This window comes from Cygnus olor, chromosome 6, assembly GCF_009769625.2.
Source record: "Cygnus olor isolate bCygOlo1 chromosome 6, bCygOlo1.pri.v2, whole genome shotgun sequence".
Lineage (NCBI taxonomy): Eukaryota > Metazoa > Chordata > Aves > Anseriformes > Anatidae > Cygnus > Cygnus olor.
In genome coordinates this window covers 21,413,023-21,841,904 of record NC_049174.1, presented here as the reverse complement: position 1 = coordinate 21,841,904, position 428,882 = coordinate 21,413,023, and the positions used below count along the sequence as shown (strand labels likewise).

Genomic DNA, 428,882 nt, shown 5'->3' with positions numbered 1-428,882 from the left:
TGACTGAAGTGATTAGAATTGAGTCATAAGACAATGAATAACTCCACGCTGCCTTCCTTTCCCTCTTTTGCACCTCATAGGGAATCTAATGAACTCTCCAGCTAACTGGCTGAGGACAAGGAGTTACTGCTTATATACACACTGCACATATATTAGCACACTATCTGATCAGATGTAGTAGCTCTGTTATTTGGTTCAAATTAAAACATATTTTATCTTATTTTTAAGGCTGTTATGCTGGAAGAATTCCAGCTACGATGTCTAAATGCATCATGCTAGGAAAAACCGGAGGAAAGTTAGTTCTATCACAATGTTAACAGCTTTTAAATATTATTAAGCTCTTCCTGGACCACTTAGAAAACTATATAGAGAAGATACTTTTAAGAGTCTTTAAAATGAAAAATAAATCCTGCATTTCAAAGGTACTGTAAAAAGATAGAAGGATAAATATCTTTCAACATAAAGAAAATACTGGGACTACTCTGGTAAATAAATTGCCAACTTGACACCATAAAGCAAAATGCTGCTCTTTGTGGAGCCCCTGAGACAGCCCTGATGCACATCTTGCTCCTCAACAGGCTCAAGGTTGCTTCATATGGGTATCTGAAGACAAACTTTGCCCCAACTTTGGGATAATAGGATCAATTTACTTCCAAAACCAGTTGGGTGTGGGAGGAACAGCAAGCACTCTGTCTGCCACTTTCCACAGACCAGATGATGGTACAGACCAGATCTGTGCAGACCACAGAAACGCAGCTACTGCACCAGTATGCTGCTTTCAGCAGGGCCACCACAGTACAGCCACAGCTTCATCACATTTTCTTTAATTTTGTGAGAGCCAGGAAGAAAGCAACAAATCTCTTTAAATGTATATTTATTTGTTAAGATCTTATGTGTAGTAAAACATTAAATTTACATTTATGTTTCATGTACCTTCCCTGAAAAATCTTTGGTGTTCTGCTACTCACTGCAGTGTTTTTAAACATTTTCTAGCCATTTCAAATTTCTACAAACTTTATGTAAAAGTCTTTTGCAAACATTCTATCTGAGATATATAAGTGATGTGATCAATTCTTAATTAATTTCTTCTATTCCGTCTTCCTATATTCAGATTATTCTGATGGCTTATAGTTCTTGCTGATAACAATTTTGTCTTTTCCCCTAATGTCAATGTTTGGATTTAGCTGAAGATCACTGAGGCCTGTGACAGCTTTCAATTGATCAAAGGCATCAGATGTACTCAATATTTTCCTTCTCAAATGAAGATGAAACCTGTGTTCTCTAAACAGATCAAACTTTAAACTAAAGAGATCAAACTTTGTGCTCCTCAGAGAACAATTTTTCTCCACTATACAAGCAATTTCTGTAGATCTTCTCAATCAGCATTTTTCAAAAAGAGGAACAAATGCAATTGCATTATTCAAATGGTAGCCTCACCAAGGTGCTGTGAAATGGTTGTTACACCCTTGTCCAACTTGAGTTGAAACATTCAAGGGTTTGCACTCATCTTTCTGTTGCAATGGAAATCAGAATGGGACCACATACTGCGATGTTCACCTTCTATCACTTTTTCAGTGGTTTGTGGGTTTTTTTTTGTTAGTTGTTTGTTTCTGCTTTTGCTTTTCAAAGCATAGTCCTCCATTCTCAGACATTAAGTAGGCAAAATATTACTAGATGTGCAGTTTACCTGCATTCAGAATATTCTCTAAGAGTTCTGTTTATCCACTAATGATAAGGGCTTCAGCCCTTTAATATGTTACCACTTTCCCAGCTTTTGTATTTGTCACAGCTTTTAATTCATATTTGATTTTAGATTCCTGATTAAAAAAAAAAAAAAAAAAAGAGAAAAAGAAGAAAAAAAAGTTAAGTAGATTTGGATAAAATCTGGCAAAATCTACTAAAGAAAAAAAAAAAGCTCTCCATTTGAGTGAAAATAGGTGATGTTCCAATTGTCAGCTGACAGTACAGAGGGCCATTTGAATCAGAATACCGTGGATATCAACTCAAGTAATGCTGAATACTTAAGTACAACAGTGCAGCTGCATGGAAAACTACATTTCTAATCACAACAAGTAATGTAATCAGGTTTATTTGATAGATACTACTTTTTTAACACATGTTGACTGATAATGATTGTAAATGTTCTTCCTCCTTTTTCTAAGAAGAATCCTGTATTCTAACATTTCTTTCACTTGGACTGATCTTCAGCCTACTTTTATGGCACTCTTGTGGCTTCATTATCCCATTGACCAAAAATTGCAACGGCAGCTGGTTTGGAGGAGGAATATGAGAATACCCTCATCTTTTCCCCACAAACCTTAAACTGTCAGACACACTAACACTTGGAACTTACTCTCATTTGAGATAGGCACAATAATATTTCCCTCCCCCTCCACAGGTCAAGACTAGTCAGTTTACCAAGTATTTTGCAGATAAATGAAACGTGTTTTACACCTGGAAATACTACTGTAGAGATTAGTCATACAAAAAAAAATATCTAAATCATTATTGTTACATACAGCCTGGTCAGTGTCATAATGAGGGAAACAGAGAATATAAAACAAAAATCTTTAAGAGCTAGCTTTTCTTGAAGAAGTGTTCTCTATTGTCTTCAATTAAATTGCTAAGTTTGAGAAGTTATTTATTTTTCATGGAACATCAGCTCACCAGGCAGGCTTCCTCCAAGTTTTCTCAATTTTAATTACTTAATTACTTTCATGAGAGAAGAATCCGTATCAAATTTTATTTCATATACGAAAGAAAGAAAAAATCATCTATGGTTCAGTCTCAACAATTTATATTTGTAGTTTGAAGAAGAGCAGCCAAGGTCAAATAGATGGCTCTACATCCACTGTATTAAAAAATGCCCCTGGACCTATAGGTAGCAATTTCTTAATAATTATAACAACCCAAGGATAGCTAGTCTTGGAACATATAACACACAAGACTCAAGCTAGAGCTCTCTCAAGTCAACAAACCAAGCTGCTTCATTTACTCAGCTTGCTAAGAAATCTTCCTGTTCCCCAGGGACAAGTAGCCATCCATCCAGTCTTTCTTCGGCCAGGTCATGATTAGAGGAGAGAGATATTTTTAAACAAAACCTATTTAAGCTACAATTCTGAGCCATTAGTACTAATCATGGCTTTTGGATATCCTCAAAAAAATGCTTTTAAAGTCTTGATATTTAAGCTACAATAGCAGTGAAGTATAAATAATACCTGATGATTTGGTAAAAGAACAGTTTTCCACATACTTGAAATAGTATATACTTTATAGGTAACCAAATTAATATTTTTTATTTTTGACAGAACCAAAAAGTTAGGTATCTTACAGGCCATATTTAATTCAGATCTGTGGCTTTATAAAACTAATAGCTAACCTGTTCTATTCAGACCAATATGTGCATGTCTGTGTGTATATATAAAATATATGAAGTAACCTTTTAGAAAATGAAGTTACTCAAAAACAATTAAATAGTACCAAATCAGGATTAACATAGAGATATATACTTAATTCTACCAGTTAAGTATTAATATGTCTATTTTTGTGACTCTTCTTTTGATATGTTGTTAAACATCTATACAAAGTGTTAAGATGCTAGTTAAGATGCTTGACATTTCTGAGACTTATTGTTAATAGTATTTTCTACCTAAAGATTTAAAATACTTCATAATCTTTAACTTCTAATTTCACATTACTGGGTTTAACAAGTAACAGCATATGCAGCAACCAGCAACTCTCCATACAGGGTGGTTTGAGGTTCATGACAGAATTGGTAGACTGCCAACATGCAAGAAGCCCTCACACATAATATCATTCACACTCATGTGGCATGAAGAAAGCTTGTGGAATTTAATCCCTCATCATGGTTTTGAAATGAACCCAACCCAGCAAGAACTTTAATCTAATCTAAAACAATACCTCATTTCATCCAAGGAAGTATCCTGAATTAGTTCAAACCTGATTTGATGGTAAGGTCAAACCCTGCTTTTTTTCAAATACAAGAGTGGTATCATAACTCAGTGTTACACACTGGCTCAGACTATCACTACTGTGTTAACAAAAGGCATCAACTTCTTGGAACTGTGTCAAACTATGTCTTCTGCCTTTCAGACCCTGTTACACCTCCCCAGCCTTGGACACCTTTATAGATACTGGAAGGGTTCTTTGGAATGTGCATTTCAGTGTCCAGTAAGGCTGGTCATCTGCATGCTCATTACCTTAACCTAAATCACTTCCATGCTGCTGTGGTGCATCACCCACCTCTCGGTGCTCAGGATTTACATTTGAGACAATGTGACAAGGAAACAAAGAAAATCAGCACAGCTTTCTTATACTTAGAAAGTATTTAAAGGATCATTGAAAGCAAAAAGCTTAAAAATCACAGTCTGGTTAATTTTACATTATGCTTCCAACTCATCATTTGCCCTGGCAGGCTTCTAGACAAAAAGACTAGTGGTCCCTGGGAACTGAGACTGGTACATAGCTGATACCTCGCACTGCAGTTTTGATAGCTCGTAGTATTGACCTCTGAATGAAATGTCAAATCTTTTCCCCAACCCTGCTGCACAGACTACAGATTACAGTTTGCTTTTAAGGAAGTCCAGGCTTTGTAGCTACCCCACAAATATGCAAGAAAAACTCATTATTTGACTTGTGTTAACCTCCTACCTGGGCAGGATCTCAACTTCTCTAAATCTCAACAGTGTGTTATATTCAGAAGCCAACAGAGCTGCTGCTGTGATGTTGGATTTTGTTTGTTTGTTTTTGTTTTATACGTCTGAAGGTAGGATGCCACCTTCTAAGGTTACCACAACCATCAATCTGGGTTATTCTTCACAAAGTCTCATGAAAATAATGACCAAACCTAACACAGCTTTCGCTGTAAGAAAATCATAGCCTTGAGTTCAGTGTCTAATCCTAGAATGAAGTGTCAGCATTCCCAGAAATATTGCAAATTGTCATTACCCAAGGTAAATCTACTCAAACAATCATTGTCTATGTGGGAATTCAGAAGCTGAAGCTTTGTGGCTTGCATAGTAAGGCTGTGACTGCTAAAAATGAACTGTTACTAATTAATAGGGGCTTCAAAATGAAGATATATGGTATTTGAGGTCCTGTTTTGATCTTTTTTGCTTTCACACATGCCCTTCTGTATCCTGTGGATCTTCTATGTGGCTCGGTGGGTACATGCTCCACATGGTATTCTGCCTTTCTGATGTTAAAACACAGCACATAGGCTCCTACACATGGTGTAGGAACTGTTCTTTGATGGACATGTAATCAAGCAGGAATTTGAAATATGGCCAAGACTTGGCTTTTATTTCTTGGCTATCGGACATAAGCGTGAATTTAGCCTGTAAAATTTATTCTTCTTTTATTGTATTAGATAAATTGAAATAAGTGGGAAAATCCTTCTTCTTAATTCTTTCTTTTACAGCCAGTTCCACAAAGTGGGAGTTTAAGCTATCAGCACTTAAACATATATGATGTGATAACATTGTCAATACAAGAGATGATTAGGAAGTATTTTTTTGTCATGAGAGAACTGATATGCATTTCTTTACTTTCTCCTGTAGTCTTAACAGTCAATGCCATTATACCTACTGTTTTTCTCCTGCATGAGCACACTTTCTTCAACTCTTGTGTGTCACTCGTTTCAGGATGCATGTTAAAATATTTGTCTTGCTATAAAATTTCTCAATAGCCCTCTGCTATCAATATTCTGCTATCATTTGTTTGCAGAAGAACTGCTCACAAACACATCTAAGTACCTATTTTTAGCATTTTATTTACAGACCATATATCATTATTCATATATTAACATTCTATCTATGCTACTATATAAATAAATATATACTACATTAAAATATATATAAAGCATATTTTAATCAAGCATAGTTAGAAGTTTCCTTTTTGTTTACTGTTTTCTATTTAATTGAAATAATCTTCTTTACTTGACACAGATCATCTTCTTCAATAATTAAAGCTCTTTAGAATTCATCTGCAATAATATTGCTGAGTGTAAACTTCAACAAAAATAGCATGTTACTGTAGCATTAGTGCATTTTTGCTTACCATGATGCAAACTATCATTCAGTTATTCTACTCAGCAATTCTGCAAGTTACAAAAGGGTATTTCCATCTCACTGAAAAGTTCAAGCCTGAAGAACTTGTTTTTCTTATAAAATGTGATGGAAAGATTATATACATATATAATATATATATGAAAAGATTAATTGTTTTGCAGTATTGAAATGTTATTCTAAATAATAATATAGCAAAGAGAATAAGACAAATGGCCAATTCCAAACAAAACCTCTATTGAAACAAACTATTCAGTTTAGATTTCTTCCCCCCACCCCCCTCATCAATAGTCAATTCACTTGTCCCAGATCTACATGAGGTCATTCAAATGGCCTTGGCTCCTTTTGCAATTTCTTAGCACCCAAAAGAATTTAAGCAGAACTCGTGTTCTGGCTCTAAATGTACAAGGTCATAAGGTTCTTCAGAGGGAGAAATTTTACAGAGTTTCAGTAACACTGCAGTTCATGTTATGCTGCCAGTTATCACCAAACAAGTAATACACCAAGTTTGCTATTCAAAAATGAAAAATTCCTTAAGCACATCTATAAGAAATGTAACAAAACAAAAAAAAATCAAGGCCTGAAATCATTTGCATAAAATGTCTGCTTTTTAAAAATCTGATACTCTGACATTAAATAGCAATGTATGCTTTGCTAATGATGTGAATTTCATACCACTATTGTCTCTGCAACGAGATTTTGCAGCAGTTGAGGATATTCAGGAAACAATCCACAAAACTCCCATATATCAGAGCATCCTGCCATCACAGAGCATGCCCAGCATCCAACTGTCGTCCTTTTGTACTCCAGAACTGCTGGAGTTTTATGGCTGGGTTTGTTTTGATGGCCTTTGTCTAACTTACACTATGATCTGCAGTCCTTGCTCTTTTAAACCTTCTTTAAGCTATGTAGTCCATGCATTCAAAGCCCCTACCTGATACACTGACTGCAGAATTACAGCCCATCCAGCACTATTTCAGAAAGAGACTGGGTAATTTATCACTACCTTGAAGTCAGATCCCCTCTTACGAATACCCATCGAGGACAATTCACCAGCTACTAGTTTCTTTACTGCATACATAATTATTTTCCTAACTTTAACAAAAGAAGATCACTGTAAAAATATTTCATTTTCAATTCAAAATATGATACAATTTACTAGTCTTTTTATTCAAACACTAGAAATAACATCAAAATATAATACTTTGGAATAACAAAATTCTATATTTTACTCTCAAAAAATTCTCTTGCATTTTTATTTTTACTTACGGAGGACTATATGTTAACATGAAAAGTTAATAATCATATCCAATCAAGCCTGATCTCCAGATAAATAAAAATTAAACAAAGTGAGTTAAAGTGAAAATACCAAAGATGGCCTTGGCAATTTGCTGATAACTAAAATTAGAGTCAATAGTCCTTTAGGTCAGTAACTGTAAAATTTATATAGTAATTCAAGAGATAAATGGTAGTTTTACTCTTGTTTTCTAGAAGCCTAACACAGTGTACTAACTACAGTACAACATATCTTTAACTTTCATTCTTAATAGAAAAGGTTTAATTCTCATTCTATGTTTACACAGGAATGGAGTTGGGCTGTAAAAAAGAAACAGAAGTAGAGATATAGAGTAGAAACTAAATAAATTTTAAATAATTTTCCTAAATAACATGAAGGGATATTGAAATGCTCAAGTTTTCTTAGTTCCTTAGTTCCTTTCTTTGTGAATAACTGATTAAATTCATGAGTAGCAGTACGAGAGCTGCTAAGTCATCACATGTTGTACTACTCAGAGGAGGACCTCAGGAGAGGCCTTCTTGTTAAAGTTGTAAAGTATCATTAATCCACAATAGCCAATAGTAGAGTATCACATGTGGAAGAACCCATATTTCATAATTCCTCCCATTCTCCTACATCATTAAGATCTTCTCAATCTACTGTTTCAGCCATAAATGTACATGAAATTGAATGTGCCATTCAAAATATTGTTGGATACACTAAAAAGCAAGCAAGCAAAAAAAAAAAATTACTAGGTCACATGAAACAAACAAACAAACAAACAAGAAAAACAAAACAAAACAAAACAAAAAAGGATATCTAGTGGGTGTTAAATGCTTTTCCCTCATCATCAAACAAGGAAGAAGTCTCCCCGAGTGTGGTGGCAAGAAGACAAGAGAAACCGCCTTCAATGGTGCCAATATCCCTACTGTCACCTGCTGTTCAGGAAACCAACATGTTTTTTGCTCCATCTCAATGGCATTTTGGAAAGCTTGTATCATGTAGTCTTCTTAATCTTACTCAAAGAGCACTCACTAAAACACTTCCAAGCAAATTGTCATTTAGTAGATTAATTTTGTTTTTGGAGTTATGAGAACAGCCCTAATATGTGATTCTATATAGTCATGGACATATTAGCCCAAAGATGGTTGGGGGATGAGAACGTATTTGAATTGTGAGTGTCTCTTTACAGTCTTTACCCTGAAATAACACACTTACTTTTTTTGTATCTACAGCAAAAGCCACTTTTGTGTGGGTGAATAAGGTCCATTGCTGAAAACAATCATTTCAGGAGCTTATTTTTATCTTACTGATGGCTAGGGTTACACTGCAGATTGAACTGTAAAATATTCCTTCACTGCTCCTTCGTTTCAGTGAGATGGAAAGTTTAATCCATATCAAAGATATTCCACATGAAGAATATTCATGGACAATGCTAGATACACAAAGAAATCTGCATACATTTCTAGTTTTGAGAGAAACAATAGATCACCATGTAGTCACATCTAATAAATTCTTAGCCCAGCAGTCTGTCTGTCTAAAGAAACAAACATGTACCAGAAATACTTGCCAGGCTCTCTGTACTGTGACTTCAAAAAGCATTTGCAACAACATGAAGGATTTTTGCTACTTCTTTTGTAAAGTTAGTGGAGATCATAACTGTCACATTAAAAATAATAAATAAATAAAGAATAAAAACTGCTATAGAAATCTTATTAAAAAATAAGAACAACAACAGTTTTTATGTTGTGCCCTATCCAGCTGACACTGTCCTTTTGGAAAGAAAGCCAATGACTTGTTAGTACCCCTAGCAGGAGTGTGAACAGATGCGTCCCTGACAGGCGATGGATGGTCAGGGTCCATCTGGCCAGTGCAGCCTGGACAGAAATGATGTATACAGCTTCATCAGCGAATGACTGTCATCAATCCTGTGCCATGGATAGCGCAAATGACAGCTACGCTGCAGCTGAGGCCCAGGTGTGAGAATGAAGAAGGGGCTGATTTAAGAAAGCTGGGTAATCAGGAATGTATAGACTCCTGGACTTTAATTTGTATCTTTAACCTCCTATAAATATCCCAGTATACTGGAGCAGGTATGTGTTTTTAAAGAGTCTGATCATGAAATTAGCTTCAGGATGACAGACGTTCTATGCTCTCCTTTAGCTGCTGATTACCCCAGTTCCCAGTATACATTAACAAATGCATGCTGAGCTTTGGCCACTGTACTGTGGGCTCCAAAATTTAATTATTACCTCATTGATTTTTCATGTATTTCAATTTTCTTTTCTTCAAGTCATAGTGACTGTCCTATTGGGGGCAATGTTTGTTTTCTCTTCGCAAGATTTCCTTGTGGAATTTATTTTGAATTCAAGGATTATTTTTTTAACCCATCAGGAACTCATATTTGCTTAGCCTGTCAGTTAATAGACAGGTGGATGCACAGTCTCCAAAAATGAAACTCACCATTAGGGTTGACTCCAGGTATAAACAGAAAACAATAATGCAGTGACCACTGCCAGTCCCTTACTAAAGGTACTTCAGTTTTTTAAATGGCCCCTTTTTATCATGCAGCAAAGAGCATGCATAATTTACATCTATTAGCATTTTATTATTTCATAGCACTGGGGATGTGAAAATGGACACAATTATTACATCCTCACAGGATATTTCTTTGCTTAGGTTACTATTTCACAATAAATCATTTTCCTTTATCAGCGGATCATATGGACTAACTGTTTCTAATTGTTTTAAAAGCACAGGAAGTTATGCATGCTTTATATAAATATATGAGTCAATCGTTTCACTACACAGAAATGTTTTCATTACCATAAACAGGCATCATCTGTAATCATGTTCTTTTAAGAAGCAGTTAAGTGCCAGGAACTATATTTTGAGCAGGTAAAGGTATGTTGCATGGCTGGAACGTGAGTTGTATGTAGACATCATACTATAGATAATATAATTCATGAAAAAAAAAAAAAGAAAATAAAAGAAAAGAAACATTTCCAATGTATGGTCCATGCTTCTTGCAGGCATAAAACTTACTGTATATTTCTTTTAGAATGAAACTTGAAAAAAAGCCACAAGTCCCTGTAGCTGTACCCAGAGAAGCTTTAGGAAAGTGGATGGTATTATCATAAGGGGGGGGGGGGGGCAGGGTACAGGACAGCACTCCTAACATCCCCATTCCAGACAGAGAACTCAGTTAATATGCAGTGTATGCAGCAGAGAGGCCTTAACATGAACTTTGCAGAGGTGGCTACAACGGGCCACATTAATTGCAGGTTACAAGGAATGTGATCAATTTTCATCTCCAAGTGCTGACTTTTGCTGGCTCTTCTTCAAGTTCTTGGAACAGAAGTGGAGCACAATGGCAGCAGAGGAAAGGGGAGATCCCTCAAGAACTGGGCATCCTGGTCCAGCTTCTTCTTCATCCAAACAACTAGATGAACTAGACTTGGCTTTCAGGTATATATATACTGATGTTTGAGTGTGTGTGTCTGTACCTTAGTGTGTAAGCGCATATGACTACACATGTGTGTGTGGGTCTATGAGTAGTCATATTTTGAAAATGGTTTTGTTCAAGCTCAATAAAAGTACTAGGGAAAAAAAAGGGGGGGGGGGAAGGGGGGTCTATTCTGGAGAAAGGAATTTGAAAATTTCTCGAAAACAAATTCTTCCTTTGGACAACTTGTAACTTTTTAGCCTCAAGGCAGAAAATGTAATTGATAAAACATCATCCAAGTAAGCAGATGAAGAGCTGTCATTTGGATTTCCCTGAAGAAAACCTGTTTGCTCCAACAGTTCCTTGCAGAAAAAAAAACGGTTTTGTAGAAAGGAAATTTTTCATCAGAATACTAATGGAACAAAAATCCCTGATAAGTCTATACAAACCACATTACATATTACAAAGACCATATTACAGGTTTCTATGAAACTGAGATGAATTCTACCTACACGGTCTACTGGCAGCAAGTAGTTTAGGGAGAGATTTTCAAAAAACACACGTGGAATTTAGAGTTGATGATCTCTAGAAAGTCATTGCAATTTGTCCTCTGAAATTCCTGAGCACTTGAAAAAAAATCTCTCCTTTAATATTTTATAGGGCTATGTTTTTTACCTTTAGAATCTGAATAGAGTCCCTATCTGTTTAAGCTTACTTGTTACCACCAGTAGTGCAGGTCAGTACCGATCAGATCAATACACCCCCAGGAGAAGAAGGAAGTGGAAGAGGGCTGTGGAGCACTGAGCATTTACCCCAATGAATCACAATTACAAGAACACCTGTGCTAACAAACTATGCCCTGATCCACTGGGAAAATGTGCACAGTGCTCAGTAGCCTTCAGAATTTCTCATTTGTTATTGCTGGTGGGTTGGCCTGCAGTTGCATATTGTGCTACAGTGTAAAATTCAGAAAGACTATGGTTCAAGACCTGTTAGGATGACTAGGTTTTCATAGGGCTTTTTGCTCCTTCTCCTGTATATTTATTTTAACATTATCTTCAAGGTGCTGTTGGAGGCTTTTAATTCATACTTATCAAACTGTCACCACAAATATTAAGGAACACATTTTCAGAAAAGTTATATGGAAAAGCATGTACATCAGGAGCGGTGTACATTTATTAATACCATCTGTTAATAAGCTGTGGCTTTATATCATGTGATAGAAAAAAAGAGAAAATAGAATGCCCTATGGTAATGAGAGTGCAAAAATTAGGAAAAATAAGCATACAATACTTGAAAATAGCTCCTTTACACACTGTAACAATAGTATCTGTTATTATAGATATGGAACAGCTTTATTATTTCTGTGTCATTACAGTAAATTATCCACCCATACTGTAAGGCAAGCTAGCAGTATAATGAGGAACTTCCACTGTGTGAGAGGTTGGACTGTCAGGAAATAGGAGTTAGGATAGTTGCTGCCTTTAAAAACCTGTCTCTAAACGCAAGGATATATTAGTGAATCTCAAGTTTCTTCACTTCTGTGTTATCATAATATTGTTGTACAACATCTGTGATTCATTTTGCCATAAATGTCAGGAAACTAATAAATTCATCACTGAATGATGGACCCTTATGATTACACACAAGCCAGAATGCTTCCAAACTCTCACTGTGAAATTTTGCAGATAATATTGGTGGTACACAGCAGGCAGAGCCACATCATATATTTTACATATATTTCACAGTGAAAAGCATCAAAGTAGGAGGCCATGCTTATGCATCTGAGAGGAAGGTGTCTGTCCGGTAAGCTGAGTTCTTCTGGCTTCAGAAGTCATTAGGCTTTTAACATCATGCTGAGAAATGGCTATTTGGAGAGTAGGACAGATGAAGACCTGGATAGATTCTCCTTTTATGTCTGGAAATCTTGTCTAGGCAAAATCTGAGACTTTGAACATATATTCAGGATGTCTGTCTGTATGCCCTTCAGCCTTGTTAAAATAGCAGCTGCTTTACCTCAGACTAGGCTATGGTACATCTGAAAGTCCCAGATAAGTCTGCTGTGCACACATAAGCCATTTTGGTGAAGCACATACCCAGTGAGCTGACACACTGAAGAAACATCATAGCATCCAGCTTATGCTGTGCTGATGACATGAAAAACAATTCCCATGTGTTCAGGACATACCGAATTTACTCCATTTGCATTCATAGACCAGGCATATTCAGGAAAACTACAACATCCAACAAGTAAGGTAATCTGGGGGATATTTGGGGATATTTCAGCCTTCCCACTCTGGCACTACTTGGCACACTTCTGTATATTTATGACTATGCACAAGGAATAGTGATTATCACAAAAATTCCATATCTTACAGTCAGGAGAGGTAGGGAAGGAAGATGGGAAAGAAGATGGTGGGAAGGAAAGAAGAGTGAAACAGCTGGAGAAACTCCCCCTCTTCAGTAAAGAGCATACATATCAAAGTGCTTTGGTGGAAAGAATCAGCTGAGCACTAAGCCATTTAATTCATCACACTTCAGAGCAAGATGAAAATAACATAACTCCCACTTACATCATTCTCACTTACTACTACATTCATGTTTATCTGGATTCAAATTTGCATTTGATTTTAACCAAAAAGATAGTCAACTAAGTTACCCTTTCCCTGTTATTTTTCTGGGAAAAAGCAAGTGAGGAATACTGGGTTCATGAAACGAGCAGATATTTCTTATGTCCATAAAAAACAACAGCAATAATAAAAAGATTTCTCTAATTCTGACCACATTCTGCTTCTCTGACTCCTCATACAGCTACTCTTTTCCCAGCATTGTGTATCTTCAATTAGACTACCACTCTCCAATCTCCTCAAACCAGACCACATCTAACACATTTCCTTATACAAACCTTATAAGATCTTCCAAGGCAAAGTACCACACGGTACTGAACAAACAAATTAAGAGGAGGGCAAGTCCACAAACACAGAGTACACTTGTCATTGACAATGCCTTTTCAGTCATCACACCAGCCTGTGAACCATAGCAGGATAAAATGAAGAAGGATAAACAAAAGTGACAGTCTGTATTTCTTACTAGGATCAATTTACATTACTGTAGACAAATTAGGAAGGGAATACTTAATGTGAGATATTAGTCAATTTTAAACAAATTTTTCCTTTGGCAATACTTGTTCAGTCAATATTTCATATATCCCTTTTGTGCCTTAAAACTCCTTTGAAGCATTTTTGCTATTCTGGTTTAGGGACTTGCTTGATTGGAAACCACTAAGCATGCTTAACTGTGCCACATATTTTCCTTCTGATTAAAATGCAGGCTGGCACAAGCAGAGACTGATGGCCTCTGAGTTTATAGATTGACCAGGGCACCTGCCGTGCAAGCATCTTTGTGCTGCCCCATCACTGAATTTCATTCTGACCTTGAAGCATCACACTTGATAAAGCTGAAAGTTAGTTCCATTTCTATTTCCAGACTGGTTTTTTAGTATCCCTTAACAGACTGTCAATTGTACTCTGACACAATGGTGCCTGCTTCTTGGAGGTTGTAGCTCTCAAGCGATAGCAAAGTTGATGCTTTTACCAACAGACTTTTGCAGCTCTTCTGCATGATTCTGATTTTATGTTCTTTAAATAAATCATAGCAATATAGAACAGGAATACATCTTGAATCTCAAGAAACTTTGCTGGAGACCTGAGACTATTTGGACATATTGTTACCTGCCAAGGCTTTTTAGATAAAGGTCTGTTCAACTTAGCTCGTAAGCAGTAGTTGGAAGTGAAGTTTCCTCAAGAAACTAGAGCACTCTCTGAAATGTCTCTTAGAGAACTACAAGTATAGATACAGTTCACAATGAATGCCAACTTTTTTCAGGACAAAGCTTCTAAGTTCTGCTCCAGTGTAGAGCAAAATGAATACAGGAATTGGAAAAATATTGTTTCTGTGTTTGTGACATTTCAAATCATTGATCTTTTCTGTCTGCAATCAAGAACAACGTAAGTAGCCTGGAAACTAAGGTATCTTTAGCTGTGCTAAAGATAATCACATTTTACAACAGTGGGGATTGGAGAGAAGTACGTTCCTTGTAACGGACTATGCTGAAACCACTATAAAATTGAGAACATAAACACACACAGAGATTTGGCTCAGATAACAATGAAGAACATCTTGCCAAAGCACATATGAAAACCTTACCAGAGCACAAGTAAAATAAAGTTAATATCACTTCTAGAATTAGAGCTTTGGATTATTATTTTTATTATTATTATTATTTTTTTTTACCTCTGAATCATATGCAAAATCACCGACTACTTCTCTGTCTGAGTAATGCTCATGACGTTGCATCAGTGCGATGATAGCTTTCTGGAATGGCTTATACATAAAATATAGCAATAGCTGCAGGTACAAAACACACCAAACATCTGAAGACAAGCCATCAAAAGCAAGGAAATTCTGATTTCTAGTTGAGGCCTGTGACATTTACAGGCTATACAGGAATACATGGGATGTTATACAGCATTGCGCATCATTATTGTGGAAGTCATTGTTTCCCTCATTAGTGCTCTAGATCTGTACATTACTTCCATTGCAGGTCATGACCTTCATGCTGACAGTCCATCCTTAACTCACCCTTTTGTGCCTAGGTATTGTAGCAAATTTGCTACAGTACGTGACATCTCACACTTGAATTTTCTGCAATATCTGAAGACATGTATCCCATTCAAATGTACTACTTACCAACTCAGAAGTCTTCAGGAAACCATTAAGAAGATATGGGACACATATCTAAAGTCAAATTAGATATAATTTAATTTGTAAGTGTTGTATTTTATTATAATATTTAAGCTGTAGGTCTTTGTAGAGCTTTTAATTTTACATGATAGAATAATGTGTAAATGCAATACCTTGCAGCAAAGTTAAAATATCCCTAATTTTTTTTTTTTTTTGAAGTATACTCATCTTTTGCAAACAAAGATATTTTGCATGTTCCATTGGGAACATACAAAATGGCAAATGCTTCCATGCTCAATGTCCTAATTTCTGTTTGTATTACTTACAAGCATAATTTAATATGCTGCAAAAATGTTATCCTTTCAGTTTTAATGCAATTGAAGATAAATGGCTAAAATTTAGCAGTGATTCTAGACTCCTGAAAAACTGTGCTTGACATGGTACCATAGTGTAATGAAACAGTTCGTATGCAGATGTCGACATGGCAGAGCCATTATGATAGACCATATCAATTCATAATTTGGCTTCATAAATAAGTAGTCTTACTGACACAATATCTAACAATCACAATTCCTGCCCTACAGTGCCAATGTACTGGTCTTTGTGCTGAGGACTTTGAAGTGTAACCTGAAAGGATGTGGTGCGTGGAGAAAAGATAACACATTATAATTAGTCACCTTCTGTTTTAGTATCAGAAAAACAGTGTGAAAACCAGACAAATAAGTCAGTTAGGGACTCCATGTCTGGGAGTGTCTTTATTATTTACTTAGGTTTACTGTCCATGTTCCTTGTTTCCTGTTCAGAAAATTGCTCAGAATTTGGCAAACTATGAAAAATTGTTTGGTTAAGCCAGTGAAAAAAAAAAAAAAAAAAAAAAAAAAACAGCCTGGATTTGGTTTTATGGTCATATACAGAAAGAAGCTGGTTGCAGTATTTTGCAGCATTTTCCCTTGTTGTTTCAAAAAAATCCTGTGGGGACTTGTTTTATAAAATTAAATTTTGAAGTTTTGTTTGAAATGTGCAAAAATCCTTCTCTAATCATTTAATGCGACTGATGTTAGAACCCTTGGAAACGAAGGCAAAGCCAGAGAACCATACAAACATGGCCATGAAAGTTACCTCTGCCACAGCTTCAAGAGCATCCCACCTCTACTGCCAATGTGTTAACTGGCAAGGATTTGATCCAAAACACAGATTTCTGACAGTTTCAAAATTTGCAGACCTGTATAAAAAATGATTCAGTTTTGTGTCCCAGCTCTCTTAGATGTTACCATGATGTTCACATTAAGTATCCAATATTATTCCCATAACTTTAGTAGTTTCATGCCTTCGCTTTAGTTTCTACTCTTCTTGCTCTTACCATCAGGTTAATAGCTGGAGGAGAGGATGCTCAGTGGATATAAATGAGTCACTTGGCTGATCTCAAAATACAGTGAGCTGATGCACCCCAACAGAGGGTCTGCACATTTAAATTTCACTTTCATGATTAACTTTTTAAAAATTGTGACAGAAAGTACCCTTTAAAAGTAATCTTAATTACTGTTATGTATACAGGATAAACAGAGACTATACTGATATACATGCTTTCTAAAATAAAATATATTGTGTGGGCTGAGAACTTTACATTGACTTCTGGTGCTAAGAGAATTTTTATGATGGTGTTATAAAACCCTCAAAAAAGGAGTTTGTAAAGGAAACTGGAATATACCTTTATCTATAATGGCACTGCTGGGGGCTACTATAACAATCCTTTAGCTTTCATGCGGCCACCTGGAGGCCTATTAAAACTAGTATCTAAAACAGACTCCCAAGTGTGTTGAGTTTGCCAGTTCCCACTAAGTCACTAAAATAAGGGAGTTTGCCCTGCTATAGGGTGAAGTGTCCTCTACAGAGAGAAGACAGCTTGAACTCTAACCTTTTACACTGTGAATATGTTGTGTACAGGCTGATTTTGATACATACACTCTAATTGTGCAAAAAACCTAGCCCTAGGTCTGTTGTGTACCTCTGGGGTAGTATGACAAGATGGAAGAGGCTAGGCAAAGTGAGAATGGAAACGTGAATTTAATGAAGTATTGGATTTCAACTGAGAAGTACGCTATTCTGATTTGTACAGAGAGCAGCAATAAAATATTGACAATTTTGCTAGAAACTACTTTCCTTGCTCAAATACAAACATAGATGTTATATACGCATTTATTTAGTACTACAAGTTTTTATCCAAAATGTAATGGAAAAAAAATATTTGAATATATAAATTATTTCACGGCATAGTTTGAGCTCTCTGGTTTTTATTCAATTAAGATTAGGTTAGTATGAATGCACTCAATAAAACATTTTAAGTCAGTGGAGACTGCATATCATTTGTCCAAAATAAAGTCTTTTCCATGCAGTCATTACTGATTTTGTTCAGTAATGCAGCTGCATCCTATTATACCTGATACATCAAAAATAAAAAATAAAAATAATAAAAAAAATGTTGCTCCCTAAATCTGCACGAGAGCTCAGATCTAGGACCAAAAAGGATGCATTAATTGCTTTACTGCTTCACTGCAAAGCTGCTCTTAAAACATAATTCCTTAATGAAGTCCGTTAATTTGTTCATGGCAGTACACAAGCTGTTCAAAATGACACAGAATTGCACTATGTTTTCTAACCCCTGCAGTTTCTTCTGTTAGTCACTCTGTCTTGTGTTGTTATCCCATGGATAGTAATTATTTTATAGTGGCTGTAATTAGGAGAGAATTAGGCTTGGTAAACAAAACCTGCCTTCTCCTGTTAATAGCTAAGGATAATAAATTTGGCTCTGACATTTCACTATATTTGGACAAGGCTTGGCCTTCTTCCAGTTTTCCCAATAAGAACTTTATTATATAATTATGCCTTTGAGGGGCTCATATTACAAGGTAATTTTTTTCTTTTTTGTCTTTTTTTTTTTTTTTGTTAAGACACATATTGCATGGCTTCCAGCCAGTAAATGATATACTGTAATATATGCCTCCAATAAATGTTTTAAAATCTCTCTTAGCAATATCCTGCTGGAGCTACACATTGCAATTCAGTGGATATATTTACAGGATTTCTTCATAATGTAAATTATTTTCTTTTGCTCACATTGTCCAACATTATAACAAGTGTTTAAAAAGAAGCCTAGGATTATTTTTATCAGCAAATGACATGGTTAGATTCTTAACTTATCATACCACAGTAGTTTTAAAGAGAGTTTTCATACTTTTTATTCTGTGAGTAAAGTCACAGTTTTGTTGACATGCACAGAAGTGTAGCAAGTATCTTATTTTCTATTTTCAGCATGAATTAAAAAATAACCCTTTGTTCCATCTTTCAGCCCACACACTAATGCATCACCTCCCACCCTTCCCTTTATTTTATCCTGTACCTTTTACGTAAAATACAATTTAAGTTAACACACAATAGCACAAAATGCTTTTCAAAGGGAGTCAATCATAAGCTAAATAGAAAAGGAAGGGCTTAAGGGGAAATTTATAAAGTGAGTGGCTTGAAAGAGAGAAAGACAGAGTTTCAGTCACAAGGAGGTGCAGAGATAGGATCAAGACTGGGAAAAGGGAGTAAGCAATTAAATTCTGAAAAAATACAGTAAAAAACAACCAAATAAGATAAATACAGAGTTTTAGCTGTTTCTCCCGGTGCTGAGTTACAACTGCTAGTAAAATATAGGTAAATTACTTGTCATAATTGCATTCACCAAGTTTCATAAGATCTATGTAGGTAAGCATAATTTGGTATACATACTTAAAGACATAAACCAAGTCCAGAGAGATTAAAAATTAGTGGAACAAGAACACAATCCAAAAGTCATGCTTCCAGGTCATCTTCTCTGGTCACTAAACAGCACCCAGCACCTTTTCAGTTCTATTTTCCTGAACACTATTTTATGGTACAGGTTAAAATATGTGAAATTTCTCAATTTTAAAACCCACCAGGTTTAGATGGGAGAGACTGGACGCCAAATGTATTTGGTGTAAAAATAGCATATTTTGTATATTTTTACTTTACTCTTATAAAGGCACTCTCTCTTTTCGGAAGACACTCAGACGAGTATTGATACCTCAGTATGCATTCCTTAGGGTGAGACAAGTCAAAAAGATTGGGAGAAGAGAACTGGGATACATGCCAAGACAATGATATCTACAAAAGTATGCCAAAGTCCTCCTGGATAGGCAATGACCTATATATTAGACTTAAGAATACTATGCACACATAAATTACAGAAAATAAGTGTTATTTTGGTGCAAAAATTTCAAATACCAAAAAAAAAAAAATTATGCCACCTCAGACATATACTTTAGAATTTTAGGCATAACTTAGCACTAACAAACTAAACATCTTAACCTAAATTAATGTGCACTAGAGGCTTACAGTGGATTAATTTGGCCCCAGTAAGATATCTGAAAAACAAAAGGGCAGGGACTGAGTACATCAACAGTCATTAGAAATAGAACAAAACCGTTAGGTCAGCTAGTCCACTCCTCTTTCAATTTCTTAATGTAGTACTGGCCATGACAATGAAATCTTCCATGTTCTCTCTCAAAAAAAATAATATATTACTCAAGATAAAAAACTGACACCACCTGCCTTGGCAAAAAAATGGCTAAATATTCCTAATTTTTTTTATTCATACCTCAGAGGACATACATTCCACATTCCTCTAGAAACCATTCTGTTATTTAACTGCTGCCTGTTAGCTCTTTAAAACTTTTGAGTTATCTCTGTTCATCTCATCTCACTTCCCAGAACTGCCTTAGAAGAGAGCCCCCTGATTTGCCACAGTCCATGAGGGAGCAGGGTATAAAGGAGCATCACTTCTACCGACATGCACAGAAATGACAGAGGAGGCTGAGGAACTGAAGGAAAGTTTTATTTTTTTTTAATCAGCAGAAGGGTGCAGACAAGCAGTGATTTCACGGTGTGAACCTGTAGAAAGGTGCTGTTGCCAAAGAAGACTGGTATCAAGATCTCTCCAAAAGACAGAGCTTTCCTCTTCCTTCCTTTTCCTTCCTAACCTTATTTTCTACACCCCCCCTTTTTTTTTTTTTTTTTTTTTTTTTTTTCCCTCTTATAAGGATTGCAGAGGAAGGAAAGGAAAATAAAGCTAGAATAGTATGAAAGGTTCTCAAGCCATGTCCTCCCTGTTTCTGAGATGCAGGAGACACGAGACCATGAGTGACTGGTGTGTATACAGTAGCATTGACTGAAAATTTCTTTTGCCATCACATCTTAAGCTACCATGATCTCAGTTTCTGGGAGATATTATATGGTTCATAATTTACAAATATCACTTCAGAAGGAGGAGAAGGTGGGAAGGAGACATAATTCTGTCCTATAGTCAAAGCCCAGCTACCTGACAAATACTAAGGACCAATAAATGTGCATGTTGCCCTATGATGCACAAGGTGACCAGACTCAGCCTTTGATATATGACCAGTGGTAGCACACTCTTGCACCAAAGAACCTGTACCTGATGTCTCTAGGAAGCGTCACGATTACCCTCCAAATATTTCATGTAAATTTGGACAAAGATGAGGTGACAAAATAGCCAGTCTCTTCAGAAGAAAAATTAATCATGTCTAAATAAAACCCACAAAGTAAAATAAATAAAATAAAATAAAATAAAATAAAATAAAATAAAATAAAATAAAATAAAATAAAATAAAATAAAATAAAATAAAATGAACTGTAAGGGTAAAAACACAGATTGTAAGGATGAACCAGCCTACGTCCTTCCTCTCTCCCTCCTACATTGTTACCTTGTCTCTATACCACTAGAGCAGTGCTAAAAGGCAGTAAATGGTTTAAATCATCCTGTGGTAACTTCCAGTAAAGGGAACTTACTCAAATCCTAACTTAGGATATGTACAGCTGGCCAAGAAGTGATCTGGGAGGATATCAACAGAGCAGGTGCTTAAAAACCTGCTTTCAGGACTTCATAGCTGTACTTTACACTGAAGAGCTCTGTGTTTAGTCCAAATTATGTGTGGGGCTAAATTTTACCCTGGCTACCTACAGCCGTAGTATAAATGGAATATGGACACTTTTGCACATCTACAGTATCCATTAATGCACATGTTTCTGGCAGATCCAAGGATTAAGCATGCTTTGTTTCAAACAGGGTTTTGGAGTTTGTTTTTTTAAAAGGCTGGGGAAAGCGAATTCAGAGAAGGGCATAGTGAACAGCAGGGGACCGAAGCTCCTTTTATCGTTATTCTAAAATGAGATAAAGTGAAGAGATGGTCATGAAGAATACCAGACATTAAATAGCATCCCTGTGTGCAAATCAGAAGTGTAAACTTTGTTTTAGATAATGGCTTACAGAGGGAAATGATTTGTTAGAAAGAAAAAACAACACTGAAAAAGGTGATAGAAACATGACGGTATCATTATCGGAAATATTAGAGAATAAAGATAAAAGGTTTCAGTTGAGAAGTATATATATAATATCTGCCCTGGTTCTTTCTGTGCCGTTAGTATGTCCTCCTATGAGCAGAAGAACAATATGTGAAGACCATTGGGTATATTTGCTTTTGGGGTTTTCCAAGCAAGAGTATGTGAGCTTTCTAGAAACAGTGAAAGCTCCATGCACTGGCAAAGAAAGGTCTAAATAATATCAACTCTAATTCTTTATTTATGATTTACCACAAAAGGCTTTCAGGCAACTGGCTTGGTAATACATCCTTGGCGGGATGTCTGATGAAGATGGTCATTTATAAATGTGCAAAATCTCTCCAGCTCCGCAGTGGTCAGGTCACATTTAAAATAATTGCTTCTACTCCTGATCCATCTATCTGTAAACACATCAGACTGACAGCTTGCTTTACTCACAATGCCCAATAGGCAAGGGGACAGCACCGAGCTCTAACAAAGGCCTAACTTACTGACTAGCTTTTGGCAAATCTATGTGATACCAGACAAGAACATTGGTCTTGATGCTGATCATGCATAGCTTGCAGGTGTAAGAGATGTGTGAGAATGTGATTCTTTTCACACATAGTGAGATTAGTGTGCTAAAACTGCAAATGGAGTAAACAATTTCTGACTTGTTTAAGGTTGGTCAGTGTCGTTACCAATATCATCAAATCTGTGATTTACTACTACTGCTATCTTACAGAGGTTCTCCTTTAGATCAAGTGGTGAATGACTGGGGTGTTGGAAACAAAGGACAAAGGAGAAGCTGAGCTATTTAACAATTGTAGCTCTAACAGTCGCAACTGTTAGACTCAAGATATTTTGGTAAAACCACGATAGCTTTGTGGTAGTAATAACATACTGGTCCCTTTTACCTTGAAAAACGTTTCTTCACATTTTACTGCAGCAACAATTCATGGTTCTCTAGGACAATAAATTACTTGGAGAGGTAACAATACAGTTGCAACTCTGGCAGAAGCATGAATAACGTCAGCGCTTTCTTTTCAAGCTTCATAGTGATGTCATTGCCCACACCAAAGTGATATGATAGCTGGAAACTTTTAGAGGAAGAAAAGCATCTTGAGATTGTATTTTACATCTTTATATAGAACAGTGGTGGTTAGAACCACAGCCCTTTGTCTGAAACAAAATCTTAGATGGCAAGCCTGTATTCAAATTTCATGACTTTGGAAAAATCACAAAAATAAATAAATAAACAAATAAATAAACAGAGATTACACACAAAAAAGGTGATGGTCCTAAGGAGTGAAAGGTTAATATAGGGAAAAAAAAAAAAAAGCAGTATAATGTGAATGCCAGTTTCCGTCCACCTCCCAGACTGGTACTGCTGGTACTGAGGGGGATGTTTTCGCTTAGCTGTTTCTGTCCCTCTGCAAAGGTGAGCAAGATACTGTTAATAACTAAGACAGTCCCTGATGGTGGCAAGTCTAATTACAGGGAAGGAAAAAAAAAAAAAAAAAGAAAAAAAAAACACAACAAGATGGGAGAATGAAAGAAAAGGTTTATGTTTTTTCCCCTGGATGTCAGTTCATTACCAGCCTGACACTATAACTTCAAGGGTCATTTCTTTGCACTCACTAAAATACCAAAACAAGAGGAAAGCTGCACACAAGCAGAGGCAAAAGCAAAGCCCTAGATTGTTACATTCTTAAAATAATTTTTACATAAAAGAGGCCTTGTAAAAGAGGCCCCCACTAAACCATACACTGTTAACTCTATTCTGCTGTTAATGAAAGAGAGAAGACATTAAATAAGGGAAAGACCCATTGAAAAGACACTGAAACATAAGTTAAAATATTTGATTTTTAAAAGTTTTACTGTTTTTTTCTAGGGGAAAAACAAAGCAGTAGGATTGTGGTGGAGACAGTTTCCTACCCTATTTCAACACTTGCAAGTGTAGCTTTAGCAAAGTTGACTACCTATATATATGACACACTCTACACATGGTTCCAGGGCTATTTGTGGTACTCAAATGTAGAATTTCTTTTACGTTTCACATATCAGCATGGTTCAGCATTATTTAGATAGATATTTGGGGTTCCCAAATGCTAGCTGTGCAGCTCAACAGACATTCAAATCATGCATAGATGTTGGTATTCTCACATCAATAGAATATGTTCCAGTTTTTGTGCAAAATATTCTCACAAATATCAAATAAGCAACTTTATTTTGTAATTTAGCCATATTTGAAGTCACGCCATTACTCTTGTAATATTCCAGAGATAACACAAGTAAATTTCAGACCAAAAAATGAATGCTTGTATAAGCTAATTTTTAAGTTGTCTGAAAACAGTGCATATAATGGAAATTGCCAGGTAACGTAGCAGAAGACATTTTGATTACCTAGATGTAAAAGTACTTTAAATTAATTCCAAATAGAAGGTGGAAGTATGAGACTAGTTTGAAAAATACATTTATGAACCACCCCTACAACACAGCTCATCACAACATGAGAGATATGTGAGGTTTATCTGCTCTGATGCATTACCTCTTCATGAATGGCTACAGAAAAACGAGGTAAACCCAAAGTCCATCCTTGGTATACAGCTCCTGTAAACAAGTCCATCTTTGGTATACAGCTCCTGTAAACTCAGATTGAAAAGAAAAACCCCATAGATATATGTAACTGAATTCTGGAAGGCCATATGTGCTGGACTGACTCATTCCACAACCCAAGTGGAGCTGTGCTCCAGGCCAGCAACCTGCCCAGACCCTTTTCTCCTGACCTAGAGCAGCAGCTCTTACAGAAAATCTCTTTGAACAGATAGAGACAATTTCATTTTATGTTTTGGGAAGACGTATTCAGAAGCAAGACTTCCTGGTTACTTTAATCCTTGCAAGAGAACAAAGAGCAAGATAAAATGGAACTCAGGGCTTGAGCCAAAATCCTTTGAAATCAATTAGATTCTTTTCATTGATTTCAATGAGTTGTGGATCAGACCACCAGTTCCTCAAGGCAGCAACAAGACACTTCCTAGAGAAGGCAGGGGTCCTCAGTTTCACCATTCATTCAGTTTGATCTTTCACTGTTTAATGAATCTCTTCATCCTGCTCTTATTCTCAGCTCTCAGCCAGGCAGGCATTAGGCAGTGCATTCAAGAGGCAGTAGAGGATCACCAGCATCCATCTTTCAAAAGAGACATACAACTGAGGCCACTCAGGGCCATTAAAGATCCCATGGTACTTTTGCAAGAGCAAAAATAACAATGCCAGCATCTTGGCCAAATTCCAGCCTCTTTAATTACATTCTGTCCATCTATATTCCCTCCTTAGTTTCAGCTGGAAAAATTGGCCACCATTTTCCACTATCTTATTAATCTTTTAATGTAGAATTAATTATAACAGAAGGACTACAAGCATAAAATATTGGCACTAGTGAGACAGTATCACTGTTGCCTACAAAGAACAGAAAATGAACCCCTCTCCTCATGGTAGAAGCATTTATGACCGGCATAGCAAAAGTAACCGTGTAACTGTTTTCCATTTTTAAAAGAGAAAAGACAAAATGCCTAAATGTGTGTGTGCATGGGGGCGGAATCAAACCAAAATAAATAAATAAATAACAAAACAAAACAATACCATCATGACTGACTTCTTTAAAATATTAACTGTAACCTTTGCCAAATATCTTCCCAACCTCTCACAGTTTGGACAAGCTCTCCATAACTATTAAGCATCAGGAACTTCCTAGAAGTCCTGCCTGCTGGCACTGTGTCTGTGCCTTTTGGACTTGGAGACAGGACTATACGGTGTCCAGCTATCTTGAGGGCTCTATTCAGAGTCCTAGCAGATGATTAGACTAAAAGGATGACAGTTATTTTTCAGTTTCCCCTACCAAAATCATGTATCACGCAGCAAAAACTTTCGAAAGGAAAGGAAAGGAAAGGAAAAGGAAAGGAAAGAGGAAAGGAAAGGAAAAGGAAAGGAAAGGAAAGGAAAGGAAAGAAAAGGAAAGGAAAGGAAAGGAAAGGAAAGGAAAAGGAGAGGAAAGGAAAGGAAAGGAAAGGAAAGGAATGGAGCGGAAAGGAGCGGAAAGGAAAAGAGAGGAAAGGAAAGGAAAGGAAAAGGAGAGGAAAGGAAAGGGAAAGGAAAGGAAAGGAAAGGAAGAAAGGAAAGGAAAGGAAAGGAAGGAAGGAAAGGAAAGGAAGGAAAGGAAAGGAAAGGAAAGGAAAGGAAAGGAAAGGAAAGGAAAGGAAAGGAAAGGAAAGAAAAACCAGAGATTTCCATTTAAAATATTTTGAGATATTTTAGTAAACATTTTTGAAAGTCTGCTACTTTCTAAGCTATATTCATAGAGCCCTAGGGGAGGACATCACACAGCTTTAATATAGGATCATTCTGCAATCCTGCTAAACTGTCTTAGGTACTCAAGGTACTGTCAATTAACATAAAACAGATCCTAAAATATATCTTAATCCAGGTAATTGATAATAGCTAGAAAATATGATCCTTCTGCTCCTTGAAGGCTCTAAAAATCCAGACATCTTCACTTTTTTGTCTTAATAAAACAGAGACCTTAAACACCTGTCTTACCATGGCATGGAGTGTAACGTATTACAGAGGACACAATAGCCTGAGAAGATGGACAGTCTTATCGAGGTGGTCCTCAGCTCTGAGTAACAATTTGGGATAAAGATGCAGGACTGCTATGTCCCTGTGGAATACAGTGAAAGGCAGTTCAAGAATGAAAACTCACAACTCACTCTTCTAGCAGATGTGATTGTGATTATAAAAAGGTCATTGTTGGCAACAAGTAAAATGAAGAGCACTCTAGGGTGCCCAGAGAGCAAGTCCATTAACTTCATCAGCACTGGACTGAGTTCCCATCTCAGTACAGTCTTAGGAAAACAGTGAAATTACATCTACCCGTCCTAATTGTGGGACTCACTGAAAATGTAGGATGTTGGGTAGAGAATTCATAGCTACAGATAAGGTCACGTTGGTATCTTTCTGTAGAAATAATTTGGTCATTTGCAGATCATAATAGGTCAAGTCACTCATGGTACTATAATCAAAGCCATGGACTGGAGAGCTTCTAAGTGATGCTAAATGAGAAGATTTTTTCAAGAGTCAAGAGATCTGAAGTGAGAGAGAAAAACTAGAGAAGATCTTGCAACAAGTTCAACTGACCAAAGAACCACTATTGTTTAGTTGAGCTCAGGGCAATCTTTATATTACCTGAGCTCTGTCTCGTCTCTTCAGCAGAAGTAGGAAGTACCTCATTTGCTAAGACTTTTAACAGTGAAAACCTGACACCTAGAAAGAAACAATTCAGCAATGATAGAGAATAGTCTAGATGACTTCAGAAGCTTTGTCATTCAGTCTTCATGATAATTCAGGGTGAAAAGCACTTTACAAAGTAGGATATAGCTATCTATTATTAGCATTCTTTTCACTCTGAGGTAGCAATACTGCTTCGATACCAAAGCTCTGCTGCTCAGATCACCTGCAAAATTCAACCATCCTGGAAGGCATCGTATCTGCACTGTTTCTTATCCAGCATTGAGAGGAAGGGTAGACTGAAGAGCAAAGCTTCTGTCTTATTCCTGAATTCTAACATATTACCCCTGATGCTGTATTACTATATGAGCTGTACTCATTACACACTGCACATATGTTTCTTAACGAGCTGCCCGCTCTGACATGCACGTTTCTCTTGCAACTCTGACATGCCTTGACTGCTTCCTCTAAGTTCAGTGTTGGAATAAACATGCACAAATGATAGTTGAAGATTTCACTAGCAACCAAAAATATATGAATATTCTCTTTCTTTCCTCCTAAGATTTTTTTTTTCAATGCAGCCAGTGATTTCCACGCCGATTAGCAAGAGAAATTGAAAAGCTTCTGTTCAATTCAAAACTTTTTTCAGTGAACAGGAGTGCTGAAATGAAAGTAACTTTCACCAGGCAGCTCTCAATGATGTATATGTTGCATATGGAAAATGATTTTAAACAATATAGAGGGAAATTCTCTTAACTAATATAGCATTTTTTTAATGCCCAGAACATCTTTTTAATTATTGTGTTTTCTTTTAGATACTATGGCTGCCCAAGTTCCGAGGCTTTGCAAATATAGCTAACATCATCATCATTCTCATGACAAGAATATTCTTTCTATGTCTGTGAGAAAATCAATTAATCTTTCCACAGCACATTTAATTGCTTTTACCTGTTGTTTGTGCAAGCTGTACAGACAGGGAAAGCTCAAAGTCTGTTCAGAGACTCCAGCAAAACTCTTTATCACACAAGTCACTATTGAATGTGTGATTTAAACAAATAGATAAATACACTTCTTAGTCTAATCTTTAACAGTTATCTCAATCCTTTAACAAGAAAAGATCAAATAATGTTCAGGCAGATGAGTGACCTTTCACTACAGGTGCTACTAAGCACTGGGAAATACCTGGTGCCCTCTTGCTCCCTGGTACTGTTTTTTTTACCAACCAATTATCCTTGATAATTTGCATCGGGTCGGAAGAGCTGTTTGAATTCTTAAAAAAATGTTCTTTGCAAGTGATGTCTCAAAATTCAGGATATCTTGCCTTGTAGATTTAAATTAAAGAGCTTATAACAGTTACCCCTTCATGGCTTACCCAAACAAATAGAAATCTCTACCTATCAAATCTAGGTAGCAGGTTATATACAGAGAAAATAAATCTAGCAGCTTAATCTAATTTATGAATCTACATAATTATGAATAATTGAAGAAAGCTAAAAGGAGAAAATTCCACATGAATGATACAGTGCAGATCAATTCCCAAGTAAAGTAGTACACACCCAATGGCTTACCACAAATTAAATCTGACTGAAAAAAAACTCTGAAAAAATTACTCTTCTGGCAAGATATAGAGGTGATGATCTAGCATCTCCTATGAGCCTATGATTAATTGCTAAAAAAACCCTTTACATATTAATAACTTTCTTTTTTTGATCCTCTTGAAATGTGCTTGGCTATTGAAACCAGAGATGTTTTCAATGCCGTAATAATAATAATAATAATAAAAAAGTGGTCATCACCAAGGAAAGTATATTTCATAATTAAAAAGCCAGCTTTAGCCTCATTTCTAGTTTAGGGGTCAGGCTGGATGACACAAGTGGCCATTTCTGGCTGGACTATCTACAAATACGTAATTGGAGTGTAAATTATTTTTGCTATATAAATAGCTCCTGATGATATCACAATTTGTAAATAGTGCAGTTTATTTTCCCAGAAGCAGCTTTGTGCTAGCTGGCAGCTCTGAAAAGTTTTTGCATTTGATTATGCTATTTTCCTCTTTATAGCTCAATAGGAAATCACATGCCATGTGCCCAGTATGAATTGGGTCTGCTTTTCCAAATGCTCTGTTACATCCATGACACGTAAGTGCCTTTAACATCCTCGGGTGAGAAAACAAGCTGCCTGCACACACACTTATTATTTTTAAGTCTTTATTTTTATGTAGCTGCAATAGTGTATTTCACAGCTGGCTGATGAAGCACACTAGAATTATTTGGAATTCCTTAGTGCTCCTTAAAAGGCAATTAAAATGAGAATAGAAATGACCGCATGTGGTCAGGTGCGTTTCTGCTGCTGTATTACTCACACTGTTGCCAGCAGAATATTTAAAGACAGATTGTACCAACATACGCTGGTGCAGCTGTGCTAATGGTTTTCCAAACTTCACTACTCAAACTTGCCCTAGAGAAGCCTTAACAATACATCTGTTTACTAAGATTTTTCCATCAACCTTTCCAATATCATGCCATCTTTCTAACTTGTTTAGTAATTATATATTAGCAGTATGTCGTACAGTCTATATCCAAAGACCATTAAATGCACACACAAAGTATTCTAGAGACCTTCTATCCTTCTTGAGTAGTAAAATAGTATCAACAAATGGCTTGGAAGGAGAACATGCTCCTTTTCTATGTACAGAATACATTGAACTTAAATGCCTCACGGAACAGGGAGAAAATCCTGTGCTGAGATACTCCAGAAGTTGGCACAACATACAGTGAAATGAGATAGCATGAGTCTCTGGGGTAACATGGTCCCTCAGAGAGAAATCATCTTCTGTTACCTTGTAAAAACTGCCTTTTCTTGAAAAGACTCAGAATGTTATATCCACCTCCCTTATCCTCAAGAAGAGGAAAAACTGTTACTATCTCGGTATCTGTTCCTGAGGCAGAAATACACAAGAGCAAGAGCTTGCCAAGGACCCAACCAGAAGGGAAGGCATTTTACAGAAGGAAGCATAAAAGAATATACAGCCATACACAGTACGACTTCCAGTATGAGCATTTCCTTCCTTGTATCTATAGAGAAGGCAAAGGAGAAAAGGAGAAAAGGCAGAATATATTTACAAATGTGAATATTTTAAAATTGAAGCTCAGTTATAGAAAAGTCTTCTAGAAATAATGTTCTCTCACTATTGTAGGTAGTATTTTTGGAGAAACACCTGTAGATTGAGGTGGGTTCGACCCACCTGTAAGACTTGACATAGCAGAGAAATGGAAGCACCTAGGGTGACCTAACCACGCAAACAAGTGGGACAAGATTTAGGGGAGCATTGGTCATAGCTGGAAACCTTCCTCCTCTCCCATAGCAGGAGCAATAGGCCCATGTTGAAGGAAAAAGCAGCAATGTGAGGTTCGAACTCTAGTTCAGGAACCCCACAGAGTATTTTCCTCCCTCCCTCAGGCAGCACAGCCGCCCCTGCAACGTCCATGGAGGGAGGAAAATGCAATGAGCCTTGGGTACACGAGTGAGCACTATGGCTTGGCGATGTGAAACATAGCTGAAAAGAGGAATAAAACTATGATGTATCAGTTTGAAGTTTTCATTCTAAGTTTCTACATGGAAACTTCCATTGTTGAGAAGTCGTATTATATTTGCTTATCTACACATGAAAGTCTTGTTAAGGTTAATGAGAATTCCTGTTAGATAGGAGATAACAGACTTTTTCATTATTAGTGCAGAACCAAAATGTTTTCCTATGTTTCAAGATTAGAAGGTAGTAGGTGTCCTGAATTCTAGTTCATCTGAAAAGACCCATGAGAAGTTTATATATTTAGATCAGCAGCAATGTGGAAGCCTTCAGTTAATCATACTTTGGTCCTAACTGCAACCCAGACTAATTGGAAATACAATAAAAATAGCCTGTTTGAGGATAGGGCAAGGCACTATGACAGATAAACCTGTCATATCTTTCTTTCATTTTCTTATTGTATGTCCCTTATTATTTAGATCCAGATTCTTTCTAGATTTTTTTAAGCTGCAATATCAAATAACATTTATCCAGGCAATTTAAAATCATGCCAAGATAAAAGCTAATCTTCTTGTAATCAGTATGCAGAGAAGAAGAGAAGCAGTAGTAAAGCAGTTGCTGCATGTTTGCTGACAAAATATTTAATCCAAACATTTAATTTCAATCTGCCACTGTTCTCAGTTGGTATAATTACTTTAAGCAAATATCATGTAGGAAGGAACAGAAAATAGTCTCAGCTACTGAAATGTAAATAATAAAACATAATCATATTGAAATTTTAAAGCCATATAATTGCATTTTAGGATGATTTTTGTGGACTATTTTAAAAGTTAAATGATTTTAAATTATTTCTGACATAATAGCCTATGATACTGCCTATATTGGTGAGTAGTGGAAAAGGTTTAATTTTCTCGACTGTTCATACACATCATACTTCAAAGGTACTACACTGAAATTGGACTGCAGTCCACGGAAAATCATACGCTCTTCCTCTTCATGGAAATGGAGATTAGAACCAACATAAATTTGAGGCAGTCATGATCACAAATTTTGTGGTGTTTAACAAATTAATATAAATTAACATAAACAGATTTTACGTCTTTTAACTTGCAACTTGAGCAAAAAAACACCTCAGTTTCTTCAGTCTAAAATTATGCAGTACATTTTCTATTTTCCTGAAAATCAAGGACATAAAATTTACTGCTCCATGCCAACAGTCAATTTGACTTTCTACAATAATTAATCAATCCATCTAACACTGTATGGCCCTATGAAGTGATAAGAGTGTGAATAAGGATAATTTCATTGATGACTAATTTCTTTCTTTTGGTTTTCCACGTTCTTGACTCAATGACAATTCTTGTCTACAGCACTGATAGGATTTTACACTGTTCTGGAAGTTTTGTAGGTTTGTAATGCTTAAATACAATATACAGATGTAAGCCAGATGTATGAGTCGGAAGGAAGGAAGGAAGGAAGGAAGGAAGGAAGGAAGGAAGGATTCGTTTCTCAAAGTGCAATTCTTCAGCATTATTCTCTACTAGTAAAATTTACTCTTGGACAAAGGATCATCACAACAAGTCATCAAGAGGACTCAAAACCATTTAACCCCACAGTTTGCAGATTTACCCACAAATTTTAAAATTTGACTGCAACATATGCAGGGCTACCTTTTTTTTTTTTTTTGTGGAAAAAACAAACAAACAAACAAACAAACAAAACCACTTTAATTGCATATGTCCTAAACAGATGAGAAAAATGATTACTGAGGTCAGAAGGGGCCAGGGTAAAGAATAGAATTCTTTTTGCTGCATCTAATTGACTGTAACTATATTTTAACAGATATCTGTACCAATATTTAAATTCTAAAGTTTTATCCCCACAGTAGCATGCTTTCTCATCACTTCTCCTCCTTAAAGGACCCCTCTAGAATAAATACAGCTAAGAGTCTCAGCGTGGGCTACAGGAGACCACTGAAAAGCAGTCCCCTCCTTTCCTTCAGCAGCCCAAGCCCATCTACAGCACTTGAGCATCCTCACAGACTGGGTGCAAGAGAACCAAGCTCACTCCTCATGCTGCCAATTCCCAGCCACATTACCAGTCTCTCGGTTCACCTAGACACATAGCACTGTTTGCATGTATAGGAGGTGAGAGAGAAAACATGTTTAGTAGTGGTGTTGAGAGGGAGGCTTTTTTGCTTGTTTCTTTATATAGTAAAAACACAAGTTCGTTTCAGAGCAAAATGATGGATGTCCTTAATTTGTTACTCATGAACTGTATGAACAGATGAGATAATCCAAACCAGAGAGATTATGCAGGCTAACCACCTATTGCATGGAAATCAGAAACAATCCAAAAAAGGGGGAAAAAATGCTGCAAAGTGAATGAAGCAGGATACAGAAGCACTCTCAGAGCCATGTAATCTCTAAGATAATTACAACTATATTTCTTTGAAGGGAAGTTACAATTTTGTTTACTTCTTAAGCAGACTTGCTTGTATTACAGGTCAAGCACATGTGTCAAAAACTGCTGGCTTTTCAGCAGTGATTTCTGTTACTTATCAGATTTGTTTACATGGCTAAACAGGTAGTGCTCCCCTCTCCTTCCTGCACCCAGCACCAGCAGCAGTGCAGCAGGCAGGAGGAAGCATAGGCTGACACGGGCAGCAGAGCTCTTATTTATTGCTCCCAGCAGGTGTCAGATGCTGCAGTTTCTTTACAACCATCAACACCCTGGGGCTTTTTAGTTCCACATATAAGACAAGGAAGATGGGGGATGGCAACTAACCTCAAGGGATTAGGTACCTGAATCCTATACCAACTACCAGCAGACTCCAGCTGTGTTTAAATGTTTTTTGAAGAATTTTTGATGTTCAGTGGTTGCTGATTACTTCCAGATTTTAGTTCTACGCCAGTGGAGATCTGCTACAAAGAGTTTAGCAGTTGTTGTTAAAAATTGCAATTGCACCAAGGAAATGTCTTCTTTAAAACCAGTTTCAAAAACAAACAAAAAAAATTACAGCTGTGTTTAAAAAAAGGGAGAGAGAAACCTACTGACCCTTCACAGGGAGAGGAGAACCCAGCAACATGGGGGGATGGAAGGGAGGAGAGAGGGCAGGGAAGACTGGGATCATACTAGCTTCAAGGTCGTCTCAGATTTTCCTTGTAAATGTTACGGTGATATTTTAATCCTCAGAAGGATGGTTTAGGTAGATGTTCTATTGACAATATTTCCTTTCTGTTGAATTTATCTGATTTAAATTTCATTTTGGGGGCATGCCTGGGTCCTTTCTTCTTTATTATTATACATCCATATAAAAGATGTGTGTATTTAGATATATCTTATGTTTAAGTTATCTAATATAGAATTTGGATGTTATAAAATGAAATAAGAAGCCTTTATAACACAGAAAAAAAAATCTATTTCTGTTTTTATCTGCATTCTCTTGCAAATCAGAGGACATTCAGTGAGCTGCTCTGTCTAGAAAACGACCAGTAATGTGTCACTTGAGTTCCCTTCAGCTTCTTCAGGAATAAAAAAAATAATCACCATATTTATATCTAAAGACTTCATTGTTTCGTCAACAAAGAAGGCTGGTTAGGGAGAGAAAAACCTTCAAAGAAATAATCTAATGTATATAAGTACCTTTTGCATATTTCTCCACTGAATCCAAGACAAGTTTTGAACACAATTCAGTAAAAGAGAAGGAAAGATTGCTTTCTTTGTGAGTTTTTTGTTTTGTTTTGTTTTCAGGCATGTACGTAATTTTAAATAGCAGTCAAGACTGAAACAGACATTTTGTAATAATGGAAGAATTTTGAAGAAATATTCCTTCTGCCTACTATTTTTTTAAACATAAGCATGGCATTTTTAAGTCTTCACACAAAGCTCCATCCCATAAAGAGGAAAAGGAGAAGAGAAAAGGGAAAAGGTGAAAGAAAAAAAAAAGAGAGAGAGAGAGACTGATGGGAAATTTCCCAATACCATGCTACACCCGTAAGTAACTGTGGAGATCCTTAAAATCTTGGTAATAAGACAAAAGCACGTAAACTAAAAATCATTTTATCTTCAGAAATACTTGCCATGTTTGAACGTACACTACTCACATAGCAAAGTTCAATTCTGACATGAACTTCTTTTAGTTTTGCAAATACCCAGATGCAAGGTAATACAGGAACTTACATCTTCATAGCAAGCTCTGGGACAATACAACAATAAATTATTTGAGCAGGTTATAGCTCAAGCAGCAAAAGCCAGATAATAATGTATATTCATGTCTTACAAACCAGACAGCATGCCCACTTCATGGCACTGAGGTTCTTTGGCAGCCTTTTGGCAGTATAAAATGAACATGGGAATAGATTTCTAATCTTTTCAGATCCAAAATGCAATGAAGATGAATTTACAGACTCCTGATGCAACAGCAGCATTATTAACTATTATCTTATTACAACATATACATTCATTAGAGAGGGGCTGTTCTGATTCTCTGTGAAATAGTTTTCTGATGGCGAGCTGTATTTGTAACCCTAGCTCTTGGCAGCACGTAACATACCACAGCCAGCATTGTCCAAGGAAGGATTATTTCATTCCACTACATCATATCACAACCGACTGTACCTCGTAGTACAAATGCAACCTTGTCATTGCAATTTGTCACACTTTTTTTGTGTGCATTATAGTTCACTGAAGTCTCATCTCCTGCACTGAATTGCCCACTGCCATATAATACATGACACTGTAATGAAAAAGGCAAGATCACAACATGGGAGATATTGGTCACAGTTTCTGTCACAGAGCTGACTGTCCTAGACTGGACACATTCTGGAACCGAATCCAGAGCTGGAGCAGGGGATGCTTTTGCTGCAACCACCACTCATCTCTTGCCCTACTTGCAAATGTGTCTCCCTTTACTAAATTATTGCACTAGCCAGCAGTAGGCAACGCAAAGTGCAAGGCACCCGCTTCTTCTGAGGGGCTGTTCTCAAGCTAGGGTGAAAACCTAGCCGCCACTGTGCCTTGGGTCAAAGTATAACCGTGCTGCAGGATGGCTGTTTAACCAGAACTCAGTTCTTGTATAACTTGTGCTCCAGATGGATACTAAAACAGTGTAAAAACAACCTAAAGCAAGAAAAAGGGGGAGGGGAGGCTCCATGGGATTTTCCCAGAGCCACCAGTCCCCCTCCACATCCCCATCCTACAACTCTCCTGCCATAGTGCCTGACGATAAGCAGCTACATTGCCTTGACCACTGTTCTTCATAATGGCGAGCACTGTTTCATTGTTCCCATATATTATCCCTGTTTTATCCATCCTTTGTGTACAAGTGTAAACTGTAGACTTACACAGTAGGTTTTCCAGTGCAGTGACTGTCTTTGTTATATGTTTGTAAAGTGCTTAACTCAAAGAGTCCATGGCCTATGCGTGCTAATGCTATAAAATTATTATAATAAGAGGCAGGGTACTTAGAGGGAAGTGCATGAATTTTTTAAACACATATGTGAAAATCAAGAAAAAAACTCAACAGTGAAAAATTCTCAATAGTTAGCAGAGTAAGTGAAATACATGAGTGAAAATTGCATATTATTTTATGTTATTGTGAGAAATCTTCTAACAAGCTTCCCCACTCAAGAATTATTTCCATCTCATTAGCATGCAAGCTAACTTGAAAGTTTCAATTTTGTGAAGGATACAAAAAATTCAGCCATCACAGCTAAACAATGCACAGCAGGAAAACATTTTAGATAAAACTGAAGTGTAATTCCTGCTATTTCTAACATATCCGATGAATGCATTTTAATACAGCAGCACAGTAGAGACTGAAATTTCTTGAATCATAGACAGGTGGAAGATGTTTGTATATAAAAAATCTTATTCATGTCTCACTGCCTCTGATTTTCTTGCAAAACAAAAATTTTACAATACACAGCACTAAACAGCAAAATATTCCATTTTACAATATTGAAGTGTTTCTGTTGTTCTTAACAAACCCAGGAGGTGCTTTCTATTGGTGAGAACTATCCTTCTGATCCTCCAAATGAAGGCATGGTATTTCAGGTTCAGAACATATTACTTGGTACATTTCAGAACACCCCTTTTGTTCAGAATGCTTTCCAAAAGCCAAATTTCATCTCATTCTCAAAAGATGGATGTGGTACTCACAAAAGAGCTTCATAAATGCTCTGAATGATACAGCTAGTTTCACCCCAGATGCCAAGTTTTGCAAGACACCCCCCCAATATAATGCTTCTCATTCGTTGGCAAACCCACAGACTTGAGCTAATCACTTTACAATTACCTCTGAATCTATCACACGATCAGGCTGCAAAGGACTTGTCAGGGCACTGTGTTCTCCTTCTCCATTCTGCTTCCTTTTAACTCAGTAGCAGCACTTTACGACAGATGAACATCAATTAATGCTAAATTACAATGGGATTCATGTGGGATCACATCTTACAGCCTCCTTGATGCCAAAACCTTTCACAATGATAAATGTTTTGCAATGAATACCAAACACACTTACAATGATTTTGCCATTTCCTGAAAAGTATTGCCAATCTACCTTTGATTCCAAAGAAACCGCACATCTTTATCTGTTTGAAAATACGAACTTTTGCTCATGAGATCTACACAAAGGCTCTTTTATGTAGGTCAAAGTATGTTTCCCTCATGCCCATTTAATATGTTTTCTGTGAAGTTCCGTGTGCTGCCCTTAGGGCCATGCACATGCTGGCGATATGCATGCAAGTTGCACAGCAAGTTCTTCCCCAGCCCAGCAGAATCATAATATCTACACTTCCATCTGCCCTGTAATGAAATCATATACCTCCATTTATTTTTCAAGTATTTTTAAGTGTCACACATACACTAAGTCTCTGAACAGGCCCCTAAGACAAGGACACAGTTTACAAGGAACTTAGCATTTAAACCATTTTTATCTTGACAATGACTGACATGTCTCTCAGAGAATATTATATATTTAGAGTACTTTTGAAGGCACTGTACTTAAGAAACATATCTCATCATACTGGATGAACTACTGAACTAAGTCTTAAATGTTTAAAGAAGGGTCAAAAAGACATCCTGTGACAAAAGTGTGCAACCTACAACTGACTAATATCAAAGCAGAAATCCATGCAATGAATTTTTTTCTGCAAGTTTTCTTTCCTTGTAGAAAATCTTATGCTTTATCTCTGAATATTTATCAGAGAGATTAGACCTAGAACTGAAATCTTAACAAAGCAAAAAACAAACTCCAAGAATAAATTAAAAAAAAAAAAAAGAAAAAAAAGTATGTTACATTCTTCATAAACTTTGTGCGAATTTCCTCAACACATGCTTCTCCATTTATACAACAGATCAAGAAAGGCTAGAATCCAATTTCAAATCAAATAACCTCCATATCGATGTGTGGTGTAGTTGACAGTGCACTCTCATCAACTCTGTGCTTTCTGGTGGGTAATGTGCACAATAACTTAGAGTAGCCATTTGGCAGAAAACTGCTGTAGTCAAATTGAAATAGCCTTCAGTACCTTGGTTAAAATGGAGAGCCCTAATGTATGCTTGTCATTTGATGAAAAATTGTGCGTTTAAATTAAAAAAATAATTTCCCGTGAAGATACAATGCAGCACAATGACACGGATGTCAGGATCTTATTTAAAACTGTTAAGGCACAGTGCAGCACAGAGGCACAATTTGTTAGGAAATACAAGATCATGTTCCAGTGACCAGAGATTTGCCGCTGGATTCTTGTCATAGGTAGCAATAAAATATGAGTTACCTACAGATAATTGCTTGCTCCTCAAGGGAAGTGACGCCTTTAGACTGATATCACAATGCAGAACAAACATACATTGCATCAAAAGGTGTAAAGGCCATATTTGATCACATGATACATCTAGGGTAGCCTGATGGAATATTATACATTTAAGAAAAGTACCTTTTTTAAAAAAATAATGAGATATATCTGTCAGCCTGCACAAATAGATGGTCAATTATCATAAACAAAAACTCATAGTAAAAATAGATTAAAGGTGAGTTTTAAATCCACAGAAGCTCATAGTAAAAATTTCCACTTGCATCAATAGATGCTTTCAAATATCCAGCTATTTCACTCAAATAAATCACTTGGCTAAACTGGGGCTCTGAAACACTGTCAAAAAGGAACCTGAGCAGTTCTGGGGAGCTGAAGTTATGCCTTTGCTTCTCCTAGGCAAGCAGCACCCTGGGCTGCTACCATCAGGAGCTCAACCACTGGGTCAAGACAGTGATTGCCCCTCAGAACTCATCAGGGCACACCTGAACAGTGCACCCAGCTTCAGCCCTCCAGTGCCAAAAGATGTCAGCCAACCTGGGGGAGTCCAGCGGAGGCCACCGAGACAGGTCAGGATGTAGGGCACTTGGTCTGTAATGAGAGGCTGAAGGTCCGGGGCTTATTCAGCCTGGGGAGGAGGTGGCTTTGGGGGCACCTCACAGCAGAGGCCCTGTGCCAGCGGCCTGTACCGCGCATACAGAGCCAGCTCCTCACTGAGGGCGATGCGGGAGAATGAGAATCAAGGGTGACCTAGAACAGGGTTCCCAGAGAAGGCATGGAATCTCTGTTCCTGGAAGAAGCCCCACAGCCATTGTTGCTTCCCCTTTGAGCAGGAGGTTGGACAAGAGGACCTCCTGAGGTCTCCCCCAGCCTGAGTTTTTCTATGATTTTCTGATATAAATACAAAGCACAGCAACAGAGATGATTTCCTTCTATTCGGTGACAGCAGACACATTAGGGAAACTACAGCGATGGAACCAACAATAGCTGATTGTTTTGTTTAAGAATCAGCATTCATTGCTGAAATTTTAAATCCTTTAAGGAGTTTATATGTTAAACATTTGCACTTTCCACTTTGCTAACAGTGCTGATATCAGAACATATGAAATTTGAAAATCCGTGTTAATTCAGTGAAAATCTGTGTTAATTCAATGCCATATGGCTATAGGCATTCATCCAAGAAAGTGGCATCTCAACAAATGGTAAGAAGAGTTTCCAGATTTGAAGGTTTAGTGGAGAATCTAGTTGACTGGCTGTTTAAAGACTCAATCCCAGAGAGTGTCTGTAATAAAAGAGCTTCTCATGGGCCCTGCCTCCCTGTCTTTCCTTCAGGAAAGATTCTTTCTCACTTCTGATGGCAACATCAACTCCATGGGGTTTGCAGAGGTATTCTTGCCTCTGTGTTTCCCTAACACACTCTGAAAAAGGATTGTGTTCTGCCTCTACTTCACTCAAAACAAACTTTGACAGGAAAGAACATAGGAGGAGGCAAAAGCATACTTGCCAGTGCTATATGATTTCCTGAAAGCTCCCCAGCTGGGATGTCAGAAGGGACAAAACTACAAACACTACTAGGAGAAATTACCTCTGCCAGAAAGCTCTTGGAAACTGAACAATCAGAAGAGGAAGAGTTTGAAGGAGGACTGAATATTTTAGATTCTGAAACACTAAAATAGCATTTTACGTGTCCTAAAGGCTAGGCAAAGTTTTGTCCATTATTAGTGCTGACCATAAAGGAGCCCACCAGCACCACACTGTAACTGGTCAAGATTTACATGAAGACTGAGAGCACTATGGCATTATCTCACTTCTGCTTCTCCTTAGTCAAGTTTAAAGCAGCTGTTTAAAAACATGTGGACAAAGGCCTAAGCTGGTGTGTACATATATACAGAGAGATAAGGGAGATGGCAAATAACAGTATTTATTACTTTTTGTGTAATAACTCTGGCACTGTTTGGTGAATCTGACTAGAAAATCTAACAAAGACAAAAAGATACTGACTAAATCAAAGCAGTACAAGCACTATTTGTGAGAAAGTATCAGGCTAACCAGAAAATGTAAAAACTTCCAGATTCTTTGGGAACACCAAGAACATGCACATGAGTAGTTTGACCAGATCCAATGGGATTAGTAAGCATGTGAAAAATTGCTCCTCTGTGCATCTGAAGGATTAGAATTCTAATTAGCCATTTTGCAAGAAAACAATTCCCTTTACATAAGTGGTTTTGGCAAAGATGTGATATTACATTATTTTAATTATTATATTATTTTGATTCTTGACTCCCTGCTGGAAATGCATGAATGTTTTAAAGATTTGTCAGACTTTTCAAAATTCATGTTCTTGTTTAAGCCCATAAAATATTAAGGATAGAGATATTTATCTGAATCAATTTGTTCATTACTAACTGCTAAGAGATGTTAGAGACAAAATATGCCTGTGATCTAATTTTATCTAACGTGCCTTAGATAAAAGTATTTTTGTCATTCATAGTTAACTCACTCACTAGAAGAGTTGCATCAGACCAAGTCAGTACATGATGGGAAAGCTCCAAAGAAAAACCTCAGAGAAATGTGGAGTTGGTAAGAAAGTATGAAGCATTTTTGTCTTCAGAGTCCATGGTGCATTCGCATCTGACAGAACGGTGTTGCACAAAGGTGTTGTCACAACACCAAAGACCAAGGTTCTAACCCTTATCATAACAAAATATCTCATAGATATTTTCTTAGTAATAGTATCCATGATCTCTTGACCAGATCTCTATATATAACTTTTTAATTGAATAAATATATACTGTAATATGTTATTTTATATCTTTAATGTATAGAAGTTATTTATGGGACAAATTCTGGTTCTTGAACTGAAGATAATTTTCACTGGAAAAATTGAAGTTGTTCTTACTAATTTGTGTGATATTATGACCAGGTTTTCTGAGAAAACTTAGCACATAATCTGGTTACTAGGTTTCCTCATTACAAGAATAATAAAAAGAGAAATACTAAAAAAAGTAGGGATTTAATTTCACCTATGCTATAGAAGTAATTGTGATCTTATCTGCTTCCTGTTTTCCCCTCATTTACAACCAAAATTTAGGAAGTTGGTTTTTTTTTTTAATGCAAATGAATATTCAAAGTATGAAAATATAAATATTGACAGCAAACAATAACTAATTTCACAATGTACATACCACAAAAGCTTCAGAAATTTGCATTAAAAAAAGGGGGAAGGGAAGGGAAGGGAAGGGAAGGGAAGGAGAAGGGAAGGGGGGAAGGGAAGGGAAGGGAAGGGAAGGGAAGGGAAGGGAAGGGAAGGGAAGGGAAGGGAAGGGAAGGGAAGGGAAGGGAAGGGAAGGGAAGGAAGGGAAGGGAGGGAAGGGAAGGGAAGGGAAGGAAGAAGGGAAGGGAAGGGAAGGGAAGGGAAGGGAAGGAAGGAAGGGAAGGGAAGGAAGGGAAGGGAAGGGAAGGAAGGGAAGGGGAAGGAAGGAAGGGAAGAAGGGAAGGGAAGGGAAGGGAAGGGAAGGTCACCACATTTTCACTGTATTTCCTTAAGATGTCTTAGCATAATTCACTGGGTGGATTCAAACAGATTTTATTGGCAATTCAGAAAAAAAATGACACTCGTGGTCCTGTACTTAGTGGTGGGCAAAGCTTAGGGGAGCATCTAGCACTGCATGTGAAGCAATCACATATTATCTACAGGATTCTCGTCTTTCAGACTGTGTGAGGTATATGTGAAATTCCATTACAGAGTTTGCATCTCCATCATTTATTATCTACAGAGACAGATTGGTTTTTCTTGCAATCAGAGAGGAAAATACTGTGTGGATAACAATTCAATTATATCTTAAAATTAAGTTTGAGAGAAAAGTTTGTGCACCGTCTAGCTTATCCATTTTTTTTTTCAGAGATTCCAAGCTCTGAGAAAGCAAATTGAGAAAGGGTATTGTGGAACAGGACATAAAATAATATGAGAAATACTAAATGAATCTGAAAAATACATTATCTATTTTAAAGTATATTTAGTATTTAAACATCTTCCTTAGTAGAGCAACAACTTCATTAAAGAGACTTCCCTCAATAAGACATTGGGAGAATAGAAATTTGATAGAGGTTGTTTCAGAGGAGAATGTCTTGTGCATCTGAGTTATGCAGTTCTCAAGCAGCACATTCTCCTTTCTATAAATACTCATTCCAGAATAGCAGTCACAGAAATTTTTTAATTATATGGGAAAAAAAAAATCATTGCAATTTCACTTAACTATACAAAAAAATTAATTTGGTTCTTTTTAAATTCTAATATTTAAAGAGACAATGCTAGATTTAGTTTTAAAGAATGAAAGAAAATATCATATTTCCTTTTTTTTGTAAAAACAGCCCCAAAACAGTAACTAGCACACTTCATGAAAACGCTCATCATTGTTATGTAGAACAATGCCCAGCAGTCACTACTCAGCCAATGAAAAGAATACCAACTATTGAATAATGTCTCTGTGCAGAAAAACGTACATATTTTAAATGTTGCCAGTTATCACAAATCTATTATGGTTTCTGTAATAAAATCTGATACATCCAGCTAGCTGAGCTGAGACTGCATATTTACACCCCACCCCATACAAGAAATAACATCCTTGATTTAAATGTTTTCCGTCCTCACAAATTTGACTTGAATGTAGTCAGATAATTCAAAAGCAATAAAAAAAATCCTCAAATATATTAATTTACAAATTTTTTTGGTAAAAGGATTTTTGAACACATGCAATTGGTATAATTCAACAGCAAACATTAATTTAGCAAGCAATATTGGCAATTTCCTCATTATCAGAAGTGTTGCATTAGCAGTAGGTTATGTAATTATTAGAGAGCATCTTCAGTGGAAGAACTTTACTCTGGGAAGGTTTTTATTGTTGTCAAGCTATATAAAGTATTCCTATTCCAGATCCAAGAAAAATTTTTCAAGTTAGTCAATCCATTTAACGTGGGATTAAATAGTAATAATCCTCTAATCCTATATCCATGATATAAATTCGAATTTAGAAAAAAGTGTTTAAATTATTTTTTTTTCTAAATTGGAGACTACCTAGAAATGAAAAATTCCAGAGAGTTTTGAAAGCTTCTAAAGCAGCCCCAATAAGAATTTGGCATTTGAGGAATTCAATCACAAATCTTTTATCAAGAAATCCCTGAGCCTCTACAGATCTAGACAAAGGGTTTCCTGCAATCCAACTTCGGTTATGCAGTTCACCCCCATCCTATAAGTAGAACATAATGAATCCATAAATTCTAAATTGATAAATACATGCTAATTTATATAGTAATTGTATCACTACCTCATTATTACTGTAATAGTATTCATCTATACTGAACTAAGAATCTATACAAGAAGCTAAAAGAAATACTTTTTTTGACTTGTTTCCCAAAATTCTAAGCAGAAAATTTCTCAGAATCCCAATAAATTGCATATTACCTTGAGTTCTAAACAAGAGGTAGTATTTTTTAAAAGGAGCTAGATTATCTACTAGATTGGAAACTGCAGCATTTCTTTGTGTTATGTTACTGAATTAGAAAGTATCATCATTATTAAATTTTTATTTTTATTTTTTTTAATTCAAAGCACTTAAAAATTTAAATACTTCCCCAGACACATTGAGTAAATGTCACTTATTCCATTTAGAGATTAAAAGATCAAGGCAGAGAAGCCTGAGACTTGAGACTTGACAGTGTACGAACATCAAACAGTGCATGGTTTTCAAATGCACCATTGCCCTAAATTTAGCTCTGCTGACTCTACGTTATTTGTCCTAAATCCATGCAGCCAGAAGGTCCGGAGAGAATCTCTTTTTTTGATACCAACATACAACCACAGGCTCACAGTCTTATGTCAAAGGACGGAACACAAGCAGAATTCAATTGCATCTGGAGTTTTAGAGGTGCCTTGTGGTGATAACTAACACAGGGCATTAACGATTCAGTGAAAAACAGTCGAGTAGACATGGAAAGAGCCTAACACTTTGGTGGGCTAGAATCACTTTTCCATCATCCGTGATAAAATAAATAAATAAATAAATAAAAATCTAAGAATGTAGTATTCTGCCAAATTGGTTTGTACCCTGCTGCCAGTGGAGTCAGATCTCAGATCAGGCTGTACCCAGGGGATCCATCGCAGGGGGACCCCAAGTGCACTGAGCAACCGCAGCAGTTCCAATGCCACAGCTGACACTACAGGCAAAAGTTGAACCACCTTATTCTGACTTTATGAAAATGTGAATGATCATGAAACTGGTCCATCCTCTGCTGTGTACAAGAGCAGAGCAGTATCCATACATTTCTGCTGCGAGTGTCCCTCAGTTCCATTTAGGCACTGTTACTCATTTTGTTTGTTTATTCCCGGAAATCACTAATGAGAGAATAAGTGATAAATGAAATTACTCTTTTTATACATGTCAAAAAAGGGGCCATACGTGTTCACCTGGCATTAGGCAGTGGTGGTCTGGCAGCAGCAATGTACCTTCAAGAATCTCAAGGCAGCCTGCACTGTTCCTTTAGACTCTCTAAAATTTGTGACTGGGAAGGCAGGCAGGCTTACTCCCCCAAATAGCAGCTGTGAGCCCTGGTTCATCACTGGGCCAGGACTGGCTGTTTCACCAACAGCAGACCTGGACTCCTCTGATGCTTGAGCACATGGGAGGCAAGGGTAGGACTGCAGCAGAACAAAAGGAGTGAAAACACCCTTGTTTCCCCTTCACCGAATGCTCTCACAAAGATAAGCGGATGTGAGCTCAGAATTTGTAAAGCAATTGAGCAGAAGTAGGTGATTTTCAGTAGAAAGAGAGAAAATGTATTTTGCATGCTGTGCTAGACTCCTCTAATTCTTGGCTACTGTGTAGCCAAAGTTTGTTTATTAACACGTCGCCTTGGTTGATCCCACATTACAGTTACTTGTCATTAGTGAGAGGCTAACTAAGATTAAAGACTAGAGATTTCAGCAGCTGTGATTTGGTTTGTTTTTGGGATTTTTTTCAGCTTCATGTTTTGTTTGGGGGCTTTTGTTTGTTTTCAGCTGTGGAAAGATTTGAGAAGCTAAATGAAGTGTGACACGCTTGCTAGAGAAACTTTGATTTAGCCAGCAAGGAAGTGTGGTGAGGACAGTATTTGCTATATCATCGTGTGCCTTCTGTCTGGCTTCAGCAATAAGAAACCCCCAAAATAAAACGTATTTACAATAACTGGAAGAAAAACTATGAATAGAGAAATTACCATACCAGTGGAAATGATCTTTTCCCACATTGTGAGACCAGCTGTTGTAGCCATCATCATTTGTACATTTGCTGTATGAAGGGTGAATATACCCCATTATTGGAGCCGTGCACAACCTAGCCTGACCTAAATGCCAAGAAATAAGCAAGTGAGAGTGAAGCATCAGTGGCAAATTGGAATCTAAGGCCTTTTGTGCTTGTTAAATGGCGGAATGATTATAATTGGAAAAAGTGATGTGCATTAGTTCTGAGTGAATGTACAAGAAATGACAAGCGTGTAACTTAATGATTACTTCACAACACCCAGGACTGCCTTCTAGTCTTGCACTGAGAGGCTCAGCCCTACAGCAGAGAAAACGGCATGTCTTCTCCCACTATTCATGGGCATCCTCCACAGGTCACATGGAAATAACCCTGAAGTGATAAGTCTTGGTTTAGGAAGTCTGCTGCTTAAGCTTGTATAAGTCATTGTGACAGAGCATTTTTTTTCTCTCCACAAACCTTTGTCTGTTTTAGTAGTAACTGGGCAGAGTCCAGCTTTAAATGAAAACATACACTCATTGTTCTTACAGGTAGTAAGTATATTAGAAAAGCTTCAGCCAACCAACATCAATAAGACTTATTTGATTAAACCATTTCTGATGATTATTTTTCACATTTCCGTTCTATAGATCACCGTGATAGTACCAAAAACAGAGGGAAAGAAAAAAAAAATACCTAAACACAGTAATGAATTATTTTGAATGAATAAAAAAATTATTACTTAAAAATTACAGATTAATTAAATCTCTTTTTACAGCTGACAGAAATTATTTCCCAGGATATTAGAAATTCAGCACAATTAATTCATCTTCACATTTAAATGACTACCGTCTAGGAAAAGTGTTGCCAAGCATTTCCTGGATGATAGGCATGTGGTTTATGGCAGGCTCATATAAAGATTCAGGGTTAAATGCTCAATGAAAATGTATAGTACATAAATCTACACACAAAAGTGGCAGGCAAAATGTCAAGAAGCAATCATCTCCAAAGTCAGTTTACCCTCACAACAGGGACCTTGTCACGGTCAGAGTTAAACAGGCTCTGGATAGGACTGAATCCTGTCTCTGTTAAACAGCCAGAACTGAAGAGTTTACAAGGAAATTTGAACTTCACAATTAAGCAGTGTAATCAAACACTCTCTGGTTACTTTTCTTAGGGAAGCACCTCAAGCACTTGAACAAAGAAAAAAAAAAAAAAGGAAAACCACCAAAAACTATGCCATAATTTTTTTTTCTGCTGTGTATATGCAAATTTAAATATGCTGTCAGAAGTCCTATCTTCCCAAGCAACTAGTTGTTTTTAAGTAGAAAGTTGCAATCCCTTTCTGCATCGCTAGGTGGGGTCCATCGGAAGCAGATGCCCAAGTTTAGCCTAGGCAGCATTTATTTGGCACGCTATGATGCTACAGACCTCAGTATTAAATGCAAAATGCAAAGGTGATCTTCAAAAATTTAAACTACTAACATAAATTCCTTACTCTCATTAATACAAATATTGAAGCTCTTATTAGCCAAGAGGTCAAAAAATATGGCTGATGTTTTACAGGTGTCCAAAACAAAGCCAGAGGCTGAATGATTTGTGTAAGTGAGTAATGCATGCAACAAGAGTCCCCAGAAGCCTCAAATCCCAAACACAGACTTCTGCCAAACCTTAATATTTTTCCAGCCCTCACAACAGAAGAAAATGTAGTCCTATATCTATAAAAAACCTTACTTGCTTTTATGCTGGAAGATCTAAGGACCCTCTGCAAGCTCAAAGGCCAAGAGTAACTATGACCTTCACACTTCTCACTTCAGCTATGTCCACCCTACAGGACAGCCTGGAGTTTCCTGGTTTTGCCCTGTGCCTTCCCATGCAATGTTTGGAAGGATGGCGCGTCAGGGAAAGAACTGTTCTCCCTCCTCTTTAATTAGTAATGTTCATTTGAATATGATTTACTATGGAAAAGGATGTTAATAAGAACTGCTTTTATACATTTATTAGTGGAGAGATGGCCTGACAGTTGAGAAGGAGAATGTATTATAAAGACTATAGTGCAGGTAATATCCTGTATATTGAGTCTAATCACCCATTTAAAGTTAAAACAGGAGTTGTTAAGAATATAGTGAATCACACTCTAATGATTAGTGATGAGAATCACCTAGATAATGAAATCGGTATTGAGAAACAGATTTTTCGGCAGGATGATTATCCTGCAAGATTGATTAAAATGATAATTGTAGAACAATGTAACCTTTTCTGTAATTATAGTGCTGAACTTGTTTAAAGCCATTTGTCATAACAGTGTGGCTCTGCCATACCACAAAGAGACTGACCACTGATTAACATGATATTTATTACCTTCCAGGAAAGTGAGGTATTTTCACACCTGTACAAGGTGGTTTTAATATCTCTGCACCAAAAGTTAAAGCTATAGTAAAATCACTGCAAGTAGTCAGAGATATAAAATTCCATGTGGTTGCACGTTTCCTGATTGCTGAATTTCAAGGATGAGTTTTCCATCCCTTTTACTGTGAGATCCCATGAGACTAACACTATAGCACTCTTTCATTCGTACTGGCATGTTTACGAGACCAGACTGCTTTTCAACAGTTGGCACAGCAAAAGAAAACATCAGACAGCTTTAAAATTGTACTCAACTTCCAAAAGCAAAATATCTGCAACTGGAAATGATAAAAGTTCCAGTGTTTGAGCCATAACTATGGAATAAACTGAACAACTTTTTTGAGTTTTTGACTCCTTTTTATCGCTCAGTGAGAACTTTTAATGTGCTTCAGCGAGAAACACTCCCATGATTTTAAACAACTTTCTAGCATTATTCACAACAGTTAAATCTTTCAACAATTTAACTCCATATTCAAATAGCAAAGTGTTAGCATGGAGAGATCTTCTTGTTTGTAAGAATGACAAAGCCAGGTAGCAAGCTTCCTAAAGGAAACAAGTATGATAATGCTGACACTGATGTGAACTACAACATTCAAGAGAAAGAAATGAAATATCTGGTATCCACAGGGCAAAAATTGTGACTTTGTATACTTCCTCCATAGATTAGATTTTTCAGACAATGCTGTATGCTTGCAGATCAGCTTCCCCCTTAGCTTTGTTATGACAAAAGTTCTTAGGTTTGTTTGTCTGTGTGAGGACGCTTGAGCATATGAGGCAGAAACCACAGCTTTACGCAAGGCTACTCTCACAGGATAGTAGGAGAAATATCTCAAACAGTTTAAATAGCTGTAACTTAAAAAACAGCCAGAGTCACAGGGATGGATCTCTGGCAGTCATTTAGTCCAACTTCCTGGCCCAAGCAGACATACCAGCAACCCCGGAATAAGCCAAGTTTCAAAAACCTCTGTGATTGGAAAGTGCCATCCTCTGTAGATAACCAGGACTATCACCGTGATACCATCGTAGTGGCAAAAATTTCAACCAAATGTCCACACTTTAACCATCTGCCATCACTAAGAAGAGTTTGGCTCTCCCCTCTTGTCTCTCCCTAGTTGTAGGATGCCTCTGCCTTCCCCTCTTTTGCTGGCCTGGTCAAGTCCAGCCACCTCAGCCTCTCCTCTTAGTTCAAGCACAACAGCCCTTTGCTTCCTGGGAGTCCTGCACTGGATCATCTCTAATTTCTCAGTATTCTTCTTGCACAAGGGCAACCTGAAACTGGACCCAGTATTTCAGGTAATACCCAACCTGTGCCAGGTAGAGGGGGATAATACTCTAAATCCATCTACTAGCCACACAACATTATAGTCATGGGTACAGTTTGTATTATTTACAATTAGTGCGTACAGTTGGCTTTCACCATATTCCCAGGGATGTTATGCATCCAGTAGGTTTCCAGCTCATGCTGACACAACCTTGCTTCACCCCAGAACCTTGCATTTGCCCTTGTTGAAGGTTTTGAGGTTTCTTTTAGTCCAGTCTCTCAGGCCCTCAGTTTAGCTGAACTAAGGCTCTACTGCCTGGGCTATGCCCACTGCTCACAGTGTCCTCCACAGATTTGCTGTGGCTGAGTTTTCAAGGTCAGTAGTGAAGACACAAAACTCTGTCAGGTCCAGCATCATATGACCACAGTGTCATAAACACGTTTCATCTTAAAGCTAGAGACTTTGTTACTTTTTCTTAAATTTGTAATTTGAGATAAGCTTAACACTGTCTGTTAAAAGTACCTTTTAAAATTGAAAAAGTGTCAAGGATCTATGGATTGACCAGGTGTGGAGTGATAGCTGAAGGGAAAAGTTGTTTGTTGACTCCATATTATGGTGAGGCAGCCCTAACTATCAGTGATCTATTGTATTTCATTTAGGAGTGATTTTGTCCTCTCTAAGATACTCAGGTAGAATAAATAAATGTTTGGCAAGAAGACTAATAATACATGATTATTACTGGGATAGCATATTTCAAGTTTTTAGGTACCACTGTGCTAATGTATTTCAATTAACATGTGAGTAGATTTGAGGGCAAAGATATCAAGACTCAGGCTGCGGATTTCCTTGTGTTCCTCATGTTCTTGTAGCCTGTAGAATAATAACTATGGGAATCCACCATCTGGTGAACATATGTATGATTTGACTCAGCCCAGGGATAGGACAATAAGTAGGCTACTTCAGGTGAGTAACTGTAGCCCCTCTTCTCTGCCTGAGGTAATGACGGATTCCTTCCCTCCTTAGGTGGCAGGCAATAGTCCATTCGCAGGCCAGCAAGAGGTTTTATTTATTTTAACTCACCTAGGACCCTTGCATTCATTTGCAGAAGCCAGCGGCAGAGGTTCCAGACACTAATGAGTAATGACATGGCAGGAGGAAATATGTGGCACGCAGTCAGTGTGTGGCTATGCACCATTTGATTATGTGCTGAGCTAAGGAGTAGGGAACAGCCTGATGGCAGGGGCTCCTGTGAGACCTCCCACTGGAGCCCTGCGATGGATGCTGCTGGAGCAGAGGCAGCCCCTGATGCCACTGCAGGCCAGGGCCACTGGGGAAAGCTACCAGATATGCTTGGGTTACAGAGGGAAAAGATGACATAGGTCAGCAGGAAAAACAGAAGAAAAATAAAAATAACATGATGACTTACACTTAATTATGGCCTAACCACATCACTAATAGCTTAAATACAGATCATGAATTTTCTGCTTCACATTTGAACACAGAACACAAATGAATTAAAAAGGCAAAAAAAGATTTTTCCAATCAGCTTTTCCAACACAATTCATTCAAGCCTGTGCCTTTGCTGACTGAATGTTAGGGTTGTCTGGCACCGCATGGCAGGAGGCAAAGGCACAACCTACTCCACCACTCACAAAGAAAAGATTTCTTGAAGGGCTGCAGCTGAAAGAGAGGACTCTGACACTAGGTAGAGAAGGCTGAGTTAAATCCTGGAGCAAGGTAGTCTTTTTGCTTATATTAGTTCGTGTGATTCATATTTATAATGATTCCCTCCTGCTGAAAAGGCCTGGCTGCCTGTTGTTTCTGCTCAGTCATCCCCATCAGTTTTACAGATGGATTTTACTGGAGTGGGAGAATTAGAGCAAGAGTGTGATTGTTATTGTTTCACAGCTGATGAAGAACGACAGTAAAAAAGAAGTTAAATCTTATTTTGTTGTCATCTTTGCTATGTGAAATTTTACACACCTACCTCAGAAAGTGGCAAATTTTTGCCTTCAGTTTTTCATTATGTTTCTCAAGGGACGAGGGAAATTACTAAATTTTCGCTCATTCAGGACATCTGCTTCAAGGTCAAAATGCAGTGGAGTTTCCCCAAATTTTCTGTATAAATGCAGATAGTTCTACAAAGACTACAGCACAAAGATAGACTTCCAAAAAAAAAAGAATTTTTTTAAGCCATGCGTGTGCCCCGATAGATGTTCCTTTGTCCTGAAGCAAATGTGTGAAAAATGCTGCATGCCTTTTGTAGAACAAAAGTGAGAGTTAATTTCAAAGCTCTGACAGATCTAAAAAAAAAAAAAAATATTACCATTTGATGAGGAAAATCATCCAACAACAGATTCAGACAATGTAAAAAAAAATATACAGCACATATTTGGGTTGAAGATCTTATGCTGCTTTACAACTATGGCTCTGTTGTCACTTATAATAAAATCAGGGGGAAAGACCTTGAGAGATAAGCCGCTTATTTATTTGTTCCTGAAGCTTTGATAGCATGTAGGTTGCTGTGTGATCTTTATAAACTCAGAGGTGCTAAGCACAGCTTGTTTTTGAAAGTCAATGCCAGCAAGAGACAGACTTTTTGTAATAACACCCGGTGAGCTGTGGCACTTGTATACTCATATATTTGTCTATGCCAAATCCTTACCTAGCCTACATTAACAGAGCTCTTTTGACTTCATGCTGGGGATCTGGCCCAGTATCCATTTCTTGAATATGTATATCAAGCTAGGATAGACGTACTTCAGAGGATATTTCTAAGCCTCACACTAACCAAGGAACTCCAAATACCTTAAATATAGAAGTAAAAATAATCTTTTCCCTTTTCTCCAACTCTTACAGGATAGAGGCTGATTAGAAAACAGATGATTTCTTTGTCTGTTTTAGGGATTTTTTGTTGTTGTTGTTGTTTTGTTTTGAGAATCTAAAGGAAAAGAGACAAAATCAGTGATAAAAAGTAAAACAAATGAATGTGTCAACTGCCCTAATTCCATGTGCAAGCTGAACTCAAGTAACCGTCACTCTTAGAAAGGAAACACTACTTTAAAATAAATCCTGCAAAAATCCTCATAGGCAACATACACAAAATCAGACTTGTTGGAAAAAGGGGACTTGGAGTAAACTTCTTCTTGTACTATCCTACATTGCTGTCAATTTGTACTGTGTAGTGTTTGCAGACATTCAGTCTGAAAGCAGTCTGACACCTGAGCCAGTTTTCCCTCTTCCAGGACAGGTCCCATGACTCCTAGACTTTGTCTTACTAGAGAGCTACAACACAATTGCAGAAGAATTTCATTCTCCATGAAGGTTGTTTTCTTACAGGAACAAGTGAAGCCAACTGCTGCGGTTGGTCTGGAGAGAGCTGGAAATATCAGGTTAAGGTATTGGTGTTTGTATGCAGAACTTTCATGATTCACTGGTATAACAAACTGTGATGATAAGGACGGTTAGGAATACCACAGCCTAACATATGCCTTTTCATTTTCTTTTCTTTTTAAAATTGCCCCATTTTTCCACTTTTTCCCCCACTTTTTCCTTTCTTCCACTCCATGCATCACATTCTGAACCACATCACAGTCCAAATATATGATATTCGTGCTTGAAAGCCCCACCAAGCAATGGATAAACTAGAGGGTAACACGTTTCTATACCAAAGGCAGTTTGACACTGCACACCATGCAGGCTGTTAATCTTTCTTTTCTGTCCTATGAACAAAACAGTGATTTAGTTGTATAGCAGGGATGCAGTTATCCAGAAGGAAAGCACTTATACTGATGACATCAAGCACAGGCATAAATGCACATCAACCACTGTTTCTGCTTTAAAATGATCTTTTTTGACTCTGTTGGCAGGGTAATATTTTCTCGTTTTCTTCTCTTTGCGAGTCTATGACAGATTTCACAACAAAGCAATCCTCCAGCACTTTTATAGCCAATGAATTGAGGAAAATGAGGGGTCCTGTCCATTAGTTCATTTTAAGTCCAGAGTACTGGCAGAATGGCAAGTATGGGAAAAAAAAAAGTATAAAAAACTACACTCCATAATATAGAAAACTTTCTGAACCACTACATAATAAAGAAATCTAGCTGTCCACATATGTGCACCAGTATTTCCTACTGAAGAACACTTTCAGTACATATTCATCCACCACGACACCTCCTATATAGGTTGAGGGAGAAGCGTAAAATGCATAAACTTGACTTCTAGGGAAAATTCCTCCAAAAATCAACCTATAAATTTGTGTTTTAAGTCCTAAAGTCTTTGTTCCCACTGTCTTCCCTTCCATTATAAACTGTTATACACGTAAATAAATATTCCTTTCTTAATAGTGGCAATGAGATTCACTGTTATATTTTATTTTTTACAGATAGTTTTTCTTTTTTAAAATATTCTATCACTGATTTTAACTGAATATTCCCTTCCTATTAAGAAAGGACATGCTTGTAAATAAGTATGCAACAGAAAAGATGACCTAAAAGAGACATGTACTTAGAGTGCATACTTTTTCCACATCTTTTCCTATTCTCTTTTGTACTCAGTCAACAGCTAAAGTTTTTCTCTCTTTCCCTATAAGGGAATGTTTCAACTAAGCTTTAAATTGTACACCTCTTCTGTTCTTTTCATTATTGATGTCAAAAGCCAAAGAACTACGTCTGAACATGGAGATCCAAACGAGACAGTATAATTTTATGCATGAATTTCTGATTTCTTTCGTATTTCTCCCTTTTCTTTTCCACATAAGACAGTTTGCTTTTGACTGCAACTGCACACTGGCCAGTCCCCTCTGATTATTCTCTAACTCCTGCATTGATAACATTAATGAGAATGTGTATGAATAGTTCTTTTATCTGCCCTCATTGAAGAGTATTTATTTCATTTATAAACAATATAGTACATTGATGTCTATTCTGATTTTTCTTTTTCTCTGTAGTGAAATTGTCCACAGTCACAATTCTGGAGCCAACTGACCATCAGAATTCTGTATCATGTAACAAAATTTGACTTTATTATTTACTATATGCCTTTATTTTACTAATTCCATTAGGTTATTTTTCCAGCTCATTAATAAATAATATTAGATTTCATAGAGAAACTTAAGGCACCTCTTACTCACTTTCCTAGGATGAAATCCTTCTAGCCAATTGTTGATTCATAGCAATACTTTGTCTTTCTGTAAATAGTTTTTTTTCTTCAACAAACTAACTTTGATGAACAATTCTTGCAAGTTCACTTTCATTTCTGTAAGGCCAAATTTCATGTCGGTGAAATCCCCTAGCTTGAGATTTGAATTTTCAAAATGCTAGATAATTGAATGGTGCTTGCATTTTATTTAGGCCTACATCAGCACCTGGCAGTGATTTTGAGAAAAGCGGCTGCAGACTCCCTGTCGGCGTATCACTATTTGCCTCAACATGTTGGGAGCACTCAGCAGTGTCTATTCCCTCACGACAAACTGTCATGCAATTAAAAGTAAATACAAAAATCACCAAAAGGAAAATGTTAATATTTCAAAATCTAATGTCATAGAAAGTATGGTTAGCCAGTCTGTGCATGCTTTTTACAAACTGTTATTTAGAAATAATTATATTAAAGAGATTGTTCGAGTCTTTTCTTTTAACATTAAACTCAGCATGACCATGTGTGAAATGATCCATCAGATTTCATCAAAGTTAAGAAACCCATATGGCTTGTATTACCACAGTTTAAAACTTTCTGTGATTCAAAGTTTGTCTATACTGCTCTTTAAAGAAATATTGAGCTAGATTACAACTTGTTTGTTTGGTGTAGGTAGCACAAAACCTACCTGTGAAGGTGGATGAAGGCTTAGGCTCCGCCTCACATGGGAAGCTCTGTGTTGTGAGACCTAACAGCAGGTACCAGACTGGTTCATTTGAAACTGAGCCCAAGCTGGATGGACATACCTGAGCTGCTGCTTTGATGGCAGCTTCAGTCTGTTTTGTGACCCCTAAGTGTAAGTAACTGTTAATGTACTGAAATAGCCCATGAATTCAAGTTATTCATTGTGTACATATACACATCACAAACAATAAAAATGCTATTTCTAAGTACTCAGTACATTTCTTTTTTTTTGTACCCGTATTGAGTTCTTTCTTTCAGTTCTGTTTAATGACAATTCTTTTCAAATGAAACTTGCTCTTAAAACTTCTAATGAGTCTCAGCATTTTCAGCTTAGTATCTAGATCTTTAAACCTATCGGAAGACCTTTATATGAACTGCACTTGAAACCTGATATTTTTATTTTTAATTCATCTTCCACGTCACAACTTCCAGGATGTATGTGAGAAAATGCCCCCTTTCAGGAGATGCTCAAGTATGCTTTATTTCCTACCTAGTTTTGTCAAATAGTATAATATCCTACATTATGAGTATATAATCTATACATTACGAGTATGCCTCTCAGCCATTTGAAAACCCAGTCTTTCAAAGGTAGCAGAGACCCAGAAAAAAGGACATGAAAAACTCAAGTAAATAATCCAAACATACAATTTAAAATGTTGTAAGACTTGCGTTTAGTAAGAACTTTCAGATAAACTCACTTTTACAATTCTCCTTTTTAAAGTCTTAAGAATATTTTCCCAATAACACAAAAGTAACAACAGCATTTCTAACAAACATATTACTTACATTTTGTAAGTAACTGAGAATCAAATGGGTAATAACTGAAATGACTGAATATTGCATCCACTCAAATGACTGTACTTAATGTAAGTTCTCTCAGACTGACAACACGTGTCTGTACAAGGAACACTTATCCTAAAAATACATTAGAAAAAAAAAAAAAACAACTTCACTTCCTGAAGTGCTGTCCAAAGTACAAAATAACATAAACAAGAATTCAAGTATTTTCTTGGGACTGGTGTTTGCAGATTGCAAAATAGCATCCCTTGTGTTTCAGAAAATGGAAACTACAACTGGCATGGGATGTTAAAAAAGAACACGAGAAAGAGCTGACATACCTGTTCTGATCTGAATTGTGCATTTTTCAGCAAGCTTCAGTGAAATGTGATATGTACTAGTTATTCTAAGATGAAAAGGCCTTGAAATAAATAATGCATGCAAATTCCATGTTTTACAGTAATGGAAATTGAAAAAGTATTTGCATTTTTTTATAACACAGAAATGTTAATAAATATTGTTTCAGCACAAAAAAAATAAATATTTTCTTTCTTCTTTTCTACCACTTGGTATTTACTTTCTCATTAAAATTTTGAAAATAAGATCGGTTATTAAATGGCTATTTTGCAGACAGTACAATGAATATGACACAAATTAATTAATAATTCATTGGATTATAGTATGATTAAAGGTGAACTAATAACAAAAGTCTTTAAGACTGCCTGTCATAAATCAACTGATTTCCAGGAAAAAGAAAAAAAAAAAAAAAAAGGAAAAAAAAAAAACACAACAAAAATATACAATAACTACAAGAAGTATTTTTTTTCACTATTTGTAAAATAGACAAACAGGGTGCCAAAGAAAACACAAATGTAAGATGACAAGACTGACATTAACTTCAGATTACATGGTATTTAAAAGACCTTTCAAATGCCATTCATTTACAATAATTTATCTCATGCTACTACACAAAATTAGGAGACCTGGGTCCTATTTTCTACAGACCAGCTGAGAAGCACAGGAAAATAGCCTAACATCTTGTGCCTCCATTTCTCATTTCTGATCGGAAAATGAGGATGATACCTAAGTGCTACCTTTACAAAGGTGTTAGGAGGGTTATTTAAGTACCATCTATAAAGCCCTTTGAGATCCCGAGAAGAAAAGCTCTGCAAAACTCAAGAAAAGCTCTACATAAGTGCAATATTATTACTGTAGTTCTTATTATGTTTATTGTTACTCTCCTCTACAGAACATAATAATTCTGAAGAGATTTACATTTGAACTTTGTAAGAATTCTGTTATCTGTTTAGAATTGCTCTTAAGGGTTCTGTAGAGGAAAGGCGATGCTCACAAAAGCACACTCAAATCTTTCCAAGGATCCCATCCTGCAAGGTATTCAGCATCTCTTGAGCAGCACAGAGCACTCTCAGCTGACTGTACTCACCATGTAGCAAAACTGGCCCTAGGATTTCAGGTGCCAGCATCACTATGAACAAGAATCCCAGCACAGAAATAAACATAATTCTACATTTCTTTTTTAGTTGCTTGTTAGACTACAATGGATAGGGCAAGCAGATATAGCTATTGAGTCCACCGCCTTGCTGCTTAGCAGAATACTGATGTGCTCAGCAAAGTGCCAAGTTCTCTTTACTGTCACTGATGTTGTAAACCGTCATGGAGAAAAAAAATGCCCAGGTGTCACTTCAGGTATTTTTTTCATTGCTGAACATTGAGTACAGACTGAACATTCAACTGGCTTATCATAATGTCCCATTTTACTTTTGATTTCTGAAAACAAACAAACAAACAAAAACCCAACAACTTTAAGGAATTTAAATAGTTGGGGTTTTTGGTTGGTTGGTTGGTTTTTCTGTTTTTCTGTGGCCTTTAAATACTACTCTTGTTCTAAAAAAAATGAGAGAATGGAAAATGGGACATGGATAAGAAGGAAGCATAGAAAACTAGGAAAGGAAGCTGGCATCACCTTACACATAAGTTTAAGAGTCAAAACTTTTCTACAATAACATGTTATTTTAAAGCCTCATCTCATAGCCTTTGACCAGATATTTCCTGATGCACTGATGGGAGCAAAAGGACTTCCAAAAAAACTGCTGGAGCACTTACAGAGAAAGAAGAGAAATATATTTTTAGTCTTGGAAGGGAATCTCCAAAAACTTTGCACGCTGTGAAAATCATTGTTCTGAATTTCACTTGAAGAGAAAATCACTCGCTTCTATGGTTCAGTAACCAAAACCTTATTGAGAAGCTTTATATTCTCCTCCATCTCCATGGAGAATTAGGTTGTTTGGAAAAAAAAATAAAAATATAAAAGACTTATAACTGTGTCCCCCCCCCCCCCCCCCCAAAAGTTTTAGGCCTTGAGGGTATTCATCAATAAGGTAAATTCTTATTTTCCAGAGGATTCTTGGCTCAACAATGCTCTATTTTGAGCCCTCTACATTAATATGCTCTGTTTAAGGTCCGATGGATCAAAAACGTTTGGGGAGATGGAGTAAATGAAGCTTGCAACAGGCAATGAAATAAAAAATGGTCATAATTCAAGATTATTACCACTAGAAAACTGCTATTTTTAAATATAATCTGTGTTTTTATTACATTTAGTAATTGCTAAACTCTCTACTGTCCTCCTTAGCTTCTTTTGGACCTCTCTCTGGGAAGCAACTGCTTCCAAAAATCTACTATTTTGCTGCAAGTTTCTTTAACACATCCTCATTGGTCATTTGTCTATATATATTTTCATTTCACTAGTAAGAAAGGATAATAAGAGAAATGAAACAAAAGAAAGATAAAATTAAAACCTTTGACTGATTTTCTTGGTTTAGGATATAGGTGATAGTGGGTAAGAAATATGGAAAGTGAAGTCATTCCTGACAGTCAAAAAGCACTGTTTGGCCAGTAAATCAGGAAGACACTCAGTCAGGTAAATGAGATCTCACGTGTACCAACACGAAACTTCTGCAGCAAAAATTAGCAATATTGATAGGTGGGTCTTTAAAATTAGAAGTATCTGTATTTATGGGCTTTATATGTAGTTAAAATGTCTGATTTAAGAAAAATATATAGTTGACAATAACAGAGTAATTACAGTCACAGCTTCAATCTGGCTGTATAAATCATTGTGATTCAACCTAAGTAGTAATAAAAATAAATGATATTTTTTTGGTTCATTACTGCTGATCTAATAAAATATGATGAACTAAAAAATTTCCTTAGTGAAATAGTCTCATAAAAATAACAATTTACTAATGGCTTCTTAACAACTTACGTGAATGCAATACAAAAATAATTATATTTTTAATAAAATAACCTTTTGGTAAGGAATTATTTTAACTGTATTCTAGTCCTCATAATATCTTTGTCCAAGAGGTTGCCTCTTCATAATTCAGATTTCACAGATTTACTAATGAGACAAGAAATTATTGACATAAAAATTTAATGGCCAATATTCACCGAGAAAAAGTTGTAGGATCAGGTACAAGAATACTAAGGCCAGGAAGTACAGAGAACAATAAAACATTCAAATAAAATATCCCAGAGCAAGTTTCTTCCCTGACTGTCCCTGTCCAAGCAGGCTTTGAACAGCAGGCTGCCTGTCCACTACTATTATTTTTTCAGATCCCATCAGTAGAAAATCATCTTTATTTTCACCACCAAATCCAAGTGGCAACAGCAAGAAAGCAATGCATAGCTCTTCTGAACAGTCTTCCTCATTAACTAGATACATTAAATCATTGCTGTGAAAGAAAATTTACAGGCATTTCCAGGTGCTATAACACCAGCTTTAGGTGAGATTACTCCCTTCAATTTTTTATTTATCTATTTATTAATCCTATGCCAGACCAAGCTGTCTGTCTGATGACTAGCAAGGTGGCCTTATCAACCTAAGAGGAGCAAGGCCTATGCCCAGACAAAGCCAAGCACAGCTTTGCACTAACTTCAGCAAAGCTGAGATGTTTTGCTAGGAATTGAGCCCTCGTCCCCTGGTGCCAGCAGGAGTAGGCCACATTATCAAGCCCTGGAAAATAACATTGGAGTTAAACCTTAGAGGTTTTCCCACTCAGTATATACTCAGGAGCTGGTAACAGAATGCTCAAATGCTTTGGTTGCACTGGCAAGCAACACGCAAATTGCCTTTCTGATGTTTCTTTATAAATCACATAACTGTTACAAGAAATAGCTTTTATTTTATCTACATGTCAAGACCTCACTTCAGTATTCCAGAAACACATAATCACACTTTGAATGAAGCTGGACGTTTGCTACAGTAAAGTCTGCAGAATCAGGCTCCAAAATGCAAGCTTTCATTCCCAGAATTCAATTGCAAAGCCAGAAATCACAGGTGATAACCCAACCCCTAAGTGCATATTATGAATTACTCTGACACTTAGTAAACATTACTGACTAAAATTCCAATCAGTTGAAAAAATTTTGGTTAAAGAGAAGAGTTGTCAAATGAGATAATGCTCTGGAGAGATGCCAAAATCCTCCTGTGTCAGTAGAAGACAAAACCACTAAAGCATGTAGAATTAGTTCGGGAGATGACTTTTTTTTTTTTTTTTTTTTTTGTCAAGCAAATGAAGTGCTCGTTTCCTGCACAGAAAGATTTAGAGGCCCTCTAGATTAAGTTAAAGTAAAGGATCAGCTTGAGCTCTGTAACCACAGATTTCTATATGTCTGGAACAAGGTATTTCCCAGTCCCTCACTGACACCTAGTAAAGGATGAGGGAAAGATCAACAAACAACAGAAAGGGGAATCAAAGCAAGTGTTTAGGAGCCCAGCAAGAAAGCTACATCAGTGTAACAGGCCAACCCATGCAGCATTCATCAAAATCTTTGTCGCTGCCAGGTGATGTATCCTGTGCACACAGGACTGGGCAGCAAGTTCCTGATAGCTATTAGTATTAGAAGCAGTTTAATCAAATCTTCTGTAGTAAAGGGTATTTATTTCTGAGAGGACAAATGACATATAAACTCTCTCTGAATATTCTTTATGAGGGGGATCCAAATATTCCAAAATTGACTGGAAGATTAAAAGCTAAAATGACAGATACGACATTCAGATGTCCATTGCAATAACTGTGGTACATCACATATGTCATGTATGAAAAATCAGGGAACTGCAACCATCAAATAACACAAGAAAGGGCAGACAAACTCCTGGAGAGAACTGGTTTTTACTAATGGTGGAGCAGTTGCTGCCCACAAAGCCTCAAAATACCGTGCTAGTCCTGAGCGAGGTATGGACAAGAGGAAGGACTTTACAGGGCATGAGTAACTTGTTCAGAAGCAAACATCTCATCTCCATTGTTTCTTAAGAAAGGAAGAGTAAGATACTAAAATTTATTGATGGAGTGCACTGGTAAATTGTCCAGACTCATCTGAAATGCATCACAAGGTTCTTACACAAACACAGACAGGACATATGGCAGGAGAATACTCTTTAAGAATCCGCATTTGCTCACATTCAGAAACACTTATGTATCTTAGCAATAAACTACAAATTCTACAAAACCACAGCGTATTCTGCTCATATGAACACTTAACTTTGTTGTTTAATAGAGATAATAGAAGTGTTGGAAGAAACAGGATCAAGGGAATTAGAGGAAATGCTCATTAAAACAAATTTAAAAGGTCTAATGATTAAAATATTGATTAATTAGCCAAACATTGATTAACAGTCACACTTTATCAACTACAAAGTTTCTAATTACTGCACCATTATTCCATAGATTGACCTGTTCTCTCTTGTCACTTACGATGAAGAACAATTTTTATTAAGTGGGTTTTGGATTTTTGACCTGTAAAATTTTAATAGGGAGTGCAAAGAGGGTGTCGTGTGTGGTTTGGCATTTTAGTCACTGAGGGACTCAGTTACTGTCTCTACTTAACCAAAGGCACAGAAGTACAAGTGGGATGTGAATACTCAGAGATAAAAGCCCTCCATCACGAAAAACAGATACATTTGAAATTGCTCTAAGTCTACTACAGTGAAAGAAGAAACTGTGTTGTTAAACTGCTCTGATTAATAATGACAAAATGTTTAAACGGCGCACCAGGATGTTGACCAGTCAAGTCATGTTTGCTAAGATACACAATAATTTAATGAGGAGGAATGAAACTAGAATCTCTTCTTAATCTTTTGTACCTACTCCAAAGCACCCCAGCCTCCCCTGGAGATGTGGCTATTTCACCATTCAAAAAAAAAAAAAAAAGGGGGTGGGGGGAAAGGAAAAGAAGCAACAGCAGTCAAGAACAAATAGTAATTCAGCTACCAAAATATTTCCCGCTATAGCAACCTAGGTCTCAGAAAACTGCCTCACACTTGAAACATATTCTCCAGAAAATTTATGGATGTCTCACATAAGACTATCTTGCTGATTTCAATAACTGTCCATTTAAATCTGTTGATGTAGCGTTTAAACCTTGCTTCACAAAAGAAAGAGCCTAATACACACACGGGGTTACACTCTCAATATAACTGTCTGAAAGTGATGGTCTGGATTTACTCCTGATGAGATCAGCTCTAAGGCCAGGAAGCAGATTTATAGTGTGAACATAAATGAGCATAGAGGAGGGGGACCTTTTTGATCATACATATGCTTGTCAGGCAAAATGTGCTCAAGACCTCATTGCCAAATAAGCAAGAGCAAGTAAGCCCCTTGCTGCCAGTGGAAAATGGCATCAGGAGGACAACTCTGAGCAGATGTACTGGGCTGACAGGTTCAATAGCCAAAACCTGGAAAAGGGCCATGAAAAAATTGGCTCTCAGGTTGTAACAGTGGGGCTGGGCTGTATTTCCTTCTGGCTAAAGTTATGGGTCTCACAGAGGGGCAATGTTTTAGAGACCTGTATCATTCTTCAGCAGCGTAAAGGAAAAAGTGGAGCAAGCGCCATGCCAAGGTCTGAAATATCCGACTACACCAGCTTCTGCACATTGAGAAAATAACTGCTTCACACAGATAGTGGTACTCAACAGCAACTGAAGGAATTAACACCATAGTAAACAGGTAGATGTCCTTGGCCTTTCCACTCTATCCTTCTGTTATACTGTCTATTTTAACCAAAACAATTCCTTTACTTCTATCCTCCACATCAGCAAAATACAACCTATTTCATTTCCATTATACACCATATGGCCTCCTGATCTGCCTTCTTGGTTTTTTACACCAGAAAAGCTGTTACATTTATAATGCAATTATAACTTAAATCCACAAAGACCATTTACAGCATAATCAGACAAGTCTGCTTGTGTGTTATCCTGCTAAGCCAAGGTTTATGGGTTTTCTCAGGTTACTCAATGAGAGAAAAAAAAAAAAAAAAGCACACTTCAGAACCCTCCTCCCTCCCTGCGTTTATACATACCCAAGTTTGCACTGATACAGTAAAAAATACCCATGTAGAACCAGCTAAAGGGTGTTTTAGGGTAAAAGTCAGAAATCAAGTATTTCTCTTTTAATTAAGCTAAATTCCAAGGTTCTTTGGTCCTCCCAGAAGTCACACCAAGGGGTACAGCAATTCAGTACACAGTACTTGCAAGTCACGGACCCTTTTTCTTTGTTGCACGTGGGGACCACACTCATGGCGTGGTAAGCAATAATGCTTAAAACGGGAGAACAGTGCTGAGGCATCATGAGAAGGTTCACCTCAGCAGAGGACCCCAGTCCCCCAGTCCAGCCCTGGGTGGGTCTGCTGGGGAATCTGCCCAGGGCTCTCCCCCAGCCCACACGGGTCTTCTTCACCCCCCCGCCCCATACCATGGTGCTTGGGACTGTGGTAACCTGTGAGGCAAAGCAGCAGCTTTGCAAGGTTCACAGCGCCACATGACCACTCCTAACTTGCGTTTTCCCCTTCAGTGTTGTGCTTCCCAAGGTTAATATTACTTCATGTGACTTGTAAAGCATAGCTTTGTGTGTGTGTGTGTGTGTGTGTGTATGATTGCTAAGAACGCAAGAATGTGATCCTAACTGGTAAGAGACAATAAAACAAGGGTTTAACAAAGCATCCCTTTGCCATCACATTAGGATTTGCAGTCCATAAGGTTGATTTTATTGTTAACAGCAATGTGTAATCGTTGTTTCAGTGTCACGACAAATATCTAGAGTCATGTGTGTGCAATACTGAAAACTTAAATCCCACATTTAATGGAATATTACCTACTACCTATAGGTAGCACCAATATAACATTTTTTTTGCAAGCCATAATAATACACTGTGAGTATACCAAATCTGAGATATTACTAATGTGCCAGTAAAGTACAAAGAAACTGTAGTGAGCAAGTGAGAAGTCAGCAAGGAATCTATCTGCCTAAGGATGCTTCCAAAATAGAAATATTAGTTGATGTTTCTGAGGGGAACAGAGGGCTCTTAAAAAAAAGCCTTCATAGTAAGGAATCTTTTGATCATCACTGATAACTAGAAAACCTTTGTAAGATATAATTTCATTTATTTTAAAATTTCTTGACTTCTCCACTCTACTTGGCTGCTTACTGCTAAAATTTACTTCTTTTCTCCTCCTTTGCAGCCCCTTCACCACATTCCTGACTTCGTACGCTTTACCTCATGTCTTTTTAAGATCACCTATTCTCCCACTCTTCTACTTAGCAAATGCCTTCTTAATTAAATAAGCTCTTCACCTCCCCCCCTGCCCCAAAAGTATAATAATGAAATTATTAGTGATGGAATGCTAGCGAGTAATGTGAACAGTGAGTACTTTAAGGCAGAAGTTATTTTATGTTCTAGTGGTTAGCCTAAGATCATATTCTTATGTGATCCTTAGGTACTGTCACTAAACATAGCACTACTGGTGGTGATGCCTCTACAAATGTGTATTAACTCTCTCTGTTAAGATGCATCTCCCTGTCCAAATCCGTTCAACTGTGAATCCCATTATGAACATCTTCAGTTTCATTTTAAGAAAAAAATGCAAGAGATACTGATTTACAGAATCTAAAAGATAATAAAATATGTATTCCTGTCCATATTTCAGAATCAATCACACTAAGCTGAGACAAATTATGCTTAAAAATGTAAAGTGGGGTAGCTTTACCAGTTTCATGCAGAGCAATTATTTTACAATTAATAATGGATTAACAGATAACAAAATCTATGAATTGTTCCCTGGTCATAGTTACTGTTTTGTAAACTCACACTTGCATTTCAATCAGTACCGTTTCCATCTCCCCTACCAAAAGGGATAGTGAAAGAAAACCTGTAGACCGAAGATGACGTAGGATCACGCTGAGTACCGTGTGACTGATATGGGGCTGCAGGCTTCCCAGTCAGCTGGGACTGGCAATTCCATTTCCTGCATCTGGGGTAGGACAGGTGCTGTCTGGCCCTAGCAAAAGACCTATATATTCCATCCAACCCAAAAATTATGGCTATCAACTCCTTTCCCACCTCCCCAAAATTACTCTGGGAGGGATCATTACTGCTTGGGATCATGACAGCCTCACGTGTAGCTGAAAATAGAATATTTCCAGCTGTCTTTCAGATGTCGTTTACTTAACTGCACTTCTTCCACTAATTGCGATATCAGACATGGAAAACCTCACCTGGGCAGGTTTGGGATTGCTTGAATACAAAAAAAAGGCAATTCTTTTCGCTGTGAAGAGATGTCCTATTTTAGATGTAAAATAGTAATTTAGAAAAGCAAATTTTATTTTTTAATTCTAATTATTTGTCTGCAGCTTTGTTTCTGTGGTATTTAGTCCAAGTATGCTGCGTTATTCTTGATATTAATTTTCTTGAACACTCTAGACAATTTCTGTGTTCTAAAACACAGTTTGTACCTCATGCATGATTAGGGAGATTTAGTTACTGGAAGGAAATAGTTCAAGCCCTTCTTTTTAAAAATAGACACATCCAAAAGCAGCACTTACAGAAGTCTCTTCAAGTAGACCCTGGTAAAATGTAATCACAGAGAATGAAGTTGATTCCTGTGTGCAGTGAGAACATAAAGCTTATGCACCACTTAAGTCTTTAAAATAGGGTTTAAGTAGGAGTTAAGCATGTTTTTTTCAGGCACTCTTCATGGGGTAAAATTTACCCACAGAAGGCCTGAATAACTGGAGCAAAGGGCAGTGAGGACCACACAAAAGGAAGGGGTAGGGAATCACGCATCAACATGGTAACGGTTGGTAAAGGTCAGCTTCCTACTGATAAGAAAGTGTACACGCTGTATGTATCTGGCAGATCTCCCTGACAGTGGCTGGTAATCTATGGAGAGATTTTTTAGAAGGGCTTGAGCAGCAGCCTCACTGCACAATTACTATTATTCCCTAAATAGTTGCTGTATTCAGTGCTCATTTGCCACAAACAATATATATATAGTAAAGGAGGAACACTAGGTGCCCCTAAAATGATATACAGTTAAAACAGAAGATCCAAAATAAGTTCTTAGCAAAATATAAATTTTCATGTCATCTTATTTCCTCCAGTGTCGGTGCAGAATTTTCCCCTGAGACAAAAGCTTATCTCCACTTGGAAGAGGCGTTGCAATCATCTGCACAAAAACATCTGCAGGAACCAACAGAAAACAAACAACACCATGAGCAAAGAAAACAAACAACTGAACAGACCATATTCAGGTTTGGATTCAAATCAGCAATAGCTAGACTATTTGCCACCAAAAGCTAAATGGTATGCCTCCTTTGACTTATGCCACGGGTCTTACGCTTTTTTGCTCACGGTTGACTTAAGCCATCTTTGACTTTGAACCCTCTAGCTTTTATCAGTTTGCATCATAACCACAGTGTTATTCAGGCTTATATTTTTTAGCGTGTGCATGCACCCACGCACCCACACAGAGAGGAAAATAAGGAAATTTTTATCATTATAGTATTTTGGCAGCATAATGGGAATAGACAGCAACTACTTTGTGTTACAAATTTGAATGTGAAATTTCAGAAAACCTCCTTGCATTAAAAATGAATTAACTGTGTGATTATTAATTGTGCATATTCCAATCCCTTTGTGCTGTACTGCATGTTTCTTGAATCTCATTTGAATCCTTTGGCTAAGTAATGTGTCAAGGGGGGTACTAGCCTGAATGCCTGAGTTATTTAAAAAGCAGGACAGCACTTCCAGATTAGAATACCAATGAGTGGGGTTAAAAAGGCTCTACTGTAGTTGGAGGGCAGCTCTCAGTCTGAGTAGTACCTGAAAAGGACCTCTATGGACTAATTTTCAGAATCACATTGTAATGTGGGCTCATGTCAATCATCAGAACAGACAGCTTCATCCCATGATATAAACTAGTTATACATTCAAGAGCTGCCAGAGGATCTTCATTAAAAAGGGACTTAGCATTAAAAGAAGAAGGTTGTTTTATTATAATACTTCAAACACAGTTTTTTGTTTTATATGTTCTCAGAAATCTTTTTTGTTCTTCTTCACAATATCAAAAAAGTGCCACAGAAGCAGCAAAAACATTAAATATTCCAATTTTTAATGGGAATCAAGGTAGCTTTCTGGTTTAAGGCATTAAAAATCATATACATTTTTCTAAATATATTCATGCCTTTGAATAACAAAAAGAAGTCTCTAGATGTAATAGGAGGATGTTTTTAATCTTTTGTGAGAAGGGATTTGCAGAGCTGACTACTCAAGGTACAATATCTACTGGCAAAGTATATCAGTGAGAGCTTTATACATATAAATTTGTATAAAACCTTTGGGCTATCCACAAGCTTCCAGATACCAGTTAGATATTACAATCCATGTCATTAAAATTTAATATGATTGTGTTAAGAAGAAAACATTAACAATATCCATGTAAGTAAATCATTGACACAGTAATCTAGTATTTCAAGAAACCTTAACAGGGGTTTATTAAAAAATAAATAGATAAATGTATCTATTTACCTATATGGGTGTCATTTCAAAGAACATGATTTAAATATAATTTCACAAGTCATGCAACTTCCTCAAAGTAACTGGAACATTTTGATCTAAAATTGCTGCTGCATACCTACTTCCTACCAGGATAAAGAGTTTATAGGAAATTATTTGAAATAAGAAGGTGTTCCTTTATAAGAATACAGTGTAGAGTCTAACTGGTTTTGTGCTTACCTTTTTAAGCTATAATACTTATATTCTGCATTATTTCCTGTCCTGAGAGATGTTTATTTTTATTTTTTAAGAAGCTTAGTCATCGTAAAAAAAATAAGACACATTCTTAGTAATAGTAATACCTAGCATTTCATTGTACAGTGTTTTCTATGTTCTATTATTGCCCTCACAATTATTAGACAATTAATAACAAGTTAGTGAGTTCTCCTGTTGCCCTCATTACCATAACATCTAGCACCTCTCCAACACTAAAAAATTTCACTTCTGAATGTCCTGTGAAGCAGGAAATATTATCCTCCCTGTTTTACAGATGGGAGACTGAGGTGCAGAGGTTCTTATTCCCATATTCACATTTTATAATTATGGTAGCATTAAAGGTAATGGGATTGCTTTTAAAACAAAGTTATTCACATCATCAGTGAGAAGATGAAAAAAATGGCACAAAGAGATTTAAGTAAATTTAACAAGGTTGCAGAGGAACCAAAGTCTTAATTAAAACCGAGATGTTCTTGTCTCCTATTTCTCTGGACAGACTACTAGACTTTCTATATTTATTTTTAATGTAAATCAGTTATGACGGGTTATAACAGTAACCGTGCATGATATGATATGATAATACAATATATTGCATTTTTCAGTGACTCTCTTCAGACAATTCTCTGGAAGCAGTATCATTAAAAATGAGTTTCAAGAGCTTAGAAAACCCTCCCAGTGAGTGAGTTCTTCCAAACTCACATGAACCCAGGGATATCTTAATTAAAGTCTTTCTGATGTTTAAAGATAAAACAGACATAACAATCCTTGCTCTTTGGGGTTCTTAAAAGAACTCTTTTGAGGAAACCTTCTCTCTCCGCCATGCTCAAGCCTTGAATTACACATAAACGCACACAAAATATCCACCTCAAAAAACACACTACAGAATGAGAGCATGACAATTACTTTGAAGTGCTAGCACCTTTGCTAGCCCTTGTCCTTGGAGCAGTTAGCAGTTCAATCTTTGATTCAGCCTTTATCGCTGCCTAACAGGTAAATGGTGTTCCAATCTTCAGCCTGAAGCACACACATCTGGAGGACTTGTTCAGCATAGTTCAAACCTCTGGCACAGAGCTCTTGTCAGCATTATCAAAGTCAAGAAATTAAGGGATGAATGAAAGCTTGCTTTTCTGCAACTGATTATATATAAAGAAATATAGTGCAGCAATAAATAGGTCAAAAAAGGATCCACAACACAAAAGCGTTCAGTGAGACTGCAATTGCTGCCAACCATCTGTTGGCCATTCATGGTTCCCTCTAAGCCTGTGCAATCTCCAAAGATACACTGCACCTCATACGATCAAGTCTTGTATTCACAGCCTCTCGTACTGAGCATGTTTTTAAGAGTGCCTTCTGAAATGGTATGACAGAGGACAGCATTGACCTTGCTTCCATCATTTGGATCTGCAAAGGGTATTGCAAGAAGCCTTATGTCTTAGAGCATGCAGACTTATAAAAGAAAGTCTTCTGCAAGGCTAGCCCAACTTTCTGCCTTCAGATTTTGGAAAGCTATTGTGCATTGTGCAGTTTTACATTGCTTGCGGGGATTTCCAGAGTTTATTCTAGAAGATACTGCTTATTTACTGCAAAAAGAATTTTTACTTTTGTTAAACAATGCAGATGCCTGTGCAATGAGTTCCCATCAAATTATACAGCTGATTACCCTTGGCACCTCATTTGAAAGATTGTGAGAGTATCTTTAGCAGTAAATCCGCAGTCCTGTAATTTCAAATCAAACTCCAGAAAGAAATAAGAGAAAGTCATTTTGTCATAATTCTGCTGGCTACAGTAATTGCTTAACACTTCTGAATTCAGTGCAATATATTCTGTGCATTGTCTTCCTTTAACACCTCCTGTACGCTTATGTTCACCTTGTCCATGTGTCCCCCCCTGCTTTTCTATATGCTGATTACACCGATTTGGAAGCTCAACACCTTTTTAAAATATAAAAATAATTTTGCAGGTGACTTCCAAAGGGGAAGAAATACCTGTAGTTCAATCCTGTACTTTCAATCCCTCTACTTAAGGAAAGAGGTGAGATGCAGGTACGCAAGGTAAGTATCCTTGACCAAGTGAACACATCTGGAGACAAAGGAATTAGGACCTTCTATGACATCAGATTATCAGAAACTGCCTCCTAACTTCAGTTGTCAAGTCTCACAATTTCAGAGCTATAGTTAGTGGTTTATATTGGCACCTGCAGTCAAAAGCATGTGGAAGAAATAGATTCCCTATAATAAAAATTCCAAGTTATGCAATTCATGCAACTTTGCAAGTCTCAGGCTCCATGGAGAGTGAGCACTTAGTGGGACTTGAACAAAAGGAGATTATCAGAGCGCTTTGAGGAGTGTCGATATTCGCCTTCCCAGAACACAGCACTGGAAAAGGCCTATGTGTTACTCAAACTGCAAAATCCTCAACTGCTCCTCTGTGCAACACTAATTCAGCTAAGATTTGACTAAGTCGATGGGTTTCACAAACAGACTCTATTAGACAGCCACAAACTGCAGGTTCCCTGGAGCGTGCAGATGCCTGGTAATGAATACTCTGCTACAGAGACTGAAAGCTTCATTGAGAGAAATAAAGGTAAAAAGTGATTCCAAAACAACCAAATGAATTACAAGAAACAGCCTGAGGTAAAAAATCAGCTTGTCCCAGGCTTCTTAGGTCCTGGGAAGTCTTAGCTAGCACTTTGTTCTGCCCCAAAATTATTGATTAGAGGATAAAGACACTGTAACATCCATGATACGGTAGCAGACATTAATTGATTCTGCAAGAGCACCTGTGGCAGCATTAGCAAACTCATCCACTTTCACTGCTTATTGCAAAGAAAAGCAGCGTTTTGTCAAATAGCCTCAAGGTGGCAAGTTGACCCATTCCAGAAATGAAAGTGACAGTTTTCAGACACCTGAAAACTCTGAATGGCCTTCAGCAGCAGTTGAAGAGATTAGAATTATCATCATACAGCACAAAATTAACATAAAGAAATCAATATGACTAAAACAATTGTATCCATCTTTAAAAAAGCTACTAAATAAAATATATTGATGCAAAATTAGTCTTAATTAAGTCCAAATTAAGTTAGTTTTCTCATTAATGAAATCCAAATCACTCAACTTTTCAGCAAACCTGCAAAAGCTTCCAAAGATACCTTTTCTAAACAATGATGTACACTTCAGTAGCTTGAAATATCTTTGGTTTTAAGTATGAAGCATACTTTGTCTACAAATGGCTTAAAGGGTTTTTTAGAAAACATTAAGAAATTAATCATCTGAATGAAGCCACTTTAATTACAAAGGAGGGGAAAAAATAATATTTGACCTTATTTTTGACATTGTTATTTTACTTCATACTATAAAAGGGGTATTGAGTGTCCCCCCTTGTCAAAGGCCTGTAGCCATCACTACACCAGAGAACCTCACATAGGTTTTTATTTTTTTCTGAAAACGCTTTAACTCCAGGATTTGATGTCTGGTCTCTTCTTCACAGGCATATCTCTTTAAAGGCGACTTTCTCTTTGTCATTAATGTGTAAGCCAGTCAGTCAGACCTTTTTAATAAGCAGTTGAAGAGCCACTGTCTTTAGCACACAAAACTAACAAAAGGCTCATTAGTCAAATGAACAAAGAACAGTTTGAATATCAATGTATTATTTTACAGGAAAGCTTCCTCCAAGAGAATCTCAATGCAATCCTTTTTACTGGGTTTTCTTGTGTCCAAATTTTAATGTTCTGGACCCTACCTATGAAAAATTGATGAGCAAAGAAAGCTGTTAAAAGAAGACATCCATTGGATGTCGTTCTTGCAATGGACCACTGTATTCAACAATAATTCAGAAAGTAGAGAACAAGCTTTCTTCTTTTTCCCCCCCCCCATTTTTTTCTTTTTTTGCCTTTTTTGAGTTAAACTTGTCTACGTCTGAAAATTTTTTTTCTGCTGTGTCAGTGATCTGTTGCATAAATAACCTTGCATCAATTAGCAAGGTCATTTAAATGACCTCTGAACAGCAGAAGAGGCCAACAAAACTATACAAAATTCAATAAAAATCTCCTGTTCATGTCGCAAGTATAGAGTGAAATCTCTGTTTGGATTGTCCATAAGCAATTTGGAAGTTATAAAAGTTGCATATAAAGACTTCATGAAACTAAATTCAGAGAACAACAAGTCAAATCCTTAATTATTTATTAAAAGAAAGGAGAAAAATCTGAGCAATTATTTTGTAGAGATAGTGCACGATGTGTTTTCTTTATACACTCGAAGGTATCATTTATCCACTTTAGTCAAGAAATGTTCACAAAACACACTGGAAGTACCATAAAGTGTAAACATACAGAAGGTTTCCGCACAAACAAGCAACGTGGTACCACAACATTTTTCATTTCGTGCTTCCTAGACTCACCATGCAAACACAGATACTCAATGTTAATATATTATTTTGTTATTGTAATGGCATAATTAAAAAATAAAGATGGATCCATCTGTATCCAGTTTCTGTATCTGTATCATTACAACAGTTGGGTTTTAGATAACTGCCATCATCTTACCCCTGCCATCACAATGGTTCCAAACAATGTTTACCAATATGGTGATAAGTGTTATATAATAAATGGCAAATCTAATGCCCAAAATTTGCTCTCTTGGCAAATCATAGACACATGGTAGCTAGCATACTTGTCCATTAAAAACCTGTAGAGCATAATCAGCATGTTTCTCTCAAAATGTAGCACTGTTCTCCAGACACTATTCTGTTTCAAAACAACATTGTGAAAAACTTCATACTGAAAGAGAAGAAAAAAAGCTGCAAATGGACATAAAATGTACAGTTGGATAATAATTATAATTAAAAAGTTAAGACACTCAGGGGAATGAATGTGTAATAAAGATCCATCTAGATGTGTTGTTAGGCACTAAAATTACGACAAGTGCTTTCAACCACTAAAGTGTGCCTTTAAGGCATATTAGTATAGGTTGAAGGGTTTTGTCTTAATGCTGTGACATGGAACAGCAAAGATTAGCAGGAAACCTTGGAGGTGCAGGACCAAACTAGATGAAATTTGTAATCATGTCTGATTATTATGGCAAGTCCACACCAAGATGCAGAAACAGAGAAAAGAGCAAAGAAAAACATCCAAACTGATTCCAGAAATGAATACTAAAAATGGAAAATCATAGAGTTCTTTCTTTTGTTAAAGAAACAAAAGTGTTAACTAGAGAACTTTTGGGCAAAACACATTGGAATTAAGGAATGCTTCTAATACAGAATTGCAGAAAAGCCTGCCCTATAAAGGTCAGAAAATAGAACACTAAAAGTGGCTAGAGAACTGGCTTGTATATCTGATACAAAGGTTACCTGTGGGTATGCAGGGAGTTTATAAGTAAGATGATGCTGTGAGCATTAGAATTTGCACTGGGCTTTTTTTGTGTCTTTTCTTTTTTTTTATTTTTCCCCCTCTTTCTATATTGATGACCTGGCAGAAGAAATGTGAAGAAAGGTGAGACAGTTTTTGCTGACACAAAAATGGGATGAGGGAATCAGTCAATACAAAAGTAAAGAGCAATATAGATCAGAAAGTCTTAGGACAAACTAGGATTGTGAATGGAGAGAAGCAAGTTCCAGAAGTTACCAAAAATAATAAAATAATCAAGCAAGAAATGAGAATCATTAGATCAAAACTAATCTCCTTTGCAAAGAATAGGAATGTGATAAAATATGATGTATTTTGGAGTATAAACACATTATTCGCCATAACGTAGTGATTTACAGTGGTGAAAAGGCAAAACAAATTCTGAATTGGATAAGCAGCAAAGTCAATTGAGGGAAGCTCACCATAATAAGCAAGCAGTCCAGCCAGCGTGGCATAACACCAATAAGTTATTACCTCAGTAAAGAAAGCATAGTCTAGCATCGCTGAGTGTACAACAAAGCAGAGTAACTTTATATGGTAAAACTGGGATGTGGAAACCTTGATTATTTATAAAGCTGAGGGAAATTTTGTGGTTGTTGGAAAGTGGAGGCGATTAAGAGGAACCTCTATTAAGGTACACACAATCCTGGAGGGAACAGAAAGGAGAGATGCTGCAGGCTATCTGAGCTGGTGTTAAATAAAAGTACAAGGGGTTATGAACTTCAGCTTGGGGGAGAATTGGACACTAAAAGAATTTAGGTAGAGTTTTCTTGCACTTCTGCCCTTAGTGGAAAAACCTACCAAGGCCAGACATTGTAATAAGCAGTATACAAAAGGAAATGTTGGACAAGTAGGAAATAAAGTGTATTGTGGTGTGACTGTCCATTTAAAGTTCTACGGCAGCTATTGTAAGGGTCTTTTGCCCTCCATCTGTCAGAAACTTTCCCAGCTTTCCAAAAGTTAAGTCGCTTAATTCACTTTGGGAAAATAATAATAATAATAAAAATTAAACTAGCTCAAATACTTGAATTCCTAGGATATAATTCAAAAATACAAAAGTCTAATAACAATAATGCCATGCACCATGTACTATAAGACCTAGCATAACTTAGATTTTATATTAATTTAATTGCTAATGGGAGGTGTCAGGTGAGATTAAGAAAACAAAAAACTTACACTCATATTCCTTGAAGAGAACCTATAGCTTTGAGGCTTAGAGTACAACTTCAGTTTTTGTACCAAACTTTTCTAGGTATCCCTCCCCAAAATATCAGGATAGCGTAAAGGTCATGCCAATGGTATTGAATTTTGGACAGAGAATCTAATCACAAAGTACCAACAAAAAAAAGTCAGACAGAGGACAGCACCACTGGATTACTACCAATTTATAATGAATATAACCCTAAGAGATATTAATATGTGTTCTAAAGCCAAGTGTTAGAAGTTTCCATATTGAAGTTTCCTCCCCGCCAAAGATGAATCTTTGAAATGTATTCGTTTTAACCAAGCTACTTCTGAAATCCTTTATATTTTGGGGGTTTTCATGATCCTCTTCTCCAAAGACTCCTAAGGCCCTTCCCCGTCCTCCTTTCTAGTCTTTTTTTTTTTTTTTTTTCCCTAAGGTAAAATATTGCATTTGACCTGAAATTAACTGGCAGGCCTACTGAAAACAAAATATCAATCCTAAGCAAATTTGATTGTTTTTACAAACTTCTGCTGATGATTATTATTTCCTCTTGTATATAGCCACTCCATGTGACAGCACTGTTAACCTGCTTTTCTGTTTGGTCACCTCGGTTCCCCAAGGCATTTTGTTCACTTCCCCTGAGACGCACACAGTTAGAGACTCCTCCTACAGCAACTGCAGGGCCAGTACTGGAGCCCGTGGAAGACCCTGGGGTACATCCAGCTTTAGGCTAGCCAGCACCACTGTACCCATGGTCTCAATGCACACCAGAGAATACTTTGGACATTATTACACTATTTCCAAAATCAAACAATTATTATCCAAACACATTGTTAATGTTGCACTTTGTCAGCTTCTGACAGTATTATGCAGGGTCTAATTTTAATGTGGGATGGATTTGAAAATCCGAGCGCTTGATGTGTTCACACAGCATTTTGCAACAGGACCGACAATTATGAAATGTATTTTCATTTCAGAGCAAAAGCCAAGTTAATAAGAACTCAGCCGTCCTTTATGGCCTCACTTTAAAAGAGGCTACTTTATCCCAGAAGACTGCTGCTTGAAAACCATCTATAATACATACTTTTCATAATCCTTTTAAAAGAAACAGAAAAATGACCATAAATGACCTTTGTGCCTATATTAAGATACATAGACATTCAGATACAAATTAGAGCTTTGTTTCTGACTTCAGTAAAGCCGTTGTTCGTTACAGGTGAAATTTACTGCTGCTAAATAGCACGTCTCAGGACCACCCACAAAATAAAGTGTTTAGAGATCATTAAGCCTGGGCTTTATAATTCATATGCTCCAACTTAATATTGGAAGTTTAAGTTTTTACAATTGGACTCATTTAGTTATTATTATAGTAAGTGATTAAACGTTTGCTCCTAATGAATGACAAACTTGCAGGTCTCACACAGAGCAATATTGAAGCACGTGAGTGACCGCATTTATTTTAACTACCAACTAAAAAGAAAAAAGAAAAAAAAAAAAAAAAAAAAAAAAAAAAAAAAAAAAAAAAAAAAAAAAAAAAAAAAAAAAAAAAAAAAAAGAAAAAAATATTTGAAGAGGAAAATGCACTCCCTAAACATTTCAAAGCACAGAAAATTGTCTTTGTCTGTTATCTCATTGATTTTTTGAGAAGCAAAGGCTGTTATGAGGCCACTGAAGAGCCTTCTTCAATCTTCTAGCATTTTGCCCACATGATCGCAAAATGTTTTCACTTCCTAAGCCAATTTGGTTAAAAATTCACTTCGTTAACACGTCATTCATAGAGAGATTTTTTTAAAAGTGTTTACATATATTCTGTCCTGACAGCATACATGAAGTAATAATTAAGCGCACACCACAGGATTAAAGTTATAACACTTCTGTTTTGTTGTTTGTTTTAAAATAATTAAAAAAAAATATTTGGAACAGTTTTAAGGGATCTTTCATAGAGATGTTTGATTTCAAATGGAACTAGCATTCAGGACTAGTTTTTCAAATACCTTTGAGCTCTTACAATCCTACCCTTGGAAAGATAGCTCCTGCTCAATGATTCTTTGCACACTCAACTTCATATTACCAACAAGGAGCCTGCTCAAGTAAGGAGGTCTTTAAAAAAAAAAAAGAGATATTCATTGGAAGCTGGACTAAGATCTCAGATTCATTTTACACAGACCACAGCATGGATCTACTTAATGGTTACTTTAGTTCTCTACAGAAAGATTCAAAAGGTTTTCATACCTCATTATCATTTATCTAAGCACTCCATTACCATTGAATTTATCTTCACCATACCAAGTAGGGCTCAGAATTAAGAAGGTTTAGTTACAAAAATGCCAAGAGCAGAAAGCTAACACATGTTATGCATATTATAATGAATGACCTACTTTAAAACATGCCTACATGTTAGTTCCTACACCCTTTTGCCAGTTATTTTCTGCAGAAATTTTTGAGTCCTTAATTAAGCAAGGAGGAAGCCAAGGGCATGGGTTCGTTTGCAAAGAAGTTGCAGTTAGATGGCTGGCGCGTTTCTGTAGAACGGAGGGAGCAAAGGAGAGCAGTGTGCAATGGATTGAGACAAATGGAAGAAAGCTCATCTCAGGACAGTGGCCCATATTGCTGAATTGTGCTAAAGTTCTCTAACACTTGTATATGCATAAGTGACACCGTCTATTAATATGTATAAAAAAATCCACTTGTGCTTGAATTTCAGATCTGAAACAAAATTACTTGTCTTAGCAGTTTACAAAACTATTGGGTGGGTTTTGCTGTCCACTTGAGGATACCTTCCAATAAACTGTGTGTTGGGTTCCTTTCTGAGATTGTATTAATATCAGATTTTTAAACTAGTATCTTCTAATGACTAAATTTTAAAACAACGTAGCAAAGAAAGTGGACTACAGCTTTTGTGAGATGCTTTTCAGACTGATGGGATGATTGGCATTATGCAATTGTGCAGCTGGGTTGCTACTGCCAGGAGGAACTTCTGAAAGCAGTGGCAGTTTCAAACTTTACTTTCAAATTTATTTCAGAGTTTAGCTTTGGCAGGAAGTGTTTTTCTCCATATGAACTCTCAGACGGCTGTGCTGAGCAAACTGGGTGCTTTTTCCTTTCAAGTTAAACACTTTAGATTACTTTAACACTGTTCTTTGTGGTTTAATTTATCATATGTTCTGGCACCATTTATCACTAAATGCAGAATGATGAAGAAATGGCTCTATTAAAATGGAATAACTACTGAATTAAAAAGTTGTTAAATGAGTTGGAGTGCGGACTCCTGTTAACAATATGTGGGAAGGGTGTTTGGCTGAAATAAATTACTTTCACAGTAATAATTTGAGAAGTGCACCTTTGGAGAAACATGTTCAAAAATTCACATCTTTATTTCCTGACTAAAATCACATTTACCACTAATAATATTTTTAAATTAGCTTCACAGCCAAGGTGAGGAAAAATTTAGTCATGAATACTTTAGTTCAAAACCAAAATATTCTTTACTTAAAATTTTGAATTGCAGTTTAAAAATATACATGCAAAATACAATAGCAGATTCCAATTAAGATATATTTCACATGCTCACCCTTAACTTTCTGAAAATGCTTTTACAATCTTTCAATGCAGGCTGCCATATCAACTTGTAAATAATATATAGCCTTTAATTCAGAGTAGTTCAGAGTAGTCTGCATAGTAACTCTCTGAAAATAGTACATAGCCAACTACCTAATGAGTCCAGATATACTTTCATTTTATTGATTGCAGCAGAAAATGTAGGTAAGAGAAAGTAGAAGGTCCATATTAAGTGACATAAATGGTTTCAGATGTAAAAGTCCTTTTTTTTATTTTAAAAGAAATCCAGTTGAACATGACAACCTATAGCATTTGTTAATAATAATGTATTTGTAGCAGCCTGATTCCAAACAATTATTCAGCATAGCAATTCACTTTATTCTTGCACTTAATCCTTTAATATAATCAACACATTTCTTGCGGTTAACAACAGCATTCATTCAACCCTTATTAGGAAATTATTTATCTCAATAAAAGGAAGTGTCTATTCATCACTAAGGACCCTTCTGCACTGATTGATTTCACTGGAAGCAAAAATAATTTCTCAGAACTCACGTGTATCATTTTGCCCCTTTGAAATGACCTCCTAAGGGATATCTTAGAGTCACATAGTGGCATCTTTATGGCTTTAATAGAAGATTTTATTTTATTTTTACGACATGTTACACAAAAGATGAAAAAGCTGCGTTCTGGCTCAGTTTGTTTTCAGGCTGTTCTGTGCTACCAAGTACAGAAATGGTTATCCCACAGATCTCTGTCCACACGCTGTATTGACAAAGATCACACGCATGGTGACAAAGCAGAGGCACATACTAAATATGCACTCACAGGCATTTTTAAAGAAATTTAACCATCCTGCAAAAATTGGTATCAAACAAAAAACCATAATGACCAAAATGTCCACATTATTTAGTACAAGATTGTATACTTACACTAAAATGATAGACTATGATACCTGGATGTTAGTCTTATACAACAGACAATAGTTTAGCGACTGCAAGAGCCACTTGATCCTCCTACAGAAAATCCAAGGAGAGGGCCTTTTCACTGCTCCTCCAAAAAAGGAAAATGATGATTAAGTGTACCTCAAACCATTGTGTACTTTATACATCTGAATAACATGGGCCACATATAACATAAAGACTCCTATTTGGTTTTAGGTCTGGTCAGAAAAAAAAAAAAAAAAAAAAAACTATTTTTACCTCTATAGGCTGTGTGACTGCCAAAGCTGTTTTGAAATCCAGGGCAGAACTATACACATGGGCCTTCACACTCCCCTTCCACACTCATCTGCATATATACCATCCTGCTGCTTTCAGCATGTACAAGAACACAAGGAGTAAGAATAGTAGCACAGTGACCCACTTTCTTGCATCCTTCTTTAGCTTTGATATAATACATTGACAGTTTTTTCTACACTAGCTGAAGACCCCTCCATATGTGTACACGCTCACATCACACTCTCCTTCATGCACTCTCCTTCGTGCTGTTGCACCATGCTCACGTGACCACAGCAGCGGTGCCTGCCACCACCATGCCCGTCCTTTACTAGCTAACTCTCCATCAGCTCTACCTTCTTACGCTGGAATTAATACAGAAGAAAAGATCATAACTCCAACAGTACTTTGAAGAGAAACTGAGATTTTTTTCAGCAAATAGTAATGCTGATGAGTTAAGAAGTGAATGTTGCCTTCAGCTGGAAATTATACTTAAGAATGGAGGATGCATACCATATAGCATTTTCCAGTATGTAACTATGGATAAATTGGAGTATGAATTTAATCTCAAGTATTGTTTTTTTTCAGCCAACAACTTGTAGATAACTTAATTTCCTTTGTATCTAGAAAGCAGTTGTTGCATAATATAAAATCTATCTGTTAAAAGGACTTCTCAGGTGGTTTACCACATTTTTAACTCAGCATGTAAGCAATTTTTTACTTTCCCGGGCTCTTGCCAAATATTGCCTGAATGTTTTGTGCTTGTTTTCTCCCTTCATACCCGTCTCTCTCTAAACTTTGACAGGTACATTCCAGTGTAAAAAGAAATAACGTGAATCTCAGTCTTTCATAGTCAAAGTAATGTGAATTTGAACAAATATATCTTTACTGTTGTTCACTGTATAGTGTAAAGCATGACCACTCGCCAAAATGCATTGGAAATGAAAAGGGTATATGTCTTGAAATGGTATTTTAAACAAACACTAGTGAGTAGCGAGTCTGTCTATCCCACCAGTAACTTCAGAAATTGTTGTCTGATTATTACCAAATTTAATTTAAAGATAGAGATTTCAGAGGAATTTAGTGTCCTATTGGTATGATGGAAACAGGTGGCCATGTAGAGAGGAAACATCCCCTCAGAGCACAGATACCAAAGCTGCCAAGCTGCTTGCAAGCTCCAAGGCTCCCAGAGAGCATTGCCACCCACTGCAATGCAGCTGCAGCTCACGGCCAGCCCTGAAATACAAACTAGGTCCCACAAGTTCCTGTGGCCATGCAACTACACAGTAACTTCTGATACCTTCCATTTAAAAAACAACAACAAAAACTACAATAAAATACAGTGTTCTACCTGTTCTCTTCTGTTTGACTCTGGAGATTCCTGCAGATTCAAACTGGATTTAGGGAATAATTATAAAAATTCAAACAGCTGTCATTCAGCAGCACTGAAACCAGGACAAATTCTAAGCCCCTTTTAGCACAACTCCTTGGGATGTTTTTTTGTTGTTGTTTTACAGTCTCTCTACCAGGCCTGTAACCTTCTGAAGCAGGAGTAGCCTACTGAAGTGTGTTAGCAGTGAGGGGGGGGGGAACGTCCAGCTTCACAGCTGGTCATTGTTACAGGTAAAATTCTTGGAAGAGTACACTTACAATTTAAAACAAAGTATTTTAACAACTTTTTATTTCTTTAAACTTTCTCTCATTAATGTCTTATTTCCTTTAAAATATGTATAAAACAAATTTTACCTTTAGATAGTCATTTTGATTTCTTTTTCTTTTTTTCAGTGTTTTGTTGTTGTTGTTTGGTTGTTTTTTAAATTTAGGCTTTGATTTTAATATTTAGGGAAAAAAATCTAAAGAAAAAATGCTTTATTGACAAAGATTCCAAAAGACTAACAGTTTTTCATGAATATGGCTTTCTAATAGTTAATATCCATCCATTTAATATCTCTAATTATTTTTCCTTTGCAGCTTTGATGGGTAGTTATAGCCTGGAATAAAAACACCGTGGTAAGGACAACTGCACAGCAAGGTTAAGTGCCTTCTTGTCTTCAGTACCAATAATTACCTTTAAACAAAAAAAAAAAAAAAAAGCTGTTTTCAGGTTTGACAGTTCATTTACTAATGAGTATGTGGACCCAATTTATAATAAAGTAATATTGACCAGAAACAATCCTGCATTGGTACTCATCTGAATTATTTTATTGTTCAAGTCTCCTATTAAATAAATTGGAAAGGATTAATTTTGCAAGATGGGATTGTCAGAGGCTGCTGCATAAACTAGATGCATGTCAGCACTAAATTTAATTATTGATCACAATACAATAGTGCTGAGTATTCCAATCCCCAAACAGCTTCCAGTAACTATCAGCAGATTCCAAATATAGAAACTGAAGGAAAAAAAATCTGATTGCAGATGACTACATTTTAAAATAAATAAATAATTCATTAGCTTCCAATAAAAATTTTTTAAAGTACAATTCAGATCACTCACTAGAACATATAACAAGTAATCAGAAAATAAATGTGCCCCCTTCAAGTGACAAACTCTAATGAAGTAGTATAACATTATTTTGATTGGGGAATCCTATGATTCCTGAGTTCTGGAAGAGAAATTATATCTGGAAATGGAGGTAATATGAGCACAGCACTCTCATTACAACCCTTCTTGTTGGAAAACAAATGGAAATATTGCAGAACATACAACAGAACACTGTACTTACAGAAACATATCAAAGGAAAGAAACAAGGATGCATCTTTGAAGTGAAACCCATTTTCCAACTCTAATTATTTTCTCTAACTGAAGAAAGCAGCTTAACAGGACAATCACAATGTTTTCTAGAAGTAGTCAATAGTGGATAGTTTTCCTTTTCATTTGAGAAATTTCAGAAGAAGCACAGCAGAAATGCCTAGCTATAAGAGGTTTTGCTTCTAGTCCTTAAAATCTCTCAGCGCAAGAAAAAGAGGTGCAGACTAAGGAAACACTATTGGGTTATTTTGAGAAGAGTTCCAATGCCAGAGTAATAAGCATAAAAGCTGCGATCTTAGCTAGCTGTCTTAGATATAGGAATAAAGAAGTCTAATAGCTGGAGAGAAGGCAACAGTTTACACTTTTTTTTCTGAAACTCAATGTCAAATAATATAATATTGGAATGGTTGTTGAAAGCCATTTTACCCGTTTTATTCTACAGAGTTACCGTCTAAATTTGTAGACTTTATTCATTTCATATAAACAATGTTAATGAAGCGATTGTTTTTGTACTGAATTTTTAACGTCCATCCTGACAACATTTCAGCTTTCTCTGACCTTTAAATTCTTTCAAGTTTACAGTTAAATTAATTTTCCAAATCAGCATCAAATACAACTTTGTACAGACAGTGCGAGGCCACTTGAACGTTATCATCATAAATATAAAAGAAAAAAATCCCAGCTAATTTTAAGTCCATTCCAAAAATAAAAAGTCCTTCTAAAATGATAAGCTTTCATTTAAAACAGATATAAAGTTTTAACTTTGACTCACTGAAACACAGATCAATGTTAACTCATAAATCTGGGCTTCATCCAACACCTATTGAAGTCAATAAAATTGCCCCCTTGACTTAACCATGTGCTGGATCACGTCCTTTGTGACAAATACAACACACTTGCCAAATGTTACATCCCCAGCCCAGGAATGTTTTAAATTGAGCATTAAAAGTTTTCATTAAACTTCTCCTATAATGCAAAAACCCAAACACTGCCTGTTACTAAGCCCCACTCCTGGAGCATCTCCCAGGAGCACTGAGCTCTTCTGATGGGTCTGCAAGAGTGCTTGGCAAACTCGCAGCTTTTAGCAAGGTCTGTGCCTGACTTTGGCAGCCATTAAGCACCTTTCAGCATAGCCTGCTCTAACATATCCATGCTAGCTTAGGTGTATTCTGCTAACTTGAAGAAATCAATTCCTTCTAAAACAATCTCAAGTTATTATTAACTTCCCTAATATATGCCCTACAGCCAATTTGAAGCTTAAAAGCAACATGGTATAGGTCTTTACAAACAAAGCCACTTTAATCTGGGGAAAAACATGGGTTCTCAGCCATTCCTCATGACACTAAAGCCTGGACACAAGGCAGATAAAATCTTTTCAGTTTGGGGATACTCATAGCAGAAGAGATTCCAGTCCATTCAGTTCCCTTCTCCAGCTGCCACAAGTCATAGACATGCTGGCATTTGTCAGCATTTAAACAAAACCCCAACACATCAAAATAGAGTTACAGAGGATGAAGGCTAGACAGTTAAGAGAATCTTTTATGTAAGCCTATGCATTCAGGAAAAATATTTTAACATTTTAGCATTTTCAAAACACTGCAAAACAACTTTCAGAGAGGCATTTTTCACCTCAACTCAGTTCACTTAGTGCACACGTAGAGGAAATCCCTTTATATCCCAAAAGATTTGCAACGCACAAAATAATTATTCACTGACAAGACTAAGTTAAACCTCACAGGTGAAGAGGGGGGTACCAAAGGCAGATGTTTTCAGCAGGAACTGTATGGCAAAAACAGCCCACAATCAATATTATTCTTTCATATTACTATTTCAATAATGCCTAGAGGCTGACAAATGTTAGGGAATTACCATGACAGGTCGGTGTTTATAATTCCCTGAGTCTATCTGATGATACTCTGGCCTGGAAAATCTCCAGAGCAGTTGGGCTACCCACCTCCTTATTCCTCTACCTGTCTTCCTCTGAATGAGCAGAGGCCTCTAACACAGTAAAAATCTCTGTGGCACTCCGCAGGAGTCACATCATGGGTGAAAATCATCTTTTTATTTCTCACCATCCTGGTAGCTCCTGTGAGATTCGAGCCAGTAGAGGAAGGAACTTTGATTCACAACACCTATACTACAGCATCAGGAAGGCTGTTGAACTTCTGACAGTGAGACAAATGTTTTTGTTGTTGTAGATAAAAATTGGACTACTTTTGCCCTTCACAAGCCTGGTTGCCAAATCTAGGAAATGATGGTGGTGTGGGCTGAGGAGTTACAGTGATGACTTTAATCCTTTGCATTAGTGTTGCAGGAAAAAAGGTCAGAATTACAACTCAAGTAATGCTTAGCAATTATTTGACAGTAACCTGCTAATGAAGGCCTGCCATCTCAGATTTAACATTTACTGAGGTTTTGAGCAGAGCCACTGACTAGAAGGCACATGGAGAGGACTGGATCACTAAACACAGATGCAGCCAGAGCATAAGACAGCAAAGAGGGAGCCCTGCAGTGCGTCCTGCAGCCCAGGATGGAGTCCCCACCCTGCCTAAGGCAGTGCCGTTGAGAAAGACATACTTGCTGCCTATCATGAATTGCTAATATGGAAGGTTATCAACCCCTTCTTCTCCCAGTAAACACAGATTTGAATCCACAGCTAATAAATATCATAAATCAGATTACACATGAAGGTATAATCATGAGGGCTATTCAACAACTTGTAGCAGAATATAGTTAATTCTGATGACTAAAAAGGAGAAAAAAAAGTATATTGAGAAGGTTCCTTACACAAATGTCAAAATGATGGGCAATAATATTTATATTGCTTTAATTTGTAAATGCCAAACCTAAATTTGCAAATTGGCTAATTTGTAAAAACCGTAAAATAGCAGCAGTTGTACAGATCGGATAAAAACAAGAGGGCAGTTAATGTAATAAAATACATATCTGTTCAAAATTATGATTTAACTTTATAAGAATTTACTTTTAACTTATTTCAGTTGTTACTTTCACCTCTGAAACAGGCAGATTTAAACTGCTTCTTCCGTACAAGCTGTCCAGAAATGCGTACTGCTAATGTGTTGGGAAAATAATAGTCATTGCTCGTAAATATCCTGTAAATATTTTACTCTGCCCATTCCCGAAAAGAGAGAACTTTGAATATTTTCACATTAAATTAAATGCTCAAAATTTCAGACCTGAAAGCCACTGTTGACTTTTATCATCACACTCCCTCAAAACAAAGCACCTTTAAGGAAAAAAAAAGAATTAAGATGGTAATTTCCACTTTTACCATAATCAAGGACACCAAAAAAAATGGCTTTGCAGGGGCTCCAAGACTGGTAAAATTGGCCTTACCAAGTTTTTTTATTCCCTATGCCTCTTTATTTTTCTCTTCAAATATGAAGAAACTAGAAAATCCTACATGGAGGAAAATGATGAAATCCAGCCAGAGAGAGTCATGGAGAGCAGCTTAGAGTTAAATAATGGAACAGCTTTGTGGTTACCATTCACACAGCTCTCCGAGTCGGGGCTATCAGGCAATGAAGTAGAATAATGAAGCTACTCCTTCAGATAAGAGATCGGCTTTATAAATATGATCTTTTGTACAGCAGCTGTAGGAGAACTGTACACTTGAAAATAAGCTTGTCATATCTCTGAGAGTAGGTGAAGTGGTTCGGGTTTGTGTATGCTTATGAGTTTCTAGGAACATTAGTAATTTTATAGAAATAAAAGCAGAACAAAGAAATTCTTTAGGAGAAAAAGTTTTTCAGTGTATACAAGCCGGTGGCTGAATACATACATACGTGGTCAGCAGCTAGTTATATGCATATGACTTACAGACAAGGACTCACAACCTTCATTTCCAAAAGCACAGGGCATCCTTTTGCTTACATAGTAGAAACATTCCTTCTATAACAGCAGCATAGGGGTATAGCCTCTTTCCAAGCTAGGCTAACAGGGCAGTACCTAATGAAATACATAAATAGATCTGACATCCTGTCCACCTGGGACCACTGGGCAATAGCAAACACACAAAATATTACATTATATGCTCAAACACTTGGTGTATATGCAGCATGCAGACATTCACCAACTGGTAATACCAGAATGATATTTGCACCCATAGTGAGCAATGTGTTTTAATTTCCAATTGTGCCACATAAATAAATTCCTAAGAAAGAGTGAGAACCAGTTTTTGACATTTTTAATGTGGATTAATACCTAACTCTTTAAAGTCTTACCACACAAAAGCTACTGCACAACTGTTTGTTCTTTCCTTTTTTCAGGGGCAAGGAATATTTCTTTTCTCTTCTAGGTGGCTATCTTTTCTAGTTCAAAAAATGATTCTCCATTCCTGTGGTTTCAGGTAGATGTTTTTTGCTTTTCTCATCAGACTACTCTGGTTTTTTAATTCCTATTAACCACATAAACATAAATTATTGAAACAAAATATTTATTTTCTTCTATCATTTCTATTCACTGCCAGTGGACTAAGCTTATCACAGTGATTCTAAGTTCACAGATTTAATATTCAATTTCAGGATAAGAGATTGCTTCACCTGCCACCAACTCTGAAATTGGTACTGGTGTTGCAGGTGGCAAAAGCCATGTGAATAGCAAAGCCACAAACAGAGGTGGTACTGCTGCCTTTTTTGTTATTTCTGTGCTTCACCACACTCTCCAATATTTTCATCATGTACTTCATAACATTTTAAATAAATTGATACAAAGCTACAAAACATCAGAACTACAGTCACTGAATAATTATGAGATCAATACACCATTCAGCAATTCTGAGAAAACATTCAAATGACCTTGCAGAACGGAACTCCACAAGCAGACAGCAAGTGTGCCAGGGAAAAAGAAAAATTTCACATGCCAAATCTGCATGTATCCCCTGTGTATGCTTCCTCCCTCCGGCTCTGAGTACCAGGGGAAGCAGAAGGGAGGAACAAAATTACATACCCTATAGCCCCTATCTTTTTCTACCTTACTTTCTCCTGGAAGGTTTCGTTGTATTGGATTCATCCAGACTGCCACCCTTCTTTTCTCCTCCTCACCGTCTCTTTTCACAGCAATAGGTGGGAAAAAGGCAAGGAAAAAATGTGCTCATATAAGGACAGCTCCAAGGAGTGAAACTGCTCTGTACAGGCTAGAGGGAAACAGGAGAAGGTAGAGCTGGCAAGTGAAGAACGTTAGGCTAAGCCAAAGGGATTTAGAGAAAAGATGAACAAAAGAAAGCTAAAAGCAAAAGGGATGTCTCAAAGCATCCTCTTACTCACATTCATGTCAGAGGACAATGAACAGGAATTGAAAGAAAAGGAGACCAAACCGGGAAAACTTTGAAAAAAAATATAAAGAAGAAGAAGAAAAGAAAATCTACTCTCATTCCAGGGAAAATATGGTAATAATAATAATCAATAAATAAATAAAACCACAAAGAAACACCACCTGAACAACCAGGAAGATGACAGACAGAACAGTAATAAAAAAAAGAGTATACAAAATAATCTGGGAGTGAGAAAAATAAATAAAAAAAAATAAATAAGGACATCATTAAGTAACTGAGCAACCAGGAATATAAAGCTGAGTAAAAATAAATAAACAGATAGATAGATAAAAACAAAAACTGTTAAGAGGTGCAAATACCATTTTCCTAACTTTATCTCCTCAATATTTTTTTCCATCTTGAAAGCCAGAGAAGTAGAAAGGAATGAGTGGAGGGACTAAGGCAGCTGGGAAGAGATGAGCAGCCTTCTCTCACGTCCCAGAAGACCACCCGCACTCGTTGCAAAGATTTTTCCTGTTAATGGCCCATCAGGTCACTACACGGACAAGGGCTGAGGGGCACAGACGGATTGGACTGTGAATGTGGCAATAAAGACTTTTTAATTTTGAAAAGTAGCTGCATCATGAATGTTTGTGGTTTAGTTGCTCCTTAGGCATCACTGTCGCATGCATCAAATTATCACATTTTTGTTGACAGAAATACCTTTCAGAAACAACTGGAAAACAAAATTTGCTTTTGCATTAAGCAGCTTTTTCTAGCTCTGAAATTTGACACATGAATTTGTTTTAAAGGTTAACCATATTTTAATTAATACTTGGTATTAAACCCGAAAGGAAAGGGAAAGCAACAGTCTGTCTCTGCATTTATTGGTGGAAATGGTGGCGTAAAATCAGAAAGCAACCTGCACCCAAAATAGAACATGTTATAATAGGAAGAAGTTGGTAGAAAGCTGTTTCCTTACCCTGAGAGAACTTTCAAGTTTTTTTTCTTTTCTTTTTTTTTTTTTTTCTCAGATCAGACTGTTTCTGGTTCTCAAATCAGAATAATAAATATATAAATATATTAAAAAAAAACACTTAAAAAAAATCAGGTTTACTTATTTGAAAAGTTCCTTGTTTTAATAATTTGAAATATCTAGTATGTGTTTTTGCCTTTTTACTATAACTAGTCGGTCTTTTTAAATGACGTCTATTTTTTTTTTTTTACTAAAACTGTTTTGTTTTTTTCTTGACAAAATATTTTCTCTCCCCCCAAAATGAGAATGTGAAAGTAAAACTTTTTCACAAAACTGATTTCATCGAAATGCAGTTTCCTGACAAATTTTATACATGATGATTTGACCCAGAATATTCTTTCTTGATTGCTACTTTGCCTCATGTGAAAACATCCACGAGCCCATGCTTATTTATTACTGAGTAGATGGGGTGCTCTGAGGAGTGTCACGCACTTCAGCACACAAGAGCTCATCCTGCTAACAAGTCCGTTTGCCCGTCTGCTAAGGGAGCGTGTTTGCAGATCATCCACTGCACTTAGGAGTCTGCAAAACACCCATATTCCTTATATCCCATTAAAATATGCTTCTGCTCCCAAAGGCTGCAATGATGCAATCCTGACATTAACTTAAACTATGTCTACCTTACACACAGAAGCAGTTCAGTATATTTCAACTCTGCATGACACAGTTTTAACAAATTCATAATCCATCATTCATTTTGTGCTGTAGAGACTCTGTACTCTCTAGCCTGTCTTTTATATTCTATTCCCCCATCCTTATTGCATTCCATTCGTTCAAGTTTATCTTTTTATATTTACTATACGTGAGAAATATTCAAACAAGGGAAAAATAAAGACACTTTAAGCAATGATTTCTATTCTTTACATAATGTTCTGAAAGGTTCCACATGACAATGCTGGCAGATGTTGATGCATGCAACGCTTTAGCTAAACCAGTGATTGACAGGTACACCATTATTTCTGCAATCTGGACTGACTGCTACACAGAGTAAATGCTAATCCTTATCCATTCAGTTGTTTCTTCATATTATTCAGTTTTTTCCCCTCCAGTGTAGGAACGACTTGTTTGTTGCACTCCTAATCCTATGCCTTTGTGCCAATGGACACCAGACTGCAATGAACACACCTGGACAACTATTCTCTGATGAGACTGCAGAAATGATAGCCATTGTAGCAAATGCCCTCTAGTAAAAGCCATGATATGTGACTCGTGGGGAGCCAAAGAATAATTCTCCTAACTTCAATTAATTGAGCTATACCTAGAGATTTTGTGTGCTTATGTAGGTATCTCATTTTATCAAGGCTGCTTTGCATGCAGAAAAGATGCCTCACAATATAAACCTATACTCCAGCCTGTTTTAAATTAGGCCCTCCACGATGTGTGCGCTCAGGAGATGGAAGACTTTTTCTGCGTTTAATTGGATGTTAGCTTCCACGCGTTCCAAGGAGTGAATTGTGGGGGGCTTTGATGCCATGGCACATAATGTTAGATTAGCAGTAAGAAGACAGCAGATTCTGAGTAAGCTATCTAAGAAATGCATTTGCAGTGGGAAAATTACCTTGGGACAACCAAAAGCAAATCTGGAAGGGGTTTTGATTTGAGAATATTTTTCATCTTAAGTTCTGCCCTGGACAAGGTGGTTTCATGTTGCACACAGAGAGAAAGCTAAGCTTAACAACTTGTATAAGACTAACCAATTTATAGCAGAAAAACATGGTAAAAGCTGTGACAAGAAAATCTTATACTAAATGTTTCCAGGACTTTTGTACAGAAGTCAGAAATACACATATAACCATGATCTGCTATCAAACAAACAGACAAAGGAAGTGGTGTGTAGGTTATGATCCCACTCCATCCTTTGTATCTAAATTTTGACACTCCTCTGGAAAGGGTGAGCTGAGCCAACAACAGTTCATGGACCTGGGCAGTTTGCACCTCCCACTGTTTTGCTTTGGAGTTTGGGTTTCTTGTGTCTTGTTTTACAGATAGGGAAGATAACTTCAGCAGACTAGAAACAGAACTATGAAGACAGCATCACAAAAACATACAATTTCTTGTAATATTATGGTCCAACAATCATAGCTGCACCTTTAAGGAAAACCTGTCCTTTTGAGTCTACTATGTAGGCTTAAATAAGTATCTTATGTTTTCACTATACTTTACAACAATTACATGTCCTACATATTTATGGTAAAAAGGTTGGTGAGGTATTCTCTGACACTTCCTTGCAAATTCTGATGTTGATCCTTGATGCAAGAACATACTATTTGCACTCCGATAAAGCAATGTTTGATGCTTAGGGTAGTATACCAGTTAATCCGTTACCAAAAGAAATAAACTGTAGCACTTCTTTTGATTTGTTTTGAAGGAACTCTTCAAAACAAATTATTTATCTAGAATATTTGGCTATATCTGGAAATATTTAATGTAAGCTGAACAACTTTGCAGGGGGTATACTTAGCACATATGATTACATTTTCTCCCAGAAAATGGATTTGGTAAGTTGTAAATTCAGCACGTAGATAAAATTTTGAGATTAAGTCAGCTAAAAAGTTTGCAGCACAGTGTACAACCATCATGTAAACCCACATAAACAGATTGTCTTCCAAAGGAGCTGATCTAGGCAGCAATCCAGAACATAACTGTAGTGCTGTGAACCTGATGAAGTGGCCCTAAAGAGAGAGACTCTCTGACCAGTAGTTAAATTGGTAACAATCCTTTGAGAAACTTTGATTCAGTGGGGGTAAGGAGAGCAGTCGCCTGGCAGATGGCAAGCTGAGAAGATTGCAAAACAGCTTCTAATAATGCTGAATGACAGCAGACTTTTTTTTTTTTAATTTAAAAGATAATGGATCTTTATAATCAAAACCTGCATTGTACATACCTGCCAGGTATCATGGGGCTTGCTAGTTGGCATTATTAGAGTAGGTATTATCAACGTGACAGCTGGATCAGAAGCAGAGACAACACACACAGCAGCCCAAACTGTGTTGGTTTGCCCCTGAAGCCCCTGCAATTGTTACAGTTCCTGTTTCTTCTGTCTTTAAAAATAATTGTGACAATAAGGAAACCAGCAGTGTGTTTTCTTTTCCCTCCTTCCGCTCTAAAAGAGCCCTGAAGTGATTGCCAAACACGGGTATCATTCAGTAGATATGTTCTCTAGAACAAATTTTGTAACAAAAGTCTCTGAAACAGACATTAAAGCAACCCTGCATAATCAGTGACCATCTGCAGTTGCCAGGGAATAAAGCAATCCATGATTGCTATGAAAAACCATCACAGTTATGCTCAACTTGGTGGCACCATGGCCCAAGCAAAGGGGTGCCTGTATATTTCTGAAATCCATCACTGAGATCTAACCATCCATATCTCTATAGCTCTGACATAAATGAAGGTTCATTTGAAAGCTTTCAGACTTCTGTTTTTTTTTGTTTTGTTGTAATGGAGAGATTCATCTGCTCTGGAATGATGTCTCCTGGGCTTGAGTCAGAACATGCTAAATATTTCAGAGACCACATCTCTGCTGGAGGAGGAACAGAGACAAGTACCTCTTTACCATGTTTCTGAATTTCTCAGGTTCAATGCCATGAAATGGACTCCCCTGGAAACCAGAGATAACTGTAAACCATGTCACCTTCTTTCACAAGGGAAAGGCCCATTTCTTCACCTCTGTTTTTAACTTAAAAATATTGCAACGTAAAGCTGTTGATTAGCTGTATTTGACACTGCTGATCTTAGTAGCTTCCTAACTATTTGCTGTGATTTAGCTAACTATAAGCTGCAGGAGAGTTGTGTCTCAATTCTTACTGTTCTTGCTGTCTTTATTGGACAGAGATCCGTATTTTACTTTTTTGCACTGCCAGTAAAACAAGGAAGAAGAAGTAATATGTTTAAACCTTTTCAGTAGCATTAGATATGCTGCCCAATTGTCAGGCAAATGAGAGTGGCTGAGGTCTGCCATAGACTTTCACCATAAGGCGGTGATGCATGCCAGGGGTTTTGCAGAACATGCGAAGCTTCAGAGCTTCCCTTCTATGGGGAACATTATCTCAATGCCCAGAGCCCTTGCAGTTGAAAAGGAGGACATTCACTGCTGAAGGTGGTAATGGTATCACCAGTTAAACCAGTTAAACTATCGACACCAGTTTAACACTTCAGCCTCTCAGCACTGCTGCAGTGACTGTCAACCAGTCACTAACACAACCCCATTGCACATTCCATGATACCCATCCCTGGATTTTGAGTCCAGGGAAGGAAATCAGTTTTAAAATGAAGTTTAAATTATGATGTGGAAAAAATAGAGTCTCCAGCACCAGCCTTATGGTGCATACCAGCAGACCTTTGAATTCCTCACAGCTCTTAACCTCTTGGTACCCTGCTCTGAACTTCTGCAAAACTGGGATGCTGACCTGCTTCGTGGGTGGGTGATTATAACGCTGAATTAATATTTGTAAATTACTGTGATACATTTGAATGAAAAATGTAGAACTGTAAAGAATGATGATTATGATGAACCTTCAATTCTTTTTTAAGTTGGTCCATCTGTCATTTTAAACCATCTTGAAGTAGGCTATTATTCAAAAAACTTAAAATTTGTTGTGCAGTACTAGTTATCAAGACAGACCACTGCTTTATCTTAGCAAGCAGCTAAAGAAAAAAAAAGTTCACTTATACTTTACAATCCTTTTCTATTTATACGGCTTTTATACCATAGTAAATGGTGCAGCTGTTCTGTAAGATACCCCTGTATTGTTATATAGAAGAACTTCAGATTTAACCTGACCTACTCAGAATGGATATCCACACTACAGTATGTTATGAGACCTTTGTGATACTTCTTTGATAATTTTTTGCAGACCTCCATTAGAAACATGGAAAAGCTACTTCAAGAGTGCACACTTACAGCTTACTGTTTACCTATACACTCATAAGATCAAAACCCCTGGTCTTACTGTTTTTGTTAACAAGGAGCACTAAAAGTCTTCCCACATACTGAGTTTTGGTTTCCATTTTACAATCTGAGATGACAGACGGCACAAAAATGATGAGAAAACTGTGGGGAGGCTTCCAGAAGATTGATTCTCTCATCAGCTGATTCTTTTCTAGTTAGTCTTTTATTGACTACAAAGGTATAGCCAATGCAGAAAAGGAAAACCGGACTGCCCTGTTTAATCCTGAGGGCATTGGCAAAAGGTGATCACTTTTTGAGAAAACAGAGGCCTACAAGGAAATCAGCACACTGTATGAGCCGTTAAGCTGATTTAAACACACAGGGGATGCCTGGGGTTGAGCTCAAGATCTCTGAGGTGTGAGATGAGAATGAAACCATTGCACAGACTAATATTACTGAGCTTTAGTAGCAGGTGGTATAGTTGATCAGTCAGGAACCTGTCATTTGGAGAATAGGCCAATATATCTGAGAGACATGAAAAATCCTTCGGTTTCTCCCCCCCCCTTCCTCACCAAGCATAAAAATATTGCGATTGTGAACTTTAGCAATTATCAGCCAAAACTTTGCACGGTTTATGCTGTTATAAGTCATAGGGCAGAAACAAAATATAGTTACAGAGCACACATCAGCAGACTGTAAAAAAATATTGTAAATGATATCATAAGCATTTGTACCTGTGATTGCAATAACACTGTCTGCAGTTCTCACACATCAGATTCCAACAGGAACCATGATCAGATGGCAGAAAAGAAAAAAAATCACATAGGATTATACGATTTCCCCAAGTACAGTGATTCACTTTATATTAAAATCTGCACTTTATAATGTGGAACCTGTACCCCAGCTCCTATATTGTGTTCATGCTTGGAGACTTCTCACAGCAACTTTAGGAGACTAACCATGGTTTTGGGTCTGCGATTCTCCAGCAAACAAGAGCCACTATTGCATGGATGAAAGTTAACCCTTACATGTTTCTGGCTCTACAGACTTTGCCTATAATGGAAATTCTAACCAGATTTTCTGCATATATTCCTCTATTCTAAACTCAAATTTCCTGCCCCTTTTTCCTCATTTTAGTGCAACTCTCCTCCAAATTTCCAAACACCTACTACTGCTAATTGGTAAGCCAGATAAAAGTTTCAACCTTAAGCAAGGCAGACAGCAATATCTTTCATGTTCTGTAGGCCCAAATTTTGTGCATGTTCTCATTCAAACACATCTGTAGATGTACTTCTGGTAAATGAGCAACTGTGGATTACTTAGCTATAAAAGTTCAGAGTACAAATGAATTTTGTGTGCAAGTATAGGATATTTAACAACATGCACATAACACTAAGTTCATTTGGACACCAGTGGTGACAGCTTACAGTACCATCGTTAGTATATCTTAATGATGACTGGCTGATGTCAATGAGCAAATGCAACTTTTTTTGAAGGTCATAATGGAGAGTCCAGAGTCTATAGATATTAGGATAACTTGTGCATAATCTGTGACTAATTAATCTTAACATTCAAAAGTGTAACATCATAAATCAAACAGGTAAAATAGCATAAAATCCAGGGTTAAATATTTCAAATGCCTTTTTTTTTTTTCCCCCCCCTGGGAACACATAATTCAAACTCTCTCAGATAAAACAAATTTGGACACTCTACGGATATCTGGTACACCAGGTACAAATGTATAATAATTTCAGGCTCATTTTTAACTCAGCGAGTTGTGGTTGAGAAACTGCATGCAAGGCAGATTACCCTGTAAGAGAAAGCTGCCCTCTAGACTGCATTTAACAGAGTACATCAATGACTGTATATTCCAAAACTGTCACAAATTTTGAAGAAGGTAATGTAGCTTTCCTGAATGATACTGCAGAATGTTATAATAATAATAATTCTACATAATAGAGGTCACCATACAGCAGCTACCTGCAGTCCTAAGTGTCTTTCCGGTTACTGTCACAAACCAACTGAATTGGCTGTATGACAACTTCTCAGATAAGCTTCTTCTCCAGGAAATTTCATATACGGTCAGATTTCTGTCACTACACTTGAATGTCTTTTGCCTAATTTCACAATCAGACATGAAGGCAGAGTCACTTGCCATAACTTCACTTAGCTTATTAGATTCACTCCTGCCCCATCAACTAAAATGCACAATCTATTTTGAACCAAATTTCTACTTCAGGCATGATGCATATTAGCTTAAGGTCTTCATACAGAAAGAACCACATCTTCAGTCTCTCATAAGTGTTATGCATTCCACCAGCTGAGACAAATAAGTATATCTTAAATTACTATTAGCAGAAAATAAACAGCATTAACCATAATTCTAGAACACCTTTGACTTGATAGGAAATACCTTTACTCTTATGAAAGTAGAATAAAGATCACAAACCAAATGAGCAAGAAGAACCGGAGAGAACACTCATGTGCTCCAAAGCTACTGCTTTTACATGTCTTGGAGTTGAGTCTTTTCAGATGGTGCTTTTGGTAGCTCTGATTTCTAAGATGATGTTAGGAAGTAGCCCTAACTAAAAAAATTTGCACGTGTTGTATTAGTGCATAATATTACTAATAAGCACTGCATATAAACCAAAAGACAGAACCCGTCACTCAAATTGTCATTACCAAATTGCTGTAACTGGGATTTATATGAAACTACATGTCTTCAATATACTGTTTCCCAAAAGAATAAGTTGTGTGTATATTTTTCAGACAACAACTGAAGATTTCTCTTTTCATATATTTAAATCAACCAGGAAACCTACTCCAGAAATTTGAATTGACAAAGGGAAGGAGCAGCTGATCCTTGTTTTGTTTTTTTCCATCTTTTTGCTTCAAAATTCGCCTGAGTGCCTATGTTTGCACTTGGTGCTAATATAGCTTTTTATACATGGATAGGGAACATTTTCTCAGAACAATACTAGAAACACAGACTATTCAAAATATAAGGCATATAAAACTTTATTGCTTTCTAACTATCACCTTCCTTTGAAGATGCATTTGTTTTTACACCATCTAGGTGAAACCATACATGAAACCTTCCAAAAGAGGAAAGGTCTTATGAGATCCACAAAGATGGCGGATAAACTGCAGAAGTGTAACCAAGCAAGAAAAAAAAAACAGGCAAGTATAAGTACGTACATCTACCCAAAGCACACTGGTGATCCTAGATCTTTGTGATATCTTCATACCAGCATGAAATAGTTTGGTTTTGCATGGAAAACTGTGAGTGGACAAGCAATGCGTGTATTGGATAGATGACTAAAAGTCACATTTCACAAGAAGGAAGTTGTCTGTCCTTCAGTATCAGACCAGGAGAAATCTACCCTTTTCCTTTAAGGTTTTCCTTAACCTCCAAAGATTTTCTTCTTACTTCTACCCCAGAATGATTAATGTACAGCAATGCTGTGTTTGCAATTTCTGCCATTAGAAATAATACATAGCATGTGCATATAAATATCTGATGGCAAACCTGTAACTGTACAAACTCAGGTTATTAAAAGTGAAGTTGTAGGGTTGCTTCCGTTTCCATTGCAGCATTTTGGACTTCCCACTCAACCCATCCCCTGACGCATAATGCCCTTTCTTAAAAGATTAAGAAAAACCCTTCCTGATCATTGCTCAGGCCTCAGAACAGAGGTGTAAGAAAAAAATTCTCCACCCCCTACCTTGATCTCAGTGTATGTTTTATCCTACCCCTTCATGACAATGACACCAACATTAAAAGAGAACAAAAAAGGAGCAGTAGCAGCAAGCACGTTGAAGAGCTTAACAATGATATAAAGATTGTTAAAAGACACAAAACAGACCACCTTTTTTTCCCCAGGAAATATGACTATTATTTCAGCAGGCTCAAGATGTTAACTTCATTTTACAACATTAAAGGTGGTGACAAAATACACACCTTCAGCAATAACAACAATACACGTACACGCAGGTATATAAGGCACTTATATTTTTGTAAGGCAAGATTTACTGCTATAGCAGCAAATTCTGTTAGCTTTGTTCCTTCAACCAACAAACTCTTGTGAAAACAGGTGAATGCCACATTCTTTTCTTGTCTTTGTAAAAGAACAATATGCCAATTTGAAGGCCTAGAATGATCTGTATTTTATAATTATTATTAATCCTTCAAGATATCCCATGCACTGCCTGGTCACTGGTGACCCTTCCTTGCCACAGCGTGAGTTGCTGTGGCTGTGAAGCGCGCAGGAGCAACCCGCCAATGACATTATGGAACAATAAGAAGGTCAGAGCCACATTGCATATTGCTGTCCTTCCTCAAGCCCTGCACACAGCATCAAGAGGGGGAAAATTAACCCTTTACTCATGCTCCCTAATGATATTTCTTATTACTCAAGTAAAATAGAGCAGGATGTCCCGCTAAGCCAGAGCAAGCAGAGTAGGATAAAATTCTCAGGAAAAGGAGGTTATAATTAAGGGTATTGCTTGCCCCCTCATTCCGCCTTTTGTGTCAAAAAAAAAAAAAAAGTTGCTAGCGAGGAGGACATGGAAGTGTCTTTTGTTATCCAAAGAAACGAACTATAGTTTTCATCCCACTAGGGGTTTCCACAGTAAATGGAGCTTTTCTTTCTTTCAGCCTTATTTTAACAGTTCTCAGACTGACAAGCTGTTATAAGCATCAAGTTATCTTCTATTGGAACCACACCAAGGAAAAGAGTCCTATCTTTATCTCAAGACAAAAAGAATTAATTTTAACGTAAAAAGAAAAAAGACGCAAGTAAGGAAAACATCAAATACTGATTTTTAATACAGACATAGCAAGAGCTTATAAAAATGCAGTGCTTAATATATTTTTATACTCACACATATGCATATAGATATACATAAATTGTATATCATATGCGCCTGTGTTCGTGTATATTTCAGAGGTTCAAATAAAATGTTTGCTGTGTTTTTCTATTTAAAATCCAGGCATCTAATATTAGTTTCTTGAGTTAATGAGTCTGCACCTTATCTTACTGCCCATATTGTATGTGTTTTGCAAGCTGCCAGCTGTGCATCAGAACTGCCTCATGATGTTCATGTTTGCTTATAGGTGAAAAATAAAATAAAGTATTTCTTAAGAATCGTGACATTTACAAAATAATGAAAAAAACGTCCCTTATATTCCAGTATATTTTCTACTTATTCTATTTTCATTTTGCCTTTTTTTTTTTTTAAACAGGAAAATGACCAGAATTATCTATGCTCTCTCACTGCAAAAAATAAAAATAAAATAATCTTAGACTCACAGATTCACAAGCCTGTTGCAAAGATTTCTGCCCCCATGATATAAACAAGACTGACTGAGGCTGGGCAGCTGCTGGCCAAGGAGGTGATGCCATCCAAGAGCACTACCCGGCTGAATGGAAAAGCCAACCTGGGACAGTGGGAGCCAGAGAAGGAGGAAAGAGACATAAAACACCCCCCAGACAAATGTCTTTTGTCACTTCTCCTTAAGCTGGGCTCTTTCACACTTTCTCCATCTGCCATGATCAACACACAAAAAAATAATAATATATATATATACACATACACACACACATATATTCAGTTACAACAGTATCAGGAAGAAAGCACAAAAGCAGTTATTTGCATAGCTTTAAAATGATACCACCCGTGCTACTTTTAACAGGATTTATACATTCAGGGGCTTCCCCACCCAGCTAAATGGAAACTTTTGGTTCATTTCACATTTGAGCCAACAGGAACTCTCCTTTTCCATCCAGATTTCTATTGGAAAGGGAGATCTCAATAATCACTTCCACTTCTCAAAATTTGACTTGCCTGGGGAGTAACACATTTCATTTTTGATAGGAAAATAAAATATCACAAGTGTTCCATTATTATAAATTGTCATGGCACAGGATGAGAAAGTGTTTTTTATGTACAGCCTATACTTTTTAGTAAGAGTTTTATATGTGAATTGTTTATTCAACTTTGGGTAGGTTAAATAGATATTTGAAAGAAATCACCAAAGCAGTTGCAGAGGATATTTATTACTACTGTGATCAAATGCTTTGGGATAAAAGAGCAATAAATTTATGAGCCATCTTTCAATAAACTGAGCTAGTTAGTATTTACAATAAATAAACAAAATCACTCCCATATGGCAGTTACTCATCTGGAAGAAAGCTACTTCTGCTTCAGCTGCAGAAAAGACTATGTTAGGTGTTCTGCTTTAGTTGCATTGGGAAAAAAGACTCATTAGAGACAAAGGCAAGAGGATAATTAGGTAAAGAAAAAAATGTACTTCCCCTTCGTGCCCTAACTTTTTTTCTTACTCACACATCCACCATTGATTTCCAGTAAAGAGAAAATGGAGAAAACTGGCTTTTTTTTTTTCATTGCTTTGACCATACTAACTAGGGATCAGAAGACTCACCACTGACTAGTGTTTGGATTAGGCCATAAGTGCAGCATTTAGATTCTCATAGCTTTAGCTGTCATATGCAGAATGAGAAAGAGATAATGGGATACACTTGCTTTTGCATTGTCCCCCTTGGTGCCTGCAATTTCATGAGTAAGCTGATTGTCCTGTAGGTATTACAATTCTTAAAGAAAAGCAGAAAATATATATTAATTGTGCTGGAGTCTATTTGATAAGCTTTTCTGAATAAGCATCCACACTCTCTGCTGAGGGATGCAATCTAGACAGATTAGAAAGAGGCAGTAATCAGCATCAGTTGGCTCCTTTCCAGAGCTAGGTGACATGGCCAAAACACAAAACAAAACTAGCAAGTTAACCTCACCACAATTTTAGCAACATTAGAGAGTCCTCAGCAGGGGTGCACTGACACTAAGTGGAGGTTATTGAATTTTAATTTCTTTCTTTAATCAAATGTATCTAAATTCATCATCCCTGAATAGCAAAACATATCAATAGCCAACTAGAAGATCATGCACAAAAGACAAAAGATCACACTCCTCAGAGCCTGAGAGGCTTTATGCATACTCGTGCCACATTCTTCAATCTTCAAAGGAGGTCATTCATATAAATTCAGTAAAGACAGTAATGTGTGAATCTGATGCTACCCTGACCCCTCTTCCACCTTCGAAAGCAACTCTAAAAGCTTAAACAGTAAAATTCAAGCAAAAAGGCACCTCCACTGCTGCCAAACAGATAGATAGCCTATGCTTGAACTCAATTTACAAAACAGAGACATCACTGTATGTTAGCCACTTTAATAGATTCAAGTTTATTTTCAGAATATACATCTACCTTCAGCAAACTGCAAAGCAAAAACAGACTAAAAATGCTGACAGAGACAGCGACCAATAAGTAAAACAGGCTACTGAAAGAACAAAATTAAGAAATCAGAAAAATTATTTGGACAGCAAACTAATTACATTTTCTTCAAAATTTGCCACGGTAGGAACAACTGTAATGCTTGTAAATCTACTAATCCGGAAGTTGAAAAATATATTGGACCTGTTCATGCAGAATATGTTGCAGAAACCTGTCAGGAGCTCTGATATAGTCACCCTCAGGTCTAATCCCATTATATTGGATGAAACACTATAGGCATTCATACAGGACTAACCCTACCCAAGAAACATAAAGCAAAACCAATAGTACTGTTGGTGTCTGACCTTAAGCATTGCTAGAACAGTAACAAGCTGCAAGCAATCTATGAATCTAGAAGTGGCAGTAAATAGGATTGCTTTCGGTTTATGAGCTGGTAAGCCTGTTTCATAGCACAGTTCCCAGTGACTGACAGTTAAAACATTGCGTCATCCAGCAGTGCTTGTGCTACATGCCAAGAGGCATGGGGCCACGAAGACCGACAAAACTAAAACACAAGAAAAACTTATGACAAACATCCATCTGATGTAGGCACTTTTAGAGAAGGTGAGCAAAAGTTGGAGAAATCGTTCTTAGCCATAATCATCTAGAGAAGGGAATACACAGTTAAAGTGGTTTTGACTGGCTACTGAAGCTGTGCAAACAGTAGAAACAATCACTTGTTGGTATTAAACAACATACTCTCCCCTTTAAAACACTGTAAAAGTCTCTCAGGTTGCAGCTTTGTTGGAACTGAATTTTCTTTTTTTTTTTCATGGTCTTAGTTGTAAGTTATATTCAAGGTAGAGAATCTTTTCAGAGAACACCTTTCTGGGGCTTGTTTTTACCATAGAAGAATTTGTTCTGCATATCCTAATGGGCTTAATTCTGAAGATAGTCACTTAATATTCTCAACGATCATTTCAGGAGAAGAACAATGCAATGACATCTTTAAGAATAAAGAGGGAATTTATAAACATCGTTTCTATGCTCCCTACCGACTGAAACAAGAGAGGTGTAAAGGGATAGAATGGTGAGTCATGTTTCCTTCCATTCCCTCCATAAATCAAATGCAGAGATGAAAACACACAAAAGATATTAAGACTAAACTTGAAAGAGTTATTGATGAAAATATCTCCAGAAAATAGAGAGAAAGTGCTCTGCATTATTGTAAATGAACACTAGCAGCAAAGATGGTGAGGAGTATTTTTGTATGTGAAATCAGTGCTATGTATATAAACTGCACTAAAACTAGAGAGAATTTTAAAATGGAACACTAAAAGGAATGGAAAAGATCTACATAAGTATTGTTTTAATTCTTACTATACCCAGTATATGAAAAAAAATTAAAAAAAATAAAAGAACGACACTGAAATGACTTTATATTTTCTTACGTAAGTCTCATTACCAGTTTGGTATGTGATTATTGAAGATTTCTTAATACACATGTATATTCTGAAGGACAACTTTCTGCAGTGGCCTACATATACTTTAAGGGGGAGGACATTAACCCCTACACAAAGGTCTGGTAACAGCTTTTCCTCCTATTTTGGTCTACCAAGTCAGGCATAAATACAGAACAGACTTCATGCTGACTTGCTGCACAGATATAAATTTCCCCTATAGAATCTATGCCTATCTAGCATTTAGCTGAACATCATCTCTTTTTCATTTTTTTTACTCCTACAAATTAGAAGAAATTGCTTTAGAAAAAGCTAGGAAGCAGCCACAAAAATAAGTAAATAAAGATACCAGTAAGAGAAAATTCCAGCCTGAATGTGCTGAAACCTAAGAAATCAAGTTCAACTAAATTAGAATGAGCTCTAAGGCATGAGAGGTGAAACAGTTTATTCCACTAAATCCAGGATGACAGGAAAAGAATCATGAGGATAGACAAGTTGAGTAGAATCATTTTTCTGTTGGAGTACAGCACAGATGAAATGATTTCTTTAAAGGCCTTTTTTTCTTTTCTTTTTTTTTTTTTTAAACACTGTGCATTTCTTCTTAAATGTGATGGTTTTGCTTGGAAATGTGTCCTTTCCTTCAGATTAATCAAGCTCCTCTAAAATAAACTTTCAATGCACTAATGTATTTGGGAAAAAAGGCTTTTGATGTTCTCTATCAGCAATATTATGAGATGAGCCACAAGATCTCATCTGTGCTAAGTCCTCTCACAATCGTTTTGAATTGCCAAGCTGTTTTCCTTACTTACAAGACAAACATACAAATCCTTGGAGCGTGATGCCTCAGGAATCCAGAACATAGACGTTTTGGCATTTGATTGTGAATGTGTCCTCCGGAAACAAGAATAAAGCTGTCACCACTACACCACATTCACCCATGCTCTTCCTGGCAAGAGGCAAAAGAATAAATCCTTTCTTGCTACACAATATCATGGAAATTTAGAAAGTGGAAGGGAATGGTCTCTTTTGTCCCAATCTGCATAAATCTGGACATTTAAGGAAAAAAAAAATGAAGAATTGTTTGCTCCCCAAAATTAAATTTAATTTATTAGAAACACCACGCCTGAAGATCCTATAAGGCCTTATGGAAAAGTTGGACCATTAACAGAAAGCTTTCTTGTAGCATAAACCAACCGGAAAGCCGGGCACATGCAGTTTAGAAGCAGTACAGCGCTGGGCTTCTACAGCAGTGGAAAATTCACTTCCTCAAAAAAAAAAAAAATTTCATAACCTTTCCCTATTCCTCATAATACAGGTAATATAGTGCTATAAGAGATTAGCAATAACAGAGATACCAAATCCAGACTTTTACAGAAACTTGATTTTTTAAGTAGAGCCTTACTAAACCCCCTAACAAAAGGGATCATCTTGTGAAATTCAACAATTCCACTTTTTTAGTTAGCATGACTGAACTAAGTCCAAATACCTGCAGGTAGGCACATGTACGCCTGTATACAAACATGCCCAGGCACCCCAGGTGCAGGAATTCTTAAGGCCTAGGACTACATCTTTCAAAATATATACTAATATTTTTTGTGGTATGTGTTCTGCAGTACTGAAATTCAGGAGAAATATAATTTTAAACAATAACTTCAAAGACTATTTCACTGCTAATTTGGAAATTAAATTATTGCTTATAAAAGGAGTTGCTCAATTCTTGCTAAAATCCCTTTCTGGGAGGAGGAAGGGGGAAGACAAAAAAGGTGGAAGACGTATGTTTTTCACGTAAATTCCTCATTTTTCTTGGATCCTCATATTTCTAGTATTGGGTCACATCAGCAGTCTAGTACTATTTCTACAGTAAGAGCGAGCAAGCATCATTTTCTGCTCTTGACAAGCTCCCCCCTTACACGTGCCTCTTAGATGTGATGCCCTGTGTCACTGCATAGCTCTGTGCAGCCTCTGTTTCCATGGCTTCTTTTAAAGGTTTTAAAGCCTCCTTTTCACCTGGAAATGTAAATTGGGAAACTCTATCAGGAGGATTGCCTAGTAAGTATTTTTAATCAAAAACTAAATTTTAGGGGATACATTTATAGTAAGTTTCCTTTAATACAATCCACAAAAGTTGCAAGCACATCGGTTTTGCACAAATAAAAACTGCATTTATGTGAATAAACAGAGCAATTTGCAAATACTTGACCAGTCATCTGGTTCACGTGTAGAAATGCATATTTGCTGGGTATATGATGTCTGAGCTAGCAAATTTCCACCCAAAATTATAGAAACACCAGCATATTTCTGTAGCTGGATTGATGAGTAAAAATGAATACATTTCTAAAGTTGTCTGTGACTTTACAGAACAAAGAATCCCACAAAAATGACTCAAGATTCAATAGGACTTAGTTCAACAATGTCCCATTATGAACCCATATCTTCCAGAACTCTCAGAAATCAGGATTTAAAGCAAGACTTGAAACAAACCCACTCAAAACTAGAAAAAGTCACAAATAAATAATGCTGGACAAGACTGTCCATCCTGTTGGCTGAACAACATTATTGAACTCTGACATTTTTAGCAGACAATTGGTTTGTAGTGCAGGCTGCAACATAAATTTGCAGAGTGTGGTGTGAAACCAGCCCTGAGACAGTCACACCTAGGGAACACCAAAGCTAACCAAAACCTGAGTTTGCTTCACCCTTGAGCTGAAACAAAGAGGACTTATGATGCAGAAGTGGCATTTTGTGACTGGTTTGCCAGACAGGGCTGGCACAGACCTGAGCAGTGACGTGTGGCTTGCGACACTGTTGTATCCTGAGTGTCCCAGGCTCAAGCAGCCACAGAGACTGCAGCTGTGCAAACACTGTGCTGAGAGGCAGCTTATCACTCTGGCTTCTGCAGTGCTTTCAAGCAGCCACCCTCTGGCCTGAGCTCCTTCCAACACCTAAACCCACCGCCTGGGTGTGAGCTCTCCCGCAGCACTAGTCCCTGCCTAGCAACATGTGCATCGCACATACAGCCAGCACCCACACGCTGATGCCTGAATAGGCACCCAGCAAAAAAACATTGCACGTAAGAGTGAGGCACAGCCACTTCAGGTTTCTGTAAGCCTCCAGAGTCGCTGAACCCTGGACCTGCACCAAAATGTGTCTTCTAACGTTAATTGTCACAGAGACTATCAAAGAAGCTGTGTGGCCGATGGCAGCAGTTTGGGTTTGTCCCAGGTCAATACGGCATCCACCAGAGGAACTGATTCCTGAGGAGAGTTACTGCTTAAAAAGCTGCTGGAGCTTTATGTGCACTCACCGAGCATCAGCTGTTCAAACGTCCTCAAAGGATACAATCCTGAGCCTGGTGGCACCTGGCCAAAAGCAGCAGGGTTCTCAATCAGCAGCAATTGGAGAGAGTAATCTTTCCTCCAACATGGGCACTGATGTCAGCCAGTCCTCTAGGATACGACAGATAATTTCAGTGGCATATGTCTTTGGCTAATTCTGATCTTTCTGGCACTGGCTAAAGTTATGGGGCAGTATCTGTGGAAATCTAACCTCTCAAGGACACGTGCATAGGGAACCAGATGGCTTGCAACAGACTGCTTAATCCCAAATCAAATAACAGAATCAGCACTTCAGATCGACTGCTTATATAGACACTTCTGTGAAAGAGTGTGGCCTACAGACAGGATCCTATGCAGCAAGGCCCTCGGAAAAGCTTATATATAAACAAAATCTAGAAGTTAAACCTTTTTAAAAAGCAATATGCCAAAAGTATGCTATAGTTGTAAGCAAATCATTTGTTCTTTTCAGAGACAAATTACTACATTTAATATTAACTTTTGTTAGTATAAACAAAATTTTAAAATATGTAAAGAATAAGCATTTTTCTTATCCTTGCTCTTCCTTAAAGAGCCGTTAAGCCTCAAGCTTCCCATTTTTATTGCCTGCTGAAACCAGTAAAAATCAACTGATGGCAAGTGAGCAAAGAACAAACCCAAACAAAAAAATGTGTTTTCTTAATATTTAAAAGAATTTTATGTCACAACACTGCACACTAGGAAGCCCAGAAAGTAGAGAGAAGAAGAACATCTCCAGAAGTGATAAACTATATACTGTTGAGAAAAACAGCAGCTTCACTAATGTATGAAACTCAGCATCTCTAAGGCTACTCAATATAATCTTAAAAATATACCAGGCCGATTAGCTGCTTGGTCACATGAATATGGACAAGAAAAAAGTGTTATTTTTATACCCTAGTATCTGATATTCACATTGAAGTACCTTAAACTATCTTCTTATTTATTCTACCTGACTGCTGATGTACCAGTGGAAGCCTCGGATGCCCCATGTCCCTTGCTGGGGTAGAGCTGCCCCCAGCAAGGCCAGCTCACCCTGGGAGGTGCAGGCACATAAATACATAATCGAAATATCTTTAAAGCAATTTAATGCACAAGGAATCCTGTGATTGGCAGCCGCCAAGTAAATCAAATGACACGTCCTTCCAAGTAAGCACTCAACCAATTTGTCCAACTGCTACAGTCATGGAATCACTGCAAACTACTGCTGATGTAAAATATGAAACTGACACCCAACCCTCATTTTTTTAGATCTATCATCACTGGCAAGAAGAAAGTTTAATTCCTGAATCCTGGAAACATTTTATTGATCTAAAACTCCCCTATTAATGGTTAGATTTTCTTTTTCCAGTTCCTTCCTGAAAACTATTGCATGGTGTTACTGAGTCATCTCAAAAGCAGGAACATTTCAGCAGTGAACAAGTCATATATAAATAATGTAGATCGATAATTTTCAACATGTGGTCTGCAGACTCTTTGGGTTCACACAGCCGTACTATGAAAAGGAAGCCTACTATAGTAAGTTAACCTTTGCTGCACAGAGATGCATGCCTCCACTGAAAAGTACTTAGGGATCCACAAATCAAAAAGGTTATAAGCCACTGACATAAGTAATCTTCAAGCAGTTTTAATGCTTTGTAGATTATAAGAGCCATTTCCACTTATTATTTAAACAAAATGTAGAGATTTAGTGCCTAGTATTAAAGAGCAATAATAATTATTTATACAATGGAAATCTAAAATTCAGAGCGAGTACAACTGTAACAAAGTGGAAAGTCAGGACAAACTAAGTGATTTAGTGAAATATTATTTCAAAAAGTAAAATACTAGTTTTGCACCTGTTCTAGTTTTGCACAGCCCTTCATAGCTTAGCCCCCTTAAAATATCAGTTTTTCATTCTTGTTATTGACAAACAAAAACAGTAAAGAAAAAAAATCTGAACAGCTAGAAAAAGAGATCACCTTTGAAGGAATCAGGAGACTTAAACGCTGACAAAAAGCATACTGAATCAGTGAGCTTGTTAAATACAAACATCACTGACAAATAAACAGTCTATATTTGCTTGAAGAGCTTATAGGGTTTTTTCTCCCAGCACTATTGAAGCAATGTCTGTATCTCAAGTACTTTTCACATATCAGAGAAGTGGTAAATTTCACAAAGCCTGCACTAATGTTTTGCATTTCCATTCCAAGTGAAATGCACTTCAGTAAGTAAACATGGGTATTCAATAAAACTGTTGCTAGAGACAAAGGAAAAAAAAACTGTTTCAAAATGCATTGATAAGTAAATCATTCTAAAAGCATTGGATGATACTGTGAAACACTGAAGGGCCGAGTCACTCAAAGCTGAGAATAGGGTTAGCATGAGTTTTAGTAATCAGGTCTGTATTTTTTTTTCTAATCTTCATTGTGCTTGACAAACATAAAACAAGATGCATGTATTATAATATTTCATAATTCTCTATGCATTAAGTGCATCCATTGAGAATAATCACATCCCTCTTAAGGGCTGAGAGCACACTAACCAGCATGCACATATTCCTTTTCAAATATTTCACACAGTTGGGGTGCGTGGGGTGGCGATGGGGAGGGTTGACTTGCTTAAGAAATGTTTTGCATGACTTTGCACGCCCTGAAACCCATAGTGCGTTGGGTCTGATCACCTCAGGATTTCTATTCTCAGAACTTATTAGAAATTCATAGACAAAGTTACTTCTCCTGTTACTGGAGCAAAGCACAGGGGGTCACCGTCAAGTACCACGGTCTCTGTATTCCAGTCACTAATTTAAAAATATGTCACGACTTCGCAAATGGTGTGTGCACATGCTTAACTTTACATGTTACAGTCTCAATAGATTCAGCAAGGCCATGTACAGAAAGCAAGTTTTTAATGTTCAGTGCTGTAAAGAACCATCTCTCTAAGATGATGTAAATGAAGAAATAAACAAAGTGAAGAGTGCTAATTTGTTCATTAAATCTTAATTTATCCCCTAACCTATTTCCACCCTTTCTTCACCAACACTGATATGCCAAATCTGCCTAAAATCTTATATAATTAACATTTTTTAATGAAATTAATTGAAAAGCTTTGCATAATTTTTCCATACCAGCGTCCTTTTGAGATAGCAATTGTTTTACATAAGTTTACAAAAATTGAAAGGGCATCTGTGACAGTGGAGGAAGATCTTTTGATGGCAGGGTGTCTGACTAGAGACAGAGAAGAACAGGGGCTGATTTGGTGTCAGCCTATTGCTTTCCAGAGCAAGTGTTTAGATCCTGGATTTCCTTTCTAATCCGTCCCTCTGAACGGGACTCATTCCTGATCTTTTCACTGTAGAATTCCTGATAAATTATATGTGGTTGGTAAGCAGGAAAGAAGAGCCCTTAGGGTAAGATTAATTTTAAACATATGAAAAAAATAAAAGAACACAGATGACAAATGCAGCTCACTGAACACAAACTTGTGCTGCTCTCTCAAATCAGGTTCTGCGTCACACCTCTGTGTGCTGCACCAGTTACTGCTTTTGGGACACTATCCTGTTCAGCCCTCAGCAAAATGATGCATTGCAGTGGTCTATATTTGTATCTCAGTAGCAAGGTTCTCAACTATAAAAATCCTAGTTAATCAAAGATAATAAAAACAGGATGTAATGTGTGTCCTGGGGGTAGAGAGAAGCCGAACAGGACACTGATGTTTCACACTATCTTAAAAACCAGTGGTCATACGCCCTCAATCAAGGCAGAGGTCAGTCTTCCAAGCAAGTTTGACTTTTTTCATCTTGTCTCTCAAATTTTTCATTCCTTCTGTCTCCCCGAATTTAAGATTGAGCCAGTTGTGTTTCATCTTTTTACCTATTTCTTCCAGACAATCTAGATTTTCACACTAATTTACTGAGTGCAATCAGTTATATGTTTATCAAACAAAGCCTTCTCAATACAAGAGCTAGGAATCAAGACTGTGGCCTGCCAGTCAGATTCAGCCTCAAAAATCACTTTAATCAGATTTTTCTTTTTCTCTTCAGTGCCCCCATCAAATTATGTTTGAATGGACTCTGCAGGTCATACAGATTAAGTTGAGCTGTGAGAAGCAAGAAAAAGATGGGTAATTTGTCTAATGTTGCTCTAATGTACCCCCTAAAGAAGACGTAAATTTGAAGATGGACCACCAATTTGTAACAGCTTAAAATGTTCCTACTCTATAAAATGAGTTTGCCAATAACTTAAAAAATGTTTGCAAATAACACCAAAATGTGAATTACTACTCTTATTTTACCTACATCAGTGAGACTCTCACCACCTAGGCAGATTATAAATGCATCCAAAATTTAGCTTGTCCCCTTGTTTCTTAGGGTTGAGCCCATAACCAGGGGAAATGACTTAGGCAATACCTAATACAAAAACCTATAGACTAAAATACTTTATCCAAGATTTTTCATGTTACAAAAACTTCTGTAAAGTAAGATGGAAGCCTACTTTCTGCAGTAAGTTCCTTTCAAATCTTTTCTTACATACAACAAAACTTTGGTTCTATTAAAGGGTGGTTGGCAAAATTCTCTATGGCCATATCCTTCACGCCTGTGGCATAATTTTGATCATCAGCCTATTCTAGATTGTTTCAATAAGTTTTCTTTCTGCACTGACAAGCTCAGGCTTGACTGAAAATGCTTCATTCTTGTTTTCCTTACCTAGATGCCAATCATATGGATCTTTACCTGCTCCTTCCTTTTCCTTTAAAAAAAAAAAAAAAAAGGACAGAGAGGAAGAAAGAAATTGAACAAAGCCTGCAAATTAAATAAAAAAAACGTGTCCCTACTCTGAAAGCACACAAAGATTTAGACTCCCGAAACTGCCTACTGTGTACTCTACACAGGTGCCTGTAACTGTAGGTGCCATACTGATCCGCAAGATGTTCAGCTTCCTCAGAAATTACACTGGCATTCTTCAGCCCTTGTCAATAGTAACATTTATGCATGCTTTTTACTGTAAACAGGTGACTTTTCTATTTTTTTTTCTCCTTTTTCTTTTCTTTTTTTAAATTGCCAAAAAATAATAAAAAAATATCAGAGAGCTCTAGTTACTGGTATGTCTTAAAATAGAAGAATAAAAAATATTTTTTGGCTCTCTTTATCCCTTTAAATAGGGATATATTTTGCTGAGCAGAAATAAAATAGGAATAACACAGGAATACTTAACATTCAGGTTGCTTGTTTTTCTAAAATCGTTTACTTAATGCTTCTCCTCCCTCCACCTTCCCTTGGGTATCGTTCTTACCAAGGCACATAGATTTATATTCACTTTTTTTCCAGTGCAACTTTTGGAAAGCTAACACATACAGCATGCACTAAGAGCAACTTCTAAGCTGCAGGCAGAATAAAACGAAACCAAAAAGTAAATGTACCTTTGCAGAAAATTGTTGAGTGGATTTAAGTTACAACAATAAACAATAAATAATAAAGTCTTTCTGAAAGCTAGAGAAGCACATGTGTCCTCTTCATTGATTTTATCACTTCATCACACACAACAAATCTGTGTCAACATGAGTGGCAAGTCTCTGAGGTAAAAAACGTACAAGTCAAGGCCATAAAAGCAGACCACATGCTTAGGAATTTGTCTATTGTAACCATAATGAGGTGGCCTGCTGTCTCTAAGGAGACAATTCATGATACAGCATATGCCCAGGGAGAAGTGAAAGACTATTTTATGAATCCAATACAGTCATCTGTAAGTCAATGAAGATTCAATTTCTTAAAGAGACAGAGAGGAAGAAAGCATTCATGTGAATAGCAGAGTCATGAATAACCTGTAAGTAAATATTGCCCTGCAACAATACTCTGACCTACTGGAATCAGCACAGCTACTCGCGCGAGATAGGATTAATCATGGAGTCCTCCAAGAGGAGGCCTTTGATGCATAACATGATCTTCCATATTTACATAAATAGCATTTTCAGCACTCTATTAATCTCGACAGTACTTCAGAGGGGCTGCCAGTATTAAAACCCCTTTTCTGGAACACACTGAGGAATAAAAAGTCAAAGCAGTTTCTTCATGTTTATACTGTGCCTTATTACCTTCCTACAAGACAAAGCTCGCTCACTTCAGATGAGGGGGCTATGCTATGACCACTAAATAAAGCCCATACCTGTAAAACGCAAAAGAAATTTACAGCTTCAAAACTACTGGGGTACTAACTTGGAGTATCCGTGGCTGCTGCCAAAAGTGTTACATACAGAAGTCTGTTCAGAGAGGGGTAAGTTGTCCCATTTCACCACAACGACTGCTAATAAAGAATAAAATTTCTTTATGGAGAATTGCCAATCATCTGAAATGACATTTCATGTGTTTAATGGGCAGGAGGGGGCAGAGAGCTGAATGCAATGTTTTATCAAATATTTTACTTTGCAGACAGGAGAAAGGGAGGGGGTAGAAGGGCTGAATTAAGGAAGTATGAACTGCAGGGTGACAAATAGAAAAGCGTAGGGTGTTTGAAGGGAAGGGAATGTAAAGGGAACACATAGCAGAAAAAGTTTATGACCTTCAACAGAAAAAAAAAAAAGACTATTTTAAAAGTCAGCCAAAGCTGAAGAGGCTTTTTAATTGTTTTTCTTACAGAAAGCTATACAGTAATGAAACAAGTTTTATATGCACGTTTGGAGCTTTAGTTTCAAATTCTGTGAATGAAGTTCAAGTCTATGGAGAGCTCTCCTAGAAGTTTACGTAAGTATCTAGTATCTGTAGTGAATCCTCCATTTTCTTTTCACCCGTTATTACAGTGTTATGTGAAATAACATTTCTGATTCTTCAGTGGTCATTCATGTAAGATCATTTCCAAACACTTTGACTTATGTATTCAGTTGAGGGAAGCAATACCAAAATCAACTGAGTAGTTGATTATGGATTTATCACCTATAAATGCAAGGGCATATGGTGAGACTCGAAGATGGATATCAAATGTTCACACAGTTTCACACCGATCACGAAATGAAGTGTAAAATAGGACACAAGTGACTTGGGTATCGTCATTTAGCATCTGCTCCAGTTGTGTTAATTCATGTTGGACATTAGACAGTAGTAGTGGCATAACATGATACAGACACGGCCAAGCAACTGCACACACAAGACAGCTTGATTATGTCCTGCTCAGAAATGAACTGCCATGTGGGACACCTGGGTTACCAGAAATGCATTCCCCCTCACCGTTATGCTAGTATTAAGAGAACAAAAACAATCTTTTCATCCTATCACTCCTGAATATAATCCTTAGTTCTTACTTCCTTAGAAGTGGAAGAAAACTGTTTTCTAGGCACCATGCCTAGCATAATACATGCCTCAACAGTAACTCAACATACTTGCTGTTGAGAGATACAGTTGATCATGAAATGCAAATTAAAGTTAAGCCAAGAGGAGATACCTTAAACCCCTGAAGTTTTCTACACTTTGTCTAGACACCAAAAGTGTCTTTGACAAGTACGATTTCTTTTTTGGAAAAGGACACATTAACAGCATATCTAAGTATAAAGAGCTAGAGTCTTCATGTCAGAAGTAGTCATCACTCAACATATATAGGGAAGGTGATGGAGAGACTGCTTTCTGATCCAGTTTTACCTCAAGGCTTGTTACAAACTAGTAGCAAAAGGAAGAACTGATTACATGAAGCAAAGGGAGCAGCATCAGAACTGTTTTTGGCAGAGCGTGGACAGTAATCATTAACAGCATTTACATGAACTGTCTGGGGGTAGGTCAGAATTTCTTTAGCTTAGAAAACTGGATGGCATACAATAATGCTAAACAGAAGTGCTCATTCTTGAGGGGTTGTGGAGGAGCATTTATTATGCTGCATGTTTGTTCAGTTTAGTCTCTGTAGTCCAAGCAGATGGATGTCAGTCTGTCTCTCTCACACCCCCACATCAGTAAGGCAGAAAAAAGAGTATTTTGATTTAGTGCTGCAAGTTTACTCTTGCCACCTGTTTTTACCCTTACCAACTAAAGTTGTTTTTACATCACAGGTTAATAATTTGGATATTTTGGAACTAGTCTCTCAAACCACCTAAACCTGGGGACTGAGGTATTCATCAAGTTAAAACAAATGTCAATAAAATGCAGAGCAAGAATTCAGTGGAATCCATAACGCAGGAGCAGTGCTGCCAGGCTGGATGGAAACATTCCTCTTTGCCTTGCAATAGTCATCTTTTTGCTTTTCTTATCCAGAATCTTTTCATCTCCCATTCTTTTGTTTCAGTGGTCTCTAGTTTTCTCCTTTTTTTTTTTTTATTTCTTCATTTGTGAATAGTTGTGTGTTCTCACTCCTGTTTCTTCATCCAGCACAAGTTAAATAGTTCAATTTTTTAGCAATAAATGAGCTGATACTCAGTTAAGAATGTTGTCATAATTTAAGGGATTAGTAAAGCAAATGAGAGAAATTTGGTCATGAGTGTTGCTGCCACCAGAGTCCCATGAATATAAGGTAGCCCCTTGTGAACACCATCATCAGCTCTAAAACCCAGAGATCCATTATTAACTTGAACAAGGCACTTTTTTCAGCAGTGAAAATATGTTCATCTTCTTCACCTATTTTTCCCCTATTTACTTCCCATATTCTCCTGACTAATATTGGCCAGGCTACAGCTACACATTTCTGCAGAATCCAAATATAAGGTAACTGATTCATAATCCCTTAGCTATGACCTAATACACAGAACTCAATTCTCACGTGTCTTCAGCCTTTGACAGAGGCTTTCAAAAAGACATCAGAACAAAATAACTGAAGTTTAGGTCTGAGGGACCAATCCAAACAGGGTTTTCATTGAATATTAATGAAAACAGTGAATACTTTTCCAAGAAGAATCGGAAATATCAGTGGATTTTCTAGCATCTTAAAGGTTTTTCTTGAATATTTGAGTAGCTGAAGAATAGTAATGAAAAACTTTGAACTACTGAAGTTTCATGACTGTTAGCATGAACAAAAAATCACTTTACAAAAAAAATCAGACTGAAATTTGTTCACATAAGTTAACATAAGTACTTTTTTTCCTATTCTTTATGCCACCTGTGAATTTAATTTATTGTATATTTTTGGAATATTTCTATCATGCTTCTACAAACAATCACCTTGATTAATAGATGATATCCCTCCATAATGAAATTGTATTAAAAGACAAGCGAAGTTGGATTGTAGTGGATTTTGTATTACAAAATGATGAGGAAGCTGGAAGCTTCAATGTTGTTTCCTTAGAAGTGCATCTTCATTATCTGGTATCGTTAAAAGCAAGTTCTGCTCTAATTAAACTTCATCCTTGGCTGTTCAGTTGCTTTTGCTCATGGATACATACCAATTTGTGTATTATAAAGAATCTTCTATTGATTCTATAAAGTTGACAATTTGCCTAATGGAGGGCAAGAATAATTTGTGGCTGTGACTTCCCTTCCTTTCCAAAGTGTGCCTCTACAGAATTTGCAGATAACATATGATCAGTGCACATTAGGTTCAGAAGGAAAACATTTGTCAGCCAGATATCTAATGGCCCATTTTGCAGTGAATAGATGATGTTCAAAATCTGCCAATTTTCAGGGGTCTTTTAATTACAGCTTTGATGCGTATGGTTTACTTTACCTCATATATTTACCTAACAGGTACAATAGACCTGAAATCTTTTTTTTACTCTCACGTTCACCTTGCAAAGCTTAAATTTGTGGAAGCTAATCAAACATATTTCCTTTCCAGTGTATTCTGAGAACTAGAGGTCAGAGGCAGAACTTCAATACCTAAAACTTGAAATACTAGATTGAATTAAGTACATAAGACTTAAAGGACTGAATTGAATACAGAGAAAAGATGGTTTAGCAATTTTTCTTGCGCCTGTTTAGAAAGGCAGATTCACTTATCAGTCATGCAATGTAAGTATAAGCCTGTACACATTCTGTTTTCAAGCACTACTGACTACTGTATTAAAAATATGTATATATGTATTCTGTTGATTTTATTTCCAACATATTGTCAAACATGAGGAAGATTTAAAATGGATTCAACACTACAATAGAATCTCCTGGTTATTTCTTAATATTTGAAAATAGCAAGCTGAAGAAAATTCTTTTTAGAGAGTTAAGAAGGCAATTCACTACCCTTCTCCCATCCTTTTATTGAGCACAATTAAGCTGCTATGTTGCTTAAGCAATTTCAAAATCTCAGCATTTAAATTGTTTAATTATCTATGAAGTAACCTCACAAAGATTCAAACATTTGTATTTCTCTGCCTTACAGAAAATGTTTCAAAAATGGAAAAGCAGAAAGAGATTCCATGTTGTTAGTTGCTGTCAAAAAGGTCTCTCTTTCTCTCCCTTTCTGTTGTTTCCAGCCATCCCTCTCTCCATTCTCCTTTGTTTGCTAAAGTAGCTTACTGACTGTAATAAAGGGAGCCCAAGTGTCAGCTTGAGACTGCCATGAAAACTAACATTCACATAAACCATTTTTTCCACTTTTGTTAAGCTTCTTATCAAAAGAACTCTCTCTCTCTCTCTCTCTCTGTCTCTTTCTCTTTTACTCTCTCTCGTCTTCTGTCCTTTTTAGGATATCTTTCTAATTTTATTGAGACTCCTCTGTTAAGGTACAGCACTATAGTTCAGTAACTATAGGAAAGTGAACCCAAAAGAGCCAGCTTGAGACTACCACAAACCATTTCACTTCTTATGTTAACATTTCATCTCAAAGGACTCTTTTCTCCCTCTGTCAGTTGCAAGGCATCTCTTTGTCTCTATTGTGCTTACTGCGCTAAGGTGCCTCATTGACTGGAGTGAAGTGAACTCAAGCATGCCAACTTGAGGCTGGCACACATTTTTTAATTTGGTTGAAGTTGACACCCTAAGGGACTCATAGTGTCTGAGCAGCAACACTCCTCTCCCCCTGCCCCCGCCCCATGCCTACTCCACTGAGATGACTAAGATATATTTGCTATAATAATGGTTTATATATTTAATTTGACAGAGTTTAATAGATTGTAACCCCACAGGTCATTCAAGGATATTTCTTTTATTCCTCACCACCTTCTGGAGCACCTAGGATACTGCGATAAGGTGAATACCAAACTACCAAACACACACCTGCCTTCATACCTGTTGAATACTTTAGGAAAACTTAATAGTAAGGCCTGGTTTTAAAAGAATTCTTAACGAAGTACTTTTGAATGTAAAAGACATTTTTCATCTTTCTTGGGGGAGGGGGTTAGGAAGAAAAAAAACTCACTTCAGCCTGTAAGATTTCACATCAACTAAAATAATCACCCTACATTTCTAAGGTATGTCCTAATCACTTAGGTTTGGCCTTTTTATAGTAGCCCTCATTCCCTTGAGGATTTACCTTTGGTGAAAATTTAATGATTAAATAGAAAATAACTAAATTAAATAAATTATGGCAACCAAACTCTTAGCCCTAAGTGGACAGATACAAGCCTAAAAATGACAAACAAATCGGACTAGACGACAAATTCCTGGTACTTTTTCAGTTGGCTGATATCAATAGTTTAACCAGCAATCTTTTGATACTCAAATGCTTGAGTAACTACACAAAAACAAGGAGTCCAGTGTGCAATATTTGAAATCTTTTTGGTTTGTTTTCAGTGATATCCTTAACCTACTTTCTATGTCTTTCACAGCTTATGACAATGTTCAATTAGCTTAACATTTTTTCTCACTCTTCTGCCTTGATAAAATAAGTCATTCAGTTTTGAATAGAAAAACAGGAAGGGAAGTATTTGACAACACTGGGTGCATCCCTCAGTTTGTTTTAGCCAAAACCCTACACGTTCCTGGCAAGAAAGAAGTACGTGTCTTAATTCCAAAATGCAGCAAAAAGACACTTGTTTATTTTTGCACAAATACAAGCCTGATGTTAGTGATGAATTTACTGTATGAGAAAACTGAGCTGCAAAAATCTGCACTACCTATTTTCCTTCTTTTTCTCCACAACCCCCCGCCTCTCCCCAGCCTTTTTTCTGGGGATCACAGAAGAGTTTCAGGAACATAGATAATGTTGACAACAGCCAGGGCACAAAACAAATGGACCATAAAAACATGCTACTTAAGTGTGAACACAGCAGAGATTTTGCGTAGATGTTTTTACAAATTTTCATAGCCAGCTTGTCTCCAATTTTAAAAGAGAAAAAAACTTTCCACTTAAATAAATAAAACCTTAACTTTTAGAGAAAATATTGTGATTTCAGGGCATACAAATGCTAATACCACTTCTTGTCCACTATACCCAAAAGCAGCATTGAGTACAGAAGTTGTTTCATTTTCAAGTCATTACCAGTAAAACCCTTAATCTTTGTTGCTACACTAGGGGCTTTTTCTTATATCCTGCTCCTGAGCATACCACCATGCAACGGTGCTAGATTCACTCAATATCACCGCAAGAGAGCAGCATTAAAAAGGTAGCCCTTCCATATCAAAAGGGCTTTGTTTTTTTCCGTAGCACATATGGGATTCATTCTATTTGTCTTCTGGTTTATGAAGCTTTAGAGTTCAGTCAGTTTTTAGGTTTCACTTTCCTACCATTAAAAAAAATAAAAATAGAAAGCTGATGGTTCACATATAATCAAATTCCTCTACCAGTTGAGGCTTTTAGAAAGAACAAAAATCCACCCCATCCCCCCAAAATTAAACAAATATTGTGTGAGATCTGTGAAACACATGATCAGAAGAAAGGTTAGAAGCCAGCAATATCTTCTATGAACAGAAGTATAGCAGCCTGTTTCCACAGCTAAGAGATGAAAGCCTGTAAGTTACCCTAATGTAAAAGAATCAGGAGAAAGGTGTAAATTTAGATCACTGAATCTGAAAAGGAATATAGGAGAAATGAGTAAACATCTCTTGTAAACTTTCAGAAAGCTTTGATTTTCTCACCATGGTCTAACTGAGAATGGCTCTTGGCTACATCGAAGCTTATTAACAAAACTGAGAACTACAATTTCCAGAATAGTCAAGGCCAGGGACACAAAGAAAAAAAAAAAATGCAAACCACCCACACCCAGCAATGACCAAGAACTGAATAACAACAGGGCTGGTGACAATTTTCTAGAAAACCTAACATGATCCAGGTACATAAAAACAGAGCAGACAGTTTCAAGAACCTAGATAATGTTGCCAATAACCAGTTGCAAATAGTAAATGAACTGTAAAAAAGCCACATGACTTGATTGTAAACAGAATAGTAATTTTATATAGCTGCTTCATGAATTTTAATAATCAGCTTAAGTCTTTAATTTTCATATGACAAACAAAGTACTCAAAGTCACTAGTCTTCAGGAAATTAAGGAGGAAAAATAAGTAAAAAACATAATTCCTGTCAAGTCCATGGGCATTCTGCCATTGTTCTTAATAGAATTACCTTTCTATTAAATTTTTGAAACAACCTTGGAAACAGATAGACAGGGTTTTTCTGCTTTTCACTACAGGAATCTTAACCTTGTTTTGTGCCAGCAGAAAAGCCAAGTTTCACAAGCTATCACCAGTTGAATTGAACATGATTATTCCTTGTGATAAAACAAATTATCTCCCGGATAAAATGTTTGTGGTGCTCTTTCAACATTATCATGCATAGACTCACAGGACACAAGAACCTTTCTGAGAAGTTTTTGAGGGTCCTCTTACTCCTTCCCCCCCAAAAAATTATTGAATAATCATTTACTATTTACCTGCAAGAAACTCAATAAAATGTGAAAATGCACTAAACCTCCAAACCTGTCTCTGGTAAGCAGCAAAAGAAGTACAACTGGCCAATTTCAATCAGATTTATCTGGCAATTTTTCAAGAGAGGAAGAAGCATGACATGAGTCCTCTTTCAGGCCTCGTGCATCTCTGTGAATATTCTGTAAATAAAAGCACTTCAGAGCATCCCCAGTCGAAGTCAGACCAGCTGTTGTTCTTACTGCACTTATTCTCTGCAGTGAAAGGGAAGACAAAAATCATACCACCTGGACATAGAGAGGAAAAAGGGGGGAGTGGGTGAACAACACACACACACACACACACCAGGGAAAAGGGTTACTAATGCTTATTTTGAGAAAGAAAAATTTGCCTTTCAGCAGACATTTTGATACCCTCATAAAGTACCACCATGATGATGCCATTAAAAATAAAGCTGTATCAAGCTAGGACTTTTATTTCCTTTTGATTCATACAGTTCTACCAGATTTGTGTAAAGCCCACAGTGCTTCAAGAAACAACAGAAAGACACATTAACTCTGCAGTAGTTCACAGAAACTTTCTATGAGATAGGAAATGTATTCATGTTGAAAATATTGAGTCACTAAGCCCTCAGACTGCATTCCAAAAGTCTACCAGAAACATTTCAATCAAGAGTGCGAGTATGTGACAGCCAGGCCATTTGGGCTAAAAAGCATTGTGCAGAATTATGTTGGCGAATCCAGCGCCCTCAAAATGACCTCATATTATGGCCATGGTATTAAGTCATGGAGAAACCTGTAAGCAAAATGATTTTTTTTTTCCGGAAAAAGAAATAAACAAATAAAGGGAAAACAAGTTCCCAGTAAGAATGCTAAACTACCCCCCTCTCCCAATGGAATGCTTCACTTTCATTTCCAAGTAGCAGTAAGCCTATTGACCCCCATGGTGTTATCCTTTTCACTGCTCTTGCAGTACTTTCTTTAATCTCTCGGATCAAAGATTGGTCAATAAAAATCATCTCTGCTTTTGTGGGGAGCAAACAAACCGCACCAAGTCCTATGATAATCGTAAATCTTCACTAAAATCCCTAAGAGGGAAAAAAAAAAAATGTTGACATTAACTTTGTGCTGAAAATGATTATTTTTTTTTTCAGAAATGAGATGTTTGGAATTATTTTCTTTTGAATCAGTTCTTATTGGTTTATATTCCTTTATACTCATTGTATTCTTTAATTAAGGAATCTTGAGCCTTACAAAAATGAAGCTAAATTATATTTACACTTTGTTATACAATATTTCTAATCAATTGGTTTAAGCCTTAATTATAGAAAAACCCCTGGGTCCTCCACAAATGTTAAAAGATTGGAGAGTATTTTAACGACAGGAATATTTGTTAAGACAGTTTTCAACAGCCTCAAGACTACATGGCATCCAAGGGCTTCGTGTTACACCTAAGGTATCAAATCTAATGACAATATGTTCAGGAAAAAGAAGAAAAAATAAAAGTGAGGACTCCGATATAATTTTTTTGCCAGAAGAAATCATCCAGAGGTATTATTTCCCTGTTACTTTAACTTATAAACCTAACTCATTTTTAATTTCTATTTCAACTTTAACCTGCATCTCCAACCTGCAAGATCCATACCCAGTCTCATATTATTCCACATTAGTTCTAATATGCATGAACTTCCTTGACATCTAAACAAGGAAGAAAAGATTGAAGAAAAGAAAATGATTCCTGTTTAGCAGAAATTCCTTGAAGTCATTCATAATCACTGGTCACCTCATCTTCATCTCCTCTGGGCTCCCTGATGAACACTAAACATTTCCCTCTTTCCGAGTCTCATGAAAAGCCCAGACTATTGTCCAGGTGATCCTGCTGTATGGCGACAGAAGTACAACTTTGAATGTTTCCATCAGGTTCCTCACCCCAAGATACAGTGCCTGAAAGTGTTGACATTATCTACGTTATGCACTGTAGATGCTCTCTTGCTACCACACTTTTGTTGTCATCCCCAAAAAGCCTACTTACTTCACCCGCGACCTGATGAAGTCTTACTACCACCTTACTACCAACGAGGCTGCCGCTAGTGCCTGTTCCACACACTGTTATTCGCTCAGCCCTCAGGTCGCAAAGTTTCTAGCAGATTGTCACCCAAGCGCTCTTCACTAGTAATTCACATGAAAAACAATTCATGTACACAACCAGAACATTTTAGTAATAATAATAGAGGAAATTCAGCATGCAGAGATAGGTCTTTTCTGAGCAGAGATCCCAGACTTGGAGCTTGACTTCAGGGAGACTTAAACCAGGTCTTAAACATGCTATAAATCATATCCCTGTTCAGCAGCAATTTCCTACTTTATTGTTAGAGCTCAACACCATTTTTTGGCTCACACTGCAAATAGATCTGGAGAGTCAACATTTTCTTTATTTGTTCTATTTGGTGCCTTTTATATACTCTGGAGTAGAATAATATGAGGCTATAGTCTAGTATTTATGAGCAGTATTTAATTACTTTCTCATGCATTTATTGAAAGGTCAAAAGTTATTCTACTAGTGCACTAATTTGAAAAGCAAGACTTAGCTTCCTAATCCAGATCCCTAAATTCCAGAAGCCAAAGCTGAGGGAACAGCTTGTGCCCACACATTGTGCCTCTGCACTGAGGATCACAGAGATGCACTCGGCAAATCAGGTTTGTCTGTTCAATTGTCAGGGAAATCTAAAGGCCTTCTGAGGACAGGCAAAGCTTAGATGAACCCAGATTAGCCTAAAACATAAAGAACAATCTTGCATTTGCTGCGTGAACAAATTCCCCATGATTTTATTTATCACTTGGAGCATGCAAGCAATATACATTTTTTGCCCACGTATTGCAAGGAATATACGTTTTTTGCCCACATCCTAAAAGAGTTTTCCTCGTATCAAGGTAAAAACATTTTGTTGGAAAAACAGATGAAAAAAAGTTGTTTATAAGCACCTAAGAATTAAGAGTTGCTATTCAAGAAACAATCTTTTGTTCTAAGACATAGAAAGAGAGCCTGCTGGAGGTGTCCACAGTAGTGTCGGTGATATTAGTGCACAGAGAAGCTAACAAAAGGCAGACATGCTGTCTGCTGCAGCACTAGAAATGGAGCAAAATACTGTAAGCTGAAGGAAAAAAGAGAAGGAGGTAATTTCAAGATCAATTTCAAAAAAACTGATTTAAAAATATGAAAATAAGATTTGATACTTTTGTGAAGGGCAAAGCTGACATTGACTTACTAACATTGTATAGTAACCCCAGAAAAACATCTCTTTGCTTAGAGGGACTTCATCATGATTCAAAAATAGTACATAATTTATATTTTTTCCAAATCTCAATGCATCTGACACACATACCACACAGCACAGAGCATAGACAAACACATATCTATCTATAATCTTGCACCATTTAGATTTCCCATACCTGATAATAGCAACTCCTTTAAAATATCATGCTTTGGTTTTGTTTTTTAAATAAAGCACTCAGATACTAAAAATGGAATACTTCATATAGAAAATAGGTTGGTATTCTCTAAAATTGCCTCTAATGTTATCTGAATATTAATAAAATCCATAAACCATTAGTACATTATAGCTGCTTTGTTCTGAATTACATAGACCTTTTATGTTTATTCCTCAGTGAAAATGCATAAAAAAATGAAATCCTCTCTAATTGTGCTCTCTGAAGATAGCTGGTAAAATCATTTCTAGCAGCAATAAATCAATTGTAGTATTAAAATGACCTGCCAGGTGCATCTTCTGGGTATCAGACTAATTAAGGGAATGTATTAATTGCAACTATTCATCAACACCACCAATGTTGTTAGGTAACCCTTACAATGAATCTTTTTACCATATTATCCAGCAATGAAACTGCAGTTTGACCAAATATAAGGGACTGAACAACAACAACAAAATTTAAAGAGCTAGCTTTCTTCATTATATCACTAGCAAAGAACTGGGATCAAAGTAAATCAATGAAACACAATAGAATGTAATTATATATGCATTCATAATTATATGTACACATATCTCTATCTCAGTAGAGTTTTACCAGGTTTCAGAGACTGATGCTCTTATTTTATTGTTGTTCTCCCCCCCCCCCCCCACAACACCTATTTTTGATATAAATAGTCATGCGTTTTCTATAGCTACAAGCCAAATGTGACTGAATTTTGATCATATTGGCCTTCATTGCAAAAAGCCATTTACTTCTGAAAGTATGGTTTACTGGCATCTTCATTATTTTTCCACCATAACTCCTTTATTACTTTAATCTATACATTCCTATAAATGCAGATAACATGATTCCAGTATTCTGTTTTCTATGGGTCACTGGTTCCTCCAGTCTCATTTTCCCGGATAATTATGAAGCTGTTCATCAACGCCTCTGATAAATTTTGGTACTCTTCTACAAATAGAAAATCTGGGTTGCACAGTCACTTCACGTATTTTAGACAAAACATTGAAAGTTGCAGGATGCGATAAAACCACTACACAAATTACTTTACCATGTTTGTGGTTCAGATGTTTAAAAGAGGGATATGATTATAGGCTGATAGAAGGGGAAAAAAGTATACGTGTGTGAGCTCAATTAGTAAAGTACACAGAGAACAGTAAATAGAGTCAACATCCAGAAGACCTGAAGACAAAATTTGGCCCTCTTTATCAAACTTTGTATTCCTCTCCCCAGTGTGTTCCAAACACTCATATCTAGGAGACCGGTCTGTATTTACTAGCTGTATATACCTCTTAGCTATTTTTAAATCACCTTAACATTTCAGTTCTGAAAACAGTTATATACGTTAAATAACTGGGGCTCTTTTATTGCCAACCTCATGGCAATGATCATACTCTGCCCTGGGTGAACCAGAGGTTCAGTAATATTCATGGATATCTAGCAGGTCATTCATGTGGCAAGGCAAAAATTTACCCTTTCTTTGGGCTGTACATTCGAAGATGGGCAGTGAGATGGTGAAATTAGTCAGACCTGGCACATTTAGTTATTTGGCTATAAACCAGTGCATGTGCACTTACACTAAAATAATAATGTCTTATTTTTATCCAGAGAAGGAGGGGCTGAGGGAGACTTTGCAGCCCTGGGGATCCTGACAGTCCTTTTGCAAAACTGCTCAAGCCCTATTTCTGCAGAAAACCCAGAGAACAGTGCTGCATGCCCTAAATGTCACAGTACTAGGTACTGGTGATCAAAGCTGGGAGGCAAGCTCCAGGAACGTCAGCATTGCAGCGCAGATGCCCCGGTAGCAGCTCACAAGCATGCCAGGCACCCAACGTGCTGCTTATTGTGGGTTTGAATGGTTCCAGAATTCTCAAACTGAATGAATTTGGAAGAAAATAGATGAGCAGTGTAAAACACTTGATTCATTTTTATTTCTGATTCAAAATAAGAATGTATTTCCTTCTTCTAAAATCTGTCAAATACAGTAATTCTAATATGATGTAGATTATTTGCAACCGGTGACAAATTTTAAAGCCAGCCACCTGTCTCCAGTTTGTGTCAATATGTCTGAAGAAATGCTCTCAATTGCCTTTGGTATTCAAAGAGTTAGAAATAGAAGTTCACAAGTAAGATATTGTTCCTGTCTTTCCCTTCACTACCCAGACTGCTTTCTGATCTTCCTTTTGTCCTCAATCCGTTCCTTATCCCTTTCACCTCTCTTTCTCACTCTCACTCCGTCCCCTTGATCCATCAGACACAGCCAAGCTATCTGACACCTATGCCTTAAAGTAATTTTGGACAGAAGCAAAATGCCCTAGAATCCTTAGTAATCCTCCTCAGATCCATGTACTGAGCCCTGGTTTGGCTCTTTTGTAGCCACAAACAGTCTTTCAGCTAGCTAGCCTGGAAACCAAAAGCCGTCTCAGTAACACAGGAAGGACAACAAGGACTGAAAGAAAATGAGCCTGCTCGGGAGGAAAATAATCTTTTTCAGTGTTAATATTAATATACGCTAAAAAGAATGAATCGATCAATAAATAAAAGTTAAGGAACTCACTAGCTGTAGGAGGTAAATGGCTAGACAGTGGGTTCACGGATCAGGATCTGTCCTTTCCTCATAGCTGTGCACACTGCGCGTACTGGCACAAGACAATGGTTTCTAAACACCAGTGGTTTTGTGAATTATTGAAACAACAACAGCGTTCTGTAAGCCCGCAGAAAAATGTCTTTCACCCCTTGTCATTCCCTATTGAGTCAAAGTGTAGTTTTTGACATACCAGAGTGGGATTTTTCTTTGTCCTTTTCCAGTACAACTAAATCGAAAGCCATATGGAATTCAGAGAGGTAAATAAAAAATAAAACACACACAAAAAAAATCAATAGATGACTGCCAAAACCCTGTGGATAGTACTAAAGTCAGAGTTAAATTACCTTTCATGACTAAGCAAGAATCTAGAAAAACTGAAGGGTCTGCTTGTACCACACTTAGACACAGAGGGACTCTGCCCCAGGCTCGGGGTGTTGCAGCACTCATGTCTTGAGCACAAAAAGCAGGTTCCAGTGACAGGCTGAGGGTCCTACAACTATTTCATCTCTAGGAAGAAATATTCAACAAACGTACTTCTGTTTGTGGGAACTTAGCAGATCCTTCATTTTGCAGTCCAATAAGACTATTTTTATTATTATATTTTTTTTTAAACTCTCCATTTCCTCGTTTCTTCATAAACAAACCCTTTGTGACAAAACAAAGTCTTTTGATACATACAGGGAACATAATATTTGATGAACAGAAGTGAAGATTTATCCATCAAGCTATGATTATTTGTACTCACAATATGGCGATAGAAAATCCCCATGGAAGAACGCGTGGATTTTTTTGGAGGGAGGTAGGAAGGAGAAAAAAGAAGGAAGAAAAGGAAATTGAGGAACCAGAAGCTGCCGTTTCCTACTTAAGCCCATCAGACTTCAGCAAGCAACAGGAGAGTAATTAAAATCACATTTCCCAAAACGTACAGTACTTTCAGTGGGGCTATGGGCCTGGCAGAAAAGAAAAGCACTTTCTCCAGCTTACTATTTCACCACTTCTCTGGAAATACTGGGTTGTTAAGGTACCTGAAAACGTCCAGAAGGGGGCAACAAAGCTGGTAAAAATGCTGGAGGGCACATCCTGTGAGGAGAGGCTGAGGACACTTCGGTCTTTCATTGTGGAGAAGAGGAGGCTGAGAGGCAGCCTCACTGGTCTGCAGCTCCCTGAGGAGGGAAGCGTAGAGGGAGGCGCTGGTCTCTGCTCCCTGGTCGCTGATGGCAGGACGTGTGCGGACAGTACAGAGCTGCACCAGGGGAGGCTCAGACCAGACATGAGCAAAAATTTCTTCACTGTGAGGATGGTGAAATACTGAAACAGGCTTCCTGGAGAGGTGGTTGATGCCCCATTCCTGTCAGTGTTCGAGAGGCATTTGGATAATGTCCTCAAGAACATGCTTTAACTTTTAGCTCTGAAGTGGTCAGGCACTTGGACTTCCTAGAACAGCTCAGGTTGGAAGGGCCCTTGAAGAACATTCAGTTCCAACTCCCCTGTGATGGGCAGGGATGCCACCCACTAGATCAAGTTGCCCAGGGCCTCATCCAACCTGGCCTTGAGCACTTCCAAGGATGAGGCATCCACAGATTCTTTGGGCAACCTGTTCCAGGGCCTCACCACCCTCTGAGTGAAGAACTTCCTCCTAAATTGGTGATCTTTGAAGGTCTCTTCCAACTGAATTATTCTATTCTAATTTCATTGGACACCCTGCATTTCCAAAATTCAGTTCGGCAGCTGTGTACCTGCACCCCTCACAGGCTGTCTCAAGGTATGGGGTAATTCTTCCTCCTCACTGCCTTGGCATCCCCCTAAGCCCCAGGGGGAATGGGTGTCTGAAGAGTTGCATCAGACCTGTTCTGGTGTGATGGGGAGGAGAAACTGATCTCAGGTCATAGCAAATGTAGTCAGGTGAACTAATTCCTGACACATCTATCTGCTGACAACGTTGGATTACATTTTTGCCAGATAAAAACAAAAACTCACCCATTTGTTATAATTTAAGAGATCATCCATTTCTAAACCTACTAATTTGTTTTTCTCTGTAACAAAAAAAGATTTTTCTCATTTTTTTCCCCCTTCACTGTAGGAAGTGGAACATCCCTGTTACTAAGGTCTACAATAGAGACATGGGCAGCCCCTCTCCTTTCCCCAAAGAAGCAATTTACAACAGTGAGAGGACCTAAGTCAGGGGATCAAACACACGAGAAGTTTAAAAGCAGGTTTTGGCTGTAGCAGTGATGCAACCTAATGGGGCCAAGAACAACTTAATGCCACACAAATCCATTTTTCTGGTAGGGCCATAAGGCTCTGAGACAGCCTGACAGCTGATTCCACCTCCCTGGGATGTCAGTAGGCAATGCTCTTTAGAAAAGCACAGCCCAGACTTAAGAAGCTTTACTCACTCTTACTTCCTTGTGATGAGTTGCAGTATGTGCCACATCAAGAGGCAAGGACTTTCAGCATTGCCATGTCCCGTGCTCCTAAGCATTAAGCTTTAGCAATAGACTGCTTTTGAAGAAAGTCCTGCTTCTAAACTGAGCAGCTCCATTTTTACTTAGGAAAAAAGGGAAAAGGAAAAAGACCAGGTAATATGGGCTTGAGCAATTAAAGAAAAACAGACTACCAGAAAATGATTATTACAAAAGTCATGAGATTAGACAAGCTCATGATTTTGGAGAGAACTGAATTTTGACTGCTTCAGTCTGGCAATAACAGTTATTTAAGAACCTATTGTTAGGTAAGGCAGTGGGAAGCATAATTAGCATTAGATCTTTTTCTGTCCTTATCTGTATCTTCCTGCAAAATTCAGGCAAAAAGTTTAGGAAGAAAAGTGTATATAAAGTTCTCTTTTGCTTTATTTTGTAACAGCCATTTTCAGGCATGAGCTTGACCTTGTTTTTTTGGATAGCTGACTTCAAAACACATTTGCTTAGTCTGCTTTACTTGTTTAGCCTGCTAAGTCATTAGCTTATTTCTCCAGTACTATAGTAACAAGGTAAAATTTTTAGTCACAACCACTCTAGACAGTTGCCAATATAGATGGCATGTAAGTGCCTCATTTCCAAGGGTCAGTGCTGTGCAGCAGGCCAAAAATCATGTATCCCTGTTTTAGCTCTTTCCTACTATCCAGTCACTCAAGACACATGGACAAAGACATGAAAATATCAATAGTCTTGTGTGCGTACTAATACGCTCTGTTCTCTTAAAAAGGCATTTTGCCCTAAACACTTTGTCCATAACAGCAGCAAATCCACTACAAAGCAACAACAAAATCTATATCTGTAATCTGCATTTCATCTGATTGTATTGGTACACCAGCATCCAACTATTAGCAAAAACTGAGTTTGTTAGTTTCTCTTCCTTTATCTTAATTTAAAAAAATAAAAAAGCAGTCTTTTTTTTCCTCTATTCTGTATCTACTGACTGTAAAAGCATCTCCTTCTTATTGTATTTGTTCCAATAAATGTTGTTCTCTCTATTCCCCTCTTTTTCTTCTGTACTGTTGAACTCTAAGAGGGGTGGTTGCTTTCTTCTGAATTTTATACAGATCTGTCTTTTACTTATGACAGTGCATTATCCTTAATATAGTTAAAGAATATACTAAATTTTCTATTTTCACATTTTCATTTTGTAGCTACACTTTCTTTTGAAAATTGTCATCCTTCAGATCATTTTCTTCAAAAGTGCATGAAATTTAACAAGCTTTTAATTCATTAACAACTGCAATTTGACAGATACACCACATACAATATAGATATAGACAACTGTTAATCCACATAACAATCTGTTATTAATATTGAACCATTATTTAATGCTATTAAGTATATGAAGTACTCTAAATAAGCATTTTATTTTAAGTGTATTTAAGATGGCTGGACTTCATTTAGTAAAACAACCATCTGTCTTCCATGGCATGAGTAGCTATGAAAAACAATTGTTCAGGACTTCAGTGGCCTTGCCCAGTGCACAAGTCAGGCTGATTTTTGCTGAATCAGGGTCTTAGTTCTAAATGATACCAATTTTTCTTTTCACATTTCAGATTTCCTCTCTTTAAAAAAGGAAAAAAAAAAGCAAGCTCAGTTTGTTTACCTGTTCAGAAACTCTGAACTAGTAATGGAATTTCAGCCACTGAATAAACCAGGGATTAAATCAATTTTTATCAAAAATTTTTAGTAGAGTTACTTTAAGAATCATTATTAGTTCACTGTCTTAAAAATAAAATGGAAATGTATAATTTTCATGACAAAGAACAATATAACACCTATTTCTTAGGTAGTACCATATTTATATTTACTTCCATATGCTAGAAAATATTTACAGTATCGTCCGTATTGCTCGTTTTCCCTGATATGATAACAGAAAATTATCGGAGAAAGGTAAGATAAAAATTCATTTATATCACTTTTCATACTGCAGAAAAGTATATCAGAATAATCACGTCAGACAGCTAAGAGCTTCTATAATGAAAAACGTCATTTTGAAATATTCTGGGCCAAAGAAACTGAGAAGGTATGGCAATTTTAAGTGGCCTTTATAAATCCTAAAATAGTGTTGGTATTTGTATTTCCCAGTTTATATAATTAAACCTTTTTATCATGCAAAAATATTTTGCAAAAGGAAGTGCTTACAAAAATAATGACTATATTTTAGAAACAGTTAACTTTACTCAGTATGTTTTATTACTTAAGCAATATATCGCCACTGAAGTAAAATATTACACTCTTGGTCCTTTTTAGTTGACACTACTCTGACATTAGAAATCTAGCTTACATGCTAACCTCACTGGAGATACAGGTATCTCCTCATGTGAGCTGAATGTACACTTGCATGTATACACTGCATTCCAACTACAACTAAATATAAATACATACGTATTCTCGCCTTTTGTCCTTTCCATCCTCATTTTCCTTGGTAGTCCAAACAATCAAGAATTGCGCATTTCATCTGTTGCCTGTGCCTCAGTAATTATGATGGAGCTGTAAAGGAAATGATACACTCTGCGGATGATTAAATCAGCCTAAACATTCTCCTCTCATGATTCATTGTGGCATGAATGAAGACACCATATTCTTAGCCTTATATCTGTCCTGCTAATTTTCCTTAGCTTCATTATATTTTTTTTGCCTGGTATCTTTGACCCTTCTTTTGCTTCCCCCCATCATCTGTCTCTCTCTTTTTTCTTCTAATTAGGCCACTTCTTTTTTTTCTGTCCTTCTTACTCCAGGTATACTTCTGTCCCTGCTCTCACCTCTTTTCCACATTATCTCTTTCTAAGCACAATACCAATGCCACATTTTTTTTTTCCTTTCTGATTTGTGAAAGTCTTTCTTTCCTCTGTCCCTGCCCAGGCTTCCTACCCCCTGCCTAAGCTTTTCCTTTCTCCTCTATTATGAGGTATGGTCTTTCTTATATTTCTAGCTCTAAAGTTCACTGAGCTTTTGGGAAGAGAAAACTACAGCTGTGGTGAAACAACATCGGTTTGTCTAAAATTACTGCTGGCAATTCGATTCAGTTATCATCTTTGTTCTAAAGTAATAGTATAATCACCCTAATTACGGGAAGTGTAAAGCAAAATTAAATAGAAGAAAATAATAAAAAAAAAGCAAGACAAATCTGTTGGGGGAAATACAGAAATCCTTTTGCCGGGAGTTTCACAGACTGCCTAGGCTGCAAGGTTGGTGTTTAGAGGATTATAACAGTAAAACTCAACAGGAATTGCCAGACTTAAGTGGCAAGACTGAAGCATCTCTACTGGCAACAAAACTGCACTAACAAAATCCAGGTGAAGAACTACTTCTTGAGGTATATATTTGTATGGTTATAACCCTCGTGTGTAATATACAGAGGACTCTCTACACCCATTTAGTTCAGCATTTGGGCTGCCTAATGTTTCAAATCACGGAGAGTTTTGTTATATTATTTTGTTTGCAGTACTACCTAAAGGATAGAAAGACTGAGGAAGGCAATGATCAGTTGACAGTCATTTGCAGAGAAGAACTTAGATAAAAGCATACCTAGGAAGAGTGCCATAATAGTATATTCAGTCTCATGCTTGTCTCTCTTGTAATATGCTGCATTAAGGCTGTTATAACATTATCAATACTTAAATTCTTTTGTAAACCAAAACTACTCACCTGCACAACCTTCCTTACAAAACACTCTCTTTTTCAAGACAACTCCTGAAAATAGATGTAGGCACTTCTATAAATCTTTCCTGATTCAGATCCTACATTTTAATTTTCATGTAGCTTTCTCATTTATATTTTATAAAGACATTCCTATTTCTTCTCCCACATTTAGAATATTCGCTCCAATCTACACTGTTCAGCAGGAACACAGATTGCTACAGTACTATGTACTGCCTTATATCTTGCAACAAAACAAAAGGATGGGGAGATTCTTCTGGAAAGTTAAAAAAACAGATTAATGTTGGATTAATCATTTTAAACACTGCCTTTAGCTTACTTTTTGTCTCAGAAAATAAGTTCAAAATAATCTGTAAAGAAAGCGTTTTGATAGATTAATAACCTCACAATTTCATACCTTTTTCTTCTTGACTAAAACCATATGACTAGGCAATATTTCCCAAGTTATGTATTCATATATCTAAACAGAAGTGTCTGGTTCTCAGAACTACTAAACACCTAAGGAAATCTTAATGACCACATGGAACACTCTGAAAAGAGGCCATTAGTCAGTAAGGTACAAAACGGTTGTTTGGGCATCTAATTTTAGGCATCTAGTATAAGAAATGTGGAGGTGCAGAACTTTAGGGAAAGTTTATAGGGAACAAATATCTGTGCATAAATGTATTAACGACAGTCCAGAAATGATTACCGCCAATGTAAGGTCTGCCATTGCTCACATTCAGTAGAAACATATTTGAAAGCAATTCAAAAGAGCTAATCTGAGAGATGTGAAGTATGAAGAATTTAGACTTTATTAAAAACAACAACAAAAACAAAAGAACAACAAAAAAAAACCACCAGCATAAACCATCACAGGGCTAATGGAAGAACAAGATCTAACAGAAATTCTGGAAAGACTTTCTAAAGACTAAGAAGCAAATATATGGTATCTTGTATTGCTTCTGAATGCTATTCACTGGATAAAATTTTGTATTCACCCATTAATTAGAAGGAAAATTTGAAATCTTACATTGCAGTAGTCTAGTTGAGGCAATTATGCCATCACTTCAGGAAAACTGTTATCATAAACTCTTAAATATATATATAAAATTAATAAGTGTTCCATCCTCTGCCCCTCTATATTTTACAGTCACTTGAAGATGGTGCTATGATAAGATGGAGGAAAAAAAAAAAAAAGAGCATTAGCACTAGCCTTTCAGCAAAACTACTTTATCCTGAAAAGTTCTGCAGAAATTACACTATGCTGGTGATATTTAATTGTAACATAAAAATTAAACACCATTTACTTGATATAAAATTGTGATAGTATGTAAATTAAGTAAGTTTCAATTCATGTCTTCTTACTCACATCTGTTGGCAGTTTAAATAGTTTTAGTGTCATTAATTGTTATAAAAGTGCAAGATTTGCTGTATGCTTGCCACTTAGGACCAAAGGCACAAAAGTCTAATTGAACTAAGTAATTAGTAATTTGTCATTTCCTATTGTCAGCAATTACTTTCCATTAGAAATCCTCACTGAAAATTCTAATTTGAAGTGAGGTTTGCATTTTATTGCTGTCCATCCAAATTAGTTTAAAATTGACGGCTACATTTTCATTTAAAAATTTAAAGATATTAAATATGCTTGAAGACAGAGACATATTCTACCCCTTGTGTAGTTGTGATAATGTATCTGCACTCAAAAAAATGACAAGTAAAACCCAAAATATTTCTTTTTCTCAATTACAAAATATGTACTAACATTACATAGTAGGCCACATCACACTCCTGCTCACGCATGTAGCCCGCCTAATTGGCGATTTAAATGGGTGATACAAACTATGACACACAAAATTACATAAGGATTCACTGGATTTCTTGTTCACTTTTATTCAGGGAATCAGCAACATGTATTGAAAGTATAGGTGTAATGGAACAGGAACTGTATATTTTCATAACCTGTCATAGAGGTTTTACTTTTGGTTTTGCAGCAAGAGTAATTTTTCTTTTGTTATTTTTCAGACTTGTTAAAGCAATCAGCACTGACCAGTTGCAAATGCTCGGCATGCAGCGGAAGGCAGCACTTGGGAGGGCAGGAGTGCTGCAGGTTCGTCAGATACGCACAGGGACGATTAGCCGTAAGGAGGTAGTGATTTACAATTAAGATGTGTTGAACTGATACATATCATTGTTTTGGGGCTCACAACATGGAACAGCCAAGCAAGTAGCAACTTGGAGCATGGTGAGATGCTTCTGCTCCCCAGTCTCATCTGGTCCTGAAACTCAGGAAGAACTAGATGTCCCAAAGGGCTAAGTGGTCCAAATTTACTCAGATGTCAGAAGAGAAAGAATAATAAAGGTATAAATCTACCTCTGACCATCAGCTCTTTTGAAAGCAAGTTACAAGTGCTACTTGAAAACCCTAAAATAAGATCATGCTTACTGCTGTTTGACAAACTTTTTAACAGAAGTTCATATTAAATATGTTCAAGGGACCGGCTGGATGTCAGTTGCTATCCACTTGTAAACAAGCCTCTTATAAAAACACGAGATAAAAGGTGTGTGATATAGTTTTCATCAAAATAAAATTAGGAGAGAGAATCTGATGTATAAAGAGTCGGCCAAGTGTATTGTGATATTTTAATGTATTAACCTACAGAATTAGAAATCTATTAAGACCAGAAGACAACAGAATAGCACAATTATACGTGTAATAATGGAACAGTTAGAGGTAGTATCAAGCATACTTACACTTCAACTGCAGTTCTATGGTATATTGGCATCTTTCTTTTTTTCTTAATTTATGTGATATGATAATTAACCTTTAAATCTAGCAATGGTGATGAATTTCTCTTAGTTATTCTACATTCATATTTCCTGAAAGCATACACCTTTCACTGAAACTCTCAGATACTTTTAACATACAAATCACAGAGATCACTAGCACCCTACATTAAGGGGACATTAATTAATGTTAATTTAGAACTTAATTTGTACCAAAAAAAAAAAGCATACTGTATCCCCATGCTTACAAAAAGCTCATCACAACTTAACACTATGAAAAAGAAAAAAACACTACTGATTCACCACTAATAAATAACAGATACTGTCCACAATACTTTCATACCTGGAGTACTGCGGAATCTCTCAAGTAGAGAATATCATAAGCCTCTTTCCTTAAACTGATTTAAGCACCACATTCACTTGGAATAAATTTATACCCTCTTCGGGAAAAGAAGAAGAAAAAAAAGAGGGTACAAAAGAAAACAGAAGGGGAAAAGGTCAACTGGACTTTCAACATACGTCTACTGGACTGGCAGCAAGCTCACCCCCACCCCCCTGCCCTACCACCTTCTAATGCAGTCAGTTTTACTTTGCAGTGTATTAGTAGGAGCTGATTATAATTAGATGTTTGATATGTAGTAAAGGAAAATATGATATCCAGATGTGTAGACTGCTTCCTAATTATGCATTTCTTAATTCCATGGGGTGTTCATAGCTAAGGTTTGGATGTATCTTTCAGAATAATAAAGACAGTAGGTGTATTACAAACCATTATTCTGCCATTTCTGCAGCTATGTTTAATTGCCAATAAGGCACTGAACAAAACAGAGAATTAAATTAAAAGTTCAATAAGCACTGATCAATATTCTTGTAAATACCAAGTCTATAAAATGATCTTCTCTTTAAATGTAGTTATACTACAGGTACTGTGTAGATGATCCACATTTGAATTTCATGCGTTGCTTGAAAGCCTAGTTAAGTTTGTTCCCGGTAAAAACGTTTTGAATCTAGGAATGCTTTCAGAAAAGATTATAAACCTGTCTTTATTCTTAAACTGTTGCTGTCTTCTGATTTCGCATTAGCTCACGATCAGCTGAATAAAGAAGTCATCTTCTGTCTAACATGTAAATAAATCATCAGCTTCAGTTACTTTACCGCTAGCTGTTTGTCATTCAGGAAAATAATGGTTAATCAATGACTAATCAATGAAGATGTGTAACGTATTAGTTTGCAGTCCTTCATCATCCTATTTTCCTCAATTGCCTGGGGGTTTGTGTTCAGTACTTACAGAATCGATTACAATTGTGAGTGATCATTCAGCTCATGTTGAGAGCTGTCAGCTGTGCTTTCTGCTAGGAGTTTTTACCCTCCTGTTTAATACGAGATGCTAATATTTAGCTGCATCTGACAAGCTAGATACCGTAGCAGAAAATTTTATAAGAAGTGTTTAAGTAACTAATTGCAACACTACATGTCACTTGATGAAACTAAACTTTTCCTGACTTCACAATAATCATAAGCATTACTGGCTTGCTGTGGAAAATTAAAGGAAAATAGCTGTCTGCTTGAGTCTGATCATGCCTGCAGGGAAGGTCTAAGAAAGGCAACTGACAATGATGCCTTTGTGCATAACTGCAGGGGGAAAACAGATAATTCTTCAATTTTCATATAAACAGACATTCTTCACCATATGACATTCATGTGTGAGCTCAATTTCTTACCAGAGCCACTAGAAAAGTTGGACCCACAGACTTTTGATGCAAAACAATGTAAATGAGTAACAAAGGTTTTTATAACAAAAGTAATGTTTCACTGCTTGACAAGACTGTTTTCTTTGAAGCAGATTTAAGCTTGTCACCAACATAAGGAGAAAAGATTGGCTGTTGTTCCCACACACACGCCAAATATATTACCACCAATGTATAGGTTTATTCACTCTAATTATTGTTTTCATACTTCTCTTAGAAAATGCATGTCAGTGGTAGTCATAGGGTGTGATGGTGGAAACTAATAATTGTTAATGTATTTCATTAAATATTTAGAACTGAGCAGTATTGATTAAAACAGCGATGTGTAAGCGCACATTTCTTGTAGTTTTAGCTCCAACAGCTCCCTCTTGTGATTGAAGTGGCAAAGTTCCCTTGCCTGAATCGAGCTACAGTCGTGTCATGCTAAACTTACTGGTACTCTCCGCAGCCAATATTAAGAGGGAAAGAGAGAGAAAAGTTGCCTTTCCAGAAAACCACGCTAATATATCTTTGTAACATAGAACATTCTCATGTAGTTCAATAATCTATGTTAATACAGAAAATTGTTCTAGAAAAGTATTTTTTTAGAGATTCATTTTAATATTCACTTCTTACAAAGAGCCATTTCTCCATCAATTTAGAGAATTTAACTCAGTTAAGAATTATTTGATTATTTTAGGGTTCTCATTGGTTGCCTTATTTGGAGTGGATGTGATAGACAGGAAAGGTAGCAATAGATTTCAGGAAACAAACATTTTCCTACCAAAGAGACTAAGAGCTGCACTAATACCCACAGTACTGAAAATAATCAGCATCTGCTTTACTGATGCATTTTTACAAAAACAGTTGAAATAAATCCCTTAATTCAAAACACTAAGCATCCCACGTAAAACAGCTACCAAGTAATATTATTACCTTTCTACAGAGAAGAATATTTCCAGTATTACATTGTATTTCTTTTTTTTTTAAATCCATCATCTGTATTGGAAATCAAATGACCTTTTGCAACAGATAGATACTCAGAAGTTTTTGTTTACAGAGATTGATATAAACTTCTTATTTGCAAAAGGATAAGAGAAACTACCTGTGTATTTGGTATTACTGCATACAGCAAAACCAAAACTGATTAGTAATTAGTTACCAGCCAAGTAATAGACAAAAACACACGGCCTAAAACTGGCAATTATCTCCCTACAATCAAATAAGAAAAAAATATTGCAAAGGAGCAAAACTTCACGTAGCTATGTAATCATATTACCCACCACAGTTGTAAAAGCATCAAGACCATCATCATTATACTTAGCCTCCATTTTGGAAAAGTCCAGTGTTTTAATCTGTTTAGGATTGTTTGGCTAAACTGTCCCCAAGGATATGAATGAAATTCCTACCAGAATAGCTTGGTTATTTTCTCCTTCCCTTTCCCCTCCCCCTGACCTTCCTATAATACACAGAAATATTTAGACAATGGTCAATTCATCTTCAAAACATCATGAACACCAACCCCAGCTCCCAGCCCTTCAAAATGACAACACAAGTGATTCCTCTGAAATCACAAAGTAAACAAAACTTTAAATCACATATGAGATTTTTTAGTAGAAACTCTATTGTTTCTCATTTCTTAACTTCGTGCCAAGTACTCAAAGCACACAAATAGGCAAAACAGATCCATTCCCTCTTAGTTGTCATTAAGGATCCACAGAATATCCATATTTTGTTGGACCAGTCAAGACAGAAACAAAAAAAGGTGTCTGCTTATATCAAGTTCAAATTTTGAATTACCTTGCTTTGTCAGATGACTTTTTTTTTCCTTTTGGTCTTAAAGCTTCCAGCAATAGTAACACAATTAAGTATAACAGCCAGAGTACGATGACGATGTATGACAAAAATCTTCTCATTTGTATTTTGGCTTGTAAAAGTATATTCTGACATGTCATGAAGGTGCATTTTCTAACATACTTTCCTTGGGTGAAATTGCTAATCTTTGTATTTAAAACAAAACATTTACACCCAAACATCTAAGCAATCATATTGTGTAAGAATGACAAAATCCCTAATTTTATCAAGGCAACTGATAAGTCTTAGAAAACATGATATGATTCCTGATGCAAAGAACATTCCCGCCTGTCGCCCCCACCCCCTTTTTTTTTTTTTTTTAAGATATAATCATCAAAACAATGACAAATGAAAGACTCAGAAAAGGTTATGACTTGACAAAGTAACATTTTTAAAACTTGGACACCAATCAAATTGATATAACTATCAGTGATGCAACACTTTCTGACACTAAAGTCTTTACCACTGTCTAAAATATATAGAATAGCCTATTGTGATTGCTTAATGTCAACTTTTGTTCATAAGCTCTTTCATAAAAGTGAAACAGGGAAAAATGATTTAAAGCAGTTCAATTTGTCTATTTACCTTAATCTTTAACTATTCCCATATGTCTTAGCTACATGATGTATGACTCGCCATAAACCAATTTTTCAAAGATATACAAGACAGAAAAAAAAGTTAGGCTCCTAACCTTTTATGCACTGAACTTCCATAGACAGCTGGCAAAACAAAACACTTCTAGGCTTCAGAAAAAGCTGAAAGGTTATTTTGTTCTCTTTCTTTTAGGAAACATTTGCATCTGCTAAATAGGATACAGTTGAAATCTCATGGAAAAAGACTTGAAGGAGAAAGGTCTTTGTTAACATTTGAATCAAACCAATAAATTGATGGTTGCTATTTTAATAAAAACAATTGGACTTCCACTTAGCAAAAATCTACTGTTAGTTTTCCCTCTTTTCTGAGAACTGTCCTGCAATACTATACAAATCCTGCCATAAAAATTGCTTGTGTTGTAATCTCACTTTATGGTCATATGTATAACTCTAGGCACTTAGCTGAATGACTGTTTTGCTAAGTATTTAGTAGTAACACCCTCTTTAATATGCATCAATCTGAAGCACAGGGTAATGCAACATACTGTTTTGCTTTACTTCAACAAGAAATTCACTGGCAATTTAGAAAATAAGAACCACACTATAAAAGAAACATGTCTGACTTACCTAGAACATTTGGTAGACTGGAGGAAGTCAGAGACTCATTAGTCAGCAGAAAATTTTTGTTTTCTCGAACAACTCACACGCAGCCTTGGATCCATTTGGGCACTGGGAGCAAGCAGGATACCAGGCAGCATTATTCAGAACCTTATTGCTGCCTACTTTAAGAAACAAACACAGAATAAAAATATGCATAGATAGAAATGGTTTTAGTTTTCTGTTACCAGCTAGAAAACATTTTTAATTCTGTGTACTCCAGTAAACAAATGAAAAAGTATAATGTAGTTTTCAATTTATTTTTTTAAATTGCATTCAGACACGTATTTAAATATTTTGAATTCAAGCAAACTTCTGTATTACTAATGGACAGAATTGTGAACTTCATAGTTTAAGACACCTCCTCATATCAAAATAAGTTAAAAGCTTTTCAGTAAATCTAGCAACAGACATATTGCTGGTAATTTGGCATCACTGTGCATTTCAAAAACATTTGGTATTGGAGACAGACCTGGTAGAGATATCTCACAGTGGGAGAATAAATGTTCTAAAAGTGTATTTTCAGAAACCTGTCATAAGACCTGCTTGTAGTAAAATAAAACAATACGATGCATGCACAGAAAGAAAGGTAAAAAAAAAAACCTCAAACTTACCATTTTAGAAAAAGGGAGAGTTTTAATCCAGGATATATGTTTATATATATTTTGAACGATAGAATTAAAATGGCTGGTTTTTAAACTTCAAATAAGCTTGAGAAACTGACTGCAGATCATGTATACAATGTAGGGTCAATGCTGTATTGAATTTCTAGACCATTTTCAGACTACCTTCTGGCAATGGAAGCATTTTGACCACTGACACTCCCTATGGGTATATCTGACTATCCTGGTACAATGCACCATTCCCCATTATTGAATCTACAACAAACTGCTGTAGGTTATTCATTGATTGAGTGTTTAAGTGTATTCTTTGGGAGCAAATGGAGAACAAAATCTGTAAACAATCACACACAAAATCAGCAGAATTCTTCGCTCTGAGATGGTTTTCAGTTTCAGCACTTAATTATCTGTATTCTTTGATAATAACTCTGTCACTTTAAGTAAAGATGCACAGGAATTTTTCTTTTTCTTTTAAAAGATGCACCAAGCTACAGCATGGAGCTGCACATTTTATCTCAGGGAAAATTAAGACATCATTGGCCAATATGACTACATAGGGACATAAGGTTTAAGCACATCTGCCATACTTTATGCTAACATCTTTATCTAGATCAATTACAATATGCACTATCACTGTTAAATAACCAATATAGATGCAGACTGCAGCTCTATAATATTCCTAATGGAGGTTAGAACAGATATTAAGAGCTACATTTTCATAAGCTTAAGCAGTAATTGTGTGTGCTTGTACGCCTGTGCATATCTTCAATCAAGCTGTATTTTGATATCAAAGGAAAACGTTCCCTTTTTCACTTTAACCAGTGCAAAAACCTCATATATATAGCTTTCAGTTCATTTGTACTGCTTGTCTGCCACTATGTATTTATAGCTATTACCTGAATGAGTGCTTCATGCAGTACTAGGGAACTAAAACAAAGACAGTTGAAGTTTACTTGACCATAATTTCCACCTTCGATTTAACAAAAAAATTAAAGAGGCCATCCTGAAAATATATATAAATGACATGATTTTAGCTGATATGATTTCAGCTTGAGAAAACTGTATTTGTATATGTCACTGTAGTGACAAAGTATAATAGAAAGCTTACATTTCTTATCGTTAAGTGCTTAAGATTATGATTACCGTAAATCCACAATGCAGTTCCTCGCATGCTCACTGCAAATGATACTACAACATTACTTTTTCTATTAAAATAGCACCCAAATGCCAGGGAGGCAGAAGCCCTCATCATGTGCAGTCCTTTCTAGACACGTAGCAGAGAATTGACTGTGCTCAAAAGAGCTCAAAAGTGAACAGTCTGGAGCAAAATACACAACGATGGTACGATGTTGAAAATAATTTTTTGCTCTATGAACTGAACTTCAGTCTACGTTATAATTCTGTTACACTAAGGTATTGAAGAAGGAAAACCTGCATGGTCTGCATAGAAGGACTTTTCAACATAAGCTGGACATAACTAGGTTAGAAAACAAAGTGACTGATCTGTTTACAAGCCACCTAGGTAAGCATATTCACAGATGAGAAAATATTAGAATTTAGCAGGACCCCACAGGTATCATAATCCAGGCATTTTAGCTGCCCATGCGTTGCAGGTCAACAGTCCCCTGGGTCTTCTGATGCCCAGACACACATGGCTGCGATCGGACTGCAGGTTGGATCAAGGTTTTCAGCAAGGTTGCCTTGGAAATGTCCCCTCAGAGGAAAACTTGCGTTCACAGTCAATCCAGAAGGACCTCAGTTTAGACGATCGGGGAGCAAGACTGCAAGTTGCACCACAGAGACATCTGCAGTGCAACACAGACACTCACAGTAGGCACTTCTGAGTGGATGCTCAAGTGCATTATTAAACTGTGGTAGGGTATCAGTTTCCTCTTTTCCTCTGCTGTCTGAGGAGGTTCAAATCCATACCTCCAACTTCCCCAGGGAGCAATTCAGCCATCTGCCAGTAATCCTGGCCTACCACTTTCCCTTCCACTAATGTGGAACCACTCACAGAGGAAAAAAAAAAAACATATATATATATATATATATGTATATCTCAAGGGGACTGGGGAGATTTATGTTCAGAAATCCAAAAATACCAGCCTCTAGATGCTTGCCTAATTCCATAGATGTCCAAAGATGTGCCCAGGAATGGAATTCAGTTGCATTAGGTACTTCTGCAGGATTCCTGAGCATTTTGTCTTGTTTCCAGCTGCAACTTCTATGGTGAAGTCTTCCCGTAGTACTACTTCTGGCTACACACAGATCTCTCAAACACCATAGGCTGTTTGAAACAGCACAAAAGTATCTATATTTTGACACAGCCTACACTTAAACCAGTAAGTCCATAAGGTTCCCAAGGCATCTCAAATACCAGCAGCAGTCTAACTGCATTAGCTTTCTTGTGATGCAGTGATTAGCACAGGCACGACATAATGACAATATTGTTTCATTTTTTTTTAGCCTGTAGTTCAGGTACCTCGTCACAACAGTCTCTCAGCCATGAAGACTTACTTGTCCTGCTTCTAACAATGTCCAGAAACATCTTATTTATGAACACTTAACGGCTCTAATCATGCAGCCCATCGTGAAGCTGTTTTTATGAACTAAATTCCATGTATTCGGTATGAAACAGTTAATGGGTGAAATACCTAAATAGTCACTAGATCAGAAAGCAGAGTACAGATTTCCCATTCCTAGAAGAGTGCTCCTGGCAGGAGTCCTGCTTGCTCCCTCCAGGCCAAGACATCTTTCCTGTAAAGGAGGAGAGCAACCCAGATATACTATGGGATAGTGAGGTCTCTCACTGGGGAAGGAGACACACATTTGAACTTGATACAGGTTTGGGTCTCTATCAGTCTGATTGATGCTCCTCCTGCTGAACCCTCCATACCAGTGGACAAAAATTCCTTTCAGAAAAGCGATAACCTCTCTTTTGTAAAGAAACAGTTCAAGGATCAAACACCAAGAAATAACTTAGGGTTATAAATGCCACATAGAGGTTCAAGCATTGAAAACTTAACGCAGTGTTTCAGATACTGCTTATATTCATGGTTTCCTATTGACTAATTTAGATGGTTGCCTAATAGGTGTCTTTGCATAAAACAGACAGGTAGATCTCAAGCTTAACGTTATCAGTAAATATCAGTCAGAGAAGCCTAAGCAGAGGTTTCATGTTGCAAATGAGGCATCTAAACATCAGGTTTTGCTACACCCAATTTCATAACAGCTGTACTGTGACTCCTAAGAACATGTATACCTCCAAGCCCAAACACAACTGTGTAGACTATACAGAGGATTTGGAAGCACCTTAAACCTCACCTCGAATCTCCTGTGGATGACTAACTTCATGTTAATTCTGTTATGTCAAAGGGCTTCCTTTAGGAAGCTTTGGAAATGAGAGGTTATGTCATGGGAATTTTCAAAATACTTCAAAGCAAGCCAATAACAAAAACAGACACAGCAACAAGAAAAGCAGTTGGTTTTGTTTGTTTGTTACAATCAATAAAGTTCTATGGCACTTGTACTATGCTTTCCTTGTAAGCTCATCTAGTAAGGTTGGGTAAAGCTAATATAAGCAGTATTTAAAGAAAAACAACAAAACCCACAACCACCACATTCTAGAGTTTTCTTGTATTCTAGCTGGTAGGCAAAAAAAGAGAAACAAATTTCTTCCTCTGCATACTAAATAAGTGCAATACAAAGACATAGTTTCCTTTAAAGAGCTTTTCCTTTGGGACAGTTTTCTCTGCACATACCCATCTTTAAATTATATTAACATTGAAAAAACTAGGGCATTGAGCACCTTTCTACACAAAAATCTATTATGCTGTGTTTCTCATCCTAAGACATCATGACCGCATGTAATCACCTTGTCACTGTTCCAATTTAAGCACAACCAGAAGTTGTGTTGTAAACTATGAAAAGTGGGGCTTAGTCATTTGGCAGCAGAGATTTCACTCCCCAAGTCAAATTTGTTGATAGAAATTGGCTCTGCAGCAGCATTCATTTTAAAGTTGGTTTGTTATAAACATAGGGATCGTGTTATGTACAAAAACATCAAAAAGGACACATAAGAGAATTCTGAGCCTGTTTGAGTGATCAGTTTGAAATCCAACAGGGATGCAGTGCTTGCCACTGAGGCTGCTGGGAAGAACTCACAGGTCAGGAAACGACAAGGCTTAAGGTTGCACACACTACATTAGCTCTGTTTCCTGATGCATGTGTTACAACACAGTCTTGAAACATTCAACAGCTTTTTTAAGTCATAATACATACTTTCTATAGGTAAACAGGTGACATCCTATGCTATGCATTCCACACAGAGACAGACTTTTGGAGCATCCACAACATACACATACAATAGGGAATACTAATCTAAAGTACAACAACAAAAGTGCAAACAATTGTTTTTATGTTGTCATTCTGCTAAATGCCCTGCCCTTACATTTTTTGTTCCACATAAGGGAGCTTTCCCTGACGGATGAAAAGAAATTTGTACCACAGTTGCTACTTAAATCCATAAGCTTGCCATAAGGGAGAAAGGCTCTCCTATCTTTAGGGTGCACCACTGCCACTGCTGAAGTTACATTGCTAAGATTATCGTGGACTTTACCAAGCACGTGCTAGTGGGCAACGTGTTTAGGAACTGTGGTGTAAAGGAAAAACAGATTAAGATTGCTTTTTACAAATAGTCAGTCGAAAGGGAGAACAATTATTCTTCTGTTTTTCTTTTTCTGAGACAAGAAGAATGTGTCACACAGAAAACTGTCTAAAGCTTGCTTAGGCAGGAGACTGGCTTGGTTCCCTAGCAATGGGAAGTTATCATCCTTCCACCACCACAGACTGTCTTTCTCATTAAGGAAAGCTTCCTCAGTTCTGAGTATGATGTCTCTGAATCTTAGTAGTTCAGTAAACTTTCTTCTGTAGCAAGAAAGGCCACAGGAACAAGCTTTTGAATAACGTTGCATTATTGCTTCTATTGTGAGATTATGATGAGAGAGATTATAAACAGATATTATTCTCTGCTTGCAAAACCGGTAAATCCTTGTGTCTGGGAGACAAGACCTGAGAATTAAGTAAAGTAAGAATAACTCACAGTCCTACACAATAAATCTAAAAGCAAAAAAAAAAAAACCTCAGAAACAGCCTTTCGAAAGGATTTAACTTTTTCAAAATCTGAGGTGATGCCACCCCACTCCCAGTAAGAACACTTTCCTTCCCCAGGAGCCATTTGAAGAGAAAGAAGTTATGTTTTTTAATTTTATTACTTGCAATTAGTAGATTTACTGGGTACAAGATATTTTCTTAATAACATCTCTTAAGACTCTTTTCTATGTTAAAGGTTTGTTGGTCTTGCAGCTTGAGAGATTCGAATGGCCCAAAATAGAAATGTTACAAGCATATATCTTATATCTATAAGTGTTATATGATACTAAAGGAGAAAAGTAATTTTTGAAGCCAGAGCGTGAAAACCAAATGCAATAACATGACTTCTATACAAGCTACATTTTCTTTTCATAGAGTATAAGTGAGGTGAGAGCATTTTTTTACATTACAGATCAGAAAATAACTGTTGATCTAGAACACCTGGAAAAAATTAGTTATTGACACATCAGTTTAGAAAAGGCTTAATATAGAAGGACAAGGAAAGGGTTGCATGTTTAACATTAGCATAACGGAGTGACACTTACTGCAAATTTAATTACCTAATATGCATATTTGAAAGTTGTCTGAAAACATCCACTGATGACTTATTGTGGTTACTGAAAAATTAGCAGCTCCAACTGCTAAGGATGCTAGAGGCTGGCAGAGGCAATGCCTGCTGCTCCTAGAACAGAGAAACTGGAGGGAACACAGGCACATTTTGGGTAACTGAAGTATGAGTATTACTATGGTGTCTGGTGCAGATTGTGGGTAAATAGTCAGTTCTGACAGGGGACAAAGCTTGGGAATAGGATTTTGTAGACCCTGAAGAACTTTTTCTTCCTTCTCCTAATAATTCTACAACTTCCAAGTGTGTGTGTGGGGGGGGGGGGGGGGGGGGGGGGGGCAAGTACATTTAACATTGTGGGAAATCCAGTCAAGAAATATAAGGCCACCTCCTAACTGTAGCTATCCAAACTGTCCCTGCATTATCCTAAGAGAAACTGGACAAAATAAACAGACTGCCTGTAGCCACCTGAACATGAGGTGAGCAGGGATGCCCAAGACTGATAAAATGTACAACACCTGGAAGCCCTGGAGCAGAGAGACTAATCCATGGATGCAAACCTGAGAAAAGGGCAAGGAAAAGCCTCCCAGACCAAACTGCAACCTTCTCCCATGAATGAGAACTGTATAAATTTTACCCCCTTACTTGTGATGAGAAATGGCTCTCCTGTTGATGACAGCACATCTACTTTGTTGTCACAGAGATGCCTGCCATAGGGGCATCACCAGCCAAAGTAATTTGGGAAAGCCAAAGAGCAACATAAAACTCAGCAAGAGCTGTTTTAGTCTCCCCTCAAAATACATTGTACTTCTGCACTGATATCAGCTTAATATATATATATATATATATATATATATATATTTGACTGTTTGGCTCAAATACTGCTTCCAGACATCATGCAACATAATTCAGAAATTAGGAAGTCTGCATTGTGAAGCTATTACTCCATTTAAGTAATTGCAAAGATTTCACTAAGACTGTTTAAATGAAAGAGTAATTGCCTTTAGAATAATTCATTCTCTCCTTGTGTTTTCCACTACCTAAATCTCTGAATGCCAAGGCATAAGAAGATGCCAACAGTCATACAACAGGGGTGTCTCACCCTCTGGTCTGTTGACTATGATACAGATTATCCACATTAGGATTACAGAAACAAACAAGGATTGCATGGTAGTCTTGCCTTAGTTTTTTCCAACTCTAGCACAGATGAATAAGGTAACCTTCTCTGTAACACAGAGCAGAAATGGAGAAATCTCATTTAAGCATTTCCCTTAAGTTCAGGAAGTTAAACTGGGGTCCTTCCTACCCCACCACTGTCCTGCAAAAGGGAACCCAGAAGAGAATTGCAAAATTTACAAAGTAGACTAAAAGCGTGTTTGATTTCTTATGGGTCTGAGCTAGACACTATCACTTAGAAGGAAAAAAAAAAAACATGTATGAGTGATCTGCTGCACAGCAAGACTTTGGTTGTGGTTACTTACAACCTGCTCCCTGACAGCTACTCATCCATTCTCTGCTCAGCGAGTCTCAGAGCAGAAGGAAACACTGTCCTGTGCTTGCTGTTAAAATTATACTCCCTTTCACAAAAGACTGGACATCAAGCATCCAGGCCTCTTAAAATGTACACGAGTCACTTGGCTTCTTCAAATGCTCTTTACAGTACGCTGAGTTTCTGATCAACAGAAGATTGTTTTTCTTCATACAGGCACAACTGCAAAGGGAGCATTTGTTTGAAATTGATCTCCCCAGTGCAAGTTTTAATGTGTTGTTAAACTCAGCCATTTAAACCAGAACCAGCAAAATAAAACTCTGATGACTCTTAAAGAATTTAAGATTAATGCAGGAGGAAATTACCTTGCCTAGTCATGCCTACTTTTATTAGTACCCTGCAGTTGTGTTTCATTTTGGATGTGGCAAAAGTATGATTTGAAAGTCAAGAAGGCAACCTCTTGCATTTTGTATTTAATTATTGTACACAGTACAATGCTAAAGCTGCATTTCCAGAGATTGTGGTTGCGTGTTTTGCGAGTTTTACTTTAACAAAACTGCGGTCATGGAGTGAGAAGTTATATCTTCCCATGACCATGCTGAAAAGTAGCAGGTGTCTTTTTAAATAGGTATGTCCAATAATCATAATACCAACACTGCACAATTCAACAGGTTTGGTGTGGTTTGTTGTTTTTCTGGTTTCAGGTGGGCTCATTTTTTATTTTTTATGTTTAATGGTGAAATAGATGCAGTCTTCAAACATTTCACTAGGTTCCACTGTTTCCATGGATGGGGTACAAACTTTGAGATTATTCCTAGTGTATTACTTTCAAATTTTATTGTACTGTGTGGTTTAAGGAGAGCGCTAGTTTCAGCTTATGGTGAGGTTGGTTTTATTTATAAGGCTGCAGCGTACAGGGAATTCATTAGCAAAGCGGGAAAACAAACTAGACCAACCGGGTTAGAGAAGTTCTGAAACATTTATCAAGTTCTTCAGATGAACTGTACTCCCCTTGGCATGTCCCAGAACTCCACGCGGACTCTCCCCAAATCTCTGCTCCGGAGAGCTACACAGCTACACTCTTGTGCAAATATTTCAGGGCCTAATCACCAGCCTCACAGCTCAAAAATATTTAATATAGGAATTTTAAATTAAGATTAAGCTTCCTGTTGTTTAGGTAGGCCCGTCTATAAATGCAAAACTGAAGCGAATGAAGCAACATTATCACTTCCTTTACACTTCATCCTTTCCTCACTCACAACCAAGCCTCCAGTAAATGCCTAATCAAAATATATACATACACTCAATCATAACGGGGTGGTGGAAGGAAATTCAGTGGTGAGAAACACTGAAGAACAACAATTGCTATTTCAGTGAATTCAACAGCCAAGCGAGAATGACATTTTATGCTTTATGATTATATTCAATGGTTGTTCACGTGACCAAGAACTGGAAGAAACATACCAAGTAGCAATATTGTAAGCTAAAGAAATATTTCAAAATAGTCTTTTATTCCCTTTCCAACCACCAAAATGAGAAGGAAGAGAAAGAAAAGAAACATGAGCCAAATAGCAAAAAATGCTCTGAGGTGTGAAGTGCTTTCATCATGAAAGAAGCTATTACAAACTGATATTTAAACTTCAGGTATAAATTACCCAGAACTCCTTGAAGCTATTTGTATACATGCAAGTGTTCAGCACAAGGGGGTGCACAGGTCACCAGAGAGCCAAGGAAATTACAACTGGCAAGGCTGCACTGACACCTGCCTGGACCCAAGCACACGGAAGGGCTTCATAACACTCAGCAGCACCAGGCAGTATTTTTGGAAAGAAAACAAAGAGCAGCTTCTCCATCTGAAAACAGCAAATAGATTTATGTATTTATTTTTTAGGAAGGCAGGAGGTAATTACTGAAGTTGGAATTTGGCCAGGTCCTTGGTGTTAATATTCCTCCTCTTGCAAAAAGAGGTAACCAGGACCTTGAATTTGCAACTTGTCTGAAAGACCTGAAGTGTGTTAGACAAACACCTACCAGAAGTGTAATTCTAGTTAAATTTAATGTCAAGAATGACTTAAACCTAACATGATCTGATCCCTGAACACCTGAACTCAATGAGAAGTTCATTAGGATACCGAAAGGAATAAACTTCTGATATTTGTTTCTGTTTTACTTAGATGTCCCAGAAATTTTGTGTGCCTTCACTGCAGATTGGACCTTTGAATAAAGGAAGCAAGAATATTACAAATTTATTAAATCTGGAATCTCGGAGAGGGATGGAGGCCAGGAAGAGAATAACAGAGGGAGGTAGAGGAAAGAAGTGAGAAGAACACACAATAGCTTAAGCATATACTATGAGGGCAGAAGAGGAAGACAGTTTAAATTACAATCAGTACTATCTTTTTACATTCAGAGCCATTCAACTGGGGGGGCAGAAGGAGGGAGAAGCTATGGGATTTTAAGTGCTTTATTTAACAAATCACAAGAATGTGTAAGTGAGCCTGACACATCATTGCACTGAGCCCGAAAAGGCCGCTACCGTTGTTTAGACCAGCAACTAACATTCAGACTTCAGCAGGGTGTATGTCACACCAGAACTGCCTGAAAGCATTGCAGGTGTGAAGCAGTTTGCCACCACAAGCAACTCCCCTCTTTTTTATGCTGAAGATGACAACAGTCATCAGTTCTAGGTCACTCTATGACCACCATTGCCTCTTGTTCACACCAAGATAGGAGAGTTAAGAGACAGCTGTCACACAATAAAGCATTTGCTGTCCCAAACTCTGGCAACAGTAATGACAAGAAAGCTTTCTGCTCCACAAATTCCTTTGGAATCAGCCCTTCCCCTCCCTGTAAATAAGAGTTAGCACTGTCCATCTTCTTAGTTGCACAGAAAGAAACCAGAGCTCTTGCTTCTGAAGATGAGATAGAAATGGAGGTAAGCAGGTGCCCTGTGAAAAAGTAATTAATACACTTTCTGAGGAAATGATGAGGAATAGATTCAGATGTCCTGGATGAAGGTGAAGAACAAAGAAACCTACATCCCCAACAATGGTTTTCACCTCAGGACCTCAAGACCAGCCATTCTCTCCAAGCATTACTCAATCTTGTCCTACCATAGCCAAAATTTATTTGTGGTATAAGCAGAATTCAAGTACCCTCATGTCAGCTGAGCATCTAGTAGGATTAATGCTCAGCAAGACCTTTAAGTTCGAACAATTAAATGCACGTGCAACTTCAGCTTTGTTGTGGAATTTGAATGTAATGTGACTGAGTCCATCCACCATCCATTCATGCAAAATTTCTGATTTCCCTTTGTTGTGTTCTCCACTGACATGTTTATGCTTTTTTTCCCCACAGAAACAGAAATTGGAGCAAGGCAGACAGGTGCTTTCTCCTTCTACACCAGGCCAGAACAGGAATAAACAGAAAAGCAAAAGAAAACAGCTAGATACATAGGGAAGAAAAAATAATCATTATATGTCACCAAAATTCACAGGCCGGGGGACTGTCCGCAGATGATAGCAACAAGGTGAATAATTCGGTTGGCAGACTCCATCCTAGGGTGCAGGAGAAGGGTGGCGCAGAGGACAGCCCAGGTGGACAGTACCTGCATTGCACTGTGAGGGAAAGGCTGCGCACTTGCACAAGCCCTTCCTGCATCTCACCAATTTTAAATACCAAGAGTAACTTTAAACAAGACTTAAGCCCAACAGGTTGATCCTCTGCAACCTCCATCTCTCCTCTTCCCCTCCAGAGGCCAGCCTGTGTACAGAATCAGATATTAGCAGTGGAACAGATCTAGCTGATTTAGCAACCTGCCAACACAGGATGCTGCAGGACCCTCAGGAGTGCTTTCAGCACCTTGGTCTTAGTTGTTTCTGCTGTGGACTCCACAGCAGAACAGTTATCACTGCATGCTTTCCGAAGCATTTACTTAAATTCTTCTTTTGCTAACATCAGACTCCTCTTCCTTCTTGTTGCTTGCTTGTAAGCTTTTGCCATGTCTAATATTTCATTCACATAGCCAAACTATACACAGTTACAACTGATTTTTTAACTCGCCCTCAAAAGTGGGTTGCGCCCACATGCACAACCAGATTTTTTCTTTATCCAAACTCTTGGTTTGTTACTGTGTCTAGGATTGGATGGCAAGAACGGTTAGATTTATTGCTACTGTGACCTGCTCACTTAGATAATTCTTAGCTTCTTGAAGATAACTTTGTATTTTTCTTTCTGCACAACTCTGGTCATATTTTTTCTTTGCAGCTATCAGGTTTTATTACATGGAACATAATCCCATCTCTTGGGACACAGTCAAAGTCAAACAGCAGAGGAAAGTTTATTTCTTCATAGTGGAAGACTTTCTTGTCACCTAGACAAAAAGTCTGTCCCTGTTTAGTTGATAGAAGAACCAGAGATGCAACAGTGCAGTGTTTCTTTCTCCTGCATTTCCTCTCCACTGCATTTAGCTGCAATTAAGCTGAATATGCACTGCTTACCTATGTCATGAGAAAAACCCTCTGCAACACGTTTCTTATGCTGTCCCAGGCACCTGATTTGCTTGGCCAAAAGCTACATCTCATTTCAGACATCAATCAACAAGCATTTAATCATTCCCTCCCACAGCTTGTCAGAAGGGAGCTTGCACAACCAATAACTCTGGGGAGATACTGTGACTGTACTGCCAAGGGATGGACAACACATATCGATGTGTAACTGTAATAAACTTGGTTGTGTTTCTGCCTATCCACATGATAGCTAAAGTATTTCTAGGTTTCCTGCCATTGCGACATGTAAGCTCACACTCAAAAGCTTCTTTCTGTACTCTGAAAAATTATGTTCACCCTACGATGAGCAGGAAACAGCCAAAAGCACTGAAAGCACAGCAGGACAGGAGAGGGGACATCAAAAGAGCACCAGTCACAAGCCAGGCTAGCAGAGCCAGCAGGGAAACTGCACAAAGGATAGACGACATTAGATGTAATGAATTTTAAATTTTGAAAAGTACTATACGAGTTCAAAATCAGACAAATAGTTCAGTAGTCCAGTTTTACTCAAACTGTAAAAGCTAAATACACCAAAAAGGAGAAAATATCTCAGAAAGGAAAAAATGAGAAGAGTTAAACAATGAAGCTTGAGGCAAACAAAGACAAACTGAGAACGCCATACAGTATTTCTTCCAGGCACGTTAAGGGTATCACAGTGTCACCAGCTAGCCTAGATGTCCAGAAGCAAAATTCCCTGAGCTCACGCACAACACTAAGCACTCAGGAGAAGATCTGAGTCTCCAAATGCACTCGTGCATCTCCATTCCCTAACACTGATGCTGTTGCGCTTGTGATGCTCTACAATTGCAAGCAGAAGAGATGACCCTTCCTTGAAAACCTCACTTTAATCAAAATACATGAAATTAGGTATTTGACAACGGTGAGAAGTCAGACAAGTTCCAAGAACATAAGCCCTTCTTCAGGTATTTTAATTGTTCCTAACTGAGAACAATTGCTCTAACTTCTGTTTGATCAATTTCAAAGAGGGGATGATTTAACCCCTCTAGCAGACTATTACTGTAAGAGTTTCTCTCCAAAAACTGTTCCTCCAGCAACAGTGTCAAAAGCAGTCTCCTCAAGCTGCAAAACATGAGCAACCTGTAGACCAGCTCCACAAAAGCCCCAGGCCTCCAAATACATCAAAAATTGCCAGAGGCCGACCCTGAAACACTACCTCAACTCACTCTCAGAGCACCTTTAGCAACCCAAGGGCAACTTGCAGATCCTCCTTTAATGCAGTCTCCTTGGAGTTTTCCAGCTCCTCTAGGAAAAGTATGGCTCTTTCAGAAGCGTGCCAAATGTGTGTGCATTCTTAAGATAAAGAATGTTATCTACCAGCCTTCCTTGAAATCTCACCAAGCCATTACAATTTATACTGGCAGAAGACCACACCTCAAAAGAAATTTATTCACAATTGCAGATTCTGCTGATAGCCTTTGAACCCCTTAAGTCTAAAGCAAAACCCATCACTGGAAGCAAGCACCCCACAATTTATAATGAAATGGAAGTCCCTATCAAAAAGCTGAAAACCATATTATTATTGCCTTTACTTAAGCCTTCACATCTGTGGAAACTTTATCAGAAGAGTCAGCTTGCGTGTGTAACCTGACATTCTGGAAAAAGAAATTGGAGAGCACCATAATGACAAAAAATTGTCATTAATTTTTTTTGGTTAATAAAAACAAGAGCTAAGAACAAGATCATAGAATGGTTTGGGTTGTAAGGGACCTTAAAGGTCATCTAATTCCAACCCCCAATACATACCAATGCAATAAGAACAGCCCTAAGTCTGATTCACAAAAGTCCCATGTTAAGACAATTTCCTCCTTCAATGTCTAAATCAGACTTATCATGGCTTTAGGCTGAGCAAAACAGAGAATTTTCCAGATGTCAGTGGTACAATACTATGGTTTCAAGAAAAAAAATAAAAAAATCCTTATTCCACCTTATTTCCAACAAGGCTTTGGCTCCTAAGGTATCTTTGCTCCCTTGAAAAGACAGCTAAACTTTCCTCTACTGTCATCAAATCCTGCTTTAAGCCAAGCCATCAGAGAGACAAGCCTTCCCTTCTGAAGGCAGGGAACTGATGCCAGCCAATGTTAAGAGCCCTTAAGCTGTGCATGGTTCCAGCACTAGGCCATCGGGCACCTTGGGACAGGGTAATTCATTGATGGGGGTCCAAGGAGTCAAGCTGGAATTCGCATGTGCTGATACACACTGATCTGCTGAAAGATCTGTGCTCTGTAGCCCCAGTGGCTCCTTGGTAATAAAAAAAGTAACGACAGTAAGTATCCTTTTGAAATTAATCATTGTATGAGCTTATAATTCTAGAGTTTTATTTTTTCTTTTAAACCCATACCAATGTTTCAGGGCTTTTCCCCATATGGAGTGACAAGTTGTACAGTTATTGTACTTTACATTGTGTACTTAAATAGTACACATTTTTAAAGTAACTCCAACACTATCAACAATCCACTCCAAATCACTTATTTGGCTTTCAATTTTAAACGCCCTGGAAAGAAAAAACAGCTCTCTTGCACCCAAAGCAAGACTGATCTGTTTCTTCTTTAGCCCTCAATACTTCAGGATTGTTTTATTTCTGCTGGAAGCAACAATCAATGTGTGCTTGCCAACTTGCTTGTCACTGAAAGAAGCATCCTCATGTAAGCACCCCAACCTTTCTCAGAGCTGTAGCCTCCCACTTTCCAGCTCTCAGCATGCTTATAATTGAAGCTGCCAACCGTACTCAGTTTGGTGGTGGTATTCAATGGCAGTTATACCAGCAGCAAGAGAAGCCACCAAACTCTGTTCAGCACCTGCGATATCAATAAGATCTGAACTCAGGTCTCCTGAGGTGAAAGGAGAGCATAGCAAGCTCACCATGCCACCATACTCTCACCAGCGTATTAAGATATTAGTCACTTTCCTTATTATTCAGTCAAAATATGCTGGATTGAAACAAATTAGATTCTTAGCACATATTTCACACATTGGATCAAGTCTTGCAAGGGTTTTCTTTTATTATTTATAAGATCATGTGCTGTCTTCCTGCTGAAAATGAGATGGTCTGCATGAGGAAAAAGGTAAAAGAAAAGCAGAGAAATGAAAATCAGATATTCCCTAATGATATTTAAAAATAGAAATTTTGCTACTGTTACATACAGCATGTTCCATCTTTTGAGATTTAATGGCTCTCTTGTGGTTTAATGGAGAATTACTTTCAGTAATTGATTATTAAAATTTAAAATTGCTAACCATCTTCATTATTAGATGAGCGAACATGTTATCCTTGTAATTAAAAAAGCTTGAGATTCACTTTCATCCTGTTGACAGAATAGGCAGATAGGCTCAGCACTCCAATGTGATGGTTTCAGGGTTCTTGTTTGACAAAAATAGCCGGCAAGTTATTTGATGATGAAAATACAGAACATCCACAGAGACTGAGCAAAAAATAATGAACAAAGATAAAATAATAATAAAAAGCCCTACAAACTAATTAAAGTTTTCAGTTCAAACTATCACAGGCAGAATGTATAAAGTATTTTTCAATGAATTTCACTTGGGCTTAGGAAAAGGAAAATATATTATTTGCGTTACAAATCCATACTATGCAGCACACTGAATTTTTGTTGTTGTTTTCCTAGATGCAGAGTTATTTCAGATTTTGGAATCCAGTGCTGGACTTCCTACCTGCAGTAATATGGCGACATGTCTGGCATGAAACTGAAAACTATCATCTTCACCCTTACGAATGCCTTACAGCTGACTGAAGAGAAGCAGACAGGCCTGATACCTTCAGTTATCCTGGAGGGTAAGGGAGGAGTATCAGCTTTAAAATAATATCTCAGTTATAATGCAAAGGGCTGAGGGTTTGCACAAGAAAAGTAATTCTTTGGCCTTCCTGTTGAAGCTACCAACAACACTTTAGGTCCTAATTTTAATGTCACAAGCAGAACATGAAAGTTGGACAAAGTCTTTAATACAAACTTTTTCATTTAAAAAGTACACCATCTTTCTGGAGCCTCCTGCGTTATGCTGTCAGTTCTTACACTTTGCAAAATGACACAAAACCATCAAAAGTTCAAGACTGTTACACAGCATCAAAGCTTGAAAGTCTTCTTTCATTCTATATATTTAATTGCAGTTTCTTTGCCAGTGACCTCACCTGCATGAATCTGTTATATTTTTCTCCAGTTTCTACATCAAGATGAGAAAATTACCACCTACATTGCTTATCCTGAAAAGCACAGAGAGGTTTCCACAAAATATTGGGAACAATGTTGAAGAGCAGTTTTCCCATTGTAATTAGAGTAGGAAATATGCTCTAAGTAGCATTATATTGTATGGGCTTTTTAACCAAACAGTAATACCAGCATCAAGTCTTCGTAAACTATGTCTGGAACACAGTTCACAAGACTTACAGCATTTACAATATGTTTTTGTGGCTACTCAGCTTCTTTTTTCTTCAACTCAGTTCTTGCTCAGTATGGTTTTCACCTCCTTCCAAAGCCTAGAAATGCTACTTAATGTATGTACAGGTAGCACCATCTCAGCACAGTGCAATTGTAGACTGAGAATAATTAACAGCAGGCATAAAGGCATTGATATGCCATTCACCAGTAACACCCTGGGATGTAATGTCAATAACACTTTCAACATATGTCACACAGAGAATTCCCAGATCCTTAGCAGAGTATGCTCCAATATATAATGAATATCAGTTTTGTTCCATATAACTAATATGGTAAGTATATTAACTGTAAAATACATACTGTATTACTTTCCAGTATTAAACATGTATTCACCTTCATTACTGTATCCTGGAGCATCTTACCTAGAAGCAGTCTTTAAAAGCACTACTACTGACTTTACATTAGTACTTTAAGGTGCACTACTCTGCATCCCTAGCCTAACACTACAGGAATTACTCAAAGGGGGGCAATAAAGTATGGTTTGAATCACAGAGGACCAAATAAACAGATGTGACTTGGTGAGAGAGCCTCAGGACCCAAATATCCATGATACAGTCACACAAAGTAGTGCAAATAGCAATACTGTCACACAACGATAGATACCACATGTAAAGCAAAAACCTACGGATGCCTTCGCTTTCCTTTTCCTAAGTAACTCATCAGATTCTCCTGTAGGAAAACACTAAAACCCTTGAAATTCAGAGGAAGTATTTCCATAAAATACTTCTTAAAAATACAGATTACTCTAATTCATTATGTCATTAACTAATGTTACGGCTGGATTACAAACCTATTGTCACCCCTACATGTGATACACTGGATATCAGTTGGATGTTTGGCTCTGTGCCTGGTTACAGCATTGGAGACCCAAACCTTCAAAGCTGGCCTTGTGTCCTTCTTCCCTCCTGAGAGTGTTTCTCCTTGTCCTTACAAGGCACTTCTGTGCTCTTATTATAGCAACAGAATACCTAAAACCTAGTGCAAAGACAAATCTCTGCCAGCAAGGACCAAGTAGAAACAAACTAGTTAGGCAACATATCTTTTGAAAAAGTTCATTAATGTTAAACTCATCTTCCTGCACTTAAATCATGCAATCTAAATGTATTGCTTATGCATGCAGGAAACCTTTTTGCTTCTCCTTGCTTTGGTAACTGTTTGCTCAGTCTTGGGTCCAACACACATCACCCTGCCCGAGCTGCTTTCCATTCCACTAATATTCTAAAAGACTACCTTATAGTAAGCAACTTTTTGGATTTTATAGTTTCACATACAGTGAAAGAGTAAAGAGAACTAATTGTTTTCCTTTTAAGTGAGTCAGCTGAAATTACATGCGATTTAACATGGACGTTTCTTTAACCAAGATGCAGGGAAAAAAAAAGAAAACATTCTTAAATTTGTTTAGAAGCTGTATCAGGAGCCTATTTGTACTGACTACAAGTAGCTGTTTATATATTTTAAAGCCACCTTTTCTTGGAACAACACACAAGCATTTACAATGGAAAATTCTACATTAAGCTTCATAGAAAATGTATAAAAGGAGGGAATTTACTTTCAATTCTAATTAGAGTCTCAGAGATCTGAGAGAATACAGAAGTAGTATACAGCTTCATTCTTGTTTCTTTTGGATACAGATGAAATCTGAGGCTAGTGAAGCTTTACTACTACCATCTACTATTAAAGATTACCATTACGATTTTTCATTTGTATCTACATTAACTCAGGTAATGAAAGAATCTATCCGATAGTGATTAACAATTCACTTCATTTACAAGAGGATGCACAAGTCCTTGGGTTCTACATTTGAAAGGGGTGAAATTCAGAGACTAGCATGTTTTTTCCAGTAGCTCATCTATCTATAAATATAGACCAGATTTGCAACATTTTTCTCCAAATCCAGCTATAGCTTATAGATGCTTTAGCTTAGAAGCCTATGCCACAACCTGTGCAGGTGCAGCAGAGCAGAGTATCACCAACCGAAAATAAGACTTCATTAAGAGAGGTTTGCTTTAGTTTTATAATAAACTATTAAGTGATTGAAATTTTACACTTATCTTCACCCGGAAGGTTTCTGATAGGCTTTTCATTCTGTTCTTGCAGCCGTTATAATTGCTAACTATAATATAGATATCTGTTTAAAAATATCTTCGTTAAAATAAACTGTCAACTTCAGTCAGTTTTGATCTTGCTGCAGGGAGTACAACCTTCAAAGACTGATAACTATCTCAGCTAACCATATTTTCATGCCGTCACAAACCAAACAATTGGTTTACTGATGCATTCAGCAAACAGGATTTGTGAAATTCCCTGAGTCGGGTTTTTCCATTGCTTTAAATCTATACCTGCTCAACTTGCAGAATCTTCTTTAGCTCACTAAACTCCTGCAAATCCAATTCTATTACAGTGCCAGAGGGATTTATATGTGGTTTTGCTTTTATAAACCACAAGCTGAAGACAAGCAATGTTTGACACCTCTGAGAAAGCGACCCAGTCTGGCACGCTGACGGCTGTGAATCAGAAGCGGGCAGATTTACTGACAGACGTGGGGAGACTTCCTGGTGCACACGGAGCTGTTGTCAGCCACCTGCCCCCACCACCTCCAGGGAACTCAAAGCTCCACACCAGTCCTGCAGCACTCATGTGCCATGGGGCAGGGGACAAGTCAAGCCTCTGAAAACAAAAAAACTGCTCTGAAAGCTCCTGACAATCCATCATCTCCCTGACTTCTTGCTATCACTGCACATGGAGCTGTTCTGGACTCAGCAAGGACAACTCTCAGGACATCAGACCCCTCTCCAAATCAATACTGAGCTGCAAAAAGGAGTTTCTGGTGTCTTGGATCAAAGACCATACACATCTTCTGCCCTAGACGGTCCCCTTCCTCTGTTTTTGTTCTCCTTTCCCCATGGTGGAGAATACTTAGTGGTCCTCAGCAGGGGTTTGACAGTCAGCTCCCATTTAATGAAGTTGTTCATGAGCCAGAAAACTAAGCTACACCTGGATTTTGCAAAACCCCCAAGCATCACTGCAGTGCATCTTCAGATGGCCAATTTCAGTTTTGCAGTTTGTTCTTATAGCAGAGATGGGGAGGGAGGGGGGGATAATTAACCCCTTTTTCAGAATCAAGGTGATGGACGTACAGAACCTGACCAGCACGGTGTAGGTATCAGGTAGCATTTAATGGTGTGCACAGTGAAAGCAACGGTTTTTATTTGCTTTCTCTTCCAAAAATATTTTCCCTTTCTGTAATGTTTTATGAGCCTTGTCACAATTTTTTGCACACAGGATCAATGAATGAGGGTGGTTGTGTTGTTTTCTTAGAGGAGTCACACACACACTGGCTTACAGCCTCGGTAGCCACAAAATATTCTCAGGCCAACAGAAGTGCTTGGCAGCCCTCATTCAGAGCCACAGGAAACAGTATTTAAACTAGTTATATTTTCATTTTCTGCTTTTTATAAAGTTTATATTTCTTCCATTCCTTACATTCACACAAGTACTGTGACTGCAGTGTCTAAATGGTTGTATATGGCTTAGCACTCAAAGCTTGTAGCTTAAGGAGCGCAACAAATCTCAAATGACATGCAGAATACTGAAACTCATATTAACTATTACTACAAAAAGGCTATAGAAGTACACTCACCTCTAATGTGTGGATATTGTTTACCCAACAAACGTTTTGCCAATACTTTGTACCATATGAAATAGCTCAGGTTAAAAACGTTTGGTTTCTCAGTACCACCTTTTGCAAGAGTGCTGAAAGCCTGTAGCCAGTCTCAGACTGCAGACCAGCAGCAGAGTATGTTACAGTTCCCTGCTGTGTTCAACACACTGATGTGAGAAGTGTAAGAGAACAAGCACAAAGCTTTGCCTCTCCAGCTTCAACAGTTCTGGAGTGCCCTGGGTAACAGCCAAGACAGCAAGGCTTTTATTTAGCTAGACCAATCTAGAACCTGGAGTACCAACTGGCCAAAAGAAGGACATCATCTCACCTTAAACTAAGAAAATAAATTGAATTATCACATTTTGTTTGGAGACAAATCAGTGCAAGATAGTTATTTGGTGGCTGCCAGAAAGAAATGAGTGCACTTCCAAAACTGATTAGTTAAAAAAACGCAATTTCAGCAGTTGTCTTTTGAGGTAGGGGGGGACTGAGACACATTTGAGCAATATAAATGTCTTATTACTACACATACTTGCCTAAAGGCTGCATCTCAAACAGGATTTTTCCCCTTTATGAGAGATCTTTAAAAAGACACTATTTTGATTAAAACCCGGGGAAAAGTTGATGTCTTAAGAGCAGAAGGAACAACTCCCACTTGGAACAGTAAAAAACAAAGATCCTGTTGTTCATAACTGCTCTGATCCCAGGTCATGTTAGCTTTTTGTGGTATTAGGCAACAGCTGCTTAAAAACTGTCTTTCTGCAGTCCAGGGGATAAAAACACAGTAGTGTAGATCATTACTTTTCTGATACCGTTAAAAAACCTAGGGTACAGTTGAGCTGCTAATAAAGCCTGTAAAAGCCATTTTCTCACACCCCACTTACTCTTCTGGTGTCTTCAAGGCACAGTTATTCCTTTTTAATCATACATTACCTGTTAGCAGCTCCTTGTGGAAAGATCCCCAGCCTCTCTGCCTTTGCTGTGTAGGAGGAAGCTATCACCCACCCTTTTAGCTTCCTCCCTCAATTCCTGCAGAAAAATCTCACCCTCCAATCCTCGAGTCACAAGCATCCCTCTCTGCTCAGGGACTGCCACCAACTATCTTCTCTTGTCTGGTTGCCCAGCACATTTGTTTCTCTCTCTCGAGGTAGAGCTGAGCAGTTTTTACACTTGCCTGCCTGCTCAGGGCTTGCAGCCACTGCTCAGCTGCTCTGGGCCTCTTCTGCTCAGTGGAAAGAGGGTTGCTCCATCACACCTACTTAAGTATTTCTAAAGCTCATGATCCTTTTGAATCTTTGCATCACTTTAACAGATTTTCATCAGTAAATCAAGTACGGATCTGTGACCTTCCTCCAGTCTCTTCTGCACTGGAATTTCAAGAGCAATAATTGCCACATTTTGTTTCAATAGGATTTTTACTGCTATTACATTTAAACCAAGTATGAGTTGCAAATTGCTTCTAGCCTAGGGCAGACACAACTTACTCCAGGGCTTAATACTTTATTTGACCCTAGTTTGACTTCATATCAGGATCTACAAGACTAATCAGACGGGTGGCTTCTAAGAGGCTTCAGGCATTAGCTTTTTAGGCCTTTTCCTCGGAAATTGTTCCTCTTACAACAAATCACATAGCAAACAGTAGTCAGTGTAAGAACAACAGGGCAACTCTTTCCACAGGCTTTTCCTTTTTATTTCCCCAAATAGGAACGCAAGATGCAAGAACCTGCAAGTCCTTTAAACACAACAGTGACCTTCTCTGAGAAGTGTTGCACATAATGCAGTACCACAGGTGCTACCAGATGTAACACCAACGTGGACAAGCAACTAAGTTATGTGCAGTACTCATCATTCCTCCTCTTTGGGAATTCTGACCACTTACAGAGTCAAGAACAAAGACTACATCTATAGCAAACGCACCTACGTGCAGCAAGTCATATTTTGCATTTACAGTAACTCTCTAACAGATAAAGATACACAGCACTTACAAGGTCTGAAAGCTTGAGCTCCTCTTGTTCAGTTCATTGCTTAGCATTTGGAGGGGTTATGGGAAGCCTTCCCCCTGCTGCATTTCTGACCCTTTTGCCAAAATTCATACACTTAGTATCTTACAGATGGTGATAGATGAAGCTGCTTTTTCACCTCTGTTTGCATGCCATCCCTAAAACTCATGACATTATTAACCTCTGTTTTTCAGCTTCTAAGAGATGCCACCAGAAAAACAGTTTTAATAAATGCATCCTGGAACATTTGGTTTGGAGCTAAGGTACCATATGTAAGAAGGAAAAATAATGATAAGTGATAAATGGGATAAAGATTTTAGGGAAATTTTATTGTATTTAATTAATCTACCATTTTTACTAAGTTGCTTTCAAGTGAAATGGCTTTTTACCAACTCCTTTTGAAAAGGTTAGAAGGGTATTCCCTGAGCTACAGTCATTAGCATATAGATGTCTCTAAGTGTTAATTTCTGTTTTCACTGAATGAATGTAATTTAAAATGAGGCCCTTTCAAATCAGTTAAATTTGGCCATTTGAGAAAGATAAGAAGAACGGACTCAAGCATAAACCCCAGCAAAACCTGCTTTTTGAGGATAAATGTCATTGCTTAAGAGTCTCCATTGCCACATGCTGCAAATGATAGATTTCGGGAAAATTATGGGAAATGGAGGGTGCTGGGATTAAAGTCCTACCAGTAGGTAACAGAATCCATTAATTGGGTTAAAAGTGACAAAATAAAAAAGAGGATTATTTTTATAGTTTAGTTTTTAAGAGTTGAAAATAAGCCCAGAAATTAGGAGTTGTGGCAACTAGTTTTATACTTAAAGCAAAACTCCTTGAATTTCTTCTTTTTCAGTTTTATGCAAAGGAAGAATAATATAGAAACTGATCCAGCTCCCAGTGAAATGAATGGTATGCCAACTACCATCTTCAGCTTGATCAGGCTCAGAAGTTTTTTTTAAGTTTTCATTTTAAAATAAACTATTACAGACTCGGTACAATGAAGCCTTGACACAGCTGGCCATACAGGCATGGCATGTTCCCTATAAGAGGGTTTCCAGCATGCATATGCTCCCTAACATAATTAATACAGACAACAAATATTTGTAAACATCTCTCTCTCTCCATCATAAAGCCATATTCTCACCAGATCATAACTTTGCTGAAATTACATTTTTCCAGAGTGATCATTTCTTGCTTGATTATCTTGTAACACAAGGGACCAGGGGAGACAGGAAACACACTTTCATCTTAGACATTTCTCCTGTAAAAAGTCCTTAATGATGTAATCGGAGTGCTTTCATCCTTCTATACTTTGGAAATAGAATATGAAAAGGGAGAAAATGAGTCACTCTAACCTACATGGAAACCACACCTGCCCTGACAAAACTACATGGCATTTGCTTATACTCAGTTTGCACATACTTAAGCGACCATTGCCATATTTTGTCAGTCAAAATCCTCAAAATATATTTGGTCTGGATATACCAGGAGCTGGAGCATCCAGACCTGAGACAAACCATTTTCTTGGTAGCAAGGAATTCCTAATGCTTGGCAGCACTAAAAAGGAAACCGGAAAGCGGAAAGACTGCTGTTTGGTTTGTACCCATCCAAGATATTGTGAAATTCGAGAAGGGAACAGTACAATGATCAGAAAGTCAAGAGCAAAGAGTAAGAGAAGATACTAACACCCTGTCAGCCCTCTTGCCACAAGGAGAGGGCAAGACTAGCTAGAAGACCAAGTCTGGCAGGTGAGGGATGAAGGGAAAGAAAGTCAGACCATGAATACAAATAGTCCTCATCACACTCACATCAAAAAAAAATCCCTGAAACTCAGGTTTTATGTTCTTGTTCACCAGCAGAGATTAACAGCATTCTCTCTCTCCTTTTGTAACTTCTACAATTGGTTTCATTAAGTCATAGGGAGTAAAGACTCATTCTGCAGGATATACTAGGTTGATTTGCCAAGACAGAAGTCAACAATGTTCCTTAAATAAAAAATTTCTCCCTTTCTCTATTTTATAATCAAAGCCAACTAATTGTACTGAAATAGCATTTTGGTCACAGAGTCACTGCAGGCAACAGTTCAACAGGCAGGAAAACACAACATTAAACAAGCATTGACAACTAGACATGTGCCCAACATACTGTTTTGATTTCAAGTTAAGTTGTCTTTCTGGAGAAGTGAATGCAAGTGCAAGTTTTCCCCTCTAAATACTCCAGTCAGCCCATCTCAGTCATGCTCGAGATCAGTTCTCTTGCCTCCCCCCCCCCCCAGCAGCCAAAAGGCCAGCTGATGTCAGCTGAAGCACAGATACAAGTCAATTTGGACTTGGACTAAGACCAGCAACATGGTATATGAAATAAATTGAACAGATGGTTACAACATTCGGCTTTGATACTCTTTTTTACCCCAGTCACTTTTCTGCATCAGACTTGCTTGAAATATGCTGATTATGCAAACCCTGAATATTAGCTCCATACTCTTTAAATAAAAATACATCCATTGCCCAATTTAATACTAGCAGCATGTAAACAGACCAGCACCTAGCTGGCTTTGCTGTGACTCATTGCTAATAAGTCCAGATCATGCAAGTCGGTCATGCAGGGACACTGCAAGCACCCCCAGTCTCCGCACTTGGGTACAAAGTGATCTCAGAGGGAGAAAAGGAGGGACAAGAGAGCAAGAGAAACATTTTCCATCTAAAGAAGACTTCATAAGGCTTCCCAAGTTTACGCTATGTATGAACATTATCTGTGCTGTATGTTGGCTTTTGGCTTCAGCAGTGCTCTTAGAAACATTTACCTGTAAAAGATTGAGTGGAAGTTATAAAATAGTCTTCCACAGTTATAAGCAAGTTTATGTCATCCTTTCTCCAGCACTTTTAAACAAATTCTGATTTAGACTTTTATTTTGGTTTCCTTGGTAAAAGATATTCAGGAAAAGTATACTTTTCCTTGTATTAAAATCCCTGAAAGTCTATTTGTTGTGCAGTTTTTCCCCCTACACACAGTTTCATACAGTTTAAATTAATATATATATATATTTCTTCAGATTATCTCTTCTACACCCAAAATGTAAGCATGTTTTAGCAGAGTTGTAAATAGAAAAATATATATTAAGTTTTTGCAAGGCCCTTCATGTAAGCAGAACCCATGTCCTCTGTTCTTAGTGTGTATGAAATGTGCACAGGCTTTAGAAATGCAGATAATCAAAAAAAGAGCCACTAGGGACACAAAGTAATAACATTAGCTAATGCCACACAGTAATGTTTATTTAACAAATCTGTGTTGCATGCCTGACATTTCCCCTGGCATCAATTTATTTTGTTTTGCTTTTCTCTGATAGCAGCACAAATGCATTTGAAATGTAAACTTATTTTACACCTACCAAAGTGTATACACAATATAATAAAAACATATACATCTTTTTTAATATCTTATGGGAATACATACTGGAGATGTGCAGAAAACCCGACAGCCTAAATAAACGATCTAGATTATGGAAAATGTTCATTTTTAGCTTTCCCAATAGCTACTAAAACTGTAATTGTCAATGCACTGTACGTCACTGCATTATGTTATTTATAAAGTGCCACAATGTGACAAAATGATGCTATCCATCAGGATCCAATCTTAACTGAAAGTGGCAGAGGAAGTGGAGTGGATGGAAAAATATCTTTGCAGCCCATTCAAACCGGCAGTTTGCAATAGTTAGAAATGGCAATTTTTAGAAGTTTCATTTACAGATCATTTGGAAAAGTGTACACAAATGATTTGATGAACTAAATTAAGACAAAAAGTTTCTACTTTCAAGCTGGTCGGTACCCAAGCCATCTCATGCTCCGCCTTCCTTCCAGCCACTTAAGCACACAGTTTCATTCATGCCAGTCTTGCTTTCTTCATTGATGTCCTAGATTTGTCAGCCATTCTTTTCAGGATCAGTACCTTTCTTCATTTAGAAAGCCAGCCCAGCCAGCTGTCTCCAAGAAATCCTCTTTAATTTCCCTTCTCTTTGTTGTCCAGCAGTGTTTTATCTTTACTACTTCAGACTTTTTCAGAACAATGAAATCCCAAATTTTGTTTTCTCTTCTAAAACACATTCTTCTAGTTTCGTTTGACAACATTGAGAACAACATCCGATAATGCACCAGGCAGGACCACATCAACTTTCTCATATTGCTTCCAGAGTAGGTAAAAAAAATAGATAGAAAAGTGTCGTTAAATTCAACATGATGGGAAAAAATAACCTGAAACACACACATGCAGTGATGGGCCACCAGTAAGATATTACTACTCTAGAAGAGTCAGCTCAATGTTCAGCAGAGGTCAGAAAAGCAAACAGAGCATTAAGAACTGCAAAGAAGGAAAGGGAGAACAAAAGACAAAACATTATGTGACTTTGTAAATCCAAACATACACAGATTTTCCACTCTAAGCACAGCTCTGATAACATCATTAAAGGAAAGCAGAGAGTTGGGAAAAGCACAAGTATAATCAGGTATACAGAAATAATATATAAATAATATATAATCAGGTATATAGAAAACTTCCAGAACAAAGAGTCCAACTCGCCAAGTTTCTCTTTCCCAGCAGGAGAGTTACACCCACATCTGTAACGAAACAAACAGTGAGGTAAAGGTGACCATGAATCACCTGCTCGCTGCTTGTCACTTACAAACATCTACAGACAGCAACTGTTAAACATATCAGGCAGCATGGTTAAAAACAAAAATCCTTCCACATAACAAGAATCTAAACTTTTCCTGAGATGTAATGGAAGTGTATAAATGGCACCAAATTGGGCTGGAAACAGTTGATGGTTGAGTAACAACTAATTAAGGACTGACCAGACGCAGCCCATGATGATGAAGCGCTCTGACAGACCAAAAAGAAATATTGGCCTTCAAATAATGTAAATGGCCCTCCCATGCCTCCTGTTACAGGCCAAAGTATTCAGGAATGGAAGAAGGAAAGTACCCCGACAGGAGGAGAAGGTTTAACAAGGAACCATACACACATAGGTAGTTTTGACTACACTGTGAAATTAATACTGTGAGCTTTTCTGTGTGATTTTTTTAAATCATCATCAAGAAAAATACCTAGATATAGAAGCTAATTTATAACATGGGAGTCTTACTGTTATTGCTGCCACATCATAATGTGGAAGAATATACTAGGATATGCTGCCATATGGTCATATTTGCTCAGTTGCCCAGCTCTATCTATTTTCTTCTTCAGTGCAAATGCAGCTTGTGTTGCACAAAAACAACATTAAATGAAAAGGTATTCTTCTAGGTATAATGCATAATTTAAAAATCTGCTAGCCCAGATATGAATGTCGCTGTTTACTTATTTGACTGATATCTCCTTTACCTGGCATAAAAACAGAATGTGGATGCTTACCCATAGGCATAAGATGTTTTGGCATTACAAAAAAATAATAATAATCTGTACATAGGAATAGCCACAACTGACTGCCATTAGAGGTACTAGCAGCACATTGATATATTTGGTGCACTGCTAATCACTGTTAGGATGCACACAGTACATAGGTTATACTTCAGAACATCCCCTGCGGGGCACCAGTAGTATTTTGGATACACCATCTTGACACTAGATGATGTTCAATAAAAAGCAAACAACCCAAAACACACCTCCTTCCTTGAACCCTATGTATCACACAAGCACAAATCTTTTCCTTCTGTTTCAAGGGATCAACAGCAAGTAAATTGGCAGATCTCAGTTAAGAAGTGGAAGACACCTTCAGTAACGGATACCTAGTTTTTTTGGGTTCCCCCACCCCAAACACACGGTTCTATGTGCCCTTACCTCTTGCTCTTCATTACCTCTCTCTGCAGAAAACTGTAATGCTGTTCAGTTAGCAGAGGAAAACTGAAATTCTTACACGAGAGATTTTTCATCACTGTATTTACTCCACATTCAGCAGCATCATATAACAAGCCTTTATTCTTCCTTCTCCTAAAGATGTTTTTCAATGCACACACTGGACAATATATAAGTGTTCATGCCAGAGCAAGGCAGTTGCTCTTACAACACAGACTGTAGTCTGTTGTTTTCTCTCTTCCTCGATGCCAGTGTTTTTTAGTCCTCATATAGCATCACTCTAGTCCTTTCCCTTCCACAACTGTTTTTCCGAAACTGCTGGTCACCCTTAATGGGTCTGTTACTGGCTCTATTCCAAGTTCAGAAACCTTGAAAAGTTACAGGCAAGATTCGCTGTTGGAAGTCCATGGTGTAGGTTATTATACGATCTTGGAAGCTGCAGCTGTAGAGAACGTGCCAAAGCCACTACTACTGAAGTCTCACAATTTTCTTGGGTTTCTACTATATAAAGCATCTCCTAGGCATATGTATCCAAACCAAAGGATTCATATAAGTTGTTTTTAATATTATTTGTCACCTAAAAAAGAAATTTTATTTTTATGTACTTCTATTGGGAGTTGTTTCCCTGCCCCTGCTTACGGCAAAGATACCAGAGCAGAATGTGTTACAAAATGTAAAACTGAAGCGGGAGACTAATTCAATACACAGGAAGCATGAATGCCTTGGGACTGACAGAGAACTGCTGCTGACTAACACACTTGATTTAGATAAGAAATTTATTCTTACTCCTCTTCCCTACTACCCTCAAATAACATACACATATTATCAGAGATAAAAATCTGTTTGAGACCACTAATTAGAAATAAAGTAGGACTTTGCAAAAACAGATTCTCCTTTAGCAGATGGTTCCACTAATATTCACTAATAAAAAGCCTGTTTAAGGAGCTTATGTTCACTTAGATTGAAAGAGGCCAGAAACAGCACAATTATGTCAGCAATTAATCTCATTAGAAAGATTCTTTGTCAGTTTTGTCCAGGAACTCCGTAGCTTTTACAACTTTACTCCGTGCAGATTTCAATTCAGCAGTGCAACGTGCCTGACAAGCCTTCAGCAGCAGAGCTGTACTTCTGGCTGTTAAGACAAGGTCTTAAATGCAATCTTATCAATATTTGAACACGCACGTATTAACGCAACTCCTTGAGGATTTACCTTATAGTTCTACCTCGGTCTTCCATTTATAATCATAGTAAACAGTGCCTACCTATCAGAAGTTTTGAACTATTACACTAGTAGAGTTCAGTGAACATATCAAAATCTTTATCATAACTTCTGCTTTTATTGGCAAGTTACTGATTCATCTCAAACAAAGCTCCCTCCATTAACAATTCTTTTTCTCTCCCATTCTTTATTACATCACCACTCAGTAAGGAAATCAGAGGAACACATTTTCTATGAAAAATATTTTAATTCAAGGTTATTTTCATAATTGTTCTCTTAGTAGGGAAGACAACATGGTATTAGCCGTTCATCAGAACAGCTACAGCAACAAACATTTAAGCATAAAATACAATCTCTTCTCAAGCAAATGTAAAGTAGGACTGTGGAAAACCTAGGAGCTCCCTGCTAAATATAACAAGGCAGAAGTCATCAGATTGTGTATGCACAATCTGGGTATGAATGGTAAACAAAAAACAATATCTTACCTACTCAAAGAAAACAAATAAAGCAAAATCATATTTCTTGTTTTATACTGCCAGAGAACTATTCCAACCCCAGGTTTTGCCCTTGCTCAGTTCCTCTCAGTCACCTGAAGACTTTTTGCTATCTTCCCATATTGTTTGTGGTGGGGTTTCTCATTACTGATCTTCATTTAAAATTCTCCTAGCTTCTGAATATCATCTTCTCTCCACCTACACAGAGTGGACCAAGCGAATCTTTCCTCCTCCTTCCTCCCACGCCAATGAAAAAAGAAACCTGAGGTCACAACTTCTCGTATCTCATTCCTCATCGGAGTCTGTCTCCACAAGCAGAGTACAGTCTTTCTGTACCAGCTACACTTCTCCAAACTTGGCTAGTGTCAGTCCCTACTTTACTGAAGCAAACTTAAATATGCACATACCTTGAATATACTGACAGAAACGCACTGAAAGAAGAGACTGTCTGAGATCTTGTGCTCACAGTGAAGATTTTGTGTGTTCAGGCAGCATTAATAGAACAAGAGAACCTCTTCCCCAAGACTAATGCTGCAGTCAAGATATTTAAACTAACATCACTACTCCTGGGAAACAGAGGTTCCTTGCAAGAATACAGTACGGTCTAAAGACAGGTCATTTTATTTCTTTAGAAAATGAAAGAATGATGGTATTGAGCTAATTTGATACCTCAAATCATTGTGTAATGCATGTATTTTTAAAAATAATTATCTGCATTATGAAGTTTGTGACATCATGAAAAATTCTTTAAAGTATTCTTTTAAACTGTCCCTGTTATATATGTGAAGACAAACTATAAAAATCAGAATGAAAGAACAATTCTTAAATTAGTACAAGGGCAGAGCAACAGCTTTTTTCAAAAATGCCTTTTATGCTGAACATGTTTGCAGTTTTCAAATTTATGGGTGTAGCTGTCAACATGTATATTCATTTTTAGAATATCATCCTGGCTTAATGAGGTCTCCTGGAATGATTTCTTTTTATTAAAAGTTAACATGCTTATGGATCTGGTTTCCACCTTTCTACTTTTTGTTGTATCTTTCTTAAACTGCACTACTTTTTAGCAGAGAGATCACAGCAAAGTTTTAAACTAAACTTTACAGTGCATTAACTTACTTCAACACTTCAAGAAACTTCCGATGAAACTTTCAAGTATCTATTGTAACAGTCATTTCTTATCTTCAAGATAATAAACAACCTAGAAAAAAACTACAAGACAACAACATTTTAGTTACAACTACACACAATCACCAAATGGTGCTACATTGCAAAAAGAAATAAGATGTCCTGCTAGTCACTCCTCATAGTTCTGGCTCATACCATGCCTCTGTCCACTTCTTTCTGTCTCACCATCTCTGCAACTGTCTCCAGCTTATGCTGATGCTCGTTAGGCAAGGCACAAGAAGATTAGAGTCAAACACATGCACTTCTTAGAATGAAACTTTCCCTGCAACATCAGACTGCTGAGTGATGCATTCAGAGTTATTCAGTAAAAACACAGGCACTTCACGAGCTCAGAACTGTTCCACGAGACTCTGTAGGTGACTGATCATGACAATTTCCAAATTCATACACATCCCTGCAAGAATGCCTCACAATCATGGGTCAGCCTGATTAAGACTTTCCTCATAAACAGCTGGAGTAGTTGTTGTTCTCTCACCTCTTCACTTCCACTTTATCTTCTCATTTATTCTTTCAGTTCTTAGGGGTTTTCAAGGTTGAAGCTGCCATGGTCAACTTGGCTAAACTGCCATAGTTCTCTATGCTCTCTCTTGGGGCTTGCTTCCTCACACCTCTTCATCATCATACCTCTCTTCAGGAGCTCTTACTCCCTATTTATTTTTCTTCTGTTGATCTATCCACAAGGTCTGATATGCTCTAAAGGCAACTCACTCCTCTGTAAAGGCACTCAGTTACCTCAAGCCCAATTTCTTTGTCTGTACAACCCTGTATAGAAGAATTTCTCCACCATCACTTTTCTTTGAGGAGTCTGCATAACATCACATATGTTTTTCTCTGAGTGTGCCAACTGTGGAAGCGTCCTGAACAGTACATGTTCATTAATCCATTCAGTACCATGTTTTCCAGCACTTGATTCATTAACTACAGTTACAGAATCCATACTGCTTCCAGATTACATTAAAAACTTGCTAAAAGAACTGCAAACCAACAATGCCTTTTTTTTTTTTTTACAACAACACATTTTCCTCTTTTCTTTAGAGTAAGTTATAGGAAGACGAAATATTTAATTGGTCAATTATTTAAAGAGATGAAACTGTAAAAAAAAAAGTCTATGAAAATGTTACATACACAGGGAAAAGATTGAAAGTCTAGAAGAACGTTAATTGCTTAAGTTCCTGAAGCTCCTTTGACCAACTTGATGACAAAAGCATGTTCATTCCTCCCTGTGGTTCTAAACTCATGCTAAGAGGTATTGCTTTATTTCAAAATGGAAGGAGAAGCAGAACACACATTTCCATAGACAAAAGAGAATTTCACTTCATCATACAACAAAATCTAGAATCCATTTATTGCAGCCACATTATCCTAAGCAAATGGGTAATGCAAGTCAATTGTACATCTTTGCCATGGGGAGGCTCTTTTAAGGGCCACCTGTATGGCAGATACTGTTTGAACTAACAAAATCAGAAACAATTAGCTCACTCACATAATGCTTTTTAGTGCCTAACTCTACAGTGCTAAGGAATGAGGAAATTTTTCTTCAAATGTATCATGCATTTTACATTTTCACAAGGCCGAGGGCATTTCAAATATAGATTCCTGCTGCAAGTCTTTTCTTGTAAAGAAGGCTTTAGATAGTTTTGTTTTGGGTGGTTTGTGTGTGCATGTCCCCCCCCCCCCCCCTTTAAATACAGAATACAGGATAAAAAATGCAAATAACAGTATCAGTGTACAAGTACTAAGCAGGAAAAACACCCCTAATTTTTAGTTCAACTTCATACACTTCTCTTCATTTACCTCAAAAATAGAGATGGGTATTGTTCAGTCACAGTGAACCCCGTGACCACAGTCCATCGTTAAATATATTAGCTACAGTTTCCACTTCAGCACCAAGTGAAGTATCACCTTATTACACTTTGTGAATTTCCACAAGCCCTTAAAGTTATTTTTGACATCTTTGACTCTGATCCTGCCAACGCTCACACATTATCTTGAGCAAACTGAAACGTATAGCATTATGCATGTGTTTGTTTGTGTGCTGTGCATCATATAAGGAGTGAGGACTTCATTAATTGTTTGGTACAGAAGTGAACCCCTTTGGATGTTAGGCATATGGGCAAGAAATTCTCTCTAATGGCTTATCATCTATTGTTGTTCCAAATGTTAATATCTCTTTTAAATTTCTTTCCTTACCCTTCCACCCTCCTACACACATCACCTCCTTTACATTCTCCTTAAATGCCTAAAAATAACTAACTACGCATATGGTCTGAGCACCACAGCCCTATACCATGTAACTGAGTAGAGAGTATTTTAGTTTGAATAGCTGACCTCACATCCATCATCAGATTTTTTTTTTTCCATGAGTTATCTCCCAGAGCTCAAACATTCAACATACACCGTGGATTTGGCAACTGCAGAGTTCTCTAAAATTTAACAAAATAAGCTTTTTGGGTAAATAAATAAAGTCTGTGAAAGCTGTGCGTGTATTTTCTCCCAACTGCTTCCTTTGGTGTGGTAAAATCATTTGAAATTAAAAGTTTAATTTTCTTTCAAGTACTCTTTTTCACATTAGAAATTTTCTGCTGGCATTAAAAAACAAAATTAAAAAAAAAATCCAAACTTCTGATACCCCTTGGGAACACATCAGCCTACCCCATATTCAGGAACACAAGAATATAGACTCATTCACTTAGTCAGCTTCAGTCATAAGGAAAAGAACTGGAAGCACCTCATTTAACTTCCCCTATTTTTTACACCATCATGCTTGTTGTAAGTAATGCTCTGCTGTGCCCCTTCTCTTACCCCAAGTAGTCAGCTGGTATAATGGAAGGGGAAGCTGAAATACGTTTGTGAAAAGTGGTGTTTCAACTTAGCTCAGAGCAAGGAGAAAAGCAAGAAGAGAAAAACTGTACATCTGGGTTGATACATCTCCTACAGGACTAGAGAAATGCCTCCAGGATTACTGTCTGTTAAGGAAACTCCTAGGTCACAGTCTAGTTTCACACCATCACAGGCATGGTATTTTGGATAAAGAACAATCATTTTTACTTAGACACGTCCTCCACTGTGAAATTCTAACTGTGCAAATTCAGTGGCAACAGCAATACAAATACCTTCTGTGGGTCTCATTCTACAAAATGCTCTGCTCTAATTCTGCTGCCTACTATAACCAGGTCTAGAAACATAGACTGCAGTTACCATAATTCAAGTTTAAAGCACAGTAAGCAGAGCTTAGTACTTGAAAATAAAGGGACTCCAATTTATAAACACAATAGAAAAAAAGGCAACATGAGGTGTATACCAACCTCACCTCATAATTTCCACAAACACAACCTAAGGTAAAAATAAACAATTTAATTTACCATTTGTGCTGCATTCACTCTGATGCATATGCCTCCTCCAAACGCACACCCAGGGCACACAGCTGTGTCATAGGCATGTTCACTAGCTCTTATGACCTCCAGTACCTCAGATCCTGGGGCTCATCAGTAGCAGCTGATGGGTCACTCCACACTTTTCAGGAGGCAAAGGGTACAGGGGCTGCTCAAAGCCCCCCTTGGACAGGGCCAATGAAAGAGGGGCCCCCAGGAGATACTGGGGTAGGCTCTCACCTTTGTTCAAGCTTCATCCACAGCAGGCTCTGTCAGCGATGCTCTTTGGTAGGGCTGCACTGGGCAGCACATAAATGGAGCTGGGAGGAAAGAAGGAGAGAAGCGTGAACCACATGTGGCTTCTGCTCTCTCTCCCCTCAGATAAGGGTCACACTCCATCTCCTGGGGATGGGACTGAGCCCTCAGGGCTGCTCCCACCTCTCCCTACTGTTGGGAGGGACTGCAGCTCACCCTTCAGCTTCTCTCATGTCCCTGACCTGTAACCAGCTCTTGTCACCTCCTGCTTCCTCTCATAGGGTCATTACAGCCTAATACATTGCACATGTCCACACCTGAGAATGTTCTGGAAAGTCTCACAAGGCCTCCAGTGTTGGCTTTAGCCAGCCCCAGGGCTCCCTCAGGGCCTGCAGCTGGACACCAGTTGCCTTCCTTCCCCACAGCTTCTCTGTGCCACTGTTAGGGCTCACTTCCCCCAGGAAAGCAAAAAGCCAGAGCCATATTTCTGCTCCAGCTACTCCCTTAAAGGGAAATAAAGTCATTTCTTTTCTTTTGGTGTGGGAGGGGAGCTCAGACCCGCCTCCTCCACAGCTGGCCTGTTGGCCATTTATCCCTCAGCTGGACTCTGGGAGGTCCCACCTGCCTCCTATCCTAGGTCTGCCTGATTGCTGCCCTGGGCACAGCTGAGAGGCAGCAGCCTCTTACCACCTAACTGCCAGGCTCAGGCCCTCTCAGGCAAACTTTGCCTCACAGGCCTGCAGCCTGCTCCCAGAGCAGCAGCCCTGTGCCTTTGGCCTCACCTTAACATGCCTGAGTGGTTCCCATGGAAACTCTGGGCTCACACGAGTGCCTAAATCAAGCATATGCTTAAATGTTGAGGAAGCTGCAGCTTCACATGGAAACCACAGTTTAGTTTTTTACCATAAAGTTTAGGGGAATAATCTGTATTATTAGTGTTCATCATAAAATTCTGTTTTGAAAATGCGGCTCACTAGTGGATAGAATTTTCCCAAATTGCTTAAAAGATTAATAAAATAATCATCTTGGGGGGGGGGGGGGGGGGACGACACAAACTATCCCTGTAAGAAAATCACTTTATTGCCTATACATGTGAATGAGCTGGTTTAATACTCAGGTTCACTGCCTCCTCTGCATTTAATCTCTTTCCTTTTATGTCCTACTCTGATTTTTTAAAAGACTTTCAGGCTTTTTTAAAATTAATTATACAAATCATTAGTATTAAAAAGGTAATATAATGGTTTCAAGAACAAGCTTCACAGACTATCTGCATATTTAATCATCTCTGCTAATAAATTTTTAATCACTCATTGAGTTCAGGTTCTTGTCTTGAAGCTTAACTTGATAACAAACCTAGCAACTGGTAGAACTAATTGGTACAGAGCAAGTGAATAATTTATAAGAGGAAAAAGCACTGGGTGTCCTAGAGGTGTGCAGAGACCACAAGTCACAGATATTTCTGGGAGGTAGCAGGAAAACAGTGGCTGACGACAGGAATTTTGTGATACGCTGCTGACATCCAGAGGCCAATAGTCAATACTGTTCACGTATGTGAACCGGGCTGTAAAGCACGCTGTAAAGTCAGATTCATTAAGTTTTAAATATTCATGCATTTCATTAAAGTTAACATTAATTGCACTACCATACACATCGATTATGCATAGACCATAAGTGTTTAACCTCTGAAAGCTTGCGAGTATGTTCAAGTAATGGGGTACGTCCCGTATTCAAGGATTTCAGTGAAATCTATGGCTACAAAGTTGAAATTAAAAATTAAACGTATTGCACTACTAAAGAATAGTAATTCCAAATATCTAAACAGTAATAAAATAATTATTTTACTAACCAAATAAAAATTGATGTAAACTACAGGTTGATTTGTATTATAGGTTGCTTTCTAAAATAAAGTGATAAAGGTAGCAGAAACTATATGAGACTTACAAACAAATGCTAGACTGATTTGCAAGCTACATATATTAAACAGTTAAAACTTTAATTGGAAATGGTGGCTGAGTGGCTTTAATTTAGATGAAGATGACTACCTTCTAAACAATATAGCACAAAAAAAAAAAAAAAAAAAAAAAAAGCTATTCCCTTATTCCCTTAAAATAAACTGGTTTGTGTCTTAAAATTAAATGCCCCAAGTCTATTTACACTACAGAGTAATTCTACCCCCAGGGTAGCACAAAATGCTACAACTGTGTAACCAGGATGTAACAGACAACATTTGACAGAAATGCGATTATTGAAAGACCCCACTTCTAGTTAGTTACATATGTAATCCTCTTTTATTTCATGGGTTAAAGCTCTCTCAAAACATTTAGTTTGATGAAGACTTGCTACATGTCAAAAAATTCATTAAGTGGCTTAATAAGATTGTTATGTAAAAACATTCAGAAGTTAAAAAACGTCATTTAATGCTGCCCATGCAACCTTAATTCTGGCCGTATATGTATATGTATTATGAAACACCAGTGAATTAACTTTTAATCTCCTTTGAGCCAAAAAGATTTTAAGATTGGAAACTAAGGCACAAAGGGCATGGCCAACAAATACAATGCCAAACTTCAGAGTAATCTCTAAACTAGCTCACGTCTTGAAGAGCATACCCCAGCAGGGCTAATTACCCCAGATAAAACGATGTGCTTGCAGTTACACTGCTTCTGGTATCTCTGCATGGCAAGCTTCTCTCTTCCTGGTACTGCACTATACAGATATACTCACAGAAGTCTAAAATTTTAAATCGGAAGAAAATATGGAGTGTTTTTCAAAGAGGGTGCTTCAAACTTGGTTGCTTTGACATTGATTTTCCCCTAATTAGTTTAAGGCTGTAGATTCTGACCTTCCCAAAGGTAAAAATATACCTCCTTCTTAAGTATTAAAATAAACCTCTCCAAACAATATCAACTGCAATTAAAAAATGAAAAAAAAAAAAAAAAAAAAAAAAAAAAGTTCTTAAATCCTCTATGAGGTAGATATAAAATTATAAAATTGTCCATATTTTGTAGAGAAGCAACTGTTACGAGACAGATAGACCAGTCTGCCCAAAATAGTACTGATTTTCTCCCTGAGCTGTTAACAACTCCTGATTCGCCAATTTTCTTTGTGAAGGTGAGCACCAAAGTGTAGTATTCCTAATTAGAAGCCACAGCAACATACTAAAATTCTGTTTAAACAGCATTGCTTACACCCTTAAAGAACTTTATGGTCAAACATATCTTGTGTGATATAATAAAAAACCTTGCCACTTTTCTGACAAGAAAATACTAGTTGCTAGCAAGGATCTTTTAAGTCATACATCAACCACCTGTACCATTTAGCATGTTCTAAAGTAGTCTGAAATATCAGAGAGTTTTTTGGGGTGTGGTGTTTTGTTTTGTTTGCTTGTTTGAAATTAAGACCATTTCCTCCATGTTTCTTCCTTCTGTAATACTGAAATGAAGAAGTAGCCTGTTAAGTGATTTACACGCCAGCCAAGATTATATTAGTTTTACTGTTTTGTTTTTCTAGGGCATAGTCATAAACAACCAAACAGTTCAGGAAACGTATGCAGATTTAAAAGAAAAATGAAAAAGGTTTTGTATTCTCAGCAAGATTTCAGTTTAGATTTTAATTAAAAGAGCTGTCAAAATGCAGGAGGCACCACTTTGCAGAGCAAGAGTGCTTTGAATACTTGCCAGTTAAAAACCCTTTCAAATGTCTAAAACCCATGCTCATTAAGCAATACTTCATTATACGTGTTGTTTTGTTTTGTTGGTTTGATGGTGGAGTTTTTTGTTCGTTTGTTTTTGTTTGTGTGTTGTTTTTTTCTATTTCACTCATGAAAACTGAAAAACCAGGTGATGATTCTTGATGGCTGATGTCCTTCCACTACATGACATAATCCTCACGTTTACCTTTCCAAAGGTGAAAAGGTACTCACTCACTGAGTGGTAAGCTTTGCTACCAATGATAGTGGCAAATACATGAATACAAATAAAAATGATGGCAAAGCTTTCACATGTCCAAGTAGGCTAGAGTATACAACTCAATTCATTTCTTGGAAGATGATCTAAAAAACAGGGTTGCAGAGGAGAAAATTCCTCCTTACTCTATGCCAATCTCTGAAATAATACAAGACCTCAGAAGTAATCCCATTGCTAACCTAAATCTGAAGAGGCTTTAATTAAAACTACATTTTTGTAATTACAATTTGAAATTATATTCAAGGTTTAAGAGTTAAATTTATTAGACTGTGAAGAGTTTTACAAGGCATTTCTAATGTAATGAGCTCAGACACCACATATGTTGCATCTTTGGTACACGTTATGAAGAGTTGCTTTTTTAATGAGCTTTAAAAACTGTATTTGCATACCAGAGGAAAAGGTCAGTGATGTGTGGATCAAGTCAGTAAATTAAGTATCACAGCATTACGTTATTATGATTGCCTTCCACAGGCACACAATAACTAAACCATAGGCTGTAGTTACCATACTATTCTAATGCACCCATCTACACAACCTTGTCAGCATACATGCACTTAAGATGCTGTGTCTTGGGTCCATCTTACAACATCCTTCACTCAGGCCTCCTTCGCCTTCTTCCTCCACCAGTTCCAAGAGCAGAACACCTGGTGTGTCTGATAATCAGAGAATCAAAGCAAGCAAAGAACAGAGGGGCCATATTTAGCATGATGGACTATCTCTAACCACTACCTTCCACTACAGCCTTTACCTTAGGGCCAGGTCCTGAACCCTCATAACAAGATCAAACAAAGAGAAACAGCATCAGGACAGGGAAAAAACTTTCAATCCAAGCCCCATTTCACTTAAGACTTTGTACAAGAATGCAGCAGTATCATCCCTCTTTCAAAATAGATACCAAAAGTATTTTTAATGCCACAGTCCAAAATTTCACTCAGTCTACCTTAATAGCTCTTTATAGTTGGAGTGTTAGATATTTTGTAATCTCTAAAGACTGGTTAACTGGTAGCTATTCTGAAATGTGTCACTCTGTGATAAATAATAAAATAAGCCAAGAACCAACTGCAGATACACTCTATCCAGTTTTTCATCAAAGAGTAAAGTTCATTGGATTCACCTTTATTTGTTCATTTTAAGGGCCATTGAAGTTGACTCCCTTCTCAGCTCTGAAACAATCCACAGCACTTAACAGGTCTGTGTGTGGGCATGTGTTAGAGACTGTAGGTGTATGCTATAGGTGCATATACGTAGGTGTACTATTTTATGCATATTTATACATATCACAGCCAAGTGACACCCCGCAGCTCTGTGTAAAGGTGTCAATCTAGTCATTAGATTAGAAAAAAAATCTTTTAAAATATTACAGCAGAAATTGCACAACTCAATACAGAGGATCAGTTACAAGTAGCTTTAATGATTTTTCACTTTTTGCATGATTATCCTCAAAGTAGCATTCAAAAATATAGTGCAAAATATTTATTCATTTTATTTACAAATAAAATGTGCAGTTCATCCTCTCCTTACCACAGTAGATGTTATTCTTCCACGTGATGAACAGAAATTATGAGAAACATTTGAAAGACAAAGTTCATTTTAAACCCAAGAACAACCAGTTATATTTTTGTAGAAGTTGCACAATATTTTTTTAAAATTGTTTTCAGTTGGGAAAAAAAGAACAAGAGTCCAAGACAACACTGAAGAATTACATATGAAATAACGTTTTTTAAAACCATAAAGTTATTTTGCTTTGACAATCACAATGCAAAATTCTTACCTATATAGACTTATTTTTTTTTTTAATTTGGTAGCTAAAACTTAGAATCTTTACAATGTAATGCTTTTTCACTTCTTACTATAGAAATTGCCTTGAGGGGAAAAAGTATTCTAGTATCTTCCTCCGCCTTTGATGAAACAACAGATGCTTTGGTTAAAGAGCAATTCGTGCGCAATAGTGTTTTAACTTGCAAGGCAGTACTCCTTTATTAAGTTGGTAGAATTCCACTAGCTGGATGAGATCAGTAAATCTGGTTTGACCATCATCAAGGGTATAAAATAGCTTCCCATCATCTTCCAACTGTAAAAACGGAAAAACAAAATAACATCAAATGCTCTTTTTGATATGGTATTTCTTCATGACTAGAATACTAGTTTGAGAAGTCTTCATGGAGAACAAGGTATTCATAATCCTATGACTATGGAGAGAAGGAAAAATAAGTTGATCAAATACAAAAAGATCAAAAATAAAGAACAAAAATCATGTATTCTTTACCTTTCCCTCTAAGATGCCTAAAAGGAAATAACAGTTTAGTAAATAACAGAATACTCCTCCTTTATTTTATGCCTTTGCTCTGGAATGATAGCTAGAGTTAATATAAATATGGAGTTTTTACAAACTGTCAACAAACAAGCTGCAACTTACTCATAGGTTTCACCTTTTGCTCAATTCACTATTCTGTATAACTTCTACATTTTGTATCACTTATTTTATAAGGTGCAATGTGGCTACACACTAGTGCATTGGTGTACTGGATGAAACTGTCTATCACAAAAGTAACATGCTTGATGTAGTAACATGTTGTCTAGGAGAAGGAACTGCTGCTACTCCAAATGCACTTGCTAGAATAGATACAGGAGAAACAGAAGAAACGGCAAAATATACCTTGAAAAACAACCTGTTCTAGGTTACTGAACATTAGCTCTTGCACAATCTGTATTGCATTGCTGACTACATACTTTCTCAATGCGTTTCCTCTTCTGTTGATATATCTAATATCAACACGCTTCAGCGCAAGAGTGACTATTCAGTATTAATATAAATAGGTAAGAGGGTAAAAAAAATATTTTTTTAAAAGAAGAGGGGAAAAAAAAAAAGATATTTTACAAGACTGAAAGAGTAGTGAACAGAACACCCTGAAATTGTGCTAGCACAGAGCAATAGATGCTGTGCTAGGAAAAGATGCAACTATCCTGCTTAGTACAGGGAATGGAGAAGATGTAATTATCTCTTACCTGCAATTAAGATTTCTCATCTGAAGCAGCTGTTGAACTGCTTATGATTCCTGATTATTCTACCCCTTTCTACCATGTCTGGAAGTTGTTTGTAATTTCTTTTTTCTCAGACTTTGGTCAATCCAAGTCAAACATTGCTAGTTAAGGAGTTATCAATGTGTGCATGTGTAAGCTCCTGTGTTCCATCAGAAAAACAAAAAATGGATTAGCATCCACTGAACTTTGTTTATGCATGCAATTTTCCTGCCAACACAATGAAGACAAGAAAGAGTCGAGGATTCAGACTTCTGTTGACTAGGACTTCATTTTTAGGCTTTATCCCTGCTCCAAGTCATCCCCAAACCTTGAAGTGAATACCAGACAGATTGCTAATTCTCTGAAGAAAGTAAACAGTGCTTTGCAAAGTAAAAGCTCCTACTAAAGTTATGTTGCCCAGGAACCTAACATCTTCTGCAAGCTAGGAAGGCTGCAATGAGAGAGCATTTATGAGAGAAGGACAGTCCCAGAAACAGCTGTATATGAATTATTCTTCATTCACATGGACTACAGAACAGCTAATTTCAGGACAGACTACAGTGAAATTGACTTCTATCAGCTTAGTGTACTAAAATTGAAGAATAAAATTAAGGTATCAAGTTCTCTGATTTTCACAGTATGGGATCTCAAATGTTTCCTAAAGATTTTCTTTCCAACTTTTTAAAATCAATTCCCTGCTACCTACCTCCAATACTTGTTGCACGTACCAACGTTAACACAATACATGCATTAATGTAGGGGAAACCTGAACTAGCAGGCTGTACACCCTGTTGGGGACACTTTCAACTTGAAGTAAGCTAAATGTAAGGAGGAAAAAAATCACTGAGAGACTGCATTATTTTTTTTTTAACTTGTTAAAAAAAATCCAGAGTGCTATTTCTTTATTAACATTGAGGGGGAAAGTTTATCTCCCCTTCCCCATGGAGGGAAAAAGGCAAGAGTTTGGAAGAACAGTAAGATCTAAAGTTCCAGAAGGTAACCTTGATCTCCAACTAATATGCTACAAACTTACTGCAGCAGCACAAAAAAAAAAAAAAAAAAAAAAAAGTCTTGGTTCTTAGAATTCTTCATTTAGAAGATCAGCAGCAACTGGAAACATAACTTTTTTCTCCTGAAAATTATTTTTCTGAACTCCTTGAAGAGTATTGTTCTAGTAAACACCAAGCAAGCAGTAAGTCAGCATACTGGACATGGCATGAGAGGGACTGAAGGCAACTGGAAGTTACTTTACGAAAAGGAATTGAAACGTGCATATATGTGGGGAACTAACAATTTCCATACTCACATCCTCTCTCTCTGGATTAAGTTGTACTCATTGCAGATTTCCAGCCTCGCCCCCCCCCCCCCCCCCCCCCCCCCCATAACTAGCTTGGGATAAATTGCTTTACAAAAACAATCAAATTTTCCTTCAAATAAGACAATTTTTGCACTGAAGTGATACAGGTTTTTCAGACATCAGCACTGAGATATGATCTGTAGACAGTCTGTCAAAACAGATTCCCCATTTCTCCACAGGTCCTGCATCAGGAGAGCAAAGTTTTAGCAGGCACATGTATAATTAATTCCTGCAATGCACTGCTTGCGTCTGCAAAAGAACACTAGAATTGACCAGATTATTTTTTTTATTAATTGAAGAGGAGAATCATACAGGTCCACAGCAAACTGAAGACAAGTGCAGCTTCCTGCCACATCTGCTCTTAAAGAAAAAAGGGTCTGTTTCCTGATAAGAAAAAGTGGTCTCTTGAATTTGAGACTTAAATGACATCCCAAAGAAGCAGAGTCATACAGTATTTGTACAGAGTTCAGAAAGGTTTCTAAACCATACAACAGCTATCCTAAAGTAAATACAAGAAGCAACCACAGTCAATAGAAACACAGAGATCTTAAACCTGGGATTCTGATCACTGAATATATGCTGAAGCTCACAAAGGAACCAGGGCATAGCTGTCACTTTTGGATGAAGGGCTTCTGCAATGCTTGTAATTAATGAAGCAAAAATCCTGGACAATTCTTTTCCCTGACATCGATTCCCTCCTTTTCGCATTCCAAATAATGCAATAATTTTTCAGTCTTATTCTACAGGAAAGTTTTGTTTTTGTTTTGTTTGTTTGTTAGTTTTAAAGCCCTAGATAAGGCATAAAGAAATTCTGTGAATCGACTATACACATTTCTCCTGAGAAACAGCAGAATCTCCCAGATGCTTAAATAGGAATAAACAGAGGTTCAAGTATTATTTGGCTTGGAAGAAAGGTTTTTGTCAAGACAGAAGAAAAAGCTACAGGTATTCTCTATTCTCAAGCATCTGTGGCTAAAATAGATAATGCTAAACTGTTTCTCACCTCAATGGAAGCAATCTGTAAAGAAAACTGTATAAACCTCCTCTGGAGGGAGTGGAAAGGGTTGGGAAAGCCTGCCATTCTGACTGTAGAATTGGATGATATCATCAAGGAAAACTGATGAAAATATGACTTCAATTAGGAAATTTCAGCTTACCTATAAGTAACTGGACTAAGTAAGCATATCAGTTTTTTGTTACAATTGTCCCCCTGGATGTGAATATACCATAATAACGTAAATCATGAAAAGAGGCAAACAAAAGTGTTTGACCCAAAATAAAAGTGAAAAACTTTTAAATAGATGATTCAGTGATACACGTATACACAGGTCACGGGCAGTCCACCTAAACTGATGACTAAAAAGACAATATAGTCTTCATTAAAATACAATTTTCATGCCATCATGGTTGCTTCCATTCCAGTTCCAACAGATTTGTGCATTTTTTCAAGGCAATTTTTAGGTAAACCAAAACACAGGATTACGTAGCACTAGTCAAGCTTTGTAACAAATGAAACAGCAAAGCTCGAAAATGTTCGACTCTAGAATATTTACGATTCATAGCAATACAGGTATTATGTTTATTATCATCTGTATAGCGGGGGAAAAAAAAAACAACTACAAACTACAACAATTATTTGACTGTATTGGCTTACAACAGTATATTGAAAATTTTACTTACGGGTACAATTTGAAAATGCTTTATTTTTAATCCATGACTCAATGACAATACAAATGTTTTGGGGTTACTTTGGCTATCACGTACCAAGAATACCCTAAAAGAGATTGAAAATTTTCACATTAAGGTCACTCTGGAAAGCTTCAGAAATACCCAGTTAAAATTGTTGTACATTTAAAACAGTAAGTATTGTGAGAAGCAGAGATAATCTTAATTACAAAAATTATGCTTTTAATCATTATTTCTTTGAAAATGTGTCACTTGAAATACTTTTCTTAAATTCTTCTTCACCTTGTCTATTATGTGAAAAATATGCATTTTCAGAATGAATGACACTGTAGGCGTTAGTTTTTACACTGCATAGAATTACAATACATCTCTTCAGACAGAAAAGCACTCTCAACGTTTATGCTTTGAAGAAAATTTTTCCTTGGACTCTGACAGTCACCTAAATCACAAGTTTTATAGGGAAAACTTGGAAGGATGTTCAACAGGAAGTTTACAGAAAAGGTAATGCAAGACATACCAGAATAATTTTCACATCTGGCCCATATTCATAAACGAACACTCACATCTGCATACTGATAAAATTCCAATGGAGACAGAACTACAGTCTATACATTACAGCATAGTTATTGACAACACTGTCAATGGCCAGCACCATCACTGCAAGTAGTTCACCGATTCCAACCAGATTATAGACATAGTTTTGCCATAATCCTGGTATGATAATCTGATGCAGATGAAGAATGAATACCATTTCACTGAATCACTGAGTTTGGACTATGGGCAGAGAAGAACAGTTTGGAGGACAAAGGTAAGTAGCTGATTCACAGCTTTGTAGTGGAGAGACTGAACTGTTTGTACTATGCAGGTCTGGAACAGGTATAGTTAACAAATGTATCACAAAAGAGAAATGGAGGGACAGTCATTGGCAAGAATTCTCCTCTTTCAAGAGGAAAAACAAATGGGAAAAGTAGACTTGCAGGTGTCAATCAAGTGAGTGCTAGCCTCCTTTTTTGTACAACCATCTACCAGGAATGAGAGCACAACAACTACATGAAAATCTAGGATTTTTTTTTTTTTTTTTGGGGGGGGGGGGAAGGAAAAAAAAAAAAAAAAAAGAAAAGACAACAAAGTCTTTCAGTGAATTTTCACAAACTAACAACACAGATCCAAACTACTGGGTATTAATTTCATCCTCAAAATTTTAAGTTTTATTTTTACAACAGAAGAAAATACCTGGAATTAAGAAATTTGGAGTCCATAATCATTAATATTTCTATCAAAAAAAAACCATTCAGATTAATTCAGAATTCTGATACTAATTCAGTTTTAAAAGATGGATAATTGTCAGCCCTGCATATGGCTAGGAAAATAAGGACAAATTGTTCTCAATACACTCAGGCTCTCCTAATAAGCTCTCTCTCTCCACCTAGTGGCCTCTCACCCCTTTCCAGGACTTGAATTAATTTTTTCAGAGTTGTCATCCCTTGCATAAACTTAAATCTTTTTTAAGTTTGTCATTAAGACCTGGTCTTTTTTTTTTTTAATTCAAAAAAAAAAAAAAAAAAGACATTATAGAATTTTACACTTTCCCAATATACAAAATGAGTTCTCTAAACCCAAATATGGTGATCCACATTAAGCAATACACAAAGTAATGACATAGCATAGGAAAGAAAATGAGAAAATGTATGTGGATTACGATTTATGTTCCCATTTATCATTTCCTTTGAAGCCTACTTTCCTACTTTTTTGTTGTTTGTTTGGACAGGAGAGATGAGCAACATTTCTTCTCCTTCACATAAAATCTTTCCTAACTCTATCCTAACAGAACTACTTTAGCTGTCAAAGAACCTTTTAAAACATCATTTTATTATGAAGAAAGGACTGTACTTCATAGAATCTTAGGAATATTGGTTGGAAGGGAGCTTTTTAGACATGCTGGATGATTCAAAAAAACTGTTTCTTCATAAACGTATAAGGAATTCTCTGAATGACCAATTGTATTTTGTCATGAGCCTTTTGGTAATGCTATTATCCCATTCATCTATTGAGTATCAATTAGTTTCCAGTCCTATCAACCACTTATCACTGAAAAGTCTTCAAACATAAGAGGGTGAAGTATGAAATCTGTAATGTTGCTACACAAATGCCTTTAAGCATGTTTCTTCTACATCTGAACAGTAGATCTAAAAATATTATTCCTTCATAGCACGCCCTGAAAGATTGTTGTTGTCTGTAATTCTGTCATTAAGTTATTCTGTTACTAGGAATTCTGCAGATTCTTTATTCCTTTATATAAGTCCCTTCACCTTCCATAAGCCATCATGAACAGTGCATTTGTTGGTACATATGGTATTACAGAGGCCCTACCACCTGCTGTCATATATACATGAGATTGCCCTGCTTGGGATCATTTTTCTATCTTTGAAACACCTTAAAAAGCTCAACTTGGATTTTTTTTTCCCCAGCAGAAACTAAAATCTTATTACTCCCATGAAAAACTTCTGTATTTCTGGTGCTAATTCATTCTTTCAGCCCTTTCTTTTCTTTTAAAGAGCAAAGCATTTGTCACAAGCTGTAATGTATTTACGTCTTCATTGTATCTCAGGAGTATGCCAACATATGATTGCTCATACTACCATGTTCTAATCAATTCTAGACAGTCCACTCAAAGAGTATCATCCTCACCAAGATCACAATGTGTATAGATCCAAGAATATACCATAAACAACACTGTATTAAGCAAGTATTCTTAATACCTAGCATGATACTCACTTTGTCATCTCAAATGCTATTGCTGCTTATTCCCCAGGTCTACTTGGCTTCATTTAACAGTATCTGTGTAGCCACTGACATACACTGAAAGATTCATCAAGTCCTAGAATGACATACTGCTCAGACATACATGTAGATCATCCCCATGTCCCATTTCTCTCTTGGAACAAATGCAAAAATGAATGCAGAGTACAGAAGTATTTTCAGGGTGATTACCCAGGCTTAAAAACAAGACCCCTGAAATTTTAAAAAAAAAAAAAAAAAAGTCCAAATATCCATCCTTGCTGAGTGTGGTTATCTTTGTCTTCCCTTCTTTCCCACCTTTTTTTTTTTTTCTAGAACCCTTTCCACAGATGTAGAAGACAGTATTAAAGTACACTTAACCTAAAACTGAAGGAATTTAACCAGTTACCTGGCTACAGGTACCTAACTGGAAAGAGACTGAGAGAAATGCACGAGTTTCATGGAATAAGTCACTGAATAAAAAAGGCCCATGTGTACAATTAATACAGCAGTAGGGATAAAAATATAGAAATGAAAAATAGGATTTGAACATGAAATACATACCTGGTCATTTTTCTTTGAATTAATATTTAAATGACAGAAAATTAAACATGAATAGTCTTACCCTAGTATTTATTGTTTACCATTAATGGATCGTAGGATTTTTACTCATTTCACAAGTAAAAGCATTTTTTTTTCAATGGTTATCCCTGCATAGTTCATGTTGGAATAAGGTTAGGCAACGTTTTTATGGTTTCCTTCATTCTTTCATCACTAATAAGAGACACAAAAAACACTGGTGCCAAAATTGACAGTTCACAGAGAATACTGTGCAAATACAGAGCTCAAGTGCTTGGCTCTGAGCGGACACAAGTAATCTGTCAGTGACAGAATCGAAGTGTTAGATCACCATTTTATTGCTTCCAAAAGACATAAAATAGAAACCAACTGATCCCCAGATAGCCCTATATAAAAGACATTTTATTTCTATTAGATAAGTGCAAAATCTTTATTCCTCTGTCTCCCCCCACAATAAAAAGTACATGAAAATAGCAGTTGTTGACTAGAAATGTGTCTCCGAAGAGTTATGTAAAGAATTAGCTTACCCATCTACAAGTCCATGCTGCAAAATAAGCCTCTGAGCTTCATCTCTAGAGATTTTATGATGAAACCAAGACTGAGACCTGTGTATAGCTGTAGAAATAAAGATCTTTAAAAAACATATTGCCTTTATTGAAACAACCAACTATTGCATTTCTCTGTAATGAATTAACTCACACATACCCACGTTAGACATGGCAATAGGACTACCATGTGAGTTGAGTCGTAGACACCCTCTCCTCTGTGTGAGAGAAAAGTAAAGATTATTTCAAAACTTTTTTGTTAAAATAAAAAAAAAAGTACTCTGATAAAATGCTTATACCCGCCATGCTAATCCTTCTTCAACTGCAACTGAAAGGACTTCCATTGGATTTTCTATAATTCTGCTTCTGTGTCCTGAGAAATCCATTGCTACTAAAGAATTTTCTGAAATACTTCTCTGCAACAAAGAAAAATACATTTAGTGGTTGGGTTTTTTGTTTGTTTCAGTTTATTGTTTTGTTTTTAAGATCTGTGTTTTAAGAATGCATTTCAGAGAAAACATTACATTTTATAAATGGTGTTTCAAATATCTGCAGCATTTCCCATCACAGCCAAACTCATTACACCCTTGGGAACATTTGTAACTCCTGTATGCTACTATAAAACTCAATTTTACAGTTTGGCAGGACAAATCATGTCTTTGCACTACTGTGATGGACAACAAATACATCACTTTACCATAAATTCTACTTATATTTGTAACTATAACTATCCTTTTGCATGTCAAAACAAGTTAGGATACTTTTAGTAAGTTGTCCAAGTACCAGAAAAAAAAGAAAATGCAAAATTATTATGCATAATCATCTTATAAACGAAGATTTGAAGTATTTTGCTATAAATACAGCATAAATTCATGCATCTTCTATACAAAGTTGCACCCAAAGTTTACCAGATTTAACCAATGGAAAAAGCCATTTCTATGGAGATTAAATTTTATTTTAATACTTCTCTTCAAGCTGTTAACCAACGCAGAACAAGCACAGACTTAACAGTTATGGGATCTAATATTAAAAAAAACAAGTTTGTCTTTTTTCCTCCTAGTAAAGATTGACTTTGTAAAAATAAAAGAAAAAGTATTTCAAGCTTGACAAAACAGTCTTAAAGCTCACCAAAACACTTGCCAGAAACCCAAGTTCATAAAATCAAGTTTAATACTGATTGTAATGTCTCAAATGTTCGCTGGCACTGGTAGATCAGATAATCAAAAGAACACTCTAGTGTTCTATAAATTAAAGTAACATCTAGAATATAGGAGGCCCAGATTTCTGTAGGGTTAACAAAGCTTCTCAGTCCAAAACCTGTTTAGCTCCTGTTTGGTTACAAGCAGATTCTTCTAGCATCAATATAACTCAAAATGGAATAGTAGTGCATTGTAACTGTTGACACTGTAGTCTAAGGTCTGCCTATGTAACTGTAACCTGTAAAGAACTTTGCAATAGAGAAGGGCAAACTAAGAGAAATTGTGTTTCTCTGGGAGAGTGCAGGGAACTCCTCGCAGCTGACTTGGTTGTGAATTATTCAGAAATGAAAGTGATTCCTCTATGAAGTACATACATTAGCTTGTGCACTTAATTGCTGAGTTTAATTCACCAGTTACACACAAGTACAAAAAATGTACCATGCTTAATACCAGTTACAGATTCCGCCTGCATTAGAATTTACATGAGCTATAATGCATGCAGCAGTGTAAGAGGAGAGAGAATCAATAACGGCTCCCAGACCCATTATAAAGGCAGCAGCTGGCTATCGTTAGCTTCTTATTACAGACAGTAAAAACATGGTCAGTATATTAAGTGCAATTTTGAAAGCATGCTTATTAGCAATATCATAAAACAGCATATTTGTGAATACCCATAATGACAAATGCATATCTTAGTTGCTTTAACATCAAGAACTACCATAAATGCTCCAACACCATAAAATCATCATCACAAGTCCTGGAAACAAGCAGTTTTTACCCAGTTTAGCCAACGAAAAGCACAAAGTGATATAAATCACTCACAAAAAAAGAGTTGAAATCAAGTGATTCAAAGAACTGGGATAAGTAAGATATATTAAAGAAAAGGACAGCCTGATCCCCAACTATCTGACTGAGGAGATGGACAGAGCATCCAGTATAGGGTGCTGTTCCTCCTAAACCCAGTTCTGCCAAGTTACGGTGTTCCTCTAAAGTCCATTCAGTACTACATCAGATGAAATCCAAAGTAAGTATTAAACCACTTTGGAGGAAAAAAAAAATAAAATAAAAGGAAGTATCACTGTATACTGAAAAGGATTTGTTAAAGCTTCTGCATTCATCCTTTACAGCATGTGTGACCTTAAACACTTTGCTTCTTTTTTAGTGCATTTATAGTTCTCCTTCACTTTTAAAATCCTTTTTCCATTCTCTTTGCAGTGATAACAAGCCAGTAAACTCCCAAAATACTGAAGATTTGACAAAGGGGAAAAAGTCTCTTAAACTGGTCTGAACTACTCATTTTGTATTAAGTAAATTAATTAATTAGCTCTCTAGTCTGTCCTGACGTCCCTAAAGATTTCAGCAAGCATTCGCACATATAAAGATCTGCAGGATCAGGTCAGTAGTGTAACTGACACAAGTCACTTAAAAATAGCATGATGGCAGAAACAAAAGTATTTATTCATGGAGCTACTGTGGGACATACCATGGGTGTTATATTCAAAGGGCTGCAGCCACTTCTACCTTGATATGGTTGCATGTAATTCTGATACAGCTGCATCCCATACTAAAACCAGAAAATAACATGGTTAGCATTTTAAACTATAAACCTAAGTCAATAAACCTTTCTTACTTGCCTTTTTTTTTTTTAATCATTAAAAAACAGGGACAAATGCTGGTAGGATAAGGAAACACACAACAATGGCATTGCTGTTGCCTTTCTAAATGTATACTCTGCATTAAATTCTGACTATTTAATACACTGACTGACATTTGCCTGTTTTGTCACAGACACTTTTTAAAAATATTTTAAAAGTTCCCATCTTGTGTATTCTTGTAGCTTTGTTTAACATCACCAACAGTCTCACTAAATTCAGCCAGGTTACACATGCTTAATCTTAAGTTTAAATGTTTGCAGGACTTCATCGAGACATCATCCCATCCCCTAAAATGATTCCAGCAATTTAGTCTGTCCCTGTTGGGATGAATGTTCAGCTTTCATTGTACAAAACTGATACTGCTATTGCATGGGAACCTGGAATTATGTTACTTCTCTAATTCACAAGATCAGAATTCCACATAGTAAACTTAAGCAGTAAGTTAACTCCACACAGAAAAATTACCTTAAGCAACCTAATTGCTGTCATCCAACAGGTCCTACTTTGCTCATCATCTGCACAGAGCTGTTTCAGGTCTCTGGTTCCTCCTGATTTGTTAGGCTAGAAGGCCACAGCACATTTTTTTAGCATTAATGCATATCTTGAAGATAATACCTGTTGAAATAAAAGCCACTAATTCTCCTATTTTATAACAGACAGCTGAACATTGTTTTCAAAAACCTTAAAGAAATTTAAGCTTACCTAAAAACTGTGGCTTGCTTTAATATGTATCAGAATGATAAGCTTGTACCTTAAAGCAGAATCCATAGTTTGTTGGTGCTCCAGAAATCTTTTTGCCTGTCAAAGACAGGTACATATCACTATTGCTGAATTCACAGAAAAACTGCAGATGCCTTGGCTCCTAAAAAGAAGAGCAATGTAATACAGTTAGACTATTTTTGGCTAGCCTCTCTAGATAAGAAACTCAGAGTGGCATTCTAGTTATTCTAACCCAAAATACAGTCTTATATCTCAGTTTTAACTGTGACATTGTCTCAAGAAATCTAGAAAGAGGCAATGCAAAATTCACTTCCTAATGCAGAGGAAAAACACCTCTAACTAGTCAGAGTTCACTCTTCCAGAGAGAGGGGGAAAAAAAAAAGTACAAGTGATATGATTTCTGGGAAAACATCCATTACATTCAAGATGCAGTAAGAGTAGTAGTCAGAAATTTTGAGCGCAGTATAGTTTTCAAGCATCAAAATAAAATATACTTTCAGAATTTGAAAAAATAAAATAAATAAAATAAAATAAAAAACACTGTAATAATTACTGTCCAGTAGTATTTCTAACCATTATCTCCATCCTCCCCAACGAATTATGTCAAGGAAGAAAAATAAGTGTATTTGTTGAAGGATGCAAAAGCATCTCAATGAGTACTCTGGCATCTAACAGAAAATTCAAAAGAATGAAAAGCGTGTTTAAGTGGCTTACATAAAAGCTGTCTTATCTCTAACGTATCCTGTTTAACACAGTCAGGTTTAAGTACCGACAAAAATTTGAACTAGCAGAATGAAAAACAGTGACAGAATTCAAGAACTCTAAAAATCTTCCAATAAAATCTTTTTATACATATGCTCTTCTATAATTTACATATTGAAGCATTGTGCCCATCTTTCAGAGCATCTATCTCAGAATTTTAACTATTTTTAAAAGATACCCTGTTAACCAATTGAAAAAAAATGTGAACCAGACAGAAGGAAAAGTTAACAGGCAAAAAGAAGCTAGTTTTTCCTGATACAATGCTTTCCCAATTTTATATCTCTCTCTATATATATATTTTATCTATTATAAATAGAAATTATTTTCCCTTATCACTGTAAGATAAAATTCAAATTTCAGTTAATATTACAGCAAATGATAAATATGTATACATTTGTTCTAACTTTATAATTCTCTCCTCCTTCTTTATTGTTGTTGTTTGTTTGTTTGTTTGGCCTTACCTTAGATGTACCTTTAGTGGAAAAATAAAGACCGGATCTTCTCAAAAGAAAGAACAGTTTTTTCCATGATTTTTTCCCCTGTTCCTTTGCATGCAAATAACCATGAATCTCAGGATATGTGCTGGAGCTTAGGAACATCTGAAAGAAAATATCAGACATGCATTTTTCTTTTTATCTGAAACCACCTTTCTGTTTCATTAAGATATTCAGACAAGACTAAGGGGAATATACCCCTAAATTCACTATCATATCACAGTAGTTCAGTTATTGCATCTAATCCCATTAGAATACCTCTGATTTAAGGCATACAGAATGTTACATAACTCCAAGGTATGCAAGGCAAGTTGCATATTTATATGGAACATATGGTTTGAAATGAGAGCATTAGTTATGCAATGTTGACTTCAGCAACAAAACCAGTGTAAGAAGTTCTGATCCCATGCCTCAGACCCTATTTTTATACAACTGCAAATCAATGCTACCAACAGAAGGAAAAAATAAAAAATGACATCTCTTCTCACCTTCCCCTGCCCGTTACAAACCAGAAAAAGGAAAACAGATCTGAATTAAAATTCAATCAAACAAATCACAAAATCTAAATCACAAAATTACACAGGTCTGGAGAACATTGCTATTTTCAGAAGAGGAGGGAACAAAGGTGTCAGGACCTAAAGTAGTCCTTAAGTGGGTGCTTCAGTTGAATGGAGCAGAGTAGAGGCTGGGCCAGCCACCAAGTATTTGCCGCCTGTGCTCAAGGTCATGGGGTAGAGTGTGTTTATCTGAATAAAGCTGCATTAGGAGCAAGGAAAAAGGGCTTTAAAATTCTCAGAGGGATCAGCTATTTTGCCTCCAGAACCAAAAAATAGTTTGCACCCCTTCCATAGGAAAGACAGAATGATACAGACAGACAACGAAGTTAACTGATGCACTGAGAGGAGCTAACTAATGCAATTCTCTCTGCTCAAGATACTAAATAACTTCTGTTTTAGCCTTTTCAACCAGACATTATCAGAGTGCAACACAGCTGTTGTCTTGCTAAGACCAAGTACAGTTTTATTAGGACTGCAAAAGCACCTACTAAAATCTGCCAACCACGTTAACTGCATTCTATGTCCATGTAACATATTCATTTCTATTCCTCTTCTTTCAACAGAACTACCCAGAACTACGACTCATATCTAAAGATACTAACCTAGAATTCTTCAATTTCCATGTATGCAAAAAGAATCCAAGTTACTACTAAGCTCTCCAAGGAACCTTGCCCCAGACTGGCCTGCAGTACCTTAAAAACTATCTAGGCTCATATATGGTAGGGAAGAAGGGGTTTTCTTGCTGATTTCTGCAGCTTTCATCACTGTGTTTTCCTCCTCTCTGTTGCCACTTCCAGAACATCTAAGCTGAGGACATGAAGCAACAGATTCCCGGGCAAGAGGCAGACTGGCTGGCACCGGACTGCAGCAAAATGATGAAGTGAATGTGATTTTGAAAGTATACCAAGGTCTTTAGCCACTAAATAATGGAGTCCAACCAAAATAAACAAGGTTACTTTCACTTTTATTGTTTTCCTACCTTGCAGTCAGATGCATGACAGCACCACATGTAGACCGTCCCAAGCTGATTAAATTCATCTGTTATCAATGCAGTAACAAAGACAGGTTTCATTTGACAGGCGAGCACTCAGAAAATCTAGCCCACAACTGAGAATGCATTAAGAGAGCTTCAATGCTATTCACCTGAATAGTAAATTACAGTAAGACCAGGTACACCATGTACCTGTACACCATTTGTACCACGTACAAATGCAGTTCAAGCTTTTTCAGCCACGCTGAAGCAGACAGGTCCTGGTAGCTGTTCCTGATAATCTTCCCATTTGCCACATATTAACAGGTTCACTGATGGTGAATATATAGCCTGCACTGAAAAGTATTTTTACAGCAAAACCAAAGTCAAATGGAAATTTAGGATAATCTAAGACAGTTGATGTATGTAAAACCAAAAAAAGCATCTCTTTAGGCTGTATTCTCTCTGCCAAAAATGAAATGAGTGCCTGGCTCCTAGCCTGCATAAGCTCTTCCCTAGGATTCCCTAAGAGCTTCCAATCAGAAGCATAATCATGAAACAGTCACATTTCTTACTCAGCAGGCCAAAGTGGAGGAACAATACAAAGCTCAGCTTCAACAGCCACTATTGTATCCATGCTATCAATTCAACTAAAGTAGCAATAACTCTAGGAAAAAAAGCTATCCTAGATCCATCTTTTCCCTTCCAAGACAGCTGAGGACTGTAAGAGAAAATACAATATTGTGTATTTGTAAAGTCAAAACCATTAAATATCCCAAAGAATAAGCAGTAAAAAGATCTAAGAAGTGAATGTCTTTAATAAATACATAAAACTAAATAGAGTAGAAAAGAAAGTTTTTGATTTTTTTTTTTAATGGAAGTATGTGCAAGATTGACGTTTATTATGGGGGAAAAGGATCCCTGTTTATGCAGAGAGAAGGCAATCAAAATAGGACAAAAATAAGAAAAGTCCTTCATATAGGTGGAAGAACTGTGGACAGTTACATGATGATATGATGAAGACAGTGATTACTGATCACACAGTATGCAGAAATAAGTTTGCACCCTCATGCAGTGAAATATACAACTTCATACGTAGGGTCTATCAAATGTCACCATGTCTTTCAGACATTAATATATGACAGCAACAAGGGCCAGATTATGATTTGATTTGCTGTAAAATCAACCAACTTAAAACCAACTTGAACAAAAAAAAAAGTTTTTTTGTTGTTGTTGTTGAGGGAGGGGAGTCAACAAGAAAAAAAATGGAAGAGAAAGGACATTCCACAGTCTCAGATGAATAGTAAAAAATTCAGAAATACTAGATGTCACTTGAACAAAATAGAGATTGAAAGCTACACAACTTATTTGTCTGCTTTCAGGCACTGAAGGCATTCATAATGCCTTCAACAGTTTCATTGAAAGAATGGCTGCACTGGGGGAAAAGGACAACATTTGCTGAGGTGAATGCTTCTTGAGCAGGTACACACAATTTTGAGATTTAAATTAGGGAATCTGTTATTTTCCTAAGACTCTGTGAATCAAGTTTGAATTTGATGACTGAATCGTAAATCTACAAAAACAAAGAATGGAACAACTAAAAATATGGAACAAGGAGGAGAAGATGGCAATGAAGAAAGGAATAAGAGGAAAGGGCAAAAGGGAAAGATTATATTAGTAATCCCACATTTCCCCAAATTCTGAGCATGTGTCTTCATAATCTTATCTGTTTTTACCTTAATTTTTCCATATACAACATTTATGTTTTATATTTGTTCAGGAAATACTAATGTTACTTTCTCTAGTACGTTCTACATTAGGTGAAAGGGTTGTTTTTTTCATTGCTCTGGAAGATGGCTTGGAGAGGTGCTCTCTATAATTTTCTAAATGTACTCACATTATACGTAAAAAGCTGTTAGAAAGAAGCAACCAAATTGGTCAACGCAAGATTTGAACTCTGAACTTCAAGTCTACCTACAGAACTGTGTCATTCACATCTATTGAACAATCAAGATGGCATGGAATAGGTCTATTCTTACAGTAAAACCAGAAAGAAAGCATAACAGCCCAAGTAATGTCTATTGTCTAAACTGAGGATGTGTCATTTTTGCATTTAAAGTGATTGACAATCTGCATAGTGGAAAAAAAGTCTGATCCAAATTAGAGATTAAAAAAACTCCAAAATTGAAGAAACGTTATTTTCAATCAAAAAGAAAATGAAAGAAACTCAAGAAAAAAAATTTAATCCTTTACAGTAATTTTAGAATAAATTCTTTGACTTTAGTGAGGCTAGGAGTTCACCTGCTAACTCAGAAGGAGTCAGTCCTGTCAACACGATGTTTTGCGGTCTATTCATTGGGAATGCCATCTTGAATAAGAATATAAAAGGAGCTAATGCATACATCAATTAACCCAAAATAAGAGTTACTCCAATAAGCAGGCCACATTTTAAACAAGTCACAAGCCTCATTTAAAATTACATTCAGCAGGTTTCACATCTCATTAAACTAAATGAAGGAATTTGTTATCCTCTTGTGAGAGTTACTAATTCTCAAAAAAAAAAAAATTATATATATATTTAAAAATAATAGGGTATTTTATTGCTATGAGAAAGGCCTCAGATTAAAATCTATATACTACGATTTTTTTAAGGCATCCGATTTGCAAAAATAACCTAAAGCCAGTTTCAAATTATCCATACTGACTACTACTAGACATGTGCAGAGAGTGTTATGTCTCAGAATAGTCACACTCCAATCAGCATAACGAGACGCTTTTTTTTTTTTTTTTTTTTTAAGTTAAAGATTGCCATGGCAAAGATTAAATCCCTGTCTTTGGTACACATAGATATTTGGCATATTTCAGACCTTGTGATTTTACTTACACATGCAAAATAGAAAGGACAGGTAAACTTTTTGCTTGTTTTTAAGACTATTTAGATGCTCTGATTTAAAGTCATCAGGCAGAAATACTTACTCTTGCACTTTCATTGAAAGTCAAGAAAACCATACTTGAAAAACATTTTACTTGCTTACAGGTCAATCCACAAAAAGCTAGAAAAGTATCAGAAGTTATTTTTTAATCATTTGTAAGCATTGAGTTGTTAAAATTAATGTCTCTCTTGATACCTGACCAAGCACATCGCAAATAATAACGCAAGCCCGTTAACTTGTCTTAATGAAAGTTTCCAAGGAAACAGCAACACACTGTAAACAATCTACTGAACAGCTTCTGCTGAAATGTGCGTGGCAGCTGCAGAATCCAAGAGGGTATTCCGTACTTTGTGTCCACTAAGTTTTATTAGACCAAATACAATCAAACAGACAATACAACATCAAATAGCAACAAAGCAGATTTCATAACAATTTTTTCAAGCTAAGAAAACTGGATTTAACATTATATATTTTGAATTATTCTTAATCTGACCCACAAGCTTTGCCCTTGTTCCCCATATCTCATATTCTATTCCCAGGACAAAAGGAGATTCTATGCGACGGTATATGGCAAACAGTTTCATTTTAAAAAAATACTTACTCAAACGATCAGATTGTTTGCAAGCAAAATAAATTAAGTTTTAACAACAAAGGGGACAAGATTTGATGATTAAATTAAATGCTTGCATTAAGCTGCATAATCTGTACTCCATGTAGGTAGCAAAAGTGAACCAATTTTCTATAGACGTGCAGCATGTTTTGAAGCTAGAAAAAAATGATTTAGGTTTCTAAAAATGATTTATAGTATCCATTATGTGTCAATTACACTTAATTTGGAACCTTTTTTTTTTTTTTAAAAAAACAACATTTGAGGGTAATTGTAAGATCCTGACTAGCATCCCCTCTTATCAATATCAATAAGGATATAACTACTTGATATGGAAGAATGCTTTGAAATTTAGTTCTTTAATGTTTTTCATTTTCTGGTGAATGTTAAGGTAGAATTTATTATATGGATACAGAAAAAAATATTTTTTAATTACCATATTACTTTTGGTTCTACCTTAAAATATCTTGTGTTATTATGTTGCCTTTCCAATCATTCTTTATCCCCAAAACTCACACATAGGGTTGTTGTCTTAAGACCAGTGAAAGTCCTTCTATTAATTAAAATTCCTAGTGACAAGCAAACAAGAGTGATGTGTATGTTTCCACCTTTATTACTCATTTTTCCCCTCTTTGAGATGTAAGATGATGATCCCTGATACGGTCATTCTGTGAAATTATTCCCACTGTAAATTAAAATCTTGTGTCTACTTAAAAGATGACTAACACTGAGTGACCTACCATTTTTTTTTGGAAGGCTACAGTAGCCTTCACGCTAACAAATCATACTAGTCAGTCTAAATTTTCTACTCATTAAGTTCAACAATTTAACTCTTTTTATATCTATTTCTATCACATTACCAGTTCCTCAGTATTCTACTGTTGTGCTGCTGCTAAGTATGGGCTAATTAATTCAGCACTACACTTTTTTAAGGAAACAGTTTCACCTGAAATACAGGTATTAACCATTTTTACTGCCTTTTTGGCCATTTTTGCACTCTTTGTGCCATTTGCCAACAGTAGTCACGTAATAACTGACTAGAAGGGATACTCCATATTTCATAAGAAAAATAAGTTATTAAACATATTTTGTTTTACACAAAAACTACCAACAGATCTGACAGTGACAAAGCACTACACTCACACAAATACAGACAATTGGGAATTCCACACTTTTTTGGCTCATCTTCTTTCAAAGGTTACATACCTGTAATATCCCAGAGTGGCTTACAGGTGCATTGGTCTCATTTGGAAAAGATAACATATGTTCTGGGAAAAAACTCTGCAATGACAATAATTTCTATCAAAGTTCTGTAAAAATAATTATTAAACATCTTATCTCTTTAGGATGTAGAAAACGGATGTAATATCCTTCCTAAATTTGTAACATCCTATATATTACTTACTGAAAAACTTAGAAAAACATCAACAGTATCTGTAACCAAGAGGATTTCATACAGCATTGCTAGTCATATTGCAATACCTGGCTCTTAGCGTTATTTTTCTAGTAGTAACGTCTATCACTGTTGACATGTACGACTTGCCTGGGGCTTCAATATGCTACAAAGTAGGGAGGATATACACCAACATGCTGGAAAATACATTGTTTTCTATTGTTTTCATTACAAAGGAAACTCGGTAAAATATTTCATAACTCCCATTAATACAGAACACATACTTTCAGGTTTTTTGTTTGTTTTTCTGAATTGGCTATTCTGAATGATATAAATATGAATCAGCACTAAAATGTGACTACATCAATATGGGGTGGTTAAAAAGTCCACATTTAAAGTGTCAATTTTATTATAAAGAAAAGCTCCATGGGTGATTTATGACACAGACCTGCAGCTGGTGAGTTCAATATAGTCATGACCGTATGAACCAACCAAGAGTTAAGTTTCCTCAAGGTTTGGACAGTTTTGAAGCTAATTACCACCCAATGTCTACTGACCTTCATTTTTAATAAAATTGCTAATAAAATTAATAAAATGTAAATAAATTGGTAGGGTTAATTCATATTAACACATTTCTAATAAAGCATTCTTGCTACACCATTACCACAGTACCCAGAAGAATAACTCAACAGGAATGGTATGGACTTTGATTAGGCACAGCTGTTGGAGCTATTCACAGCTGCATGCCTGCCATGCTCCACAGCTGGTTCCACTCACTAGATAACCAATACACATACACTTACTTTTTGAAAGCTTCTCAAGCTCAGAATTTTTCACTAGTGCAGTAGTATCTCTAATGACAGGGGAATTTACAGTTTGTCCAGAGAAACACATTTGGAAAAGGAAAATGCCCTCAAATCTCTTACACCTTGTGGTGTCTTAATATTTACCTTTTCATCCTTTTCACAGGTAGATAATTTGAGTTCCCTTCCACTTTTCACCTTTCAAGTCCTCATTCATTTCTATTTCTCCCTTTGACATCTGAAACAAGCTGGCCTTGTAACAGACAGTATTAGGAGTGATCCAAATACACCATGCATGTGAGTAACCAGATGGTAATTTTCTCCTGCTGAGCCAGTACTGCTTCTATGGTCTTTGCCATCAGGCAAGTTCTGAATCAGCAGCGTTAACCTTTGGCAGCATCCTTGACTTACAAGTTGTCTCTGCTCCCTTTCCGATCCTTACATATGCTAACTTTGACTTCACTTTCACTTACTCCTAATAGGTTATGGCTGCTCATGGCCTTCTGTGTCAGTTGTCATTTAGCTGCAGCTCTGAGAAGCTGCCATTGGTCAGTGCTAGACCATTACATTCAATTTTCACTTTAACAATAAAATCATCTTTGCTACAGATGCTTCTCCTTGTACTGCTTCATTTTATATTTTGTTGTCACTTAATGGAAACTTAACTTCAAATAATTCTCATTTTGTTATAGGTCAACATGTAAACTTCAAGAAAATCAAATCCATGTCTCTCTCTTCTTCCCTCATCCCCACAAAAAAAGTAAGAATACTGATACTTTACAATTACAACAAAGTTACTGGCCACCATATACAAGCACTGCAATATATTTCTTGGTCCCATAAACTTCCTCCCAGTTATTCCTTTTGACTCGCATTACACTAACAGCTTTACACGCTGCCTGAGTGTAACAAAAAATACTATTTTGCAGCACCAACAAATGCACCACTTCACAGATATAATGCTATGACTTACCACAGGATTTTTGAAAAATTCATATTTGGCATAATATTTTCTAAAATACAATTTGTTTTCCTCTTGCATTCCCCAGTTTGACTGGACCTCTGTCACTAATTCATGGTCTTCTATAGCTCTTCCTGTAAAAACAACAACAAAAAGCAGCACATAATCTGTACCTAAGACCAAAAACTGTCAAACATGAAGATGTAGAGGTCAGATAATTAAAATTACTTATGTTACAAAACATTAAACAAGCAATCTGAGCACAGCCCATTAATCAGGTGCATGTTACACCAAGTTACTGTTCCACCCCAGTTGAAATGGGCTCAACTTTAATGTCTGAGGTAGTTCATGTAGTTTTTTTTTTACTTTGTTTTGGTTGGTTGCTTTTTTAAACAGGGGCAGCTCTGTTACATGACCAAATCCACATGCTCCATGCAACAGAAGCCACAGGCAGTTCCTGCCTTGTGATGCATGGTGCAGCAGGAAGCACACCACCTCAACAACTCATCTCTACTCACCTTCCCTGGGGTGTCTGGAATGTCTTCCTGACACCCCCTTCTCTAATGAAGCATTCATAAATTGTAAGCCGTCCACAACATGGGAAAGCTGCCTTCTTCCCTGGACCCTGCTGTCTTTTGAAGCATTTCTAAAACTGCAGATGAACATAGGGCATTTCAGCGTTTTAACGCTTTTGCACAAGCCAGAGATACTGAGAACGTTAGCAGCTGTAGCATTATCATATGCAAAAGGAACAGTAAAAGCCATGAAAAACTAAAAACAAAACAAACCCAAAGCCTACAAAGTGAGTCCTAATGTGCACATTGGTTTTGCAATAGGTAAAGGGGAAGGGAAGAAAAGACAAAAACTCAGTTATGGGGAATACAGCAGTGGAGGTCAGAATCAGTATTCGTACTACTTTATATTGCTTCTGTAGAACTTTTTAATTGCCAAGCAATATTAAATGCATTTATGGGAAAGAATTTAAGAATTTTCCTGTAGATGTGTTGTGCATGTTTAAGAGATGCATACTCTGAGTAATGCAGTAGGACTACTCATAGGGCTGGTTTAAGATCTAAATATATGTCTCCCTGCCAATTATGGGGTTTTAACTTCCAATCTTTATCATGCTGTCAAAGGGAAAATGCAATTAAAATATAATATAAAAAACATGTAACACAATTTTCTGCTCACGTTTCCCAGACTTCACTGCATTATCATAAGGGATTTATGAAAAGAATATAAAGAATATAAGAATCTCCCAAACTAGAGATAATAAAAGCCTCTTTAGAACAACAACATCCTGTTACCAATCTTCTTTTGCCACCTCTTTCACCAGTCACTGCTTCATACTTCCACACTGAGAAGTCTGGTAGATAACAGCCTTACTGTAGCCTGCAAATCTACAAGCTTCTTCAGGAAGTTTCCAGCTAGCAAGTTTAGAAACAATACACTCATACAGCTAAATTTCATCCCAATATGAAAATATCAAGCTCATGACTAGCAGAAGACAAAGTACTCATATGATCTACAGATCAAGTATTGGAAAGTTAAACTTCTATTGGATTTAACTGAGTTTTAAGCCCAAAAAGACAGAATGTAAAGATGCTTCATGAAATTTACATTTTGTAAACAGATCAAATAATGCAAATAAAAAACAGAGTAATTCAGAAAACAGAAAATACCCCCAAAATACTGAAATAAAACCAGGTATTTTAAAGCCTTGTACAGACTGCTCTACTCCAAAATATACATTTGTCAGTTGAAGGGGGAGAGACACTAAAGAACCGAAGCTCTTACTCAAAAACAGCATTTTTTTCTTCCTTTCAGAGAAAGCTCTCCTCTGGGATGACATTTAAACCTCTTGCAAGCTTGGCATTGTGACATTTAGGAAAATACCATTTCCTCAAGAGTTACTTCTTAGTACAAAAATAAGGCATTCTGCATCACCCCAATGGATGGGTAAGGATGTTGATACTTCTTTATTTTTAAGGTGTCATATTAGAGAATCTTTTACAATTGATTCAACTTATTTTCTTGAAGGAATTGAAGCACTCAGTTAGTACACTCCAGAACACAGTCCTGGAATCAAATTACTGTGTGTTGCCATGAGAAAGCTGCGCTTTGGTTTAGTTAGATCATTTTTTTCCTCTTACAGCTAGACTCGAGAGTTTCTTCCTGCCTCTCTACCCTCTCTTTATTAACACTTTCTCTAACATGCTGACCACCTGCTACAGCCCAAAACAAAGTCTTCTTAACTATGTGAAGTACATAAAGCACACGAAAAAAGATTTAATATTGGAGAGCATGACAGGCCACATTTTAAATAGCCTCCTCTCTAGCCACCCAGTGGGGAAAAAAAAAAAAGAAAAAAAATGAACAAAATAAAAAGCAGAAAGGCTCTTGCCCAGCCCTGCTGCACAGATAGTGCTTTGTGTGATTCCTCAGGCCGCAGCCCCAAGCAGCCTTCCGACGGGCTGCCCAGAGGAATGCAGGAAGCGAACACAGGATGAGACACTGAAACACAACTAGGTGCCTGTCCCAAGGCCTCACAAAGAGGAACCTCGAAAAATAAGCTTATTGAGCTGAGGCGGCACAGGGCACCTGAGAACAGCGGCGGATTTCTGTGAATTCAGCAGCTCGGGACTGAAGGACACCTGCAGGAGGCGTGCTGCATCTCCCAGCGCCGCCGCTGCTCCAAGCCAGGCCCAGATTCGGGGCAGGCCAGCGGTGCGCGGAGCGCGGGTGCCCCCCGGCGGCACAGCGGGGCCCGGCAGCGGCCAGGGGCCGGGGGGCAGCGGGTAGCCCCTCACACGGCCGCTCGCGTCCGGGCAGCGCCGGCCCAGACCCGGGAGCGGGACGCGAACAGGCCTAGAACCCGTCGGGCAGAGCGGTGAAGGCAGGTACAGATCTGTGGAAAGGCCAGCCAGGCATACGCGGACAGCGGCTGCGGGGTGCCTTTTGTTTCTTCTGTCTTTAACCTTGGTAGACAGACACACCTCGCACGGCGAGGAGGGCACGCGCCAGTGATGTAATTAATGTCTGTCTTGATTAAAAGCAGAACGCTGTGCTCAGCTCACTGAGATTTGTGCAATCATATCTAATTCAGTAGTATTCAGACATCTGTTAGATATTAAAGAAAATGTTCGCTAATTGATGAATGAATTATTAATCACCGTCATACTGGAATTTACACAGACACACGCGCTCACAGTATTTCTCCTCTTGATACCCATTCATTTAGCTTGGAAGCAGAAAAAGACTGTCCAAATTTCCACGGATATAACATATGACAGTAAAAGCAAACAGTCCAAAACTAAGTCAGCATTTGAAAAATATTTGTTCATGCTATTCATCCAATGCTTAAGAATATACTAAATGGAAGTCAAGATCAACCTTTCACTATCAAACCTTTCAAACAAAAAACAATCAAACAGTATCATAAAAAATAAATTATTCAGTACTACAAAAAAGTAACAAAGATATCTCAAGTTGCTCCTTTCTTTGGCTAGTAATGTTGAATTCCCATCCTCATGATCTAGGAAATAATTTTTGGAAATCAGCAATTCATTTTTTTCTAAAATTATGCCCAAAGCAGCTGGACCACTCAGAAGATTGCACAGTGAATGCAGGTCTTCCGACCGGCACACCAGCCATTTCGAGAATTTCATAATCATAGGAAAAGCAACTTCACTGATGATTTGATATGGAAATCTTCCACTAAAACCTTCAGACAGAAGCAAACACACTATTTGACAAATAAACCAGGAGAAACAACACCACTATGATTCTGGCATAGTTTGTCAAAAGTGAATTCTTCGGTACTTATTACACTACTTAAACACCAGCCACATTATAAATTACAGAAAACACTTCTGCTGTTTATATGGTAGTCTTGTCTAAAGCCATTTTTATACCTCCTCTTCTGTAGCAGTCAGTCATTTACAGTCTCAACCCAGATTTAACTCTGACCTTACTCTGAGCTGGAAGCATCTTACAACTGATACATTCAGTGCAAAAGGTTATAAATATCTTTGAAATGTTACAAAGCAAGAAAAAAAAATGAGAAACGTTTGTGGTTGTCTTCATAGGATAAAGGAGCAGAAAAGGGCAAAAAACAGTTCCAGCTTTTGTAGTTCATCTTTAAAATATGGCTGTTAAACATAATATAGGTTGAGATTCGCAGTCAAGTTTATTTTACATAAATGTACAAGTTCAGATCCCCTAGATACATACTCAGAGAGGGAATTTTTTTAATATCTTTTAAACATATTTTTAACATTTATTTATGCATTTTTATTTTGAACAGTAAATACTGCAATTACCAGGTAGCAGTACAATCTCTTCTGAAAATTAGGGCATCCAAGGAATTTTCTATATATTTTAAAATGCAGGAAGCCCCCCCTAAACTTCTGTCTCAAACAATGTTACCTTGCGCTAGCTGAAACTGCCCTTAAGGTTGCAGAAGAACTACTAGCTTTGGTACCTCCAGCACAGTGGCAAAGTTTAAGAATAATATGGAAATTTTGAGTGATACGAAATTCAAAACATGTATTTTTATGTCATTAGTCTTGTTAGATTTTTTTGATGTAATTCCCAATCAAAAATAAACAAAATACTGAAAAGTAGTGCTGTAAATGCAGGCATGATTGTCTGATTACAGTACCGATTTAATACTACACCCTCACCCAGGCTTCTGAACTCATCTTTCGTTGAGTGCAGGCTTTCCTGTGTTCCTTTGCAAATATCCCCTTTCTCCATGTATTTAACTTGTCTTAATGTGTTGCAAAATCGTCTATACATTATAAAAAGGTATAGAGACCATAAATTAAAATTATAGTCAATCTGAAACCACAGATTAGCTCTTTAAACTGCATAACTGTATAATACACTTAGAGGTCTTATTTGCTTGCTTTTTGTTCATTTGTTTTTTATTTTCTTACGGAAATGCTGATGGTGTGGAAGGAGTTTAAAGAGGTTTATTTCTAGCAACTTAAAATACTAAGCATAAAAGTACTTCAACGCAAGTTCTTTGATTCATAACTGAAAGTTTAAAAGAGTGGGTTTGTTTCACTTTTTAAGAAGTCCTGTCCCAACATCACAATAAACCTAGCCAAACTGACTGCATTGAAGGAAAATACTGATAGCCTACTCTGATGTTGTTTCTGAAGATTGAGTTCTGTTGTCCAGAAAGGACAGCACTATGTAACCACTTTCTGTCCTTGATGTCAGAGATTTCACTCAGATGTGTTGGGGATAATGATTTTGTTTGCAATGGAAATATCCCAATTCTTACTAGAGATAAGCAGGAAATACCAGTGGAAGAGGAAGAACTGCCAAAGAAAAGCAAGGAAGAGAAAGGAAGAATTTGCAGAGAGAACCTTAATGGTCAGTGTCTTCCAAATCACTCTTCCAGGTACAGATGAAGCAGCACAAGACAAATGTATTGTGACAAAATTTACTTTACTGGCATGCTATCAAAGAAATACAAAAAAAAAAAAAAAAAAAGGAAACAAACAGAAACAATCCCCTCCAAACAAATTCACACACACTCTCCCATTACTTTATTTCTAAGCGTATTAGAATTATACCTTTAAATGAAAATACACCTTATTTACTGCCATACTGTTGTACAGAATGTCTTACCTAAACCTGTGTGAGTAAGGTGCTCAAACAGAGTCCAGTTGCGGTCATCAATATAGTGGTTCTTCAATATCAACAGCTGACATACATCCCTGGCTGTTATATCAGTTGGGACTTCCAAAGCTTTGCTGGTATCATCTTCACTATAAACTTTAATTACCTGCAATAAATAAAAGCGCTGAAATACCCATGAACTTAATACTCAGTTAATCCAAGTATGTTCTTTTCTCAGTGTCATTCATGACTGAGACCAGAACCTATAAACATAAGATGCAGTACTAAAGACAGCTGATTCTCTCTAGTGCAATTGAGTGTGTAATTGTTATTGAGAACAAAACAGTTGAACAAAGTATATTCACTACTAAATTTGATGGCTGGACATCCCTTATCACAAGACACGGTATAGACTGGTCTGTCCGCTTTAAAAAAATGTTGTAATAGATAGGTAAATTAACTGCATATTCTTATATAAGCTAAAGAAGAAATCACAGAGGATAAATGGTGAAACTTAAAGATTCTGTGAATGCAGAGCTGTAGAAAGAATAAAGCCAGAGTTAGTTCAAAGAACAGCATTTGGATTCAAGATGCTCACACTTGTGTAGATAATAGAAATAAGGGATGGTACAGAACTACTTCAAGTTTTCACTGGCAAGAACTGGAGCTGTGAGTTTTATTTATTTATTTGTTTTAAAAAACACATATATACACACGTACAGAAACAAAACCATCAATACAGGAAAGAGTTACCATCATATGAAGACCAGGAAAACAAATAAAATGTCCTGAAAGACATACATGCAAAAACCAGAAATAGACAATTTTTATTATGTCAGTAGTTTTTCCAAATTACTTTATTCTCTTAAGGGTGTTTGGTGGGGTCAAGGGAAGGAGGCAATACAAACTTTCATGACATGTCTTTGTCATTTTGACTTTTAAATTTCATTAAGAATTCATATTTTTCAATATTGGTACACAATATTGGTCCTGAAGAATTGAGTGCCCACTAAGTTCTTGAAGAGGTGCATCGTGGGCTACACCTGCTTATGCTTAGTTTCAAACCAAAAGAACAAGGAAGTCTTATTGCATACAGACTGCTGGAAAGAAGACATGTCAATTTAGATACTTGTTTTGTTTCTCTGCAGAAGAGTGAATCAGACTAATCGGCAAGTTGGAAGGAATATACACAATTCACTAGTGCCCTATTGTCACAAGCTTTGCACAGGGACTAATCCCATTTAAGTCACCAAAAAGGGTGTGGTGGTTTTTTTTTTTGTTGTTTTGTTTTTTAAAAAACAAAATGATTTTAAATTCTTCACAACAGTTCAGAAACTCAGTATTATGTTATATGTTTTCCTTTTATTTCTTTTTAAAGAGTATTTTTTTTAAAAATAAAGTATTTTTTAAAGTAGACAAAACTCAAAAAATGAAAAATATTGAGGCTCCTGACATCGGGATCAACTCTTATTTGTTGTCATGTATTTTGGAATAGTGACATAGTCCCTAAAACAATACAGATGTATGAGATTTTTATTATAAATACAAACATTCAGATAAATATGTGAATTAAGAATAGAAGATTTGATACAGCATTAAACATACCATTACCATTAGTTACCATTGTAAACCCTTGATTAAACATCAAAACACAAGTTCTTTAAAGATGATCATGAGTGTGTATTCTGCTCTACTGAGGCCACACCTCGAGTACTGTGTTTAGTTTTAGGCCCCTCACTACAAGGTCACCAAGGCCCTGGAACACGTCCAGAGAAGGGCTACGAAGCTGGTGAAGGGCTGGGAACACAAGTCCTGTGAGGAGCAGCTGAGGGAACTGGGATCATTTAGTCTGGAGAAGAGGAGGCTCAGGGGAGGCCTTATTGCTCTCTACAACTACCTGAAAGGAAGCTGTGGGGAGCTGGGGGTAGGCTTCTTCTCACAGATAACTAGTGAGAGGACTAGAGGGAATGGCCTCAAGTTGTGCCAGGGGCGGTTTAGGTCAGAAATCAGGAGACATTTCTTCTCAGAAAGAGTAGTCAGGCATTGGAACAGGTTGTCCAGGGAAGTGATAGAGTCACCGTCCCTGGGGGTGTTTAAGGAAAGGTTGGACCTGGTGCTGAGGGACATGGTTTAGTGGGTGACATTGGTAGTAGGGTGATGGTTGGACCAGATGATCTTGAAGGTCTTTTCCAACCTTAATCATTCTATGATAATTTTAAGTCAGGCCTCTATTACTACCTTACTAAACTAATGCTCGTTTCAAGCACCTAAGGAACAATCAGCCACAGATTGTTGTCTCAACTTGTTACAGCAGCTCCTTCTCTGTTTTGTGCCAAAGTTGATAGGCAAGTCAGCTGCGAGTTCCAACTGTACATCCTGACACCTGCTTCCCTCCAACTAATGGCAGAAATCCAAAAATAAATTTAAAAATAATTAAAAAAAATTAGGCCGTCTCACCCATGCTATCCTAACATCTGAACAAGAAAAGCAGACTCCATTTGAAAACCACTTACATATTAGAACACACTGATGGCCATACTCTTCTCAAAAAATAAATAAATAAATAAATTTGCTTTTCTTTATGTAACCACAACAGTTCTGTTTCAAACTTTGGCCCAGCATATCAAATCATCATGAAGTCCATGATGATTTGCTTTAATATTTCAGCTCAGGAGTTCCACATAAGGTTCAGCCACCCTTGCAACAACACTAATCTACAGGATAAAGCAAACATTAAAATCCCACTTCTGAAGTGGTGAAAATATCTCTGTTCATGAATCAACATCCTCAAAGCAGAGTCTTCTAGAGAAAACAGGCAGGCCTCAGAGAAAGTTAATCCATAGTCTCCACAGGCCTAGCTACAGCCAAGTACATACCTTCAATAGAAAAGGCAAAAAGACTACATCAATATTAAATTAAGGATCAATACTGGCAAAACAACTGTGGCAGATAGCTCTTGTTGGTTTTACAAGATTTATATGCTTTAGCAGCATTCCCAGTGTTAAACAAGTTAGACTGGTAACAACACAGTCTGCTGGCAGCTTGGTCTTGTTCCATACACAACTTAAACCCTTACTCCAGTCACACACAAATGATGGTTTGCAGTTCAGGATAAACTGGCATGAAGTATTTAAATCTATGAAGTGTTTAAAAAAATTCAAAGACAAAAATAAGAGCTGTCTGGCAGGGTGCACTGTGAATGGGGTGGTAGGCTGTACAGTTGAGTAGACAAAACAACATCCCTTGACCTTAAAACATGTCCTACTCTGGGCAGTACTAAAGGGCAGACAGCTTCATTAGCCTCTTTGATATGTCTGTGTCAGGCTGATCTAAAAAATTTTAGTCTTAAGTGCCAGAAAGAAAAGTGACATTATGGAAGGGTGAAAGATACAGAGAAGATTAAAGTGACTTTCCTAGCATTTCTCCACATGCTTCCAATAAAGCCAGGATGAGGATCCACATCAGCTATGGACACTGTGAGCACAAACTAGCACTAGCAACTACAGTTTTCTTCAGGTGCTCATCAAGTGAGGTGTTGTGCTTGTTTTACAGCAAGATCATGTACAGCCCATGTTGAGGCCCTTGATGGATGATTTTTAGAGAAACTCTTTTAAAAAGGGTTAAGAGTTACGGTGCAGATGACTAGACTCTTATTGCTGAAGAAATAGGAAAAGACATTTTAAAATGCTGAAGACAGCAACACAAGTCATGATAATGAGCTGCCTGCGGCCATTCAACTTGGGGAGACGGAAGCCTTGGAGGTGGCCTTGGACTACAGCAGCACAACTAAAACAAAACAACACAACAACACCAACAGGAGAAAAAAAAGTGTTTGTACTCAGTTCTCTCAGCTGGCTTTCTCAGTATAGGGAAATAAATCCTGTGCAAGTCTAAGACAACTGATCACCCCAGCTCATAGCTATGACATGCTACTTTATAAAATACAAATGCTGTGCCCTTTTTCTCTTCCTTGCAAGAGATTCAAATACAGCAGGAGACAGCAGACAGGCAGTCACCTAATAGACCCTTCTGAACTTTTGTTACAGTTTTAGTTTAATGAATTGAATGTGATGGTGTAAATCTCATCAGTTAGAGTGACCTTTGAGGGGATTTTAATTAGAGAAAGTTGCTCTGTCCGCACTTTCTGCTGTATGTTTGAAGCAACGTCTAGCGTAGGATTTGCTGGGAACATATTTTTTTTCCATGGGGAGTAAAACAAAAAAAAAAGTCAGCTTTCCATTGTTTCATTGCAAATACGATGCAACAGATACTTCTCTTGCCAGAAGTAGAGGATGCTCTAAGAGTTAAAGGGTGGCAGGATTATGCTAAAGATGCAATTTTGTTGACCTCTTATAGGGATGAGAATGCTTGAGTGACCACTTCTTTACTTTTATTAGCAGTTATCACTGTGCATTAGTCTGATCAATCATCCTCTCTCTCATTTTTTCCCTAAATTTTTTCTCAAAAGTATCACATAAGAAAAGAGATGCTAGTTGAGAACAAGCTATCATTCATTTTCATTACCATATAGTCTCAAGCTTTGTCCTATAGCCAGCCATGTAATTTGCCTTGACTATATTTATTAGAAGACTGTTAGGGGAGAAAAATTTGCCTCCATTGTGCTCAAATCTTCTTTCCTGTCTAACTCATAAATACACAGATTTTAGCTATTCCCAAGGCCAGGAGAAACATCTCAATAGCTTCCATTTAAGCCACCAGAAGTAAGAAATCAGCAACTCCAAGATCATCTTAAAAGAGGAAAGCACAAGATTGAGCAGGACAAGCATCAATCATTTTCGTTCTCTATGGGACCTGGCAAGGAGGTACAGCTTTCCTACCCATCCTCTTCCCATTTTTCAATATATTAAAAAATCAACCAAGATCCCAAAAGCACATGCAATTCACCTTTATTCCTCCAAAAATTCTATTGCTAAGAAATGTTGTTTCAAACTAAAATACATTATTGTTTCTATTTCACTCATCATCTTAACTCAGAATGTAAAATCAGTGTTGAAAAATGTAACAGGATTTAACAAAGAAGAGAGAAAGGAGACACTATCAGAGCAGGAAATAATTAGAAGGATTAAAAAAATCAGAAACTGCTTAAAGAAAAGGGGTATAATAAAAGAGCATATAAGGTAATCAGTGTGGGAGGAGCAAGAGAAAGCTGGACTCAACTCTCTCAAGTCTCCTTCCACTCTCAACCATCATCTCCGCTACAATAATTAAATAATGTGTTCCACAGATTTTTAAGAGAGGGTGTCCAAGTCTCTGATTCTTCAGAATTTTCAAGCCATCTGTTCTGGAAGTTCCAATCTGCAGAAATGACACAAACATATGGAAAGACCATACCCTGCACTGAGCAGTTTTAAATTTCAAACTAAGTCCTGACTTGTGAAAAAATCCAGGTAGATCCAACAGAAAAAGAAGCGTGGAGAACATGGAGTCCATATTTAGGTGCCTACATCAAATAACCTGAGTTACAAGATTTTGATTGCAACTGTATGGCCATGAAATCAATGGATGACCAGCACCTTTAAATATATATCAGGCCACTTCTATTTATAAAGATACAGGTATCTAATTTTAGCTCATCCATTCCTCTTTTCTTCCTCCATGAATAGAGCATTACAATTTCAGTCACATTTACGTTAAACGTAATGTAAGTACAAAACATGCAGTTATTGTATGCAACATCAGCCCTTAAAGAGTCTTATACTCCAGGGTGCCAGACGTCCCTAGAGATCTGCTTGATAAAATGCTAACCTCTGTCATTAGTATTAACTAACAGCCTATTTGTCTGTTCCCAAACTTCCAGTCTTGCTCCCTGGTAGACAAAGCTTTGTCGTTGTTGTTGTTTTCTTTTTATTCTTGTAACTTATTGGTATTAGCAAATGATAGAGGAATTTGAAGTGTATTTGAACTTGGAAATTTCTAGCATACTGAACTATTTTACAACTTCTAGTCTGACTTCTTTTTAGAGAGCCTTTTTATAAGAGCAAGCAAAACTTTGGATTCACAAAAATATTCAAGGACAGGTTAAGTCAATTAATTTTTAAAAAATAGCATGCTGGTAAAGTTAATTGTGTGAATGCAAGACTTCCCCTTCAAATACCCTAGACTACAGGTAGAAGGCCAGCTTCCAATATTCTTCCAAAAAGGAAAATTCAAGGCTGAAAGGATTCTTACAGTTTGTAGAAGTCTATATCTGTAATATTTTTTTTTTTAAATGATACAATGATTAACTGTAGCTGCTCATTGCAAAGCAACTATACTCCATTGCCACATCATGAGCTTTCAAAGATTTGTCCTGTAGATGTCCCTGTGATGTCCCCTCTCTTCTGAAGGATGGTTCACAAGACACTGCATGATTTCTGTGCAGATTTGTCAATGTGTACAACTGGGCAGGCACGAACTGTCATCCACTGATTAGGGACAATTACCGGAAAGCATGTACATGGGGGAAGAAGGCAAATCTGGAACAAACTTATGTGAAAATCTGTTTACAGTGAATCCTGACTTCTTACCTGAAAGAGAGTATAGCTTCAAGAGGCATAAGGAACACTTCCTATACAGAAACATATATAGCCAGTAGCTTAAGTGACATGAACATTAGACTTCAAATCTCTATCATGCATGGACTCCCTTTATTCCTATCAACCTCTGGAAGGGAAATTTTAAGATCAGCCTGCCAGCAACATTTTCTATTCTCTAGCTCTGATGTTCTAAAATGCCTTGCTTTCTTCTCAAGGTACACAACAGAAAATTGATTAAAAAACAGCCAAGATAGGTAGACTGGACGCTCTAGAAGTGACATGAAATGAAATGAAACCAAATGAAACCATCATCTTTTACAGTAGGACCATCAATCCCTTTAAAGGGGAAGTTGAGCACCTTGTACTTAACAAAACTGAACATAAGTTAAGAGAAAACAATGACTGAAAATACCAAAGAAGGAAGTAGCTTCCTGAAGGAGGAATAACTGCTCTCCCAAGTGACCAAAAGTAAACTTTGTACACATTTATCTGTTATGGACAGATTGAGTTAAGGTCCCACAAAAAGCACCAAAGATTTAAATGTACTAATAATTAATTAAGTCTGTCTTGCAATGAAACCATGGTGCAAAGAAAGGAAGTACAAAGTCTAGGAAAATTGCCTATTTTTCCTACCATGACCTAAAACACATTGAATTTTTTCAAGATCTACCAAACAAACATTGTTAGGATATTATGTTAGAAGGTACTCAAAAATGTTTAAATTCATGGTAATAGGCACATTATCAACTAAAACAATTTTTGTTCATTTTCTATGAAAGCCCTCTGACAAATCACTATGGCAATCTGGCAATCACCTATACCATTGAGCCCATACAATCACCCCCCTTTTCTTGACTCTTAGCATTGTCCTGCGCAATCCAGCATGAGACTGACCATTCTATGAATGGAAAAATCACACATGCACACAAGAATCTGAACAGCAATATGGAGAAGTAACAAAAATATTTGAGATTTACTGTACACAAAAAAGGTCCTATTCTGAGTTTCAAAATAGGAATTTTTCATCTGAATTTGGGCAAGTCAATATTAGTCCCTCAGTTTCCTTTTTATAAAATGGGGCAAGGGAAATGAAATCTGTTTCTGTACAGCAGGGTAACAAATTGAACACATTAAGATTTGTAAAGCACTTAGACTTCCTCATATGACTACTGCTTTAGATGTGTAAATATGTTGTATTATAAAAAGGGAGGTTAAATTATGCAGATCTACAAATTATAATAAGCTATGTGCAAAAATATACCAAAGTTCTTTCAAACGAAGGTTATGACAATCACATTATGATGTTAAAAAAAATGGCAGAATGAGGACAATGCTGACAAGCAATCATCTCAAAGACAACGTCAGTAAGACTGAAGAGAAACAAGGTTTGAAAGACAGCAAGAGAGTTAAAATATAAATATCATTATTTAATCCTGAAGTTTATACATACACTTTTACAATATTGGTCAACAGAAGCAAAAAAAAAGTTATAAAATATTTCAGAATTTCTTATAAAACTGAACAAAAGGCAAGGTCTAGAGAAAGCAACTTCCACGCTTCGGACAATTAACTCATAGTGCAACTGTTTTTAGAGAAAAAAAGATTATTCTTAACTATTAGCTATAGTTATATGAAACTTTGCTCAAAAAGTTACTATAATTAGACCACTAAATACCAAAAATTACACTGTGAAGTTCAGTGTACTGTAAGTAGGAATCGCAATAGTAAATAACATACAGATTAAACACTGCAAGTGAAAGATTCGTCACCATCACCAGCATTCACCACAAAGAAGCAAAGCAAGAGTAAAAAATGCAAAGTGAAGTAAAAACCACAATAAAGCCCTTAAAAAATGCACAAAATTTATAAATAAAGTGGAGGGGGAGTACGGGGCAATTTATTTAAATACAGAGTCTCAAAATATTCTGCCTCTCTTGGTTGTGGGTTTTTTTTGGGGGGGGTTGTTTTGTGATTTTTTTTTTTTTTTTTCAAGATGGAGATTCCAAACAAGAGCAGCTAAAGAGGCGTTTCAAGTACAACTGGTAATATGTGTATGAATAACTAGGAAACTGTGAGGGAATTTAAACATCATTGACAAAAAAATCAAATAGAATTCCATGGAATAGCAGAAATCAAAGAAAATTAGCAGGTTTGCTAGATGATTCAGCAGACAAAGGATCACTTATACAAGATAAACACACTGCAGAGTAGCTAAATGATTTATTTGCATTAATTATTCACAATGACTTTGGAGGATTATATTCCCAGATCTACTCTTTACATGTGAAATCAAACTCATACTTTAAAAAGAAGGGAAACTGGAAATGAAAAAGCAAACAAACAGTTAAAATAAGGTTATACACTCTAAAATGTAAAGAAACTTAAATGGCAAACCTCAGTCTATCCTAACATAAATGGAGGCTGAGACTCCATCTCTTCCTTCATCTGATGAAGATGGCATACAAACTTCTGTTGAGGCCTGGGAAAGAGGAAAAGACCATCTGCTACACAAGGAACGTTGCAGCAGATTAATTTTGGGGTGTTGCATTGTGAATTTGTGACACCCTGTTGTCAGGCAGATAGGTAAGGATCTACTAACCATACCTACTTTGTCTCTTCCTAGAAAAAATCCACTCTATTAAAATTTTCTTTATCTTGTTCACAGCAGTTAGTAGAATGGTTTACAGTAATCACCATACTTCTGAAAAATCTCGGTGATTTAATGCAATTCACATTGATTGGCATCAATAACTTTTCCAAAGTCCTTGAAAAGAATACCTATCATGAAGATTGAACACTCATGGAGTTAAAGACTGCAGGATAAAGGTAAATTTAAAATGAATCGTTCATTTTCAGAATGGCTGGTTACAGTCAAGCAAATTCAGACTCTCACTCATGCTAACCTCTGAATCAGAGTGGAGAACCCATGTCTTACAAGCCATGATAAAAATGAGTCTTTGTTATTTTTCATTATATGACTGAGCAATGCTAAATGTGTATATTAACATCTGACAAAGAGGTATCTAAAAATCACCTTGGCCCTGAGAAAGGTAGAATTTTCCCAATTTCTGTCTTCCATGTACCTCTTACTTACAGACAACTAGTCAAATGTAGATCACTTCTCAATCTCAGTGCATGGTACATATGGACCCCTGGTTAATTTAAACCCAGTACATAGACATGTAGATCTCAATTACAGTTCTGTATCTTCCTATACACTAAAAATAAGTATAAAAAGAAAAATAAGCCAGCGAAGCTTTAGTAGAATTCTCTAACCAAGGAAAAGTAATTTTAAAATTCATTGGAGAACATGACATAATCCAACTTTAGAACAAGTACATTCGTATGCAGGCTATTCTCTCCTCTACCTATGCACCACTACACGTCTTAGCGTCAAAATCTCCACGCTCTTGTTCAGTATGTCCAGCCAATACAGTTCACAGTACAAAGCTTAAGTTACTTAGGCTAAATGTACATGCTCTATGACCCACTATCTTCACTGAGAGCTCCCTTAATATTTCACACAAAATGCATAGATAATTGCTAAAATTACTAGCAGGGTACAAAAGTCATCTTGCTGGTGGCTAAGGGTTCCATATTTTTCCCCTGTATCCAAGTCCTTCATGACAAATGTTTAAAAACTATGGGTTGATTCGAAGACAACATTCAGACTGGACTTGATTATTGCATTAGGGCTAATAACAGCATACTTTCAAGCAAACTTTTTTAATTAAAAGTTAATTTAGTGCTAACATAACAGGTTAGATAGGTGGAAATGAACAGCTTACTAGTCCTATTAGTAAACTTATGCTACTTAGCATCTTAAGTCCTTTACTTCTACATCAACTGCTGTCTCAACTTTACATAGCTTTATATATTTAATAATAATACACAACATTATATTTTACTGCACACCATAACACCACTCAGAATATACTTACCATATGGACAAATATACGGTTAGATGAACAAGACTTAAAAAGAGGGAGGGGATTGAAATATTATACTAGAAGATTCAAAGAATCTGACTTGAAGGAGGAACTTCCATATTTCATTTTAAAAAAATGTTTGTGAAATGGAAAATGAACAGGAAATAAAAATGGTTCTCAAAGCACCAGTGTTCTTTATCCCTTCAAACTAGAAGTATGGTAGAAATTATCGATGTACTACTGCACCTTCCAAAGAAGTCATATACAAAGATCAGGGGAGAAATGAATTTTTTATATAAAGCCACTAAAATACACCTGTGTTTTTTGTTTTCTGTGTACAACAAAGTTAAGGGCAGAAAGTTATCAGTCTTATGTTTGACTAGCTTGTCCATATTTGTGTCAAAGCGTTAACATTATTTAAATGAGGCTTTCTGTATTTAATAGTTCAGTTTGTCCAACATATCCTTCGCTTGTCAGAGATAAATAGAATGCTGTGTTCCAGCACAAGAGAAAGCAAATCTGTTACTGCCACATTCTGGCTGCACTCTATGTTTCTGAAGAGATACTAGCTATAAAAAGAAGTACCTATTGTTTCTACCAGGGTTTTCACGCTATGTTGCTGGTTTCTTAGCAGAGCATCTCTCTTGCTGAAGCAGAGGAAGACTAAGACTCTAAATAATTTGTTTCATACAAAAAGTTCTGGCTTGAACTACAACACAGCTTCAAGTCTAAGAATACCTTTGTCATTGCCTTTATTACTTAAGTATTCTCTTGGAGGTCACTAGAGGAAAAAAGGCTGTAGACTCAATAAGACCGAGTTTTAGGTTTTCAGCTTAAGAAAATTCAGTTTGGAAATTTTCACAGAATTTCTAGAGTGGTACAAGCAATGTTGAGAGCAAATATGACAAAGGCTATGTAGGTTAATCCATCATACTAAACAGTTGGTTTAAAACCACAGAATCACAGTATCATTAAGGTTGGAAAAGACCTCCAAGATCATCTGGTCCAACCATCCACTCTACCACCAATATCATTCACTAAACCATGTCCCTAAGTACCACCTCTAACCTTTCCTTAAACACCCCCAACGACGGTAACTCCACAGCATCCTTGGGCAACCTGTTCCAAGTACTTTGCCATTTGGTAATTGAATTGGTAAATTTCAATGATGAAAACTGCTCTGCTGGGTCAGACTACAGCAATCTCGCAGCCCAGTACTGTCTCTGGGCATCTGTTTCTAGTCACTGTTGGTATATAACAGCAAGGTGTGACTGCTGTAGAATAGTTATTCTGACAGGATGTTTTATCCTTCAGCAGTTTCAAACATCTTTCATTTCATTCATATAGTATTGCTCCCTGAAGCCAAGGCATAAAATCCAAATAAAGTGTAAATCCTGTAATAAAGCTAGCAAGCCTACTCAAACCATGTAAAACCTTCAACTAGACACTGTCACATTAATACAGATGTGTCGGCAAATTTTGCTGACAAATCCAAGCCACTACAGGGAGCACCTGGGCATGGAATTTAGTTCCTGTATTAAAGGCCAAAACTTGATAGTCATCTAATGCAAAACAGTCATGAAAACAAGTGGAACAAAAAGAATATTTTAAAAGGATGATGTTGTAATAGAAACTAATCATTTCGGTAATTCAATATATTTTGACAATATTTACCTGTAACCATGTGTTCTAAAAGGAAAATGAGGTATGTAGACTGAACAGTCTTCAATCACACAAGAGGACTGAGAAGTCACCGGTACATTTTTTATCACAGCATGTGAAGAGATGACCTACGTCCAGAGGTCTTCTGGGCTGTCTGGCTGTTTCTTTTTACCATACACAGTCCACGTTCAGATCATCATAGAATGCTCATAACACAAAATACATATAGCAGTCTTATCAAACAGGATACTCAGAAGTGTGGTGACAGACACCAATCCAACAATAGTTAAAATCAATACAACTGAAGGAAAATCAACAACACAGAGCTTGCATACGCAGCTGGTGGATAATTTGATGAGCTACTTATGTCTGGCTGTTATGCTAATACAAGACAAGCAGAGGACTCCAACTGCTATTCAGTCTAGATACCATTTAATTGCTAAAATCTTGGAGAAGGGAATTAACTGGTTTAGAAAATAAGCCTAAGCAGTCCAAGAAGAAAGCATGATGTTATTTTAGGGCAGAGGTTGGAGGTAGAAATGATACAACATTCAAGAAGAGTAATGAAAAAGACTGCAAAGAAAGCACAGTATGCTGAGCAAAAGAGAAAGAGGATTCCAGTACGAAATAAAGGAAAAGCACTACAGATGTCAGCTGAACGCTTCCTCCAGTCCCTCCTAAGATTTTTAGTGGTGCCAAATGGGAAAGGTATCTGCAAAGAAACAAGCAGTACGAAGTTTTAACCTCAGGAAAGTGCAATGCATATTAAACAAAGGATGACTCCCCAGGTTAACATTTTTTGAAGTCCCAGCATGTGTACTGGTAGAGCTATAAGTAAGTAGTCCAAGACCTCCCAGAGCTTATGATGTGCCAGAGAGAGGAGATGAAATATGTTACTGGATAGAATACAAATGAGGAGTAAAAGACTCCTCATCTCTTTGAGTCTGTATGGGTTCAGAGCCTCACACCCAGTAAAACTTCCACTTCTTAAGCAAACACACAAACAGACTTTGCAACTCTGGCTCAAAAAGCTGGGTATGTATTCTTAAAAAGTTTGACTTATTTTTTACTGTTCCCTAGGCACCCATTATACACTGTACCAGAATAAATCTCTTCTCATGTAACTACTTTAAGCTAGGGAAAACAAGTTGCTCTGAAATATGTAATCATAAATAAAGGATTGAAAGCAACTGAATACATGCAACTTTGAAAAAGAAGGTTCAGGAAGACAATGCCAATTGTAAGAGACTAAGATGGACTGGAAGCAAGGTAAAATCTTCAGTGTTAGAATAAATTTATGTTGATTCAAAAGTTTTGATCATACAGTCATAAGTTTTTTTTTTTTTTTTTTTTTTTTTTTTAAGTCCTTAAGGCAGCTGGCATTTTGTTGGGATGGGTCCTGCCTCCGTTCCTGACTCAAAGGCAGAAAAACAAGGAGTTGGGCTGTGCGGAGCATGGCAGTACCCACAGCAATAGCATGGAAATAAGGAAGCAAGAGAGCTCGGATCTGAGTAATTCCTTGGTGCAAGGTGACACATTTTCTTTGTACATATTAGTATTTCTCTATTTTATCAAAAAGTAAATAAAATCTTCTATTTTTCAGGTATTTGCTTATGTATCATAGCACGCTGAAAGGCACACACAAAAGACGTGTAACATCAGTATGGAAAATTTGATTTTTAGCATAGGACTGTCACTAGTACCTAGTGTGCTGTTTGTTAAGTTTCTCCCTTCACAAACAGTGCAGCATAATAAATAAAGGATTTACTACCAGTAGAAATAACTATTTGGCAATGGCTCTTGATACACTTCAGGGCTGAGTAATACAGTCTGAAGGTCAAGTTCTGACTTCTTGAAGCCTAATTTATTCAAGAGGAGACTAAAGTTCAGAGCTAGAGAATGGCCAAGTACTTTCTTCAATTGATGAAAAAGCTGGGGTTTTTTGTTGTTTTTTTTTTCTTCCTCCAAAGGATTTTCTGCCAACAGAAAAGGATTATGAGCAGAGTAGGGCACTAAACACAGCCAATTTCCTTGGTTACTGTATGAAGGATGTTAGATGTTCAAAGAAGGCAAGAAGAAACTGAAAAACGTATCAAAGGTCTGTTCAAGCACTGAAGACAGAGAGGAGACAGAGTGCAACGTTAATTGTGCCTCTAAACCTTGTCATACTATACAAGGGACAACTAATGACCAAGTGTATTAAACCACTAAGGTTTTAAAAGACTTTCTAAAAGCTCTGCACACTCATTCACTCTCTTATACACACACACACACACCTAACTTTCATGGCAATATGCAACATAGTGGTATGCATTTTAAATTCCAAGATCATTGATGGTTTTGTATAAAAAAATATTATATAAATTTGATTGCTCATAGGGACTGGAGTATCACAGGGTAGGGTCCCCCTACCCCCACACCTTCCCACTCCACCCCCCTCAGTAAAGTTAGTCCCATTTTGGTTTCATTTATATGTTGTGGGATCATTTTGATACAGAACAAAAAATTTACTGCTTCTAAGAACATGAAACCAATAAGTATGACTGGTCAAGTGGTGCGTGACTGTTTGAGAACAAAGAATGCATTCTCAAAGCAAAAATTGGTCCCAGAACCTTCCTAAAGTATAGGATCAGATCTAGATTTGCTTGGCCAAAACCTTCCTCAGAAAAAGCGCTGTGACATTTCCCCTAAGGAGGCCCTGTCAGTAGCTCTCTCCTTAACAGTTCCTGGGCTTAATGAGGCGTAACCAGACCTCTTCCACAAAGAGAAAATGCTACTGTGCCTCCCTTCTCCTTCCTTATCATCCACAAACTGAACTTCCAAAATCACGTCAGTCTGTCATGAACAGGTAACTTAATATCTGCAACTACAGTATGACAGATGACTGAATCTGAGGCAGATGATCCTTTCATAGCTTACATGAAATTTGTATGTTCCCTAAGACAAACATCTGAGGCAAGAGGTAAGCACCTACAGAAATAGTTCCATGCAGTTTTTATGTATTATCAAGAGGAAATACGCGCAGCTATCTTAGTACATGTTACTTGCCACAAAGGTGACAAGACCTTTCCTTGAGACTACATACTAGCTTCCCCTTTTGGCAATTTTAAACAAACTTCTTTCAAAAAGAAACTATCCATCTCCTGCATTGAGTTTGTGTCTCTGCCCATTCCTATAGATATATATATATACATACATGTATTTCTGCTCCTCAACCCTTCTTCAGGCTTAAAACTTTTACTATTTGTATCAAACTCTGCACATCCAGTATCAGTACATCTAGATGCTATAACCCAGTAATTTAAATAAGATCATTAAATCTATACTGAATTTCCGGTCAGGCCCATTGTATTACTTTACCTAGTGGTTATTCCCAATATTTTCTCTCACACCTCCCAGCAAGTCATGAAGAAAAACATCCCATTAAAAATAAGATATAACAGCGATTCAAAATGCTTCACCTCAACCATCACTTTTTCTGACGACTGTTCCCAAAGTCTTTACAGCACAGTCAAACCCATCTCTTACTTTTCTCATGTGTTTTCACATCTTTGTAGGATGTTACTCTTTCTTTTATTACATTGTAAAAAAGAGAAAGAGGGTATGGGTGGTGTTTATGCATCTCTGAATGACTATTTTTTCAAACTGTCCTTATGAGGAGATGCTGCATACATGAATGCTTTGTCTGTCTCCAGATATTTCCATTTAATGGCACCATTACCATATCACTTAAAGTGTATTTATGTAAAATTCCTGGATTAGCACATTGGCCTTTCATCTCAGGGAACCCAAATGCAAAACTGAGAAATTACTTTCACACTCCTAGCCTTGCAGACAGACATTGATAATTCTCAATACAATTTGGCTTAAGTGACCATTTCTGCTTGGCAGGAGCGGTGGGTGTTCATTAAAGCAGTGTGTGATTTCAGGCCAGAAAAAATAGATGGAAGAAAGATCCAAGAGAATCTTGAAAACTGCTCAAATCCAGGATTGTCATAAGCATGCAATCTAAACCAAATGCTCATTTTCTAATCATTCTTCTCATATTCAATTTATTCTTCTAACTATTCAATCTAATATTTCTTCCATTAAAAAGAAACTATGCGATCTCTTCAAGAATCACTAGAAATTATTCAGCTGCAATGCGTACTACCTGTGTACAAAAGGCCTTCCAACATTGTGTGACCTAGTGTTCTAGGAAGTTCCCAACTGCTGTGAAAAAAACGATTCTGTTTATACACCTTGCATCCAACATCAGCCACTTAAGTACTCTTCTACTTATCACACAACAAGTCTAGCAGACCTGCAGACTTTTATCTTGAATAAATAAGTGATTTGTAACTGACTGTAAAACATTGTTTTGAACGCATTATGACCTTTTAAATCTAATTTCTTAAAAACATTTTTATAAGAGTAAAGAGTTATTCACACAAAAGATTAAAAAAGACACTTTAACTGTTGGATTAATTATATGTCTAGTCTATATAAACACTATAAAACTGGTTTTAATAATGTTCGATATGCATAATTCCCCATGCTTATTAAGCAACTCATTTTTCTGCCTGTGTGAAAAGACCCCTTGGAATCTAATGAGGCCCTGTAGCTTTAGTTAAAAATATATTACTTAAGAATAAAATAGATCAACTATGATACATACTTCTTTCCTGATTTTAAAATAAAAAAAGTTAAAAAAAATTGACAAAACATAATAGTTACTTGGAATGAAAATGAAAAAAACATTCAAGAAACTGGCATAACAGCCAGATTATCACATTAATAATAAAAAATGTCACTTTTTGTGAGGGAGGAAAAAAAGATTCTTTCAGTACCGTAATTAAACTAGACTTCTTACATAAACACTGATGCTTATATTAAAGAAATAATTATTGAGGATGACCAATAGCCTAAAATATTACCTTATGAACTAATGCTGAATTTTCTCTTGACAATGCAGTACTAAAATAACATTTTTATATTGCCAATGCCCAGGTTCTTCTTACATTATAGAAAATAGAAATTGAAGATCACCTTTTACTTAAAGCACTGCAATTTCAGTGTCTAACAGAAATACTATTTAAAAGCAGTATCTGGAGAAATTGATTTGAAGGCACTACATACAAGAATAATAGTTTATGACTGAATTGTATTTCTATGTTTCTAATGTCCACAAGAAACAAATTCACACATGTGCATGCATGCATGCACACATACTATCCCTTACAAGCTAGCCTCTTTCTTGTCTGCTTCCTGCCTGCCTTCCTTCCCTGTAGTATTCCAGTTCCAGGAATTAGGGTAGTGCTATAGAAGTAACAAAAAGAACCTTGTGAATGGAGAGAGGAGATACATTTGCAGGGAATTCTACTGACACAAATATAAACATCATGAGCAAAAACAGGACACAAATTTGGCATACAGTGAGCCCTCAGGGAGGATACACACCTCTGAGAACTTTTGCAACTGTGTGCAATCCAATGCCTACCTACCTAACTCAACATCCTGTGCTGCTTCCTCCTCCCACATCCGATATTTTTATTTTGGGCTTGCAAAGCACACAGATAAAAGAAGTAAAGCCAATAGGTCATTTGATAGTAGTGTGAAAATATTTGTGTTTTAAAATAGGAGAGAATGCACAGAAAACTATCTTACTCACCATGCCTTAGTAGAGAACTGCAAAACTCTAAGTTTGCTTAGAGAATGATGCTCATCTCTCAACAGCAAAAAATGAAACGCAATCCATTAAAATATACAGTACAGTTAAAATTGAGTTTCCTAGCCTTCAGAATGTTAGATTGAGTGAAGTTATACATCTCTCTCCTCCCACATAGCACCATGCACTGCTCTGTGCATACCAGAGGAGTCCAATACAACTACACACTGCAGGAACAAAGACCTTCATCTTCCTAACATACAGATAACCAAATAACAGCTGAAAATAAAACTATGACAACTGAAGATTTGAGGCAGGAGCAGGGGGACTGGGAGGCAGGGAGAAAGGAAGGGCAGGGAACCACAGGGTTGGAAGAATGAGAGCTGAGAAGCTAAACTTCAATTTTTTTTTAAAAGATCATTTCTGTAGAGTGCTCTTATACAGTATATCTCTTACAAATCTTGCACATATCTGAATCTGAAAGGAAAGTTACTATACCAGAAAAGTTATATATGACCATGTAATTAAGATAGCACTGAAACTGCATGTTCACGGGCTTCCTCTGCAACTCAAGTGATAAAGTAATCTGAAAGAACAAGAAATCCTAAATCAGTAACAGCTAAGCATTCGTATACTATTTTAGCCTCACTGGACCTATGCCATAAGAAGTATATGCTGTGTTCTATGTAAACTGCTGATGAGAACCATTTAATAGCATAATGGAGATTTATATTGCCATACATCATGTGTATTTTAACTTTACAGACATCCCCAATGCACAGAGTTACACTAGGCAACCCTAATGTACATAGGCGTAATGATTTTTTATTATTTCCACGTTTTAGTGAGATTAAAGAAAAAAAAGCCAGCTATACCAGCACTGTAGCCTGCTAAGTACATGATGAACCATCCACTACTAAGATGCCAGCCAGAGAGGGTGAGAAAGAAGTATGTTGTGTTTAAAGCTGGTCAGAAATCTGTATAAGCGGACTCCAGTTATCTTTCATTAAGATCAGTACTGTATCCTTTTACAGAGGTATATTTCAATATTCTGAAATGCAACAATACTTCATATTTAAGAACTACATTAATCTATAATCAAATTTCTTCCATAAATTACAGAATTATGACAGAGAAAAACGCACAGTAACAAAAATATATAACTATATACATATAAATGAATATTATGTTCACATGTATATCAGAAAAGAAAAGTTATTACACAAGAAAAATAGAAGATAAATATAGCTATATTTATTTAAAACACTGTTTATTTACACTAAGCAAATGCATTATCAACTCAAAATAAAGTTAGTTACAAGACTGATTTAAATGCCATACCCGTTTCTGCAGAGTTATTGGCATAACTGCAGGCAATGTCACTCTTCTTGAAGACAAACTCATGTCTGCTTTTCTTAGAACTTGACAACCTTCACTCAGGTGGTAACATGAAACAGAACTAAGTACTTTGCAATATTCCTTGAAGCCTAACTTCTCATAACCCAAATCCTGTAGAGTCAGCGCAAAGAAAAGAGCAAGAACACAGTTAATGTCACTCTGTTTATCTGAATCCAGTCCTACTCCAAGGCAATTACATAAGGCCCTGGGGTAGGACTAACCAGGAATCAACCAACCAAAGAGCTTAGAAACTTGTCTTCTGTCCTTGGGAAGGCCCACACTGATATCTCTGTCTATAAAAACAAGCACAACAGCACGCATTTCTATCACACAGAATCCTGTCTTCACTGTCCAAAAAAAAAAAAAAAGAAAACCAAATTGTTGAAGATTGTATTCTAGCATTTTATAACCACCCCTAATGGTTACAGCAGCAATGTTTTTTTCCTGGTCTCTTTCACCAAATAAAATAAGCTTCTTTATCAGTGCTCCTGATAGGAGCTCCTGATAGTTTCAGGAAGGTAACTGAGCATAAGAATAGGTGCACTGAATCCATTCCACATTTCTTTATCAAAGAAACATCTTTATTCAAAGCAGAGGCAAAAATCCCCTTTTAAAGTAATGCAATTTCTACCTTTGCAACACAAAGGCTTGGAAAAGTGGTAGGTAAAATGTTACAGGACTGAGTATTTTATCAATTCAAGTTGTTGATCACCCCCACTCACATATTTACTTTATGCATTAAATATCTCAATAAAAAGTCTGGTTTCATTAATCTGCTTAATCTCAACCAAGAAAGTCTGAGTTTTTTCTTTCCTTTTATGTCAAAAAAATTTCTTCATTGCTTACATGAGGTAATCTATAATCTTTTCTAAGGGTCATGCTTAATAGCAGAAATAAGTTTTCTATTCTGTTTTTATGCAGCATGAGTAAGCAAAATTCTGTTGTAAACCAAATAATTAAATATGTTAGAACTGTGATATCGGATATTTGTCTTACAATTCTTCATCAAGCAGTTCATATCAAAAACTTTGCTCACCATAGGTTAAGGCTGCAGTCGTTCTGCAAAATGCTTCATATCAAACATTTGTAACATTTCAAAAAATAAGATACCAGTTATGCAGACTACTATAGTTTCATAGAAAGTTACTCCAAAGAAACTATTTAGTACACATCTCATTAATTAGACATCCTAGAGGTGTTGAGAACTGATCTGGAAAATATTAAAAACAACCCATGCCACAATTCACCTTAACACATTGATAGTGTTTTTTCCTAATTGGAGACAAACACACCCTTTAGTAATCTCAAAATGTGTCTTGGCTCCCGGACATAAGAAATTACATACCAGCAATTTAAAGATTAACAATGTGATTTAGTGTAATTTGCTGTTGTGAGAGTTTTGTAAGTGACAAAACTACATAACAAATTAGTGGTACCAGTCAGATACTTTAGATTTCATAGATTCAAAACATTTATTCCTGTGCTAGATTACCTTCCTGAATCCTAAAAATCAGTAGATTTCAGGTATATTCTGTTGATGAACAAGATAAACTCCATAAACACAAGAAAAACTAGAGCAACAACAACAAAACACTCTCTCCCCAAAAACACAACTTGCAATTCGTTGGTATTTTTACCTGCAGCTCAGATAGTAACAAATCACTAGCAAAGAATAGGAAGTAAAGACAAATATTTTCCTAAATTTTCAAAACCTGTTGTCCGTGGCTGTGACATACAGGGTGAAAAAAATGACAAGAAACTCATGCCAAGTAATAAAGAGAATTTGTTTGGAGACAGACATTTAATCCTTGTTCAGTTAGCTTTAAGTAAAGAGCTTTTAATAAAGCCATCAAATCAGTGAAAAATACAGGAGATATTAGCCATTTTCATGTCTCAATAATAAGCATTCAGTTTTAAATTTGACTCATTTTATATCGAGTCTATAGCAGCAGCAAATTCATAGTAATCAATCTTCTAGATATTACATACTATACACTTATTTACTTCTATTTTTCTCTCTGAAGTTCCAGTCCAAAACTCTTAAGATTGTTTTGAGAAATTAGAAGAATAAACATGATCTCCAGAATAATTGTGTTAATTCTGTAACATTCTTTTCCACTAGGGATGGCTATGATACATGTTTGCAATTAGGTTTTTACCTTTCAGGCACACAGCTTTTATTTCCTATGAGCACATATTCTCAAGATTTTATAACATGACTTCAAAATTTTGCTGTAAGATTCAGAAAACAACTTGCAGTACCAGAGCCTGATCCTGTAGGAATTCTACTCCCAGGAATATTATACATGTACATATTTGCAGCACTAGACTAAAAAATTCCCCTTATGTTTTTTTTTCCATAAGATCCAAGGAAAAAAGATAAGTTTGGGAAACAGTAATTGTAAATCTTGGTGCACTGCATTAGTGGCTTTATTGGGAAAGAAACAAAAATAGCCCAAGCCTTTTTTTCTTACCCCTGGGTATTGAAGGTCCTTGTCTCTTCAAAAGCACATGCAGCTTTATGTTCTATGAATAATACTGACCTATTTGTCTGCAAGGTGAAGCAGGGAATTATTTTCCTCAGTGAGACTATCTATATTTTATCTTCTCCAGCCAGATATACAGGTCAGACCTATTTGGAAAGTAAGCAAACACCTAAGTGTTGTGTCTGACTTTTGTTTAAAAAAGCCAATATTGAGATCTGATTTGATTTTAAACAACAACAGAGAAAATTCTACAGTCATTTACTAATGACAGTACACATCAGATGCACCAAAGATACTAAAAGGAACATCAAGAAATACTTTCAACTCTTACATTTCCAAACACATACACTGAGTTAATAATTTATTATTTTTTTAATGACATTTCAACTTCTGAGGGCAAGCCTTGCAGAGTCAGTTCACCATCTGAAAGCCAAGTTGATAGATGTGAGCTACAAAACGGCTCTGAAAGCCAATTATGCCTTCAGGCAAACATACATAATCACTTTCTTTTCTACAGGTAAAAGACTTGGCTTGTCCATGACAAGTATGCAAACAATTCTGGTGGACAAGAAGGAAATCAGATCCAGCTCACTTGTTTGAGAGCTCTGTAAAAATGAATTTGTTTATGCAGCTTTTCACTCCTATTTTTGTCACTCAGTTACCAGATACAGTTCTAAAAACACTCTTCAGATACTTTTTAGATACTTCAAAATATAAACAATTTCTACTTCTTGCCACTAAAGAAAGCATGACTAAATTGAGTGGATAAGAACTGAACAGCTCTTAGTAAGAGTTAGCAGCTCCAAATACATGCTTTATAACAACATATGTAACACAGATATCCTGCTAGCAGAGGAAGGTCAGTGTTGTACTTAAGGCACTGGATATGGAGTCACAACAGCTGATTTTATTCCTGGCTCTGGCAGACATAACAGGAATGTGGGCATTTATAAGTAACAAGCAAAGCAGAGACAGCCTTTGCCTCTGTAGATGAAAAAATAAAACCCAGAAAACATAAATTCATTAAGGTCTTAAAAAAAAAAAAAAAAAAACACACACTTTGACACTACTTTTTTATACTCATTTTTCCTTTAAGCTAAATCAGAAGATTATTACACAAGACCAATGTGAAGCCAGGTAGGTTATTTGTTGTACAGTCTGCATTTGTGTTCATGTCTGCTTGGCACAAATGGTGACTTGTGTCACTCTACTAGAGCAAGAATCAGTTATACCATCAATATGACCGTGGAAACATATATAGGGTATTTCTTGCATAGGTTTATCAAATAACTTTTTTTTTTTTCCAGCTGAAATAGGACTATCCCACAGGAAAAAAAAAATGCTTCAAAGTGATGTGAGCCTTTCTATTCCTGTAGTCCCTTACACAAAGAAACTTAACAAGGTCTTGTTCCTCAAAACAGAGCATACAGTGCACCCTCTTAGAGGGTTGATAATAACTGATTCTATGCAGAAACGATTGCTTTAGAACAGACTATATTACCTGTAAAGCAACATACACATAACTTATCTAGGGATTTCACAGTGAAGTTTGCACCGTCATCTCTCTTTTTCTGTCTCTTCATACAATTATCCACCTATTTTATACTTCTATTTTGAGAATAATGTGCTTAAAAATAAAAATAATTTAAAAAAAAAAAAACAGAACTAGCACAATTCATAGATTCAGTTCTTCCTCTTTCAGCCTTTCCATGTATGAGGTAGGCATTACAAAGAACGCGCCACGATGGAGCAGTTTAATGGCAAAGCAAGATAACTGCAGATCCTAAACCCTGCACTGAAAAGCCATCTCCAAATTTGTCATTTCATAGTCCTCAGTGGATTGCTGTTCTTTTGCTGGCAAAGCAGCATGTACTGCACAAACTCTGAACTCCTTTTTAATGCTGTCCCTGAATTACTAACCCATTCGTCAGCTTCCTTCTTCCTCCTGGTTATAGTTATGGGTCAAACTGACCCTTACACATACACAAAACCAGATTCTCGGATAAAAATTCTCAGACACTATTGACACTCAAGATTACAAACTGGTTGTATTAGAAAACACTTTTCTTATCAAGTCTTAGTTTTTCAAAGGAAAATGCATTTAGCAACCAGAACATGTTGCAGGAAGAAAGTGAGCGGACAAAGATACGTAAGGCAGCTTCTTGTGCTACAACTGAATCACTGGCTTCAGTTTTACTCTCTCCATATGTTCCTGTTCTGAAGGAGCTACTTTCATTTGAAAAGCAGACGCCTTGTTAGTATCTGCTACACAGAAATCAACCAATGACAGCAGTCAGTCATGCAAGTGAGGAAGCTCCTCAAACAATGTATTTTCTTCACTGTATGTTCAGACTGCTTAGACTGAATTGGAAATGTGTTTTATCTCAGAGTCACAACAGTAAATATTCTCTTAAATCTTATTTAGAGGAGTCGATATGAGTAACTTCCCACATGGCGATTTTCATACTTAGGTAAATACAAATCCTAATTCAAAACTGTAATGCTCCTGGAAGAGTTTTAAAAGTGGATAACAATCATATAAGGTTTGTACCGATGCATAAGCCCCAAATACAAAAACTGGGAGTAATTTTTCCATCACTTCTCCACAGTAGCTCTCTAGAAAAAGCCTAGACCTATTCATTCCTTTCCTCTCCAGCAATGTATATATTGCTTATTTGCAGTTATCCTACAAATCCCCTTTATTTGGGCCTGAAAAGCTGAGTAATTGCCGTTTATAAATTCATTCCGGATTTGGGAAAAGGAACACCCAACTATTATTAGTTCATCCTTCAGCAGTTCCGGTGAACTATTGCTTTAGAGTATCTTATATCTTCTATACAGCTTGATTGACACAGTAAGTAGTTAAAAATTCCAGTTTTCCATAAATTCTATTCCTGCCATCCACTTTTGCCAGCTACTGCCCAAGCATAGCAGGAATGTTACAAGACTGACTTTATCTTTCATACTATAAATCTTCTATCTGATTGCCAAATGCCTGGTAGAAAAGAACAAAGTTATGATACTTGACTTGTATTAATGTTTAATCTTCAATGTTATTTAATAAGGTCATTGTCTCATGGGCAGAAGTACAAAGGATAAAGTACAAAATTTTATAAGAAGTAACTGAAAAGGAGCACTTTTCCAAAATCCTTTCAACTCCTTTTTGATCTTATTTCAAAAAAAAAAAAAAAAAAAAAAAAAAAAAAACACACAGAACGAACCTTTTTCTTGGTTGCTCCTGATTTCCATGAACGAGGAGTATCCTGTCTGAAGATCATACCAATGAGTAGTTTTGCGGACACTTGGGTAAAAGTGAATCTCATCACCCAGTGAGTTGCCCAGAGGTGACAACCCACAAGCTTCCTTTGAAAGTCCCATGTTCTCTAGTTACCTGAATACAATAAGCTTAAACGGATTTATCATTACAAAAGCGACTAATCATATACTAGCACCTTTCAGAATACTACAAGTTATTTTTTTTAAACTGTGAACTCTTTTTTTTTTTTTTTTTTCAAAATTATTGGTTATTAAAACACCAGAGAAAGACAGATTTGCTCTACTTAGAGCAAGGCCTTCCTATCCAGATCACTTCAAACTGATGAAAGGATTTAAACCTTCATCTTCAGCATCACAAGCAAGACCCTTAATCTTCAGCTCTACAAAGCATTGTCTTTTCCCTGTCTGAGAAGTCCAGATTACCTTGCTTTCTCCCAGGTCGACCCTAACTGATAGATTCGGTTTCTACCTAGAAAATGAACATCTCACAAATCTTAACACAACCCTAAAGAAGTAAAACAGCTTACCAGCATAACCTGAAACTAGACAACTGTTACTTCCTGTCACACACATACAAACACAAAAACCCCATACTTTGAGAAAATTCTCAATTAAAAAAAAAAAAACACCTTCAGAAATATAGCTTAATGAGAACCAACAGACATAAATATTAAGTACAAACAGTCAAAAATTAAAGATAAGGAAACAAAGTTAAAGTTTGAAAATCAGGATATGTACAGTTTTCCTTTAGACCTAACAAGTAATAATTGTACTAGAGAGAAATGACGTGAGGATCCATCCTGTTTGCCTACCAAAATGGAGCAGCATACTCCTGTATCATAATGCTACAACACCCTACTCAGGGTGGGGCTCAGTTATGTTGGAGAAAGCCTAATAATAATGATCATACCAGCTTGGAAAAAAAATAATCTCCTCTTACCACATTATTTAGCTCCATAATTTGTGATTATGGAAATGTTCACATTTTAAGAACAATGGCAAAAAGCTGAACACTATTCATTAATGCAGCTCTAAATTTCACAGTATCAAAGAGCATAATGCATTTTTCCATCCTCATAAATTCTTACAAACTTGTGAAACCCTTGTTACACAAACAGTTCTTGCAAAGCTTTTCACCTACCTATTTCTGCAATCAATAAGTTCAAAACAAATTGAAACACATACTGATAACAAAGTTCTGTCAACTAAGTCATAAGAAAACCCCCACACTGTACAAGCTTCCCCTCACTATATAGCAGTGAATTCTAGTGAACAAACTTCCAGCCTGTTTTCTCAACATTTGATACCATTTCTGTGTCATTATCAAGTGCCTGCAGCTGCTCACAAACTCGAGGCCTTAATGTAATCAGTAACAGGAGTTATCATAACATAAGTAATAAAAAGGCTATTTATAGCCCAAGAATACACTTGTTGAAAAAATCCAATTCTGATCACAAGGCAATCTACTATATCTTGTTTTTTTGTGGATATATTAACTTAAGAAGCAAACAGAGAGACATACCAGTGTGCAGCATATGCATACCTACCAGAATAGGCAGGCACAATCCATCAGTACACTAATTAGAAGCACAGGCACACCTCTAAGATAACCGATCTACATTTCTCTCTTGAGATTTAAGTATTAAATATCATGAATGCTATTGGGCTAAAATATGAGCTGATTAGCTGCAAATGAATGTTCTGCGACTGAAGCAGGAGAAAAGAAAGTTCATGCTGTTATTGGAGCAGAGGTCTAATTTCTTCTCCCTTTTAAATCCTCCTCCCACAACTGCCCTTCTTGAAAAATTTTCTTTGGCCTGATTAGCATTTTTTTTAATCTTCCCATTTGAGGTGACTCCCATCAGGACTCTAACATGAGAGGCATACTTAAGTATGCTGTCTTGAAGATTTCCCTTTATCTTCATTCCCAAATTGAAGGCAGTCATAAAGGAACTAATTCCCTCAGAAGTAACAGCTTTAAACAAGTTCAAGACAAACAAGGAGAATATGGCCAGTGGTCAACTGTCATCTCCCACTTATCATTACAGGATTTTACCTGATTTTTTTATGGCATAGCATACATAAACATTACCACTGCAAAGAGTAAGAAGATCATAAAGCAAAAATTTGGAAAAACAAAACAAATACTGTACTAGTGGCTCTAGAGTTATCACATCGCAGAACAAGCAAGGCTTCAGCAATCTGTTGAAAATAGCTGACAGGAAGATACACATGTATAATGAATAGAAAATCATTTTACTGATCACAAATATTTAAGACTATTTAATATGCAATACGAAGTTAATTCCACCTGGTGAAAACTAACCAGGTTTAACATTGATGTTTATGTGAAGGTACATTTTGTGTACTCGAAATTTAAATTATTTGTATTGTAGCAACATTTACACAGAGAATTGTGTAATGGTGATATTCCTCACTTTGTTTTCCGTAGTTCTCAAGTTCTAATTTGAACAAATAACTCTCCAAACGTCTTAACTGCAACAATCCAAAGTTATGCTAATAACCATACTAAAACTCCTAACAGAAATTAATCTGAGTTTGAGCTCCACTCTTAATTTAATATTATAATATATATATATTATATACATATATATATAATATATAATTAGTTAATACCCCAACACTAGGGGATGACAACATTTTAGTATGTTTAAATACAAGTATTTTTATCGTCTTACATTAGTTTCTGTAGAGTAAAATTTATGGTAAACTACGTAGTGCTTTCTCCAGCTGTTGCAAAGCTTCTAATTCAAAGGAGGTGAAAGGAATAAACCTGACAGTAATCACATGATTACTCAATAAGAAACATCTGAGTTGCCAGCTTCACCAAACCTGTCGCATTTCAGGTAATTTAACCATTCATCACTGACAACTCTCATCTCATTCAATAGTATGTAACTGTTAAACTGTTTTCATTATAAAATTAGCAGAATATGAAATCACAGAATCATTTAGGTTGGAGAACACCTCCAAAATCATCAAGTCCAACCATTAACCTAGCACTGCCAAATCTACCACTAAACGATGTCCCTAAGCACCACATCTACACCTTCTGAATATCTCCAGGGATGGTGACTCAACCCAGTTCCCCGGGCTGCCTGTTCCAATGCTGCACAACCCTCTCAATGAAGAATTTTTTCCTAATATCCAACCTAAGCCTGCTCAACGTGAGGCCATTTCCTCTTGTTCTATTGCTTGTTGCTTGGGAGAAGAGACAGATACCTACCTAGCTACAATCTCCTTTGAGGTAGTTTTACAATAGGGTCTCCCCAAGCCTCCTCTTCTCTAGGCTAAACAACCCCTGTTCCCTCAGCTGCTCCCCATAAGATTTATTCTCTCGACCCTTCACCAGCCTTAATTTGTACACAAAATCCAGCAGGTGTTTACAATACTAGTCAATGAGATGACGAATGCAGATCAGAACAGGACCACAGAGGTTTTATAAGGCAAGATGACAAAACCGAGTGGAAAAAAAATGAAGGAAAAATAAAAGAAACACAAAAGCACATGAGACAGTCTTATTTTCATCTTATTGAAAATGGAAACTGCTGTGGCAATAAAACGAGAAAATGATCTATGGAGCTCTCACACAAATGCAGACATAAGCATACGTGTTTAGAATTTCAGTTTAAAAACATTGGTGTTTAAGTCTTTTAAGATTTTAAAAACAATCTTGTGGGGAATAGAAAATTTCTCAATACTTTGTGAATAGTATTGCTTCAAAAAGCAACAGAAGTCAGGACTTTAAACAGCAAACCACATAATTTTTCAATATGCATCTTAATCATAATCTAGAATAGATGATACAAAATTATGAATGTCTTGAAGTCAGACGGGAATGTTTATCTGTTTGGATTGAAAGACAGCTCAGACAGTGCTCCATAAAGGGAAGATGCCATTAGCTTTCTGTTGTTTAACTGAAGTCTTGCATCCCCCACCCAATGGTATCACTTACTGACAATGCCACTAATGAGAAGCCACCCGGAAAAATATCTGCCTAGAAAATACGTATTTAATCATGTATCTGTCCATGAAAGGTACAGAGCTGATACAGAATGACCTAACCATCTCAGTTCTCCAGTCTGACTTCACATAAATGTACCCATTCCCGGGAATGCTTATGAGAAAGAACAGTCTTAGCATCTACCACATCTCCTTCCCTCCTGAAAATTATGAGGGTTCAGGCTGCTGAACAGTCAGAGTTTAATCTTTTAAAGCCAAAGTCAATAAAACTAAGTTATCAGAAGTAATTCAGCAATGTTGAAGCAGAAGTTCCCTGCAGTTTCAGCGGGCCTTGACTGGCAAGTCTCTTCTATATTCAAAGAAATAGAGACTGTTTTTATCATTGCCTGCTTCAGTGACCTTGTGATTACATGGTTCTTTAGAGAGATCATGGGACCACAGCACCAGGTAGTGAACTCAGAATTCAGGAGATGAATACCAAAGCATAAATTTTTGAAGAACCAGAGTTTACAAATTTGCAGAGGTTTTCTACACAACAAATTAGATCTATTGCAATCTACCAGAATTTTCTTATTCCAAATACAACTTTCTGGATGGGATAGAAGAGGCAGTTTCTTGTACTGAGAAAACAGTCCTACCAGAAAAGATAAGAAATTTCAGTTTTGACTTTCAGGCAGATGAAGCCCAAAATAATCAAAATCAAAAGAATGATCAAAATCATTCCAATCTGACAAACACTGGAAAAAAGAAGACCAAAACCTCTGACAGTGCTGATGATTTTTTTGTTTTATCAAGCTATAAATAGGGGAAAATTTAAGCCTGACTTTCACCTGATATAAGTGAATTAAAGGGGTAGGAGCAATATCCTAGTAACCAGCAAAGTTAGAGTGACCTTGTTTGCTTGTTTATTAGAAATGGGGAGGGGGAAAGACATGTTATTTTTGTAAAGTTAGAATGTTTGGAGTCTTTGCTTGGGTTGTTTTTGGACAGTAACAAAGTACAAGGTTAATTTGTAATAACATTGATGGTTGATATGAAGTCTGACAGAAAGCAATTTCTTTTCTCCATAAGAAAGATACAATAATGAATGAACCAACAGAAAGAAGATAAAATAAACTACAAAAAGAAAAAGACAAGACTTAAACATGGGATTATTCCGAAGTTTTGCCAAGGTGATGTTTCAGACAGCTTATGCTATGCCACCTGAATATAAACCAGGCAACATTCTTTATTGCTAAAATAAGAAATTTTTCAACTCTGCCTCCTGATTCTTGCTTATATAAACCTGTGACTTTCTGTCACCATTTTGAGATGACTGGTCAAAGCTTATAGGGTGCGTGCACTAAAACAGCAAGTTGTAATAAGGCTCTAAGTAATTTTAACCTAATGTAATAGCAATAAATCCTTCTTTGGTGAGAGGGAACAGCCATTTAAACAAAGAACAGAGTATGGAAACTAGAGCTAAAACCTCCAGCTAAGTCACTGCAAAAAAAAAAAGTCCAACTGAATCAAGTCTCCTATTAGAGACTTCAGATAAAAACCTTGAGCTCTTTAAGTTGGTTCTGTGTAGGATATTTTTTTCTGCTAATCTGTAAATTGGTTGGAAAGACTTTTCCTCTTCCCTTGTGCCTCTCAAACTGAAAGTCTTTTGTGTAATTTAAGGGGAAGACATAGCAGGAACAGATATATGTTTAGGAGCTGGAAGGAAAAAAGATTAAGAACTGGTACCAGTGGATATGTGCAATGCTCTCCAGCCTGGAAAGAAGTCCAGCAAGAAACAGACAGACTGGAATTATAGAGTAAATTTAACTAATTAATCTTTGGTTGGAAAAGATATTTCAACCCTAAGGCAGTTAAAAATAGTGCAGATCCTGGAGTAATGCTATTTAAACCAAGGTTTCCAGACCTCCTTACATCTAATACAAGCATTTGAAACCAAATATATAAAAGTAATGATGGGTACCTAAGGCGTGATCTTCCAGAACTAATAAATTTAGGGTGTTCAGACAGAGTACCGTGCACAGACAAGGTAAGTGGAATTGACTAAGAAGAGATGCAAATGGCTCACCACTTTGTCTCCCCATCCTAACAGGATGGGTTTTTTTTCCTTCATCTGCCCAAAACACACATTAGATGTTAAGGCATACTTTGCATTGTAAGAACAAACAAAAGAATTATTCACTTGACAGCTCTAAGAGTATGGAAAACAAACATGAGAAAGCTCCTGTCCTTCAAAATTTGAAAATGGAAGTCGAAAATGGCTACTATGAGGAAACACAAGCACAAATTAGACCTTGCCAACACAGTTTGTACATACCAACATAATTATACTAGTAAGCACTCATTTATTTACCCAGAATAAATCTTACCATAGTATAAAAAACAGAAAATAAAAATTTATTCTGATTTCCAAAATAAATTCTAAAAGCATTAAATGAACACCAAAGTTAGCCAATATTATAAATGATATACTCCAGATTAATTTATCAGCAAGTACTTGCTTGGACATTCATGAATTAATACATATCAATGAAATTGTGTTTTTGTATTGTTCAAAAGTCAATAGGAAACAGGTATTTTAGCCAAAAAAATCTGTCATTAAAAAGTTTAAGTACCAGATACTTAGCAATTTACGTCTGTTAATAGAATTATCTGTAAATTTTTCAAGGATAAGGTTTCAAGAGGGTACACTAAAAGACCCTAAATTACAACTATAAAAAAATGGTACTCTGATTATAACAGTCAAAGCTCAATATAAATCAAAAACTTGGAATAGCACACATTTAAAGAAACATATTTTCCTTGCCATGAAGTTCCCCTCAGTTCTTCTTTTCCAAAGAGCTTCACATGAAAATCTTTGTAATGCAAAAAGGGAAGTGACGTTTCACTACAATCAAATATGTATTTGAGGTTTTTTATATAATTGATTTCCAAGAAGGAACATTGTGGGAGTATATTTGGATTCTAAATGATAAAAATATCTACTTGTTTAGAACATCAAGAAAGACAAAAGAGGCAAGATATTATACCAAAGAATTGAGTGTTCTTCACCTTGAGATTCACTTGAGTTTTATTTTTGCACTTCTAATTGAACTTAAAGAAACAAGGCACTAATTACCTTGAACTACTTTTGTGATGAAACACTTTCTGGCTTATCCTTGAGCAGGGCAAGAACTGTCACTCCAGTGCAAATGATTCAGGCTTTGTTTTCAGAAAGACTTAAAAAGAAAGCTTTCATAACTATAGTAACATGGTTTTAGGTCATTTGACCGAAGAAAGCTGAAAGTATACTAATGAACAGAAAATTATATATTTTTTTACAAGTAACATTTTTCCCTAGTAATATCCATTTTGATCTTAATTAGAGACAAAAGGATGAGTTATTCATTTTGAAAATTAAGACAGCTAATGCACGTTTTACATGTTCAGTTCCTTGCCAGTTCTTAGAGAACACAGACTCCAAGACACAATTAGATTTCCATATGTGAGCTCACATACTCCACATAATAACAGAAAACACCTAATCCAGTGTCATGAAAGGCAACATTTCCCACCATGTACCGAGTTGACTGCGTTGCATTGGGCATGAGGGGAAAGCCAGGTGGTTTTTTTTTTGCCTTTTCAAATAAAAGTCTTCCACCCTGAACATAACATTTAGTTTATGCGAGCATCTATGACACTATTCATATCAAAAGCACCCAATCCCCTCCTACATTTCTTGCAGGGACACCAAACTTGATGGTTTCATAGAGAGTAGATTTCACAATCCACAAAGCGGTCTTGCCAACTATACATTCAGCTGTTGATTTCATCTCCAGATTACTCCCTTAAGGATGAAGATATTAATCCCATAATCCCACTCCCATTCGCACTGCATCTCAAAGTTCTCCTTCCCAAACACGGGTGTGATCAGCTCCATGGGACCACCTCCATGAAATGCTCCATTGAGAACAGGTCAGCTGAGGAACAAGTCTGCCTGCCTCAGCATGGTCAATGCAGACGTTCTTTCCATTCTCCCGGCTCCCATTTCTCTCTCTAGGAGAATAAAATTTGTCACTATACTGACTCTGTGCTATTACTGCTTATTTTTGAATCCTGTCATTCCCCTCACCCTTCTTTTTTAAATTAAAAATAAATAAATAAAAATTCAAGGTTGCCTCTTGAAGTAAGCTTGTTCTCACTACTGCTAACATGTTAGGATTATGAGTCTGTGAGGATATAACACAAAATTATTCCAAACAGCAGGAGGAAGAATGAGACCAACAGCTGTGTTTTTGAGGCAGACCAAGTAATGTTCGGACACAAAGATTTCCTACTTCCCAAGCATAGAGGCAATTCACCATTCCGCTATGTGCTTTTTTTAACAATTTGCTGCTTGCTCCACAAACAGATATACTGTTCAAGCAGCATGTTCAATGCTTTAAGAGGATTTATGATAAAAGATCGTGAAAAGACACTAAGAACATCAGTTTAGAAAAACAAGAGTTCTAAATAACATTAATAATCTACTCAGAAAAAGAAAGATATTTAAGAACTTCAGCCTTTCAGATGTCACAGGTGTTATGAATACGAGAGTGGTAATGTCACAGATAGATATTTCTGACAACTTCTTTTTTCCCTGGAAACAGAAAATCTTTTCTGGAGATAAAAATAAGACAAAAGAGGCATGAATTCTTTTTTTTCTTTTTGAAACACATATTTTGATAATAGTTACCTATTAGACATAAGTAGAAACTCACTCTGTAATTTCTCTTTATTATACCTGAAATTAAAAACACAGCAGACGAAGAAACTAAATCAGAAAGAAAGCAATCTAAAAGAATCATTGAAAACATATGTAGATCATCACAGAGTGAGCAGAAATTATTCTGGCAGCTGTCAACGCTGTATACAAAAAAAAAAAAAAAAAAAGGAGAAGAAGAAAAAGAGTGCTTAAGTGTACCTGGTTCCTCTCGTTTCTCTTAAGAGTTAGGAAATTATCACACTGCAATAGTAATATCCATGACCTTCAGGGCTATATTCAGTTAGGGGTTTGTATAGTGATTAGGTATATGCAGAAGGAGCTGTGTAGGCTAACCCAGAACATGATGTGGAAATGCCACATTTCCAAGCACAGCCCCCACAGCTAACTATGGGAAGTCAAAGCCACAGCTTGCTCCTCCTCTTTGCACACCTGCTTAGCATCCACTCCCTCTCCTTTTCATAGCTAAGTAATTTCCCAAAGATATTAGAAGACTTCAAGCTGAATTTCAGAGATACAAGTTTAACTCAATACTTGCCATTTGGCCATAACCTTTGATAACTTCAGATTAATAACAAAAGAACAGTCGTGCCATGTCTGACAAAAGGTCTGCATAGCCCAGTACCATTTCTCCAGCAGTGGCCATACACAGATACCTAGGTAAAAGGCTTTGTGATGAAAACTATGGTCTTGTTAAAATGCCTCCGGCAAATATGAAGACTCCTCTCTATTTTTCTGCACTCTGGAAAATGGATCAGGCCCTCTGTAGACACTACTATTATTTTAACTTGCTTTGGCAAGTAAACCAATGTTTCTTGATCCTGCTTTTACAGAGAGTACTACATTCTTCAATGGTAAAATGGGAGAAATTAAAGGACTGCAAGAAGAAACTGTCACAAAAGGTATAACAAGAGCCCGTCTGAAAAAACAGAAGTGAAATCAGTGAAGCTATGAACTTCAGTTTCTCAGAGACTAAAGCTTACATTTAGCTGGCTTAACTGATCATGCCAGTCAGTAATTTTAAACATGACAGGCCCCAAAAGCAGACAGTTGACCTTTCTGTGTTAAATCATGCTTGGGAAATCTACTTTCCAGTTGCAAGCATGAAGACTACCACAATGAGTGCAATTTAAGCCAGCAACAAGAGTTATTTGAACTAATTTTTAAAATGTGACTCCCAGTCCTTATGTTCTGAAAGATAATGTTACCAGTTTGGTGGTTTTCTTGCTTCTGCAGAAAGACTGTCAGTGCATAGGCATGAAACTAACACAATTTTACCCCATTGCATTTGCAGTGCTTATATATAAACTGACCAGAAATACTTCAAATTAGCATTGCTGTTGTAGGAAAGAATTAAAAGTGATACAAATAGTCAGAAAGACACCACAGCTATTTTTAGAAAACATACAATATATGACAAGATTGAATCAGTGGAGTTTCCCAGACACATACATGATTTTCACAAGAGATGGGAGGGAAAAATAAGAAAATGTTTCTCATTAAGTTGTCCACCCAGAAATTTCCTAGTAAAGTCTCTGGCATCTATTCTTTCCAGCAGGTGCACAGAAACAGACATGGCTGGTCAGCTTCAGAAAGGTTAATACAATTACAAGAAACTTCAACTTCCACACCATTTCTTGATGCAAATTTAAAAACTGAATTAGCAACATCAGTAAAAGTTCTTACACCTCCAATATCGCTCCTAAAGCTGTTAAGACAGAGATCTTGCAGACCACCAAAAAAAAGAGAATGTGAAGGAAGTAGCACCCTTAATCTCGCAAGCGTTCCTTGTCAGACTTCTCTTCAGTCTCAAAAAAAGAAAAAAAGGAACAGGTAAGCTTCTAAGGAGCGAAACAGATCTTCAACACCAGTAATCTCCATTAATTGGAAACTCTATCCTCTATCCCTGCTCAGGAAAACAAATACAATGCTTGCGAACAGAACTAAGTGCACCAGCAGGTGTGTTTGCCCACTCAGAGCTTCCCTTGGCTGACATTTTAAGGTATTTATAGAAATACAGTAACATCATCAAGACATATATATACAGATGTATAACATCAACTACACACACACACACACAAAATATACACACACATATATAGAGACACACATATAACATCAACTATGCACATAGATACAAAATATAGCCACGTACACAGCATTTGTTCCTTCCCCTTAAGTTTCTTTTTTATTCCGTTACCCTTGCAAAATTAGACATCCAGAAAAAAGGAGCTGATCAGTGATTGTTAAAGCCCTCCATGCCATAGAACTGATGACAATAGTTGGAGGTAGGGAGGAGGAAAGAAATTAACTTCATATTTAAGGACGTAAGGTATTGCCTGCCCATGGTTCGGCTTCATCCAAAAAATCTGTACAGTCCAATTTAGACTCTGTGTAAGAATAGTCATGTCTTAAGACACAGATTCCGAAACCTCATTGCCTACAAGCACTGATGATCTCCAGGGAAAATTTCACCAAATTACAGAAATATGGAACACCCTTATTAGAAAAATATTTTAATAGGTAACTTGGGTTTTCTTCAAGCCTTCATGAAACCACTTTAGTATTTGTCAAATAATAATTTAAAAATCTTACCTGTTTTTTTCTTGAAGTTGCCTTGGGCAACAGACTGGCTGACAAAACGGATGCGAACGGAGAGCAACACAGCTCAGGAAAAGGATTTGGAATTGATGGGATCTCCAAAACACTGTCATCTTTCTTTGTTCTCCTATTTCAACAGAATATATAATAAAAAGAGATAATTACAAAAAATGCTGTTAAAATTACAGTAACCAACTACAGTGCATGCCATACTAAGGCACTAATACCATGATATTTTCTGGTTGCAGTAATTAGCTTTTTTGTGCAGTTATTTTTTAATCAGTAGGCTGAATCTATTAACATATAGTGCTTAACTCTACTTGAAAGCAATCCAAGTACTCAGCTCTGAATATAAAGTTGTTTTAATATGTGTAAGTCTTTGCAGACTAAGAGCATGGATATATTTATATTGGCTCCTCAGGACATTAGTAAATATTTTGTTGTCCCTGTGTTCATGCCATTCCCTATGTACAAATATTACAACAGCAGATGCATGCAACTTCTCAGGAGTACTTCCCAAGTACATCACAACTATATATTGAACAAATTGAAACTTTTTTTTTTTCCCCCCAGGATCAGGAGTCGAAGTGATTGACAAGACAAAATAGTGCAAAGCAAATGAGCGTATACTCATTTCCATCTTCAATTACTTTTGTATCTGAATCTCCATAGCTCCATCACAAAATAAATGTCTCAGTAGTTTCAGGTGACTTAAATATATCTGTGTCGTAAATATCACCAAGCAGCACTTGCAAGAGTTTGGAAGCTAATCGCTGCTGTACTTGCTGAAGAGCTCCGTTAAGCACTGGTTTAGAGTGCTGCATTAATAACACGGTTGGCTAAAATGCTGGGCACATTACCCTGCATGGTTTTCTCACACGGCAAATATCAAAGAGCACTTTTTCTACTTGATTTCACTTGGGGAGCAGCACCCGAAGCACCCCAGGTATTTGACTCTGCCAGCGCATAATGAGATTTCTCTACATGTGTGAGTTGATGACTCCAAGCTTAATGTTTAACTTTATTACATTCATTATTGTCGTTTGAGATTTCACATACTAATTGGTATAAAAGTGTGGAAAACCATCAAGGTAAGGTAACAATGCGGACTGATGATGGTTTTCTTTCTGGAAACCCACACAGCACATTCCTTTAACGTGATACCCAGCATTAAGAAGGAGTGAAAAATAGTGTATGCAGCATTTCAATATTTCCTAAACTTGATCGGATCGGATGCTTCATAAAAAAAAAAATAAAATAAAATTTGGCTCGCAGTTTCCTGGACTAAAAATAAAGATCAATGGCTTTCAGACTAGCCTCAGGGGCAACAAACACAGCGCGCATATCCCCAGCAGCAGCAGTGACAGCAGCATCGCTGCGGTGAGGCAGCTCTGCCAAGCGCCAGGGGAAGCCGCTCTGACAGCGAAGTAGCGGCTCGGGTGGGCTTGGCGAGGCGGGATCGGCAGCGGCGTCCCTCTTCGCCTCAAACTGGGAAACCTCTTAGAAATATAAATGGGGAAAGAGACGGGGGGGGGCGCACCCACGGCAGCAGATGCGCCGCACGAACCCCTCCCGGGGCACCAGCATCCCACCCAGCAACTTTTCAGAGCACGTTTCGGGGCCGGCAGCCCGGCGCAGAGCCCTCCCGCCCGCCGTTAACTTTCCCCTCGCCGCGTGTCCCAGCGCCGGCCCCTCGGGCAGTCCCGCTCAGCGCCGCCGAACAACTCCCCAAGCCCCGGACAAGGCCGGGCCCGGCCGGGACCGCCCCGCCGCCGCTTCGCCCCCTTCTCCGCCCCGCCCGGTGCAGGCACCCCCAGCCCCCGGACGGCAGCGGGCAGGGGCCGGGGCCGGGCTGGCGGGGCCCTTGGGACCCCGGTCTTACCTGTCGGGGGGCGGCGGCGGGGGGTGCCGGCCGGGGGAGCGCACCTCGCCGCGGGGGCCGGGCGGCACGGCGGGCAACGGGGCGGCCATCGGCGGCGGCGCCGTCCCGGCAGCGCGGCAGGCACGTCGGCGAGCGGCCCCGGCGCTGCCGGGCGGAGGCTGCTCTCGGTTGCGGAGGAGGGGGGACGCGGCGGGGAGTGGGGGGGGAAGCGCCGCCCGGGCGGCGAGCGGCACCGAGCGCCTTCCCCGGCACACGCCTGCGGGCGGCGGCGGGGGCGGGCGGCGGGGAGTTGGGGGGGGACCTACCCGTGCCGTCCCGCCTGCCGCGCCTCGAACCTGCCGCGGCCGGGAGCGCACCTGCCCCGGCTCCGGGCGGCGGGACGGGCCTGACAGGGGGTCGGGATGGGTGCGGGGATGGGGAGCCCCCGCTCCTGAGGAGGCCGCCCCGGCGGGCAGCCCCCAACGGCCGTAACGGTTCCCAGAGCGCCGCGAGGCTCGGCCCGAGGCTTCCCTGCCCCGCGGCCCGCGCGGTGATCGCCGCCCGACGGACCTGGGCCGTCTTCTCAGCGCCACACAAATCATTAACTGAGCCGCCCGGTGCCTCTGCGAGGTCGGGAGTTGGTGCCTGTGCCTTGCAGAAATAAGGGATGAACAGAGCTGGGAAGTAAAGGCGTTACCTTTGTGCCAAGCAAGCAGCTTGCGGGAAAGCTGGGTGCCCAGCTGGGCCAAGGACGCAGGTTGAGCTGCGGCTCCTGCGAGCGCAGTGTGGGCAGCTTGGGCCTCGGCCTGCTCCGCTGCGGCCTGTGCTGCTGAGGAACACGGCTCCTGCCCTGGTGTGTATACACACAGCCCTGTGTGCCAATTCCACGGCTGTTTATACCAGTGTCATCCCGTTACCAAATAAAAATCCCCCCTCGCTGTCTGAAGAGCAGTTACACATCACTGAGCAGAAGGGGTAAAAGTGCGGAAGTCATTGGATCTGGTGGAGAGGTGAATAACTTGAGCCTAGCCCAATGCCTGGCAGAAACAGCTGTATGGAGAAACCTGATTTTATTCGGCTTCCTCAGAAGCAGTAACTGAGAATACAGAATGTCTGGGGACAAACGTGCTTTCCTGTTTTCCTGAGCCCACTGAAGAAATCCTCACACGCACGCCAAAATTTTCGATCAGAGAAAGATTTTTTTTTCCAGAATAGTAGCAATACTCACAGTTTTCATTTTAGCTGAGTTGCAGATGATTTTGCAGGACATTTGTTTTCAATGAAACGAAGGATTCCTTGTCTTCTAAACAGTTCATTCTCTGTTATGCTGTCAGCCGAAGTGTGAGTGCGATTAAGAATTCTTATATACAGGGACTGGCAAACATATCCGGAATTTTACACTGTCGGATGATTGATTTGATTTGTTTATTGCTTGCGAACAGCTATCTTTTTATACATTTGCACAGGCCAGACTAATTTTGTCTAACTGATTCACTGGTGTATATATACATGGCATGTTAAACTTCACTTTCTTCAAAAGAATAGAAGAAAGGACAACTGGTGTGTGTGTTATAGGTAGAAAACTGGGCTCAGGAAGAAATAAAAACCTTCAAGTGGCAATTCCAGGCTGATACTAATCAGCATTTTAAAAGTTTAACCACGAAAAGAAAATATGTTTTGACTTTTCACCCAGTCTGTGCAACTTATTTCATAGCTGCAACCTGACATACATGGTAGGTTTTTGCGTCTTTGGCTTAGTCATGTAATTGGTTTAAAATGGCAGGCAAATAAAAAAATCACAATTAGAATATTAACAAATAAATTAAATACTTCTGCATTTCCAAATAGGCTACGATTCCAATGAGTCATGACAGCAGAAAAGGAAAGATCAACAAAGATGTAATGCTATTATAATTTCACTTGAATGTAGTAATTTAAGAAAAAAAAAGACTTTAAAATTTTTAATTTTTCTACTTCTCATAGTCTGTCCTGATGCTTGCTGCTTCCAGTGCTTTCTGTGAGAATAGTGCTGTACAAGAAAACACAGTCATCAAAACACTGAGGTACAGAAAGATCTAAGTGATTGCTCTAGCATAGAACAGGAAACATTGCATAGGTGAGAATGTGAAAGTTTCTTCTGACTTACTGTTTCTCTCCTTTCAAACAATTGTAAGAATAAGAAACAGTGCCTGAACTTTACGAGTTTTCTGAGAGCATTTGACCTAGACTCTGTTCAAGAGTAACCTTTTTAACTTTTTCTTTGAACAAGTTCAAACCCAGTCACCTTTGATGACAATTAATAATGTTGGTATTAAAAGGCTCACAGATTTTTGCTATGCCCCAACACCAAAATACTTGTTTACAATACAGTTGAACTGTGTGACTTGACTTCATTTTTATCATAAATGCACCTAAGCTGCCTACTCTTTCGTACTCTGCTTCTGCAGCACAATAGTCCTCGTTCTAAGACAATTTCTCTAAAACTAAATTTCTGGGCATTCTTCAATCCTCAACTCAATAGATTTGTTTTCTCTTTAAAAATTTTTAATTTTTTGTTAGCCGTAGTCATATCCAGGTGTTTATCAAGTAAAATAAAAACTACATATCAAAAAAAAAAAGCACAACAGATTCAAGCTATTCAGTATGCACCCCACTTTCGGAAAATCAGGCTCTCCAGTTCTCAAAAGCCTGTGTGCTATTTAGAACTACAGCACTTGATTAATGTGATAAAATTATGCCTTTAATTAGAATAAACTTTCACAGTTATTACTGACAAAGTGAAAGTTTAAAAAATCCAAATTATCTGTGATTATCTCTAAAAAACATGGATTTTTTATTTCACCCTTCCACACATTCCCCCTTGTTTTAATCAAGGTATTTTGAATTTGTTTTTGTGGCCTGATCCTAGAAAGTTTCACCATCATTTCTTAAAGATGGTTACGCTAAGAGAAATAATAACATACTTTTACACCATCTTCTGTCATAGTAACAGTAGCAGAGAAAAGGATTCTTTCTACTGAACTGCTAGGTTGGAGCAACAGAACTAGCTAGTTCTTCCAGTGCAAGGCTATAACCAGGCCCAAGTCTTGTTTCCCAATGTAAAGTTTCCTCTACAAGTACCATAATGTGAACTGCATCAAATGTAATATAAGGGGTCATCTTAAAAATAATAATAATAATACTTTGTCCAGTAAAAAATGGCATTCCCCAAGATGTAAATCTGAATTTGTAATTTATGTGTCTGTTGCATCGATGCATATAGAATACACTGAACACAAACTAACTTTTCTTGTTTGTGGTCCTGACACTATGAACTGTGCATCGTTCCTCATTCCTGAACATTTTGAAAGCTCATTTTTAACTTTGAAAACTGGCCCGTCTGTTTGGGCAGTACTTCAAGAGAGCCAAATTTATCCTATGAACACTCAGAGATATCAGTATCTAACTTCTTGGCAGTAGTGCATAACTCTTTGAAAGTTATCTGTGGTTGAACGTTTTGTAGGAGTTTTGCCTATTATTACAGCATGCATTTAATGTTAAGTTTAGCATTATTGTTGAAATGTGTACCTTCAACTGCAGATAGGGAAAAGGTTCCAAGGGATTAAATCAGTACCACCAGTCTCAGTAGTTTCCAGAAGCTGCTCTTCACCCTAATCTGAAACTCCCTCTGCGTGTACTTACACAAACCACATCACAGTAATGCTGTGGTGCTTCCCCCAACTTAATTTTCTTCTTCTGCACTTACTGTTGAGAAGCAGCTTTGTGCTCTGTTTTGTTGTTTGCTTTGGGCTTGGGATTTTTTTCCCCATTGAAAAGCAGGAACACTTAAGTGTACTTTCATAAGGAACTTGAGTACAGGGGTGGATTTTATTGCTATCTTTGACAGGAGTGTTTGTTATTTCAATAGCAAGTTCTGTGATTCCCTGTGACAGTTTTGTCCTCAGACCAGAACATCTCCCTGTTGGAATTTTCCCTTGAACTGTAACACAAGAACAGAATTAAATTCAGTGCAGGGTTTTGAGAGTGATACCCTTCAAGTCAATCAAATCAAAACAAGAGCTTATGATTTCTGAAAGAGGTCTTTGTAGCTAAAACCAAATAATTAGGTTCGGTATAGGGTTGACTGGATGTCATGTAGGGCCTGTGAGATGCAGGTCAGACAACATGACATACTGGCTTTTGCTTCCTCAGCCTGAGGTTGTATGATATCGATCATTCAGCAGCATCTATAATAAAATGTGTATTAGGTGATGTGACCTGCACTGGCCAACCTTGAAATTCTTTAGGGAATAAAGTTCCTTTCTAAAAAGAGAGAACTGTAATAGTACAGGGTGAACATTACATATGTATGGATTACGTTGGCTAGGTTTTCATCTAAAGGGTCTAACTCTGCTAGACTAGATGTAGTCTGGGTAGTTGTGGATGGATGAACCACATAATATACTGCTACAGTTATTTCTGGAAGTGAATAGTCAAGTCTCAGGAAACCAATGTAGCCATGCCAAATGTTTGTGTTGATAGCTTTGTAATGGAAGAAACATTTTTCTTTGAATGCATTTCTCTGTTCTTAATTATCTCTTGTAAACATTTGATAATTAATGTTTCATTAGCACCTCTGGAATAACTACTGTGAAGAGTGGACAACTTTAAACATCACATAACAGAATATTTAGTGAAATTTAAAAAGTGATATTTCACAACAGCAGAGTATTGCTGATACTTTTTACAGCCCTATTTCTAGAACTTTGCCTTATACAGAAAACATAATTTCTGACCTTATATACCTTCAGAATATTTTACACAAACATATAATTACTATGAAGTGAAGGGTGCAGGCGACTATGCTATCTTGTACTCTTTGTGTTTATCCAGAATGTAGAAATTCAGTGTCTGTAATGTCAGTTGCTGGAAATCAGATTCAAGGTCCTTTAACAGTAATCATTTTGTAGAAGGGGAAATAAAATGCAAGCATTAAAAAAAAAAAAAAAAGGAATGTAGAGCTAAAATGAGACTTTTTACAAACAGCCACACTACTCCTAAATCACAGCCATTTCTGAGCTGCTGCCAAGGACACTGAAGCATTAGTACCAGACAAAGCATATCTCCTGATATGCAGAAAGAGGAGGGGAGATGTGGAGTTATTTGGGGCAAAAAGGAACAACCTATCTGGTCAGCCTCAAGTAAGATAGCATTTCACTTTTGTTATCAGACTAACAAGGTTGATATAAGAAATTTAAAGACAAAATTAATTCTGTATTTTGAAAAAAATACATATGTACGGTGATTCATTTACCTAAATGCAGGGATCTAGTGCCAATTTAGATACCTATTCTACCTTGCCCTAGGAAGACATGGGTTTCCTGTTCATCCTCTGTCATATATGACAGCCCAGTGTGTATGTTTTAGAAATTCTTGGACATTAAATATTGCACCAGATATTTGTATTTAAGTGCCTGAATTTTACTCACATTTTTTCTTCTTTGCTTCTGTAACATGCAGCTCACAATAGACCATGCATGACTTTATGAAACTAAATGAAAGTCTAGTAACTTCAGACATGCTGCATTGTAAAATTGGATTTTGGTAGCTTTCATTAGATCTAAGGAGGTTTTTCTCTCATTCAGGGAATAGTAAGAAAATTAAATGTGATTGTGTACATATCTTGTGATGTGGGGAGGAATTTATCTCTTCCAAAATCACTGAAATAACTTAGCCTAGATTTGCACCCTCAAATTTGCACCAGCCCTGATACAGCAAAGCAATTTCTAAATCAACCTACCTGTGCTTGTGCAATGTAAAATGCCTTGAAAATGGGCTCTGAAATTGAAAGCTTTGATGAATCTTAATGATGGAGTAATTACATTGCTCCCAAATGACAGAAAGTAAAACAAACAAATGCTTATCTGGCCAGCTGGAATTCCTATGGTACTGCATCTGTAGGATAACGTATCTGCCACTATTTTAATACATTGCCTGGTAGGGTATTTAGTCCTCTTGGAATAAATTAATCCCACAGGATTTACACAAAGAGTATTTGCCCTATCTCAAGAGTTTTTTTCCAAGAAATCTATATTCAAGGAATGCAGTATTCAATAAACCTTTGAAAAAATCAACCTACTGTTCATGTTTTAAAAGCATTGTGCCGACTACTTGGAAGTTATTATATTAATAGGTTATTAATGCAAATGTCTGTAATTCAGGAACCCTATCTAACAATGACAATCTCAGCACTTACTATGAACCTAATTATTACAACATCAGTACACCTAACATTTTAATGTATTTATTCCCTTCATACAGACGAGTAAATGTTTGCATCTTTATGTGCCTGAATGTCTTTAAAAATTAACCCTAAGTGGGTGTTTAGAACATCTGACTTTAGACACTCCAGCAGGGCAGCTTGGCCATTTAACACAGAGGCATAGAACTTCCATGGAGAGAGACAGAAGACTCCAGAGATCAACTGAAAGCACCTAAGGTTTTTAGTGCTGACAGCCATCCCAGAAGACCTTTTGGTTTCCTGTGACTACACTGGAAACTTAGGGTGAACTGTCTTCTGACTTAAGCGTCTCAGGTAGCTGTTAAAAATTAGACAATGCAATTAATTTGCTCCGTGACTTTCTCATGATCTAATGAAATTTATGGCTGAGCAAGGAATGCAAACTCTGAGTCCAAAATTAGTTCTCTAGCAATCAGGCCATCCTTCTGTGTAACTATAATGAAGCTTTCTTGTTTCTAAAAATAAAAAGGTAAAATATATTAATACTTCAGTACTCCTGACAATGAGCTTTAAATCTGGTCTAAAAGGTGATCCTCCATTGAGCTGTGGAAAAAAGTACATTTTCCTTTGCTTTCAAGTTTATTGAAGCTGTGTGCTGTAGCTGTTTAGTAGCCACTCTTCTTTCATTTTAAAAGCAATTTTTTCCTAATTTTACCATTACAAATAGCACAATTTCAAAACACTGAGTATAGGCATCCTACTAGTCCACTTTTGTGTATTCATGAAGGAGACATTACATAAGACATGAATAATAACGTACAAAATAATCCCAGAGAATAGTGTTTCACTCAGTGGTCCTCTAAATTCTAGTAAGTCAAAGAATCTTACAGAATTTTCCCTTGGAGGGGGAAGGGAAATGAGAAAACTCACTACTGAACATGTTCATAAATAATTTGCACCTGACTTCAAAGAAAATTAACATCTGATGTATCTGAAGCAATTGGGCAACAGGAATACAAACTGAGATCACATCTGAAATTAGGAAAATTATTAGAGCCACTCAACGTTTTTAAATTCAACCTTCAGTGTCCTCAATCAGTTTCATGAACTTAGCTCAGTCCATTGTTTGAGAATTCAAAGATGATAAACCAAGTCATGTTTTTTTTGTTTGTTTATAAAGTTCTTTGGACTTACTTTATAAAACAATAGAAATGTAGTTTTCAGACTTCTAAGCCTCTTGAACTTTCATTGTATCATCCAAGAAGAACTATTGAACTGATGTGTTCCCTTTTCATAAGTCAGGGTTTTTATAAAGCCATGTTAGACACAGAAGTTGGTATTCTGTCTTACTGCTGGATTTCTGTGCTACTGGATCACTCGAGATTACCTACCCATTCCTCGTAAGGAACAAGCACACAGTCACATTTCTGTCAAATTAGCCACAGTGCATGATAAAGAATCTGTAGTGGCTTTATGTTTCTATGTTGACTTTATGCAAACTGTGGGAGGACAGACAGTATCTGATCTGACATAAAGCCTACTGGTAAAAATTCAACCCACCAAAACTCTTAACGAATTTGAACCAACGAAGTGCGTTTGTGGATGTTTGAGTCCCATGGCTATAGCAGCTCTGATCAAGGCCTTAAGTCAATTTTAGCCTGTTGTCAAGCCGTGTCAGAGCCAATACTAAGCCTCTGACCAAGAAATCAGACTGAAGCCAGATTGTGTCACTGAAGGTGACACATGAAATGCCCTAACTTTGCACGTTTGCCTAACTGTGCACGTTAGATGGTGCCTTAACTGAATTCCAATTTACATTCTGCAAACCTGCGTGGTTTTAGTGGGAGAAATTTTTCACTGTAGCTGGAAGTAGTCCATTGCATACTGCATTCAGCACAAATGTAATTGCAGTTCAGCAGTTGGTGAATTGATTTTTTTTTTTGCATGGACTGATTTGCTTCATTGCAGCTTAGATTGAGGCAAAAATGGATGTACAGTTTTCACAATATTTTGATTTTCCACGTGGAGTAAGAAGCCATCATCTAAATACGAGGCTCCCAAACATTCTACTTTCAAAGCAGCTTTAAAAGGTGTATTCCCATTTCTTTTATTAGCACAGTCTCTTCAGAACATTTCTCTTTTTGTTTATTTGAAAGGAAAATCTACCGTTAAGTGATTTGTTAAGACGTTTAAAACCCATTTTCTACAGATAGTTTGTCTGGCTCTCAAGCAAGAACGTAGGCTTCTATTATAACATATTGGGAGCTTTTAAAACCCAAGCAATTCATAATAAATTTATTCAAATTGACACATTTCTGGTTACAATCTCTTCATTATTTCTTCAGAGTTATGAAACATGAATTAGATCACTGTAACCACACCACCAGTCAAGGAAATCTAATTTGCCATGAAGTATGTTTGTGTAGTCATCGTGTAGCTCAAGGCATACATCAGATTATTTCCTTGTACTGTTTCATATATTAGTGTTATTCCAAAGCCTAGAGTGGTATTATAATCTCATCACATTTAGTTTTAAAAAATATTCTTACACAGCAGGCTCTAAAAATACATAGCTACATAACAAATTAGAAAAAATTACATCACTAAAATCTATTAGACGTACATCGAAGTGTATTTCAGATTATTTTATATATTTCAAACACTCTCTGTTTAAGCAGTACACGTATTTTATCATTGTAGCTAACCAACTAGCCAGTATTATATTCAATTCAAATTAAAGCTGAATTAAATTAACACAGCGTAGAAATCCTGAATCATGAGAATAGAATCATTAAAATGATCAACATAAATGAAAAAAAGACTTTTTAAAGTAAAATGAGAAGGTTCTCCATAAGTATTTTTTCCTCTCTTATACTTGATTTATTAAATTCTTCTAAAAAGAATGAAGTGAATTTTATATATATATATATATATATATATATAAAAGAAGCTGATAGCCTCTTTTACAGCTTCTTAGGATGGAAAGATTTTTTTCTCTCTCTCTCACTTTGCTGTCAGAAATGAAAGCCTGAGCTGCAATTATTAAAGGTCTGAATTTGCATTTTTCAGCAATCCAGAGAAATGAGAGCAGTTATTGTTATGAACATTATCAAGTTGTCTACACATCTTCTAACAAAGTTGTTGGTCAGCTGTTTGTTAGATGCCCTTCCAGTTATCAGATAATCTCATAGTAGATCAAAAAGAACAGCAGATTAAAATGATAGCTTTGTATACTCACAGATGGTAGATCCTCTATAAACTAAAGCAACTGGATGCAGTGCCTAGTGCTAGCAGCTAGCGCTAGAAAATTTGCAGAAGCTAAAAATACAGTGATGGATTTATTTGTTAATAGCTGATAGGACTATGTCTCCAAACCTTGTTCTCTTTCTCCTAATCCTTCTTGTTGAGACAGCAAGGCTAGACAACTTAATACTAAAAACTCCCGTAAGCCAAGACCTCTGAAGCTTACTGTACCTTGAAGAGCTAGTTGAGGGAGAATGTTAAAGACAGAAAGGCTCTTGATAAGACCTTACTGGCCTGGCCTGCCAGTGAGAGGGAATAACTTGAGAGAATAGAGCTCAGATCCTTTCTGGAGTAGTGGGAGACGCTATCTTCTCTGCCAAAAATCAGTCACCTTCAGATCACCATTTAACAGAGCTGATTGAGTAAAACAGGCCACCTTTCTCTGTGAATGAATCCATACAGACCTGCCTTGGACCATCTCCAAAGCCAGCTCATGCGTAGACCTTCTGCAATGGTGTTCTGAGACATATTTGCTATAAGCACCTGACAGGAAAAAGTGAAAGCCAAACAGAGGTTTACTGTACCTAGGGAGAGTTGAAGTATGAGTATTTTATTTACAGTTTCACCTGACAAAGTAGATTTACTTGTTTTTCTGTTGTCAAATACCTGCTTATCCCTAGTCTTAATGTGGAACCAGTGTGGAAAGATGGAGTCTCACATAGTATCCTCTGGTAAGTAAGTCTCTGCCCTGTCTCACTGCAAAATCTGTTGAGGCAACAGTTACTGTGAAAGACACTTCACAAGCTCTTGGTCCACCTTGTTGTGCTCTACATGTGCTACAAGTGAGTCATGGATGTGCTAGAAGGGCCTCCCCTATATACAAGAGGTGGTATGGCACCGTGGTGAGGCATGCATACACAACTCTTCTGAGTCTGCTGCACAGATGTGGACAAGGCATTCTGACCTGGAAGGCCTTCAGAACTGCTTGGCAGCAGTCATATCGAGCAGTTGAGGTATTGCCACTGTTTCCAGAGTTCAGGGAATTAATGCTTTTCCAGTGTCCGTCTGCTGCATAACTAAGGGAACAGAAATAATTTAACAGGTACTGTAACTTGTTTTCATATTAGGATTCAATTTTTCAGAGAGCAATAGTGAGAATATATCAAATTGTTGACCCTTTGCAGGCAGGCTTCAACATAAATTAATTGTTGTGTAAAAAACTGAATTTAATGTTTACGATGCAATTTGTCACCGGAATGGAGGCTCAATTAGAGTCTCAATGATTTACTAAAGACATTTTAAACATAATGTCCAAACAATGCTACATAAATTAAACATGATGTAATTGAGTGCAACACTAAGTGGCTCATCACTGTTGATTCATGTGGAAATCACGGAAATTTTACTGATCATTATGCATTCATTCAGTATTAATGTAGATACCATATGTGCTTCCATAGGGATTCTCCTGTTACTCAGCATTCATTAAGAAGGCATCAAAAGACTCATTTAAAATACCACCACAAAGGTAGTTCATTTAAAGAGAGTTAAAGAAACATATTTCACTTTAACATTGAAATACAAAGTAAGTTAATAATGAATCAGCAAAAATATTTCAGGAAAAAAAAAAAAAAAAACTGTTTAATTGCAAACCAGACTAGAAAGAATATTTGAACAAAAGTCATTCTCCCTGTTCCAGATTTCTGGACAGCTGGCTGTATTTCTAGGCAAAAGTGCTTGTGCAACTACATGGTCTTCACTCACCTGATGCTTTACTGAAACCTTCAGTAAAGTGATTCGCTACAGTGAGAATATTATTTTAGAAAAGGGAAGAGGGAGTACAAATTACGGCCAGATTGCCTTCCACATTCATTTGGTGGTGGATGGGAGTGAAGGGGGATGAGAAAACCACAGCAATGTTAGTAACATGCCCACAGCTCCCTCTTTTTTACTTTTTTTTTTTTTTTTTTTTTACATACTAGGTGTGATGTACATCTGCTAGCAAAATATTTTTTTTTCAGGAATGAACTCTAACATATCTCAAGTACCACATTGATCTGGCTAGTTCTCCTTCCACTCAGAGTCGTACAGAGGTATAGAGGCCCTGAGCACATATTCCCTGTCCTTGTCCTCCTATTGCAGCTGGTGACCTTGGAATGAGCTCTTCAGAGAGCTTGGTGGTGAGGCTGTGGTAAGGGCTGCTCCTTCCTGGGGAGCTGCTTTTAAGCTGAGGCTCTAGCATTTTGTCTCCACTTGAGCAACGCACAGTTCTTGCTGCATCACAGCTGTGCCTTTGCCTGGTCCTGGGAATCCAGACCTAGAACCACAGATTTTTCTCCCTCACGATGGACCTGTCTGGTAATCTGGACTCAGCTGAACCTGGCTGCAGTCTCCAGGCCTGCCCTGCTCCCTCCCTTAGAGATAGTGGGACAGGATCCTAATCAAAAATAGTATTGTGGTAGTGGATTTCAAAAAGTGAATAATTGCTCTTAGCGCATGAAATAAAGACAATAGAAATTCCTATCAGAAAAATGGATTGAAATTTCATATATAAAGGTGGTACACTTTAGGTGCTAAAGAAATATCATTATTGTAAATTGAAACTAATGAACAACTATTACCACAAGCTGAGCTATGAATACATTATATCCTCAAGTTTTTAAACTTCTTGTTCACTGGATAGTTGAAAAGATCATCTGTGAATCAGATGACTGCATCTGTGATTAAATACAATTTATCAAGGTCCTGTTCAGCTGGATATGTAGAACCATGACACACAATCATCTCATAAACTGCTGATCTTGTATAGAAGATAGTTGTATACCGCAGGTGATTCACTACAGAAAATAGCCTTCTTTCATTATATGCCACGGAAAACTACAGCTGTTAGTCCACATCGAAGAAAGAAAAGCCTCATATAAAAGCTGTGCTGCATGCCCATTCCAAAGCAGAAACATGGACATGCCAAAACTCTCGAGAAATCACACTGGTGATTTCCTTAGGAGAAGGTATGGGAAAGGCTGCAAGCAAAAGGAGGCAAATTTGAAAAATAAATGCAATGAGAAAATACCATCTGCCCACAACGTTGAGAGAAACAAACATAGAGCATGCTCAGACCTGTGTTTTGACCAAACATCAATTACATCTTAGATAAAGTGACAAAAGTGTGTAAGTCACAAAAGCCTGTGGTACAATCACCTATAGTACATAAGGACATGAATGGACAGACAGTATAAACTGTGATTGGTGAATTAGTGTCTCCATCAATAAATGAATCACAGAATAAAATTAAGCTAGCAAGTAGAAGTTTACAAAAACAATGACAAAAGAAGGTTCTTCAAGTAGCGTGTGATTAAACCAAGAAAATCCCTGTCACGTAGTACTGTCACTGATCAGAGTTTACAGGAATCGAAAGTACAAGTAGCCAATTCTTGAAAAAGAAAACTATTTAGGACTATGAAGTAAATAGAAACCTCTTCACTTAGGCATTCTCAGAGTTAAGAATTGTTGAAGGTTGATCATACCTTGGGTAAGTATTACTTTGTATGTGCCATAAACTTGTATTTTTCCCCCTAAATTTCAGTTTTTGATCATTGTTAAAAAACAAGAAACAGACTAAATGAGCCTTGAGTTTGACCCAGTACTATAATAATAATAATTCTTCCATTATGCTTAGAAGTTGGAACAGATTATTGCTTGAAGATACCATGATTAATCACTTGCCTAGGTATAGCAACTGTTTTGTGTTGAAACATGGTTATGTCATCCTAATCATACTTTTTTTTTTTAATTAAACCAACTCCATTCCTTTAGTCTTCCTTGACATGTTTTCTAAAGGTCTTATAACTCATCTTATTCTCTTACTCACCCAAACTGCCTTCCACCTTTAGGTTATTAATCTAAAATACCTGCTTCTTTTTAAAAAAATTTCATCTTTTGAGATAATGTTGTTCCAGCTACATTCCAGCTTGATTTCTGCTGTTAGTTTCCCCACTGATCATTAGGCAACTTATATTTCCCTTCATCACCAAATCCTGGTTTTGAATGAATCAGCTTAACTGATCCTTGACTGCCTCCTACCAAAACTTCCTACTATTCAAGAATTAACCTTAGCAGTACTGCAGCTTTTAATAAGGGTTAACAGAACACTACCTCTTGAAAGAGGGGCATCTAACTATGCAGCTGCCCAGGTGCCCATTTTTCTCCCAGTCTTCTACAGTTTAAAAAGAAAGTCATCTGCAATCTACTTCTTCAGCCTTTGCTTCACCTCTTTGTGTCACTTACGTACTACAGTTTAGAAGTGCAGCAGCTTGGCTCACTGTAGGGACTTGCTTTGTACATACACTTGCTGCAGGTGTGCCCTGAAGTGATCCACCTTTGTGTGCCTAAATAAGCTTCAGTTTCCAGAAAGGAAGTGTATAATTGGCTTGCAGCTTTTGAAGAAATAGAATAGCTTCTGCTGATGGGATCAATCATGTTTAATCAAGGTGACCAACTGCATCTCTCTCCATCTGCTTTCTCCTGGTTCCCTGTTTAGTTCAAGTGTTTCACTTAGAAAATTGCAATCAGCATTAAAGATGATGATTTTCACTCTACGTTAAAGCAGAGATACATAAATCCTTAGGCAACTGTGAAATAAATTTGATTGTCCTTGCTTTACCACTTCAGACTAACTGTAAGCCATCATGGCTTAGTTCTTGTTCTGGATCACACCTTAAAAAGAAGAGGAAACATGCAGACAGACACACACATGTAGCTGGAGAGAAATGATTAAATTACATCCAACAGTAGTTTATTCATTATTTTTGCAAGTAGAAATATATTAACCATTGATAAGTATAGAATCATAAGTATAGAATCATAGAAAAATTAAGGTTGGAAAAGACCTTCAAGATCATCTGGTCCAACCATCCCCCTACCACCAGTGTCACCCACTAAACTATGTCCCTAAGCACCATGTCCAACCTTTCCTTGAACACCCCCAGGGATGGTGACTCCACCACCTCCCTGGGCAACCCATCCCAATGCCTGACTGCTCTTTCTGAGAAGAAATGTTTCCTAATTGTTTTAATTCTTGAAGAGTAGTGCTCTTTGTTCAATTCTTTGTTTTAATTGTTGAAGAGTAGGGGCATGACGTTTCCATTTTTCCACTCACCAGTGACATCGCCTGAATGCCAGGACTTTTCAACTATGATGGAGAGAGGCTTGGCAACTCCATCAGCCAGTTCCCTCAGGATCCTGGGATGCATGTCATCAGGCCCCATAGATTTGTACCTGTTTAGATTCATCAGCTGGTGTTGAACCTGCTCTTCACTTACAGTGGGTGGGACTTAGATCCCCCAGCCTCCACCTATGGGTTCAGGGAAATGAAAGACATGGGAAGCTCGTCTACCAGTGCAGACGAAGGCAAAGAAGTTGCTGAGTACCTCCGCCTTCTCCATGGCTGTCGTTACCAATTACTCAGCTATAGAAACTCACTCCTAATATGAGAAATTAGCCACCTATAATCGCTTACACACTCCTTTTTTCACCCCTCAGTCTATTTTAAATGTTAAAGGTGCATGGTGGTCCTCAGGGACTCCTCCTGTCACCCCAGCGCAGTAGCCCGAAGGGAGCTGAGTCCTCTCTTGTGCTCTTCCTCGAGGCTCTGTGCAGAAGGGCTGCCACCTCTCGCCCAAGGGCTGGGGGATGGGAAAGAAGCACTCGCACAACCCCTGAGAATCGGCAAGAGTTCTTTATTGCTGGGTGTTTGGTGGCCCCAAGCTAATGCTTGGGATGGAGCCTGAGCAATGACAAGTAGGGAGCTCACCGGGCCCTGCTGCGAAGCTCTTGGTGTTCTCTGATGGCACAGAGCAAAGACCTGCCGGGGTAGTCCCAGGTCTGATGTGGCTGAGGTGGATCCACTTCCATGGGTTCCTCTGCCTCTTCTTGTGGACCCACCTCCATGGGCTCCACAGTGTTAGGCAGGAGGACAAGCCAGTCCTTGCCCGGGACTGCCCACATGGGATGCCTTCCATCAGGTATGTTTTCAGGCCAGGGTGCCGAACCAGGGGGTCGCCCAGTTCCACATTTAGGCCCCATGCCGCTGTCCAGTTCATTTCCAGGCATGGATTGAACGCTGCCAACTGTTTTATGGCCATGGCTGGGTCCCACGCTGCGTTCTGGCCGATAGGCACACCTCTGCTCCCCACGGCTCTCTGCCTCACGCTCCCACCTTTGCTCCACACCACCTCTGCACCACTGGTTAGGCCCAGGCCCCCTGTTGCTGTATGTTTGAGGGGCCGGCCTGTTCCCCACATCCCTGCGGTGCTAATGATAATCGCTGATACGTGTCTGTGGGCCGGACACCAGATGTCCCCCGGGCACTGGTATCTTTTGGAAGTGCTTTCCCTCTGCCCACGACATCTTCCTCTCATTAGCTGCCATCCTTCTCAGTGCTTCCTCAGACTGCTTCGCTGTCCTCACACCGAGGAGGGCTGCCACTCACCTTGCTCCTTTCTCTAGCCTTCTTCCTGCCGCGTACGCTGGCTCTCAGAGGACCGAGTAGCTGAGCAAGTGGCAGGCCAGCTACAGGGGTCCTGTTTTATAGGGTCTGGGGCAAAGGCGGGGCAGTGGTGGCCACTGTGACCTCAGCAAGGCCCTGTGATGGAGTGGCCCATGCGAGACCAAAGGCGGCTGTGTTGGGAGAGGCCTAGAAGATGCCCTCATGTGGAGGAAGGAGGAGGGTTGGGGGGGCTGAGGGCCCCCTTTTCTGGGACTGGCTCCCCCAGGCCATTTGGCTTGCCAGAGAGAAAGGCTGCCCCATGCAATCCCGCCTCAACCCATTTTTCTCCAGATCTCCAAGGGTTAGAATCTCTCATTAACAAAAGAAAACACTACTGATAAAGCCAAAACAGACCAATTCAAAAGGCTAAAGCAGTCAAAACTGAAGTACCCATCGTGACTGTTCATACCTTGCAAAAGTTTTTACTGCACATTTGGTAAAATTCTACAACACGCACATGGTGTGGGGGGAATAGAAATTACATCCAGAGTCTGAGTCTGGAAATTTGTGCCTGAACAGGGAAAAGCAAGGGATGTGTTTAATCAACAGGCTCCAGCACTCTCTTCTCATAAAAAAGACAGCACTTAAACTTTACAACTCCTTAGAAATAGCAAGTGAGGAATAAAGATAGGACATCAGCATTCTCCAAGAGGGAGAAGAAACATGAAGTTAGAAGTAAACATTTCCTTTACACACACATGCACTGTGTATTGTAGAGTACAATGTGAGTGCACATCTAGTGATTTCCCTACCTGCATTCCCAGTTGGATTACTGGTGTCTTATCTGGTGCCCTGCATTACGCCCTTTTATAAACCATATGCTTGATTCACCGGGGTGGGGGGTAGGAGCTTCAGCTGTGAGTAAGGTCCTCTGGTGGGGAGTCATAGAATCATAGAATATCCCGAGTTGGAAGGGACCCATAAGGATCATCAAGTCCAACTCCTGGCACCGCACAGGTCTGCCCAAAGTTTTAGACCATGTGGCTAAGTGCACAGTCCAATCGCTTCTTAAATTCAGACAGGCTTGGTACAGTGACTACTTCACTGGAGAGCCTGTTCCAGTGTGCGACCACCCTCTCGGTGAAGAACCTCTTCCTGACGTCCAGCCTAAACTTCCCCTGACTCAGCTTAACACCATTCCCGTGGGTCCTATCACTGGTGATTACGGAGAATAGGTCACCTGCCCCTCCACTCCCCCTCGCGAGGAAGTTGTAGACTGCGATGAGGTCCCCCCTCAGCCTCCTCTTCTCCAGGCTGAACAGGCCCAGTGACCTCAGCCGCTCCTCATGTGTCTTCCCCTCTAGGCCCTTCACCATCTTCGTCACCCTCCTCTGGACACTCCAACAGTTTAATGTCCTTTTTGTACTGTGGTGCCCAGAACTGCACACAGTACTCGAGGTGAGGCCGCACCAGTGCAGAGTAGAGCAGGACAATCACTTCCCTCGACCAACTAGCATGCCGTGCTTGATGCATCCCAGGATACGGTTGGCCCTCCTGGCTGCCAGGGCACACTGCTGGCTCATATTCAGTTTGCTGTCAACCACAACTCCCAGATCCCTCTCTGCGGGGCTGCTCTCCAGTAGCTAGAGAGAAATGATTAAACTGCGTCCAACAGTAGTTTATTCATTATTTTTGCAAGTAGAAATATATTAACCATTGGTAAGTATGCTAATGGTTAATGCACACTGACACTAGTACACGAAGTACACTAGCACTTGGCAAATAGCCGCTGCTAGACAGATTTATTCTTCAACAATTTCTACAACTGCAGCTTCTGTGAGCATAGTTCTCCCCCTGCCCTGAGATGATCGTACATATAAACTCTTTACCCCTGTGGATGTTCAGGATCACATATGCAGGCCCACTACTTAACACTGCCATTCTTTTAGTTATTTTGTCACTTGTGAAAATTTATTTCTACATGCTGTACTTTATTGTGTTCTTGTTGCTCTGGCTATGATGATACCAAATATTACAGGCTAATCAAGGTCAGTCCTGCTTAGTATTAACTCGGAGAAAAGACTTCAAACAAGCATCTTTACACTGTGTGGTACAAGAGAGGCCACTGCATTATTTGTAGCTGGCATTTTGCTTTTTGACTTTATGCGTTAGAGACTGGTAAACATTACAAGAAAATCTTGATTCATTAAAATATGCTTTAAAAAAAAAAAGAAAGAAACCGGACAAAAAAGGAGGACTAACAGCTCTGTTCGGTTGCTAGATGTGAGAAGTTAGTTCCAAGGAGGTGAAAGCTTCAGCTCTCCAGCCATATTATATTTTAATTATATTCTCTACAGCCAACTTTCCTTTGATATTTGCAAAAGACTAATTATATACCACTTTAGCAATACAGTCTACACCTGAGTGATATCTACAAAACAACTGTCCATAAGCACATTTCAGTTTCAGTATTTCAAGCCAGTAGAATCCTTATCCAAACAAAAGTTTATCAACCGGTGGACTTCTTTAGTCTTTTTAGTTAAACCTCACCATTTATAATGCATCCCTCTGTTCTCTGTTTTCTCATTTGGGCTTCTGTTTCCATGCACTTCACAAATAACAATATTTTCTGATGTGTACATTGATGTAGAGAGTACATCCTTTTTATCCGTTATTACCTGTAAGAGTTTAGGTACCTGAACACTACATGAAAGTAAGATACCCCTGTGAACATCCAACCCTATGCAGTGATAATAATATAACCTCATACTGTAATCTCTGCATCAAGCCTATGATTTGTGATCCTTCACACTTAATGTTCAAACAACAATTGAACATTTGTTCAACATTTAAGATCAAAATGGAATTCAGAATTAAAAATAAAAATCCACAGAGACTTAAGAACTGTAAAAAAGCTGCGCACCAGTGCTTTGACATTATCTGAACATGGCAACAGTAGAAGCAGAACCCCTACACTGACAATTGCTCTATTTTTAAAGTTTACCTTGAAACTTCTTGTCTTTGAAGACTAACAGAATATTTAATGAGCATTTCTTGACACACTACAAATTTTCATCTTCACAATAAACTGAGTTTTAAGAGACTTCTAGATTTACAGTTCACATAACCTTATGCAACTACATACCACAGCTGCATAAAAATGCAGATAAACCATAAGGTTAAATCAGTGAGCATTTGATAGCTATATAAAGGCTTTTGAACATTTCAGCTGGTGATCTTTTTTTTTTTGATTAAATAACTAAGAGCATATAATATTTAAGTCATACACACACATGGTGGTTAGGTATGTTATGAAGTAACATGCCAATCCAAGAAATTAAAATAAAGATTAGTGCTTTGAATTTTAAATATTTCAGTTTATTCTCTTCAAAGGAAGAGAAAAAGGGAATGGTTCCCTCAGCAAGTTGTGCTTCTGGATGAGTTCAAAATAATCTTAAAGCTTCCCCCCTCTCACCAAAGTCTCCTCCACCCCTTGATGCACACCTTTTACTGAGATACAGTTGAGTCACTATTACTAGCAAATGTAAGAAGAGACAGTTTTGTTAAGACAAATTTAGAGTGCATTCTTCAGAAATGCCTAACTTTTCACCCTTACTCAAATAAGTTTATATCAGTCTTTTCATTTCTTTTATCAGTTGCATTGAGAAATATTCAAATGACTAAGGAGGAACCTAAGAATTAGCTTCCTACCATAGCCCCAAACTCCTGTTTTAAGCATTGTTTGGGAATGTCCATGCACTAACGGAAACCACCAAACAGATAATTTGTTTAAATAGAAGACAGTGGTTCTTCACATGCAGCAGCTGATATCAAAGACCTACTAAACACACATTCATTATGCAATCAAGCTAGGAGCTAGTTACTGTCACTGGCATATGTGTATAATCACACTGGCCATAGTCCTATGCTATTACCACAGGACCATCCTCAGAATTGAAATTCACAAAAGGAATTAGCAACTTATGTCCAAATCCAACTCTGATAACAAGAAAGGATGGCTCTTTTCAGCATTGGAGTTGTATGTATTTGTGGTAGAGATAGCATGGCTTATTTCCAGGCCTTACATTATAAATGCACAGTTGGTCTGAAATAATTACCAACAGATGCAGTTAAAATTTCCTGATAGTTTTGGTCTCTTTTTCAGATCAAGTTTCTTCTCTCACCCTATAGTAAGATTTTCTTTCATTATTATAATATTACCAGATGTGGAGCAATGGCTGTCCTGCACAGGATTATATTCATCACTGTGGTGGTTACACAAATAGGGATTGCAACTTACCAGGCTTTCAGTTAGTCTTTTTGTTTCTGGCTTGTACCCAGACATTCAGAAGTGGTACAATATTTGTAGAACCATAAAGCCAAAACAGAAAACAAGATATGAAAGGGGACAGGGATAAGCAGCACTTCCTGTCATAAAGAGCTGAAGAAGCATGCAAAACTCATTCAAAATCTTCCACTCACAAAAAAGTAAAAACACTCCTTAACTGGGATCCTTAACATCATTAACACTAGATGTACTGTTATGTAAATGAGATTCAATACAGCTAAAGAGAGAAAAGTATACAGCTCTCCCAAATCTGCTCCTTGAAGACATATACACACCTACAAAAATGTTAATGTGGTATGTGCTTATGTAAATGAGCAGAAATGGCTGACAAAAATAATGCAACAACTTTATGTACAGTACATTGTGGTAGATTCTTGACGCAGTTTGTGTTAGTTACCATGTCACAAGAATGACAAAACAAAATTAAGTATTTTTAGAAAAAGTTATATTCCATTACTTGCAAGTTTCATGTACTTTTAGCAAGGATGCTTTCCCTACCACGAAACTACTTAAAACTGAGAAAATAAAAGGAAAAACAATCCACCTTACCTGCAATTTGCAATTGACCACAACATAATCCACATAAAATGCATCCTTTTCAATTAAAAGCTGTGAAGCACTTCCATTGATATTGTTACAGCTTTGCTTTGCCATCAAAGCAGATTTCCTAAGAGGCCCATTTATAACAAGTGATGTTCCAGGGTTAGCTCTCCAGTCTGCATCAAAGTTGAACAGAATGTTGTGGCTTCAGAACCTCAGACCATTCACAGCACCCAGAAACAGTTACCATGTGCTGTGAAGGTGGCAGCTCCGATCCAAACACACAATTTTGACTTCAGCCTCACATTCCATTAACACTGACATAGACAATTAACTTAAGACACATTTTCCCTCCGGCAAAAGGCTGTATTTGCTTGGCTACCAACGCATCAATTGAGTCATTTAAAGCTACTCTTCAGCCTAGTTGTAGTTGTTTAACACCTGACAGATGCACTCTGACCAAGCAACGCATTCAAGGATATACACCCTACCACTCAAAAGCTTCCTTAATTTCTATTTAGCAGAATTCCTTCAACCTTCTTCACAATTGTTTATTAAAATATGATTTTAAGCAGCTCCAACTGGAAATATTGGTTTGGCTGATATGAGTGTCTGTACAAACTTAACATTAAAAGCATTCAATGCTCTCATGTTGTATTCCCATTCTTTGCATAGTACAGGTGATCCCATGCCTCATGGTCTATATCCACATCACTTCAATGACTGATGGTCCTCCTTCCTCTCATATATCTTCATGTTGTGTGCTACAATATGGTAGGGCACAAACCACAAATAGCCGGCAAAAATTAAGGCACTGATTACTAAATATACTTCCTAAAATGGTGACACCCAGTGGTTTAGCATCTTTCAGCTGCAAGTATGAGAGCTCTTGCCTGGGTCGCAAAAACCTCCAGTCACAACTGACGATTTCCAAATATCTGGTGATGAATTAAGCTCTCCCAGCACAACTGCTTCCCTTTTCCAGGTATATCTGTATTCTTAATTTTATTCTTCTGCAGAATAAATAAAAATACCTTCTTTAATAACTACAGAGTTCTGTAGTTATTCAATCAGAACACAATCTTTTATAGAGAATACAATCTTTTGTGTCTTTGAGAAAGATCCTTTACTTACAAAGCCTTGGAGTCAGAATTAGAGCAAGATCCCACCATGCTACACCACTATCTGCTGCTTCATGATGGTAAGTCATAGCACACTTTCAGTGGGGTCTGTTATTTTGTTTACACAATTGCACTGACATTTCTGTTGCTGCAGAGCCTTGAGTTTTCTTCCCCAAACATTTTGCCTGCCATTCAAAAGCAGCAGGAGGATTTTAAGTAGTATGACATAAATAGTTGCCTTCTGTTGGAAGGCATCTCTAGTACAGGTTCCCCAGACTAAATATGCTTGGATCAAAACAAAAAAACACCAAGGTATTTTCCATGCAAGTAAGGCATCCACAACAAAAATCTACTGCTGCCTAACTTGGACTTGGCAGTTGCTAGAAAATCCTTATTGCTTCAGCAGATGTTTTCTTGTTTGAATATTTAATAAACACAAGTTTGTCAGCAAGAGTTTTTCTGGTAGAATTTAATACAAGAATATTACAGAAGAAATGAGTCTCCAGATATATAATGGCAAGATTTTAAAATGTTTTACATATATGTTGGAAGAAAGAGGAAAAAAGGTTTTGCTAAACAATACTGCCAACTAGTAACAGAAAATCTCATTGAACAATTTCACAGTACTGTTGTGTGTAGTCATTTAAGTTAATTATCAAGCAAGTTCAGTTGCACAGACAAGAAACCTTAAAATTCAAGAAAGTTGTTTTTAGTTTTAATCTCTAGTATATGAGATTATATTTGCCTTCAGGAGTTCACATCAAAGGCCAATATACTTTTAACACGAGACTAAGGGATATACAGCAGTACAGTGTTGTAGTCAAAACCAAAGAAAACAACAAAGAAAGGTTATTTGATCTTTTCCCAAACCAGAATAATTAGACTCCACACAATTGATTGAAATAATGAAATTATATAGTCTGCAGATGGAGATTAAATTACAGTTGTATGAAATAACTTTTAGTCACCTCCAGCAGAGAACACAAAAGTTTGAAAGCCAATGTAACCCTCTCACCCAAAGTATAAACAAGGAGACTCCTTTGCGGTGCAACCTCTGTGCCAGTTACAGATCAGCATGTTTTTGCTTGAAAAAACAAATTCAAATAGCACAACGAACACAGACACTTAGTAGATTCCTCAGAGTGAGTTACAATTTTCCAGGCTGTCGCTCAAGACATAATAAAATCTAGAAAGCAAGCCCCAGTTAGAAAAAAAAAAAAAAAAAAACCTACCTCTTCTATCTCACCATTTTCAAGTGAAGAATGAAGCATTCTTTTGCAATCAGACCCTGAAACACATCTTTTGAACTACCATGTGGGTTCCCTGTTCCACCTTATAATCAGCCCTTGACTAGGAGAAGGCAGTGGCAGCACACCTTGACAGGGGACTAAGTTATAAGAGAGAAAACACGAGAGAACAGCAGCGAACAAGTGCTCATCAGTTCTCTTTATGAATTTTATTTACTAAAACGTTCTTCGAAGGGTTTCAGCATTAAGTTAACAGTTTTATTAGCAACCAATAATTGAGCCTGTACTAGAAAAGTAATGAGACCTCTCTGAGATTATTGCACAAAAAACTGGCAGCAAACCATTAATAACCTTTTGAAATGCACATATAGATCAGTTTCAGAAAATGAGTTATACAATGACTTTAAAGTACAAAATAAATATATGGTTAAAGAATAGAAACTAAATATAATTGTTTTATTTAAATCAAATATAGCAAGAAAATATTTTAATATGGCAAATACCCCAGCACTTGCTGCATACATCCATAATCTAGCTATTTCATCATGAGTGTGATCACATTTCCGCCCTCTCCCCAAAATGTATCATCTTGACAAGAAATGCAAAATAGATAAAATATAACATGAAGCATTTTCTTTATATATATATTCCCATTTTGGTATTTAATGCTTAGTCTGTAAATAGAGGCTCTGAGACACAAGAATAGTTTGTAAGTGTATTATTGTGCTGTTCTAAGATTAAAATATTTTACACAAACAAGTCTAAAGCAGTTCATTCTTTAGTCATACTTCCAGTGATTTTTTTTTAAACTTCATTAATTATCAAAACTGGAATTTGCATTTTATCCGTAAGTGACTATATGCTGACGTCTATTTAAAAGTACATCTAGTTCACAAAAGGTTTTGTTCATCTGAGTGCTAGGTAAATACTATATACAGTTGCTCAAAGAGTAGATGAGAAACATCATGTAGTGTTACTGTTAAGAAAAAATTTAAGTAGTACAAAAATTTCCAGTAATTTGTCTTTTTTTTTTTTGTATACTACTAGGAAAAAATTGAAGGAGATTTAAGATTAAAATACTTATCCCAACTACATCAGCTCAAGGAACAAAAATTTTTTTTTTTAAGAGAAACAAAAGTATTGCATATAATTTTCTACTAATTACAAAATTAACTTAATGAACTAATATGGAGGCAGCATGTGGTAGATTTAAATTCTTACAATCTGTTAAAGTAATACACAATTCAAAATTATCTAAAATTCTTAGATTTCTTTAAATCTGTAAATTCAGCATACTGCTACATATTGTTCAGTCTTGAAGGCTGAAGTCAACAATTTTTGACACTCATTCCAACATAAGCAAAGCTCATCTGCACCTTCTCTTAAAAGTTTTTAGCAGCATAATCAGCTTTATAAAAAGAGAAAATTATTACCATAGTCAGCTTTATAAAGATAAAATTATTACCATAATTTACATATTCTAATAATCTTTTCCAAGGCATCAAAGGACCCAGTGTGAAATTCCTATACCAATTGACAAAAATATATTAACATATACTTGCATTTACACTTTCAAAAATTTATAGTTAGTATTAAGCTGGCCTATGAAGCAGTAGTAAAGTGCAAAATATTTGGTATAATAACTAGCGATTAGCTTTTGCTTCTGTGGAATACAAATTAGTAAGCTTGGCTCTTCCGTTGACCGCTATAGTGTTTGATGGAGGACCAACCTGGAGGCAGCGGGGAAAAAAAAGGGAAAAAGAATATTAACCTAAGTTTTTAAATACATTTGACTGTAGTATGTTTCATAGCATTATTTATAAAAAAAATATTGTTATTTCGGTTAGTGTTTTTCTTATCCCAATGACAGATCTCCTACATAATTTCTGAAAAAAGCACATATATGCTAAAGAAGTAGAATAAAATGTTTTTAAGTAATTGCATACATTTCTATCAAGAAATTCAGTGAATATCTATTCAAAACATATCAAATTTTTAGTCCATCTCCGGACTTAGCTGAAAAGGAATACATGAAAAAACTATCACTCAAAATGAACATTTTAAAATTAAATATTGAGTAGAACTGATTCCTAACAAAATCTGACATTCATTTATGCCATGCTCTTGTATCAGGAGCAAACTATAATTTTTAGGATAGATAGCAAAGACCTAATTTTCAGGGGAGCTACATAAACCAGTTACTCCAGTTGGAGTTAAAGAGAGCCATGGGAGCTGCATACCATAGCACATAGCTTACTAAACAAAATGAAAATATTCTTAAGAGAAAATGGTTAAAAAGAAACCTCATTTGACCCATTTTAGGTTAGTAATTACTGATGGCTCTATTCAACAGAAAAGGCCAGCAACACAAAAGGCCACAGATCTTGGCATTGCATACTGACAACTTATTAAGTAAAACAGGGAAAAAATAAAGTATTTGGCTATTGGTGCCAGCATTTTATTTTTTGAATGATTCCCTCAGAGACCTTAAGAAACAGAGTACAGTGAGAGGTAAATTGAGAAGCAGGCACCTGACAACCCCCTTTCACAACTCCAATGGATTGCGTTATTACCCCTTTTACTGAGAGCAGCACAATAGTGGAAGCTGAGGTGAATGCACACAAAAAGTCCTTTCAATACCGGAAATCACTTTTGGGTGCAAACTTACTGATGCAAAATGTTTCACATCTCTATTTGTCCTAGTACAGCCAAGTTCTCCATGTTAAACACAAAATGGGAATGTTGTTATTAAATTTGCCATAGGCCAAAAAAATTCTCTTTCTGCAGTCAGACACACCTGTACCACAGCACATGCACTCTGGTTAAGAGTGAAAAGAGCACTGTGTGTACAATTTTGTTTGGCAGAATTTCAGCAGATTCTTCATTGCATTTTAGGAGGAGTGTGGAGTGGATGTTGAAGCCTGTTTCAGGTTTCAACGTTGCAGAAATGCTTTTCCTCATGCTTATGGAATCTTCTAATCACTTTTTCTTTAAAAAAAAAAGTGATCACTTTCAAATCACTTTTCCTTAAAAAAGCCCCTCCTCACCCCCAGCCTCTACAGATACTATACTGAGGAAGAACATCTCCCGCCCACAGCAGAGTGAGCAAGGGAAAGGGTGAAAAAAAAGGATTTGAGTCATCATCTCTCTCTTCTTCACAGTACCATTCTTGTACCTTGACTGGTAAGACTATATGGGTCATCATCTTTATTAGAAAATGATAAATAACCGCATAGTAAGTTTTGTCTGTGGTTTGTCAAGTAGCTATAGACTTCTTGAATTCTGAAACGCACTTTATGAATTTTATTTTTTAAAAACACTTGCAAGCTACTGTGTCAGTAGCCAATACCTATAGGTATTTCCCACAGAATCATAAAACAAATTTCACACATTATGCAAAATATTCAGTATTATTCACAATTGTGCATTGGAAAAAACACCTTAGTAAAAATACATGCAAGCAAACAAGCAAGAAACAAAACAAGACAAACTCAGGTAGAATAGATCAAGTTAACATCAAAGTGACTCTGAACAATATGATATTTGCTTAATCTTAACCTGTTTTTAAAATGGCTTGAAGTTAGTGGCAAATAGAAGCAAGCAATACTACAGTGCCTTATGTACTGCTCTTACTGGCTGAAGGCAACAACTAGTTAAGCATGGTTATACCCTTTCTGGGAAAATGAATCTTCCTATCCAGAGTAGAAATAATAGGAGGCCTACAGGCCTCAGACAGGCTGTTGCAGTGCTAAACTGAAATAAAACCTCACATATTTGAAGCAGATTATTCTAATATTTGACCAGCAACTGAGAAATTTTGATCCCAGAGAGTAAAAAATTTCCATTAAAAACAAACAAAAAAGCACTCACAGCCACCCACCACACATCATTTGCTTTCATTCAAGTTTAAAGTGCAAAAAGGAAGAGGAAAAAAACCTCATGAGTTTCTTAACTTTCTGCAATGAGAAATTATTCTTCAGTACAGAATGCAAAATATTAATGCTACATCAAGAAAGCTTTTACATCAAGAAAGCTTTTTGTGAGACTATCATTAAATTGTCTGGTTACAAATTTAAAACAATAGATTTTTAAAGCCTGTGGTATTTTACCCAGTGAAAGAAGTACAGGTGCATTTTAAGAGACAGAAAAGAAAAATTAAGTAGCACTTTTTACCTGAGGGAGTGGGGGAAGACCGACCTACTAGGACTGTTAACAAAACATTGAGAAATATCTTACTAACAATACCAAACAGCAGCAGGAGGCTTGAAGAATTAAGGACCTAATAGAGTTTAGTACCTAGAAAAATCAAATCTTCACAACTTACATTTATCTGCTTGCAAAGGATTGCAGCTAATTCAGGTCTAGGATGAAGCTGCTTAGCATGCATCCGAAACCACACTACTTCAAAACATATAAACACAAATAATTTAATACATTCCTGAGGTTTTGAAAGAGACAGTAATTGACAACTTAAAGATATCTAACTAATTTCAGGAAGATTTCTGATTGCATTTGCACTTTTTGAAAGTATGGGCATATAAAGCTTTGTGTGTGCATGCACCAATTTATTCTGCAAAGCTGAACTCTCCTCCCCACCTCCCTTCCCACTGTTAAGAGACCTCCTCACAGCACTTCATGCCAAAGCTAACTGCTTTTAGTGTCAGACATTAATATGGTAATTTTGAAGGAAACACCATGAGTTCATTGTTATGGATGCAGTGATGAAAACTCACCCTTTTCAGTTTGGCAGCAGCTTCTCCAGAGCGGATTGCAGCCAGCAAGCTCTGGTGGATCTGTTCTGGGTCAGAGCGCTGGACTGTCATCGCAGTTTGCCTCGTAGTGACAGGAGGTGGGTGGTCAGCTGAAGCACCTGACTGTGCCTGACTCTTTTGCTCACTATTCACATTGCTGCTTCTCTGTAAAGAGAGGAAGCGAGAGGAAAAACATAACAAAGACCTTTAATAAGTCACAACTAAGTCAACTCGCAAGAGGCTGCATCTCAAACTGGGCCACCATTGCAGTGTTTGCTTTGTTCAAGATTTCAGAAAGCAGCCACGTTTCCACTTTAGCTTTTGGAAACTAATCTTCAATTTATCAGCAACAAAAAAGTTCTAAGCTTCATAAATTTATTTTGGCTTATTAAAATGGTGAAGAAATTCCTTCAAGATCAGAGAGTTTGAGACTCCACAAAGTGATAAGATATGGAAATAATATATTCCAAAAGGAAAAGAAGGAAACACACTACGATTTTATCATCTGAATTTCTATCTCAACTAAACTAGATGATACTTGAGCACTACAACTCGTTGAGATCTTTTTGTTTTGCTTTATTTTATTTCCCTGATGACTTGACAGGCTATTACTCCAAAATGTCAGCACCTCAAATTTAGGCACATTAGACAACACATTGTAACATATTTAAATATTCTTTAAGCATTGAAGTATCTAACAAAGATCACTTCCAAAGTATTTCCATATAAAACCATTCATCACTATCACATATGCTAGAATGACCATTTATTTTACTAATGGTTTCCTCTGAGAATCTAAATTTAATGTGTATAATCCTTATCCAGAAGCTATCCTGAGAAGTTCAAGAATGCATTTTGAACCAAAAGCATAGATGGTGGCAAGCACTGCTGTATTTTGAAACTACTGAGCAGAGATTAGCATCTAACTTCCATACCCGAAGAATGGTTATAAAAACAGGAAGGCTGGAATAGTATAGTCTCTTGCCTACTAAGCCCAGAATCCTATAATACTGCAGATTTGTACAGAACATGCAAGGCAGCCAGCAGTCTTTAGGCTCACGTACACATCTCAGGATTTGTGGATACATCAAGCTGCCGTTGTGCAGATGGAACTTATAGAAGACAGAAAGTACCTTTGCCAGAACAGCTTAAAACAGTTCTCTGAATGATGCCATATTTCCATCTATGCACTTGCAACATTAACAAAAATAAAAACAAAAATCAGCTAATGTATTAATCAGCAATATATTAAAGTTTCTTACTTAAGGTAAGTAGTTATGTCAGCAAAATTTTACACCCTTGGTTCAAGTATGTTTCTGACATGATCACTAGAAGCAAAACTCATGCTACCCAAAATTAAAGAAACCAACATGCAGAACCACAAGGAACACATCCTAAGTGCTCTGAACATAAAAACAGGTATACACAATATAAGTGATTCTGTTTAATTTACTGTTCTTCAAAGTACGAGGGGTGCTAATTACGGCAAGAAATAATTATTTTCACTATTCTGAATGAGACTGCTTTCACTTTAGCATTCCTTTTTCCTTATATTTCATTATGATGCTGTGCTACTCCTACGTACCACAAGATGTTTACACTGTATCAATACAGAACTTTCTGATAAGCAAGTAGTTCAGCGATTAGGCAGAATAAGTCTCTGCTCTGCTATAAATGACATTGCAGAAATTCACCAATCAATAAATATTAGAAATAAAGTTTACCTTATCCATTAGATTATTTTGTGACCCTCCAGTTATGCTGTGTAAGGAAGGGTTTTTCACTTGAGGCAGGGAGGTAGCTGAGGAGAATTCAGCTGCAGAAGTGGCAGATGAGAGTTCAACAGGAACTTCCTCTCTAGGTGCCTGGCTAGTGATTGTACGTGCCTTGTTGAATGACTGTGACCTTTTGACTGCTGATGAGACAGCAAGAGCAAAAGGGGATGGCCTCGAACTGGAGTATGGCTTTGGAACTGCAAAAGTTCTTAGGGTTCTTAGGTTCAACGATGCTGGCTGGCAGGGGGGAAAACTTGACGGTTTATTGCTTTTAACAGGAGAAGTGGAAGATTCAATTTTTTTCCCATCATCAACTTTTTCTTCATCTGCTGGAGGAGAGGAACTACTTGTTTTATGTAAAGAAAAAGAAGTTTCATCAGGTGATGAGATTCTTTTTTCAATCTCTGTATTTTTAACTTCATTTGGAATGGAATTAGGAGCACTAACAGTACTTCTGGCAATTGCCGATGTCACATAATGACTTGAAACTCTTCGTTGCATCTGAAGAAAAAAAGAATTAGGCTTTGCTGTAGGACTTAATGCATTTGACTTGTCCTGAGTCTCCGAAGAAGCATTTGTATTATCCACGTTGAGCATCAGTGGAATAGGCTGCTTGGAAGGCTCTGTTTCTGTTTGATTGCTCTCAGTAGCAATCTTGGCTCCAGATGTCACCCCATGTTCAGACATGCTGTTCACTCTGTGCAGCAGATCATTTGCTGCTGCAGGTTTATTTTGTGAACAAGCCTGTAAATGACCCACGCTTTTTGGAAAATTAGGAATTTCAGCTTGCATTGTGAATTCTTTGGGGTCTTCGTGCTTTGGAGAGTTGTCAGAAGTAGATACCTCTTGATCATTACAATCTGATGCAACTTCTGACTCCCAGCTCTTCATTATTTCTAAGGATTTTGGAGGCACTATTTTATAAGTAGTCATTCCAATTTTTGGTATGTAATCTCTTGTAATTTCATTAGCAGGTTTAGGTTTATGTTTCATGTCCTGTCTATAAAGAGGGTAACCTTTTATAGGAGAGCCATCTGGAGTTTTTGCAACTGTTTCTGGTGAAGCAACATTACTGCCATTTGTACAAATGTGAATTTCATCTTTTAAGGGAATTACTTTTTCAGGTGTAACATCTTGTCTCTGAAGATTTTGTTCAGTTACAATTTCTTTATCTGTTTGTATTCCTTGCATCACTCGAAGAAAGGGGCTGTTTGTACCTGTATTTTGTTGAGGGACCGGTCCTCTGAATGAGGATGATTCACAATCTTGAAGAACCATCGTTTCTTTTTGTGTAGTCCTTCCCAAATCGCTAACTGATGAACCTGTCTGAATTGCAACATCCTGAGTTTTTACTGTGTCCATGCTGGTTTGCTTTCTTTTCTGATCTTGCTTTTCTGGAATCAGTTGAGTATAATTGCTCTGACTTACAAAGATGTCATTTTTAGATGCCTGGCAGTTTGATAGTCTGTCAACTTCAAGCTTGCTATTTTCTCTAAAATCTACTGCTTTAATTTCTGCTGTCTGATGTTCTCTCCCATCTTCATTTGTTGGAAGGAGTTTTGTCTCACTGCAATCTTTAAGTTATAGAGATTCCGGAAATTAATACAAATGCCCACTTATGACGGCCCACATCCAATACATTTAACTACAAGTACTGGCTCATCACTAATATTAATATTTTCCTTAACACTTTTAAAAGCTGGTTAAAGATATAAGTATATTTGACTGATATTGCCAAACAATTGTATTCTTACTCAGGTATTCTTCCTTACTTAACATGTAACTAAGTAAGGAAGTTAACAGGCTTCTGTTCATACTGTCATGCATGACCTTTAAAAATCTATTCTAGACTCATTTTAAAAGTGCTAACAACTTCCAGTTGATTATACAGGTATCAGTGACCTGAGCTCTAAGTCTATTCAGTATTAAGTTAGATCCGATTTTTATTTAGTTCCATCTTTGTAGTTCTATGTTTTCGTCTGTTCTATGGTTTTAACATTAAAAATGTTACTTGTTAACTCTACCTCGCATATTTGTACAAGGGGACAATTGGAAAACACTAAAACCTCCTTCCCTCTCCTAACCAATACTCCACCCACACTGCCCTACAACAGTGCAGTTTTGACTACTGCTGGAGGAATAAAAAATAAAAAAAACCTGCAGCCAATTTTTGTAACCTCGTCTCAAAGAGGATACACCAGAGCTAGAGGAAATATAAAGAAAATAATCCGATGATAGCAATTCAAATATGATGGTATTATGATTGTTTTCAAAGGAATAGAAGAGTTTTCTTCAAACTTGTTTGAAGTATTAAAAATGAGTGGGAACTACTCACCATGATTTTTATTCTGATCCAAAATTTTAAGCTTCCTGTCTTTCTCAAATGCAGCTTGCTCACTGCTTATCTTAGTCTGTAGTTCTCTGCAAAGCACAATACATTAAATATGCTGGTATCATTCATTTCAGTAAACAGAAGAAAAGATGCAAGAGAACTGGCAATATTCTCCAAACACAGATGGACAAAATAGAATCACTCTGCCAAACATTGGAGTACTCAACAGAATCGTTTATTTATTTATTTTAAATGAGAGGAAATGCTGCTATGATATTTCACTGAAATGATATGCAGCTTCACTTTCTTCTGTGTAACACGATCAGATTTCCTTTCCCTTCTTCCTCTCCTTTTCTTTACTCATTCACTTTTAACAAGCCCCTTTCCAGTAACAACTCAAGTTTTAGTGAAGCCACTAAGGTAATGCTTTATCTTTCATTTAATGATGTTCTTAGCACGAAGTCTTATGACACCCCCAATATTTAGAATCTGTCTTTAATTTTGTTTCCAACATAATATGCAAGAAGTCGCATGAGATGCTGACTGCATATGAACTGTGCAGTATAAACTTTTCAAAATAGTAATGAAAAACTTTCTGTTCCTTGCAAGAAATGTCTTGAGAACAACAAATAAATATGCATAAAATATGTTACTTGCATACTAAACATTTTGCCAATGCATACAATGTCTGCCTCTGATCAGAGGGGACAAAAGAACTGCACAAATGCTGAAAAACACTCATCTCTTTTCAGGAAATATTAAGTATCTGACTTCAAAAGGCAAATGAAAAAGGCCAAAATAGTTTAAATTTCTCTTTTTAAATACTTCATTTTTTCTTTTAAAAATATTAGAACTTCAAACTTCTATATGTTTGATATACTTTTATTTTCTGTACTACTACGACTGGCATTATGAAGATTCAATTTCATTTGCCACATCAAATGCATTAGTTATCAGGAACCACTGCTGTGAGCTGAAACATCTGTTTTGAGTAATTTAAAATGATAAATTCCTCAATAAGCATCCATCCTCATGTTGCCTGCACAGTCCAAAACATGCTGTAAGTGTCCAATAACCACTAAACAGAAGCATACACACTCAAAATTTTTGTTGGAAGAACATTAAAGCTCAGTCCTGCCCCCCTCTGTACTCTTGCTTATCTCCATTCCCTTGAACACAGCTGAGGGACTGAATGACAAGTACTGGCAACAGGCTGAACTGTTTAAAAACAAACGAAAAAGAAAGTCGCCAAATGTCAGAGTATTACAGGAATCAGACCTTTTGACTGGAATACTATACATACCCCAGGTTTGATTAAAAAACATCTTCAAAGTCACTAGATCTTATGTTAAATTTGAATTACCAGATTTCCAGAAACAATGCCAGAGAAACCCTACTCCTCATTTTCAACACTGTAGTATTTCATGAAGAAAAGGATTTCCAAACTCTGAAGTTACAGCACAGTGCATAGGTAGGTGATGCTCAGCAGTATTATAGGCAACAAAAGGCCTATACAAGTTAGTTGCAGGGTGGGAGTGAGGAAGTATCCCCTGGACAACTGGCCAAACTGGCCCAATAATTCAGGTCTCGATAATCTGCAAGAACTTAAAAATAACATTTGGCAGATCCACCAGCTTAGTTCCTCACAGAGCAGACACACCCAAGCAATTTGTGCAGTATTTCTCAGGACAGAACATCAAAGATTTTTGCAAAGCCCCACTTGGCACTGAACTCACAAAAAGACCCTAGAAATACAAGTCAAAGCTCTCTGTGTTACCTTCAAAGTTCTTGGCTACTATAGCATTCACGCATTTTGGCCTCGGTACAGTAACTCAAACAGTTCTTTCAATTTAAATTAGGAACAGTAGCCAGTTCAGTTGCCCCAAGGAAAAACAGAAATAGTGAATTACATTAACGCAGTGGGACTTCTCTGGACAATCAACATTCATTTCAAGCAGGCACTAACTCATGTTGGGAACCTGCTGAGTCAGGTAGTTTAACAAACATGCTGAAGGGCAAAGTTACAACATCACCAGAAGGGAAAATGAGTGGTTAAGGAAAGTAATGTGTTAATTCTTGTTTGTCCTGAGAGCAGACAGATCAAGACAGGTCAAGACAACTGGCTAACATATTAAGAAAGCAAATCAAATTGTAGAAAAACAGGTAACAGATAAACAATAGAAGCATGCCTAGAAGAACCTAAATGACCAATATACCTGTTTTCCCCCCAACTGTAAGAATGATCTTGTAAATTTTCTTTAAATTAACCAAATCACATTTCCCGCCCCTCTTCTCCCCCACTTCCCCCCCAGCACACTGCACTGCTCTAGTAATTATGTTGGAAACTTTAGAGATGGGTTCAGCTTTTCTGGGATCTGGATGTTTTAGTAGTAAGGAAAGGAAGGCTTAAACAGAATACCCAGCAGAACACTGTCATTTTTGTTGAAAGGCTTCATGAATTACTGTGTCCAGAAGAGTGCTACAATGAAAGTTAAGCATATTAAGCTCATTCCTCTCTCACAATTCTCTATTCTGTGCTCCACAATGAAACAGCACTCTATATTTTATTTGCCTCCCCCATTCCCTCCCCAGTGCTCCTTTCTTTGTCACAAAGCGTACTTACTTGCCATCTGTGCTCATATTTTCTTGTTTTTCTTCCTTGAAGCTTTGTGAGTTGTCTACAGAAACAGTGCCAGGAACAAGAGCTGATGAAGCAGGATCATTTTTTTCAGTTTCCAATTGTACCTCAGTAAAGCTGAAGGCTGCAGTAACCTCTCCTGTCCTGAGAGAGGTATCCGTACTTTCACTTTCCTCTCCCTGTTGCACACTCATCTCTTCCTTTTCATCAATTTCTTCCAGGCTGTATTCTGTGGTCCTTACACCTACACTCAGAGAACGAAAGAAAGAAAGAAAAAACCACCAACCCACAAATATCAGTTCAGGGTGTAGATACAAAGGGACTGTGAAGTCAGACTAAGTAGTTTGAAGAAGGAAAATTGAGACTTTTCATAATTCAGGGGTTGGGGTGGTAAGGACTCATTCAGTTTTAATTTCACAGTATTTTCTAGTTCTTTCCAATTCTCTTTTTACATGAAAATATGCTTATCGCCATGCTACTGTCCATCTGTTTCTGCATCTGTAACTACTGCATAATGTTGTCTTTTGTTTAATCCAAGCACTGAATTAGTATAGATCAAAATATATTTAACAATGTCATAAGCCCAAATTTCATGGAGGTAGAGAGTTTATTTTCCCAAGAGTTTTTACAATTTCCATTGCCTCTCTAATGAGGCTTAGAATAAATGATTCCATTAGATCAGAGTATGTTAGAGACCAAATCTCAGCGTAGTCCATGTTTTGAACAAGACTGCTCACCAATATCAAAATTTTCTCACAATCATCCCAAGGGTATTAAAACATAGTTAGATGTGTCTTGTGCACTGCCCTGTGTTACAGTAGAAGTACACAAAAAAAATAAAAAAAATACATGTTAATCTATTAAAATAACAAATTTTTCAGCCAAAGCATAGTTACAAAGGTTTAGTTAACTGGTTTAGGACACATATAAGCCAGTGTACCTACAGTTAGACTAATAAACCCACTTATTTTTCCAGAGACACTAACTGTCTCTGTCTTTACTTTCATGCCAGGAATCTTCCTATAACAAGATGTTGATTCACATATTTCAAATATTAGTAAGTGCACCATACAATTTATCTCTTGGCTTTGCAACTTGCATTCTACAACACCAAGAACACCACATAATTCCATCTATATAGTAAAATGTGGTGCCATGGAAAGTTACTGAAAACAGAGCCATATAAGCAGTGGACTATGCCTGACCTGAAGAAGGTATTCCTGTTAGCTTCGCATGCACCAATACCTATTAGGTACACGCAATTGGCGTTTTAGACTCTTCAGTAAAAGTTGTATCAATAAATTTCAAAGTGTGAAACAACCTTACACAAAGGCAAAGAATGATAACAAAATACCACCTTGAAGTAAGCATATGTCTACAGAAGTACTGTTATAGAAATATAGCAGAGAACTCTATGAGACTTGGAGAAAGCCTCAATTAAGAATAGAAATTTTGCTTTTTCCCGTAGGGTCATTAGTATAGAGTTCAGTAATACAGTTGCAGAACAAATACAAAAGCTAAACATTTTACTATTTAATTCTAGTTAGTTTTTTATATTGCTCTCTAGTACTAATGCGTGGCAGTTGCAGATTCAGCAACATGATCAACACGTGTCACAGTGCTGAATGCAGAGGTGATCTAGATGCCCACAGAAAAAGGAGCAAGACTGCAGAATGGTGCAGATGAACTCTTTCCATGCCACTTAAACACACGCATACAAATATGCCATGCTGATAGCAAAGAGATTCCTCAAGTAAGGTCCTTCTCTTCCTTCCACCTCCCCCCTCAATCTCCATTTGGGGTAAAATCATACAAGCTGCCTAATACTTTGGAAAGGATTTTAGTGATCGAATGCTGGCAAACATCAAATCTGCTGAGACTATTGCACGATCTGTAACTGACTTTCAAGATCACATCATTTACACAGATGACAACTACTATTCTTGAAAATGAGTGAACACTATTACAGTTGACAAGTGGCCTTGCGGTATCTCCATCCCACAGATGCCATGAGCCTGAGCCACCAACAGCCAGAGGAACGAAGACTAAGACCTTCAGTCTAATACTCTGTGGAAACCTGAATTATACAACAAAGCACAGTCAGGCCTTCTGATGAGACAAACAGAAACATTGCTATGTAGCTATGGCTTTGTGCCCAGCCACTGCAGTCATCTCTGTCACTTTTCCTCTGGAGAAATATAATGACTAAGTTGTACACTAAGTTTCTACTCCTATACTGATGGGATGGGAAGTTAGCTTGGGTTGGTAGGAAACACTGCTGACTTTCCTCCTACACAAAAGTCCACCCTTTCTGTGCTAGAAACACTTCCAAGCTTGGACTAGACTAACCTGAACTACAAATGTATGATTCCAAACAAACAAATCTCACACTTTGTAAACAGTGCTCTACTGTATTTATCAGCAGAACACCAAACTTGCTTAGGATTAGTTTCAACTAGCGGTTTTTAATCTGTGACTGTTACTACCAGACCTGGGCCACCAGTGCTACTGCAGAAAAAGTGTGAATGACTTTGATACATAAACAACGTGTAACAGCCATTCTTCATTTACATCACCAAGAGGAACAGTTCAGATCTTTTGACTTGTTTCTAAACCCCCCCATGTAGAGTTTTTATAAGCAACATGTCACTAGGAATTCCTTAGGGCAACACTGGCTACATATTGCACCCTAATTGCCTATACACTCTATATGTAAATACATATAGAATATAAGCTATATTTTTGTCTGTGTGTAATTTATCCTTCATGAACATTAGCTACTGAGTTTCAAATAGTTATAAAAGAACGTTGTTAAAACCTACAGGGCAACACTGTGAAGAAATGACTTATGACTGATAAGCCAACTGCAAGTGTCCTTTGAGTCAGTAAGAATACTCTGCACGACAGACAATAGGCTGACACTGCTTTCTGAGTCTTTATGCTTGTAAATACCAAAGCCAAAAAGCCTGACTACATCATGTAAATCTGTCAGGATTTTTACGCTGCCCTATACTCCTTAAAAAGGTTTTAAGGAGATTCTGTAACCACGATGATGATATCAAGGGATTTATTTAATGGGAAGTTATTGAAAAGAAAAAAGCTACAGATTTTTAATTCATTTCACCCTTTTCCCTAGGAAAAAAAAAAAGACTGAACATTAATTAAGCTTTGGGAAGGGGAACAAAAATCATAATTGAGGATAAATTGTTGTTTATAATCCCAAATGTTCAAATTAATTCTCTTTCAATGTTTATTCTAGTTGATGTATGCCTTCAAATCACTTTTGTCAAGGTACAGTCTGTTTTCACAATGGAAATGTTGCCTATTCAAAAGTACATAGCATAGTTCCAATTAATGTACATGGCTCTACTAGTTATGAATTACTAAGACACCAAATATTTATTGAATGATTGTAATGGTTCATTATAGGGCAGAAGGTAGCACTATATTCACAGCTTAAAAATTTATTTACTTATTTGCTAAAGGAGCAATGCATAACAGAATTGCTTTGGGAATGCCAATCACAGCTGACCAAAAACTTCGTGCTTCTAGAAGCCTGATACTCAAAGCAGTATTAATCCAAATGGAAGGAAATACATTAACATGTAATGTTAAAATTATGTCCAATTTAACAATTACATACATACTGAAATATTTTACCTTATCTATAGAAAACAGTGCCCAAGTTTGATGCATAATTTTCAGACTAGGAATAAGACAAGTATAGTGAAATTGATTTTGCTGCCGGTGAATACCGGCTCTCAAAGCATGATAGACTTTGCTAAGAGGACACTTTATAAACAGGCCTCTGGATGGTTTCAGAGATGCCACCAGAGAGCAGCAGCATCCCGGGGGTGGGGGAGGTGGAACGGGACAGGACAATGAGTCTGTGTTATGTGACATCTCTCTACACTGAGAAAAACCACACTGCATGACATGGTCAACAAAGGACATTGCAAGAATGCAAGACAACATCGCAAGCAGAACTACAGAATGAAAACTGTCACTAACCACAGAGATAAATCCCAGGGCTCAACACAGACTGTTCTAAACCCAGTAAGGATGATTATTTTTTTTCTATTTCTTTCCATTACAGATTAAAATATTTAATCACAAAAATTAAATACCTCAAGCAGATGTTACTAAATCTACAGAAAAGTGAATGAGGTATTTCTATGAAGCTCAGAGCTTTTACCTACGCTTTTCAGAGCTTTTATCTACGCAATACTCAAGACATTACAGTGATGGGAAATGCAGGAATTCTATCAATCTACAATCTTAAGATAGAAACAAGGTCAAGAAAAAAAAAGCTTGATATTAAATCATAGCACGGTAACTTTGCTTTTCATCTTAGACCCATCACATGGAAAAGAACACAGTTTTCAACACAGAAAATTAAGCACTAATAAATATCATTAAGAATGATTCACTTAGAATTAGAAGTGACTACCCTTCTTCATCTGCTACAACAACTAGGAAAAGTTAATGTCTTCATCATATCTTGAACATCAGACTGCACAATGTAGGTTAATACTTCCTATCTATTAAGAATATTTTATTCTTCCAAAGACTTTTCTCATTATTGTTTGTATTAAAAGTCTTTTCTGGCAATTTACATAAGTTGCCCTACACACAAATTGAGACCAAATCTACTTATTACAGATCTTTGTGGTTTTTTTTTCCCCTTTGCCAGAGATCTAAGGTAGCAGATGACATGTTCTATTCTTGGGGTGCATTTGCTTGTTTGCTTTTACCATTCCAACCAATTTGACTGGCATCTCCAATTAACTACCTGGAAAACTAATGTTTTAGAGTTTCTGTCAACTAGCAGAGTAACTGTGTGTTTAGCCTCATACACTGCTCATGACATTCCATGTGATTAGTTTTTTATGTTCCTCATCCTTAGTGAAATACACTGACGAGTGATTTTTCCAGACTACACTGGTACTGATTATTCTAAAAGCTTTTGCAAATTTTAAGACTCCTAGATGTTGTATCTTGTATCTGAACCCTACAGTCAGAAACTTACCAACAGCAGTACTTAACAGTACAAACAGGAGAACTTTAGGACTTTAAAATAAGAAGTAGCGTTCAGCAGCTATAGAACTGTATTTTATTTTAAACAGCTATACATTTATATACTACATTTTTTCCGTAGCACCCAATAAGTCACTTAAATTATAACCAATATTCACGCATACTATTTATGTTTATATTTACAACTTATGTTTCAAAGGCTGTTCCAATGCAACCAGGCACAGATTTGCTGCTACCCCTAAGTTATGCAGGTCAAGGGCAGCACAAAAGTGGGTTCTGAAAACAAGACTGGGCTTTGGCTTTTGAAAGGTCTGTTATAAGACATACGAAAGCCACTGAAGTTCAAGCTTGTTCTTGCCTCGTCTCATTGGGGGGAAAGAGGGAAACAGGGATATTGTTTAGTTTCTTAAAATGTGAAGCACAGAAAACAATAGAAAATATATTGTACATGTTTCTGTAGACAGTGAAGATAAAATATCTGTATTTTAGAAAGCTTTATTTGTACTTCAGTGGAAAAGGTAATTGATTTGAGTCACTAAAATCAGTCCTATACTTAAGACACACCTACAGTATAATAATTTATTACTATGAATTTATGGCAGTTTACTATGAAGCAGATTTTACCAATGTATTTGGAAAAAAAACCAACCTGTTTCAGACAGCATTTCAGTGGCTCTTTCTTCCACTTTAGCAGGGGTTGATTCTGTTGACTCTGTTACTGCAAAAAGTCAAGTAATAAGCTTTTTTGTGAGAAGTATTACCTCTCAATTTCTACACCAGTGAAAAATCCAGATAAAATGTTGTGATCTGACTGACTGGGGAGTTCCTCAAGAAATATACCTTCTCTTAAGCAACCACTGCTTGACACATTTCTCAGATATTTTTAATATCAACTGTTAGGTACTTTTCAACCTGAGAGAAATGAGTTTTTGATCAAACAGAGGAATTATAAAATAATTATATAAAACCCTTCCTCTATATTATTCTTCTCATTCCGTATCCTATTAATTCCCCTCTAACTATAGCTAGCTTTATATTATTTTTTATTTCCTGATCTTCATGCCCTAAAACTTGCCTTTTTCACACAACATGAACCAACCTCAAAGTAGCATTACCAATCCCTATAATCTGAAGATGTTTGGCATACACAATTTTTAAAGTCCTTATCTCATAGGGTGGTATTTCTTTCATGTTTAGCCAAATTGCCATATTTTCTGTTGCCTCCCAATTAAAGAGTATAAAAAGATTACCAGTCTCATTACTGCTTTCACTTTGATCTTCTGGTGTTCTAGAGGGTGGTGAGGGTGCTTTGCGCTTCATCCTCCGTAAAGAGCTCACAGAAGCTGTGTCACTGAGTGGCAGAGAACCTTTTCTTACTAATCCTGGAGGGGCCTAAGAAGGGAGACAGGGCAGGAAAAAGATTATTAGCAATTAAAGCCAACAAAATAGCTCTAGTAATTATTCTCCGAAAGTATATATATTTGTGCAGGAGAGTGTCTACCTATTACCAAATGTATTATGTTTCTTGTCTTAATTCTTACAATTAAAAAATATATAGAGTTTCTAGAGTAATTGAATATATTCACAGAGGTCCAAGACACAGCAGCAAATTGGTTGTTATATGTAGTAACAGAGAATTTGCATTCTTTATGCCTTAAGGCCATTCTACAAAACCCAAATAAATCTTCTCTAAAAGTAGCTAAAATCACTGTGGAAAAAAGCTTCAGCTACAGGCAACTGAAATGACACGACACGTTTCCTTCAACAACATTCCTAATTGGATTGCATATGTAATGATTAGGATTTTGCTTCTCTACTCAAAATACTTGGATTTTTATAGAAATTCTTATAATGCCGTCTTTCAAAATTTATATTGGAAAGGACAACTGTCTTACAATAGCTATTCATATTTAATTGTAATAAATTGTAACAACAATAATTCTAATACCCACTGATGCTAAATTGCAATAACGCTCTCATATTATTGCAGCAGAAGACAATTGATTTCTTAATGCACAAATAATCAAAAGCATTTAAAAAAATGGACACAGGTTACCTTATAGAACACCAGATGAACACAGTTCATATGATATAGCAGCCCAACTGCATTTTAAATTAATAGGTATACATATATATATATATATATATTCCAACTCCAAAAGATGGCAGCTGTAAAATTGCTGAAGAAACCTTGAATTTCAAAATCTATTTGAATGATGACATTCAGGACCCTAGCAGTAAAGTGTACTTTGGCACTGGACACAGCTACCTATTTCTGTAATAATTATGATCTAGTCTACTCAACAATATAATAGAATCCAGAGATGATGTTCATTGCTTGCTAGAAGGATCCACACAGGAAATAGATGTGGAGATCATCTTCAGAGAATTTTTGTGCTTTAATTAACTAGACCACTTCACAAAGCAGACCATCAGGTAACAGAGGTGACATAAATACATCTACAATTCTGTTTCACTGATGATCCTTTCAAAAACATCACTGACAACAGAACTGTTGACCGTGCTAATATCCAGGGAATAAAATACTTCTCTATCAGGCTACCACTGAAAAAGAAATACACACTTACAGCAAGGAGGATATTAAGGACAAAAAGCTAGAGTATTTGGTTCTACATAAAGTTATCAAGAAAATTACAAGAGAAAAGATATTAGCACAAGTTGTCTGTGGAGCAGTGTTTGGCAGCACCTGTTAGATCTCAGCAGAATACCTGAATGAATGACCGGGAATAGTGAAAAGCATCCCCTGAGCTACCCTGGGGATGCTCGGTCATCTGTTACGTTACATCCCACCTCAGTGTCAGGTGTGACGGATCCCTTAGATACTCTGCTTGCACTGCAAGAAGCAGCAATGTCCAAAATGTTCACACAATTCTTCTACCAGTGATTTTAATGCCAAAGCAAGTAACTTACACCTTTTACAGGAAAGGGGGGCTCCGTGTTTTAAGGAGAAAAACAAAGCACAAGGTGAAATGTTCTTACAAACAGCAGAGGATATGGACATACCACTCCACTCCTAATTAAAAATACTTGCATGCTTGAATACTTTTTAACAAGTCAGATCCTGGATTAAAACTTCACACAACAAAATCACTTTACACATTAATAGTTTCTCATTCACAGTTCCCAAACAGTTTTAAAAGAAAGTGAATTAATAGTATTCAGCATCTGAATTTTTGCAGGATGGAATGTCACATAAAATATTACTTCCACAGATGAGGTTGGTTTTTTTGTTTTGTTTTTTTAAAAATCGTCAAATCGTCTTCCTTCTTGCTGCTGGGCAGTCCCATTTTTCTCCTTTCCATTCTGCACAGCGACACTGCTTCTCTGTTCAAAGTTCTGCACCCTCATCTGCTTTGCACAGACTCCCTCAGCTGACTTGGCTGGCATGGCATTCTGCGCATACTCGCTCAGCTAAACAGATGTCACCAGAGTTCCCTCCTGCACAGAAAGAGTGTGTGTAGGGGGGGGGAATAATGTTCTCAGCGTAAGAGCACAAATGCTACTAGAAGATTTTTATAAGCCTTTCTACTGCCCTTTGCATCCAAAGAAACAAACGATTTGCAAAGAGATTTTGAGAAAGTACTAAATGTTCCAGTTAAGGTTCAAGTGTTGAACAGATTTTCTCAGGAATTATTCAACACATGAATATTAAGAGCTTTCAAATCCTAACAAAGGCTGTAATGTGAAAATAGTACTTTAAACAGATGGAAAAAAAAAATGTTATTAAGACATATCTGACAAAGTTTTGGAATATACATCTGGGTGTTCGTGTGTTATACCAACTGCCAATGATAACCAGTGCTTTACCAGTTGCACTTAAATAAAAATTCACATTAGAATCCCTGAAATAATCAACTGTGCTTGTTCAGAAACAACAGCGAACACTTTTGTCGTAACTTTCACAACACATGCGGAAGTTCCACTTTTCACACTGTAATCCTTCCCCATCCTGGAACAAACAAGTGGGGACACAAAGCTTTTTAGCCTCGGATGCATACAGACAGATGTGTACAGCACCAAATCCCACACCAGCCCAAGCTGACAGTTACAGGGACTAGTGATTCCCAAGTTCCAGCCTCTGTAAGCTATAGCAGATGTGGTGCCAGACCCTTCTAAGCATTTCAAAAAAGCAAAAGGTAGTTAATTAAGCCACAGCAATTTTACAGCTGGAATGGAAGAAAAAACACCAGTATTTGGGAAAGAATGTAGTGGAACATTTCAGTGTGCGTACTTCACAAAAAGGGTCACTATATATTTATTTTCATATCACCAGTACCTCTTTTGCTCCACAGATAACTAAGTGTAACAGAGGCTCTGCAGTGGAACAGGATAACAAAGCATGTTGTTAACCATCCTGTTAGTGTTTCTTTTCTCCCTTCATGCAAGCATACAATTTTAATAGGGGAAAAACAAACAAACCCACCCACCCAGAAAAACATTGTATTTGCTCTTACAATGCTTAATCCACTCAATTTCTGTTACATGACTTAAGCTCCCCAAAACACTTCAACTTAGCCGAAGTACTATGGAGAAACCAATGTACCTCTGACCATTCAGAAAGAAAGGACATACAGAAAATATCGAGAAAAAAAATCAGCTGATAGTATTCTGTCCCCAAACCCAATACTACTATTCTCTTCTACAATTTTTCCTAAATCATGTACAACTTCCTCTAAATTGTTTACTTGCCAGTACAAGAAATAGGAAAAAAAGTGAAGAAGGTTATACGTCTGGTATATTGGAAAATATGATGCACATAGTGTCCACCATCAATTCTGAATTATATCTGAATGGTATCAAATAATCTTCACGCAAACTTCAGTGAGAGCCAACAGGCAGTGCTGAACATTTCATCTCACAGGTAACACTGGCTCTATTCAAGATCCCCCCAGGTTCACCACGGTGCTCACTGTACCGTTGCCCGACTTCTCCTTCAAAGAGCTATCAAGCTTCAGGCAACTGAGCCTCTGGTGTAACTTCTGAAGTATGGAACTCATTCTTCTCAGCAATCTTCCAAGTTGATCCATGACAGTGACTAATGCATCTTTTTCAGAAACACTTTATGGTTTAGTTGCTTCCTAACCCTCCTATCTTCCTCCATCTTCTCTTGCTTTTCTAAGGGGTAGACTAGAAATTTCAATTTCTTTGGGAGTTACAGTTGAGTAAATAAAAGCAAGCTGTATTTCTACACTTGAGAAGTTTAATCCATCATTTTAAACTGTAGATGTTCTGACTAAAAATCTCTATTTAATTGTTCCCACCGAAGCACAGTTTATGTACACTTCTTTACAAAAACTGAAAGCAGCGTATGGAGACAAACATTCATGAAGAAAAGATATGAAGGTATCATAGTCTAGTTTTTATAAATAAAGCATTCAGAAGAACAATGGCAGTGGCATTTTGGATATAATCAAATGTTTTTCTTTTAAAGAAACATTATTACTGGAAAACTGCATCTACTTCTATGAAAACTGAGGCTATATATACTGCATTATACATTACCACTTTCTGAAAACCCTTGAGAGTCCTCTCTACTTTCAAGTGTTTTTAAACTCGCTAGCTCTAAATGCACTTCTGGCAAGAGCCATCTTGCCCAAAATTAGAACTAACAAATAAGTGAGGGATTTTCCATCTGATTTAATACAGAAATTTATTGGACAAACATGGTATTTAAACTGTACTAGTCATCTTCTGCATCTTTCAAAGAATAAACAAATCATGCTATAAAATAACTTGTAAAAGTCACACCCTCACAGCCATCATACTAATTTCTCACCTAAAAATAGGAGCTATCTTCAAAACCTAATTCCATAATCATTCTGAAATTAAGACAAAAAATCCAACTCTCATACCAGAATGTAACTGTTCATACAAAGAGAAAGCAGTTTCTTTCTTAAGGGAAGGGATGAAGCTGTAGGAGGTAAATGTTAAAACCCTTTTTCATATTGTGAGAAATTGGACTACAATAGACTGTGAGCTTGAAGACAACAGTGAGAACACTGTTCCCTTAAAGTTGGTTCGTTTCAGTGTTGTCTGATGTTACTACTTTGGCATGTTTCTGTCAAAACCAAGCAAACAGTTTATCCAGGCAAAATTGATATTTCACTTTGTCTTCCTTGTGGATGTTACAAAAGAGTTTTGTCCATAATAAGGCACATGCAGAAGGTCATCCTGGTCCAGAGAAGAACTGAAGTATCCAGTTTGCCAAATAATCTGAAGGCTTCAGAACTAAGGCATTCTTAAAAGCAATATGATTTGCAATTAAATGCTTTGAGTAATACAGAAGCAGATAAAAAGTAACCCCTTAAAAAATTATATTCTAAGTTTTGTAAATTCATATAATGGGACACTGTAAAACTCCCATTACTCATGTAATGTAACAATAAAACTCCCAGACACACTAAAGAGCCTAGCAAACACACCAGTCAGTCTAAAGAGCAACCTGAACCACTTTAAATTACAGCAGCTGGATGCACATTTTCAACAGTGGGGAACACAAGAGCAAATTTCTATATTATTTACAGTCAAATAATCGTAGTCTAGTGTGACCATTGTACTTTCTGCATTACTGAGAAATGAATTGGACTAAAATGGTACTATTTGGTCACTTAGGCTTGAGAAACTATTGATGCACATGCTACAGCTGAAAAATGCTGTGCAACTATCAAGACTGACTTTATTCTCCAAAGCTTACATGTCTCGTTTCAAATTCTGTATTTAGGATATAAATTCATGGGCTAAAGACTAATTCTTACCGTGCAGTTAAATAGTGCCCAATCTCATTTATAAAGCTGCAAATCCTACAGATGACATTTTATTTAAATAAAACAATTTTACATTGTCCCTCACCTAACACTATGTTTTTAAGGGAACTGTCCTTTATTTTACAGTTAAATGAAACCAGAAGCTAGAGGTTCCTTTTTGTTTGTTTTAGAGACTTCAGTGGAAGCTCTGAGAAACAAGCTTCCGAACCTTCCCCTTGCCAACATTACTCAGGTAGCACTCAATCTCACAGCCAAACAAGTATCTTTTGGTGGGTTTATGTTAGTCAGGTAGGCCTATCACATTTTTTCTGTTCTCCCAATTATGCACACATGGTTTTGAAAAACCAAGACATTCATTCACCCATGTGAAACAGAAAAGTCTAGGAGGGATAGGACCTCTGGACATCATTCAGTCCAACCCTCTGTTGAAAGCAGTGTCTTAGATTAGATTATTACAGGAGCCTGCCAAGGCATGTCTTCATTATTTCCAGTAAGGGACCTTCTATCACTTCTCTGAAAAACCTATTCCAACAATAAATTGTTTTCACAATGAAGAATTTTCTTCTTATACCTGAATGGAACTTCCTCTGAAGCAACTAATGCCTGTAGGCCCTCATCCTGTCACCAAGCAAGAGAATACCTCTACATTCCCTACAATATCTTCTGAGCATCAGAACAGTGCGATTAGATCCTATCTGAGCCTTAATTCCAGATGGTTGTGATCTCCCTGAATGGTGGTTCTTCTGGCATACTTACCTCTCTCCTCCCAGTTTGGTGTCAACTGCAAGTTTGTTGAGGGTGCATTCAACTGCATTATCCGGGTTGTTTATAATGATATTTAACAGTATTAGACATACTATCAGCTCCTCAGGAGCCACACCACACCACCAGTCTGGCTGAACCATTAACCATTTGGGGTGTTTAGTAGGTTTTCATCCTACCTTGAGTTTCTTCTGTCTAATCCATACCTTACCGATTTGTTAAAAAAATACAAACAGCGTTGCTGACAACTGAGTTGAGGTGGAGGTAAGCGATCCCGTCCCTCGGCCTTGTGCTTGCTACTAACATACAAGCCTTCATGTTATTCTTGAAACCTCTTGTCACTCCAAGCTCCAGACTTGCCTTTACATTCCTGTCTAAATCTAGGTATGTCCAATAAGCTTTTCTGCATTGCTCTTTAGGAATTGTTCTGTCCCCTTTCCCCATCCCTCACATTTTTGCACTTGAGCTCTATCAGCAGCTCTGTTTAACCAGGATGGTTTATTTTTATGCCTGCTCCTTTTCCCACATAGGAGAATGGACCACTTTTGTGCTGCAGGGAGGCTGTCTCTGAAAATCTCTCAGCACTCCTCCAGAGCAGCTTTGTCCTCCAAGGAAGTCTCCCATTGGATACTTCCTAAGTGCTCCCTGATCAAGTTAAGCAATATGTACTATTGCAGTCCAAATCAATTCACTAGATGATATTTAATGGAAAACAGATATTAAAAAGACAAAATATTTTACATGAATTAATCCAATTCAAAGTGCGCAGCAAATACTAACTCACATTTAGGTCCCAAGCTCTGCATTATCTGATAAACTACTGTGCAATCAAATTAGAATTAAACAGGAATAATCTCAAAAGAAAAAAAAAAACAAAAAGCCACATGCCAAAAGCTTCAAAAGTTATGAAAAATAGTAGTATAAAATTGATTAAAGTTAAATTTTTGTGTATATTTTCTATGTGGACTTCTGTCCTTTTTTCAAGAGGTATTCAACTTCAGTCAAATCACTTTAGATGAATAAGAAATGTCAGTATAAAATAATAAAACTAAGCAATTTTGTTGAGTGACAGATCCTAGCCCAGCAGTCATACATTACTGTTAGACATAATAGGATATTAATCATTTAAAGTATGTTGACATTAATAAATTATTTTCAAAAAATTTGAATTCAATTAAAAGACAAACATGATGAAGTAAAAAAAAGAATCATGATTTTTTTTTTCTCCAACGTTCCTTTTATTAAAATACAGAAAGAAACCTTTGTCTCCTAATAATAAAGCTTTTCAGCAGGACACAATATACAAATTCAGAACTTCTGTTAAACAGTGCTCTCTTGTGGTTCTGTGCATCAATGAAAGAGCAAATCAACATATAAAGATATAGACAGAGTTTCAAATTTCTCATCTCTAAATCTAACACAAAATTAATTCCTCAGCCTGGAATTTCATTTAGTTCTGCATTTTATCTTTTTAGCATGCCAATAACCTCATTTATTAAAGACCACCTTTAGATTCTGGATTCAAATCAAAATATGAAATTTTTAAAGAGTTTCAATTTGTAATGACAATTTTAACCTTGATCTTTATTTGGAATTCACAATTGACAACATTGGAACTACCTTGCACAATGCATCTACTCTTTTCCCAAATTCTGTTGGCAGAATTTCTGCAGTGCACTGTGTATATGGGTAACAAATATGTATCCAGCACCTCAAAGCTTCAATCAAGTACATCCCTGTTTCGTTAAAATAAAACCTCACTTTAACTTGCTGGAAGCACAAGAATCTTAAGATTCTTTTCCAGGATTTCCTCTTTTTCTAGTAATGTAATAAACAAACTACTCTTTATCATATACAACTGAAACATTAAAAGTGACACGTAAAACTAAAACATCAATTATGAGACAGAGTGAAGTAAGGCAACGTTCCAACATTTAAATATGTAAAGGCTATTCATCCCAAAGACCGAAAAGATCCTCACAACTTACATAAGAAGTTGGTTTTCCATTTCCAAAATACAGCAGCTACATCGCATACATGACAAAGACTAGAAGAAACGCATCTTTCAATTTCTGTAGTTATTTTCAAACTCAATTTTTTAAAAGTAAGCGCTGCACTTTTATTTACCATTTATATATCTTCTGAGGCCTAAAGTAACAAGGCTATCAAGGTTACTCCCTCAAAACTTCTTGCTTTAAAAGAAGTGAAGCAAATGTAACTAACCTGTTCATTCTTATCAAGGCTGTTAGATTTCACAGTATCAGATGCTGGTCTGGCTTGGGCTTGTGCAAGTTCCTGGGGGGCACTCTGAGAATTTGGCATAGGTGGTAAAGGAGCTCTCCGCTTCTTTGGCATTTCAGACGGCAAAGTGTTTGAGTCATACTGCTTGCTAACAGTGTTGGATCTTGTGGTAAATGTTGGCCTTGGCTTGCTCATTAATGGAGTTGCTGGGGCACTGGCAGCCTTGAGATTCAGGGGGAAGACAAAAATAAGTTACTTATACTTTCCAGAAAACAATCAACAGTAATGACAGCTCAATGTGAATAAGTTCATAGAAGATTTTCTTATATCAAGTTACATCTTACTTGTTCTCTTTTTTTCTTGCTTCGCTGAAAAAAGCTGAAAAACCCTTTGTTTTCTTTCTCTTTTAGAACATCTGAGTTTTCAGATACTTGGTAGGCATCTAAAATAGGAAACAATAGTTCTAGATGTTATTTATTGCACAGATTATTTCTCCTGTATTCTTACTTTTTCCACTGTCTGTCATAAGCCTTCTGGAAGGATATACAAAGCACACCATAAATCACTTACATTAATAGTTTTTCTAAAAGCTGTAAAATGAACAGGTTTCCTACCATCAGTGTTCATCCCCTCTTTCTCAGGGCTCAGAATAGCTGAGTTTCAGCTGCTATTAATACCCCCAGCACTTAACCCAACCCATCCCACTTGTCATATGTTATGGTTCATATGACAAAGGCCATAGGAGGGAAAAGAGCATCAGTCTGAAGAGACTTCTTCAGTTCACAATTCCCAACAGCTTAAATACATAGCAAAGCATGAAGTGGGGCAGGTCAGGTACAAGCATGCACATGGTATGACTACGGAGAAACATCACTGAAAGACCTGATACGTGCTGCACGCACAACTGGCATGCAGTCATGGTAAAGATAACCACATCTTGCAGAAGTTATCCTCCTTACATGGTCTTAACTCATGCAGACAATTTGTAAATATAGATGTTGTGTCTCTAATTTTCACTAGATTTAATTTTCTTAAAGAAATCTCATTGAATGCAAATGCAATAACCAACAGAAAGCAGCAGCAAGACCACTGTGGGACTAGGATCAATATAAGCACGACTATAAATGTAATTAATCAAAATAAAACCATACAAAAATACTTTATATACAGCTAAGTATATCCATTTGTGTATTAACTTTTCTTAATATGCATTTATGATAGGACAGAGATAATTGCTCCTGTGACAGTTAAGCAGATGTTATAATAGAAGAGGATGGTAATATCATGTAAGTGCTACAATTTCACTGCAGATTTCAGTAAAGCCTACCTTGCAAAGATGGTAAGTTTAAATCCACTGGTGATGTGGCTACAGAAAGACAAAAAAGAAAGACAAAGTCTCAATCTGAATCAAGGATGTTGTTAGAAGTTACAAACACAGAAAGCCAAGCTGAAACTTCAAGGTTAGGAAAAATAATTGAAGAAAAAGAATATGTATCTTTACCACCCAATGCTAAAATACCACATAAGAGTGAGCCTGAAGACATGCAACCACAGACTGGAATCTCAGATAGAGGTTCCATTTACATTTCTAAAGAGGAAGACTAGAATATAAAATAGTTTGCTCTGTAAATTTTGGATTGTCCGTAACTTGGAAAATGGAAAAGGAACATATAATGAAAATATAATCTGAGTACAATACAATTTAAATTTAAAGTCTGTTATATGGCACAACTCACTATTTACTTTCATGAAGAAAGCTGAAAATTCAGAGCTTAGAAGTTGTCTACAAAATGGAACCGCTGAACTAGTTTGCATTGAATGAACTGTAGCACATCTAGATTTCCTAGTTGGGCATAGCCTTGTAGAAAGTGTGTATTCCCTTGTATTCTCTCCTATGGATTTTTGGCTGTTACTTGATTCAAATGACACATGGTTCACACGCTGTGCAAAAGGCAGCTCTGCCAGTCAGTGGAAGACAGCAGTAGCCAGATAATAAACAAGACAATTCAGTATGGTTGTGTGTAGTCTAAGTAACATGTTTAGGCAAGAAAAAAAAAAATAAAAAAATAAAATTCAGTGATAAAAAATATTTCATTTTTGTTTTCTCCATGGGAAAAGAGCATATTTTCCAAACCTGACATTCTCTGGTTGTTCAAGACAATTGCCCTTTGTGAAGTAGTTGAGAGAACTTTTGAAACCAAAGGATAAGGTTATCATATCTAAGGGGGCACAGTTAGAGCAGAAAAGAAAACCAAGGACAAAAATAGAACAGTGGTCCAGAATAGGAATGAGTCTGTTATTAGTACATTCAATACTGGGGCAAAAATTTCCTGTGAAAAATGCCTGAAATTAAACAAAACACATTGTATAGAATTTTTAATCAGAGTGTATTAAGCCCTTCATTATAGAGATAGGCTTACAGCTAAAGTTAAAACCATGATAGGATGTCTGCACAAATATAGGCAAGTTAGCTAACAGCGCCCCTGCTAGACCATAGTTACAAAGATAATTATTACTCCTTCTCAATCTATACATGAAATTAACAGATACAAATATTACACAGGAAAGCACTATTCAAAATAGTCTAATATTTCAGAATTTTAAAGCAAAACCATATATCTATGGTGTTTCTGTTCTTCTCAGCTCATCATGATCCTATGCGGCTTCTATGAGCTACAGGAAGTACAGAACTATTGGTCTTTTTGAGAAGGGGCAGGGGAAGGAAAGCGATTGTTTTTAAATGTTGCTTTGTACTGAGCCACCTTTGCTGTTACCCACTTTGTTAAAAAAATAAAACCTTTATGTAACATTTCTTAATAGAGTTACAGCTACACTTTTTTAAGTTTGAATTTTGTGGAAGATCAGTGAAATACATACCGAATTGCTTGAAATTAATTTCTTCACATGTTAAAAGCAAAAACAAAACACCACCACCAAAAAACTACTCACACCAAAGCAAAAAGTATACTTTATTGAAATACTGAGTAGCTATCTTTTTTATTAGATCAATTTACAGAAGTTATCTTATCTTACCTCGACTGATATCCATGGCATATAATTCTCTTAGTCCAAGGTCATTAAGAGATTTTGTCACATCAAGGGCTTCTTGAGACTGGTAATTCTTCAGCAACACAGTGTGTGAAGGATCAAACTCACATTTACTACAGATAATTGGTATGAGTTCTTGAAGGGGTGAATGCGGACTAACTCTTACTACTGTCTTCTGTGTCTTCTTGTAGTTTATCACTACCCTTACTGTTTGCTAAAGAGAAGAGAATTTCAAATAAATATCCTGCACAAATTCTGAAACCACTGGCATTTTCATAACAGCTTTACAGTAATCACAGGAATTCCCATTGGGGCCAGCTTTAATGTTACACATTTGGCAAGATTACAAGAGAAACTAAGAATTCATTTGCAATTCCCTTCTACCCAAGGAAAGGACCCATGAAACAGCCTGCTCGTCCTTTAGCATCTGTCAGTTGTCTGTCCAGCAGGGTACACACTTGGACTAGGATGCCCTACTAGGTTACATTAGGTAGCTAGAGAAAACAGCAAATGAGCCATGAGTATCTACGTGTGGGCGTAGAACAAAGGTAAAAGGGCAGCTGAAGAGCTCCCTTGGCCTTGTTTAAGTGCTTTAGATAAATTAAAAAACAACAAAACAAACACACGGCAGGTGCACAAAGGAAGAAGGAAAGATTTAGGGAACTCCCAGAAATTGCTTTAGTATTTCTAAAAGCCCCTAACTTCTTAAGGGTATATGTTAAAAAGAAAAAGAGCAGAGTAACAAAAAAAGTACAGTGCGCATATGCACAGACCACACACAGCAAAACAGATATTACAAGTTGATTTTCAATTTGCGGAAGGCTATATTCAGCCACACTTCACCTTCTGAATTCATCAGGACACTAAGGCATAGGATTTCAAATGATATTGTAATGTTTCTTTCTTTTGGTAGCAAAGATGCTTGATGCAACAAATTAGAACATATTTTTACTCTTAAGAAGTTATCTAGAACATACAGCCAAGCTTTTCACAGGGGTGCATGGTAAGAGGATGAGATACAACAGGGAAAGGTGAAACGAGGCTGAGCTACCAACTCAACTTGTTAAATACAACAGTGATTATAATATGTCAATACATTATTATTTTAGTTCTCACCTCTGGTATAACTGGAACAGGTTTCTTCTTATCCATTTGTTTTGGCTTTACAATCACCTTTTCCACTTCAAGCATTCCCACTGGTGTATTAGGTTTGAATTTAATCTGGCTATTTTCTGCTGATACCAACTCTATGGTATAACTTGAGGGATTTAACCGATACTGTGCACAGAGAAAGATCAGCAAGTCCATCATCGGCTTCCTGTAAAACAGCCATAATAGCAATTAAATAGGCTGTAAAACAAAGCATGATACTGAACATTTAACATTAAAAAACCACCACCACCACCACCGAAAATGAACCAGCTAGCACAAAAGTATACCAAGCGCTAGAACAGAGCAGGACGTTTTTGCTTGCGTGATGTGTTTCCTGAGGCCACTAGGGAGGTGTGGACTAGCCACCTCATTTGATATTTAATGGGAACTGTATCAGTGGTGACAAATGCCCTGCTATTCATTAAGAACAGTCCCCTTCCAAAGCTTGAAATTTTGATGTCTACTTTGAGGTTACAAGAAACTTTATTTTCAGAAATTCTGAGTGAGCATGAGCAATTTGGAGGAAGCAGATGAAATGAAGTTTGAGGAAGTCACCTTTTATAGATTTCGGGATCACCAAACAAGAGCCAGATGTTTAGCACAGATGAAGGGGAAGAAACTAAATCACAGTACAGTAGCTGAATGACATTTCTTGAGAAGCTGTGTGTGATGCAACAGATGTCCTTTTCATAATGAAGCAAGTCAAACTGAATTTTTCATATATGATCACTAACTGTATGTCCTTTTGTCCCACAATACAATGAAAAATATGCAAAACAACATATTAAGATAGTGAATAAATTCCAGAAGCAACTGGGAATATTCAGCCTAAAGCTGTATTTAAACAGAAATATCATAGAAGTGTTACGTAGACTGAAGGTTTGCATATTACAGCAATTAAACAGGTTATAAAATTATCTCGTCACTGGAACTGGTCATTCCTTTTATTTTATTATTTTTTTTTTTAAGAACTGGACAATCATCTGTACAGAGCATTTCATTGTGACATCCTCCACATCTCTCAGTTACAGCTACAAACATGGAAATCTATCACCTACTGTGTTTCACAAGGATATTACAAAAATAATTTAAAAGTCTGTGAAGCAGTCAAATGCTATGTTGAAAAGAATGCTGAAGTGTCTAAGTGAAAATTAATATAGGGTTTGGCTAGTATGGCTTTATCAGAAATCTTAAATTCTAGATGTAATTGCATAACAGATGGAAGTATTCTGGTAGCATAACAAAACGTGGAGATAGCATCTACAAAGAGTCAAGCTAAGCAGAATCCTAGATGATATAAAGATTGTGAATACATTTATACATTAAGTAGGAAGTTAAAACAGACTTTTCATGTGATACAGATCTGTAAAAAGAATTACCAATGACTGAAGCTTGGAAATTATTGTGAATACTTCCCCCCCCCCCAAACATAATCCATTTATACTTGTTCTTAAAGAACAGGCCATGCATCCCATAAGCAAACTGTCTCCTAATTTGTAGCAGCTGGGCTGGACTCCCTGGTGCACATGCTGATCTTCCAGTTACTTTTTTTTTTCTTCCCCTGTGGAAAGTTTCTGCTTGGTTAAATGGCAGAAGAGAATACTTGCCTCAAGAGACTAAAGCAGGAGGAAAAATAAAACCAAAAACCATGCAGAAACGATGCTCTAAAAGGTGCAAAAAACAGCTACCAAATAGTCTGAAGAGGTATAGAAGAATGTAATAAACTGCCACGCCCTCATCTAGGAGATAGATTCCCTGAGGAATACCATGAGAAATACACTGAGCACTGGAAAAACAAAACAAAAAACACCTGTTCTTTCATTTACACACTGCTAAAGGAGAGAATTTATTTCAGTTCTTCTCTCATATATCACAGCCTGCTCTGATTAGAAAGAAGAACTACTCTGTTTCTCTTACTTCTAACCCATAATAAAGCAACTGCATCTATCTCACCCTAATAAGAAAGGAAAAGGAGCTGTAAATGCAAATCATCCTGTTTCTGTATTTCACTGGAGGCAGGACAGCATGGGAAGAGGGAGCCATAGAAGACGGCAGCCAGTACTTCTAGTAGCGACCTTTCTGGCTATCAGCCTATTCAAGAAGTTACCCGTTACCGTTTTTCAGGTGTATTTTTTATAATCCAAATAGCCTTAAAAGCTGCCCTTTCTCTGGCCTTTGGTTGTAGGAGAAAGGTACAAATGCTGAGGATGACCAGGACAAGAATTCACAAGCAAAGATCACAGAAAGCTGTCCTGTGGAAATGCACTCCAGTGACAAGCACAAGTCCTCACCTTAACCAGAGTCACAAAAAGCGACAGACTGGTAAACGAGAAACGTAGCTGTTCACAAACAGCAAATGCAAATTAGTACATGAAAACAGCTATTCTCTGCAAATTTGCTTTCTATTGGTACTTCCAAAAATGTCCTGCTCAACTGGAAGATGCCAGATCACGTTCTCCAAAATGTGTAAAACTTTTTGCTAAGAAAAAGAAAATTATAAAAAATACTGGATCAAGCGTTTAAAGAAAAAAATGCAACAAGTTTCTACATGCTGCTCCAAAAATGAGGGACAAAACTTTGCTACATTAATAAAGTTGTCATTCTTACATGATCAAACGTTAGAGATGAGGTCTGCCCATCATGAGACTGATGGTAAACACAACTGAACAGACAAAATACTGTTAGCAGCCACCACAAATATTACTAGGTAGGAGTGAAAGATAAGAAAAAATTACACACAGGCAGTTTGGTTTTCTATAAATCTCTGATTACTTAAATCTAAAGATCCCTGGCCTTCCTTGCAAGTGTTTATTAAAGCTGTTCTCTAAAAAGGCACTTGTTTTGATGAAGAACAAACAAACAAATAAAAAAGCAACCAGGAAAACCCCTGAATTTGTTACCAACAAATGTAAGTACAATAGATTTTGAAAAGTAGGGCAACACAACAAAGCTGGCTATTCACTGGCTAACTACACAGAGTAAACCAACAGTTTGTTAAGAATACCCTAATGACTGAAAATACTCGAGAACGGATCAAACGGAAACTCAAAGGGCTCTAAGGAAATTCAGCAAAGCTAAGGTCTGTCTGAAACGTGTCTGAAACTGTAAAGCCATGCTACCCTGCAAAAATTATTTGATGCACCATTTCCAAATAAAATACATGTCATTATTATACTGGCTGTTGAAAACTAAATAAATCTACTGGCACACATAATTGAAACTATTTACTGCATTTAGATAAATCTTTCTCGAACTGCATTTCTTCCTTGTGGGAAAACAAACTTAAAACAATCGAGCTGCTAGATAAGAAAGTTTGTCAAGTTATTTTTGATTCTATTCTTTGGCTGCAGAAAAATCTTAAGTCCTGTGCTGTATTTAAAACCAATGAGAAGATTCAAAAATTTCACACAGAAAATGTAATTACACACAACATAATTTGACTGAGGGAGGATATATGCAACATTGCTTTCTGGCACTTTGTTCTGAGCAAAGCAAGATACAGGGTACACGGTACTCACAAGCATGGACAAAAGGACTGAAAAAAAAAGGAGAGACCTGTTGGAAGACAATTCTGACAGCCAGAAATATTCCTTGCTGTAAACGTGCTAGCAAGAACACTTTATGAAGCATCATAGTAGTAACCAATTATTTCAGAACATTTGTTTTAAGAAATATGACCTCAGATTTAATTTATCCTGAAAAATCGGATGTAGCCTGGAAGAAAAATAATAATAATAATGCATCATCCACCACAAGCTGGTATTTGATATCTAGGAAATGACTTCATCAACTCTAGCAAATGACTAAGCATGCAAATGGACTTGAGCTACAAAATCTGTTCTCTCTCATTAAGATGTCAGGTGAGTGTAGCTACATGTTTACTTTACCCAGTGCAAAAAAAAAAAAAAATCAGTCTGCACAAACTGGCATCCTAACTGTTCTGATCCATTGCTGTGTTTGAATAGTACTTCCTTAGTAAACCCACTGTGATAATTAATACACTATTGTAAGTCCCAGGATTTATGATTTCAACTCACCAGTCAATTTCTAAGTCTTTCTGAACTAAAGGAGACTTGGGAGTTACATGCACAATCTATAATGCCAATTAGCAGACTGAAGTATGCATTTCAAATTAAAACTAGCTTCAGCAAAACGTATGTGATTTTATATATATTTCCAAAGCTGTAACTAGAAGTTTTCTTAGAAGAATTATAGATTTTGTCTGAAATGACAATACCTTTTTTAGGACTCATGGTAGTCTATAGGTAGTAATACTGAGCAAATGCTCAACACATGACTTTGTAGCTGAGAATGAAGCAGAACTCATTTTTAAGGTCTAACACAGATACTTTCACAGTATCTGAAAACTCAGTGCATCACACAAACCAGTATTTTTCCTAGAGATATGCAGTGACTAGAAAGAATTCACAACTTGTGTATTTTACTGAGTGGTTTAAAAGTGGATGAAGGTCAAAGTAAACTTGAGTAAGAAAGAAAAATTAAACCAAAGTGTCATTCTGTGTAACATACCTCCCATTAACTGTAGTATATTTGATCACATCTCCTGGCAGGACCACTGACAGTTCAACGTCTTTATCGATTACATTCTCTTTCTGTTCCATGATAAGGTTGGCTGATTCTGTGTCATCAAATGGACAAACAGCAGTGGGTTTGGGTTCAGATGGAGGAGGAGGTGCTTTAGGTTTTCTTCTGAAATAGATGTATAAAAATTAAGAGTCAAGTTAATTGAATGACTTTTTCTCTCATTCGTAGTATACAAAGGCAAGACTTTTTTTGAGCATTCTCCAAAAAGACTTACTGGATTAGTATAAACAAAAATACTGTACTAAACAGTATGCAGCCAAATTGCACTGGCTATGTGTCTAATCTATAGGACAGACAGACAGAGGAATAATCACACTTTATTTCCCCAGTTTTTTCTTTTTATTATTAAAATCCTTTAAACAAATCCTACTAGCTCTAGGTCTATTACTATATTTCTATATAGTAATAAAATATCAGCATTACCAATCCTACTGCGCTGTAATATTTCTTGACATTTCAGTCACAATATGCTTTCACATTTTCCTCTCACCTCTGTCAATTTCCTATCTTTTTCTTACTATTCTTTTCTGTCTTATTTCACACACACACAAACCTTTGCAAACCTGAAAAAAATCCTAATGGTCCAAAAGAAACACACTCTGCATCTCTTAATCTGTTTATGTTACAGCAAATTCTGAACACAGGACTCATTTCTACAGCACGCCTTTCTATTCAAATCAGTTTTTACATTTCATGTATAATCGCAAGGAAAAGATACTACAATTAAGAATTTCACCATTAGATGAAAAAAATATCCAATACTGTGGAACATGCATTACCTCATGACAACTTTTTCATTTCTTATAAACATTTTTTTTAAAGACTAGAATGAAGTCACACACTAAAAGCTAAAATACACATGTATATCATATATATATGTATTTCACATGGATATTTAAAAACATAATATACCAAGTTTCCAAAAATATGCTTGCAATTTGATCCTTGGAGTTGTACCAAAGTTTGTTGACTTTAAAAACAACCAAATACATTAACTTCTGGAGTTATCCTACAGAATTAACCCAAAAGATTGAGAATACAACAGTTAGAAACATATATTTTCCTTGGCAAAATGAAGTTTAAAGTCACTTACAACAAAGAACAAACAAGGTCCTGAACAGCATTGCAACAGATGACTGTGTAATGAAACTTCACATGACTGAGCTGTTTCTGAAAGAACTTGGAGTTTTGAACTTCAGAACTCCGAGCTGAATAATTAACTATTCAAAGCCTCTCCAGGCTCCTCAGGAGTACTCCCAGACATCCAAACACACCGAACAAAGATTCATCATCAACATCTACGCCTCCTCTCTGCTCATGTTCCAAATTAGTTTTGGTGTACACCTATCTCAGCATACAATTCAAGACACGTGGTGTGAGCTGCACATTTAACATTGGTCTCTACAGCAACATGCCTGCGCTGTTTCTGGGTTATGTGAGTGTTGCAAAAGGTATGAATCAAACTGCTTTTTACTCCTCCCCCACTTAGTTTTTTTTGTTTGTTTTGTTGTATGAGTTTAGCTTCCGTATAACTACGAAAAAGAACATCAATACCAATACAACTATAAAAATTATATAAATATAAAAACCACTAACACATTAGTAGTAAGAAATAAAATAAAAATCCATACCCAAAGCAAAGCAGTACTGCTTTTCGCCCTCCATATTCATCCTTACATCTTTAGGTGACTTCAGATATTTACCACAACTGAACTCAGAATTTAATCCCTGAAGACTACACAATACAGTATGATTTATCTGCAAATGCTAGTGGACTCTGTTTTCCATTAAGCAGACAAATGCTATTTCATTGCTGGAACTCCACTATCACTACAGAGAGTGCTTAATCCAAAACGAACACATCAGTAAATGCGTGGTCTGCATCAGTAAAACACAGCCTTATTTACCGTGTCCAGCTTGCACTGCAGAGAGCTAGAACTAGAAAAATAGTAGACAAAATTTGGGTGTGATAGCTGGCCAGATGACACTACACATAGCAGCATGCACACGCGTGGGGTTAGGTAGCCTGGCGAGGCTGACTCTCCCCTTACCCCAACGAAGGGTGGCATACGTACCCTACCCATCCCTAAGAGACCTTCACTTTCTTTATGGTGAGTTATGCTTGCATTTCCTGCCCCGCTCCGAGGAGGAAAAACCTCCGAGTACATGTCCACAGACATTATACTGACTTTTTGGCAACCTCTTATTAAGCAAGAGGTATTCCCATTCTCAAGTTTTCTGTTTCTTCATTTTTCACCCATTCTCTCATCTCTCTCATTCTCACCCCAAGAAAGTCACATTTGGCCTTACAGATTTTTTTTCTTCTTCGCTGGCATCCGGTATGTCTGCATTCTCAGAAGAAAAGCTGCCTGACGGGTGGTGGATGAAGCCCTGCACCCCCATGGTCCCAGAGCTGGTACTGGGCAGTTAGAGGAATTAACATGAAAGTTATTATATCTGTAGGTGTAAATCAAAAGCAACAAGCAACAGGCTGGAGGAAGTCCACTTGCAGCAGCACTTGTAACCTGCAATCCCTCCCCGCCTCTTTTGCACTCTGCAGCCTGCAAGAAGCTGCTGCAGCTGCTTCCTCTCAGAGGCATCCTCCACACACTGTTTTATTCAAATGCCAAAAATCATAAAACCAGCGTTATCCAAGTAACTCCAACTCTATGGCATCATTTCAAACTTTTATCCATCATAAAGATCCATCAACAAACAGCAGCCCAGTTCTCTCTTGCCTCTTCACCTCTACCAGGTACTGGGAGAGCAATTAGGTTTTCTTTTAATGATTTTATTAATAAAAAGAGAATGAGTGGTTAAGCTAGTTTTTTCTCCTGAAAAGAAGAAAACCCTTAATTTTAAGTAAGACAAAACACAACCATAATGAAGAGAATAAATTCCAATCAAATAAAACTAACAGGTCAGAGGTCAGAAAAAGGTGCTCAGTAAATGGCCTCATTCACAGTAACTTTCATTTTCAGATGGCTTCCAGATGTGCTAGGAGCTAATCAGACCTATTCTAATCTAATTTTCAAAGTAAACGTCAGAAGGAGTTAGAACAACCCAAAACATACTCTTTATTTTCTTGGCTACTACAGAAGTAAAGGAAAGCTGCAGAAAGAATCAGCATACGGCGTATTTAGCTACAACATACAGAAAGAGAGTTAAAATAGAAATTGACTCCAAATAAGGCCACAGGTCAATTAAACTCCTCTGCAAATTGCGCTGCAGCATCCCATACTAGGCGGGTGCTTGCTGTTTCCCCTTTTTCCCCAGGTCCCAGCACCACCAGCTGATGGACTTCTCTCTGCACTGGGCATAGCAAACCTGCCGACCCCCTCCCCAAAGGGCCACCCTCCCCACTGTTTCTCACCAGCTAAACAATTCCAGCTACCTGCTAATCTCCAACAGCTCGAATGTCAGATCTGTCTAATCGACTGCTCAAAACAAAGTAGAAAAAAAAATAAACCTTTGTCTGCTGATTCTTCCTAGCCCTGGAAAAAGGCAGCCACAGGGATGTTAGAGAGTTCTTTCAGCAAAAATGCAGATAGAAGATTTCATCATTTGTTAAGAAAAAGCAGCGTGTCTTTTTTAATCAAAAGGGAGGCCATGTAGGATGCGAAGCAAGTAAAATGATGACTTCTTCTACATACCAAAGTTTCATTGCTGTATCTCAACATACTTCCTGCTTGCAAAAAAACAATAGTGTCAATGACCTGAATGCGTGGAAGCCCTTCTTAAAATAAAGATCTGGATACAGTAAATAAATAAAGCACATATTTATTTGATGTTATATTTTAAAAAAATGAAAGCCAGTTTCAAAAAAAAAAAACACCCTGTCAGAAAACTACAAGCAGTGTATTTTTAACTATCAGCAACTAGAAAAGTGCACATTATAATAATGAGAAATACTTGAACTTACAGTGACCTTGTTATTCCAGTTATTGCCGGCACATCCTCTCAATAATGAGCACTTTCCCCAAAAACTGGAGAAAGAGGAAATTATCTGCTACACAACCAAAGGCTACAGCATAAACAACCATCTCTTCTCTTCAAGTCCTGTTTTCAAAGAGTATTAATGTTTACAGCACTTAACTTCCATCCTTGAACACAATTACATGAGATAGTGCACAAAGACAGCTTGATAGCCCTTTCAGGGATATTATTTTGGCTCTAACCTCATCAGGACCATCTCTCAAGTTTTCCACAGCAATCACATAAGACAGTAAAGGTCAGAAGGGACCTCACCTGCAACTGCTCAGCTCTCAGGTACTGAAAAAGTTCATTCGATGTAGCAGAATAAAAACTTTCTACTGCACAACAGATAGATTTAAGTTTGTTAAACAAACTTTAAGTTTGTTCTGGCATCACTAAGAACATGTGTTTCTATGAAGGGCAGAGAGATTTTTTTGATACCAAACTTCACAAAATGATATGCCAAAACTACAAAAGCAAAACTTTTTAAATTTTTCACTCAAAGTCAGAAAAGCAACTAGCTCTGCTAAGATCACCTTATGAGAGGAAAAAGGCCACTGCAATAAAGCTTCTTCTAGAACTTTTCTTGCTTTTGATTTTGCACTCAAAGCAGTTATTATAACATTTTCTTGATTATTACAATAATGCTGCACCACTGCTATGCAGCAGTAGCAAACAGCTGCAACACCTTGCACATCATCTGCTCTACAAAGGAACAGGAAAACAAGAGTTCAGGTCTACGTTAATATGTTCCGTTTACAATGATACATCAGCAACACAGACAAAATATTTAAGCCACTAATTTCTTCTGCAAGCTTCGCAGTTCCGTACTCATCTTTAATACTCACGGAATAAATTTGTCTTGTACAATAAGCAGATAAAACACCATCTTTCCTGCTGTTTATTCACTTCTGTCTTTGCGGATTATAGTTTCACAGCATCACCGCTGCACATCTTCAAGATCAAGCACTACTTGCTAGGAAAACGCTTGGTAACAACTGCAGCACCATTGTCTGATTCTTGCTGTAGTCTATGAAATGACTTAAGTTATCAAGGTAAGTCACTAAAAAAAGCCTTTACCTTTTATAAAAATCACAGCTATATATTTCAGGACATATGCATACATACCCTCCTTTAAAAAAAAAAAGGTATTTCATCAGACATAGGTATTCAGTAATCCACATTTTAAATTAGTTTGCAAGATGGAGTTCCCAATTTGGGATTTGATAATTACACAGTCAAAGACATGAAAAATGGAGTAATTTACAATAGTGTCACTTTCATCCGCAGTATAATTATGGATGGTATTTCTCTTTCCTTTACTGAGAAGTAGCTCAATTTTCATTTATATTGTTCTTAATCTGAATACTAACGATAGCATTGACATACCCATGTGGCATATTTTTCCTTTAGCCTGGGAACTCTGGAATACATGGCTTCTCTCATTATAGTAGTTGCAGAGCTGCTTGCAAGCCTGCATAACTCCGCATAACTTTGTGATAGACCAAAATGAAAACACTCAAGCAGGAGTACTCTTCCCACCCATACTACCACCAGCACAGCAGAGTAGTCTATGTATAAGCACAAGATTTACCTTTTGTGTATATGAAACACGAAGCTTTATTCTGTCTACAATCTGATACTTGGCATCTGTTCACTCACAGCAAAAAAAAGTTCTTCCAGACATCCTACTGTATGCGAGTCTCTGATGTCTTGTGTGTTATTAGCAAAGGACCGAACTCCTGTGTTTCTAAATGATCTGTTAATCATTATGAGGAACATCACATGATATCCATTACAGTCAGTCAAATGATATTACATACATACAACAGCATATGTACATGGGTTACTGCAAGCAAATGTCTTAATATTTTGCAGTACTTGATGGTAAATCCACCTGCTGGCAGCCAGCATATCTTTAAAATTATATTTATTTCATACCACGACAGAGTCATCTATTTTTCTAATTTTTCAGAGAGACTTATCTTTCTCATCTTGGATTCACTCATTCTCATCCTGTCTTCAACTCTGAAGTTGACAGAAAAGAAAGGACTGAAAGTCCTTTGCTGCAGACTGCCCAATGAACTGGAGCTCTTCTCAAGGAGGAAAAAAAAATTGTCAAAAGCAGAAAAACCTAATTTATTTATAAGCTTCTAGAGATCCCCCCCCAAACACTACTACGCTCAGCAAATAGAAGTGAAATCATCACCTGTAACTATCTACATTACTTCTTAACCACCTTTCACTGCTGTTTGCTGCATCCCAGCTCTCTATATACACATTTCTAACAAGTTACTTGAAAAAAAAAATCTAGATTTTTTTCCAATCACTTAAAGTTTCAGTTCAAGAAATTAGAAGTTATGCTACACATGTAGCAAAACGCCCTCTGCACTGCTTTGTTCTTGTGATTCAGATGTCTACACAAAATTTGGGTTAGAAGAAGTACTGCTGAAGAGGTTACTTTTGATGTACTCTAGTATTCTTCTTATCTATCCTTAAAATATTTTAAGGATATTTATCCTTAAATTAAGCAGCTCAAGTACTTGCTATACCAGCCTCACGGCATCTATACAATGTGCCTATCAGCCTTGCTACTAGGCTTTCATCTCTAGATCAATATCACTGTTTGATACACAGTCTCTATCGTTATTTCTACTATAAAAGCACCAGCTGGATATTAAGATCAAGGTATGGATCAATGAGAGGCAAGCACTATCCATTCTTGGAAGGTTATCCCTTCAAGCCAGGCTTATGATACCTGTAGGACAAAATGAAGGAAAAAATATTTGCTGCATCTGCTCTGCAGATAAATGTGAGCTTTCAGGTTCCACACTCATCCACTTAGCTATCCGGGGAAGATTCTGCATTTATATTGTACAGATATGGCTAGCAGCAAGTTCAATAGTTACAGAAGAATAAATGTACAGAAGTACATTTCAAATCCAGTTTCCAGGTGGAGGAACAACCATGAAAATCTTCTAAATCTTTTGTGATAATGAGGTATTTCACAGTGCACTTTCTATACAAATTCACAAGCCTGAAAGGAGATCAACACTGCAAATTATTTCTGGTATTTTAAAAATGTTACATAAGAGATGGTACTAGAAAGGAGGAATTGAGAAAAGGGTTCTCGTAAAAACGAAAACACCTTGTACAACTGATATACCGACTGATATGCCAGTAGTGATGCTACAGGTGATATGATTAATAAACCGATTTTTGAAAATCATCTCTATGACTTTACTCAGTGAGGATCCAGCAGGAAACAAATCCTCTGCAGATGTTCTTATTTGTGCCTACATTTAGATGATTGCTACAGTGAAAGAAAAAAAACACAAACATAGAATACCTGTTTTTCCATCCCCTTCCATAAGGGAATTGGACCAAGAATACGAGGCATCTCACGAATCAAGGTATGTTTTCAAAGCTCTCGCTAGAGAAAAGTTTTTCCTAATCAATGGGATGTGTTGAATCCCTCCCCAACTAGCCTCAGAGTTTTGAAGAAAAGAATTTTTAAAACGAGTCTTATCCTAGAGAGAAATAAATCACAGGACTGGGACCGTAACCATGACAGTAAGGTGAAAGCTTAATGGAATCTTCGGACGTCTGGTACACACTGAAAGCAAGAAAGCAGCAAATGAATCCTTCAGTTCCCTGCAGACCATTTGGAACAGACACTTGCCCATCTGATTGTCTGTCCCCATGGCAGTGGCAGTCTTGAAAACAGAAGAGACTGTATTCAAGCCATAATTCATGCAATGTTTTCTCCTATTAGTAGGAAAAAGGAGGGATTCAGAGGCAACAAACACCAATCTGTATGGCACAGGCATGTTTTTAATTGTGGCCCTCCCCGTATTAAAGGGGCACCAACTTCAGGATAGATTTTTGTAGCATAAGTTTTAAATTTATACTTAATTTTCTAAAAAAGCAAAAATTTGTTCATTGCCCTTAAAAGCCAAACCAGAACTACCATTACAATGATCTTTTCAAGGTCACTTAAAACACATGAAATACTTCCCAACTCTTGAGCACAGATCGCCACGACTCAGTGTTACTTTATGCCATCCAGCAACACCAGTTAGCTCCTCTCTAGGCATAAGATTTGCCCTGCTGCTAAGAAAACAGCCAAGAGCTCAGAATCCTAGCAGGCAACAGAGGATAAAAAATACATTATGCCATAAATTTGCATAAAGGTTATTATTATTAAAGAATTATCAAAATGTATTCTTACACAAGTGATCGTTTATACCACATTATGCTGTGCCAAAAGTAGTATTTCTTCTTAAAAAGGGGGAACGGGGGGGGGGAAGGAAGTGGAGGAAAATCACTTCCAACAGCATTACTTCTAAGGAGGTTAAGAACTTGGACATGTGAAATAGTGTTAACACTAAATGCAAATTTGGCATGTCATGTGCAACATGCCTCTGTAATAAGCAGATACTTTGTGAAAAGGTTGCTAATAGATATAAGTATCAAATGTGAAAAATAGGTTTGCTACCAAAAGAAAAGTCAAAAAACTTGAATGACATTCAAAACTATTAAAACTACATGACTCATTTAGTCTTTATTATATTTACAGTTATGCAAACAGCCTGACAGAAAAGAAGGAGAGCAGGGAAGAGAAAATGGTAAATCTGTAACAGCGATTGAGTAATATATAACTGGCTGAATAAACAGGAAAAGAAACAAAGAGCAGCTTGAGCTGAAATGGGGAGCTTAACCTTTGATACACTAATAAATCTAACAAATATTTAAAACTCGAGCAAACATATGTTACCTCCACTAGGAACAAACTCTCAAATCTTTTTTCAAGAATTTCTATAAAAGCGGGCTCACACAGATATTCTTCTCCTATGACCAGCAAGAAAAGTTCAATTAAGGGCTTGCAAAACCTAAATTTGCCCTTCTGGCCGTTATCTCCTAGTCATGAAAGCAGGTATAGCACCAGTCTTTTCAAAGCCTGGAGATGAAACACCTAGCTCTGCTAGTGGGTTTTTCTGTCACTATTCTGAACATCAATAGAGTAAAGAATTGCCAATTTATCTGAGCTTTTCTTCTGTTCCTTTTTCTCTGCCATTCAAAATCGCATTTTAAAAGTAACATTGGAGGCAGGCACTGGATGGATTTAGAGGCTGGTGAAAGGCAAGGAAAAGAAAAGCAGAACCACTCAGTAGCACAGCAGCCACGAAAGAAACCTGCACAAACCCTTCCCTTTTTCCTCCCATACACACATGCCTCAAATACAGGTAACGTGGGCGTGGGTGGGCAATACAGGTAAAACAACGCAGGCCAGTACCTGGGAAGCTCTGCAGCAGCAACAGGGATGACAAACTTTACCCCTCTTCTCTTTAGCTATAAAAGGTTGAGCGCAGCTGCAATGCTCCAGTCTCCCAAGTGAAGAATCACTGAGCTTGGCTCTGGGAAGAACTGCAGCTCATTTTGTGTTTTCCAGCAGGTATTTGGAACAGACCAACCCTTCTCCCTGGCTGAAAGCTCTACAGCCACCAGCAGGCTTCTTCTGGCAGCTAGGTCCTTTAGCTCCCTATCGTTTGGTAGAACTTCAAAATGTTTCGTACATTTGCATAAACAAGAAATAAGAGGGTTTAGTAAATTGGAGAACAGATGCGATATGAAGCACTGGAACGGACTGGAAAGCAGAGGAAGTTTTCTATCCTGAGGAAGAAGATTTTTAAGTTACAGAAATTAAACAGATGGTATGTGACACATGAAAAACTGACAAAAGAGGAGCAAAAGGGAGTTACTACACAGAACCATATCAAAAAATGAGTTAATTACAGGAAAGAAAATGCAAGAAGAAAAAGCTCAGGCTAGAAACTTGTACCAAAGCAAGCATTACCTTCACTAAATTGCAGGAGAAACATCTTGGCACTTTCATTTTTCAACTTAGTTGCTAACCTGAGAGCTAAGATGTAATAAAAGAGGTTCCCCCCCACGTAGCTTTAGTTCCACAAACATCTCAGGCAAATGCTCCGTGCAAAACCTCAAACAAACGCAGTGAATGTCCATCTACCACCAGATTCTCCTGCTCATCTCTTACAGCATCCTCTGTAGCACCCACACCCTCAGAAAGCAGTGGGAAAGCCCTTGCCTTCAGGAACAGGGTGGCACTTACCGCCTCCTCAAACATCAGTGCTGCTGCTGGAGCTCAAGCCTGACCTCTCATGCATTCTGTGGGGCGATGGGTGGTAGGAAGCACAGCCCAAAGTCCTAGCCCAACTCTTTGTAGCATCCACCTGACCAGTAGTTTTCATACCCACTTTTGCTGCCGCTGGCAGCAGGAGCCTCCCTTCCCTTTGTCCCCCTTTAACTTCAACTCCCTCATTGGTTGGCAATTCAGGGCCCACAGAAACGCTACAACTTCCTCCCCAAGACTCATCCCCATCTACATACAAGAGCTGTTGTTAGCTCCCTCCTCCACTTTCTTCTGAACACTCATTCTTACTGCATTCCTGCAACAGACCCGAAAGACGATGTTTCTTCAAAAAAAGCTGTCTCCTTGCACCATGGTAGGTAACACCAAAGCTGTTTTGGATGCCCCATTACTCCATTAGAAAGTCTCTGCACTTTCTGAAAAAGGGTACAGGGCTTCAGCCTTAACTTTACAGTAGAATAAAAATATTTAGGAAAGGGGGAAACCTATTTCTTACTAGCCTTTACAACAACTATTAGCAGCAGTGGTAGCCTGCTCTGTGGAAAGTAAGGAACTTTGCTGTACATTACGCTGACGAGTAAGTGATTCGCTCTAACTACTGTGCTACAACACTGTATTCACCTCCTGAATGAGCACACAGCATGGACTCCACTATATTAAACACCAAAGGCATTGACTTCAACAAGTTTATTAAAAAGAACTTTTCTTCCAAAGTTTTAGATAAAAATTAGATGAAAGACAAGCCAAGTCAGAAAAGCCTTCCTATCTCCATGAAATACAACATTCCTCAATTAAAATAATCTCATTTGAACTTTCAGGCGGCAATCTGTAACTTAAAATAACAGATGGAACAGCTTCTGTACCCAGAAGCACACCACTGAAATTCTAGTAGTCCATCTACATGGATAAGCTTACAAGTCTTTATTCACCCTGGTCTTTGAGCCAGTAAGGGGATAAAAAGGCTTTTGTACCTTGGACTGGAAGAATTACATACTTTCTCTGAAAACAGCACTACAGACATCAGTTCTTTCCTTTTACTGGTCTATGTTTGGATTCTGACTACTTATGTACTGCCCTATACTTGAATCTGCCTTCCTTACAAGAGCAAAGACTTAAATGCTGCTACAGGGACATAATTATGGTAAATATTTTTCCTCGCAACAGGAGTTCAGATGAGTTCAACCAAACAAGCAAGCAAATGCTGTGTAAATACCAACACTTTCATCCTTAGTCTTGCAAAATATTTGTCACCTTACATCAAACATTTCCAGAATTCCCATTCACACCAACCAGAATAGCTCTGCAGGTCAAAGTTTTACCTGTGCATATCAAACAAAAGAGCTGCTAGTAGGATGCTGCCCAGTAAGATAACGTAAGTATTACCTGGAAGCCTGCTGATCACCTAAACAAGGAGAGGGAAGAAGTACAGCTAAAAGTGGTTAAACTACTTTTCTGCTTACCTCCAAGATAACTCAGGTCTCTCTTCATTAAAATCAAGTGAATTTCTTTCAACAGCATATATAGGTAGAAGGTCTGGAGTGTGTGCATGGCAAGCGCACTGTCATTTCTTTCTTTTAGTGGTGACATCAGTAAGCCTACCTATTTATAATCCCACCACCTGACCAAACAGCCTATATAGTACATCTAGAGATTTGTATAGTCATTAATCCTGACACGTCTACTTCAGCCAATTCAAAAGAGTATTAAGTAGCTTTGTTGTATCTTCTGTGGCTTCATACCATAAAAAGAATCCAATCCCGTCACCCATACTCCTCTTCTTTCTGCAAGACAACTTTAATGGGAAGTTTTAGAATTAGGGCTCTTCCTTTCTCCATGCTTTTTATCCTTCCCCATTTCTCCATCTGTAAGACACCCAATTAAGCAGTTCAGGTGAGCAAATTTTAGTGGTTAGTGGAATACTTTGGTAGCAGAGGCACATAACTGCAAATCCAGTTAATTTGATCATCAGTACTGCCTACAAAATTATTGAAGCTTAAGATCTTGAGTAAACAGCATCACAAAAGATCAACATTTACGCTACCTGGGAAGAAAATGACTTTGCAGTCTTTGAAGTAGGGTAATAACAGAAGCTTCACACCATTGTCAAGAAAAACACAAGCTGTTTGAAAAACAATTCTCAACTCGGTTACCTGTTGTCAAAGTCAAACCTCACATATACAGCAAGATAAAGACTGCTTACAGTTAAATCTGCTCAGGTAATGGGAAGGAATGCAGTCAAACTCTTTTGGGCAAGTGCTATTACCAGTTGTGGCATCCTGCAGGTTCCTATCATTAGCAAATACTGCTTCTAGATCTGTATCAGGCCACAAAGTGTTTTGAAGCTGTTTGTGTACCACTTCAGGAGAGGATAATGTCTGTGTGAGGTGACTAACATCACTGACAACTCCTTAGCTGGCCTTTCTTACCCAAGAAGTCCTGCCAAAAGCATCCACTCACCCTTGTATCAGACAAAGTCAGTTTTACCCAGTACATGTAAGGTTAAACGAAACAAACCATCAGATCAACACTTGGTGGCATTCCAAGTAAAGGGCAGTCTGGAGCTAAACTTCAAGAGTTAATAGTGTTTAGAACTGAAAACCTCGCAACAATTTTAATTGCTTGAAAAGCTGGGGTCAGCAACAATACAGACCCAGCCAGACTTGCAGGACTTAGATCACCAATAGTAAAAGTTTCAGGGCAAACAGGGTATCAATGTAATCTAAGATACCAACACATTCCCTGTGGCAAACTTGTCCTACACAGGACAAAACATTTGGAAATCCCACTCGGAAACATTACCTGGTCTAAGGGCTGTAGCTAGACATATTAAGTTAATGTTCATAACGTCTGGTTGTCCTTATTCCTTGGTATCTTGTGGTACTAAGTTTTATATACTGTTTATTTACTTAGCAATTTCCTTCTTAGGGATTTCACATATAAAGCTGTACATTTATTGCTGTTGATTTTTTCTTGATTTGCACAAAACTTTTATATGACAAACTGATATAAAAATGCTCCTAGTGTTTTTCCTTTTTTTTTTTTTCAAGCTACCAGAACATGCATGAAAACTAAAATATTGAGAATTTTAAAAGACCTGGTAAAAAGAGTTTAGACAGTGTATTAGAAAATAAAATCTATGGGAGAGGAATTAAAATGTTTTCTTATAATTTCTTCGGAATTAGTTTTTAAATGCTTCTAATTTTTCCCATAAAACATACTACTACTTCTACTCATCTTGGCATCGCTGTATTGGCAAGCATTCCCTAAAAGGGAAAAATCAACTGACTACCCTCAGCAGCAAAAGGGAATGTATGCGAACAGTTCATAAACATAGAATTTTATTTCTTGTGCATGCATGCTTCAAGAGAAATAAATGATCTAATTTTGCTAAATACGACACTACAATGCTAGATACAAAACACTTTCTAAAGAGATCCCTGTATAGGTCACTTCTTTAGAGTATGTGAAACATCTGTACTAATCCACAGAGTTGTTTCTGAGACCAATAGGATATGAAGATTTGCATATCAAGCAAGAGCAGAAAAAAACAGCCACAACTTCCCAATATTCATTTTTAGATCTCTAGATATCTTCAGTTTCAGTTGTCTGTGATTAACCAGAGTATTGAGAATTTCTATAATAAGTAAAAAGAGAAAAATCAAACAACCCTCCCACCTCAAAGCCTAATAGGCTATTAAACACAATGGATGCGTACCAGTTATCTACATATGGAAAAGTTGGTCAGAATTGTTTTTTTATTTAAAAAAAAATCAATGGGGACAGATCTGTGCAGTTGGAAGCTCTTTGAACCTATTGTCTCTATCATTACAAACAAAAAACTTTATTTTTAAACTATCTGATATTCCATCTAACCCTGAAATAGTTGATTTTTTTTTTTTTTAAATAATTTCCATGAGAAACTAAAGTCTGAAAGTAGCAAGAATAGCAGGAAACCTGGATTACTAGCTAAGAATAGGCAATCTTCCAGATTAAATTCCTGCTTTATTAAATACTGTTTCTTCAGTTGCTTTGTACCTACTGAGATGACATCTCATCTGTGATGGATCAACACAGCTGAGTCTCCAGGGAAAGGCAAATAGTTTTGTTCTATCAAAAAGAACTGGAGAAGAGAGCATAGACGGAGGCTTCCAAATGGCTTGGAAGCAGACCAAGAATTTGTTTTTCTTAGGCAAGTCACACATCAACAAGGAAAGTTGATTACAAATTGTATAGTCATTCAACATGAAGGGGAACTTAATTATTTTTCCATTATTTAACATTTGGTTTAAGGATTTTATGCAGTATCATTAGATGATTCTATTGCACGTTCTCTTTTCACTTACTTGGAATACTTACAACACAACAAATCACTGCATGTACATACAACAGTAAATATAAGGACATGAGACCAGAGAGACCACGTCATGATGTCTCATATGAAAACCGTACTACACCTTTGACCATCCCTATTCATCTTCTCAGAACTTACTCCTCCAGTTCCATTATATTCTTTTGGAGAGACCAGAGGCCAGAACTGTCCACTGGATTGTCATTATACAGCAGCACAATCATGTCATCTCTTTTCTTCTCTACTCCTTTACTAATACACATAAACCAATTCCTATTGAATTTATCTAAAGTGAATTTCATCTCATTTCATTAGCCAGTCACTTGGCTTTGTAAAATCCTTCTAAGTCTTCACAGCAATGTCTCCTCTAATTACCATGAATGACAACTTTTGACTGTCACCTCACATTAATAACCTTTTTTCCAGGTTATTATTATGGTGAACCACAAGTTCCAGCAGAGATCCCTGGGGAACTCCAAGGTGGCCTCCTTTCAGAGATTCCTCATACTTTGTTCTTATTTTTACATAAATTCAGCCACGCAAAGTCTACCATAATATGCCACACCCTTAGTTTTCTTGAAAGTCTTTCTGGGCATACAGAAGATTTTTGCTAGTCTATAACCTAGAGACTATCAGCTGGTTTCCCTTCATCCTTTTGGTCACCACAGAACTTAAGTTCTTTCTATGTTCCTGTAGCACTAAGTAAGACATTTACATTGTAGATATACTGCTACATTGAAGAATTCCTCATTATATTCTAACCATGCTTGTTGCATCACAGTCTGCAGAGAAACAGAATTTTGTTCACTTAACTTGAATAACTTAGTACTTAAGAGCTCTTGCCAAAGCTGTGCAATCAAGGACAAAATGAGAGTGCCTACTCAAAAAGAAACTTCTACTGGGGACAAAAAGATAAGTCCATATTTGGGCTACCTGTCCACAGGGTGACTTCCCTTAAACTGCTGCATGACTCTTCCACCTCTCTATCTCAATTACAACCTTTTATCCTCATTTTCACATCAAAGATCACTCTTCTCCCTACTCAGCACAAAAGGTAATATGCAATCATTAGCAGCATTTTACACCTTGCTGAGTCACATTTCATCTCAATTGCTAAGGATCTGCCTCACTATCCCACAGCTGTTTTAGTGTTTTCTCCTGCGCCAGCTTTCTTCCCAGAGAAGAATTTTTAATAAAAAAAATAAAATAAAATACTAGAGAAAATACTGGAGAAAAGAACTCACGAAAAAGGGCATACAAGGCTTAAAAGGCACAACAAAAACCCGCAGGGCCTGATGACAGTGAAATGCTTTAATTCATGCTCACTGTTCAGAGAAAGAGAGATCACTGGTAGACATTATCCAGAAAAATTTAGTTACTTAAGAACAAAAAAGAACTGCAAATTGCAAGGCAATCCTTAGCTTCTTGGTTTCAGGGATTCAAATGCATTTGAGAGAATACAAAACTGAAGTTGAGGAGTCAATAACTGCCCAGAAATTATCACTTCAAGAAGCTCTTCCTCCCCGAATACTGAAGTTATACCATAGAAGTTGTAAACAAAACAAAGCAAACAGAATAGCGTCATTACCGTGATTACTATAATGGTGGTAGTGCCACGGCACTAGCGGTTGTTACAAATAAAATACAAGAAATAAAGAGACAACTAGGGTTGTAGATAGGGGGATCTTCTAATTTATTTTTTTTTTTTGGTGACCTGATTTATGCAGCATGTTACTATGGCTAGGTAACAGATGGTATATTCTGTTTCTCCTGCTTTGACACAATTCAAAAACACGATACAGATGGCTATAATGTAATTCTCATTAACACACACATATTCACAGTTTAGTATAGCAATAACGAAATTTTCAGGTCTGGAATTTCCTGTTGGTTAATTAGTGGTTAGGTTAATAGCCTGAGGAAGTGCACAACCCAAAAAGTTTCCTTATTGTTTAATCATATAATTACTATATTCTTTTTTTCTGGGAAAGCTCTCACGACAGATGCAATGTCACAGCAAAGCTACCTTTATAACCCTCCCTGTTTGTGCAACAACTGTATTATTTCATTTAGCACTGCGTGTAGGCAGGAATGCCACAAACAGGCCAAATTCAGCTGCCTCTGGGAAGTTTCAGCAAGACTTGTTTTTATTTTAGAGATGCCAACATACACTTAAAGAATTGCTTGCATACATATTAAACTAAACAGCATGGAGAAGCCAGGATCAACATTTCTTGGTCTGTTGTGACAATGTTACAATAAGATCACCGATTAATGATCAAGTAATTCCTTTTTATTTTAATCCCAGTTTATAATCCTCCACAAAAGCTTGGAGCACAGCCTATTCATAGCAGTACACTTAGATCTCACTACACCTGGGAGCTAGAAAAAGGAATGAAACAAATAACCACAAGTCTGGTGCTCTGGTTATTTCCATAAACGAAGCTGTAGCTGTGGCACACACAGGTGTAACACTCACTACTGCTCCAACGCTATGGTTAAAACAGCAGTGGACAATGCACAGCTGAAAGCCAACTAGAATTTAGTAATCCATAGGCCAGTGTGCCTTCATCACCATGTTCCTCACTCACGCTACAAGATGAAAGCTGAAGGGACAGCCAGCCCCACGCCCCAGCCACTCCTCCTCTGGGTGGCACAGGCGTAGCCCCAGAAGGTAACCGATACTGTGCTGGGGCTGTGGCACAGCGAAACTGGTCCCTCGGCAGAACTAGCTCCCAAAATGTTGCCAAATTATGCAGTTAAAAAATGAAAGAAAAAGAATAATCACCCAAAAATCCACACTGAAAAAATGCGGCAGGCTTGTACCAACTGAGTAACCCATACTGAGTAACCAGGCAGAGAACAATGGAAACTGTTCCACCTTTTAAAGTGCTCAAGATCCAGAAGAGGTTAGCTGCCACTGAGCCATCGTCAGAGGGCATGGGGTGAAAAATGTGACTTGTGCCTAGAGCTGCATAATTAAAGAAAGTCTCTATCCAACGATTTAAAACTCATAATGCAAAAAAAAAAAAAAAAAAGGAGAAACTTTTGGACCAGCCCCAACCAAACTCACTTATGGCAGAGAACTGCAGGGAAAAAGAATTTGGATTTTCTAACAAACACCTTATTATTTAAAGGTCAGTACAAGACATTTTGTCAGACTCTGGAGACCTCGCATCTCTTCACAATTTACTTAGACAACACCAAGGAGAACCAAAGCAGTATTATTTTCCTTAACCAGCAGAAACAGGAGCCACACACAGCAAAGACTTTTTGGCACACTAAATGTCACTATGGGATTCACCAGTCAAATGCACCCAAACACAAATAACTAAAAAAAAGAGACCTCAATGTTTTTGGAGATCTGAGAAATACAGCTCCAAACAGAGTCACTGTGCTTCCTTAAATCACTGCCAGGGGTCTACGAAGTTAATGAAAAACTGACAGACAGAATAAAGCTCCCACTGTGATTTTTCTTTTGGAAAAATCCCCTGCTTTAATTCAGAAATTTTCAGATCGAAGTTCCCCATACAAGTTTTCATAATCACATCTATCTCTTGACAGAATAGTCTGCACTTCGCCAGATATTTTTATGGCACCATTGCTATAGGGAATTTAGATGTAGCTCTAATAGGGGGTTTAACAAATTTCTTGTTCTGAATGTTTACATACGATACACTGCTGCTTTAAGAAGAAAAAAAAACACCCAGCAATAACTCCCTCAGTTCCTCAGAACATTCAGAGCAGTTTATCTTGTGGTGTTCTCTCAATCTTTTGAGTTTGTGTGCTTATCAGATGATAAATGACAAGGTTTATAACTGTAGATATATATGTAGTCATGCAAGTTCCAGGTACTTCCTTAAAGTGAAGTAAGCACAAGACGATGCAAAAATAATACGTAATTGCACTGGGATCAATATTAAATTCTGTACTGAAAAGCCCTCCCCATTTAATGAAGTCAGCATGTAATTCAGATAAGAGTTTGTTTTACAGGAGCTTAAACTGGTTTACAGGAGGACGCCCATTCCGAAGGGATGCCTGGGAAGCAAAAGACCACAGATGCGCAGACGGCACATGGGAAGGACCATGCCCCAGGTTCACTGCTACCCGAAGGACAGGAATGAGGAAGAAAAACACACTTACTTAATATGCACACACATCAACTATTTAATCCAGATAACAACACATCCTCAGTATCAGTATCACTGTCAACTAAACTGGGAGTGTATCATACCAATTTCTGTAATGGGCATATCATGTTTGGGGATTCTCTCCAGCATTGAAAAGAAGAAAGTTCAAAGTCAACAAAAAGAGTCGAAAGAGTTCCAAAATACAGAGTTAATTCTATACATAGCAGAGATAATATGGTAGCCTCAACAAAGTAGCTGAAAATTGAAGGTAACAGGGTAGTATCCTTAAAGTGCTATTTGTACAATTATGATTTGAAAAAAAAAATTATCCTAGATACCTGCCAAGAGTGAGCATGTGGAAAAACAAAAATAAAATAAAAAAACAAAATCAAACAAAAAAAGCAATGTATTCTGTAAACTAAAGAGACAACAGCAAAAATTGGCAAAGCTCATGTTTCACCACCCCCCATTCCAGCATGGTACTGGAACGTCCACTTATCGAAACCCTCTTTGTGCCACCTCAACAGTAGGTCCATGAGACTGCGACTAGATAAACCAGATATTCTAGAAAACAGGTACAACACGCTGCATTGCATGGGCATGCAGCTCATCACAGTGCTGTACCACTTGTGCAGCCCATCTCATCTGTGCAACTGTACAAGATACTTATAATTCTGTATGTTAAAGCGCACCAGGTTCTTATAAGCTCTTTACAGGGCAGGGCTGTCAGCTCAATTTTCTACCTACTCAGAAAAGAGGCAATATAAGTATTCAAACACTTGCCTTTGTGTGGAGTACAAATACTGAAATGCTATCAAATGAAAAAGCTTACGAAGAACAACACTGAGTGAAAGCAGGAAGAAAGAAGAAAAGCGAACGGAGCAGTTTAATGAAGCTGAGCTCTGCTGGACCAAAAGGGGAGGTGGGGGAGAGCAGACAGAGAGAGATAAGTGAATATATTTACTTGTCCAGTAGCATCTTATGCTATAGCAAGATCACAAATCTTTCTAGGTGTCTTGTCTTCATATGGCAATGGAAAAAAAAAATCACATTGTTGTAGTGACATACCAACCCCTGAACCAGGTCTGCTCACCTGGTATTTTCCACTCTTAGACACAGGCATAACATTCATCAAGCGCTTATGATTCAGTGTTTTACTTTAGCCCTGTAAACTCTGCAAGCCTTCAGCAGAAAGGCAAACAGTTATGGTAGGTGACTATTTCTGACAATTTTCTTTTTCTATCAAAATCTGAATTAGGCACGGCATATCACAGAACTGAAGGAACAGGATGCATGAACAATGTTTTATATAGATTTTTTTGGATTGTTTCTAAACTGAAAAGTTGTTCTTTCATAAAGGTTTATAAAGACAGTTTTAGAGATGAGGTCATGTGACAACTCTTGATATTTTAAAGAAAGACAAACAAAAGTACCTATTAACAATATATGAAAGGGCATTTAGCATAGTCATGAATGGCAACTTCACAACAGCTAGCGCAGATCTTCCTTCCCAATGAAATAACGTGCCATCGCAGACACAAACAGGCTTTTCTTCACATGGCTGAAGTCTTACCACAACTTGAATCCCACTGTATAAAAGTTTTTATATGTATTTTCTTAAATTAAAACTGCAACCTTTTTCTGATCCACAGAATGAAGTGAGACATTTTGCTAGCCAAAATTTCTAATACAGAAGGGACTCAAGTTGAGACCTGTGATACACAAGAAGGCGCATGCATGTGTACATTTCAGTTTTCTGGGTTACGTTTTAAGAAAGAGTAATCAGAATTGTCCATGACTTATATTTGAGTCATTCAAAAAAACATCCATTGAACAAAGAACAAGATTTAATGTACAATGAAGTTGTTCTTGTATCTTACTGCGGCCTGAACGAGTTCTGCAATAACTGCTTTAAAGCACAGACTCTAGTTTACACATCCCCACTACTGCAGCACCTTAAGTCTGGTAGAAAGCGCAAACAAGCTTCCTAAATAAAGATGAGTAATCAAAAACTTCTCAATTACTCTCCCTCACATCCACTTCTAACTTTGGCTATTGCTACCCGGAAAGCCAGGCTTCCAAAGAGATGTATTTAACTGGAAGTAGTTTTAAGAAAATAAAGTAGGACAATCTAGTAACTGCTTTTTAAACCTTTTGTTTCACTGAATTAACAGCAAATAGTGAGAAATTCAGCACTTTGCTTATATACATGGTGCATTTCTATTATATTTAAAAAATAAAAAAAGGGTTCCTGTCACACAAGGGAAGCCCTGCCAATGCTGGAAAGAAAACTCTGAATATTTAGTTCTCCCTCTTTATGACTCCACAGTGCCACACAGCAAGCAGTGCAACTTGCTGCAGTACCAGCTGTTTCCACTGCTGGCTTTCAGACTACAACTCAGGTCCCCCATCCACGCTCCTCCACCTACACTTCACAAGGGAGATAAGGTAATTCGGAATAAACATTAGCTTTCAAGAAGAGACCAACTTTCATAACTGAGACGCATCTCAACGTAAGTACCTGTGTACCACAGAAAGCACATACACATTAAATACGCAGCTTGGTACATTCCATGCTCTGCTATTTAGATTTTGGTTAAGGAAGAGGACCTGGCCGCAGCTGGAGGCACCAAGGTTGTGCCAGCCCAAGCTCACTTTGTGCACTGCTCATGTGCCCCAGCCAGGTGCAGGCAGCGAGTGCTCCTTAAAGGTAAGGAAACTGAGGCAGGCAGCTCAGGCCGACAGCCAGGCAATGCAAGCATCAAAGGTTCTGAAGACTTAAAGGGCAGGAAAATACAAGCTGCAAAAGGTATCCCAGCATATGTTATGATAGCTCATTTTATTAAAATAACTACTTCTGTAGCAAGAAAATACTGAAAGTACATTCAAAGCACTGCAAATAGCAACTCTTACAATATCAAGGGAAATAATTTTAACACCCAAAAATTTTAGGCAAACAGCTCTGTTTGGACAACTGAGTGGCAGGGCAGCTTCCAATAATAAATTCTGGAAGCAGGCGGTGGGATGTGATAGCATGCCTAGAGAAGTGCTGCTGCAGCATCTGCCTGGAATGGTGATGTTGGCACTGCCACCTAGAGAAGAGAGACAAACCAGTCTGCTCTCTCTTCCCTGCCTGAGAGGCTGAGCAAAGATACAGAGAGGGAAAAACATTGCCTTTCAACCAGAGATTTTGGCAAGACAAAGCTGGCTAAGAGGAAGAAAACTGGTTCTGCTCTCTAAGGCAGGCAAAGTGCTAAAAAGTTCCTCCTTAATTGCTTGCCTGGTATGAAATATCCTCAACCTTGTATTACTTACACTCTATGTGAAAAATCAGTCTTAAACCTGCAGGTACTTCTCCTGCTAAGATTTACACCCTTTAAAATGCTGTAAGGCAAAGCACAACGTATTGCTCAAAGCGCAACTGCTTTTAAGAATGTCCTCTGACATCCTTCAGTTAAAGTCAACAAAAATGCAGATGTCTTCAATGAAAAAGAGCATCAACTACCTACATAAGAAATCTACCTAGAGAATCTAATTTTAAAAAAATTGTGCTCCTACACAACTGACTACAATACCTAAGGCATACTCATACGCAGCAGGAGCTGGACCAGCTGGACCAGTTAACACGCTCCTCCAAGTTATTGCTGTCAAAGGGTACATTCTTTGCTCTCCTGCTCTGATGTGATCTTTCCATTTCAGTGACCAAAATAGCCATTGCTTAGAGATTTGATGCAGAAGATGACTGAAAGACTCAGAAATCCTCTTTCTATTCCTCCCTCTGAACGGGTTTCAGAAAGGCCACAATGTGCTGCCTTCCCCAAGTGAGGCAAGAAAGTCTGCTGCATGATCCTTGCTAAGCAGGTCTGCAGCGAGGAGCACAGAAGTTTTAGCATTCATATCATCTTCCTCATGGAGGACTAGCAGAAACTGGCTACTTTAAAAGAAACCACGAAAAAAAAAAACCACAGGGTGGCACTGCAGGTAGGCTGTATTTTGAAACTTTATAGTTTCTTGTTCTGATTAAGTTTGATCATATCTAATCCCATCTGTAGAAGACAGGAAACTGGCTTATCAGTTTTTTCTTCATATTGTTCAGCAAAAAATATCCCTAGAATATAAATCACATCTTGAGAAATACATTAGTGCAAAGACATCAGGGTACTTCATAAATGCATTAAATGGTTTTTAAGAGCATAAAGCAAAAATAATGAAATTCTAAAGATACTCTAAGAATTGACGTGTATTTTTGATTCACTGTTTTGTTTTAAAATAATTTAACAAATTTTCACAATGCATGTACATTTTCAAACAAAAGTTGAATCGTTTTCTTCATATTGTGTCTTTTTATCAATACTAAGATTGAAGAAATCTCTAAACTGTTCTCTCTGAAACAGTAGGTAGGACAGTATTAACTTCTAAGAAAGTGAATAAACATCTGTGAAATTGGTCTTAATACTGCATTCAGTACTACCACACCCTCTTAAAACACTTCTCACGTGTAAAAGAATCATACATCATTTGATGCAAAATAGAAGACCTAGGAGAACAATACTTCAAAGCTGGGCTTAAAAGTCTATTTTCTCCTTTATTGCCCAAACTCCTGGTGTTCCAGTTAAAAGCCAAAAAGGGTTACAAGAAAAGCTATTCCTGTTCATTTAGTGAATAAACTGATACTGAAAGGAGATTTGGAGGTCAGCCAGGATTGCAACAACTACTTTCCACTTTCAAACTAAAGGTTTCTTCGAGACATAAATCTGATATTTCTGTAGTTTCTAAGCTAACAGATAACGTAAGACCATGCACATATTAATTGCTTGAAGTCCTAGATAATTTTAAATGTTCAGCTTTGAAGTATGATCAGCAACAATTAGTTTTCCCTGTCAATGCTTATAGTAATAAATGAGAACAAAAAGCTGTATTTTAGCTCACTTGCATCATTTCATGAACTAGAATGCCAGTTCATCTGCTGTCATTTTTTCCTTATCCCAGAGGGCAAAATTCTGAAAAAACTGAATATTTTATTCCCTGGGGGCCTGACAGAAATTCAAGAGGGGACCAGTAATTGTTTCAACTGCCAAATAGCTATAAGCCATTATTTCTGCTAAGAGATCGCTCCTCTTATTTCTTAAATTGTTTGTATATGGAGATTCTATTGCCATTAGACAGCATGACATTAATATATGGGCAAAAAAATGTTAACACATCAGAGACTTTCGTGGGCCCCAAATCAAAATAATGAGTTGGATAAGGTGATTATGTAGTAGTATTGATTTCCACAGCTATACAAATTTCATTTGAGCATATTGTTTACCTATTTTACTGTTACAATACAGCACTCTACATTATATAATATAGATGTAATAAATGAAGACACGTCTGACAAATACTAACTGTATTAACAAGGTAGCAACAGCGACCACAGTAAAATACATTCATTTCAGTACCAAAAACTCAGTGCTGTCGGCACTTATTAAAATCATGTGTTTAACAGAACAATATTATAGACAAAACACACACTCAAAGGAAAATACTTTTTCCTGAACAGACTTAGCTATTGTTATTTTGTCTGCTTGGATTTAGAAGACTTCTCCTCAAGTGTCTTCCTGCAGACACAGAACAACTGTACTTACAGCACTTCACACAGTGACATTCCAGTTCTCCGGTTACATACACAGCAATATGGTTTACACATAACACAGCAAAGTCAGGTGCAACTAATGGAAGCGAAGTCCATTAATTCTAAATAAAATAAGCTATTTAAGTTAGCCTATCTAAAGAGCTATTAGATTTTTTTCTGTCCATCTCTATTACCACCTATGCCGTCATGCACAGAAAGCTAAATGGAACGGTACAAATTTGGGAAGCAGGTACTTTGCTTATCAAGGAACAGATGCACCCTCAAAAGTACGGCCTCTGAGAAAGCTGTGTATAGCGAGATGCATGGAGAAAGTAACTAGCATGCATTTGTTGGAGTCGTGGTTGTTTATTTTGTGTGTGTTTTTTTTTCCTCTCTGCTTTTTAACTTTCTTATAGGGAAGCGTTCACAGTTAATTTGTGCATATTCTGCATTTTGGGGTTTGGAATAATGCCTCAGGATGGCACTAAAAAGCCTATGCCATCAAATTGCTAACTATAATTTCAAAGCTAGCCAGTACTTTACACTTCCATAGTTGGTCACTAGTGACTTGAACAGCACTTGGGCTGCGATGTGGCTTTACAGAACTTCTCAGTTCTAGATGAGAGGTTACACACACACACACACACACCAAGAAAAGAAAAAAAATGCTAATTTTATCACAAAAATCAAATATCAAAGACAGGATTCTGCCAGTCCTAGTTTTGTCTCACCAGCACTAGAAAAAAGTCTATGTTTTTTGTATCTCAGATTTCTACTTATTTATGTAGATGCCTAAGAAGTTCCTTTTGTTTTTAAACATTCTAGAACAGAAGCATTTGTTCAAGAATGAAAAGAACAGAAATTAAATGGCTGCATAGCTTTTGGCACTGCAACACAAAACATTTATGTCCACCCCCTAACAAAGAACCGCAGTATCACACACAACTTTACACTCTTCCTCAAAAACACAATCAATATGTAGCCCAAATTTGTATACAACCCACAGGAATTTAGATACAAGAAAACACATCTTACTAAGCAAAACAAAAACCCCAATGCAACTGTTCTTATCCAGCACTGAGACACATTCTTGCATTTCTATGGAAAATAACAGTGAAAGAGGCATAGCCACATATTCTCTTGAGGCCACGCGCTACTGAGCCACTGGACAAAGGACAAGTTCTGATCCCCCATCACTTGTACAGACACATAGATCATGGGAACTTATTTTCTCTTGGTCACTTGGCTACATAGCTGTGTGTGTGTCATTTGTTTTTAGAACAGAAACGTCTTCCTTTAGAAGAACAACAGATTACTGCAATGTTAAAAAAAAACAAGACAAAAATATCTGTATTGCTATGTACGGTATGTCTGACAGCATAAGCTGAAAAACATATGTAAACCCACTATTTCACTGAACAGTGCAAGAGTACAAATTCTGCAAAATTAAAAACTTTAACATTTTAGACGGGCGACTATCATCATCAGATCACTCTCAGGAAGAGTCCAAAAACTACGCTGCAGAAGCCCCATCACATTTTGATAATTTTGTCTCTGTCTCTTGCTGACATATGACTTAAATTTGTGAAAACTTTCCTTTTTTCCAGAGGAAATAAATCTATTCTATCATCTAATCAAAAGAGAGATGAATAACAGCTATCAAGATTATCTAATGGGTCAAGAAGTTATTTCCATTCCTGGATTTCTATCCTTGCCAGTTTTAAAATGTAGCCTACACATGTGAAAATTTCTTTATCACTTTCAGTAGAACTAGGGAGGGAACGTGCATGGATAACCAATGTAATCACATAACTGCAACTACCATAACAGGTAAGTGGTTTTGTGTTGAAAGTGCAGGGACAGCCACAATTTTTGTTTGTTAGACAAAGATGGTCTACTATTGATTCAGACATACCAATAGGGATCAGGAAAATACTTTTTTATTTTGTTTTGTCACTTCAGATATGTACAGAGGACAAAACAAGTTGTGACCGACTGTTCGGAGATACCAAAATTCACCTGTCAAATTAGGCACTATGATAAAAAGAGAGGAAATAGATTGTGATTCTGGATTCCTCTTCTGCATAAGGTCTACCAACCTTTCACCACCTTCTGTATCTAAGGATCAGCAATTGTCTACAAAACCTCACTGGATCCAACTGCTAATCATGGTATGAACTGTTAAACCATGCCTCCTAACTACTCAATGCACACCAACAGCCTGGCTAAAACTGTTTTCCAAACAACTCCTACAAATTAACATGGGTAACTAATGGCAGTTCATAACACACTGCACCAGTGCTCTATTTCTGTGTACACTCACATAGTTTCTCAAGCTCATCATCACACCTAAGCTCATAATTCTATTTTCTGCATGTTTGGGAATATATCTTTGTTCAACTCTGTTGTTCCACATCTGTCACAATGACATTGCAGACTATGTCAAAAAATTTTTTAGATTGTAAGTTTAAGTACAATCTAGCAGCCTTTAAAAATACACCATTATCTTTCTGTGGTCACGCATAGCTAACGAATCTACAAGGTGGCTGTCAAAGGCAAAGGATCGTAACAATGACATAAGGTTCTGAGAAAATTACAAGACAAGCTTTACAGCTGGGCCTACCTATAATTTCTTTTTATTGTTCTTTTTTAAGCCCAAATTAAATGGCAGCATATTATTAGCACAACTGATGCTAAGTGATGCAGCTAAATGGCTGGTGAAGGAAAAGATGCCCTTACCTTCTTTACCAGTGGGGTGAAATCTCCTCTTCAGGTCACCTGCAGGTCATATTCTTTTATTTATTTTAAAATAACAAAAAGAAGAAAGAAAATTGTCTGTACATGCTCACAGTGGGCAAAACTGCAACACCCTGCTGTATAACACTGGCTGGAAGTCCCAACCTCCCACCCTTCTTACACATGGGAGCTGGATGCGACCAAGAACACAAACTGACACTAGAAAGAACAATCTTTCTGCTTGTCTTGAGTTTATGTGAGGCACCATGCTACGGCCAGTGAAGAAATTCCTGAAGAAAAGTATATCAACTGAGCAGTGTTTGTGTGTTTGGAGTTCAATTCAAGGCACATAGCTATGTTAAGGAAAGTACATATTCAGGTTTAATGTAACAGTGGAGGATTATTTCTACTGTTGGCAACTACCATCAGTGACAATGCATACAACATTGCTACCTGAAAATATACAGAACTTGTAGGATTAAGCTCTGAGAAAGCTTGAACTCAAACATTAAGTGACAATATGTATATGAGCATGCATAGGTCTATGTAAATCAACAGAACAAGTTAAATGAGTAAATATCAACTCCAGTAGTATTTAGAATTGGATCCTTTCATCTGCAAAACTTATGCTCACATGTATGCATGCCACAAACAAATAGAATGGATTAACGGATAGATTAATTTTATCAGCACAATGCAACACAGTTTCACTTATTCACCAATACTAAGGCTTGTTATTGTTATGTCTAGTTCTCTCTCCTATTTTTAAAGCATTCAAGATGTAATACTCAAGACAGTAGAAACTGAAAGAGGCTGGCTGCTTGCCAAGACAGACCAGTCCCTTTTCTACACTCTAGAAAAGTACATGCAGGCTCTGTTGCCAAAGTATCCAGCTACAGGCCTTGGTATCCCATCGTGTTTCACGATGTAGCTCTTTCTGAAAAATCTCAATATTTTATAGCTAAATTCCAATCCGAAACTCACACTTTTGGAAGCTTGAGGGATGTAAACCATCTTCCTTTTTTGGCTTCCTGCGCTTTCAAACAGAATGCTTATGTATGAATCAGACCACATTACCAAGCCTGGATATTTACAGTGATGTTAAACAGACAACATTACATTCAACCCTGTCAATTCGTTGACATGCCAGTTCCATCTCTTACCAGTCTTTTTGATTTCCAACAAAATTACAATAATATAATACAAGATGAACAGACAATATAGATCTCAATTGTTACTCATTTCACTCTATGCGATTAAGAGATTACTTGGTGTCTGTGCCGCTGGAATACAAGATAAAAGTTTAAGATCAATCATACATAAGGGGCAAACACCTGTCCAGCATCCATTATCCTGCTGCTGCTGCATGCATTTGGAATGGGGATTTGCACTGCAGAAGCCACAAACTATTATTTAATGCCAGAGCATACCACCAGACAAGACAGTTTGCAAAAATGAATTAAGAAAATTATTAAGAAAAAGAAAAATCTAGATTCCTTTAATGCTGTACTCTAAAAGAGAGAAACACTTTGGGATAACATGCTGTTGAGATAGTACAGTAATGGCTGCCACATTCAAAGCTAAAAGGCATCAGCAAAATAAAATATTATGAGCAAAGAGTCAGGACAGAAGTTTGAGACATACCAAACAATGTAAATCAAAGAGAACACGCACTACAGCTTTAATTTAGAAGAGTCACTTTTGAGACCAGGAATTAAAATACAAAACCTCCTTTATCCCACCAGCAACCAAGACCTCTCACTGAACAATTCACAGTGCACTTCTTTTACAAAACAGCTTGCGACACTACAAGCGCATCTCAGCATCAGTACATGGGTGCATGCAAGACCAACTGTGATTCATAATTAGACACAAAATGAAATGTTCATGCACAGTTTACCAAGTTTAGCAACCCTGCGGGACCATGACATAACTTTTGCAAGTTTGTCCAATCTTCGCTGCCTAGCACATGATGCCCATAGTCTGTGAAATTCCTATCCTAGGAGGCTTTCAAAACCTGACTGAATAAGGTCCTGAACATCTTATTCTGTGACATTAGCTCTTCTTTGAGCCACAGCTGACACAAGGTGACCTCCCACAGTTCCCCCTAACCTAAATCACAGTGATTCAGTAACCCTGCCCTCAAAGAAATCCTCAGAGACAGGCTGTAACACAGGCCTTTACTATCCACAGATCAGCTATCTGCCAATTAATTTGTTCCAAATAAAGGAGAAAACAACTTGCACTTGCTCTGTGTAGAAAAAGACATTGCAGTTAAATTCTTGAATCCTGAGCAAGTCTACTAATCTAGATCAGTGGTTGTAGCTTTTTTTTTTCCTCCCCAATTTGCAGATTCCTAAAAAGGTTTTTCAATTAGCAGTGCAAATGCCTGCTTTACAGCCAACACAAGCCAGTTGGAATAGACTTGTTCTCTAGCTGTTTTGTAGAAACCCACAGTACACAGGCCACATGCTGTTTTAGAAACTGATGACATATCCTTATGGCACAGTAAAGAAGCTGATAATAAAACCACTCATTTTATTTTCAGCCTCTTTAGAAACACAGCAATGTCTGCTTACGATGGGGTTGGGCCAGTTTTATGAATTCTGGTCCTTTGTTTATTGCCTGAGATCTATACTCACAAGCCTAGACTTTCACCTTTCATACTTACAGGTTTTTGCCTAAATAGTAGAAGACTTTCACTCTGCAACTAAATGCAAATTAATAACCAGAAGCTTAGTTTTTATTCAAAAGCTAACAACTTTCAAAGTTCCCAAAAGAGCTACCCAGGATTTATCATACTTACTGCCACTCTTCACTCAGTCTAGCAAGGTCAAATACACTGTTTATGAAGCAAAAGCTTAAAAGCAAGTTGAGCAGTCTCTTGCACTTCCTACTGTTTCAGTATCGGACGAATTGCAGCAAGCATCCTTACACCAACAGACCAATTGGAAATAGAAGTTGCGGTATATCAGTTGGGACTATGAACTGCAAACATACAATGCAAATATTGCAGCTAAAAGGCAATTAGCCAAAACAGATCAGGTAAAAATGGCTCAGGCCAGATTAGCATACCTTCCATTAAATAAACCTGAACTTTTTCTTAGGACAAAGCCAACATTTAGCAAGAGGAACTGGTGGTATCACTGACCTCTGTAATCAAAAACCTTCCACAAAGCACCAGAGATGCTATGAAAACCATATTCCTTGTTTTTTTAATCTTATTTATTTTTATCATTGTTACCGAGGCTCTTTGCAAGTGAAAATGGAAGCTTGATTTGAAAGAACTCATCAGAATTTATCAGCTCCCAGTACTTAATTCCGGCTTGATTTAATTCACAGGATATCAGTCATTTTTCTGTTAATTGTAAGGTCAAAGAGGATCCCGTGTAAGCAATAAGCAGCAGGAACTAACCAAACAGAAGACCGGATCTTTAATGCAAATGTGTTTCCTGGAGGAAAGAAGTAAATCAGTGCAGATAATGTAGTAAAGAAAAAGTTTTTTTTTATTTTTTTTATACCAAGTCCTATGTTCCAGTTAGAAATTTTTGAACAGATCGTTTTGGAACGTAAATAGCTCCACAAAAGGAGAGCCCTGCTGAGGTATTTACATACTTATCAAGGTTTAAGTTACTAATCAAAAGCAACAGCTATTTGCTTTGTGGAAGAAGAGTTGTGATACTTGCTTGAAAATTTAAAGAAAAAAACACAACAAAAGGTACAAAACAACCTGCACAGTAAGATATGTCTGTGTAAGTGCACACCTGAGACGACAACTCCAGAAAATATCCCTCATTCCTTAGATGGTTTAAGAAAAACAATACTGGCAGTATAATTAAGAGGCCTTCAGAGTACTGGAGCAGTTCAAATAATGCTTAATGCTTTTCAAATCCACCAGTTACGAGGTCACATCAACAGAATTCCATAGCATGTCTCTTGATACCCAGGCTCCTGGCCTGTTAAAGAACAGCATGCATTTATATTAACAGCTGGAATTTGAAAGTTATCTTTAATGACCGTAAGGTATGACTACTAGAAAGTTGTATGCATTTTCCAAAAATCACTGGTCTAACCTAAATCATTACCTACCCTTATTTGATGAACCCCTGCTAAAGACACTATGACGTCTGATAACCAACTGACTGAAACTAATAAATTAGTTTCTAGCCCTAGAAAAGGTTGTCCCTCCATAAATTAGTCACAAATAACTGTACAGAAAGGCCTCTACAGGAAACGTGGTCTTCTCCCAAGTATATCCAATACAATTTGATCTCCACCTCAGAACTTTATGCCATTTCATCAAAAAGACTTAATTCCTGATCAACTCCTACAACTGTTTAGTACATACAAGAAACAAATTCAAGATTTGAAAGCTTCTTCCTCCTATCCTACCCCTATGAAAAAGCAGAAAGAAACAGATTAGTGAGGCCTTACTTCTTCAGAAATACATATGTTACTGGATACTGGCATATGGTTATATCTCAGTTTTAATACGACCATTTTATCAAGAGGTAACCCCTGAGAGCATCTCATCTCCAGTAATTTTGGCCAAATAGTATTCTAATATACACAAATAACGTGGCAATACAAGTGTGATCTAGAACATAATTCAAACACCAGGAGGATAGCTTGTTTCACCCAATACAAGTTCTCTCAACTGTGAAAATTTAGATGAGTAATGAATAATGTTCCAAAGGAACAGTCCTACTTAGCCCTTTAAAGAAGTTACTTCAATTGTGCTACAGTCTAAACAATGAAATTGTAATGTCTTTTGGAACATTATTATTATAAATACATTTTTCCTTAGGTATTGTGAAGGCTTGTTACACAAGCCTAAACAGCTCCCACAACATCCTTCTCTCACCGAACTCCAGGTAAATGTAGATACGCTTGGTAAATAATAGAAAAGTCATTCTGAACGTTAAACTTCATGGAAACCACATACTTGGCAGATAAATTTATAATTCACTATAAAGCAAACGTAATATTCTTTTAATATTGTTTTCATGCAGTAAAGCCCTCAAGATGCTTTCAAGAGCGAGGCATATCTGCTTTCCAAGACAGTCCTGCACAGCCGACTCACAACTCCCCTCTTTACACTTCCTTACCAGACACTGTTCCCCTGCCACGCAGGCATCAGCAGCACGACCCACTTTCAAACCTGATGCCCAGGCAGGAACCTCGCTGCAGGGCCAGCTCTGCACTTGAGTACAAATACCAAGAGGTCAACAACTCTTTGATAGCCAGCGCAAACCGATACACTACAATCACTCTAGCAAAACAGTTCTGTTCTTAAGGACCTGCCCCTTTTCTTTTTCCCTCTATAAAAGCGCCTGTAATGTTATGGAAACATCAACTTTTATTCACATACTTGCTGTTGTCCCAGATTCAGCTACTTCCATCTAAGAGAAACTCACATTTCTTAAATAACCATCTAAGTTATCCTACTGTGTACATGAAGAGAAAAATAAACCTGTGGGAAACAAACCAGAACAGTAATTTGACATACTTTCTTCCTAAAGAGGAGAAGTGTGCTTGGATATAGTGCTCAGAGGCTTAAAAAGTATTACTTTTAAAAAAACAAAGTTAAAGGCAACACCATTCTAGTTAGTGTTGAGGAACAGTAGAACAGAATGTTCATTGAAATAGGGGCAGGGAAACACTTTTAAAAAAGTTAAGAGAAAAACAAAGCACAGTTCAGGCTACTGAACAAAGAAAATAGAGGGGAAAAACATCACGAGATGGCAAGCTCATACATCTGCAAGGGGAGAAAGCCACCTGGCCATTTCCAGATGACACGGCTGAGTGACACAACTGGAGCCGGCAGGCTTTAACAGGCGCTGGGGACACAACCCACAGTTCCCCTTAGTAAGCCACCCTTGGCCTGAATATAGGAAAGGGGGTTTCTATTTGTATAATCTAAGGAACTATAAAGAGGTAAAAATAACCACTTTGTTTGTCCCATTGAATAGCGGATTAAAATAATTGGCAACGTTTTAAGTCATGCACCAGAGGTGGATTCACCAGGTCACAATTGGAAAAGGAGAACTGCCAGGCCTTGATAAGCATGGCAATTACCATTCTTTTATATACAGAACCACTCCAAGGGAGTAGAGTTTCCTTACACAGTAATAACAGCATATCCTTTGATTTATACAGTAGTCCTCCAGCAATACAACCAACATCCTGTTTTCATCTTAAACTACATCTGGGTAGTTTGCCTACAGGCTTTATTTATCAGAACTCCTATAACTAAGTCCCTTCTCATTATGAGAAACAGCATTCTCGTTTAGCAAGCATTTCATCTTCCTGACCTCCTTAGTTCTGAAAATTCTAACATGGTACCTATCCGATCTATACTGTGTTCAGATATATACTGAACGCATTGAAACAATGTGACTCAAGTTTATAAATATTAACTAAAAACAGTAAAACACTTTTCCTGCCTTGGAAGTCATGTAAAAACACCCAAGAAAATTCAGAGGAAAAGGACTTCATTGCTTTCAGAGGAAAGAACAGACATACTGATTGAATGATCTAAGCTATAAGACCTCAGGAAGCGCAAGTTCTTGAGACTTGAAAACCACTTCTGAATTCTCACTCAATTTAGAATTTTTCTCCAAATATAACAAAATCTCAGTAAAATATACCTAAAAGAATATAACATTTGTATTAGATACCTCTCCAATTACTTTAAACATTTATTAATTTTGTATTCTGCGTTATCACAACAGTCAGAATTCTGTCAGAACTGCAGTCATTTTCACATTCCTACCCACGAAGGAACTAGCCAAGTAGCATTTTGTATATGATTTACACACTCATGCTCTGTGCCCATGCAATAATTCATGAACACATGAACTCATGAATTCCACTTGCATGCTGTCACCCTGCAGAAACAGAAGTACCACGAGGGCTTAGCTGCTAACCACCACACTTGTTCAAAACAGTTTTAGAAGTTTTTTCTTGTTGAATGTAATTCACTAAAAACTAATAAAATGAGGAATGCACTGCTAGTTATAGCTACAAAATATCTACTTTTTTCTTCAATACTAATTTACAGTCAAGCAAAGGGTAAACAGCATGACAGCAGAACGACAGTGGAAGCAGAAATGCAATTACCAATACCAATGTAGGGCAAGCTTGTGAATTAGAAACTAAAGACCCTGATTCAGGAGCACTAGAGAACTTCGAATTTGTCTACACTGGCCAAAAAAAAAAAAACGGACCTGGTGTGGGGGTGAAGACAGAAGGATAGACAAAATTACCCCCAACACAGCTACAGCAATAGAAGCTTCAGTGACAAGGTGTGTAGATCAGAACATCGGCTACAGCAGAGCTTCTACTCTTCTCCTTAGTGGTAGGAGCTAGGTCAGAGACCAGCTGCAGGTATTTCCTTTGCAAAAATCTCTCTAAAACGTGTCCCAATTCCCGCAGGCTACCCATAGTAGATCAGCACTTCACAGAATCTGATCAAAAGCAGCATGAGTATTATTTTAAGACTAAAGTTTGATACTGTTGTTTTTCAGCATGCTATCCGGAAAAAAAAAAAAAGTTGTCAGGCAGCTAGCTACATAGTTTATAAAAGCAGAAAAACACAAACAAAGGACAGCTAAAATTCAACTGAAAATTCCATTCACCCTCATGCTACCATGTAAACAGCTACGTGCCAGTAGCCTAAAACCTATCAACCTCTCTGCCACACTTTCTCTCTTCCAACAGAAGATTTTGGGTTTCACACACTGCCCAAAGGCATCTGTGGAAAGAACTCCACCTTCCTATCAGGGAAGAGATTCAAGCTGTGGCTAATGACCCTTTGACAGTTCTTTTGACACACCTAAAACAAAAACGATCACAATTTTTGGCATTTTTATTACAAGGACATGAAGTCACTGCCATACTGCAGCCGGTATAAAGAAGAAAGCCTCTCTTTGGAGCCAGAACTTTCAAACTAACATTTCAAAAACATCACCAAATTAAAAGAATATCTTCAGGTAAATACAGGCAAGGGAAAAGATCCAAAGGCAACAAAAACCTTGTCTAGATTAAAAAAAAAAATTCTCAGACTTGTGTGATGACAAACAGCTCTTCACTGACTTCTAGCTGAAGCACAGGACAAAAAGCAGCTACAACTAACCTACTCCAGCAGCTCAAGAGTAGGAGAAATCTATTCCGCTCAGAACAAGACACGGAAACTTCCCTCCACTTAGACCATCTATATGAGAGAGCCAAGTATGCCACCCCTGGCAGTTATTAAACTATCAAAATGAAAAGGGAGAAGAATGAATCTCCATAGCCTGTGTCACACCTGCAAATGAGTCCTTCTCATAAATAGCCACCAAACCATTTCTTGCCTGCTGGCCATTTAACTGAAACCATTTGTTAATCAAAGCCACAGACGACCACAGGGAAGAATAACTGGTGTAACCCCAACAGTTTAAGGATGCGATTCGCATCTGCTGGCAGATCTGATGTTACTGTCAGAAGCCAAGTGTTTAAAAGGGTGGAGCTTAAGGACTGAATTTTTACAATTTCAGCTAAAGTTTTGACATGTTTCAACTCTCCCTTCCTATCTTTGATAAAGTATCATATGCTCCTTTGCAAGCAGACTGGAGATCTTCCTACCACGTTGGGCACTTACTCACATGACCCCACAAAGTGGCTGAAGGAAACACTTCTCAGCATATGACTGAGATGTGAAGCTTGATCTGACAGGACGTGGGAAAGGCCAGAAACTGTAGAGCTATTATGATCTCACTGGGTTTTATTGAATCTTCAAGTGAATGCTAAAAACTCATAATCATTTCTAATCTTGCACCTCCTGTTTACATGTTAGACAAGAATTCTTTAGTTACTCGACCAGTTTTCCTTTCCGAGAACATGCTGTTGGCACTTAACTGTACAATTCTCAGTTAATCAGGGTAGGATTTTTCAAGGGTATTTCCATCTGAAGGTCTTCCAAGAGGCTCTGACAAACTTTTGTTTACAACATAAACAATTCACTGGGCACTTCATTTCCTACCACAGATCCGTGTACCATGAGCAGGCAAAGGCCACATCAGCTGGTCAGAGAGCCGACAGCTCACATTCAGGAAGAGTGAAGGAAAATCCCCATGTAGCAGGAAAAGGGCTCGCTTGGTACCTGTGATTTGGGGCCTGCTAGGCCAGCCTGCATGTGTCCATCTGGTACAGCCCGGTAGTTAATAGTCAATAACCTGTAAGGGCATGGTACAGCTGAACTCACACATGGCTGCTGCTGTGCTGTACACGGCATGCTGTACTTTCCCTCTGAGACCACTCAAATGTGATTTCAAGCTTGAGCCCTAAACATGTTAAATTAATCACTAACATCTAAACCTTATATGCAATCAACATTAACATTTTTCCAGTGAAAGCAAATATTGTTTATTTTTCTTGCCCTAACTCTTCCCTTTATTCATCCAGAAATTACAGACAGTTTATGATCACCATCAACTGGGGCCAGAATTATACTCGTACCCTAATTCTCTCAAATAAAGCTGGGACCTAAAGAGATGCCTGATTACCTGCTGAAGGTCATAAAAATGTCATATCACAATATCTGCCCCTTCTAAAGAGGGGCGGAGTTTTCACTGACACCACATGGATCTTTCCATGAGACCATTCATGATACCAAGCAGTTTTTTCAATCTCTATCTACAGTCAATACATGTATAAAATACTGGTTGACACTGCATAGATTGAAATTTCAGCATTTACATCATGTGTCATTATTTCCAAACATTCTCAATTCTACCATAAAAACTTATTCTGGATTGAAGTCCTGGCAGGCAGTCTTTAAAAAGAAAAAAACAAAAATCTCATAAACCCATTGGCTGGCAAGCTTTATATACTGAAGCTACAGAATCCAGGAAACTTTTGGTGAGTAAAAGCAGGGCGAGGAAAAAAAGAAAAAAAGGAAAAAACTGTAAGCAGTGTCTTAAAGAACACCACCAGGAGAAAAAAAAAAAAGATTTGTTTGAATAGTTCTAAAACTATCATGATACCAAATCTCCCTCCCCCCCCTTTTTTTTTTTCCTCTAGATTAAGTCATTTTTTATTTTGAAGGTTTCATTTAGCATTTACAATTCATTGCATTTCCCTCCTCTCCCTTTATTCATTTGAGATTTATGGATGAAAAAGCATTGCAGTGGTGTATTTTGGGAGAAAGACTGGAAAGTTTGTAAGTGTTTGGGCAGTGGAAATATAAAAACAGTCAAAGAAAGATGCTTAGAAACAAGACATATTCCAACAGTTCAGACAGTGATGTCAGATCCTTATTACTTCTCCAAAATAAGCTGCTTCAGATTTTCTCCTATCCCCCTTGCTGTTAACAATCAGCTCTGAAGGAGTACTCATAAACTGCTGTAGTTTCCCACACCTTCTGCATTTTCACCTTGCTTTTCTAAAGCAGCAAACGAGCATTACCTACTGCCACTGTACCTGCCGGGGGGGGGATGTGCCCTACACTGCAGGAGAACAATCCAAAAAAACCCTGAAAGTTAGTTTAATTTCAAAATCCTCTGACCACTGTACATATCACCTGGGAGAAAAACCGACACCTCCCACCACAGAAGAACAACCACTAAACAAAGACACAAAAATGTTAAGGAGTTGAAGGAAAAAAGATGCATCAGATCTAGTTCCATCAGTTCATTTCTAAAACAAGTGTCCTGAGAACCTGCCATGGACACATCAAATTAGATATATCTCATTTTGAGGAATGACAAAATACAATACATTAAGAAAATCACTGGTATTGGCTCAGCAATGTCCTAAGTATAAACTCTGACTTCCTTGAATGGAAAAAAATATGTAGAATAAATCCCACGTCTCTGACTATCAGTGCTGCCTTAAGATCTCAGCTCCAAATTCTGACAGATGGGGAAAGACCACTTTATCTTCCAAATATCTGAAGGCACCTAAACAGTTGTGGTTTTGGAATTGTGTTACAATTCTTCTAGGTTCCTATGCGTAACCAGCAATAAAATCTTTCAGAAGAGAAGCAGCACATTTAAGATCCAACAAAATGGGACTTTCCCTGAGAAGTGAGTACTTTAAAAACTGAATGAAGTAAAAATAGCTGAGGGATGTCACCAAGGATGGAATTAGTGAGGCTACTTTGTAATGTGGGTGTAAGGAGAGGATTAAAATTGCAGGCAAGGGGAAATGAGATACCATGAGTCAGAGATCAGCAGCGGATACAGAAAAGTTTGTCTGAAGATTTCATACAGTAGATGAAGAAAGCAATGACTGTTAAAGAATGAAAGCATGGGAACCTAGGGACAACTTTCAACACACAGTTTTTCTTGATTTTGGAGAACTTTATTTAAAAAAAAAAGTCAAAGCCCAGATTTCTGAATTCACACAAACTTCTGAAAATCATTAGAAATTCCACCCCTGGAAACCTGTCTACTACATGGTGGTCATCAGCTAGCTAACTTCTTGTCTGTCTTACAAGCTGAAGAGCCATGAAAACACTTATCATTGCAAATAGTTTCTATGCATCATCATTGCAAATCACAGAATCACAGAATTGTAGGAGTTGGAAAGAACCTCAAGAGATCATCGGGTCCAAAGCCAGAACAATTTCACAATTAATTCTGAACAGGATGCATTTTTTAATGAAAAGAACAAGAGGGTCTGCAGTAGTAGTGAAGATGTACTTTATTTTTGCTTGAAGGGGTTACATCCCAGAATGACAGGTTGTAAACATTTTTCCGAACTACCTTTCTAACAGACATTTTGGCTCTTTTTTTTTTTTTAAATAGAAAGAGAGACAAAAATACTGTTCCTCCCAAGTAAAAAATGCTTTCAACATTGTTGTCACAAGAATTTTTAAATAGATACCTCAGCAGATTACCTTCTACCTGCACTGCAACGTCCAGCTGTCTTGTCAGTCTAGTTTGGCACTAAACAAGAATTGTACTGGGTTCTAAAAAGGTCAACAGCAATGCAATGATACATAAACACTTGGTAAAATACCAAACGACAAGAACCAAACTCGCCACACTGTATTTTTCCCTATTGCCCTTCTAACAACCTTGTTACCTGCACATTAGAAGTGTCTGGGCAGTAATAAGGTACAACTCTTCGGGTACAAGCCCTCTGACGCTGAATGAGACGGACCAGGTATTAGCACAGGAGACTGTACAACATCCGAGCATGGCTCAAACACTCAGGAAGCTGCGTGTCACCCGAGAACAGTGAAGAACAGCACAGTGCCATGCTTAGAGAGGTCTGCAGAAAGGACATCACAAAGCCAGTAAGAACCCAGTGACGTTGTACTTCGAGGTACAGGTATTTAACTTCAGAGCAAGACACAGAGCCATCTGCAGGCAAGTACTTCACACCATGTAAAGGGTTTTGTACTGTACCTTAACCCCTAAGGAATCTGCCAAACTGCTTATGCAGTTCATAGTTAAAACTGAGCGGGGAGGAGACGCAGAATTACATCATCCACCAATACAAAGACCCTATTTCTAACGACTTTGTCAATAAACTGCTTGTGTTGAAGGGACAGCTGAAAGAGATACTTCAGCCTCCCCATAGCAAAATGTGCAAAAGCTGCTATACGTGCATATAAAGAGTCCTGGTCTTTGGAAGAAAACGTATCAGAAAGTCTGAAATGAAAGCCAGGTAAAACATCAGAGGGCAATTAGTTTTCTGAACAGAATTTCTTCATTTTAGTTTTAAAAATCCTGTTTTTTCATTTGGGTCAGTTTCTTGTCAGAAATTGAAGTGAAAAAGGACTTGATTCTAAAGACAAATACATAAGTTTATGATGCTGTTCTTTTGAGATACAGTGGGTTTTGGAATTAAAACAGCACCACTTTATAAGAGAAATGCAGGGCAAGGAACAAAAAATGTATGATCATTGGTACCTGAGAAAAATTCTAGCTCACAATACTTACCTACTTGGCATAGAGTAATTGATTACACTGTTCAGGGAGGAGGAGAGGTTCATTTTCATATATATATTATTTAAATAAGAGTAACATTTTCCAAACCATGTAGGTATATTTCTAGAACAGAGATGAACAATAAAAAACAAATTTGCAGAAAGTATTTTTAAAGTACAGCTAAGGAAGTACGACTAACAACCTATTTCTTCAATCGAAACCTTTGTTGAATTAATGCTCCCAACAACAAAACCAATGCTTTCTCACAGAAGAAAGCTCATGCCTAGCCAAAAATATTCATGTGCTCTATTTTCTTTAACTGAAAATAGCAATCCTGACAATCCTAGTCTTGTAGAACAGTCGACATATACACAAACTCCCCAGGGAGACATTTCACAGACAGATTAGGGACCCATCCTTCAACCAACCATGTCTTTGATCATTTACAACCACCAAAAGATACACACAAACGTATGTGCCCCTTTTGAACTGGATAATCTCCAAGCAAATAAAAAACAAATCCAGGAACTCCTAGTTCAGTAAATATTCCTATGGTATTGCACTTCTGATGCAGGAAAAAAAAAGTTTCTAAAAAAAACTAAGAAAAAATGCATATTCTCTACTTGTCCATCAACATGCAGATTTTAAGTCAGAATGCATCTATTTGAATCCTAGTTAGTAAAAAATTTACTTTGATACAAAGAGTTACATTTTTAATTGTGAGACTTTACTTTAGGAGAGAATTCGGGTGAAACCTCAAGTTTTTAATTGCCTGTTACAGCTCAAAACAACGTTGTTTTTTTTCCCCTCTTGAGCTCCCCATTGTCGCATGCTGCACAGCTAGAGTTTCCTCTTCATTGTGCTAATGCTGGGCATGGCCACAGAACTCTACAGGAGTCTAGGAGCCAACATCTCGGCCTCCTGTCATCCTCTACTGCCTTGACGTCAACTTGTTGAGTTTTAGAGCAGCATACAGTGACAGCAAATATTCACAGTAAAGAACAGCCCTTTCTCAAACAGCAGACAGCTGCGTGAGCTTAAACGAGAGTAGCAGGTCAGCCCCCGGGGAAGCTGGTGAGAGCCAGGTGAAAAGGAAGGGAAGTGCAGTCAGATTTAACTTGCAAGCAGTCATTAAAAAAAAACAAACCACCCAGCATTCCTCATATTCAGTTATTTAACAGAGCAACTCATCATACCAACTTCTTAATTTCTTGAAAAAATAAATATTTAGTTGAGCAGGTGCTAACATTGTTACAACTCCAATGGCAGTAGGGGTAATTTGGGATCCCTGACTCCCCAGCAGCACAAAACTACGGCAATGGCAGCCAGAAACAGCAGCAGCCAAACTAGAGAAATTTGCACACTTAAAAACTTTCTTCCAAGCTACAGTCAAGAAAGCCAGAAGTAGCGCTGAACTTCACGAAGGAAGGCCTACAAAGATGCTAGATTACAGCAGAAACCATTGGTTTCTACATTGAAAATATTCCTAGTGAGTTATTTTACCTATCAGATCATAGGAATCCCGTGAAGATCTGTGGTTTCCTCTGGGATCTAAGCTTCTGGCCCCTACAATGGGCTCTTTTCTTCTTTCACCCAACACAGATACTACTACCCAACATAAATAGTGATCTTCAGGTTTACGTAAACACTGTAGTCTCTTTTAAAGTTAACAAAAACATCCAGTAACAATACAAGAAAAGAACTAAGCATAAGATGACACTGAAACCCACCTTCCAGTCCAAAGCACTTTCTCTCACATGCTTTTTAAATCTCACTAATGACTAGCCCTCCTTTTCCTTTTCATAGGATACCATCATGCTTGGACAAAGCTTTGAAATAACTGCTCGTTTCTCTATTTGTGCATTACCCTCCCACGCATTTTTTCTCTCTGGTATCCACATTCCTTAGCCCCCCTAATGCTTCCTTGATCTCATTCCCACAGCAACACACTCCAACAGGGAACATTACCACTGAGTACTCAGCTATGACTTCAGACTTGACAAGGTTTGAGTAACCAAACCAGCCATTAAATGCAACAACATTTGATTCATGGCACCACTATGTCATGCAACCATTTGAAGCTGCCTTGATTAAGGCAGATTTGTTAAAAAGAACAAACACAATCACCTCAAGAAGTATTACGTATATATTCAGAATTCAGATGGTAAACTACACCCTAGAATGAAGAACATTCAAATGGCTCCTGATGGGGATCCACCCACAAAGTGGTTAACTCCCTGTTTCAAACACCCAGCAAACTCTGTGGTCACAAGATCTCAAACTTCTTTCCATTTTGTTGTATCTCAATTAGTTGTTCTTCATCGGGGTCATGGGAGTGAGAAAAAAATCTTTATCTTGAACTCCTCAGTATAAAAGACAGAGCACATCTAAGATTGGACTGCCTGTTAGACCCATGCCAGCCTAAATTCTGAGTCTCGATAGCGCCACCATTTAGTAGCGCAAGCACAAAGGTCTTGCATTTATCCATGAACATCTATATACAGTAAAGTACTATACAGACAATAGCAACAGCTAATTCATTGAAAACGTAGTAGTTTCAGGCTGGACTCCACCAAACTGCACGAGCTTCAGGCACTCCACCACCGCCCTCCAACCCGTTGCTGTGGCTTGGCAACAGAACACTTAAAGTTATTGCTGCACCTCCTGTCCCATTCATCCCATGCTCCACACCACAGAGGACCTTCATTTATGCTCCAGCAAACCTATGGCCATGTTGTGAACTAGCTCAGCTGACAAATAAGAAGAGATGAGGAGAGCTCAAACCAGGGTCTTAAGCTTGATCCCAGACACTTTTCAACACTGCACCACAGCTGACATCTCTAGAGATCCGTAAACCAATTGAAATTATTTGCTAAAAGTACTCAACAGTTGTACTCAAGCAAAGGCACACAACAGAAATTATATTTCTTTTTTTCTGAAAACGTTCAGATCTCTCTCTTCGTCAAAGGCAGCCCTAACCACATAAAAAGATTTCTCTCCTGTTCTTATTAAAAACTTAAGCACCTTCACTGGCCTAAACAGCCAGGGAAAAGGAGCATGAAGACATGCCTGAGGAGTTTCTGGCAGTACCCTAAGCACAGCTCAGCTTAGACCTGCCCCTACCCCCTGCTACAGCCATCTCTGTGTTCAGTCCCTGGAGAGCAGACGTAGCTCCTAAGCATGTTTTCTTTAAGCACTCAAGAAAAAAAGAAAGTGACAAAACAATGTTTTTTGTTTTTGATGTGTTTTTTTTTTTTTAAATAAATATATAGCTCTGAATATGAATGAGATCATTTAAAGTTATCATAAATTGATTAGAACTGAATTAAAAGGCACACCTCAATGCACGTTATAATATTTCAAAGGAAATAAATCTGTAGTTTATCAAGAAACAATTTTGCTCCAATAGTTTAACAGCATATTTGCTGACACCACTTCACAGTAAAAGTCTGTATCAACTAGTGAAATCTACTTGTTGATGTAAAAATTGATTTACACTGGGGGTACGGCATTCCTAGCCTGTAACAGCAGGAAAAAACGGGGTCAAGATGCTGGATACCACCCAGGTGTTGTTTTTTATTTTTAATTAAAAAAAAAGTATTTAAAAAACACACATCTTCCTATCATCCTCTAACACAATCAATACATAAAGCCAATTCACCTCTGTGCTGAACAGGAGCACGCTGTGTCAGCTGGCCTGGCAGGAACACACTTCCAGGAGTGCTCCTCAGACTTGAGGCAAGATGGATGAGCTATAAAATTAAAGGTAGGTCCGGCCAAGTTTCGTCTCCTACCAGGAGAAACTATGTGGCACGTCCAGCCAGTTACTGGGCATGCCTTCTACTCACCATATTCAAAAAAAAATCCAGCTGAGGATTTAAAACAAAACAGACCTTTACGAATTTACCTTGGTTGAACTTTGAGAATAACACAGTCATGTACCCCTGCATCTTTTTCTCCCAATTCAAGCAAAAATACTTATCCACAAACTTTTTTAAAGAACACTTTTTCAACAGGAAAGTATAATCCTGTATAGAAAAAAAAATCCTTCAGGATATAGTTATGAGATACTTTCCAAATCTTGTCCCAGTAGAACAAGATAAGAAAATTCCACAGAGAAGAGCCATGACATATCACAGAGGATTAAACTATATAGAAGTTCCAAGGCTAAATAAACACTGACACTTTGACACACAAAAAACCTTTAACACATCTACCCTTCTTGGTAGTTAGCATAATTCGAGTTTCTAAGCTGTGAAGAATTATCCGTAAATACACCATGTAACTTTAAATGGTGATTTAAGAACACACTTGCTGGTAAACAGTTTTCAGCTGTGTTTCAACAACATTCCCCACCTGGCCAGGCAGGTTAGGAGGATATATAACGCAGACCAAGGAATATTGCTATTTCTGACAATTTGTCCCATAATCTCATTCGGTGAGGAGAACCACAGCACTGATAACTATTCAGAAATGAATCTGTGGATCCTATTCAGTAAAGTGGGAGGGAGTTGCTGGGTTTGCTGGTATATCCAGTTTTTTTTTTTTTTTTTTTTTTTCCCTCAAATCTAGTATGAACAAATCACCTTCAGGAAATAATTAAGACTGCCAACAAGAAACTCTTGTAATGAGAGAGGAATAGTAAGCTGATTTTTCAAAGAACTAAGTTATGTGGGAACAGCTGATAAAAGGCCTGAAAATATATCTGCAGGGCTAATGAAAATAAGCCTTGTTGCTAGCTACATGTTTTTTTCAGAAACGAGATGTGTACGCTGACAGATGCTTGAAGTCACATTAAGGGAACACACTACTCCTCCTGCCTTAAATGAGCCAGGCTGCAGACAAAATTGAGTACAACCAACAGCTTTATAGCAGGCTGCAGGCCTGGGGAAGCTGTCAGCACACCCAACCCAACATTGTAGTTGTGCCTTTTCACTTGTTTTCACATTCCCGCCTGCAAGTACAACTGAGAGCTTTCCAGACATACCACTGCAGCCGCTTCCTAACCTGCTATCGTGCTCCATTATCGTATGCGTGGTCCTTTCAGCTGAGCGTACATGCCCTATATTGTAGAAATGCACTAATTATCTATACTGTAATTGTACCTTCTACACTGGCTAGCAAGATAAACTTCATTTCTCTGTGGCTGTGCAAAAGCATGGAGCTGCCACAGGGCCCTAGGCGAACAAGTACACCTTCTCTACCAGTCCTCATATTCGCTTCATCCATCGCTTCAAACTGATCTGATTACTGCGGGTGCTACAGCAAGTCACCAACTCCACCTGCTTACCATGTATTCACTTGGTCAGAAATGCAATTACTCAGCTTTTGCAGATAATACGTAAGCTTCGGGAACATCCTGGTGTTAAAACACACACTCACCAATTACTTTGTCCCACTATTTAAAGGTCAGGCTAGCAACCTTGCCAGGGACCTGCGGGGTTGAGCACACTGCTGCAGCTGTGAAGGGCACCCACCACCCGCAGGCACACTGTGGGGCCTGAGGCAGCCCCCCACCTCCCTGCAGCCGGGACCCCGAGTCCCGTCCTGAAAGTTACCCCTCCTGACGGGCTACGGGCGGCTCGCCCCCCCTCGGGCAGGACTAGCGTTGAGGCACAGACACGCCGAGCTTTACCTGCCCGCTTACCTGCGCCGGCTCCCGAGGCAGAGGCGGCTGCCAAAGCCCCGCGGGGCGCCCCCAAACCACCGCTCCCAGGGGAAAAACTCGAAGCCAGCCCGCGGGCACCGTCCGGGAGGGCAGCGCGCCGAGCCCCGCCGCGAAACGCCGCCAGCCGGCACCTCACCTCACCGAGGGGCGAGCGCTGGTCCCGCCGGGAGCCCGCTTTCGGTGGCGGCGAACAGCCGGGTGCCGTCGAGGAAGGCAGGGCCGCGCTCTCCGCCCTCCCCTTCCCGCCGCGCCGGCGGCCGTTTAACGGTCGCTGGGCGGCCACGAGCACGGCGCTGCCGACGCCCCCACCCGGGGGCAGAACCCGCGACCCCCCGTCCCGTCCCGTCCCGTCCCGTCCCCTCTTCCCGCGGGTGGCCGCAGCGGGCTCCGTCCCCCGGCCCCAGCGGGAGCGGCGCTTACCCTGAGGGCGGCGGCGGCGGGGCGGCCATGCCTGCGGCGAGGCGAGCGGCCGCCGGGCCCCGCCTCACCTGCTCGAGGAGGGCCGGGGAAGGCGGCCCCGCTCTGTCGCCCGCGGCGCCGCCTCGCCCCCGAGCCCAGGCATTCCCCGGCTGCTTCCACAGCGCGCCCGTGGGGCGGCGGCGGCCACGCACACACGGCTCCGGCTCCGCCGGGGCGGCCGCTCGCTGAACCACACCTTGGGCGGAGAACGGGGCGGGAGGGGGGTGTAATAAAACCTTTAAAAAAAAAAAAAAACACAACTTCTCTGTAAAGAACTTGAAACGCGGAACCTTTCCCGCTCCGGCAGCCGGCGGGGAAACAGAGGCTCCCTGTTCCCGGCCCGGCTCCTCCCTCCGCCTGCCCGAACCCACCCGGCCCCGGCGGGCTGACAGCGGCCTCTGTCCCGGGCTGGAATTTTCCTCTCCCCGGGCCCGGCCCTCGGGCTTGTCCCGGGGCTGTGCGCGGAGGCTTCCCTGCGGCTGCCCCCGCTCCCCCCGCCTGGCTCCGGCGCTGCCGAGCTGGGGCAGGAGCTCGGCGCCGCCTGCCCCTCTCACGGCCGACAGCTGGCGCTGGGAGAGCTTTCAGCAGGAGCGGCAGCTCGCTCTTTGAAAAGCCGGCTTTCCTGCGGGACAAGCTGCTCCTCTGCGACCGTGCAGTGAGCAGACGGGGCAGGACGTGCTACTCGACCGGGTCACCTCTCCGCCGTGCCGTTGTCACACCGTGTGGTCGGGGGATGCACAGCAAAACACAGCTCTGCAGTCGGGAAATATTTTGGGCAGCGCTTAGCACAAGTAGCAAAACAGCCAACAACAAAGCGATCTTTTTTTTTTTCTTTCTTTCCTTTGAGGAAAAAACAGAGCGTTGCATCGAAGTATAATTTCCCTTTTTCTCATTAGTTCTAGGCTTAAATATCTAGGAAAAGTATTATAATTGGCCATTCTATGCTAATGCACATGAGCATTGTCTAGGATGATACAGTATATAGTATAATATATTGTACTTTAATGTTTTGCTTCTCGCTGTATGCCCTTCTCACTTGTACCGTGCTTCTTCAATAAAGCTTTTATTGTGCTTGTTTTCTGCTTCTTCAGGAAAGATTAAATGACCTGAAACTGCCTGTTTTGACAGATTATCGAGGTTGTTCGCAGCCTGAATAACCACATGCCATTATCAGGCACGCCCCATTAATCTGGGTAAATTTCAAAACCCAAAAAAGCCCCGATGAGTCAGGTGGACTTTCCATGGCTCAATTTTCAAAGAGTTCAACAAACTGATCAGTCAGAAGAATCTCAAGAACAATCCCAGGGAAGACCTTAATGTAAGTCTGCGATCCTTATTCTCCTTTGACAGTCCACCGTTTCTTTTCTGATGCTCCTCAAATTGTTTGTACACTGTCTATGTTAGCATGAAGGCTTAGAAGTAATTCCTTTGTATGTTGACCACTCCTGCAGCAAGGGCAGGGTAACTCTGTATTCAGAGCATAGCTTTCCTATAAGTATGAAAGAACTTCACGTTTCTAACCAGCTACTTTTCAGGCAAAATCATTAGGTGGCTTCATCTTCTAAATGCTAACCAAACTCCCATGTTGCAAAGGTGAGATAATTCAACGCTACAGCGCTGTTTGAACCGAAGACCATCACAGCTGATTATACTTTAGTTAAAATGATCACATAAATTTGTGTGATGTTGTTCTAATACACTTTGCTGGACAGGTAAGAAACTGTTGTACCATTCTCTTTAAAATCTCATTTGAAAACCACTATATGCTATAGTCTAATTCTTTGGGCAAGCACTAATCCAGAATGAAGATTGTAAACTATTGAATAGCTCACATGGGCTAACAGGAGAAACTCAGCGATGCCAGGGAGAAAAGTGATAATCAACACAAGGGAAAATATCTAGAGAGAGGCAGACAGACAGCAATGGCAATTTCCAATGGAGGAATGAATTATCTAAAAAAGCAGTTCAGTCGATGATGCTAATCTCACTTAAGAAAGGAGAGATTATGCTTATCTTTTTACAGTACCACTTCTCTTATTCAAACCTCGGTTGTCAACTGAGCACGCCTGAAATGCTGATCACTGGAAACACTGCAAGCTCTAAACTTGAGTGCCTGCAGGCCACGTTCTGCAGTGACAATTTTATGATAACTAAACTTGAAATAGTTGGTTTTCTGAGGTACTGGAGATACCATTTGTCCTAGGGATCTGAGATTTTAAAAACAAAATCTGGACTCCAATGGCATTTCTGTTTTTTACCAATAGAAAATCAGTTCTGTGTTTGTGTTTCAAAAGTCATTGACAGAGTCAAACTCTATTTTTATTTTCCTGTTTTTATAAAGTTTACAGCTTTGTCCTGAACTTAAAACATGGCTCATATAAAGCAAATGTAACTGTCATACACTATAATCAGAAGACTACAACAGGGAGTACCAAATAATTGAGCTATTAATACACTTTGTGTGTCCTCAGTTGAATAATTTAAAGGGAAAAAAAAAAAAAAAGAAGAGCATTTGAAGAAAAAATCTGTAGCTTTTTCAAGCTAATCTGAGGAGATAACATTGTAGAAGTTAACAAAGTGGCAGGTTATTAATTGTACAGTTGCTATAATGTCATCCTTTGTTTATGGATTGAGGTAAAACAATCATTTAGCTAGAAGCATTAATCCACGTGACAAGTTGCCACCCACTGTATGCAGTGAACGTACTTGGTGCCATTGTATACTTGAGCATAAATGTTTGCAGATTAATACTCATTTCTGATTACTGTTAGCATAACCTTCAGCTAGAGAGAACTGTTAATTCCAATGGCTATTTGAAGGAGAACCTCTGCCTTAGGTAGGGATGTGAGTTCCAGGCAGCTTACTAAGTACAGGTTATTTATACAAGTTAAATTACTAAAAACAAAGTCCTGTCTGTTCTGAAAAAGCAGTAATATCCCATGGCATTTTTTGTAACAGGCAGTGGTTGTCCTAGATGTCTCCGGGAAAATCTCCCTGCCTCCACCCACGCAGCAGGATAGTTCTGGTGGTTGCTCTCCTCTGTTCAAGAGGTTGCCAGAAATGTGGAGTGCAAACATTTTGGAATGAAAGATGCTGCAGAAATGTAATAGACCATATCATTTTTCAAACAGGTATGTCCTTTATTGCCTGCAGTGAAAGGTATTAGAGGCATTAAATAGACCACAGGAGTCTTACAAAATTTTCCCTGTTGTAAAGGTCTGCTTACAAGGTCTTTCTGATTCAATTTATTCACATATATCAGAATATTGGTGGCATTTTGTGGTTTAAGGCTAAAACCTGAACGCTTGCTTATTGTAGTTGTGTATATAGAAAATCATGCTGTATCATACAGTCGTTTTGCATAATATTGTGCAACACAGGCGTGGAATAGAATATGGAATTGAAGGGTGTTTTCCTTCTTAAATTAATTTTATGATGCTTAATTAAAGTAAGTTGGAGAGCTGAGCTGTTTTATTCTGCTGCTAACCAGACATGATAAAAATCTTTTTTTTTTCTTTCCATTACAGTATAATGATAAAACAAGGAATTGTTATATGACCCTTGCTTTTGTTTAAATGAAATGGAATCTGCATGTTTGTTTGTTTTGTTTTGTTTTGTTTTTCCTTACAGAGCAGGCAATCAGCTAGCATCGCATCCTGTTGAACAGTTGCCTTTTCTGTGTTTGCATTCCAGCATTTGGGTGCGGTTTGGGGAAGCATGCACACGCATGCATACAGACACTGAAAGTATTGCTGTAGGCACAGGGACAGGTTTTCGTGCCCATCAAAACTGTGTGCTTAATTAAGGAACACTATACACATTCTTGTATATTTATACGTTAGATATTGTAAGCATTTTGGTAACATCTTTTTTCTAGGGAGCTCTTAAAGCATTTCTAAGTATTATGTTACCCTCATAAAGAAGTTAAAACCACTACATCTATTTCTCACGTTAAGTAACCTTGGTGCCCAGAGATTAAGCAATTTGCTAAAACTCAGCTAGTTAGTAGCACCACTGGGAACAGCACAATTTTGAATCACTACCAGTTGTATTCTCTACTTTCAACAGCAGATAACCTTAAAAAAATGAATGATAATAATAAAAGGCAGCTGCCTGGGTAGATCTTAAGTTTGTAAGTACATAGAAAATTAGAGAACTGATTTTAAAATGAGTAGGCTTAAAGTTTTGCATCAGAGATTTACCAAGTAGTTCACTGATATGTGGATTTCATAAACATGTGAACATAAAGGCATCCTATGCAATATGTTGATGGATTGATATCCAGTTTATGGTATGGCTACTAATTTTTTTTAAGTGCATAGAATATATAAAAGAATGATTTATCTCCACCTAAACAATAAAAAAGTTTTAAATATTTCAAGTTAGAACTTTCCTATCTACGTGACCAAAGGTAATATTAAAATTACCCCATGGCTGGGTTTGTACGGGTGCGCTGCTTTCCAGTGGAGCCCAATTACAGTAACTGAAGCGTGACAGACTCTGCTAACCTCAACAAGATTACACAAGTAGTATAATTTAGTCTTCATGTTTAATATTATATTTTAGTAATTTATATTTGTCATGTCTATGCTGGCCATCTACACGTAGACAGATTTCACCCTGAGAAGGAAACAAATCACTTTATTCTACACTGTAAGTAATGCATTGTCTGTTTAACACTTTGGCCTGATAGATGAACTTGTCAAAAACTAAGACTGCAAAAAGGTACCCCATATACTGTCAGGTATGGGTCTAAGTCATTTTTGCTTTTTTATAGAGAGTTTTCACAATATTTGTCTCTATATATAACTGTAAATGCAGGGTCAGATCCAAGAAAATTTCTTCTTTTATTAATACATTCCAAAATATATGTTGCTCCTAAAGTCTTCATTACAGGCATTTACTTTCTTAGAGATGCATTGTCCTTTTGGGGCATATTTAAGATTAACATGATACCATGATGCATTCCCATTGCTACCGTTATGGTTTTACTCTGCTAGTGTTTTATTTTCGCTTTTGGATCAAGATGAGTGTTTTACCATATTACATGTCATGATTTATAAGTTATTTTGTTGACCAGTATTTCTGAAAATGTGTTAAATAGCTTAGTGAGGTGGAGAAAATTACACTTGAGTAATATCAGAAAGCTTCAGATGATGTGAAGTATTGAGTGATATAAGTATCACATATGCCCTGACGTATCCTGTTGCAATGTTAACTATTCTTTAAAACAGCTTTGTTTAATGCTTTCAAATCAAAATAGTTGCAATTTACAGATAAGAGTGAATTTAAATGTTAAGCTTACCTAGAGTTTAGAAGAAAATACAAGTTCACTAAATTGGCATCATACAACAAATTTACAAATTATGGATGTTCACATATAACTAGGAAAGTATGCCATGCAAAAATCCTTAACATTGAAGTCTGTAAAGTCTAAACACTAAGACATATTTATGAAGAAAAACACCTTTGGAAAAAAATGCATTCATAATATTTGTTCAAGTAATTAGTAATGCATTAGCTTAAGTCTTACTATATCATAAAACAAAACTACAAGAAACAGTCTTTTCCTATGAGAAAAATACACTTAGATTCAAAAAAGATTGGGGAATTTCTTCAACAGAGATTCATATATAACATAAATAAGCTGTAAGTAGAGGAGTTATCTTAGGTCCTGAAAGCAGGATACGTTAGCACAGGAGAAGTAGTATGCTGCACAAACTTGTATCTCTCAGTGTTCTAGCCAGCTCCCTCAGAACCAACCTGGTAACTCTACAGGTCTCACGCTTTCTGTCCATCCTCCAAGGTATTGCATACATTTTGGTAGAATCCAGTGCCATACATTTAGACGCCTTTGAAGCATGCAGAGGGAGTTAAATACCCAGCTCTCTGAGATGTTACGAAATGTATGCTATGACTAGGCAAACTAATAAATCAGGAGGAGAGAGGGGTGAGGCCCTCCTCCCCTGAAATGCTAACAGCAGAAGTCCCTCTGCTCTGTGCACAGCGGGCTTAACCAGGTATGCACTAGGGACCCACTGCTGGCACGGACCCCCAGCAGGGCTCCAAAGGACAGTCCCTACCTTCTCTATTTTAAATACATGATGGTACTGAGATGTTCAGCACAAAGCCAAGAAAACTTCAGTCACCTATGAACATCCATTGAATTCTAGGGACCTGGAGAACTCTATTTGTCAAAAAAAAAAAAAAAAAGCTCACCCCTCCTTCAGATAGTTGCAGTTTCGAGAACACCATGCTGCACTAAGTTCTACTGAAGTCACGCTGTAGGCACATACGCCACTTTTGATCTAACTATTATTAGTGCTCTAAACTTTCAGAAAGCTGTTTGTTTGTTTGTTTTTCCAATAAATGTTTGAATAAAAGTCAAGAGCAGAAACTTATACAAAGGTTTTAGTTAGAGTACCTGCCAGAGTTTACCAACTGTGAAAATTCCCACAGCCCTTTCAAAGACATTTTCCAGGTATATCATTTATCACTATGATTATAAGAAGCAAGAATGAACACGGACAGGAACTCAAGGCTGTGTACTGCTGAATTTGGCTTAATGTTTAGTATTTACCTCATAAGAGGGAGCTGAAACATTGTCTACAGAAATTCTTTGAGGTTTTCAGCTGAAAATTATTACTGATCCAAGACCAAGAATTTGCGTAAATAATTTCAAGTCATTTCAGCTTCCAAGCTATTTTGACTCTTTCTTTTCTGCTGTTTGCCAGTGTCTTCTTACAGAAGTACCTTATTAGTGAGCATCCATGTGTAGTCAATGCAGCTTGAGCAGGCATGTTGAGGACAGTTTGAAACCAGCAGCTGTGTGAAGCTCAGCAGGGGCTAACAACTCATTTTCGGAGCCAGGTTTCCTGGAGAAAGCTATATCCTGTATCTCTTTGGCTACCTTAGCAGTAGTGCACAGGACAGGAGAGCTCAAGTGTAGCTCAAGTATACTCTCTGGTATGTATGCACCAGTATGTATACCAAATAAATACCATAAAGATGGTAATTAAACAGCCAAGTACTCTCACACAAAAACAGTAAGTCCTTGGTGATGTGGACTGAGCTATCTAACCTTTGTGTATATTGCATAAAAATATAACTTGAATGCATACATATTTGCTATTGGTTCATTAAAGTGCAGCACTTGATAAAATTTAGCATTTTGAAATGCTTCTAATGTGAGCAGTTAAGTTGTGGTTAAGTTTAATTTATATAAGAAATATAGGGAGCATTTACTAGCACTAGTTTTCCTATTTTTTGATTTTTTTTGATTTGTTATGTCCATACACCATGGAAATCAAAGTCACCGTTAATTCATTCTTCTCTCCCTCCAAATTGCTATCATGAAGTCACTGCTTTCTACCCACTCAGTATGGCACAGCCTGGGAAGTTTTGTTCATATCTTGAAACAGTCAAGTGTTAAAAAAGACCAAACAATGTTTGGTTTTGTTCTGCGTACTGTGGCATAAAAACAATCTAACAAGGCTCAGAATTCTCACATGCTAATTACTGTGTTCACTTGTAGCAGTTTATATTGCCTTTTACTGTACATTAACATCTATTAATCCACCCTAGTTAAGTACTGTGTACTCAGAGACAAATGTTGCAAGAAATTGTCCAGATATTTTCATTAAAAATAAAGTAAAATTTTGAAAAGGGAACAAGCTAGGCTAGAGCTAGAGCTCCACACAGAACCAACAAACAGAAATGCCCTTAGCTCAGCCAGTTTGACTTGGGCATTAGACCAGATTTAGAAGGCTGTGCAATGTTTTTTGCATAGCAGTACAATTGCACAATTAAAAGATCTGAAGATTCAGCTTTTAAATAGCTCATTAAAGGTAGAATTATTTTTAACCTTTTCCTTTAGAATAAACAAACAAACAAACAAAAATAGAACAAAGATTTTGAATGCATCGGTCAGCCCCACTCCATGACAAATGTGCAGCTCCCATGTGTCACACGTTTCTGTCAGGAGATGTGAAATTCCCATTGTCATTGTATACCAAAGCCTCAGGCAACTCAGCTGCTATAATAGTATAATAGCTATTTCTGACTTTGTGGAATAGGGCCAATGCTTTTCCCAGGAAAAAGGGATAGAAAATAAAAAGAGTGCCATTTTTATCTTCCCTATCTCTTCCTGGAGAAGACCAGACAAGTTGATGGAGGAGAAATCCATTAAGAGTTATTAAACACAAAGCTCCCTCCCTGGCTCAGGAAGTTCCTGAACTACAGATCGCTGTATGATAGGAGTTAAATATGCTTTCCTTCATTTACAGTATTCCCTCAACATCCATTTTTGGACATTGCTTGAGACAGGATACCAGGCTAGATAAGACCTTTGGTCTGACATACCAAAACCATTCTTATATTTTGAGGTTCTTTAGTTATATTTGGATGTCTGACTTTAAAAGAGAAAGGACTCATTTTTAATAAAAGTAAAGGCGTATTATACGTCTGTGGTTTCTTTGAACCTGCTATAATTATTATTTCAAGATTTTGCCTTCAGTCTTATTTTTTCATTGTAAGGCACCACACCTTTCATGCATCAGGCATTCAATGAGCTGGCAAAGGCAGTTTGGTGGTGTTACAAGGCAAATTACAGCTCTGCTGAATGGCTTACTTGAGTACTGACTTTAGAAGCTCAATGTGAAGTGGCCATGCCAAACGGCTTTATTAACAGCTCTAAGACCAGTGTGTGTGAAAGCGGTGGCATAGGTAAAAGGAGGTGTTTCTCTCTCCCTAGCAGAATAGTAAATGCTTACTCACCTGGCTGGACCTTAAAATCCAGGCCATTATAGTCAGGTACAAGTTCTTTGTCTTCATTCCAGGCTAAGATTCACAAAGATACACATGCATACGCTAATTAAAGGCATCAGAGTCTATTTAGGCCAAGCAGGTAAAGAGAAAAGATTGAAACAACGTGGAGCTGCCCAGATGTGGAAGCAGGAGGAAATTGGAAAATATAGTTACCCTAAATGTTTTACACTTTTTTGATTTTGATGTTTCTGAAACTGCATTTGAGAAATGAGCAGCTGTAGACTCTGGTCAGCCTGGTATCAATTTGGGTTAAGGTACACAAACATTTTTCAAGTGAACTAACTCTTTTGACTTTACGGACAGAAACCTGCAGCATAACCTGTTTTAAGAAATTCAAGATGCACTTTAGAAAATCATTGGCTGAAGGTCAGAAAATTTTTGAAACATTTAAAGTGAATGAAAAAGGACAGGGAGATAAAGCTGCACAGGAGCAGAGGAGATAGATTCCTGTGAGTGCAGAAGGAAATTGTTTTAAAATGTAGATTGCGATTATCACCATTGAAAGGAAACGTTATATTTTTTAGTATAAAATATGAAGACTGAGATGAGAGGGAGAGAATCAAGAGATAAGAGTGTCCAGCAAGGCTAGATGACATGGTTAACTCTTTCTGAATGTACAGGAAGTTTCATGGCAAGTAAAAATAACGGTTTGGGGCTGGAAAGATGGTTAACCTTGCATAGTGAAACCCCAAGTTGCTCAGTTCTCTCTAGATCAGATTGACTATTAAACTAGATATATAACTATTTGTCATCATTTCTAGCAAATAAACTATTTAAAAAAGAAAAAAACTTTTTCAAGTCACCTTTTTCAATTCACATGCTCCTGATTAAAAACATGCAGAATGCACTAAAAAAAAATGAAATGTGAATTCAGCAACTATTATAATATAATAGTTATATTATATATCAAGAGTCAGAGAGCTTAATGTGCATGCTGATACTCCTCAAGGAGTGCACACCCACGACTTTGATCAACTGTCTGAGTCAGGAGATTGGATTTGTTAGTGTCTTACTGTATGGAGAGAACAGAAGCAAAGTAATATTGCTTCATCAAGCAGCTATCATTCTGATGTAAACCTGAGGTAGTGAATCTGAATTTAGATCCTTTGAACTGAAATAGCAGAGGCAGCTAAATTTCTAATTACCGAGACTACTTTATTTTTTGGTTGGAGTTACTGAATGTGTAATTAAATTATTTTTGTCCATGTTTTTCAATAAAATATGTTTAGCCCTTCATTATGAAAATTATATCTGTTACAGAATACATTTGTAGCTGACAAAAAGTAAATGGCAGTTTAAAGACTTAAACCACTGATAATTAACCTGAATAACTGAATGTTTATTCAGTTAATACGATGCTTATGAATTGCAAATGAGACAAAACGATATGTTCTGTTGAAAACGAAGCAAACAATAAAAGTGAATGTGATGTATTCTAATAGTCAAGGAGTCACAAAAACTTTTGTTTCTCCAGTAAAACTTAGAATTTACAGAAGAAAGTGGAATAATATTTCTTAAATCCTTCAGTGCAACACAACTTACTCCTTGTGTTTATCCAGCAAACCTGCCTTTCCAGAGATCTCTCCAGGTTGCACCAGATACCAGAGTATCACATATTGCAAAATGCCATAGTAGACAGCAATCTGATTAGAACTGTAGCATTTCATCTGCAAACAGCCTACTTTGGTTACAGATTAACAGAAAGGATTTAATTTAGTGAACGAGAAAATTAGTGTTTGGTAAAGGCAAGGTATGAAAAAAAGGCATGCTTTAAATTACAGTAAAATCTTAGAACCTCATTGTAGTATACGTTCTAATTTTTGCATACAGTTTATTTTTACTTGAGAAGTCTCATCAAGACCAAAAAAACTATCCACAGCTTCACCTTGTCCAAAGAAAAAACACAGTGATTTTACTGATTTATAGAAGTCATCTCAGCATCTGTTAAGTCCAGCCTCAATGTAACATAGCAAGCATGACAAAAAAAACAAAAGGGGACCTATTCGGAATGGCGGAATTATAATCTAACCTATTAAATTTTAAAAAAATTGTCACCATGTAACTGGGGGTAAAAGAAGGGGGGTGGTAATGCCTTTTCCCACTTGTTAGAAATTAGACTCCTTGTCTGCTTCAGGATCTACCTCAAGAGCAGGCCCTGCTTGAATAGTACTTGTGTTTAATCTGAAGTACATGAAACAGAAAAGAGGAATAATAAGATGGTTAGAGTCCCCTGCCAAATCTAAAACAAGCAGCAAGTTCCAACACCTCCTATCCACCCTATCTCTACCCAGAGGCATACAAAAGTCAGGTAACTATTGCAACTTAATCTCTGTAGCAACATCTGACCTGGCAGATTTATGCCAAATTTTTTTGCATTCCCATGCATAGATACATGTAATAAACATCATGAGCCTAATTACTGCAATAGTGTAGAGGCCATTGTAAGGAAGGGGGAAGCTACAGAAAGATCTCTGTCAGCCAGTAAGAAAACTTTCCTGAATTTCTTGCACCTGGCAATCGTCGTAACCCTACTCACTTTTCAAATTGTTAAGGCTCAAACTATTTTACTGTAAGTGTGAATAAGCAGAAAGGCCTCTGTATATAAAATATGATAGAGAGCAGCAAGTCTTAGCACACCATCTGCAGTGATTGCACTTAAATATTTATGTAAGTTCCACTAAGGAATAATCAATAAGCTTTGTCAGAAAGCTGATGAGAGTTCAGAGGAGAAAGCTGTGTGTCAAGCAGCTCGTGACAGTATAAAGAGACTACAGAAATATATGCATCCAAGGGGAGAGCTGTCAGGCACTTAGAAGTTGGAACACAGCATTCAGTCACTCTTGGTTTCATGAATATGTGCTGGATTATTACATGAAAGGAAACTGAGCCTTTAGGAGAAGAATTATTCAGAGCTATAACCTCACTTTGCAGTTCTGGCGATAGCATGTTCTGCAATGCAGGTGCAGCTGTTGCCAAGGATGACTTTCCTGACAAGCACCTTATCTTCATCCTTGTACCCTGAATTCGCACTGATATACTTCAGTCACTTTGACTTGATGAAAACCAACTTCCTTAGAACACTGTTCTATGGCTTGTAATACGGGTGAATGCCCAAAGGTATTTGGATTAAAAAAAAAAAAAAGGCAAAAACTTCTCTTTCCTGTTTCTTAAAGTTCCATTTTCAACTATTCTAGACTGCTAATTTTGCTAATTTTCTAACACTGATCTCTACCCCTGGCACCTCACAAAGAGGATCTCTAGTGTTCTGTGATTCAGTTGTCTCTTGTGCAGACTAACACTGCACTGCCAGTGTTTGTTCAACAGTTGCCACTGTGTGATACAATGGGACTGGACTACCATTTATCAGACCCGTTCTTCCAGCTAGTCTACATTCCTTGCCTTCTCCACTTCCAGGATGGGGAGATCCTTCCTGAGCCTCCCAAAAGGGCATGCTCTTTCTTCAAGAAAACAAAAATAATCACTTCGATAAATCTAAAACAAATGTTTTGAAGAATATTTAGATTAACAGTCCTGATATATTGATCTATTTCCTCTAAAGCTTCTTGGTTCCTAGAAGATAAAACATCTTTCTACACTCCAGCTTAATTCACGATGTCAAAGTTTTCCTATTTGCAACTTTTGCTCTCTCTGCATGTTCAGTGCAAGCTCTGTAGTTTTATCAAAAAGGAGTTTAAGAGCTTATCACTGTGCACGATCTAAATTATTGGAAAAATATTAAAGGGCAAAGGATTTGAAATTAATAACAACAATAATACTATCTTTCTAAAACTTTCCAACTAAAATGATAAATTAGTTGAGCAATCAAAATGACATTTTTGCTTGGAAAAATTTCTGACCATCTCTTGCAAATCCTCAAAAGCACATTTTTCAGCTGTTCATATGCACCCATCTATGGGTTCTCAGAGTGTTTACAGAAGGCAGGTAAGCTCAGTTAACTCAGAACTATCACAAAGCTCCTGATACATTCACCTTTAACTGAGATAACCATAAATAATGCTTTGAAAATACTGTCATCTGGAGAGGAATCATGTACTGAACAGTATGAATGCCCTCTACAGGCAGAACAAGAAACTTCTATAATTCTGGGATTTATTTCAGTTTGTCTATTTATTAAGTAGGTACCAAATAAATACATCTATATTGGTCCTTATTAGCTTATACTGGCATTGTCTGAAAATTGTAGATGATACAGTGGCATCTACTGATATTGTTGATATACATTTCATTATCTATCACAGACTCTTCCAGTCATAAGGCAGACTGTATCTATACTGCTGAATTATATAGAAATGTGGAGCAAGACTGAATCCTTCACCTTTGTTCATCAACACTGCTTAATGCTCCTGGCATGGTTTGACTGTGTTAATCTGCATGTTTTCATATACGATGAGTGTCTACCAGTCCTATGAACTGCTGCACAGCCTTCATATCATTTTAAATATTTTGAGATGAAAATCTCTCACACACAAACTATATCTAGAACCATGACAGTACCATATTTTGTCCAGGGGACATAAAGAGCCAAAAGGTACATATTGTGGATGTAACCAGTTCTGTGCCATTTGGCCTCTGATCCAAGATCTAGATCCTGCTCTCTGAAGCCCTAGTAACCCACCACAAGAGGCAGTTTTTGTGGATAGTTAATACTGCAATTTCCTGAAGGGACAATTTAGTGTAGGGGACGCTGTATGTTAGGTAGCCCATGACCATCAGGTGAAAATAGCTTCCTGCTGAAGAAGCATCTCACCAAAACAAATGCTAAGCAATCTTCGGATGCAGGCTTATATAGGTCTGCACCAAACCTGCTGCTGTCTCTGTCCACCGCACGTGACCAGAGGTTTCAGAGTCTGCCAGAGTGATCACTTACTGTCCGCAGAAAAATAGCAGTCAGCAACTACAGTGTGCCTGAACTCTGCGACATTCAGCCCCATGAGCTCCAACTCAGCATATCCGTGCTGGTTTTCCAACTGGCCCAGTCTACTGCAGATGAGATCAACAAAAACAAATATATGCACACAGTTTCAGGGAAGAATGATCTCACCCCTAGCCAAAGCTGAATGCAGATGTCTGATGGCTCATATGCATTCAGAGCAGGAAACAAGACTTTTAAACAGTGTTTACTGGAATAAGAGGACTAACAGATACTATATGGAGTACGGTAAACATCATACGCAACAAGAGTAACAAGGCAACAAAAGTTCAAAAATCAGTAACACGAAAGCGTGGCAGCATGACAAAGAAAAATCTATGGCCTTGCTTAACTTTAATAGTCACTATCATCCTTGTTATTTCCAAAGGAGCTTCTGAACTTTTCCCTAGGAACATGCCCAGAACATCTTGCATGAGGGTAGACGCGCTCTAACAAATGGCCTTGACTTCAAGCTGCAGATAAGCTGCAGTTCTAACATCATATGCAGTACGGAAGGTAGCTATTGCTGCATTCACAGAATCTAGTTTTATATATAGATAACTTGCTTTATTTTCCCTTAACTCTGCCATGGAGCTCCAGGTAATGCATGCAGTCCACAAAATCAATATACCCTATTACAATGCTTGCCTGCTCACTAAAACATGAACAAACAGCTTCATTCCTATACTTGAGACGTGTTCTACATTTAGGAGCCGAAACTGCCAGCAGAATAAGAACCGAGGAGCAGAAAATCGTTTGATCAGTTTTGAGTTCAAAGAGATGTCACAGCATACACAGCTTCCAAACTGGATTATTGTGACACTGGCAGTTTCAGAAATACTTCTTTTTCTATTCACATGTACAGCATAACTGGAAGTCAGTCAGTCAGTTTCTATATATGTGATTTTGGACTCGCCTGACATTCTCAGTCTATCAAAGACCTTACGCCATATTTAAGTTCCCTTAAAATCACATTGTATGTGCACTTAAGCAGTTTTGAATTGAATCACGATGTATATTTTGTAAACGTATTTATTTTTTTCTGGAAATGCAGCAGCCTCAGCAATTTAGAGCACAATACTTTACATGCAGAGATTTCTCATGAATGCTGCCTGTGTGCCAAGTACTGAGAGTTACAGAGCAATTACAAGAGCTATGATGATTTGAAAATGCTTTTTTAAGGGTCCTATACTAATACCTCTCCTTTTACATACAACCTAAGAGAGAGCAGATAAATCTTTAGTATTTTCCCTTCTGCATCTGTTGAAAAACAAATGAAAAGTTCACCTTTAACAGCAAGTCTACAACAATGGGCTTAGCAGCAGGAAATGAAGACTGGTAGCTGTTTTATTTATATGCTGTGTAAATGATCTATTTTGCAAGTTTTTCCTGTTTCTAAATTGCTGTTCCTACTTTCCAAAGAATATTTGTGCACGCACATACCAATTTTGCTTCCTAAACTCCTGTGTAATGCATATTCTACTTCTGTTTTCCTGTCATTTATACAACCCAGAATGTGTTTCTTGCCATATCATTCACAAGTAATGTCAATTGTGAATTCTGCATTTATCTCCATTGATATGCAAGCTAGCACTGTATATATCCCTATTCTACCAAAGGCCAGGTAAATTCATCCTTCCTTCACAAAATGCCAGCACCAGTATACCATTTGTCACATTTTTGATTCCTTGTCAAATCTCTCTTCTTTCCAGTACAGCTACCTAAAGGCAGTTACCACCAATGTTAAACTTTTACAAAACAGCCTCATTAATGTGCCAATACATTTAATTAAAAACAGACTAAACAGCTTGGTTGGGGTTTAACAAAACTCCCAAGTTAGGTTCCTTTTCACACACTGTTGCATAAACTGAAGTGGATATTTATCAAGGTGTCTGCGAGTGAAATATGCAAGAAAGCAGGGACTGCAAAACTGCCAACTTTCAAAGTACCTGGCCATATCATTCACAGCACCTTGAATATAGCACATCAACAGGTTGTCACAGCCTTAGACGGGGAGTTAACAGGATGACTGAGCATGTTAAGTTTGCTGTAATGCTATTTTAGCACAGGCTGATGTTTTGTTTGTGAACATGAAATAAGCACTGAATTTTCTGATTTGGAGAATGTTCTATGGTTAATATTTTGTGTATAATATTCCCAAGGCTCCTCAGATTACTGATATATCTTTGCATCTTAACTGCCCATCTACCTCCCCCGCCCCGCCAAAATTCAGCTATCATCTGCAGGTGTCAATCATCCCTCCAAAAATCATTATAATTACTTTTCAATCTACAAGGTTAGAACTACATCTTAGTTCTATTATTAAAAAAAAATCTGGATTTTTAAGATAAAACTGTTAATATGTGAACTAAAATTAAGTAATCTAATAAGATAAATAATGAAATTAAAAACAATAATTATTGTTAGAAGTAAAACCAACAAGAATTCAGAAAGCGATTTCTGGGAAGGGTTGGATATTCTGTTCTTCCACCCTTATTCACTTTCCCATTTAAGTTCTATAAAGAACAAAATAAATAAATAAATAAATTGAAACTGTCATCACAACTCTGTTATGCTGTGATCAATTTTTGAGCACCATCTGCTGGTCTGTTTCTGAAACTACTAGATTTCCCAACTGCCAGTAACACCTAGATAAATATCTGTCTGTATTAATTTAACATTTATTTTGTTAAATATTTATTAGAAGTTCCTATGAGTAATGCATTATGATTATACTGGAGAAAACAACAGAGTTCATCTAATAATAGAAGGTTTTAGAGGAGATGTGTTGGAAAGGTTAAAATAGCTGCTCCCCACACAGGTTGAGATAAGACTGTCACAATGATGTTTTAAGCTGAAAAGGTTTCTAAAGCACATTGAAAATGAAAGCAACTTGGCCAGCGTTTTCATCTTAACGTACCGTGTGTCATCCCTACCACAACTCTTGTCAGCAAGGAAAGAAGTATCACTGCCATCTTTTATTTCTTGCAGATTTTCAGATACTGCCGGAAAGAGTTGCAGAGAAATCTACAAAGACAGAACTTCAGCCCCAAATGTATCATCATAACTTCCTACTCACCCCTTTCTCCTATCAAGGAAAGGATACAGTAGAATCTGCTTTCCTTGTCTTTCTCCCAACTCCATTCCAGAAGGAGAAAGCCTGATATTTCCTCCAGGACTAGATAACAAGGTCCCATGTTAGGAGCCTAGATTAGCAAATCTGTGGCCTTCTTCTCTTCTCCATCTCCCCAGATGACTAAATATTTTCTTAATTTTACACTTTAAATGTTTTGTAAAAGCTGCACTCACTGTCTGGTAAAGATTGTAAGTTATGTGCAGTTTGAATCATCCTGTAAGGAGTCAACTTTAGAAGAGAGAATTTGAACCTTACCACTTCTTTCCCACTCTTTTGACAAACATATTAAATATCTCACACACGTATAATGAGCCAAAATACTTTTAAAATATCAATTTAAATAAAAATTAATTTAACTACCAAACTGAAGGTACAGCCTTCAAGACATAGATATAAAATGGTGCTCTATTAACATGCTTTGAACGACTGAATTGTCACAAATACCAATTGAATTATTTATTCATATACCAAAATTGCTTTGTCCACAATATTGTACTCAGTGAGGGTATACTCTATATAACCTTTAATATTTCACAGTAAACTTGTCAGAATAAAATCTTGATTCCTACACTATTCCAATACTTAAACATGTGCTTACTTTGTTCATGGTGAAGTAAATTGGACTGCTTCTGCATTTTTAGCTAACTATGTATGCTCAGGATTGATACTCTAGAGCTCTGCAGAGGCTCACAAAAATTTAAGTCTAAGTAAAAGAGCACACAGAAGGCTACTGTTCATGAATATTTCAGAACTGAAACATGCTTAATACTTCAACAAACATTAGCACTTCATAGAGGAGAAAAAAATCAAGTTGTTAGTCTGGATCAAAATGAATTCTTAATACTTATCAGTAATTTGTGGGAATCCCAAGAGCATTGATACAGAGTTTAATTTATAAGATTACTGATAGTAGAGTTAGTCCAGAAGTGAAGATCCTGGAATAACAAACAGAAATGCTTCTGCAATTCCTTTAACATTCCACTGAAGATATTTTCGCATCAACAAAACAGCAGTTTAAAGGTTTATTTTATGCTCTTTTTTCCTAAAGGGGGTAGGTATACTACAAGGAAAAATATGTAAATAACATTTTATTTATCATCATTGGGAAGTTATTATTACTTTCTAACACAACTTTGTTTAGTTGTCTGATTGTACCTAGTTTTATTCATTTTTTCACACTAGTAACTTCTTTCTCTAGGGTCATACTGGTATTCCTCATTAGCTCGTACCAGTCCTATGACACCCTGCCTAGTGCCTACTGGCACTAGCCATGGACTTTGATGTTTTATAGTTCTACACTGGCATGATCACAAAACATCTCACTTATTACAGGAAATGGCTAGAAGCTGTTGCACAAATTCCTAAACATAATCAAAAGCAAAAATTTATAAAACATTCTAATCTCAGCAACTTAAAATGTAGTCTAGTGAAATGCAGTTTACATTGCTAAATACTGAGTCCCAAGAGAGTTCCCAGCTTACATCTAACAGTACAATAACAAGCAACTATAACTATAGCTTTTTTTTTTTTTTTTTAATTTTGATTTTTGGCTCTAGCTTGGAAGCATTAACCATCAGTTGGGAGTACTTGCACATTTTCAATGAAGTTCCTTCCTCAGTTCCAGAAAGCTCCTCTTTTGATGTCCTACTAATGTTTCAGAATGTTTTTCTTTTTGCATCCTGCTTTAGTTCCAATGTTTACACGGCTTACGGCCTCTCAGAAGACTCTACAAGTGTCAGTCTTCCAAGAAAATAATTCACAAGTGAATGTCCATATAAGGAAGAACTGCATCCTAATAAAAGAGGTGAGAACTGATTACAAGCAATTAATAACAGAATGTAGCATGAAACAGAACTCAGGGAACCTTTTACAGCGAAGTACCCAGTTCTTTACTATTATAGATCAAGTTGTGTGTATTAGAGGGTACATTATTCCTATCTGTTAAAGAAGACTTGCATTTTAAATGCTTATATCAATATCTGCATTCAGCTGAGGTTTAACAACATAGGCGATGCCAAAGTCAAAGATTAGTTTCAAGTTTCCTTGCTTTCTGCTTTTCCCTGACTTTTTCATCAATAGCTGCAGTGAACTCCAGAGTAGACAGAGGTGACTAAATCAATTCCAAAAGCTTGAATTTGTTTACAGCAAGCAGACTTGTTTCTTTACAAGTCTTAGACTTGTATTTTTAGGCAATACAAGATCAGACATTTCCAGAAAGCAGATAGCAGTATCAGTTCTGAATTAAAAATAATCTTTTTTTTTCTTCTGTATTTTGCATGTGCAAAAGGAATAAAATAGGGTCTCTTGTCCACTTTCAAAATGAGTAAATACCCTTTGAAGTATAATGGCATGGGTCTTCAATGCATCTGCAGGATCAGCAGCTATATCATGCCCCAATTAAAACTTTCCACGCTGTCCTGTCTCTGCTTGAAAAGTCAGAACGCTGATCCAGCTCAATCTCTCCTATGGTCTTTTCCTATTACAGTGCCCTATAAACCACCGAATGCAAAAGACCAGGAAAACAGGGCTGAGGGGGGCAATTATGAGGAAGAAATCTGTATCATGCCATTGACTTCCACCGCTTTTGTAGCTGAACCTAAATTAAAAAAAAATTATCAGCGGCAAGTTCAGATTGAGAAATGACTGAGAGGGGATGCTGCGCATGTAAACAGCTGCAGCCCCTGCTCTACTCCATCATCAGTTCAAACTACATAGCTGGCAAGGAAAGTTCAATTCACTTGTTTTCACTGCAGAACCTAACTTCCAAACAGGCAACTTTAAGCAACGAACCCATCAAGACCTGGGGTGGACCTTATTTTAGCAAGGACAGTAGGATACTACTACCTGTGTCCTGAGGTCAAGAAATAGGACTTCTAGGATTTTTTCTATTTAACTTATTTGCTGAAGACCTTGCACATCTTATTTTCTTCGTCACATCTTCCCTGCAACAAGAGGCCTGCTTCACTTGCCCTCACTCTAGCACTTGCAAGGAACATTATGTACATAAAAGTCAAGACGCGTACAGGGTATCAATATACAACTGTGGGTAGACTACTAAATGAGCAAAAACTTTCAGCACTGATCGGTTTTCTACATGCAATATTGTTCCCATTATTTATACCATCCTATAGATGATCTTCAATTCTGCCTCTATCATTCAAAAAAAAAAAAAGGATTTTTTTCTTTGTACCTTGCTGAACTGCTCCAGAACACTTAACAGAAAAATTAGATGTTCAGAAAATAAAAAAGTTACTCATTATATCTGTGATAACAATTGACAGAACAGTACCCAGAAGATAATATTAATTATTTTGAAGTGAAAATAAAGGGTAGGTTATCTGAAGTTATTACAGAAGTTCAGCTTTGCAAATGGAAGACATGGAGCCATTTTCAGCTGTTCCGTCTCAGATTAAATACAACTTCAACAAACTAAATTAAGTTTTGGTGCATTTCACATTCTCTGCTAATGTACTATACAGATTGTAAATACAGCAGAATTTGGTAAACAGTCTGATACTGGAAAAAAAATCTTCCATTATCACCACCACACAAACCTAATATTCATAAAAAAAAATTGAGCACATGTCCATAGAGGCCTCCATAAAAAAAATTGAGCACATGTCCATAGAGGCCTCCATAATGACCAAAATAAACTGTGCCTAAAGCATTGCATTTCACCTAGCAGTGAAGACAGAAGCTATGCCCTTCTTCTACCTAATCAATTGGTATTTCCAATCCAGCCATTTAGCAATCAGATTTATTTTCAAAGCCATTCCATAGTGCTTGAGGTCATTAGCTGAATGTAAATTATAATTACAATAAAGCATCGAATGACAAACTGAAAAACTTATTTCCTTCACTGGCCTAAATTCAAATCCTTGTTAGTAGAATTTAGAATTTTAGAATTGTTAGCCAATTCTAAAAAAATCCAAACAAATGTTGTTACAGACCAGAACTCAAGAAGGTTTTTTTTTTTTTTTTTTTTTTAATTAGAAGTCCTTGTAACAGATCTACTATAAAAATAAGCCTTCTGTGCGTTGTGCTTGTTTTACTCCACAAGAAAGGAGTTCTTCCTCCTTCCTGCTATGGGAATGTGTTCAGTCTCATGTTTTGTACTTACAATACATTTGTTCAATCTATCACTTTTGCATTTTCTCTCTACCTTCTATTCAGTGTTCACACCAGACACAGAGTCGAATTACAAACTCACACTACATTTTTGTTTGCTTGTCACAAATACTAAATAGTTAAATCCTTTCCCTATCAGATCCAGTTAATGTGTGTGATGAGATAAAAACTGTGAAAAATATACGTAGAATAGTGTCCATTTAGCAAACCTACTCCATTTTGCCCCCTCCACAGAAAAACTTGTGGAGGAAGGAAAATTCCATTTCTAGGGAGTCCCTGGTAATATATGGGGTTTGGCCATCTGCCAAGACTTCAGTAGAAAATATTTTGAAAATGTCTGCAATTAATAAGATGCAGACTGTTCTAGAAAGTAAGAAACTGTCTGTGCAGCTCCCATAGGAATGGCAATAGTACATCTGGTGTCCTGAAATGCCTTCTTAGCTGGAAAGAAGGAATTCGGAAGAAATAGTGAGTAATACTATCAGCTTTTGATGTGAAAACCCTGCTTGTGCATGCTTGTGGAACTTTGCTGTTCTTCCTCTGCCTGGACTCCAATGAAGACCTGTCACTGCAGCATGTTTGGATTTGAGGATATTGCCAGCACTCCGTCCACTTCTGCGCACAGTGCATTTCTGGATGTTTGAAGTACTATGATAGTTGTGAGATCCCAATGAATTTGACAAAACTAGAATGAACAGTTTGCACTACTAAGAAGCCAAAAAAAAAAAGAAATATACTGAGCCAAACAAGAGGTTGTGATTTATTTGGTAAATAAACTCTGCTAAAAGCCTCTAGCTTACCAATGAACCAGTGTTGTAACTACAAAGCTGAAGCATACTCTTCAGTGCAAAGTCTGTCCAACTGTACAACACAAGCTGTAACTAGTTTTTGTAACTAGCTTTCGTTCATTCTCAGTGAGCTCCGTTAAAGCTGGCAGCTTGTATAAATTGCTGCTTTTGCCTTATTTGCTTAGTTAAAGAAAGACGAGTTTTGGAAGCTAAAATTAAGTATGTTCAACTAGTAATTCTTTAAGGTAGTTGAACTTTCTTTGGCATCGTGCTTCCTTTTAAGGTTAAATCCTTCTTTACTACTGCATTTGGATTTCTGTGCTGTCATATTTAAGACTTCTTTTTATTAAATATATATATCCTTAAATGCTTTATGTACTTCCTTTGATGATAGCTACAACTCTGTCTTTGGGAGTTTTATTTGTTTCCAAAAAACGTTATGACTATTACAAGCTTTATTGTGACAATAAAAAGGTGCTTATTTCTTTATTCAGACCTCCTAGGTCGTAAGAAAGGATATAGGAGGTTATTATTTGCAGTTTCAATAAAGAAAAGTTACACTAACAGTATCAGAAAGGAAGGACCCATAGCTTCTGTAAAGCCATTAGCCAAACTGCTGTCAAGTAACTTCTGGCATCCATAATGTCTGACTTCTCTTCTTACAGTATACTTATATCTGGAAGAGTCTCACCTTCATCTGGCAAGTTTATGATTGAAAATCAGTGAGCCATCAATGATTATATGGTGAAATGAATGCAATTAGTTTTGGCAAAAGAAATTTAAGAGTAAAAGAAGCTTTACCAGCAACACAAACATTTAACTGACCATTACTACCTCAGCCTTTACACTTTTCAGGTTACAAAGCATCAAAAACCAAGTTCTTTAAATCTTCATTTCTAAGTTAATAAGACATAGAAAGTCTCACCCATCATAAAAAAAAATGGTAAATGTGAATTAATATCAAGATAGACTCAGTAGAATCTTAAGTTGAAGAGGCAATACTACAATGCATCCTACAGATTATTCCACTGACTCATGCTTAAAAGCAAGGATTACAATTAATACTTTAAACAAGGTAACATACTTCAAGCAAAAGAAATTAAAAGAATCAGAATAACAGAAAAGCTCACAAGTCTTTTCTGATTTATCAGAAACAACTTCAGCAGCTATCATGAGGAAGTATTAACTAAGTTTAACTCCATTTCATGTGGAAGGAAGGGAACATATTCAGTGACTACTCACACATCTAAGACCAAATGAGCTATTGCACTCCATCTAAACTAGTGAAAAATATTCTGTTAACAGTAGCAGGTGCCTGGACAGCAGATGAAGCATCACCCTCAAAGCTGACTCTAGGTAGGGAAATTAAAGAATTGCACTACCATTTCTCTCAAACAGCTTTACAACACAGGGGGAAAGAGGAAAAAAATAAAAAAATAAAAATCCACCCTCATAAAACAACCCTCAGCCTCCCAAACAAGCTCAAGCTGCACATGCCTGGTGTGTATCAGTGCTACAGGATAGTTTCAGAACTAAGTAAGGTTATGAACATAAAAGTCAAGCTGTGATTGTTACGCATATCATTTTCTTCTCTATCAATCTTAGAATTTCTACAAAGAATTTTTACCTCAATCTTTTAAAATTCACATATATGGGCAGATTCATGCAAAATCTTTTAATAAGAAAACCAATAATTGTAACAATTACAGCTGGATTATATCAGTTACAGTTCAGTTATAATACAAAATTGCCCTTAACTGGAAAGCCAGTACAAGGGATGCTTTCAGCACTAAAGAACAGTTATTGCAAAATCAAATACAGAATTAGTTTTGTTTGTTTGTTTGTTTTTTCAATTTAACCACACAAGTTCAAGACAGAGAGCCAGACATACTCTTTTTCAGGACTTAAAAAAAAAACATAATATGGTATGCTAATAAATATACATTTAATCATTACAAAATTAATAAAAATTAAGGAAAATTAATAAAAGCAATGAAACATGGGAAGAGTTTACATTCCTACACATTTCACCTATAATTTTTAAACTGCACTGGTGACGCACTAACATAAATTAAGCTTTTTTGGAAGGTTTGCAAGTCAAGCAAGTAATGTCTGCTGCAAGGCACCTTTGAGAATTTGTTTCAACAGTTAAAAGCTAAGTTTTTAATCAGAAAAAGGATGGCAACATAAAGTATATAAATACGGTTATACAGATTAAAATTATTGGTGCACAGGAAAACAAAATCTTTGTTCCAGGCACCTTTAAACTGGACTATATGGCTTGGTGGAAGACACACCTGATCTCATTCAGATTGGTGTGTTACCTAAGGGGGAAGTGTACTGTTGTGAAAAGAAACATTACTAGAGAAGCAGTAGAACATTTCTTTTCCATGGCTACATTCCTGGGGATGCAAAAGAGTCAAAACAAACCCAACTGTCATCACTAGGCCACCAATAACAAGAATCAGGCAGGATATGAGGTTATCCGAATGGTTCCACCGCTCTTTGGACAGCCTTAGATAACACGCTGTTGGGATGATAAAAACAAGTGGGGTAGCACTCAGTACTCCCTGTGTGTGGGAAACAACAAGAAAACCCTTGTAAGCATGTATATTTAGACCTGAAGAACAAAAATCTGAATTTGTAAATAGCCACGAATAGACTGACGCAACAGTAAAGCTGGATAATAGAGGCCTTTTCCAGTATTGCTAAATAGAAAATTTTCTTTTTCAAGTCACATATAGACATATATGTGCGCACACAGTTAAATAGGTTCATTATACCAACATTCAGATATTTGGCCCAAATAGGCACATATGGATGCACAAATATACATAATTTTATTGGTGTATATATACACACATGCAATTTTTCTGCACTTGCAGTGGAAAAAAAAGGAAAGAAAAATAATGGAAATTACCAACAGTTACCATGAATAAGAAACCAAACCAAGTGGACCACTGTTTATTTTGAGACAGCTATAATTTGGAAAGAATTAACTCAGAGGAAACTATGTAGATAATTATTTCAGATAGAGGATAATTGGATAGCTTATCTGAATATTCAGGCTGGTTCTATAATATTAGTCCAAGCATGTTCTGCTAAATCATTGCTACAGAATCACTTATTACTGCTCAGTTGGCAGATAAACTGCATTGTGGTTCAGAGCAATGTACACGTACTTACATGTATCACATAGTGTAAAGAATAAGTCCCTCACTTTTGTTCCATCAGTTTCAGGTAAGTGTGCAATACATGGCTTGAAATTGTCATTGAATGCATGGGCAGGGATGTAAGAAGCCAATTCTAAAATAATTCCATAAAGAAAGGCTGCACTTAAAGTCTTCTCCACCTTCTAACTATATTTTTCACATCTGATTTATTTATTAAAAATAGCTGACATGAAATCGGAGGTAAAATATTACAAATGATGTATATTACAAATGAAGTTTAGAATAAATGTAGATTAGATTTTTAATTATTTCCTTTGTTAAAACTTCTTTCTTCAATTACACTATTTACAACCACTGAACAATTCCTTTTTTTTCTGCTAACACTTCTATCTGAGTACTATGCTGAATTGCATAAGATTTTCAGTAGAGCTACAGATTTTTCTGAGTTATCTTTTATAAAAAAAAAAAGTGATTTATTAAATAGAAGAGTATGCAGGTTCACTTACATTCAGCTCTAAAACTATTCCAAGGCAATCATACACTAACGATACACCAGTTGCCACAGCAATGATAATTACTGTCACAACAATATGGAAAACGGTTGAGAGGTTCCCATGGAAAAACACATTGGCAATCACCTGAAACAGAACCACAGTTTTAAACCTTGAATTTGCGCTTTATTTTAACAGCCAGCTTATAACAAATTTTCTAACATTAGGAAGCCAAAAGAGTGGGTGAGAATATACTCACTGAACTTTGAATCTTGCTTCAAGAAAACATCATCTGCTTCCAAAAATAACTCATAGAAAGCATTACTAAAATTGCAGAACACTTTCAATACTGGCTTAGTTATATCTGCAGGATTTATTTTCCTCTCATTTTCCTGCTACAGAACAAAACCACTTGCAACCACTGATTGAACAGATGGATTTCCTAGAGATACTTTCACCCAGAAAAGCTAGTAAGCATGGTTAATGTGTAATTTTTAGCTATTCAACATAATGACAACAGTAACATTTATACCAAAAATGGAATTTTATGCAGACTTTATAGCTGTTGTTAATATATTAGGTAACATTATAATTAGTGTAACATAATATTACCAGAATCTCAACAGTACAAATAGTACCCTCATATTCATTGCATCAGCAGAATAGTATCTGTTGATATTTATTACAGATCAGCCATTGACTTCAGCCACAACATGTATTAATAATGTTCTCACATTATTAATAATATCAACATTGTTAAAGGGAGAACGTAATAAATGCTTACCTCTCTGGTCACAAAACATTCAAGGGGGAAGGTCAAAATTACAGTAACTCCATAACAAAACCTCCCAAATGTAGCAAGGTTGTCATCTCTACAGTAGTTTTCAAATATATCTCCTGAGGCATAGCAAAACATTGATTAGTTTGAACTCATCTCATTTGCAAATTGAAGTGTAAGTTAATGGAGTCACTAGAGTAATTGAGACTTTCTGTTCCCCTTTCCTGATACATCACGAAAGTCTAGTTACAGTCAAGTTATGTTCAGGAGGAATTTTCATCTTAACTTGCTGTTAGCAGTGTTTTTATTTGAAGTAGTATTTATCTTTCAAAAATATTTTAATATATTTTAATATATATGCTGTCCTCCCCTTAGCATCTATTTCATATGAAATGCTGGTTTTTAACTCAGTACAGGACAGAGAAAGCTCGTATATAAAATATTTAATTTAGAATGTAAGTCATCTAACAAGAACAGTTAATACTAGGAAGGCCAGGGAGTTACCTCTGAATAATTGCATCTCCCTGATACTATCTAATCATAGCTGGTAAGCTGCAATGAAGATTTTCAAATATTCTGACCCTGAAAGCCCATTATAAATATATATGGATTATTAAGCAGTAAATCTTTTTATGTCTAGCAACTAAAGCATTGCAAGAGAATTTAGATCATCTTGTTTAGTGGTTACAGCAAAGAATCTGGAATCATGATCCATCAGGCACAAGAAAAACCGCAAGATAGTAGTCAGGTGATGTACCACATCTTTTCTACCTGTTTATTATACTGTCTTATGATTTACCACTTTCAGGATCACAATGGCACTGAAGAAGGAATAGGATGTGCTTCAGAGAAGATATCTTGAAGATTTTGACAGGAGATTCAGAAGGTAAGATGGAACCTGTCTACAGTAGAATCATATGTTGAGGGATAGCTGCAGTCAGCACTCTCTATATTTGAAATATCTCAAGCCAGTTTGCACTTAGTCTGCCTACAGTTGTGTCTAGGCCAGCAAATTAGGCTGTACAAACAGTACTGGAAGGAGGAAAAAAGGAGAACAGATCAACTAGTAACCCCCACCCCACAATTCCTCTGTTCTCAGCTAAATGCTGCTTTTCTTTACAAAAGGAAAACAGCTCAGAAGCATTCTCCCACAATTTGGAACAGCACTATAACAGAAAAGCTGATTGTTTATGCAATGTATATTTTTCCTTGAGGAACTAATGTGCTGAACAATATAATGCATTTTCTTCCAAAAGCACTTTTTCCATTTCTTTTTAAACAAAATCACATAAAATAGTATAATTATCAGTACATGCTATTTATATATTACATTAATATACATACACACATACACAGAGACATGACAATAGCATTAGTTACACTAAAATGGCTGTTGTAATGATAGAAAGTATCTTTAAGTCAGAGCTAGGATGCTATATTTGCACAGACAGGAGAAGATACAGAAGAATGTACGGAAATGTGTATCCAGGCACCCTAAAACAAAAATCAAAGCAAGTGTTTCTTCTTCCTGCTCTCTTTGTTAAAGGACCACGTCGCTAAGTTACAGGTGTTTAGTCCTCATAAGTATTTGGATATGGAAACATTCAAAGGGGATTTTCAGGCTTCCACTTGGGAATCTGACACCTATTAGCATATAGCTGACATCTTTGTATCTTGTTTTGGTTTATGGGTAACTACAAGGAATGTCTGTCCTAGCTGTTTCTGTCCACGGTAGATGTAAAAATGCCAAGATCATACTAAGGTATTAGAACTCAAATTAAGTGTAATGACTATAGAAAGCACCAAAATTGAGGGATTGAGCAGTTTACCTTCCGTGTATCCTGTAAAAGTCATGTACCCACATGCAGCAAATAGTACACTGATAACAACAGCAAGGGAGACAGACACATGTGTGATTCGAGACCAGTTGTTTAACGTGCGTTCTTCAAGAGAGCCATATATTAAAAAGCTGTTATGGTGGCAGATGAATGCTGAAACACACATGACATTTAAAGCAAATATATGAATTCATGCACATACACATAAAATAAATATATTCTAAGGTAGGGGAGACAGCGCAGTTTGATACCATTTATTATTAAATATGAATATTAAATCTGCACTGAATACCAAAGATAAATGGCTTGAACTTTTACTTAATTGATTTGATGCAGGTTCATATTCATCCTGGGATGATTCTGATTACATTACCCTAAAATGCCATGTTGTTTCTTCCCACTCCCCTATCCATATCTGCATTCCACTTAGAGTTCTTTCTGCTCTTTTGCGCGAGAACCCAATAGCACTTCAGAGATTCTTTCAAATCCACAGAACCATTTGCTACTTTCAGACATCCTATGACATCCATTTTAGACAGCATCAAACATAGGGAGGCCTCATATTACAGCATTAACAAGAAGTGAGATACAATGTCCCCCAGGCAGAATGGGTTTTACAATGACGATAACGGAGGTGAGTTGAAACTCATCTGAATGGTTCATTGTTGGAAATGGGAGGAGACAGGCACTCTATAAGGCCTCACTCTATAGTGAATGTATGCATCTCAGTTCAATACCTTTCTGTTACAGTTTACCCAAGAAAATGCAGACTGATCATAGGCTTCCCAGTTTAGGGATTAGACTAGCATTACCGATACAGGTGCTTTAAAATATGAACTATAAACTAGATTCACATGTGCCACACTGCTATCTCTGCTACAGCAGCAACAGCTTCTATGGCAGGATGGACAACAGATTGTTGTAATGTCTTAAAGTCTAACAACTAAGTTCACCTATGGATAATACAAAAATCAATTCCAGCTTTCCATAAACAAGCTTAACATGAATATATATAATAAAAAAGTACAGTTAAAAATACACAATTTCTAGGTTAAAAAAAAATCAATTTTTTTTACAGTTGAAGACTGAAAATACAAAAAAAAGACTTACCAAATGACATCACCCCAATGGCTTGTACTGCATTTGATTTTGCAAATATCCATGCATTTTCTGATTTGGGTCTAAAACAGAATTTAATATATTACACTCTTTTCAACCATCAATTACTAAAAATAATTTTAAATACTATGCTGTAATACAGAATTACTAGTCAGAACTCCAGAGTTATCTGAATTAGGCCAGTATTCATCAACAATAAGCTGAAACCAGGGAGATGCCCTTCTCACCTTTCTTGTTTTGATTAAAGTATTCCTGGAACCTGTTTTTTTTGCAGCCCAAACTGTCAGCCTGTTTCAGCAGCCAGTTCTGTAAATAAACTCTTCAAGTCATCATTTATCAAGAAACAGTAACTGGGAAGGTAACAGCTGTTACTGATTCTGACTGAGGTTATCTCAACCCAAAATCTCCTCAGACTATTCAGAGGCAATTTTTTCCTTTGAATTTGCACACATAATTCATGGAGTCCAGAGATAATTTTTCCCTAGGTCACAAATCAAGTGAGGCAGTCTGTCTTTATTTACACCTGTTTCAAATACTCCTCATCTTAAAGGAACTGTGCTAGTTCCCAAAGGAGTGACAAAATAAACTTTAAGAAAGTGTATGGAGACTCTTATTATCAGGCAAGAATGTAATATCCTCTACATCTGCTCCTCTAAGTTATGCCCACAGTTTTGGGCTTTGTTAATAGTAAACCTTAGAGGAGGACAACAGAAAACTGTCAGCAATCTTCATTAAAACCCACTTGAAATACGATCAAATTCTCTGAATAAAGAGCCAAAAGGAATGAAAGAGAATGGCAGGAAGTATTCATTGCCAGACCCGCAGTTTGCTAAAAATATCAAATGAAATTCAATATCATATGAAGCCTTATATTTGTAATATTGAAGCAAAAAGCATGGGTGCAGAGAAATTTGCCTTTAAAAAGTGTGCTGCTACTATGATTGCTCCATTTTTACTTAGAGGGAAACCAGCTGCCACCTGAGGCCTTAGCTGTTATCTTCCTGCTGCCCTACAAAGCAGTATGACAGTCACACCAGTTCTGTGAAGGTAACATTGGGAGCTTTGTCTCTCCCTCTGGTAACTAGGTGGTTTTGACAGCCATAGTGGCACATGCTATGCTAGATTTCATTGCTGCCAAATTTTTAAACACGATTAGAAAAGAAGTAGTTGTTTTTTGTTAGTTTCCTGTTTGAGAACTCATATCTCACTATATCTTGAGAACTCAAGTAGTCATGTCTTCCTTCTCCATATTAAAAACCTGATTTCCAGCATCCAATGTGCATTCAGCTTAGAATTAAAACAACTTTTAGGGTCTTAAGCTATGGTTGCTATAACCTTAATTTCAAGGTCGAACAGGACCTGAGCATCAAAATCAAGCTCTTTTTTTTTCAGCTTGGATGCAATATACATTTTTGACTAGACTAGATTTCTAGCCTTAAGCATCTGAATATGGCCCTCCTAAAATATTCTCAGATTCAGAAGCAATGTAGATGCAATAAACACTGTGAATGAAATAGATATCGTTCATTTTTTTTTTTTTTTATGAAATAGGAGATCTGACCAGCTACAGCTGCTGTAGTTCATTATATAGAGTAGCTTCCTTTACTGATATGAAATCAGTGGCATCAAGTTAGAGATGTCTGTGGATAATTCATATTCATAATTTTGAATGTCTTTTTCAGGAAACTATTCACATCTCAAAGACAGTAATATTAAAAAAATAGACTATAGGAAACAAATCTTACAACTGTTCTGTTCTATAACCACTAGAGGTCAGCTTTGAAATCAAACAGAAAATGAAAATTTGTCTTATATTATCCTTTGACAATAGATTTTTTTTTAAAGTTAGCTTATTGCTTTTCTATTCATAAGAATTTAAGATTATCTAATGCCCTGTAGAAAGAATATTTCTAAAATGCACAGAAATAAAGAATGCTTTTATCTGAAACACCTCTTGATCAGACAACCATAACAGCTTCAAACTTTTTTTCTGTGAAAATAGCACATCCCATGCAACAATATAGCCATATTATAAACTCCCTATAAATGGGATTTAAACATTGGAATGGAAAAAGCATGTAGATTTCAGTTGAAACATCTTGGAAAGTGACCAGATAATTTAGGAAAACATCAGGAGCTAGTTTTCCACCTGCATAGCAATAGCATATGCACTGGCAATATGCAGACTGAAATAACGCTTTGTGGATGAACAGTAAACCAGATTAGGAGTACTATCTTGGAGGGAGCTGAGCGGCAAAAGAAAAAAATCCTGATTATTTATCAATGTAAGAAGGTAAACTCCTTCCCTTTCCAGACCCGTGATTTGAACATTGCCAGCGGATTGCCATGTCTTAGAACACACATTGGTATGGACAACGAATGCAACAGAGCATGACTCAGTATTTCTTGCAATAAGTTATATACTCCTGCAGGTTTTTTGAAAAGCATTTTCAGACCTTGGGAATAGAGACCTCCCACAGATATGCTACATAAATAACAAGTGAAAGTAACATGCTAATGGGAATCTGTTTGAAATAACAAATATCAAAATTCAAGCAACGTATTTGCATAACAGACTTCCATACAATATATACTTTTAGGTCAAAAACAAATGTGTTCACAAAGACTTGAGATATTCACAAAGAAAAAATCCATTAGTGAATACCATGGTCTAGATATAAGAACACTAACCACATACAGATGAGGGTAAACATACAAACATTTATATAAATTTTATGTCTGTGTAGACAGACATACACAGGCTGACTGAGAGTATCAGAAGAATACCAGGTAACTCTATATCTGTTCGAATCTTTCGATCCTGCTGCTGCTGTTAAAGACAGGTCCTTGTCAAAAGGAAGAAAAACAAACAAAACTTTATTCTGACCCAGTTTGACCTACTTTCTTGCTAGGAATTGTAAGGGGATGATTTCAACTGCTGCTTACAAGAATAGCACTAGCTGTGAATATCCATGAATGACAAAAATAGCTAGCTTACTGCTCCACGCTCAGTGTATAAAAACCACAGGCTATGCCTGCACAATTTTTTTTTTTTCATGCCGGAGAAGCAGCAGGAGGATGAAACAAATGTTTGTGATGCCAAATGCTCTTGGTTAAAGCTGTGCTATCTGTAATATAAAGTAGTTGAAATACAACACAAAAGTTGAGAGCATGTAACTCTGATTCTTGGAACAAAAATAATAAAAGATTGCACAAAAAAAGACTTTCCAAGGGAGATACCGGCCAGGAAAATCTCTCAGCTGGAAGTAAGACAACAGCAAGACAGGCTGACAATTAGAATCATCAGTGGCAAGGTGGTGAAACCTAGTGGTGAAGCAAGCCTAGTGGTTAATAAAATAAGGCTCTAAGTCTTCAGTATACTTAAGGAAAAGTATAGCATAATAAGCATGCTAGTGAGTTTAAAAATGTTAAAAGTGTTTTGAAGAGATTGGTGTTTACCAATGTAAGAACAGGTAGGAAAATATGAAAAGAACAAACAAGCCAGGCAAAAGCTAAGAGTTCCTAAAGGGGTAAAGGCATTTCACATCCAGATCCTGAGTAAGAGTCAGGCAAAATTGTTTGGCAGCCTACAACTGAACGTCTTCTATCTTGTGTAAAACATTTACAGTAGACTAGTCCCCATCACAAGATCTATGCTATGCAGAAATTTTCTGTCATTTATGTAGAAATGCTGCCAAACGCAGTACAGCAGAGTGCATCAGAAACAAAATATCTTAAAAGAGAGTAAGAGAAACCTACATCCCTGATCTCAACCCCGCCAACAGGCACAAAGCACTGACTAAAATAAAATACAGTTTCTAGACAGGAAATGAAGTTATGCATTTGAGAGGGGAGCTACATGTTGGAATGAGCAAAACACTTCCATTGTTTTGGATTGAAGAACAGTGACAGACCACAAGTTTATTTTAATTGCTGGTTTGCACCTCATCAAGGAATACATGGGAGATAAATTCATGTTTAATTCAACGACGTAGACACAAAAATGTAAAATTTAATTCTATTGTAAGGTAAAATATTTTTTGTTTCAATTTAAACTTTTAAATTTAGAGATACTGAATATAACTTCAATCAATATAATGGAACATAACACATCAGCTTTGAATCTCACATTATATAAAGTCACCTTGTTTTTTAAAGGACAGACAAGGTAAAACAGTACGTCAGCCCCTCTTAATTACAGCTGCTTTAATCCCCTTTTTTCCTTAATGAACAACTGACAGGTCTGTAAATGTATGGTAGCTTAGGTTTTTTTGTTTGTTTGTTTGTTTTAATTTCACCAAATTGAAGTTTAGTTTTGCTCACTGTTGGCTTATTCATATGAAGGAAAGAATCAACTTTCTACTTTCAAGTTATTTTACTGAACACTTGGTATTTCATCCCTGTGATCAGCTACCATTTAAGTAATTCTCATGTCCTATTTATGCGTAGCAGATGCTCTTGAAGTTTTTCCTGTAGCTTTGTGTGTTATGCAGACACTGACATCGTGACATTCTTCCCAAAAGATGATCAAATTTGTCTATCTTTATAAGATACATAACGTATTTCTTTTTACAGCAAGGAATGTTAGTTTCATTTCTGAACCATGAAGTTACTTTACGCAGTATTAAGAAGTATCCATAGACATCTACAGTTTGAATTATTTCTAATACATTGGTGTTGATCATAGTAGAAAAACACCCAGCTACCAGCAGGGGGGAAATAAAACTAGGAATAGATCATCTGAATGTATTTTTACCTAACATCTTAAGCTATTGAGAGTACACTCTGGGTCCAGAACACTGAATTTTATTTGCAGACACATTATGTCCTTCAGACAACAATAGTCACAAGAATTATATTAATCACGAGCAAAACAAGAAAAGAGTAGCTTAATTTGTTATAAGAGAAAGTAAAATAAACCAAGTAATACTTCAACAGAAATTAGTTATTGTTTTCCCCTGAGAGCTAACAAGAAAGTAACACTCCCAAAATGTCCCTGAACAACTCCCTCAACTCCCACAGCAATTAAAAAATAAAACAAAAATGCAACACTCCAAAGACTCATAATTGCTGCCTACAGTTTCAAACACATCAAATCATTACAAACAATAGTATTGTTGCTTTGCTGATGGTCTAACACAGTAGAAGGTTTCTGGAAGGGAAATACTCTGTTATCTTAATATTACTTTCCACTAGAACCTGAATGGCATTTAAACAAAATTACAGTTTATCATTCCCAGACAATCTTGTTGCACCCCTTAACACAAAGTAATCTTCACTTTCAAAAATCTAAAGTAAAAGGTAAGTGAAAAGTGTTCAGAGTAATTATCAAGGTGGGAAGACTTTTGAATGGGATTCCACTAGACACTGATCTGAATCCAATACTTCTGAACGTATTCAATAGTAACTCAGAAGATGGATCAAAAAGCATCCTTTGTAGAAAGCATGAAACGTGCAGTTAGCACAAGCATGCTAGATAACAGGCTGGAAAAAAAAAAAGAAAAGAAAAATCAGAAATATGTTGATAAATGGAAAAAAATCAGCTGATAAAGTAGGATTCAGTACTTTAACAACAAATTCTACAGTTACGCAGTTACAGATTTCATGAGAATGAGATGGGGAGGGAGGGGGAGAGGGACACAACTATACCACAATCCAAACTTCACAAGAACAGAGTGAAAGAAAGCAAAGACTGCTACCTCACTGTTCTGCAGAGGAGAGGGCTCAGTGTTTCTATTAGGTTACAGACTCGCGGCATGTCCACAACACCATGTCATTTTGCAAAAAGGCAAACATCAACTCAGGCTATATAAACAGGAACATGACAATCCCCAAAAGATAGTGAAAGGGACCTCAAGACACTTTCCATGTAAGATACATCAGACAATGCAGTAGGGGCACCACAATCTTGTTTCTGTTTACAGAGAAGTTAAGGCAGCCATTTAGAATGATTAGAGGTATAAGAAATGACAAGATAAGACACTAATGGAAATGTTTGTTTAGTCTATAGAAAGGAATACCAAAGATGGACAAATTACAGCTTTTTATGGGTTTTTAAGAATTAGTAAAGGAAGGAATAGTTTGCTCTCCATATTTCACTGCGGTTAGGCCACAAAGCAATGAATATGAAATGCAGCAGGAGAGACACCATACGCAATTCAGAAAACTTCCTAAGGAAAGGCTAGTTAAGAACTGGAATGGAAAATTATGGAGTTGCCAAGAACAAACTAGACAATTAGCTGTGTGCAGCAACAGATCTACAGTCATGTTACACCAGTAAAAATTAAATATTCTCTCTTGACCCCATCAAGAATCCCTATGGCCATACATTTTTTTTTTCTACATGACAAATCTGAGATTTTCTAATCAAGATTTAAATATATATATATATCTTCAGAACTCCAACTTCTATTTTATACTGATAAGGACTCACAGTAAATGCATTACTTGTTTCACTTGTTATGATACTGTGATGAGACCCATATTAAAACATATCAATGTGTTTTTTCTCATTACAAAAAAACAGATAGCATAACTTTAGCAAAATATTATGAGGACTTATTGAAACTCACTGAAGTTTACATCTGTTTCAAACTGTAACATACAGTAAAAATAGACTGATAGAATTATTGTGAGGTAAGAAATTGATAAGTTTATCAACTTCTTAGATGAATTTATGAAAACAAGAAGTATAAATGCAAAAATGGAAGAGTCTCTAGAATTAAACAGTAAGACTTGAAGAATTTCTAAGAAAGCATCATTACTTATTGTACGAAACAAAGACATGCACTTCTTATATTTCCATGCACCACCACTGTTAAGAAAAAATGTTACCATAGTAACAAGGTCAGGAGTAGCCATTATACATAGCTTTCTCTTTTGACATGGAATTTTGAGATTTTGCTTCCAAATACACCTTTAACATGGTAAGACAAACATGTTACTTAAGAATAACGGGGGCGGGCTGAAATTCCACACTATTCTGAGTGGATCATTTCTACAGGTGATGGCACTTCTCTGGCACAACTTTAGAAACTGCTATTCTAATTATCTTGCTAGCACTAAAACATGAATGCCCTGCAATTAAACCATATATCACAGCAATAAGACAAATACATAGTCATGTGCCACTGCTTAAGTAATCACAGTGGAAGAATCCACTTTGTACAGAAACATTAGAAATACTATACAGATCTATTCCAATAAATAAGAAATCACATTCAAAAATAGCTTGTCACCTTTATTAATATATCTTCACGTTCAAAGAATAAGGAAAAAGGGATAAAGCAGACCTTCTACACCATAAATGAAAGTTATTAGGTTGATAACACTTTCTTGCAATATAATTATATAAGTATTGCCACAACACACATTCATATGTGCACTTAATTGTCTAGAACACTCCAAAGTCCAGTGTTAAAACACTACTTTAAGAGTACAAGTAATGGAAAACAGTTCAGCATGTTTATATTGTTTTCTCAAATGACAGAATAAAGTCTTTGTTATTGTGTGGTTCACTTGTTTTCCTTATTTGTATTCAATTTTCATTATGAAATCATTATATTAACAGAAGAAGAAATGCTGCTAAGATACTGTCTATTTTAAGATTACAGATACAGGTCATCTGACAGTAATGGACAAAACTGAAGACTTCTCAAGTGATAGGCAACCTCACATGCCCTTTCAGGAACCAGCTGCTATTAGAGAGAGCACATGTAATTTCCAATTCATCTGTAGTGTTGGTTTTTGTTTTGTTTGTTTTTTTGAGACTTTTGGTGACTTTGCTTATGTGCAATGGAAGGAAAAAGGTAGGTAAGTTTTAGCAGTTCATTTTGTGTTGCTATTAGTACAGATTTGTCTTTAAATTAGTACAGATTTATTTCTTTAAACACTTGTCTCTATCAAAGCGCCCATGTTCCAAAACTATGCAGATATAATGCAAGACTGATATAACCGGCTATATATGAACAAAAATTCACTTTATGGCAAGTGTAAGAATACTTACACCTGTGGACCCAATGTTACTGTCCTCACCATCACAATAACCAGGATAACAATGGTTAAAATCAGAGAAATAAGAGATACCTGTAAAACAGACAACACACAACTTCAGTTGGTAAGCTGCTGAAAGGTTCTCCTCTTAGCAGCACAACTTATTTTCAAAAAAAGAATTGGTAAACAACTATATTTCTAAATATCACATGTCAAATATTTATAATTATGAGGCTTGTCCTATACCATCATCTTTTTATTTGTTATTCTTGTTGAATAACTATCCAATTGCAACTATTCGTCTAACTGTAAGAGATGGTTCCCATTTAAACATTTGTAATCAATGGTGCTCAGCATTTCAAGATCAGGCCTACAACACTCACTGCTTTAAAAAAAAAGATTTCTACTAACAGTAGATGGAAAAAAATCTAGTGATTCAGGTAGGGACCAAAGTTCTGCTTAAACTATTCCAAGTTCTCTGGTATTTCTTGGGACAGAAGACAGTCTGCACTTCTAAAATATTTAATATGCTCTAGAGTTGGATGGCATTCAAATACATTAGGTCATGACTGGCACTTGTTTTCTAATGGCATAGAGAAAAGTGAACTAAATCAACTGCTATTATGATTTACCTTTCCCAATTTTGCTATGTCACGATATAAAGATAAAGGCAAGGTAAAGATGATGGTGGTAAGAAGAATTATGAAGTGACGATCTGTAAGTATATTATCTGGTCCAACTAAAATCAAAAGAGAAAAAATTATTCCTCTAAGAGACTGACATAAGGAATAGATTAGTTGCATTCAAAAGGCTAGCAATAACAAACTTTGATGTTGACCAAGCTTTTATCTCCTTTATTCAAGATAAGAAAGTGAAATAAAGACTAACCATTAACTAACATAGGGGAAGCCATACACAGCATGCACATAATCACCAGAATTCTGCGATTTTAACCTATTGTGCATAACACGTGATATATTATATCAAACTTTGGAAGTGTGGCATTTGAATACATAGATTAGCATTAATTTCTTTCATCGTGCCTGGGTCAATGTTCGTAGACTGCAAGTAAAACCATGTTTCTTTCTGCTATTTACTGCTGAGAATTTTTTGACAGTGTTGAGATCAATTACTGTTCTGTTGAAGATACACAAATTCTTAAAGAACGATCCTAAAGTTCATTCTGAGTGGTTCATTTGAGCACCTCTTTTCTTGTTGTCACCTGACTTCCAATTGAAAAATTCAGATTACCACATGGAGGCAACAACATAACAACCTCTGCAATCAATGGAATTTTTTTGCATAACTGGTGTCTTTTTCCAAGCCAACAGCAACTTGATATGAAACATCTCACTTTTACTCAAATTAACATGAATCGTATTTAAATCAGCTTGCTGAATAATTTTGGCTGGAAAGTGAGTGGCAGTTGACATGAAAAGATGGTGTACAGTTCCTTTATCCTTTGGAATATCATAATGCCTTTCCCCCAGTCTTCACAGGCAGGTGAAGTGATGTGACATGCTGTTGGTTCCTCCCATTAAAGAAGTCATATGATTATTAGATATTATTAGACATTAGATATTATTTCACTATCAATCTGAACAGAGTGTGAGAATTAAAACTGAATCCCACATGTTGCAGGCTTCACCATCTGAAAATTATAATCTCACTAAGGAAAGCAAACAGTTCATACAAAAACTAATTTCCACTTCACTCCACACTTGCTCTTTTCAGTCTAATTTGCCAGAGAAAAGTGTTTAACTGGCTTTGTGATGAAAAAGATGACAAACACACACAAATGGGCTCCACTGATTCCGCTGTGAAAACTTACAGCAGCAGAAGAGTAAGAAGTGCATGAGTTAAGATCTTTAAAAGTTTTTACAGTGAATATCTAACAGAACTGGAAGTTATATATGCAGTTTATGACCAGCTATACAGATATGCTTCAGTAAGAATTAAATCCATTATATCATGTGCAAGTCATCCAGAATTATTCACTGAAGTGCAGTTTTAGTATTCAAATGTAGCACATTCAAAAATATGACAAGAAAACCCTTGCAATCATATCACTATGAAAGACTTCTATTTGCTTAGTATTTCATTGATGCACTTAGTCTTCACTGACAGAGTCCAACGACCCAAGGACTTACAGGATTTATAGTTTTGAGTTTCTTTTTGTTTAAAAAGCACTCTTACAAACATGATTTAAATTCTTAACTTAATATTTAAGGGTAATTCAGACCCAAAGTAATAGGTAGATATTACTTCATTCTGACACAGTATAAACCCCAAATACACTGCATTTCTACCTAATAAATCTTTCCCATTCTGAAATTTTTAAATGCATCTTACCTCCAGGAATTCTCAAAAAAACTTTAGTTAAAGTGTCTCCAGTTATTATGTTGTAACTAATCATAGCTTAAAGAAAATAAAAATTTGTTAGTACAAATAAAATAGAGAACATTTGATAAATATTTAAATACATGTATTCTGTAGACCTCAGGATTATGCCACTATCCCTCTTGTATGAATTCTAGCTAGCACCTAACAACTTGTAATATTCAGACTTAAAACAGACATTTTAACAGTCTCCTTTATTTATTTTAAAAACGTACTACGTGCGAAAGAATCCATTCTGATAAGCAAGGCCACTGTGCTGTTTTCTCACATAAACTTAATTCAGAAGGGACTAAAAAAGGCTTTTAGAATTGCCTTGTTCATTTCCAACTTCAATTTTTTTGTCAGTTTATTTTCAAACTCCTGTTTCAATTTAGTTACGTTCCTACGTTAATAAAATAATCAGTCCTGGAATCAAATGCACAGGACCTCCTAGCTCATGTAGAAGTCTGAAATCTTTCAACCAGAAGAAAGGAGAAAAGATGAAGATAGCAAATATGGACTTCCATTCCTTCCTCTCATTAATAAGAGCTGTGACTTTAATACTCATATTTCATATGTATCTTATTCTACACTGGAAGTACGTGTGCACATACACTATATATGGAAACAAATTCAAGCACGTACATTTGCATAACTAGTTCCAAGGTAGGAACTGAAATCTTTACAATTCTTTTCCACATTCTCTATGAAGTAATGATTACACTCTTAAGTCAATGGTAATGAACCAATATTTTCATAGGTAATTCACACTTTCAGTTTAAAGAACGAAGCTTGATAAAGCAATTCATATGAAGGTGCAAAGCTGTTGCCCGCAGTAACACTAACCTGACTCCCTTAAAGATCTTGTCTACCTAAAATGACTTTAAAATGACTTCAGATTGATTAATCCCAAAGGGAAAATTTTGCTCTGGGACTCTGCAGCCACCAAATCCAGTCTCTTGATATCCTTACCTCCTGCAGTCCTGTATGAAACAGTACATATCAGATTCCTCATTCTAGAAGAGTCTCCCCTTTTTTTATTTCTCATAGCTACTTTTGTCATTAATTTTCAAGTGTGTGATCCCAGACTTCTGTGTTATTACATTTCACTTCATTTCTATTATTCTGGTCCTCAGATTCATTGAATTCTTTTCCAGTCATTCTTCACTACTCAACAATTCTTTATTTAAGGAAAGAGGCATATACAGTTTACTCTTTACAGAATTCTTAATATTTAAGAAGTGAAAGAATAAGGTAACATGGAAAAGCTTATTATTTATAAAACATGAAAATTTATATTTTATGTGATCTTACCAATAAATGGATATAAAAATTGAAGAGTTGAAAGAATTAGATAACCTATAAGGCCATATGTTTTTCTGACCAGCTCTTGATAGGTGTTGGTACTAGAGAGATTTCCTCCTTTGATCAGTAATATAATGGAATAATCTGTTAAAAAATAAAATTGTTAAAGACAGCATGAACCAACTAGCAGGTACTGTTCTTTTCTACTCCTTAAAAAAAAGTCTGTAAGGGAAAACTGCAGCATTGGGAAGAACAGTAATGAGAAATCTTTTCAGAAAGAATTTAAGTCCACCAAGATCTGGAGCTGTAGGCTCATATGGTAAGGGAATTCCACTTTTCCCAATAAGGGAAAGCAGAAACAGCCTCATTTTAATTAGTATCCAGTATAGTTCAAGCGAAAACTGTCAAAAGCACCAAAAATGGAAAATTAAATTAACAACGCAGAGGTATATAAACTAAATGTAATGTTTGGTTATATCCTCTTAGAGGCTAAAACATGAAGAATGTCAGTGTCAATTTATCTTGAGAACCACTCTCTTGTATGAAGCAATATGCCTTGAGACAGAGCTGATGTCACAGATGGAATTACTCTGAGACAGAACCTCAACCTTTTGTGAAGAACAGTATAAAATGCTGCTGTTATTTGAAACTATGCTTTAGCGATCATTCGAGCACCATGGGATTTTACAGTCTGGATTAGTTATAGCGCAGAATTTATTACCTTAGAGTAGATGTCTTGACAGACAGTAGCTAGACCTCGTCTATTCCTCATCTGGCTTTCACTTAGCTTGTAATCTATGCTGCGATAGGAACAGTTCCTTTCTGTGAACAGTATCAGTGTTTATTATCTTCTAGGAATGACTAAAATTATGAAACTTTCAGTCTTTACAATTTCTTTTGGAAGGTAAATCAATGATTTTTTGATGAATAATATTAAAATATTCAAAATCACAGTACACCCAGAGATTTTAATTCTGTGGTACATTTGAGTAATATACTATCCACTCAAGGATCAGTGTCTTAGATGAAAAACAGCAGACTAAAACAGGTGATTATGAGACACAAATAAGCTATTCTTCCAAATGTCACCATGACCTAGTCTAAGAAACTAGGCCTCACCAAATAAAAGGCACACAAAAAGCAGCTTTATATGTTGTACAGTATAATTCTCTACTTTTACTAATCTGCTCAGGGGATTAGTGAGGTGAGAAAAAATTCCTCATTTTTATTAAGTCACAAACATGATTAAGCTATCATGAAGCTCAAAATCATCTAAACTTTGCAAGGCTGATTTTCACTTTACAACAAACTGCTTTTACAGTACCTGTGATATAGGCAACTCCAAACAGAAGCAGTACGCCTAAGGGAAAACCAGCTTCTTTCATTGAATATGGCAACCCTGTAAGCAAGAAAACAACGTTTTTGAATGTTTACAAATATTTATTTGTGATGACCAAAATAATGAAATATTCAGATTAAAATAAATTCTTTCAATCTTCCAAATTGGACCATCTCGCTTAATCGATGTGATTATTTTTAGTAGACCAAGGGCTGCTTAGCCACAAAGCTGAGTCAGCACCTGCTCAACCAGTACTCCGGTCATTATGGCAAAAAAGGCTGAAGGGTACTTACTACAGTGAGACCTGATCTCAGCTGACAACACTGGATTTTCACATAATAAAAGAAAAACGTAGAAAAAAATCTTCAGCAACAGCACCAGAAAATAAGAGGACAGCATTTTTTTCTCAACACTGAGTAGTCATGCATGTATAAACAAGGCTGAATAATAAAGAAAATACACTTACCTATAATGCCTGATCCTATGATGGAGTTGATAATGTTAAATCCAGCTGATGCCAGATTACTGTTTCCTCCTTTATTCCTGGGCTTACTAACCAGAGCTGTTTGGTCATCTGTTTCTATCTGTTTCAGGAAGACAATGAGGGAATTAAAGATAGGTGAGAACAAGGATTATACATTTAATATAGCTGATTCAAAAAAAAAAAAAAAAAAAGCTTTCATAGACTCAGATTTGTAGAGGTATTTTGATAATTAAATCTTTTTTTTTTCCTAGTGAGAAATCAAAGGGGTGTTAAACATCTAATTCCTTTATAAGCCTGACCGATAATCTTCTGTAATTAATTCTTCTCTGAAAAAAATATAAGTGGAAGAACAGAAATCTATATAAACTGAGAGGTAGGCTGTTAGAGAGCTTTTTAGTCATGATTAATATTTCTGCCTTTGGAACAAGCAGTTTTGAAAATATTTTGGCTAATCTGACTGGTCAGTAAAAACAGGCCCCTGAGCCAAGGGGAACAAAATCAATTTCAAGTTACTAGTAAAGTATGCCAACACCTGGTGATGTTTGAATTTAAGGTTTTACCCAGCATTTTCAATATTTCTATGTCTTTGAATGGTTTAGTGCGTTATGAATAGAGAATGACATTGGCTAGCCTCACAAGGTTTCTATGGAAAAGTCTGGTACAAAGTAGAATTTGAGGCACACGTTTGTAGCTAGTGGCTTCAATGATTTACGTTCTATCTTAAAAAAATAAAAATAAATCTCCTTACAAGCATGTTGTGGTCCTCTATTTATTCACCATTTACTGCCAGAGAACTTTTTAGAATCTTTCATTAGAATGCTAGTATTTGAAATGAAGTCATATAATTAAAAAAGGAACATGCATTCAATGAAGAAAATGTCTGCCTTTTTTTTTTTCCCTACAGAAGAAAAACATTGTATACTTACCATGAAAATAAAGTCACTATTTCATGGATGCAGGAGCCTATTTAACATATATAGCAGCTAAGTGCAAATTCAGATGCTTGCTACTAACACTCCTGAAAAAAAACTAAAAAACTGATAAATCCTAATAGTCTGTAGACAGTGGTATAAGCTGACACGTGTAAGAGTATCTCAAGGAGGGTTAGTTATTTAATTGGAACCTTTAATCCTTTAGCAATAGTAACATAAGAATAGTAGTACTGCAAATATCACCTGGTATCCCCTTTGTGGTAGTAATCAATGGAAGGTGCACAGAAAGAGTATCTTGTCCCAGCTTTCAACATGTTGTGTATCCTGGTCTTCCTGAGCCAGGCATGTTCTTGTTGTGTTATATTCCTCAATGGACTGCTCCTTCAGTTTGCCCTTTTTTAAAGCCATATAAATTTTTAGCAGCTCCACTGTCCTGTGGCCACAAGCTCCGTGTCTTAAGTATGCATCGTATGAAGAGACAGATACTCTTCTTTGTTCTGAATCTGCCACTAGATATTTCCACTTGGTGCCACAAAAATATTTACATCATCACAGAAAGACCAACCATAATTTCCTAGTTATCCTCTCCACGCCATAGCTAGTTTTACAGTTAACATCCTTCCCCTGCTCTTTCTGTTGTAGAATTACGAGTGGTCCATTTTAGTTCACCACTGATTCGTGCAGCAGGAGCATCACTGTTATTCTCTCATGAAACTTTAACACCTTTTGCACAGCACACGTGGAATTGTACTGAACAGAAGAGTCCGTTTCCCTCATTTCAGTCATTACTAGAAAATGAACACGACGCTTGCTGTACATCTCTCAGATTCTTTCATGAGTCTTGCCCCCCACCACACAGATGGACTCTTGGTGGGGCTTCCTCAGAGACCAGCAGAACCAGCTGCAGACACAGCACAGCTGGGGTCACAGCGATGGCAATGAACCCACCAGGACACCAGGTGCTTGAGCTCTGGAGCAAGACGCTATTACAGCTGTGTCAAGTGGTCACGGTTCTGCTCTCTTACATGAATAAGACCCATCCACTAGCTTTCTTCCTTCTTAACTCCGTTTCGTACTTAGGACTCAGTTCTTCCTCACATGAGGTAGAGCAAAATTCAACCGAGGTGAGAAATCCACAGCCACTGTCAGTGCCCCGGGGAGGCATGTAACAGCAAAAGCGGCCGCGACGCCCCCAGGCGCCCCACGACGGGGGGCTGAGGGAGATGAGAAGAGAACGCCCTCTCACCTCACCTCACCTCACCTCACCCTCCCCAGTGCCACTGGGCTCACCTGCGGGGCAGCAGCCGCCGGCAGCTCCGGCCCGCCGCGCTCCATCGCCGGGGGGCCGCGGTGCCTTCTTCACATTGCTGCCGAGCTGCTGCAGTTCGCCTCCGCTCCCTGAGCCCTCCCAGAGCCCGTGGGAGGCAGGGACGGGCGAATCCTCCCCCTCCTCCCGGGGCCGCGGGGCAGCCTGTGGGGGGGCGGTGCGGGCTCCCCTCAGGCGGCCACCTCCCACCGTTTCGAGCGGTGTAGAGCGCCTCAGCCTGGCTCCTGCCCGCAGACCCGGCAGGACGGCTCTCTTTCAGCGCCTCCTCAATTTGAAACGCGGCCCAGAAAGTAAGCTCCTCTACCTTGAACTTAGGACACTCCAAGTTCACAATTTCTTACTTATTTTTTAACCCTGAACGCACATACAGAGCTTTCTGTGTAGGGTGCGTAGCTGAAAGCAGCTCCACTGTCAAAGCTGTTTTTTTGTATGTAGTTTTCAATATAGGGGTTATTTACTAGGTCCTGCTGCTGTATTCGTTATTTTTTCTCCTCAGGTGAGGTAAGTTTCTTGAAAGAATGCTAAGTCAGCAAAAGGAGGGTAAGCCAGGTACAGAATGTGCTGGGGTCACAGGCTGACCCCTAATTAAAGGAGTTAAAATTACTGGGCCGAAAACTCAGAATCTCTAATTACCTCACTTATAGTGAGCTGAGACCAGGCAGCCTCCAGTTGAAACATATTTTGTCAGCATTCAGAGAAAAAAAAAAACAACAACAACAACACACAAATGGGTATCTTAAGCAAAACCATATATGAAGTAGTAAACAACAATAAGAAGTAATTACAGATATTCATGAATTCTGTGAAGAATTACTGGAGGCAAAATATAGCTCATGAGGGTCAAAAAATAAATTTGGGAATTTACGGCAATGACTGCAGAGCCCCATCAACAGAATTAGGATGCAAGATCTTAAACGATTAAATCATTAAGTTAAAAAACACTGAGAATAACTATAAAACATGCGCTACATATCAGCAGAAAACAGAGCATGCTAATTTGCTTTATACAGTCTTAAGAACACATATTTAATAATGTTTTGCTAGGGCAAGTTGCAGTGGTTAAAGGAGTGCATCTGCTGTGCATCAGTCATTTTGTCCTTAAAGATTCTATGATGCATGTGATTTAATGTGAAGAACAAAATGAACATAAAGAGCGTATACGACATTTTTGTTCAATAACTTAAGCACATTAGCTTCAGTTCCTTCAAAAGAAATCTCTAATCAACTGCATGACAAGTTACAATCTGACACGTATTCTTGTGTGACCAGTCAGATGACATGACTCAGCAGAGAAAATTTTAGAGGCCTAAGGTACAAAGAAAGTTCCTGTGATTTAGTAGCAATGCTTTTTTTTTTCTTCTTTTTTTTCTCCCTTGGTCTTTACAAAGAATTCTGTGTTTAAACAAGGAAAGAAGCTGAAGCTGTTTTAAGGCAGAGTGTAATAAAGCCTTATAAATATGGTAGGTTTTTATGATGCTGTTCAGCCAGACTCTGTATGTTTGTTAAGTAATGTAGCAACTTCCACACAAAGACTTTTTATCCAACACCCACATGCTGTACAATAGTCCTTCTGAGTTCGGTGATTTTATTTTAATTCCAGTTTGGAGTATGCATTTATTACCTCAGAAAACAATTTCTGTTTTGTGCAAATGCTTTCTCCTGTTTCTCCCTGTTGTTAATCAGATACATTCCTCAGGCATTTATTTGGTGCCAATTAAGTCGAGGTCCTACCACGCAGCTCTTAATGTGTGAGGGGAACAGTGCCCGAGTGTGACACCCACTTTTTAAGAGTCCCAGAGTTTCAGTTGTATCAGTCATATTGGCATGATTTGAAGAAATATTTGTTAACTTACAAGCTTTCATTCAGCATATTAGCAGTGAATTAGGGAAAGGAATTGGTTTTTCCACAGTAATGGTGTAGAGGGTCTTTTTCCTGTGCTATGAGACTAGTCTCTGGTCACTTGGATTGCTCTGTGCTTTGTCGTTGTGCTTTGGGATGTGCTTATTGTATGAAAAGCTTAATACTAGCTTTTGTCTTCACAATGAGAGTAAAAGTTCACTGTGAAAAATTACTGGATTCACCAGAAGTCCATAATCCTATGTTTGCATTATGTTCTTTAGGACCTTGCTGCAGGACAGTTTGCACAATTGTTTGCCCCTGTGGTTGTGGAGGGCCGTGCTCTGAAGGATGCCAGCATACCTAAACCACAGGCGCAGGGTAGTTATCTAAAAAAGAAGGCATCTTCCAAACAGAAGCACACAAGGAAGTTGTGTCCAAAGGGACGGGATCATACACCTTCAAGTCAAATGTGAAAACACATAAAGGTGAGCTAAAAAATGAGATAGGGGAGCAACCAGCAAAAAGGAATATTAATAACACTAATGTTTATAAGCAGAAACCCTGCAAGAGAATCCTTAAGACCCACATAGAATCGAGGTTTGGGATGGGGAGAGAGAGGGGAGAAAGAACAATCGCGATAAAGCCATAACAAAAAAAGGATTTTTTTTTTTTTTTCCACTGGGGAGTATTTTTTGAAAGACTTCCATGGCAGAGCTCTTTCCATATGGAAGACAAGGCAGAGAATATGCCTCAAACTGAATTATCATAGAGCGAATGGAAAAGATAAGCAATAATGATTTGAAATTATGAAATGTAGTCATCTTGGAATCCTAAATTAATTTGTACCCCAGGGACAGCAAGTGGTGAGCTTCTGCTTAATAAGAGTGGTACTAACTGGTATTGGAAAATGGCCAAGATGGCTGCCTAAAAAGACTCCAGGAATGATGCAGGAAACTACATACCAGTATGCCTGACATCTCCACTGGGCAAAGTAATAGAAACAAGCAATCAATGATAGGATGCGATGCCATTGAGCTTTGTTGGCAGAGCTTTGTGGAGAAGCCTGAATTGCTACAGCTTTTGCTTTAGTAATATTACTGCTTGAGGTCTAAATTTTTAAATGTCAATAAAATAGTCATTCATAAGCATTAAATGTATTAAAGCAAGAAAGGCATTAATAAACAGAGAAAACTGAATACTCTAAGTTGCTTGTGTACTCCAAGGATGTGCTGTAGATCATCTGAAAATATAAGAGAGAAAATGTAAGAAAGAAAAATCAGACACAAAGCTAGCATAGAAAAAGGAAAGCCATGTGATGAGAATTGACAAACATAACAGGAAATGAAATTTCTCTTTCATCTCTTGCTTTAAATGAATGACTAAATTAAAAGTAAGAGCATTCTTTTTTTTTTTTTTTTTTTGTAGGGGGTGATTGTTATAATGACACTTTAATGTCAAACTCGTCCTTCCTGAAAAGGTCAGTGACCTTTTACTTTTTAGTAGTGTCATTGTCCATGTGGCAAAGATATTTAAAAAAGAGCTACTGTTCTTAACACTAAGTTAATTTAGATACCTAATAGTGTGCTACTACAAGTGATTATGGACCACTGTTAAAAAAGATTTTGCTGGGAAATGAGCCTTTGTGATGTGTCCAAGCAAAATGGAATGAAAATTGTCCCTCTTAATGAGACACCCCTACAAAAAGGCTCAGGACTAACAGGGAACACGACCTCCTCATCCTCCAGGTGTAAGCAGACTGCTTGTTTTGCCTGGCTGACTAGCTTAAACACTGAGCACCTGGTCTCCTGGAGCATTAGCAGTTTAAAGTTTTAGAGAAAGTACTTAAAAGAATTATTGTTTGAGGAAAACATAATCTGCTGTAAAGCTTTTCCTCTCCTTGAGTTATAGCTGCTATAATCAATCTGTTTTGGAGAAACAGATTGGCAAAGCCCTTAAAACAGAGGTAAAACGTCTTGTGTAGGCAGCTTTGGTAATTTTTGGTTAATGGTTCTCATTGTCGATATTGGGTCTTCAGACTTCTGTGATAAAAATTTTCTATGTGAGGTATAGCACGACCTGCACTGTTGTAGTCAAACCAAGTGTCTGGAGGGGGAAAACATCTCAAGAACTACAACAGGATCTGCTTTACTTGTTAGCTGTGGCAAAATACTGTTCATTTAATTTAAATGATGTACAAGTTTTACCTACTATGTCATGTGGTAAGTTTGAAAGGGAAACTCACCATTTCTTTCCATCTCATTAAAGTCATAGCATCTGTAGCTGGGAAAAGTAAGGGCAGAGATGCATGTTTGTCTGGCACATATTTTTGTATAAAGGATGTTTTTGTTAAGTGGGTGAAACTTCTTTGCTGTGTGCATAGTTTTGATTTATGCTGAATATAATGGCAGCACAGTTACCAGCTAGTTAGCTTAATTCCTTTCGTTCTCTTTCTGAACTGGCAGCATGCAAGTGCTGGTATTCTGCTGGATGTTTTTGCTTTGCTGGCAACATGAAGTGAAGTATGATGCTGCAGCCTTTACTATTGTATTCCTCCAGTGCCTTAACAGATCCTGTACAAAAGTAAAATTTGTTGCTTTGATCAGCATTTACTTGCTTTTATTTACAAAGGGTTGAAATTGGTGTTACTGTATTAATTTCTGTTACTAGCTTTGGCCGCATCTTTCTATGCCTTAATTCTTAATGTCTTCAAAACAAATACTAAGCGACTACATGATTCCCTTGCATTTCAGGGAATATCTCTTCTGTGTTTTCTGAAATGAATTGTAAACTGAATGTATACTTGTAGTAGCTTAAACTGATGCTTTCAATATGATGAACTGTGGTCTCATTTGGAAAACTAAGGTCACTTTACTCAGTATTTTTCTTCTAGTTAAGAAGACAATGTACTTTGAGTATAAGAAGACCCATTTTTCTTATATGTTCACATATATCTCTCTTGCTTCCCTAGTACACAATATTCATTATTAGCTAATATTTTAAATTCCACTTTGCGGAAACTAGTGTTTTTTACTCATGTAGCTATATACTCATCAAGCTCCTTCCTGAGCTGTGTCGTGATGTGCTCATCCAGCAGGGGTTAAGGAGAATTATGCTCCTTAATACGTGATTATGCATCACCGCAATCTTCCAAGCTTCTGCAAATTCCCGTTGAAAGACTGTATTATCAAGATAGAAAGGCGTTAATGTTAAATGTCAGCAGTTCTTAAACGACGTGCTTTGCCCTTCAGACACTAGGGGGCAATATTTGACTTCTTTTAGTTGTGTACTGCAAAGGGCTAACGAACCTCTCCAGGCTATCTACATGTGTAACTTAGTGTAGGTGGTAGGTGATAAGAGCTGAAATCACTGTCAGGATTCTCGCTTACTTCAATTACTGCTTATACAGGCCCTACAGGATTTTTTATTTTTATTTTTTATTTCTTTTTTTTTAGCAAGCACAAAGGCAACTGAAAACAAAAGGTGAAAAGAGCACCTGAACTCAGAATCAATTGAGGGTACTTTTAACATCCTCAAAAGGATTTGTCAAAGATGGAAATAAAAATAAAATAAAGTGATGCTGTTCCAATATATTTTTTTTTTAATAGCAAGTGGCACGTTATAAGTACATGACAAAAATGAGGTACGGTGTTAATTGTGTCAGGCGTTAGTCAAACTCCTTTTGTTAGCTTGTTCATAACAATCTTAGTAACTTTGCGTGCCTTACAGCTGTTCGTCCGTTTCTGAGTCTTAATCATTTGCAAGCTCATCTTTCTCTTTGTTTCTGTGCAGAGGGCAAGGAGATGGCAAATCTGATGAAGAAAGTTGGTGTTTGAGTCAAGCCAAGTAAGTATTTATTTACAGTGTAAAACGTTGCAAGTGCAAGATACATTATAATTTATTTACGATGTATGAAGTTATTGAACATTTTTACTGTACTTTTGGAAACTGTTAACACCACATAAGTTTTTGTTTGTTATTTTAAAATCTGTCTTATAGATAGAATATTAACAATTAAACCTTGGGCACAGTGAAGTCAATGGTGTAACTTCTAAAAGCTTTGATATTGTATGAATATAGTATAAGACATAATCAGTTACATGCACCAGTAGGATGTAAGGGATTCTTTTATTACACTTCTTGTGTGTTTTGGTTACTTGTATATCTGATGGAGTTGTTTGTATCTGTAAAGTCGCATAGTATGTTCTACAGTAATGCAAGTTTGGAGGGGGTTAGTAAGTGAAAAGATTGTGTTTTGAGAGAGAGAACAGTTAGCTTTTGTTTTGCAGAAGGGCTAGCAAGGGGAAGGAGGAAAGAGGGAGAAAAGTAGAAATGGACTGTGGGAAGTGATGGTTTTTAAATGGTAGGACAAAAATAAGTAGGAGGCAATTGGGCTTGTCAAATGTTATTTTTCTAATGACTTCCCTGCAATTTAGTTTCTCTTTTGATTGTGTTTGCAGCCTCTCAGATTTTTCTTTCAGAAGTATTTTCTGATTTGCCACTCATAAAGTTTTATCTTGGTTAGGTGACTAAGTGCTTCCCAATCACCGTTCAATTTGTAATCATATCTGATTGCATATTTTAACCCTAAATGAATACATTTCATTGTGAAAGGCAACCAAGAACTTTATGGAAACTTTTCTTGATTTTATTTTAAATTGGGGTTGAAGAGCTGCATGCAAATATGTTTTCCTTACTTTTTTCGTTATTATAAATAAGGAGAAGTAAAGAAAGAGGAAGACTCTGAGCAGAAAGTAAGAAAAAAGTCTAGCAAATTTCCAATGTGTTGTTAATATGTCGATTTTAACTTCAGTGAAATATTATATCCTTTCTAAAGAATCTATGGTACATAATCCAAGGGATCTGGTAGACATAGAGCAATGTTTTGTCACACATACTCCTACTGCTGTGTATGGGCTCCATATACTGGAATACAGAGATTTTCTGTTACCAGTAGGATGTGGATGTGCCTTACAAATCTCTCTGCATAAAAGACAGATGGTATCAGTGACATCTTAGTGCTGTCTCCTGCTTCAAAATAGACTTGCAGTCAATTAATTCAGACTAGGAGTGAATTCAATTTAATTGTTGGATTTTTTTTAAGTTATTTTTTAAGTATTTTTAACTTTCACAACTTTTTAATTTGTTAATATTTGACAGAATGAATCCTGACCCATGACTGGGGTTCCTAGCCATTGGGGTAGTATGATGAATTAGATCAAATCAAAAACTTGTGTTTAGCATTCCACATAATTAGCCTTTTGGAACAGAAGTAAAAATACATAGCAATATTTCCCAAAACTCTGAAAGAATTAGGAGGGAAACAGATTGTATTTTCAGGCAGATATTCCTGATTTCAGCATAATCTTCTCACATGATGTTGAACACGAAGTACAGTTTCTCTGTGCATGAATTCCCTACTGCTAAAATGATGAAAATAATATTTTCCATCTTACAGAACTATTGTGAAGAAAGTTCTATTAATGTTTTCCCTTAGGTATTAATGTGATGGATACTATAGAAATTACTACGGGAAAACAAAAACAATCTGTTAGCTTTAGTTGGATTTTGGGAAAAAAAAAGTCTATTTTAAGTAAGAAATTACAGAACAAATTCCCTTACAGCAGTCAGCTGAATTTATTTCACTTTTGATCCATTTGTAGAGTGACTTATGTAGGAAGAAATCTGAGAGAAGTTAAAGTTGCTAATGTGGAGCCTGCATGAAGTTGCTAAAAAGGAAAGCTATGTAGGAAGAGCCTATAATTTTCATTCCTATCTTTGGACTTGGATTAATGCCCAGAATAGTGACAAATACAACGTCACTAGGAAAGACTAAGAATCATCTCCATTGGTAATAACAACTAACCAGAGCAAAAGATAACTATAAAATTATAACAAAGTATTTGCTAACAAAAGCAATCTTTTTCTTTTTTTTTCTATCTTCAGTACAGATAACTGGAAAGAGAGACTTTTTAACACTCAAAGTAGTAATTCCAATGAAGGGTGAAAGGAAATGTTGATAACAGTGCATCCACGTGCACTGTGTAACCATATGCATGGTTATAGAATTATAGAACCATTAAGGTTGGAAAAGACCTTCAAGATCATCTGGTCCAACCATCACCATCCTGCAGTGTCACCCACTAAACCATGTCCCTAAGCATGAGGTCCAACCTTTCCTTGAACACCACCAGGGATGGTGATGCCACCCTGGGCAACCCATTATTTCTAGTGTATGTATCTATATTCAGTAGACATATTCAGCTGAAGGCATTATAAAATATCTCCCTTTCAAGTCCAAAACCATACTTTCTGTAGGTGAATTATTAAGAGAAGCACATTTTTGAAGAGGTTGGCATATAAGATGCATGATTTACCCAAGAACATCTTTTTGATAGAAGTGGATGCAGCATATAGTATGATAGTTGTATTTGTCCCCTCTCTATCATTCAATCTTCTTTGTGTAAAAAAATAAAAATAAAAAATTGCATACACTTTGGCTTAAACATTCAGTACTTTCCTGCATGTTTTAGTCCAATACTACCATGATTTCCCTTCAGAAGCCTGTGACTTTACCCTCTCATTCTCAAGAAACTCTGCCTTACCTGCTCCCACATTTCTGCCTTCCTTCCTCTGAAAGAACTGTCAACTTACACTGTCAGGTACAAATTTGGTGAAAAATACTCATTTTTCCATATCAAGGTAAAAGAAAATGTGACTATACCACATAAGCAACAGGCTACCTCATAGTGGAACAGAAAAACTCCTTGTGCTAAGTTGATGGTATGCTTGGATAAAGTGGGTAATGGACTTTTTCTGACTGTCTTTATAGCCTGATGGAACAGTAGTAGTCCCAGTAGTTCTTACCTCTTTTATTCAAAATTTGAATAATTCTTTCTCTCTGTTTTGGGGTTAAACTATTTGTAATAGTAAGATGTGGTGGCTGTGACTGTCTTTTGGAAGGCTTTAAGAAAGTGAGGCTCTGGTGAAAGACTGACAAAAGGTGGGCCAAATGGTGGGAAATGGTCATATTTTGTAATGAGTGTAAGTGATTTTTTAAAGGCTTTTTGAACACCATTGTATATATGGAAAAGGGAAGCAGGTCATACCAGCTAGCTCTGTGCATGGAACAAGGTGTTTCTATAGTACTGTATGAAGAAAAGCTTCCCATGTATGTTGTGATATTGGTTGTCTTAAGGTGTTTTGGTGTATTTTTGGGGGGGGGGAGGGGGTGGGCGGGATTTTTTTTTGTGTGTGTGTTTGCTTATAGCACTTCTGAAGCATGGTCAGTCTAAAAGGAATGTAAAACTGTAAGCACTTCACTGCTAATACTGGCCAAAAAAAAGGGGGGGGGGGGAATCCAGAAAGAAGATAAGGGGTTTGAACAGTATACGTATTTTCTTTGTTGAATGGATAATTTGCTTATAATGATCCTAGCTTTAACTACCAATGTCACTTTAATATTCTCTGACATGATGACTTTCTGCACTTCTGAAAACAGTTACCTGTGCTAGGAAAGGGATAAATGATAAATGATAGAGGATGGAGGGTGTAGCCAGGTTGGGTCTATACTGAAAGACCAGTTGTCTTGACTGAATCCTGTTCATGCTTAGTATAACAAATGGCAGTCTTCTAACAACCATTGGTTAATTTTGTGAAAGTATGCTAATACGAACACATATATAAAGTTAGATACATTATCTTTTCAAGTAGTTGCATATCCTGCACCTGACTTTTTTTTTTATAGTAATACAAAATTTCATACTGACTAATAAATCAATTTAATTTGCTATAAAGGTTTTCACAATCTTCTATTTGGTGTGCTCCCTAATGTGAGCATGGAGAGAGATTTGAGCAAAATATTGTAAATACAAAAACTTTAACATAGAAAGTAGCATTTACGTTTAAGGAATAGTGTGTTGTGATAAAGTATTTTAGACAATTCACTTATTTGCCACGATTTTACAGATAAGGATGTGGTATTATTTAAGGAAAAACCATATATGTATGTATACATATACTTCAGGAATCATCTGCATATTAATATCAGTGCTTTATAGGTACCTGGCTTATACTAACTGGCAGAAAGATCTACTTCTGGGCTGAACAACTGTGGTAACTCAAACTAGTGATATTGCTGGGGATGTAAAGAAATATTTTAAATATTAAGTGGTATGAAATATCTTGTTGAAGCTTCTTGTTGACACACATTATTTAACAACAGCAATAACAAGAGTCTGTTTGCAAGCAGAAGTAGGAACATGATGATACAGCTGAGCAAAATACAGTTCTCTATATTATGTGTGGTTGCCAAGGATATAAACCTATCAGTGATATTTCATTTTAGGAGTTCAGAGACTGAATAATAGCTCTGTGACTAACTATTAATGATATGGAGTGGAAAAAGAAACACTGTTGGGTAACAGAAGGTAGAATGATTTTACTATATGCAGCGATGAACATTACCTTGCACAAACAGTACAGCCTTGAAGTACGGTGGGTGGAGGTGCAGCTGGGTAGGAGGCAGAAAAGGGGACTGAGAGAATATGATTTATGTGTGAGAAACACAATCTTGGAAATAAATTTTAACATTAGAAGTTTAACACTAGAGATGCTGGAGGCTGGACTTTGAGTTTTCAGACACTCCCTGCTTTCAGTTTTGGATTAATGGCATTGTTAGTGCCACAGCAACTGTTTGTGACATTGCAGAAAGGACTGCAGCTAGAGTTTCCATTGTTAGATATGCATATGGATTGCTACCGTTGTAGTTTTATCTACCGAATATGATCTTCCATCAATTTCTTCCTTTTTTTCCGTACTACTTATTTTCACTACTTTGCATAACATATTCAAATAAGTGTGCAATTTGTATAACTGAAAATTAGTTAAATGACCTCGGACAGACTTTCCAAATGTTTATTTCTTGACAGAGCAGTAGAGATATTATTATACATGTTTTTAAATATTTTAAGATACTGGTATTACCTTAAAAATGATTATAAGATTGCAAATGTCTGCATGGTCCAGGTAACATCCTGCAGGTTTCTAGTAGTTTGCCAGATTTGGTTCAGAAGTACACTAATGTGGACACAATCATCTTAGGCAGGATAAGCGTAGATCTGCTTAAACTAAGAAACACACGTTGCTGTGAAGAAGTTGCATACCTTGATTCCTGTTACAGCCAAGAGGTGGGACTACATGAGTTACGGTAGAGTTACATTAATTTCCATTAAAAAAAAATAAAAAATCTAAATACTTATTTTTCATGATTATCCAATAGCAATTATTATTGAACCATAATATGGTGTTAAAAGCCACCTTGACTTCTTTGTTTCCTGTCAGTTTTATATGCTAAATTAGTATTTAGTCATCCTGATGTACAGCAGCTGTTCAGCAGAGAACAGTTGCAGTTCTTCTAAATCTAGCTTTCTTGTTGCATCCTGCAGCAGCAGCAAATTAAGACCAGGGAATTCTTTCCCGTGCATGCAGCTGCTATGTCACTCCCCTTCCGTTGTGCATCTCCATATGGAAGAAAACGCATACTATTGGAAAAATTAGTCTTGAGCTACTGCATTGAGCTACTGGCTCACAAGAGTGCAGTGTAGGGGCAGGTGAAAGGATGTCGCAGTCAAGAATTAAAACATAACTGATACAGTAAGTCTAATTTTAGGCATAAGAGTCTTGACAGTTTCTTCACAAATAATAAACAGATTTATCTCAGTTGGCATTATACATGAGAAATGTTCTTTTCAGTGTTATTTTTACCTGTCTTCAATACATTTGTATTTTGTTTTTATATTTGTATGATCTTTAGTGTAAATTCTTTCCTTTTTTCTTCACAAATATTTCAGTCACAATTTCCATCGATATTTTGCATCTTATTTGGGTGTTTTAATACATTCCACAGCATTACCTTTTTAATTGATGTTTAATAACATAAACAAGAAGAAATTACTGAAGATGAACATAATCTACAAAGCAAATGTCTAACATGATACATTTTAAAAAACACTTTCTTGAGGACTTTGCTTTGAATAGCTGTTTCTGACAATTTTATTTCATTTAAAATGACGGCAGCTTTTGTACATACAGCATTTTAGAGGTGTTAAGTCATTTAATGAAGTACTGCAACACATCTAATACATACACAGCTATAAATACTCTGAGTGGGTAGGGAAGAACACCCAGCTAGATACATGTGCAAAATGCATGCTTCAGTATTGATCAAATCACTTAACAGCTATAAATAGCAAACAGACAAGGAATTGATTTATACAATATGTGTCTGGTTATTAGGTAACCTTCGCTCCAAAGGTGTAGCTCACTTGCTACTTTTATTCGTACTCAGATTGCATATATTGGACTCAACTAAATGAAATTATCCATTCTTTGAACTAGATGAAGCCAAAGAGAGACCTGTTGAGCAGTTCATCCTTGGTATCAGAACTCTGCTCAGTACTGATGAAGCCGACCTGGCATAATCCATTTGCTGAGTTTCGTCCTTGCTGAGCTGCCTGACAACACTCAAGGCATGGAAGATTTAAAAGAAATCTTTTTACAAGGATGTTTTCTGGCTTGTTACTTTTCTCCCTCACATCCCCAACCCGAAGGGCCGATGAATGGTGTTGGCAACTATTGCTTTTTTTTTTTTTTTTCTAAATGAGCTTACATTTTAGTCTATTTGGTTTAAAGAGCCTTTGATGGTGTTGAAACTCCAGTGACATAGGCCTTGATGAGAACCTAGACTTATGTGCAGAAAATCTTACTACCAGAAATCTGGTCTACATATCACTGACTTCAAGAATTTCTCTTGATAATGGTCTTAAAGTAAAAGGCATCAGTGACTACGCATGAACTAAATGAATGAAAATGTGGGATTATGAATAGTAAGATTCTTTGGTCTCATGGCAAGGGTTCTGTATAGTCCAAATCAACAAGCATGTTTGCCACATGCTTTGCTGCCAGTTCTGTGGAAAAAGTGGTTCAAGACCAAATTTAACAGCACCTTTGTTTTCAGAAGGAGCACCTTCTCTCTGCTTTCAGATTTGTATATCTTTATGGAGACCTAGTTCCGTCAAAAATGAAGTGGTGATAAAATATACATAGAATTGTTAATAGTAAAAAGATAACAGTCTAAAAACATCCTTAGAAATTAGTGTCACATATTGAGGACACAGCGACTTAAACATGTCTTTAGATGGTCAGTTTTAAACACCTGTGTTTTTAGGCTTTGTAGTACTCAGACTTTCTCTCCGTTTTGCTGCAGAAGTTTCTTTTGGTTTTAGATGGCCAAATACAAAAGCTATAACTCAAGTTATTTAATCGATGATGTATGTGTTAATATTTATGGAATTTGTTGAATAAAGAAAAGTTAAAAATTACATATTTGAGGCAAAAAAGCCGAAGTTCTTAATTGCTGGAGAATAATGTTATAGCAGAAAGTCCACTTGGAGGCAAATCACTAGGGGCATACCTCATGGGTCAATGCTGCAGCCAGTATTATTCAGCCTCTTCATTAATGTATTGGATGATGGGACAGTGCAGGAAATTTACAGATAATATGGCAATGGAAGGAGTGACTAATACACCATGTGGTTGTGCTGCAATTCGGAGGGACCTGGACAGGCTGGAGGATTGGGTAGAGAGGAATCTCATGATTTTCAACAAAGGACAATGCCAAGTCCTGCCAGCACATGCTGGGGGCCAACCAGGTGGAAAGTATCTCTGCAGAGAAGGCTGTTGGGGTCCTTGTGGCCAACAAGTTTATCCTGAGCCAACAATGCAACCTCACAGCAAAGAAGGCCAACAGCATCCTGGACTGCATTAAGAGTACTGCCAGCAGGTCAAGGCAGTTGATCCTCTTTATACTCAGCATTGGTGAGGTGATATCTGGAGTGCCATGTCTACTGTGGGTTTCTTAGTATGAGAAAGGTATGGACTTAGTGGGGTGAGTCCAGAGAAGGGCCACAAAGGTGATGAAGGGCCTGAAGCATGAGGAGAGACTGAGAAAACAGACTGTTTAGCTTGGAGAAAAGGAGGCTCAGGGGAGACCTTTCATGCCCAAAGAAGGGCAACACAGGGAGCTGGGATTATTTAGCTTGGAGAAAGGAAGGCTCAGGGGAGACCTTATTGTACTGACAATTACCTTTAAGGAGGTTGTAGTGAGGTGGGGATTGGGCTCTTCTCCTACACACCAATTGTTAAGATGAGGGGGAATAGCCTCAAGTTGTGCCAGGGGAGATTTAGGTTGGATATGAGGAGAAATTTCTCTATTGAAAGGGTTGTGTGGCATTGGAACAGGCTGTTCAGAGAAGTGGTTGAGTTGCCATTCCTGGAGGTCTTCAAGGAATGTGCAGATGCAGAACATAATAGCATGGTTTAGTACTAGGTTAAAGGTTGGACTAGATGATTTTAAAGGTCTTCTCCAGCCTGAATGATTCTATGATTCCAGGGGGATCTTAGTAATGTGTATAAATTACTGATGGGAGAGAATGAAGAGGGAGACAGGCTGTTTTCAGTAGTGCCCACTGACAGGACAGGAGGCCGTGGACACAAACACTTGAAATTCCATCTGAACAAAAGAAAATCCTGTTTTACTGTGAGGGTGTTCAAACACTGGCACAGGTTGGCCAGAGAGGTTGTGGAATCTCCATTTGTGTAGCCAGTGAGAAGCTGTCTGCAGCCAGCTCTAGGTGACTCTGCTTGATCAGGGAGTTGGACTAGGTGATCTCAAGAAGATGCTTCCAGCCTAAATGGTTCTGTGATTCTGCAATTCTATTTCTCTTAGCTTCAGAGAACTCAGTGGGAAAAAATAATCCAGTGACTGTACAGGTACATAAATATGAGGCAATTCTGTGCAATGAGATTGAAACGTGAAAAGAAGCTGCAATGGAATCCATTACTAAGTTAACTTATTTCCTTTGCAGTGGTTATGTCTCAGGTTTCACCATTAAATTATTGAATTGTGCTTAGATCAGTGGATTCTGATATTTTTGCCCACCATGACTGTACTGCTCCATACGGATCTGTGAAATTTTGCAGTTTCAGCTTTCATGGGTCCAGTCTGTCAGCAGTTGCTGAGACGTGTTCATCTGGCACTGAGATGTGACTGTAAAAAGAGAGAACAACCCAGTAAAATGTTCCCCCAACACAATTTTCACCTAATACAAGTTTGGATGGAAACATTTACAGACAATCAGAAATACTTAATGCATTGAGAAACTCAAAACTAAGAACTGTAGAGTTGTAATGGCTATAACAGACATCTAACATGGTTTCTTTGCTTTCAGACCTATAGAACTTAGGACTTTTTTTTTTCCAGATTTTAAAGGTCTTCTCTGACGGAGATAGGTTTAACAACTTAATAAATAAATATATATATACTGAAAACTTGCTTATTCATCAGCACCAATGCAGTGAGATAAGATATTCTGGTATATGAAAAAAAAATAATATCTAAAACCTGATTTTATCATTATATTTATTAAAAGTGCTTTTATTCTTTTTGTTAGGTCTTTCTGCCTGGTTGTAAGCATGTATAAAGTGTCAGTTTTCTGCTATAGTAGACAGAAATTTTCTGCGCTTTTAATCTATTGCCAGTGGTGCAGCTACTGGCAGTAGATAATGTTTTAAGCATTTGCATCACTGAGCACATTTTACAATCACTTTAAGCTATCCTACCATGCATTCGAAGGAAACATTAGATCTCTTTGACCACAAATTGAATTTACTTGCAGGGCTCCATTTTATAAAACATAAAAAGATGCTTGATTTCTGCCAAATTCAGTTTTGTGTTTTAAAGTTGTCTTTTCTTAAGACAAGCTGAAAGACATTTTTGTTTTCCTGTTTTTTTGTTGTTGCTTTGTTTTTTAAAAAAGAGGTGAAATATGAGAGTTGAGTGGGGGACAAAGATGAAGATGGCAGAGAGGAGGTTGGGGAATTGTTTTTTAAGTAAAAACCAGGACATGCGGGTCTAGAAACTGACTTAGTTTATGCAAGTATCTGAAAACAACAATTTATAGTGCAATGGAGTGTCCGTCTGTGCAGACAAAGAGAAGGTCCTGTGTATATCAAGTTTGCTGCATAGCTTGGTGTAGCCTAGCCTTTAGTCTAGTGGGATTACCATTCTTGTCAATTGTAGGTTCTAAATTTGTCAGAAGTGATTAACAAGACTTCCAGAGACTAAGAATTTAGCAGATTGCAGAACAGTAAGTTCAGGTACATATTTATGATGAATGTGGAATTGCACTGTTTTCAAATCTTTGAATTGAACAATTATGTGCTCTTAGTAAGATTTAACTCACCTAGTTTACCCTTCAATAATAATTGTGTCCCATTTCAGTACCGTTAATGCTGAAATGTGTAGTGTATGAATCCTTCTCTTTCACCAAAAATAGTCTGTGTTCAGAAATGCCTAAGATAGAACTTAAACCTGGAAGTGGGTGTGAATTAAAATGTCCATGTAGATACAGAATCTGAGAGAGCAGAAGGGTGTCAGGGTTTCATGTATGAAAAATGGGAAATGGACAGAGTAGGGGCTTGACAGTTATAGAAGTCTTGTAGGGAAGGCATTTTTTAAGTTAAGTCATTTTTGACTTGACAGTAATTTCAAAGTTTGCTTTTCTTTTGCAAGATAATTTCGTCTACTGCAATCCTTTTTATTTATTTTTTATTTTATTTCAATTATTCAAACAAAGTCTTTTCTACTGTCTACTGATGCTGCATCATGAATAGCGAACTTCTGGAAGGCCCGTTGAGAAGTATCATGAAGTTTCTTCTGCCATTAAAACTGACAAGTTACAAATATACTGTGAAAGACAGAATTTAAGGATATGTGGAAGTGATGCAGCTCATGATGTGCTTCAGAAAAGTAAGTTATTTTGTCTTTACTTTTTTAGAGGCTATCACTTAAAAAATTTTCTTAGAGATATATATATATTTTTAAGTTTGTGCAATAAGTACTTGCTCAAGTCTAAGAAATAGGAAAAAAAAAATATGTTAGCCTAGAGAGGAAGAAATGGCATCAATTGTTCTGTGAATTCCTGGAAAATGCTAAAATTTAGGCAGTGATTTTCTGTCTTGTATCTGGATGCTGCAGAATTCTTTGCTGTTTTAACTTTTTTAACTGACAGATTTTTCAGACAAATCTGTACACAAAATGGTAGCTTATTGTTTATGATATCATTTTTTAAAGTATTGTTTTGATCATTTTTCTGGTTTTGTCTGTAAAGGGGTGGGCCTTGCTGCCATTTCAGTTAGTTATGAACCAGAGCGTGCTTGCGTGCTTCCTGTGGATGCTGATATATATATATGTGTGTATGTATATAAAATCGTCATATGTTGGTCATGTGTTCATGTAAATAAAATGGAGGGAAAAGGTACTTAACCTGGGCAAAGGTAAGTCTTGACTGATGAGCAGTCAGAAAATTTCATGAAGTGACTATTACCCATCCTAGTACTGAGTTAATTTAAATACATTGGGTGTCTAGGGAACCTATTTACAGTGAGTAAGTGTTCTTCTTTCAGGAAACGCTGATATGAGTGTAGCTTTTTGTTCTATTTGTTGCACTAAAATAACCAACTACAGAGTTAAGGGCATACCAGGACAACACAAATTTTAAGAACTTTTCAACGTCTAATTAAATTCATTTCTTTCATTGTTAGTTCAAATATTTTTACGTAAAAAATAAATCATATGAACAATACAAAAACGTGGATCTTTAGAATCAATGACAATTCAGATGTTTGTTGTTTCCTAATCCTAAGGCATTCTATAACACCAAGTCAGACTTTTCACGTATTTTCCAGGTAATGCTGAAACATCCTTCAAAATTTCTTTGTAAATTTTTTTCCATTTCAGGACAGAACTTTATTTATTCCAACTCTTTCATGATGACAAAGGAGAATATACTTGCAATAAGGCTATAATACTATTTAAGCACATTTAGGAGATTTACACAGATCTTGCAAAGCTTGAATCTTTTTATTAATTTTTTTCATTGGTCCATTTTCCAATACACCAAATTTACAACAGTCTGGGTCTAACTCAGCTGAGTGTGACTCAGGGGGATACATTGACAAATGTATTACCTTATGTGTATGTCTAAAGTAGTTTTCAAGGGAACTTTTAATAAAAAATACTATTTTCTGCTGAATGAAAAACAATAACTGATAAGAGCCCTGAACAGATAAATGAGCCTTCTGTTCAAGAATTCTCTTTTTTGGGAGCTGAAGAGGTAACTTTTAGCTATATACTCCATCTGTTTTTTTAGTTGATACCTTTTTTGGTAATGTTCTACAAATTATAAAAAGCAAATACTATTTATAAATCTGAAACATCCTTTTATTTTGAATAATTCCTGTTCTAAAGACTTCCAAAAGGGATCACCTTCCTTTTAAAAGTTCCCCATCTGTTTAGTAGTTTATGGATTATTGTCCAGAAAACTGGGTGAAAGAGGCACAATTTCAACAACATTCCTATCAGTAAAAAAAACTGCTGATAGGAATTCCAGTAAAAAAAACTGCTGATAGGAATTATTTCTGTTCTCTGTTATCATTATCTGAATAGATTTTTTTCTTTTCTTTTAGAAACTTCAGAAGCTAGTAGATGATTTAAATCATTGATAGTAAATAGGAGAAGGGTATTTGAGATGTCACAATTGAATTGTTTCTTTTGCAACTTCAGGTTCTTGAGCTGGGAAAGTCTGTTCAGAGTATCATTTAAAGGCGCAAGAATTGTTTGTTCAATGTTGGTACAATAATAAGAATTATTTGTATAGTCCTTTTCCTTATTCATATGCTATAAATAAAATATTGGGTGATCTGGATTCCAGTAAAAGGTGGAATATTTTATTTCTGATTAGTTTTTTTTTTTTTTTCTTTATCATATTGATTACAGGTACCATCCAAATTCAAAATAGTAGAATTTTTCCTAGTTCCAATGTACTTTGAAGTTATTCAGCAAACATGTTAACGCGAATGAGTACACTGGAGGTAGGAGAATGTGGCCAAACAGTTATTCAGCCTTAGATATACTTAGTGTTTATTTCTACATGCAAATTTTCCAGTTTAGCATTTTTAAAGAAGCACAGCACATCAACATTAAAGATAAAAATAGTGTGAGCTGTTTCTGAGAGATCAGCAGCACAAAAGCATTGGACAGAACTCAAAGAAAAAAATATGGCAGTCTGAGGTTGAGGGCAAAGAAGGGAGAATACAGAGCTAAATATTCCCTTGACTTTTACCTTTACATGTCCTGATAATTTAGAAATTATACAATTGTGGTGCAAAAGCTACTGTTTTTTTTTCTTGAATATTAAAATGTAAATATATTTTAGTGAGATTTGGTAAACAGTGAATAATAAAAAGCTTGCATGTTTGTGTGTCATGTAATGTAGTCTAGCAGCGCTGGACGTTTATGGGTATATGTCTTAGAATGGTTAGTGATTGCTTTCCCCCTCCCTCAGATCAGTAGTGGTCCATTTTTTTTCTGCTAACTCTGTATATAAGCCTGTTCTTCTCCCTCTGTTTATGTCTTGTAGGACTTGTTAGGTTCCAGTCCTGTAGGAAGATTTACCTATACAACACCATACATAATAAAGTTTTCTGGGTGTTGTGCTGTTGATCAGCCTCAAGATTAAGTTGTTTAAAATTTATGGAGCTACCTAGTGTCATTAAAATTTGTAACATGTCTCCTTTGTAGCTAGGTAGAACTTTTGGATCTGAGCCCTTACTTTCCTGAAGTTTAAGCCAGTTGTTTGCTTTGTAAAGGCGTGTTCCCATTTGGAGATTGACTTTATAGTTCTGTATTTTATTGAATTTAACTGCTTGTCATTTAAGTTACAAAAAGAGGTTTGGCTTAATTTTTTGATGGAACGGTATCTTCTTAACCTCCTCTTAAGTATCTTTTTTCTTTATCTTAAAATTATCTGTCCAAAATCTTTTGTTTTTCATAATAAATAACATAAAATTAAAATTTCATATTCTTATCATATGACTTGTGATTTTTTTCCTCATGACCTATTTTTTTGTTAAACTGAGCTTTGCAATGTAGACTTTTTTAATATATGTGCTTAACTTTTATACCATGAAAATGAAGTTACTAGCAGAGTTGACTCCACGTGGTGTTTGTAGACTACAGCAGGTGAACACTCACTTTCTGCTAAAGTTTCAAGCTCCAATGTAAAGAGAATAGGGAGAAATAAAAGGATCGTGTCAACAATCTGTCAGCTGACCCAGTGAACAGAGATGGAAATGTCAGCAGCTTATTTGCCAAGAGGGATGAATCACTTGTCTCCCTGTCTGGGGAGAATCAGGATGGAGTGAACTGGCTTGCCAGACCATCTGCCCAGCGGTGATGTCCGAGAAGGGGAGCAGTCTGCTGGCTGGTAGGCTATTGGCTGCTCACCTGGGGTCTTTGCTCAGTTGGCACCATAAGCAAGTGAACTGCACAACAGAATGAGGGAAGGGTAGAAAGATTAAATCCAAACATAAGTCATACCAAGGCAGAATTCTTTCATAACAAAATGCATGTGACTTAAAGAAATACCTTTTAAGTTACAATGGTGAAAAGGATACTGGAATCAGGCAGCTTGAATTCCTTTGTGTGTAATCTTAAGATCATGAGAGTACAGTTAAACTAATTGAGAGGAAGTTGGCATGTTTTCTGTATTTTCTCATGCTTATTTCATATTTCTCGAAGTAATTTTGATTCTAATATTTTATCTAGCATTCTAGTAATAATTTTAATAACTCTTTATACGATGAAAAGAAGGTATTTAAATCATATCTAAAAAATGGTAATTTTACAAAAGCCGTGGCTGTAGATGATGTTGAAGAGAATAGTGTGCAAACCATATTATCCTGTAATACTTTACATCTTTAAAATGTAAAAGGTAGCTCTTCAGCAAGTAAGGACATATAGATGATAATCACATTGCTTCACTATTCAGTTGGATGAAGTAAGTAGAACATGAAGTATAGTTTTCAGAGCTCAAATAACGAAAAGTGAAGTTCTAAACTGATAATTTCTTTTTCTGGTAACGTTCAGTTTATCCCTTTTTCTTTTTTTTATTTTTTTTTTCCAAATTAGTATGCCAGAATGTGATGTAAGATAATGTTTCATTCTCAAATAAAGATGCCTGTGTTGCTGTTGGCTGAAGTCAGCCATATAGGATCTGAATGGGAATGCTCCCTTGTATTAGTAGCATCTCACCGACATTTACCTTGGGGTACCTGTAATTTACACAGATAAAATCAGTTTCAGGCCCTGTACAGTTTTTCTCTACAGTACTGATTTTTTGTGTGTCTCAGAATGTTGTATAAACCTAATCAAATGCTTTGCAGAAGGCTTTTATGTCAAGACAGTTCCTTTGATCAAACAAACCTGTATTCAGAAAAAAAACACAAAACTGTTGTTTGGCAAGACTGAGTTCTCCTAAAGCTGTTTTGACTCATGTTATTCTAGCATCTCTAATTCTAAACTGATTTTGTTCTTTATCAACCATTTTATTCTAACAAAAATCAATGTCAAAGTAACTAGCATATATTTTACATGGCTATTCTTTTATTCCTTAAAAATTCTATATGTTAGTAGGAGGAAGAAGGTCAAAGTAGGTTGTAATTAAATATAAAGAAATAGGGGCAATTCAGTGAAGAGTGAATTTATGAGAAATATAAGAATCTGAAAGTATATTACAGTATACTTATATATACAGTGAGGGAATACTAATATTGATATTTCTGCACTGATGAGAACCTTCACTTTTAATTTATCAGTTATTTCTTTTAGGAATGCCATATTCCATGGAAACAAAACTCTTAAGCAACCATAGATTGCACACTTGTCTGTAGGATGCTAGATTTCATCATCAAAATAATTTGTACACCTTACATTTAAAAAAAAAAAAAAAATTCATGGGAGAAGTTTAGAACACTTGATTTTGTAGCTGTTGACAGTAAATCTATCCTGAAATGTGTAGTTAAGTAATAACAGATGTCAGTATCAAGGAAAACCATGCAAAATTGACGACAAAGTAAAATAAAATAGATCATTGGAAGAAGTTTGCTCTTATAAATGCTTTCTGGAGTTTAAAAGTCACCTTTCTTGTGATGTGTTTCTTTTTTGCAAGCTGTGTGGCTCTGTTACGTGTCTGGATTTTTAATAGGTTCCATATTAAAATATACAGGTCACTTTGCTCATCAACTTAGAGCTTATTTCAATCTTTGAAGAATGTTCTGTGGAATTTCTGCTCTCTTATATGATTTATGCTTTGAAAGGAATTGCCCAACCACGTCCCCTGAGTTGTTTACCTCTACTCTTATTGTATGTTTCACGATACGTTTTAGTATCTGCCTGTGATTTGTTCTGCTCTCAAAGGATGCAACTGTTAATTATCCTCTGCTGTTTTGAATTCTGGTGTGACTTTGTATTGAATATTAGTTAATGCATACATGTTTCTTCATACAAATTCAAGGCAAACAAGAGTTTATTCTTTTGCACTTGTTTAAATTTTAATTACCTTTTTCAAGTAACAAACAAGCTTCAAGTTAAGACTTGCAGATGTTGAAAACTAGGTCATCTTGTTTATGCACAAAGTATGCTTGCTGTACTGCAGAGTGATAATCCATAAAAACAAATTAGAAGGGTTTTCCTAGGAGTAGGCAAGTGGATAAGAATGTTAGGATATCCTTACTGCATCCAGCTACAGAATAACAGAATCACCATTATTTTTTTTTAGTTGTGCACCTATAATAATTTTTTTTTTTACTTGCTTGGATTTAGTTTAACTGTTGGACTCTGGATGAATAATTTCTAAGGGGATTCTTCACTGAAAATATAACCAATGGAGTCATAGTAATACTGATTTTCAACCCAGATTTCAATCCAGTGCTTTCACTAATGTGGTCTACTTTGAAGGGCAACTCAGGACTAGTGACTGTGGAGAGAACAGGATCATGCTTGGTTACAAAGTTATACCATCTTTTTAACCATGAGATTCATTTGAAATGCGGTGACATAAAGCTGTTTCCTCCCTCACCTCTTATTAGTCATACCATATCCCCAGTCAGCCGTTCAGTTCATTGAAGCTGAGCATAAACAAGCTGATAGTTCTTGTCATCATTGCAGAGCCTGATTTTGTAACTATTAGTCACAAGTATGAATGTAAGTGGTGTAATACCGGCATCACAACGTTTAGTGTCATGGCAGCAGTTTATACTATAGAAAAACTTCGATATATGTAAGTAGATGATCTTGTACGATTAGTGATTTATTTAGTGATTCCTTCATTTTCTGCTGAAGTGTGTGGGGTTTACAGAAAACATTAACACTTTAAGTTCAGTGGGGTGATAGAACAGAAATAGAAGAAATTGGCTAATTGGCTTTGTTATTTAAAACATTGCTTCACTTCACAAGTCTTATTTTATTTATTATTAAAATTATGAAATTGCAGAGATGGCTAGGCCAGATTGAAAAGCTTTTCACCTGGTGACTGAGTTTTTAACAAAACCTTTTCTTTACAGCAAATGGCTACCTCCTTTGAAACTGAATACCTAAAAACTCATGTGTCCCATTTTCATCTGAAATTTGCATTGTTTCAATGTAATATACTGTAGTAGGTAAGAAAATTAGCATTTTTTATGTCACTGCTTTCACTTTTCTTTGTAGACAGTGCTCTTTTATTCTACTACATACTCTACTGTGCACTCTGTATGTTGACCCTTATTCTCTCTTCTTTCCCCCACTTCACTGAGAGGGAGGAAATAACATTTCCTAGCTATTTTATTCATTGCTTTTTTACAGATCAAGACACTTTACAAAGAAAAGCTTAAGGCTTGAGGCAAAGAGCACATTCAATAGGAGTCACATGATCCAACTGTCCAGGGATTAAAACAGAATTTAACCCTTGGTAGCACTTCATCAAAATTTTAATCTGTGATGTCTTTTATTCGTGTATGCTCAAATCTTAGTTGCATTGCTTGTGTAACTACAATAGTTTATACAAATGCCATAAAGTAACTGGATAGGATTTGTAAGGTAGTGTAATGATCTCTTTATCTTGTCTCATTCTGATTTTTTTTTTAAAACAATACACAGAAGTTTTTGGTAATATTCAGTGTGTATATTACCTACCAGATGCTAGATTGGATTTGTGGGTACTAGTGATATCTTTTTTAGAACAATTAGTACAGTTGGCGGAGTGGCATTCAGTCACACAAGTCCATTTTTAGATCTGAAACAGAAACATCAAACTTTAAAATTAAGTAGTGTGGCTAATAATTGGTCTCAGTTTATATGAGAAAGGAGTTAGCTGGTTCCTATGGAGTGAAGGTGGGGAAGCTATGGGTAGGGAAGAGAGGTGCCAAGGTGATCATCTACTTGGGGAGAGTGACAGGTAAATCGTAGCCTGTGGGGAACAAGAATGTTTCAGTCAGAGTCAGTTGAGAAACCAGAAGTACTTAGCTTGACCTTAATGTTCTGTCTCTGGAATTTGAATTTGGAAGGGAAGCAAAACAAAACAACACAACTTAGTGAGAAATATACTTAAGCTTATTCAATTTGTAATTGAGTAAATGTGATATCCATGAGAAACACTGAAGAAACAATACTATTTTAGTGTAATTTTAAATATATTTTCTTCAGAGGAGGCTTGTAATTCATATATCTGAAGCATCTTTTCCTGTATTGTGAGCTATTTTTTTGCAGATAGCCTATTCAACAATCTTGGTTGTTTTATTTATTTTATTTTATTTTGTTCTGGCAAAGATGTTCTTGATGGCATTTGTTCTCTTATAATACAGCTGACTTGACTTAGTGAATATGTATCTTGCGTATATGTGTCACACACAGACCCCTGAAGTAGCTTGAAATTGAAGTATTTAATAATTAATGGTATACTGTGTTACGCACTGTACTGTATTTCTAACTGCTGATACCATTTGTACAATATCTGCTTTTGGGGAGCTAGAATTAGCTAACTGCGTGAACCATCTTGGGTTTTGATACTGCATTTCAGCTTTTTCTGATGCTGAAACATTAGCTTACTCATGGGTTTTATTTCTTTTTTTTTTTTTGGTATCATTTCATACCTTTTTGTCTTAAAAAAAAGAAAAAGAAGAGCAATTAAAATAATTATTTTTTTCTAACTAATTTGCTGCTTCCATGTGCCAGATGCTGCCATACACATTGTATCTCAAGTATCTCTACAATATCTAAGGAAAGTGTTTGGGAGAGTGATCTCTTGTTTTTGTAGCATGTTACTATCTATTGATCAAAATGCATTTATGAGCTATACAGTGTGAGTTGAGCACTACCTCAATAATATCTGAGGAAGTAAAAAAAAAAAAAAAAAGAGTAGTGGTGGTAGTGCATAGGTATTTTGGGGGTTATTCCTTTTCTTTGGAGTTGTACGAAACTAAACTCTACATGTTTACCACGACAACTCTCTTGAGAAACCTATTATCTTGTCTGGATGAGTCACTGCCAGGTGTAACCTGGTTTGTCCTAAGCACTGGGGAAGCATCCCCATGCTTTCTAATGGACAGGCATGAGGCATGCTCACATGTAGATGGCAAGGAGAACAGAATCCCTGCATTGAGGCTGTAGATTCAGATTTAATGGCTGTGTTTTGAATATTAGAAGATATCCATGTAAATCCAGTACCTAGACCTCATCTAGTGCGATGTTGTCACCTTTGTCAGTGTCATGTTGCTGCATCCATCTATATGAAGTTCTCTGCACTGCATTTTATATATGTATATAAAATATATGTGCATCATAAGGAAAGTTACAGATAACTGTAGAAAATAATTTCACTTGATGTTCAGTATCACTAACAGTGTGAAGAATTTTTAAAGTATATTTGTATTCAGATATCACACCAAAATCAGTGCAGGATGCCATGACTGGTGCAGAGATAGAATAAAAACTTAAAATCAAAATCAGATCCCATATCTAGAATTTGGATTTGCAAATAATACTTTTTAGAACTATTTGAAATTAAACTGAACCAAAATTTTGGAGCAATTCCCCTGAAGAGTAAGTAGCTCAAAGTCTTTCTTTGTGGCAGATTTCCATTTCTGCTATTATTTAAATGAAATTAAGCAAAGCCCCATGATAGAACTGATACAACTCTCATGAAATGTAATAGAAATAATCTAGATGGACTATACAAAATAAGTTATAAAATTAAACTTTTTTTTGCTTTTTCTGTCATATCTAAATTAGCATATTTCCTATAGTACTTTATTTCTAGAAGTGGAAAAAGACATTCTTTGACTAGAATTTTGTCTCAACAGACTACCAGGCTAATCTGCCATGAAAATATTTAATGTCAACATTAAATCAAGCATATTGGTATATTGTCCCATTCTTCTCTGCCCTGCCCCCCCCCCCCCCCCCCCCCCACCAGCTACACTGGAGGTGAGAAGTGACCAAAAAGATCTCTGCTCTTCATGTTTTCCCCATGATACAGTTTTTGCATCCGGCTGGATTCATTCAAAGGACTCCAACAAAAAAGCTTTAGGTCTTCTATGGCTTCTTGCCTATTTACTGCCAGGATTGTTAACTTTGAGTAAACAGTCAAAAGCTCTATAGATTTTATTTTTTTTCTCTCTGATTGAATATATGTCCCAGATAATCAATTTCGGGAGATTTTTTTTTTTAATAGTATTTGCTTGTTTGGAGCAACATACTGACATCTTTTAATTCTGATGATTCTATATATGCAACCATTTCCTACTGTTCTTCATTAGTATTCCTATAGGTTGTCCAGGTTCAGTGTTGCACATTTTTCATTCAGAAATGTTTTATTGTTTATTCTTAATATACAGACAGTTCATGTACAAAAATTAGATACTAGTTTACCAGTAATAAATTGTGCAATAGATATTAAAAAGCAGTGTACTGCGGTATATACCCACAAGATGGCAGATTAACTTTAGCATATGTGACCTTCAGCATTTGCTGAATTTTATTTTTAGACATGAAACCTTAATGTTTTACTGATGCCAGGAAGCCTCTGTCTGGCTTTTAAACACGTATTTGTTGGAAAGAGTGCCTACAGGTGGAGTACATAAGCACCTCATCCCTGGTCAATGGTAAGCTCTAGTCAAAACTGAACTAATACTGTATCAAAGAGCACCAAACTACTCTTCATTATTCCTAATTTCATCAAAAGTCTTTGTCTTATGTACTAACTATTTGGAAGATAGATCAGTAAATTTTTTACTTTTTACAAGAGGTATAGCAAGGATGGAGGAACATCTTCCACTCTGATTGGAAAAGCCAGCAAATGTGGATGGATTTGTGGGATCTCCAGGAGTTCTGTAGCTAGCTCCTTCCCACTTAAGGAAATGGAGAACCAACCCAATTCTGCAGCACAACCTCTGTAAAATCTGTGTATTGCCTCTGATGATGACTCTAAACCACAAGACAGAGAATTCATCCATCACCAGCCTTCTAACATATATTTCTGGTGACCTGTTGAACGCTGAAAATCCCTACCAGCCTGCATCTCTTTCCTGGGGAAACCAGGTGGGATGGGATGAGAAGAGAGAAGAAATATTCATTGTGACTTGTCCAGTGTAAGGTCAAGATAAGGTAGAGACATGCACCCACATCTGACAGCTACAAAGGGTGCTGCTAAATCTCACAATGCACACATAAGGAGAGGCATAAACTAGATATACAGGTTAAGAAGGACGAAGTTCTCTGCTCCCATTCTGTTTAAGCTGTCTCCTGTCTGTACTGGGATGCATTCGGCCTACTTATTTTCATTATTTATACTGTTTACTTTTTCCCTTCACTTGAGCAGTACCATGTAGTCATTTCTCTGTGCTTTTTGGTCACTTCTTTGGAGTTTCATAAACTGGCCAAATGCTGCAACCTGGACTGTCTTAACTGCAGAGAGATAGCATTAAATAACCTGTGCATTTCTACTGGAATAAAAGCAATGTATAGTAACAATTGCAACCCTTTGTAAAATCTATTTCTATAATGCCTGCATTCTAGATTTCTTGGATATAAAGCATCCCTTTTATGTTTTATGCTCAAAACTGTTTTTGAAGAATTTGAAACATGCACGCATTTAAATTTCCAAGCCACTGTTTTGTTGTTTCATTTTTATAAGTCTTTATTAATAAATCTGGAACTTCCTTCAGATTTTTTACTTTGAACGCTGTTTTCCTCTTCCTTGGTTTCTGTTATGATCAGGTTCTTTGAAAATGTGCTGTATGCATTCAGCAGGAGGAAAACAAAGCTTCGGATTCTGGCTCATCGCCTCCATTGCAGGGGCAGACAGGTGGTGATGTCCTGTCACCATGGCTACATGCAGCCCTTAGGGAGGGCTCTTGTAAGATGATAGTAATTCCTGAATGGGGGGAAGGGCATCGAGATAGACTCCTTCTGGCTGTGGGCTCTTTTGTATGGGTTGCACTAGATTACATGCCCACCCGGTCACATGAATGCATGCTCCCTGAAATGCAGGAATCAGGGAGAATACATCACTGCAGACAGCGCAGCAGTGGCTGCTCACATCATTTAAAATCATTGCACGGATTAGAAAAAAGGTCTGAGCTTCTGCATTGTATTGGCCGTAGGGATTCCCAGAGTGAGGCAATTCAGAAGTACAAATATACCTGTCCTGAGGTGAGAGCAGGTTAATAGGCAGCAGCTAGGACAGTGGCCTGAATGGGGAGGGGATGACTCTGTGGCTGTGAGTGCATCTCTTGACAAAGAGCAGGCATGCTGTGCTGGGAACTCTTAGTGAGAATAAATGGGAAAAAGTCCTTTAGCTCTTTGACTCCACTTGGTGTATGTCCCAGGAGTTTAGGCAGGTTTAAGAAGCTAGAACGTACCTAGTGTACACAGACTTCCAGCTGTCTTTTGCATGAAAGGGGTCTAATAGCATTTTCAGTGATTAAATGTAGTTTGACCTTGTTGATGTCATAACTGAAAAATGAGATTGCATCATCTTTGGCTTTGGTTTCAAGAAGCTCAAAAAGTGCCACCTAGTGGGTTTCTGGTATTTTCTGTTTACATGTTCCTGTTTGGCCTGACCTGGCATGGCCTTGTTTAAACTTCTGAGAAGGACCAAGACCACAGCTAGGGCTGGCGTTGCTGCTGTGTGCTTGTCACTTCAGTGCTGCTCTTCCCAGCACTTCCCACTAGCATGGCACCCTTTGCAGCAGTGCAGGTAAAGTCCTCTGCTGCTGCAGGAAGTGATGTTTGTGAGCAAAAAGGAATTTGGAAGGGGTGTAAAAGAGCTAAATAATATTAGCTGAAAAATGGTGAAGAACTGTCAGATCTGAAGGGTCAGAGCAAGTAAAATGAAAACTAAAATGAAGGCTGGCCTTGTAGTTCAGAAGGGATGGGTTTTGTTGTCGTTGTTCACATGACTGAAATTTTACTTTAAGGACCATGCGGGTATCACTCTGGGTGTAAAACATGTAAAACTTGGTGAGGCCAAGTTGCAGAAAAAGTTACTAATTTGTGATATTACTAATACTATTCAGTGTTGGAGTGCTCAGCCTGGAGTTCAGCCAGGAATGCTGTATGCAGGCATCATGAAGGGCTCCTTAACTCGGATTTCCTAATGAGGGGAGGCAGAGATGAGCAGACAAAGATGGGAAGAAACCCTGACATTTCAATGGAGGATTAATTAGAAAGAATTGGCTAAATGGAAGAAAAGTCTCTGGTTGGTACTTCTCTGAAGTTTTTCTCAAAGTCACTGTGGTGAGTGAATGAGAGTTAGCACCTGGATCTCAGCTTCCCCAGGGGGGGAAAAAACATGTTTTCAGTGCTGGGGAGGAGTGTGGCAGCAGTGAGCTGAAGACAGCAGTCGGTCTCCTTTGTACTCCAAACGCAGCAGTTCCTTCAGTCTGCGGTTTGCTGCTAATGATTTGGGAACAGAAAGCAGCAGTGACCTAGAAAATAGAGAAATACCATTTTAGTGTAAAATATTTACAATCTCTAGCTTCTGCTAGGCGAATTCTGTAGAATATTGAATTGGGAGCAGCCATACTGCCGAACTACATCCTCTTCCAAAATTGTCAGTTATATATTCTAGTCTGAACTACAACAAGCAGCATTCTTGTATATTACATACAATATGTGTAAAAGAAGAATGGCTAGAACAAGAAATACAGGCTTGCAAAATCACTTTGAAAAGTTACTAGCCCAGCCACCAAATTGCCCTGCCTGCTCTATTTACAGTTAAATAGTGTAAATCACATAGCTGAAAAACAATACCTATTCTCAGCAAGTATTCTACAACTGGTAAAAGAATGGGGAGCTTCATATTTTAAGTACCTGCTGAATTTTAGGACTTTTTCTTGTATGTCATTCATTAAGAAATATAAGATGTCAATCTCAGAGTTCTGCTGAACTCAGCTCATGGTATGCAAATGGGCTATAATTATAAACATGCTGAGTCTGGGAACCGAGAATTCCTCTACAGGGCCATCCACTGGAGCCCCTTAAGGCTTTTTGCATTCAGTATATATTCCTATATCTGTGTCAAGTGGGATGTTGCTTCATGTCCCCATTTGGAACTCCCGAAGACCTGCAAAGCAGGAGCCCAGAAGGCCTGGGCACAGGATGCAGGTAATTTAAGTACCACTGCTGCTCTTTCTCATTTCCTACTGCACAACTTGGCTGAACCAGATAATTGGTCCTCATTTTGGGGGTGGGAAGTGAGCTAAATGGAGCAGTTACAGGTTCTTATGTCTAAAACATATAACTGAAAATATATGTGTAAATTACGCATTTAAAAATACAGACTTTGGGTTAAAACGCTGCATTATGAAGCAAAGGTAACGACAGTAAAATAAAGTCATTGCCTGTCCTCATTTCTGCACAAACTCTGCCATACATGAATTAAGGATGTGCCTGGTGCAGATGGGAGATGTTAGTAACATCCTTTCTACACAGCACGCAGTCATGAAAGTAGCATATGCTATGCCAGTTTTGTCCCCTGTCACTTTCAGAGTTTTAAAAGAATGTGCTGTTCCCTGGTGCCTGGAGTTGCAAACTGCAAAATCCCATCCAAAGAATAAACGTTACCTATGATATGCATCCCACATGTTAGATCTGACTGCCAATTAAAGCTACCATCCCTTTTTTCTTCTGTATCTTTTTGAGCTTATGTGTTTCATTTAATATTTCGTAGTTAAAAGAGAATTTATACAGCTTTCCCAGTGCATACTTTCACATGCTTCTCATATCTTTCTCTATTTGCATGAAGAGGTAGGATGAGGCCTTTAGTGTTCAGCAGAGACAAGAAGCTGTTATTTTTTCTAGGTCAATCAATTTCCTTCCTTAGATCAGAGCTGGGATCTCTGAAGTGTATACCCAAACTGAGCTTCCTGCAGAGTTGTAAAATTAGACCCATCACTGTCACCCCCCTGTAACAGCAACAAGAGAAAAAACAGGAATAAGTGTAAATTTTTGTGGCTGTTGAACTCAATCAATTCTAGATCTCTGGGAAAGAAACTCGTAATGTAACCACTTACAGTCTTTGTATGGTATAATTAAAACGTGTGTGCAAGTTATCTTTGAATATAGCTGCTATTATATGGCACGTTGCTAAAATGCTTCTTTTGGTTTGCTGGATTGGATATCACTGCATTAGACCGAGGGGAAAATGGCATGACCCACTTTGATTTAGGATGGCCGATTTCACTCATTAAGACTGTACTTTGCTTGTGCTTTGCTCTAAGCACATACCTAGGGCCATACACTCTGATAGCAAATCCAAAATTTTTACATTGGTGGGGCAGGGGGGTTATGATCCAGGTACGGGCTGTAAGAGTTTTAGAATGAAAAGTAAATAACCCTCTGATACTGAAATTCTTCTGAGGCTTACAGTTTTATATGTATATATATTATATATAAACAAACAATATATATAATTATATATATAATATATATATATAATATATATATATAAAATATATATATATATATAAACAAACAACAAAAAAAAAACAAAGCTATGTAAGGGCTAGTAAAAGCAATTTTTTTTGTTTTTGTTTTGCTTTTCCTATAAGAACAAAGAATATCTCACAAGATTGATTCCATTTTTCCCCTTTCCACTGACTGTAGGTTTTGAGAAAAACATTACATGGCTTTTATTGTACAGGAAATGTACTTGAAGTGTAGAATGTTTGGGAACGGATGCCTGCTTTACTGCTATAAATTGTTCATGATACGTCTTTTCTTATATGCATCAAACATAGCACTTTCTGCAGAGATGCATGTGATTTGTCTGCTCTCCCAAGAGATGGTAATTGGCTTCAGTTTACTTAGGCTACTGCAGTACAATTTATTTTTCTAGCTTAGCTGAGGCTCATGTTGCAGCATATTTTCTTCTATGAGGGTGAAGTATTTAATTTGTAAAGTGATGGAGAATGTGCACTGCATTACAAAGACAGAGCATGTCCCTGCTCTGTGGTGTTTAGTGGAAACAGATCAAAGCACTTCACCATCCCCCTTTACCTTATCCTTTCTTGTTACTAAATTGTACGTGAACTAATCATGATCTTTTAGAAAACATCCATTAAAGCTACCTTAGTAATCTGAACAAATGACTAATGAACTGTGGTTACTATTTGCTTTGTCTATTTATAATGAATTATTTCTGTGGTTTTCAGCCTTGGTCACATGGTGTTACTTCTTTTTTCGGAGTGGACAAGCAAACATTCTTCAGAGGCAACAAATAGAAAATAATGAAAATGTATTTTAAGTATGAATTTCTCTTGTTAATTCAGTGATTTTTCTTCCTGCTCAGATTTCTTTGCAATTTTTCAAATTTATCTGTTTAGATGAAGAACTAAAGAAATTAACATAAAAATTGCAACAAATGGCACTTCAAGAGAGCTGAGCATTTCAATGCATAAATATTCACACAATTGTAACAATTCACGTAGTGATAATAATGGTATAACGTAAGTCGTATACTGGAGGTAAGCCCTCTGAGCAAGGGCTTTCTTGATTTTATTAATTCCCATCATAATTTTACCTTCTAAATGATTGGTTTATATATTTTTTAAAATAATTACAAGTACCGTATGCAATTCATATTAAATTCTAAGAAGTGCTGAGTACTCACAACTTCATTAATGGATGAATGAATTTCACAGTAAATGTATTTCACTACTGGTTATCATAATTTGCCATAATGGCAGTCCCTCTTTTCCTTTTTGGGGTTAATCTACTTCTTCTTGGGAGAAATGCTCTTTGTTATTATTTGTTTGTTTTTGCCGCTGCACCCTGAGCTTTCCTCCCTTGATAATACTTGAGCGCTGAATTAGCTTCAGTTAATTCTGCAAGCTCATTACCCTTTTATGACAGCAGTACTAACATGTGCACTGCATTAGCTTGTGTGAGGCACTAGGACTTCTGGGAACATTTTCTTGCGAACAGCATTAAGCTGTGCTGTCCTGTGAATTAATCTGAAATGTACTGAATAAAGATATGTCTCCTTTCTGAGCATTCATGTGGAACTTTTTTAATCTAAAAACTCATTAAAGAAAAGCAGCAAGTAATGAACATACACTGCGAGAGTGACCTGGCTCTACCATCAGCATTACTAATACTCTCATTTTGGCAGTAGGTGACAGATAAAAGGTTTAATACATAGTGGAAGGCATTTTGTCTGTGATTGTACACCTTGAAAATTCAGCTGTTTGTGGACATGGATCACTACAATCATACAACAAAGATTTTAGCTGCCAATAAGGGATCCTCCTTTGCTGACTGGAAACTGTGGAGAGGACCTCAAGCACAATGTGGTAGGCATAAAAAATCATCCTTGACTGGGATAATTGTCTCTACACTCTGGCCTAGTAGCATATAGCAAGTTACTTCAAGTGACTTTTCTTTTCAAATGTTCTGGAAGCATAGGTGTGTGTAATGTGAGATTTAAATGATACAAACTGTCTATTGATCTCTGTGGAAAAAGAAATTACTTTCAGGAAGAGAAAGTTCACAGAAGCAGCACTGGGCAGCTAGGAGGACATACGTGTCCTCAGAGCAAAGCCAGATGAGTTCTAGTCCAGGTTAAACCAAGACCCTCAGCCATTCCTACTGGTCCAGGCTGAAAGCATTGACGATGTTTTCCTGCATAAAGTGGGTGGTTATGAAGCTGAGTACAGGTTCCTGAAAATGAATGAACTGTCATTACTCAGACCACTTGCTGATCTGTCCACAGAGCAAAAGTTCTGTAGATTTTATGGGCTGTTTTGAACAGATAATATGAATAGGTATGAGTAAAATGCAATTGTAGGTAGATTAGTAGTCAGGGACAGGCGGGCCAAAGAAGCAGAAGAGCTCCAATTACTTATTGAGCTTATTACTCAAAAGCTATTGTGTAATATCTAGGTGTTATGATTACTTTTTAACATAGATGAGTTTCAATACTGTCCCTTTCTTGTGTGGCCATCTGGACATGGTATTTATTACTTTTCAGAATTATTGGAATAAAAGGAATCACAGCTCAATTAAAACAATTTTTTATCAATTTGAGGTGAGCTCTTGGCTGAAAGTTATGCAGGACCCAACAGAGGAACTTTGTCAGAAAGTATGTTTGTATATTTACTGCTCAAAAAGCGTAAGCAGCTTTGGTAGGAGCAACATGGCACACTAAAACAATACCTCAGATACTGAGCAGTGCCTCCATTGTTTGGAAGAGTTCTTCAGGTCTGACAGAAAGGCTCTTAGAGCAGAACGTGTAGATGTCCTGTGTTATCCCCAGACACTGTCAGTGACAAAGTAGTAGAAATAAATGATAAAAGGGGTGTTGTTAAAGTTCACTGATTCTTTACATGAAAAAAAAAAAAAAAAAAAAAAGTTTTACATGAAAGAAAAAAAAGTTACTATTTGGAAAATAAGTTATTTAGCTCTAATGACAGGGGAAGAATTCTTTAT

General features: G+C 37.2%; 3 protein-coding genes and 2 long non-coding RNA genes across 16 annotated transcripts; 1 reads left to right on the top strand and 4 right to left on the bottom strand.

Moving 5' to 3' along the window:
- Positions 1-65,167: 65,167 nt before the first annotated feature.
- LOC121072455 lies at positions 65,168-174,971 on the bottom strand. 2 transcript variants are annotated; one of them, XR_005821229.1, is made up of 4 exons: positions 174,748-174,971; positions 174,046-174,125; positions 139,158-139,259; positions 65,168-66,704 (listed from the first exon to the last, which is right to left on the bottom strand). It is a non-coding gene; the product is annotated as an uncharacterized LOC121072455 (long non-coding RNA). The 2 variants fall into 2 exon arrangements; XR_005821228.1 differs by lacking the exon at positions 174,748-174,971 and adding an exon at positions 174,277-174,736.
- A 4,448-nt stretch (positions 174,972-179,419) lies between these two features.
- GRB14 (growth factor receptor bound protein 14) lies at positions 179,420-245,689 on the bottom strand. Of its 3 annotated transcripts, none has more exons than XM_040561502.1 (15): positions 245,498-245,689; positions 242,934-243,066; positions 225,795-225,962; positions 206,689-206,845; positions 201,058-201,179; positions 199,095-199,169; positions 192,789-192,926; positions 191,597-191,707; positions 191,311-191,406; positions 190,674-190,754; positions 188,291-188,407; positions 188,152-188,209; positions 187,974-188,061; positions 184,084-184,177; positions 179,420-180,096 (listed from the first exon to the last, which is right to left on the bottom strand). In XM_040561502.1, the coding sequence occupies exons 3-15, from the start codon at positions 225,855-225,857 to the stop codon at positions 179,950-179,952; spliced, it is 1,347 nt and encodes a 448-aa protein (XP_040417436.1). In that variant the 5' UTR covers positions 225,858-225,962; positions 242,934-243,066; positions 245,498-245,689; the 3' UTR covers positions 179,420-179,949. The 3 variants fall into 3 exon arrangements, with proteins under 3 accessions (XP_040417436.1, XP_040417437.1, XP_040417435.1); XM_040561503.1 differs by lacking the exon at positions 245,498-245,689 and adding an exon at positions 244,822-244,876; XM_040561501.1 differs by lacking the exon at positions 245,498-245,689 and adding an exon at positions 228,395-228,483 and having other exon boundaries at positions 242,934-243,016.
- Positions 245,690-268,196: 22,507 nt separating this feature from the next.
- Positions 268,197-349,327, bottom strand: COBLL1 (cordon-bleu WH2 repeat protein like 1). 6 transcript variants are annotated; one of them, XM_040561288.1, is made up of 14 exons: positions 349,116-349,327; positions 303,055-303,234; positions 298,489-298,690; positions 297,358-297,586; positions 295,652-295,690; positions 294,669-294,766; positions 294,307-294,546; positions 285,787-285,928; positions 285,186-285,254; positions 279,485-279,752; positions 276,865-276,950; positions 274,479-276,103; positions 272,737-272,919; positions 268,197-269,733 (listed from the first exon to the last, which is right to left on the bottom strand). In XM_040561288.1, the coding sequence occupies exons 1-14, from the start codon at positions 349,142-349,144 to the stop codon at positions 269,647-269,649; spliced, it is 3,477 nt and encodes a 1,158-aa protein (XP_040417222.1). In that variant the 5' UTR covers positions 349,145-349,327; the 3' UTR covers positions 268,197-269,646. The 6 variants fall into 6 exon arrangements, with proteins under 6 accessions (XP_040417222.1, XP_040417223.1, XP_040417219.1 ...); XM_040561289.1 differs by having other exon boundaries at positions 279,485-279,743; positions 349,116-349,325; XM_040561285.1 differs by lacking the exon at positions 349,116-349,327 and adding an exon at positions 342,177-342,368.
- Positions 349,328-372,412: 23,085 nt separating this feature from the next.
- Positions 372,413-394,513, bottom strand: SLC38A11 (solute carrier family 38 member 11). 4 transcript variants are annotated; one of them, XM_040561291.1, is made up of 12 exons: positions 394,083-394,512; positions 391,843-391,960; positions 391,362-391,436; positions 390,047-390,181; positions 388,706-388,771; positions 386,986-387,092; positions 386,367-386,446; positions 378,353-378,423; positions 377,234-377,395; positions 375,411-375,523; positions 374,642-374,773; positions 372,414-373,532 (listed from the first exon to the last, which is right to left on the bottom strand). In XM_040561291.1, exons 1-12 carry the CDS (start codon positions 394,125-394,127, stop codon positions 373,287-373,289), a joined length of 1,350 nt encoding a protein of 449 aa, XP_040417225.1. In that variant the 5' UTR covers positions 394,128-394,512; the 3' UTR covers positions 372,414-373,286. The 4 variants fall into 4 exon arrangements, with proteins under 4 accessions (XP_040417228.1, XP_040417229.1, XP_040417225.1 ...); XM_040561292.1 differs by lacking the exon at positions 394,083-394,512 and adding an exon at positions 392,787-393,652; XM_040561294.1 differs by lacking the exon at positions 390,047-390,181 and having other exon boundaries at positions 372,413-373,532; positions 394,083-394,513.
- On the top strand, positions 394,312-406,972 carry LOC121072083. The gene is made up of 5 exons (XR_005820990.1): positions 394,312-394,409; positions 396,241-396,444; positions 397,385-397,436; positions 399,749-399,802; positions 406,355-406,972. It is a non-coding gene; the product is annotated as an uncharacterized LOC121072083 (long non-coding RNA).
- The last annotated feature ends 21,910 nt before the right edge of the window (positions 406,973-428,882 follow it).

What these genes read in the sequence shown, in the direction of transcription:
- GRB14 (XM_040561502.1), bottom strand. Translation starts at nt 225,857, where the DNA reads ATGAGTTTGTCTTCAAGAAGAGTGACATTGCCTGCAGTTATGCCAATA. An exon ending in AATTTTTCAAAAATCCTGTG is followed by an intron (nt 199,170 to 201,057) that starts GTAAGTCATAGC and finishes TTGTCATTGCAG; the next exon opens with AGTTTTTTCCCAGAACATAT. An exon ending in TATTGCCATGTCTAACGTGG is followed by an intron (nt 188,062 to 188,151) that starts GTATGTGTGAGT and finishes TTATTTCTACAG; the next exon opens with CTATACACAGGTCTCAGTCT.
- SLC38A11 (XM_040561291.1), bottom strand. Translation starts at nt 394,127, where the DNA reads ATGGAGCGCGGCGGGCCGGAGCTGCCGGCGGCTGCTGCCCCGCAG. An exon ending in TGGAGTTGCCTATATCACAG is followed by an intron (nt 390,182 to 391,361) that starts GTACTGTAAAAG and finishes ATTTTTTAACAG; the next exon opens with ATTATTCCATTATATTACTG. An exon ending in ACATAGCAAAATTGGGAAAG is followed by an intron (nt 386,447 to 386,985) that starts GTAAATCATAAT and finishes TCTGTTTTACAG; the next exon opens with GTATCTCTTATTTCTCTGAT.
- COBLL1 (XM_040561285.1), bottom strand. Translation starts at nt 342,292, where the DNA reads ATGCTCGGATGTTGTACAGTCTCCTGTGCTAATACCTGGTCCGTCTCA. An exon ending in GCCTTGATAAGAATGAACAG is followed by an intron (nt 285,929 to 294,306) that starts GTTAGTTACATT and finishes CTCCCTTCTTAG; the next exon opens with GCCCCTCCAGGATTAGTAAG. An exon ending in GGATCAGAATAAAAATCATG is followed by an intron (nt 276,104 to 276,864) that starts GTGAGTAGTTCC and finishes TATAACTTAAAG; the next exon opens with ATTGCAGTGAGACAAAACTC.